Source organism: Tympanuchus pallidicinctus, unplaced genomic scaffold, assembly GCF_026119805.1.
Source record: "Tympanuchus pallidicinctus isolate F22 unplaced genomic scaffold, pur_lepc_1.0 scaffold1, whole genome shotgun sequence".
In the NCBI taxonomy this organism is placed as follows: domain Eukaryota; kingdom Metazoa; phylum Chordata; class Aves; order Galliformes; family Phasianidae; genus Tympanuchus; species Tympanuchus pallidicinctus.
Window position 1 is genome coordinate 108,292,810 of NW_026294618.1, and position 576,716 is coordinate 108,869,525.

The window sequence follows — 576,716 nt, forward strand, 5'->3', positions numbered from 1 at the left end:
CCGTTCAGAGGAGGCCTTTATTCGCCTCCTCGGGGATGCCGGGGTGCCGCTGTGAGCAGGCTGGAGGGGCCGCGGGTAGGCTGGATCGGGAGGACCGTCTCCCTCCGAACCCCGGCACCGACTGCCGGCTCGCTCGGGCGCGTTTCTCTGTCTGCAAACGAGAAGAGGCTCCCGCGATCAATCGGCGCTTCGCGCTTCGTTTTCTTCCCTCTTCTCCGCTCTGCCGCTGCACCTGTATCCCAGCGCCACCTCGCCCCCAGAGCCCAAGCGGAATTGCGCCGTGCCCCGCGGCCCTGCACCGCCCCGCACCGCTCCGCACCGCCCGCCGAGGCGTTCCGACGCGCTCCCTCCCCCGTTCCCTCCCCGGCAGCAGCCGCGCTTGTGTTCGCCCCGCGGACAACCGCCGCGTCCCGTGCTCTCGTCTCATCTCCGTGTGGGTTCCTTAATTGCCAGGACGTTCGTCTACAATCCGCGATTTGCTTTTGCTTCCCAAGAATTGTAGCATGACCGCGTTTTCTCAGCTCGCAACAGTCTTGAGATTACATAACAGATGATGCAAAATTATAATGACGATCTAATCTGTGCACGCTGTAATTATTGTATAGAGTTTCCTGCACACACACGGCTCGTGCAGTATCTGCAGAGCCAACAACAGGCTGCGGATGCAGAGTAGAAAAAGTAGAGATTGATATTTGGCAGTATGAATGTACCAGAGAGGGATATTACTTAATGGGAGAATGTGTCTGGAAATGCATTTCTCTTTCTTCTGAGCAATTTGTTTTGCTTTATCTCCATGGGTTGTAAAAAATAATAGGAAGAAACTGTGAATTAAGCTGAAAAAATACATATACTCAATTTATCAGTTTACTATTACACTTCCTATCTGCAGTGTTACAAAGATTTAGTACATTTCCAAAACTTTTGGATCTGATCTGCATTTTGTGCAGCCTACGGTTTGTTTGCGAGACCTGCCACCACATGCCAGCTAAAAATGAGTGTCAATTAATAACAAAAAAACTCCCTTCCTTCCTTATTTCTGCACTCTCGTACTCTAACGGATAAAACTACTGATGGTGAGAATTTTCCATTACTAACAGTTTTTATTCTAAAGCACCAAAGCTTCCCCAAATAGAGCTGCTGAATATTTCCTTGCTTTTCCCAGTGGCAATTTATGCACACCACTGCTCATTAAAAATATAAAGAATATTCAGCACTTTAAGCAGTGTTTTTTCTTCTACCCAGATCAGCCAGTAGAACCAATCACAAACCCAGTGACTGCACTGCGTTGTTTGTGGTGTTCCAAATTAGAAATCATTTGAAACCAGAAGTAGGTTTGTTTTGTTTTTTTGTTTTTTGTTTTGTTTGTTTGGTTTTTGTTTTGGTCTGTATTTTTGTTTTGTTTTGTTTTTAGTGTTTTCTACATGAGAAGTAACTGAAAAACATTCACCTTTGTGACACAGCAGATTTTCTAAGCTCTTTTCTTTCCAAGCTACCTGAGCAGCCGTGTCATCTCTGCAGAAATGCCTGGGTGTGGGTTGCTGTTTAAGAGCATACTGTACTTATCAATAAAATGTGAAATGGCTTAAAAAACAATTTGAGCTATGAATTGCCATCTGCTCTTTTGGGGGGGGAAGGGAGTGGGGGGTGTGAAACAGAAAGTAACTGCATTTATTTTCTCACTTTCTTTCTCTCTCTCTCTCTTTTTTTTTTTTAATAGTAACATAAACAATACTGCAGAATGCTGTAAAGCTCTGTCTGTATGAAAGGCATCGGCACAGCTCAACATACCTTAGGTCAGGACTTTGCCCACGTTGTTAATCACCACTTCTTTTATCTATCAGCAGAAGTGCCCACAGTACTTTTTTCCCCATTAAGCAGGGTGTCCTTTCTAATTTCAGACATTAAAAGCCTGGTCCATCTTCCCACGTGACACAGAAACGTCCCAGTGGACAGCAAAGCGGCCTGCAGACCCTCTTCTGTTCTACGTGGGAGAGTGGGACCACTTCCTCTGGTTTGCCAGTGAACCTGAGGCTTTGCCAGCACCACAGCCTCAGTGCTGGTGATGCAGTGCTCCTGAGCGAGCTGTGTGCATCACTGTGAGGCCAGCTCCAGGTGCTGGGAGGCCTCTGCCCAGCCCAGGGGAAGGCATGGCAGCCTTGCCTGGCTCCTGCCTCTCAGCAGCCCTTCCTGCCCACACCACTACTCCCTGTGGCAGGGCTCACTGCAACAACATCGAGAGAACAAAATAACAGCTTGCTTCTGCCTACTTAGCTGGAGTTGTTCTTTGTTGTCATTCAGCTGGGAGCCCTGACTTTTGTAACCTGTTTATTGCAGTTCTTGCTCAGCTAACCAACCCAGACACTGCTCCTACCTGCTATGGGGAGGGGAGGGGAAGGGAGGGGAGGGGAAGGGAGAGGAGAGGAGAGGAGAGGAGAGGAGAGGAGAGGAGAGGAGAGGAGAGGAGAGGAGAGGAGAGGAGAGGAGAGGAGAGGAGAGGAGAGGAGAGGAGAGGAGAGGAGAGGAGAGGAGAGGAGAGGAGAGGAGAGGAGAGGAGAGGAGAGGAGAGGAGAGGAGAGGAGAGGAGAGGAGAGGAGAGGAGAGGAGAGGAGAGGAGAGGAGAGGAGAGGAGAGGAGAGGAGAGGAGAGGAGAGGAGAGGAGAGGAGAGGAGAGGAGAGGAGAGGAGAGGAGAGGAGAGGAGAGGAGAGGAGAGGAGAGGAGAGGAGAGGAGAGGAGAGGAGAGGAGAGGAGAGGAGAGGAGAGGAGAGGAGAGGAGAGGAGAGGAGAGGAGAGGAGAGGAGAGGAGAGGAGAGGAGAGGAGAGGAGAGGAGAGGAGAGGAGAGGAGAGGAGAGGAGAGGAGAGGAGAGGAGAGGAGAGGAGAGGAGAGGAGAGGAGAGGAGAGGAGAGGAGAGGAGAGGAGAGGAGAGGAGAGGAGAGGAGAGGAGAGGAGAGGAGAGGAGAGGAGAGGAGAGGAGAGGAGAGGAGAGGAGAGGAGAGGAGAGCCCTTTGGGAGCACACAGAGCCCTTCAAACCAGGCAGTCAGGGTGGAGCAAGTGGAGGACATGAACAGAAGGTATTGGCTGTAACTGGGTTTCACAGGAGCACGAGGGAGGGAGCTGTGAGCTGTTACAAGCCACTCAAGGAGCACAAGTTTCACATGGCCATTGTGCAAAGCATAAACTGCCCTCCTCTGCCCAACATCTTGACACTTCTACTCTCTGAAAGACTGATCTGTTAAAAGCACTACTTCAAAAAGGAGAACGAGGGGCAGATTTTGCGCTCCCTCGGAACATGGCTGGAGTGTAAATAAGATGTAAGGGAAGAAGGAAAGGCAAATAAGGTGGCATTAGATAGGCCTGTACCCATTTCCATCGTGCTCTTGTTAGGGCTGGGGCAAACAAGCTGCCTAGAGAGTTATGTGCACAACATACAAGCTCCTTGCGATAGCTGCAGCACAGCACATGCTGGGCACTTTGCACCTCACATCCACGGCCACTGCAGCATTAGGATTCAAATCCTCCATCACTAACACAGATGAAATGCCGGAGCGGAAGATTGAACGCAGTGGCCTGACGGAGTGTGTCATGGCTCACATAAGAAGAAATGCAATGAGTGCATGATCAAAAATAGCTGCCTTGTTTTGTGGCAAAAGGTTTCAAAGGTGAAATGCATGTTCTGGGAAGGACCTGAGCCCTTAAACCAGCTTCATATGAGAGTAGCATGAGGCCAAGCCATACAGCAGGACGAATTGCTGTGCTGAGAAAAACTTACAGGTCTGTGAGAGTCACAGATTATCTTTCTTTTTTATTTTTTTCTTTCCCCTGTTACATTGTGCAGAAGTAAACAAAGCACCCAAGCCAAGAAGCTGCTGCAGCAGGGCGCTGCCGTGCAGAAAACTGCTGCTCCTGTCCTTTGCAGGGTTTATCCATTCTAAAACTTAGAGATGCTTATTCTTGGGTATTAAAACACCTCCAGGCATAGTTAGACTGGGAAAGGTAGCTTAATTTGCTAGTACAATGGGAAACCACATGTTTTTAATCTAGTTAACTATTTTTAACCAGGTAAAGATGGGAACAAAGTGAGCTTTATTGGTTCTAGAGGCTTGCACGTGTGTTCTTGTGTCACAGGAATGATAGAACCTCTTCCAGGTCAAGAATCTGCAGCATGAAAACAGAGACTTCAGAGATTTTGCAAAGAAGTAATTTAGATACCTCACTGCTTTCCCAAAGCCGCGTGGTTTTGTCTCAAATACACAACAGCTTTGCCTGACAGCACTTATCAGAGCCAGGTGCAGTCTGACATGCATGGTCCTGCAGCCCAAGATGCCTGCCAGACACAGACAGGGTTTCTTTCCTCCAGCAGCTGAGTGTTTCAGCACTGCTGGCTATTGGCAGAGGCCAAGGACCAAGCCCTGCTCTGGGCATCTGACCAGTAGCCTGTTCACACAGTGGGTGGCCACAGCTCTTGGTGGCTGCTGTTACCGGTGGCTTTTTCAGTCTGTCCTGGCCTCACTTCTTCAGGAGAGGGAAGAGCCAGAGAGGGTGGAAAGCTTGTATGGAAGTGCTTCTGTTTTACAAAGCAGTCTGCAATATAGATGCATCTGATAAGCACAGTATGGCACTCAGAGAGAGATGCAAACAAAGTGGAGGGACTGTCATTAGGGAATCACACGCAACAGGTATTTTCTTCTGCGTGAGTGGCCACACTATTTACACAAGGGCGGATATTGCCAGCTCCTCGCTGCTGGTCCATCTCCTCATGCTCATATAACTAAAGGGAGAGTTAGAACTAATTCTAGAGGGTTTATTATGGCCGCAGATGCTGGAGTGAGAAACGTATGCAATGCTTGCTTTGTGCTTGCTTTGCGCAGCAACTGCTCAAAAACATTGCCACCACCTGTGGGAAATCATAAGCTGCCAAAAGATTTATCCCAAGCAGCCCCTGGGAAAAGGTCTGTGGAGGCGTCAGCGCCCTCAGCATCTCCAAAGCCACTTCTCCAATAGGTGGCCCTGACGCTGTTCTGTTTGAGGAGGCACAGGTTCTGGAGTATCCTCTGCCTCCTGAGATCCTCTGATGGGAGAGGGAGACAGAGGAGGAAAATGTACCATGCCACTGCCCGTGCCATGGCTGTTCTGCAGATAGCACGAGGACTTTGCTCCGCAGGACTGTCCATCTGGCACCATTCCTGAGCAATAAAAGCTCACCCACAAAGCATTTTACAGCAAACAGCCTGTGTAATGAATACCTTAATACTCCTGTAGCTAGACAACAATACTACAGATGGTAATTACTCTAACCATACTCGCTCCATGAAAAGAACCCAAGTTCACATACCTTCTCCTTCAGCCAGCAGGACCCAGGGCCCCACAGAGGAAGGGTGACTCCTCATGTTACTTGCAGAGATTCCCTGGCATGCTCCAAGCACACTGCCCAGGTTTTCCAAAAGCCAAGGTATCCTAAAGCCCTGTGGTGAGCGCAAAGGCAGTAAGCTGGCCGCCAGCAGGCTCTGTCAGAAAGAAAAGAAATGCTCATGCATGGGTGCGCGCATGCATGGATGTGTGGGGTCAGGCATCAAATGTTCTAAACCCAGGGTTCTGCACTTACCACTTTCCTAAACCTTTCTCTAATCTCTGCACAGATGCTTTCCTTGTCTTCACCTACTTTAAAACAAAGCAAAACAGGGTTACTGAAACAGCCTTGAGAATCAGACGCTGTCTGTGATTCCTCAGCACACATCACGCACAAGAGCAATATCTGAGTTTGTAAGATACTTGGGAAAAGAAGCCTGTATTCTGTGAGATTAGAATTTAGTGACCAGAGTGATGCTTAAACTAAAGGACACAGGCAGAAATGTGAAAACATGACTTAAAACTACCTCCCGACCTGCACTCGTCTGCCTGTAGTGTCCTCTGCTCTGTCTACAGCAGGCAGGCTGTGGTTCTATTCTAACTTTGGAATTCTGGATTTGGATTTTGTTTGCTGAGAAACAGATTCCTCCTTTTTGAAAGAGACGTTTTCAAAAATGGCCGTTCATCACAGGATTGTAAAATAATTACTGAAACCTGGTGTATGTGGGCGCTGTGCCTAAAGAAGGCTTACATTACCTCGGGGAGAAAGAGCACTGTGAGGGGCTTCTCCTGTTTGGTTTCTTAGCACAGCTCATTCAATCATTCCACAGCATTTTATATAATTTATCAATTAATAATAATATCTGTCACCTAAAATGAAAGCAGTATCAATTCATAACCTCGTTCTACTCCCAATCACCAGTACTCTTTTTCAAATGCAATGTATCTTCCACTAAATTTACAAGCCTTTTTCATGAAAGCAAGTGCTGTTTACTTTATGTGGCTGTATCAGTGAGCTAAATATTTATTGCGAGCTCAAAGCATTCACTGGCCTCATTTCCACCAGTTGTTGCATTCAGATTAATAAACCAGTTTCCTAGTTAAAGTGGAAAGAGAATTCAGAAATGTTAACACGAAGTGAAAAAAGAAGCAAGAAAATGACTAACAGACACCAGAATGCTTCATATTTATTTTATCCTGTCAATTATTTTTAAAGAATACCCTGTTTATGGAGACAAAATGTTAAAAGACTCGGGCCATTAAATAAAGATGTCCACAAACACCAGTTCCTTCATTTTTCCTCATTTTGGAGAAAGTGGATACTGCACAGGTGTTTTCTTCCCCCTTTTACTTAACTCTATTATACTTTCACCAGTGCTGGAAAAAAGCTGTATTTCAAGGGCCATAGAATAAACCTGCATCATGAGTTTATGACTCTACATGGTGTGCTTATGAAGCCAAGCACTCATCAGCACTTGCAGCAGTAGGAAATCACGAATATCCAGCAGTCTTAGCAGCCACATGTAAGGTCATGTAGCTAAAAGTTACTCCCAGGCAGGGGTGGCTCCAAGTAAACACTTTAGGGGGCTCAGACCTGGAGATAATTTCAATTTGTTTGTAAGCAGTCATGAGCACACAGTCACCTACTGAAAGTGCCTGGCTTGGAGCGCAGACAGATGGAGAGCACAGAGGTTAGTACAGCCAAGCCTCGGACTGACCTTTGTAAAGAGAATTAAATCACTCTGACCTTGTTGCGAAGCCTAAATTATATCCATAGACCTCAAATAATACATCGCTGCCTTCTTTTTATCAGCCTTCTTACCTCGAGGGTATCTTGTTTGCTAACTACTAATGTTAAATTGCAGCATTTATGCTCGCATTTGTGACCTTAGTGGACATCTTGTCACGTTTTTCATGAACGCTTAGAAAAACAGAGAGAATGTATAAAACCAAAGTCTCCTTTCACTTAGGCGCAAAATAAATTTGAATAGGAAAAGAAATCTGTTTCAATCAGAGGGCACTGAGCACAGCAGTCACTGTATAATTCTAAGCTTCGGTATCATCTATAACCTATCATCTGGACAGACCAGAAAACAGAGCAGTGCCATCTAACAGCATTTCCAGTACCTCAGAGGCACCTTTTCTTCTCAGATAGTTTTAATATTTCAGGATTTATTTTACTTGGACTAATACTAAGAGCAGCATAACCCACGTGGCACCTGCCAGTGTCGGTAAGGCAGGCATGAGCAGCACCAGCAGCAACATGCAGGAGGCCGGGCTCTTGTGCTTGCAGCAGCAGAGGAGCCCGGTGGAGGTGCAGCAGAACTGCAGCCCTTCCCCCGGCTGCGGGCCTGGCTCTGCCTTCTGTGGTTTTTCTGCTTCACCACAGCCTGACCAGGAGGTGCTTGGGAAAAAAAAAAAAAGTCTAATTTCAGGATGCATCTTATTAGGGATCTTCTTTCTAAGGTGTGCTGGAGTTCCTTCCCTTTAAAAAACCACCACCAACAACAACAACAAAAACACGTTTTATTTTTCCTCTGCAATTGTTTTGATATTTTGGCTCTGCCACTGTCTTTCTTTGTAATGACAAGCAAGTCTTACCAAGGCCCCCAATGGGGAATACTCCTTGAATCTCCCCGCGGAAGGCTGTGAGCCTGTGGGACAGCAGCCCTACAGGGCTGGCAGTGTGCAGCAGAGGGGAATGCTGCCTCAGGCAGTTTGAGCTGCCCAGCAGATCTTCCATCCCATGGGATCACACCTGCCCCTACAAGATGCCTCCACGCCATGTTTGGCACTGTCCTCTTGCTGACCATTCTTGGCTCTCTAAGCCAACAGAAAAACAGCCATTTCTTGCTGAGATGGTGTTCAGCAAGCTGGACTGAGAATTAAATGGAGGGGTGAGCAACAGAAGTGGCAAGCAACAAGAGCCCACAGCTGCTGGGTGGAGAAGAGAGCAAACCAGCGCAGCACTGATGTGATCAGCTACAGAACCACAGTATTAGATTTAACTGCTGATGGGGAGTTAACTTTGGCATGGGAGCAGCTGAAATGCTTGAACATAATGCTTTCTCCCAGCTTTGCTGTACAGTACAAGAAAAAAAACTCACCAGAACTCTGCAACAAATGTCACTTGGAGCCTGCTCTCCTAGGTGGACTGCAATGGTAAAAATCCTTCATGTACTTTGTTCTTACAGTAGCATTTGCGTGTTAAACTAAAACAAAACAAAACAAAAAACAGAGAAACAAAACAAAACAAAACAAAACAAAAAATACCAAAAACCAACCACACTTAAAATATTGCCCCTTCCCTGATAAACTGTTGATTTTCGAAGTAGACACAGCACAGTGAACACCGTCCCAAATTGCCAGCTATTAACTCTTCAGTAGGTTCATTCTTTAGCCCTGAGATGAGCTCAGCCTCCCACATATCACAGATACAGATCCTCCCTACTCATGTCACTTGCACCAAGGAAACCTGTCCTCAGAAACCAACAGCTGCTTGGTCAGAAGCCTTGGACACAGAAGTCGCAACTGTGTGTGATGGAAACTGTATGGTGTTATTCTACTGAGGCTTCATTAGATTACAAGCCTGCAGATTCTATTGAGAACTTCATAGAGTTAACCTACTTGAAAAGGCAGATGTGTGAACAGCCCATGGGGGTGTGCTTTTCACATTTTTTGCCTGCAAAGGTACTAGAAATTCCCCTAAAGGAAAGTTCCACTCTTCCAAATGCACACTGCAGATTGAGAACACCAAGGAATGTATTTCCAGCAGATTCCTCTCAATATTTTAAAGAACTTTCAAATAAATAGATTCCTGCATTTCTAGGGACAGGGCCAGTGGCAGGCTACAAAAGCAGCCAGCCAGGGTCTGTCAAATCCCCCATGCTCCAGCTTGCTGCTGCTGTTGCTGCCACAGAGCAAGTGCTTGGGGGTGGCTGCTGCATCCTGGATTGGAAAAGCTGTTCCCTTCTGACAGCAGCAGTCTTTCTCCACCTTCCAACCAGACAACTGCAGGGTCACCAAGCCTGGCCCCAAGATCTCAGGGCTGAGGCAACAAAATTCAGTCCTGCCAAGTGCCTCTGAGAAGTCTTGCTCCAGCTCTGACCCCACTACTCTTAGTTGTTCCTCTTCTGCTGTGTAGTTCCCATGTGGTTCTCTGTAAGGTGTGTGGAGTGAGGAACAGAGCCCCAAGGAGTGACATATCTGTGCATATCTGTGCAAGTCCGACCGTGGAAGAGATGGTCACAGGAAGGAAAAGATACAGAAGAAAAGCAGGCTAGGAGAAAAGGTCCGTGTCTTGGAAGTCATTTAATATTCCAGGGCTGCGAGCTCAAAAAAATCAAGTCTGATCTAAACACTCATACAGGAAATAATGAGTGCGAACCACTGCTTACTTCCTTTGGCTACACAAAGCAAAAACCAAAGCAGTAATGACACTGTTTTATTCCGCGATCTGATGCCTGCGTTACCTTATTTCCCTGAGACTGTTCCTCTGCATACCACAACACGCCTGTCAAGATGTGGATTTACAGGTTACGCTGTAGCTGAACCTGCTAGTTTTCAGCTCCTTTTACTTGCTGTTACATGCCTAACAGTGTTGCAGTCCAGATTAGGAAACATTTGTTTATGCCCCAAAATCCCCAGCATATTTTTCCAGCTCTGCTCCCAGTGCTGGGTTTCATCCCACCCCAGCTCTCTGTTACTCAGCTCCCACACTGTTTCCTGGTGTAAAATTGATTAGAAGCAGCATGAAATGTCATTGGGGTGACCCTCAGGAGGCTGGGCCCACAAATAACAGGCGGGAAAAGTGGCCTTTTGATTAAACTTTCAACTGCCAAAAAACTGTGCATCTCCTCTCACCGTGCATGTGCACACACATTGAAAGCCCAGAGAATTCCACAAGAGATGCAGACAACACAGTGACTTTAGCACAGACCTGTTCTTAACAGTGTCAGCCTTGCTGAAGACAGCAAAACTCTTGCTACCAGCTTCAGGGGCAGCAGAAGGGTCCTTTGTTCCCCTTCCTACTTCACATCTCTTTCTTCCTGGTCTTTCTCAGCTGTTAGCAGAGAGAGAATGCAAAAGTACTGTGCACCGGGACTGAAGAGCTGATGGGGGGCAGCGCCTTGGGAAAGCAGCACAAGTTTTCAGGCATTCTGTAGAGCCCATACCAACGTGTTTTCTGGGTAGTGTTAGGTTCGTGTTGTTTGTACTTTTCCAGTATCAACAACAACCAAGAGGCTCTTCTCGTAGGGGCCTGGGAAATCCAGGTGCTGCTTCAAGGAGACAAACAAGGTACATGGAGTTTTGGTGGGAAAGAAAATGTGACAAAGGAAGAAGCATGCCCTCATGCACGCCTGTGCTGATACAAACATCTGATACTATGCGCATATTTTACATATTCATATATTTATATGTCAGACTGCTCCCATTTCACAGCCTCATTACCTAACTTGCTGCAGAATAGCCAGATGAAAAGGAATGAGGGAAGGAAAGAATAGCAGATGTTGGAATCCCAAATTTTCCGGGCCTCAGCAGACTTGCCATGGTCTTGTTTGCGTGTATTTTTTATCCTCATTTAGAACCACCAGGTTACAGTGAGCCCCTGCTGTACACCACATCTCTGCTTGAGGTCAGTAGCAAAGCAGCTTGGCTAGGTGTCAAAGCACATGTGTTAGTAATGCTTTCAGGTTCAACATTTAGAGCTCATCTCTAATCCAGGTGAGATCAGTGGTACATAGAGGCAGGCCATGTGCATACAGCAAACCTCTCACTGCCTCCTGGGGCTGTCTGAGGCCAAAACCTGCCTCTGCAGGGCTGCACCTGGGCCACAACATCCTATGGTTGCTTTGCAACACGAGCAAAGCCAGTCTTCTTAGGTCTAGCGATGAGCTGTAAGAGGCTGGTGTTACAAAAAATGATGACTGCTATTATTCTGAAAATAGGGCTTGAAATGAGCCAGTGTGAGCTGCGTGATATGTGGTGATACAGATTCATCTTGCCTTCTCTCACTCACGCTTCTCTTTCTCTCCTTTTCAGAGGATATAGGAACTTTCTTGCCTCAACCTCAATAGCAGCTCCTCTAAACTTAAAAAGGACAGCTCTACTGCTACATTATTGCTTTTTTTTTTTTTTTTTTTTTTTTTTTTAACATTTCTCGTCTCCCCTCCACTATACTCAGCCTCTGAGTTTGCAGTGTGCATAATAAATTGAAAAAAAAAGTTTCTGAAATATTTCTCAAATAATTCTCAAGGATTATCAAATCCATTATTGAAATGATATTTGAGAAGTGACAGGAAGAAAGAAGAAAATTCACAAGGGCCTGGGAAGGCATATCTATCTTGAGCAGGGAGCCAGTGTTTGGTCCGTGATGTGCAGTGTACCTGCCATGGAACCTGGACACTCGCAGCAATTTGAGGTAATATCTTGGTTAGCAAGTGGAGACCCCAAGCACACAGCTGGTTTAAGATGGGAGAAACAGACATCCACAGAAACCCGAATCACACGCTAAGGCTGTTGTTTAACATTCTAGGTATGTAAGATAGAGGATAGAAAGAATAAGAATTATCATAAAATCCCTGCTAAATCATGCCCTGCTTTCTCAAGGCAACCTCGAGCTTTAGTAGTTCAGGCAGATTCTCTAGCTGACAATTAATATTAATGGGTAGATTTCACAATGTGGCATTATCACACTGTGAGATGGGTGGGCATACCATCTGGGTTTTGGCAGGTATTAGATGTAATCAAAGGGATTACTTGGCTCAGGGAGAAATGGAAAACCTTGCGCTTGTTTAGTCTTTCTTCTTTTGTTTGGATGCAGCTCTAGGTGTACTTAACTATTTTCCCCTTGTCCTTTGTTTCTCGTGATGAGCGTTTCTGAGTTTACATGGGAAACGAGAGGCGGATACCAAAGCAATTGTATTAGTTGAAGACTGAACCGATTTGCCTTATAGCCTTTCTCTTTCTCATGCAATGTTGTTTTGGGATCGATTGTCAGCTCGTTTAGGGGCCTCGCTTTCGCACCTTAGAAGGTTAAGCGGCGTATTTAAACGATGAGCGATTTAAAGAGAAAACACATTTAGATAATCAACCAACCAGACCTTTTTCAAGACAAGCTGAGGAAATTAGGTGTGTGAACAGATATGCGGGCTGAAAAACAGACTTTGTACTTTTCTTTCCACAAAGCAAATACGAAGTGCCAACTTTCCGGGGCGGGTGGGAAATTCCTGTCCCTCCCTCTCCCTTCTCCCAGCCCAGCCCAGCCAGCCCCGAGCGCCGGCGCTACTGACGAGGGCAGGTTTCGTTTTAAACTTTAGGAAAGCTATCGATTTGGCAGCCTTTCTTCCCTCCTGTCTGTTCCCCAGCTGACTGTAGCTAAGTAATCCTCATCAATCTGTGGTAATGCAGGACCGTGTTTATTGCTGTAGTAGTTAAGTTGTTGTTAATTTTACACTAAATGGTTGTTATGATGATGAATGAGTAGCTCAGGCTGCCACCCAGGGGACTTCAGCCCATGCAGCCAACGAGAGCGAGATCGCAAGGGGAAGAAGGGGAGAGGAGCAGGGAAGAGCCAGGGAACACACTCGGAAACTTTTTTCAGGACCTCCAAAAAAGGCAGGGGGAGTTGGGAAGAAAAGGAGAAAAAAAAGAAAGAAAAAAAGAAAAGAAAAAGAAAAAGAACGAGCTGATCGACTGCTTTGTGTCTGAATTAGTACGCGGTGGGGTAACGAGCTGTCCGAGCGTTAGCGCGGCTCTTTTACACGTCAGCTGGAATGAAAGGGGGGATGAAAGCAGCCGCGGCCCAGCAGCGGCAGGGATCCCGCCCGAGGGCAGCAGAACCTCCCGCAGACCCCGGTCCCTCCAGGGCTGTCCTGCGGGCGGCCGCAGCCGCGCTCCCATCCCGCGGCCCGGCCCCGCCGCTGCCCGCCTTTGTCCCATCGCACCGTCCGCTGGCGGGCGGCGCCCCCGTGCGGCCGCGGCGAGGCACTGCGGGCGGGGAGACGAAGGGAAGGGAGCGGAGCGGCTGTCGCCGTGGCGGAGCTTCCTCGGAGGTGGGCCGCGGTGAGAGCAGCGCGGAGCGATGCAGCGAGCTCTCCGAAGCCGGACTGGCCGCAGGCCCTGAGGTTTTATTTCTTTGTGTCGCGTAGGTCTGGTTACAGACCAAAACGTACAGTTTGCTCAGGTCTTATTGCTCATATTGCTTATTGGTCAAGTGGCTTTGCATTTCCATTATGTGTCACCGCGCAGAACAATTAAGAAGAAGGAAGTGTGGAAATTTATTCTGGGAGACCCTGAAGGGAAAATAACAAGAGAACCCAGGAGCTGCAAACATGCCCAGGGAGCATTCAAGGGCTGGATCCCAGAGAAAGTGTGGGCCAGAGTCAGTACGGAGTATTGCAAGCTGGGCGTGCTTCTTCCAGCCTTTATTCTGTGTCCAATTTTACCTCGTCCCTCTTCCTGGTGATCACTCCAAGTGATCACTCACATCAGGCCACCATGCAGGTACAGAAGCATACAGCCACATTTCTGTAGACTGGATGCAGCACCCACAGAAGCCCCTCACTTATGAGGGCTGTCTCACGGTGTTTTGCAGCCACTGGAGTTCCTGTGGGTAGTTTCTCAACTCCAGTGCTGGGACCCCCAGAAAGCAGGTTCTGCCAGCCCTGTGCCCAGACAATCTCTGTAGCCAGGATTCTTTCATGCAAGGCAATACAAAGCAGTCACGGGTGGCTCTGAAAGCTGGTCAGCCCACCTCCAGTCCTTTGCACAGTCCAGATAGTATTTGTGCTGAGGAGGTGAAATCCACCTGTCACAGATTTGAGACATCTGTTACAGGTGAAAAGCACCACCACAAGAGCCAGTAAAGCACTCCATTACTTTGCTTCCCACCTTCAACACCTGGTCTTGGCTCTGCTCTTATTTGTTGCACAACTACAATATTTGGAGTTTGACAAAGCTTGTCTGTAGTCACAAACTTTGAAACTACAGGCATGGTCCGTGAAGACAGCCTGTTTCTAGCACAGTCTATCAGTTCCAAGTGCTGCCTCTCTAATACTTGCTGCTTAGAAATTTGAAATTTGAAGGAGATATTGAAGAAGACCAATTATATATTAAAGAAACAAACAACAATGCAATTCCATAACTCTGCCTTACAAACAGATTATCTTGCATTCTCTTAAAATTTTGATAAAGCAATCCAAGATGCCATTCCCTATAGGAGCAGCAATAAATAAATAAAATAAATAAATAAAAAGTAACTGTGGTTATGTGGCTTTAGATGTTTAATTCTCCCTGGACCTCTCCCATTGCATTCAGGCAACACTTGGCAGCTGGCGGTAGCTCTCCACAAGGCCCTGCCATGAAGTCACCTGCTTGGCTCCACCTGCCAGCTCTGTCTTGGAACAGCACAGGATGGTACAGGCACCCTTTGATCTCTTGCTGCCAGATGGGAATAGGGCCTCCCCACATGTGTGCTGAGCAAAAAGGCAATTTCTGCCACAAATTGCTCGTGATCCACTGTGTTCCTAAAGCAGCGGACAATATTTACTTTCTGTTACGATTAGCTGGAATATAGGCAAGTAGACCAACGTTCCCTAAAATTAATAGATGAATTCTAGTTCTTCTTTGTTTACATTGCTGTACCTGTTCTGAGCATGCTGTTATTAACTCTCAGTCTGAGGACCACAGCTCTATACCACAGATGGCCACACGGTGCCCTAAACTGTGAGAGGACACGTACACACAGTCCTGCAGTGATCATCTCTGCATATATTTAATTGTACAGCACTAGTGCTATTGCAAGAAACAGTATGAGCCAGAGTATATGATATTATTTTCTCAAATCTGCCACAGCCTTTCTGGACGGCTTTGAGCAATTCTCTCAGCCTATTGCAATTTGATCATTATTATTTTAAGATTGCTATGAACTGTTCATGAAGTCAAAGGATGCAATTCACAGCTGCCCTTGCACAAGACAAAGCTCCCTTTTGGATTATCCTCTCTGCGTACATATCTGTGCTCCTGTGCAAGAGACTCTGGCAAAAGGCACAGACATGTCAGTGAAGTGCTGGGAGAAGCAGATGCTGGGTGGTCCTATGCTTAAATTATTTGCTGGCTGCTTCTCTAGGGACCATAGCAACTGTGGCACAGATAAGAGAATCCCCAAGGACTACACTCAACTGGGTCACAGCCAGGAGAAGAAAAAGGAAGAAGTTCTGGTATTGGCATAGGGATGAGATGCCCTGCCTCTTCTCTTGGGGCCAGAACCATCTCTGGCCCCAGCAACTTGTGCTCTAAATTAAGGGCTACTATCCGTCTGAAGAAAGGAAGAAAAGGAAGCTGCAGCAATACAAAGAGACTAAGCATTTATTTTTGGCTCACTTGTTCTTAATGGAGATAACAATACCTCAATCTTTGACAGCAAAGCAGTGAGACTCAGATGGAAGTTTGCCAAGTAAATTGAGATCTTTGTACAAAAGGCACTTTCGACATGCACAACTTCTGGCTTATTAAAGCAAAACAAAAACCATTCACCTTAAGGAGCATTCAGGAATTAGGAGGCGCAGCTCCCCACGGCTCAGTGCCTTATATGATTATTTAAGCTTGTACACATGCAAGAGCAATGTTCAACTAGTTTAAATACCTAATGCATGAGGCGTGGAACAGTGAGGATGCAGGACTGCTGTCTTTTCCACGTAATTTGCCAGTCATTCGCCAAGGCTCTGCTCTGTTCTTTTTTGAGCAGCATCTAAGCCACCAAACAAGGCGTTGTATTGTAACCTTATATACTTACAGCTGTTATAAATACATGCATAAGAGAGGGAGGCTTGTGGCTAAGTGGCCTGTTTAGAAAAGCCCCAGAACACCTTTTCTGTAATTTTCTTCTCACTTACCCTCCCTTCTCCCTCTCTTCTTCTGAAACGGCTAGTAACCAGAGCAAGAGCAGTGTATGAATTGATTTGGAGACGATCAACATATTGGTGTTCAGCTCTGGCCAGCTGCCATGTCATTGACTGCCTCAGGATTGATTTGCACACCATTTCTTCTCAGCACATCTGACAAGGCAAATGGAGAGAGAGCAATGAAGTGAGAAGAAAATTATGTATTTGTAGTAGACACTTTCACCTCTCTTCACATCCTCCCTCGGGAGAAGTCGAGGGACCTGGACTGACTTCAGTGCTACTTTTAGAAAGTGCCAGGAGAAGAGTTAGTAGAAAAGGAACAGCAGGGATCCACCTCCCTCTCCCCCCTCAAATCCTCTGTCAATAACCACCTACAAAAGTTAAAGAAATTAAGTTTCTGTCTATAGCAGAGACAGATGTTCAGCAGGCCAGTTTTGGATAACATATAATGATCATTTTTGCTGCTGTTTAGTAGCCACAAGTTTCAGTTTGCTTAAAACACATCTAAATAATTACTAGAGTACTCCATCAGGTAAGCATTTTACAGGCATCTGCTACCAGTGACAATAACAGAAATAACAGAAGAAAGCATGCTCACAATTTGCTGGAGAAACCATGTGGTACCAGTTATATTCACAGGGCTTCCAGGCAGGGCAGGTAAGTCAGAGACTGATCAATTATCAGGACATTGGCCATGCCAGAAGCTAGAGATAACTCAGCCCATATGGGATGTGTGCACTGCTAACATATTTCTATTACCTGTATATTTTCCCTTTGGAATCAGGAGGTGCTGATATCCCAAAGATATCCCAAGTTGTGCCACTTATTTCTAACTGTGAATTTCATGTCATTGGTGCTCTCCTGGAGACAGAAGGACTCAGGTGAAAGATTTGTTGCAGATTGATACCAAAACTTTGCAAGGTTGTTTTTATCAACATCTCTATCAAGAAAAGTGAGAAGTTACTTCCCTCTATTTTCTCTCTACTGTCACATGTCAAATTCTCCACTCAGAGCTACATAGGGTTGTAACAATTCTCTAATTTTTGCTGCCTTTGCAAGCACAACAGTTTTCTGATTGATTCCTCTCATTCATTTCTAACACTCCGCACTGAATTTGGCAATATTTTTCAAAGATCAATTCAGACCTCAGCTCCCATTGTCAACAGCCAGTGACTCTCAGAAAGTCCTGGTTTCTTATAACACTTCTGAAAATGTGCATTAGGCTCCTAAGTCAACTGGAGTGCACTGTGTGTAGCATGTAACTGTAAAACAATACCTGGATGCTAGAATTCAGAAGCAATCTTCAGAATCAAATAAACACTTTCATAAAGAACCATGCTGGTTTATTAACCAAGGTGTTTTGAACAACCTCATACTCAGAAAATTCATAGTCTGCAGACTGCTACAAGTAATCTAGAGAGCATCACTCCATCCGCTATATTTTAATCTCTTCTACCTTTGGCATCTTCTATTGGTCACTCAGAGACAAAAAATTTAGATGAGAATTTGGGTTGATATTGTAGAGACATATCTATGTTCTTGTCATTTGGGAAATTTAGGTTTCACTGCATCCATGATACAGATGTCATTTTTCCTTCCTAAAGAGTTTGGAAGAAAGTGGCAGAGTAACTAGATGTTCATTTTGCAGGTACCATCATGACTATAGTTACTGCACAATACAGTCATACTGTTACACACCACTGTTCTGTTTTCTTCTGATTTCACTTCTATAAATCAGAGACACTTGCTTTCTAATTTTCAGACACACCCAACGCTTTCCAGAGAAGTTTGGGTCTGAAAGGTCACCTGTATATAAGTGCTAAGAAACCTTAATTCTGTTATCCTATTTTCAGAAAAACTTAGCTTCCATTTAAGTAGTATTATGCAAAAGAGCAGCCTGATAATATAAATTGAATCACAGAATCATAGAATCACTAAGGTTGAAAAAGACCTCCAAGATAATCCAGTCCAACCTTCCACCTATCCTCCAATATTGCCCACTAGATCACGCCCCTCAGTACAACATCTAGATGTTTCCTGAACACCTCCAGGGTCAGCAATTCCACCACCTCCTTTGGCAGCCCATTCCAGCACTTCACCTCTCAGAGACCTCTACTGGTGCAACTGGAGGCCATTTCCTCTATTCCTATCACTAGTTACATGGGAGAAGAGGCCAAACCCTACCTCACCACAACCTCCCTTGAGGCACTTGTAGAGAAGGATAAGATCACCTCTGAGCCTCCTCTTCTCCAGACTGAACAATCCCAGCTCCCTCAGCCACTCCTCATAAGACTTGTGCTCCAGACACCTCACGAGCTTCATTGCCCTTCTCTGCACACGCTCCAGGGCCTCAATGTCTTTCTTGCAGTGAGGGGCCCAAAACTGAACACAGCACTCAAAGTGCAGCCTCACCAGGGCTGAGTACGGAGGGATGATCACCTCCCTGCTCCTGCTGGCAACACTATTTCTGATACAAACCAGGATGCCATTGGCCTTCTTGGCCACCTGGGTACACTGCTGGCTCATGTTCATTCGAACATCGACCAGTACACCCAGGTCCATTGACTGGCATCTCAGGAGATCTTTTGAGTGTAATGTGACCTGGTGACGAACAGAAATTTTGAAAGTTGCATTGATAACAATCAGAGTTTTGAAGAAACCTGGACAGCAGCTGGCAGACCCCAGAAGACATTACTTTGTTCTCTTGCAGGGTGATTTATGCAACTGTGAGCTCAACAGACAAGACAGGTACTCACTGCCCTGGTGAGTAACAGTCAATTTTACTCAAAGATGCTAGAAAACATTGGTTGTCATGGAACTCACATTGCTCTCTTTTAGCAGGCAAGATAGAGGGCTTGGTCTCTTCATCTCACCTCACTTCAGATATATATATATATAAACATTTATTTATATACAAATATATAGAATATATATATCCTAGAAGCTATGTTAAAGCACATACATGACAAAGAGACAGCCAGCATGGCTTCACCAAGGGCAGATCGTGCCTGACCAATCTGATGGCCGTCTGTGATGGAGTGACGGCATCGGTGGACAGGGGGAGGGCGACAGATGTCATCTACCTGGACTTCTGCAAGGCCTTGGACATGGTCCCTCACCGCATCCTTACCTCTGAATTGGAGAGGTGTGGATTCGAAGGATGAATTGTTCAATGGATGAGGAATTGGCTGGCTGCTGAAGCCAAAGGATTGCGATCAATGGCTCTGTGTCAGGGTGCAGGCCAGCCACAAGCGGTGTCCCTCAGGAGTCGGTCTTGGGACCGGTGCTCTGCAACATCTTCATCAATGACGCAGATGATGGCATCGAGTGCAGCCTCAGCAAGTTTGCAGATGCAGCAAATTTGCAAATTTGCAAGCTGAGCGGTGCAATTGATACATTGGAAGGAAGGGAAGCCATCCAGAGGGACCTGGACAGGCTGGAGAAGTGGACCCATGAAAACCTAATGAGATCATTAGGTTTTGCACTAATAAGACCTAATAAGTACAGGTGTTGCACTTGAGCCGGGGCGATCCCAGGTGTTTATACAGAGTGGGGGAAGAAGTCCTTGAGAGCAGCCCTGCACAGAAGGACCTGGGGGTCCTGGTGGACGAGAAGCTGGCCATGAGGCAGCAGTGTGCGCCTGCAGCCCGGAAGGCCAGCTGTGTTCTGGGCTGCATGAAAAAGGGGCGGCCAGCAGGAGAGGGAGGTGATCGTCCCCCTCTGCTCAGCTCCTGTGAGGCCCCATCTGCAGTGCTGTGTCCAGGCCTGGGGCCCCCAGCACAGGAAGGACGTGGAGCTCTGGGAGCGGGGCCAGAGGAGGCACTGAGATGAGCAGAGGGCTGGAGCAGCTCTCCTATGGAGAAAGGTTGAGGGAGCTGTTTAGCTCGGGGAAGAGAAGGCTCCAGGGAGACCTCATTGTGACTTTCCAGTATTTGAAGGGAGCGTATAAACAGGAGGTGGAATGTCTGTTTACGAGGGTGGACAGTGATAAGACAAAGGGGAATGGTTTTAAACTGAGACAGGGGAGGTTCAGGTTGGATATTAGGAGGAAGTTTTTCACCCAGACGGTGGTGAGGCACTGGAACAGGTTGCCCAAGGAGGCTGTGGATGCCCCATCCCTGCAGGCATTCAAGGCCAGGTTGGATGTGGCTCTGGGCAGCCTGGGCTGCTGGTTGGCAACCTGCACATAGCAGGGGGGTTGAAACCAGATGATCATGGTGATCTTTTTCAACCCAGGCCATTCTATGATTCTCTTTCTATATAGTAGCTCTGAGCTACTGTCTGGATTCCTTTTAGAAACAACGGAGAAAAAACACCTTTTGGAATGCAAGTCAACCAAACTATTGCAGGTTCCTGACAGAAGAGAACATGAATCAGGCCCTAGAAGTCATTTTTATTTCTACTGACTACATAGATAGTTAAAATATTAAGCCGAAGTAGCGATATCTGCAAGACAGGTGCCCACAAGTCAATCTAATGACTCTCACTCTTTGATTTCCTTCTAAGGTAAATAGCTTTCAGAGAACAAAACACTCATCAGCTACCATGTAGCATGTCACTATAACCCTCCTTTTGGCCCACTCTTCCCCTTTTGCCTCTTCTTGATCCTTTCCACCCCACACAGATTACAAAGGTAATGTTTCTCGCCTTCTACTCCAAGCCTCTGCACTTCAGATTCCTCTAATATTCTCCATTGTTTCATCACAATGACAAGTGCTTTGTTCTTAGTTTCTAGCTTCTAACCACTTACTCATTCTCATCTCTTGCCACATAGCCTCAGAACTCTCTGTTCTCCTACATGAGCCATCACCATTCCACACATGTCCAGAAGGGTCCTCTCTCGCCTCCAACCCCTCCACAAACCAACACATAAGACGCTGTTCTTCTATAGCACGGAACCTGTTGCTATTGTGCCATCCACAAGAGACTGATCAGCTAATAACGAAGATATTAATGACTACTTTGGTACAATCAGACCACGTTACATAAAGTTTGGAAAATGCAGGTAAAAAAAAAAATTCATTAGTGATAAGAGAGTTGCTTTTTTCTGAGGTAAGAAACAGATCTGTGCTGACCATCTCCCTTCTAAAAAAAATAAGCTTTAAGAAAATTACGTCTGGACACACACATACATGAGGAAAAAAAAAAAAAAAAAAGAAAGAAAAAAACCCCAAAAACTGATATGACCCCCCCAGTGGTATAAGTACTTTCAAAAAACTCAGCTAAAAAATCTGTTTTTAAAAGAGTAAAGTGGAACAAAAACGTGCATCGTCAGAGCATTTTTCTCCACTGCTTGTATGGCATGTATTCTTACTGGATTCAGTTTCAGATACAAATAGTAGAAGTGAATAAATCCTTAAAATGGAGTTGCTCAAAACTAGATTGCAAAGTCATGATTGCAGCTTTCCTCAACTCCAGATTGTCCAGAATTCCAAGGGTAGTCAGCTACCCCCCAGGCTTTTTTGAAATGCACATAAAAAGTTCACAGAGATTAGTTAATGTGCAGACCAAGGAGATTTCAGAAAAGGCTGAAAACCAAGAAGCATTTTTGAAGATGGGTTATGACAGAAAATACCTGAAGCTAGCCCAGAAGGCTGAGAAAAGCATAGTCACTTCTCTCTGCCCCAGGATGCTGCTGCACACATCAGCTGGAACACAGCTCCCTTTATCCTGGTGGTTGCTATACACTGGTATTTAGAGTTCACAGCATTTTGTTCCATATTTTGCCATAACTTCAGCAGAGGCACATATCTAGATAGTTAAAATTCCTTTCTGAACCCAGGTACAGAAATACAACCTGAGTCCTGCTGTAAAGACAGCAAATATAAGGATGCACAATCATGCCACGCTTAAAAACATGCATTTTCTCTACTGATATATTGTGGAATGGAGAAGAACACTGAGCACTGATGTAAATGTGCTCTGCAAAAGCTTCCTCTATGGCCCAAATTAGACTTAGAAATTCAGTTCATTTTATGTGCTCTACAGAAGAGTTATTTATAGAGTTGAGGTTCCAAGAAACAGGTTCTGTACTGTAAGCTTTTGTTTCCTGCCCAAGAGGTAGTCTTTCCAAAATGCACGAGGAGTAACTTTGTGACATTTCTTTCTGACATACTGAGCTTTAGCTGTGGAATAGAAAATAGTTAATATTACAAACAAGCAATTGCATCAAATACAGTTGCTTTGAACTCAGTTCAGAGTGAAATACAACAATTTTTTGAATGCAAGACTGTCTGGATTGTGATAGGTTGTGAAACTCTTTTTTGAGTTAAGTACACATCCACCAGTTCTGGTCATCTCTACAGATAAGTAATTCATGGTGAGCTGGTAATTTCCAAAACTAGAGACTTCTTACATGATATCCGTAGGAGAGATGCTCCAGCTGTGATCTTGCTCATGGCCTCCTCTGGATCTGTTCCAGTAGTTCCACTTCTTTCTTGTGCTGGGAGCCCCAGGCCTGGATGCAGTACTCCAGATGAGGCCCTGTGAGGGCAGAGTAGGAGACAACCACCTTTTTCACCCTGCAGGCTATCCCTCTTTTGATGCAGACCAGGGTGAAGTCGGCCTTCTGAAGTTCAAGCACACTCTGCTGGCTCAAGTGAAGCATTTCATCCACCACAAGCCCCATGTCCTTCTCAACAGGGCTGCTCTCAAGGACTTCTCCTGATCTGTACATATATCTGGGATTTCCCTAGCCCAGGTGCAACACCTTGCACTTGACCCCGTTAAACACATTAAATTGTGGTTCCACCTTTTGAACTTGTTCATGTCCCTGGGGATGGCAACCCTTCACTCTGTTCTATCAGCAGCACCTCTCATCTTGGTGTCATCAGCATACTGCTGAGGATGCACTCGATCCCACAGACCATGTCATTGATAAAGGTGTTAAAGAATACAAGTCCCAAGACAGACTATGGGGGGAAACCACTCATCACTGACTTCTGTTTGGACATAGAGCCATTGGCCACAACCCTCTGGCTGCTATGCAGGTCTTTACCCACTGAATAGTCCAGCCTTCAAATCCATAGCTTTCCATTTTAGAGATAAGGATGTGGTGTGGGACCATGTCAAAGGCCTTACAGAAGTCCAGGTAGATGATATCAGTTGCCATCACTCTATCATAGAGGTTCATCAGATTGGTCAGGCACAATTTACCCTTGGTGAAGCCATACTGGCTGTCGCAGACTGTCTCTGCATCTTGCATGTGCCTCAACACGTCATCCAGGAGGATCTGCCCAAGGCAGAGAGGTGAGACTCATCAGCTTGCAGCTGCTCAGGTCCTCCTTTCTCCCTTTCTTATAAATGGGAGTGATGTTTCTCTTTTTCCAATCACTGAGGACTGTGTCTGACAGCCACAACTTCTTGGATCTGATGGAGAACAGCTGGGCAACCATATCAGCCAGTTTCTTCAAGATCCTGGAATGCATGCTGTCGGGCCCCATGGACTTGAACACATTCAGTCTCACTAGGCAGTTTCAGGCTTGCTCCTTTCTCGCACTGAGAGGGGTTTTACTCCCCAAGCTCTCAATGTAGATGTTTAGAGATTTAAGGTTCAGAAGTATGAGAGGCACGAGAAGCCTGGCCACCAGTGAAGATTGAGACAAGGAACTTGTTTCATGCTTCATCCTTCTCCATGTTGTAGCTACTTTTCTCACTTACTCAGGGGGTATGCTCTCTTTGTCCTGTCCCTTCAGATGCTCATTCTCTAATTCATGACAGAAAAATCAGCTAAGAGAGTTCAAGCCAACTGTTTGTACTGATAAACTGGCTGTGCAGGGGATGAGAGCTGAATCCCATGTGGCTCCCAGTTCTTTCCTCTGTCACTGCAGGATCAGCAGCTGTGGCAAGTGCTTCCTTGGCCAACAGACACAGACACCTCTGTCACTGTGTTACAAGAAGGCATGACCCTCTTTTAGCTGCTCCTAAGAAAGAACAGAGTGAGCAACACAGAAGCAGGGCACTTTTGCGACAATTTTTATACTTCCACAAAGGTTTATATCTGTTTAATTATTTGAGAAAACAAAAATACACTACTAAGTTCTAGTTGAAATGGTCCTTCACATACTTAGAACAACACCAGCTTAAATAAATGTTTTAGAGATGAGTTAGCTAACAAAACAACAACTTACTTGGCAAGCCTGCCTGTTTTATGCTGTGGTCAACTAGGAATCACAGTTTCCTTAAATCTTCAATTTCACTCAAACTTCTGTGGGATATGTGAGTGGGATTCTATGTATTCGGTATCACCTGCATAGAGACCAAAAGGGTATCAGTGTACTGTTCTACTTAAAGTCCTGCATTATTTTAATAACGAATTATTCTGTTTATGAAATCTGCCATGAGTTACATGCTGCTGCTTCTACTTCTTAAACGGACTAGTGTAATTCTGATAAGGACTCAGTTGAAATCAGGCCATTGCTTAAGGTTGCCTAGATGTTTCACATACCATGTTAAGTCATAGCTTATGTGAGCTGAAGTTATCATATGATACACACCGACCCTATTAATACACATCCCTGCATCACAGTATCCAGTACCTACAATCCAAAGCCATACTTCACATCTGCAAATGCAAGCAACAATAGCCAGAGACCATTACTCAAGCAGGTCATCCTTATCTGTTTTTATAAATACCCTTCATGAAAAATCAGGTTTTGGAAAGTTGGACTACAGAAATCAATACTCAGATATATCAGAATGTTGCTGACATAAAAAATGCCTTTCTCCAACCTTTCTCCAATATAAGCAAAAGGTTTAAGCCAGAGATTCAGGAAGATATTTCAGAAGCCTGACATAGGGAAGCAACTGACAAACATATTCAATTAACCACAGATCTTACACTTCTTTTATTTTCCCATCACCTTCCACTGTCTTAGTGGCTGAAAAGAAAAGGCTTGAACATTTTGGAATAGGCAAGGAGGCATATCCCAGAATGTTCTAGGTAATCATTGGCTGAAAGGGAGCAAATGCTTAGATCACAAGGAATCAACCACAGATTTATCTGTTGCTGAATGCAGTAGTTTTGAAATCAAATTGAAGGCAGCAGTCAGTAGACTCAACTATGTGGAGGCAGGAGAAGAAACACGGGATAATAAAAAACTGACAAACCTAATCTCTAGTCTAATCTGGAAGAGACACCAGCAGAAGTCAAAGTCACATCTGACTAAATCTGAAGCTCTTCTATCAATAACATCAAAAGAGTACTAACATGACAATTACTGAAAAGTGCAGGAGAATAATAAGACTGAGACATCGTAAATTTAAGCCCACACACCACTGCTGTGCTAAATTCAAAGTTAGTATCTCCATTCTTCCTACTTGGTGTATTTTTTGAGCCTGAACAGTACATCCAAATCCTGCAGAGTCTGAACTTCTTTTTGTGTTTGACTGTAAGAGAGAATCTTCAGTCCATGCCCAGAGTTTTCACCAAGGCAATGAAACATACCCAAGTTAGAATCTCAAATAATGGTCAAGAAATGAAAACTCTCTCACCTACCTTTGGATGCCAGTGCCAAAGCAGAACAATGGCAGATAAAAAGTCAGCATCAGCTGTTCTGCTGAAAGCATTGCCACAGATAAAATGGGAAAATAGTGAATAGCAAAGAGTAGGATTTGGAGCTGCTGAAAAAAAAATAAAATTGATTATTTTCTTTAAAAATAAAGAAAAAGAAACAGAAGAAAGGGAGGAAACTATATATGTATTAGCCCTAAAACAGGGCACATGCCCCTACGGAACAATAATGTAAATGAGACTGTAAATGTACAGGAAATGGGGTTATCACTAAAACAGTGAGGTCATTAAGACAACTGGAGTCTCCATGAACACCTTCCACTGACACCCACTGCGGTGCCACCACGGACTGAAGGAAGGGCAGTTTGGCACTCGCACATTAGCCTACAGGTCAAAACAAAACGTACAGCTGTGCATTCTGCACTGACTTAATGTGCCAATTTAGACAGATCTCTGTGCTACCAAATACATGACAACTTGAGGAACAAAGTAAAACAGATGCCATTCTAGGTAAAAAAAAGAAAAAAGAAAAAGAAAAAGAAAGAAAGAAAACAAACAAACAAAAAACCAAAACCCCAAGTGTTTTGAAGTTTTAACTATCTGAGATTTGTCAGCTGGAGAAATTTTTAACATCCTTTTCTGTTAATGAAACTTGCAACAGTACTGAGTTACTGTCCGTCACACAAATCCCATCGTGCTCCACCTCTGAGAGGTCTGTACATGTTCAGACTGAAGAAGGAATGTTTCATATCTGCATAGCTTAACAGAAAAACTCAGGAAACTCTGGAACAACTTGAATCAGGAAATAGGCTGATACTGACATTTGAAAGTTGCCTTTCTTTGGAAGTTTAATTGTATTTCTTGGAAAACACATCAAGACAGATAGAATTCACTTTAATGTAGCTTCTTTCTATTTTTGTTGCTGAAGTGTAAACCTAAGAAGTGTTGGCAAAAATAGAAGGCTAATCTCAGCAGCCAGAAAACTCAGAGAGGTGGGAGAAAAAGACAGGAAGGGTTGAAACTCAGGGGTGGAGGGCAGTATTTGAAAAGCACACAGGAAAAGCAGAAGTTTGAAACTGTTCACAACTTAGCAGGAGAGAGAGACATCAAACAAGTAGTTCAAAAGGTAGAGAGTGACTCTGACAATTTCTCTAGTGCCCCAGCAGCAGCTGAGACTGCAGGTAACAATTCAACCACTAAATCACGATTTACAACTGCAGGTCTTCAAATACGTGCAAGGCCATCCTTCTCTGGGGAATGTTCTACCTGAGGGTGGCACTGATGGATTCTCCAGTGCTCACCATGCTCCCTCTTCACACAGACCTCGTCCAGAGAAGCTGCCATGTAAGGCCCCTGGCTGCCAGTTGGTCAGCAACCTTGATGGTTGCACTGGATGATCTTGGATACCTTTACCAACCTTGGTAATACTATGATTCTGTGATTCCCCTGTGCTTATTGTCAGGAATTGGAGGAAAACAGTAAAATGCAAGCTTTTTGGACATTCTTCTCTGTGTACAGGTATCCATTAACAAGTCCATCTGCCTTCATGCAAGAGTGCAGTAATTTCCATTCTCATCCTCACCGTTCTGATGTATTCTTACCAAGGCAACTCAGCACATTGCTCTAACATGTCCACATGTCCCCATCCTTCTGTTCACTGTTTCTTTTTCCTTGCTCTGCATTGTCTTTTCTGTTCACCTTCTGCCTGTTATCGACAGTTTCCACTCGATGCACGCCATGGCACCAGCAGAGATAAACTGTATCTGGATGGATACCTATCATAACATAGTTTTATGGCCGGAGAGTTCTATAAACAGAACATGTCATAACTATTGCAGAGCTGGACTCCATATACGAGGTGAAGTTGAAACTACTGCCAGATTACATCCCTCATCAAGGGTAGCTTCTGTCTAACAGTCCAGTATCTTTTTACAGATGAATTTGATCGCTGAAAGGTGGTAACCAGCAACAGAGCATGAAGCTAAACATTGTTTGGATTTTACACCTGCCTTTATAAGCAGAGAGCACGACTGTTGCACTTTGGAAAAACTTGCCTAATTTTATTCCCATTTCCAAACAGGTATAGTTCTCACTTAAAGAATGTTAATTAAGATGGATTAATTGTGATTTCAGAGTACTTCTTGTCTAAGCTTGATAAATTTGTCACAGACACCCCTAATAATACATAGTGAGTTATATCTGTACTTTCTGCAAATCTCCACAATTAGTTTTCTATTTGTGAAAGGAAATGAAAAAAGAAATATTGTGCCCCTTCTAATGCAGAGGCAGATGTAACAAATGGCTTTGGCAAACACTTGTCAAATATGTTAACTCACATCTCCATATCTTTTCCTTCCCTAAACATAGTTTTGGGGCCCATGGTAATTCACTTCCCTTTTGTGTTGTACTGATACAGCATAGTGAATCCAGTGTATCTAGATAAAAGAAACAATTTAATTCAAGTTGCAATTCAATTATCTTCATTTTTTACACTGCTGGCTTGGGAGATCCCCACTGCAGATTAAAATCCTCAAAGAGTTCTTCTTCGTGTTCTCGTTGGAGAACGATATTCACACTCTCACAAGAAATCTGGTGGTCAGGCACTTGAACAGAGGTCTTTCCAGTTCTAGAACAGGCTGCCAACACATACTGTTCACCTTTCTTACAAGGGAGCAATCATTGTATCCTGCAGATCTTCTTGTCATCCTTCCTTTGGGTGGACACTGAAGCACTTGCACACTTCAGACTTTGGAATGGACTTCAGTATCTTTAAGCTTCACCTGTACTGTCAGGAAATATCTATAAAACCCTTGCAAAACCGAGCAAATCTGCTTACTACCAGGCTGTACAGAGAGTGACAATGTGCTGCAGCTTTCAATTGCTCTATTAATGTGAATATCCCCAGGGCAGACCCAAAGAGACAGCCTTCTATTATCTTCAAAACATGGGAAGATATTTACCAAACTCTACATGAGTTTGATCTTTTAACTGGTTAACTTCAAGTTTTAAAAGGTTAAGAAATAGCAAGATAAAGATTGCCAGTGATTGCTCGAGTTTGACTCTTGGGGCAAATCTTTAATTACATGACCATACACTACTATCATCCCACCTTCAGATTCCTTTTTTCTCCATGAACTGTGGAAATGAAGTATGACTTCGCACTGAGAAATCTTTTAAGCTTTATCTTCTTTTTCACATAACTAAGGCCCTGAAAACAGGATAATGTCTTGAATTTGCCAAAGAATGATTGTAAAGTTTTAACAGCTGGCAATAGCAGGACAATAAAATTGATGTTTATAGATTTTTATTATTATTATTGTTACTACTTTTTCAAATTGGTCATTGCATGTGTTTTACATGTGTGCAGGAAGGAATCAAGTGGGAACAATGATAAGGAGATCTAACAGAAAATCATTTGATTAAAGCTTGTGACATGTTCTTTACTAACAAGAAGCCTGAAGTAAACTTCTCCAGGTAGTTTGGACTTTGACTTTTTCTACCTTCTGAACCTTAAAACTTCTTTTTTTTAATTAATAATAATAATAAAAATATATAATTGCTTCCAACTTTTGGGCACACATGATATTAACATTATACAGAGCAGCAAGGTTAACTGATTTGTGAAATATACAATGGAATGAGAGTCAAAGACTGAGCAAGAGTACACAAAAAGAAAAGATGGCACATTGCTGGTAGGTCACCAGTGAAACTACAAATCATTCCTCAACATTAGGCAAAAGTATGTAGCAGTATTGCATCCACAAAAGTAAAATTGAAGTGACAAAGTACCCTATGAATTAAACTGCAAGGAGGCTAAGGAGGAAGAACACATGGCTAAAATAAACAGCAGCACAGAAGCCACTGTTCTGCCTCAGGAAAGCTGAGAACAGTTGGGAAAAAAAAAATGTCCTCAGATTGATTCTCTGATTTTTCTGTGTTCAGCACTGAGCTACCCAAAGGCAATTGCCTGCTGCAGGGTCCCATTTCAGGATATGAGCTGTTCCATGAGGTCTGAGAGGCCTGGACCCAAACAGAGAAGGCTCTAGAACAAGGCTCTTAAGGCATGAAACACGTAGGGACTGGCAGCATGTCAGTGTCTTGTCTGCCTCTGACCTCAAGGATGGTCCCCTGCACTCAATAGCATCAAGCAAGAGTTTCATTCCACCGCCAGGAACTTCCAAACACTTGGAAACCAAGAAAGGGGAAGTTCCTGCAGTAATCATCTACCTACCTGCTAGAGTCCTCGCTTCAGAAATCCACGTTCCTGTTCTGCCTAATTTAAGTGGGTGCACCTGAACTTCAATCCTTTGCATCTCAGATTAACACCTCAGCCACCAGAGGATTTAGTGTCTTGGGCATGTCTCTCTACTTCCTCTCTTAAGCCCTATTTTCACATTATATAAATAATCTAAATTCTGAATTAGAGAAGAGCATGGCTATGCCAGCGGAGTGGCCTGTGCTGGTTAAAATTTGAGTCCCTGAAGGCTGTAAAGAGCAGATCAGCCATGTTTTTTTAAAGTGTATCTGGAGACATCACTAATCACATATATTGGGAAACAAAAAAAAAAAGACAAAAAAAACCAACAACCAAAGGAAAACAACAAAAAAGAACTGTGACACATCTCTGATATTGCCAACATCTTTTCATAACACCCGGATGTCTTCCAGGTGTGCTATACCTGAAAACAGATGAAACAATCTTGGCAATACAGTACCTGTCTTACCAAATACCCTTCACATAGAGAGAAAAGTGAGAGCAAAAAAATGAATGCTAAAGGAAGTTCAATAAACAGCACACAGGCTACTGAAAAACAAGGTACACTGCATCTTTGCAGACGCAAGTTTTGCAAAGCTACTGAAAAGCTTTTATAAGAAATACTATCTACCTTGGCAGAAAAAAACTGAGAAAGATCAATACAGGTTATTGTAGAACAGGTTACCTCACCACATGATGAACATCAGCAGATGGATACAGGTGGCTAGCAACGATGTGCAGGATCTGATCTACCATGAAGGAACGCTAATGTCATCAGCAAAAATAACCAACAGGACTTCCAGGATTTAGGATCACATTTGATGATACTCTGGAATGTAGGCACAGGAAATACATAGGCATAGCAGAAGCAGTGGCAGAGCACTGCTGTATCTTCAGCTGATGGCAAGAAAGCACTGAAGGTAAGTTAAAGTGAAGCTGGAAACAGCTGCAAAACTACACACAGGGCAGCCTCATTCTCACTACAGGATGTACAAGCTGAGTCTGAGAAGCCACTCAGAAGAGCTGCTAAAAATCCAGCTAGGCTCAGGTGTTATTAGTGCTTAACATTTCAGCTGAGCTCCCAGATGCAAACAAACTAGTGATAAGAACAGTAGACAGAGTTGTGATGCAGACATGGTAAGTTCAGCACAGCCTTCCTAAGAAGCTGGGAACACAGCCTACAGTACAGCCACAGGAATGGGGATGTTCAATGCCATGAGAAAAGGAGGTATTTGGTGGAATAAGACATAAGATTTCTTTCTTTAGAGTTTGAAAGTCAGTGCTGCATCAGAAAAGAAAGAAAGAAAGAAAAAAAAACAACAGAAAACATACCTTTGAACTGAACAGGTAACTCTTGCAGCACAGCGTGAATGACTACTTACAGTCCAGGAGTGGAAGAAGGATCCAGAAATCACCAAACTGCACTGTTAGAACCCTGCCACCTGTGCTCAGCCAGGGTTTGCATGCACAGTCATGGCTGGTCAGTACAATTCCACTCCAATTCAATGTGCAAGTGCTCATTTTCCATCACCATTAGTTTAATTAAGTAGAAAGAGGTGATTTCCACCACTAGGAGATTCAGTCCAAAATATTTCATTACGCATTACAAAAATTACTATGTTATAGCTTTAAAATACAGGTGATTTAAAAAAAAAAGAGGGGCAGGATCATGCTGCTCATGACAGCAGCAGCACTGTGGCATGAAGATGCAGTGTCTAAGCAATATCTAGAAAATAACTGAGAAGTAGAAAATGAAAGTGAGATGGTAGTAGGCTCAGGTATTGCATGCTGCTCTCAGGGCTGGGATGGAAAGAGTGTGGGAACATTCTCCACAAGTCAGAATGTTTTCACAGGTGTTTGTAACCATCTTCTGTCAGGATGGCTACTCAAAGAGATGGTAACTCAGCAGGTGCTCTGCCTGTAAATACTGGGCGAACTGAGCAGGCACGAAGTTATGAGTAAGAGCATTCAAGTTATGAAGCAGAGGTCATTAAAAATTAAAACAAGGAATGCTTCTTGCTACTGCTCGTTCTACAGGCCTAAGTGTGGAAAATCACAGATGCCATATACTGGACAAGTGTGTTAATTAATATCAACCTCATGATGAGTAAAGATGAGACACACATGGAAATGCAAGCAAAGTGACAAAAAAAAATCTGTGAAACCAGAATTCTTAAGAGACCATGAACTAAAACCAAAGTAGAACTATTTCCCCATCTTATTTAAATTATGTAATTGCTGCAAACAGCTACTCTGACTTCTGCTAACTGGTTATGATGACTTGTACTACCACAAGAATCATCATAATCAAAGTGGTGAAATATGTTGATTCAAACTGTGTTGATTCAGAAAGTAAATTTGCAGTTATTTGTAAAAGAAGGTTCAGCTATATCAGAGTGTCACCATAGCCCTTGCTCATCAGAAGGTAACAGTGAATTGGTAAGCTCAGCAGTTACAAATAGCAATGATTGGCAAGACTTTCCAAGCAAGGAAAGCATCCCTTGGGAATGGCAGTGAGAGCAACCTGGAGTCCCAGTGTTCTCACAAAGCCCTCACAGACAAAGGGCAAAAGATGAGAGGGGGGAACACAAAACCTCACAATAGTCTGTACCCACCCATACTGAAAAGATAGGACCAGATCTAGAACCAGCAAATACTGTGTAGTAAATGATTTCCTTGGGCAAATCATGCACTCCTAATGGTATCTTGAATATGAATTCTCATTCACATTACATAGCAATGCTGGATCTCTCTCACTAGTGTAAAAGCCTCTCTCTCACTAACATAAAATATATTCACACGTTCCAGCTCAATTAGTGGAAGAGTAAAAATGCAGCCCAGGAGCAGATAAGCTCATAAATATCTGAGCATTTTCAAACACCCCAGAGAAAAAAAGTCAAGACAATAGTAAAACAGGGAAATACCTTATTTACCAATCAAATAAAGTCAATTTATTTATAAATTTTTACCAATCAAATAAAATCAAATAAATCAGACGCTTTAGAGTTGAGCTCACTATAATCACAATAGAAAAGAAGTTAATTATACCTTGCCCAGTAGGCAGGCATTCTACTGAAATTATATGTATCTATGGTCAGGTCTAGGAGCTTTGGCATATACATGTGGCTCTAATTAAAGTGTAGTGTTCTATCCAGTCCCTCTGGTTGGAGCCTGGGAGTCAAGTAGAAAGAGAGGAATGGATCAGTTGAATGAATAGCTGCATGAACAATGTGATGCTCAGGATTTTTTGGATTCTATGAATTCAGACACGACTTAGAGAAACCAGGCAAGCTGACATCAGGTGAGACACAATTGACTGGGAGGGGCAACAGTGTTCTGGGCAGAAAGCTGGCTGACCTGATTAACAGAACTTTAAACTAGATTTGATGAGGGAAAGGGATGTACTTTTGAGTGACAGAGAGGAGTCAAAGAAAAATTTGTATCATATTTGTCCCAGAGAAATTTGAGAGGGCTCCTACATGAAAGTAACACAGCTGATCGCCCAGCTGAACTGCCTCTGCACCAGTGCACACAAGATGGGAAATAAGCAGGAGGAACTGGAAACCGTGGTGCAACTGGAAAACTATGATTGTATGGTATCATGGAAATATATGGAAACAGTGTGATGACTCACATAGCTGGAGTACCATAATTGAGGTCGATAAGCTTTTTAGAAGGGAAAAACAAGGTAAGAGGGGTGTGGGTGTTGCCCTGTGGAAGGACTGCAGAGAGCTGTCTCTGAGAAACAGTCACAAACAGGTTGAGAGATGGAAGGGTAAAATTAGGGACTGGACCAATAAAGGATATCTGGTGGCTGAAGTCCACTACAGGCCAAGGGGATCAAGGGGAGCCTGTTCATGAGGCCTTCTAGCTTCAGCTGCAAAAAGCATTGCACTCACAGACTCTCATCCTGATAGGAGATTTCAACTGCTCAGATATCTGCCTTGAAAGCAATACAACAGGCTATAAGGAATCCCAAAGACTCCTGCAGTGCATTGAGGATAACTTCCTGGTCCAGGTGTGGACAAACAAAACAGAGAAGTGTTTCTGGACATGGTGCTCACCAACACAGAGGAACACATTAAAGAGGTTAAGACTAGAAGAATTGTGAGTGGTAATGACCACAGCTGAGCTTGCGATTGTGAGGAGATGGGCCTGGCAAAAAGCAAAGTTAGCACCCTGATCTCCAGGAGAATAAACTTTCAGCTATTTGAGGATTTTTGGATTTTTGAGGAATTACTGTATGAGATCCCTTGGGAAATTGTCCTTGGAAATGAAAGGAACTGAAAATTGCTAGCAACTCTTCAAGGACAGCTGTCTGAGAGCACAAGAGTTCTCAGTCCTTCAGCATAAGAAATCAGAGGAGGCAGATTACCAACATGGCGGAACAAGAGCCTACTAGTTGAACTGTGACATAAGAAGAACATGTGCAGGCAGTGGAAGCAGGGATGTGTGGCCTGAGAAGAATACATGGATACTGTCCAGATGTGCAGAGATTGGATCAGGAAAGCCAAGACGCAGATGAAACCCTGCTTGCAAGGGATTTAAAACTAACAAGAAGGGATTCTACAGGTATGTTGGTTAGAAAAGACGGGCCAAAGAGACTGTACTTCTCTGAAAAACGAGAAGGGATACATAACAACAAGGGACATAGAGAAGGCTGAGGTGTTCAATAAGTTTTCTGCCACAGCCATCAGAAAGTGGCAGAAATCCTTTCCACATCTTTCATGTATCTAAACCTCTAAGTAGGAGCAAAATCCCTCCCACTTTTAGAAAAGAGCACGTTTAAAACCACCCAACGAGGCTGACTGTGCCCAAATCTACGGGGTCAGATGACACACATCCAAGGTCCCGAAGGAACTGGTTCATATGGTTGCCAAGACACTTTCTATCACACTTGAAATGTGTGGTGAAGTTCCTGGTGAAGTTCCAGGTGAAGTTCCTGATGACTGTAAAAGGTCGGCATCACTCCTATTTTTAAGAAAGAGAGAAAGGAAGATATGGGGAACTACAGGCCATTGAGCCTCATGTATGTGCCTGGAGAGATCTTCGAGCAGATCATCCTGGGGGAGATATTCAGGCACAGTGAGATGCAAAGGTGATCCAAGACAGTCAGCAGGGCTTCACCAAGGCCAGATCATGCCTCACCAATCTGGTGGCCTTCTGTGATGGAGCAATGGCATGGGTGGACCAAGGAAAGGCAACCAATGTAATCTACGTTAACACTGCAAAGTCCTGGATATGGTCCAACATCATATTCTTATTTCTAAATTGGAATCTATGGATTTGAAGGCTGGACTGTTCCACAGATAAGGAATTGGTTGCAGCCAGAGGACTGTAGCTAAAGGCTCAGGTGGAGTCTGGTGATAAGTGGTGTCCCCAAGGAGTCCATCCTGGCTCCAGTGCTCTTAAACATTTTTATCACTGGCATAGGCAGTTGTCTTGAGTGCACCCCGAGCTTAACATCATCAGCAAACTTGCTAAGAGGTGTAGTTGATAGAACAGAATGAAGGGATGCCATCCACAGGGACGTGAACAAGTTCAAAAGGTGGAACCACAGGAACATAATGAAGTTCAACAAGATTAAGTGCAAGGTGTTGCACCTGGGCTAGGGAAATCCCAGATAAATGTACAGATCAGGAGAAGTCCTTGAGAGCAGCCCTGCTGAGAAGGACATGGGGCTTGTGGTGCCTGAAATGCTTCACTTGAGCCAGCAGAGTGTGCTTGAACTTCAGAAGGCCAACTTCACCCTGGTCTGCATCAAAAGAGGGGTAGCCTGCAGGGCGAGAGAGGTGATCGTCTCCATCCTCATGAGGCCTCATCTGGAGTACTGCATCCAGGCTGGGGACCCCCAGCACAAGAAAAACATGAAATTGCTCCACAGGAGGGCCATGAAAATGATCAGAGAGCTGGAGCAGTTCTCCTAAGAAGACAAGGCTGAGGGACCTGGGCTTGTTCAGTTTGGAGAAAACAAGGTTCTGGGGTAACCTTAGCACATCTTTGCTGTACTTAAAGAGAACTTATAAACAGGAGGGAAAAGAACTTCTCACACATTCTAATAGCTATAGGGCAAGGGGGAACCGTTTTAAACTAAAAGAGAGGTGAATTAGTTTTAATATTAGGAGGAAAATTTTTACTCAGAGGGTGGTGAGGCACAGGCATGGGCTGCCCTAAGATGATGTGGATGCCCCATCCCTGAAAGTGCTCAAGGCCAGGTTGGATGGGGCCCCGGGCAGCCTGACTCAGTGGGAGGCAACCATATGATGGCAAGGGCTTGGAACTGGGTGGGCTTTTATGTCCCTTCCAATCCAAGCCATTTTGTGGTTCTCTGGAAGATAGACTGAAGAAAGCTTTGAATACTGAATTCAAGCACAGGTAGCAGACTAACTGTGGGAGCATGGAGCTCAGCAGGGGCTAATTTGTCCTGCTGGAAAGTAATCATCATGTAATTAATGGAAATAATACTCCTTCGTCTACTCCCACCTTTCAGAATCAATCTGCTATACAAATTGTCAAGTAAAAAATGTAGGTTTCAAATATTTATCTTCCTGCAAAATAACAAAGAAGTGTTTTAATCTAATTGCAGGTTTTGTAGGGGGAGGGAGGGAAATTTGCGTAGCAGATCATTCTTATGCAATAGGTCACAAGAAGCATGTTTCATGCGCTGAGGTGAGAGGGGAACTCTGCCCTGCACTACACCCTATATGGTCTCAGGACTTGGCTTCATGGCAAACATTCTCAGAGTCTCTCCTGAGATCACTACTTCCTCTTCTCTGGTAAAACAAAGCTGCTTGTCTCTTTTGTTGTATCCTTCCTTTGCAACTCATTAAGTAAAAAACACTGCAATATTTAGTATGCTTTTCTTCCGCATGTGGTAAAATTAAGCCTTCAAATACAGTGTAGCAGCAGTGTCTCAAATGGAAACAAAGAGCACTGTTTCTACCAACACTGCTTTTGTAGTGGATTAGCTGTGTGGAAATGGCGTATCTGTCGTGGATGTTCATTAGCTCTATCAAGCTTCTCTTCTACCAGCATCTCTTCTAAGTCACAGCTTACATTGGAGTGATTTAGCTCAATTTCGTCTTAATGAAACAACTTGTTTTAACCAGGCTCACCATCTTAAAGTTAGTGACATTTGTCTCAAATGGGAACTGGACAACTTGAGTCCGCTGCACAGCAAGATGCCATAATCTGAAGTGAAAATACAGCTATGCTGTCACAGCTTACTCCCTGCCTATCAGCTGAGGAACTAACACTGATTATCTTCTGATGATTACATTCATTATTCAAAGATAGGTCCATTCTCTCCAAGGCACTGGACCATAAAACACAGCCCCACTAAGGTTGCTCACCAGCGTTCTGGACCCTTTTTAAACAGACTTGCTCTCAACAGAAATGCATTCCTGCCTGTCTTGGTGTGCACAGAAATGGTTAAGCAGTTGGATGTTGCTGGTGCTGCAAATAGATTTTCATGTTAACCCCTAGCTGAGCTGAATGAGGAAAACCTCTGCTAGCTCAACAAAGCCTTTCTCAGGGCATCTCTACTGAACATGCACCATCAGTTCCCATTTTTGAAGATGACTTCACTACCACATAAAGAAATGTAAGAACAACTTTAAAACAATGCTGAAGAAAGCCAGTTATCAGCATCCATAAATCAACTACATACTTGCTAGAAAACAGGACAACAGGTATTAAAACAGCACTTACTGGGCTGCCAGTTCAACAAGACACCAATCATTTTATTGTTCTCTATTCATTAATTGCTTAACATGGTGGAGTAATGGCTAGGTTTTGGTACCAAGGAGTAAATATTTTGTTAGCTGGTAGCAGTAACAATAGATGAACCTATTCTTTAGCTTTCTGCTGGTTACCTGTGGATGTGGGGCTCCACTTCCTTTCCCTTCCCCCATTTACTTAGCCCCACAAATGCATTCCCATCATTGTGTTGCCTATCTCAGCTAACAATCCAACAAATTGCTGTTTCGGTGAATGGTAAATGAGGGAAACAGAGTGAAAGAAAATTAAAAAAATATAAAAACATAACAGCAAATTAATAAAGACTGTTTTAGTATTTACACAAACCATATGGAGAATTTGGGTGGGGAAATAAAAGACATGCAGCTCAATGCAGTGAGAGAAAGGCGAAAGGACGCTGCAACGAGAGACTATGAAGTACACTTCATTTTCCTGGAGAGTAGAAGGCAAAGTAGAAAAGAACATTTAAAATTCATTCAAAATTCTTCCAAGCCAACATGCATGCCAAGCTGCACCATTTCCAAAGTAGATTTGTCTTCATTTGTTCTTCGGTATATACATACATATTTCAGACTGAATTTCAACAAATTGGAGATTGCAAAGAGAACACTCAAACTTTCACTACAGCAATGCAAAACTTACTGGATTTCTCTGTCTGGTCAGATGGATGCCACAGACAGCAGAGGAAAATTCTTCATTGGCAAGCATTATGATAATTCTGGGGCTATTCATCGTTGAAAAGTACAAGTTACACAAAGGCACAAGGGTTTCTGCATGAAATTATTCATTTTGGAACTCACATACCTCAATATTACAAGCACAATTATAAATGTTCAACAGGTGATACAAGATCTTTGTGCACAAATGGAGAAGAGCAATAGCCAAAGCGTTTACATAAATTGAATGATACTGCTGTTTTTCCCACTCCAAATAAATCTGGGGCTCTCTCATTACACCATGAAACTTACAGGCACTAATCATGAAAATAAATGTTCCTTGCCCTCAGGTGCAACACAGTTCATACACAAGAGAAATGACCAATACAACTCTCTCTGATCAAATTACTGAGGATGAAATGAATTTTAAAGCAATGTCCCAGGTGGACTGTGCATTTAGATACTTAAGAAGAGACTTCATAAGTTCTCCCGTTTATTACTTTCTTTTCAAAGCAAGCTATTGCAAATAATTAAGGTGCATCTCTCTTCACTTGTTTTAAGGCTTTGGAGCTGAACAGTCTATGGATAACAGCCAGCTGCCCTATTGTACCTCTCCCTTTATTTTAGAAAAAAAATTGATATCAAATAGTAAATCCAGGTAAATTAGATGCTATCTGTCATCAACACTTCACTGATTTTTACAGGAAACCACAGAACACAAAAGAATATTTTGACTGTCAACTTCCTCTTCCCCCTCCCCACCCCAGATTGGTAGAACCAATCCTACAGATGTGCACTTTCTGATACACTACATATAATCTCATTACAATTAAAACAACAATACAACACTGGAAGGCAGGTGTTTAATTATCTGTAGACTCACATTTTAATAGGATTTCATTCAGGTTGGGCTTCTCACAAGTATGAAATTAAGTATGATGAAGCATTTTCCAAATGAGGAAAGGCTAAGAGTCCAGGATCTGTTCAGGCTGAAGAAGAGAAGGCTGGTAGGAGTTCTCGTAACTGTTTATAAATATAAAGAGCTGTGGAAGGCAAGTCAATAGGGACAGACTCTTTGGTGGCTCACAGCAATAGAGCAGTGGCAACAAGCAGAAACTGGAACTCAGGATGCTCCATACAAACACTAGAAATAATTGATTTACTGTGGGAGTGATGGAGCACTATAACATGCTGCACAGAGAGGATGTGGAGACTGCTTCTTTGGAGACACTCCAGACTTGTCTAGACAGTTTCTGTAGGTAACCTTCTTTAGCAGGTGGGTTGGACTTGGTGATCTCCAGTGGTCCCCTCCAACCCCTACAGTTTTGTGATTCTCTGATGTACGTTTGCAGAATTAAGGCTTGTGAGCTGACTGGCAGGTTGACACTGAGACTCCACTGGGGCTGCATGCAGCCCATGCATGATGCACCCTATGGAAGCAGCACCTACAGTGATACAAATCTTTTGTGCCATCCAGTTGGTTGCTTCCTTAAGTCCATGCTTGCTTCCTTAAGTCTAATTTTGCCAACTCAAGGCGTTCCAAAAGTAAATAAAGCACACTTTCCAGAAGTGATGTGATTAATTTAAAAAGCATGCCATTATTAGTCAGTCAAGAAAAGAGTGTGTTTTTTTCTAATTGAACAGTACCTTTTGAACTCCACCAAGAAATCTGTCAACGGAGTCAGTTTGTGTGTTCAAGCTTTCCTTCACACTACCAGCAGAGACAGAAGTTTAGAAACAAAAACTTCAGACTTTCTAACCTCCTGATTACAAGTATTTTCTCCAAGCATAGGACAAAAAAAATAGAACATAAAAGGTATACATGGTCAAAATTAGGATTGTGACCAAAACAACTACTGTTCCTCAACTTCAGACACCAGCTCAGTGCCCTTTTCAGCCATTCTGGTCTAGTTTTTTCTCACTGCGCTGTAAATCACTGCCCATTTTCTTGCACCCAGAGTCAGCATTCATTAAATTCCACAGTAAGAGCTCAGCTGCCAATACAGCTTTATATAGATTTAGTTTCTTCAACAGACATATGTATGAGAAACTCATATGCCAGTGCAAGGGAGACAGGGTAGAACTCCAACACCACCAATGGCTTGAACACAGTTACATTTAACTATAGCCCAATGAAACCGAAGACATCAGTATTCAAATATTCAAGAGAGTAATTATTTGTCTTGTAGAATGTTCTCACTTTCTAAAATACGTAGATGTAAGCTCTTCTTTCAGATGTGCCAGTGTAAATCAACAGCGGAGCAATTTGCTCAAATTTACCTTGGTGTGACTGAGAATAGCTTTTGGCACATCTGACAAAATCAAGTAGAACAGTATTTTACAAACACAACAGAAGTATCTAATGCAAGAATTACTACGTGAACATCTCAGTAATTACAAGAAAACTGTTAAGAAGTGGCAATTGGGTGGTAACAGAACTAATACTTAGTATTTTTTACTGATTTGTGTCCACCTAGCTCACATCCCATAAGCTAAGAAGCATCAGGTAACCTCAGTGTTTTGACAGAAGACTTTCAGAAGACTGTGAGCCCGACCCGCAGCCCCAGATAACCCTTCAGGGTTCTGGCTGTTTGTATAAGCACTGCAGGCAGCCACAATTGTATGGCTGGTAGATGGCTTTTTAATTATTATTATTTTTTATTTTGCAAAGAAGTGACACAAAGTGATATGAAGAATTCCTCAAAATAACAGAAGGATCACTCAGGATATTTATTCAAGGTTCCAAGTGCTATCAGACATTCTAAGTAATAACAACCCTACCCAGAAGTGTTAGATTTACAAGGCTCTTTACAAGAGCCAGGATAATTCGGGCAAATTCCAGTTTGAGTAATTAGATTGTACTGCTTCCAAACTTTCACTGTCATCATCAATGTGTTTATTCCTTGCCTGAAGTGTAGCGGAGCCTCACTGCACTATTAATCAGCTGCATGCCTGAGTGCTAGGTGACACGATCCATCCACCTTATTCTTAGAGTGTTTCAGAACTTTACAGAAACAAAGAACTTACTACTGAAAAAAGAATAGCACAGAAATGATGTTTGGTCCTCTCACTGATGTTTCCTGCCAAATGAAATGTTAAGAAAATATTTAATAGTAAAACAAACAAGTAAAAAAAAAAAAAGCGATAGGGGAAGGGCACAGAAATGGCAACACTAAAATGTTCTAAATAAAAAGAAAAAAAGAGGTAGAAAAACTGTGCCAAAAGGAGTGCATGAAATGAAACTGTGAACTTTCTTAGACAAACTATAAGAGCAAGCAGTATGAAGAACTATAAAATAATTAATTCTAAAGCTAATTCATATGCCTCTACAGTAGTAAAATATAAAGTGTCTGTTCCTGAGGGTTTTCCATTTTTTGCTAGCATTTTAACTAAGGACAAAATATTTAAAGGCAAATTAAAAATATTATCTATTGCTAAATTACATAGTATATAAATGTAAATGTGATCACACCACACTTAAATTCTTATAACAATAAACTATTCTGTTTTCTTCCCCCTGACATTTACAAAATTCATTTAGAGGAGTAGGATATACCTTACAGAGATTAGTGATAAATCATGTATTTTTAATGAATATCAATAGGAGAAACCCCAGGACATAGCCCAACATCTAATTTGATTAAACTGTGCTTAAGGCAACACCACCTCTCTGTCTGGGGAATAGCACTATAATGACTTTGTGAGCATTATTGCAGGCTATTTTAATGATTTAATGAACTGCCTCTATATTTAGTTCAATAGCCTTAAAATGATTAGTGTTTAAGAAAAATTAGCTCACTTTGATCTGATTCTATTTGATAGTAAGTTTAAATAACCGAACCCTTCAAAACACAGTGGAAAAAAATTCCTAGAATCACAGTCAGCTAACTGCTAGAAAACATTACGACAGTCATTAATAACAGTTCATTTATGTTTAGCTACAGCATATGGAATGACATATATGTCCCCCTAAGATAGAATGGAGCACATACATTCAATTGTATTGAATCATTTTCCTGTGCATTTTTAGTGTGAATTACGTACTAAGAAAAAAAAAAACCTCACGTGTGCCAACACAATGCAAAAATTTAAATTAAAAAATAATTTTAAAAATCTGTCAACTTAAGAATTGTAACTGTTGGGTCCAAAGTATGGACCTGCTTCTCAGTGAGATGCATGAAGAACTTACAGTTACCAAGGCAAAACAGGAAAGGTGGGCCAATGCTTTGCCAGTCTCCTGGACTCGGCAGTAAAGGTGAGGTTTCTAACTTGGAACTAATCAGGAAAGAGAGGGAGAGTAACCTGAGATTTAGATTTGCAAATGGAAATAGCTGGCCTTGCAACTTGTCACTGCTGACATAATTATGTGCATGACTGATGCATCCTAGTTATCAAGGGTAAGCACTAAGACTGGATTTCGTTGACATTTTTAGCACACTTCAGAAGAGGACACATCACTTGAACGTACTGGTCTGCAAAAAAAACAACCAAAACCAACAACTTGTGAAAATGGCAAGCAAGCAAGCTAAACGTATTTAATTTCAGTTATATTACTTCTATGGCCACTACACATAGTGTGATCTAGATTTGGGAGATGATCTTGCAAGGCCTTGCATCTTAGTCACGCCAAACCCCCCACTATCAGCTGGGGGACAAGAGGACGGAGCACAGTTTTATCAAAAAGGATGAGGCAGTACTGGTGGACGGCAAACAGGGCATGAGCCAGCAGTGTGCTCTTGCAGCCCAGAAAGCCACCCATATCCTGGTCTGCAGGTCAGGGGAAGTGATCCCTCCTCTTTGCTCTATGCTGATGAGACCTCACCAGGAGTACTGCGTCCAGATGGCAAGTCCTTAGCACAGGAGAGATGTGGACCCATTGGAGTGTGTTCAGAAAAGGGCCACAGAAATGACCCAAGGAATGGAACACCTGCCCTACGAGGATGAGCTGGGGCTGTTCAGCCTGGAGAAGAGAAGGCTTCAGTGAGACCGAAGAGTGACCTTTCAGTATCTAAAGAGAGGCTGTAAGAAGGAAGGGGGAGACTGTTTAGCAGGATCTGTTGTGATAGAACAAGAGGAAATGGTTTCAAATTAAAAGAGAGGAGATTTAGATTTGATATAAAGAATAAGCTTTTTACAATCAGGGTAGTGAGGAACTGGAACAGTCCAAAGATGCAGTGGACGCCCTGACCTTGAAGACAATCAAGGTCAAGCTGGACCAGGCACTGAGCAACCTGAACTAGAAGTGTATGTCCCTGTTCATTGCAGGAGAGTTGGACTAGATGATCTTTAAGGGTCTCTTCCAACTCAAACAATTATTTGATTCTATGAATTTGGTATTCTGGAGCTTTGAACCATGCTTGATGACATTTATCAGCATTGGCAAGCTACTTGGAAATACTCAAGCTGTGAATGCAACACAATCATGCTGCCAGAGGAAAATCTCCAAATAAACCATAATGCTAAAATATCTCTTCTGCGAGGTTGTTTATAAAGAGTTCAATTCTAGATTTCCAATTGTAATGAAGCTGATTTTTTTGGGGAGAAGATGAAGACCTACCCACTATGCAGGTTTTCTTTGCATGTAAACTCTAAGCACACACATTATGATCCACATCCAAGGAAGCTCGGTTGTATTGCATTAGCACTCTCTCTTACTATGATCAGCTGAAAGCAAGACCACAAAACAAGTGTACAAAACTATACTGTGCTATGAAAGTTCAGAAGTAGCCAGCCACTCCCTAACCCATCGAGGAACCACAAACATAGATGTGGAATTCTTATGGAGAAACAGCACTAGCAGGCAGATTCTCAGCTCTTTGCAATAACACCTCAGAGGAAATCACAAGTACGAGCTGAAATAAGAAATTAACAGAAGATACTCCCTTGTGTATTTTTACACTTTTTTACACTTTCCTTCTCAGTGTTTCCAGCATTATAGCTATGAACTATTTGCTCAGTTCTTTGTCCTAAGCTGTTCATCTACAGTTTAAACTGAAGTCAGAGCCGGGAGGCAGCAAGTATATGTTTCCTTTCAGAGAGACCAGCCACACATAATTGATGACCACTGAACCCATCTGGGTAGCTGGCAAGTTGCAACAGTAAATCCGCAAGCAGATACCTCAAGAAACATTCCTCCAAGCTTCCTTGGGAAGGGCACAATAGGCAAGTTGTAAGTACAGGAATTTAATTTCCAAAACAAGTTAATAACTTAGGTCAGGAGTTTTGCAGCACCACAGAAGTTATGTGTCACGGAACAGAAGGCCTTGCACAGCTGGTATTCTGAAGAAGGCAATGCAGATCCAAAACACCAGTATGCAAATACTCAGGCATGCAGCAATAGGAGAGCTTTTGCTCCACTTCTGATAACAATTGCTATTATCTAGATGCAGAAGACTGCAATCCTGTTTTTGGAAATCGGTGCGTTTGCATCATCTCAGGCAACCACCAAATTCACCCGAAGTCTGGAAACAAGGCAAGTTTTGCCAGTAAGATTCAGTAATTGCTTCTGTTGAAACTAGTCACAGTAGTATCAAACCAGTACCTAGGAACAAACCAATGCATTTTTCTCTATGGAGATGCAGCTGTCCTGTAATGCTGGGGCTAAAGGTGCTTTTCTCTTTTCCTTCATTTGCTGCCACCACTCTCTCCTCTGCAATCCCTCAAGCTCACTTGAATTTTGTTCCAACTTGAAATATAAAAAAAAATAACTTTCTGCAAAAGTGGCATGATGGTGAAAATGTTTTTGGCAATCAAAGAGTTCAATTTTAATACCTTTCATTTCTTTAATACATAAAATATTTAGTATTCCATGCTTAAACTCTTACCTCGGTAGATCAGGATGATCACTTTCATTCTGCTTAGAATTTCAATGTGAAACATGTCAAATAGTTTAATAAAGAATATATAGTCCAAATGACACTCATATTACTAAAACACTGAAAAACTGAGTTCATTTTCTCATTCCCTTATCAAAAGCTGCAGTCAGATAGCCACAGTCCCATGAAACATTCTGATTTCCACTAAACACATTTTCTAGCAGAAAACTGTTTCATAAAAAAAAAAAAAAATCAGCCAGCTCTAATGTGCCTGAAGTCTATGCAATTAAAAAAGTTTCTAAATATAGCTTTAATCATGGCCGACCCCAATCTTCTCAGAAGTCCTTGCTCTCTAGGCCATCCCAAAGGGATGAGAACATCCAGTAATAAGCCAAAAGTCTCATGACAGTGTGTTGACCCCATTTGATATTTATCTCTAGCCATTTCTGAGTGCTTCCCATGAGCTTAATTAAGCTCATTCATTTCCACAAATTGTGGCATCCTAGAAAATATCAGACTTCCCTTTGATAGATGAGATTCAAATGTATGAAATCTTATGGGAGGCTAGGTGTCTCTCAGGCTATTTGACAGAGTAGTTCATGAAACAACTTATCCAGTCCCTCCTTTCAATAGCATGGAAATGAAATACACATAGGATTTTAAGCTGTCCGATACAGACTACAGCAAAAAGCCATCTGCTATGAAATTTGAGGGGAAAAAATGCTGAGGAAGCTGTATCCTTTATCAATGGGAGCAGTGATGCAAAACTGAAAAATTATTCCTGCCCTATAAGGGAATATTTCAAAAGGAAAACTCTTGCTTCAGAAAGGGAAGATAGGAGAAGTAAACACACAGAAAAAGTGTGTTTCTACACTAGCATTTGAGTTCAAATATCATCTTCGACTTCCCCACATTCTATTTGGCATTGGTGCTATACCCAGTTGCCTCTAACAAAGATGAATCATGAGAGAAAGCCCATCGGGGGGCACATTGTAATAGTCTTCTGCTATGTGAAGGGCTGCTGTAAAGGCTAGTCAACCTAGAGAAGACAAGAAATAACAGCCTTAGACTCTTAAATATCAGGAAGAATCCAAGCATGTGAATAGCTGAATATAGGAAGACATCTTTATTACTTCAAACTGTTTATTATTGTGTACCTTTTTTGTTTTGTTTTCCCTCCACAAAACCATGATGACCAAAGACTAGGGAAAAAGCACACCTACTGTGCTTTAAAAATGTTTCCTAATATCAAATACATAGAAAAAGTACATTTTCCTAACACAATAGGTATTTTTGCTTTCAAAAATCTTTCATTTTATTCCATGTCAAGATATTAAGGTACAAGTTATAAACCTAAGATTTCTCCACCGTGGATTTTTCTTCCACAGATGTTCTCTTTCACAAAGCTGTTTCATTCCATTTTTTTTTTTTTCTGAAGACCACTGCTAATATAACTATATACACACATACATACATATATGTACATATAGCATATATTTAAGCACTTCATTTCCTTCGGAACCTTGATTCAAAATTTATCCAATAATAAATTGCTTCATTTTCCCTTAGTGTATTTTCACTATATCTGTACCAAGGAGTGCAGGCACTTCACATGAAGGAAAAGCATTTGGCTTGCAGACTAGTTCTACAATTGCTAATTTTTCCAGAGCTTATTTAAGTCCTTTTCTACTGTTTTTACTGTTTCATTCACCCAACACTTCAAATCAAAGCTTTTTTTCCTTCTGTATTTTATCATGAAATATCTTACTGCTATAGCACAAATACTCTGATCTCTGCTTTCTCTGTACATGGAAGCAGACGATCCTCAGTGCCTATGCTGGCAGATTTAACCAAATAGCTCACCTGAAATAGACAGGTACCACATAGGTATCAAAGCACAGACTGTCCTGCATCATCCTTGCTGATACATTTTGACTAATGCAAGGTTTTGTTTTGTGCTCAGCAAGAAACAAAGCCATCTAAAATGTTATTTAAATATCTGTTTCTAGTAAAAACAAGCAAATTAAAGCATACAAGGTGTCTCACAGAAATCCATGAGTAGAAAACAAATTGCAAGGAAAAAATGAGAAATCTAATCTTTTTACAGAAGTCAGAACAATTAGTTTTCCTTTGGCCACCAGCGTGACATCACAGGCTGTTTCCTAAAGGTGGCTTCCTGTAAAAAGTGAAAAAGGGATAAAGAATGCCTTTGAAAGAGAATCGGCATTTCTGTCCAGCTCCACTGGAGAATATGGAAGGAAGAACACCAAAGCAGCTTCCGGAAGAGTATACCTCTCAGATCTATGAAAATATCCTATAGTACAGAGAAGCTGCAGTTCACTAAGTGAGAAGTCTCACCTATCGCTGCTTGCCTGCAATTCTGAGACAAGCCATAAATTCTAAGACGAGTATAATTCAAAAAGAAGCATCTTGCACACCATGCTAGTTAGTACAGTACCACATACAAAGCTTTTTATCTCATGTATTTGCTGCCACTGAATACTCTTTTATCCTACAGGGGTTTTAGTCTTCTGTAGTTAAAGCAGCTTCTTCTCTTCATAGTTTCCCTTTCTTACAGGTAGCTTGCCTGGAAAAGAATGAGTGTAAATCATCTCGTCCTGGAGCCTATACATTTCTACACCTTTATTATTATTAGATTCATACAGATTCAAAGTGGCAAGATAAGGCACTTCATGAGGATGAAGTGTTTTGAGGACAGAACTGTCTAAAACACCAAGATAGAGTCAGTAGGTACTGAGCAGCTTCAGGGAAACGCAGCTGTAGGGATTTACACGCATAGACACTGCTGCCCTAAAGCCTAGGAATATTCTTTCAAAGAGGAATTCAGGTTGGGTTAGGTCTTTTTGAGGGGTGGTTTGTTGTTCATTTGCTTGTTTCCTCTCCAGTTCATCCTGTATTTCAGGAGATGGCTTGGATGTAACAGATGAAGCCAATGCGAAGTGAAGCAGTGAGAACTGGAAAAAGAGGCAAATCTATTTCTCCATATCTTTGTCCCATACCTACAAAAATAAAAGACTTGCTGACCTTAGATCAGCAGAGCTTCCATTAATATATCTTTCCAGCTAGTAAGGATTTCTTAATTCCCCACTTACAGGAGCCTATCAAATTAAATTAATACAGATCAGGGACTTGAGACACAGATTTCTCAGAACCACAAAAATATTATACTACAAGACTAAAGAACCTAACCTGGGCTGTGTAAGTGAAACTATGGGGTTCTTATAGGCTGCTTTTAGATCTAAGACATGTACATACAGAAGTGGTCTGTGTGGGAACTGCTGAGTCATGGTCTCACCTGATTGATCACCTGGGGAAAGGACAGGGTCAGCCCTGGGAGCACAGGTGAAGGCAATTCAGCTGTGTCACCAGAAGGGGTGGTGCCTGGCTGCACCTCTCTGAGGCTCCATTTAAGGCTGACTGCTGCTGGGGAACAGTCTCTGGTTAGAGATCTCTCCGTTGTGGGGTCTTTCCTGTGAGCCTAGACCCTTCAGAGACAGGTGAACACTTCCACTTTTCCTCTGAAATGCTATCCTCTCCTCACTATTCTTTTTGTTGTTATGCTCCTGTATCACCCTTCCTCTGCATTAATCTTTCTGATTGTAACAGTGGTCAAAAACTTAAGGAAGATTAGAGCTGGCCTTATTCTGTCAGTGTTGTCCTACTCTGTTCGGGTCTGACTGCTCAGAAAGCTAAAATGTGCTGAAACATGGATTGTAGAACTACAAAACTCCTCAATTATTTCTTGTTGGCTGGCTAGGCAAGCCTGTTAATTAACGATGTATAATGATCCAGAATTGTAAACTTTATCACTCAGAGGTCATGAGAAAAGGGGCACAGGTACAGTTTGCTAACCTTCCCTAGATAGGTCTTCACAGTTATCATCCAGAAAGTGTAAGAGATACGTTATCTTTGAGCTTGGTTTGTCATAACATAGGTGAGATTCCACATGAAGCCAACTTAGTATGTGACTGTTGCATGTTCTTCAAAACAAAGTCAAATCAGTAAAATATCTTTTTTGATAGTTGAAATGTTGAGAATAACATGACACCTCTCCTTTCAGAGACTAACACATTATCATTCTGCTCTAGTTTACCTTTTCTTGACACCTACTGCTCTACAACTTTAAAAACACCTCCTAGCATCATTTATTATGTAATACAATATTTGCATTAATACCTGAATCCAAAGTCGAGCATTCCAAACTGACTTGCATTTTTTCCAAGTGTCAACAATTGTTTAGAGTTTTCCTCTCACTGGTAAGGTATGTTGATGTTTGACCAGTAAATTTTGGCTTATGTTAACTATCCGTGCAGTATCAGATGAGTAGTTCTTGTCAGAGAGTTTGAAGAACAGATCAGCCTCATTTCTTTCAATTTTCCTACGCAACATTCATTTCAGGTATGGACTTGAATACTGGTTTCATAGGTCTCTGGCCTTCCCCCCCCAGAAAGGCCCCTGCAGTTACCAGAAGTACTGAAAAAGACTTGGAACAGACAATTGCTGGTCAAAGCTGAAAACCAGGAATATGTTAGAGTGTGTATTCAGTTCTCTAAAATGGGACAAACAGACTTTATTAATGTTATTGGTGGAATCATAACTTTGTCCTTCATCTAGATTAGCCAGAGCTTTGTGTTGACATAAACAATTGTCATCCTGATAGATTTATACAGAAGTTAACTTAAGTACCAGTAATATTAAAACCAAAGTTCTCATAAATCTATTTAGTTAAATGTGAGCTGGGTAAGCTTGGTTTGCAGCATTTTACTGAATCAGGCTGATACAATAGCATGTCCCTAGGTTACATCTTATGCTTTACTCAGTCTAAATCTGTTCCTCTCAGGAGCCTGAGCCCTGTTTGTCCAATGCCTTGTTGCTGCTGTATTCCTCCTCATGCTATCAACTAGCAGAGGTTTCTGTCAGCTTCTTTATCACCACTGGGCAATGCAAGAACAAGAACAATCTATGTCAGCAATGTGTGCAAGTCTACTCTTTCCACATCTGATGTTAGAATGACTAAATTGCTCTCTGGGCCGCAGCACATCCACATTTAAGCTGTGTAACCCAGAATTTGCCAATAGTAAATTAAGCTGTCAAAATTATTCCAGAGATGTCAGCTATGGCTCAATAAAACAATTACAGACACAGCTGCACTGTTTCAGACTTGCATCATTTTCAGACCAGAATCCTCAGTAATAAGAGAAAACTTCAAAGACCAGCAAAAACCTTCATTGGTTTCTAGTGACACGTAAAATATAGCTAAACCAGAGTATAAAGGAATGTGGAACACCTTTGGGAAAGGCATACTAAAGCTTGTGAATCTGCAGTGATGTATGATGTGGTAAATGAAGCATTCTTGGTTTACTTCAGGAACAAGCTCAGTACTTCAGCAAGGTTCACCTCTAGTCGCTCTAGTGTTCCTCAGTACAAAGTAATTTGGAACCTCTCATCCAAGGATCAAATCACATGCTTTGTGTATCAAGTACATACTATCATAGAATGGCTTGGGCTGGAAGGGACCTCAAATATCATCAAGTTTCAGCATTCTTACAGTGGAAATGCTAAGTGATGCTTGAGACAGTGATTGAGTGCCTGGTGAGAAGGCAAGGCCAACTCAGGGGAGCTCAGGTGCATGAGTTCAGACCTCATTTAAGAATTGTCTGTGGAGGTGAGGGCATTTAGGGTGCATTATCTTGAAAGGTTAATGCTTTGGCTGATGACCAGAACCCCTAATATCTCAAAGGAGACACTCCCAGGGGAAACCCTGGGATTCCTGTGTTCCCCATGGCTGAGTGCTGCACGGATTATTGAAGAATGGGGACTTATAAAGGATAATGGTCCTATTATTAAATCCTCTTCCAAGATGGCTGAGTTTTTGAATAAATTACAATAAACTTTCCTAACAACTGAGGAAAAAGTAGTAGCAGCATCTGCTGTAGCATGGTCACTGCTACCAGCTACTAACGTGTATCATTTCTCCAAGGAAGAACTGAAAGACAAAAATGAGCTTTTATTTTCCAGTTGTCTGATAAGGATTTTTAAAATTTCACTTCTGATGGGATAAATTGCCTCATATTTGAATAGCATTTCCCCTCTAAATTTAATAACTATATCAATGGAAGTGGAAAATGACTTAGATCAACAGGATCCAAGGATCCCAGTTGAATCTAAAAATAAAAGGAGAATCAGGAAGACTAAAATCCAAGTAAAGGATCTGGGATCCTCAGAATCCTAAAAACAAGACTAATAATTACTCAAAACAAAGTCCAAGACAGACCAGTGGGGTTGTCACTCAAGGTGTGGCGCCCTGACCACACTACGTTACCTGTGATGGTGCACCTATACATGGCTGACAAACCCATGGATTCATTACGATTCAAACAAAAACCATGAGAGAGCATTACCAGTTTGGCTCTTAAATTGGGGTACAAGATGAAAGAGGACATGAAGGCCAAAAGTGTAAATATTAATGGACTGGTGGTTTCTAAACTTGCATCCAACCCTCAGACAAGGACTACCTGCAAATGTAATGCATAATGACAAAAATCATGCTCTAATTCAGTGGATAATGGCTGCGTGTAGAATCATGTTACCAAATAAAAGCCAATAAACACTGGTCTATGGACTTTGATGGAGGAACTTCAAAATTTTATCAGAACTGGGAATGAGGAGACTATTTATGATGATGCTTTTGAGAGTACAGACCTCAGCCTGTAGGAGAGGTGTTCCAGCCCTCTGACAATCTTTGTGGCCTTCCTCTGGACCCACTGCATCTTTTTGTGGTCTGGTTGAAGTATTTAAGATGAATCTCATGAAGACTGAGCAGAGGGAGACAACTATCTCTCTCTCCTCTAGCTATCCTGCTGCTTATGCAGCCCACGATACCACTCGCATTCTGGGCTGCAAGTGCACGTTGCTGTTTCACGTTAAGCGTTCCATCTACCAGAACACTGCAGTCCTTCTTGGCAGGGCTACTCTCAAGGAATTCTTCTCTAAATCTGTACATATATCTGGTATTTCCCTACCTCAAGTGCAACACTTTGGACTTGACCTTGCTGAACCTCATCAGGTTCTCATGGGCCCACCTTTTAAGCTTGTTCAGATTCTTGCGGATGGCATCCCTTCCTTCTGTTCTGTCACTTGCACCACTCAGCTTGTTGGATCATAGAAGGCCACCAGATTAGTAGACAGGATCTGCCCTTGATGAAGCTGTACTGACTGTCTCAGATAATCTCCGTGTTTAACATAAGCATTAATATATCTTCAGGATAATCTGCTCCATGACCAGAGGTGAGGTTCACTGTTTCTGGGTCTTCCTTTCTTAAAAGTAATAGTGATGTGGCTTGGCAATCCCATCAACCAGTTTCTTCAGGATCCATGTCATCCAGTCCCATAGATTCATATGCATTGAAGGCTCAAAAGGCAGTCAAGGGCATACCTGTATCAACAACACAAACATAATGAGCATGAGTATTTAATGTAAATATCTAACTCCAAATTAACATCTCACACTGGCTAAGCAGACATGAGGAGCTTAGAAGCAAATGCTGCAGGCCAAAGCTTTTCTTCTATGACACTGAATTTTCTCTTGGTAATCGCTTTCCATTCCTCTGCAGCTTAATGATTGCCTAATAGATTTGCTGACTAAGTATTACCTGGAAGCATCCTAAATTGACTTTCTTCAAGTATAAATGACAGAGGAGAAAAGTCATTGAGATTTTTATGTCTGCTTCTTTTTAAATCTAAATATTTTAGCTGTTCAAGGGACACATACTTCTAGAAATCTGCATTTTAGATCTGTTTGTTGTGTTAGCTGTATTCAGAGTCTACCTTATATCTTATGGAACATCTTTGCTCCAAACCAAAATGCAACTACATTTAAATGAGAAACTGTTGAATAAAACAATGTATTTCTAGAACGTTAACCAAAACACTCTCTAATCTTAGGGCAGATAACTTCCACGCTAAATAAACTGAAATGGAGAGAGAATGAAATGAGTCGTTAGATGACAATATAATTTCAGATTTTATTTTTTTAAATTCAGTTCATATTTGCTTTTTTTTTCCCCTTGGCTGATCTATAATTAGTGGTAAAATATAAGGCTCCTTAAAAATATTGCAACTAGTCTTCTGTATCCTAACAAAAATTTTCTTCACTGGAGCATAATTATTACAAACATCAGTGAAAAACAGAATAAAGATTGGGTTATAAACAGGATTTATTAGCATCTATCTGAACCAACTTCTTAACAAGTTTAATCCATAAGTGCTCTGGCAAACTTGGTACTGAGCATTGTTGTTCACATCTCTTAACACAGGGGCTTAAACAAACATCATCTTCTATTTGTTTCATGAACCCTAGATTTGCTAGTTTCAGTGAAAAAAGACTGCCCAGAACATCAGTTATTTCTTGGTTTTCTATAGGCACATATAGATTGGTGATACATAATGATTTGTCCTTCCAAGATGTGGTCTTCTTCTAATAACCATGCAGTGTTTGTGAATATAACTAGGCAACTCCATATATGCCTGATCAAGCTGAAAAATGTTTTTTAGTAAATCCTTATACCAGGCTGGCAGAACTCTAATTATTTTCATGGATATACTGACAATTATTCTGACAATAATCAGAATTAACTGGCAACAGAGTGCTTTTATATTATTTTAATATATTTATACAGAGTGTACAACTGTGCAGAGGACATTTTCATTAATTAATAGAAGCCCTGGGTAAACCTTTGATCAGGTAGATAAATCCTCTGTCCACAAAAGGAAAGATTAAATTAACCTGCAAATCACTTCTGATACGTAATATTCCATCTCTTGTGTTTGCTTTCGCTAGAGACTTCGTCAACTGAAGCTATTTCTGTTCTACCTAATTGACAGGTCTAACTATAATACTTTCTGACTTATTTTTCATGTTCCTGAAAAAACAAGAATAACCCCTTTAGACTATTCCATATAGTTCCCCTACGAGGCCAGGAGAGGGAGTAGTAGGTTATATTTTCCCCAAGAAAAATCACTCTGGATGGCAAGTATTCAGGTATATTCAGTTCCCCAAGGGGTAAAGATTTCATCCTGTTTATTATTATTATTTTTTTAAAGACCAACGGTAGATATTTTTCCTCCCCCATCAAGAAGAGCTGCACACTCTGAGAGAAGAGCATCTGCTATAGGAGAAATTCAGATTAGCTTTGTAAAAAATCAATTTCACACACTGAGGAAAGATATGCATGTGTTTACAGAAGTTAATCAGTGCAAGCTCTGTCATTATTTACACAGCTGAAGGAACAACAAATCCAGATCACCTGCAATTGTGTAACTGTACAGATGCTAGCCAAAACACATGTAGAAGGAATGGTAAGTCACATCTTGAGACAGTAATTGAGCACCTGGTGAGAAGGCAGGGCCAACCCAGGGGAGCTCAGGTGCTTGCAATGTCCCATAGTGACTGGAAGTGGTGGAGCCAGGATGGAGGCCTTCCCAGACCTCATGTAAGGGCTGGCAGTGGAGGCAAGGGTACCTCACCTGAAGATCCCTGCACACCCGAGGCCTTCTGAAGGTAAGCAGATTCTCTGCCTTACCTCTGTGCCCACAGCTGTTGCATTTGATCAAGTCCTCACTTGCTTCAGCCTAGGACCTTACCGGTCTGTTGTCATTGCTGTGCTTTCTATAGTGTTACAATTTGATATTACGTTCAAATCCTTCCCACTCCTCTTACTCCAGTTACAGAAGTTTTAATAAAAATAGCCAAAAACAAACGAGTGTTTTTCTAAATTTTGTTGCTTCTGATGGAGAACAGAATGTATGCATGCACTTCTGCTTCAAGTTTCCCTGCAGCAAAACCTGAAAAAGGACTTAAGATTTCAAGAATTCTGGAAAAATTCAACATTTCATAGAATGGCTTGGTTTGGAAGGGACCTTAAAGATAATTGAGCTCCAGCCCCCTGCCATGTGAAGGATGGCCACCCACCAAATCAGGCTGCCCAGAGCCCCATACAACCTGGCCTTGAGCACCTCCAGTGATGGGACACTTACAGCTCCTCTGGGACCAGCACTTTACTGCCCCCTGAGAAAAGAATTTCTTCCTAAGACTTGATACAAATCTCCTCTTTTAGTTTAAAGCCATTCCCCCTTGTTCTTTCACTACCAGACTGTACAAAAAGTTAGTTTCCCTTCTGCCTGTAAGCTCCCTTCAAGTACTGGAAAGCCATGATAAGGTCTCTCTCTCTAGAACTTTCTCTTCTCCAAGCCAGACAAGTCCAACTCTCTCAACCTTTCATCATAGAAAAGGTGCTCTGATCATCTCAAACCCCTCTGATCATCTTCATGGCCCTACTTGTTCTTAAGCAATTTAAAATTCTTTTTTGAAAGCTGGTCTTTGTGAACTCTCCACTGTCAAGATGCTGCTAAGTGACATCATCTTGCAGAAGGTGACTCAGAAGAGGAAGAAAAAACCCCAGACTAAAAACTTCTGTATTTTCCAGATGGTGATTATCTCAACCTGGAAAACAAAAACGAAAAGAATTGAAATCACAGAACGTATCAAGTCAAGTATTTTTCAAAGAGATGAAGAGAGGTATAAACAACGCAGTAGGAGGCACTGGTCAGGTATGAGCTACAGTTAACCCTGCCCACATCTCTGCTGCAAAGGCTTGTACCAGAGGGATTAATTTCTCTCCTGACTACAGAGACCGCCTGAGCAACTAACAAGTTCAGAGAGGTCTGCTAGGTGAGAGAGCAGTGCCAGAGAGAGCGATGCCAAGCTCAATCTCTTACATTCCAGCTGAGAATTAGTGTGATTGAATGCCAGATTTTAAATCTTAGTCTGCACTCATGGGTTCTGTTTCTCTAGCTCAACCAAGAGGCAAGTCCCTGCACATGTGTCACTGTGGAAACTGGAGATGAGTACACTTGACACTCACGAAGAAGTTACCTTACACAATAACATTTAAGTGTAATTGTGTGAAATGGTATCCTCCTTCTCTGAGAGTCAGTGATGCTAATGGTACTTAAATGCATTGGTACTGATTAACAACATACAGCTACAACAACTCTAATACATTCTACAGGGCCAAAAAAGCACAAAAGTTAAGCAAGCAGTATGAAACAAATGAAATCACAAGCTGAAAAGTATAAGTCTAATATGGGAGACTTTTTTTTATAGTTTTACTTTTAAACCTTGCCACCTAAGAAAGTTTAAAAAACATGCACACCACCCTATACTGCATTGCAAGTACCTACAGCTAATGAAGGAAAAGAGCTGGCAGGCGTGAGAAATCAGGCAGGATCACAGTAGGATTACCTGATACAATCAAGCCTTGTCACCACATATATGCTGTATTCAGGATTAGGAAGAGGATCAAGGCGTATAGTTTGTTGTCTGGGCTGTTTGCCAGTCCAAAATGTGCATAAAAGGTGACTTTACAGTAAATTGCTGGAAATAGAGCATCATAAAATCTTATTCTATACTCCTGAAAAAAGTCTTCACTCATAGGGTGAGGATGGGGGTAAAAAATTCTTTCCATATGAGTGAAAAAAACCCAAATACAAATATATAACTTGATTGATTTCCAGTTTCAGTTTTGAATGGGAGAAGTTTCCTCTAACAGCACTGAGTTACTGGGCTAAGGTGTTCATCAGCGATACTACGGCCTGTAGGAATCCAGCCACTGTATTTTCAGATATCTGCTTGAGTATTTAGCCACTCACCCCTTCACAATTAAACTGTGCTGGATAAAGAAGTCGTTGTGTGCCTAACCGCCTGTGCAGCTTGTGGAGAAATTCTAGGAGACTATGTTTACATTATATCGTCCCCTCTTCCATGAGAAGAAGGGGGAAAAATTATTCTGAGTGATATTGCTTGCAAACTAAGTTTTTGTGCACTGCATTAAGGGGCCCTTACTAGTGGCAGAGGCCTTGCCAATTTAAAAGTTATGCTCTTCAGTGTTGAGGTGCTTGACATGGCTCCAATTAAACTAAGTAACTTTGATTACACTGCAGATCTTCACCGGATGAAAATCTAGCTCATCCATTATAAATGTTTTTCCTTCTGTTTTTCCTTCTGTTTGACCAAAGATATAGAAGCAACGATCTTCTAGCAGAATTTGAAGAACCAGTTCAGACTCAAATTGTGCCAGTCCAGTCTGAACTTAGCTCCATATCAAGCCCCATTCAAAATTAAGTAGAGCAATCATTTTCTCACTGACTTTCACATGACATTTCACATTTTTTACATTAAAGATAATTTTAAGTAACCTTTAATATTCCTTATTCAGATCTTCAGTTATCCAGATTTTTAGTTGCCTACACAACAGGAAGTCCATACTGTTTCCAATCCTTGTTAGTGTGAACAAAGTATTATTTCCTTATTTTGCAAGTGCTGTTATTCTTATTTCCTAAAGGAGGGCTATGATTAGAGATTCACTTTCACTTGATGAACAATTCATAAAATTAATTTACCCCACATCAGCTTTTTCCCCCCCTGCTACCTCTAAGGACATTCACTGCTACACTCCTCTGACCACCAGCTTCATTATTAATCCTCACTGAGCTGCTAATACGCTGATTTAGAGAATGTTTTATGGGAGGCAAGTTCCAAAGAGCCTCTTTCTTTTGTACATGCAATGTGTTTAGCATTCACTATCAGCTCTGGGATTTACCAAGAACTCAAAAAATCCGTTCTCATTCTCCATGAAAGATTAGCAAATTTAGGTATTTCTACAATTACAATGGACAAGTTTCTAGAAATACCATTATCAAGAATGAACTCTGTCTCACTGAAATTAGATTCTCCTTATCATTAGCTTTAAAATTGTCAAGATCATCTAGCCAGCATTAAGGGGATTCCACTAGCGACTACACAACCAATATTTTCTACAGCCTAAATTCTCTCAGGAAAGTGATGGCCTATCTTTTGCAAGCCAAGAAATATTCACTAGACTGAAAATCTAACATATACTATTTGGAAAACTGCAGTGCTGGTGGAAAAGATTGGAAAAGAAGCCTCTATGCTGTTCAATCGTTTTCAAGCTCCATACTTCACAATGGCGGGCACTCTTGAAAGCTTCTAATTACAGTGCAATATGAAACTAGCAGTATGAAAGCCTATTTATTCTTATTTAAGTAGTTAAACATAATTTGTACTTTTATCTTCCTACATGCTTCATTGATGGAGTACAAGGAAAGGAGAAATTGAAGAAGTCTACATGTAGTTAATACCAGTCTGTAGAGTTGCAATCTAAGGACAGAGGCATTAATCTACTTATTAGTCTTGTTTGTGAAAAATAGAGATTTATACAAGTAAAAATAAACATCTAGTTGCTGAGCTGTGTCTATTTTTTCGATTTTGACCCAGACACAAGAAGAGATCTTCACTTAGAATTTACATTCCACCCCATCCTGTTGCATAACAACAAAATTTTCACAGCATAGCTATGAATCAGATATTTGGCAAGTAGGTTCTTTCCACAGCCATGACTAAAGTAGGGGTGGAGAACACACACTGCACAAATCCAAACTCAGAAAAATAAGAAAAATACTTCCTGTTATTTTCTTGAAGAAACTGTGGACATCAAAATGAAACCCAAAGCAAAACTCAGCATTTCATAAATTCTGTTACACCCATGTGGGTACCATGTTGAGGCCAGTCCTCACAGTAGCAAGACCACTGTAGCTTTGTTGCTAGAGGATCTCAGCCTCGAGATTTGGAGCAAGAGTTCTGCTCTTGCTCTGCTCCTCAGACAGGTGACCTGGAAATCACATGGCATAGCCTGTAGAACCACATGAAAGCGTTCAGATTAGAGAAGGTGCAGTCACAGCAGAGTTCACTTTGCACAGCATATGTGAAAAGCTCTTATGCCTACCAAACAAAAAAACAAGCATAAAACAAGTAGTTAAAGTTTAGACAAATCCTTTGTTTCAGCAGTACCACACTGAAGTAACAAGGAGAGAATTTAGTCACTTGTACAACCTAGCTCAACTGTTAGAAAGATGATCAGCGAACTAAAAGTTCATCTCAACAATATCAATTGCTTTCTAGGATCATCACAAGTTTTATTTATACAGACTGTAGAGGTTAATTCCCTGCTACTATTCATGTTTATTAATCAAGAAACATTAACAAACATACTGGTCACCCACCATGGAAAGGAACCAATGGTTTAAAAAAGCAGGACACATACGTATGTGAAGCACCTGGCAGATCTACAAGCACATAAAGACGACATTTGTTCTCTTCTCTGCCTGTAAGAGCAGTTTGTTTTTGCAGATGATACAGAAAAGCGTGTCAAAGACAAGTGTTCAAGTACAACCTTGAGCGCATACTTGCTTACAGCCTCATGTTGCAGTATAACTGTGCCAAAGGTGAGCAGATGAGAGAGCAATTAAAAACAGTCTTGCACAAGTTGATATTATTTCCTATAAATCTGAAAGAAGTATTCCTGTATAAAATAGCAAAGAATAGGTGGAGACTTATTGAAGAGTAAACTGAGCTGTCTCAAAATGGGTCACCATCTCCAGTTACCAATTAAACAAGAGCTCCTCAGGGAGAACAGAGTGCTTCAAATATGGAAGTTATCTAGCAAACTTCTACTAAATCAATTTTGAATGATCTCAAAAATCTTCATAGGAATATTCCCTATGAAGACCTCTTTTTTATTACATTATTGCAAATAGCAACTAAGTGAAATCTTTCAGACTGAAATGGGATTATTAAGAGAAAGACCAAGACCAAGAGAAAGAAAGAAGCATTATTTAGGCAGAATCAACAAAATGAAAGTACAATAAAGACAAAAGTAACTACTAGACACATTAAAAATTTGTAAATTCCAAAAGTCTGTGGGAAATCTTTCATTATTGATATTTTCTTTCATTACAGCATTTAAAAAAAAAAAAAAAAAAGCAACTTGCAGTCAGGAATAAAGCGTGTTTATACCACCTGATTCTCCTTTGTATTTTAGGGGACACAATGTACAAGCAAATGAAGCCTTTCTTCAGGAGCTCAAAGCATTTCAGTGCTACTCACACACTGGAACACCCACCCTAGCACTATTCCTGAAGGCAGCCTTCATGGAATCACAGAATCACAGAATGGTCCAGTTTGGAAAAGACCTCAAGGATCATCAAGAATCTCCAACCTCCCTGCCCTCCCCCCTCCCCCTACATGCAGGGCCACAACCTCCTCATTTAATACCAGCCCAGGATGCCCAGGGCCCCATCCAACCTGGCCTTAGACACCTCCAGGGATGGACGGGGCATCCACAGCCTCTCTGGGCAGCTGTTCCAGCACCTCACCACTCTCATAGTAAAGAACTTCCCCCTGACATCCAACCTAAATCTTCCCTCCTTCAACTTAAAACCATTTCCCCTTGTCCTGCTGTTATCTCTCCTTTCAAAGAGTTGACTCCCCTCCTGTTTGTAGGCTCCCTTTAGGTACTGAAGGCTGCCATGAGGTCACCCTGCAGCCTTCTTTTCTTCAGGCTGAACAAACCCAGCTCCCTCAGCCTGTCTTTGTAGGGGCGGTGCTCCAGTCCTCTGATCATCTTTGTGGCTCCTCTGGACCCTCTCCAACAGCTCTCTGTCCTTCTTGTATTGGGGGCCCCAGACCTGGACACAGTACTCCAGATGGGGCCTCATGAGGGCAGAGTAGAGAGGGACAATCACCTCCCTGTCCCCACTGGTCACCCTTCTTCTGATGGAACCCAGGATACCATTTGCTTTCCAAACACAACTGTAATAATTTTGTTTCCTAATCTTCCTCTTGCCCTTTCCCAGATTCTTACTTCATTACTGCTCACTCATTTGCTTCTTCCTTTCTGGTTCAGGTGAGAATTCAGATGAAGAGTTCAGCCAAAACCACAAAAGCCTCAAGAAGACTGCTCTAGGCTATTTCTGCATTCACCTCTTATTCAACTCTTTGCCAACTATGTCCTCTATTACGGAGATTGGTGACAAGTGGCATTTCTCAGGGATCAGCGTTGGGAATGGTATTGTTTAACATCTTTGTAGGCAATGTGGAGAGTGGGATAATGCACCCTCAGCAAGTTTGCAGACAATACCAAGCTGAGTAATGCTGTCAACACGCTAGAGGGATGATATCCAGAGGGATCTAGACAGGGCCCATGACAAACTCAGGAAGTTCAACAAGGCCAAGTGCAATGTCCCGCATCTAGACTGGGGCAATCCCAAGCACAGATACAGGCTAGGCAGAGAACGTCTTGAGAGCAGCCCCGAGGAGAAGGATTTGGGAGTGCTGATTGATGAGAGATTCAGCATGAGCCAGTAATGTGTGCTTGCAGCCCAGAAGGCCAACTGCATCCTGGGCTGCATCAAGAGAAATGAGACCAGCAGGTCAAGGGAGGTGATTCTGCTCCTGTACTCTGCTTTTGTGAGACCCCATCTGAAGTACTGTGCCCTGTTATGGAGCCCCCAACTCAAGAAGGACATGGAGTTGTTGGAGTGAGTCCAGAGAAGGGCCACAGAGATAAATAAGAGGGCTGGAGCACCTCCTCTGTGAGGACAGACTGAGAGAGCTGGGGCTCTTCAGGCTGGAGAAGAGGAGGCTCTGATGAGACCTTATAGCAGCCTTCCAGTACCTGAAGGGGCCCTACAGGAAAGCTGGGGAGGGACTTTTTATTAGGGCAGGTACCAAAAGGACAAGGGGAAATAGTTTTAAACTTGAAGAGGGTAGATAGGGTAGATTTAGACTAGAGATTAGGAAGAAATTCTTTATTGTGAGGGTGTTGAGATACTGAAGCGCATTGCCCAGTGTGCACGTTGTGAATGCCCCCTCCCTGGAACCATTCAAGACCAGGCTGGATGGGGCTTTGAGCAACCTAGTCTAGAAGGATGTGTCCCTGCATATAGCAGGGGGGTTGGAACTAGATGATCTTGAAGTTCCCTTCTAACCCAAACTTGTGATTCTATTATACTTTTTACTTCAGAACAATATGGCAGTAGACGTTAGAGAAGTTTAGTTAGTTTTTGCTCTTTGTTTGGAGATGTAATACAGTGAAAAATCCAGAAAAGTGCTTAAGTCATACCGATTTTTTCAGAGAGATTATCCTCTTCATCCTTCTGGCATATAGTGATCCACTGTGAGTTGCCCCTTCATAATTGCTCGGGAAACACCACAACAGAAATATAAGATGGTGTCATGGTTTTATGATGTTTGATTATCAGTATTCTACATCATAACATCATGTAGTGCACTGGGAATTAAAGAGTTAAGGCTCCAGGTCCGGGTACCTGTCCTGGAAGAGAAGAACTACTACACCCCAGAGGACGGTTTGTTGTTCTGTTATCATTTCTGCTCAGAGGGAAAAGATAAAAGGACCTTCGTAGATCACCTGATGACCCCTTTTGATCATCTGGCTCATCTCTGTCGTAGGTGCCATCTCAACAGAGCATTAGAGTAAGGCCTTTGACTTTCAGACACTCTCATTTAATTTGATTTATTAATTTCAATTCTAATTATATTGTATTACAGTGCATTATCTTGAATTCCAATATCTTATTTAGTAAATCAGTTTGTTTCTCTTCAGATTGCTGCTACTGTACTGTTTTTAGGACCATCTCTCTACCCCCCATTTCCCCCCCCGCCTCCCTTTTCCTTTTCGGGGCATGGATCTGTAGGTTCCCCAGCCATGCTAGTCACAAAGCCAGGCTGAACCAGCCCATAAAATATTGAGTTGACAAATGTGATGCTCAGAATGAAAGAAAGTATATAGAGAACTTTAGTTTTCTTGACCTTTCATTTTGCTTCTCCTTGTTTCAGCATAAGGAAAGTGGGAACAAGCATACTGTGGGGAAATACGATGCTATGAACAAACAGTATTTCCTTGGTAATGTCTTCCATGAGACAACAGGTCTCCACAGGAGCACAATTCCACCCAGAAGTTATACACATTTTTAAGCACTGTGTATCCAATTGACTGTTGAGGAAGTAATTAAGAGGATCAATACTATTTACTTGTGTTTCTTATTAAAGCAGAAATGACATTATTGAATAGTTTATTTTCCTTAAAACAGTAGACTAGATCAAAAATGCTTAAAAACAAGTACAGCTATACAACCTCCCTAGAGCTTTATCAGTTTTGTGAAACTGAGGAAGGGAATCTTATCTCAGATATAGGAAGTCAAATAGATGAAGTTCGGCCAGCTCAGAGGCCTCTTTAGTGGGCTCAATTCCACAATCAAGTTGACTTCTTTTTGGAAACAAAACAGATGCTTAGCTTCTGCACAAGGCTGGTAATAATGCCATTGGGTAAAAGGGTGTAAGGGAACCGGCTTCAGCAATGACTTACTCTAGTGTTAATGGAGATGAAAATTTCTCCCAATTCTCACACAGAATTGAGCGGTTACAGTAATTATCGATATCCATTCCTTTCTTTAAGTTTTTTTTCTGCAAGCAGTAATCAGAAATATATACTATCTCTGCATGAAACTAACGGATTCATGACTAAGACGACTCATCAACATGATAAGAGATGGTACATCAGGGATATTTCCATCAGGCTTTAATGCCCAAAAACACTCTCTCAGCCACATTTCAGCTATAAATGAACTAGAGCAAATTCCAGTGCTGTACAACATCACCTGTCCAAAGACTTGAGTTCCCACTCCCATTCCAAAATAAAAGAAAGTAAAGAAAAATGCAAAGACTAAACAGGTTTGTTCTCTTCCTCTACCAAAGGAAAGAATATATTTCTGCTCTCTGTGTAAAGCTATTCATAAGCAAAAACACAGCACTCTCATTTATTGAGGCTTCCATTCAGGTTAGAGCAACCATTTTTTAAACATTAAAGATTCACATCTCCTCCTGTAAGAGAAGCATTAGCATACTACCTTAATGTTACAGGTAAAGATGAAAAAATAACAGTGGAATAGTCTGCATATTACGGCAATATCTTCCTGTCAACTAAAGAATGCCTTTGGTCAGAATTCACAGTATCTACTACAAAATTTTTCCTTCTTTAGGTGTTATCTAGCAAGCTCATTTTTGTTGTAATTTTCTTTTTTCCCCCTGCAAAATAAGTGCATTTCTCACTTACCTTTCCCCCCTCCCCTCCCCCACCAAGGACACACGTTAAAAAATAAACTGCAATGGCAAAGAATTATGTATATATCACCTTTGAAGGGCACTAGAGTTCAAATCGAATCTTCACAAAACAGAACCCAAGTTCTCTATGGGAAATGCAAACACTTCAAAATTACCAACAGTCAAACTTGTGACCACAGTTTTCCTTTCACAAAAAAACCCAAAGAAATTGAAGATGCTTACATGATTTAATATGTCAGCTGCTTAGGTGCTGGCATACACAGACTTTGTTAAGTATACCCCTCACTTGAGATTACATGTCAAGTACCAAGAGTGCTGTCTGCACTTCCGTGGGAAGAAATATCCCCAAAATGCTGTCACTACACCTGAAGCATGTTGTGGAGTCAAAGGAAGCTCCTCTAATACGAGACGAGCAGATCGTAGTACAGATAAAAATGCATGAAGTGGAAAGGTAGAACTGTGACTTTAGATGTGGGAATGACTACAGAAAACAGACCTCAGAAGAAATAGTTGGACAAGAATAACGGTACCTTTAACTCTCTCTGCCATTTTCTTGCTGGTTCCTAGGCATGTTAAGCCATACCCCACAATCACACAGCAGAGTAGCAGTCCTTTACGTAATTGGATCAGGTAATCAAAGTAGGAAATAGCTAGGAATACTGCCAAGTGATTAGAAGAGAACAAGTTGTAAATTTAAACACCATTTTGATTCATTAATCTCCAACAGCTAAAGACAAACCAAAAGCAAAATTAACATGATCATAAACTAAGCACTCATATCCTGCAGAGAAGAGAGAGCTGAGAGAGAACAAGCTGATCAAAGACACATACTTCATTGTGAGCTGCAAGATTAGTGCTGCTTTGGTGAGCTCACACTTTAGATCCCATTAACTAATTTGTTTTAGAAGCAGGTAGCATCACAATTAATCTTAGCTTCAATTCGAAGTGAAACAAGGGAATGACCTATCCATCTCCAGATGACATTGAACCTTATAATCTGCTGCAAGTTTATGTATAATCTTTTATTGTTGTTGACCAGGTAAAGAACAGTAACTAATTTCACAAACAGATGAGTCACAAGCTTCCAAGATCTCCCTGGGAACACAAGAAGGAGGTTTTGTTTTGCTAGCTAGCCTTGATGTACAGTGGCAAGCTGAAGTGATTCCAAATAACCTAGAAAAATCTACTGTGGTTTTTACAACCAGAAATGAAAAGCTAGAAGCCATTAGCAGCAAACCAGGCTGAAAAGGCATATAGTATCCCAATAACTCAGTCCCCTTAAATCACACTCTCCAAGAAGAGTGCTTCAGCAGAAACAGGATTTACTTAAAATATGAGTGTTTACTGCATTTCTATTTCTGTATAGATTGTTAGGCTAACAAATACCAGAGTTTCGTACAGTTACATCCCTTAATTTGTTGAAATTCATGAAAGAAAAATAAAAAACACTTCAACCACCAATTGTTTAAATCCATCCATCTGAAAAGTCTTCAGCAACTCTACCTTTTGTTGTTCACTGCTATCTCTTACCATAACCATATTTATCATCCCACACAGCATGATAGATGGGTAAACCCTGAGAGAATTTGTTACAAGACGTAGCTTTCCAAAATTGAATTAATGTTACAGTAATGCTGATATTTGTCAGGAAGTAAATGCATATTTACATATTACTGCTGACAAAGATCTTTCCCTGATGAAACGTGGTACATTACAGAGAAGAAATTTTCCATATATATATATAAGAAAAAAATAATCCAAAGTCTGAATAAAATATTTGTCTGATGAATTATGCAATACTAAAACACTGTCCACTGAATTGAGATTATTTCTACCATAGCAGTCAGTTTCCATATGTTGAAGCAGAAAGGTTAAGGTGCACTTGCTGGTGCACGAGTGTCCATGCAAAAACCCCTCCAAATAACTTTAAATTCTCACAGAAAGACTAGGATGGGATCACAGCAATCATCACAACCCAACCCCATCTGCCACAAGCAGGGATACCAACTACTAGATCAAGTTGCCGGGGCCCCATCCAACCCAGCTGTGAGTACCACGAGGGACAGGGCATTCACAACCTCTGAGCAGCCTGTTCCAGCACCTCATCACAGTGAAAAATTCCCTTGATATTTAAACTGTCTCCTCTCTTTTGGTTTACAGTCATTCCCTCAGGAAACAGACAAAACATTTAGCAGGAGATAGAAACATGCCAGCAATGGGTTAACTAGAAAGTGCAATAGGACATCCCCTGTTCCAAGACACACATCTCCCCCTCCCACTGCAGTCTCCTCCCGCTTTTATTCTCTCCTAGGGTCTGCAAGATCTTTTTCCCCCCACTTACACACCGCACTTGGTTAGCATGTGACACAGAGCTCAAGTGTAACACCTGCTTGCAAGCTCAATCACTTACAAAACAAGATAAACTGGCAAGGTCAGTTCTCTACAAAACAAGATAAACAGCTGTAGCCACATATACAGCTTCACTTAAAACTGTCACACAGCCCATGGTTCTAGTCACATAGGCATCCAGTTGTGTTCTCTCCCAGAATCCTTTGTTTCACCTCGGGATCACTCTTCGATCAGAACCTCTAGGTCCCTGACACACCTCAGCAAAGTCACTCTCAAGGAGTTCTTTTTCCAGTCTGCATACATATCTAGGATTACCCTGATCCAAGTGCTAAACAATGTACTTTGCTTTGTCAAACCTTGTTAGGTTCCTGTGGGTTTACCTTTCAAGTTTATCAAGGTCTATCTAAATGACATCCCTTCTTTCTGCCACATCAACTATACCACTCACCTTTGCGTCATCAGCAAAGTTGCTGAGGGTGCACTCAATCACATCATCTACATCACCAATAAGGACATTGGACCTTATTATCCGTCCCGAGATAGACCCTTAGGACACTGCTTGCCACCAGCCTCCACCTGGACATAGAGCCATTGACCATAACCCTCTGGCTGCAACTTTCCAACCAGTTCCTTATCCACCAAGTAGTCCAACCTTGAAATTTATATCCATCCATTTTAGAGATAAGAATGTGGTGTGGGACCATATCAAAGGCCTTGTAGGAGTCCAGGTACAACAATATCAGTCGCCTTCCCTTTGCCCATCACTTCATCATAGAAGTTCACACAGATTGGTCAGGCATTACATTCCCCAGTGAAAAGTGAAATAATGCTGGCTGTCACAGACTATCTGCTCATCCCTCATGCACCCTAACATATCTTATGGGAGGACTTGTTCCAAGACCTTCCCCAGCACAGAGGTGGCCTGTAGTTTCATGGGTCTTACTTTCTCCTTATAAAGGAAGTGATGTTTCCTTTTTTCCAGTCACCATTTTTCACCTCATTTTTCTTCAGTGATCAACACACTAGAAAAAAACATCAAGCAATTCACCAACTAAAATTTAAATTAAGGGCACATAGATGAAAATCTTTCTGAAGAAAGATATCTTTTTATGGGTTGCAGCACATAAACTACTTACAGGAAGCTGATAAAAAGCTGCAAGACTAAGGAAATAGAGTAAATCATAACTTTTCACTCACAGATATGTACTGCTTGATACCATCATCACACAACTCTAGCTTTGCTCTTCCTCACAGATATCAACTCTTCATAGACATCTCATTTAGTAAAAGAATTATCTCCAAACAAATATGTACAATCATCAATACATCACCTGATAGATGGTATGTGTTGAAAGAGGGATCTAAGCATATAAACGTTCACATATCCAGAAATGAGAGTTCACCTTCTAAAACTAGCATTGCAATATTTGACTGCAGTAATACTTACACGTAATCCTGTTTTGCTGTCCTCCAAATGATAAACTGTCAAGCCATCTTCCTAACATGGGAACATTGAGTACTTGACAAGAAGTTGTCTTCAACTACACATTTGCAAGTATGCTGTGTAGAACAGATATGCACACCTGGATGCATACAATTCACTAGATACAAAATAGAAGAAGGAGAATCAAAGCAGAGTAATTTGTAGGGAGAGCTAATAGTTTTTCAACTTACGTACTGGAAAAGGATGCAAGCTTCTGTGTATGCTGTCTCCCGAGGATGCACTAACCTAACTAATAGAATCCTTAGACTTGGAAAGGACTTCTGAAGTCCATCTAGTTCAATTCCCCTGCAATGCACAGAGACACCACAGCCAGACCAGGTTGCCCAGGGCCTGATCCAGACTTGCCTTGAAAGTCTCCAGGGACAGGCATCAACCACATCACTAGAACAGATCGCCTCACCACCTTCACTGTAAAAGATTTTTTTCTTTATATCTAACCTAAATCTACCCTCTCTATGCTTGAAACCATTTCCCCTTGCTCTATCACCACAGACCCTGATAAAGGTCTGTCCCCTTCTTTCCTGTTGCTCCCTGTTAGACACCAACAGGCCGCTCTCAGGTCACCTCACAGCTTCTCTTCTCCATGCTGAACCCAGCTCTCTCAGCCTGTCCTCATAGGAGAGATGTTCCATTCTGTGGAGCATCTTCGTAGCCATTCTCTGGATGCTCTCCAAGAGGCCCACATCTCTCCTGTACTGAGCACTCCACACCTGGACACAGTGCTCCAGGTGAGGTCTCACAGCACAGAGCAGAGAGGCAGGATCCCCTCCCTCAGCCTGCTGGCCGAGCTGCTTTTGATGCAGCCCAGGATACAGTTGGCGCTGGGCTGGGAGGGCACACTGCTGGCTCGTCTCCAGCTTCCCATCCACCAGTACCACCAGATCCTTTTCATCAGGGCTGTGCTTCATCTTTTTATCTCCCAGTTTGTACTGGTAATGGGATTTGCCTCACCCCATGTGCAAGATCTTGCATTTGACTTCATTGAACCTCATGATGTTCACCTGGGTCCACTATTCAAGCCTGTCTAGGTCCCTCTGGATAGCATCCTGTCCCACTGGTGTGTCGACTGCATCCCTACAGCTTGGACTTAATCCCGCAGTCCATTCTTTGTCTATCAAGCAGTCCACCCATCAAATCCCTATCTTTCCAATCTGGAGAGAAGGATGTTGTGGGGTACCATATCAAAGACCTTACTGAACTTGAGATAAGAGCCACTGATGTCATTGCCCTTGTCCATTGAGGCAGTGACAGTAATCCAGAGCGAGTAATCCAGGCTGTTATTGTTGCAAGTCAAGTAGAAATTTATCTTTGTTCAAATCTTGTATGGCTACCCTCAATTATAGCAATATGTACTTCTGTCTAGGAGAATAATCACAACAACCTAGATCAGAGAAAATTATTATGGAGCTGCTATATGAGTTTAAGTGGGAAGAGTCTTATCTGTGGAAGATACAGAATTTCACTGGGAGATACTGAAAGCATCACCTCATCTTCTTCTCTCCCTACAGTCTATTGTCACTCCTCCATTTTTATCAGTAGTTCTGACTACATGACCATAGAGTTGATCTGATCTAGTGAAAAAGAAGAACTTCAAAGATTATCTTAATTTGCATGAATTGTATGCCAAGTGAAAAGCTGGTTAAGTGTACTTCAAATGAACAAATATTCTTTATAAGGGAAAAATGGCAAGAAAAATGGCAACCTTCTACTGAAAAAGCACACTTCTAAACAAGCATCCCCAGTGGAACATGGAGGCTGTAGAGAAAAAGGAATATGAAATAATAACAGCAAAACCTATACTTAGCACCTAGCTACTTTTCATTAGCCATTTACATCATAAAACTCTAAGAGTAACTAGCATGTAGCTTCCCATAATTAGGTTCTAAAACATAGAACACTATCATTGATTTAACACAAATGATACAAGAGCTACAGACCAGAATGCATGAAAACACAGTTTACGTATAACTACTTATTATGATGCACTTCACCAAGAAGTTGGTAACAATCTCTAATAAAACAGGAATACCAAAACACATCTTTATTTGCCTGATAGAGTGTACTTTCGCTTTCAGAACAGACCAGCAATTAAAAGTAAAGAAACTAACATAAAACAAACAAAAAAGCCATCTGTAACACAATGGAAAGTGCAACAAGGCAGCAGAACAGCAAGATCCCAGATTACAGCAAGCAAGGATCTGCTCAAAAACATAACAGAAAAAAAAAGAGAAAAAAAAACCCACTTATCTTTAAATGACCTAGAATGTCCTCAGGTGTAGGGGAGATGATGAGATACCCTCACCAATTGCCAACTGTTAACTGAGGTCTGGGAAGGGATGCATCCTGGCTCTGCCCCTTCTCTCACTCAGGCACACTGCATGCCCCTGAGCTCCCCTGGGACAGCCCTGCCTTCCCAATCACTCAATCGCAAGTTCAGGCCATGACTTAGCATTTCCACTACGCCATCCTATATTACTGTAAGAAAACAGATTCTGTTTTTCTAACACCATCTGGATAACTTGTACACATAGCAGAAGAAAACATTTGACAGAGTTCAGTGCAAATAGCTAGTAAAGAACAGGCACATCTTGTTTTCCACGAAAGAATATCACTTTAGAGATGGCCACTATACTCAATCTCCTCAGTTCTGCCCCTCAAGAAAGACTCCCAAGTGTTTTTAAAGATAACGAGAAGTTGGAATGCCATTAGGATCACAGGATCATTATGAAAATGCTGCTCTTCCAGCAGCCCACAGCTGCAGCTCTCCACAAGCAGCACACTGCTGCTTCCTTCTGCCTGGCCACACCAAACCGCAGCACAGCCTGTGTTTCTCAGACACCGATCGCTTTTCTCTTGTTCAGTCTACTTGCTTTCAGCAGTCAAATTCAGCTTGATTAACCACCATTTGCATTTAACACGAGAGTTTTTCTTCCCTGTTACACCTGAAGAAAAACCCGACGCCCCGTTAAGCATTACAGGTGAGTTAGCGAAAGGTGCCGCGTCTCACTCAGCGGCCGTACCGCAGCCGCTAAGCGGAGCTCCAGAGCAGAAGCAGCGCAGGTTCAGCTCGCAGACGAGGTGCGGCCTTGCCGTGGGGGCGTGCCCCGCGCCAAGCCCCGCCCGCTGGTGAGCGGGAAGGAGGCGCGGGCGGCGCGCGGCATAGGAGGGAGCGGGGCGCGGGCTGCGGTGGGTTCGGCAGCGCGGTGTGCGGCGTGCGCCATGAGGGAGACGGGCGGGTGAGGTGGCGGCGGGACTTTTGGGCCGTTCCTCCTTTTCCCCGCGCCTTTCTTTGAGGCTTGTTTTTGACCGCGGTCTTTGATGCCTCGTGTGAGGGGCTGATGGGTGGGAAAGCTGCCTGGTTCGGGGAGGCCCCCTAAAAGCGTAGGAGGACCCCCTGTGAGGGGCGCGAAGGGCGGTAGAGTGGGTTAAGGGCTCCGTGAGGTTAAAAAAAAAAGGAAAAAGAAGTGAGTTGGTGTTGTTAGTCCCGGATCCGTGTGGCTCGGGGAATGGATTGATTTAAGTTACGTTCCTAGGTAAAACTAGAGCCTACCAGAAGGGATCATTGGAGCAAGGATGTGTGGTGTGTCTGAGTGGTGTCGCTCTTCGCGTTGTTCTCCGAAGGAAGCGCTGGGGCAGGCTGTGCCCTCCTGTTCCCTGATGAGCTGCCGGTGTGTTTTTGCTTAGGTGTGATGTGCAGCAAACAGTAGAAGCAACACAGGCTCTTCTTCTGTCTCCTGTGAGAATGGTGTCGTGAGGAGAACGATATTCATTATGGTTGCCCTCACTTATGAGCTGGAAGTTGGCAAAGTCTCTGAGCTTTCTAAAAGCATAGTAGCAGACACTTCATTTGAGAAACAAGGCCACGAGAAAGAGTGAGGGAAAGAGTTTAAAAAAAAAAAAAGCCACCAGAAAGGGTCCACAACTAAAAGCTGCAGCTACAGTTAGATAAAGCTACACGGAGGTAAATCCTTCTTCCCTCAGTGGAGGAGTGAAGACAACGATTGGAAATTTAAAAGCAAGCAATCAGTTTCTATGGCTCCTCTAGGTCAGCCATTGAAATTGTCTTGTGGGTCTTCCCATGTCAGCTGAACGTATTGGGTACCTTAATGTTTTCACAACTTGTTGACTAACCCAGCTGATGTTTTATATATATAATATAAATGTCTGTGCACGTACAGCTGAGACTTCTGAACTATAGAAGTTGGACATTGTTAAGAGCACAAGGCTCTGCATAAGCTGCAGATTGGTTGATAGTTTTCATTCATGTTCTTCCCTGAACAAAATAAGAGAGCACTGAATCTTCAGCATCGACTCTGTTGAGTAGACCATGCTGTTTTCTGTCCTCCTTTACACTGAAGTGTAATACCCTTTCAACATCAGTAGAAGCATGGCAAATCTGTTTTTTTCTATCTTGCAGTTTGCTATTGTGGTATCGTGCTTCAATGTGACTACAAGGAGCTTGTCGTAAATTGTTTTGATTAATGTTAGCAGGAATCTGGTGGGAGTAGCTTAAGTTAAACAGTGTGAAACAGAAATGTATCTAGAACTTCTGCTGTAGACAGGGTTGCCCTTAATGGATATCAGATCTTATTTCCTAGTGATTTGTTCTGTTTACGACGATCCATATAAAATGCATTAAGGTCGAAGTAACTTAGGATGTATTTAATATTCATAACTGTGGTTTCTTTAATGGTTTTGACTCTCAGTATTAATAACTTAACACTTGCAATCAGAGCACCTTAAAAACTCATCTAAATGGTTTTCTTATCGATATTAATGGCGAGCAGAAATTGATTTGGAAACCTGCAAGGTGGAAGATATTAGTGAGGTTTTGGTTTGTTTCTTTTTGTATGTTTTGCTTCTGTGACGTCTTCAGTATTTTTTTGTCTCCCATAGTACTTCTATGCTGCAGAACCAGCCACACAGGCACTATGGAATTACCTCTCCAATTAGCTTGGCTCCTCCAAAGGATGTAGATTATATTCATACTCAGAAGCTAGTTGAAGCAATGGAGTCATTTGGAGTATTTGAAGATGAGGAGGAATTGAATCACAGGTATAAAAACACAAATATTAGTTAATCTCTTGATTTTTATTTATTTATTTATTTATTTTAGAACAGATTTAATGTGAGTTTTATTTGCAGGCTGGTGGTTCTTTGTAAACTGAATAACTTGGTCAAAGAATGGATTTTTGAACTTGGTGAGAGCAAGGTAGGAATTCTTATTATGCTCTTATTGAAAAAACTGAAGCCTCATTGTTTCTATTGATGTCACACTACTGACTTACGCTAAACTTACGTCTTTACTCTTAAGTGTCAAGCAGAGCTCTGGTAACTGGCACTGAAATATGGTGGAAAAAATTATTCATATCAAGATCTTGAAGTCTTTGAGGCAGTGAATAAACTTGCGAAGCAGCTGTATCAATTGGTTGTAGCAGTTAACAAAGATGAGCATTTCTGGGGAGTCAAATGGAAGTTAAATGGGCACCAATTTTTGCCCCAAACAGCTTGAGGAACTCAATCTAATATGAAATTATGCTAGACTTGCCTATTGTATAAGATAATGTTAATTAAAGTGCTTCTTCTGCAGGAAAGGCTAATAGTAGGGTCTTAATTTGTATAAAAATAATTAAAGGATTGCTGCATTGCTCACGCTTTTTTGAGTTGCAAGTGCTTACTTTAGAAAAAAAAGTATTAGTCTGTTGGAGATTTGACTGACAACGCAGTACAGGAGTGGAAAGCCACGTTTAAGGATGTATTCAAAGTAACTCATTCTAATTAAACTTGCACATAGTTCAGTCAGTATTATATTCTAAAGAGAACTTTCTTCTACCTGCAGAACCTTCCCCCTTCGGTGGTAGAAAATGTTGGTGGCAGAATATTTACGTTTGGTTCTTACAGGCTTGGAGTACACACCAAAGGTAAAGTTCTAATTATCTGATAGTAGTTTAAATGATTGATAGTGGCTACCAACAGTAATAGGAGAAATTGAATCTCTCTGCAGGTGCTGACATAGATGCTCTTTGTGTTGCTCCTAGACATGTGGAAAGATCAGATTTCTTTCAGTCATTCTTTGAAAAACTAAAGCGTCAGGAAGAGATAAAAAATCTAAGAGTAAGTAAGCTCTTCCTCATAGACTGTGTTACTTCTACAAATAGGAACAATTGTGTTTGATATTCACATTAGTAGTGAATATATTTCAAGTTCTTGACCATTTTAAACAATATGTTTTGTGGTATGAAAATGTTGAAGCCAAGCTTTTGGTTCCTTTCCCCAGTGGCTGTACATAATGGGGATCTTTGTGGTACACTTGTCCATATACCCAGCTTTAGCAAACACTGAATTTGCCACTAAGGGTTTTGCTTTAATTTTAGATGCTGTGAGGGGCTTGGAAATGAGGTTATTACTTGCATGTAGAAAGCAGAAGGGTCAGCTTAAATTTAAGGTAGATGAATATGGTGTAGAAAGGCTTTTGTCAGTACTTCATAGGGCTGGATTTGCTTCAGTATTTTCAAATCATTTGTCTCCTTTTCTTTTCTGGGTACTTAGCTTGAGATTTTGCAGCATTGATGCATATGAACAGCTGTATATAACGCTCATGGGGGCACATGTAAACGTATGTAAACATTGCTGCTTTGTAAAATCACTTCCAGAATGTTGCATGTCTTACGTATAAAACTGAACTCCTGACCTGCCAACTTCTGAGCAGGAGTAATACCATCTTCCTTGGGGGAGGGAAGTGAAAATACTATAAATGTTATTCTAATCAAGACCTTAAGGTATGTATTATTCAAGTATCTAGTGAAGGTGTTGTGCCATGATGGGGTGTATCTTCTATAGGAGGTGAAAGATCTTCAGACTTCTGTCTGTATGGCTAATCAACACAGATATGATCTTTACTCAAAATATCATGATACTATTTCACAGCTAAGCTGTAAAAACTTATTTTTAAAAACAGCTGTTTGCTTTGGCAGATCTAGTGGATAATACCAAAGGTGCTTCTAGAACAGCCATTTAGCATTGATTGTCACCAGTTAAATCTTTGACATCAGCTTGTGCTTCACTTGTTGAGTTAGTGATTCCTGGTACTAAGTCTCCAAGAAGTCCATGTTTTTGAGTGCTGTAATACGATTTGAAGGATATTTCGGGTCATTAGTTTGAGAAGAGAAGTGAATGTGTGAACGTTTTTGAGAAGGCGGGGGATTTTGCCCTTATGAGTTCTACTCTGGTGCTAGCCTTTGGTCTCCACTGTAGGCCAGCAGTCACGTGGCCTTTTGCTGAGCAGAGGCTAGTTTGCTTTGCACTGGTCACTTTCCCTGCAGGCTGCTGGATGTTTTCTTACCTATTTTTTTATATGTTAGAATTTAATCAAATATTTCGTGCATCCTTTTATTTTCATGTCACTTGTTTTGTTTGCAGGATGCCTGAATTGCTTATCCCTAGATGTAGCAGTCTTACCTGAATGCTGCTTGCAGTCTGACTCTAGCTAAACATAGAAGGAAAGAGAGGCTTTGTTCTTGTGGGGGGTAGGCACTAAGCACCTGGAACGGCTGTCCTTCAGTTGTTTCTCCTAGAAACATGAGCTAATAAGCATAGCTCTTATGCTTACACTAAGATTGGAGGCTATGCTTGTTGATTCTTGTCTGCTCTGTTCTTAAAAACAAACAAATTCAAGTTTTCTAAGCTTTCTAATCTTTATTATAAGTTGACATTTTTCTTGGAAAAAGTCAGTTGAGTCAGTTTGATCAAAGTCAGTTTGAGTCAGTTGAGGCCAAGCTTCTTATTTAGCAAAAGTGCTAGCATATGTGGCTTCCTGCTTTAAGTTATGGGGACAGTCTATGCGATAGTTTTTTTGCTGTCCAAACCTTAGGAATGGAGAAGTGCTTCCCTACCTTAGTTTTCCTCTGGCAGTCACATTGGAAAAGCTTCATATGTATAAGCAATGAGCTTAAATAACTTTAGTATCAGTACAATACTGCCTGCAGCTTATCCAATTTTGTTGGTTCAGAGGCAACTCAGTACTTATATGAGTACTATAAATTCTTTATTTCTTTGTAGTCTGAGGAAAATGACAAAGTAGCAAAAGGGGGTTTTTAATTATCCTCTCCTTCCTAGGCAGTAGAAGATGCATATGTACCTGTTGTTAAGTTTGAGTTTGATGGCATTGAGGTAAGAATTCTTTTTTTGTCCTTTGCAATAGGATAACTTAGCATCATCACAGGTCTCTGAAAATTTTACCAGGGTTTTGGTACCTTAGGGTTTTTAGAAAGATGTAGGAGAACAGTTGTACCACAATCCAGGGGAAGACATTACAGCTGAAATGGAGTTTGGAGAAAAGTAAGTCCTTAGGAAGCCTGGCACACATGAGAAAATCAAGGATGTTTTGTTCTAGATGTGTGCTGTCGGCCAGGTTTGCTTGCTTGAATTATTTCCATCTCACAAGGAGTGTGCAGACTGGAAATAAAGGCTAAGGCTTTGCTAATTCTTCTTGGCTGTGACAAGCTAGCTTTCTTCAAAAGGCTGCGTGTTGTGCATTTCACTGTATGAGTTGTGGGCACAGTAATAAACATGCTATTGCAAATGGGGGAAAAAAGTAACAAATAAATGCAACAGGACAAAATGAGGAAGTATTTGCTTGATTTCTGCCTACATTTGTTGGTTGTAGGAATCCTTGTATCTTGAATAAATGTTTTCCATTAAATGAAGGCAGGTGTGTGTTGAAGTACCCAAGCATGTTACTGCTTGATATCACTATCATTAAATAATAGTTTATCATCTTCTCGTGGCTTTTGTCATGTAAAGACATTTTCTTAACTTAGGTTGTACTAAATAACATAGGCTCAGAGGAGGTTACCACACATAATGCTGTCTGCTGTGGTTGAGGTCATGGAGTTAAGGTGCAACTTTGTTTTTTAAAGGGAAATCTAAGTTCAGAGTCTGAAAACACCCCCCCCTCCCCCCCCCCCCAAAAAAAAATCAAAAAACCACCAAAATCTTTTCCCAAACTTTTTTATGTAAGCTAGAAAGAAGTGATGCATTGTAGAATTTGTAAATAAGCTTCAAGCAACTTTTTTTGTTTGATACTTCTTTAAGATTGATCTCGTGTTTGCAAGACTGCCTGTGCAAACTGTTTCTGATAATCTTGATCTCAGAGATGACTCGCGTCTCAGAAGCCTGGATATAAGATGTATACGGAGCCTAAATGGTGAGTGTGTTCGTGCATCTTCAGAAAGATGCTACTAAAACTGGTATGGAATGCATGCTACTTCATCCAAGCGTCTGTGTGAGATGCAGAAACTGATCTCAGTATACTTAAAATCTGAGGGGGTGACGGTGGGCTTTAAATTTAAATGCTTTCCTTAGTAGTGAGTAGGTAAGCCTGTATCTCCTGTTCCATTGGTTGTGATGTGCATTCTTACAGTGTACCATGGAGTTTCTCCAAGTGAATAAGTGAAGCACTTGATAGAGAAAGAGGCATTGTGATTACTAAAAAGAAAGATATTGAGGATACCTGAATCCTCACCAATACCAACAGATACAGCTGTTGAAAGAAAGCTAACTTTCAGAATAAGTGTAGAAAGGCCATATTTAAAATTTACTGGCTGGAGTCTTTAAAAAAAAAAAAAAAAAAAAAAAGTTGTATCAGTTATCCAAAGTGATCCTGAATGTTAGGTGTAATCCAGGTAATGCGAAACAAGTGATCCAGAGTTGTATTAAGTTGTAAGCAATTGATCCAAAATAACAAAATCATGTGATACATATGAATTGTGTCAAACATGAAATGGACCTGTAGCTGTTACTGCAAACTTTGATACTTAACTTTTTTTTTTTTTTTTTCTTTTTTACAGGGTGCAGAGTTACTGATGAAATATTGCATCTAGTACCAAATAAAGAGAACTTCCAGCTCACACTCCGTGCAATTAAACTGTGGGCAAAACGTGAGCAATGTGATTTTATGGTCTTTGAAATTTTTGGGGGAGCTTCATGCTGGAAAGGAAGTTAAAAATCATTAGAAATACTTCAGACAATTCTTTTAAATGTTAGTTTTTTTTTTTTTTTTCTGGGCAGTAGACATAACAAGATAAGATTCTTATTGGGAACCTGACTACGAATGGTAAAAAGGAAGCCAAGTTTATCCAGAATCCTTGATAAATAATGAATTGGGAAATATCTTAATATCTTATGGGAGTGTAGTTATAGCAAGTGCTGGAACAATGGCAGATTTTTTTTTTTTTTTTTTTTTTTTGTACCTCTTCACCCTCCTGGAAAAGAAGTCAGGGCAAAACAATATCTGTAACAGTATAAGCAGATTTCAGCGCAGTAATATTTTGGGAAATGGTGTAGTAATGATTATTTATCAATGTAAGAACCAACCCTTCTTAGCTGCTTTTTTTTTTTTTTCTGTGCTATATGGTCTTGTGAAGTCTGTGCTGTAAATTTGAAGGGATGTAAGAATAGGCTAACTGCAAAGTATCCTTTCTAGGACGTGGTATTTATTCCAACATGCTGGGATTTCTTGGTGGGGTTTCTTGGGCAATGCTAGTAGCAAGAACGTGTCAACTCCATCCAAATGCATTGGCTTCTACTCTTGTGAACAAGTTCTTCTTGATTTTTTCAAAATGGTAAGAGCTATTGCTTATGCCAGTTACGGTCTATAAAGTAGTAACCTTTTTAAAGCTGGTTCCTTAAAAATGGTATTAACAACATTCAGTCCTAGCCTGAATTACATGTCTGAGTTTTAAAATGGACAGTTGTTTATCAGTTAATGGGTTATCTTTTATAGGGAATGGCCAAATCCTGTACTGCTGAAACAACCTGAAGAGAATAATCTTAATTTACCAGTATGGGATCCTAGGGTATGCAGAAATTAAATACAAAAGCCTTAAAACTTTCTTGTGGATTAAACTGATGCTGAACAGAACTGTTTTAACACCTTAGGTCAACCCATCAGACAGGTACCATGTAATGCCAATCATCACCCCAGCCTACCCACAGCAGAACTCTACATACAATGTATCTACATCAACACGAGCTGTAGTGGTAGAGGAGCTCAAACATGGTAAAAAATACAGTTCTTTCTGTGCTTATTAACTGATTAAAAAGTATAATGTTTACTGTGTGGAAGCATTATTTGAGTTGGTTATGTTTCATGAAATGTCCTGCTCCTTCAGGTAGGATGGACCACAGGGAAAAGATCTCGAATTGTTGACCAACCCAGTTTTACAACAAAACGTTGTAGTACGCTTGCTTTGCGTCAAGGGAATTCTTGCTTTTCATCTATTAATGTTCAAAACTTTTATCTTGCAGAGTTTATATCGTGTTTTTATCATATTTTTGCAATGTCAACTGTAGGTCTCACAGTTACAAATGAGATTCTCCAAGGAAAGTCAGATTGGCCAAAGCTCTTTGAACAACCAAACTTCTTTCAGAAATACAAGTATGTATGAAATCTGTTTTCTGAACTTGGAATGATTTAGGTACTGGTGAAAGACTGGAATGTTATCTAAATAGATGGCGTTAATGTTTACTTTTTACCTACTGGAACTGGTATTAGATTTGTAATAAGGATGAACGCAGGGGAGATGCAGAAACTGTTGTGTTACCAGCTGATTTTCTAATCAGAACATCAATTGCAGTGTTTTGAATGTAATAACAGAATGCGACTCTAAAGAATGTGGTAACTTTTTCATTTCACAGTTAATACTGTGCTGAATACAGGATACAACCTTACATACTTACATTACTGTCTTATCTAGATGTCATGTTATCTATATATAAGTTTTGACTTTGTTTCAAGGAATAAAGTCCTCAGCCAGTTTATTTCTGTTCTTATTGTAGGCATTATATTGTACTGACTGCTAGCACCTGTACTGAAGAGCATCACTTAGAATGGTAAGGCTTGAAAACTTGGGCTTGGTACACAATTGAAATACAAGTAATTGTTGCACTTTACTGTTAACTGTATTAACAAATTAAATATTAAACTGTGAAATGTGGCATCATCTACTAAATTAAAAACTATCTATCTTGTAAAAGAAAACTAGTGTAAATCTTACTGTTTTGTGGAGTTATCATGAAGATCTGAGTCACAATGAGGGAGAGCAGCACTAGTGTGCAATATACGTGAAGGTCAGGTGTTCTGCATCATCTGGAACAGCAGATGTGTCTCCTTACAAACATCAACACATCTTCAGTTAGGAGGTTCCTTGTTGCAAAGGCTCTATCAAACAGGGATTACTTGATGTGACCAGGTCTGTAACAGCCGCTGGAGAGCCAGGTATTTTACAGACTTGAAGAGCAGTGGTCAGTGCACCCCCAACATATATATTATTTTCAAGTTACACTTTACTGAAATTCTAATTTTCTTTCTGTGTATTAACGGATTGTCTTGTGCACAATTCCAGCTTTCAATACAACCACTCTGTAACCTTGAAAGAATTAATTTATAGCTTGTTTATTAGCTGTAATATGTGATTTACAATGAAATTGTTCTTGAATGCTAATTTGCTCCAGCTTGGTAGTCACCTAACTTCAGAGCCTGCTTTTTCCTCCAGTGAAGTCAAACAATACTGTTTCATCTGAGTGAGGCATCTGCCTGACAGTGCAGAGCATCTGTTGTAAAACATATTTACTGAGGTTTTAAGCTATTATGCGTTTAGACCCGTTACATTTTGTGCTGAAAATCAGCACTTCAGTATGACTGGTAGTGTATAAGTAAGCTGTAGAAGTGCTGATCTGCTTCGCAAAACTTTGTGAGAACAGCCTCAGTTACAGTTGGAGGAAGCCACAGCTTATGATGTGATGTTTGGCACTGCCTTAAGGGAGATACAACAAAAATTCTGGCCATCATGTGCTGAAAAACTTTATGTATGTTGAAGCAAGGAGTAGTAGGTGAGGAATTAAGGTACTGTGACTTCATTCTTAGCTTTGCATTGTGTTATATGTTAAGTATTTTATATTCCCTGTTAACTATTTTGAAATGTTCTCTGAACTTTGGAATCTGTCCACTTCAGTTGTATCAGCTACTGCTTTGTGTCAGTCACAATTAAGTGCAACAAGGATTTATGGGTGGAGGGCTTAAGGAACTATGATGTTTTTTTTTTTTTTTTTTTTAATACAACAAAGTTTGCATCCAAATATCTTGCTTGCAAGATGAAGAAAATTCTGACTTCAGTAAGAGCTGAAGTTTTTTAGTGGTAGAAATTGAGTCAAATGAGGCTTGACTGTGTATCTGTGGAAACATAAAAGCAATAGATAGACTTGTTTCAGTTTGCTTTAAGTTCATAGTTCTTGGTTGGATTTGGGAGTAGACAACACATCTGTTCATTAGTTTATTTCCTGTAGATTTTTAACTGCTTTCAACGTTAGTGGTGTTCTTGGGTAAAAGGGTGAAGTGGCATTACTCTGTGGGCATGGTTTGTGTTCTTGAAGTTAAAGTGACTTGTATCTTAATTATAGGAACTACATTTTCTGTTTGGTTTGAGGAGGATTAAACACTTCTGTGTTTAATCTGTAGGAATTCCGTCTTCACACAAATGTGATTGTCCTTGATTTTCTTTCTGAACTGCTCATCCTGATGATCTTTAGGGTTTTGCCTACTTTGAGATGCAGGTAGAGATGCTGGGATGTGCTGACTATACTCCCACAATTCTGATGAAATGTAGTCTGTGATGAAAATAAAAACAAGTAGGTAAACTTTGGTCTTCGGAAACTCTAAAGCTCGGCTATCACTGGGTTAGTCTCAAACTGCAGTGTGTGATCTCCTGTCTTTTCAGCTGGAAGGAGCTTATTCCTTTTTGGTTGATTAGCATTACGTTATAAAAGGACATAATTACTCTTTTGGGCACGGTAAAGCTGAGCCAATGTTTCTTGTTCTTAGGGTTGGCCTCGTTGAATCTAAAATTCGCGTGCTTGTTGGGAACTTGGAAAGGAATGAATTTATAAATATTGCACACGTAAATCCGCAGTCTTTCCCTGGCAACCAAGAACACTGTAAACAGTGAGTGTCGTTACTCTTAAATACAGTTTAGCCATTGTATTAACTTGTTTACATTCATTTATCTCAACTTGTCCAGCATGTTCTGCTGTGTACCTACTGCTCTGTAGGTGCAAGATTCTGAACACTTTGGATTTTTTCAAGAATGGCAAACTTCCAAGAAAAGTACTTGGAGCTTAAGTAAGGGCTGACTTCAGTATTTAATTGCTGTGTACAGCCAAACCGTTGTCTCAATCCTTTGTTGAGGCTACTCATCAGCATACTTGGCATGTCTGCATAAATGATAGATTTCTGAATCTGTCTCTCTAGGAGTCGCTATGTGTCAATGTGGTTTCTGGGAATCATATTTAAGAAATTGGAAAGCGCAGAAAGTACTAAGATTGATTTAACATATGATATACAGTCATTCACAGATGCAGGTAAGCCTATGTTTTATTTTGCTCTAGTCTCGTTTCTTTTTTGGTTCTACTGGAAGTTGCATCCTGGAGTGAAATGTACTTCCCCCTGTTAATTATTATCTAGGGACCAACATAAAGGGTATCTTTAAAATCTTCCAGTTCTGGCACTTTAATGAGGTCCATCTTAAAATGGATGTGTATTGGTCATATACAAAATGATGAGATGTTTCCAGATGCTATACCAGAAGCAAGGGACATAGGACAGATAGGTCTGGACTATAGTATTCAACAAGAAAATGGTAGTGCTACTGTAAGCCTAAAAATCCCGCTGTTCTAGTGGGTGAGTGAAGATCATGCTGAGTTTGTTGGTGGAAGAACTGCATTTCATGAAGCAGGCGGTCAGATGTGAATCTTGTAGGTGTTGACTGGATATATCTACAGTTGTTAAAAAGGAGTCAGTTGTGAGTTGCTCTGAAACAGGAGGTCAGCTGCATCAGATTCTAAAGACTTACAGTATTTTTCTGATATGTTTGTGTATGATAACCTTAAAAGTTCATAAGCTGGTGATCTGTCATGTTGTTAATTGCATGCAGTCTTGCATGTTTAACTTCATATTCATCTCCTATCATTACTTTTGGTAGATGTAACAGTAATATTGTATGTATTGTCAGGTAAGGCTAAAATAAAGAGAAAGCAGGGGAAGGAGTCATTTGAAACTACTTTTTTCTGTAGCCTTCTACCTCCTGACCTGACTACTCGTGAGTTTCTCAGAAACACGTATGCTGTTAAGCTCGTGGCCTTATAATTTGCTAAAGAAATCAGGTTGATCTTCTGAAGTGGTGTTAGGACAAATAATTTTGAACTGTGAACTTCCTTAAATGTTTATTATGCTGATGGAGAGTTTATCAACAGAATAAGCTTAGATTTCCACTTAAAAATGTGGTAAAAGCTGAGCGCCTTACCTCATGCTTTGGGATGTAAGACCTAGAAGATCGCATCTGAACTCATCTGAATTTTTAAGCTAATGAGACTTCCTTCCTCAGACTCATGCTGTTGTCTAATATGTACTAATTCTGCTGAGCTAGTGTAACAGTTAACTTGCATTAAAAAAAAAATAAAATAAAATGCAGGCAGTTAAGGAAAACTGTCTTAAATTGCAATTCTGGTAAGTCAGATGTACCTCGGATCTAGTTTTTGACTTTTCTGGAAGACTGAATTCTTGAATCTGAACTGCTGGGAAGTTGGATGATATTACAGAACTGTTATAGGGAGGAGGAAAACACAACACAGTTGCACCTTCAATATGAAACTAGTCTGAATCTTGAATAAGGCATCTGATGTCTTTTCAGCTGTGCACTAATAGGGGTTCTGGAAAATCAACTGGATACCTTCTCTGTTCTGAATCAGAAAACTAATGGCAATGGAATACTATTTCCTTTAACTTAAAATCAGTCAGATACAACCTGCAGAGTCAGCTATAACCAAGTACATAAACACATTTGAACTTAAATATCTGTTGCGTGTCTGGTCTGTACTGGATGTGAAACGGTCTTGAGAAGACAAGTGAGCTGATGTGCTGTGTGGAGGACTGGAGTTGCATTTGGTGGTTAGTTGGGTGAGAAACTTCTTATTCTTCACTTAGGCAGAACAGATTCAAAAGTTGCTTCTTTCCGAATAAACCGTGTAGCTTTGATAAATATGTAATGCAAATGTTATCATTAAGCTACGATACCAAATTCCGTGTTAGTTTACAGGCAAGCAAACAACATTAACATGCTAAAGGAAGGTATGAAGATTGAGACAGCTTATGTGAAGAGAAAGCATCTCCATTATTTTTTGCCTGCAGGAACCTTACAAAAAAGAAAGAAGGTATGATTACAAATAATGTGACTCTTTTGCAAACTTTATCTTGCTTACTACTTGTTTGGAAAATGAAAACTTCCAATTTGTTTCAGCAAAGCATGCTAAATATTAGTCAAAATGCTACTGGGCTTCGGTGCAAAAGGGCCTCTTCAAATGAAAGCTTGAACAGTTCCAGAGACGACAACTCCAGAACACCATATAATTCCTCTTCATTAAGTATGATATCTAAATTGGACACTTCTACAGCAGAGATGGAAAGGTTAGTATGATAACCTTAGAACTGAGAAAGCTGCTGTTAACTGACTCATTATAAGAACAAGGTCTAGGACTTCATGTTTAAATCCATGAAGATCATGAGAATGTGGGATACCCCAATGGCTTTGGGAACAAAGGTGGAACCTTCTTTGGGAGTGAATCAAAGGGAAATTGTTACAATAACTTCATACACATCAGTATGTAAGAATAGAGTAGAATTTGGTAGTAGAGCAATTATTTGGTTTGGAGTATAAATAATTTTAGGTTAGAATACAACTTTTTGAAGCTGGAGTATTTTATATGTAGGTAACTGATCTTTCTAACAAAGCATGGTTAATGCCAAGCAGAGTTGAGTTCTATTACCAGCACTGATCTTGATCATAAAAACTCCAGAGCTGCTACTGAATTAGTGGGACTCTGTAAGAACTTGGACGTAAGATTCTTCAGTGTATTGCCAGCTGTAATTGGGCTTAGTTTGGTATTGTAGAAGTAGCATTTAAAAAAAAAAAAAAAAAAAAAAAAAAAAAAGAGGGGGTGGCACCTGTTAGAAGAACAGATGCTTTCAATGAAGAAAGTAGCATGGAGCACTATGTATGCAAAGCTGAGAAAAAAGTGCTAGTATATGGAGGCTCACCTAAAGAAAATATTCATCTTTAGTCTGAAATTCAGTGGAACAATCTGCCAGATTGCCAGTGAGTGTGCCTGAGCTGCTTAATAGAGCTAGGGAGTAGACTGTTTTTGTTGTGCATGAACATTTTACAACTGATATACAATATTTTGAACTAGTATTTTATTACACCAGCGTTGTGGAAAAACATTTTTACAGAAATGCCACAGTTTGGAGAACGAATGGTGCTAACAATAGAGAGAAGATGACTCATGTAGCTGTGTCACCAGTGTCCAAGGGAATCTCCATTCCAGTTATTGGTTCAAGTACGTATTAAGGTGGTAGGTGGAGTGCAATCTTTAACTTTATGACCGAGGTCTAACAGTTTGATGTTTCCTGCAGAAATGGAGGCTGCAGTTGCCATAAGAACATCAGGACCTCCATCTGACTGCACCATTCCTACAGCAATAGGACATAACGCTGTTTCTCAACTTAAAACGCGTTTTGTCCAAGGACATCATGAACTAAGTGGGACTCAAATTACAGCTTCAAAGAGTGCTGCACCTAAACGGCCTCATTCACCTGCCTCAAAAGAATGCTCCAAGAGATCAAAAGACAGAGAAAAGGTAGAGAAGAGGGGTTAGCCTGAGGAGGATTTGAAGTAGTAGCTATTGATACAGAATGAATCGGATAACTGATAAGAAATATGTATGTACATCCCTAACAGATTCAGGAGTCTAAACTTAAGTATAAGGATGGTTTTACTAATGCAAGTATTAAAAATTGTCTTGGATATAGTATGTGTCTGGTGAGCAGTTCTTTTCATGATCTGACACTGACTGTTTCTAGTCTGACATCATATCTAAATGCTGCTATTTTTGTTCATGCTCCAGCCAACTACCAAAGGAAATAGCTCATTTGGAAGCAGTTCTTAAAACAATTTAGAAAACATCATAACTGTCTCTAACCGAAGCAGATAGCATCTTACAAACACAGATCTTCTTGTGCTATGGAAGAGAGTGTGAAGTTGCTTGTTAAATCTTGTTTTCATGAAAGCTTTAGATTCATGCTTAATTAGTTCTATTATAGAAAAAAATCTCCTTTTAGGGCTGCTTTTTGAGATTTAACCTTTGCTTTGAGGCAGAAATCAAGAACAATTCAACTCAATTTTGCATCTTGAAAAGCACCACCAACCTTTGGAATTATTAACTAGTATTGAATATTTCAAGTGTAAAAATGTAAAGGAAGAATAGTAAGAGTTCTAAGTGATCTGAGATTTTTGTTAATGTTCTCAGTGTCTAAATGTTATTATAAGAATGGCTAATATGACTGAATGCTGTTATCTGGGTATGAAGGTAACTTTAGTCTAGGAATTGAGTCCTGTATATTTTGTTTTTAGTTAATTGGCCAGGATTCAGCCTTCAAAGATGATGGTAATCCGGAAGATGTAAAGAGAAGATCTACAGAAAATGTAATTTCAGGTGGCTTTATTCAAAGTAGAGTAAATGGAGTGTTCTAATGCTGAGAATTCATGACATACTCTACACTTACTGATGTAAACAAAAGTATACTGCGTAGTCTATGCTTGTCATGCATTAAATAGATTTTTCTGTATCAGCAAATCAAGTTGTTAAAGACTAGAACTGCTATAAAGACTGAAGCATTTAACCCTTCAAAAGAAGATACAGAGCCCTGTATTTATTCCTGCTTTCTATGAACTCTTGAGGGCACGTTCTCAAATCAGGATATGGTCTTGTTGAAATACCTGAAACATCGCATGTATCCTTATGGGAACTTAATGAATGTGTAGTATTTATCTAAAAGGTGGAGGATGTCAATGCACATGTGTATTTAGCTTTGCTCTCTGTAAGTAAGTAAGTCTGTAAGTCTCAAAGTAACAAATTTGAGAATAGTACCTAATAGATCCTTTTTTGCTGTTTAGGTTGGCCTTGGAGGAAAAAACAGGCTGATTGCAAGTATTGACACATCGAGGTCACAGGTATTGGGAAGCAAAATTAGATTTTTCCTTGTATGTGCAAAGGCTTACGTACTAACCTCTGAAACTGATTCTTCTAGTAAGTGGTAACCCTTTACCTTTCATGCTTCTGAATTGAGTTGCAAACAGAAATCCACATTTGCAAAGAGAAATCAAAGATTCCAAGAACTTATGCTTCGAGATCCCTGTCGCCATTTGACATCTCCCATCCTCAAAATGACAGATTATTTCCAGTTTGCTTTCTTATTTTTTTTATTAAAGTGATGTGTATGTTCCTTGCAGACCTTTTATAAGGTGCTCTGAGCTCCAGCTACTTTTAAATATTTGTATACTGACTTCAGTGACAGGGCTGGAAGCTTCAAAGTGTACAAATAAATCAAATTCTTGAGTCAAGTGGAATGTTGAAGAACTGGGGGGTTATAAGAGTGGAAGTACACTAGACAGTAGAGACATTGTATTCCGGATCAGTGGATCCAAGAGGAACAGTAGCTGCTTCTATTACACCTTTGGGCAACTTCTTTTCTGGCAGGAGATGTTTCTTTTCTCTCAGGAATTAAGTGTGTGGAGAGGAAAATGCTACAAAATGGTAACTAAATAAGTGTGAAAAGTGAAAAATATCCTTTTCTCTGAATGTTTATTTTGAGCTATACTGGTTTGAGATATAAGGGATAATCTATTCAGCTAGGAAACTTTTATCTGCTACTTCTTAATGCACTTATTTTTTTTCCCTGTGGCATCTTTCTGTGTGTTATAGAGGCTCTGCAGCGAAGAACTACCAGATTCTTCATCTCCTGTTCCAACAAATGGTATTCGTATTATTAAAAGATCCATCAGACTCACCCTTAACCAGTGACCAGAATCTTCAGGTAAAGATGATATTCCTTTGTTTCATATTATTTTGTGGCTCCCAACAATAAATGGAGGGTTACTGTTGTCGTGCTGCAATGTTACCTAGTTAAACACTTGTGTTTTTTGACTTGCAGGTATTGTAAGAAACTCCTCTGTGTAGTTTTTACAAGATCATTTGCTGCTGAGTCACTGGCTATGGAAATCATACTGCTATTTTTAAGTAATACTAGTTTAGGCACTCGCTTCCTTTGGAACTGCTTCATGTGTACCCTTGCAGTAGCCGTACTTAAGCCTTTTTAAAAGTCTTAATCACTAGCTGAAACAGCTTTTTGAAAAAACCACAATCAACTTGTCTTGTGACTTGGATTCAGGATGTATGTAAACAGGGTTGACTAGTCACTGCAACCACATTGTGGCTTCGAGTATGTAGGTATGTGCTTATTCATGTGTGCTTTCCTAGTTGATGTGGATTATTGTTCTTATCTTAAAGTATCTTCCAGTTTGGCACACACACCCTGTGCATTCGTCACAATGATGCTCAGTTTTGTACAGGCAGTAGTTTTCAACTGTCTAGCACAGCTGTGTACTACGCACCTATTGTCTCTCATAGAGGCCCATAAATAATCTTCACTATTGAAGAAAGTGCAATAGGACTCTAAATAGTTACATGTAGCAGTCTTATATCTGGCTCTATAAACATTTATAACACTTCTTACCCAGTTAAGTGCATTAGAGTTTTTTGGGGGGGTGGAAAGAAATAACTATTGATTAAAAAAGAACAACAATCTTATGCTATGTTTCTACTGCAATTTCTTTATAATCTGGTATTTTTTGTAAATGAAGTTGAATGTCTTTTCCAGAGTATTTTTGTATGTATTGTAAATACTATCTTCCAAAGAAATCTAAAACTTCAGTCTCTTGTTTCCATTTTTATGAAAATGAAAAGTTCTTTTTAAAAATGTCAAGCCAGAGGTGTGGGCAGGGGCAAACGACGTTCTGCAAAATGACAGCCGTGCTACAGGCAACCTGAGCCAACAGTGCTGCTGCACTGCTGCTGATGCTTCCTTGTCTTGAGTTAACATACCCTGAGTGAATAGTGCAGTTGGTAAAGTGAGTTGACAACTGATGTTCCAGTTTGCTATTTGGGCAGTAGATGCTCCTCTTAAAATGAGTGCTTGTCTTACAGCAGTTCTGAGCTTTGATCATCTTTAGCATCCGCATGAAGTCCCAGTAACAAAACTGAAGGATCCTACAAATCTTGTGAAATCTTCCTTCTCTAATATTATCCCTACTGCTAGTTTTCCAAACTTGTGAAGAGAGCATGACCATACTTAAAGTAGATACTTAGTTCACCCATATTACACTTGGCTTCACCCTTTCTTCAAGCACCTTTTTCTTTTAAAAAGCTTGGCTGGGTTTGAGAGGTCACTTTTTATACACCCTCTGCTCTCAAAAACAGAAAAGCCCACCCAGCCTTCACTGCAAGGTTTGCATTTAATCACAAGTTGAAAGGAAGGAGCTAAGCACAAAGTGGGATTGTAAAAATGATACTTTGTGACCATTTTTTTCACATAGGCAATATTTAAATATCCTCTTATTAGCTACTGTACTTACATATAACTTCAACACTTGTGTAGATAAAAGTTTGCAAAGAGTTTGAAGGAATTAAAGCTGAAGTAGATAGGCTTGCCTTTTTTTTTTTTTTTTTTTTTCCTAATAGGAAAACTTCTTACAATAGTGTACATATAGTGCTTCTTAAACAATTTCCCTTTCAGTATTACAGGAGCATTAGGGGCTGCCTTGCCCTTAAGCCCCTTCATCAGCGCACAGATTTATGCAAACAGTCTTTAACTTTGCTAATGGTTATTGATGAATGCCTTCAGTTGTTTGGGTTTTTTTTTTTTTTTTTTTCATACTCTCCTGTGCAGTTAGCTTCTAGTCACTAATATACCATTTTTCTTTATGGCTAGAGTGAAGAAAAATGTTTAGGAAGGATCTAGGTTACTAGTTTTTGAGACTTGATCCAAAATAGATGAGATCACAGATTCTCTTCGTATACCCTGGTTTAACACTTAGTGCAGTGCGCAGTGTCCCCGTTGTTCTGTGCTTTCAGTGGCTATTGCAGATGTGCAATACTGCAGAGTTATCTGGTGTTCTCAGTTGCTCTCTTGGTCTTTTGGGTGAGTTAATGATTGGAATTCAGTGATTTTGACTAACGTTCAAATTGCAGAAATGTAAATGGTTTTCCTTTGTTTATTGAGCAAGTCCTTTGTTAGAGTGACTGAAAGTTACTCATGCATAAAGACTTGTTAAACCTCTCTTCCTGCAAGTATTGTTTATCTGCTATCTTAGCTGACTGTTGAGTGTGTGGCTTGGAGATTGAGGTGAAAGGGGATGAAGGATGCAGTTTTTTAAGGAGATGAATTATGCTTGTATTGGAAACTATTCCCAGTTACTAACAGTGTGTAAGGAATTAACGTATACTGTAGTTTTGTTTGCTTAGTATTAGCAAGGAGACAGTTGCTGTAAGTTAACTACACTTCCTTTGTAATGCAGGATCCTGCAGCAGCTAGGAACAGCTAGTAGAATATTTCTTGCGCTAGTGCATGGGTGTCCAACCTTTTGGCTTTCCTTGGCCGCACTGAGTGAAGAGGTACTGTGCTGCGTGTACATGTGTTACTTTTGGTGCAACATCTCCTAGTTATTTCCCTGGAAACTACACCAGATATGAGGAGCACAATAACACTATTTAATAGAGCAAATAGTGTTTCAGCGTATTCATTGTCATGCATTTTTACCAACAATTAACAAGAGCCTGCATGCTGTACTGGCCTAACTCTGTACCAGTAGAGGTGACCTACCGCTGCTGCTGTGCACCACCCACCGCCTCTCTGTGCTTATATCCACTGTTTGGTCTCCAAAAATGTACGTCAAGCATTGATGAATGTCAGTGGGTGCCATTTTTTCTCCATGGTGCAGTTCAGTGACACTTTTGCTTCATACGTACTTCCCTGTCAGATGCCATTTTGTCAGTATGTCCCTCTTCTGTCATTTGTTAGACAGTAACAAAACAATATTAGTGGAAAGGTTCAACCTCTGCTGCTATACCACCATTGTTTTCTTCTGCTAAAGCAGGAGGTGTTGCTTTTGGGGTAGCACCCAAAATATATAATCACAGAATCGCTAAGGTTGAAAAAGACCTCCGAGATAATCCAGTTTCTAATATTTCCCACTAGCTCATGCCCCTTAGTACAACAACCCCTGGGAAAGACCACTCATGACCAGCTGGATGTGTGCACTGTGGCACAGTACCAAAGGCTTTGTTGAAGTCTAGGTAGACTATGTCAACAGCCTTTCCCTCAGTCACCAGGAGGGTCACCTCATCATAGGAGATCAGATTGGCCAAGCAGGACCTGCCTTTTGTGAACACCTGCAGGCTAGGCCTGATCCCCTGGTTATCCTGCATATGCTGTGTGATCCCCCTCAAGATGATCTGCTCCATAACCTTTCCTGGCACCAAGGTCAATTAACAGGGCTGTAGTTCTCCAGATTCTCTTTATCATGCTTCTGTTAGATAGGAGTCACATTGGCAAGCCTTCAATCTTCTGGGACCTCTCCAGAGGACCAGGAATGGATCCTCAGGTGGATCCTATCTGTCCCCATGGACTTGTGGCAGTCAGGTGGAGTAATAGATCTCTAACAGTTTCCACCTGAATCATGGGTGGTTTATTCTGCTCCCCCTCTGAGACATCCAGATCAGGGGTCGGGTACCACAAGAATAACTGGTTTGACTTTTAAAGACGGGCATAAAGAAGGCATTGAGAACGTCAACCTTTTCCTTATCCTCATCGATCACATTCCCTGCCACATCCAGTAAAGGATGGCAATTCTTCTTAGACCTGCTCTTACTGTCGCTATGTACTGTATATAAAAAAAGAATTTTTTTGTTCTTTTTTACCCCAATAGCCTAGTTGAGTTGAAGCTGGGCTTTTGCCTTTCTGATTTTTCTCCCTGCACATCCTAATAACTTCCTTGTACTCTCCTTGAGTTGCCCGTCCCTTCTTCCAGAGGAGGAAGATTCTCTTTTTCTTCTGGAGCCTCAGCAAAAGCTCCCTCTTCTTCCCCGCTGGCATACCTTGCAGCACAGGAGGATAGCCTGCTCCTGTGACTTCGAAGACTTCCTTCTTGAGGAGTGACCAGCATTCCTGGACTCCTCTACCCCTCAGGACAAAATCCCAAGGGACTTTCCCTACCAGCATCCTGACCACTTTGAAGTCTACCCTCCAGAAGTCCAAGGGAGCAGTTTTGCTGCCCCTCCTCTTGACTTCATCAGGAATCGAGAACTCTGTCATTTTGTGTCACTCTGTCCAAGACAGCTCCCAACCTTCACATCTGCCACCTGTCCTTCTCTGTGAACAGCAAGTCTAGCAGGGCGCCTCTCCTGGTAGGCTCTCTTACCAGCTTCATCAGGAAGTTGTCTTCCGTACACTTGAGAAACCTAGACTGCTGCTTCTGTGCTGTATTGCCAGCATATATCAGAGAAGTTCAAGTCCCCCATGAGAACAAGGGCAGGTAATCACACAGCTTCCACTAGCTGTTTATAGAACACCTTCTCCATCTCTTCATTGTGGTTAGGCAGCCTTTATCCTTCGTGCCTTGTTTTAAAGCCGACCCAACGAGCGCTGCCAACTCCTGGGCTAAGGTCTGTTTCACCCTTTGAAACAGGTGAGACACATCCACAGCCATCGGGCCAGATGCTGAGTAAACTGCCACATGGTAAAAAAAAAAACAAAACCCAAAACTCTAGCATTATAGTTAATTCATATCAGTAACAAAACTTATTTAAATCTTTCATTTTTTAATTAAAACAAATAACAAAATAAAGAGGACAACAAAATAATACAGCTACTGGGATATTTGACCTTGTTTTTGTGAAATTGATGCATCAGTGTGGTTCATGGAAGTGATTGCTGCTCTTAGTGAGCTTTTCCAAGGTGCTCATCAGATTTTGAATGAAGTTTTACTCTTCCTGTGCTTCATCTTTGAAAACAGTTGTTCACAACTAGTACCTACTACCAAAAAGTGGTGACGTGAATGAGGCATGATTGTGAAGTGAGGAATAATTTGTCTGGTAAGAGAGGGCTGAGAGACATGATCAGATTTTTGAGCTGAATATCTGATTGCAGCTCCGTACATTACATTTGATAATTTTCAGGTCAACTGAAAGTAGAGTCACAAATATACAAAAAATTGCTCATTTTTTTGTTTTAGAATTTGAGAGTACGTATCAAGATCACTTTATCAAAATGGAAAGCATGGCTGAATATTTTTCGGTTTGCAGGACTGTGGTTGGCCAAAATATCAAAATATATGGAATTATTTCCCACGGCATGAGATAGCGTTGCTCTGCAGCCTCCCTGTGCCCTGCTTTTAGCTGAAGCAGAGTTAACACCACAGCAGTGTTTGGTTATTGTAAGCAGTGGATGCGTGCCTGGGGCAGGGCTGCTCAGTGGCAAAGAGCTTCTGCCCTGATGGTGTGGGGCAAGGGGTGGGTGCTTGACAGAGCTGTGTCAGACTGCGTGTGGGCTGTGGGTTGGACGTGGCTGCCTTAGCAAATACAGAAATCAAAGGAAATAATCCATCATCTTGAAATGGTACGTTTGGTTGAGGGAAGGAGGAGGCTCACTGCTTTTGTGATACTCAGTGGAACAGGCTGCTTAGCTTTAACACAAGCAAAAACCCCTAGTTGTGTTTTTGCTATTACCTCATTGCACTTTATAAAAAGAGCCTGATCCTGTGAATTATTCCAGTAAACAAAAGGCCATGGTTGTCACGTTATGCATCTGCCTGCAGTCGAGGGGTGTTACACAGTGGAAAGTGCAACAGTGACAGCAAAGCATCAGGCTGCAGCAAGTGAGGATTCACTCAAACACAACAGCAGGGGGCACAGAAATAAAGGAAAGAAACTAGTAACCTTTGGAAAGCCTCAAGTATGCAGGAAGCTCCAGAGGGATGCCCTCACCTGCACAGCCAGTTCTTAAATGAGGTCTGAACTCATGCACCTGAGCTCCCCTGGGTTAGCCTTGCCTTCCCACCATGTGCTCAAGCACTGTTTCAAGCCGTGACAGCCATTTCCACTACAAGGGACTAATGCCCATCTTGGGCAACAGGTACCAGGGCCCTCGAGCCAAAGGAAATCAAACTGCTGCAGGGGGCATGCTGGCAATGTTCTGTGAAAACAGGCTCCTTCCCCTCCCCCAAGAGGGCTCTAGGCTGCTATCTCAGGAACAAAAGGAAAGTTTATGTCTTCGGAAGAGTGGGCAAGCTACTTGTGACAATCACAGTGACGTAGTGAAGCTGTGCAGGAAGAAAATCAGAAAAGCTGAAGCCCAGCTGGAACTGAACTTGGCAACTAAGTTGAAGGACAACAATAAATATTTCATAAATACATCAGTGGTAAGAGGAGGGCTAGAGAGAATCTCTGTCTCTTTTTGGACACCAAGGGCAACATGGTCACCAAGGATCAGGATAAGGCTGAGGTACTTTATGCCTTCTTTGCCTCAATCTTTAGTAGTAAGACTAGTTACTCCCTGGGCACACAGGCCCCTACGCTGGAGAACAGAATAGGCCCTGCATAACCCATGATGAGATGGTTTTGGACCTGCTCTGAAAGTTGGACACCCACAAATCCATGGGACCAAATGGATTGCACCCTAGAGTGCAACATGGCAGATGTGGTTGCCAAGCCACTCTCCATCATCCTTTGTCAGTCCTGGCTATGGGGATGTGCGACAGATTGGAGACTGGCAAGTGTGACACCCGTCTTCAAAAAGGGCTGGAAAGATGATCCTGGTAGCTACAGACCTATCAATCTCACCTTGGTGCCTGGGAAGGTTAGGGAACGGATAACCTCAGGAGCCATCATGGACCAATTGAAGGTCAACCAGGGGATCAGGCATGTGAATGGGTTCATGAATGGTGCATCCTACCTGACAAACCTGATTTTGTTTATGAGAAGGTGACCTGCATAGTGGATGAAGTAGTGGCTGTCGATGTGGTGGACTTCAGGATGTCCTGGATGTTGATGTCCTGGACTTCAGGAAAGCCTTTGACACTGTCCCCCACAACATTCTCATGGAGAAGCTGGCTGCCCATGGTTTGGATGGTTGTACACTCTGCTGGGTGAAGCACTGGCTGGATGGCTGGGCACAAAGAGCTGTGGTCAGTGGAGTTACATCCAGTTGATGCTGGTAACGAGTAGTGTCCCCTAGGGCTCAGTACTGTTTAACATCTTTATTAACAATCTCGATGAGGGGATTGAATGCACCCTCAGTAAGTTTGCAGACAACACCAAGTTGGGAGGGAGTGTTGGTCTGCCAGAGGGGAAAAGGGTACTACAGAAGGACCTGGATAGACTGTATCAATGGGCCAAGGTTAACTGTGTGAGTTTCAATAGGGCCAAGTGTCGGGTCCTGCATTTTGGTCACAACAATCCCAGGTGATCCTACAGGCCTTGGGAGGAGTGGCTGGGAAGCTGCGTGATGGAACAGGACCTTGGTGTGCTGATGGGCAGTGGGCTGAATGTGAACCAGCAGTGTGCACAAGTGGCCAGGAAGGCCAGTGGCATCCTGGCTTGTATCAGGAATGGTGTGGTGAGCAAGAGCAGGGAAGTCATCCTGCCCTGTACTCAGCACTGGTGAGGCCTCACCTCGAGTGCTGTGTTCAGTTTTGGGCACCTCAGTACAGAAAGGACATGAAGGTGCTGGAGCAGGTCCAAAGAAAGGCAACAAGGATGGGGAAGGGCTTGGAGAATATGGCCTATGAGGAGAGACTGAAGGAACTGGGGCTGTCCAGTCTGGAGAAAAGGAGGCTGAGGGGAGACCTGATTGCTCTCTCAAATACCTGAATGGTGATTGCAGCAGAGCAGGGCTGGTCTTGTCTCATTGGTGACAGGATGAGGGGAAATGGCCTCAAGTTGCACCAGGGGAGGTTTAGGTTGAATATCACGAAAAACAACTTTGCAGAAAGGGTTGTTAAGCACTGCAATGGGCTGCCCAGGGAGGTGGTTGAGTCACCATCCCTGGATGTGTTTAAAAACCATCTGGATGTGGTGCTCAGGGACATGATTTAGCAGAGGGTTTTTAGGGTAGTATGGTTAGATTGCAGTTGGACTTGATGATCTTTAATGTCTTTTCCAACCTGAGCAATTCTATGATTCTGTGATCTCTGCCTGCCCACTGCAAGGTTGCTGTAGAAGTGTGCACTTCCTGTGATTGAAAGAGTTAGCAAGGAGGGTCCAACTTCCTATGCTGCAGGTTTCCTGCTATAAGGCCTGTGTGGGGGTGAGGACATCATGCAGCATATGGGGGATGTGTGGCTGGAAAGCATTGCTGTCCAATTCCCTGACCAGCCTGCAGGGGTTGTAGGGACCATCTACTGCTGACTGGCCAGCTCTTTTGTTACTCTGCCTTGCTTTCTGCTTTGGGCTCAGCAGAGTGTAGTAGGGATGTTTTCCAGCTTCTGGAGCTGATAAGAAAGGGGAATCATGGGCTGTGAGCTCACTGGTTGGCATGGCTCCATCTGTGGCTGTCTCTTCAGCTGCTGTCTGCACCTTTGACTGGCCTGGCACTGTAGGTGCAGCTCAAGGGCTGGAGCTGCTGGACCTGGTGTATTTTTTGTAGAGGATGAGGAATACTAACAAAACAGTAGCTAGTAGAGTGTTTCTTCTATTATTGCAGGAGATGCAACTTGTTGAGCTCTCAGCAGTCTGACATTCAAGAAACTGATAGAAATCAAACTGAGTCAGCTTGTCTTCTGTGCAGTTCCTCTTTGCAGGGAAGACCCTGTCTGACTCATCCTGCTGCATTCACCCGTCCTTGTTTCTTATCCATACCTTTTCACTTTGTCTCATCTGAGACTTTTGTCTACTTTGCTGTCTTATTTTTCCACCCAAATAAATCTTGCTTTTATTACATGTGAAATGGGCGGTACTTCTTTCTGTGCTGATGGGCAGAAAATCCTGATAGCCTTGAAATCAGAGGAGAAATAACGTACCTTCTTTCAGTTTCAGTTTGTGGCAGCTGGGCAGCCTACTGCAGGAAACATCCAGCAGGCTCTGCAGAGTGTGCAATAGAGAGAAATCTGAATATTTTCTGTTCCTAAGCAAATCTGGCAAGCGTGCGTAGGTTCAGACTTCTCAAAGGCTCAACGTGTGCTCAGATTTGTGTGGTTTTACAAAGGAACAGTAAAAAGTTCAATAGTGACACCAGCACGACTTCCATACTGAATTTCATGTCCTTGTTTCTGAAATGTGAAGAAGAGTTTCTTGAAAATTTTTAGAATTCTTTGAATATAATTAAGGATCATGTTTTCCCCATGTGTTCTTCTTGGAAACAACTGAGTCATCTTTTTCCAAAAAATCAGGTGGGAGCAGTGTGTGCAGTCATACTCCAAAGAATTTGTGTTTTTTTTGGTTTTTTTTTTTTGCAAACTTGGAAGTAACTGAAAATGTGGTCTTAAAACAGGAAGTGTTGACTTGCAATAACTAACGAAGTGCACTGATGGCAGTATGAGTGGGAAAACAGCCAGTAGGTACGAGAGCCAGAAATTGCTAGAATTAATTTTGTTCTTCAACTTTTAGTATTTTCCTGTGTGCTCAGTGGACACGAACAGAAAGAGATCCTATAAACACTGTAACCAAGTGCATACGCACATCGCTCTGTGTACAAGCACCTGGCTTTGTGTCTCTAGCACTACTCTTGCCTTTTTGAATTTTTTTTCAGATTTCTTTTTCTCTTATGCATGAATTTACATTTTGTTGAGTGATGTTGAATTTACATTTTACGTACAGCCTTTTCCACTACTTAAGCAGAAGGGAATAAAGTTGTCATTGTGAGCAATACCACAGATTCCTAATAACTAAGCTAAAAAAATAACTATTGAGTTTTGCTTTTTTTTTTTTCCTCCTCTAAGCAAGGCAAGCATTAGAACTTCAAGAAACTGAATGTTTATCCTGCCTCTGATTCTTATACATGAAACCAGAAGTTTGTAAGTACTTATTGCAAGACTTGTACTTGGTCATTATGTTCACTTCTGTTTTTGTCTGGGTGGCATAGCATGCATTAGTTTTTCCAACTTACTGTAGGTGTTTTTACAGGTCTTTACTAATACTGTGCCTGTTACTGCATAGAATAACAGCTATGTTAGAGTTTGGACGCAAACCAGCATAGGCTTTGTATTTACAAAGCAAATCCAATCTGTTAAATCATGAGCAAGAGGAATACGATAGATACTGTGGACAGCCACTTTATAGAAAATGCTACAGTTTAGTTAAGAAAATCAGTTGAGACAAAAATATATCTCTGGGAGTTGCATTTTGAGGAAAATGAGTCTGTTGCCATCAATTGTTAGCAATGAAAAAGCAGGGAATCCCCTGTGCTCCTGCTCTCCCAATAAATAAATCATTGTGTTACACTAAATGATAAACTGTGTAAGTACAGAGATATTTACTTTTCTGTAATCCAAGGTAAATATTTGGCCCAAGACTGTAAAACTGTAAATCTATTTACTAAACTATTCCTCTAACAGAAATAAGTAATGAAGTTGATTGTATCTCCCATGTTATTACTTCACCGGGGGAAAATTCAGTCAGGGTAGTATCTCAGTGCTTTCCAGGCTCTGCTTATTTAAATACGTTTTCAGTTCACTTTTTAGTAACATAGGCTAGAAGGCTGGCTGTGGAGCTCAGATGGGGCTGTTCAGACTTAATCTTGCATTTTCTCAGCCTTAAAGGTCATCCCTTATTTCAGTGGTTGTGATGTCAGTGGGGAAACCCAGCTGCACTTTTCTGTTCTTGTGCAAAGGTCTCAAACGTCAAATAAAAGCAAAACACTTAGAAAACTTAGAAAAGGCTTCTTAGCCTTAGAAAACTTAGAAATTACCCACAGGTTCTTAGTGACTCCTAACCAAAACTGTGTTATTTCATCAGCTCTTGCTTGTATGTGAACTTGTTTTTTTTTTCTCAGTTGCTGTTTCTTTCACTTAGTTTGTTTTCTTTTTCATCTGCTTGTTAGGGGAAGCTGTTGTTGTTCTTCTGTTTGATAAGTAATGGATGCCACTAACTAGTTTGAGAGAGGATGAACCAGAGTGTCCACCAAATTTTCCATAGCATTTTGTATTAAGGTTTAGTACCGTTGTGTGCTTTCTTCAAGGCTGATCCTGACAGTATGTCAGATTATTTTTCAACACTTGATTCTTTACAATATTTATGAGAATTTTTCTTGAATCTCTGCTTTAACATAGGAGGAATCTGCTACAGAAATTAATAACTTGAGATGTCAAAAGTTTGTGGCAATACTAGAAACTGAAGCCAAATTTTCTGAATGTGTGAGATCATGGTGTTTGATCCTTACCCTTTAAAGACATGTCGTCTGTGCCTGCAATGGGGGTTCCCAGTCCACATCATTACTGTATCCCACTAAGAAAGACTGTTGTGACTACCTCTAGGGGTTGTAACTAACCACCTGTTGATTTTTAGGCTGCTAGTTATATGATTGATGAGATTGTTTAGGAGGAATCCCAGTAGTTCCTGATAGCAGAGTTGTGAAAAAATTCCAGAGTACTGATTGTCCAAATTGTAAATGGCTTTTTACCTGGTCTCTGAGATTCTGATCCAGATACTGCTAGAGATGTCTTTCACTGATGCTGTTTGTTGTACCATACAGCCCTGGCTTCTGTATGAAGAATGAATGTAGCCTTTCAATGAGTAAATCATTACAGTACTTTCATCTTTTGTGGAAAATTGTCTATCACAGAGTAGCACTTAATATGAGAGATTACTTGCTTAAGGTCATGCATTAAAGTCACAGAGACATTAAACATCACATAATGATGTTGTGGAACTGAATGAATTGGAGAGATTGCTGCTTGGTGATATTAATTCCCAAGCTGTGTGTTAAGTACTGCAATACTAAGTAGCATAGCAGCTAGGTTTTGCCATGGGTTTGCCTCCAACACACAGCCCTGATATGAGACTTGATTTTGTTGTCATGCATTTTAGACCCAGAGCTATCTCTCTTGAGATTCAATATTTAAAATGACTGCTGGCTTCAGCAAAACTACATATCTTCATGGGGAAAGGATTGTAACTATTGAGTAGGGTAGGTATAGTTATGAATGTTATACATATCAACTGGTGTGTTATGTCTTTCTGAATGAATGAGAGCTTACAACAAGTTGTTGGGTAAATCTCTCTTGCAATACTTAAATGAATAGTAAGTCTGTATGGCTGCATGTTTTTTATCGCTCAGACAAAGTTCCAGACAACCCAAGTGGAAGTTTTGCCCGTAAAAATAAATAATTGATAAAAGTATGTTTGGGTTCATGACACTTCAAATATATTGCTAATCTATTTTTGCATGTCCCAAAAACTTACTAAGCTTACTGTTGTAATCGAAGTTCGTTCTGTGAATAAGCCTAAGAATGCATTATTGATTACAACTGTTTGAATCCAGTCAAGGGAAGCTGACATACCCCTTCTCTATGTCTTTAGGAGTGTGATTTTTCCTACTTTTTCCTGGATAAAGTTGTTCATTGGTCTACGCTGCTTTAGTATTTTATATGTAAAGAAGATCAGAATTCTGGCTCCCCTCCACCTCACTCAGCCAGAACAGAATTTATACAAACTACCAAACTTCTGTTTGTGAAACATTGCTACACACTGCATTAGATAGCTCTGGGCTGGAAAACAGCCAGTATCTTTTGCAAAGTTGAAAAGTTTGTGAGTGAGAGGCTTATGAGGGGCAGAGGATATTCAAAAGAGAACTTAGCTGGAGCACCTCTCCTGTGAAAACAGGCTGAGAGAGCTGGGCTTGTTCAGTCTGGAGAAGGCTCTGGGAAAACCTCATTGCAGCTTTTCAGTACTTGAGAGGAGCTTATAAACAGGAGGGAAGCCATCTTCTTACGCAGTTTAATAGTGATAAAACAAGGGGGAATGGTTTTAAACAAAAAGAGGGGAGACTTGGCTTAGATATTAGGGGAGAGATTTTTCAGTTAGCGGGTGGTGAGGCACTGGCACCGACTGCCCAAAGAAGCTGTGGATGTCCCATGTCTGGAGGGTGCCCAAGGCCAGGCTGAATGAGGCCCTGGGCAGCTTGATCTAGTGGGGGGCAAGCAGCCCGTCTTACATCTAAGTGCTGGGGCAGCTTTAACGTTCTTTCCAACCCAAGCAACTCCGTGATGAGCACAGTTATCATTTAATGGGGTTGTCATGCAGATGAAGAGCTCCTGTCTTAGATCACTCTGTGCTGCAGAGTCAAGGTAATAAATCACCCCAAAAGCTTGAAAGCTCTAGAAGCCTAAAAATAGAATACGAGAACATGTGAAGACAGTGAAATGAGGTAGCACTAACAATGTACAAGCTAGTAACAGTTTTTAATTGCTGCTTTGTTTGATCAAGTTGACATTTTGAGTAATTTTGTGTTTATTCCAGCTATTTGTCAGATCAGATAGCAAGCCCACTTAACAAATAAAAATGTCTCCAGAATTCTGTCCAATCTTGAGGCTATGGCTAAGTCTGAGCTCCCAAATTGAACCTTTTCTGCCTTATTCTTCTAATTGTTTTGAAAAAGGGTGCCAAATAGAAAAGCTTACCTAAGTTTAAATCTTATTTTGTATAGACATAGCTGACCATGTGAAGCAAGAGTCTCTAGTCTCTCAACAGCTTTGAAGTTGTATTGGTTCTGAATCGGTTCTCATTCATTTCTTCTCTCAGAGGTTAAGAAAAGGTAACAAAACTAGCTGTTTTTTAATCATCTTTAAAAGTTACACCTTTCAAAGCAGATTTAGAATTAGCTTTGCTGACTGATTTTGCTTTTTAAACAAAAGATTATGGAGATTCACTGAAATGCTTTATAAACTCCAGTGGTAACTTTGGTCTTGCTTTATTTTGTTAGGCAGATTGTTGTTTATGCAGGCTTCTCTGATGGTAGCTCTTGGAAAAGGCGCTGTTAGCCATCTTTCACTGCTTTCTCTGTCTATGAGAACTGGAGATACTGCAAAGATTGAAGTTCTCTGCATTATTCACCAAGATCTTTTTACTCTCTTGTGCTGGAAGGAGCATGAAACCACACAAGCACAACAAGCTATTAGAAGCAGATTTAGTGAAATTTAGGGAGGAAGTGATCGTTTGCACATCCTTCTAGGAAATCTTCCCACTGAACACTAGGGGGCATTTTACCAACATACGACGAACGCAGCGCAGTTGCCAACGATCGGTGGGAGAGTGGCGTCAAGGCCCTTACAGAGCAAGATGTTGTGATGGCAGGGATAAGACAGCGGCACTTTATTCAAATCTACTCCCTTCTTTCCCTCCCCCCCCCGACCCTCCCCCAGTTCTTACTTACATCGACACGCAAACTTGTAATGCTGAAGCTAGTGCAAAGGAAAATCGTCAAAGCATTACGGTTGGAAAAGACCACAGCACAACTGTCTTCAATTTTTATTAAAAAATAAACCCAACAAAAACAAACAAACAAACAAAACCAACCCAAAACCATATGACCAAGTAATAACAAACTTGTCCCAAAGCCTGTATGCTTTAAAGAAATATAACAACTTTGTAAAAACTAAATAACTGATCGGAGTTAAAAACTTAAAAAAATCTGAAATCTGTCCAACTTCAGATTTCTTATATAAAAGAAATATATTTTCATGTTTAATAGTGTCCTTTCTTTACAGAAACAACTGCATTTGAATACATATGCATAAAGAAGTAACTGCATATATTGCTGCATGTAAAGTGGCCTGTTGGTTCACCAGAAGTTGATGAAGGGAGAGTCCTTGTGTAGGTGCAACTCATAAAGTGAGTAGACCAGCAAAGCCTGGAGTTCACTTGTGAGCTCTACCAAATCCAACAGCTCTTTGCTTTCTGGGTTAAATGCTTCAAGATCTGTCGCACAAGAGAACAATTGGCTGAGAGAAGTACGTTTAAAAACTCCGCCTCAGCAATACTGTGATTTCCAGATTGCAGTGGAAGCCTGAGATGGACGCACTTGAATGTTGTAACTCGTCAAGAAAGGCCCATCTGCATTGGTGCATAAAAGGCTCTTCATGTGCAGAGACACTGGGAATATGGTCAAGCATTTGTAGCTCTTCTTTTTTGCCTTTCACATAAAGTTATCTTTCAGTTTGTCCACAAAATTCTCACTTTGGCTGCCACTGTTTTGCACTCTCAACAGACTGTTTATACTTCTTGTACAGATATGGGCAATGGACGGATGGATGGATGTTGGCCAATGTCTTGTGTTGGCTGTCCTTCTACTTTTTCATATGTAGAATGTCTTTCTAAATAAAATTTCTCACTTGGGAGATATTTTTATCCAGAGTTCCAATAAAGCACCTTGGTTGTTTTCTGTACTAGCAAAACTACATCTGTAATTGTCATTCTGGTCAGCAGTGGTATCTTCCAGAGTGACAGGCTTTGGCTTCTTTCCTCTGCTTCCTTTCAAGTTTTCACTGTGCGTCTGGCTGCATCTGCAGACCTCTGAGTCTTTGGCAGCTGTTTGCCCTTCCTCCCTTTTTCATCTCTAACTTTGAGAAGCACAACATTGCTCTCTGTGGCACTTGCTGGCTGACTGGAATCCACATGCAATTTGATTGTCACACTTGAATCAGTCACCTATGTAGCCAGTGGTTTGCAATTCTTTTCGCCAGTTCAGATGCCCTGGCTCTCAGTAATTTGCTATTGGCAGACTCTATGTTGTTGAGTCCGTCTTTGTATGTCTGACTGGTTTCAAGGTTTGGCTGCCTTGTGCCAAAGCAGAACTGCTTCATGTTGTCCTGCACTTTGCTGGAAGTCAGAGCGGAGCAGTCAGTCTCGTGAGCAGCCTTCCGGAAGGCTGGTGCGTTCTGGAGGGCTGCTTTCTCTTTATCTGGCAGATAAGTCATCTTTCCTCAAGCTGAGCATTGCCAAACTCAGGGCTTGCTGAAAAATTACAGTTTTCATGCAGATTGCCATTTCTTCCAAACTCAGTAAGATTTTGTGCTGAGATGCCTGTTCTACCTTGTGCTTTGTAGGGTCGGTTAGCCTAGCTGCTGCTCTGAGCAGCAAAGCCAGCTCTCACTAAACTGGCCTTGCTTTTTTTTAGAGTCTTGCTAGTCCCACAGAAGCTCTGGGAAGAGGTGCTTGTTGCTTTTGGCCGTTGTTGCTGTGGCCGGAGCCCTGTCGCAACTTCAGAATATTATTGCTGGCTGCAACCTCATAGTGCATCTTTCAGCCCATCTCCAGGAGCTCTGGAGCCTACCGTGCTCCTCATACCGTGCACCTATGGGGTGATGACTCTACTCAGCCATCCTTCTCTTTACTATGTTGCTGAGGTGCTCTTGCTTTACTAGTCAGTGTGTTCGGGGCTCTTCTGGAACCTAGTTCTAATGCCCCAGATTCCTTATTTGTTTCTTTTTTATCTGTCTTGTGCTGCCAACTGTTCTTTATGTTTTTTTAAAGGAAGCTAAGGTAAGGAGAAATGAAAAATAACTGATACTTGACTTCATTCCTTTTTGCAGATTGTCTCTTGGTCATCTGAATGGTGCTTTGCAAACAGCAGTTTCTCTCTAGATACTTCAAACTTCAAACCGCTCTTGTCTTTTCCAGCTGGAGTAAGGTTTTTGGATCAGGGTTTAGAATTTAAAAAGAAATGGTAACAATAGGTTGTTACTTCTCCCAGAGTAAATTATGAGATCATTCCCCTCTGGTTTGCACATGTTTATCTTTGATTTTTGTAATTTACACATGGTCCAGTGTGATAACTCTTAGCCTACCTCTGCCAAACAGGATAAAATCCCTTCACTTTTAATTTTAGTTATTTTCTTGTCATCTAAACTTTAACTGCAACATTGTCAGTTCTAGTCCATCCTTTTATTATGACTGTCATTCTATGCTTTCATGTCATGTTTTCCAAAAGGAGCTTGTGGAAGATAAATACTAATGGTCTACTGGCAGTGGTAGGTGCTGGCTAGCAGTTACATGTTTCAGTCTCTGTGAAACAGATCATTCAGGGGGGGATGACCTTCAGCACTGCTGGCTTGGCTTGTAGTCCAGAGTCTTACTGGAGTTGATCAGAGCTGGAGCCGGGACATCAGTGGCTCTAGTATCATACTCATTTTTTTCTACACCTGTGTGTTAAGCAGTTATCTCTTTTTTACATCCACCTTTCTGTATAACACTGCCACTTATTTCATCTCTTTCTTGGTCTCCTTTCTTTAGCTCCTGTGCTTAGATGACAGAAGAAACTTGTCCTAATTTTCCCTTCATATGTCTGGTTTGTTTCCATTCAGCAGACTGTCTAGATGTGCTTTTTATACTGCACAAAGAATCTGTTCAGTTCCTTTTTATCAAGATGTATTGTGCAACAGATATCTTGAGGAATTATTGTTTGTCCTTTCTTATTGTTTCTTTTAATCAAAAATAAGTTACAAGGTTGGTATGTATATTCTTTATTCATGTAGAGGAAAGCAGTTTTTCCAGGCATCTGAAATATCTGAAAATGCTTTGAGTCTTACAGTGACCTATACATACACTATACCTAAGGCACAATAATATTTTGAGCTGAGGATTTCGTTTGGATATTTATGCACAATTTTTTTCCTAAAATATGTTTATGTTCAGCCTGAAGAATGGTGTTCTTTCTGTGATTCCTAGGTGTAATCCTTGAACTATACAGTGCGTAAGTCAATGGACCAGGGATTTAAAAATAAGTCATGGAAGACTTCAAATCGAAAGATGCATCTAGCTGTTCTATATATTGAAACAATTCATTTTTCTTTTATAATTCTGGCTGTATATTTTGTATTCCAAAGCTGATGTTAAGTGGCTTACACTTCCTGCAAGCCCTGGAGAGAAAGAAAAAGGCTTGTAGTAAAGTTTTGAATGAGTGATTGTTATCCTCTGCAGGTGAACCCAGTGCTTTTCTGACACCACCACAGTCTAGAAATGTTCGTGGAAGTGTAATGCAGTCGTGCTCAGTGCGCACATATAAAAAAGATGAGAGTTTTGGTGGGTGGACTGTTCAATGGGTGAAGAAACAGCTGCAGGACCAAGCTCAGAGAGTGGTGATCACTGGCTCAATGTCTTGGGTGAAGATCCCCCCCAAGGGGGCAGTGGTGGGCCTGATACTCTTAATATCTTCGTCAGTGACATTGACAGTGGGGTTGAGTGCACCCTCAGCAAGTTTGGTGATGACACACCAGAGGGATGGGATGCCATTCAGAGAGACAGGCTGAGCAGTGGGCCCGAGTGAGATTCATCAAATGCAAATGAAAGATCATGCACTTGGGTCGATGCAACCCTCATTACCAATACAAACTGGGGGGTGAAAAGATGAAGCACAGCCCTGGACCTGGTGGTACTGGTGGAATGGAAGCTGGAGACGAGCCAGCAGTGTGCCCTCCCAGCCCAGAGCCAACTGTATCCTGGGCTGCATCAAAAGCAGCTCGGCCAGCAGGCTGAGGGAGGGGATCCTGCCTCTCTGCTCTGTGCTGTGAGACCTCACCTGGAGCACTGTGTCCAGATGTGGAGTGCTCAGTACAGGAGAGACGTGGGCCTCTTGGAGAGCGTCCAGAGAATGGCTACGAAGATGCTCCACAGAATGGAACATCTCTCCTATGAGGACAGGCTGAGAGAGCTGGGTTCAGCATGGAGAAGAGAAGCTGTGAGGTGACCTGAGAGCGGCCTGTTGGTGTCTGTCTAACAGTGAGCAACAGGAAAGAAGGGGACAGACCTTTATCAGGGTCTGTGGTGATAGAGCAAGGGGAAATGGTTTCAAGCTCAAAAAGGGCAGATATAAGGAAAAAATCTTCTACAGTGAGGGTGGTGAGGCACTGGAACAGGTTGCCCAGTGATGTGGTTGATGCCTGTCCCTGGAGACTTTCAAGGCAAGGCTGGATCAGGCCCTGAGCATCCTGATGGAGCTGTGGTGTCCCTGTGCATTGCAGGGGAATTGAACTAGCAACTCTAAGGATCCTATGATTCTATAATAAACAGTTCACTCCTTGTGAGATTGCATCATAAATGAATAAGATGGTGTGAGAGCAAGGAAGTATTTTCTGTTTTCTGCTGGGGAAGCTGAGGCTCAGAATTAAACAACTTGCCTAAGAGCAGGAGGGCTGACTTGCCAAGAGCCAGATTCCAGTCTCCTGAGTCAGGGCCTTGTGCCTTATCCACAAGACCAACCTTTCCCTTGTAGCATTTCCTTTCTCTCCACCCTGTTTTGAGGGAAGGAACAGTAGCATTGTTCTATGTCAAACAAATTTAAAGCATAATACAGGAGAACGGCTGGGACAACTTTTGAGTTTATCATTAATTTGGAAGCCATGACTTTTCTTGGAATGGCTTCTGCATTGGAACCCTCCTCAGCAGGAGCAATAACCACAAAAGCTTCAACCACCAAAAGACCTGTCTTTAAATAAGAGGCTTTTGAGATTAAAAAAAAAAAAAAAGAAAAAAAAATTAAAAACAAGTAAAAAAAAATAACAAAACTACTCAACACGTACTTAAAACAATAAAAACTTTTTGAAAGGCATGGGAGATTGGAAATTACTATTCAGGGGAGTGCGTGAGACATGAAATGGTGTGGTCAAGAAAGCAGGACTTCAACTTTGTTCCATAAGTGGTCAAGGTACATATATTTTTTAATTTGTGATTTTTATTCATAGTACATAGTGGTACCAGGAGAGCCTAGTTCTGTAAGTACCTTAATGCCTGCTTGCCTACTTAATCAGGCTGGTGACAAGGGGCTTATCTTTGACATGTCAGATAGCTGGGAAGAGAAAATAAAGACTGAAGTTTGCCTTTGCTGCTGCGTTGCAAAGCAGGCTTCAGCAGACTTGATTGGGCAATGCTTGTGCTAAGCACCACTAAAGGCTGTCATGTTGACAAGTATCCTGTCAGTCACTCTGTTTTCTTTTGCTGTAGGAATTGAGTGGTTTTTTGTTTTGGGGATGTTTTTTTTTTTTTCTTTTTTTTTTTCCCCCCCACTCTGTCCTTTTCTGTTGCTGCCCCATGACATTGAGGGGTTGTTCAGCCTGGAAGAAAAAGGCTGCAAGGAGACGTCATTGCAGCCTTCCAATATTTAAAAGGAGTTTGTAGACACAAGGGTAATCAACTGCTTACACAGGTAGATAGTGATAAGATGAGGGGAAATGGTTTTGAACTAAAGGAAGGGAGATCTAGATGATTAGATGTCAGGGGGAGGGTTTTAACTGAGTGGTGAGGCACTTCAACAGCCTGCCCACAGAGGATGTCAATGCCCTGTCCCTGTTCAAGGCCAGGCTGGATGGGGCTCTGGGCAATCTGATCAAGTACTTGATCTAGTGGCTAAATCAAGTTTGCCTGTGGCAAGGGGGTTGGAATCTGATAAACCTTGAGACGTTCTATGATTCTCTGCCAGATTAGGAAGCTGAATTCCTTCCAGAATTTCTTACAGCAGTCTAGGTGTTAACAGGGCCAGCGTGGCAGCTGATGTCAAGCAAAAAAGGAGGAGCAAGGACTTGTCTTTGGATAAGTGGAGAAAAATGGGATCTTAAACAACTTTAACTGGAAGACAGGAAGTGAAGCACTGGATCAAACTGGTTTAAGAATTCTGGTATCTTGCCTCCGGCTACACAATAGCCAGCTGACAAAAATAAGTGATGCACCTGGCTTCTGTTATGCAATGTTACAAGAGGGGAATTCCGCCCTATTTGCAAAGATCTGCACATGCCCGAAGTTATGACATGTTCTTAAACTCTGTGTCAGTTGCTGACTGGGTTTCTGTGATTGCTAGCACTATCCTGCACTTCTCAAGTTTGCATCACTCACATGGGGATGATCCCAAGCCATAAATTCAGCTTGAGGCAGAGTAAAGCTGCATACAGGGCAGTCACTGGAATAGAGCACCGTATACTTTCATGGTTTTGAATAGGGCTTTTCATTTATTTGGTTTGGTATTGGTCTTTGGCCTTAGAAGGCTTCTCTCTTACTGTACAACTTTTCCCTAGTTTAGGAAAATGAGTATATGACAAAAGAGTTACGTTGGGTTTGTTTTGTCCCAGAAATATGTTCTTTGCTATGCCTCTGCTTGTGTCTACTGCTGCACAGAGGGAAATGGGCAAGAAATTTCCACTCACATTGTTCTTTCTCCAATCACTTTGTTCAGAGATCTCCTGAGCCAAATATATCCTGTATTCCATCGGTGCAAATAAATCTGCCACATGAAGCACTTCTATCATTGGCTTTACTGTTGCTTTATTAAAGCTTCTTTTCACTTTAGAGGAAGAGTATAGATAGAAGTCTTTTGGATGCTACAGAAGTACACCTCACTTAACTTTTTCTCAAAAAAAAACCCAAAACCAACAAACCATAAAGCAACAGCATCACAGACATCGATGTGCGTCGCTAATTCCTCAGTTTCTGAAACGGTCCTAAGGAATACCACTGGGTAGCCGGTTTCTTCAGGCCTGAAGACTTACACATCAGAAGGACTGGGTGCTGATGTTTTAGTCAAACAGATGGTGGTTGTATGCTTGGAATATTGCCTTCCGCACCAGCATACACCGTGCACCTTACAACATTTTCCTTATGAAGAGGGCTTCCGCTGCGAGGCACAGAGCTCCCCAGGAGCCTCTGTCTGGCCCTATCCAGCAGCGCCGCAGCACAGCTGTCAGCCGCGCTTGGGGAAGCAACAAGGTTTGGCCTTCCGGAAAGCCTGCAGCTTACAGTCTGAAATCGAGCGAACCAGGCCGGACGGAAAGAAGGAAAGGAAAGGAAAGCGCGGCCGTGCGGAACCGCCGCCCCAGCCCTCGGATTGCAGCGCTCCTCCGCCGCGCCCGGGCAGAGCCGCCGTCCCGCGCAGGCCCAGGCGCTGCGGGGGCGGGCGGGGGGCGGGCCGCGCGAGGTCGGGAAATTCCCCCCGAGTAGAGCGGCGAGCGGGCGGAGAGGCAGGGCCGCGCCCGTTCGTGTGAGGTGCGGGCCCGGAGGCAGTCCGCGGCGGCAGGGCCCGAGCGGCGGCCGGAGCTGTCGGCATGGCGGGTGAGCGGCGGGGCGGCGACGAGTGGGGCGGGCGGCGGGAGAAGCGCGGCGGTGGGCAGCGCCTCTTGCCGTGCCGCGCGGCGGCCGGCGCCCTTCCTTCCTCCCGCCTGTCGCGGCGTCCTCGTTCGGGGCGCGGGGAAGCGCTAAGCCGGCTGCCGTCCCGTTTGCCGCGAGCTGCTGTTGGCCGCTCTTCTTCCGCCGCGTCCGAGCGAATCCCGCCGGCGGGCGCGGCGCGGGTGGCGGGCGGGCTGAGCGGCAGCTCCGTGCTTTCACCGCGCCGCCCTGCCTTGCTTGGAGCTCCGTGCGGTGCGCCTTGTTCAGGAGGCTTCCGGCCGAGGCCAGCGAAGGAACAGCGCGAGGGTGTTCAGACCGGTGGCAGCTGTGCCTCCCGAAGCCTCGTGTCTCAGGTTCAGTCTGTGCTGTGGGCGTTCAGTAAGTGCTCGGGTGGGTGTGCGGGGCAGAGCCGTCAGGGTGCCGGTCCCAAGGGCTCTGGCTGCCGGGAGGATGTAGGTGCGTAAGGAACAGATGTCATAAATGCAAAGTAACGCGGGGATAAGGGCTCTTATATTGAGTGATTGCATTTAAAACCAAAATCTCTTTTGGGGATTTAAAAGAAGCCATTTTTAGCATTAATTGGTGTTTAGAAGGAGGCTCTCTACCCTCAGCACCAGACTCTGCTCTGCTGCCTTTAGCGCAGTACAAACTTTCACTCCTGTCAAGTGTATGCTTGCTCTACATTTTCTATTTGAGAAGGCTGAACTGAAGTGAGAGCTAGTGCTTTTTTCTCACCTTGAATGTGTTTTCAGTGTAATTAGGAACCAGATAAGGATTTTTTTCAGCAGGGGAAGTTTACAACTTCCTGGTACAGCTAGCTTTTGTCATTGTTTTTTTTTTTTTTTTCTTTTGGCTGTTGTTCTGTAAGGTCATACGATAGTAAAGAGGAAGTTTGTGAGCAGTTTTGTTGCCCTGTTAAAATCTGTGTGTTTCATGGGTTCCAAAGTAGATTACTGCTCTAAAATAAAATAATGAGTGCACTTTGGGTCATATTAGTTTTGAAGGAGATTGTAACAAATGTTCTGCCAGTGTCTCTTTTTCCTGAGCTCCTCCAAGAGGCTGAGCGCAAGTAGGGTGGGAACATGTAGACAGTCGGCTGTTACTGCTCAGAACTGGCTGTTGCTGTGGAGGACGGAAGGTCACCAGTAATACGTAAGGAGATGTGACATCAAAGCTGAAGGGCATCACTTCTTGCTTCTGTGTTTCACTGCTGTCACCTGAGAGAATCAGAGTTTCGGGTGATACTTTCACATCTTCCACAAAGACCCACAGCTGCTTTGCTTTCAAGCTTGGTGATTATTGGAGAGTATGTTCACAGGGTACTTACTACTCCTGGTTGTGCAGGAGAATTGCAAATCACGTAGCCTTCCAGAAACACTGTTTTCTATTTATCTTTGAGCCAAGGAGTAACGCAGGGCGCACTGGACCTGTTGTCCTTCTGGTGGCAGTGTGTTACAGCCATGCTTCTTCCTGGTGGCACAGTCATGCTTAGCCTCAGGTGTCTCATCGTGAAGAGGTCTGAAGTTTAGAGTCTTTTCGTATTACTCTAACAGATTTAACAACCTTCTATGCTTAAATGCAAGCATGAGGTGGCTGTGTTCTTGGTGCTGGCCTTACTTAGTCTCTTTATGTAGTCGAGAGAGTTGGTCTCTTGTATTTCCTTTAAAATTGTTTATCATAGTATTCAGAGCGTGGGGGGAACAAGCAAGTAGGTAATATAGGTAGCTGTGCATTTCTTTGAAAATTAGTGAAGGAGCCTTAGACATGGCTCATACTAGTTTGACAAATGTCTGGAAAGGAGCTGGTTCCCTGTAGCAACTGACAGCTCTCTGTGTGAGTGTAGATTGTGAAACAGTTAAACCACATCACTTCACAAGCACATTGCTCATTTACAGAAATAGGGAACGCCGAACAGACCTCCACTTCTCTTCAGAGTGCTGATAATAGCTTTGGCTCACACTGATACTCGCATGTGTTTCCTCTATGCACAAAATATAATGACAGTGACAACTGTGGTAGAGATGATAGTGTGATGCTTAGAGAGAGTGAGAATCAAGATTGAAATGAATTTTAATGTTTAATCTCTGGAGGCTACCATGTTACTGAGATTTGCTTTCCCACAAACACACCTGCTGTTAAGCAGTGGGTTTGCTCTCTATGGCACTTGTTTCAACCACAGTCCATCACAGTCGTTGAGCATGGAGTTTTAAAATAAAGTGCTCTTAATAGCGAAGAAAAAAAGTCCTCATAAGCAAGCATTAGTAGAGCACGATGGGAAATTGATGGTTAAAGCAGAGAGGATTAAAGACTTGGAGTGATTCTGTTCTCTAGTAATTTCTAACAGAAAGGCTCTACCTGGTTTTGGCAAACACATCATACACGTGGGTGTATGGTGCGTCTGGTTAGCAGCTATGTAAGCATGTGTACCTCCAAAGAAAGATGATTAGTAGGTACTTTGCTACAATTTTGTCATTATAATGTCTAAAATAGATTTTTAATTTAGTAGATGGATATGTGTCGATGCTTGTGGTTCAGTGTTACGTAGGAATGGAGAAGTGAGGTTCTTTTCCCTCCTCAATTACGTGATGGAAATGGGAGGCTGACTGGTACACCGCCATCACTCCTCACTGCTGGCAGAAGTTTCTGTTGCCTTGTCCACTGGATTGTCCTGAAAAGGATAACATAAGTAAATGTGAGTGTGGCAGTTAGAAGGCTGTATGCTGGGGCGCGAGCTTGGCTCTGGGAACTCAGACTTCTGATCTCTTTCTAAAACCAGCTTTACATCAGGTTTTGGCTTTTTTGTTACTATTGTCCACCATCCCACCTTTTGCTGGCATTGCTAATTTTCCAGAAAGAGAAAAGGAACAAAGCTTACCTACAGGGAAGATTAGAAAAGATCTGGAAAATGCCTAGGGAAGAGAACGTACCTGTAAGGAACTGGCCCTTGAGCAGTGTCTGTGCTTGCTCAGTGTGACAGCTCCTTGTTTGTTTTCAGACGCTGATTTGAAATCAGTGGTAGATGATCAGCTGAGATACTGCATTTTGCTAAATTGTTGGAAAAGAACATACAGAGTCTTAAACTGTTGTTCTTTAATGTTTGGCACGAAATGCGGCCTGGAGTTGAAATGCTTTATGCCCTTTTTAAAAAGTGTGCCTTTTGAAGAGGCACATATTGGGGACAGTTTTAACGTCAGAGCAGCATTCATGCTCTGCTATTGCACAGCTGTCTGTGCATTACAGCTGAAACGTGTTCAAATAAGACCAAGCTAACATCTCAGAAATGTGGTTCTCCTTCCATGCTCTACTTTTCTTGATTACTTTGTAATATTTCTCTAATTTGGGTATGAACTGCTGAAGCACCATAAGTCTTCTACAAATCAGCAAATTCCAGTTGTAAAGTTCAAATTTTGTGTTGGCAAATATACTTAAGTTATTGTAGGTGCAACAAACAAGAAGGTTTTTATTACGGAGCTAAGACTGTAATGCTCCTCTTGGGCAAATTCATGTACTATGTACCTTAGGCTGACTAGACCTTGGGCGAAAGGAAGTACAGAATCTTTTACCCTTTTAATGCTTTCAATATATTTAATAACTATTTTGTTTTTTATGTTGAAGTCTGATTGCTGTTTTCACACAGCCTGTTGTGTTTCTGATGTTCACAAGCCTTGCCTGAGTAGGATGCTATTATACAAAGATGACAGAGAGCTCGGTAGATGTTTCCATAAGCTGTGTTCTTCTGATCATGCCAGAGCCGTGATGATTCAACCCCTACAATATTTACTTATCCTCTGCTGTTTGTTTTTCACATGCCATCTCGCTGTTGTCACTATTTGATTGACTCTCCTGTTTGATGTTCTCACTGAGATACATTAAATAGTTACTGTCCGGCAGTCACACTGCTATAAAAGTAGTGATACTCTTGCTAAGGTAATGTCTTTCTAAACCTTTCATTGAAGAGGTTTGTTGTCTACCATTCTTGTCCGTAAGTCAAGTTTCCTTGAAAACATCATGAGACCCAATAGTTTTCAGTAGGTGATCTGGAGAAATACTGCAATTAATAACAGGCCCTGTGGGACGTGGGCAGCTCGAGCTGTAGAGTTCAATACTAGCCATCAGGTATTTTCTGAGCCCACAGTGATGCTATTCAAACCAATAGAACTGTTTTTTTCTTTCTTGACTTGTGTACTTTCTGCTTCAATATAATAGGAACTAAATCAATCAATTCTGAGAAAAGCTCTTTGCTTCCAGAGGGCATTCAAGCAAACATAATGGTACCTGAACCTTGAGGAGACAACTGTATTGTAATTAAGAATATTAACCATTCCCTTGAAATAGTGTTTTCTGTTGTATAAGAGATTATTTCATCAGATATATACCCTAAAAGAATCTAACATTCTAGGTGAGATGGAGGGGAGGGAGTCCTCTGCTAATTACTTAATTAATAATTAATTAATATGGCAATGATAAAAGGAGATTTCATTTTATGTCTGTTAACATCACTTACCCCCATCGTGTGCATGCATGTTTTAAAGAAAGTTCATCATATGAGAAGGCAAATCAAGTGAATGATATCAGTCAAAGAGTCTGGACCTCACAGTTCTCATGGAGCACCTAACCATGTAGCCTGCCTTCTGCTTCTTTTTAAGCTCTAAATTAAAAAGGTTTTGTTTTGTTTTAAGGTATCTCAGAGCCCTACATTGAAATATTTGAACAACCCAGGCAAAGGGGCATGCGGTTCAGATACAAATGTGAAGGAAGATCAGCAGGTAGCATTCCAGGAGAGCACAGTACTGACAACAACAAGACATTCCCATCTATACAGGTAATACTAATTTATCCGTAAGTTACCAGTGCCTGTATTTTCATTGTGCTGTAGCTTTGTGTTATCCTTAGTGTAGTAAATAAAATGGTTTTCATTACATATTCTGTTGTTCTTTCCTTGGCACGCAAATGTAGTTGCAACACAGTGCGGAAGAGTTCTTTGCTCCTAGTTGTTTTGTTCCCATTTACCAGAGAAGAAGGCATAGTGATATGTAGCAAAGTGCCAGTAGAAAAGGAACTCGGTGAATTTGTCTAGGAATCACTCAGTTATTAACTAATTAACTTTCTGCATTTACATTTGTTCTGGTTTCTTAGTTATGTGATTTGGGCTTGTTTTTACTATTTTGATCATAATGTGAATTTTGGGAGAGTTTTGAAGGAAGTTGTCTGCTTACAAATTTCGAAAAGGCCAGTCTAGGTGCTGGATATAACATGGGAAGAGGCACTTTGTACAAGTGAACAAAGTAAGAGACTGACTTGCTGCAGGTGATTTAGTGATAAGGCTCTGCAAAAGAAACTACTGTGAAGTTCAGAAGGGGATACAGAATTTTAAAAGGATCTGAGAAAGGGGAAATGAGCAGCCAGAGCACCTGCAATGAAGACTAGTCGGATGACTGCATTATGGTTAGGTTGGGAAATCCAGAATGAAGGGATTCATACTAATCTTTGATCAAAGTAGGGACAAAGACATGGACAGTACATATCTTGTCTGTCGTTTTCTTTCATATGCAGAACTGAGGAATGTAAGAGATGCTAGACAGGTTGGGTGAAGTAGAAGAGTTTCTGGTTTCCTATTTGATGTTTAGGTTGGCAGTATTTCCTTAATAATGGTCTCCTTCAGTCTGGAGAAGTCTGGATATCTTCAGAGATGAGATTATAATAGAAACTCGCATGTGAATGGAAGGAAATGAGTACCTGCCATCTTGATATATGCTATTACAGTGCAATATTTAAAAGATAAAATGGAGCCAATGTTGGAGTATCTGGAATCACAGAGATAAAAGAATAGGTACAGAAAATGTGAAATCTGAAAAGTGAGAAGTTTTAGACTGAGACATAAAAATTCCTTGAGAAGAGGGAGAGTGGAGAAAGGTAGTATTGGCAGTTGTATGTTGAGCAGCATAGAGAGCCTCTGCTAGATAAAGCAATTGTGCTGCTGAGAAAGCTGCTCTTCCCCTGGAGCCAGAATTCCTAAGGAGGAAGCAAACAAGAAGGACCCCTTTTCAGGGTTATAGCACCTGAGTTGAATCAGGAATGCAGAAAGTAATTCCTTGTTGAATTGGTAAAGTGCTGAAAAAAAACAATCTGGCAAGGTCTGTATGTATGCAAACAGAAATAAATACTTTGACAGAAGTTACTGAGTGGTATGAGCCCTTGATTCCTCTCATCCTTGACTGTGCTGTGTATGTGAAGGTCATCCAGAACCTAAAGGGAAGGTTGAACTCAGATGACTATGCAATCCTGGCTTAGTTTCTTCTTTTCTAAAGATGACTATTGATAACAGAGCTGATGGATACTGATAGTAGGTGATTTCAGGGTGAATTCCTGCCTCCCTGAAGCCTGTATGAGGCTTTGGTGTTGATTTAGCTGCTAGGGGAGTCCCCTCCAGAGATAGCAGTGTCAGTGAGGATGAGAAAAGAGAGGCGAGGATGATACTAAATTTCATGTTTTGGGTGAGGTGGAAAACATTATGGAGGAACTAGAGAACTGAAGTGGCTAAATCAGTCCTCGTGTTCAGGGGACTAGGTATGCAATGAGGGAGAAGTTATGTAATGTTTGAAGAAGCTGAAAGAGCGATGGAAGCTTCATTGAAGGATAAATAGTGTGTATGAATACTGATGGAAGTTAGAAGAGCATAGGTCAAGTCAGAGGTTGAGGTGCTGAGTGGAAAAACGTGATGGATCCATGGAGTATCTTGGAAGAGGTAAGAAAGGGCTGAAGGAAGAAAAACAGTTACAGGATGGAGGAAGTGGAGGTGGAGACCACGCCTCTGCACAACCTGTGCTGGTGCAAATCTTGCGTGTGCTTTCAGGTTGCTATACTTCAAACAATTTAGGCCAAACTGTTTTTTGAGCCTCTCCCACGCAAAGCTTGCTGACTTCACTGGTAGCTGTCAGTATGAAGGAAGACTTGCTCACCTGAGATGTGAGCTGAGTCTGACTTCTTTGAAGGCAACAGTAGGGCTTGAGAATGCAGTGCCCCTCTTCTTAAATGTAAGACCAAATACTCACCTGCAAATTAAGGAGGAAGACTTTGCAGGGGCTTATGCCATGCTCTATTTTACAAGATCCTCACTGACTGCTTCGTGTTCCATTCACAGGAAATATCCCTGAGGCTCTAGAAGCTTCTTCCCAAAAATCTTTGGAGCTAGAACTGCCCTTAAGTAAACATTTGTGTACAGTTGCTGGGTGGAATTTTGCATCTTACACTGTAACACCAGATGTGAAATATGTCTTCTTTTGGTCTTACACCAAAGCTGTTTTACTTTCCAGTAAAGAACTGGAATAGAATGAATGGTCTGAATGGTCTTGGCTTTTCTTTCACAGCTTTTTCTTTTAGTTGTGGTGTTTCTTCCATACGGTATTTTAGGATTAGATATATTTTTTGTTACGTGCTCACACTTCACTAATCCTGATATCTGAATCTAGAAAATCTCTCTTATTCTTCTAGATTCTAAACTATTTTGGAAAAGTCAAAATAAGAACTACATTGGTAACAAAGAATGAACCCTACAAGCCACACCCTCATGATCTAGTTGGAAAAGACTGCAGAGACGGCTACTATGAAGCAGAGTTTGGGCCCGAACGGCGAGTCTTGTCGTGAGTAGTGGTGGTGTTCGGGAATTTGGTGAATTATGCAAGTGATATGCTCGTCTTATCTCTTAAAGCATCTAATTATGATTAAGAGGGCAGTTAGTAAGCTTCAGCAAAGACAACATGCTGATGCATCTTGGAGATGAGTCCAAAGGTTCTTGGAGCTATTTCCTTTAACAGTGTTTCACGTGCTCCTTTTTTTTGTTCTGTTTTTCTCCCACCTCCCTTTTTCTCTTTGTTCATTCTCTGTGTGCCAGTCTCTGTTTTCTTTCTCCCACTTGTTTGCTTCTTTAGTCCTGGGCAGTAGCACTTGAGCTTGACAATCTCTCCTGCACTCAGTGTACAAAAATAATAACTAATAGAATTGTTAATGACAAGACTTGAATTAATGCCTATAAATTACCTAGATTTAGGTAATTCATGTTTCCACAGGAATTGTGTGTGGACTTTCTGGAAACTGGAGGAGAAAGCTTGGAAAGCTTGCACTGAATATCATGTTTAGATGGTGATGATTGTCAGCTGTTTAGAAATGTGTTAGCAAATAGAAACAGCAGCAACAATTGCTAAATATTGCGGGTTTGTTTTTTGTGGTAGTGGTGTCTTTCTTTTTGGTGAAAATACAGATTCTATTCAGCCTTGCTCGGAAAGAAGAATTAAGGCTTTGTATGGAATATATTTCTCAGTGCTGTTCAGAGGGATATTAGGAATATCTAGACTACAGTTGTATGTAGTATATTTCCCTCAAGTCTACTAAGTCTTATGTAATAAAGTGAAAGCAGAGTAAATTGCAACAAATATAGACTGATTATAGCTGTAGAGAGAAGTTTAGAATTGACGAGCTGTTTGTAGTTCATGGCTTGTGTTGTTGATGATTTGGAAGTAGGCTAATTCTTTCTAGTAAACAGCTGAGCTGGGAAGAAAGGAAGGTAAATATTTTAGTGTGTAAGTAGCTTTTACTTAGGACTTTAAGTCTGGTGTGACGCTGTTAATATCAGCAAAATTACTTTGTATTTATGTGGGTTTAGTCACTAGAATACTATTAAAGGAGGGAACTGAAGACACACAGTCTGTCTAATGATAATAATTGCCTGGTGGTGCAATAAACAGTTTTAATAGTGGAGATACTTCTACAACATACAGCTCAGGCTCAAGTGATCATGAATGTATAGTGAACATATTCAGCTGTTATCTGACGTTTGCTGTTACAGATAAAAAAGATTTTACTATTGTTTTGTTGTTGTTGTTGTTCTTAGCATTGTTCTCAACTTTGTCCTAATTGATAAATGGTAGAAAAAACTTAATGCCATTTCCCTATTTATTTTTTTCCACCATAATAGAAAGATAGAACTGTCTCTTCAGATTATTCTAACATTATCTTCATTGGCCTCCCTGCAAAGAGTTCATCTTGTCTATGTGGCCATCATAGATATCTTAAATTGCTAAGAGACCTTTCACCTTCCAGGACCATCCGTTCACTACCATGCCTCGTGTCTTCTCAAATCATGTTTTCTTACACAAGTTCAAACAGTGCTTGCTGTTCTTCCCCATCCTGCTTGCTGTTCTCATCTCCAGGGCTTCTGATCTGAAGCAGTAAAGCCCAATTGCTTAGCACCTTTTCTGGTTATGTATTACATCTACTGGAAGACCCTGATGATTGTTTTTTCTCTTGGCACTTCATTGCACAAGTTTAAGCCCTGAGAGATCCTGAATTTATTAGCCATAAGCTGTAATGCCAAAAGCACTGAGAAGCTTTGCAAAATTTGTATTTATTTCATGTCTATTATATGCATGTATCAAATAATTTTATTTGATGTAATGCTATTTCTATTTCATTTAAGGCATTCATGATTGTTTGAAATAATGGAGTTCATTATTTTTATCAATAGTTTTAGAAATTAGCAAGTTAACAATCTAACAAACCAGTATCCAGGCTACTTCCCCTTTACTACGTAGCTGATATGTAGCTGATACGTAACTTTCCCTTTACTATGTACTAATACTTTCCCTATGTACTGAAATGAAACTGAGCTTCAGTTCGACATGAAATTCAAGATCCTGATGGGAAGATGCTCTTTTTGATTAGTTTCCAGCGTTTGGTACGCTTCTTAATAAATAAATAAAGAAAGAAATAGAAAATCATTGGTTGCCTTAAGATGAAGGAGCAATTCAAGTCATTTTCATTTTTGTGGCTGGTGACTCAGCCTTCACATTCTCTTTGCATCCATGTTAGAGAAAAGCCTCCTACAATACAAGTGAGCAGGAGATGTCCTCTCTTGGTGGTTCTAACTCTTTACTCTTGCTGGGCATCTCAGAAGAACTCCAGATATTTTGTGTAACTGGAATTATCATACCCAGATTTTGGACTGTATTCTACTTACTTAAGTTCCCTGTGTAGTTGTAGTTGAACAAAACCTTCTGTATTGCTTATTGACTGATCTTTGTGCTGCTGCCTGAACTTGATCACGTCCCTCTGTCCCATATATCAAAGTAAAAGTATCAGTGTTGAAGCTCAAATGATTGCCTGCATACTAAGACTTTCACTTCCTAGCTCACATCTCCCTACATGGATGATATCATGGATGATAGATTTAATGTTTGGTCATTTTTTTTAATGTTTTTTTTTTTTGTTTGTCTTTTTTTTCTCTTCCTATTTCTCCCTCTCTTCTTGTTATCTTGCTTGCATCTTGTCAGCAAGTGTTTATGTGAAACCCTGCAGGCTTCCTGAGGTTTTTGATTGTTTCTTCTCTGACCCTGTCCTTGTTTGTCAGTAGTTAAATAGGCACTTGCACTGTTGTGGTTCATGTTTTAGAAAACATTTATAATCCGGAAATTACGGGGCACTTAGAAGTCTGGTTTCTTTGCCCAAGAGGTTTCCTTCACAGTGGTTGGAGGAGGCAGTATGAAGGTTCTTGGTCCTTGCAAAGCTGCGTACAGCTTTTGTGCGGCCAGTTCTGTATCTGTGCTCAGCTGATGTCTGTGACTTAAGGTGAATTGCTGGAGAGTCTGGGCCTTTTATATGGCAGTTTGGGGCTGTAGGATGGAACCAGGTCTTTCTGTGGACTTGAAGTATGCTTCAAACTGAATTAGCAGAGTAAAGTGCATAATCAGGAAAGAACTAAGTTGTGTGTTGTCATCAAGCACTAGAAGAGTAGTATCTACAAAAAGGATTGTGAAGTACAAATCTCCAGTGTCAGTAGTCACATATGAAACCCAAGCAATCTACTGAGCTATGACATGCTGATGTGGTTTGTTTTCATTTTTGGGTCACTGTGTCAAGTTCAGAGGGAAGCTTAAGCATTTTTCCAGGCAGCGAAAGCTCTGGAAGTGGAGCCTTATTGCAGTGAATTTGGGAATCAGTGAACAGAGTGTATAGGGCACAGGCAAAGTGCTTTAGGGGAATTAAACTTGGATAGTCTTTTCAGAGCAGGAAAACGTAGCACTATTCTTGAGAGATGTGGCAGGAAGGTGGATCAAGTTGATTTTTATGTATAACTAAAGTAAAGAACTTCTGTTGTGTTTCGAAGGAAGGAATGCTGCTGGTTCTGGTGAGAGATGGTTAGAGCCTATTGCCATGGTTTGTCTTCTGAGCTTATTGTAACATTGTGAAACATGAATTTTTTTAAAATATTTTTATTTTCTAACTTCCTGTTTTACATCCACTCAGCTTTGATGATGTCATGGTTTTTCCATGTGGGAAACAGTCATCTTGCCTGGGACTCCCCCCACCTTCTGCATTGGGGTGACCTATACTCTTATGCAAATAAAGGAGAGCTGCAGCTCTTCAGAACTTTTCCGTAGCTACATGAGATTTCAGAAAGTGCTTTTATTTGAATCAAAAATCTTAAAAACTGTGTGTAAGATTTACATTCCCTGATAAAAGCAAGAGCACAAGTTCTTAACTAATGCAAACAAGAAGGTTTGCTTTAAATACTTCTCACTTTCGGTTACCTGAGGCTGACTGTATTTTAATTTTTAATCACTGTGGGTTTACTGCAGATTTACCTGTTTTAATACAGAAATATATATTCCTCTTTAGAACTGCATTTTAGTAGTTTTTTTTCAATTCTGGTTTTGCTCTTATTTTAGAAAAATTATATCCTTACTTTGAGACCTGTTAACACCTTTGTCAAAGGAAGCATTTTTTTCATTTCTTAAACCATATGTTATCACAGTATTGCTCAGCAAATGATTTTTCTAGTATTCTACACAATTCTATTACTTGCTGAAATCCTATCATGTGTACTTCAGTTTTCAGAATTTGGGAATTCAATGTGTGAAGAAGAAAGACCTGAAAGAATCAATTTCTTTGCGAATCTCAAAGAAAATCAATCCCTTTAATGGTGAGTAGAACTTATCTGATTGCCTGAAACAAAAGTTCCCTTTGCAAGATTGTTGCTGGTTGGCTGGTTTTGTTTTCTGTCTTGCCTTTGCTTTTGTGGTGGAGCTGTATTTTTCAGTTTTTCATTTCAGTTTTTTTGGAGAAACACTCTTTCCCCCTCTGTGCCTCTTGTAGTCTTTCCTCACTGGCATCACATGATGAATCTGTTTGGAAGGTTGCCGTTTTTCTCCTCCCCCACAGTAGCAATGTAAGTTGGCTGTGTCTTTTTGGCCACGTAGCCTGGACAGTGCCATCATGCAAATTTAAGAGGCTGTAGGATAGCAACAGAAGCTTTCCCTGGAAATGTCTACAAGTATCTCAGAAATCAGATTTCCCTAATTTTGGCATCTATGGAGGAAAACTAAATTAGTGCAGTTCCACAACAGATGTAAATCTGGCTTGCCACAGCCCCACTCCTTCTCTTGTCAAAAGACCAACGCACATGTGACCTCTCAGCCAGCTTCTTCAAGGAGCTGAACCCATAGGAAAACTGCTCCTTCCTTAATTTTGAAGCATGGGACTGATACAGGCAATTGGGGTGTCAGTCAAGTTGTTGCTGCAGAGTTGCTCCACCTACCCCTGGGCTGTAGTTTGACATGATAGCTGATCTGACTTAGCTGTGGGCTGCTCTCGAGAAGAGTCATCCTGCCCTTCCCTCCATCCTTGGTCACGCACTCTTACCACTTCCTTTGCATCAGATAGGGAGGCCTTGTGTTGCCATGGTGAACAAACTCAGCAAGTTGCTCCAGTGGAAAACCAGCCTGCAGGGGGAAAAAAAAAAAAAAAAAAAGCTTTCCTCAGATCAACTTGCTGAACATGGCCTCACAGCCACGTAAATGCTATGTTCAGTGCACAGATTTGTTGCTGAACACTCTACAAGTTGTAGGGTCAACCAAAGTGTGACCAAATTTTCAGCACACAAACACTGCTTAGATGAAAAACTTAAGTTTCCAGGAACTACTAGCTCTTAACTGCTAAACCATCTTACTGATAAGCTGGTTGTTCTAAGTTGATATGGTAAGGTGGAGTCACTGTCCTCAAAAAGCAGTACTGCGTGTAAACACCATGTCAATATTCCAGTTTTTTTCTTTTTTTCTTTTTCTACCAGAAGCTGTCTGGGAAGGAATTATGTTTAAGCATTTCTTACTTGTTGCTCTTTTTTGCTACTGGTCATTCTGTAGAGAAAGGGTTCTTTGACATCTGAATCCACTGCACGGAAGGATTGTGCTATAACAAATAAGAAGAGAATGAAATAATTTTATCTACACCTTTCAATTTCTCCAAGTTCTTGTCAAAATTCATCAACTGGTGGTATATGTATTTTGTACTTCTTGTAGCTACAAGAAAAACTATGTTTTTTGTCAGTAACTGTATCAAAGAGTTTCAAAACTGAAACGTGTTGTGAAAAAAATACATCCCAGACTTTTTGACTTCCTCGTATTGAAGCCAAAGCACACAGCAATGCGATTGCTAAGTAAATGACCTATTGCAAACAGCACCATTATCGCTTACTGACATACTGAGCTTCTACAGATCAAGAAAGGTGATGTTTTTAACACCTAAAAGCCCACAGTTTTTGGCTATTTATTTAAAATAAGTCATTCAGACTAACTCTAAATTCATACAGTTACTTCAAAGTTGTATTGTTTCAGCAGTGACTTTCTTATGAATAATCTGCTGTAATTACATAACTAAAAAAAAATGTGTAGACTCTTCTGTGCTTTTCTGATTTCAAGCACAAATAGTAACTCTGCAAAAAAGGATTTGTAAACATTTATGTGTGGCAAAAGCCTGGAGACGTTTCAGATGCTTTTTTAATGCCTACAGGAGTCATGCTAAATTCATGTAAGACCCTCATTAGAGGCTGAGAACTGGATTTCTAGCAAGCTTCAAAATACATGCCATGCTTTAATCCTGAATTTAAGGAAAAAAAAAACAAAACATGCCGAACTTACTATAGAACCAGAAATGTTTTAAATTATTGTCTTTATTTCAGGACAGCTGTTTGTAGTCAGCCAAGTCCATCAAAACAATTGCCCTAGCTCTAGTAACTCATGCACACAGCAGCATGTTTTTAGATTACTGCAGTCATTCAACACACAGTGTAAACTAAAGTTCAGTGGTTTACTTTGGGTCAGCCTACTCTACCTTGATTTCAGACAAGACAATAAAGAGCTCATTGTTCAGCCTTCTTACCTTGCTTTCTTTTAATCAATAAGTAAAAAATGAATTCATGTTTTTATCTTGATGTTGTGAATTAAAAGAATATGATAAAAATCCTCTTACGTAGGTCTATTTCACCAAAGAAACTTTAGTGATCACATCCTAGCAGCACTGAGTGCAACTCAAATCATTAGGGAATAGACCGTTGCTGTGTTTGACACATAGCTGCAAATCCACTATACATTTTTGAGGCGATTACAACCTGGCAGCACTGGGTCATATCCTGGGCTCCCTTCTGCCAGTAGCCCAGCAGCAGAAGAGACTGCAGCCCTGACGTGGCAGTGGGAGCTCCTGGCGTGGGTGATGCTCAGGGCTGCCTCCTGCTCTTGCAGGCTGTGCACTGCCAAGGGGGTGCTGGCATCCTCAGGCCGTGTAGCTGCCTTACTGCACTTGGTAATGTGTCAGCATGGGCAGAGCTGCCATGGGGTTTGTCTCTAGCAACTGCAGGGCAGTCCCATGCTGAGCTGAGCCCTGAGAGATGTAGGGCAAACGTAAAACAGGATTAGTGACAAGTACTTTTGTGCGTGCTTCGTTGATCAAAACAGGTTTTGGTAGCAGCAGTCACCATAATGTTTGCAGCTTGGTGAGATTGAAACTTATATATATGGGCTTTTCTTTCTTTTCTTAAGGTCAGATAGTATCACTGTATTCTCCAAGATAATATGGGTGGTACTGTATCCATCCTATTTTGTGCATTTATTTATTTGCCTCCAGAATAGTATCCAACTTTCCTATTTAGGGAAGTGTCACAGAGTTAGTTGCGTCCTGGAAGCAGGTTGCAAGTTTGCACTACTCATTTCTTCTATGAACATCAAGTTCTGCAGGATTACTTAGTGTTTTTCAGCTGTGTGGAAAATATGTTAGGCAGGAGTTGAAAACTTCATGGAGTTGAAAACTTCAGGGTGTCTGTGGGTCAGTTGTTTTTGTTTTCTTTTCCATCTTCTGAAACAATCCCAGACCTCCGTACCCATTGAGGATGAAGGCTGGCCCTCCTAACAGACAAAATGTGCCTGCAGCTTACCAGCATATGTATGACTTGCTGTATAGGCTGAAAACTTTACTTGCTGTAAAGGCAGAAGTAATAGCAAAGGGTTAGCTTGTGAGGTTGCTGTCCAAACTTCCTTGTGTAAAGAGACCTTAAAGAGATTCTTCCAGGGAAGGCAAATTGCCACAGGTGCCTGGGGTGGCAAAGGGAGAGTGAATCGAATGCAAATTCTCTAGAGGTGTCGTTCCTCTTCCGCACCGTACAGCGCATGGTTGTAACAGGCAGCAGGAGGAACTTGCTCAGTAAAGATGCATGTTTAAGATAACTTTCTCTGGCATGCTCATCTGTACTGTTAGGGGAACTGATGTATCCTCCAAACTCCTGGATGGGATGGTAGGAGATCTACGTTTGCAGGTGGTGCCTTGTATCTAGCTGGATCTGATGACACTGGAGTCGTTCTGAAATGTATCTGGAAGGCTGTTTGAATCTGAAATCCCCGGTATTAGCTGGCAGCATTTGTCCATTGTTAATGCTTTCAGCATCTTCTGTGCAAATTGCGTGCGTTCACTATGATGCCAGTCAGATGATGTCCCCCTCAAGTTTCTGCTCTCAACTTGGCCTTGTTTGAGAGAGAATTGTTTCTGTACCATTACTGGATCTGTTTGCAATCTGTCTTGGTCACAAAGCAATATCACACGTATTTTTGCCCTCTAAAGAGCTAAACTATTACAGGAATCTCTCATCTGTTATCCCTGAACACACCAGGAAAATTGTCTCCTTCTCTGGAGATGTTCAAGACCTGCCTGGATGCCTACCTGTGCGACCTGCTATAGGTAACCTGCTTTGGCAGGGGGGTTGGACTCGATGATCTCTGGAGGTCCCTTCCAACCCCTACAATTCTGTGATTCTGTGATTCTGTGATTCTGTATGCAGTGGCAGCCTAATGGGAGCTTCTAGGCATGATGATGCTGCAGAGGGCACAGCTTCGAAAGAGCGGAGTTACTCCTCCAGTGGAGCTGGTCCATGTCTGCTTTCTAGGGTGTGTGTTTTCTTTTAGTAGTGGTTGAGTTGTGCTGTATCCTTGTCTTCCGATGCACTGTCTGATGTTCAGCCAGCACAAATTAAAAGCAGAGCTAGTCTTGAGTTAAGAGCTTTTGTGGGTGGATGTGACATGAAGCAGAGACAACAATTGACTTAATTATTACCTTAGTTAATTATCAGTGAGGAAAATACCTAATTATGTTTTTTCAAATTTAAGGGAAAACTACTTGAGCTCTTGCAGAGCAGTAGCCTTTTTCTAGCATGAAAATCCTAGACTTGGCTCAGCTTGAGAAACACAGAGAATTGCCAAGTTCCAGGCAGTCGATTAAGAGAACTTGATGTTTCTGCAAGATTTCTGCTTCTTTGTAATTGCTCTTGCTAATACCCATTTAGCTAGCTTTTAGGCCCTGCCGTGTACCCCAAAACTATTTCAGCCCCGCTTGCCTCCGCAATCTTTCCTTTTGCTGTTTCCCCTTTCTGCCTGCGAGCAGCTGACCCTGCATTCACTTGTGCTCGTCACAGTCTCCATGACACCCCTGCACGCCTCCGTGCCGTGCTGGGCTCCCCACGCTGTCGCACTCACTTCCTGCCCACGCACAGCTCTCCGCAGCTTCCTTGCTGGCCTTGTGAGCGCTGTTCGTAAGACTCCCTGCTCTGACACCACCTGCCTGTGCCAGCCGGGTTCCCCGGGGTCCGCTGTGTGCTGTGGCTTGTGGCACCACCCATCTCATCTGCCAAAGGCGACTCCTAGCAAGGGTTTAAGAGTTTGGAGTGGTTTGAGAAAGTGAAAAGCATCAGACTCTTTTGTAAGGGATGTCTGAGGTGTAGAAATTTACATGTATTGTTCTTAAATTAAAACAAGTGCGTAACTGTCCCCACTGCCAACCAGATTCTCAAGCTGAAAGCACTGGTGAGTGAGAGCAGCCAGCTTTTTAAGAGATGCATAGAAGAGCCACTTAGGCTAAATGTCCTGATCATCCCATCACTGTAGCTTTCCCTTTGGAACGTTTTTCTGTACCTCATACATGCATTTATTGCTTTTTATGCTGAAGTTTGTACATTAGCTTGAAGGACTGCCTCTTCAAATTGTCTAAAAATGATAAGGAAAATCACTAAATAGAGGCACAAAAAATGCTGACTTCTTTTTTCTATACTGTAAACAAAAGTTGCTAAATGTATGTCTTACATTTACATCCAGCAGTCCCCATTTCAATATAAATCTGTTCAAATTTTATTCTCTCTTACGGTGGGCTTTAAAAAAAAAAAAAGAAGAAAAAACCAAAACCAACAGATTCGGGGAAGTAGTGCTTGGATGAAACTTTTGAAACTCAGATGTTTTCATTTCTGTTTTTCTCCTTGGCTTTTTTTATCAAGCCAGGACATTTGTTTTCTCTGTGCTTCTTTCCTCTGTGAAACAAAAAATGCCCCTTACACTAAATCAGCCTGAAAGATGCATGCGGAAAATTTAACCACAGTAGAAGTATGAGATTTTGACTGTTGGTGATCATCTGAATTTTAGTCGTTTGTGTCCTGTTTGCTTATTTTTCTAAATTATTGATTGCTGCAGGTGTGTATTCTCTTCATAATTACGTACTTTTCCTGCGGAGCTGGTTGAAACTTGGTCATCACAGAGGTACAGACCAGGCATGCACTGACCAGAAGGAACGGTTCTGTCACAGCCCTTTTCTCTCACTGTTCCCAGCTTCTCCTGCTTAACAAGTTGCAGATGCTGCTGTGCCCCCAAAGGTGTATCTAAACAGCTAAACGCCTGTATTTACCTAATGCTGTGTATCCAGTTGGTGAAGTCCAGGTGCAAAGAAGAGAGGGTAATATTCAGCTTTTGCCAGCAAGAGTTAAATAGTACATCAGGACTCTCTACTCTTCCTTTTATACCAGCGTGGCTGTGGTTCATTTGGAAATAGCAAATGTAGCGTAAAACGAGCTGGCAAGGTTCTTTTTAGTTGTATATAATTCATCTTTGGGAGATACGTGTCAAATGCCAAGGCTATTCCACGTGTGCCATTCCCTGCCTGCTGTGGCCATTCTGAAGGTGGCTGCCACACAGGTGAGCCTCAGCCGGAGCTGTAGCTGCTGCGTGAGCATGGGCTGGGGAGAGCAAGTACAATCTGAAGCATGCCTCCCAGTGCTGCTCATATCCAGTTCCTCTGGCCATCTGAGTCTGGCACAGATCTGCTCTGGCAGTGAAAGAGGCAGTCCTTCCTCTGCTGTGTCTGCTTCTACCTTCTGCCAGGTCTAGTATTCACGTGAACTGGCTGACTGAATGCAAACATTTTTCTCTTCTGGCAGTCTAGTTTTGAGCCATGCCAGTTCTTTGATCTGATTCACCACCTAAAAGCTAGTCCCAGCATAAAGTTAGTGCTGGAAATGGAGGTCAGGCAGAGCCACCCTGCTGCAGCAAAATCCTTGATGTTGGCTGGCTCAAACTGACGGGCACGTATCGGGGCAATGGAGTGTCTGTGTGCCCCCAGCTCGTTTGAGGAACAGAACACATGAGTAGGCCACCTGTGTGTCATCACTGAAATGAAACTGAACTCCCTGCATATCTCTAAATTAAAAAGCACTGCGTGTGTAAGAAAAGAGGTAGAATACAGCTCATCGTGATCATGAATGATGTTGGTTCCTGAGCAGTCTCTGTGGTGAGGTACTTTCGTTTGCAGGAGGTCATTCACCTTGGCTGAGCTCTAACGTTGCTCATACTCCCCCGCAGCCCCCCACTTGAAAGTGAAGGTCACACGATGTCCTCTGCAGTTTGAACTGGTGTTCTCAGCGCAGCCCTCTCTAAATGTGTCACACCATGTCATTTGCCCTGGAAGTTTCCGTGTAAGTTACACTTAGATGCTGCAGTGCTTCCATCTCCACCCACTGCAGAAGCTTCTGGCATCATTAGTCTAGAAGCTGGATGAAGGGCTGTAGAAGAAGAATCTCCTGTCCAAGCAGTTATCGCATTTTAGGTCAAAACCAAACACAGCGTCATTTCTCAAAATAAACTTTCACTTTCTCTGTATCATCACCTCATGAGTAAACATCAGAACCTTTAATTCTCTAGTAATTTCATCAGATAAATGGTACTTTACTGGTCTTTTTGGATGTTGAAGTAACAAGAAGCACTGGGGATCCATAAATAGGAGGCCTGAAGCTGTTGTCATCTTTAATTTTGTGCCAGAATTTGGAATTGCCTATTGGTGAATTGGACTCTGAAGTCTTCAGTGTTGTGCTACAGAAGCAAACACAAGTTCTTCTCTTATTCAGCAGAAACCCAATGAGGTGCCTTGATTTCAGCAACAAAGATCTGTGAGTCCAGGACAGCCCTAGCTCTGGTGTAGCATGAGCTGCTTGGGTTGGCCAGCTGGGTTGGAAGGAGTTCATGATTTGTGCCCGCAGTGGGACTGTACTGGGTTTCTCTTTTTGCTATTAGGTAAGAGAGTAAAGAATCATTTTAAAGGCAATGATTTGTTAGGTTGGGGAATCATGATCTCTCCTAGAGAAGCTGTGCACAAATTTGTAAAGAAAGGATCTGCTAGTTATTGTACCCCATTGCTGGTTGGACAGCCAGTTCTGCCCAGGTCTGCCTGTGCCTTTAGGTACTATTTTATAAATCCTGTTGCCAGAATCTTGGTGAGTGATGTTAGTTTTCTTTCATCATTGTGCTGGTTGTGGTTTTGTGGATTTTGTGGTATCAAGCCCCCTAATTGCCTTAGACAGTTTCATTTCTTTTCAAATCTTCTTAATATTATTATTTTCGTTTCAATGTGTTTGAGTTGTGAAGCAATAATTTCGAAAGTTTTAATTCCCCCTGTAAAATAGGTGTATTTACAAACATTATTTCATTCACTTCTGTTTGCATGGATAACTACAGAAGATGAATTCTAGCCAGATAAAGGATATATTTTTTTGTTAGGGCCATTACTGAAACAAGCCTAGATTGCAGGTTGGACCGCAGCTCTTTTGTGGATTCATACCAAGATAATAAGGTGTGGTACTACACAGCTAGAAGTCAGAAGAGGAACTGCTGAACTCCTGCCAAAAGCAGAGTACTTCTTCCTTTTATCCATGTGCTGTGTTTGAGCCTTTTCTGCTGCATGTTATAAATGTGCTGCGTTTTGCAGTCATTCTGCTTGACGTGTGTAGTGCCACAGATCTCAGTAAAGCTACATATGTGAAGCTTGCATGGTTGGTTTCCTCCACAAACCTTTAGCAGCATTTCTTAACTGAATAAATTTAGGTTTGTCTGGTTTAATGCTGTCCATTCTCCTTTGGTGTGGAAGTTAATGAAATAACCCGAATGGCACGACCATCCTCTGTATGGCCATACTCCAGGCATTAGTCATTGTGTTTGTCTGCCTCATTTTTGTTTGTTTTTAATATTCTCAAGATGTAAGCCAGCATACGGTCAAGTCTGTGGTTACTCTCAAATAGACTTCAGAGGGAGCAGAATTAGACGTTCATTAAAAATAACAACATTTTATTTTCTTTGGATGATTATCTTTTAGGCGTGAACAAAATATGTTTTGAAATTGATGAAAGCTGTGTGCATCTTTATACAAGCATGGAATTTAGCCTCTGTATTTTTAAGTGTGTCATCACAAGATGGAGTCACAGCTGTCTTGTTCTCCTTTTTTTTTTTTTCTGTTATGTTCTTCTCATCTGAGCAAAAATAGCCCAAGAGGAATCAGTCTTGACTGAGCACTTCCTCTCTGAAATTGCAGGTTTTTGTAATTTATGAAGTCATTTATAAGGACATGCAAATTAAGAGCCATGTGTTTTGCTTCAATACAAGGAACTGTTTACAGTAAATCTGTTTACAGTCCTGTTTAATGTCTTTATTGACAACCTGGATGAGAGAACTGATTGCACCCTCAGTAAGTTTTCAGTTTACATACCTGGTTGTCCTCTCAACCAGGAAGGCCCTATAAAGGGATGTGGACAGGATGAATCAATGGGCTGAGGCCAGTCGTATGAACTTCAACAAGATTAAGTGCCAGGTCTTGCAGTTTGGTCACAGCAACTCTGTGTACCTGGCTTGTGTCAACAGTAGTGCAGTCAGCAAGACCAGCACCTCTGTACTGGCACTGGTGAGGACACACCTCAAGTGCTGTGTTAGGGTTCGGCCCCTCATGACAAGAAAGACATTGAGGCCATGGAGCACAACTAGAGAAAGGGCAGCAAAGCTGGTGAGGGTTCTGGAGCTCAAGTGTGTTGGGGAGCGGCTGAGAGAGCTGGGGTTGTTTGATGTGGAGAAGAAGGGGCTTAGGGAAGACCTCACTGCTCTCTACACCCTGACAGGAGATTGTAGTGAGGTAGGAGTCAGCCTTTTCTCCCAACTAGTGAGAAGATGAGAGGGAACAGCCACAAGAGATTCAGGTTGGATATTAGGAAACATTTATTCTCAGAAATGAGTGATGAGGCATTGGAACAGGCTGCCCAGGGAAGTGGTGGAGTCACCATCTCTGATGGCATAAGGAACTTATAGGTGACGTGTAGGGACATGGCTTAGTGGTGATGGGTTGATGGTCAGGCTTGATGGTCTTAGAGGTCTTTCCCAATCTTAATGATTCTGTAGTTCTATATCTTGAAATTTTTGGGATGTTTCACCTTTCCTGAATCAAGCAGTCAAACAAGAGGTTTGAAATTTGACTACAGCTTGGGCTCTGTGGCTCAATAATGGCTGGTAAAATTCACTAACACAAGCCGTTAAGCCTGTGTGTCCCTGCAAGCTAATTGCTTACTGGCACAGTGTTTAAGCATGGATCAGTCATCTGAGCTGCTGGGAACAAATTAACATTAAACATCTGATAATGCCCTGTGCAAGCTCTGATGTAGAGAACACGGTTTTTTTCCCCCCCTAAATCAGAGTGTGTCAAGAGGCAGTTGGGGTACAACGTGCTGAACTGTTTCAGCAGTGTTGATGTTCAGAGACCTCCTGACTACCTATTAACTCATCTAAATGTGAAGATATTATCAAGTGTATTTTTAACATAAGTTTGCTGATAGTCACCATCAGGTGTGTTTTGGCTACCTTCTCCAACAGCCAGCTGTGAGCACCTGAAGGGAGAAATCACCAGAACCTACACCAGGAACTGGCTTGTCTGTAGCATCCTTGAGAGCAAATGCTGTGGAGTAAAATTATTAGAGCTTGAATATTCGTTTGAAGGGGAAAGGTCAACAGAATGACAGGGGGTGAACATCACAGCTGCTGTGTCATTACTGACTCACTGGCTTTCTGGAGTAAGTGCATGTGTTGGGTGTTCTGCCCCCAGTGAGGCAGCACTGGTTGCCGTGTTCCCAGTGATACTTCTGTGGTGGGATCCATGGCACAGTGCAGGGCAGGGGGTTGAGATGGGCTTCTGTCACAGTTTGTCACCCTTTATGTCTAAAAGCACAGAACTTAAAAAACTGTAGCAGCGGAGAAAACTTGCTTTCTACAAATGCTGTTATATTAAGTTAGTAGCTCAGCTAATGAAGTACGTGAGATTACAAAACTTCACTCTGCATATCTGGTAACAGAGCCAAACAGAAACCTGCAGAGCTCATGCAGACAGAACTTCCCTGGGTGCCAGCATTTTTGGGACTACAATACAATAAGTTGCTGCTTAATTTTGAACTGACCAGTATTTGTCTTAAGACTGCTGATTGCAGGCTTGTAAAACAGAAAGGTGATTTGATTTCTTTTTACTGAGAAACGGAGATAATTCAGAACACAAGAAAGACTAAAAATGCCAGTGGAAAGTATTCTGAGCTCAGCATTGGTTGTTTCACACTATCAAAAGGTGAAAGGAAGAAATCGCTTGAGTGGGCACTGTGGAATCCCACTCATGGCAGGGTGGAGACCAGCCCAGTGATAAATGCTAAAGGTCAGAACATTGCAGTCTAATCACTATAATGTGATCCACGGGGTTCTTATCACAAACACATTTAATTTTTTTTTCTTCAAGAGGCCTTTGAAAGGGCTGGAGAGGGAGTGAACTTCAGAAGCTGTGATCTGCTGACTCGATGCACATTCACTTTAGGCAATTATAAAGAGTATGAGTATGTTGGACTGCAGCATTGAGCAATTTTGGAAAAGAAAACTGCTTCAAGTGATTTTAATTACTAGTGCTTCTACTTAAATGAAATTAAATCAGATTCTCATTTTGCTACCATTGAGTGTTAACACAATAATTTAATGTCAGGCCTTAAAGAAAAACATTGATTTCAGATAGTGTTTATTCTGCCAATTACCCATGAAACTGGGAGTACATTGAATGTTTGATGGTTATATCTTAGGTCCTGTATTTCAAAATAAAAATAAGTAAACTCATGAACAAAACTGATATGCTGAGCTGGGGTTATTTATTACTGTGTTTTACACTGAAAGGAATTTATGAGGAAACATTATTTCCAGCTAGGGTTTGCTCATTGGATTAGAGAAGTATATTATAAAGACACCAGTAATCACTGTACCCAGGTTCAAGAGTGATACTGGTTTTGCTGGGAAAGTGTAGATAGCCTGTATTGTTCAACCTTCATCCTTGTCCCAAGAACTGGATTATTTTTCATCTCAGTCTCTAGAGGAAAATAACCATTGTCACACAGCAGAAATCTCTCACTTGCTGCAAATTTTTAGCTAGATCCTAGGACTTCTTTGTGCTGAAGTACTTCTTTTTCCAAGGGCATTCCTTTTTTAAATATCATTATGCACAAGTCAGAGATGCATCCAGAGAATGACTTCAAAACTATAAATACATGAAACCAGTCTGGAAGGCGAGGTAAAGAAACTGGACACAAGGACACAAGGAACAAGTTTACGACCAGGAAAAGAGGACGGTGAAGGTAGAGGATCTTGGTTGATGCCTGCTGCTCAGGGGCAGCTGTGCTGAGGCTCAATTTGTCTCATCTGAACTCACCCATGGGATAATGCAGTCAAAGAACAAACCTTTGTAGAAACATGATGACTGACTTCTTTGAAGGGAAGTTTTCATTGCTTACTTCAGATTTAGTCTTGCTCGATCAAAGAAAAGTATTAAGACTTTTTTTTGTAGTGTTTTTTTTGTATACAAGGAATTTATTCATGCATAGTACTGTAGAATGCTATGGACACACTTCCTTTGCTTTGGCAACAACTAGAAATTGGATAATTTCTTTTACTGGTGGAGACATGACTAGATTCTTAAAGATTCTTAAAGAATTACTTTGTTTAATTGTTGTTTTTGAAGACTATTTCTCAGTCTTGTGTTTCTTTTTGCTATTCAGTGCCTGAGGAGCAGCTGCACAACATTGATGAGTACGATCTCAACGTTGTCCGCCTCTGTTTCCAAGCTTTCCTCCCTGATGAACATGGCAACTACACATTAGCTCTTCCTCCTTTGATTTCCAACCCTATCTATGACAACAGTAAGTAACAACTCAGTCAAAAGCGCTCCCCTCTCATGTTTCCCTCCCCCTCACTTTGAGATGAAAAACACCAGGACAGAGTCTGAGCTTTTGAGCTCTTCTAGCCCTCGGAGGCACTTTTGTATCCTATTGCTATTTTCAGTGTAGACAGACTAAGTAGAGAATGTTTGGCTGTGATCTAGAAGGATGCAGAAGTACAACACACCTCTTCCTAATACCACTTTCCACATTCTGTAAGACTTGACTTCCATGTGATTTCAGTTGAGAATTTTGGCTTCCAGTGTTCGTTGGATTTCTTTTGGAGAAGAATAGCAGAGGAGTTAATGATCAACAAATTTTTTTTTTTTTGCATTGATTTTTATTTCTGCAGTGAAAGTACTCCTGTATGTAAGGTGAAGATTTGTTATTTAGTGGAAGATACAGCTTAATCTGAGATCTGCATTTTATACTATTGACGTGCAGAATTTCAGTGATGTGCACATAAGCATTATCATATAATAGCTTGGGGTGGAAGGAACCCCAAAGACCATCAAGCTCCAGCCCCCCTGCCATAGGCAGGGCCACCAACCTCCATACCTAATACCAGACCAGGCTACCCAGGGCCCCATCCAACCTGGCCTTGAACGTCTCCAGGACGGGGCACCTACAGCCTCCCTTGACAAGTCTGTTCCAGCACCTTACCACTCTATCAGAGAAGAACTTTTTCTTCATATCCAACCTAAATTTTCCCTCCCTCAGCTTAAAACCATTTCCCCTCCTCTTTGTAGGCTCCCTTCAGGTACTGGAAGGTTGCAATGAGGTCACCCCGCAGCCTTCTCTTCTCCAGGCTGAAGAAGCTCAGCTCCCTCAGCCTGCCTTCATAGGGGAGGTGCTCCAGCCCTCTAAACATCTCTGTGGTTCTCCTTTGGACCTTCTCCAATGGCTCCCTGTCTTTCTTTTATTGTGGTCCCCAGACCTGGACACAGGGGCTTCAAAAGAGCAGAGTAGAGAGAAACAATCACCTCCCTGTCCCTGCTGGCCACCCCTCTTCTGATGGAACCCAGGACACCATTTGCTTTCCAAGCTGCAAGAGCACACTGGTGGCTCATGTTGAATGTATAATCAATGACTATTAAGACATTATAATTACAAAATCAACAAGAGGGTTAGGCAAAGCAGATTATGATAACAAAAAGAGAATAGACAGAAAGCTTACCTGTATCCTGGGCCCACAAAACTCCAGCAGAGCAGATCTCCAGTAGAGCTCCTTCCCCACTGGTATCCAGCTCTTAAATAGGTCTAGGAGGGGGTGGAGCCAGGCAGCACAGGTGAATTGCCTTCACCTGTGCTCCTCTGGCTGACTCATTGCTCGCCTCAGGTGATTAATCAGAGGTTCAGGCCGTGACTCAGCAGTTCCCATACGTTAAGCTTTTCATCTATCAGAACCCCCAGGTCCTCCTCTGCAGGGCTGCTCTCAAGGACCGCTCCTCCCAGTCTGTATGGATGCCTGGGATTCCTCCAGACCAAGTGCCAAACCCTGCACTCTGCTGTGTTGAACCTCATCAGGTTCACCCAGGCCCACCTCTCTAGCTTGTTGAGGTCCCTCTGAATGGCATCCCTTCCTTCCATTGTGTCGACTGCACCACTCAGCTTGGTGTCATCAGCAAATTGCTGAGGGTGCACTTGATTCCATCACTGATGTCATTGATAAAGATGTTGAAGAGCACCGGTCTCAAACAGACCCTTGGGGGACACCACTCACTACTGGCCTTCACCTGGACACAGAGCCGTTGATCACCACCCTTTGTCTTTTATTTTATGAAAATGTTTAATATGAACTCAAGCATTTTTTGTGTATCTAGAATTACCTAGAAGTTGAAATTGGCTGAGAACACTTGTAGTAATAATTTGGGTTGAGAAAGAGTCGATACACAGGATTTGCAGCTACATCTCAGATGCCATTTAAAAAAATGCCAAATCACAATTAGTCATCTGTGTTGATTGACGTCATTCTTTGCTAAGCTGCTGAAATGGCAGCTGCACAGAGGGGAAGCTTGGGTTTTAATGTGGGTATATGTGGGCAGATTCTGATTCACTGCAGGTATCTAAAATCCTCCATGTAACATAGCAGCAGTGTAAATAGTGCATAACTGCAACCACAAAATCACAAAAGTTATGCTGCTCTTGTCTGAAATGAGCAGAATTTCTTGAAAAAAAAAAAACAAATAAAGAAAGCCTTTGTAAATCAGCTCTGTCATAGAATACTGAGTAAACTCAGGTTACCACTTTGGATAAGTGATAAAAATTACATCCAAAGCCCATTACATTGGGCTTGGGAATCCTGTGTTATTATTTCAAGCTTTTGCAGCCCTATTGAGATCAGAAGCAAAAACATACTTAGAGCTTTTCTGAAAATCACGTTCAGATTTTAAATCCAGTCTTTTCTTTATTCTCTATCACCAGTCTGGGTAGCAGACATGAATAAGAATAATCGGAATATAATGTAGAAGCAGCGATGTCAGCAGAGACTGAAAGTTTACAAAGTCCATTATGATAGGCAGTTTCTGTTTTCAGTTATTTTATAATGTTAGCTGCTTTTGAACAAAAATCTCCCAAGTTGTCTGTCTTACCACCCCCAAAACTCTTGGGAAGAGTCATAGAAAGCAGCTTATTGTTTCTGAGAAGTTGGGAAGAGCATGTTCTCATGCTGTTGTTGAAAATGGTAGTTTGTCTGTGACAAGTTGCATGTACTTGCTGAGGACATGCTGTCAGGGGTTAAGGAACAGGAACTGAGCAGAGCTGAAGAGGTGGGGAGGCGGGCGTGGGAGCCGGGTGGCACAAGTGGCCCCGCAGGCAGCTTCCCTCTGGGCTCCCACCTCCCTCACTGTCCTTCCCAGCGCTCAGGCTGACGGCAGCGGGGCGTCTGCCAGTGTTGGGGTTTCTTTCCTTTTCCCTTCTAGATTCCACTACAGTGGTTAACAGAAACAAACAAACAAACAAAAACCAGCAACCACAGGTTAGAACCCCTTCCCTAAAGCCTGTTAGAAAGCACAGAGTGCTGTTCAAGCTTACCGAAGTGAAACCAAGTTAAAATTAAGCTTCTCCTCGCAATTCTTAATTTACTCTTCCTTTGAAAAACGAACAACTACACTGCCAGTCATATGATCCTGTACTGCTTCTGGTATGGTTTTCTTTCCCCTCCCTTCGAAGTTTCTGATTCATACAGAAATGAAGTGTCGTGTGGTCATTGAGGCTGTAGCACCCACTTCTGTTGATGAGGATGATAATAGTGCAGGCAGCAACTGTGTCCCTGGGCTCTGGCCCAAGGTTACCAGGAGGTCTGTTCTGAACATAGCCTGTATGGTGCTGCAGGTTCCCTACACAGGGCCAAATAATGTCAGGCAAGGATTGACTTAAACTGATCTTCCAAAGTAGATTTTCCATTTTTTGAGTGTGACACCTTGAGTTCTGTGTTTCATCTCTGTGCGTGGAGCAGGGAGCCAGACAGGGCCTACCTTGCAGCATCAGATGAAGGGCATTAAAGTACATCTGGAGTTGGGAGTTTTGATGTAATGAAACTGGAGAACATTGCAGGACAGTGTAGTTTCGTTCTGTTGGGATTAGAGAGCAGGAAATGATTCAGGAAATAAGGAATATGGTCACTTGTGATAGCAGTTACTTTGTATGTTAAATGGATAGGGGGTCTTAAAATGGGTATGTGCTCATATACTTGAAAGCACCAACAGAACATATATGCACAGGAGGTTTACTTGAAGGTCTAGGGAGTTCTTTCACTCTGGCTTTTTAAAATTTTTTTTAACACTTATGAATCATTATACTGGGACATTAGTGCCCTTTTAAATAAATTGTGACACCACCCACAAAATGGTGAGGGACCTGTTGTTCCTTCATTCAGTTTTTTGTCTGCATTTACCCTGCAGACTGCTGTTGTTGACCTGAGCCAGACGCAGGAGTAGTACTGGTCAGGGCTTTGGTGTAGCAACCAGGCTGTTCAAGACACAGTGTGCAAACTTTGGTTGTGTTTCGTTTGTTGCAATCTGCAGTGCTGTTTGTTGCAATCTGCAGAACTATGCTGTGAGTCTGGGGTTCAACTTCCAGCAGTTTTGAATGTTAGGCTCCTAGATCTGTTTTCAACTGCCTAGATGGGGTAAGGGAGGAGAGTTTTGATTGCCAGATAAAGCTGTGAATAGAACTACAACTGCACACTTGAGGGGATTTTCTTGACTTGCTAGCCCAGCATTTTCCAGAGAAGTGTGACTGCAACTTGTAACCAGTCACTCAGAAAACTGCTCTGATTCTACAGCTTGAAGAAGGGCAGAAGTGCTGAGCACAACTTTGTCATGTGGGAAAATACTTTGAGACTATTCTAGAACAGTTAGGGAGTGTCACATCCCCACTTAAGGGGAAGGAAGGTGGCCCTTTACAGAGTGAGCGGCACAGCTGTGCTGGAATCTCTGTTTGAGGTAAGTGATCAAGAGCAGTAAGAGCCACGTTTCCTTGCTGCCACTGTATTTGCGTGGAACATCAAGCCCTGCTGGACTGACATTTTTGGTGTGGATTTACGCTCCTCCAGCTGCTGTGTTCCCTTTATGTACACTTAATTACCAGCACCTCCCCTTCAATAGTGACAAAGTTATAGTGATTATTTATGATCAAATTTGTCTGTTTGTTTCCAGGAGCTCCCAACACAGCAGAACTGAGAATTTGTCGTGTGAATAAGAACTGTGGAAGTGTAAAGGGAGGAGATGAAATTTTTCTTCTGTGTGACAAAGTTCAAAAAGGTAACCTTGGCTAGGACTTCCCTTACTCCAAATGGCTAACACTCCACTTTCTAGCTGAGAAACTGAAACTCTCCACTGTACTCCTATCTAAGTGGACTGCTTTTAGCTGAGCAGAATCAATTCCAGGATCAGGAGCTCTAAATACCTCTGAAAAATATTCTGTGCCTTAAAGTCAAACCATTTAATTTGGCTCTGAGTTTGGAGTCTGATTCCTTTCTTTGTTCCCCTTCCCACCTTTGCTGCTGCTGCAAGTTTTCAGTTTTCTTCAGCTTAACAAGGATCTTATTTCTAATGAACTAGATGACATAGAAGTCAGATTTGTCTTGGACAACTGGGAGGCAAAAGGCTCCTTCTCCCAAGCTGATGTTCATCGCCAGGTCGCAATTGTGTTCAGAACACCGCCTTTCCTCAGAGACATCACAGAACCCATCACAGTGAAGATGCAGTTGCGAAGACCTTCAGACCAGGAAGTCAGTGAACCAATGGATTTCAGATATTTACCAGATGAAAAGGGTATGGGTCCCATTAGCTGGCTTCCTTAAAGGTTGTTTTCAGTGCAGAATTCTTGTTGACAATGAACAGTAACCTACTGAGTTTAAAAAAAAAAATCTATACAATTATTACAACATAGATTTTGGAGTTTTTTCTAAAACTAACAGTAGCCAATTTGCTCTCTTTTTCAGTGAAAATATCAAGAGTTATGGTTAATAACACTTCTTCGGTTTTTTAGAGTATAGCCATATCTCAAATATTTCTCTTTAAATACATTTTACTACAACAGGGAGCCACTAGTCAAGTTTTAGAAACTTCTTTTCACAAATTATTTCCAAAGGTATTTTAATTAACAGTTTTTCATCCCGCTCCTTTCATTGTAGATCCGTATGGTAACAAAGCAAAAAGGCAGAGATCAACGCTGGCTTGGCAAAAGCTCATACAGGACTGTGGTAAGGAAAATACTCAGCCTCTTTTTTTTTTTTTTTTTGGTCTGAGTGAACTTAACAGTTACGAAGAATCATTTTGTTCAGAAGCAAACCTTCAAAGTGAATTCATGCTTTCTTCTGTCACAGGATCAGCTGTGACAGAGAGGCCAAAAGCAGCTCCTGTCCCCACTGTCAACCCTGAAGGAAAGCTGATTAAGAAAGGTAAATTTCTGCTCGCGTGTCCCAATCCAGCAGCAGATGGAAGCAAGCAGTGTCTGACTGCTGAGGGGAGAGGCTGGCGCTTTCAGGAGGGAGCACTGAAGTTCCCAAGGCAGCTGCAGTACAGTCTCTCACTACTCCTCAGCTGGAACTTTCTCTTTCCCCAGGAGAGCACTATAGTGCTTTCAACATAAAGATTAAATTTAAATGAAATCAAAATTACATTAGAAGCCTATTTAAGGATTACTTGCTTTAGTTGCTACTTAAATGTAGCTTTAGTTAAGTGCTGATTTTTGCTAGGTTCACACACTTTCTTTCAGATATAAGGCTCAGACATGAGGCCTCCCCATCTCTTTGCTTGGAACCTGTAATATTTTCTCAAGGTTTTTCTTCCTGTAAAGTAAGCCTACCATTCTTTATTTAAATGTAAGCTGTTCTCTTAGAAGGGGAACAAGGCAGCTGTCTAGAAGTACAGTGCGCCTGGACAGCATTAAAGCAAGTGCTGGTCCACATGTAATCACATTGAGCTAGCACTGGTTTTGCTTTTTTTTTTTTTTTTTAACCATCTGTAGCTTAACATAAAAAATGGTATAAGAATTCAGTAATATCTTTCCTTTTCACAGAGCCAAATATGTTCTCACCTACGCTGATGCTGCCTGGGCTAGGAACGCTGGGGAGCTCCAGTCAGATGTTCCCTGCGTGCAGCCAGATGCCCACCCAGCCTGCGCAGCTTGGCCCTGGGAAGCAGGACACACTCCCTTCCTGCTGGCAGCAGCTGTACAGCCCGTCCCCTTCAGCCAGCAGCCTGCTCAGCATGCACCCGCACAACAGCTTCACAGCAGAAGTGCCTCAGCCTGGTGCTCAGGGCAGTAGCTCTGTCCCGGCTTTCCACGATAACCCACTGAACTGGCCCGATGAGAAGGATTCCAGTTTTTACAGGAATTTTGGCAGCACAAATGGGATGGGAGCAGCGATGGTGTCAGCTGCAGACATGCAGAGTGCTTCCAGTAGCAGCATCGTCCACGCCGGTCACCAGGCTGGTGCCACTGCTGCAAGCATCATCAACATGGAGACCAGTGACATGAACTGCACCAGTCTCAACTTTGAAAAGTATACTCAGGTGTTAAACGTAAGCAACCACAGGCAGCAGCTCCATCAGGTGCCTGCAACATGCCCACCTGTGGCAGCCCCTGGCAGCACTGCCTTCAGTTCACAACCAAATTTAGCTGATACAGCAGTTTACAGCAGCTTTCTAGACCAAGAAGTTTTAAGTGATTCAAGACTATCGACCAACCCTCTCCAGAACCATCAGAACAGCCTCACCCTTACAGATGACCAGTTCTACGACACCGATGGTGTCCACACCGATGAGCTCTATCAGTCTTTCCAGTTAGACACCAACATGCTACAAAGCTATAACCATTGAGCCAGCAGCAGGCTGAGGCAGGCACATAGAGCTTTTCCAAGGAGTAACTCACCCTTCTTTCTCTTTCAGAATGCTACTGTGCAAACCTCATGATACAACTTAAAGTTATACGTATATCGATCAGCCCAAAGACTGGTGCCCATGAAGAAGCATTTGGGGTGCTGTACCTTCAAAGCTCTTCTTAAACATTTGTATGGTGTTGGAAAAAGGAATTACTAATACTTAAAGCATTGGGAAGAAAAGCTGATATCTTCAGAAGGGTCAGATTTCCAATAATTCACAGGGTTAATACTGTCTAAAAATAAAACATTTTGCTACAGAAATTAAATTAACATTTCAGAAGGACAAAGTAGGAAAAAACTGCACGTGGGCACTCTAGTTCAGACTCACCTAACATATTTTATTCATCTTGCTTGAAAGATTTAGGTTTCTTACCCTCTTTCATATAAAATATTTTTCTCCTAAAACAAAATCATGCATTGATTTTTTATTTTTTTTTCCATGTTTCACCACATTCCATTTGCTTTCAAGGCAAATTTACTCTAAAGAAATTTAATGACTATGTCATTGTTAGATATGTTTTAAAGACCGGAAGGTTTGAGTTTTTAAATAGTCCAGCTCTGTTGTAAATGCAACACTGCACAGAAGAATGAGCAGAAAGTAAGGACTTCTCTGCACTTCATCCCGAGTGCACTATTTTAAATGACAAATCCCTGTTGCTTTAGGAATGGAGCACGCTGTTATTTCTCCGGAATTTGTTTGGTGTGTGTGTGTGTGTAGCCACGATGCGCATTTTATTTTGAACTACAGAAATGCAGTCAAAGCACCTGCCCGTTCCTTCCTCAGACGGCCCAGCAGTTTCCTGCTATGCAAGTGACTGCTGAAAGGCTCAGGTCTGACTCCCTACCAGCCCTCACGGGAAGAGGTGAAATGCAGCCCACCCCAACGCGCTGTGTCAGCAATGCGAGGCCGTTCCAATCGGTGTCAATTAAAACAGCCTTCAGTCCGCGGTATCGAGAACCAGAGCTTCCTCTCTTCTGCTAGCTTCCCAGTCTCCACACCAAGGCCTGAGGCACAGGATGTCCCGTGGCACCTCGTGTAGCTATCTGGCTAGGTAAGGCACTCAGGTCTGTGTTAGGGCTTTGCTATTTTACTGCTGATGTACGAAGCATCACAGCAAGAAATATATCAGTGTATTTATTTATACGGCTGGTTATTGTGTAGGCTTAAGAACCTAATTTTTACTGTTTGACTATCTAAAAGTGCACCATGGAAAAAAGCAATAAATAGCATGCTTGGATATGTAGGGAACAGAAACCACAACCACAAGACAAAAAGCCACTTGAGATGTACAGTCACACACCAGATAGAAAGGAACTCCAAAAACCTCCATGGTTTAAGGGAAAGCAGCAATTACTCAGTGCAGTAATTCACTGCGTGCAGAGCCATGAGGTGCTGCAGCTGTAAGGCATTACATCAGTTTCACAGGTCTGACAGAAGGGGCTCTTCCACGGTGTACAAATGAAGTCTGGAAAACTGCTTCCCATCACCCCATGTACCCAACTCCACACTTACAGCAGTTTTTCTCACTCCTGCAACACACCTTTCCGGGAGCATGAAAGAGATACAAAGAACGCTTGCAATGTGTCATTTATTCAGTTCTTCCTTTTTAAGTTCTCAATGTTTAAGTTTATTGAATGTAAACATTTTCTTTATAGAATGCTCTTTATAGCACAATTTGTTTTTACAGTATAATTAAATATTTTCAAAATTCTGTTTTCCTTTGTAAACAAGTTGGTTTGGTAATTAAAGAACTGGTTATACTGAGTCCTGAGCTTCTTCAGCCTTCTCAGCCTTGCAACATTACAAGACATGTTAGAGAAGCCACGCAGAGCTGCTGGGATTTGGGTTGCTCGTCCTGGGTCTTCCTAGAATATTTTACGTTACATTCACAACTGCTGCTGGCCATGGTGCAGTAAGGAGTCCTCAGCACTTGGCAGTTCTTTGTGGCACAGTAGCATGACTGACGGACAGGGAGGACAGAGGCACTCATGTTCAGCCAAGGCTGTGCTACTGGCACAGCTTCGTGCAGCAGGGGGTTTGCTTTGGGTGAGCAGCTACTTGGAGAAGTACAACAGCTTCATCCAAGTCCTTCTGGTATGAAGAAATATGATAAGAAACACTGGCTCTTAGATTTTAGCATTTACACGTAATCTGCTAGAAAACATCTACTGTTTCACGTTTACCACAAGAACAAAATTAAATCTTGCTCTTATTACTCTTAGGAAATGTCCTACTGGAGTATTCACAAGTAGGTATTTTACATTTGAAAACAAGATGAAGTGTCTCTGAACTGTAACAGGAGCAGAAGTCCCAGTTAGCACCATTTCCCCTTTGGGACACCTCTTCTAATGTCTGTTTTGTCCAGCCTACGTGTGTTCCCAGTGTATAGAACTTATACACCATTTGTGTCAAGAAATAACACAGTAGCCTGAAGTTTTCTTTTCCTTCTTTCCTGAATAGTTTCTGAAGATATCCATCGTTCACAACAGTTCCATTCTGGGCAAAGATTTATGTATGAGACAACTACTCCTAGGATCAGTTCTCATAACAGCCCTATGACTGAAATTGAGAGAATCTTGCTGTCTGAATCATGACTCATTTTTGCATTTAAAACATGGGACCTTCTGAACAACTCCTATGCTTTGTTATGTCACTGTGGACTAGGAAAACAAACGAGGAAAGTTTTGATAGCCCATGACAGAGTATGTAAAATTCAGGCTAATTGATGAGTTTTTACATGGGCCTTTTGAGCCTTCACCTGCAGTTACCACCTAGCTGTTCTGTGAGGTCCTGGCACCACTGACTTCATGGTAACATCTCCGTAATCTTTCACTGCCCCCACTGTTTTCCCTGAAAAATAATCACCCTTTATTTCTGAAATGTTCATTAATGAAGAGCTCTTAAAGTCCAAACCTTAATTTCCTGAGTTTATTGGTATCCCTATTTTTCACTAGGATTCCACCACGCACTTTTGCCAGGAATCCCCAGCCTGACGGTAACTCAGGGAAATCCTATGCTTGAAGAGGCCTGTAATTCAGCTAAAGAGCTGCTGAGGAGGCAAACACCTCAAATGGAGTTTCTACAAAACATCACTGGTGTTTTTAAATGAGAGACACTTGATTTTAAGTGCAAAGTTCTTATTTGGAAACTCTTCTTGCTTTGAAAAGTGCTGTGGGAAGCACATCTGCCCATCTCTGAAACCAACGCTGATCAAAAAGCAGCTGGCACAGGGCAGAACACCTCCTTCAGGCACTGTCCTGTGGGCTTGGTTAACAGCCCTGCACGAGTAGTGCTCAGAAAGTGTTAGAGCTGCATTTCAGGTGATTCAGTGCTGTTCGCACCCAGATCAGAAAGCTGCAGCATTAAATATAAAAGCAATAATAATAATTAAAAAATCTAGCTGTATCGGTTAACTTTTTTTAATTAAACATTTCAAACAGTACTGCATTAAGCACATTTGTTGTACCTACTCAGCACACCATTTGTTTTTCTTTGCAGATTTTTAAAAGATTTGTTATCAATACATTAGCTTGCCAAAATCGCTGTACGCAGAGAAGAACATTTTAAAAAAGCTAGATATTGAATGACCACCACCTGAGTGAGTTGATCAAAGGAGCAGTGTCCTTTGGCAGATCAACATGATCCAAATGTTCAACAAAAATACTTTGTAACCAAGTTGTAGTACTGTACAGCCTTCAGTAAACTGCTGCTGACCAGGGAGCTGCTGTGTGACATCCCAACTCGTGAAGCTAATTCTCCAGGGCTGGAGGCCAGTCAATGTCCACAGACTAGAAGAGCAGGAAAAGAAGGTAAAGATGAGCAGATTCTGGAAGTCTCTTCCTATTGATAGAATACCATCTTTGTGCTTGTCAGCTACAGGTTAATGCTGGAAAGCAACGGTAAATAGACATGATGTGACGAGGAGAAAGTGGCAGGAAACAGCCACCTTCTTCCAATGGCCTCACGAGTGTCTGCAGAGCATTTTCTGGGAGCAAGGGTTTTTTTACAAAGCAGAATTGCAACTACTTGTACTACAGCTGCCCAGCGTGTCGGGCGGCATTGCTGAGTGTGCAAAGCTGCTAGTTCAAAGTGTGAGCCGTGCAAGAGCAATGCTTATCAGCCTTGGCCAAGTTAGGCACTCCTGCTTTCAGGAGGACACTAACTGAAGTGTCCTCTGCAAGCTCTCTTTCTGTATTATCCTACCAAAGATACACAAAAATCTGCAAGTCTGTTCTGCAAGAAGTAACATTTAGACAGTATTCTGGAAATATATTAAAACAAGCGTGTTGATAACTGGCTACCAGAAGTGAAAACTTATGTTTTAAATTGACCTTGCCAAACCACCAGGTTCAATATTAAATTCAAATCACAACATACATTCTTTTAATCAAAATAAATGTTGTAGTTACAGGTTATTATCTACCCAATCTGACTCTGCTAAGTGAATGCTTATATTTAGTTTGAACCAGTGGTAAAAGAGGAAGTCAACTCTTTCCTATTTTTCATCCAACTCCTTTTTCAAAAGAAATGATGTAAACATAATATGAAAAGAAAAGGTTCTGTTCCAATGGATACTAATAATAAGTGTCATGAATTCAAGGTACATCCTCTCATCCTTCCCCTTTCTCAGCAGAGGAAATCCCACATGACAAAAGCACGTGGCAGCACAGTACAAACCACAGTCTTTGCATAAATGTCAAATTTTCTATTAACTGTGGTAAAAAATGTTGATTTAGTTAGACTAAATTCACTGAAAGAGCCTCACAAATGCAATTACATCACTGATTTCCAGGAAAGTGAAAAAGAATGAACAACTCACTTCTACGTCCAACTCCAGAATGTCCGTGGTTCTGTTCAGCAGGGAGCCAATATTTGGCTTTGTTCTTCCAAAGTCTCCGTGCACAAATTCTTTAACATAGCTAACAACAGTGGTTAAGGAAAGGTCTGTTTCACCACAAAGAACTCAAAAAAAAAAAAAAAAAGAAAAAGAAAGAAAAAAAGAGTGGGAAGAAGAGAAGAGGGGAGAGGAGAATGGACATCCGCTAAGCCCACGCCCACCTTAAAAGACTGCTCATTCTTGGCTTTTGACTCCACTCCCAAAAATTGTATTATCAGTCTCTATTTTATGTTCTGTTCCAAAGTGTGTGGCAACTACGGCTAAGCTTCTGAGTATAATCAATCCACAATATGCATTACAGGGCATTAAGTACTGTGGAAAAGTTATTTTCTAAGGTAAAAATTTTCCACTTGAATTAAAAGGGGCTTAAGTGTACCTTTAACCAATACATTTATGTAGATATCACACACTTTAGAGCTATCAGAGTAGTCATAAAAAAAACAAAAAAAAAAACCAACAAAAAAACCCACCCCACAACTGAATGTGAAATTCTGACATAAAAACAAACATCAGCAACATGAGACTGCTGAAGAGCAGATTTAGAAACATTGCAAAGGTAAAAGCAAGAAACTTCCCACTGCTTACAGTACCCTAATCAACAACCAACATTGATGTGTTGAGTAACAGCACTGAAGATACGTTCCTGCTTGTGTTTTCAGATGCAGGCGAAAGTGATGCTCATCTATGTACTCAGACTTCATGGTGTGAATGATTCGACATCTTAAAGCCAGAGGCCTTCTATGGAGAACCCGGAGTGGTGTCTTCTGGTCAAGTTTTAATTCCTATTACAAGAGGCAAATAACTGAGGAAGGAAGCATGCAACATCCTGCACAGACTGAGGTAAAGGCACATGGAGCATTAGGCAATCACATCTCTTCTTACTCTGTGTTAAGTTGAGAAATCTCCTCATGGAAGGACTATTTATTTATTTATTTATTTATTTATTCATTTATGTTTACCAAAGGAAAAAAGAACAGCCATCTCAAAAGCTATATGAGAAGGTCTCATATAAAGACAGTGTAATGGAATCACAAATACAGAATAATCTTGCAATCTCAATGGTCATTTGTTGGAATAACTCCAGGATTTAAAGTCACACTGAGAGCCTCAGGCGATCTAAAATAAAATAAAAATCCCCCACACAAAATGCATTATCTAAAGCACAGCTTTAGAAACAACAGAGAGAGCTAGAAGAAACAAACTGAAATACGATCTCACAATAGACTTTTTAAAAGCTCATTCCCTATTCTCATCCGCTTCCCCAGATGAGATGCAGTTTGAAAAGTAACCTTTCAGGAAGTGGGTAGGCGTGCTTAAAAAAAAAAACAACGAACCACCACCAGAAACAGCTCACAACAGTTGTTATCCTGAACTGTAGTGTTTTTAGCCCACAGCTGAGAATCATTTCATGGCCAAAGCCTGTAGGCAACAGTGCAATGCTACAAAAACTGATGACATTCCTTCACCAGCATCGCCTCTCTGACCTACATTTGGAGGGAGTTCTTATTGGCAAAGCCCACCTGTCACACTGAGCACTTGGTTAGGTCTTTTTGCACTAGTTTCCATAGGCCTTACAAACTCCTAACTGCTGCAGCTGTGAAAGAACAGCTTTAGAACATGCAGAACAAGACCATCACCATTCCTTTTACTTAACACACAATTTGAGAGAAAGATAGGAGTGCCAGAATTCCCCCTCTTCCATTATTTTTTACTAACTGGTCTACTGAAAGGCCAACATTATACGGTAATTTGTCCTGGCTAACAAACAACTGTAGCGCTGACATGGCAATGACGAAATGAGTGAGAAGGGGGAAGTGAAAAGAGGTACAAAAGTCCTAGAATCTTGATCAAAAACAAGCAACAGAGAAAGAAATACATCCATGAGTGCATTCATATAAACTCTCCTCTAAGATACCAGGAAAGGCACTACATAAATTACCAAAAAGAGCTACACATACCTTGATATTATCTAGAAATGCAATATGTTCTTTCTGTATTGTTTTGTCTGTCCATATTAAGGCGCTATAGGTCTTTGTTTTTTCCTCTTCACCTTCCTTCATACGACCAATTGCCTCTCTAAACAAAAGAAATGAATTGCTCACACACCATACAAATAATCTTATAATGATGTGAGCAAGAATGCTTGCAAAACTCCCAAAGCATCACACTAAAATCCCTTGCCAGTGATAATAAATACTGACCTGGTGACAAGTTGTAAATCTCGGACCTGTATTTTGTCTGAAGAGTTATTAATTGTCTGTGAGATTTAAAAAAAAAAAAAAAGAATCAGTTAGGAAAACTGCTCAGCTAGAGAAGAAATACATACTCTATGAATTCCACAAGGTGCAAATTATTTACCTGCTGAAGTCCCTTCATTTCCTCAGCAGTAAAATGTATTCTATGAGGATTCACAAGCTCAATTGCAAAAGGCCTTCCTGGAAACATGCACAATCATAAAATATAAAAACATATTGTTCTAAATTAAAGTTTGAATTTATGCAGTAAGGTCAGAAGGTGTGAAAATTGTCTGCTGTTATGCAAAGAGGGATAAGAACTTGTGGGTTTAGGGATGTAGCATCAGATGGAAGGAAAGAAACTAAGGGATTTTTTTGGCTATTAAACCATAGTATCAGCAATAAGTGCAAATTACTACTTCCCAGAAGGCATCTTGTAGAAGTCTGTGCTAATTAAAAAATAAAATAAGAAAAAAAGTTAATTAGCTTATTTTCTGTCACCTATAGCAATGCCCAGGCACAAGATGATGTTAAATCCCACTCCCTCAGCTAAACATCTGTTGCAAGAGCTGCACTTTCTATGCTCAGGGCCAGGGATGATCCCCACTATAAGCAGTGCCAAGAACTGCACTACAAATCAGTCAGCAACTAGAACACATCATTGTTAGTCTTCACTTTTTCTTCTCTCCTCTGGATTGTAGATTCAGCATATTTTCCAATACCAACCTTTAGAAAAGCAGCCAAGTTCAAAAAAACAGAGTCTTCCCCAGTGACAGTGAAGCAAAGTACAGGGGCTCAACAGAAAACAAGACAGGAATCTGTCTGACACAAAAGATATAAAAACAGGAAGCAAATAAAATACTTCTAACCAGTTGTGCTTTTCCATGCATCTGTGTAGCCAGGACAGTGGAAAAAGGTCTACTTTTTCAGTTCTTTTTGTGAAACGGTTCAGTCATTAGGAACAAATACATAAACATCACTAAAATGTATCCAAGATAAAATTTCAAAGTATGTGTAGTCAACTTAAGCACTCAGCCTTCAGCAAGGTCTATTAAGTTAATTCAGTTAACCATCTTGTTTGCTTGCGTGCTCTACTGAGGATGTTTCTAGCCTTACCATTGCCTAGTGTTCTCACATCCACGTCTTCTCTTCCAGAGGAAGAAAAATTAAAGCCTATAACAGATTTGAACAAGGAAGTTTATTTTACATTTTAATACCCACCACAGCTTTGAAAAGGTGAGATATTCTAAACTACTTTAAAATATACTAGAAATAGTTATGTTAATAAAATGAAGCCTGCACTGTATTAGAACAAATCAGGGAACAGTTACTGTTTATTTCTTCAGGTTCACAAATTTCTTGAAGAACTCCTAATTCTTTGGCCTGAATGTGACAAACCTGAATCCGCCCAACAAAGCAGGACCATCCTAAAGGAGTTCCACTTACTAACTAATTTTGTTCGTGTCTAACCCAGATACTTCAACTCTATGAATAAAATCAAACTAAGCTGTCTTCATCCAAAACACAACTTTTTATCCTAAATACACCCATGGGTTTCAGAGAAATTTCTGCTAGTCATATGCACCTGGACAGAAGAAAACACAGACAGAAAGATAACCTCTGTGTATTTCTTTCCCGTATTCAATCTATGAATTGCTGCATATTTAGTTTCCTTTGTCAAATCCCTTCCACCTTTAAGCTTTGCCTGAAGGAGTGAAGGGGAACACCAAACTCTGAACTAGAAAGTAGCTTCGCAGCTCTGCTCCAAAGGGTCTTTGAAAACCTGTTTCACTTTTTTGCCCCACACGGAACATACAAGAGCACATGAAGATCTCCTATTTTTTGTTATCCCTCACTTCTCCAATCACACTGTGGCAATAAAACAACAATGAGAAAATTCTCCCTTGCTCTTGGTTACGTCTGTAACACTAGCAGAATTTTCTGAGCTGGGACTTTCTTGTACAAAACATGTTCCAGACCCTTAATTATGGATGGGATGCCATCCAGAGAGCTAGACAGGCGTGAGCAGTAGGCCCAAGTGAACCTCATGAGGTTCAGCAAAGCCAAGGGGAAGGTCCATAGCACCTGGGTCAAGGCAAACCTCACTATTAATAGAAGCTGGGAGATGAAAGGATTAAGCACAGCCCTGTCAAAAAGGACTTGGGAGTACTTGCGGATGAGAAGCTTGACATGAGCCAGCAGGGTGCTCTCGAAGCCCAGAAAGCCAACTGTATCCTGGGCTGCAACCAAAGCAGCGTGGCCAACAGGGCAAGAGAACAGATCCTGCCCTTCAGCTCTGTGTTGTGAAACCTCACCTGGAGTACTGTGACCAGATGTGGAATCCTCAGTAAAGGAGAGATGTGGACCTACTGGAGCACATCCAGAGGAGAGCCATCCAAAGGATGGAGTACCTCCACTATAAGGACAGGCTAAGAGCTAGGGCTGTTCAGCCTGGAGAAGAGAAGGCTCCAACAAGACCTCAGAGCAGCCTTTCAGTATCTAAATGGAGGCTTTAAGAAGGAAGGGGACAGATTCTTTATGGGTCTGTTGTGATGGGACAAGGGGAAATGCTTTCAAATTTAAAGATGGGAGATTTAGGTTAGATATAAGGAATAAGTCTTTTACAGTGAGGGTGGTGAGACACTGGCTCAGGTTGCCCAGAGATGTGGCGGAAGCCCCCTCCCTGGAGACATTCAAGTCAGGCTGGATGGGACTCTGAGCAACCTGATCTAGCTGTGGATGTCCTTGTTCACTGCAAGGGAGTTGGACAAGACGACCTTTAAAGATCCCTTCCCACTCTCTCTAAGGATTCTATTATTTTATTTTCCAACTCCATCAAAACAGAAAGCACGGCTGTGTGTTCTCCACTGTTCAGAGCCCTGCGTTTAGCCAATGCATCACAAGGCATACAGCTGTTTGCCATCACTTCAGTCAGCGCTGCACAGCACTGCTCTCCTGAGCCTTGCTTTCAGTCAACACATGGTTAACACTGTGCTGAGGTTTGGCTGCTGCTGAGCCATGCGTGGGCCACTCTGGGGGGAAGAGCCATTGCCTTCACAGTGTGGTGGTGATGGTGGGGGGCTGCACTGTGAGCCACGTTGGGCTGCATGCGGCCTGCAGGCTGTGGGTTGGATATGCCTGTCCTGTATGGTTATAATGCTTCTCAACATTATTTACATATATTTCTCGTATTCACCTGTCATAATTCTGCACGCTGAAATCAGTTCTTATATTGAAGAAAAAGTTTGAGGATTTTTCCAGTATTCAAGCTAACGTACCAACCGAAGCAAGGAAGAAAAGGAGGGGAAAGTAGTTCTAAACCAATATGTAATGTAGTTTGTCCTTCGGATTTCTATGTCTGTAATTTCAAGCGTAGTATACAACAAATGATTATTTTATGTGGATAATCCCTGGATAAGCATTTAGAACTCTACACACTGCAGAAAATAAAATTAATCAAGGTAAGAAACATGAAATGGCTGAAAACTAAGCAAGTATTATGGAATGCCGACGGCAAAAACTATCAGCATTAGGAGGCATTTAATGAATTACCAACTGTTGTGGAGTATGGCCAGGCAAAAATACTACTGCATAAAACCATGTTTACATCAGCTCAGCTGAGGAGATACTTTACAATGATAAAAAATACTGTATAAACCAAAGTTACATGACTTCTCACAGAACACAACTGTGTAGACACTTTGACTTAGATGGGTAAAAGAGGAAAAAAGAAACAAAACATTTTCTGTTACACTGCTGTATTAACTGAGTAGCAATTAAAAATAAATACAGCAAAAGATCTCCTGGATACTTACTATCTGCTTTAAATTCTGCCATTAGATGCTCTGAAATCAGTTCTTCCACTGAAGATTCCAACTTCCGCTCTCCATCAATAATCCAGGGAGTTTGAGGTAAATTCCTTGAATATTTATTGTACCTTCCTGTAAACAGCAAGTGTGGTACCTATAATTGTTCTGAAGCAATGGATGAAAGCTTCAGCCTTTCGTATCATAACTCATTTAACTTTCATAGAAGCCTCATGAAAATAAACATACTTATACTTGCTCGTACTTGTTCTACACCAAATTCATGCTCCTGGACCTACAAGAGTTTCAGTATCCAAGATAGCCAGCTTGAAAGGAGACTTGGAGACCCTACTGTTGTAGTCAAACCTTCAGGTAAAACCACGCAAACAAAACTGTATGAAGCCTGACACAACTTGGAATGAAAAAGAAGAGGCCCATGTACCCAGGCTGAGTAAACTAAGTTGAGGAATTATTCGTGGAACCAGAACATGGCATCAAGCCAGTCTCCCCTACACCAAACTTCTGCTATATTTATGCCTGCCCACCAACGTACATCTCCTAAGTAAAGAAGTTCTCATACACCCTTGTATCAAGTAGTTCAGGCTTCAATCCCAAGTTCTGCCACTGCACGAATGTTTAACAAAAGAAACCCGAATCAGAATGCTTTGGCTTATCACAAGGAAAATCATGCTCGCACAATCTCTCAAGAATAAACTATTGCAAATTTTAGAAACTCTGAGAAGTTGCTATGTAACGAGATTGCCATCCTCTGATCAATTTGTCAAACCTCATATTGTGTCACACTATTATGCAATCTCCCATGACCCAAGGACTACCTCAACCAAGAACCAGTCTGACACAGGTGAACAAGAGCTCTCCTACTGATAGGTTTTATAACAAGTGAAAATGTTTGCAAAATAGGGAGCTTACTCATAACGAACAATGAGTAACCTATGCTACCAAGTAACTGAAACCTTGCATTTATTAAATTTAAAAAGGCTTTCAAAGTAGCTGTGCATATTGTATCTGTATCTCTGTCACCTTTTTTTTTTTTTTTTTTTTTTAAACTTTCAGTATCATATTTTCCTATATCTAGCCACGTTTTCTTCCTGCATGTTGATCTGCCAAAAAAAAACACATAAAAAGATGGGGAAATTGACTAATATTGTTTCACTGGGGCAGATCATGAAAGTACTATGAATAACCATTGAGAAGTCAGCTTCATACTGCTTAATTCTCTTTTCATAAAACAGAAATAGGAAAATAATACTTTTTTCTTTTTCTTTCAACTACCTGTTCTGTAATTTTAGCTTTTGATTTGAACAAGAGGGAGCTAAAAGCAAAACTAGTGTTTCTCAGTTTGATAGCTTCTCTTGAATACCTAAATATATATCTCTTCATTATTAAACAATAAAAAATGAGTCCCATGGAGAAGGGATCAGTAAGCACCAGCAATAAGGTCAAGGGGGCAGTAAAAACTAAAACTGTGATAAAAAATTAAGATCCTGATTAAACTTCTGTAAAGGCAAACAAACTGCACTGCATTGAAGAAATTCTTCTGGATTTAATTCTTCATAAACTAAAGACAACATACAGTCATACGAGAACATTCATCTCAATCTATAAACTGTGAATCACAGAAACAAAATTAAATCACCGTGCAACAAAGTAAGCTGAAATAAAGCAGCGTGTTCGGAAAATGCTAAAAAGCACTGCGTATCTCCATTCTGTGAAAATGTACGTTTATGGTTAAGAGAACACAGCAGCAGAAATAAACAGATCACTTTACCAGCCACAAAAACTGCACCATTATTGCACTGAATTTCCAGAGCAACACAGAGGTTCTTCGGTGAACTTGGGGGACATGGAAAATGCCTGTATAAGAAAAGATGAGAAAAAACTAGGAATATCAAGATATAACAGAGTATCACCATAGCAACAATGACATGAAAGACAACGGTTTCAGTTAGAAAAGCACACACCCACAATATAAAATATTCACTTTAGAAACTAGAACACAAAGAAATGAATAAACACTAAGAAAATCAAGAAAAGTGTACTGCAAAATATACTTCTGTTAGTCTGTCATCCATCGCTATGAATGTGTAACACTCCAAAGTGTGCTAATAAGAGATACCATGTTACAGATACAGAAATAATGAAACCAAACACTGAGTGAAAACCAGCTTAACTATCCTGATGGATAAATCTTTGCTGGGAACCCAGAAAAAGATCTGCAAAGATTTAGTGCAATTAAACATAGTGCACTAGTGACAAAAAGTCTGCTTATATCTTCCCCCTGACAGTGATCTTTTTTTCTACCACTTTACAGTGCTTGGTGTTTTCTTAAAACTCAACTCCTAATATTTGGAAATACAGGGGAAAAAATTCATGTAAAGAGGAGTTTGCCTTACAAATTCTAAGGTTCAAAATTCGTATGAAGGTTGCATGATTTCTAAATCTCTCCTGTGGTTTTGAGGATGTACATGAAGACTTTTTAATGTACATGATTGGCAATGCTACAATAAATTGTTTTCACTTCTGACCATTGTAAACCCTGTGCCAGCCCTGAGACCTGCAGTGACATGCTGCTGGGACTGCAGAGCAGGACTGCAGCTCTCTTACCTGCAGTTTCTCCTCTGCAGTGCTCCTGGCATAATAAACCAATGAAGCACTTTTCCTAATAGGAAAAAGACCATTATTTGCATCATGTCTAATTTTCCATTCTAACATTACTCTTTAAATTAAAAAAATAGAATTGTACGTTAGCATCAGAAGCCTAAAATGCAACACGTTTTAACTAACAAACTAGCAGAATTAAAACTACTTTTTTTTTTTTTTTTAGATTCCGTTCTACTACTGACCTGCCCATCCTAATTCTTTACAAAAAAACAATATTAATAAATAGTTTCAGTGTATACTTACTTGAGAAAATCTTCTTCTTTTATCTTCTCTAGGGCTTTTATAACTGCCATTCTAGTGAAAACAGACTGCACAGCGAAATAAAAAAAGTCAGGAAGATAAGCTAAAAAAGAAAGAAAATCTTCAAACATATACACCATGCACTTCTCACAATACAGTTTTTTCACTTACATTCTGTGTTTTCTTATACCTACTACCAGTTCAGCAGGATATGATTTTAACTCCTCCTTTGTTCTTATATCTTCTCTGAAGCTTATCATTTCAACTCGTGCCCATTGTCTCTCATCTTTCTAAAAGCAGTGCAGTGAAAAGCCTAGTTCCCTCAACATCTGTGTAGTACTAGGGGTGCTTCTGTCGAGCTCTCTCAAATGCCTTCTTCAGGCTGAACAAGACCAAGTTCCTCAGCCTCTCCTCACAGGGCATGTATTCCAACTCTATCTTTCTAGGTCCTCTGCTGGATTCCCAATTAAATGATGTCTTTTTTCCACTGAGGGCCTAAACCTGGATGTGATCTCCATACAGCTGAGGAATATAATATTGTCTCTCAGTCTACGTGATACATTTCCATTATTAAAGGCCAGGATGCTGCTGGCCTCCACTGCTGCCAGAGATCAGTGCTCTTTCTCAGCTTGCTGTCCACCTGCCACAACTCCCAGGGCGTCTTTAAAAAAACTGCTTCCCAGCCTGGCAGTCCTCAGACCACGTTACTGCCAGACATTATTCCTTCTCAGGTGTCCAACTATTGTGTATTCATTGCAGCCAAATTTCATATGGTTCCCATCCACCCATTCCTTCAGCCTTCCTAGATCACTCTGCATGGCAGCTCTGCCCCCAAGCGTACCTACTGGCCCTTACAATTTGTTGTCATCAGCACGCTTGTTGAGAATGGTCTCCACACACTTCTCCAGGCTTCTGACAAAGATGCAACATAGCAGGGATCCCAGGACAGACTCATAGGAATACGAGATGGAAAACCCTTAAACTAGCAATAGGCTTCAGACATTTTTACTCAGAATCCAGCTTTTACTCCACTTCTGATTAACACAGCCTTTGATACTAACTTCAAGCACAGTTTCTCTTTAAGGAAGAGCCTCTGATTCAGAAACTGTATTTCTTCCTTTACATTTTGTTACATCTTGTTGCCTGTGTGGTTTCAACAGGCCTTGCTGGTTTAGCTTTTTACGGGGGATTTCCCCACTTTTACATGAAAGCAGTGCAGCAACCAGCAGGTTATCACAGTACAAAGCTTCCAAAAAAAAAAAAAAAAAAAAAAAAAAAAAAAAAAAAATTTGTATTTATTTGTCCAGTGGAGTACAGTAGACAAAATTCAAGGGTCATACCAAATGTTGCTAAGACCGTTCATGAGAAAGAACAACAGGTCTCCTACAGACAGAAATCACTTTTCTCCCTCTGAGCACACCTACTGTCCTGGTCACATCAGTTTATCTCCAATTGTTTTTTATTCTTAAACACCCTCTTTTCTCATAATGATTACGTGTGTGTTCAGGGTCTGCAGCAAGTGGCAAGGTCTCTTTTCTTTTTTCCCCACTCCAGAAGTGGACAGGATAAAATCATCCTGGAGGTATTGTGCCTTTCATTTGGATCACAGGACATGAAATCTGTAACATCCGTATGAATGATGTTACATGAATCTGTCACATCATTCTCCTTCAGCTGCAGAGTCTCCTTTTCAGAGTGCAACTTATCTGAATTGTTTCATTCACAGAGAAATTGGAGATCATGTTTTATGTGTTACTTTTAATGCAAGACACTCAAATTCTTCCTCTTAAAGGCTGTATATATAGAGAACATTACTTAAAGTATTCGTTTGGACAATCTGGAAAACAAATGAGCTAAAGAAAAGCATCGAGTTCATCATTTTCCTAAGCAGAGAAATGTTTAGTGAGTAAAATGAGATGACTATTTTCAGATCAGTAAAAATTCTGAGAGATTTCTGATGCAGGAAAAACAGACATTAAACAGTGATGAAAAATAGCCATGGAAGTTTTTTGTTGTAGCTTTTAGTGTGAGAATCTGAATGTCAAAAAGGAAATAGAGCAGTGATGAGATCCTACCTGTTTGTTCTTTGCTGGCTTGAAACAATCTGGACAGACTGTGGCTCTAAATACAGAAATGAAAATTAGCTGATAATCTTACAGAAAATTCAAAAAACAAACGAAACAAAACACAGAGACAGTCATACTTAGAAGCATAACACTTAATGGCCTTTTTACCAATATATCCAACACCTCACTTCCACAGCTTAGCAAAGAGCAGATTTCTAAATCAATTTTATACTAAACCACAAATGGGGGAAACTGCGCATTGCTTGATCTAGAGATAAATCATAAAGCATTGTAAGCCTTTTCTGCTCTGACTGAACCAAATGCATTTCACTTTTGAAATAGAATGGAAAAGCACCTAAGTTTATCTTCAGTCCTTTGCAGTCCTTCTCAGTAAAGGTTACGATTAATGTTCCGCACAAAGTATGCTGACATCTTGAAACGCACACTGTAAATTAGGCATTTCAAAATTAGAGACTCAAGTTGGTGCTTCTGGATAGGAAAATTCAACTTACTATGGAAAAAAAAAATCCCTCGCTGTTTGGTACCATTTGTGCTTTGCTGCTTCAAAAGGAATTTCTTGGCTGTTTCACAAAGGTGAAAGCCAACTCAGTTAAACTTTTTTTCCTGTACTGTAGAGGAAGTTGCTGCTCCTATTAGCAGATTTCTATGTATACAGTTAAGAGATGATTTCTAGCCTGCAACACAGTTTATCAATTCTATAGACTATAGCAGACCGCAAAGAGGTAGGTTTGTCCTCTTGCAGTTTCTATACAAACAACTTCCTGGGCAGTTTGGGACACAAATCCCTTCTTCCAGAATTTAAATACAAATTTCCAAATATAAACATATATAACAAAACATAAACAAATATAAACAATATATCAAAAGCCAATCGATCTTCCATATCACACCAAGGGTTATTTTAGCACATCCACCTGTGCACAACTATGCAAAAAGGGCTTGAGAGAAGAGAAACTGCAGATGCCATACCTGGAAATCCCATTCAAAACCATACCTGGAGTATGGGAGACTTTTCCAAGTTTGGACAACCCCTTACTTTGCTTCCATATGACTGTCATTACTAACATCCTGATAACTGCCAAATTTCCTTATTTACATTAAACCTTAAATAAAACCTCAGAAATACTTCCACATACGGAGAATGCCTGAGAAATTATCAGGTAAGTAAGCTAGGCAATATGCTGTTACTTCAGAAAAATGTCTGATCATTAACTAATTATCCCAGAAAGAGAAAGCAAATACAGGGATATTGTCAAGTCACACAGAACAGATCTGAGTACTTCTTTACAGTTTTCTACTCTACAGGTGCACCAACTTTGGCACTATAACAGGCTTGGCATCAACATTTTTGAACTGCCACAAAATGGTAGTGAAAGGATGAGTTGAAAATAAGAACTGTCAGGTTTCAGAGGAAGGAAGACCGCTGAAGGAAACCAGAATTAATCAAATAAATTGAAATAAATAAGAACAGAAGTATGATCAATTCAGAAAACGTGGAGTTTTTACAGGACTGCAGGTAAAGTGGTAGTTCAGCCACACCACTTTATCTCATTTTTGCCTTGTCTTGAAGATGCTGGAAGGGAAAGAAGTTCAGCAAATGCTGATACTCATTTCTTCCTAGTACCAGGTCATCAAGCATGCATTATCTCATCACCGTGCCCCTACACAACAGATAAGAAGGATGCAGTTGCTGAAAACCAAGAAGGTGGCAGATCAGGCATTCACAAGTTGCCGGATGAGATAATACCAGGCAAATCTATTAAATACTGCAAAGGAAATTCCTGGTTTCCAGAGATGAAGTCACTATGCAACGCAGAAATCTGAAGGAGAGCCTCCTTCTATGCTAGGTTTAACTTGCTCTAGGAGCACAAGAGTGGAAACACAAATTTTCCAGGAAGCATTAGCAAACAGGAAGATTGAATCTAATTATCCAGAATATAACAACTGCTAGATTTTGAGAAATCAGACTAAATGTTAAACTAAATTCACAGAAATATTTTGCTTCTTTGTGTTAAAAAAAGATTTATATAGCAGATACTCCACAGAGTAAGCCAACAGACTGTGAAGTGGCCAGGAAACTTCTGTTTCTTCCTATCCATCCATGAGAAGGATGAGAGCAGGAAAAACTAGGCATGACCTCAAAAGATGCCCTTGCCCTAAATGATCTGATTTGAATTTATTTTCAAATGATACAAGCTAAACTGAAAAGGGTAATGAGTTTGAAAAGGGCTGAAATTCAACAGTTGGTTTGAACGTTCTCCTTCCAGCTCAAATCAAAATTCAGAATTATTTTCTTTAGCAGATTTAAAGCACAGAATTAACCAGAAGAAATGGAGTAACTTTAAGCTCTGCAGCTTTATCTAAATACAAGGAAGTTTAAACACCATGCTAGCTTACAAACACTGCATATTCTCATCTGTAGCAAATCCAAACCAATGAAGTTGTACAATATTTAGATAAAAGATCTTATGTTATTTACATCAAAACTTACAGGAAACGGCACTCCTCATCTGTTTCTGGGTGAGCAAAGACCACGCTAACTTCAAACAAACTCTAGATGAAAAATAGAAAAAAAAAAGGATGGGGTATAATACTCTGTTAAACAAGCCAGGAAGATATTCCCATATACTGTAATGATAGGAAAACAGTAAAGAGGCAGACAAAAGAGAAAGTAATACACTTATTCTACAATATAATATATTCTGAATATATATTCTACAATATAATACAAAGAAATACATTAAAACTTGAGCTGTGACACTATTTGCATTTCTGAAGTACTCAAAGATGATCTCAGAACACTTCAAAGGCATGAGTGACCTATACATCATAGATATTGGCCCCATTCTGTACAGGGAGAACTGAGTCAGAGACAGTATATACTCAAAGCCTATTATGGTCACTAAACTTAACACACCTTCTGGGAAAGCAGTGCTTAGTGTGAAATAAAGATAAAAACCCTATAGCGCTCATCACTGTAGAATTTTGTCAGGGGCTTCGTTTGCAGTGACTGGATGGCCTTGGGGCAAAGAAAGGCAACATGTCCTAGTGGACTAACAGCTAGACTAGAAACCACTGTAATCTCAATTCTATCCCCAATTCCCTCTTTGGCCTTGGGCAAACAACACTCATTACTTCTGTTCTTCAGATACCAGTATATCTCAAGAGGGCTATTGGAAAGATTGGCTAATATTCAAGTGGCTTGTAGATAAAGAGCACTAGAAAAGTAACTTTTATGGTACAATGGAGTCTGAAGTGCTTAGTGTCTAAGTCCTGCAGGGTGTTTGCTAACTTGGTACATAAGAAGTTTGTTTCTTTTTGGATCACCTTCAGAGTGACTGCATGATTCTTGCTTCACTAAGACAAAACGGATGCTTTCAATTAGTACTCCTGGGAAAAGACAATCTGTAACTACTCTGGAAGTTGACAAATCAACTTAAAGACTGAATGAGTATAGTCATGGCATCAGTTCTATAGCTGATGAAAATAATTAGACTGCTTTGCCCGCAGCAGGACTTTTAGCCATGTTTGCAGAGATGGATTACAGTCAAGATGATAGCATTTCTGGGTTTGTCTGACAACTTCTCAACCTTCCATCCAGTCAATGCATTTCAGAAACGTTTGGCAGAATTCGAAAGTTAAACTAGGGTTTGAAAAAAATTATGTCCTACTGCTTGTTCACTAGCACTACAAGTTCCCTCGTGCCTATCTCTAGCAGTCATTACAATGAACAAACATTAGTCTTTCCTCCTTTAGAATGTTTCAGAAATATATTCTATCCAGTGAACTTAACATACTAATAACCCATATGATTTATCTCACATCTATATACGCATATGTGAAAACAAAAAAAAAAACCACACAGGAAAGAAGTATTTTCTTATTTATACAACACAATACCTTTCCATCAGTGGGAACACCCAACTCCTCTGACAACTGGGGATGAATAATCCACTTATAAGCTTCTTTCAGCTGAACAATGTCATCCTTTGCCAAGGAAAGGCCCAGTTTTCTGAATAATATAAGTAAAGAAATAATAACTTGCACAGGAGTCAAAGATAGATACCATATGATATTTCAAGACAAACTTAAGTAACTAGTTGCAGGTGAACAAGCACTGCACAAATAAAAAGGACAAATGTGCTAAGCATACAGAGCACAGCATGAAAGAAAGGCTGTTGCAAGGGTTCTTATAATTGCAATGAATCTTTATTTTGAATCAACAAAAAAGGTGTTGAGGAAGCATTAAGGCCGGACCAGGATTTCAGGTAAGATGCTTTCCAGTAAACAAATACTCGTGTGCATGCTGACACCACTCAGCACGGTAAATCATACCAGTACACTGATCCCATTCAGGGTAAATCTAAATCCATTAAAAGGAATAGTTACTGTTTTTTCCTCCAGACAGACCAGTGAGATGATCAGCTCTATGGGTGGGTGGTCACATAAGTATTTATGTTAATACAAGAAAGACAGAAGGTACATGCAGATGGAGCTGGGATCCTTATTATATCAACATCCTTCTTAAATCAACTTCAAGATTCAAGTTCAACTTCAGTTAAAATTTTCTATCTAGATCTTGTTGTTCTCAGCACCCTGGCCACTTGCAGTATCCTCTCATAGAGGTTCCAGATAAGATAATACCACGTTTTGTCCTGTTTCTATTTGCTAATGTTTCTTTAATTAACAGCTTAAGAACAGGTTCTTTTCTTTCCTGTGTAAGAGAACGCACTATAGTTTCATGGTAGATCAAAAGTTACCAAAACCTTTTCAGAGTCTACATGGAGAAGAGGTTAGAAAGAGACTGTCAGAAAAAATCCTTTGTTTTAAAGCAAAACAAAGCCACAACACTAATGTAAGACATTTTCCTGTTGTTAAAGGAACGATTCACTCCTTCATTAAAGGAAGGACATGAACTTCAACAGACAAATTCCAGAGGGGAAAAGTCTAGATAACAATCTCAGTTGACCTTGCTGGGAGAGCTCAACTGACTCTGTAGGTACAAGACCAAGCTTTGATTCCTATGTCTTGCCTATGCAGAGAAGAGGAGCAGTTGCCAGTAAGAATGCCAGCACATGATTTCAAACCCCTCATTAGGGAACCTGCAGAGCAAAGCATACGTCCTTCTGCATGAACAGACCCAATGACAATATCTGCTCTATACAGGTTAATCTTCTCTAAAGCAAATTAATGAAACAATGGCTTTAAAATTAGTCTCAAAATAAGAAGTGATTTATCTTTTACTCCGACTCTTTCATAGGAAAGCAATTCTACATATTCCACAACTGTTAGTTGAAGCACCTTTAAATGAAAGTAACTGTTTTGATCTTGAAAATAAGGTATTAATTCCTTTCTCAAAATTTTTTCTTGAATAAATATCTCAGCGGGTCCATTGCATTGAGCGATGTCTCATTTCAGCTATGCTGAAAAAAAAACAAACCTGTAGTAAGAGTATCTCTCCTTCCTCTAATTCTTCGGGACACTTAGTAGACATGACGTGAGAACTGCCAAAATAAACTACTCACCCCATTTCCTGTTTTACCAGCAGCCAAGCAGCATGCTATATGTCATCAGCCAAGCCCAGGAAGAAGAGAGAAAAAAAACGCAAGTGAAGTTAAAGCTCAAAACTTCAACTGTTTGAAAAAGTGCAAGAAAAATAATAATAACAACAATAACAATAATAATTAAAGTTTAAAGAAACCTCACGTCAGTAAGGAAGCATTAGGATTTTAAGTCAGCTTTTGCTTTAGGAGTAAAAAGACAGAATTAGTGTTTGTTCTTTTCCTCAGAGACTCACTCTGCATGCGTGAGCTCTTCCTTACTTTATTGCTCATTCTCCCATCACTGCACTCACAGAAACATAGGTAAGCTTTTGGGAAGCAGAAAAATTAATCAATTTTCCGTCACATCAATTGGAAGCTTAACATGTTTGCAGAACAAATAATTGATTACATGGCAGAGAGAGTGTGCTACCCCCACACGGGACACCCTAAGTAATTTAAATCAGTTCCTAGGACAATCTGACATACGTGGAACTGGGGGCAACAAAAAGCAAAGGAAAAGACTTGAAGATAAATGATTTCTTTTTCCCCATTATGCTAAGCTACGTTTTCGTATTTCACTAATATTTGAATGTTCTGCTGCTTTTCTCTTCCATTTGCTGATTTTTAAAGTGTCAGTCAACACAGTCCTTTCAAAGCTGTTCTGTCATAACATTCTCCCTGTTCTCTAACTCTTTGAAAAAGCTTTCACTTTTATGCGCTCCTTCCTATACGTCTCCATTTATCACTCCTGATACAGTTTGAAAGAACAAGTGCATGTGTCTTACAAGGTCAAATACGAAAGAACCGCCCACAGTAAATAATTTATTTACTTATTGCAGAACAGCTCTTCCATTTCAGAAATATCTGAAGATAAGCAGACAAAGTTGAAGTAGTGATTGCAGTATCTAAAAGTTTAAATCCCGAATACAGGAAAAGCTAAGGACCATTTTTGTTCCACACTGACAAAAAAAAATCAGGCTTCCCCTGCTGATAACATTAGTTCAGTTTTTACTTTCCTAGTGGTACTGAATATACTCACATATCTGGCTAAACGAAAACCAAATTAGTATTACTGAGTACTAACGAGCATTCAGTCTGCTACCGGAGAGACCATGGAAATGACACAAAAGGCAATGGGAAGTCCCAGATCTCTGCAATAAACTGCATAAATTTCTAAGTTTACAAATTAAATTTTCAGTTTACAAATGGACAACCAAGACACCTCGAATCTCATCTATCTTTAAAAACAGATCAGGCTGCAATAAAAGCACTTCCAAACTTGCTATTAACACTGTAACTAGGAGAACTGATAACCTAATTCAAGTGCAGCCAGCACGTACAGAGAAATTAAAACAAATGTCTAAAGAAATGGTATTTGAAAATTGATCTGGCATACTTTAAAAAAATAAACACACAAACAATAACAACAAAACAGAGTTGGCATCCATAATAAATAAAAACACTAACTAGAAGACATACTTAGGGTAATCACGAACCACTCATTTACACCACTTAGTTAAGGAGACACACACTGAATATGGAAAAGCAAAGAACAGAACAATATACTATCAGAAAGCTGAAAGAGCTGTTGGTACAAACACTGGAATTCACTAACAATTGCTTATTCGAGCAGACTTCACTTCATATTCTCCTCTTCATTTCCCAGCTGACCCTCCGTTGTTTTTTACAAATCCTTTGTGAATACCAGCTTCTGCAGCTCCAGATGCACTACTTTGAATGGAGGTCCCATGAATATTTGATTTACATGAGAGACCATAACAAAGTTCAGGGATGTCACAAGGTCTTTATCCAACCTTGTGCTTAAAGCACGAACAGTTATGAAACAGGTTGCTCGGGGCCTTATCCAATTAGGTCTTGAAAGCTTCCAGTAACGAAGACTTCTCCACTTCTTTGAGCAACCTCCTCTAATGATTGATTGTCTTCAGTCCATCCTTTATACTTCATCATCCTTCATCATACACTGCTGCCCACCTGCAGCAGCCTTACATAGCTAACGAAATATAATATGGCAGGCTTCTTTAACATGATAGTGCCCAAGATAGAAGATCCTGAACGTAGGTGTCACGATCAACTCAACAAGTGGAACTCAGCAGTACAACATTTAATATTAGTTGTAACAAAAGTCAAAAGCAGAATTAAAATGACCGCTGATAAAAAATGATAGCAGAAAAACACAAAATTAAGCACAAGAAGCCACAGCCTTCATATCAGTGCAATGCTATCAGATTTAAACAAAATTTAAAGGGACCAAGAAATCAAAGACTTCTAGTGTACACTGTTTATGTCAAAAGCTTCCAAAAGCATACCTTTCCAAAACTTTGCTCTGGGAAGCTTGACATTTTAAAGGTGCATCCCTTTGCAGACCCAATCACTTCTCTTTGTACTGACATATTAATCCCATATGATGATCTCTTGCTTCTTTCTAGTCTTTCTAGTAATTTTACAGTGATTTAAGCTTTATGTTTTTTACTCTGCAATGCGTTAAGAGTTACTGCCATTCACAGAATGGCTTGGATTGAAAGGGACCTCAAAGACCATCCAACCCCTCTGTCACAGCCAGGGTTGCCAAACCACTAGATCAAACACTGTATCACATTGCCCAGGGCCCCATCTAACCTGGCCTTGAACATCTCCAAGGACTGAATATCCACCACCTCTCTGGGCAGCTTGTTCCAGCATCTCACCGCCCTCTCAGAGAAAAACTTTCCCAACATCTAAACTAAACCCCTCTTTTAGTTTAAAACCGTTCCCCTTGTCCTATTACTATCTAGTCATGTAAAAAGTTTATTTCCTTCCTATTTATAATCTTCCTTTAAATACTGTTAAGCTGTAATGAGGTCTCCCTGGAACCTTCTCTCCTCCACAGTGAATAAGCCCAGCTCCCTCAGCCTTTCTTCACAGAGGAGGCGCTCCAGTCCTGTAATGATCTTCACGGTTCTCCTCTATAATTTTCCTCTGCTGAGGGACCCAGACCTAGATGCAGTACTGAGAGGGACCTCACGAGGGACAATCCCTCACCCTGCTGCCCCCCTGCCTCTTCTGATGGAACCCAGCATACCATTGGTCTTCAAGGCTGCAAGTGCACGCTGCTGGCTCACGTTAAGCTCTTTCCTCTAGCTTGTCCTTCTCAGCAGAGCTACTCTCGAGGAGTTCTCTGCATCACACTGAAAACACACTTTACTAAACTGAAGTTAACCAAAATTCTAACTCTGACATCAAATGATCTTCCTCTAGTCTAAATCACGTCATAATAATATCTTTTGTCAAGGAAATAATGAAGAGGTTGGAAAACATGTATCAAACTTTTCAGAGCACAGGCACGGTTGCATCATCTTTTGGTTAAAATCAGAACAAAACATACCATATATCACTTATATGCTGACAGAGGAACTCAGTCAAAAATTCGTCTTCCTTTGGTACATCTAAAAGAATGAGGCAATCTTAAAAGCAGTGCTAGAAGTAGTAGGGGGAAAGACATATGGTGAAGAAACCATGCAGACTTTGTTAGATACATAATACACAAATCAGCTCGTTACTGACCAAAATAAATATAATTGTACTGACGGAATACTGTTTACTCAAATTCAGTGATTCATTACACTGCATATGTAGACAGTCTGAGTAAGACTCCTTCACAAAATACTTGAGGTATACTATAATCCTGTTTGCATAATAACCCAAATAAAATCATAAATAAAATTAGCTTCAAATTGAATCTCCTTGAACACACACACACATCTAAACTAGAGTGTATGACCGTGTCTAGAAAGAAGTCTGCATCCAAAAGTGCCAATTTAAACAATCATATGTCTTGATTTAAGGCACACTGTATGTTTGGTAATCAGTTGGGTGGCCGATCTCACCCCCTTTCCCTCTTTTATGGGAGTAGAATCAGAAACTCGAGAAAACTTACGTGTGTTACTAACTGCTAAAATAGGTCCACAGGACAAATTTCACCTTCTCTCTACTGACTGCAAAGTTAAAGATAATTAAAGGGGTTTTAAATTACTTTTCCCCTTCAGTTAAGAGGAAACAGTAGATTAGGCTGTAGTGAGCACATAAGTCAGAAGACCCCAAATTATAAATCAGATTCAAACAATCCCTCTACTCTTGCCTTAATTCCCCAGCTCTGCCCTTTCCCAGTTGTATGCAAAGCAGGGGATCAGATCCTTCTATTTCATAATTACGTTATGTTTGAGAAGTGGTTTGAAAATGAAAGATGCTCATTACAGAGCTCAAGCCTGCAGGGCAATACTTAAAACCTAACATATTTCTGAAATACACTAGCACAGGCACTGTATTGATTACAAGCTGCAGGATATTATTCTAATGCTATCTGAGGAATCACAGTGGCAACTGTTGAAATACCACACGCAATTCCAGCCATCGCACTTTTTCTCTGTATTAGAGCTCAGAAATGGGGAATTCCATGATGAGGTATACACAGCCTTACAGGGAGTAATGACTATACATGCTATTTGCATCAACGTCCTTGTAGCAAGTATCAGGATGATGGATCACAACAGAGACTACAGACACTGCTAATAGCCACATTTTTGAAGGGCATGACTCGCTTCATATTATAATATCGTTGCCTAATGTAAACTTGGAACTGCTGTATTTATGATTTATTTCAATCAAATATCCTACTTCTAGAAAGAGGTGACAGCTTCTGTGCATTACAGATACAAATACTACGCAAACGTTAATTTTATGTCTTCCTCTTCTTCAGTTCATTCCTACATTTTAGGATTAGCAGGATAACAACTGTTACAATAAAATCAGTTGAAGGTAATATTAAAAGACAGTTTCTGATTTTTTTTTTAAAGTAAGTCTGAGAAAATCTGCATGTCATACAAAAGGTCACTGGGACAAGGAAGGCTGTCTTTGGGTTGTCCTTTTATTATAACATTATGTATGTTCTTGCGGAGTGCAACTTAAAAAATTAAAAGCAAGATTCAACAGAAGATCATAACCTCAACACAGAACATCTCAAAATACACCCACTACTATCACTTGTTGCTTTTCTGTAACTATAAAGTGGAACAGTTTTCAACAATTTTTGAAGTGGTAAATGAATAGGTGGTAAACAAAATCCCATGGTTTAAAGCAAGTTCTTTCTCACCACCACTATCAACCATTTTCATCTCCTCAGTTAGAGCACAGTTCTACAAACAGCTGAGTTAGCATTTGGTACTGAAGGTGCAGAATAGAAATGACAGCAGAAACCTTCTAATGCAGGACCCAGATGAATCAAAACTGTTTCCAAAGAGAACATATATATTTTTGGAGCTTCCCATTCATTCATCTCATTCCTCTTGCTCACCTCTGGACCCAAATCATATCTTTTATTGCCTCGGTTGTACCAAGCACGTAATGTTTGTTTGCTTGAACATAACAACCAGAAATCTCAGATGGAGCAGATGGACAGGTTAAGAATTGCATCATCTCACTCTTTTTATCAAGTTAATAATTTACTGCACTTAGAAGACAGTTATTATAAAATAATAAATCTACTAACTACATTTGCCAAGATAGTTTTCCCATTCCATAATCTCAGGGCATCATCAAGATTTCAATCACCAAGAGGAATTCTTTGAAGGAAATTATTCTTTTTTGCTTCCACTGCCTCAAAGCAGACAGAATCGCCCTACTTGTTCAGACCAGCAGGAGAACACCAGTGAGCTAGAACTGCAATGCAAGAACACCCCCTACCGAGGTATTATGGTAAAGACCCATAAACAGGTTGCTTCACAGCAGCAGCAAATTTTTCTTGCCTCACCTCTTAGTTATACACATAAGCCATGAGGAAAAATACATATCTTCAAGATAGATAAACTATAACTGTCAAGCCAAATATGCATAATGAAAATGAATTAAAAACTTGATAACATGAGAAGTGCAGTTCAGACTCAAGGCAAAAGACTGAGTACATTATTTTCTTTTTCACTCACAGACACTACAAAGATTGAAATTCCCTTCTGGAACTGGCAATTGAAAAGCCTCTATCACTGGCACCCTAGATATAATAGGGCTCCTCTTTTATTTTAAAGGTAACATTTCTTTGGTTAACTCTAAGTACAAACTTGGGGTAATTTTGACCAACATTTGGAATTCTATGTCCATATACTTAACTAGCCTAAAAGTGTTGGGTTTTTGGGTGGATTTTTTGGGGTTTTGTTTTTAATAAATCACATTTCTTGGATGACCATAAAATGAAAGGAGAGTAGTAAGAGTTTATCCGGACACAAAGCAAAAAGTAATTTGCTCTGGCATTATTTACTAGAGACAGTGGCAGCTGAAGTGACCAGCACAACTAGGCTTAGATTTGGATAGGAAGCAGGTAGTCTGATGTGGAATCAGACTTAGAGCATATATCAGCACAAGTTCCTACACTGGCATTTGCTTAAGATATAAGAACTAATAATACTATTGAACACTAAAAACTGCAGAATGAGAGCAAACCTCGTCACAGATTCATACACAAATCCAAGAGGATCAATATTACTTTCTGCCACATGCACTCAAGTTTATACTAGATCCAGAGGCACCTATCTTAAAGAGTTACAAGTCGCTTTTTACAACAAAATTTTTGAATCAATTCATCACTTCATTAGAAAACAAGGCAACACTGTAAAACATCACATAATAGTCACTTTACTGGTAAAGTTATAATATGCCTAATATTCTCCCTCGATCTTCAAAAGAATTATCAGATATATATTGTGTCCATGCTATCATTATCTTATGTAATTAAATGACTAAAATGTAAATAATTTAAGTTTTAAATTTAAGTCAACAATTCTTAACAATTCAAGATAAGAACTGCTATCAAAAAAGTAGTTTTGTGACTACAACTGCAAAAATCCAGACTTTCAGCAACGCCCAAGACAGGTGACTACCAAAAGATGTCTTTTTACAGCTTTTAAAATGCTGCCAAGTTAAAGAGCTTAAATTCAAACTTCTTCACTTCTACTCTGAACTACCAATTATCATTTATTTCAGGAAAGGCACCAGCTGTGCTGTTCCTTCTCTGAGAAGATCCTCTTTACTTTTTCAGATGTAAAGTAGCTCCCAGGCTAAATGAAAACTGAAGTGACTCAGACACCTTACTAATTATGACAGTACTTAGCAAAAAGGAAAGGGAAAGCAGACTACACTTGCAGCAAGGTTTGGGGTTGTTTTTTTTTTTTTGAACGATAGCAATTAAAAATCAAACTACCTCCAGTCTGTACCTTCCACAGTTACCTTCTTTAATACGTGTTTAATTTATAAAGGAGTATCTGAAAAACTCACCTCCCTGACAGACAGCTGTGGTGGTAGTGACACAGAAAACACAAAACTGGTGAACTGGTAGTCAGAAGAATCAACCTTTTCACACATCTGGAAAAAAAGAACATTAATATTGAACTACAGCAATGGAACTAAGTTGATAATTTTTTTAGGTTTTCTTTATCCAGCATAATCATTGTAAATCCATATTAGTACACACTCAGATGGATGCAAACATACAAACTAGATTAGCCCCTGACAACTTACTGAAATACAAGCCTGAAAAAAGACCTTATTAATGACTCCTATTCTTACTGGTGTGCGACATTATGAAATAAGAAAACACATTCTTTTAAGGCCAAAACCATATACACAAATGTTGATGCAGGAAATTATACCACAGAGACCACATGCTAGAAGAGTTGACTCGCGATATTTTTCTTCATGGCACAGATACAATTCTTTAAGTTCCTGTCATAAGAAAGTAATAAAAAAGTATTCACAGTAATAATTCAGTCAATCTTCAAAATAACAGAAGACAATGGAACATTTCATCTTTCAGTTTATGACAGAATTTTCTCAGGATTAGTATACAGTTATTACAAATAAGCAGAAATATCATCTACTGTTCTTTGATATAAAAACCATGTTAGTCACTGGAACTACAGCAAGAACCCGAACATGCATCAAATGTTTTAAAGTAAGTTAGTGAAAGCTGATGGCTAGCTGCTTCTACCAGAAGGGACAAAGACTAATTATGAGGTTCCAGGATGAAATCAGCAACTCTGATAAGGAAATTTCCTTGTGAGAGAATCAGATTTTGCGGTGCCTTAATAAATGTGCCTGTGCGCAAGAGCATGTTATGTGATTTTCTACTGATACTAAAGAGCATAACTCTGAAACAAGTCTTAAAAGTAGGTTCAATTAAAATATATATACTCTTTCAATGGAGACAAAAGGAAAAAAGCATCCAACAATTCAACAGAATCTATGTAGTATGATCCCATGGCCCTATTTTTAGATATATTAACATCATTAAACCAAATCTGTTTCTATAAAAACTCAGTCAAACTTCTCAAGTGCAAGTGGCATTTTTAGCTAATATTTTAGTTTGTCACATAAGCAATTGTACTGCTCAGAGATGATATCTGCAACATGCGTTATGTCCATGCTCTCTCTTAACTCCTTTTTTCTTTATTATCTGCAATCTGTTGTACCACCAAACACATTTTTTCCTTTGTGGCTTTCTAAAAAGTCCCATATGGTAAAGAAACACTCCTATATTAGAAACACACAGTTAAACTGAATAGCACAGCATTCGATGCCTCCTCATTTTGCCCTTACATAGCAAAAAGGGGAGAATCATTTACAGTGAGGTTTCACTTGTACTCTAAGCTCCTAAACTGATTACAAGAATATGCTCCTGTCTGTCATTCCATTGCACTTATACTTCTCTTTCTGAAGTTATATTATAACAAACCTTGGATAAAACACAGTCACACAAACAATTTTATTTTCCAGCTCCAACATAGGTATGCAAGCACTATGTCAGTGAGCAGTTTGTAGCTGAATGGCGCCATCTACAACTCAAATATTCAACACAAGTAAATGTTTCAGTTTGGTTTGCTCCCTCTCTCAATTGTGTAACTGTACAGTGTTTCTGATCACCAGATCTATACTGCAGTCCCTGAAGTACAAAAGCTCCTAAAAAGTACCTAGATTAAGAACTGACAATTTACCTTTTTAACAAAGTCGATCTCGCAGAACTCTTGAAGAATTCCCAAACACACATTGCAAACCTCTTCAGCTGAGTTCTCCACAGCAGCATTATCATCATTAAGCAAAGGAATCTGACTGAGCATTCCATTCTGGTTCAGATCATCAGGCCCTTCTTCTGCATGTCCAAGTCTGAATCGCTTACAAGGCGGATCAGCTACATCAAAGCAAGCTGTATCTTCTTTTTCTTGATTACCTTTCAGGAATTGTTTCAAATCCTTCATCAACTCCTAACACAAACGGAGGGATTTTACTGTTGTTGACTATTCGTCTTTAATTCAGTGCTGTAAAAAGCACTAACAAACATGGGTTTAAAGAAGCAGAAGAAACCACCTGTAGCTTTAGTCTTTGTGTCTGTAACTAACAAATTGTAAAATATACCAAAAGACACTATCACAATAAAAAATAAACTTCTGTCAAAATGTTACAAAAAAAAAAAAAAAAAAAAAAAAGATTTTTGCTGAACAGACTACTTTACTGTCCAAGAACACTGGAAACATTTTACAGACTGAGTTGCAGAACTGCATTTATCTTCAGCCTCTTCCCTGCTGGAAGGAAAATAGATGTTTATTCCCTTTTTGCCATTCAGATAACCTAAGAATTTAACTCCTCCAACACGATTAGCCCACACAACGAAGACAGTTGGCTACCAGAGTATGAGAAGAAAATTAGAGCAGATAAATGTGATGGTGAAATTAAACACACATGACAAAGTACATGTCTCAATCATTCATGTAATGAGAAATTTAGGAATATTCCCAAGTGTGGTGGTGAGGAGAGAGAACTAACCATATATCTGAAATTTAGGAAGGATGAAAGGTAGAGGTAACACACAGGTCAGAAAAAAAAGATTTATTAAAACATCTTCAATAACAGCAGTTACTGTGTTGTTGCAACTCAGATGAAAATTGGGTACAGCTGCAAAAGAATGATAAGCCACACACAACAACACAACTTCTCAACAGAGAGAGCTGATTAAAAATGAAAAAAGGATAAGGAAGAAAGACGTGGAAGAAGAATTCTGGAGAGTCTAAACTTGAGTGAAAGTGAAATAATCAAGGCAAACACTGTCACACACAAACATAAAGACAACACGTTAGAGCAAATACACAGAAATAATGGGCCTACACAATGAGAACTCTAAGAATCAACATGGTGGAGGAACAAATAGCCAAAAATAATTTGACAAGTGCATAATACAAGAAAACAGGAAGACTGTGCACAACCGGGAAAAAAAAAATTAAGAACACTGAATTTCAGCGGGAAGGTCAGCTAAACAGAGTGCTTAATAGCACTGTTTGAATGAAAGTGGAGGACCTATCCTTCACCTGTGCCATTCTTAGCTACATCCCTCAACCAGTTCTCCTGGAAGATGGAAGAAGTATGAAGCAAAAAGGGAAGGCCCTGAATCAGCTTCAGTAACCCATAGCCCCTTTGCTACTTACTGCATTAAAGGAAAAACAAAGGAGGGAACTGTCATAGCTACACTGCAAGAATGATAGAACCATGCTGTGCAGAAGTTGCTCTGTCCTGTTTACAGGGGTTTTCGAGGAATGCACAGCAACTTAATAAACCTAACACAGAAATCACAGAAATTCTTATTCTACAGCATTACTGTAATTTCTCAAATTTGCACAGTTCTGCAGCCACTTCTCTTGACCAAGAATACAAACAACATCCTTCTCCTCCAAGGAGTGTGCAAATAATACTGCATTCATGCGGTTGTACGTTCTAATTAAGAAAACAAAAAACAAACCTTGTATGGATGTCTATAAAGCGTCTGCGATCCCACACGGCAGAACCTGAAAATACATCGTGGGCACGTGCCAGCGCCCAGTAACAGCTGAACAATCGGTCTGTCCTTTTCTGTTAGAGGAGGCATGCTAGACAACACTAATATATACTTCAAAAAAAAACAATAAATAAATAAAAAGGAAGAGGCTAACGATAAACGCAACTCAGAAAACAATGAAAGAATTCATGCACCTCCCAAGGAGGCAGCCGTGGTGCCAGAGGAGCCAGGGAACCCGGTATCACGGCACGGCACGGCCCTCAATCATACACAGCACTGCGCGCAGGGCCGCGCCAAGCAGCCATTGCGGCGCGGGGCGGAGCGCGTCGATAGGGGCGGAATGTGGAACGAGGAACGCGGTGCAGGAAGGCCGCCGGTTCGATCGCTCGGCGCTGCGGCGTCCCGCCTGCCGGGGGCGGGCGGAGGAGCGCAGCGGGCCGGAGCGGGTCGGTGCTAGAGCGGGGCTGCGGCGAGGCGGAGATGGCTTCGCAGCCGCCGCCTCCCAAGCCCTGGGAGAACCGGCGATTAGCGGGTGGCGTGGCGCCCGCCTTCCAGTGAGTGTGAGCCCCGAGCCCGGGTCTCTCCGCGCACCGACGGGGTCGGCCTTCGCTCCCTGCGGGCGGCCGAGCTCAAAGGTCGGGCCTACCCGTCCGCGCGGCGCCGGCCCAGCAAGGCCCGAAGGCTTTAGTCGGGCCGGGAGGGGCCGGGCGGGTTGTGCGCGGGGCGGCCGTTCAGCCCGCTTCGTGGGGAGGTGTGTAGGGGTGTGGGGGGAACCCTTCGTCGGCACGAAGGGTGCTATGGGCTCCTAGCCAGGCTGTGGAAAGCCGAGGATTTAACGAGGTGGAGGCGGACGTGTTAGCAAAGCTGGGTGTGTTGCCACGAGTGGAAAAGTGCTGCCGTTCGTAGCTGAGGGTTGCGGAGCCGTGCTCGCCGTGGGAGTGGGGCTGTGCGCGGGCGTTCATGGCGGTGGAGAAGATGAACGTGTGTTTGTTGCCGCTGTGCTGGCCTGGGGCTGGGCTCCTCCAGAAAGCAGCGTACGCACTGGGAAGGATGCCGCGCAGGAAGGGTTGGCGAGCTCATTTAAATCAGAAATCAAGGAAAGCTTGATGGCTGGAGATCAGCCTAGTTTTCCGCTTGGTGCTGTTGATTGCAATTATGGTGAGCTGAAACTGGGTAAAAGGTCACCTGCAAACTGAACTTTCAGGAAAAACCGTTTTCACTATAGGCTGAAGCTTGCTGAGCAAGATGTGTGATGTTTTTTTCATGAAGTTATCTACTTCATTTTAATTTACTCTAAGTATCTTAAAAGTGAGCTGTCCTAAAGTGGCTTTTGGGCAGGTGTCCTCATCTTCTGTAGTAGTAACTTATTTTTACATCTGCTTTTAACTTGAAGTCGAGATTGGAAGAAACAAACAGTATCAAGATACAAATATTATACTTTGCTTTAAGTAAACTACAGGTTTTGCTGTGGGAAAAGTTGTTGCCTATCATATATGTAAGTAGTATAGCAGATTGCTTCAATATGGAAAACAGCAGATGTTGGACAGCTACTTAATAGAATTCAGGTGCCAACCTAGAACTTGCAGAGACCTATTAGAAAGGGCATAGGTAAACTGGCTGAAACACAGGCATGCAAAGGGCTAGAAGTTCATTAAATTAAAAAAAAAAAAAAAAAAAAAAGTAAATGAGCTCATAATACCTCTTTCTGCCAAGTGTTAACAGTTTTAGATTCAATCCCAGTTCACTAAAGGAAAGCAGGGAGCCCTACTCTCTTGTGTGTGCTGTATAGTCATTTGAATTTTCAGTTAGGTTCCACCAGCGGTTTCTCCCAGGGTGACTTCAGAGCAGCTGTCAACCTTCCTTCTTGCTGTACAATTGGCTATACCATTATCTAGAAGAAATGAGAACAAATGCAGGAATTAAAGCTTTCAAATTGCAAAATATTCTTGGTAGTCTGTATGAGATGCTCTTTTGCACATGCAGATGACTTAGGAGTTGAATGAACATCAGGTTGGATGGGTCTAGCCATAGCATTTTGTGCTTTTAGTCTGTACGATAAAAACAGTTTATATATGTTTCAGTTATGCTGCAATTCAACACTTACACTGATTTTTTTAATTTTTTTTTATTTTTTTTAGTGAAAGGCTTGTATTTCTTGACAGAAATTTTTACTTCCTACTAACACCATGCAACAATACAAGTATTTGGCAACCAGGTTCCTCAACCTGACACTGCCAGAACACAAGATCATATTGATAGCTATTTAAGAATGCTGGAGAAAATAAAAACATAACTCATTCTGAGTACTGATCTTGGTTGTCTGAATTTGTTTAGGTCTCCTGACTTGAGTGACAACTTGCTGACCAGACCTGGACAACCCACAGTTGCACGAATACCTCCACCTATTTTGCCAAGACCATCACAGCAAACAGGAAGCAGTAGTCTCAGTACTTTAAGGCCAGCATATAGCAGTTCTTTTACTACAGGCTATGGTTCATATGGAAATTCTTTTTATGGAAGCTACAGTCCTTACAGTTATGGATATGGTGGCTTGGGCTATAACCGCTTTCGTACAGATGATATTCCTCCCAGCAGGTTTGTTCAACAAGCTGAAGAGAGCAGCAGAGGTGCATTTCAGTCCATTGAAAGTATCGTGCATGCATTTGCCTCAGTCAGCATGATGATGGATGCTACCTTTTCAGCTGTGTACAACAGCTTCAGAGCTGTGTTGGATGTAGCCAACCACTTCTCCCGCCTCAAAGTACACTTCACAAAGGTGTTTTCAGCTTTTGCTTTAGTGAGAACTATAAGATATCTCTACCAACGTCTACAGCGATTACTGGGTCTGCGGAAGAGCTCTGAGAATGAGGATTTGTGGGCTGAAAGTCAGGGGACAGTAGCTCGTGTTGGTTTTGAAGACAAGGCAGCTAACTCAGCAAAATCCTGGCCTATTTTCTTGTTCTTTGCTGTTATTATGGGAGGTCCATATCTGATTTGGAAACTGCTTTCTACATACAGTGATGAAGAATCAGGTAAAGATGATCTGCAGCATGGGAGAATCATGAGAAGTACAGATGATATTGTTCATTTAGTTATCGTGTATAGAGATTAACCTTACACTTCAGCAATGGAAATCTATAGATTCTGGGGTACAACACTGAATTTTAAGCATGTATCGTACAAGTAATAGCTTGTATAAATAGCCTGCTGTTGAACTGAGATTCAGTTTCATGGTACACTTTATGTGATTGCAAAATCATGATTCCTTTCTATTTAAATGTGGCAGGTGGAGAAGAAGGAGAAGCTGTTGGTTAGGTTTACTCACCAAATCACAGAATCACAGAATGGCCAGGGTTGGAAGGAGCTCAAGGGTCATGAATCTCCAACCCCCTGCCACATGCATGGCCGCCAACCTCCACATTTCATAGCAGCCCAGGCGGCCCAGGGCCCCATCCAACCTGGCCTTGAACACCTCCAGGGACAGGGCATCCACAGCCTCTCTGGGCAGCTGTTCCAGCACCTCACCACTCTCTGTAAAGAATTTCCCCCTGACATCCAACCTAAATCTCCCCTCCCTCAACTTAAAAGGTTAAAAATGTTGTCTTTGTTAGTCCTGTTGGTCCTCTGCTAGAGAAGCAAGAAAGTTAAGGTGTCTTCTCCATTTTTCTTTTATTAAAAAATCAAAACCAACCAACCAAAAACTTCTCATCCTTGAAATTCAAAGCAAGTAACTTCTTAATTTCTTTTTGGAAACAGTATCTAGTAACTGGGCAAGTGGAGAAGATGATCATGTAGTTGGAAGAGCAGAATATGACTTCAGTGCTCTCTCAGAAGAGGAAATATCCTTCCGTGCTGGTGACATTCTAAAATTAGCACCCAAAGGTAAGCTTTTAACTTTCAACTTGTTTTCTAATTGTATGTGAAGTAAGTTGTGTAGTTTGAGTCTGAATTGTGTGTAGGGGGGAAAAGAAGGGAGCAAGGAGCATGGGGGAAAAAGTGAGAATGTAAAAACGAAACACCTTTTTTGACGCAATTCCTCAGATCTACTGATTATTTTTTTTTAATTATTTTTCATTATATGCACTGTAATAAAACTTACTAACAGTTTTGTTCAATTTCCCTGAAGTATAACACAGCCTAAAAGTATTACTCAGAGTATACTTTGTGGTTATCTTTGTGGCTATCCTTTTTTCATATTTGTTGTTCAGCTGTGAAGATCCTTAGGCGTTTGCAGTATGGTGGTGTCAACAATTTCAGCTTCACAGTGCACTTCAGAGCACCTCATCAATGCAGATCCTTGTCATTTCTCTTGTGTAGTAATTTGTATTTCCCTTTTATTACAGAGTTATTTTCTATGTGATCAGTTGTGCTCTGCCTTCTTGTGTATTTGTGCCTCAACTGCAAAATACTTTGAATTGCTTCGTAACCTAATGCTCTTGCGTTTTCTTTTTCAGACCAACAACCCAAAATCCGTGGCTGGCTTCTGGCTAGTTATGATGGTCAAACAACAGGACTTGTACCAGCTAATTATATCAGAATACTGGGCAAAAGAAAAGGCAGGAAAACAGTGGACCTGGAAAGGATTACAGAGCAACGTCCATCTTTCACTGGGATGCCTGCTAGAGGATCCACTGCTGCTGTGACTTTGGAGGAACAGGAAGCTGCTTTTGATTCTGTTTTTGCAGGAAGTAATAAAGTTCCTGTTGCATCTGACTCCACTGCAGTTAGTGGAGAGAAACAGGAACTCTAATGCACTTTCCTCAACAAAGCAACTGAATGGTGTTTTATTGATAAAACTTAGGGTATGTTTAAAATCTATGTTGTAGTAGAACACTGATGGGCCTGTACCAGACTGGTAAAAAGATGGAGAAATTCTTGCTCAAATTTGTATTATTTCTTTTTAATTTACCTAAGGCTGCATATTACCTAACCATCTTGCAGCAGCTATAAGATCTGGAGCCAGGAAGAATTGAGGTGTTTATAACAAAGCAAACAAACAAAGTAATAAGCGCTGGTTTGTTCTGATTAAGTAGAGAAACTGTTGATAAAGTCTAGAATTAATGTCCAGTCTTCATTGGAATGTCAGCTTGACAGGATGCCACTTCAGCTGATGTGCAAAGGGAAAGTAAATTTCTGTGAAAGGTTGTCCGGAACTGGAGGCTGAGGACAATACTCTAGTAGTAGTACTTTGTTTCCCTCTAAGAATTGCGAGAGATTTAGGTGACACAGTCAAATCATTACAAGTTCTCAATTGCTTGCTTTTGGTAAGAAGTACGGCTTCTGTCATAAAGACTTAGATTGCTCTTTCTCATAAAAATAGTGACTTATGAGAAAGAGAAGGGGGTACAGTAAGGGAAGGAGATAGAAATTAAAAAAAAAAAAAAAAAAAAAAGCAATGCATCTTTGCTTATTAAAATAACATTAGAGTAAAGGGCATCATCTAGTCACGCACTTCCCACGTTGTTTATTTTTACTTCCTTCTATGGTATGCTAATTTAGCATCACCTCTAGCCATTTTGTGTTGCAGCCTATTAACTGTCTGTCAGTCACCTATCAACTACCACATCTCATTTCCATTTTTTTTGTTTATATTTGTTTTAAAAGAATGTCAAAATATCCTGCATAATAGTAATGCAGTGGAGAGGCAGGAGTTTACAGAATTCCATTGAGTGGCAAAGAAAACGTAAAGTTTTGTACTTAGTTGTCCCAGTTAGCTAAGTTCTTGGAGGAACACTGCCATTCAGGTGGTAAATGTTACATCAGCCCATAAATTTGAGAGCTCTGATTTATCAAGAGCCATAAGTACATTAAGACTGTTCAGAGTGTGTAGTATTTTATTCATATTGATGTTTGAGAATTCTGTATTGAAATACAATTTTTCTTAATGAAGGAGAGAGAAAACTTTTTTCTTGTAGAATATATATATATATGTATATATACACCCATTCTAAAAGTTAGAGGAGTAGATAAACTTATTAAAACTTATTTTTACGATTAAAAAACAGCTTTTATTTCGAAGATAGAAAAGGTAGGATACAGGCATTTGCTTAGCTGATCCAGAAGTTTCAGTTTATTTCTGTAAAGATCTTCAACAGCCATTATGTATTTAAGCAAAGCTTTCAGTATTTACACTTTAATTGCATTTGCTGGCCTTCTTAGAATTATCAACAAAATGGACAAGAGAGGAGAGCATAGTTTTATTGAGGTAGAGTGACTGAGAAGATGCATCTTATGCTGAATTCTCGGATTTTAAAGTAACCTCTGGGTGCCTGTTTGATATAGCAAGAATAAATGGCTGTGGTTAGGTGTTGGGAGATACCATTTTTATTAGATTGTTAGATCTTCAAGTGGAGAGAAAGAAATAGTTTAAAAAACAAATGTGAAACTGTATTTAAAACAGAACATCTGAAATACATAGACAAGAAAAGTTGGGGGGTGGAGGGGGAAGGGTTAGTGTGCACGGTTTTGCTTACAGTGTGTATTCATGGGAGGAATTATTTACTGTTGTAAGAATTGCTTAATGGGCTATCAGTCTTCCGTGGCAGGTTAAGATTTCAGTCAGAGGAAGGGTTTACATAAATGAACAACCCAAACTTTTTGTAGTCGCGTTGACTATTTCAACTATTTCAAGTTGACTTCTATTTACTTGCTCACAGGAAGTTTGGTAGATAGTGCTTTGGTGTTTGTTAGAATCTTTCAAACTACTAATTCTAAGATAAATTCAATTTTTCACATTGTAAGACATACTATTTTAAAACAGTTAGTAGAAAAATAGGTTATTAATAATTTGTCTGTACAACAGTTCAACTTTTGTCTACCGATCACTTGTTCTCATAACTACCAGCTAAATGTTGGCAGAGGTTTTGATTCTTTCAATCTTATGATTAATGGGAAAAGAAAGATAAAGCAATGAACTAAGTTATTTAGGTGCAGAAGGGTGTTAAAATTAAGTAAAGTGCATGTTTGTTTCAAGATTTAAATTTTGTTTTTTACATGTACAAACTAATGTCAGGAAAAGGCCTGAATCGTACAATCCCACACAGTCCCCAGACATTGCATATCTGGCTGTATGTCAACCTCCAGAGAAAAAAATCATCTAAATGAATGCTGATTGAAAAAGAGCAGCCTGTCAACCATGCTCCCAAGACTTGCCCAACTTTAGCAAAGTGAGCAGACTGGAAGGAGCGGGTGTGGCTCCAACAGGAGTGGGTGGAAGATTGGGAAAGCGGTTGATTCTTAGATCCTAAGACTTCTACATTCTATGTTATGTTATTCTTTGAAATTGTTTATATACCTGTACCATATAGGCATAGAAGGCTGTAACAGACCTATGACATTTGCATATATAACATTTTAGTTTATTCTTTCTTTAGTGTCATTGATACCCAGTTTAGTATGCCAGCCATTTTATGCTTGAATACTATGAGCTAATGACAGTTTCCAGTTTTGGCTGGTTCTCTGGGTGCTGGCAGGATGCGAATGTGCACATGTTCAATGCTTTGCTCAGGTTTCTGAAGAATAAATTAAAAATATTCCTTGTCTAGTGTAAGTTTCTAAAATTTTCTGCTCCTTTTGCACAGGTTCAAATACTGTGTCTTCTGTGGAACATCTGAGCTAGTAAGATTGTGTTGGCATATTTGGTCATTTTGTTGAAACGTCCTAGTTGGGTAAATACGGAGCAAATTGTTTCTTATAAATCTGTTTAGTGAAAATTTCCAGAGGAGGTATCAACACACCAACAAGAAACAACCACACCAATTTCCAGAATGCACTATCAACATTGCAAAGAAATGCACAACATTGCTTAGAAATTCTTGTTGGTGACAGTAGAGGAACGCTTCATTTTCCACAACAGAGGTGACATTAAGCCATTTCCGTAGGCGCAGGTGTGGCCGCGCGCTGGGCTTTGCCAACACTTGTGGCAGTGGGGTTGTCGCTGTGTCCACAAGCGATAACGTGCGCTCCTTCCGCTTGCCTCCTGACGCTGCTTCTGCTGTTTTCCGCGCCGTGTACTCGCTACAAAGCTTCCTCCCCTGGAAGCTCTCGCCTTCCGCTTCGTTGCTCCGTTGCTCCGTTCCGCCCCTGCTGAGCCCGTGGCGGCGCGGCGGGGCGGAAGCGGGACAGCGTTGATGACGAGAAGGCCTGGGGAGCGCGTAGCCAGGCGACTGGACACGGGGTTGGAGAGGGCGCTGCCGCTGCACTGCGACAAGGTGGGGCCGCTGGGAAGGGCGTTCCTCCGCCGCGACACATCGCGGGAAGAGCTCCGGCCGCGCTCCTCCCGGGCGCGCTATTGGTCGTCACCGGCGGAGGGGAGCGGAGTTTCATCACCCGCCAGGCACCGGTTGGCTGTGAGCTGCCCCCTCATGACGCACCCCGCCTCCTCGCTCTGAGAAGGTGGCGCTGGGCGGTGCCGGCGTCTGAAGTGGCCGTCGTACGGCTCGGCTCTGCGGCTGATCGCGCCTCGGGCTGCTGGTGCTGCTGCCCCTCTCGGCTCCTCAGGAAGCGGATCCGTCCGCCCGCTCTCCGCCTTTGCGCCCACTGCCCTGCTGCTTGGCGCCGGCCTGGGAGCCCCCCAGGTAACCGTGGCCCGCCGCGGCCGGAGAGGGCCGGGTCCGTCAGCGGGCGGGCTGCCCCCAACGGAACCCTTGTTGTTATCCATGGAAAGATGCCTTGGTTTTATCGCAGAGCTCCTCGCTGCTGCTGTTATTCTGTATGGAATGAGTGGGTAAAACGTTATTTGGGGTGCGATTAGGTTTGAGAGTTTCATGATGTTTCTGAGTGATTCTTATCGCTGCATAGTGATGTGTACGTGATTTTGTTACCAGCAAAGTGCTTAAAGTTACTGTGTTTGTTCGTTTAAATGATAAACTCTCACTATGGTAAAATAACTGCTTTTCTTTTTTTGGTTATCCCATATGATCCTGTTGAAAGAAGAGGTGGTATATGCAATATTGGTATTATTAGTACCTTTACTCAAGTTTATTCTGTATCTCGAGACCAGAGGGTTCTTGGTTCTCCATCACTGATTCATTTCCATGGATTTGCAAACCAGGTGCAATATGCACAGAAATCAGTGTAAGAAATGGGCTTTGTGTCCTGTGTCCTATAATCACAGAAGTTTACCTCTGGTGCAGACCTGTCCATGCCTTGAATTCCGTACACCAGATATTGCAGATATTCAGTGGCTTAACTCTGATTGATTTTTGTGTGTCTGTACACTGCTGGAGAGAAGTTTCCAAATTACCGTAGTGGCATCATCTAATACTGCCATCGTGATAAGGGCTTAAGGACTCAAATGTGGGGACTGATCTACCTGTACTTCATAGCAGCATCTATATTAGTTGGAATTTGGAGCTTGTATGCCTTTATTCTTCAGCTGTTTGAAATGCTTTGCAGTAGATTTCATTTAGATGGAATTGCCAAGCTGCTGTGACTTTCATCTGTTTGACTTATCTTTCTAAAAGGAAGGCCTTCAACCTGGTGCTGTAGTTTGTGGTGTTTTTGCTTTGTTTAGATATCATGAACATGGGGAACTTAAGCATTATTTTAGCATGCTCTCATTTCTTCAAATTTCTGATTGTTTCATTTCGCTGCCCTTTTGAGAGAATGAAGGCTTATAATTATCTGCAAATTTTGTTTCTAGTAATAGCAATAACAAAAAACACCTTCTGGAATGGATTCTACAGTCAGAAAAAAATTAGTGCTTTTTAATGTATTTGTCTTGTCTTTTAGCTATATGGATAGAAAGCTATGCAAAAGAAATGCCTATATTATTCCTTTGGTAACAGGGAGTTAGTTAAGACTGCTGTGGTCCAGATGTATTTTCCCTGAAATACTCTATGATCCTTGCTTCATACATTAAAATTCAACTGACTTTTAGATTCTGATATTTATGTGATCTGCATAAGGTACTTCAGAAAAAGTCTAAAGCAATCTCCAAATACGGGTGCTTACTAAGCTCTCTGGCTGGGTGCTAGTTAATTATGGAAGTGTTGGTTAATGCCAGCAGTTTTCTCAGAGTATACTAAAGCAAGTGCTTTGAACTTCTACTGTGTTCCCTTTTCTTAAATGTAAAATGCATTTAAATAATTTTTGTTGTTGTTGTTTTTTGTTTGTTTTGTTTTCCAATTACTAGGTCTGCATTTTAGAAGTATTCAGTGCTTATGCTTGTTCTGATGTTTGATGTATTGTTTAACTTGAAACTGGAGGAATAAGGTTCCTCAACACTAATAATCCCAATAACTGGGTGTTGTGAATGCTTTAGGACAATTCAAAACTCAAGTGTTCAGGATGAGGGACGCTTAGTTGTGTTCTGAAATTTTAGCAATTGCCCCTTAGCTGGATGCCTGAGTTGACCTCTATTAGATGGGAATCAGATTTATAAAACAAAAAGCAGAGCAAGAGGAGGCTGACATAGAAAGTTTGGAGAAAAGCAGAGAAAGTGCATGTAAGTGCAAGTAAACTTAAAAGAGCCCCTCTGTAGTTTAGGCTGTTTCTTCTGAGACTAAAGGAGGCCCTGCAGGAGGCACTGAAGAGCTCAGTGTCATGAATTCCTCTGAAAATAGACTCTGGGTAGTTCCCTTCCAAGCTGCTGAAAGGGGAGGTAGTTCGGGAGTATATCCTGAACAGTTAAATACCAATTCCTTGCACAGCCTTCGGTTTACTTTTCTGTAGTACTCTGAAAATTATTCTCACCTTTGGATTCGAGAACCTATCTGGGCCCTGGATCCTTTATTTTCTGTTCCTTCTTCAGGGGAGGGAATTAAAAATTCGTATTTTAGAGTTCTGATAGAGTCCTTTTGTTCCAAGTATTTAGCAACTGAGGGAAGCAAAGCATTTCACACGCGTTTCTTTTCATTCTGGCTCATACAACACCTGCTGTATAGCTCCAAGGTTTTGACGAAGTTAGAGATGCAATCTTGAGAGCAGATGCAACACAATACAAGTCCGTATAATTCATACCATTCTTTAGCTAGAGCAGATGTTGTTTTTTAACCACCATTCGTAATGATTTCATGCTAATACATAGGACTGTGATGTCCAGTGGTTGGTGGATGGGCATCTTCTGTGTAGTCGACTGTAGGAGTAGAAGCATCTAGCCAAAGTGTATGACTAGCACTTGGGATAAAATAGTGTGCTTGCTAGAGCACAATGGCAGAGCAACAGCAGCAAGTCAGTAGGACTAATGCTCTAGTTAGTGTGCATACAAGGAAGGGAAGAGACCAAAGAAGGAACCTAATAATATTTTTGATTGACTAGGTTGTTATTGTGTGATCTTTTACACAGTGGTTTTAGGTTGTTTTTTTTTTTTCTTTTTTTTTTTTTTTCTTTCCAGTTACGGATACTTTTGTGGAATCTTTAGTTTTATCTTGGCTCAGCAAAGAGGTGATCAGGTTCTGCTATGTGTTAGTAACTTGGACCTGGAAACAGCAGCTCTTGACACTGCACTGTATTTTCCTTACTGTCTTGTTCTGACTTGCACTTCCATTCATAAGTTAGGGAAAGAGAAACTCTACAGCATCTCATTCAAGAGTAGACTTTCTTCTAGACTGTATTTACAGTGCACTTCTAAAAACTGTTGCTTCTAGAAACATCTGTCTCTTGGAGCAACTGTTTGTGGCTTCCTTTTCCATCCTCTCCCCCTCCCCCCCCTTTTTTTTTTCCTTTAAATAAAGCTTCGTAAATTTACATACAAGTGGATTTTTCTGTTCGTGTTGAAGCAATTCAAAGGAGTGACATGCTGTAACTGAGTCTGATTTGATGTGTTGTACGCTTTCTCTCCTTTCCCTCATAGAATTTGAGTATGCGGATATGAAATTGTCATGGTTTTATGATTTCTGTTAGCAGTATTCCCCATCATCACATCGTGTAGTGCACTGGGAATCTCAGATGTACTACAGCTCTGGTGACTTGATGTCACCAGACTAGCTCTCTTTGCTCCCTGGCAGATCAAACTAAGAACCTTGCTTTTCAGCAACTCTCTCATTTATTTGATTTATTAGCTTAAATCCTGATTAACTTGGTTGTTGTTTTTGTTTGTTTGTTTTTGGGTTTTTTTTTTTGCTGTTATAATTAGTAAGCCAAGTTTGTTTTCCTCCTCAGATCATTACTGCTGTTATTGTTTCCCTTTCATTCCCTTTTCCTCCCTTTTTTCAACTTTTTTCAAGCCCTGTGGGGCCTGCTGTTTCCCTATGGTGGATGCAGATCTAGAGATAAGACTGTGACAGAAACGCTGGCAAGTGTTACTGCTATGAGGATTGTAATACTGTGATGTTTCCCACAGTAACATGCATTACCTTCTGCATTTCCCATTACCTTCTGAAAGTTAATCTTTAGCAATCGTTGCAATGAGATGTGATAATAGCATTTTCTCTTCTAGGTATAAGCAGCGAAAGATGAGTCGTGGTTTTTCAGAAAACAATAACTTTCCGTATGACAACAATCAAATGGTTTTGGATATGATCCTGTGTTCCCTACTTGGTGTTTCTCAGCCTATCAACTGGGACAGCGTGGCAAGGCTAGTTCCTGGATATACATCCAAAGAGGTGAATTTACTAATAAAGGAGTCTGTATACTTCAAGCAGTATATGATGAAGAAGATAGCTTCTTTGGGAGGGAGGAAAATTGAATTTAAGGGAGAGTGGGTTTTTGGTTTTTTGTTTTTTTTTAATTAATTTATAATCAGGAGAACTGAAAACTTTGAGCAGTAGATTGAAGAAAAAATCTGTTTGTACAGAACACTGAGTTTAAGAAGTACATTCTGCATTTTCTTTCACTAAGGCTGGTACAGAATAAAACTAAAAATTTTTGGAAAGTAGGAATTGAAATTGGAATAGCAAGTGAAAACTTATGATGTGTTTAAATGTACCTGGCTAAGATTATTTTCATCGAAAGGGTGGCAGTACCTACCAACTTGTAGCTTGTTGGTTACGAATTTCTCATTGACATTGTAATTCTAAGTAAGAGTTCTTATTGTGAAGGAGTGCAGATGTCTTTCTTGCTTGGTCTTAGAAGATATGGACTGTTCATTCTTTGGTTGGATGGAAATCATAAAGTAAAATAATAGGAATTATGAAGAAATTATGGCTACTTTTAATTAATGCTTTGATGCACAATGCTTTAGATGGAAAAAAAAAAAAAAAAACCCACAAAAAAAACCCAACCCAACTAGCTTCAAAAAGAGAATTTAAGCACTCCCTTAATCTCCCTTTTGAAGATTAGGCTTAAAATTGTATGCCTCATGAAAATAAAGATTGGAACAGGTTTCATCATATATATATTTTTTCTGTTAGAGTATGACCAAACTGTTCATGTGCACAAGGTAATACAAAATACAGTATCTGCCTCAATTTAGAATTATTAAAAATGTACCAAAAGCTACTGCTTCGTTGTCCTATCATTTTATCTTGTGACAGTGTGCAAAAAGGTTTGATGAACTAAAAAGCACTGGAAGTTCACCCGTTGACAACCAGTATAATCCCTTGATGGCTGCTGGTGAGAATCCTGTGGAAACTTTAGCTGTGTACATCAAATCCTCCTTGCTCGACACACAGACAGAGTTTCAGGACACTGCTATTGGGCAGGATTCCATTACTATAACTGGTATGTTTTAGTTGTTCTGAAATATATTGGCTTGGGGTTATAGTCAGTGTGCGCATGCTTTTCTGTCTTGAGTGGTAGGTCCACCCAGGAGTAGTCTTTGTCTTAGAAAGAGAAAAGTTAAGCATAATTAATAGTGTGTACTCAAAGTCTCTTTCAGTTAGTTTACGTTGAGGCAGTGGATATTTTCAATAGCTTGCCTTTCTGAAAGGTATTTTTTGTGGGAGCACATAAAAGATGGAATCATGGAATCCTTAGAGTTGGAAGGGACCTTTAAAGGTTATGTAGCCCAACTGCCCCGCAGTGAACAGAGACGTGCACAGCTAGATCAGGTTACCCAGTCCCTGATCCATCCTTGCCTTGAAAGTCTCTAGGGACAGGACATCAACCCCATCTCTATTATTCTATTATATATATATATGTGTGTGTGTGTGTATGTGTGTATATATATATAATACTATATATATAATACTACTATAATATACTAATCTATCAATATATACATATTATATATATTATATTATTATGTTATCTCACAGTATTTTTAATAATGTTCCAGTGCCTTACCACCTTCACTGTAAAAGACTTTTTCCTTATATCTAACCTAAATCTTCCCTCTTTAATCTTGAAGCCATTTCTGTCACCACAGACTCTGCTGAAGAATCTGTCCCCTTCTTTCCTGTAGGGTCCACTTTAGATATTGAGAGGTCACCTTGCTGCCTTTCTTCTCCAGGCTGAACAGCCCCAGCTCTGTCAGCCTGTCCTTGTAGGAGAGTTGTTCTGTCCCTTGGATCATTTTTGTGGCCCTCCTGGACATGGTCCAACAGGTCTGTGTCTCTCTCGTACTGAGGACTCCACATCTAGACTCAGTACTGCAGGTGAGGCCTCACCAGCACAGAGCAGAGGGGCAGGATCACCCTGCTCACCACGCTGCTTTTGATGCAGCCCAGGATATTTTTGGCTCTCTGGACTGAGGGTGCATTCGACCCCATTGTCAGTGTCATTGATGGAAAAATTAAAGATTATGGGTCATCACTGACCCCTGTGGGACCCACTGCTCATCACTGATCTCCATCCAGATATTGAGCCATTGACCACTACTCTCTGGACTCAATACTGCTGCCAGTTCTTCATCCATTGAACAGTCCATCCATCAAACCCTTTAGCTAAACCTTTCTATTTAGGATTTTTGGTAGAAGGAAGATTTATTTTGTTTTGAATCCCCAGTGGTGCATTGTTAACTCTGCGAACATTTGTGATCACAGTAAGCTGTGTTATTAAAATAACTTGAAAGCTTTGTGTAGAAAAGCTGCAAAGACCCTTGAGGTCAAACTCTCCCAGCAAAAGGCCCTTTTTAGTGCCTGCTATGGTACTTAACGGCAAGAAGGACACGAAGGAGTTAAGAACATAGTCTGATTACTTTTTGATGCTGGATAGTTTTGCAGTGCCATACAATGTATCTTAGTCAATTATGTATCTCAGTAATATTTTGACAGAAGAGGATATCATTCATAATAGTTGTGCACTTATTGAAATATCTCATTAAGTATTTCTACTGTAATTAACTATATGATAGTTATTCTCTGGATTTCGGTGTGTTCTGAGATGTTTTAGATGTTTTCAGCATGTTGTAGAACTAGGCAAATGTGTTGCAGGAGAAACTTGCTTTGCTGGAGTAATGAGTGAACTATTTTTGTGTTGCAAGCTGAAAAACTGGTGAAGTATCAAATAAAACGCTCTCTCTTATAATGTCTTTTAGCATTGGTTTCTGGTTACTTTTTTTTTTTTGCTGAAGAAATGCAGCTGTTTGACCTTCGCTGGAGAACAAATTTTTTATTATAGCTAATAGAGATGACATATGAAAACTATAAATAAAATACATAGACTAGGATTGCTTTTATCAGCTTTCAACTTTTTGCTTGCTAAACACAATACCTGGAACAAATTCTTGCACCTACAGGTGGCTGCTTAGAAGATTATTAGCTTCCCAATAGGTAGTTAACTCTGCTCATAGAGCTCTTTAGACATCTAGTGCATATTTTCTTTTTAACTGTTTAAGTTATTATTAAGTATTAATGTAGTTAAGTACCCTAAAGTTTCCTAATCGAAAGATAATAGTAGCATGAGAGAGATTCTGTATTGCTTTGTCTACCACATTTTTTGTGACTGGAATAAATTATTTTTTGTTTATATATAACTTCTTAATATTAAGGTATTTTTTTCTCACAGGTTTGTAGTGAATTCACTTTTTTAATATTTGTGGGATACTCGTATATTTCAGAATTAAGGATTGAGAAAAGTCCATTTGCAAATTGTTTTTTCATTTAATTACTTCCTTGTGTATTCACATATACATATTTATATGGACAAAAATCTTGGACCTGTTTCGATTTGCTTGTAGATGTGGGTAATAGCAAGTAAATTAATCAAACCAAATTCATTTTGAATTGTTTTTTGTTCTTGTTTGAGTGATAAAACATTGTTTACTACTTGCTAATTACAAGGCAGATTGCTGCCAAGTCCTTCTGAATGGCAGTAAACATATGGGACAGACTTGCCTAAGTTAGTAGCTTTCAAACTTTGAGCCATCTATAAGCTCTGAGAGAAGATTGGGAAGAAAAAACAAAGTAGAAACACATAGTGAAATTTAGTTAATCTGACTATTGCATATTCTTGACAGCATTATTTCCTTTTCTTCATTAGATAACTTCACTGTGTCCAAAATAATTTCTTAATATTTATGGACAAAACTCTTCCATGTAATTTTTTCCACAGACCTTTCCTTTTAAAATATTCATCTTACCTTGTGTTCAAAATACTGACTTCTACCTTGGCAGTATTTCTGCTAGCATGGGTCACATGCCTGCAGTTGAATGGCTACACCGAAGGCTGTGGCTGACTTTTCCAAGGTTCTCCTAGGGTCTGTCCTATAAATTTGCCACTTTATTGACTACCTTTCTTTGATTATGGCCTTACTGAGGCTTGGCTGTCCAAGATGGTGGGCTATATCTTTGGAGAAAGCTTTGTTCTCCATTTGGTGTGATACTTAATTTTCCAGAAGGTATAACTGTTGCATTCTGAACTGCATAGAGCTTCGAAATCATTTGTTATCATTCTGCTGTTGTAATGTAGTCATGAGATAAGAAGAGCTATCTTAGTCCTCAGAATAGTTCGGCCTCCTCTATTACTTGAGAGGGAGAAGGTGCTTCTGGAACCATATGATCTTTAAGGTCCTGTCCAAACTAAGCTATCACAGTAGGAAAAGTTATCCAAAGTGTGAAGCTGGGGTATCTTAGCTCTTGATTTATTATTTATTTATTTATTATTATTGACCAGACCTGCTAGCCTTCAGTTTTTTGTACCTGTTATGTTGCCTGAGTGTGTTTGTGAGGAAAACATTTGAAATAGAACTCAGCTATAAGCTGCATAATGGAGTTCTAGGAAGAGAGAGATTTAATGCTCAGCTGTTTATGAGCATTGTTTTATCCTGTTGGTTGCTTTAATCTATGTATTTGTGAAACTTACCAAAAACACATTTACAGAGACTTCTATGCTTTTGTTTGGAAGCAGCTTTTCTTCAGAGCTTTAAAAAAAAAATAAGCATGCATAAGAAGCGTTGAGACGGGATTGATCTGAGTTCACAGCCAAGTGTCTGGGCATCCCAGCAATGCTGCTGATCTAGATTTCTGTTTCACAGTACTCAGAGGAGGGATTTGGATTATCTAGTAACCCCTGTGGTAGCACAGATCTATTGCTCTGTACTTAACATTGCTCTGCAACAGAAGCTGTACTTACATTGGATTTCCAAGATATTGAAAAGCAGGTCAGGCATTTTTTATCTAATGCAGCCTTTTTCTCCTTACTCTTAAGGAAGGCCCAGCACAGCCTCCACAAGGAATTGTTCTTCAGAATCTGACAAAGGTCCTGTGCATAAGAGTGAAGAAAGCACTGATGAGAGCCAGGGGTAAGAAGGTCCTTGTGTATTTGTTATTTGGAAGATTATAATGCTGACAGAAAGTTATCTAAAGTTCTGTTCTACTATCACAGTGAAAATAACTAGGAGCATCCTCGAAAGATCTATAAGAAATGTTGAAGCTTTCTCTAGCAGCAGAAACGTTAGGGATTGTCTTGAGAACTTATATGCTGGGGGGTAACTTGTTTATGAATTTGTCCCCAGTGTTTGCCTGAAAATGATTGATCATTGCAGTGGTAAGAATAGGAAACAACCTGATTTTTAAAAAGCAGTAAATAAAGATTGATGCTGAATGACATTTATTCAAAAAATAGTTACGTTCTGTGAACATGGGTTTGTCCTATTCATGGGACAGATGGAGAAGAAAACTGTAACTGAAAAATGCAAATGAACAATTTTACTATCCATTCAAATAGCCATTTTCCTTACTGTATGAGATGTTTAAGAGTAACATGTTTGAGTCATGCATAAGCATGGCCATCTTTTTCTGGAGGCAGCGTAGACTGATTCTAGCTTTTTTTTACCTTAATAGTCACTTTAATATAAAATAAAGCAGCTTTAGTTTTATCTATGTATTTTTTCACTAAAATAAAGAAGTGAGAACAAATGAACTCTTCATATAATTCAAGTAGCATCCTATAACAAACTAGAGACAAATTAGGGGAACTGAGCTCAAATTTTTTTCTGCTGATCCTGAACTTTTAAATGGCTCTGCTAAATGGATCACATGTCAGGGGACACGTTTCTGTTTTTCACCTAGTGTCTGACGGTACTTTCTATTAATAATTAATAACTGCAATTTGTATTCCATCTGTTAATAAAAGCAGTGACATCAGTATTGCAATGCGTGATCCAGATTTGGAAGTGAGGTCTTTTGAGTTTTAGCTTTCTAATTGGTCCTTACGTGTCTTACTGTCCTAATTTGTTTTGTGGCTTACTTTCCTTTTGAGGCCAAATATGGTGATACACGTGTGTGATGAAGCAAAAAACCTCAAAGAAGATTTTGTTTGTCCTCGAGATCTTTTGATTTCCGAAATGAAATACTTTGCTGAATACCTATCAGTGGATGCCCAGCGCTGGGAAGAAGTGGACATTTCAGTGCACTGTGACGTTCACATCTTTGACTGGTTGATAAGATATGTTAAAAGAAACACCAAAGATGGTGAACCTTATGAAATCCCTGCTTTAGGTAAAATAAAATATGTAGAGCATTTGTTACAGAATCATTTATCTTCCATTAGTGCAGACCATAATGTTTTTGCTGCAGTTCAGACACAGTCTCTTGTTTCTAACAAGTAGAACTTTTCAGTTATTAGAAAAATGTTGCAAAAGCAGCCCTTAATGCTGACACTTTTGAGGAAACATCCTGATGGCTGAAATGGTGAAAAAGATCTGACGTGTGGGATCTGATGGTTTTAATCAAGTCTCTTCAGACCTCTTCTGAAAAAAAAACAGAGTGGGAGTCTTACAACAGAGATGATTGTTTGCTTAGGTTTTGTTTTCTTTCCCTTCTGCTTCCCAGTTGTACAGCTGCAGTATTTTTTTAAAATTTCAATGCAGTCTGGTAAAACAGTAGAAGAACTTTTCCTGCATTAATTTTGGGCATGTTTTTATTTCATTTTTCATTAACATTTCTTAAGAACTATGCACAAAACTGGAATATTGTCGCAATAAATGCAGTTACAGAGAGCAAAATCTCAACTGGATATGGTGGCTAGTGATGAAAGTTAATCTTTCTATCTAATTGCTTAGTCACTGTATCCTTGTGATGCACTTTTTGCAGTCTTAGTAAATTGCAGTTATAGTTGTGTTCTGGCCACCTGAATGTTAAACAAAAATTTATTTCATAAGATGAGAAACATTCTACAAATTGGAAGAGGTAATAATGGGTTGATTGGTAGAAAACTCTTCACAGATAAATTCTAGCTATGCCAAGGGAGGGATGTGATATCACCAAAAGAATTCATGTAAAAAAAGGAAACTTTTTTGTTTGTTGCCTTTTAGAACCAGCAAATGTCATATCAATTCTCATTTCTTCTGAGTTTTTGAAGATGGATTCATTAGTAAGTATTAAGAAAGAAGGATTCTGTGCCTTAAGGATGCAAGTAAAATCCAAGTACCTGTGCTCTTGCTGTTGTATAAACAGATGATGAGAGATGCAGTAAGAGCATTTTGAGATTTTTGTCACCTTTCTCATTTAAAACATCTAATATTTGCAGAATCTCAGTGAGAACATAGAAATAACTTCTGCAAACTTTCCAAATGTGGGAGTGGAGTCCTGGATTTCCCTTTTGATGGCTGATTGAAACAACATCAGAATCCGATTTACAATAAGACACTTCTGCAACTTACAATCTGCTTCAGTTCTGTGTAATTTGTCTATTGGCTTGTTTGTTAATACTTCTGTCAGGATCTGTCGTTAAGGTGACCTACAATTAAATACATAGCAAGTCTAGCTATTTAAATTGAGATCCAGGCAATACTATATGTAATGCATACTATGGTTCTCCTTTGCAAGCAAGTGAAAGTTGTTACTGAAAATGAAACATCTGTAGAGATTTCTGTAGAAATCTTTAGGAGGAGAATGCAAAAACTGACTCACTCAAGTTAATTCATAGTCTCTTTAAGGTGAATCTGAGACTTGCTTTCAGTTTTTTAGGTGTAACTGAAATAGTTGTTTAAAATACTAGATGCTATAAAAAAAAAAAAAAAGAAAGAAAGAAGAACCTGAAGTAATTAGTGCACTTCTGTTGAGATATCTTTGTTTAGAATTCCATATCTTATTTTTAACATTTCTGTTTTTCCTAGGTAGAAAAATGTATTCATTACTGTCACAAAAATATGAATGCCATTGTAGCCACGCCTTGTAACATGAATTGTATCAATGCTAATCTTGTTGCACATATCGCTGATCTCTTTACTCACAATGAACTGGAAGAGCTGAAGGACAAGAGAGATAAATTTAAAAGGTAACTTTTTGCTCTGAAATACACTACTGAAGTGCCATAGTACTTTTGAATCATTTTTCCAGAATATCTATGACAGTGTGAAGTTGGAGTGATATATGAGAGTATATATCTCTGTGTGTGTGTGTGTGTATCTTTAACACAGAATATGAAGAAGTGACTTCAGAGTTTAATATTAAAAATTCTGAGCAAAAGAAAAGAGTTTTTGTAGGAGACAAGCAAAAGAAAAGGCTGCACTAGGAGTATGAAATGGATAAATTATTCATGAATTCTCACATGGAAGCCAGGATTAGGGTAAGGAGCCCTTTATCATATGGCATGGTCCTCAATTCTGTAATTTGGTTTCAGCATCCTGCAATCTCTATTGTGGAAAATATAACTTAGGATGGCTGGAATCTTGAAGAGCTGTGATGGAGTATCTTTTCAGAAAGCATATGCTAAGGACTCTGGCCTAGTCACTGTCAAGAAAAGGGCCAATTATTGGAGAGCAGAGTGACAGACAAGCAAAATGGAAGTAAAAACTTATTTTAATCAGTAACAACTTTCAACTTTACATCTATCAGAACTGAAGTTAACAGTAGTTTTACAGTAAAGATCTTCTGTTCAGGGTAGATGCTGGTAGCTTAGATTGGCAAAAAAAAAAAAAAAAGACAAGAAAACTTAATAAAGGAAAAAAAATAAGGGATCTGTTTCCTCATATCTTCATAAAAATAAGAGATGACCAGGGCAGTTATTTAAACAGATTATTTTAAAGGAAAACCACATTAAAAGCTGGATTCTGAAAGAAACATGAAGACTTTTGCAAATCATCAGAATGTAAGTCTCCCTGCATAAAAGAATTTTCAGGTTTTTTTTCTAATGAGTAATCTGTGTTGCTGTCACTAATAGTAAACTTTTCTGCAAGAAGATTGAGAGACTGTTTGATCCAGACTACATAAATCCAGATTCTCGAGGAAATGCAGCTACCTTATACAGGTGTGGTCTTACTTTTGTTGTTTCAATTGCAAGAACAGTACCTGCTATTTGAAGTCCTGCTCTTAAGCCAATATTTTATTTTATTTTTAAATATAGATGTTGTTTATGTAAGAAGCTGTTAACTAAAGAAACTGAAAGAAGAATTCCGTGTGTACCAGGAAAAATCAACATAGATCAACATGGGAATATTGTCTATGTTCATATAAGGTAGTGGGAAAAAAAAAAAGACTATCAATATATGTATGTGTTATTTTGAGTGATTATACAAAATCCTGTATGTTTAGGATCAGATATTTGTGTTACAAAAGAAAGTCAAAGTTGCATGTAGAACAGACTAATTGTGGAATGCTGGATAGAATATTTAAGGTTGGAAAAAACCTCTAAGATCATCTAGTCCAGCCTGTGAAAGCAAAGAAATGCTGAAGATTATATTCTAGACTGGCTTTCTACTGTCCAATCAAATATTCAGCTTGCAAAAAGACTACCATAAATAAATGTTGCCAATTGTTTTCCTGTTGAAACAGCATTTATCAAAGGAGCTTCCAGGACCTGTTCTTTAAGTGTGCCTTGATTGTTTGGCACAATTATTTAACTCCATCTGTTTGAGCCTTCAGCTGGAGTCTCTTAATGAAGATCAGTGCATAATGAGCTAGAGTTTTCCTTCCCTCCATCTCAACATATGCTGTTTAAGTAAAATAGTAGGAAATTAGTAACAGGAGATCTTTCTCAACCTATCTATTTGTTTCTGAACAACCAAAATGTTTCACTGTCAGCTCTCTACATAACATATTCATTTAGTTTTATCTCCCATAAGCAATTTCAAGTTCCACCTAACAGTCTAAATAGTACCAAATTTGTGACCTTTATGCCCTGGCACATATTAGGATCTTTGGTAATTAGACTGTTAAAATTGTAGTACTTTGCTTAAGTTGATCCTATGTAGTCACTCTGCAATTCCTAGCACACAGGTACAGTACAGATTTTAAAAGTTACTCAGAGGATTATTTAGATTCTAATTATTTGCCTTGTGGTACATGCAACTTATTTTCTATTAGAAATTAATCTACTGACCCTTAGATGAGTAAAGCTCACTACTGATAAACTCAAGCCTAACATATAATAGAATCCCATCTTTAAGGTTTTAAAAATGGGTCCTCTAGTGGTACCTAGAGATAACATCCAGCTGGAAGTACTGCTTGCTTAGTCTTGGTTAGATGAGTGTATATATAACAAAAAAAGTTTCTGGCCAGGACTTAAAACTGTGCGAAAACAATATCTGATCTTTCTGAAAATAACATACCAGTGCTGGTTGTTTTTTCTTTTTAAATTATAAATTATATTTGTCATTGTATTACTGGGAAGGAGCAATGTCTATAATACATACTATTTTTTAATTCTGGAAGTCTCAGCTGCATTTTTTTTTTTTTAAATCTCCTATTTTCAAACTTTAATTCTTAACTGATTCCTCTCACATTGTGTATGCAAGTGTATTCTATGTCTTAAAATAGAATGGAAGTACTACATTTCTAGTGCACAACATTATTTAAAGGCAGAGAACTGCAATATCCTTGGGCTTGTTTGCACGTGCATGTTTTGACTTATTCTCCTCTCTATATTTAGTTTCTTCTGTTTTATGGTTTTCTTGATTTCTAAAAGGCTCAATATTTCTCTTAGCATACAGATTTGCTGTATGTAGCACTTGAGATGAAACAAGCTGTAATTCCTTGTTATTAGTAACCTTAGGAGGTTGTGAAAGAACACAGGCATTTTTGTAATAATCTGAATGTAACAATTGTCCCACAGTGTGTCCTTCCTGTTCCAAACTCTTATGTAGAATTTTCACTAGTAGGCGTTTTGTTCTGCACCTTTTTTACCTCACCTTGCTGGTGGCTGAATCAAAACAGTTTTATTATCTGCGTGCAACCTGACACTGTACTTTTTCAGAGATAAAGCCTGGGAAGTCCATGAATACCTAATTGGCCTTCACGAAGAACTGAAATCTTGGCAGGATGTTTATTGGCGTCTCTGGGGGACTGTCAATTGGTTGACCTGCTCAAGATGTAACCAGGTGAGTACCTTTCCATTTTCACTTGTTTGTTGGTAACTTGTTTGTTGTGGGTGAGCTTTGAGGCTGCGTCAGAGATTAAAACTGTTATTGCTTCCTTCTCTTTTACTAATTTTGTCACCAGATAGCAATCAGTGATATTTGTTTTATTGCTGGGAGATGTGGTTACTTTATGGGAATTATAGGTCCTGATTCATTACTTCAGAATACTACTTTTTCCCATCATTAGCTCTTTCCTTTTTGGTCTAGCCACTAAAGGCAAAATGACACTAAATTAGAATGTATATCCTCTGATTTCTCAGGTTCTACTGAGACATTCTATGGTAATAGAGTTTTTGCATTTCTGGGTGCATGACAATAAAGTTTGCACTACAAAGAATTTAGGTCCAAACTGACTTCTGAGGTCATCTCACCTCTCGTTATGTCTCTTCTTACTCTTGTGCAGTCTTTCCTGTGTACTGAATTCTCCCACTGCCAGTACCATCCACAGCCAGTTCTTTATCCAGGTGTAGCAAGTGCTCTGGGGTCAACTGGGACAGGAGTATATCCATGTTGCAACCAAAAAGTACTTCGATTTGATCCTACTACCCTCCCAAAGGTACGTCAGTACTGGCTCACTTCTTAAAGAACATAAGAGAGTAATGTCTGAAAGACATTTTTATTTTCCAGTGCAATAACAGCGTGCGTAGTACAAGTCATCAGTGCAAGCAAGGGGTACCATCTCTTCTGTCTCCGTACAGTTTGACAATGTTTAATGCTAAAATTGGTAGTGAAACTGTTCTCTAAATATTGTTAGCCCTATCTAAAGAGTACAGTGCTTCTCAGAATCTCTTCTATAATTTTCTCTTAACTTCAGCAAGAACACAACTGGTATCATCTATAGAATCAAAAGATCATCTGTGTGGTTTACACCATGAGAAAACTTCTGAGTTTGAAGATAAGATGTTTCTAGAAAGCTTAATTTTTGTTACTGTAATTCCCAAATATTCCCATTTATTCATTTTTATGTTGTATGTATATGGCAGGGCTGTAAGGTGAGAGATCACGTGACTAGTTTACCTTCTGGAAATGAAGATGGGGATTCTTTGCCATCTCAGACCACTAAAATATTGAATGATCTGCTCCATCACAGAGATGTTATTGTTGTTCCTTTTACTAAGGATGAGAATAGGTAAGGGTGTTGTACTGTTACTGAAATAACTTCGTCTTGAAAGCTTAACGTGTTCATGGTACACTTGAGTAAGTTTATGTCTTTTTAAATGAGTGACACGGTGCTTGGTAAAGGTGACTTTATTTGGAAAAGGAAGAATAAATACTGTTGCTTTTTACATTCACTCTCCTTCACCATTCATTCCTCTACTTATTTGCATTTTAATGGATTGTTATCAAAATGTTACGTGGCTTACTTGGAGGTTTTTTTCTTTTGGTACATAATGAGTAAAAACAGATTGATTCCAAATTGTGAAATGGAAAAAAAAAATGTTATTTTTGTCCCACATCTTTCCCTAAGTGACTCTGGTATTGGGCTCTGTGATGAAAAAGGCATTGAATGTGATGTGCTCGTAGAACCAAATACACCGTGGGGCCCCAAAACTGGAGAAATCAATGCTGTGAGTGACTGCTGATATTATTTCCCCTTTTTACTGATAATGAAGAATCCTACAAGAGTACTTTGAAGGATTCATTGGACAACTTTAAGTACGTTGCAGGAGGAAGAGATGCAGTACTGAGCATTGCAGAGTGGCATTGGCTTGTGGACATATAAAATGCCTATTTGGCAAAAAGGCAAAACCTTTACCTGCGTTACCAGAAATATTTCTGTACAGCAGAAGTAATTATCCTATGTAACAGCCCTTTTATAATCTGATTGTATTTGAGGAACCAGTCATATACCTCACATGGTAGACGTTATTTAAATATTTGACACCTTCGTTTATTACAGAGGTATCTGAGTATGTCCACGTGGCTTTTATAAACTCATAAACTAGCAGTAATCTGAGATTTTTGTTTGTTTGTTTCAAAAATGTGAATCTTACCTTCCAGAAATATAATTCCATTTGTTGTCATGCTGATGTCAGATCAATAGAGATGTTTTCTAAGCCAAGTTTAAGTAGATTGTATATCTCTTGAGTTGAAGAGGCCTTTCATGCCAAGATAAGGTTTTGAAGATCTGCACTCATTGTAGAACTTCTGGTAACTCAGCAGTCTTTATTGTAGCATGATGCTGAGTGTGAAACCTTTATATGGTGTCACTAACTTTCCAGCAACAAATGCAGGAAGCTATTAAATCTTAACTCCACACCATTGTGACGCAGGACTGTCCTTTCAGCTCTAGACTATTTCTTTTTGTTACAATGACCTGTAAATATTTTTAATGCAAAGTTTAGCAAATGGAAATGTGACTCTAAATTGACTGCATTTAATTAATTAGTTGTTCACAGCCTGTTTGCCTAATTTATCATTTCATGAAAATCAAAAGTAAAAGTAAGTAAAAAATGCGAGTAGGTCTTCTAGGAGTTACAGTGTAGATTGTTGTATGTTAGCATTCCACTCCTGTTTTTAGGATTCCACTTACTTTTTTCTCTTCTAATAATTGCTGTTAATTTTTATGTCTCTCCGTTTCTTCCTCTTATTCACTAGTTTCTTTCTCTGAAGAACTGGACTTTACAACTGGTCAGTAAAACATTTTGTTCATGTTTGCTCTAGTTAACCTTGATCTTTTTTTTGTCTTGTTTTCTGAGTAATTTAGACAGAAGTTCATCTGCTTTTACATTGTGGAGGTTGCATTGTAGCAAAATTTTCTTACGAGGAGCTATGAAGTGTGTGTGAAGTGCTAATTTGGTCTGAATAGAAATAAAAATGTCCTTTAAAATACTTTTACAAATGACAACAAACAGCAGACCAGCAAAGCACACGTGTTCCTCGTAGTTCACTAGGCTGACAGTAATGCAGATCTTAAAAACGAATTTTTGATTGCCTGTCTCTCTCATGGCTTGTCAGAGATGCTTCAGCTTGATGCTGCTTTGTTACAAAAAATCTTCTATCAGAGTTGAATGACTAGCCAAATACAGAAGGTGTGTAGTTGCTCTTCCAGCCGTATAGCACTGGTCGTAGTGAGTCGTGTCTATTTTGATACGCAAATGCTTGAGAAATAGCAGTTTACTTCTGTCACTCTTGATGATCTGTTCTGCAGTCTCATGTTCCCATTGTCCTGCAATAATCTTTTTGAATTTGCAGGTCATGTCAGCCCTTGTTGTTTCTCATGCATTTACTAGGCAATCGTGATCACTTAAAAATGTGTGTTTATTTCCAAACAATGTGAACATCACATTCCTTAATATATTTCTTATACTGTACTGATACTAGTATCTCTTGCCATTGTGGTGCCATCTCTTGCAGTATTGGAGTCAGTGATTTGTTATGATGTGCGGAGATGTTTTAAGAAATAGTAAATAAATAGATGTGTGCTCTGTGTTACTTGATTACTGCTGAGACAGCAGTATCACACAGTTAGCAATATAGAGCAAATCTTGGGAGAGCCCTCCTTCAGTAAACCCTGTAGTTTCTTCTATGATTTACATGGCTAGCTCAAAGTTCTGCTATTGAAACTTGAACTTTCTTATTTTTCTTAATATGTTAATTAATGCTAAAATTGCAATATGATGAATGATAAATGTGGATTCATACAATAATACGGGCTGGAAGGGATCTCTGGTAGTCATCTCAGATATTTCCTCCCACTCTTAAAGTTAAATTCAACTTCAAAGTTTAACACTTATATCCAGACAAATCTTTGGTTTCTCTGAAGATGGAGCCTCTCTGGGCAACCTGCTATGATGTTTTATTGTCTGGAAGAAATCTAAATACAGGCTTTGCCAAAACACAAAGATTTGAAATTACTTTCTTAACATTTGAGAACAGTTAAGAAAGTTAGGTTTTCAGACTTAGCTTCTCACACACATTAGTGAGTTACCTCACTAAGATGTGAAGCAAGATTTGAAGGCAACTCATTTGGGACAGATTTAGTGAACTACTAAATAGGAATCAAGCCTCACATAACATGTGGCGTTCTGCTTCTGTCAATTAGAAACAGCAGTCATTGTTATCTGAAGAAGAGGAGTATACCACTGGTTCTGAAGTCACTGAGGATGAAGTGGGGGATGAAGAAGAAGTATGCAGGAAACCAGGTACAACAATACAAAGATATTGTAGTTGTCCTCCACGGAATTTAAAGATAAAGACTCAAGGTAGTAGATTTCTTCTGTAAGAAAGCTTTAGATGTTAGGAAATACTTCTTTAATTTCCGTTTTATTTCCAAAGTTTTCTTTGTGTAGCTACAAATTAATACCCAGTTGCTTAGGGTCATGCAAAAACATTGGCAAAAGCAAAGTGGCAACTGTTCTCATCCAGGACGTCCTCAAAGTTGATTCAGGGCTTATTTTGTAGGACAGATTGTCAAAGGACTTGACGTTTTTTTCCTAGGTAAATTTTGGAAGAAAAAAATGTAGTGACTACATGATTGATAGACGTGGCTGGAATTTTGTCTGCACTGAAAATTAGCTGTATATTCTAAAATTATTTTTGTGTTTCTTTTCTTGTTATACTGGAAAGTTTAGGAATGTGCAAAGCAAAAGGCCACCTCTCCTGTACATACTAGTAACATTTGAACTCGAGCACTTTGGTTTTTGATACTTTGAAGGGATTCTTTTTTTATCTTAATGCAAATTTAGTTTTTTTTTAAGTGCCAACTTTTTTGCAGCCTGACTTTAAACTTACTTGATCTGATATCCTTCAGATTGTTGATGCAAGCAATGTGGTCAGAGATGTAGGTTGTATGTGCTCTTGATTTTAAATTTACAATCTAAAATTGAAAGTGTGGTTGTGTCATCATCTTATATTTTAAATGTGTATTAGAGTTAATGTATGCTTCTACTGGAAAAGAGTAACGCATGTGTTTTAACCTGCCTGCAATACTAACAAATTAAAAACAAATTGTTCATTTAATTTTTACTGTAAAGGAATAGGGGAGGAAAATCCTTTTGTAGCTATGTAGTTGTAAAATTCAGAGTATCTGTGATTGTGTCAGTCAGTAGATATTTCTTCAATTTGCAGGGAGAAAGGAGAAACTAAAGAAGTTCTATAAACACCCAAAGAAAGGGGCTTCTTCACCTAGTATTCAGAAAAAGGAGAAGCCATCTGACAAGGTAAAACCAGAGCTGTGAACACAGCCTGTGCTGTGAGAATGTTTTTTTTTATGTTTTAAGATCATGTCTTACTTAATATATTTTTATTTGTTTTATAGCCAGGTTCCCGGGATGCATCTCCGTTCACGTAAGTAATTTTCAAAGTCCTTGATAACAGGTGGTAGTATATCCTTTCTCGCAAATGGTTACTGACAACACTGCATGTATCTTTCTTTTTTAATCAGTGTAAGTGTGCAGCAGAACAAATGGGATGCCTCCAGGTCACTGAGATTCAACCAAGATGCTCAAAGAGAAGACGGTCTGTTCTTGCATGATCTAGCTGTTATGTTAATGCTATACAAAGAAAATCATTATTTCACATTTAAAATGGCTATTTTTTTTAAAAACACAACAATTCACAACATTGTAAACAATGAAAACAACAATAAAGAAAAAACTTCATTTTATCTAAGATACTCAAGCTAAATTGTAGTGCTCATATGTAGGAAAACAGATTTCAGCTACTTGTTAGAAATCAGCTTTATCCAAGCCATACAGCAATTTCAGATTCTTCAAAAAAATAACAATAAATAAATAAAATATCTGTGTAGATAGATATATACATAGCTGGGAGCTCCTGAAAATATTAGTTCAGAATTTGATTGGCATTTATTAGCAATCTCATCTATTCTACAGGACTCAAAAACCTGTGTCAGGAAGATGGAAAGAAAACCTATTGTAAACTACATTATAGTCTTGCGTACAGGCTGAAATAGAAATGGGCATCTTTGGACCCTCAGACTAAGAAAATATTTGGAAGGAATTCCAAGTTTACAGAAAAAAATATTCCATTCAAATTGTGTTAGCATCATTTACATTCTGTATTTGGAAAGTCTGCACATAACCTGCAGAGATTCTAATTCTGTCCTCTGATGATTATACAAGTAAGCAAAGATTTTTTTCTTGCATCCTTGTGTTATTTATCGCCTGGATGTATAAAAAGTGATACGTGCATTTACTTTTATCTTCTTCCCTGTCTTCAGAATTGTAATATTCAGAATTATATTAATTCATACAGCTTTTTATATCTTTAAGATTTCTATCTGTTTTTACTATTTTGAAAGTCTTTTCCTCAAAACTGTTTCCGTATATTTTTTTTATCTCAGTGTAATTCCTCAGGCTGATTCTGCTCTCTGTTCAGAATGCTGTGAAGCCAGATTATTCATCAGAATACATTGTTGTTCAAGACTTCTATATGAGCTGAGAAACAAAAAATTACTTCTTGCAAATAGGATGCAACTAAAGTGTGTTTTGTGCATCAATCTCTTTGTACTCGGTAGTATGAAAAACCTCTGTTCTAAAATGCTATTTTTTTCTGGCAGACCAGAGGAGAATGTCTGAGATTACAGGACACTTGATAAAACTCAGACTGGGAGACTTTGGTCGAATCAAGTCAAGAGACAGCAAAGAAGTAAGACTGTCATAACGTAGTGATTATCGAATTGAAGCAGGCCTTTGTAACAAATGTGTAACACAAGTGAAAACAGGATGCTTTCAATTACTTACAAAGAATTGAGTTTAATCTTCATTTCCTTCTGAGCATGCTTTTTATTTTTTTATTTTTTTTGTAAAGGAGTTAAATAACAATTATTGAAGTTCACTGCCTTTAAAAATTAAACATGGAAAATAGGATGGTTTAAAAATGTTTCAGTACTGGGTTGTGCTAATGAAAAGAAAGTATGCTATAGGTTCTCCTGAATATTAATTATTTTCATGAAAGGACACCAATTAGATTGGAATAATGTCACAACTTGTGTTTTTTGGGGTTTTATTTTGTTTTTTTTTTTTTTGCATTTCAGTATGCAGGAGGTATTTATTCGAGACTTGAAGCTCAAATAAAGGCCTCAGCACAGGTCAATGCACGACAAATCAGCACTGAGAAGAATGCCAGGTAAGGCAAAATGAAAAAGCAGGATATGAATTTCTGGGAGGGCTGGGAGTGGACACTGTTTTAATTTAAGTATGCTTCATTTCGTACACTTTCTTGCATCAATATCTCTTCTAGCAGGCTAAATATATATGATGTGAAAGCTTCCTTTGTAAAATTATGTGGCCAGCAGGTGAGTCTCTAGATACTGACAAACTTTTAAGAATACACTGGGTGCTTCAAATACCTTGTGGATGTTCAAAGCATGCATGTGACTACTACTGCAGAATTAATGATTTCATAAGAAGTTATTTGACATAACAATTCTTTGAATTGTTGTATTCATTGCATACCTTTGTATGAATGTACAGTTTATGGCTGCAGGTACATTGACAGAAATGCAGCTTTCTCAATACAGTTGTGAGATTTCCTTTCTTTTTTTCTCAGATTACACTTTAGCCTGAAAGTAGTTTCTAACAGGTACTAAACCAGAGAGCTGACTCTGTAATAAGTAAAGCATTCTAGATATGATAACCTGCATATGTTTTTTCTGTGCTCTTAATCCAGGTCAAAATCCCGTTTTGGTCAAGGTCGTCCAACATAAAGACTCATGAAAAAATTGTAGCCAGAATACATTACTACTTCCTGAAATTGTATGGCACTCTTGATATATGGAGAATATGCATCTCCAAAAGCCTTGACTTGATAAGCAATCACTTATGTCTTTAAGCCTTGTACATTATTGTGTATGATAAATGAACATAAGTCCAATAAGGTCTGTACTTATTTTAATTGTAAATACACTATTTCTTAAATTTAAGTTTAGTTGCTTTTTGGGCTGTTGTTTTGAGATGCATAGAAAATATTTTATAAACCTGCACAGTTAACTTATTCAACTAACTTTCTATAGGGGAAGACATAAATATGCCTTCCAGTATGAGAGATACTGGAAATGAAAAAGCAAGACTACTGAATTCTGAATGCATTCAGCAATGTTAACATAAGTCATGTGGAATGTATGTATATGTTATGTTGTATTTGATAGGACATTTTAGGCCTGTCCTCTAGGGATTTGCATTTGAAGTCAGTGACAGTACAATAGCTGTGAATTAGACTAGTTAATGCGGAGTTTTAATGCAGTTCTGAGGCTTCCTTCCATACGTCTACAAAACTCACATTCATGTGAAGGTGGCTAACAGATGGAAACTGGACCTTAAGAGATTATTTAAGTGCCTCACTAATTCAGATCTTGCATGTGAAACACTGGATTTACCTGTAAGTGAAGTTCACACTTACTCCCATACCATATCTGTTTCCTCTTGCATGGTACCGCGTTTGGTTCCCTTCTGATGCCCAGGCACAGCTGTTCCAACTCTCAATGCCATACCACTAAATTACTGAGAGGATATGGTATTAATTAGGCATCTTTCAGTTGAAAGGCATCATTATGAGGAGTTGTCCACATAGATGTTTCAGGTCTAATTTTTTTTTCTGAAACCTGCCTTAATAGTACTGTTTAGAAGGCACTTTCAAATTCTGTAATTGGAACAACAGAATACAAGTCTGTGTGTATGTAAAATCCAGGGCTACCAAAATGAACTAATTTGCCTAGAAAATAGTTCACGTATTAGCAAAGAGGATGGCAGTAACAGTGGCTGAATTCCAGTAAACATCACAGAATCACAGAATTGTAGGGGTTGGAAGGGACCTCCAGAGATCATCGAGTCCAACCCCTGCCAAAGCAGGTTCCCTATAGCAGGTCGCACAGGTCGGCATCCAGGCAGGTCTTGAACATCTCCAGAGAAGGAGACTCCACCACCTCCCTGGGCAGCCTGTTCCAGTGCTCCGTCACCCTCACTGTAAAGAAGTTCTTGCGCATGTTTGTGCGGAACTTCCTATGCTGCAGTTTCCAGCCGTTTCCCCTTGTCCTGTCTCCACTCACCACTGAAAACAGTCCGGCCTCGCCATTCTGCCCCCCACACCTCAGATATTTATAGACCTGGATCAGGTCCCCTCTCAGTCTCCTTTTCTCAAGGCTGAACAGACCCAGATCACTCAGCCTTTCCTCATAGGGGAGATGCTCCAGGCCCTTCACCATCTTCGTGGCCCTCCGCTGGACTCTTTCCAAGAGATCCTTGTCTTTTTTGTACTGGGGAGCCCAGAACTGGACACAGTACTCCAGATGAGGTCTTACCAGGGCAGAGTAGAGGGGGAGGATCACCTCCTTCGACCTGCTGGCCACGCTCTTTTTAATGCACCCCAGTAAGCCATTGGCCTTTTTGGCCACAAGGGCACACTGCTGGCTCATGGCCAACCTGTCATCCACCAGGACACCCAGGTCCCTTTCCGCAGGGCTCCCCTCCAGCAGGTCATCCCCCAACCTGTACTGGTGCATGGAATTATTCCTCCCCAGATGCAAGACTCTACACTTGCTTTTGTTAAACCTCATCTGGTTTTTTTCTGCCCAGCTCTCCAGCCTGTCCAGCTCTTGCTGAATGGCAGCACAGCCTTCAGGCGTGTCAGCCAATCCTCCCAACTTCGTATCATCAGCAAACTTGCTGAGGGTGGCCATTATCCCCTCATCAAGGTCACTGATGAAGATGTTGAACAAGACCGGACCCAGCACAGACCCCTGAGGAACACCGCTGCTTACAGACCTGCAACCGGACTCTGCACCACCAACAACAACCCTCTGTGCTCTGTCAGTCAGCCAGTTCTCAACCCACCTCACTGTCCACTCATCTATCCCACACTTCCTCAGCTTTGTTATAAGGATGTCGTGGGGGACAGTATCAAGTGCCTTGCTGAAATCAAGGTAGACTACATCAACTGCTCTCCCCCTATCCACCCAGCCAGAGACAACATCATAGAAGGCTACCAGGTGCGTCAAGCACGACCTCCCCCTTGTGAACCCGTGCTGACTACTCCTAATAACCTCCTCTTCTTCCAGTTGTCTGGAGATGACATCCAATACAAGCTGTTCCATCACCTTTCCAGGGACAGAGGTGAGGCTGACTGGCCTATAATTGCCTAGTCTTCCTTCTTGCCTTTTTTGAAGACCGGGGTGATGTTGGCTATCTTCCAGTCTTCAGGCACCTCCCCCGTCCTCCAAGACTTCTCAAAGATGACAGAAAGCGGTTCAGCAATCACCTCTGCCAGCTCCCTCAGCACCCGTGGATGAATCCCATCAGGTCCCATGGATTTGTGAACATTGGTGTTGCCTAGGTGCTCCTGAACCACCTCTTCCCTGACAGAAGGGAGGTCTTCCATTCCCCAGATCCTCTCACTGACCTCCAGGGTCTCAGATTCCCGAGGGGGAGCTTTTTCACTGAAAACAGAAGCAAAGAAGGCATTCAGTATCTCCGCCTTCTCAGCATCCCCGTCACTTAGCAGGGGAGCCACATTCTCCCTAGTCTTCCTTTTACTGTTAATGTACTTGAAAAAACCTTTTTTATTATCCTTTATCCCCTTTGCCAGATTTAATTCCAGGCAGGCTTTAGCCTTCCTTGTTGCATCCCTGCAGACCCTGACAACATTCCTGTATTCTTCCCAAGTAGTCAGACCTTTTTTCCACATTTCATGGGCCTTCTTCTTTCCTTTGAGTTTGTGCACGAGCTCCTTGCTCATCCACACAGGTCTCCTGCCACCCTTTCCCAATTTCTTCCTCACAGGGACGCACCGATCCTGAGCTTGGAAGAAGAGCTGCTTAAATGCCGACCAGCTCTCACAGGCCCCCTTGCCTTCCAACACCCTAGCCCATGAGACAGCTCCAAGTAGGCCCCGGAAGAGATCGAAGTTGGCTCGCCTAAAGTCCAGGATAGCAATCCTACTTTTTGCTTTACTTCTTCCACTCAGGATCTTGAACTCCACCGTCTCGTGGTCACTACAACCCAAGCTGCCCCCGACCTTTACTTCCCTGACAAGCCCTTCTCTGTTAGTGAGAATAAGGTCCAGCAGTACCCCTCTCCTCGTCGATTCCTCAACCACCTGCATCAGAAAGTTGTCTTCAACACATTGCAGGAACCGTCTGGACCGCGCATGCCTGGCCATATTGCTTTTCCAGCAAATACCTGGATAATTGAAGTCCCCCATAAGCACCAGCGCCTGGGATCGTGACGCTGCTTCCAACTGTTTGTGGAAGGCCTCATCAACCTCCTCCTCCTGATCAGGGGGCCTGTAGCACACACCCACAACGGTGTCAGCCATACCAGCCCGCCCCTTGATTCTTACCCACAAGCTCTCCACTGCTACACCACTCTCCCCCAGGTGGAGTTCAATACATTCAAGCTGCTCTCTTACATAAAGAGCAACTCCACCACCCCGCCTCACCAGCCGATCTTTCCTAAAAAGCACACAGCCCTCCATGACAACATTCCAGTCATGCAAGCTGTCCCACCACGTCTCTGTGATCTCAATGAGATCATAGCCATGTGACCGCACGCAGATCTCCAACTCTTCCTGTTTATTTCCCATACTGCGCGCATTAGTATATAGACACTTCAGGGAGGCAGCATTCCCCTGCCACACTCCATCCCTTTGAACTCCACCCTCATCACCCATCAAGTTCACTTTTGAACCTTGAACTACCTTAACCTCAGCAGTCCTCATTTTGTCCCCTTCCCCCTTCTTACCTAGTTTAAAGACCTTTCAATGAGGCCTGCCAGCTCCTGGGCTAGGATCCTTTTACCCCTTGTAGACAGTTGAACTCCATCTGCAGTCGTCATGCCAGGAGCTGAGTAAGTTGCCCCATGGTCAAAAAAACCAAAGTTTTTCAGTTATTCTGACCTTTTTGAGACAAGTAGTAAAAGCACTCAGGGAAAGTTTGTTCTGGACCAGAGCTGCAAAATGTGAATTTGGAGTTAGGTCTGCAAGATAGTGGGAAGTGGGGCACAGAGTTCAGGCTGGAACAAGGAGAGGGAGAACGTGACTGTAATCATTCTTCTCTCCATTCGGGCTTTTTTGTGTGTTTTGTGGGTTTTCAGCGGGCATTAGAAGACTGGGATACCAGTGCTTGAAAATACTGCTTTCCAGATGGAAGATTTTTTATTAAAATTTAAAATGACTAAATTCTGTTTATTTCTGTATTTTGTCCAATGCAAATTCAGAGCCCAATAAAACTAACAGACAAAGCTGTGGATTTCACTGGCTTTGATTTTTGGGCAGGAACCTTTGCAGGTGTGCTCCAATCTGTATTAAATAAACAAGGCCTTGTTAATGTGCTGTGTCTGTTTGCGAGTAGTAAAGCAGCTTTAAACACTTGTAGTGAACACTGGAAGAGTGTGTATATGTATGCTTATTTTTCTTAGAACAGCTAACCAAAAATGGAGGGAAAATGCTGCTGGTTTTGTTGTATAGGGAAAATGCTGGTTTTATGTGCCAATGTTGTTACATTTTTTTCAAAAGTATTTTGAGCATATAACAACAACATGCATTGTATGCAGCCCTTTTTCCCTGCTTGCCAACCACATTGGTTTTGTTTTGTTTTTAATTTTGTATTAATTTTGAAATTGTCTTGGTTTAATGGAAATAAAAGTAATTAATTTAAGAGATGTGTGGGTATTCTATGGATACTTGTAAGAAGTGCATAAATATTGCAACTTTGGTCATGCTTGTGTGTTTTTGATTAGTTGCAGCATCATGATACGGATGGTTTATCTGTAAAGAAAAGGATATAATTGAAGGCTGAGCTATCCCAAATATACAGGAACCTGAAAATACTTATCTGCATTTAGTTTTGGTTCCAGAGCAACCTGCCCTGTAGATTGCTTAAGTGAGCAAAATGTTGGATTGAGCTATGCTTAAAAACATCCTTAATTTTGCATCCCACTGCTGCAGTCCTGATCATACTATTTAAATAGTCTGATAGATCCATGAATTAGGATTATTTTCCATTATTTGTTTGTAGAAATTGCGAGATGTAGATCCATTTTATGTGCAGTTGGTATATAGGAAAGAATACAGCATGTCACATACACGTGTTTAAACTTGCTTGCTGTTCTGTGGAGCTGTGCCTGTTTGCTTAATGTCTCAAAATGTTGGGGAAAGGGACAGAATATTAATTTTAGCCACAGAGATGGCTTCAGAACAAAAAAGAAGTAGAAGAAGAGAAACATGAATGTTCAGTTATCCCAGTAAGCAATCATAAAACCTGAATAGTATGAGCATGTTTTACATGATAAAGTTGAAACATGAATATTTGAGTAATTGCTTGGATCTTTATTAGTATTACCTATGAGTATAAAATTACAAGAGATTCTTGCACGGACACATCATTTTCCAGTGTAGATAAGCACAGTTTCAGGGGTCTCATCAAGATACACTTAAAAATGGCAGGTATTATGTTCAGTGTTATAGAATCACAGAATGGCCTGGGTTACAAAAGACCACAATGCTCATCCAGTTCCAACCCCCTGCTGTGTGCAGGTCGCCAACCAGCAGCCCAGGCTGCCCAGAGCCACATCTAGCCTGGCCTTGACTGCCTGCAGGGATGGGGCATCCACAGCCTCCTTGGGCAACCTGCTCCAGTGCCTCACCACCGTCTGGGTGAAAAACTTCCTCCTAATATCCAACCTAAGCCTCCCCTGTCTTAGTTTAAAACCATTCCCCTTGTCCTATCACTATCTTCCTCCATACACAGATGTACACCTTTTTGTTTATAAGCTTTGTTGAGACAAATGCCTTGAGCTTTGACAGTATAACTCACAAATAAACCCTTGTTTTTCCCTTACAGTACATGCACCAACGTCAACAGTTTGCCATTCATTTCCATTTTGTTGAGCCCATACTCTATGTTCTAATGGACAGAGTGTAGCCCCACTGTGAATAAATCTCAACACAACGATTGGGTATATGGTATATACTGAATCATTGCATATGGTATATACTGAATCATTGCATATCATTCGGACAAAGGCTGCAGCATGGTTTTTAACAGGATCATGAGTAAAACACCATAGATGCCACCAGGATTGAAATTCTCTTTCAAATTTATTTGTGTTATGCAAATCACCTTTTGAATTTCAGTGTGCGAAGTACCTCCTTCACCTTCTCTTACAAATGCTGCTACTGTAGATTGCATCCATATTTGAGCTTGGATATAACTAAGAGCTAGATAAACGTTTCCTTGGATTATGGCAAGTGAATCTACAATTAATTGTTGGTCTTTCATATGAGTCCTCTCCCTTTGAGGTAATAGATAAGAGCCTCTGGTTGGTTCCCAGTGCTGATAGGGAAGACTGCAAGCGGTGCTGTAATGCATGCAGGTCACTTGTTGGTGAGCATTTCAGTATCTGTACTACTTACTACTCCTAGTCCTGCTCCTGTTATGCCAGTCACACACTCATTTAGTCAGGGGAAGTGCTCACTTGTGTAGCCACATTAGCCATGCTGCACAGGATGCATTTAGAAATGGTGAGCAGGTTGGTTTGATTGCTGCGATACTAGTTTTCATCAACAACTTGACCTTTTAAGAGACCAGGATGGATTAAACAGTATCCATTGTTAACCTGTATTTCTGCTTGCATGTTTCAATCTCATAACGCTGTGAGGACAAAGCCTTTTCCCCATCCTCTACTACTCAGTAGTGGGGTGACTGGGAGGAGTCAGTGTAGGCAGGGCGCTTGTTCTGTGTTTGATAACGATTAAATTTAAGTGATCGTCCCAGACCACTGCTAGCCAGAGACAAGCTACATTAACAGGTTGCATTAAAGTAAAGTGGTACTAACAGTCCCACCTTTTTGTGGGACTGTTACTTTTCTACCTCTTGCTCCTGTTTTGACATCAATCACAGAGATTTGAGATAGTTTATCATGGTTGCACCCATTGTTCACCAATATTATATCTTTAGTTCTTGCATTTCCCAGGAGCTGGGGAGTCACGTGTTCAGAGCATGTGCCAGCTACATTCATTTTTAAAGTATATTTCATTTCAAGCCTGTATTATAATTAGAATTTGGTTCCATCCTTCTGGAACACCTGACACAGGAATGGGAGTACAGCTACCCAATGTGCACAAAAGGATCAGCATAAGTGATTACAAATATCAATCCAAAGATGTCTGCCCAGAATAGTGGCATTGACGATGCCACAGACATCCTAGAAAAAGGAACAAGGTGAGAAGGGAACTTGTGGGGTACAGTGGTAGAATCAGCATTTGTTAGCATATGAAAAACAAAAGAGAGAGAACTTCCTGGTCCCAGAGGAACCAAGGGTAGAGTATAGGTGAAATCCAGCAGCTTAATTTTGTACATTTTCCTCAATGATCTCAAGCCTTCCAGTTTATTTGTGCAGAGGTTCAGTGAGGGTCAAAGGGACAGGCCTGATGTTGGGCTGATTAATGAATACTGGTTGGCCCGAGGAGTAGCTGTGTTCTGTTACATGAACTCTCAAACGTAGTTACAGGCAAAAGTAAAGGGACATTGGGATAGAAGGCATTAAAACTGGGACACTCACGTCATTGACTATTGCAGCAACCTCAGACAGTCAGGAAGCCCAGCTGTGCTTCCCCAGTTTTAGGAACTTCTTGGGGAGACCATTGAATTGTTCCACAGTCCCTGTGGGTAAAAGGATGTGAAAAACCCGTTAAATACCTTCCTCCTGTGCCCATTCCTATACTGTCCCTGAGGTGAAGTGAGAACCATTGTCTTATTGTATTGAATTGGGTTTTGAGAGGATTCTTAAGGGCCTTAACAGTGTTTTCCCATGTTGCTCAAGCGAAATGTTTGGCCTGTAGTAGTCCAGAGACTATTTCTGCTTAGACTTGTTAATGTTGTTTGCCTTCAGATTTATGAAAAGGACCAATATAATCAGCCTGCCACATCTCCCATAGGTGCTTTCCTTCCCTTAAGTGGAGAAGGGCTTCCTGTAAGGGATGTTTGTCTGAGCAGGTGCAGCACAGTTCACAAGCAGAAATGCAAGTGTGACATTTCTCCCTGCTAACAGACCAGCCTTGAGCTTGGCCCTCCCAATGCAGATTGTGAGCACTGCTATGCCCCCTTTCCACCAGTCTCTCCTAGTTGTCACCATCTGGTTCTCTCTGTCTTGAGGGGAAAATCCTGGCTAGTTTGTCTGCCATATTGTTTCAGTGACTCGCTGGAATCCTGTCATCTGGGTGGGATGTGACTCACACACAGAAAATAGACCATGTTTGGCAATAGCAAGAATCTCTTGCCATTTATCCTTCTGCCCTATGAGGGTACAGTTAACTTTCCAATCGTTTTGCTCCCAGAAAGGGAACTACACTGTGCAAACTTGAGGACAGCATACCGACCAGTATAAATTTGCACGTGTTCAGTGGACTCTGATTCATGCTGGAATGCACTCCCTGACCTGAGCACTCCCCTATTCCTTAGTGACGTTAATGAAATTGATCCTTATCTCTAGGACCATAGCATGATATTTTCATACTTTTCCTTTGTGTTGGGCAGATGTGTCTGTGAACCAGACATTAGTAGTAATCATCTTTGTCATCTCCATACTTATACTCAGTTTTTATCAGAAGGTGTGGAGGGGTCACTGAGTTTTCTAACTTCTTTATTTGGACTCTCACATTATCCAGGCTTTCTTTTGGATCCCTGAGGAATGCCATCTCATTTATCAACTGTTTTCTAAGGGCTCATTAGAAGAGGACTGCTGAATGTTTTCCTTCCTCTAACTGCCCCCTAAGATCTTCTGCCTTCAAACTTCTGTCAATCTTGAAGGTTTTCAACCAACTTTTCCAGCTATTGAATAATTTGAGTTTGTTGTTCACAGAATTGTACGGCAGCAGTAAGGGCAGCTCCTGGAATGATTTATTTTTCCATTCCCCTCCATCATATGGGCATCGTTGTGGAGGGAATTCATATGATCTGAGACTCCTTCTATGTTGGACCAAATATTCTGTGCCCACTCCATCCCCACAGCTCTGACACCATGTTTTTCTGAGAGGCCAAGGAGAATATTCTCGCTCTCATTCTTCTTTTCATCAGGGACTGTCACGATGCCTCTCTTTGACCTTAGAGCCCTGATCACAGAGAAGAGTAACTGAGCTGGAAGAAAGCATCTTACATGGTGCTTTGGACTAGGAACATCTCAGCTAAGAAGCTGCTGAAAAGGCTTGAGCTGTACTTAAAGAGTTCTACGCCCACGTGTAGGTGACCTTCAATTATCTTTTTTCTTTTTTTTTCTTTGCACTGGGTTTATGTACAAGAATGGCCTGCCTCCTTTAGCTTATAGGCTGTCTCTGAAGATACTGAGGGAGATCTTTCTGGAATTTAACCCTTTATGGTCTAGTATGATTTGTCATTGACCTTTCTATCAGAAGTTACTAGAAAATACTGAGGCTGCTCTGCCTTTGCTGTGACTTGGAATATCTAACAGTAGATCTTCATTAATGGGTTAAGATTCCAGCACTGAAATATTTCTGGTGGTCAGGAGGATTTGTTGCTAGAACAATTTTTTTTACATAAACATGAGGTTATATAGCCTCTGATGTGGTATTGTGGCATTGAGATATATGTTATGCTGTTCACTGAAAGCTAAAGGAAATTTATCTCACTGAAAAGTCTCTAGCCTTCTTTCTCCATCTGTCTTTTTGCCTCCCTACCCTTTCAAGGAATTATGCTGTGCACAGATCTGCATTGTGAAGTTCACCAAACCGTCTTGCTAAGACCTGGTCATCGTGGATGCAGGTAGCAATCATGCAAGAAAAAAAATGACTCTGATATGCTCTAGTAATGACATCACTGAATGAATGGACAATCATGGTTGGATGTGGCATTTATTCAAAAGAGTAACAGAGATCAAACTTCTTTTCATACTTTTAAACCCTCCTGATTGAATTGTTCCCACATTTCCATTTCAGTTACTTAAGGCTAGGAAAGTGTAATAATGATTTGCTATTCAGTTAAGTGCAGTTTTATTGTTTTGTGTTTTCACTGAAGCTATAGGGATTACTTTTGTATCCGTGGTGACAAAAAAGTGTTGATGCAAACAGATATGAACCTTTCTTTGGCAGTTGTTTCATTTCAGAGTAAGTGGTTGTTGCTTTCAATTAAAGAAACAACCTCTAGATTTCAGTTACCTCTGGATGTTTGAAACGAACTTCATGCTCAGAGAAATCGTTTGTCATCCCTGAAAATCTTCTGCTAACTTTCTGTCCTTTTTTTGGAGGTACCTTCACTGAAGTAAAATGTTTTAACTGCCTGCTAAACTGAAATCTGAACATACACCAGCTGTAAAATCTTAGGTACATTTCAGGGGTGTCTGTTCTCATCACAAAAAATAGGAACTATTGTTCTTGCAACATTAGTATTTCTTTCTTGTGGAACAGAGTTGTAAGAAGATACTCTTTCAGTATAATAGAATCAAAAGGAATAACGTGGTTCCTTTGCTCTTTCACACTCCATTTAGTTTTCCTTTCCAGAGAATATGTAGATCTCTCTGCTGTTGGTCAGAACATCATACAGATTCTAAGTTACTAATTTATTTATTTTCATCTGTATGTTAAATAATAAATTTTTAAATAGCTTTTTTTTTTTTTTTTTTTTTTTTTCTGCTGTAACACAACAGTATTTCCTTGTTGGTTTATTTTTACTGCCCAAAATGGACTTTGATCACATGTGGTGAAAATGATAAGCAGGATAAGCAGGTTATATAGTCTGTGGACTTTTATCAAAGGTTTGGCACGTTTCTTTCCTCATCACTGGAGTATTCGTTGATAGCTGCAAACTATGAAGTAGATCTTTGAAAATACTGCATATGAGAAACAACCTCTTTTTTGCCTGTGGTAGTATATTTTTTCTGCAACGCTCATGGCGTATTCAAGATCTGTGGGTTTTGCATTGATTAGTTGGCTTATGTTCATCTGTCTTGATGCACAAAGTAAGTAATATCATTTTTATTAATGTCTTTGGTTCTAGTCTTGCTTTTAATGAAGTAGAACAGCTTATTACATTCACATCAATTACAATCCTTGGGGTTTAAAACTCATTTATTTTTTGGACTGATAAAATAATACCTGAACAACCAATCTTCTTGGTATCAATGGAGGTGATCTGTGGACACAAAGAAGCTCTGTAATCATGTGTTGAAAACCACTGCTCTTGAATTCTAACAAGTTCTCATTGAACTCTTAAGTTTTTAGTTTGTATCTGCAGCAGACACTGAGTAACATTTCTAGACTGAAGATAGATATGGCAACATTTAGATCTGAAGTTGGGATTGCTTGTATTTCTTTATGCTATTCTGTTAATTTAGTTGAAGTAGTTACCATTTTCATGTCTGATCTTCTTTGTACTGGTAATGACTTTAGAAATTCTCTTCCAGAAACTGAGAACGGTCATTCACTAGATAAATCTGGGCATAGAAGGAGCATTCGGGTACCTAAACATGATTTTAGTCCTTCAGACTTTCTCTGGAAATTTCACAACAGTGAAAGTGCTGAAACATCCTCCCCTGTGGAGGGGAAATTCAGGCTGCATATTTGGAAAAGCTCCTTCACCAAGAAGGTGGTTGTGCACTACTACAAGCACTCCAGGGCAGTGGCCATAGAGTTGAAGAAGCATTTGGACAATGTTCTCAGACATAGGGTTTTGGATTTGGGGTTGTTCTATGCTGGTTAAGAGCTGGAGTTGATGATTCTTATGGGTCCTTTTCCGTTCAGGATATTGTATGATTCTTTGTTTCTGCTGGCTCCAGAGAATAGCCAGGAAAATCTGAGCAAATTTTTTTCTTCTTGGAGAAGAAAAACAAGAGGTTTTGTTTAATCATTTAATTTCCTCTATTGAACTCTATTGTAATGTTTAAGCCAATTTCAAGCTTCCGCCTTTCTAATCTTCTTCAATAATACAGAACCTTCTTTTTCCAAGTAGACTTTTGAATACTTGGAGGTGGAGGCATAACCAGCAGCAGTTCACTGCAGTATTTTTTAAGAGTTACTTGTGTAAAAAATTCTCTGCTGCTTCTTTATAAATGAGATTCTGTAGGGTGGGACAAAGACAAAGACATCAGCCTCACATATAAAATTAGTTCACTATTACTTTTACCAATTTGAATATGCAGTGAGAATGAGAAGGAAAAGACTGGGACATTCTTGGCATCGATACAAACCCATGTGAGATCAAAAATGTCCGTAAGAATATGGACGTGTGTTGCATTGCGTCTGCAACAGATGTGTTCTGGTGGCTTTGCTGAGTAATTCTATTCAGGGAAGGAAGAGAAAAATCTGTGTGACTTCTCTGTGCATATTTGTAGATACAGGAAAAAAAAAAAACAACAATCTCAAAAAACCATCCCTTTTTATCATAGAGAGAAAATGTAGAGGGATGTCGCTGAGTTGTAGTGTAGAACATGAAAGCTACTACTCTGTATGAAATCACACTTTAAAATGCCAGCTCAAGTGAATATATTCAGGCAAATCAATGTGCCTGAATTGCTTAACAATTTGGTGATGAATAGATTTGTGTTTATAGCTTTCTTGAGAGTAGAAAATATTTTGCGAGGCCATGGACCTTTTGTCACGGTCTTTGCAAATGTTCAGCAGGAAATGAAAGTACAGTGATTCATGGCTATTAAGCGAGAAAGCCAAAGTTTCATTCTGATCAGGGTAGGGAGGAAGAACAATTCTGCAATTAGTCATTTTCTCAAACTTTTATCAATAGCTGCTTATAAGTTCTTCAGTGAAATAAAAGGGGGAGAAAGGACAGATTGGAACTAAGCCAGCAATCTAATCTATTTCAGGTGAAATATTGTTCTAAATCCTGAAAATTGTTTTGAGGTACCACCATAATAAATCTAATTAATTTGAATTGATGTACACGAGTTTTATATAGCGTAAGATTTTTTACTTTGTGCATTTTCTGGAAATTGCCCCTCTGATTTTCGTACATGATTTTTCATTTTCTTTTTAGAAATCACAAGCATAGACTGTGACACAACACCTACCACACTCCAGCTGTCAACCTTTTTAGATGAATATACAGGTAAATTATGATTTGATCCTAGAATTACCTGACTTACTCTTTAGTGCACATACTGCTTCAACTCTTTGCATAATCTATCTGTAATTTATAGTGGATCTGTATTATAAGTTTTTTTGTGTTTGTTTGTTTGTTTGTTTTTTTACAGTAGTTTTCATGACTGGATAAAGCAGCAACCTAAATGACAAACTGCTCCTTCTGGTGTATTTGTGCTTTTTAGCGTGTGAAATTTGAGGCAAAATTTGGTCTCTAATTTGCTCAGTAGGGTAAACAAATATGAGAAAAATATATTCACTGATCCAAAGACCTCATTAGCAGAATAGACACAGCCATAAATGGGGCTGAGTGCACCCTCAGCAAGTATGCTGATGGCCAGAGGGATGGGATGTCATCCAGAGAGACCTAGACAGGCTGAGCAGTGGGCCCATGTGAACCTCAACAAATCCAAGGGCAAGGTCTTGCAACTGGGTTGAGGCAACCCCCATTACCAATGCAAACTGGGGGGTGAAAAGATGAAGCACAGCCCTGATGAAAAGGATCTGGTGGTACTGGTGGATGGGAAGCTGGAGACGAGCCAGCAGTGTGCCCTCCCAGCCCAGAGCCAACTGTATCCTGGGCTGCATCAAAAGCAGCTCGGCCAGCAGGCTGAGGGAGGGGATCCTGCCTCTCTGCTCTGTGCTGTGAGACCTCACCTGGAGCACTGTGTCCAGATGTGGAGTGCTCAGTACAGGAGAGACGTGGGCCTCTTGGAGAGCATCCAGAGAATGGTAACGAAGATGCTCCACAGAATGGAACATCTCTCCTATGAGGACAGGCTGAGAGAGCTGGGTTCAGCATGGAGAAGAGAAGCTGTGAGGTGACCTGAGAGCGGCCTGTTGGTGTCTAACAGGGAGCAACAGGAAAGAAGGGGACAGACCTTTATCAGGGTCTGTGGTGATAGAGCAAGGGGAAATGGTTTCAAGCTCAAAAAAGGCAGATATAAGGAAAAAATCTTCTACAGTGAGGGTGGTGAGGCACTGGAACAGGTTGCCCACTGATGTGGTTGATGCCTGTCCCTGGAGACTTTCAAGGCAAGGCTGGATCAGGCCCTGAGCATCCTGATGGAGCTGTGGTGTCCCTGTGCATTGCAAAGGAGCTGGGCATGATGGCCTTCAGAAGTCCCTTCTGACTCTTAAGGATTTTATGATACTATGAAAAGGAAGCAAGTGCAGAAAAGATACAGATGGTTACAGTTCACCTTGTTCAGTTAGCCCACAAGATCTGATCTCATTCTTCCCTTCTCCATCAGGGAGAACTACTGCCACCACAGCCCTGCTGTGAGTCTGGAGCGTACTCTGCTTTAGCCTGGAGCTTTTCTGAAAGCCAATTTCTTGTGTTGTTATGGGCAGTAGAAGGAAGAAATGAGGTGCAGAACAAGCAGGCTTACACTGCAGGGAATTACAGGATTGATGCTGGCCACTCCATGTATTTGCATTTTCTATTCTGGTTTCTTTTGTTAGTATAGCACATAGTATTCCCATGATTAGTTAATTTGTGCTGCCTGACATTGATCTACCACCCACATGTGTACTTCCTTACGCTGGCTGGCAAGGTGTTATTGCTCCTGGGAGAGAAAATCACACCTGAGTGTGGACAGTGGCAGCAAGAGCGCACAGTGCAGAAGTAGACAGTACATTGGTGGTTGTTTGTGTGTTGGAGTGTGTATTTACATTGCAAATGTAGGACAGAATAACTCCTTCCTTTCTTCCTTTCCCCACTAACCAGAGAGGTTGCTGTTGTTAATTCAAAGGTAGTGCTGTTGTCTGTATGTTAGAGGCAGTCAGGATAGGCCTGACAGGAATGGAATAATTTTGCAAGGCAAGAACTAAGTTGTGGCTAGAGCATTCCCTTCAGAACAGAAAATAACCCATAGGATTTCTTGGGAGCATGCCCTAGGCACATGCTGAATGTCTAGAAGCAGGCTTAATTGCTTCTCGCTTTCAGAGAGATTCAGAAAACACCACAAAGAGTGGTACTTTTTTTTCCAGTAACTGTTTTCTGTGAGGGCATGGCAGCTGTGTACGACTAGTATTGGGACAGAAAAATAAATGCTTTTTACCTTGAATCCTCTTCATTTAATTTGTAAGCAACTAGCAAAATGTCCAGCACTTTGTGCATATCACATGTATAAGTGCATGTACACATCTGTAGCAAAGGAAGAAAAGTAAAAAACAAGGTTTTCTAAGCAGTTCCTTGGTTTTCTGTTAGACTCCGTCAGTCTCTCCTCTGGACAGAACACTGTGAGGCAGCTACATGTTGTTGCTTGTCCAGATGTGCCCATGTCTGGAAGGAAGGTTAGATGGTATATCAGCAACATGGTAGATTTTGATTTCAAAGTGCAGTTTCTTCAGCAGCTTCGACAAGATTGTACATGATGATGTGATACATCTTAGCACTTTACTCCTGAGATACAGCACAATTATTCTGTGCTCACTGCCATCTGACTGAACCTTATTCCTGCACGCAATCATAGTCTGTTATCACTGGACTCGTACCTGGGAGTATTCCAGACACTCCTTGCAGCTGGAGGAAAAGGTGTTCCCTTCATTTAGGAGCTTATGGACCAAGGCAGTGAGCCTGCACGTTGAGATAAGAGATGGGGTTGCAACACTAAGGTTTGCTAACTTAAGTTGGTAATGTTGAAATACAAAAACAATGGAGTAAGAAAGAGACTAAGTTAGTGTGCTTCCTGAGGATCATAGAAAACGTTCAAGATCTCGGGGAAGGTTTGGGAGAGCAGAGATTTTCTTGCAACCCTGATGATGTCTTCCATGAGAAGATGTATACTATTTCATGAATACAGATATCTTGATAAGTGTAAGATAACTATGTTTAATAATTATTCCAGTAACACTGCACTGGATTGTTTACAAGAACACATTTCAAACATGTTTTCAAGCATGGATTTGATGTTTAACAAAGCAAGCAACACACTTGCTACTGAAAGAGCAGCGCATTTAATCTGTTGTGATAATAACAAAGTGCAAAACTAGTATAAAATTTAACTAAACCATAACCAGTGATAATTTATCAGTACCTTTGAGATGAACCTGTGTCTTTTCCATCAAGCAATCTAATTTTACACTTTCTTTCGCAGGTGATATAGAACAGATTATAAATATCCCACCCAATGTAAATTTGAAATTAAGAGAATTTTTGTTCCCTGAACACTTAGACTATGTGGAGCTGGAGTATGATTCTAGTACTAATAATGCAACAGTGAAGACACGTAAGCCACTGGATGTTGACTCTATTGAGGTATTACTTTCACTGCATATAAAATCCAGACATAAAGGTTTTCTTGGCTAGTGAAAAAAAAGCACACTGATATACACTAAATATTTATTCTTTCATGATACAGGTTAGTACACAAAAGAGCGGCATATCAGAAGCATCAGTGTAGACTTCAGTATCCACATGTCTATAAAATCTGTGCCAAATATCTCCTATTGCCTGTAACTGAAAATTTAGCTGGGACCTTGGCAGTCAAGATGGTTCCTTAATCATGTATTATTACTCAGTAATAAAACTTGTAAATACTCTATTAATATAGGTTCCTAAAATTTATCCGCTAGTGGCATGAATTGCTTCATCGAAGTGAAATTGACTGGTTATAATTTGCTAGAAGGCAATCTTTAATCCTATGAATTATTATGTTATTGCTTAACTGCAGACATGAATTAGCCTCTGTTGGCTGAAAAGAATCAGGAGCCTTACTTCTAGGCCGTGGTTGCTCTGTAGGACTACCAGGGATCTCTAAAGCAATACTGTTTTGCCTTTGAATAGAAAAATGGTATAACTGCACAGTAATTGGAAGCCATTTTTTGTCCTTTTTCAGGGTAGCATTGTACTTGGCAGAACTGAACCACACCGATTTTAAAAAAACTCTTACAGTCAAGATTTTTGATTGATGAAAATGCAGTTCGTTTGCGCTTCACTTCCTATTTGAATATTTTTTAAAATGAATTAAAACACTTTCCTGAATATGTTATGATACTTTTTAGGCTTGTCTAATTCTCTGTCAATTGTCTATTGCAAAGAATAGCCAATATGTGGTTGGTAAAATCTGACACGTAGCAGCAGCAGAAGAGACGCAGCCAGTTAAACATTATCGTTAATAATCCGCAATAAACTTGCTATATACAGTGAACAGTGTTTTTTGGCATGAGGTGTTGAAATGACAAAGCTGAACTATGCTCCCTTTACCATGAATGTTTAACTGCCAATTCAGCATGGCACAACTGAAGTTTCGAGTACTAGAAGTTTTGCATAATTTTGCTATGTATACATTGAGATGGTGATTGTTTGACAAACATATGAAGATTATATTGATAATATTATTTACTTGCTATTCATTTTTAGAGTGACCATCTCTTTTACTCTATTGTTTGCCAAAGGTCTGGAATGGTAAGTAGATGTGTTATCAATGGTAAGCAGAGGTGTTATCAATTTTTTTGTCTAAGTTTAATTCAAATGATCATTTTCTGAAATACCAAAGATGTGATGCAGGGAGTTATGAAGATCTTATGAAAGATGTATCTGTTTAAAGAAGCCAACTGGAATGGGTGTTTTTGTTCTCAGTGAATGTAAGGTAAATTTTTAAAAAAATGTTTTTAAAATGTTTTCACAAACTCCATTGTTAAAACTGGTAGTCTGACATTAAAAATCTTTAAGAACTGAAGGGTATCTCTTTGAAGATGTCTTTTTATATGATGAAATTAAATGTTAGCATTGTGCTGCTACCTTGCTGATGTCATTTCTAATGTCTTTTGCTCCCATTGTGAAGAATGAAATAGAGAATGCACGGGATTTACAGTTAGAAGATGTAAATGACAATTCTCCAGAATTTCTACAAGCTCTCTACAACACTTCAGTATCCGAGGTGGGTTATGGCCAATGTTAATAATTTCTCATGTAGTATTTGAAATTGCTTTCTGAGGCCCAGTCATACCAGATAATCACATGCACTCTTACATGACTCTTCTACGCTTTCGAGATTGGGCTGCATGCATCCCAGCTGGAGGCACAAGGTAAAGAAGGAACATTCTGCTACCTGAACAGAAATAGAAATTAGAATTAGTTTGCTTCTTCAAAGGGACTGGTTACCTTTTCCTGCTTAGGAAGAAAGAAGCAAGACGTCAGAAGCAAGAACAAAATGGGATTGTGGCTGAGCATTTGATATTCTTTATTTCTAGGTATCTGCAATAAATTCCATAGTTATAAAAGTGGAAGCTCAAGATAAAGACCTGTCACCTTTGTTCAGCCACATTAGTTACAGCCTTTGGGTGAGTATTCTTTGTTTGCCCAAAAGTGAACACCAGTGTATATTTCATACATATCACAGCCTGTGACTGGATCCAAATGTATACTGCTGTACTGCAGTGTTGTTATTACAAACCAGCAAAGTGACCATCAGAACCATCAGAAAGATCGCTTAACGTTAGAACAGTATGATGACCATAAAAATTGTTACTACAAGACCTGTCAAGTATGCAAGAGGTGTAAATCTATTTCTTTAAGTTTGTGAAATGTTTTGCAGCATTACTAATGTGCAGCTAAGGAACCCTTTGTCTTTACTAGAAACAGGATTGAAGCAGTTTCCCCCCTTTCTAAAGATAGTACTACAAAGATTTGTTGTTGATGTTTATTTCTGTTGAGGAGTATGCATAAGCCACTGGAAGTAAGGTTATTTCAACTAACTTTAGGTATCAGCCATGGAGATCTCCGTCTTTGAGCTTGATACCTCTGTTTCTTTTACAGTCGGGAAAGGGGAAATGATGCAATTTGTGAAATCTTTAGTTTCTGACCATGTGATGAGATAAATCAGATGAAAACTCTTATGGCACTGAGAGGAGTGGCAGTCAAATGAGTAGAAAAGGACTTGCATTTTCCAGAGTTGTCATTAGGGAGATTCTCTGTCATTTTTGAATAGTCCAATAATAGAAGTGGCAAGAGAAAAGAAAATGTATTTCATTACTGACTGTGTAAAACATGTGGTTGATTCATTTTTCAGGGCCCAAACTCTGATTACTTTTATATAAGGGAAGGAGATGGAAACATCATGGTGAATAAAACTTTGGATTACAACAAGGTCAAACATTTCAATTTAACAGTCCAAGCAAAGGTATGCTATAAAATTTTTAAAAAGAGTAGGAATCAAAGCAGTTCTACAGTGATGTCTCCTTTGTTATATCTTGTCTTCTGTAAGTCTATAATCTAGGGATTCAAAACTCTAAGTTATAGAGTTTATGGACAAAAGTTCTGTCTGCATTTTGGGTCATACTGCAGGCAAAGTAGTTCATTCTTAATACTTGAGTTACTGCATTAATCTCCTCATAAAAAATCAGCCCAAGTTCCTTACTGTGTGCTTTTAAATATTTATACCGCATATTTATTCTCTGGCAGATCTAATGTCCTATTATTACTGCAGCTTACCACCCAGTCTTTTTTCTGTTTTTTTTTTGTTTTTTTTTTTTAAGATTAAGTTATGCGTTTGCCTTCTTAGGTCTAAAAAGAATAATTTAGCAACATATATTTCTAGTATTGAGCAAATAGCATGGCTACTTCAAATGCACCATTACTACATCCTGCACGCTTCTCTCTAAATACATGTCTGGTACAAAATGAGTAACTAAGAACGAGCACCTTTTGATAGTATTGTTAATAGAATTGAATGTCTTAGTGGAAGAACTGGATAAGGTAAGAGTTCTCACAGCAAGAATGTAGACATTACAAAACACAAATAATAATATTCTGCTGTATTCTGCTTGTACTCTATCTGTATTCTGTGTTTTCTGTATTCTTATATTCTATTGAAAAATGGCCCTTTCATCACAGTGTTTCTTATTTTCTTCTTGGAATGCAGGAAAGATTTGGAAACAACAGCAATATTGTATCACTAATAATTGATGTACAAGACTATGACACATTGAACCCCTATTTCAGTCAATCAGTGTACAATGGAGCAATCAGTGAAAACAAGGTAAAAGCTTTTCACTGAATGCTGTAGATGTAAGTGAACTATTCCTGTCCACAGAGCTTTTCTCTCAAGGAATGTTTCTCATTCAGCTGCTTACAATTGAGGGTTAAGGAGGGCTGCCTTGATTTGTGCCAACTGGTGGATTTTATGGTTATTGACTGCAGACCTCCAAGTACCAGGTAGGCAGGACAACCATACGAATTATGAAGCTTTCTGCCACAGAAACAGATTCTTCTCAGAAGGGAAAAGCAAACAAGCACACACAAAAGAACAACAAACACCAAAACAAAAACAGACTTAACAGGAGTTGCAGTAGGGCTTATATTGTAAACTTGGAAATGTGGTTGACTACCCATCAGTCCTTGGGTTAGCTGCATGCTGTCAGCTTTAAATACTGTAATTCCTCTTTAAGTAAGCAAAACAAGAATCTAAATTGTAAACTATGGTGTATGTTATAAGTTTTTTCTCTATGTAATTTCTGGTTTGAATGTATTTGTGTAATTCAGGCCTCTGCATCCACTGCCAAAGAAAATAACAGTGTAGCAACAATAATAATCCACTGAAGTTAAATTGGATAGTTCTCTTCCTTAACCCTATTTATCATCATCTTCATGTTAACGTGTTAAATCACCAATACTTGTGGTGTTATGCCTTTTGTATCACTTTTGTTAGAAGCTCACCTTTAATTGTCTGAAAGGAGTCCTTTAGGTCTTCTGAAATTGTTTTATCTTTAAAAAAAGTTGCTGTTTTTGTTAGGGATACAGTCTAGACTCACATGTTTTTAATAAGAAAGGAATGGAAAGAACTGAGATGTTCAGCGCTGTTACTATTAATTCCATCATGACTACTGCTTCAGAGTCTGGTGTTTCTTAAAAAAGCAGGGTATATACATAAAGTATTTTGCTCATCATTTCACTCTGTAAAGCCAGTATAGCAGACAAATATTTTTTTTCTGGATCCCAATGATTAGATTATGGATCTATAGGATGGCTTGGATTGGAAGGGGCCCTCAAAGTTCAAGTCTAACCTTCCTACTATGGGCAGGGTCAACTTTCACAAGACAAGGTTACTCAAACTCCTTTCCAAGCTGACTTTTTACAATCAGAATGGTGACTTACTTAATGAATACATTTAAGTTTGTGTATTTTCTTTCTTTTTTTTTTTTTTTTCTAGTTGGGTCCTTTGTCTATTCTTCCAGAGAAGATATTTGCTAAAGATGGAGACACTGGTATAAATGAAAAAGTATATTACAGCATCAAGCTAGGTAAGAGCTTTTATCTTCTTCTAGATGTTCAAGCAGTGACTTACGATGTCTGCCTTAGTAAGGAGAATGATGAAGTACAGTATACAGGCAGAAAATGTCTTAACTGTGTACATCTTCACTGCAGTGCTGCTCTGCAAGCTGAGTTTCAGTCATTATGGCAACTATTTAAAACTATTTTAGAAACATCTACATGTTCATAACCTCTTCAGAGTAAATTTCTGATTTAAAATGTAAGACAACTTGGAATCTTCTATTCAGGATTTTCAATCAGGGCCAGCGAGAAGTATCAGTTCCATAGGGAGACTTTCTTTCTGACAGAACTGCTAAAAGCTCCTGAGATGCTAAATTTGAGACCATTGAAATGTGACTGAATTTTCTAAAAATTGTTTTTAGAATGTGGTGTCTGAGGGACAGAAAAAAAAAAAAAAAAAAAAAAAGCCATATATTTGGAATGTCTGTGTAGTGGAAATGCACAACCTGAAACAGTGACTGAACACCTGGTGGGAACTCAGGAGCCAGGATCCACCCCTTCCCAGACCTCATTTAAGGGTTGGCAGTGGAGGTGAGGGTATCTCTTGCTAGAGATCCCTTCCTACCTGAGGCAAGCAGCTCTTCAGCTTCGTTTCTGCATCTGTGGCTGCTGGATTTGGACTCATTCACTGTGGCTTAAGACTTTGCCACCCTGCTATTGCCATCCCGTTGTAGCATTACAGTCTGTTAAATTTGCTGTGACTGAATCATAAAAAAGGACAGATTGGCCTTAATGTTATGCTTTGTTTTCATTAACCTGCAGTATTTTGTTGTTTTTTAGTGAAACCTCCAGCCTATAGCAACACCTTTTCAATCAATGCTGATGGTGGAATATTGGAAGTAAAGACTGCAATTGATAGAGAAGAATGTCCTTATCTTATTGTGGGCATTGAGGTAGTCATTGTTATCCTGTTCAAGTCTCAATTTCATAAACTAGCATAAGAGCCTATGTTGCTGTTAATAGTGCTTCTCATGCCAACGTTAAGGCACAGTTGGCATCCATTGTTTACATAATCTACAACACAGAATAAAGAGATTAAGGTGGAATGGCTTGATGTTATTGTATGTCGTATATGGAATTTACAGCTACAAACTCTGTTTTTTAGGCAGCACAGCAAGACAACATTCTGAAAACAGCTGATGCTGTAGTACTGGTTACTATTGAAGATGTAAACGACAATCTTCCAGTTTTTTCACAGTCAAGCTACAATGTCTCAATTCTAGAAAATTTCCCAAATGGAAAGGAAGTTCTTCGAGTAGAAGCTGTTGATAAAGATGAGGTAAAATGAATGCAGTTTTGGTTGTTACAAACACTGTACTTCTGAAATAAACCTTAAAGTGCATTTGCACTAAATGGGTGTGGTGAATGTTGGTATAGATATGTATTTTTTCTGAGTACCTGCATATATTTAATGATAACGAGCATAATTTCACTTCTTTGAAGAGGAATGTATTGCAGCCCAAGAGTAAATCTTTTTTCTGCCTCTGAAGCTCCTCCTGGTTTGCTGAAGGTTACTGACATGAAAGTACAGAAGTAAGAAGTAGACATAAAGCTGCAAGTAGCCGTCAGCCTCAGTGATGTATTTCTTTCAAGTTTCTCAGTCCAGTTTTTGTGGAACTAAAACATAATTACACCTGAAGCTTAAATGCTCTCCACCTGCAATAAAATATTAAGAATAAAATATCCTAATGGAATAGCTTGGTGAGTGTCCTGTTTAATAGCAAATGTAATTGATGTCATTACTGCTTGCAGGGAGGCTTCCAGGGAATGTTCAGTCTTACTCCAGCTGATAGTCCCTTCCAGATAAGTCAAGATGGGATTCTAACTGTGAGGAACTCCACACTGTTGGATAGGGAGCAAATACCATCTATTCATCTACAGGTAATAAGCCCACTTCTTTGCAAAGCAAGCTGAGACAAACAGATATCTAAGCATGGAAAGAAGTTGACTCTCTCTGAAGTGAATCAGTGAATCAGCAGCTTACTTGAAGAATCAAATCCAGACTTCAACTCTAGAACTGTCCGGAGGGAAATAACACTGCAGTGATAAGAGTTTATTCTGCTTGCAATTGCTGCTCATTCTTCCTCCTACTTATAGAACATGCATTCTAAACAAAAAGTATCTTTACTGCTTCATTTTCAGGTCACTGCCAGAGATCATTTGTCACCTTATGATGAGGCACAATCTGCAATCAACATATTGTTGCTAGATGAAAATGACAACAGCCCAACTTTTACAGAAACACGATATGAACAAGTTATTTTCATCAATATGACTGCAGGAATGCCCATTCTTCAGGTACTAGAAGTATTAAGTACAAATGACACTTTCAATTGAGTGAGTTCTTGCTTTGGTTTGTGTAATGGTCTTTCTGAATATGGAAATCTTTTCTGAACTTCCCTGATTTCAAAAACTGTCCACTGTTTTCTTTAAAACCTTGTATCTCTAGATATTCCATAAAAACAGCATCATAGATGTTCCTGTTGTATCCCAGGTCATGCATGACAAAGGATTTTTTTTTTTTCTTGATCTATCATCCTGAATTCTACGAACATGAGAGAGAAAATAGATTTCTTGGACTTGGCTGTTTGCGAGGTATTTATTGAGAACAGAATGTTGCTGGAATCCAGAAAATGATGTAATCGTAAAATTTGTTGAAAGGTTGTTTATGCTGAAGCATTGTATTTAGTTTGTATGTACAGACTTTTGTAAGAGAGATAAGAGAATGATATTAATTCATAAGTATCTGCTCCATTAATGATTTTCTCTGCAGACTACACAGGAATAAGAAATTCTGTTTTTCTTAATAATACCACAAAAATCTAGAGTAAAACTACTTATTCTGTAGGTTGCTGCTGATGATCCAGATGATGGCATGAATGGAGCAATAAGCTTTGTCTTAGCTGGTGGCAATGAAGATGGATACTTTGAATTGGATAAAGCCACGGGACAAATCAGTTTAAAAGCAGTAATCCCATTAAGAGTCAACGAGAGTAAGAACTTTGTCCTATGGGTAACAGCTACTGATGGTAAGGCAAGACTTCAGTACAGCTCAACACGACAATCTCAAATGAAAGTTTTGGGGTTTTTGTTTGTTTGTTTGTTTTGTTTTTTATTTTTTCATTTTGTTGGTGTTTTTTCTTTCCCTTCCTCTTACGGAATGTTTTCAAGATGGATGATATTTTAAAAAACAAAGTCTAGGAGCCTATTTTCACCTGTTCTTATTTGTTAAAGATGAGAAAATTTGTCATACTCATCCAAAATATTACCTCTGTAACTCTACTTTCTGATCATGCTCTTAAATCTGTTTGCTTCATATTATTTTGCAGGTTTCCATAGACATAAGTCTCATATCTACCTTTAACTTAATTATTGACTGCTTTTGCACAGGACAGTAGGCTGATACTCAGGCATATACGTTATAAATTAGAGGAATTTTAATTCCTGTAAATTCTAGAAATGTATAATTCAGTCTATTTACAGGTAGTAAAATAAAAGATCAGTGTAATGAGTAACTTGGTCTATGTTCTCACATCCATGTGGGCATGGAGAAACTAAAACGGAGATGCCGAAACCATTTTCAGGATGACTAGAACAAATGTAGTTTCCTTAAACATATTTATTGAGAGTTTCTTTGGTTTAAGAGAGTAACAAGAACTTGATGAATAGTCAATCTGAATAATGACAGAGGTAAATGTAGCCTAGGAAGGATATTCCTCTCCTGCATGAGCATCTGAAGTATTTTCATCTTTCCAGTGCTTCTCTCTCTGATTTTCTCAATATATGCTTTGTGTCTTCAAATCATGATTCTGTGGATAAAATGAATACTGGCAGAAGAATAGTTGCACAGGAGGTGCACTGGTCTATGTCTGTCTGTGCTAAATATTAAGTGTTCAAGAGTGCATTCACTTTCATGTATTGAAAGCGTAACATTCGATAAACGATCTGATCTTCATTAGGACCTCTCAGCAGTGCCGTAATACTAACAGTAAGGATGGGGGGAGGGGAGGAGAGGGGAAGCAAAACAAATCAGTACCAGTGGAAATATATATATATATATATGTGTGTGTGTATGTATGTATACTTTTAGGCAGAAGACGTTTTGTGTGTGTGTTCTTTTTTTGCTAGACAGTTTTCTTTTAATTGCAGGTGGCACAAATCCAAGAAGTTCATCGGTGCCAGTGCACATCTTTGCGGTTGGAGATTCCAGACCTCAGTTTATTCAGAAAACATATAATGTGTCTGTGAAGGAAGAGCTAGCCAGTCCTGTTGAAGTGGCAAGAGTAAGAACAACTTTATTTTATCACCTGTGTAGGATGTGGTAGTTATAAGGAAATTCTCTTTCTTACCTGCTCAAAATTTTTATATCCCCTTGAATTATGCTTTGAATCGAATTTATTTTTGAAAAAGGAATTTATTTTAAATTGAATTTATGAATTTGCTTAAGCTTCATTTCTATTACACACTGATCTTGTCTATCATTTGAAGCCTATAACCCAATGAAAATTAAAACAGTTATCTGCTACTGTCCAGCATTGGAAACAACCCCCACCACCACCATCACCACCTGTCCTCACCAGCAAGTAAAGCAAAACAAAAGAAACAAAAATTAACGATGGAACTTGTCAAAAATAAAACAGTTCAACAAATAAACCACCAAAACTCACAGCTAGAACTACTTGACACATTTAAATCTCATTCTAGCTCTTCATTGCCTTTAGACATTCTACAAAGACTCTAGTGGCCCAAAGGTAAGCTACAAGCAATTTACACTCATCCGTTTGTGATACATATGAGACCCAGAGACATGAGGTACCAGGACTCCATTTTGTAGCTATTAGAAAGCTGTCAGAAGGACATTTTCTGAGAAGGCTCTAGAGAACTTGTCTCCCATTTTGATCCAAAAATGCTATGCACTTTGATAACTCCTAGTTAGATGCAATTATGAAGACAGGTGGAAAGTTTAATACCAAATCAGAGAGAATACGGTGTGTTTCAGTGTTATATTTTTATAATATTGAGTTAGTTCATTTTTTTCACTTTTCTTTTTGAAAAGGAAGGCAGAGCTGAAAGTTAAACTGAACTCTATTGTTTTCGTTATGCATTTTATTATTTACATTTCTGTCCCAGTGATGTTCCAATAAGAGACAATGCTCTCCAGCTGTATTTTTCTGTGTATAGTGCGGCTTGATTCTTATTTTCAGTAAGTAAAACTGATAAAATGAATTTGAACATAGTTAAAGCTACAATTCTTTTTTAAGTGGTGGTTTATTGGTTTGAATTCTTTTATGGATAATATTTTATCTTACACAGGTAAAATATGAGTCTCTAAACCCCCATATACCAGTTATACTGAGCGTATTGACAGAATCAGCTACATTTGATGTTGACGTCAATGGAACCATCTGGACAAAAATCAAACTGGACTATGAATCCCAGAATAATTACACACTAAATATTTCCTTGTCAGATGGAATTACTACTGACTATGCTACTGTGTTTATCCAAGTTACCGATGTCAATGATAACAGTCCTGTGTTTGGTGTAACCAACACTACCATTAAGATTCTGGAGAACGCACCAGCTGGAACTTCTGTTACCAGTGTGCCAGCTACTGATGTGGATACTGGTTTTAATGGATTAGTGGTTTATACTCTGAAAGGTGCAGAGGAAAAAATGGATATTGATGGCTCAGGATTAATTTTGCTGAAGAAGGAATTGGACAGAGAAACGCAAGATATCTACAACTTAGAAGTGATTGCTAGTGACCAAGGCCAACCCAGACTTTCTACAGTTCTCAGTGTAACAGTTGTCATTGATGATGTGAACGACAACCCTCCAGTCTTCTCATCAAGTATATATGAAGTGAATGTCCCTGAAGACAAAGCACTTGGAAGTGAACTACTGACAGTATCTGCTACAGATTTGGATGCAGGCACCAATGCCCTCGTGAAGTACAGGATTATCAGCCAAAAACCTCTAACTTCCTCACCAGTGTTTCTTGTCAACTTGACCTCTGGACAGTTCTTCCTGAGCCAGCAACTGGATTATGAAACTGCAAAGCAATTTGAAGTAGAAGTGGAGGCATCAGATGGAGGGCAGCCAAGTCTTAACACTAGCACGCATGTTGTTATCCGTGTACTGGATGTCAATGATAATCCACCAAAATTTAATCAAGCAACTTATGATATAGCTGTGGTTGAAAACATAGAAAAGGGTAGCCCTATCTGTACATTCAGTGTTACTGATGATGATGAGGTAGGTACCAAATTAATCTCATCTTGATGAATCAGGATAGCATTTTCTTCTTTAAGAGTATTAGATGGGCTAAAGGAGATTTTCTTAAATGGTTGACAATAAATACATTCTGTGATATGAAAACATCATTCTGCTTTCTATGGAACTAGCAATAAAACGGCCCTTATCAATGGAGTTAAGACCTACAAAATAGTTTCCTGGCTATCTCAGAGAATCTAGGAAAGAATAAATGCATGTAGACTGGGACAGAAGTTGTTTTTCTGTGCATAAGTGATGAATGCATGTATGTCATACCATATAATAAGCAACAACAGAAACCTTAAATGTTATGGAAAATAATCAACTCTGTTTTAATATTGCTTGGTAACTTGTTTCTGTCTTAGAATATGTTAGCAATTTTCTGTAACGAAGTCAACTTTCTCCCTGATGAAACTCTTACTAAGAGGAAGGCAGTTCTAAAGCTGATACAGTTTACTTTTCTTTAATAGAAAATGACACTATTTCATCCTGCTTTTAAAAAAGTTGTGGTTTTTATCTCCTTTATTTATATAGAAATTTCACATGTAGTCATGGCACTGGTAACTTCGCTTGGAGGCAGAGATTTCTGATTTGCTTATGTTTTGCTATTTTGTTTTTATTTTTATTTGTTTTTATTTTTTGTTTTGCTTTTATGTTTTTGCTTATGCCATTTTTAAAGAAGTGTAAATATATCTCCCAGTTCAGACTCCACTAACTGTGTTGTTGAGGACCCTCTGTGGGGATTGGTCCTAGAAAGTTTTAGGAAAGGAATGGGTAGGTCTTAAATAGAGAATCCTACAAAAGCTTCTTACTTTCCTCCATTTCTCTTTGCCTGAGAAGTTCCATTATTCCTGTAGCTCAGGTTAGAAGGTTTCATTCATTATCCTTGCAAAACTCTTGAGCTTTTTTATAATGAGAAGTCCTATAGACAAGTCAGGTATTAATATCAATAATATATATTAAAATGAATATTAATTATTGTAATCTTACAGAAACTAATTTTCCTTTTTAGGCTGGCTTTTCTCAGGGACACTTCATTCATAACAGTACTTTTTTTACTGTGGATATTCCTGGAGTACTTTCATTAAGGAATGACACAGAATTGGACAGGGAGACTACACCTGGATTCACTTTACAAGTAAATTTGAGGGCAGATTTTGAGTTTTGGCTTATTTCTACTGTGTTCCTTTCTACCCCTTCTCACTCCTCCCCTCCCCCCCTCCCCCCCCTCCCTCCCCCTTTTTTTTTTTAATATATATCTTCATTAACTCATTAAAATGTCAGTGCAGGCAATTCTATTTTTGTTTCCCTTGGCAGGTATGGGCAGTTGATGCTGAAAAGGATGGTCTTAATTCAAGTTCCTTTTTTCACATCACAGTTTTAGATGTCAACGATAATAACCCTGAATTTCAGATGCAGTCTTACGGTTTTGCAGTTCTAGAGGGAGATTACAGGTTAGGTTCTCCCCCTGTAGTTGGACATGTAACTGCTACTGATTTGGATGAGGGAGAGAATGCACGAATTTCTTACCGCTTATCATCTGAGGATGGAGATAACCCATATGTCATCCAGCAGGTAAGGGTTTGGATATTCTGAGAAGGAAACTGCTTTTCGGCTAGTTATTTGACATAGTTACCCTCATCAGGTAAAAAGAATAGGCAGAAACTGTTCTAGTATACGTGAAACCAAAATCAAGTCACAGACAAGTTTGGAATTATAAGCCCAGGTCCAGAAGCTAAGACTTACTGGTCATACATTGCTTTTGTCCAAAGGAGAACAGAGGATTTAAGTTCTTATCTCCTTTGAGAATGTGGTTTGCAAGAGTTATCAAAATGCTCAGCGTGTTGAACTATATTACTTTCTTTAGGATGGAACCATCTTGGTTAATGGCTATGTAGATCGTGAAACCAAAGAGAAATATGAACTGCTGTTGGTGGCATCTGATAATGGAATGCCTCAAAGGCAGGTAAAGTAGAGGATCACGTTACGCTTTGTTGCAACACCCTTTTATTAACAAAAATTCAGTATTTGTGCATTTTCTGAGTCACGGTTTTCTCCTTTCATCACACCAGAATTTCACATACATCAGCATTCAAGTATTAGATGTGAATGATAATGTTCCTCTGTTTACAAAAATGCACTACTCGGCCAGCATACGTGTAGCAACAGCAAAAGAAGGAATGTTTGTACTGTCAGTGTCTGCTACTGACCTTGACATCGGGAACAATTCTGTTATTTCATACAGGTAAATTTCTATGAGGCTAATAAGTATCTTTTATTAAAGAAACAAAAGGGTGTTTTTATTTATTTTATTTTACAAAGTACTTTTACTGGTGACCTGAAAGATAAGACCTTTTACAAGTGCTGTAATCGATAATGGTTTTTAAACTTAGCAAAGAGGAGATCCATTAATTTGTGTTTTATTAATTTTTCAAATCTTGAGTACACCATAAAAAAAAAACAACAAACATTTAGAGGATAACATCAAGAACTGAAAGTCAAGGTTTATTTCCACTTCTAAAATTTTATATAAACATGTTGGAATTTGAGTGGAAAGCAAATGAATCTCCAAGAATGACTATATTTTTATACACATTCTGTTTCCTGAGAGGAGGAGATCAGGAAATATGAACATTCATAATGGGCTGTGCATAAAAATTACATAATTGAGGAAGATTCCTGGATGATCCCTGTACTATCAAAAATACCTGGATACATTCACAGGAAAATATAGATTAGGAAGTCCTTAAGATGAATGAGTCAGAAAACTGTGGTTGTTTAAAAATAGGGTCTTGAAAGGGAGGAGTTTTATCTGTGAGATGGCATTCTACCTTAAACGTATACTTGTTCTTGTGAGCAATCCACTTACCCACAAGAGTGTGCAGAAACTAGGATCTGCAGCCTTCAAGTGAAAGTCACCTCTTCTTCTTACATTGCAGAATATGCAGCTGAGTGAACAGTGTCTGCTTCTTATTTGTGGGAAGATCAAAGGCTTGAGATCTAATGGGATGTGAAGGCATGAATTCTCACTTTCTTCAATGTGGAAGACGTGCTAGGGAATAAAAAGGCAGATAGACCTAGGTTAATGTTGCTAGAGTATGTTTCTTAGACATTCTTTTAATATTTATAAATAAATGCTATTTATTGGTTCTATTTATATTTAAAAATAAATACTATTTGTTTGCTGCTTGTTACAAAAGTAATGGGAATCAGAGGATACTTCCTGTGTCACTAACATGAATATTATACTAATTTTTTTTTAAATCAGCCTAGAGAACCATTCTGATATTTTCCATATAAATAACCATACTGGAGAGATCATCCTCATCAGCAGCTTGGCCCACATCACAGCTGACACAGTTGTCACACTGACGGTTATTGCTGCTGACCATGGAGTTCCTCAGCTTGCATCAAATGGTAAATTATGTTTTCTCCTTCTGCTTTTTTTTCTTCCCACATAAATGCAATCTTTACAAACAATGAAATCAAAGCTAGTTAGGGTTAGAATCCATATTATATTTCAGGAATGATGGAAAAGTTGCTTTTTACTCTTTAATTTCCTTCCAGATGATGAACAGAGAGCTTAGTTTAATAATCCTGACCAGGATAGCACAATAGTGCTTCTAACATTAAAAAAAAAAAAAAAAAAAAAAAAAAGACTGTGTCAAATATTTCCTCTATTTTCTTAGAGCTAGAAATGTTTACACTGGCAAATATATTTTAGCACTTTCCAAAAATATTTAATAATATTTTTCATGTATTTTTAGGAAATGTTTTTGATTTTTTTGTGACCAAAAAGAACAACTGATTTTCTTAAAATAAGATGAGAAATCTAAATAGAATTTGAACTCATTGGGTTTTATGGATATCACTTTTCTTTTGTTACAATGCAATTTAAAGGGAAAAAAAATCAAATCCTGTGAACTCCTTGCTTTTCTACTTATTGAGGCAGCACTGCTGTAATCAGTGAAGTGTTGTTGCCCTGGAACTCCACTCAAGCATGAAAGGTCAGGTATAGAAGTCATTCTATCTTGTGTATCGTATATTATTCCTTTTTGCTACTGACTTTTATTTTCTTTTTGCTACTGTTTCCTACATGCCAGTTTCTGTCAATTTCTATAATTACCCCAAAAAATTAGGGAAATAGGGCTCAGGACATGATTATTTCACCAGCAGCTTTGTTATTTTAGTGCTTCTAACACTTGAATAATTTTCCCTCATTAGTCTCTGTTACTGTCTACCTGCTGGTAAATGACACTGGCTTCGGACTGGCTTTTGAAAGCTCCAGCTATGAGTTCAGCGTTCCAGAAGAGGAACCTGTTTGGACTGTTGTTGGCTCTGTGAAGGCACTGACTGGAAGCATAGCCATACAAGTAGCATACTTTCTGAGATCGCATGCTGACAAGTTCGCTATTAGTGACCAAGGAGACATTGTGACTCTTGCCACGCTAGATCGAGAAGATGATGACCTGTACAGCATTGTGGTAGAAGCTGTTGATTCTGTGGTGCCACCCAATACAGCTATCGCTTTGGTACAGTGTGTTGCATTTTTAATCATCAGTTTTTAAAACCACTAGAACATTAAATGAAAAAAAAAGTCTAGATAAGTGTCACTGATTATGTAAGAATGAGTATTTCAAGAGACTTGTTGAATTTAATTTACGTTTCTCCTGAGGAAGTACTACAATCTTGACAGCTTCTCAAACTGCATCACTTCCAGGGTGCTCCTCTATGAAGAGCTCATAACCGAAGAAACTGATGAACACTGAAACTGATTCTGTGCAGTTTTGCTAAAAAGCCCCAGATTATTAATTCTTATCATCTCTTCTGGTTAAAGTAGTTTATCTTGTAACAATTGAGAATTAAAAAAATAGAATTGCTGAGATGCTGAGGTTGTGGAAATATCCAAATGCTGAAGTTAGGAATCCTCTATGGTATTGGGTTTTTTTGTTTTGTTTTGTTTATTTTTTTCTGTAAACTTTTGTAGACTGAAATGAAAATGTTCTCCTTTGGATGCTGTTTCTACAATCAAGTTTGTTTTTAAATGCAGGTAACCGTGAGAGTAAGTGACATCAACGACAATCCTCCAGTTTTCTCAAAATCGATTCAAACAAAACTGTCTCTTCCTGAGAATGCGGCTCCTCTAGATTTGGGAACATTCTCTGCTACTGATCTGGATATAGGAGATAATGCATTTATAAGCTATTATTTGCAAGATGATTTTGCTGGAACGTTCCATATTAATACTTCCACAGGCGAGTTAACAACAGGAACATCCTTAGACAGAGAAACAATGGACAATTATGAGCTGATAATAATAGTAAGTTGAAAAATTTGTTGCAAGTTTGCAAAATTCTCAAGATAAAACTGAAAAATACTGAATAAATAAATAAGGAAAAAAACACCCAAAAAACCCCTTAGTATTCATGAATTCCATTAGAATTCATTCATCGTTTTTTGGTTGTTATATTTTTCACTGAGAACTTTGCTTCCTGCTGTTAAATTTTTATTATTGAATAAATGGCCCATGAACTTCAGATCCTAAAGATTACATTAGATGCATGGTAGCTTACTGTCAAATCTGTAAGGCATTCCTGAGCTTGTTTTAGACTGGACAGCTGCCACAACTGTATTACTTGTACTGTTTTGCCAGTCCAGTTTTGTCCGTTCCTCTCAATTTTTTCCACTCTTCAAAATGTATGTATTTAGGCATGCAATTTCTGAGATTTATATTAAAAAATGCACTTGGGCTAAATTTTACATTTTTACACTTACTTTGTAAACATCTCTGCTATTAATCAAATTAAGGTTTGCACATAAAAGTAGTTTTTCCAGCACCTGCCATTGTGTCAGAGTGTGTTTTAAAGAGTCCTTTACAGCTGGTTAAAGTACTGAGCAAAGTGAGAAGCTCTTAGAAGGTATTCAGATCAGCAAGCACAGAGTTAGACCAATATAATTGAGTGATTACTGACCCAGCAGGAAGTCTTCAGAGACAAAGATTCCTTTCTGAATTTTTATTTTGAAATAAGTTTATGTAGTGCTGTATTTAATGACTTGCTTCTTCACAGGCCATTGACTCTGGCAAACCACCACTATCAACAAGCTTAGCTCTAAGCATTGCTGTAGAAGATGTAAACGACAACCCACCTGTGTTCTCCCAGAAGTTGTACTCCGTGACTGTAAAGGAGAATGATCCTCCACACGTGGTGCGTGGCATTAGGAGTGTTCTGCTGCAGTGGTGTTCTTTATGTAAACTTGGAATTGATGCGATGATGATTGTGCATTGGTGAATGCCTGTTCAGTCTATGGAGTCTGTAAAATCAGTGTGCATTCATTTTATATGACAGTGGACTCCACTTGATCTCCCTCAAGTTCTCTTTGTGCCCCTCTCCCCACCCCTTCTACCCCAGCAGTGGTTCTGCACTGTATAGGTCTGGTTTTCAAAGGGCCTAAAGGCATCCTGTTGTAAGCCTGCTAGGTAATGTACCTAGTATCCCCTTGTTCTTAAGGTGTTCTGTCTTACCTTAATATATTGATTTCTGGCTCCACGTCTGCCTTGTGGATGTGAAGTAATGATTGGCTGGAATCAAGGAAAGGGGTAACACCCTAGATTATGACATCTGTTACTTGTCCTGCTATATGCCGTGTCAGTATTCTAGAAATGCAGTTAATGGTTTTGAGTAAATCAGACAGTGAGCATGATACAGTTTAATACTTGTGCATATGCTTTGCCGTTCTCCTCATTTCGATGTAAATGATGTAAATGTTTTTTGGTTTTTTTTTTTTTTAATTTAGATTTTAAGCGTAACAGCCACAGACAAAGACATGGGGTACAATGCCATTATTCATTACACTATTATTGAAGAGACTTCATTTCATGTTGGAGAATTTTCTGGAACTATTTCAACAGTGCAACCTCTGGACTATGAAAGTTGTGCCTATTATACATTTACACTAAAAGCTTTCAATCCTGGCGAGCCCTATCTCCAAGACATAGCAAACATTACAGGTAGCTCTAATTTATTACAAAAATTTTTCCTTGATTTCTCTTTCAGCATGTGTAATTATAATGCACAAAGGTAGTCCTCAAACACATTCAGCTAAAGTAAATTATTAGAAATAACTGTGATCTTTTAATTATGGCCAGATGAAATTTTTCTCAAAAAATGTTTAACTGCTTTGTCAGATAGGAAGGTTTTTTTTACACACTGACATTCCTTATTTCAGTTTAAGATGAGACAGACACAGGATGGAGCACAAGGAAACAACGAGGTTGTATTATTCAAGACAGATAGTAGTGACAACGTGTGAGCCAAAAGTGAAGTCATTTTGAGGAAAATATTTTCTGAACAGTAAAGAATTTAATCCACAAAGGGCAGCTGTTTTGAAGTTCAGAAAACAAAGTTGCTGTTTTCTTTATAGAATTTAAACTCAGTACAAAGGAACTGTGGAGGCTTCCATGAGCTGAAGCAATAGCCTGTAACTTCTTAAGTGAAATTCAAACACTCAGATGTGGACCTTCTTTTCTTAGTTATCGTGGAAGATGTTAATGAAGAAGGACCCATGTTTGATAAGCCCTCATATTTCCAGATCCTTCCAGACAATTCTACAGCTGGCACATTGGTGGTAGATATTGATGCAAGAGATGAAAGTAAAGGTTATGATGAAGGAATTTTCTACAATATTACAGGTATGTTAGGAAAAGCCTCGTGGGTGTTTATTACTAGAATACTGTGTATTCTAATGTGTACTACCAAACTATTAATGTTTTTGTGAAATTAAGACCCTGAAAAGTACAAAAAACTGCATCTTGAACAATTATATTCAAAATTGATAGAAATGTATGTGAGAGACAAATGTTTTAAACTATTTATGCATAAAGCTGACTTTTTTTTGGAGAGATTATACTGTTGTATTATCTAAAAACTGATCAAAATAATGGCTTCTAGTGAGTGTTTACTACAGAAACAAAGAAGGATATTCTTGTCCTGGAGAGGTAATTGGGAATTTTAGGCTTTGCTTACAACACTGCCTTGAATACAAATCCTAATGAAAAGCTGGATACAGCAGGCACATTTGTGTGGTATTGACACATGGTAGTATATCTCAGCTCCAGCAGATACCATACCTATATGGTGTCTATAGTTGTCATGCAACAAGTATGCATTGTAATCTTTAACCTGGAAGACTCAATGCCTAACATGCTCAGCTCACAGCACCATGACACTGACAAGGTATTCCAGGCCTTTGTGACTGGAGACAAGGTTCTATCTCTCTTCCTATACCTGAGAAGAGATTACTGAGAAAATGAAGCTGAACTCCTCACTGAGGTGAAGAGTTCACAACAGAAGAATTGGATATCATTGCCACAAGTTGAAGCAAAAGTTTCTGACTGCCATCGTAACATAAGGGAAAAAAACTCGTCTGTGAATGTAAGAGAGGAAAAAGTTCTCTATGAATATAACTGAGCACTGGAACAAACCGTCCCGAGAAGCCACCCTTGGAGATTTCCATCACTAGGCTGGTCAAAGTCCTATGCAATATACCATGATTTCATCCAAGATCTTGCTTTGAGTGAGAGATTGGACTACAGGCTTCACAAGGGCCCTTCCAACTGAAAGGACTCTGCGACACAAATGCAGCATCAGGGGAGAGTTCATACTGCATCTGTATGTGTTTCACATAACATGCAGAGCAGTTTTCAACTCAAGTCTTCCTAATCTTGGGTATATAGTTCAGTCACTGGTCTCTGCTGGTTCTGTTGAACATTTCCAGCATTTGTTTTTCCCTTTTCAGGTGGAAACTCCGAACGCCTCTTTAATCTTTCCAGTACCTCAGGAGTACTCACATTAACAAGAGACTTAAACAAACAGGCTCTCCCCCTGTATTACTCCTTGGCAGTCACCGCTACGGATTCAGGTCTGCCACCACTTTCAACTTCTGTAAAGGTACTAAAATTCTTACTTTAGTGTCTACTTACAAAGTTTATTCACCAAACTGCTTTATTCCAAACAGAGTTTAACTACAGGTAACAGGAATTAGTAAGACAAAAGTGTGCAAGGAGGAGTTGGAATGTCATCACTGCATGTCTGCTTTGGGAACAGGATATGCTATGATAGCTTTTAAAAAGTTATGCTGCTATAGCGGTTGCTTGGTACTTTATCTGTTTTCTATTGTTTTGATCATTCCACTTCAGAAAAGATGCAAAAATGACAGAGGCTTTGGACGGTGGGGAAAGAAGTATAGAGGAATGGAAACCTCTGTGCAAGGTCAAGAGTAAGACAGTTAGAAGGTACACAGTGGAAGTGTGTGATATAATAAACAGGAGACAGCAAATAAGGCGTCCCTGTCTATTTTCTCATGGTATGAGAAATAAGTGCATTTTAAAATGAAGGGTGAGAAATTGAAATATGACAAAGGAAACTTTTTTTTTTACACAGTGATTTTTTTTTTATTTTACTTTTTCTGCTTTTGCAACTACATATCCCAGATCAGCAAAACTCAAGAACAAGTAGAAAAGGATGAGGATAAAGATGGAAAATGATATTCAACAGAACCTAAAACAGTTAGAAGTCAGTGTTGTTCAGAGCACTGTACAGCACTGGCATTTAGAATTAAACTGTCCATATTTTTGTGAACTAGAGGCATTATTTACAGCCTTGCACAATTTTTCATAAAACCAATTATAACCATTCCTGTTCTGACTGTGCATATTACAGTGGAATAATTTGTTACAAATCCTCTTTCTGAAAGCTGTTAAGCCAAAAAAAGTCACTTGAAATTGTGAGCAACTATCCCACTCTGTATTTAGGAAAAAAATCAGCTGAAACTAAACTGGTGAGATCACTGGCTATTCTTTTTTTTAACAATTTTCACTAATGTACAGGTACTGTGTTAAACTCAGCATGCAGTAATCCTAGGATTTTTCTTACTGAAAAAGTTCCAGACTTCTGTTGTGTAATGTCTGTGCTCATGTCATCTTCCATGCAGGTGTCAGTAATTATAGCTCCCACCAACATTTCATTCCCAGTGTTCTCTGAAGCAGTCTATCAGCCTGCACCTCTGAGTGAGAAAACACTGCCAGATACATTTGTTGTACAGATCACTGCGTTGTATAAGGTCCCTGTGATATACAGCATCGTGTCTGGAGATGAAAAGGGTAAGCTTTTCACAGGAAATAACAAGGAAAAAGATGTGTTCCTGAACCCTGCATCCCTAAACCTCTAGGTGGGGATCAGGGCAGTAAATCCCACCCTCCCCCCCACTGTAAGGGCAGAGCAAGTCCAAGACTGCCTCATGAGACTGAAAGTGTACAAGTCTATGGGGCTGGATGGCGTGCATCCCAGTGCTCTGAAGGAGCTGGCTGAGGTGGTTGCTGAGCCACTCTCCATCATATCTGAAATGTCGTGGCTGTCAGGTGAGGTCCTGGATGACTGGAGGAAGGGTCACTCACTCCCATTTATAAGAAAGGGAGCAAGGAGGACTGAAGTAACTACAGACCGGTGAGTCTCACTTCTGTGCCTGGGAAGATCATGGAACAGATCCTCCTGGATGACATGCTTGATCACATGAGGAATGGGCGTGTGATCCGAGACAGCCAGCACGGCTTCACCAGGGGAAGGTCATGCCTAACCAGTCTGGTGGCCTTCTGTGATGGAGTGATGGCATTGGTGGACAAGGGAAAGGTGGCTAATGTCATTTACCTGGACTTGAGCAAGGCTTTTGATGCGGTCCCCTACAACAACCTTATCTCCAAATTGGAGGGATGTGGATTTGATGGGTGGACCACCTGATGGATAAGAAACTGGTTGAAAGGCTGCAGACAGAGGGTGGTAATTAATAGTTCTATGTCCAGGTGGTAATGAACAGTGTCCCCCAGGGCTCTGTCTTGGGACCGGTGGTCTTTAAAATCTCTATCAATGACACTGATGATGGAATTGAGCGCACCCTCAGCAAGTTTGCTGATGACACCAAGCTGAGTGGTGCAATTGACACGGTAGAAGGAAGGGAAGCCGTTCAGAGGGACCTTGACAGGCTTGAAAGGTGGAGCTGGGTGAACCTGATGAGGTTCACTCGGGCTGGAGGAGTCCAAGTATACATACAGACCAGAAGGAGAGCAGCCCTTGAGAGCAGCCCTGCAGAAGAAGGACCTGGGGGTCCTAGTGAATGAAAAACTGAACATGAACCAGCAGTGTGCTCTTGCAGCTCAGAAAGCAAATGGTATCCTGGGCTCCATCAGAAGAGGGGTGGCCAACAGGGACAGGGAGGCAATTGTCACTCTCTACTCTGCCCTCATGAGGCGCCATCTGCAGCACTGTGTCCAGGTCTGGGGCTCCCAATACAAGAAAGACAGGGAGCTGTTGGAGAAGGTCCGGAGGAGGACCACAAAGTGTTTAGAGTGCTGGAGCACCTCCTCTACAAAGACAGGCTGAGGGAGCTGGGCTTGTTCAGCCTGGAGAAAAGAAGGCTGCCTCATTGCAGCCTGTCAGTACCTAAAGGGAGCCTATAATCAGGAGGGGAATCAACTGTTTGAAAGGGTAGATAACAGCAGGACAAGGGGAAATGGTTTTAAGTTGAAGGAGAGAAGACAGGTTGGCTACTGGGGGGAAGTTCTTTACGGAGAGAGTGGTGAGGTTCTGGAACAGACTTGCCAAGGGAGGCTATAGATGCCCCATCCTGGAGGTGTTCAAGGCCAGATTGGATGAGGCTCTGGGCAAATGTGGAGGTCGATGGCCCTGCCTGTGGTGGGGAGGTTGGAGCTTGGTGATCCTTGAGGTCCTTTCCAACCCAAGCCATTCTGTGATTCTGCCTTAAACAGAAATACTGTTGCAAAAAACTTCACATTTTAGATTTTTTTTTGTAGTGGTTGTTTTTTTGCTTTTATCTCAGTTCTACAGCCATGAACATTTAGTGTATATGAACCAGATCTATAAATTCAGTATGGATCAAGTGTCCAGTATGGCAAGTGAATTTTTGCTGGATTAGTTACAGTCACATGGTAAAGACCTGACTGAACTGGCCATACGGGGCTTTTTTTTTCTGCTACGTGAGGATCAGATGGTATCTGATCAGGCATACAGGTACAGTGACTGGAGAGAGAATACTTAAATCAGCATAAAGCTTTCTGGCTGGAGCACAAACCTACCAACCAACTAACCAACCAAAAAACCTCACAGCAGCATTTTCTTAAGCATGAATGTGTAAAACAGGCTTCCATGTCATAAAGTGGATTGGTACTTAGTGTTATGTTTTGTTTTGCTTTTTAACGAATCTTAAACTTAAAGAGCTAATTTTGCTAAATCAAATGTAGCCACTTTGCATTTATCTTACTGTAAAGTTTTTGAGGCTGTCGTTCCCTTGAAGCTGTCAAGGAACTCTAATAAATGCAGAATCCCTCATCTTCACTCACAACAGAATTCATAGTGAATAAAATAACTGCTTGCTGAAGCAAGAACAAAAAATCTCTGACTCTTTCAGAGAAAGGTGAAGATCACTTGAACAGAAAGTGGTGCAGTGAACCACTGCGAAACCCCATTGGTTTGCATACTGACTTACTTTGTTAGTAGTTTTTGTTAACTGTAGGCCTGGATTTAGCTGATATTCTTATAAATCCATGCTTATTTTTTTTGTTGTTGTTGTTTTTCTTGGAAAAATACTGTAGCCTATGATAAGATATATGAATTACATATAGCTTACATTGAAGGCTATATCTTCAGTTTTAACTAAAAAAAATCAGAACAACTTCTTTTTGTTTGCTTGTTTTTAATAGGGTATTTCATTATCAATCCATCCACTGGTATCATAAGAACAGGAAAGAAATTGACAGTGGAAGATTTTCCATTCTTTTTCAATGTGAGAGCAACAGATTCATCTACTGCTAGCATATATAATGAAGTTTCTGTGTATGTGGAAGTCATTGATGAAAATGATTTCCCTCCAGTTTTCACATCCTCTCTACTGGAACAACAGCTGGAAGAGGTAAGAAAACATTATCCAGACTGAATCATAAAAATGAATCCTCAAAGTAGTAGTGAAAACAAATAATGAACTCTTATGTTGACTACATTAATAAACATCATGGAACTGAACAGGCTTTGTGTTCTACTATACAATGTTTTCAGGTTAATTTCAACCTGAAAGTCTTAATACATAGAGAATGGTCTAGAAGTGAGGACAAACTGAAGAAAAAGTGAATGTTTTACTAATAAAGGACTACATGGCAGAAAAAAAATGCCAGCCATTCCTATCTTGCATTTCTATTCATGTGCATTTACAATTTGATTCTCACTTAGCTTTTTGTAAGGGAGCTTTGAGAAAAGTAGACTGAGTGGGGGTCTTACTAATGTTAATAAGTATCTTAAGTGTGAGAGACAAGGGGGTATGTCCAACCTCTTTTCAGTGGTCTGTGGGGACAGGGGGAAATGGCTGTAAACTGCATCAATATGCAAAAGAACCTCTTCCTGGTGAGGGTGATGGAGCACTGCAGCAGGCTCCCCGGGGAGGTTGTGGAGTTGTCTTCTTTGGAGAGATTCAAGACCCATCTGGTGGCTTACCTGTGAACCCTGCTTTAGGGAGCTGCTTTGTAGGGGTTTGGACTTGATGATCTCTGGAGATCCCTTCCAATCCCTACAATGCTGTGATTTTGTGTGATTCTGTGGAGCTTCTTGCATGGAAGTGACAGAAACAAGTCTTCTCTATGTTTGCACACATCTCTCATGGAAGCAGATCTGCTATGACCCACCACTAAGTGGTGGCAGAAAGCAAGTCAGTCTGTTATGTTGCAGTGGTCTGCAATGGAAGTCACAGCATTTAGCTATGCATAAGGATCTAAGTTACATCTCACTCTTCAACACTTTCTGCACCTTAATCTGCTTCTGACTTAAAACAGCAACAACAAATAAACAAAAAATCCAGCACACTGGTGCACATACATTGGTAGCACATACATTGCCTTTGAGATTACCAGCTGATTCAGAATGTTGTCTTTAACAACCACAAATCATTTGAAATCTAGTCAATTTCTAACGTTTAACTAAATCTACATTTAATTATTATGCCTACTTTTAATATTCTCAGTTACTTCAATGTAGAAGAGTTGGAATCACATTGCCAAACCTTAAAAATGGATTTCCATATGAAACATTTACAGAGAAAAATGGTTGGATGCAGAATTGGATCGAATTACTTTAGATCAGGTTTCAAATGGCCCTAAAACTAAAATACTGATATTTAGTGCCAATCTTAATGCAAATAGCATTTTTAAAGGGATGAATTAGATCATTTATTAAAAAAAAAATAAAATTATTATTCAATTAATGTTCAAGCAGAAGAATGACTTCAAAGTTCAGAACATCTCTGTAGTTTCAAAGGAGTAGAAATTATTAATTATTAATAATTCCTTAACAGCAAGTCAGAAGCTTGAGATCAACATCTGATGGGTTTAAAAGATGGTGATTTTTTTTTCTGAAAAAAAGACATGGGCCGATGAAATTGTTCTATTCTTCAATATATGCAGTGTCTGTTTCCCCCTTTCACATATTTCAAGAAATTGCAGCTAACCAAAGACTATGAGAGCCTCAATTTGTTTTCCATTGACAGAATTTGCCTGCTACCCAGATTGTCCACCTGATAGCTCGGGATAACGACACAGGAAGAAATGGTGTCCTAACATATGGCATTCTCAGTGGAGATGGAACAAAATTCCAGATAGATGAAGCAACTGGAATTCTTTATTCCACTGTCTCCTTTGATTATGAAGAGGAACCTACAGAGTACCAGGTTTGCTTTTGTTTTCTTAAAGCTTAATTCAGAACATTTTTATTTTTTCCCTGGATATTTGATGACTTTTTTTTTTATTTGATACTGAAAAGGTGCTGGAGACAAGGCGATGGTTAATCTTCTTCCCTACTGTTTCTGCTACTGCTAGATAATTTTTATCATTTTATTTTGTTTTAAGCAAAAAAACTGGTGAATTTTTCGGTTGTTCCTATGTCAATCAGCTATTCCTGAAGTTTTCGGTAACCATTCTGAAGTGATTTCAGAATTCAAGCTTACATTTCTAAGAATACTCTGAGGTTTAAAACTTATCTAGACTTTTTAATTGTAAACTTGTATCCATTTATATGGTTTCATTTCCAATAATCATGTTACTTATAGGTTGTAATATATGCTGAAGATGATGGAATTCCTGAGAAGAAAAGGGGTTACTGCACAGTTGTCGTAAAGATCACTGATGTTAACGATTGGCCACCTGTGTTTAATCCAGTGACTCCATTCAGTGTAAACGAAAATGTGGATGTGGAATTCGTAGTTGGAAAAGTCACAGCAACAGACAGAGACACAGGAGACAATGCTTTTGTTCTTTACAGCCTTACAGGTAACTAGGGGTTCTCTTGCTGCACTGGAATAACTGTCACGTTGTTGTGTGCATTGCTAAAAGTGTAAATAGCCTTATATGTATTAGCCCCTAACTCTTTTCCACATAAGCCAAGAAGGGTCGCTTTCACTATTTTAATAATTTATGCCCTAGCTTTCAAGATTATTGAATAGCAGCTTTCATTGCAGAAACTACAATTGTTCTAAGTGCTATTAAATTAAGCCTCTCTTTAGCTTGTTGACTGTGGTCATTTTGCAGCCACTAGAAGTATCACAAGTGTGTCGGGAATGGATACACTACCATGGACTGATGGAGAGCTGTCTTCTTCACCCTTGTGCTGGACTCCTTTACCTCTGCAGTAGAAGTAGCACAACAGGCAGCATCTCCTCCGATACATCAGATTTCTGCACAAGCTGTTAACATATACTGCCTCTAATTTCATTTTAAATTAGTGCGCCAGATTGTGAACTGCAGCAGCAGAGAGCTCTGGTTTGTGCTATCACATTTTTAACTGTGGTAGCTGCTGGGATCAAGGCTGAGAAGAGCACCTCTTTTGCCATTACATTTAACGTGGCAAAACGGTGACGTAGTGCCTGCGGGCACATATAAGTTTCTGTTGTTGTTTGTACCATCAAGAGCAATGTGGATATAGTTTTTAGGATCTTTTATTTCCAGTATGCATACAAACTCTGAGGTAGTTTTGGACAAGAGCAGCCAGTAAAAATCACTCCACATCTTTTGGCAGTGACAGTTTGATTTCTCTTTACATCTATGTGCTACTTAGTCTGCCTTCCTTAGAGCCTGAATAAATTCAGTGACATCTCTTCTTACAGAACTTAGCAGGTAGGTGCACTGTCTTGTTACAGTATTGATGGCTGTTGCAACAGGCAAATGAGACTGAACACACAGGTCAGAGGACTGAAAAAGAGCCTGGGAACACCTCTGACCTCCACTAGTCTCAAAGGGATGTGCAGGCTTGGAAGAGTGTCTTTCTAGAGAAGTACTCCATGACTCCACTGTGCTGCCCATCATCATTTGCATGCCTCAAAAACTATTACTTTATGATTGAGATGGATGAATCTGCAGAACTCATTAGCCCATTCTGTTGGCTCACATTTCAAATTCCAGTCAATCTTTTATGTTTTTCTTGTACATCATCTACAGAATGGTTTTCATGAGCTCAAGACACAAATAAATGTATAATTAACTACCATTTTAAATGCTACATTTCTAAGATGTATTCATTAATAATACTGCTTTGATTGTCTCAGGTGATGGAGGAGACATATTTGAAATAGATGCAATACTTGGGAACATTAAGATAAAGAACTCTCCAGACTATGAAAATGTGAATAAGTATACCCTTACAGTGAATGCTGTCAACAATAAATCTGCCCCTTTCTATCAGGTAAAAGTGTATTGCTGTAAAAAAATGTGACACTTCCAGTCAGAGTGGATTTGAAATAGTGGGAGGAACACTTATCAGAGACATTTATTATGCAAAATATTGCAGTCTCCTAATTGTGTTTAAGGTCAGATTTTTGCCACCGATATTCATTCTGAAGAACACTGTCTACCATAATTCATTGAAATAATTTACAATCATGCAGGCTAGAATTTGACCTAAATTGTTTGCTGAGTAACCTGTGCTGGGAAGAGGAATTCTTGCCTGTTGCTTTTAGTTAGAACTACATGTACTGTGTTAATTTTTCACAGCAGGAAAAGCAATTTTCAGTAGATTGTTCCAATTCTGCTCTCTTTCTCTTATTTGAAAAGTTATTACACAATCAACAGAACTACGAAATCTGTATTTCCATTATCAGCTGCAACAGTAGGACACAGAACCTCCTATACATATCCTATTCTTACTCATTCTGAAAGCTTCCAAAAAGTAGACCCCCAATGCAAGTATGAATTCCTACATCTTTTGTATTAAAATCTTGTTATGATCTCCGATTTCAAGCTGACAAAATTAAACATTACCTGTTCTACTACAGCATTCTTAAAATCTTATTTATAATTTTTGTTACATAAGCGAATAATAACAAAATATTGCTAAATAAGACATTCCAAATATTCTAAGATTCTCTGAACTATTTTGTTTTCTAGACAACTACTAATGTCACTGTTCTAGTGGTTGATGTGAATGATAATGCTCCAGTATTTGCTCAGACTTCCTATTCCGCTTCTATAAACATGATTAATCCAGTAGGTGCTCATGTCATAACTGTGCATGCTACTGACAAAGATCAGGTAACTACTTATGTTTCATTTTGACACTGCTTTAAGTTGCAGCCCAAATATGTTTTTCTTTGTTCTTTAGGCATGAAATATCAACTCTGGCAGACAGAGAATCGTAATTTACTAGCAGTGTTGGGAATTGGAAGTTAGGATTTTGCTACTTCTGCTCTGACAACCATGTGCTCCCTATTTTTGGGCATATTTCTGCAGCTGTATTTGCTCCAGCTTTCCCCCTTATTATGTGGAGTTGTATTAGTTTTTCAAAAGTACACAGGAGCATATGCAATTTAATGAGCGTGAAATGATCTGAACTTCTGTAATGGAGGATTCTCTGAAAACTAAACAACATGTGTTTGACTTGAAGATGTAAATGTATGCTCATCAAATGCCTCTGATGAGTGGTACCCTAGCTCATTCTCTTTGTCTCCATTGTTTAAAGTAATTTTGTTTGACTGACTGACTTTGCCAGTATTGCATCTACTGCATCCACCAGGACTGTATCCAGGTAACAGGAGGTAGATCAGTCAGTTAGATCACCATGACAACATCAATATTAATTATGTCACTTAAAAGACAAACATAACATCTAGAGGTGACAGCAGAACACAAATACCAGCTACATTCCTAATATTTCATGCACTGCTTTGGTTAAAAATATCTGTAGTCATGATATATTTGCTGCAATAATCAAAAGGCCCTTTTTGCTATTTGCAATTATTTTATATAAAAAATGAAAATGCTTATGAAAATTACCATACTGAGAACCTGCACTGAGATCTAATTAAATTCTCATCTTCAGATGTGTCTGGTGATCAGCTCTGCATCCTTTCAGAATTCTGGGGCATGGCCCAGCAATGAAGTCTTTGGCTCTAGTACTTCTACAGCTTATATAGTGACAGTAGATGCATGGTTTGATCCTGGTTCTGGGGAGCTATGGAAGAAATATAGAATAAAGCTTAAGGTTTGACTGAGGAAAATGAAGTGCACACAGCTACATTAAGTCCAGCTCTCATGTGGATGTAGGCAGGCAGGAATAGGACTTACACGCACAGCAGCAAGGAGGATGCAATTCTCCTAAAGGTGCCACGAGGATCTGTGGGACTTTAGATCATTCTTGTTGATATTGCTCCTTTAGGGGACTGTTGGGTGTCCCCTTTAATATTTTTGTTCTTTTAGAGACCTTTTCCCACACTTTTGTTGTATAACTGGCAAACTGCTTCTGAATTTTCTTCCAATCTGTGTTTCCATTAACACTCATCCTAACATCACTAACTGCAAGTTTCTGAATAAATTGACTACAGACGTTAAGACCTTGTAACATCTCTTGTTTAAATGTGTGTTCTACCCTTTGAAATGTACTCGCAATGCATGTAGTTTTCTTTAGTATTGATACAGAAATTCTTCTCCTGCAAATTCATTATTACTATTTTCTTTTTTTAGTAATATATAAATACAGCTCTCAATACATCTGACAGTGTGAACAAAGCTTTATGGCACCAAAGGAAAATGAACACACTTTGACAGACAGGGAATCTGAAGTGCCTTGTCCCAAGTCACACGGGGAATCTAGAAGAAAAAAAATCTTCATTCATTAATATCCTCCTCTACTTAAAATCTAACTTAGATGTTCTAAGTTATGAATTTTGATTACAAAACTTTATTTATATATAGCATTTTTATTTATATGTAGCTCTTGAAGCATCAGAGTTAATAGAGGGGAGGCATTGACGTGATGCTGATGACTGTCCATTGGCTGCAGCTGCTCTTGTGTTACAACTTAAGTTTGAATTATCTGTGAGTCCTGATTGTTCCTATATGGTTAAAATGCCTCTGACATTCTATCAACTTAGGCAAGGAAATACTGAGATTTCAGTGAGTTTGTGCTAGGAGCTTTGCAATAACATGGTTCTGCAAGCATTAGTGACAAAATTGTGTTCCTTTCATGGCAGGGGCAAAATGGCCTTATTGAATACTACATTATCCCAGATCTAAACTTCAGTGTATTCTTCTTGATAGAAGATGAGAGTGAGGGGAAAATAATAACAACTGGAAACCTGTCTAGAGTTGAAGAGATTCGTTTAACAGTGATGGCAAAGGACAAAGGTTCTCCATCCTTAAATGGTACTGCTGTGATTACTCTTAATGTGACTGATAACCGTCCATTTGTTCCTCAGTTTATTGAGAACAAAATCAGGTGAGTTTTATAACTGGTACATATTCACCAGGTAATTGAACACACAGTAAAAAAAAGTTGAAAGTTGAAGACAACTATCCTAGCGTTTCCCTCTCACATACTAGACAGGCCTTTATTTCTCCTTCTTCTCCTTCTTCTTCTTCTTTTTTTTTTTTTTTTTAATAAGATTAAAAGTCCAGGAAGTCTTCCTATGTATGTTGGTAGTTCTGGGATGGTGATCACCTTTCATTTCTTTACCATGCAGCTTATACAAGCCAAAGTCCTTTTCCTCTTGCATGCTAGTAAAATCATTTTCGTTAGGCTTTACTCAAGGGTAAACAAATTTCTGGCTACAAAAGTAGGGCTTATGCTGCTCTCAGAAGGTCACTGAGCTCTAGCAAACAGCCAGAAGGGCCCGAGGTGGGATTACCCGTGGTAATCCCTTAGACCTTGCTATTAAGGATTTAAGTTTCAAAGCCTGTCCATGCAACTGCTGCTGGAAAGTTTGACATTAATTTATCATTTAATTATTTTTTATGCTAGCATTTCAGTTGTGGAAAACACAGGAGTGGATCATTCAATTTACACTTTTGCTGTGGCTGAAACTTCAGGAAAATCAATTGTTTACACAATTGTATCTGGCAATGAAGAAGGTGAGTGCTATTTCTTTTCTGACTTAAAAGAGCTAAGTTAACAGACTAAACTGTCTTTTGTATGGCAGATGCTTCTGTATTTAAAAGATGAAGATCGGAGATAAAAAATTGTCATTTCTTTTAATATATAAATAAATATGCACTGAACTTCTTTCAGATCTCTTAAGCTAACAGTTTGGTAACCTTTGACTAAAAAGGTGTGTATTACCTACCAAAAGATGGGTCCCTGTGGTATTAAGATACAAAAAACTGCAGGCTAAGGAAACCAAACTGAAGTCCTCATTAGCAGGTAGCTCCCTCCCTGCCAGTCACTTTCAGTGTATCATTTCCTTGCACTTGCACCTTCGTTACCAATTATCCTTCAGATTTAGCAGCCGTGAGGTAACTCCATTTGTGCACACAAAGAATAGGAACTTGGAAATCACATGCACCAAGAGACTGCAATTTTGTTTTCCAAAATTAGTTAGTTGCTCCTTTACAAGTTTCTAAAGGTGTGTGTCTGGGATAAGACCTCAGCTATAGTGCCTCTGCTGTTCAGACAGAGTAGAGATAAATTTCACATTTTTAAGAACAGAGGGCCCATAGATGCAGGAGAACTATAGGTGATATAACAACAAAAGTGCGTGCTTTTACTTTCAGGTCATTTTAGATTGGATCCAAGGAGTGGTCAGCTGAAAACAGCAATTAATTTGAACTATGAGGAAGTTTCTCAGTATGTGATTTTAGTAGAAGCAAATGAAGATGTCTCATCTGCTGCACAAGTCCAGTCTTCAGGTAACTTTCCTTCAAAGGACTTTTCAACTTGAATAAGAGCAATGAACACAGGACTTTTTTTTTGTCTTCTATATTTGCAACCAATGATGGGAATCGAGATTCTCCTTAATCTGAAAAGTCTGGCAAGGAAGACAAAAAGTGGAATGTCAAGGCTGTGCAGGCCTTCTGCACAGTAGCAGCAGCAGCCTCAGAAAAGAACTTAATACCTGAGCATTGGATTGTTAATCAGGTACAGCCAAGTGGAGAAGGCTGATCGAGAAACAGGCTTCTCACTGCCTGTTCTTACCACAGCCTCAGGAGAAGCAAAATAGCTCCTCTTCACATTTCCCTTCTACATTCCCTTACTTTTCCCTCTTCCCCGTGTGCAGCATCAATACCACTGCAAAGCTACAGCCTTGCCCAGCCTCTTTAAAAGTTGTGCTTTGTTGATGTTGCTGTTGTTGCAGACACAAGCCTGAGCAGTACCAGAAGCTGCCAGCTTCTGTGCTATTGCTGGCTTCAAAAAAGCCCTACAAAGAGCTTTTTGGTCGGCCTTTTTGCTTTAGGTCTCTTACCCAGTGCAGTCTTTTAGTGAGAACTACTGGTGATAGGTGGATGGTTGGACTGGATGATCTTGTAGGTCTTTTCCAACCTTCGTGTTTCTGTGATTCTGTGATACCAGAGATAACCTGTGTTTGCTTAACAGGACTGTTTGCTCAAAATGTGGTGATGCTGACAATCGCAGTGCAGGATGTAAATGAAAAGCCAGAATTTTTGAATAGCATGTACTCTGCTCTGATACCAAGCTCTGTACCATACAAGTACCCGGTTATTACAGTTCAGGTAGAGTATCTTTCTGTGCTCTTCAGGAGGACACAAAACTTTTCAAATATTTGATTTTTTTTTTCAACTTGTTCAAATAGATTTAAAGGAGCTGTTAATTCTGCTTTCGAAAGTCAAATTCTGCTCATCATCCAGTTTGACCATAATGCGGGTGAAGAATGGGGTGTTTAGGGGACTACTCCATACCTGTCCTGCCAGTGTTTCTTTCAGAAGAGAGATGCAGTCTGTTCTGACTCATGCTGCTGCCTAGAGCTATAGGGCTTAAAGGATTACACTCTGCACACGCTACCATTCTCTCACTGATGCTATTAACTGCTTTGTTATCTATCAAACTCAAATGGGAAATGAGCTACAAAAAGGAAAAATTATTTTCTCTTTCTGTCTAAGTTTCATGCTTCTCAGTTCCTGTAGTCTGCTTTCTTTATTCTTGCAGTTGTAGCACCTTCTTAGGCTCTCTGGGAAATGTATTTTCTCTTCTTATACACTGGGTTTGATTCTGATAACTTGCGCCCCACTTTGCTAGTGCAAAGGGAAAAAATGTGACTATCCTTGAACTTCCAAAGAGAAACTGCAGTTTTATGATCGAAGGGTAAGCACAGCCCAAAGGTCACAAACTGCTTCAAAACTGCCTTTGCTTTTTTTTCAATTTTATAAAACCAGGCCACAGATCCAGATGCAGGAGGCAATGGACTTTTGACATACAGCTTATTGAATTATCAAGAAGAATTTGATGTCAATGAAAACACAGGGCAGATTTATACAGTTTTTTTAGCAAGAAGAGCTGGATCAGTTTTTCTGGAACTCCAAGCTGCAGACCAAGGTGGACTCACAGCCCGCACAACAGTCAATGTAAGGGAGAATGCTATCTACAGTCCTAACCACTTTCTATGTCAAAACTCCATAAAATAAAGGCTAGGTTTGGTAATGACAAAACAAACAAACAAACAAACAAAAACAACAACAAAAAACACCTGCCCCAAAAAACAGTTAGTACTAGACAGTAAGACTATTGGGTATATACCAATACTCATTACGTATGTTCAGGCAAGAATTATGAGGTTGTTCTTTCTTTTAATTTATTGAAATATCTTGACATGAAAGTTGACTTTTAGAGGACATTGTTCTGCTTATGGACCAAATTAATCTCTTAACTAGCTCAGGCTATGGCTAAATCAAGATTTACCTCTACTTTGGAGCTGCTACCAGGCATTGCAAATTGGTACCACTTCCCCTCTCCTTCCTCCTTGGAGTAGTTTTTCCTAGACTATCCCCTTTATTAATGCAAGAACCTCCATGTGGCTACACAGCAGCTACACTGCATCTTTTATACATGTCCAAAACACAGACACTCCAGCAATGACTTGAAATATGAAACTAGTTAGATAATTGTCCTTTAAATGGTTCTTTTATAATAAATGCAGATCACTGACAGGTATAACTGGAGATAGTGCAGAGAAATCTGGATGAATGAGAAATTCCACAGTTTATCCATACTTTAGTTTTGGAATTTTTTTTTTTTTTTTAATCACATATATGGAAATAGAATGTAAGATAAGAAAATCTGGCAAGCTGTTTTCCCCAACACCTTGCTGACAAGCTCAGTAGATCTCTGTACTGGTTCAGTTACGATTTAATATATTCTTCAACTTTTGAATTGCTTAGAATGCTGTGTTAAAGACTGATTTCTCTTGAAATTAATGACGTAAGAAATTGATTTCTCATTCTTAGCATCACCATCAGTGTGTGTTTGTTTGTTTGTTTGTTTGTTTTTAAGTCAGTCTTGGAGAGAGATACACATGCTTCAGAAAGCCTTACATGCAATTCTTTTATTTCTTAGGCAACTATTTATGTCACCTCCAGTAGCAACATTGTGGTGTTTGTTCTTAATCAGAAGATCAACGCTGTTGAAAGAAACATTGATGAAGTAAAAAGGTATATTTTCAAACTGTGAAACCTGGTGTAATGCAGAATAATTTGGGGGAGTTCTCAGGAATCTATCAGCAGGATGCACCATTTTTACCTGTAAGAATTGGGCCTGAGTTGACAAATGTCAGTGTCGTTGGATTAGATGATTTCAAGAGATCCCTTTCTACCATAATGTTTCTGTAATTTTCAGCTACCTAGGGAAATATTTTTCCTGGTTGGTTGGCCCAATGTGCACATGTGGAGACAAATAGGATAGAAGATATAGAGATCTTTCATTCTTTGACAAGAGTCACAAGTCCACAAACCCTTTGCTACAAATGAGAAATCCCCCTTCTGGGACAACAGCAGTACTTTTCAAGGTTCAGCATCTACATCACTAGGAGATTAGTAGTATGTGGATGGCCACAGTACAGTTAAAAACTTACTTTGGCCTTTTTCCATTATTAATGAAGACACAGAATGCTTTGGTTTTACAGAATTTTAGGGGCTTTGAAGAGTGAAGAAAATAAGCTTTACCTTTATGCTATCATGCCACTGATTTATTGTTGCTAAAAATTAAATAAGAGATCCTGGAGCTGCTCTTGCTTCATTCCTGGAAGCAGCTGGTACTGATGCATATTAAGATGGTGGATTAACCAGGCCAATGTTCTGATCCAGTGTCTGGATCCAGTGTGATCCTCTCTTTAATAATGAGTTGGGAGAAAATAAAGTTTAGGAGATGAAATTTCCCTTCTTCCCTTACTGTTCATGGTACTCTGTAAGAAGTGCTGCCTGAATTTATAAGAAAAACAACAACAACAACAAAAAGAATGAAATAAACCATATGTTGATTTGATAAAGCAGGACTAGATAAATATATGATGTATCATGCAATATTGGTTATGAAGTCTAGGTATAAGGGTTTGCTAACTCTAATTGATCGATTATGGTTTTATGGCACCTATCTAAGATTTTTTGGGCTATGTACAAAGGTTATATAGCTCTTAGTAACGAAATGCATCATGTCAGAGAAAAGGACTGGACATTATTTCCCTGCTCCTCACTGATATTGGGCAAATAGCTTAATTCCTTTGCTGATGATAATCCTGCATTTTGATGCACTTAGGTTAAAATGCTAACTAGCTGCTACATATTGCACTGAATACCAGTTTTCTGTCATCCAGTTTGGAGCGTAAAAGAATTTCTCATCTCCCTGTTAATAAAAAAATGTTTTCTTAACATGATGGCAGGGTCCTGGAGGAGAAACTTGAATGGAATGTATACATTGTTGAAGTTTATTCCAATGATGTCGAAAGGACAGCAAGAAACACCATTAATGAAACCTGCATAAAAATTATTGCAATTGATAATGCAAATGGTGAAATACCTGCAGAAGATGTAAAAAGGTCTGTACAGTAAATCTTCCGCGTGTCAGAGCTAGGCAGCTAGGCTTTTTCTTTCCCTAAAATTATTTCTGTCATGATGGGACAGTTTTAGATCAAATAACAGTTTATCTGACATTTACATGCAAGCTCAAACTGAAATTTTAGAATGCAGAAAGCTTTCATTATTTATCCAAAATTAGTTTCCAGAGTTTGTAGAAAACATGAATAAGTCTTTTTAATTGTTCAAAATATGTTTAAAAGTCATCTTAGAAGAAAATGGGAGAAGAAAGAATATCACTAAAATAGATGTTGCTATGAATTACAGAATTTTGATTAAAAACTTGAATTTCAGGTATATTTTATAATACATTGCAGAGGTATAAATATATACTCATGTAAACATATTACTAAGGCTATTTAAAAGCAAGTAATTTCTAGACTCAGTACCTTTCATGAGAACTGGTTTGTGGCAAATAGGAACAATGGGGCCCATGGTCATAGGAAGCACTCTGCATGGATGATCGCTTTTCTGTAAGGAAAGCACTGTTGGTATCTACGAACTGTTTATATAGAGGACTCTGCCCTTCCAAGTTCAAATTTCCAAACTCTGCAGCATTTCAGATCATCAACACCAGGGATGGTTTCTAGAAAAAGGCATTTTTTCCCAAAAGAAAGACATGACAAGTCTGAACCTTTGGAAAAGGTAGAGCAGCGTGTGGCATTGTTATTTTCTTCACCAGTCTGCAAGCCAAAACAAAGGCCTGATAAATCATAAACACTTTGATTTTTATTTTTTTTTTGTCTTCAGAAAACTCAGAGAGCAGCAGGAGAACATTGAGATAGAGCTGGAGAAAATATTTTCAGCACCTGTCACTACTGCTGTGGAAGAGGGTCCTGCATTCTCAGTAACTCCTGAACTCATTGCAACCATTGTTCTCAGTGTTCTGCTAGCCTGCATCCTCATAGCCTTCCTGATCTACATTGTTTTTTCTATTAAAAGGAAAAGGTACAAATGTTTTTACTTCAACAATATAATTTAGACAGACAACTGGTAAGTTTACCTCAAAGGCTGGCTTTAAAAATGCCAATCTGATAAATTACTTGTATTTGGATCAAGTGTTACCTAAGTTTTGCTGTAGATCAAAGCAGTTAGGCTTTTTACTGCAGGCACTAGACACTTTAAGTGTAACTTAAATTTGATTTCTTTTGTGTTTGTTATGGAGAAACATCTGAAACAAATACTTTTAAAAATGGAGAGATGTGGATAGCTGTGAAGGGGGTGAAAAGTAGCTGTAGTGCACATGTTGAGTTGAATTTCCTCAATCTGCATTACCTTGTATTCTGAAATCCAGGGAAAGTTTGCTGCAGGGCCATATAGGTGAGGAGAAGGAATACATCTTCAAGAAGACAGTGAATGTTTACATTGCTGCAATTAATTTAGATTCAAACAGCTGTACAGAACAGTAGGCCGTTCTCAACACTAATCCCCAGAACGATATGGTAATTTTTCATTGTATTAAAATTATGACACCAGTATTTCACATTCTGTTTTTAAAACAATTGTAAAGCCAATCTTCAAAAAGAATTATATTTTAATGTAGTTATCATTTTCAGAAGGCATGGAAAGAAGCAAATGGAGATGGAGGGTGTTGATAATCCATCTAAGACTGACAAAAATGAAAGTTTGAAAAACATAGTGAAACTGGAGGGCATGAATGATGTGTAAGTAGAATGCTGATGTCACAAATTTATAAATATTAGCTAATCAAAAAATGTCCATTTTGATAATTCCAGTAACTCAGCATTTTCCTTGTGTCCTTTGATAGTGTATTCCATTAACAGGTTATGAAATCTATCCTTTGAGGAGACTAAAGCCCTTTAATCTTGAATCAAAAATCATTGCTTTTTAGCAAATCACTTAGCCTTATGCTCCTCTTTCAGGAGGCAAGGTTGTTCTTGCCTCCATGTTGTTAAAATCCCAATACTTTTGAAATCAGCACACCTATTGTTCCCTGCTTCAGCCAAGATAAGATTTTGTCACGTAGCTCTTTGAAAGATCAAGGTGTTATGAGTTCTTTTTGCTCCCTTTTAGAGGAATGGAAGCAGTTAACAACATGGAAGGCACCAGGGAAGGTGGTGTTGAAGACATACCTGAAGCCAAAGGAAAACAGAGTTTCCTTGGGATGCTACAGTTAGATTTTGACAGTGATGGTGAAGAAAATGCAGTGCTTGAAGGGGTCACTGAACCTAGAAATGTAGGTGCTGAGACCACCACTAACATCACAGCAAAACAGGTAACTGGCTTTACAATCAAAGGTATAGAATGAAAGATATTTGGTATTACTCCTCTTCCTGAAATAGTTATCCAAAAACCTGTGAACCTGTGGCTGAATCCAGCAGTGGGGAAAAAAGAAACTACGTGAAGTAATGAACATCTTTGGGCTGTTTGTCAATTCCTGGGAGTGACCTTGTCATCCAGAAAAGAAGGGTGATTCTCTTCCATCTTTGCATACAGCAAAGGCTTCTCATGTATTGTTGCTCCTGAAAATTGCAGCCTTGGAGACAATAATTTCTCTGCAAGCTTCAAAGGCAGAATATACAAGGTTATACAGCTTAATGCTTAGCATTTGTCATGGATGCGAATTCCTTTCTTACAGGACCACTCAGATCTTGGGTCAGCTCTCTCATTAGCATCCAATCCAATAAAGCATGCCCCTCAGAAGGAACTAAAAGGAGTAACATTTTCAGAAGTGGCAATTATTTTGGATGCCAAGCTTGAAAAAGATGAGGAGGAGGAGGAGGATGTTTTTCCACAATAACTATGCTTGATGAAGAGAACTATTGAAAACCACGATGACACTGTGACAAAACGGAATTAAACGTGCACTGTGATTACAGAGGGCCAGTGCCTGGAGTACGCTATCTGGGGAGCGGCGCGGGCGAACTGTGCGAGGATGGCTGTGCAGACGCCGCCCCAGGAGCGGTGCGCTGAATGTCCCGTAGCACGTATACAACGGCACGAACGCCGACTCCGCCCGCGCCGCCCCTTCCCCACTGTACCTGGGGACGCCGCGACCCTCCTCGCGGCGCCGGGAAGGGCGGGCCTCCAGCCGGGCTGCGGGCGGGGCGCTGCGGGGCGGGCGGCTGCCTCGGCCCTCCTGCGGAAGGGCGCGGGAGAACGGCGGGCGGGGCGGGGCGGCGCGGTGCGGCTTTCTCGCACCTTCCGCCGGGGCCGCCATGGCCAAGTGGGGGCAGGGGGACCCGCGCTGGATCGTAGAGGAGCGCGCGGACGGCACCAACGTCAACAACTGGCACTGGTGAGGAGAGCGGAGGGTGGCGGCAGCGCGGGGGCTGGGCTGGGGCTGCGGCTGCGGCTGCGGCTGCGCTGGGCTGGGCTGGGCTGGGCTGGGAGGCGGCCGCGCTCAGCAGTCCCGCTGGCCCGCACAGGACGGAGCGGGATGCGACCAGCTGGTCCCGGAGCAAGCTGCGGGAGGTGCTGGTGGGACTGGTGGTGGAGGGCGAGGCCGGGCGCTGCGAGATCTGCGAGCTGAAGCAGGTGGAGGGCGAGGCGTCCTGCAGCAGCCGGAAGGGGCGGCTCATCTTCTTCTACGAGTGGAACTTGCGGCTCTCCTGGAAAGGTACGGCCGGCTCGGGCTGCGGGGTCTCGCTGTGCCCTGTCCGTCTGTCTCGCCGTGCCCTGTCTGTCTCGCTGCGCGGTCTTTGCGGCCTCAGCTCTACAGGAACGAAGTTCTCAGAGCTGCGGCCGATTTTCTTTCTATTTTAATAGCCATCGTGCTGCCCCTTTAGGTGGAGCTCCTGGTTAGCGCTGAGAGGAGAGATTCAATTGCTAAACGGTAGTTTTTGTCATCGGTTCCTTTTTCAAGTCTTCTAGGTAACGGGATTCCAGCTTTCATTTAAACGTGGGTATCTCAGAGCAAAATAACATAAATCCCGAAACTTTCAGTCAGTTTGTGAAGGTCAGTTTGGGAAGAGTGTTTCTGTCAGCGATTCAGATCACTGAGCAGCAGGAGCGGGGAAAATAGCCCTGGAAATTGCCCTGCCTGGTGGCGCTGGGCTGGGCAGGAAGGCTGCTGTTTCCTTCCTTCGTTTCAGTGAGGATTTCAATGGATTATTCTACGTGGTGGTGGAAGCTTTTAAAACATAGTTTTTAAAGTAGTCTTAATGAGAAACATGCCTTCGCAGTCAGTTTTTTAAAATAGTGGCTTGATGGGAAACAAATCATTGACTCCTGACTCTGCTATCAGAGTGTTGCTGTTTTGCTTTGATAAGGGTAATCGTTCTGCTAATGTCACAGCGATAATAAAAATGCAGAGCTGTGTCATGGCTGATTAGCCCAGCTCTTTAGCTGCTGGGGCTTCCCTGCAGCACAGGAACCAGCTGTTGGACAGGCAGCTTTTTAAAGGTGTTTGTTTTCCTAAATCTAGATTTGTTGTTCTGCTCTGTGTTAGTTGAGAATCCGTATTTTAGAATTTCTTGAAGTTGGTGATAAAATCAGCGGAGTGGATAGAAGTCAGGTTTATGTTGCGCACATAAAAACATTCTTCCTACCTGCTTGCCCTTGTCTGACAATAAGACAGTAGCTGGAAACAAAATTTGCTTTACCACATTCTGCTTGTGCTAATCCTGGAAGTGGAAGAAAGCAATGAAGTGGACTCTGAGATGACTGCACATGTCTGCATTGGGTTCAGGAGCATAGCAGTGACACTGTTAAGCTAATGAGTGTATTACTTGATACTTGATTACTTGATACTTAATTACTTGAAGTTGAACTGTGTTCTCCTGGAAGACGTTGAGAAGGAGAGGACTCCCTGCTTATGTTGTGCTGTGTAGACTTGGTTGTCTTGGCAGAGGAGGGTTTGTATACTGTGCTGTGCTTCACTGAATTAAATCCTGATGGAGATCAAGCCTTTGCGCTGTGCCCTGCTGTGCACTACCGACCATTGTTAGCTCTTCTCACTCTGAAATGGTTGGGTATCCTTGCTTTGTGCTTCTCCAATGCTGGCCCGTAGCACATCAGGTTGCAGCTGTGCACGGTGGCTCCTGAAGGCTGGCACTTGTTGCAGGGTGCAGTGGAGGGAGCGTTGTGTTCAGCTGGATTTAGCTAGCTCCCACATAGCTGAGAGAGTCCAAATAAATAGGATGTTGGCCTTTATGATAATTCTCCTTGTTCAGTCATGCTAAATGCAGGGTTCTTCACGTAGACTGAACAATATGAAAATAACAGGATTTGGAGCATAACTGCATGTTTTCACCCGCTTTCCACTGAGATTTTAACATGACCTTAATGGTGAATAAATGTAAATATTAAATGATTTTGCAAGGCACAGGGAAAGAGTCTTCATTGGAATGAAAACAAAATGTTAAGTCCTTTCACAGTAAGGTCTGAGGTCAAGCAGCATGGCGCAGGACTCGTGCCACAGGACACGGTCATGGAGCCGTGCAGGTAAGTGATGTGCCTGGGCTCAGAGAGATGCAGAGCTCGTTGTGTTCTGACAAGGTTTTCTGTAATGGAGTTGGTAGCTCCCAGTAAATCAACTGAGAGTGAGAATGTGCTCAAATATCTGCAAGTGTTCTTTGTTTCACTAGTGTAACTTTCCATGATGTACACATATGTGCCTATTTGGTAGGAGCTTTCCAGGCCTTCCAGAAGAACTAGCTAGCATTCTGGGGAGCTTCCAAATAAAGGGCAGAGACATTGAAGGGAGGAAGAGGGTCATTTTCCTGCTGTTCCCTTTTTAGCTTCACATTCTGTGATAGCCGACGCATCTTTGCAGAACGAAGAGCGTTAGAACAGCAGATGATGGAAGATGGGAGTGGTGGCAGAACAGTAGTGTAAAATGAGCGTTCTATGATGGCTTATCTGTGTGCATGTACCTCATGCATCTGTACAGGAAAATAAGGTTCTGAGAATAGTTTAGTGAAAAAGGATTGTGACGCGTTTGAGACCTTTTGTTGCTCTTTAGTTCTTTTGAATTAGATTCTAGGTATCTTGCTTCAAGGAACCTGTTCCAAGTATAAAACTCTTCTGAAGGGGGAAATAGTTTTTAATAATGCATTTAAGAATTTGTTGTGTTAATACAGGTACTGTGAAAGAGTCTGGTGAGAAACATAAGGGATCTATTGAAATTCCTAACCTGTCAGAAGAAAATGAGGTAGATGATACAGAGGTAGGTGTGAAATCCTGATATGGCTATGCAGGCTCAGCGTTCTTAAAGAAAACGTTAACGCATAGGCATCGCGTTTTGATTTATGCTGTGATTAAGTGCAGTAATTACACTTTGATGGTTGACTTTGCTCTTTGTGTTTTTATTTTTTGTACTTGGGATAATACGTTATCTTTGTTCTCAGATTTTGTCTGCTAGGAATGTGCTTTGTTTTCTTTGCTAGTTTGCCAGTTTTTGACATGCATCTGAGACAAGCTCCGGTTGTTGTAGTCTTAACAAAAAAAAAAGCAACCTAAGAACTCAAGGAACATCCTCGCTGGTTGTGCAGTAATTGACACTGTGACTTCTGCAGATTCCTGCTGCTGTGCAGCATGTGCCTCTGGTTATACTTTCAGAAAGCTACTCTGGGAGGAGGGAGAGATACTTATATTTAAGTGAAAACCCCGAAACAGTTATTTTTAGCAAAGATAGGATAAACTGAGAATATAATGAACTTGAAACTGCAGCTGTCCTTTGAATAAACAAAGCCAACATTTGTTGCCAGAACCTAAAAGGCTAATGTTTAGGTGCCTCTTCGGTCTTGTCAATTTTCTACTTCTAGATTAATGTTAGCAAAAAGAAAGGAGAAGGTGATATTCTGAAGGAGCTTATGAGAACTGAAGGAACCACAAAAGTCAGAGAGGCCCTGAGAGATTACCTTAAAGCTCTTAAAACAGGTAATTTGAAGCAGTATGTCAGGTAATGTTTTTTTTTTTTATATCTTCTTTCTTGAATAGATCGGCAATGTACTGAGAATCCTTGGGTTTATTTGTTTTGATTGTTACCAGCTGGTATAAAGATTCTAGTCCTAGTAGTCTTTAACTGCTCTCAAACATGGCAATGTCCAGAAGCTCTGGTAGCGATCCAGCCTGTATTTTGTTATACAAACTCATAGAGATCAGTGCATTACCTGCAGTGCAGAGCAAAGCTCTGTTGTCAGCTTTTCATTTCTGCAGTAAGCTGTTGAGAAGTGCATGGGGATGGTATACACCTGAATAGGCAAAACTGGGTAATTTTGGGTCAGGTGACTATGAAAATCCTGTATTTTCAGTTGAAATTCCAGTTTGGCTACGTGTGTGATAAAAACATACTAGTAAGGTAAGGAAACTGGACTGGAGTTATATGTCCTATTCTGTGTGATTCCTACAAAGTTTTGGCAGCAAATCTTTATCACATATTGAAAAGTCAGGCTGGTTATTGTTGTGCAGCTCGATTTTTGAACACTGCTTTTGTTTACCGCAGAGTTCACCTTGGGAATGATTCTGCCTACAAAAGCTGCTGGTCAGGAACTGGCTGCTGAGAGAAAACTGAATGGGAACACTGCGCAGGTATGCTGTCTGTAAGTGTTGTACGAATTTGCTTCTCCCATAAATGTAGTTCCCTCAAATTTTGCTGTGCTAGCAGATCTGTATTCCTGTGGACACCTGCCAAAGTGGCAGTCTTTGGGGTGGCACTGGCCTGCCCACTTCTGTGATCAAGACTTAGCGTACAGAAATGGTCCATCACAGAACCTGGGCATGGAGCTGCCAGGTGTGGAAGAGGGCACCAGCACATACCTCGTGGTGTTTTGTTCTGCAGCGCGTGGTTTCTGTAAGGTGAAGGTAGCTGCTTCCCACAATCTGGAGTTACAAATGTCTTTGGTATGAATGACTTGGAGATATTTCATTTATTTCATTAATGTAGTGACTACGGAGGTAGATTATATAATTGTTGTATATCCATTGTATATTCACAACTCAGTATACCTAATGTTGCATAGGTAACAGCAACCCCTGTTATTTGACAGCTCATGAGTGTTTGAATTTGCTGTCGTTCACGTGAATGTGCTTGCTTTACAGGAGTCTGCTTCACCACATTTGCTGGATTTAGTGGGTGTAAAAATTCCAACAGTGAGGATACTTATGAGAGAAATATTCAGTTCTCCAGCAGATGAGCTTTACAGCATCTTCACAACTAAGGAAGTAAGTAGGCAATACTTTAGAGGTAATATAAGTGGATAATGTACTTGTAGTATATATAAGTGGATAATGACTTGTAGTATAATAATTCTGGGGACAGAGTGGCTGGCAAATTATGGAGGAAAAGGCTCTCTGGTCAGCGGAGCACGAGCCAGCACTGCCCAGGTGGCCAAGAAGGCCAGTGGCATTCTGGCTTGTTGTATCAGTGGTCGTGCTGACAGCAGGAGCAGGAGGTGACTGTCCCTCTGTTCTGGCACTGGTGAAGCTGTACCTCAAACACCGTGTTCAGTTTGGGCCCCCTGACTTCAAGAAATTTCACGGAGGCTCTAGAATGTGTCCGGAGAAGGGGAGTGGAGCCATGAGCCACCAGAATTCTTCTGGTGAAGAACTCTGGGGAGAAGTAGCTGAGGGGAAGGGTTGCTCAGCCTGGAGGAGGGTTGGGTAAGACCCTGTCAGTCTCTACAACGACCTGAAAGGAGTCCGTAGTGAGTTGGGGCTTGGCCTCTTTTCTCAACTAATAGCAATATGATAAGAGGTGAGAGAAGTTGCCCTAGAGGACATTCAGGTTGGATGCTAGGGAAAATTTCTTCTCTAAAAGAATGGTAACTTACTGGTACAGACTGCCCAGGGAAGTGGTGGTGTTATGGACCCTGAAGGTTTTCAAGAAGAGAGAACAAAATGTTGTTTTATCTGAGCAGCTGTACAAGTAGTCAGATGTGTAATGTTCATAATACCAGGTACAGATAATTTTCTTTAAGTACGTTAAATGGAGTGAGAAGATGTGACTACCCAGAAAGTAATGAACCTTATACTTTCCTTGTAACTTCGAATAGGATTTGTAGTTCTGGTGGTCATAATTCCTTCTTAAAGTTTTGCTGGGAAGCCTCACCTTTTAAGTCTCTGAGGAATTTCAGTGGAGAAACTGCAAAAAGAGTTGATAATTACTGATACTGCATGCTAGTGTGATGGCATCCTATCAGTGAACAAAGGTACAGGACCTGGTTGTCACGTATTTGAGATAGGGAACAGAAAGTGTGCTGGGGGGCAGCAGAACCATTTCTGCTTTAACAGTTTGATGCGAATGTATTAAATATAAAAATTAATTAAATAGTAACTTAGATCTTTTTGTCATTACATTTTAATAGGAAGAAAAACCAAACGAGAAATTTTATCTTTCTGTAGGTTTGTAGCAAAGCTCCCTTGTCTCATAGTATGGTCTGTTATTTATCCCTATAGTAGGTAATTGACTTGTGCTGTGTTCTCTTCTTGTTAGTTGGTGCAGAAGTTTTCTAAGTGTCCTGCTGTGATTGAAGCTGAGAAGGGAGGGAAACTCCTAATGTTTGATGGTTGCATCAGTGGTGAATACACAGAACTGGTAAGAAAGCTTCTATTTTTCACTTGAAAAATGGGGTGTTGGTGTCAGACTTAAAAGTAGCAGACATTTGTGCTTCTCCAATGCATATTCAATTCCTCTACAACAAAGCAAAAATGACAGCTGTTATGTGATGTTCTTTGGTGATTGGGACTAGATTATCTTAGTGACCTTCTCCAACCTTAATAATTCTATGATTCCTCATCAAAAGAGCAGGCATCAATTACTAATGACCTTCACTGGCAGAGAAAACTTTGAGCACCATCATTTTTATTGAGGAGCTGTAAAGCAGTTTAAACTCCTATTCCAGACAAATGTGTCACTGCTCCCAGCTGAGTGCTGGGTACAAGAGGTACTCAAGAAAAAAATGATGTTCAGAGCTCAGCTTTTTTTCTTGAAACTTCTGGAAGCCATTTACACAGTTGCTGAGGTTAGACTTGGTATCTTACTCCCTGCAGTCTGGGTGGATTAAGCTACCATACAGTACCGGTGTGAAAACATTACTTGCTCTCATTATAAGGTCTGCAATAAGGTCAGTATTTCTTATCAATAACTGATCAGCATAACCTTTTTTTCCATGGAAATAACAAAACAGTGTTATAGTAGCAAGCTAAACGTTTAATGAAAAGTTTATTTAAAAACATTCAGCCTAAAAGCAATCCTCTGTTGTTTGTGTTGCTCTATCTACTTGTATGTTAAGATAATCCTCTTCTCCTTACTCTTGGGGGAGAGTTAGCATTCAGTAGTCGGAATGTGAATTATCCAGAAAGCAAAGGAATGTGTTAATGGGAGGAATCTTCTTATCTTTGTACAGGTCCCAGGTCAAAGACTTGTCTTGAAGTGGAGGTGTAGAAACTGGCCTGATGGTGAGTCTTTCTGAGGGCCTCTAATAGAGGCTGCACTTTGCCTGGAAGAAGAAAAACAGTGTGACTGTTACTGGTATTGCTGACTGGAAGCTATTTTGGATAATAGCAGGATGTTCTTTGAAGTTGACATCCATGAAAACGGGCCGCACCCGCAAGCAAGAGTAGATACCAAGTTAGCTGCTGTATATTTAACCTTTTGAAAAACACTTTATTGAAATGTCACCTTTTCTTCCTTCAGAGCATTATGCAACAGTTGCCCTGAATTTCAAGGATATGGCTGCTGAAACAGAACTGCAGGTAGAGTGCAAAGGAGTTCCTGTTTCTAATGAAGATAGTACAAGACAATGGTGGAAGAAGCAGTATTTTGAAGAGATACATAATTTACTACAGCAATCCAGAGACAACATGGACTGATAACAGCACTGTAGTTTAGTTAGGGCATTACTTTTTTATACGTTGTTAACATTAAAAAAAATAAATTATTTGTGGCAAGAATAAAGACCCACTTCTATGATACTGTATATTTTAAGCTTTATTTATGTTTTTTTAATGAGTGAGGTGGCCTGTAAGTTAGACTATGTATGGAAACAGCTTTACTTGGGAAAATCATTTGTTCACTTAGTACAGCTTCACTTGAGAGAGAAACTATGATTTAGACACAGTATAGTAGTGCCACCAGAGGTAGGAAAGCTACATTAATCAGTAGAAAGCTTTTGCCATTCTTTAATATTCAGTGTATCAAGTGGCAAAACTGTCATGTTAGAAAAGGGGATGTTCATGAGAGTTCAACTGGAAGATTATAAAAGGGATGATAAAGAAATGTGGGGAACGTTACAGCCTCCTTGTGTATGTTTTTGAAACTTGCTTAACTGCAGGCCCATTTCTAATGCTGTAGAAAGGAAAGATAATTAAAAATGTTACATTATTCTGGATGGTACAATGCTTACCACTTGTTAAGTCTTCTGCATGCACCCTACTGCCTTACTTAACCTTATTGTGAAATTTATTACTGTTCATTTCTTCCAAAATAATGCTTTCTTGCAGTTCTGTAAATCTTTCTCTTGATTTCTGGCCCTTCACAATTCTGTAGCTCAAAATAAAGCAAAAAAGTGTTAGATAAAATTTGATAAGATGAACAATTGTTTCAGTATCCTACTTATAACCACATTGAGGTTTGCAAGGATAACTTAACTCTCAAATGAGTCAAGTATGCAGTTTGAAACAAATTTACCAAGAATAGCTGAGTTGCCTGGGGAAAACACTGCTGATTAATAAAATACTTTTGCATGAAATTTGTTTTCTCAACTAATTTCTATACAAACTGGTTAGTTTGTCAGATAAGTCCTATATACTTTATCTTATAGTATGACAACATACAGCAATTTCATCAACAAACTTAAATAATGCAGAAGACTAAGCAGAAGGGATGTTGCTTTTCTCCTCCAGGAGCAGCTTTCCATTACGAGTTTGCAGTTGGTTATATCCCCTTTGCACTTCTGTGAGGTCTGTTTTAACAAGCACAGACACCTAACACCAACAGGATAAAAGTACAAATTCTGTTAACCGAGCTGTCACACTCCTTCTGTTTCCTTCTGTCCATAGAGAGAGAACAACCTCTCAAGAAATGCTGTTTTAGCAGACTGGGTTTATCTTTTTCTAAATGCTTAAAGTCTAGGTACTCTTTTATTCCTAGATATTCAAGCAAAAGCACATTTTTAATACAGAAATGGTTGCCAGAGATTTTGTTATATTTTGGATGTGCCAACTACTCTTAGATACAGAAGTCTTAGTTATTAGAGGGAAAAAATAATAATTATAGGTCTTTCCAAGCAGCGTATCTTACAGACCCAGTGCTTTCCTGGAAAGCGTGACTTTTCCCTGCTGACTAAAGAAAGAATTTCAGTTTTACAATCACAAGTGCTCACCACTACTTGCACGTTTTGCTAGCCTGAATTTTCTTGGCTACTACTGCTAGTGGAACAAGGCATCATCTGAACAAATAGCAGCGTTTAAAGAAAAAGACTGACGTGTGCTCCAGCGTTGCACCGCTCATTTCTAGGTATGGGACAAACACCCCAGAAAAGGTTTGCTGTTCCAACAATGTAGAAGGAGGGCTCCAGCCAGCCCTCATTTCCTCTAGTAAAATGTGCAGTGAACTCAACACTTTTCAGAATCCTTGTTCTCTCAGCTGACAACTGTAGCTGTCAGTTTGATGATATGTTTAAGCTTCCTTAGAAATGGGCAATGATTGCCTCTCTCCTCCCCAGAGTACCTGGTTGACTGTCCTTACATTAAAAAAATAAATAAATAAAAGGTTTTCATGGAATCACAGAATCATTTGAATTGGAAGGTCATCCAGCCCATTTGCCCTGCAATGAACTGGGACATCTACAGCTCCCAGCAGGTGCTCAGAGCCCCATTCCAGCCTGACCTTGAATATCTCCACAGAGAGCATCCACCACATCTAGGCAATCTGTGCCTCACTTCCTTTATTGTAAAAAAAAAAAACTTCTCCTGCCCAACCTACATCTTCCCTGTTTTAGGTTGAAACCATTTCCCCTTGTCCTGTCACAACAGACCCTGCCTAAGAGTCTGTCCCTACTTTCTTTCAGCCCCATTCAGATACTGAAAGGCTGCTATCAGGTCTGGGCAAAGCATTCTCCGAGTTCTTTTTGGCAGGGCCATGCTGTTGTCTTTCCGTCCCCCAGCTTGTATGGGTAGTGAGGGATTGTTGTGACCCAGGTGCAAGACCTTGCACTTGGCTTTGCTGAACCTCATAACCATTGTCACAGGACAGAACTGTAACTCTTCAGTGACAATTACAGTATGATTTAGTCATGTACAAGAAGCCAAAGGCCCCTGACCTGCTAGCCAGAAGCTTAAGTCTAACAAAAATCAGACGTGTATTTTTAGTAAGAGTAATTAATAAGACTACTTACTGAGGAGCTAATGCCTTCTTTATCTACTGCAGATTTTAAACTGAGAGGTGTCTTCCCAAACGTCTTAACCCATCCACAAATTCCTATATGTGGTAGAAAACTCGACAGATCAGTTCTGATATTCATTAATGTACAAGTTTTAAGTAGAAGCTGTTGATTTCTCTAAATTTATACAATCTACACAGAAGCTGATCAGAAGGGGTAATAAAGTTTTTTTCCAAAGAGAACAAAAAATGTAATTACACAACTGAAAAATGACATGGCAAAGCCCTCAGCAGGGTTTCTAATGCAGGAATAAAAGTGCTAATGGAAGGGGTTATGGAGCATAAACCTTGAGACAGAAATGCTTGACCAAAGAACATTTTTTTTAAAAGTGACGAAGAGATGAAGAGACAAACAAAAGCACCATACAATAAAATTGCAGACGTGAAAATGATGCTGAACTACATTAAATGGTAGACAGAATTAAGGAGCACAGAAGAAAAAATACAGATGTGTTATGAAGACAAAAACCCAAATGAACTAAGCTACTGGAAGATCAATGTGAAAACGGATTTTAATTAGATGTCAAAATCAGAATCACTGACAATCCAGAAGGTAACTAGGAAATGCATATTACTTAGAAATAACATGAGGAAATGGAACAAAATAGATGGTGAAGTCAGTCCTGCATTTGAGCAAGCAGAGAAGGTTCTGAGAAAGCGAGAGAGCATGCCTCAAGGCAGCATGCATAGAAGGTCAAAGGAAGACAGCAAGTGGAATAGGAGAAAAAGGAAGGAGTAGCCTCAGACAGGTTAAGTTAGAAATGGACAAAATGAAAAAAGTTCGACTAGTTTCTTCCACCACATCATGTTCTTAGCTGCTGAAAAAAAGTAAACAACAAATCTTTCTCAATTGTGATTCATGCATAGTAAACAAAAGAACCCTAAAATTTATAGAAATTGCTTAGCATACTCTGCACTTGTTTAAGTTTTTATGTTATCTTTGATGATAAATCCAAAGAGTGAAGCAATAACATATATAAACAAATGAAAAGTCATCACAATCAGTTTAATGAAGTGCACAGAATAGCAATTGATCATGTCAATAAAAATAAAACAATTATTTTTACATCAAGTGTGCTTTATTTCCTCCACAGGTATTCTGTTAAATAAAGCACCATATATATACTGCCAGGCCACAGCTAAAGAGGATTCTTTACAGAATCAAATTTCTTGTGGTTGTTTAGTATACAAGTAAACTTAATTTTGATAATAAGAACCACAGCGATCTGAGGCAATCTGCCTCTATTATAAGGTACAAAACTGGCACAGAGGACACCATATTATACACAGTAAAAATGCCATAAGTTTAAATTACATCATACAGGGCAAGGAGGCCCTGTTCTCCCAGACAGCCATATTAAATGAAAGCCACTACAGTGAATTTTTAATTACATAAAACATATCCATTATCTGATTGCCCTTTAAGAAAGTGTATGGTAGATGCAAAAAAGAAATCCAAAAACAAACAAAAAATAAAACTGGAGATCTGCCTGACCAAGAATTAAGCATATAAGTCTATCTTGCCATTCAAGCAGAGAGCACTGGACAAACTGAAGCACAGAACAGAAATAAGCAAAACTTAGGCAACAGCATTTTTGGGGGAGGGAAGGAAAAAAAAGACTTAGAAGCAGACATGCTTCATCTAATGTCAAGAAGCAGCTTGATTTCCTTTTCCAGATATCCTTGTAACCACATGAATTGTAGACTCAATGGTCCTACACAGGATGTCTAAAATGTCATGCTGCTGCATAAGACTAAAAAGTCCTCTGGAATGGCCACAAGTGATTGATAAACTAGTTTCAGGGTCCTGGGATGATAAGGCTTGACTATCACAGCCTCTCAAATCTGCGAGGTCAGATAAAACTGCTGAAATCGATGTGGAAGGAAACTCTGAGTCCTCCTCTGCTACAGCGGAATCCTTGGAAGTCTGCAGGTCTTTAAATTCTTTGCATTCTTGAAATTTACCGTTTCCTGACTGCTCTTCTGTATGCTGTGACCTCATTGTCAGCATTATGTCTTCTGAAAATGAAGATGGAACTTCCATTCTGTACTCTTTGACAGAATTATTTTCAGGGGAAGGAAGATCTTGTTCAGTGCCTGGATCAATGATCGAAGAGTCCCGTGTCTCATTATCTGAAGTGCTTGTTGGGGTCAATGCTTCCTGGGGTTCAGTTTTTATGTCACTGATACAACTGTCTACAGTGTGCTCCTCATCACTGCTGACCCGTCTTCTTTTTACAGGAGTAGCTTCTTCGTCATCTGTAAGGAAAAAAAGAAAACTCTATAAAGGAAACATTGCTTTCACACCATACACCCAAGCAGCAGGACATTCCTTTCACTTTTTTTTTTTTTTTTTTTTTTTTACTTTTCTGTATTAAACACAGTATATTTCAAGAAATACCTATTTCCTTAACAACAATTCATGTAACTGTCTTAGCCCCATAATAATACAGAATGTCTTGTGTAGTGTTAAGGACGGGAACCAAGAAATGGCTTGATTTCTGTGGTAAGAAAGCCACATGTTATGTTAATTTTGTAAAACTTTGCAAAATCAGAGCATTGTTTGACTGACACCATTACAGAAGGCAAACCTTTAATTTTTCTTTCTTTGGCTTCTTGTTCTTGTAGTGAATTCCTCTGTTGTTGACATGCTCTACACTTGTTTAAAAGTTCTTGTAAAGTTGGAATCAGGGCTGAATTGAGCTGTTTAGGAGTATGCACTGAAAGCAGCAAGGCAAGTGCTCGGAGGTCCTAAAAAAATAAACAAACAACCTTAATCGGCCTTATTTCAAACTCTTTTGATTAAAGCTACACAGAGACTGTAAGTAGAGGCTTCAAGATGTTCTGAACATCTGAAAGATCAAATTGTAAATATACTCACGCCACTAAAATTTCTTAGCCACTGCTAACACGCTGACCTGAACCCATATCTGTCCTGCACTGCCCACGGTAAGCACTGCTGGGTTAAAACATAGCAGTGATTCCTGCACTTCGTGTTGCTCTTTTTCCTGCTACTAGCCCACCTTTCAAGTCTTATGATACCCACCATCTGCTTGGAGACTCAAGCATGCACTCTGTGCATACTGAAACAATGCATGCACGCTGATCTTGCATGCGTTAATTAACTCGTCCAGCCAGACAACTCAGCTAACCATACCTATCTCTTTAGAAGCTGACAAATGGTGCTGAAGAGCTTCCATAAAAGTAAGCTGCCTCTTAATGATGCTGATTATTGAATGGCTTAGAAAAGACTCACCCCATTTAAAGCAGAGCTTGCTTTGGAGATTTCAACTCTCTGGCTGCTGAAATCAGATTCTAGGCTTTGATACTGATTTATTAGATTTGTAATTAGAGTATTGATTAAATTGGCACAGTTTGCTTCAGAAAACACCTGCCCTTGGACCTGTAAAATAACAGATTCTTTTAAACCACAAAAAATGGAACTGTGAAAACAGTATCTTAAGCTGAAAGAACATACACCAGACTACAATTCTTGGAACTTCCAATAAAAGATCACTCACCTTCAGAAGAAAATGCGTCAAAAAGGTGTACACAATGTTGTTGTTAAGAAAGGTCCTTTCATCCATTAAAATACATTTTATATATTCTGCAAAAACTGGATCTTCACAGAGGAGCTTTACGCTGTTCTTTGACATTGCAGACTGGTAAAGAAAGAAAGCACACTTCAAGCCACTACTGAAAGTAAATCACTGCAGCAGCGCAATTTTCAGTAGTTTAGGTGAAGAAATATCTGTGGGCTTGGTTATGTTTTTAATTCATACAGGAGGAATCTCACTGATAAAAGCATTTTGATCAGCTATGAGTAAACTGTACAAATTAAGTGCTGTCAATTATTTCACATTTTCCCTTTATGAAGTTTATTCTGAAGGAATGCAGGTTTATCACGACCGGGATGTAATTGAAGGGCCAGAGTCTCCTAACCTGAGTCAACTACAGCACCCTCTTGCAAAGGTGCAAAAGTGGGCATGTTATCACAGAATCACATTATGTTCTATTCCAGAAGGAAGACCTCAGAGTTAGAGATCTCTCCATTTTCATTCAATCATACTTGTGATTATAAGACATAAAAAGCTGGAAAGCAGGCTACTGTGGAGACTACTACCATCATGTACTGCATAACTGCATCAGTTACTGCATAACTGTACTATCATATACACTGCATAAGTTTCTGCAGTACCTAGGGCATACTTCAGTTTGCTACATTTTTAAACTTCATTCACTTAGTTTTATCAGATGTCAGATAACACAAGTAGGGGTATTTTTTATTCAAAACAGAATTAATATTTAATATTTTGAAAGACTGAGCAAGACCCACTGGTTAAGATGTACAGGTTAAAATTTGTTTTACGGCTGTTGTGTTTTGCTTTTATTTTCATCCTGTTAGTTCTCCAGTACACTGACTCTTACCTGAGTCTGACAAAGCTCAGTCCAAAGCTTGGGGAACAATGCAAGATGAAGTGGTAAACCTTCATATGCAACAAGAACACCTGAAATTTTGAGAAAATAAAAGTTACTTTGTGAATAATGGCAAGTTCACCTTCCTTGGAGATGCTCACTTATACGAACAGGAACAAAGTGCCATAACATTTGCTATGAGCACGTCCTAAGTTTTTTGTTTAATCTATAATTAGAAAGACCTCCGGTCTGTGAAGTTTTTACAGTATCTTTAATAAATGCATGTATCCCTTTAGTACTTCTGGGAAATGTAAAAATAAAGAGCAGAGCTGGCTTTAGTTTCACATTTGTAACCAGATTTTTTCATTATTTTTAAGTTACTCATTATATTCATTACTTTCAAGTCTTTTTATGTTTTCAGCTGGTCAGCTACAACATTCAGAAAGTTTAAATTTTCTCAAAAATAGCACATAAATTTTTAAGTGTCATTCTCATTATTTCCCAAGCACCAACAGCAAAGAGACATATTTCCAGTGAACTGTTTTAACTAACACAATCTATAGTAAACAATAATGCAAGAGTTACAATCACAGCAGTACGATAAAAAATGTGCAGTTGGGTGATTTGAGGATCAAAAGAACATTCTATTACCATTCTTGTTTGAAGGTAACTTAATTTTGTATCCTTTTATCTACAAGTTTGGCATTTAATCTTAGCTAGCTATTTGGCTTCAACAGAAAAAACAAGCTGGCGTCTTTGGAAGGTGGTTCATGCTGCTCAAGGTGTCTAAGAATCAATAGAATACTTTTTCTTGGATGTAATCTACTTCTCTTGAGCGACTACACAAGGAAATCTGGCAAGATGCCTAATTTTAATAACTGAATTGAAGAGACAGCTCCTGAAATGTTTATCTACGCAATAACTGTATTTGTGTGACTGCAATGTTTCTGTATCTTCACTACAACGCTTGAAAGTGGAGCTCATCTTGGGGTCATTGGTGGGAAAAAGATAACAAAACACGCACCATAATGTGCCTTCAAAGTAACACATGCACTTAATGGGCAGTTCATGGCAGGATGCTCTTCTGCAGTGACGCAGGCAGAATGCTTGGAGCAATTCAGACAGATAAAGCCAGCAACACCTTTGCTAACACATGTTAAAGAGTAGGTTTATACTGTGATAAGAAAAAATGCCACACAGTGGTAATACTTAGTTGTGGAGCTTAAACAACATCTCTGTTTTCAGGTACAAATGACATGACTGGATGGTTGTTAATCTGGGTTAACTGTTGTGATGGGCTCCCAAAAGGAGTAAGATAAACAAACCCACGTTCTACTACAAAGCCAACGCTGTCAGTGACAGGATAAATGGTCTCACATGCTCCTGAGAAGACAAAATAAGTGCCAGAAATTACACTGTCTGGCAGAGGTGATGAGGATTTTGGAGCTGACACAAAGCTCTGTGTGAAACCTATTTACAAGTAGAATGAATTCTCACTGACTGTCACATGTCCATTCTGCAGAAGCCTGAAGCATAAAAGTCATGTGGGTAAGAATGTACTGCATTATACTGTTTGGTAGATTATGGGAAACTGATTTCCACAGTAATTAGTACAGCAAGTTCCGCAAGTGTAGCTACTTCTTAAGAATACTGAACACAAAGCTTGCTGGAGAAGTGCTCACAATTATCACAATTAAAAAAACCAACATCCTTAAGCTGTTTAACTTTCATACTTACTCATTTTAACTAATGTTTCAGTAAACTTTTCACAGCTGATTGCAACTCGGCACAGTAGATGGATGAACTGATGATAAGAAAAGAAGTAGTCTAGCAGCATACGATCATAAACATCATCTTTTCCCTGGAGATTTAAGAGAACTTCATTTAAACTACGTAAGCAGCTCAACCACTACCAGATTTTCCAAGCACCTAGCCTGATTTCCCTGCACTTCTTGCCCTAAAACATGTCATCAAATACTACAGGAATACAGCAGGGGGATTTCCAAGTCTCACTCAGTCCAGATGTGTCTCACCACTGTGTCCTTGTTAAGCACAACGTCGAGAATGGCACAGGGATGGCACATAATGTTCCCTGGCAGTAAAAATGTAGGATTCTGAATAAACTGACTGAGAAGATGTGAAGCTGCATGAATACCTTACCTTGAAGAGAATGAGAATACAGTAATTTCCTACCATAACAGATACCTAAATATATACACTACTACTTTGCAAATCATAATTTGTCAGTTACTATGTGCAGAAGTCAGAATTTTCTCAAGATAAAGCTTCACAAGCTCTCAAAGCAGTATTTTCAGGAATATCCCAAACCAAATGGTAAACGTGCCAAGGGCTTTGTATGCCAGTATTTAATATATTTTGGATATATGTACTCAAAATGGGCTTCTGTAGGCCAGATAGCCGAAAGGAAATCTCAAACATTCAAGCAAAGAAAATGCCATCTTTTACAAAACGAACAAATTAAAAATAGCATACAACAAAAAACCAACAGGTAAAACATAATTGCGATGGGGTTCTAGAGGCTCACAAACCTTCCAGTTCTTACGGTATATGGATTAAGTATAACTTGTGAAATACTGTGTCATATGACTTTTCAGTTCAAATATTTACATTATTTTCTGTTGTATCCACTGCTGCTGGATATGAGATGGAAAAACATGAGTAATTTCCTGTTCTATGCCTTTTTTTTAAAAAAACATACAGTAAATTTGATGGTGCACAAATACACAAAGCATCATTTTGAAAGCTTTAAAAAAGAAGGGTTACTTACCCTACAGTAACCGTGCTTCTTCGAAATGTGTTGCCCACACAGATTCCCATCTACGTGCACACACACCCCATGTGCAGGAGACTGGATTCTTTCTGAATAGCAGTGTCCACTGGGGCAGTGCCTGCACTCAGTGTGTCCTTGCGACCACTGTACCTGAGGGCATAAGGGGTATGGCGGCTTCAACCACCACTCAATCCTTCACGGGTAAGAATTCCCCTAGGGCTCTGCATTAGCACAGGAGGAAGATCACAATCTGTGTGGACAAAGCATCTTGAAGAACTACGGTTACCTTACAGCGAGTAACCAGCTTTCCTTCTTCAAATGGTTGTCCATACATATTCATTTAAGGGTGGGATTCATCTTACCTGACTTTAGCTATCTAAAATCTACTCATTTGAATATGCTCTGCTGCCCAGGCTCAGGTGCCTAATACATGAAGGATCAACCTCCTGATGGTGCAATTCTCCATTAGCCACAGGAAGGGCAGAACAACAATCTTCAGATAGTCAAAGTTTGGTAAGCTGAATCCCACCATTGTTCAACTGTAATATCGGGACATGGCAAGTGACTGTGATGTCACCCCACCAGAGCTGGCATCCCATAAGGGAAGCCCACAGAAGGAAAAGTAGAAAGGAAAAGATCCAGAGCACTATAAAACTGCCCTATGTATGTCAAGTACTGGTATTTTACCCAAACAATAAGTAGATTGTGCTTCAGTTCTCTTGGAATGGACCCTTAATGAAATGTGGAGGACCTACTTAACTGTTAATAAACCTTAACATGGTTTCAAACCCATCTGGACCAATGCCTGGGCTGTTCCTGAATTTTCTTTATAAATACTCCAAACAGACTGGAAAACTATCAAATATGGGCTTTTTTTGGCTTTTTTTTTTTTTTTTTTTGGTAGCTTTTCATTTGGTAGTTTTTACCTTGAATACAAGGTTTCAACTCTTATCGTATCTGGAATAATGAAGCTATGTATCACCAAAGGCAGGAAAATGGTGTTTCTGGAGTGCACATCTAGAATGGAGTATATGAGGACAACACATCTTGAAGAAGAATTATGCTTCGTTTACAAAGAAAATGAAAATAATACACTAATGGATTCTTACCATACTTTTTATAGAAAGGAAAAATCACTGAAAATAGAATAAAGACTATGCTTACGTACCTTGCTGGCTTCTACCATAGTAGGCAGGAGGCACATATTGAGCTCGGGACGTGGAGGACGAATATTGCTTTTTCCCCCTATTAATTTCAAGTTTTCACGACATGGAAAGTAAGGTCCAAGAGACACTGTAGTACAAGGTAGGATAAAATAGATATGAAAAGGTCAGTATCTAACATCAATGAGAAACATGACAGAGTAATAACAGATTAACAGAACTTCAAAATACAATCACTGAAATACGTACTTGGGATATTACTGTGGTGGTATGTACAATGATTGTGCTGTAGAAATGGAACCAGAGTATGTAGGAAATCATGAGGACTTAAAAGTACAAGCTCCTTGAGGACATCTACAAACAAAAAGGTTTTTTCTATTATATATTGTTATTTCTTAGCAAAAAACAGTTCAACTTATGGCTCATGCATTTTCACTCTTTCATCTCTCTTTTGCTAGTGTGCACTGTGGAGGTAGCTTTACTGTGAACAACACGCGAAGTGAATAGACCTGAATAATTAGTCAGGACTCCCTTCACCTCTGCCAACTGTAGAAAAACCTGCTCAACAGTGAATGTACAACCAATGAGAGGGGTGCCAGCTTGCAGAAAGTAGAAGCTCAATAAAATTACCCTCTTTCCTTCTTCTTTAACATATCAGGTTTGATACCTGGAAAATGTAACCAGCAGCAGTCAGAAGGACAATTAGAAAGGCACTCAAAATAATGGGAAAATGCATGCAGATCACACAAATAAAGTTTAATGTGGACAAGGTTCTGGGCCATCATTAGCATGCCAAAAAATGCAGACTGCATCCATTAAAATTTATTTTGAAAATCTGTTTCCAAAAAAGCTTCTGGAATAGGCCTTGTAGCACAAACTAGACACATTACATACAACATCTATGCATACAATTTTAGAAAACTAATCATTCACTGCTACAAGTTCTTAAACTTTATTTATATTATACTTTGCATAAAATGGATCATAAAGGTAGATGCTAAAGTTGTAATGCAGATGAACTTGGTCAGCACGTTCCCCTTTGAGATTTTAAGTTAGTATCAGAATTTTAATGAAAGATCTGGGATCTGATTCTGAACTGTCTTAATACTTGAGTTATTGAGTTATTCCTTAATCCTGCATCTGACTTTTACTAAGTCAGGTTTGCAAATTTGCCTCTCAAGATGGATGATGACTTTCTGTGCACAGTCTGCACACCTAGCAATGAATATTAACTGCAGCCTAATGAAAACAGAATTATTTATTATTGGAATGATGGCAACAATGATACATTGTCAACAATAATATCAAGAATTCAAATCCATAGATTATCTAGTAAGCATGTGCTCTTGCAAAAATAGAATTTAAATTTCAAATCAGGTAACTACATAAAGCAGGTTCTTCTTAACTGCATTCATAATATTATGACTTACCAATACAAGCATTTCTAAGTTCCGGAGGACTGTAGGAATTTAGCAAAGTTAAAAGTTTATGGGCAAATTCAATTCGCTCCTGCCATTGAATGAGAGCTTGCTTCACATCTGTGAATGCAAAAAAACACAGAAATCTGCTAATTTAATTTCACGAGAGATCTATAAATCAAGTATGGAATTTTACTGCTGAAGAATTTGCCTTTTTTCTTCTAACGTTACTTTTTCTCATTCTAGAAATCTAATAAATCTCAAACTAAATCTAGTTTCAGTTTATGTACACAGTAATTTAATAAGAAACAATCTAGTAATCACATCTATGGAAAGTTTAAATTTAAATACAAATATTGAGCAAGACAGAATACGAGGTTTTGGGTCACAAAAACTAATTAGTAGACAAAAAACATAAACCTTTGAGGAGTTGTAACCAAACCTTTTCTTTGAAGATATGGACGTGTCGATTTAAGAACTGAAAGGAATATAGACAGAAGTTCTACCAGGTCTCCAGTCACGTGGCAAGCCGTAGCCTCATGGTACATCATGTGTAATGTGTTAAATGACTAAAAGAAAAAATGCACAACTTCATGTTGCCAAACAACACATCATTATCATTTCTATTTCTATCCTGCAAATACCACTTTTACATTTATTTCATGTATGAGAAATCAAAGTAAGTATCAATGTCAGCTGTAATCAAAAGTTACTAGAAACATAACGTTTAAAACAAGAGCAATGTTTTTTACACAATTAGAATGCGACAGAGAAAGAAGGAGGGAGGGATGGGGAGAAATGACTGGGTATCTTTTATGACAACTAAATATGATTCTTAGGGCATACAGTATTTGTAAGAATGAACTGTAAGTAATCCACGGAGGTTAAACTGAAACTTGCTCTTGGTCATAAGGCTGAACTGTGTTTTTCTCACCTAACCCAAAAAACAGAGTCATATACAGTGTTTCACATATGCATGCCAGAGGGACACTGACCTTGTAAAATTTACCATAACAACAACCTCCATACCCTTCATCTCTGCTCAAGAAGAAAGCAGTTTTGTGACACACAAAGCAACTCCTACAGATACCCATTTATAAACATTCCAAATCTGACTTCAACCTAGCTTTATATTAGTGAGAGTTACGCAGACTACAATCACTTTGACACAAAATAATGACAAAGTTTTCAAAAACAAAATCTATCTAAAACACAATAAACAAAACATAACTTGAGGTACAATATTTTTACATATCTATAAGCTTTATCTTTTTGCCAACATTCCAAGTGATATTAGAAATGTATAAAGAAAGGCATGGGTATACTAATTTTTGGTAAAAAACAGAAAACAATCTACAAGACTGATACAGATACTTTTTTCCAAGTGCTGCTTAAGGACTTAATGCTCATACGACTGTACATACGTTAGATGAATTACTTAGCTTTTTTCTAACAAAAATATCTTCTAAAATAACTTTTATAGAAACGTTGATAAGGAAAACTAATTTCCAGCAGCACAACAATTGTAGCACAAGATGTAACAAATGTTATTTAATTTGTTGAGGGTATTTTGAAGAAAGAAACAATCTCATTCCACATAGTGCAAAAAACTTGGCATTTTTGTATCATAATGATAAGATACATGGCAAACCCTTTGAGCCTGAACCCTCTGATTGATCACCTGAGGCGAGCACTGAGCCAGCCACAGGAGCACAGGCGAAGGCAATTCACTGGTGCTACTGGAAGGGGTGGAGCCTGGCTGCACCTCTCCCAGCTCCCATTTAAGGGCTGACTGCCACTGAGGAAGGATCTCTTTCTGGAGATTGCTCCTCGTGGAGTTTATGGTGAGCCTACAACATCAATGAGCATTTTCCATTTATTATCTTTCCACCGTGATAATCCTACTTAGCCTAACTTCTGTACACCTATTGACTATACACCTTGCTAGAATGGAAAACTGTTCTGCACATGATAAATGTTTGCAGTAACTTTCATGATGCAAAACATTTTCAGTGAACAAGGGAAGAGATAAGGCCTGGGACTTTCAAGTCATAAAGCAACTCAATTGAAAGTTTTATCCCAATTCTAGCGATATCTTACAAGGGACAAACTGTACTTTGTATTACACATTCTTTATAAATTAATATCAATTGTTTGTAGGAATCAAAGTTAATCAAGGTTAGTTCTTTTTGTACATGAGTACCTTAGTTTACTTACCAGTTTCAGAAACAAACAAATCAAGTTATAACTCAGTTCCTGTATTTTTATCCCAAGTTTATGGAATGCAAATGTTTACAAGACAGAAAGGAACATATTCCAGGGAAACTAATTATAGCTAGTTAAAACACTTCTATTTGTAAGAAGCTTGGGAAAAATGAATTTTCAAACAGTACTGCAGTGTCTTTATTTGTGCCACTTCTGATTTGGTAATTCCAGCTTTTTCTATTATGTGATTGAGAAAACACAAAGTAGTGACATCAAAAGGTTAAGAAGAACCAATCTCAAAGCACCACCTAATCCACCTACATGCCTTAAGGCAGGCTGAATGTCTTCATATCCTTCACTACAAATGTTTGCTTGAAGAACATCTGGAGACTTCCACTTGTGCTGCTGACCCCCTTCTGTAGCAACCTATTCCAATACCTCATTTACTGTACAGCTTAAACTACCTCCTACCCAGTTGTTTTCTACCATGCATTTATATCAGTTTATTATCACAGAATCGTTCCAGGACCCTAAAAGGTCACCCAGTCCAACTCTCCTGGAATGAAAAGGGACATCTACAGGTCAATCAGGTGCTCAGAGCCCCATCCAGCCTGACCTTGAATGTCTGCAGGGACACAGCTTCCACGACCTCTCTGGGCAACCAGTTCTAGTATCTCACCACCCTTACTGTAGAAAACTTCTTTCTTTTATCCAATCTAAACTGCCCCTCTTTCACTTTGAAACCATTTCCCCTTGTCCTACCATAAAAGACCCTGCCTATACAGTCTGTTCCCTTCTTTCTTACAGCCCTCTTTTAGATACTGAAAGGCTGTTATAAGGTCTCCCCAGAGCCTTCTCTTTTCCAGGCTAAACAGCCCCAGCTCTCTCAGCTTGTTCTCACTGGGGAGCTGTTTTATCCCTAATGATAACAGTCTGCCAAGAATAAATTTCATCTTATTTTTACTATGCATCTCCAACACATCTAGATTATCCAGAATTTTATTCCTGTACTCCAAACTACCTAACATCCCTGCCCATTTTGTGTTGCCAGTGTATCTCATAAACAATTACTAGTCTATGATCAAATTCAATAATGGAAGCATTGAATAGAATCCAAGCTCTTTCACTCACCTCGAGGGAAAAAAACACACCAAAACCACATGAGTAATCAACTTTTTTCTTCTTCTCATTTTTATCATATCTCACTCACTTCGAAAAGTAGCCACTAACAGTCCAGAAATCTCTTTCAGGCTTCTTCTGCATTAATGCAGGACAGTACAAATAGCTTTGTAGAATGAAACTCTTGATGGTGGGAGGCTTGACATCCAACTGCACTCATTTCAGGATGTCATTATATTATCAATCCTGTATTTTGAACCAACTCTGATATGATCATGGACCAAATATCCATTTACACCGTAATACACTGTGTGCTCCAGAAACGGATGTTTTAAGATTAGTTTCATCTTAAAGAAATCTAGATTATGCATTTTTTAACCACTCCTTCCTGCAAACAGAAGCAGAATGGGCATAGGGAACCTGAAGAGAATTGCCTCAAAAGTGCCTCAAGGCTTGTTCAAAATTATTAATCGCAATTGCCATCTGAGAATGGTATAAGCTCTTATTTCTGTATTCTAACATCTCTTTTTACTCCAAATTTACAGAAGACCTAAGTCACTTCCTTTACTGGTTTGTGATCTATAGTAGACTAAACTACAATAGCTCCTGATTTACTCTCCACTGTGAACTTCAGAGCAAGTGCTCCACACATCTGAGATATCAGCCTTACTATTTCTTGCCCATCTTTCCTATTTAAGCTACATTTTTCATAATTACCCTACCAAATCACTAATCTAGTAAGCTCTTATTTTTATCTAATATGAAGATCTTTATTGCCTCAAATTTACTCATTTAAATTTGTACATGATAGCTCAGGCATGTCTGGTAAATCTTTTGTCTTTCCTATGAGCCTAAAAAGTAAGGTTTTACACATCAGTAATTCATCCACATAGTTCATCTGCATTTTAAATGATACCACACTAAAACAATTTAAAGTGAATGCTGAGATGGGAATGATGTACTGGATTGGTAAAAAAAGCAAGCTGTTCATCAAAATTAATAACAAAAATACCTCAGTCATCAGAATCAATCCTCTGTTAAACACAACAAGAAGCCTGTCTTCATCAGACTCCAATAATATTCTGAAGGCACTAGGAGAAAAAAGCAAACATTGAGATATTCTTGCAATATTCTTGCAATATTCTTGCAAATTCTTATACGTATTCGTATATATGCTTAGAATTATCATGCTCATCTCTGACAGGATTATGCACAGTCATTCATCTCAGCACTGCATTTGGGAAAATCTGATGGCATCCCGTGACAGATGACCTACGTAAACCTTTCAAGTAACAGAGGCCATTTTCCTTTTTACACAGCTGTTTAAATATATCAGCTGTTGTATTTAAAACCCCAGTACCTGACCTACATATCCGGACAATGTGCAGTTACATTGAAGGAAAACAACCCCAAGCAGCTGTTTCAGACGTGCTAGATATACTAGATAGTAAGATATACTAGAAAAAAAAAAAAACAACCATTGGAGATTTGAACAATAAAATTCCATCCCACAAATACAATTTCTAAATAACTTTTCTGCCCCAAGATAACAAATGTTACCGATGGCAAATGAAATTACTGTTTTGTCAATCTAGACAAATAATGGTAGGCTGAGAATGGAATTTCAGCTTATATGCTCACTTACAGCATTTAAATGATTCTTCCCCCTATGGGCTCTAGTAGTTTTGTCATGGTGATTCTTTTTGAACCATAGCAATATATATCTTGTTTACTGTACATATCTTCTATATATCTTGTTTATATCTGCTTATTGTACAGTGTTTGTTTAGTTTCTGAATTTTTAGATGCTGAAATCTTCTAAAATACATTACATCCACAACTTTGGATTTTGGAAAAAAATGTAATTTGATCTGGTTGTTTACTTCTGCATAAAAGCAACCTTAAAATTAAAAAAAAGTATAGAATGACCTACACTAAGTTTTATTGTACTTCACATTCTACAAAATACCATTCTTGTTCAAGCTATGCCACAACTTCAATGCTAATGTACCTTATTAAAGTAGTCCAACAAGATCGTCCATCCAAGCAGCGCAGATAACAGCTTATGGTGGTTTTCTTAAACTGCTTTATGTCTTCTATCTCTTCCTCTCTCATGTCTGGTCTCTGAGCTACAAAAAGTTGCATGAGGTTAAACAGTTCTTCTACTGCCTGAAACACAAAAATATTAAGTTAGTGAAATCTCCCTCAGTATACTATGGTTTACATCTAATTTTTAAATTCCTTTGTTCCTCCTATTAATTCATAAATTCCTCCTAAATTCCTCCTATTAATTCATAAATAAAATCTAAAATAGCATTTAAATAATGTATTTAAAACTGCAGATGTGATAAAATTTTAACCTGTCAGAAAAGCAGCAGACATTTTAAACTTAAAAAATTAAAGCTAAATAGTAACTAAAAACTAAAATTCTGACATAGAAGCTGTAGACCTCATATCTATGTTCAATGCCGTTTGGTTTTAGTCTTTACTATTTACTATGTGCATTATGACATAGACATTTGAGATAAATCTTTCTGAACCTTGAATGCATGCTTTGATGCTTTTTAACAGCTCATTGCTACATCTGCATAGACAAAAGTATCTGAGAAACCTTGATCCAAGTGCTCAATCTTCCTGTCTTCTATTGTGCAGTTTAAGGTCATTCTTTTGCAGCACAATTACACATAAACTGCAGCACAATTACACATAAACTCTGATGATGTCTATATTCCAAATAACAGGGTTCAGGAAACTGCTAAATTCGCTGAACTTTTTTTATTCGCTAAACATGCCAAAGTAACTAATGTCCCTTCTGATGGAGATGCAAACAGTAAGACCATTTACATGACTGCTACAGTACACCTGTAGTCAGAGAGCTGAACTAGACTGAAGTTCAGTGTAGAAGATTCCACATATCCTCCTCCCCTATGCAGGGATGAAAATCTCCAGATTATTTTTTTCTAACCTTGCATACCACTAAAAGATCCTAAAGCAATACTAAATAAGCAGTCATAGAAAACTGCATGCTTCCCCTCTTTAAAAATTTCTAAGCTTGGCTTCCCACAATGACACCAGTATCTGTTTTTACTGTGATATAACGTTGCAGAGGCAGCAGAATTCACAGAGTACCAACACTTTAAAAAAGGCACCACCAGGCCATCCAATCTTGGCCATGTACCAGAAACTGAAAGCCATCAAGAAGCTCACTGGGAATTCCTCCAACACAGGGTGTTACAATGTAAGACCACTTAAAAGGTCTTTCCCTGTTTCCTACAACTACACAGAATTTTCTGAAAACATCAGTGGCTGCTTCCAGAAAAAACATCTGCTCTTCAACCGCTACACAGCAAGGAAAAAATCCAAAACAATCCCTCCCTGACAGTAATCAGATCTGAACACACACCAGTAAATAAAAATAGAATAATTTTTCCATTGAATATATTCATCTTTTTAACTCCTTCAATAAAGGAGACGTTCTGTAAAGGAGGAAACATCGACAGCAAAATTCCACTTTTTGGCACTGATCTACTTACTCCTGGGTACTGACTGGCATGTGGCGTGAGATTCTTGAAGGCCCACTGGATGTTCTGGTGAGAAGCCAACTGCCTCGTGAACACAGGGGACTGCTCACAGCAGAGACGCAGGATGCCATAATAGGCAGGCAGCATCCCACGGTTGAAGAGCACTACATCCTGATCATCGTGGTCAGCAAGGATGTAATTGAAGGCAATGTTCTTTGTCACCACAGGGTTCTGTACAATAAGGCGCACGTTCTCTGGACAGTCAACACAGACGTTATACCAAAAAGACAACAAAGCCTGTTTATTGTGGTTGGTGGCTATAGCTGGCTCAGAAAGTTTAGGCTGGAAAAGGTTCCATAAGTCCATGAAGTAAGTAGAAAACATGAGTTTCTCAGTTTTTGAGATCAAGCAGTATGTCATAAAACTGAAGTAGGGCACAAGTTTTGTTGTGCCATGAACAGCAGCATCAACATATAACTTAGCTCTTGAAAGAAGGCCAAGAAGCACGTTGTAGACTTGATGAAGAACTACTGTAGTATCTGGACTAAGAGGCAGATCACGTGTAGGGATGTGCAAAGAGCGGGTTGATCGGAACATCTGACGGAAGGAATTGCTTGGAATAAGCGACACCAAGAGATAGGCTGCAGCTTCAAATAAAAACAGATGTGTTACACTTTCAAAAATGATGTAAATGTTCAACAGCCAATAAACAGAAGTTAAATTATGTTGTATGCCTCATTCACAGATTTTAGAGTATTTTAGAGAATCTGGTGTGACGATATTTCCTCTAGAGATGAACAAAACAGTAGAAAAGACTAGCACATAGCAAGTTAAAAGAGGTGTTGAGTTAGCTTTCAGTCCTACTCAGCCTCTATTTCTGTCTGCTGCTTGATTCTCACTATTGTAATAATATGCGTTCCATCACAGAAATGCACAGAAATGCTTTCTATGACTATTTCCTACTGCTTGATTGAAGCTGCTGCAAAGCTGTACCTCCAAGATTCCACATCTCCTTCCACCACAGAAACAGTATTGAACTTCAGCGTGGCTTATTACTATCAAATCTTCTATACAACAAAAGTTAGACATGGGAAAGGCTCAACATTTGAATGTGACAAATGTTGGCAGTGTGATCCTGACAGAACAACTTACAGAGGCAGTACATGTTAGAGCTGGGCAGAAGCAAAAACTTATTTTCAATCCAAAAGTTCAAAGGATTCAATTCAACTAAAGATTACTTTGTGATAACTGAAAGAAGAGCAAGAACCTACAATGCAACTATGTGATGCAAACTACAGAGAACAACTTTGCTTAGTTGCTTTTCTTCACCGGGTTTTCCTGGACACGTGGATTAATTAAGGAAGGTAAAGAACCTACTAATGTACTCTTTCATTAATGAAATAAAAATACGGCTTTCACCTATAACAGCTGCCTCTTGACGAGGCACATTTACAGCAATACTTTAAAAAACAGAGCAACTGTAAAACAGTTGGAAAGATGAAGAAAATACATGCACAAGATCATATATTTGTCACAGGAATACCATATGCATAATAACTTGCAACAACAGCACAATTATTTTCTTTAATTTAAATTAACTTACAAGTTCTCACTCTAGGATAGTTATGCGCCAGAAGAAAACGTTCAACCCAGTTTTCCATGTTTTGTAGCACCCAGCTGTGCGCTAGTTTATTTCGAGGTGTTTGCACAGCCAGCCAATCCAGGCACTGAGATGGGTTGTATTCAATGACCTGAAAGAATAACGGAAAAATCAAGAGGAACACATTAACCCTAGTAATATTTATTAATTAAGAAAAAACTAAAAATAGCTATAATGACTCTCAAGGTACTTTTAAAACTAAGTGGAGCTACTGAAGTACATACCACATGCGAGGACTATGGCAGACAGAGAAAACGCTTGTTAAATTTCAGTGTGCTCTGCACTTCTGAATTGTATTCAGAGCTTTTGAAAATCAAGTCCAGGTAGTTCCTCTACATTCTGTACATTTTAAGAACTTTCAATGTTGAAATGTTAAGCACTTTTAAAACTGAAAAATCTTGTTTTTACAAAACAGATAAAAAACATTTAAAATAACACTAAGATAACACAAAGCTTTAATACCAAATCAGTTTTTACTGCAGTTATATGTGAAGAATATATATGGGAATTATATTTGGGAAGTTATATGGGAAGAATATAAACGGCATGCAAATTAGTCGATCTGGCTTTATGCTGTTACTCATCATCCAACTACACAACTTGAAGGAATACATTCACTTGCTGTTTTTGACAGGTAATGAAAAGCCCATGGAGTGCTGTTGTTCAATTACAAGAGCCTTACAAATACAACATAATTTCCTGTGCCTTTCTAGTTCTACAAGGTTGGAAATTTACCAATGCGTTATCAAGCTAATAAACCAAGTTCTTTTATTTTAAAGGTGTTTTTAAAACTGTTTTCTGTTAACTTTAAGGTATAGCTACCTGGATAAGAAAAAAAGGATCTCCTAGGAAAACACAAGCAGTAACTGCATTGCCAAAGGTGCTCCCAACTACTACAATCCACCTGAAGAATATAAGCAGCTAACAAGATCGATGCTCTGCTTATAAAATTTTAATCAACATTAAAAAAATAAACTTATCAGGAGCAATCTCCTCTTTTTTTTTTCCTTAAGTTTTAAAAGAGAAAGAATGTTCAATAGCTTTCCCTTGTAGTCTTCAGACTGTAATAAGTAAACTCAAACAGCAGTTTAACTGAACCTAGGCTTTAATTCCTGATCTATTTCGTTATTTCTCAATTAACTGGTGCCACTTAGTTAAAAAATGTCTTTCTCTTTAGAAATGTGAGTGAGAATGCTCCAACACCACAGTAATTATTCATTAGATTCCAATTAGCACTTATTTTATGGGTTAGACAATTCACCACTATTTTACAAAGAACAAAAAATGTCAACCCGATATTCACTTAACCAGCACATATCAGGCAAAAAAGAAAACAACTAAGAATAGTCCTCAAACCAGCTTACAGTCTTTCTAAAACAATAATTCAGAAAAATTAGTGGAATTTGCTCAGAAGCTATCCAGACCCCTATTATGCATTCATTTCTCATTAAACTAAAAGTTAACCTGAAATACCAGCTAACCAGAATGCTATTGAAACAACAGTAAAGGTTAGAATAGAACTTAACATTTATAAACCATCGCTTTTTCTCTGAAAGAAAAAGGCTCTTGAAAAGTTCATGAATTGATGCAAAGGAGGATGACAGTAAAATGTAACACCCTTTCACGTACATAAAAAAAAAAGTAAGCATGACAATTCAGCTCCTGATTTTATTTTTTTTTAAAACAGGTTGTACCTCCCAAATCCTCTGCAGAATGTAAGAAGCAAAAGGTGGCATTCCTGGGGGTCCACCAGCAAATTCCATTAGCATAGTCAACAATTTGAAAAAAGGATTGGCTGCCTGTAATGCATAAAAATAAAAATTGCCATTTTTACCTACTTCATTCAATCCATTAATATTTTTAGAGACTTTAAACCATTCCAAATAATTGCTTAATTTCTGCTAACTTCAGAACTTAACATTTTAATTACTTCTAATCCCTTATTATTTAATCTCTAAATCAACCGATTATCTGAATTTATATCTTAATTCTGCTATATCCACATACAGATTTAAACCAGTGGTTACAATGAAGATAGCACTATCTAGACAGAACTAGACAGGATCAATCTACTAGAAATATATAGTTACAAGGAAATAACATTAATATTTAAAATCAGACATTACTCTGAACAAAGGGAATAAAATCAAGCTGGACAGCATTTAAAAATTCAAAAGTTTCCCATTAGTATAGATAACACTATCTCAGAAATGTCGTTTTTAAGTGTATTTGCATAACAGGTAACACGTAGCCCCAAGAGTTTATCCAAAACATCACTTTATTTTTTAGGTTTTACACTGATCGTTATTTCTGGCCCATGGTTTCCCTCTGAAACCACCAACGTCTACTCTCATGAAATGCATCATTATTTTAAGTTTGCCAAGACTCATCTAGCTTTTAACAGCACTTCAGTAATGTGTTTACTATTATTTAATATTTCGCACCTCAGCAAAAGCATCTTTTGTGCATGTGCATTTGTGCAAAGCAAAAAAAGGAAAAGCAGTAAAATGCAGTAATAGCATGATGGGAGGGAAGTAGACTGTCATCTGATAGTGCCCATTCTATCACGCAAAGCAAAGCTGTCATGAGAATGGTTTCATACGTGTTTCTTTCCAACTATGATCATGTCTCCTCTCTTTGACATACCTTCAATTTTTCCTGATTGTTTTTAGTTTTCTGACAGCAATATACAAGAATGTCCTTGCATGAGCTCCACTCTATATTTTATCATGTGGAATCCATTTAGAACTCTCAGTATTTTTGTTACCAGGGCAGGAATTTATTCCGTCTGAGAAAAGTGTTTGCATGCACAGAACTGCAAAATAGTCTGCCAAAACTTGAACAACAAAAAGATAACTCCTTATCTCCACTTATTCTAGTGTTCATGTTTTATTTTTTTATCAATCTTACGAAAATGACATAGGTGGCGAGTCTAGAAACAAGTTATTTGGTTTTCATCTGAAATCGCATACCAGATTTCTGCTTCAGAAAACTTAATACACAGTGAAGATAGGCTTTATTTTATGTCACAAAAACTTTCATGGACCATCTTCCATGCAATATTTTTAATGAGCGAAGTATTATTTAAGTAATTTAAAACAGAAAAGAGTTCAAACAAATTATTTAATATGCAGGTTTACATACCTCAGGAGTCAACTTTGCTATTGATGTGAAAAGCATGGACACAATCTTGAAAGAAACAAACAAAACTCACTTAGACTTTTGCTTATTCAGCTAAAATAACAAATCATTCCATTACACTTATTAGACAACATTTTCAACAACCAGCTGCAGTTGCTGATACTTACATGTTCTGCAAGTCTATTATTGTACCGACACAAACTGAAGATCAGATTGCAAGTTTGCCTGATGTTGATACCATCACGGATATGTTGAAACAAAAAAGGAAATCCCTAAAACAAATAATTAGACATTAGTACATTGTTTACAATTATACATGCTGATACCTGTTGTTTTTTTTTAAAGGTTTACATTTGTATTTAAATCAGTTACCTTTCCTCCTGTTAATGCTGCCATGTCATTCTGTGATAAAGTCAAATGCCTAAAATACAAGAAAACTTTGATCATTTTACTTCTGTGATTTTTAAGTTAGGTTAAAGAGACATTTATGACTGTGAGTGCTAGTTTATAATCTTCGCTATCATAGCATACTTGAAAATAAGGGTACTGACATAAAACAAAAAGAAATATTTTTTATTAGATAGACTGAGAGAAAAAAAATGCAAATCAGAGCAATTGAATGGATTCGAGACTTTAGTCTCTATCTTTATTTGGTCACTTATTTTAAAATGGTTAAAAATATCATGGACCAACAGCAAGCTCATTTATGCTTTTAAGAGATCAGCTTAAACAAAAATGAAACAAAAACCTCTAACCCCATTTCCAAGTAGCATACTAAAATTTGATTTTGGGTTTTCAGAATCTCTTGCCTTTCAGAGCGAGACTGTTCAACTAGGAGAGCAATCAGAGCAACCATCTTCTCAAGAGCAGCAGGCCTATATTTTTCTTCTGCTAAAGAAAGTATATCTTCCTCCTCCTCCTCCTCCTCCCCTTCTTCCTCAGAAAGTACTTCAACCTGTGGCTGAAGGAAAAAAAAGAAATTTCAATGTGGACATTTAGTGCTTTAACTACAGAAAGCCTGTATGTTCACAGAATCACAGAATCACCTGGGTTGGAAGGGACCTCAAGGATCATGTAGTTCCAACCCCCCTGCCTAGCAGGGCCACCAAACGTACACATTCAGATCAGGTTGCCCAGGACCCCGTCCAACCTGGCCTTGAACACGTCCAAGGACGGGGCATCCACAACCTCCCTGGGCAGCCCGTTCCAGGGCCTAACCACTCTCCTTGTAAAGAACTTCCCCCTAACATCCAACCTAAATCTTCCCTCCTTCAACTTGGATCCATTTCCCCTAGTCCTGCTGTTGTCAGCCCTTTTGAAGAGTTTACTCCCCTCCTGGCTGTAGGTTCCCTTCAGGTATTGATAGGCTGCAATGAGGTCACCCCGCAGCCTTCTCTTCTCCAGGCTGAACAAGCCCAACTCCCTCAGCCTGTCCTCATAGGGGAGGTGCTCCAGCCCTCTGATCATCTTAGTCGCCCTCCTCTGGACCCTTTCCAAAATCTCAATGTCTTTCTTGTACTGAGGGCTCCACACCTGGACACAGTACTCCAGGTGGGGCCTCACAAGAGCCGAGTAGGGAGGGACAATCACCTCCCTCTCCCTGCTGACCACCCCTCTCCTGATGGAGCCCAGGATCCCATTTGTCTTTCGAGCTGCCAGAGCGCACTGCTGGCTCATGTTCAGTCTCTCGTCCATCAGGACCCCCAGGTCCTTCTCTGCCGAGCTGCTCTCAAGGCCCACTCCTCCCAGCCTGTACGGGTGCCTGGGGTTCTTCTGGCCCAAATGCAAAACCTTGCACTTTGCCATGTTGAACCTCATTAGGTTCACCTGAGCCCAGCCCTCCAGCCTGTCGAGGTCCCTCTGAATGGCATCCCTTCCTTCCACCGTATCAACCGCACCACTCAGCTTGGTGTCGTCAGCAAACTTGCTGAGGGTGCACTCAATTCCCTCATCGATGTCATTAATAAAGATGTTAAAGAGCACCGGTCCCAAGACAGACCCTTGGGGGACACCACTTGTTACCAGCCTCCACCTGGACACAGAGCCATTAACCACCACCCTCTGTCTGCGGCCTTTCAACCAATTGCTTATCCATCGGGTCGTTGTTTTTACATACACTGTCATCTTTCATTCATAAAATGGCTTAGGTTGGAAGGGATCTCAAAGATCATTTAGTTCCAACCCCATTGCTGCAGGCGGGGTTGCCAACCACTAAATATCAGGCAGTAGATCAAGATGTGTGAGGCCCCATCCAACCTGGCCTTAAACACCTCCAAAGACAGAGATCCACAGCTTCTATGGGCCAGCATCTCACCACCTTCTGAGTAGAAAATTTTTCCCCTGGCATCTAATCCAAATCTCTATTCTCTTCCTCTCTTGTCCTGTCCATCACTCTCTACTCATGTAGAAAATCGATTTCCCTTCTGTTCAGAAGCTCCATTTAAGTTCTGGAAGGCCACCATGAGGTCTCTCCTTCTAAAACACCTTAATAAATCTGCATGAGTCAAATCAGGTAAATATCTAATGTTTCACGTTTAAATACTCACAAGCTAAATAGTATTTACAAATGCAAAAGCAAGGCTGAATCACTACAGAGAGTGGTATGGTGCTGTATTTAAGAAAAAATGCAAGTTTGTAAGTCAGAGTTGTACCAAAAATATGGAACCATCTGTTATTAATAGAGTCATGAGTGCAATTTTAATAGATTCTTCTTAATTTTTATTTCTATATTAAATATAGAACCATAGACAACTACGGTTTATAGTATAGTTAATTCGGTATATATTTAAAACATAAAACTGAACATCGAAAAGAGACTGTAATATGGAAGTAAAATTTTAACATCTGAAAGATAGTTCAAGAGACATAGCACCAATGATCTCACATACGAAAAAGGAAAGACTAGTTCTTGTTATCAAAGACATTCCAACTTACATTTTCAGGTCCTTTAGTTCCCATGTAGAAGTGAACCATTGTTGATATGGCTTGCAGTGAAAGCAAGAACTGGCTCTGAAATACACAGATGTTGAATTACTTGAAGATACACACACAGATATACATACACAATTCCTAAAGCTACAAAGCTATACTCACTTCCTCTTCACCCATTTTGGCAAATTCATAAAGAAAGGCAAAGTATTCTGTGAGATGTTTACTGTGTGGCTTAACGCCATGCTCCATAATAGACAAGAGAGTCTTCACAAAACGTGTCACACAGGAGCGACTGCCGATGTCTTCCACAGGACCATCCATGTCATCCGAACTGAAAACAGAAACCCAGTCAGACGTTTCACGCAATGCCTGGAGCACACATTCACCTCAGTCTAGTCATTTTCAGAAAACCCTACACTATTTCACTTTCTCCTAGTATGATATTCAGATCTCCAGAAAAAAACTGAGTTCTGTATTTTGACATAAAAACTCTCTTTCCACATCCTGAATTTTATAGCAGCAATATAGTTATTACTTGGGAAAAAGTTAACAGGATCACAAGCTTAAACCAAAACATCAAAGAAAAAGCACTGTCTTCTCACTATGCATCAAAAAGAATAAATGCTTCATAATTGCAGACAGAGCAATGATTTTGCCAGTAATTAGCAGAACAAAAAATAGAACCTGTTTTGTTCTTTTTTTCCTACTTTGTGATGACAGCTGATTTAGCTATACAATACAGAATTGGACTTTTAATTTCCTGTTTTGGATAATACAATGTATTATCAGATTCTCATGTGTAAGTAGTAAGATGTATAGTCGCAGGTTATTATTGTCAATGAAAGAAAGATCACACTGAAAAAATCTATTCTAGCAGAACAAATACTTAAAAAAATTCTATCTACAGTATTGGCTTCCACAAACACAATAGAATTTTAAGTGAATCAGAGCATTTAGGGTAGAATAATAAACAACTGAAATCAAACAATTTTATGCTTACAAGACCATTTAGAATAATTCATTAAACAAAAAATGGTTGCTGTAATGTAAGTAATAAATAGAAGTTTTCAGGTGTTAGTATTTTACCAGTCTTCCACCCCTGGCTGAAGATAAAGATGTGCATGCACTGGTCTCAGTCGCTGTATCACATGAATGCACAAACGCTGGAACATCTGCAAATGATAAAATATATGAACTCTGCATGTTCATTCTTTTCCGTACATGTCAATACATATCTACAACAATGAATATTCAGTCTAATACTTCTTTCAGCTCTAATTCATTCAAAGGTTATAGCTGAGATTGATGCACCCACATTCCAATCATTTAAGAGAATAGTCAAACCTGACTTCTTATAAACAGATCTCATTAAGAAGCCCTAAAACCAGTTTTTAATATTAGCATGCTACTTGAACAGGACTTAGGACCTCTGCTCATAAACATTTTCTCTTCAATCTCTATTTTCTGAAACGTCTATGGACATTTTTAGCAATTTTTTTTTTCATACAGCCTCTATCTATAGTGAGAAATTTTGTGTACGTTTTAAGGAAATTCCTTCCAGTCATTTCATTTATAAAAATTCACAAAGGATTAGAGCTTCACCTAAGATTCTGCATAGTGATTATCCACGAAAATACAATGCTTTAATGATGGGTCGCATAAAGAAACTCTGTATGGTTCTATATGGAAAAATTAATAATAATTCGAAGTTAAAACAGTTCAGGTGAGAAAGTAATTGCAGAAGCTCTTACCTGAACAACTGGCAATGTAAATACACGTGTAAGTTAAACTATTAATATTAACTGTGAATATCCAAATGCTGCTAACACACGTTTTGTGTTTTTGCATTCTTCAATTTTAAACGTTCCAGAAAGGTAAACAACAAAAACCTGTGACATAACGTACATAGTTTTCTGAATGTATATCTTTAAACTTTGGTTTTGAATCAATTCAGAAAGAAAACATTTTAATGTAAAATATTTTAAACGTTCAGTTTTGTAGAGATCATGTGGGAGCTGTAGAAATGTTAGTATCTGCTGTGACATTTTGTGACACTAACTACATACATGGCACGATATTAAAATATATTTTGCTTCAAACCATAGCTAAGTATATCCTGTAAACCATAAACAGGAACGAAAAAGAAAACAATTATAGATATTAATGTAGCCTTTCCAAATCACTGTACTTGTCATAAAATTTGTCCATTTCTGCTTACTGATCAAGTAATCACCTGATTAATAAAGGAGCATTTTTTCTGTCTCACCTGTCTCACAATCTGATTGGGACACTTTATTAGAATCTGCATTGGCCACCAATCATCATCTGCCATACGATCCAAAAACCACTGCAGAAAACACATATTTTGTTAGTTTTGTTTCAAACTGGTCCTAGCCTGATCTTCTTTTTGCAAAATACTAAGTTTGAAGAGAAACTGGCGTTACGATTATTAAGGAATAAGGAATTATTAATACAAGGGAAATGTAAAGATCTTCTGTGCATGAAAAACAAGGAGTAAGAATCAACAGAAACAAACAAAATTAAATCCAGTATCTTCTTATCCCTGTGTTCGTCACACCATTATGCAATTATCTGGAAGGAAATGCTTCTCCTAAAAACTCAGTTGAAGAATCTTGCTGAGTAGGGACAGGCTTAAACAAGAACAAGTTCCTGGTTAAATCCCTTTTGCATTTTAAAATGTAGAAAAGTCTTACTATTTCTAGAGATAACAATAGAGTACGATACATTCAAAGTTAGACTTTGCAAATAGTACTTTGATTTCCATAAATTTATTTACAGGAAAATAATCTTGAAACAAAGAATTCAAGTTGCTGATATTTTATTTCAAATTCACTCAAATATTCATTACTATATTAAATTTACTCACCCATTTTAATCATCACAAGCCTACATCATACTATGATTTTACTTTGTCTATACTGAATAAAGTATGCAACTAGGATACAGTATGCAACTAGTATCTTTCTATATTCAAACTATCACAATAAATCTATCACAAACTTTCCTCCAGTATCTCAAAAACAGTTTTCACCACCACAGTGAATTAGTGAATTCTTTGTCTGTGGTTTCTCATTTTTCCTCCGCACTTTTGCCCAAACTCTCTTCAGTCAGCTTCTGCATTTTTTTCCCTAAAGATTATATATATATAACACATATATATTAACACATTGAGTTGAAGGGCCTCAGTTTTTTAAGAAAGGCATTGCATAAATTTCCACCTACATCTGACAAATACCTGCTTTTAACTGCCTTTTAAGCCGCAGCCTTTCTTCACATCCCCCTGGATTCAGTTCCACTTCCTTCCACTCTACTCACTAAGATTTACTCTGTCTTTCCAAATTCATTTTAATGCCTCTTCATTATACAATATACATCATACAATAATCAAACACAAAAGCTGCAATACCACATGGTCTGTCTTCCCAGTGACAAAAGGATTTTGACCTGTTGTCTCATTGCAGGTTTCCAAAAACAAAAGTAATTCCCCAGAATCTGCATTACCAAAGAGGTGGATTTCAGTTCATAGTGCGCAAATACGCCAACTGTGATACTTCATAGTCCAAAACATTCCAGAGATATGAATCTCCAAGAAAGTTAAACAATGTATAGAAAGTTGGTTTGTACTTTGCTGAGTTCTAAGTCACTTACTTCACAAGCTGCCTGACTGTTATTAAACTGCTTTGTTAAAAGCTCAATCCACTGAAGCATTGTAGGCTGTAAAAAGAAATACAGAAAAAATCTTTAACTTAAAAATCTCTAGACACTCAGTTAGAACACTGAATTTTAAGCATATAGCATACATGCATGCAGCTACAAACCACTATACATATTGAAACCAATGTAAGTCACACAATGCTTAACTATCCACATATTTCCATTTTGTCATCATATTGGAATCTCATTCTTACAATGTGAGGCACTCTAGAATTAGTAATATGTCATAAAACACAGGCGAGAAAATTAAAAGCCTACTGAGAATAAAAGTAGTTCAGAATAAAGCTTCCTTGCTGCTAACTACTAGTTGTAACTAGCGTTTACAACTGCTGTTCAATGGCAAACAATGTCCTCTACATCAGACTTTAACAAGTACTTGCTAAATCATGAATCATCTATGAATTTACAAATGAAAAGAACACAAGGTCTGTTGTTCCCAATGCTTTGCTGAGGCAAAGTAACCTAAATCCAGATCACACATTCTTCCACCGTGCAATGTTAATTATGTTACACATTTTGTTTATAATAAAATGTGTTGAATGACAGTCTTTAAACATTTTTTGTCCACTGTACTCAGTACATCTCAGTATCACACTTTTACAGTGAAAAAGTACACTTTTCAGTATGTTCATGCATCTACTTCAAAAGAATTTGCAAGTAAACAGAATACCTTTTCCTTTGAATGAATAAATGTCTCTAGTACAAAAGAAGTGCTTAACTGTGGGAGGAAAAAAGAACCATTAATCACAGAACACCCAAATTAAAATATAAACGGTATTCATTTTAAATAAGCAAAATAAACTTTTGAAGTATTTACCTTTGCTGTCATCAGGGAAACTGCTTTTGGATCTGGTAGCGTGCTTGGGATGCTACTACACAAATGCCACATAAACCTAGAGTCAGTAATTTTATTTGTTAATTTTAAAAAATAATGAAAATCTGCAAGAAGAAAAGAAGCATTAATATTACATTTTTAAAGAAAACTTACCCAAAATATGTATGTTCAAAAATGTTCTTGTCTTGAAGAAACTGCATGTTATCATGCCATATCCACTGAAGAAAAAATGCTAACATCAGATACAAGAAAGCAGTTTATTTCACTACATTAAGACTGATTCTAAGAATATTTAAATGTTTCCTGTGGATAAGAAATCAGTATTTTTTAAATGAAAAACTATTTTTAGAATAATTTATTCTATTTCAAAGGACTTGTTCAAAGTTGTTCTGTTTACACTACACCAAACAGTAGTTCTGCCTGCTCACTGACTGCAGAACAGAGCTCAGGATCTTTCCCTTGCTGTGATCTCATTTTCCCAACTAAGTTACATTTTTAGGATGCATTTTTCAGAAGTGATCCAGCATCTTCATGAAGAACCACATCTCAAAACCGTATCTTGATATCTATGTTCATATAACAACTTAACAATAAAATTCCCTTAGATATGTAGTTTCACTAACTGAAATAAACTTGACATTCTAGTAGCTTAATCAGAACTCTGAGTAAAAATCTGACTCATCATTAACAGCAGAGATTTTTACAGTATGCCTGTTTCACACTCAGAAATGATGTTTTTGACCAAATCTGTTTGTAGCATTTTTCACGTTCAAATGGTTTTAAAGTTTAAACCTGTTAAAATCTGTTACTGCTTTGAAGACTGAGAAACACGTCATGATTTTTTGGCTAACAATGAAGAATCTTTCGAAGTTTTGAATTAAACAGAATAAATGATATATCAATACTTCTGGCAAGAGCATGCAGGGAATCTGATTTGCCTTTCAAGTGATAAAAAAGTAGAAGAATCCCTTTCAATTCCACACTGATGATAAACCTAGCACAGTGAGGTACCCAGTATAGTACCTTGCCCTTCTGCGCTGTCTTTTCCAGTTCCCCAGGCTATACATGAATAAATAGTGTCCTCATATTTATAACCAGGTATCCTAAGTTTGAGCAGTACTCAACACTAAGGAGAACAGGTAGATGTACCTCAGGAAGACGTTTCTCCTACTCATTTTATTCATACCTGGGCTACCTTCTCCATGACTATGTGTAAGAAAGGAACCTTTTCTAGCTGATGCTCCTTTACCTTAAACACAGTCTACCAATATTTTACAACCCACTATGAAAAAGTGTGAGGAAACAGCTGGAACTACTCTTGGAACTAATTACTGTTATGTCCTTCCTGAAAGCAGTTATTTGCTGAAAAACTGTAAGATAAAAAGGATGGTGGTTAATGAGAATACTTTCTGTACTGCTGTAAGTATTGAGGGAACACTGATATAAGCTCACAAAAACCAAACAGTAACAAAAAGCGTTTCACTTTTTTTTTTTTTTTTTAGAAATATGAAGAACAATATACATGCTTGAATTGAAATTTACATGGCAGAATGAGAAAGCACCTGAAATTTATATACAGCGTGAACTTTCATTTACTTCCAATTCAACAGCATTCTACTGAGGACTACATCTAAATAAAAGGATCACCATTTTTCTGATTCCAATTATATTTGTTTTCATGTTTTTACTCAGATTCCTGATTTGTTTAGGATTTCTTGTAGCATTTTAAAATTGGTGTCAAAAAAAATCAACTTGTACCTCCAGCAATTCCGAAGAAACATCAAATTTGTAGTCTTTGCCATTTTCCTCTTCCAGCTCCATCCGTTTGTAAAACAGCATGTAAGCACTGTGTGTCTTTAAGAAAAAAACATCTGTATAATTTTTGTTTTCAGAGAAATTATGGAAGTATAAATGTGATCATATAATGCGTATGGAAGAGAAATACCTTTTCAAAGGAGAAGTCCATAAATTTATCAGTAACAGAATCATATGTTTTTGTCTGCAAAGGAGAAAGTAACATTATTAAATACAAGCTTCTTTGATGATCTGGTCAATGACAGTCCATGTAAATATGCACATGAACTACTTCAAGACAGCTGTAGAGGTGATGATGACAGTTTATTTCTTGCACCAAGTAGTCATTTCTCTTTTTCTTCCATTGTGATCTACTATTTACTATGACTTTCAAAATTGCTATGCAATATTTTGGCTTTTTCAATGCAACTGTCTTATCCATCTCACTGACTCCTCTTCCTTCCTGATTCCTAAAAGGTATTTAATCCCTTTGCCAAATCAAAACAATTTTTTTCTTAAATTTATTTATTTCAGCATACTGTTTTTATACAGAAAGAGGATTCTGAACTGTTTTAATAAGACACTGCATTATTAACGCTTTTATATAATTATATATAGAAATTTAATTTTAAAAGTTATCAATTCAAGCTGACTCTGAGAATCAGTGTTGTTTTACAGTTCTCTGCATTACTATGTAAAAATACTTAGGCTTATGTCAAAAGGTGGTGAACTGATGCAAAATACAAAGCTGTTACTGTATTAAGAAACCTTGAACTACTGAAAGCAAATACCAACTTAAGACATTTTATCTTCTTGCAATGAAAGGAACAAATAAAATCACTTAAACTTGCGGATCCACCAGTTTGAAGATCACTTAATATTAAAACACTTAATAGAGTTCAAACTTTCCAATCAAACAACAGTATGGCTATACAGAATTCCAAAAGATTTTTCAGCTCTATCATTAATTAAGAAGGATCTGATTGCGAGAGGTTTACAGATAAGAATTTGGAAATTAATGAAACAAGGCACACACAAAGACAAAAAGCCTTGCTTTTCCAGTAACTATTCCTTCAGTTAATAGGCTGAGTAACAAAACCACACTGGAGAAGAATTCCTGAATTAGCTGCATACTCACCTTTTTTAACAAGCAAATAAATAATATGATAAAAGTGGATACAGTAGAAGAAATAGCTAAATTCTCTTCTTTGGAGAGAGATTTCACTAATTCATTTTGATTAATGAGTAATACATTCACAAATTCAGTAAGATATTTATGGGAGGAATTAAGACCCTTCTCCTTTATTGGTTTAACTTCAGTCATACAGAAAGGGAAGAAAAAGGAGAGAACTTGCATGACTAGCCTGCAAGTATTCTGAAAAGCTTTTCATTTCTGAAAGAAGGACACCCTTTGAAGAGATCAGCAGTGAAAGAACAACTGATATAAACAAGCATAACTTAGTATCACTTGCACAACAAAGATGTCAAAAGTTTTAACACAACTCAGCTTAAACCTCTAAATTTTTCTCATACATTCAGAACAGATGGCAAACCAGAGATGAACACTACAGATTATTTCATGAAAGTCCTCAGAACAGACATTCTAATGGTTGAACATGACAAAGACAGAAGTCATAACTTACAGTCATTTCTCCACCAAAACATTCTGAGGCAAGCTGTGTTGAATCAAATGGTTTTACTTCAGCATCGTTGAAAAGATACCTATAAGAACAGCAAGCTTTTGAAACAACTGTTGTCTGTTTCTCAGGGCAAATGAGAGTACAACAAAGAAAGTGATTCTTCAGATTAAGCATTTTTCTTAATTTCTACTACTTTGCTCAAATCACAGCAAACTAATAAGTGATTCCCAAAGTGACCTTTTTTCAGTAAGGGCAGGAAGTCAGTATTTCAACAGATGTATTTATTTAACTCCAGAAACACATTATTTTCCACTTTTTCCGAGTATGACTGGTAGAAATAAAGATCTCACGCAGTCAAAATTTGCCCTTACTTTTTCAGTTTGAGCAAAATGGAAATAAAAAGAAGAGAATCATAGAATTTATCAGTATAACTCTAACTAGAAGGTGGCAAAGAAAGACTGTACAGAATTATGGATAGCCTTTTGAGCAGACATTAGCCACCGTCTGGAAATTTTTCAAGAAATGTTCCAGTCAGTTATTAAAGAGAACAGGAAAAGAAGAAGTCTCGTCTTTTGTTGCAGGGCCGCAGCTGAGAGTCTGAGATATGAACATAAGCATCTTCCATACAAGATGCAGCAAGTTTAAAGGGAAGAAAAATTAAAATTGTTGTTTTAAACTACAGAAAATGGACAAATTAAAAGGAACAAAGACTGCAATCATTAATACTGCTATACATTCAGAGATAACCCCTTTTATGATGAAGGGTTATCTATTAAATCTTACTGTTCACACACACTGAAATAGATAAAATAGTCATCGATACTCATGTGAAAAACCAAGCACTGGCTATACTGCAAGCCCTAGCCTGGTATTCTCTTGCTGCCTGTGGCCAAGGATCACCACAGTTGCTTCCACTACAGCACACAAACATGTATATGTAAATCAATATACAAATAACCTAGCAAATTCTAAAAACTTGTGCTCTTGAAAAGATCCACAGCACACAGAACACCGTTGACAAAGTTAATAATTTTTAATCACTTCAACATACAAAACAATGAAATTTTGCTTTGCATAACTCACCATTTGTTGTTTTTGTAAGCATGGGGATTTACTATATCTCTGATGAAACTGTAATAATGTCCACCATCTGCTGTTCCTGTATGAACTGTTACACCGATGAGATCATACTCATAACTCTCTGTTTCTTTCAAATATTCACCATCTTCCTTAAAACCTTAAGTAATACAACACCAAGTATTATTTCCTAAGCATATGAGTTTCCATGTTAGTATCTTCCATAAACATGTCCCGCAGTTAACTTAAAACTCGTCCTAACCTTTCAGCAGGGTACAATGACAGCCAGAAAATCCATATCCAGAACAAAGAGTATAGATCTCAACTCCTTTAAAACAAGTTTTTTTTTTGCAAAGCATCACTATACTAAAGAGATTGGAACTAACAAGTTCGCACACCATGATTACAATGGTATCAGTCAGCCCTTTCCTGAAGTTCAACCATTACTCTTAAAAATCAAAATAGGCCAGCAATAAACTGAGCACATATATTTGTAACCATCCCATATTTTAAAACTGAACTTAATAGTTCAAACTGAACTGCACACAAAAGCAAAAATAATTAACCAGTCCTTTTGTACCAAAGAAAATGTGTGCCTTTCAGAATATAGGTCAATAAAAAAACTTCTGATTTTCTTTTAAAACATCTCAATTGTCCACAAACATTACAATTGTAGGAGGCATACCTTCTTTCCTGTCATTTTTTCCCATGAGGAAATCTTCAGTATAAGGTGTCATATCCAAACGCAGAGGGAATGAAAAATGAGTGTTCACTTTCTCCTTCATCATAGTTACCATATTAAATGTATATCTCATAGTGTTGAAGCTTAAGATACGAGGTAGTTTCTTAAAACATGCCCTAAATGATTTAAAGCAGTTGTGATTTAGTTGGTTGAACTGTATTTCCACAAAGATTTTCAACACATTTATTTCAAACATGAAATTGGAAATCTGTTAAGAAAATCACGTAAAGTTCAGCAATTTTAACGCCTTACAGTAGGGCAGTAACTGGCAGCAGAAAAGTCAAATTGAGCTTACTGAACAATTTCATTTAGCACTGTGCTTTGGAAAAGGGATTGAATTTGCTCATTGTGTGTTTTCTAAAACAATATAGTAAAAGGAGCCATGAAAGAATTTAGCAGTGCAAATCTCCCTACCAGATGGAATTACTATCCTGCCACTGACAAGTTTCAACAAAGAACATAGCTTCTATTATACCTCATAAACTTTTCATTACTGATTTCTAAGCAGGTCACTTTCACTTATAACAGCTACAAAATCAACTATGAGTTTTTTCATCTCGAAGAATTAAATTTTGTTAGTTGCAGTGAAAGGACAAGGCTACATTTTTATCTCCCTGTTCATTAGTAGACTGTAAAAATTTTTTATACATTTTAGAATACCTGTTTTAAACTAAGAAATACAGGGCTACTATGAAACTGCATAATGAATAACACAAACACTTTTCAACAAGAAATGCTGAAATAATTCATCTTCTAAAAACTGGAAAAGATTTAAAAGTTACTGATGTGACATATTTAGAATCATAGAACAGTTTGAGTTGGAAGAGACCCTTTAAAGATCATCTAGTCCAACTCCCTTGCAATGAACAGAGACACATGCAGTTCCATCACGTTGTTCAGAGCTCCATTCAGTCTGACCCTGAGTATCTCCAAGAATGGGCATCCACCTCTCTGGTCAACCTGTTCCAAAGCCCTTACTGTACAAAACTTGTTTCTTATCTCATGTCTAAATCTCCCCTAGAGAGTTTTTCTTTTGATAAGCCCATACCCTTGGATTTTGTACCATTCTAACAGTCTCGTATTGCTGCTTTTAAAAAACAATTCTTTGGATATGCTTCATACTTTTCTGGTGTATTTTAGAGTATAACCTGCAAACACTTTGTCTGAGCTCCTTTTCTTCCCCCTCAGCCAATTAGACACAATGCTGGGAGTTCTGGCCTAGAGCTTTTGCAATTCACAAAGCAGTCAGTTAATATTTCCTGAGCACACACTTCCAGTAATCTCATTCTATTCCACAAAGGTCTTGAACATTTTGCTGTCTAGCAGATCATCTTATAAGATGCTTCGGTTTTGAAAATTTGATTTCTTAGGTTCGTTCTCATTTTGCACAAGGAGCACATCCTTACAGGCCTTCACATTAGTAAAATGAGTGAAACCACTGTCCTGTTTCATCTGAAGAATTAATCTAACAGGAATGGTAATCTCTGCAATTTACTAAAAAGAAACATTAGGACTATTTTTCTTAATCTTACCTTTTTTCAGCCCGCACTTTTTTCCCACAATGAGAACAGGTATACATGTTATCACCTTCCAAGGTATCTTTAATAGTTACTTCATCAAGAGATTCCTACATATAACAACAAATTCAGAAGGAGTTTATGTTTATTTCAGATATTATCTCTTGCGCTTACGTGACCTGCTTTTCAAAACCTCTCTCCTAGTCTTAAAGCAAGTTTAATCAACATATCGACAAGTCATGAAATAAACTCATCATATGCAACAAAAAAGGAAGAAGAAAAAGCATGCGACTGAACTTTTCTGAAGAGTATGACATTATTATAGGAAGATCAGTTCCTCAAAACCCAAATACAAATTTCAGGAGAAAATTCAAATAAATGGTACTCAATATTCTGAGCTTTCCCAAAGAATTCAGGCGCTCTAACTCCAAATTCCAAGTGTAAGGATTAAAATAGTTATTTAAAAACCCCAATAACCTAAGATTATATTGGTATAAATTCTCAATTAGCTTAATAAACAGCAGAACATACTAATACAATCTTTTGACATTTACAATTCTCATACATTTTTCAAACACAGAAGAAAGCATTGCCAGTAACACAGTCTTTATTCCATTCCATGAGCACACTGCACTGAACACATGAAACAATTTGACTGACTCACCTCCACATATCAACCTAGAAACACCTAAACTACAGCACAGAAAAAGAAATCATCCACATGTCCAATATGAAGTTTTCTATTACGCTTTTACACTTGCCATCTATTTCAATCCATCTGAACCTGACATTACTTACGTAAATATTCTTCATATCTGCTACCTGGCATCTTACTGTATAGAACTCTTCAGCAGTCTGGCTTACATGTTCACAGTCCTAAATCACAGCAATGCAAGAGCAACACATGAAATAACTGTATTGAGAGGCTAAAAGTATCTTGAAAACATATGGACAGGGAAGGATTACTTACCAAGGAAACAACATTGTTTGTGATAACACCTCCAAACAAACTTTTCACTGTGTTTTTCTGTGAATGAATTAATAAAATCTGTTAAGGATATTTGAACAAATCCGTAACTTTTTAAGTGCTCTTTTGCTACCTCTCAATAACTCACCAGTTCTGGAGACATCTCTTCTATTTTTGTGATCAGGTCAGTGAAGAATTCAGTCATATCTTTTTGCTCTCCAGTGTTCAGTGGCTGCTTATCCATGGTATAAGTTTTACAAAAAGGCCGTGGATTATATGCTTTACATTCACTTTCCTTTAGGTAAAAAAAATATTAAACAAATCAATCACAAATCCTCGTACTTTCACATTACACAGATATACCAAACACATGCATACAAATGTCAGTGTACATCTCATAGACAACAAAGTTATCTAAACGTTTAAATGCATCCGACAAATGGTAAAACAATTTTAAACTATCATCATTATGATATTCATTATGAATAAAAATAGTATCAGTAAAATATAATCTAAAATACTTAATAAAGGAAGTCACCATTAAAAAATCCAGACTGAAGACACGGCATGTTCAGGTCTTTATCTATGTGCTCAGATACAATAAATGGTACTATAAGCATCAGACAGTACCTATGGATTTCAGAACACTGGACTTAGATCTTGACAGATATTTAATTCTCATTCAGCTGTTTCCATAATACAAACTACATCTAGTTATCCAGTGCAAGAGATCAGTTAGAGAAAAAAACTTGAATTCCAAAAAGTTGTTCTATAATGCATTACCCATTCCAATGTCTTGCATGCTGCAGATACAGAACCAAATTACAGCAGATTATTATCCTTGCAAACCTGACAGACCTATTATTTTTGTTAAATCACATGTGGCCATATGGTGTTTCCTGTTAATATTACCAGGTTCAAACTAAGTCCTTTGTAAAGATATAAATAATAAATCCTCAGCAATCTAGGCATGTACGATGGAGTAATGGCATCAGTAGACAAAGCAGAATGAGGAAGAGCAACTGACGTCATCATCCTGGACTTGTGCAAGGCCTCTGACATGCATCACATCCTTATCCCTAAACTGGAGGACTTGGCAGGACTATTTGGTGCATAAAGAGTTGGCTGGATGGGGGCAGCCAGAGGACTGTGGACAACGCATCTATAACCAGGAGGAGGCTGCTCACAAGCCGCCTCTGCCACGGGTCAGTCTCAGGACCAGCACTCTTTCACTCTATGTCAGTGACTTCAGACAGCCAGAAGAACTGCACCCTTGGCAAGTTTGCTGATGGCACTAAGCTGAATTGATGCAACAGAAGGTAGAAACGCTATCCAAGGGGACTTGAACAGGCTTGAGGAGTGGACCCACGAGAACCTAATGAGACTCAACAAGGCCAAGTGAAAGGTGGTGCTGCACCCGAGCTAGGACAATCCCAGATACGTGTCCAGACTGAGTGAGGAAATCCTAAAGAGCAGTCCTGGAGAAAAGGACTTAAGAAGTCCTGGTGGACGACAACTCGGACGTGAGCCAGCAGCGTGCGCTTACGGCCTCCCCTTTTGTGCAGCATCAAAACACAGCTGGCTAGCAAGGCAAAGGAAGTGACTGTCCCCTTCTACTCAGAGCACTGCGTCCAGGCTGGAGCTCCCATCACAAGAAGGACGTGGAAGTGTTGGAGCAGGTCCAGACGAAGGCCACAAAGATGATCCGAGAACTGGAACACCTTGCCTATGAAGAAAGGTTGAGGGAACTGGGCCTGTTTAGCTTGGAGAAAAGAAGGCTCCTGTGGGTCCTGGGCAGCCTGATCTAGTGGGTGGCAACCAGTCCATGGACCTGAGCGTGACAATCCCATCTGTTCGCTTTTCAACCATTTTTTAAACAATACAGAAGACAGTCTAGCATTCTAGAGCTTGTGCTTGCTCATTATAGATGGGGTTTACAATTGGAGACTAACTGTGATTAGTATTCGCACTGCCTCTTAACAGAAAAGTATTATGCCATTTTCTGCTAAACTGATTTGCTGAATTACAGCTTTCAAGTGGGTAAAAACTATTTCAGTTAAGACAATCAACTTAGGATTTAATACTACCAAGAATTCCTACACAGTGGTAACTACTTTTTTTTTTTTTTAAAAAAAAAAGAAAGTAGGATACTTCATAAAATATCCTCTTTCACACCTACCATTAAGTATGTAAACATTTTCTGGAGTTCTAGTAGAGTGGTCTTGTGTTTCATATCTTCTGAATACTGAAAGAAAGTGACAAAAGAAGCCTTTATCTTTTTGCTTATAACTTCCCAAAGTAGCCCTTAAGATGATGAATAAATAATATTTTAAATTAATAAAAAGCAAACAAACAACAAAACAAACTAGCCCACCTCTACTGTGATCAAAAAAATAATAGTGCGTATGAACACTGTACATTATTTTACACCTATATATAGCAGTTCCTGCATATTTTTTGGCATGACAACATTAGCAGTGTGTCAAAAGGTAACTCAATTTTCTAAAAATTTACTTCAATTGCCAGCTTTTTGAATTTATTAGAAAAGACTACGGTGATTTTTGATTTTTTTTTTCACAATTCATTGATGCGGATGGGAGTTCTGATCAATTCTCTATGGAGTACCTTTCACTTGCAGACCACTAGCTTCCTTTTTTAGTTTACTTCATATTTTTATATATAAACGGCTAGTAATAGATGAAGTTAAGTTACAACGAACAATAAGTTAATGATAATGAAAAATGATGAGTTCACCACCAATTTGGGTCTTTCACAAATTATACATACCCTGTTTTTGTTAGGGACCAAATGAAACTTTCTCTGTCAAAAAAACTAACTACAACTAATACCACATTTCCAGAGCGCATAATAATTTATGAAACTTGCATTACTTTTGGTAGCACAGCAAGCATGCTAAGGGGTTTTAAAAATATTTTAAAATGACATTTATTTTGGGAAACTAAGATAAGAAGCAACACACAACTCACATAAAAACAAGCACAGTTGTTGACAGCAACAGAAACGTGAGTTTGAGTGTATGCTTTCTTATAATGCCACCTTAAGAATACAGTGCATTACAAACACATATTTTTTAGAATCTCTTCACCTTAGACATCAGCAAAAGAATCCAACCAAAAGATAAACAAAAGTGTTGAAGAGATATTTGTTTGCAAGCAATAAGTCATAAATCTATACTTCATCAGCCTTTGCATTGATATTACATTTCAACTTCTAACACAATCCAAATATGGAATGTAAGATCCCAACCATACCTTTGCAGTAAAGATTGCTTGTCTGGCTTCTGGTATCATATATAGTTGCTGAATAGTTGATGCCAAGTAACAGGTTGCTCCCAGATTAGTCAGACCCACAAATCGACATTCAGCTCGAACATCATCATGAGGCCAATAATCCCACTTGTAAGGTGCATGGGAAGCTGAAAAGTATGAATTACAGATGCACAAAAAAAACATTCAAAGCTAACTTCCAAAGATAGTAATTAAAAACTTTATGCTTACGTTAATAAAATACATTCAGTTTCTACATTCTGCATTATCAAATATGAGTCAGACTGCATCTTAAGAAAATGCATTATGGATATACATCAGGAATGTAATTTTACTATTTCAGTACATGAGCCAGCATGAAGCATCTAGAAAGGTGAAAGACCACCAAGAAGTTAGATGTAAGACTCTGAAATGCAGCTCTATATGTTTAATTGCTAATCACTGGGTAAGAAGAAGTGTAGCAGCACACAGAGTATATTTTACTTGCAAGTGATTTGGTACTTTTACATGAGTCTGCTGTTTTCTCCAAAGAGAGAATGCAGCAAGTGTGAGCTCTTACAGTTGTTCTAGGGTAGTATTACATGAAGTAATGGTCTTCTAGTCTCTGACTTTAAAATAACAGTCATTAAAAATCATGATGCTTTCATCATCAAGAGCATCCATACATTCTAAATAGTAGTTACTATACATTTTTATAAGAAAGCTGTTGTCATACTTGATTCTGGATATTTTTTTTAAAGTTATCATTATTTATACCTCTTGCTGTGTAACAACTTCAAGGCAACGCTGTTACCCACACAATAATCTAGAATTCTTTCTCCTGACCACTGACAACGAACAGGAGATATGAAAAATGATGCCCAGGCTCTTTCCTTAGCTTTTCATTAAATGCACTGCATTGATAATAAGTGCTGCTGTTAAGAGAATCATGCAAAAACTTTAACTAAAATGGAAGCAAACCAGCTCCTCAGCCAACCATAGCACATGCTATGTTTTAAGGAACAGCAGGATTTTGAGTTGAGGGACATAGTTTAGTGAGTACTATTGGTAATACGTAGATGATCTCAAAGGTCCCTTCCAGCCTAAGCCATTCTATGGTTCTATGAGAATGCTGTTCTGAAACCTGCTTCTCTTCTGAAAATAAAGATCTTGCTTCATGTGGGGTTAGTAAAATGCAGATATATATTTTGCTCGCTATATTTGGGTGTGGAAACAATGTTTTGTTTTCTTTCAGTGTGACTACACAGTACATGTGAAGGGGTAGTAGAAATAAATTTGTGTCTATGGGAATGACTGATGAATGACTTTGGGTGTCTGCGTTGTACATTACCAATTCCCATCACGTTGTCAGTGCTGCTGGTTTAGGCAGTGTATGCGTTGTGAGAAAAAGAGCATATCACAGAATCACAGAATCACCAAGGTTGGAAAAGAACTTCAAGACCATCCAGTCCCAGCCCCCCCTGCTACGTGCAGGGACACCTCCCTCTACAACAGGTTGCTCGCAACCCCATCCAGCCTGGCCTTGAATGCTTCCAGGAAGGGAGTATTCAAAACCTCAGTGGGCAACCTGTGCCAGTGTTTCACCACCCTCACAAGACGGTAAAGACGGTAAAATTTCTTCCTAATATCTAGTTTAAATCTACCCTTTTCCAGTTTAAAACCACTTCCCCTTGTCCTGTTGCTACCTGCCATAATAAAAAGTCCCTCCCCAGCTTTCAGGTAGGGCCCCTTCAGGTATTGGAAGGCTGCTATAAGGTCTCATCAGAGCCTCCTTTTCTCCAGGCTGAAGCGCCCCAGCTGGGAGGTGCTCCAGCCTCTGATTATCTTTGTGGCCCTTCTCTGAACCCACTCCAACAACTCCATGTTCTTCTTGTGTTGGGGGCTCCATAACAGGGCACAGTACTTCAGATGGGGTCTCACGAGAGAAGAGTAGAGAGGCAGAACCACCTCCCTTGACCTGCTGGTCTCATTTCTCTTGACGCAGCCCAGGATGCAGCTGGCCTTCTGGGCTGCAGGTACACGTTGCTGGCTCATGCTGAATCTCTCATCAACTGACACTCCCAAATGCATATGTATGTGACAAAGGGCTTTCAGGAATTTTAGAAGAAGTTTCTCACAAGAAATTATTTTGTCCCAGGGAACATAAACTAGATAACGTTTAACAAGGTGCATTTTCAAAACTGTACTATATTGCAGCATTAAATTTTAAGAGCATCCTAGCTTCAGTTGGTTAGAGTATGACAAAAAAAGCTGCAGAATAGAAAGGACAACAACTGATCAGACCACATGATGACAAGCTGTAGGACTGAAAATTTCTCCACTGAACAGCAAAATGAAAATGTTATAACCAACAACAGGATGGAAATTAGGAGAAGCATTAAGGAAGATCTTACTAAGCAGTTAAGTGAAAATAAGTAGGTGAAAATAACAACTGCAATAATCGTTACAGAAAACTTTAGTTGCTAGAAATTACTGGAATCTGGGTTGTAAAAAATATATCTCCAAAAAAATGAATGACTGCAAGAACTTGACAAGTTCAACAGCAGCAGATATACTTCCAGCAACCAGAAATAATGGGTAATTTGACAAATCATACTCTCCATAGTTTTTCCCCTAAATACAGACATATTGGAGGTTTCTGAGAAGGCTTTAGGCATACGAGTACAGGACACAGCACATTCTCAACATCAGATTTCCCTTTAGCTTTCTGAACTGTAAGGCACTGAAATCAATTCCACAGATAATAATACATAAAAAATCCTCAGTTTACTGAAATTTAAGCTGGGCATATGAAAGGAACTCTATCAAGCTAGAAATGCACAATAAAAATTTGCAAGTAAAAACCAAAACATTATCTAACTTTAGATTTTTGTTATCTGCTTGTTATGCACAGAAACTGAGTTTTTAAAACATAGGAAGCAGGAAAGCTAAGAGGAGTAACAAAACTGTATTAACACTGTACGCAGACATCTGAGTGCAGATGAAATTCAACTATAAAGATATGAGGGACTCCAAAAATGACAGTGCTGTTAATAGTCAATCCATTTGCTGTATCTTGGTCAGTGTGTTTATGTATTTTGGTTCAGGTATAGATTTTATTTCTTCACGATAAAAAGGCAAGACAAATGAATGTCCAGCAGAAGACAGTGAAGCATGTGAAACCCACTCCAGCAATGCTACCTATCTATTCGTACCATTTAAGAGGACTGCATCCTTTAATTAACCAGAATTTAGGAACGGATAATAAAAAAATTATACATGTGATTAAAGCCACTCTTTTGTTAAGCAAACAAAAGATGCCTACGTCTGTTAAGTGACACTACTGCAAGTAATGATGGATAACTAGTAGCACTACAAAGGGAAATTTTAAAAGAAGTGTTAGTGGCAGCAATGTCTTACTTTATTACTACTTTTGGAAAGTACAAATATCTAGATTAACCTAAAAAAAAACCACAAAAAACAAACAACCATGCAGTGTTGCCTTTAAATTTCCTTGTTTCCACCTAAGCATTCTCAACAAGCAGTTATTCTTAGTCATTACACAAAGACACTTATGTACTTCAGGAGAAAACAAACTCCATGATCACAGCACTTTTCACAGTGTTGGCTCACCATCACGAACGTGCAGAGTCTCCAGAATAGGAGTTCATATACCAAGTACAGTCCCATTTTCTTCAAAGTACTTGATAAATTCAGAAATTGAAAACAAAACCAAACAGAAAATGCAAAAGAGCAGCCTTCCCACAAAATACTTGAAAACTATGTATGAATGAAGGTTCTTACACTGCATATGTTGTGCCATAACCCAGTTGTGGAGTAGCCTGTAGTTTTCAACGGACCCCTTTACCATTTCTACCAACAAGTCATATGCAGCAGCCCTTGAAGAATGTGACTTGCATTTTGGCTGTTGTCTATCTTTTAAACTTGGCAGCAAGAACAAAAGATTGAAGATGTCTCTCAGAAACTCCTGTAAAACAATTCAGTCAGCAGACTTAATAGTGTGGATACAATCTTAAAAGAAGATAGCCATTACCAACATTCTAGAAATTTCTGTAGACTTTCTGGACTCTATCACATACAGAAATTCTGACAAGTTCTGAACTGCAAATTAGAACAATTTTCTTTGCATCACATAAATTTCTTTATATTACATAACATACTTACAATATAGCCTAAAGAGAAACATTTCCACTGGAAAAGATTGATAGAATATGCTTATTTCATGACTGATAAGTCAGTTTGACAAACAGCATACACGCATTTTCAGTACCTTTTAAGATTAGTTTGTTGTAGACAGCATGTAAACTTACTTGCTCTGCTAGTTTGAGTTTTATGAACCACTAATTAACCATAAAACAAGCACTGAATTCTACAAAATATGTACAGCAAGCTTATTTTTGCATTCTTACTTACCTGGAATTTTAACTAAATAAATGAATAAATTTGATCACAACTTAGTCTACTGGAAACGCCGAATTGTTTTAGACAAGCTTGTTCTGTGCATATTATGCACAGAACATGCTGTTGACACTCATCCATTCTTAAAAGCAAATTTTTGGCCTTCCTATGATATATTACACACAAGCAATGTTTTTTAAGATTCTATACAGCATACTCCTCTCTACTAGGCTTCCATTTTGTATTCTTCTCATACTCTTCACATATAAATCTCATCTTTGCCCACCTCTTCTATTTAGTTTCTACATAATCCTCCCCTTCAAATTTCAAGTTCTATGAACTAAATTTAATGCTCTAATTTAATTTGTAACCTCTCCATTTTTGGAACACACTAATTCTAAGAGCAACACATAGTAGTCTTTTAAAGCTTTAACAACTTCCAGACAGTAATAGCACTTTTGGAATCATTTTATGATAAGAGAAGTAAATAGACAAGGCACGCCATGTAATGTAGTGTAACAAGGGACTGTTCTGCTGGTGACAGCTCACTAAAGGTCTTATCACAAACACAGTATAGTCTACAGAAAAACATGTCAGTTGAAGTCAGCTTTTACAGCTGGCCTTACGTGCAAGTATCTGTTTATCCAAGGGACTTGGCAAAGTCACTTCAATATTCAGACAACAATTTCTCTTCAACAATAGCGTGGCCCCACAATACAAAGCAGGAAGTTTAACAGCTTCTACTGCCTGACCACTCTCCTACCTTACAGTGACAGGTAGAATGTAGCATTCCTATAACAGACATTTGCCACTAAATATAGAGCTTCAAAACTATTTTTAGATCAGAACTACCTCAGGATACAGTTAAAAAGCAGCTGTTAAAGATTTTTAAGATAGTTAATATCTAAAATCACTAAGATAAAAACTCTATCCTGAAATGAAATATATTTAGAAAGGGAAGAGAGTAAATGTTCTACATATAAATATAAGAACGAGAGATATGTCCTAATCAATTATCCCCCAGACTAGAAATATGACACCTTCAAATAAAAAGCCCTGCAACCAAGATAGAGAGAAAAAAAGGTGACGTTAAGAAAGTGCAGTAAGATAATGCTATCTTTAAGTCTTCACAATTTGTCACTGTTTTTTTCTTACCTGCCCTTCACGAGAAAACTTAAAGGGTGGCTTGTGCTTAATAACACTTGTAGCAAGACGAAGCAGTCCTGTAAGTCCATCATCTTCTATACTGCCATCTTGATGGTCAAGAATTTCTCTGCTATACATATACAAATATAAAAGAAATGTTAAAACTCTGTTTCTTTCACTAACAATACGTATAATACAATTTATAAAAGAAACTACTGCAGCCAAACCATACCTCCGAATGCAGTCAGCAAGATGTCTTGCTAGTGCATCTAGATCAAGCAGCGTGGTCTGATTAAAAAATAAACAAAATGGAATTTAACGGGAAGAGAATTATGTACTTTAAGAGTTATAACTTGCAAGCTTGGTCTGAAACTATGATTATGCTTTTGGATAAAAATGTGTTAATGCACATAGAATATCAGGAACAGTGAAAACTCATCTTTTAAATGTTTTTTGTAACAACATTTTAATACACTTTTAGAAACATGATACAATTGTTTTTTTTACATCAGTGATGTGCAGTTGAAATTATTCTGTCAAGATCTTGAAAATATACTCTCTATCACAATGAAAAAAAAATAAAACAACCACTGAGTAGTACTACTTTGAAGAAAAATGTTTGTTATTTCTCACAGGGATATACATTTTGTCATTTGAAGTTTCAAAAGACCAATTACCATTTTGTGGTTAAGAAAAATACGGAGAGGTATGCAGAACCACAGCTTAGCTAAGAGATTAAATTTCTGAAATGGAAGGCAACTGAGTGGATGAAAGCCAGAGGACAGAAAATTTTTGCCTCCAGTTGGATGAAGTATTAGAGGAAGGTAAGATTTTTTTCAACCCTACAGAAAAGGGGATTGAGGCATTATCTTGCCTTTCTTCCCAGAATGCAGTCAGAGCACTGAGAATAAATTAGAGATTTATGCAGTACCAGCAGCTAGCAAAAACAACTGCAGAAGGTGCCTAAAAAGATAACTTCAACCCTTATTGAAATTTCAAAAGATATGAATAGCTTTCCTGACCTTAACAGCTAAATGGCTGTTAACTAAAATTTTTTCTCTTGTATTTCTGCCTCTCTAGACTGTACTGAAATTATCAACAACCAATCTCTCCTAAGTAATTACCATATTCACTATGTCTCTGATTCACACAGTTCACATTCCTTATGTATTCTACCCAATCCCCTCTTCTCAACTCTGCAACGCATGTACCTTGCAGCTTCCTTTGGTCAAGAGCTGCTAAATATACATCAGAAAGTAGAGAAAGGAATGACCCAAGAGCTGTTCCTCAAAATTCACCATATCTTCAGTAAAAACATCTAACACTCATGTAAAAGTAATCTAAATACCCAAATTAAAAAAAGCAAACATTTTTATGACTGCAAAGCAAAACCTACCTGACTTGCATCTTTGACATGTATGTTATCGATCAGTTTGCACAGCAGCCAAAAATATTCCTTACAACCTGGTCGTAGCACTGGTTCTTCTTCATAGTCTTCAATCTGTGAAAAAAAAAATAAAATAGCTTTTCAAGAATCTATTACCAACTGCTAGTATTAACTCTGTCCTCATATTTCACTACCATACAAGGCCAAGGAGAGACTACCCTTCTAATGAAGTAGAAAAGAGGCCACAATGGACCTCTCATTGTGGATACTGAACAAGATCTTTGCCTCAGTCTTCACTGGCATTCAGTCTTCCCCTGCCTCTCAAGTCCTTAAACCTCTACATGGGAGCTGGAAAACCAAAAGATCTCCCACTTAAAGAAGGAAGCACGATCAAGACTGAATGTGACCAAGCCCGAGGCCCAATGACATGCATCACAGACTCCTGAAAGAACTGATTGATGTAGTAACCAAGTCACTCTCTAACATACTCAAAAAAAATTCCCAGCTTTCAGAAGAAGTCTCTGCTGACAGGAATAAAAACTTCTTTTCAAGTTTTAATAGAGAGAGAAAGGAAGAACTGGAGAACTGTAAGATGGTGAGCCTTATGTGTGCATATGGCAAGATTGTGGAACACATCCTCCTGGAAGCCTTATTAAGATACATGTGAGACAAGAAGTTGATGCAAAACAGCCAGAATGGCTTCATCAAGGGCAAGTTTATGCGTGACCTGATCTGGTGGCCTTCTATGATGGAGTAATGGCATCAGTAGACAAAGCAGAATGAGGAAGAGCAACTGACGTCATCATCCTGGACTTGTGCAAGGCCTCTGACATGCATCACATCCTTATCCCTAAACTGGAGGACTTGGCAGGACTATTTGGTGCATAAAGAGTTGGCTGGATGGGGGCAGCCAGAGGACTGTGGACAACGCATCTATAACCAGGAGGAGGCTGCTCACAAGCCGCCTCTGCCACGGGTCAGTCTCAGGACCAGCACTCTTTCACTCTATGTCAGTGACTTCAGACAGCCAGAAGAACTGCACCCTTGGCAAGTTTGCTGATGGCACTAAGCTGAATTGATGCAACAGAAGGTAGAAACGCTATCCAAGGGGACTTGAACAGGCTTGAGGAGTGGACCCACGAGAACCTAATGAGACTCAACAAGGCCAAGTGAAAGGTGGTGCTGCACCCGAGCTAGGACAATCCCAGATACGTGTCCAGACTGAGTGAGGAAATCCTAAAGAGCAGTCCTGGAGAAAAGGACTTAAGAAGTCCTGGTGGACGACAACTCGGACGTGAGCCAGCAGCGTGCGCTTACGGCCTCCCCTTTTGTGCAGCATCAAAACACAGCTGGCTAGCAAGGCAAAGGAAGTGACTGTCCCCTTCTACTCAGAGCACTGCGTCCAGGCTGGAGCTCCCAGCACAAGAAGGACGTGGAAGTGTTGGAGCAGGTCCAGACGAAGGCCACAAAGATGATCCGAGAACTGGAACACCTTGCCTATGAAGAAAGGTTGAGGGAACTGGGCCTGTTTAGCTTGGAGAAAAGAAGGCTCCTGTGGGTCCTGGGCAGCCTGATCTAGTGGGCGGCAACCAGTCCACAGTGGAAGATCTAGATGATTTTTAAGGTCCCTTACAATCCAAGCTACTCCATGACATGCTCTCCTTTGGATTTACATCAGATGAAGTGAGCCGAGCCCTCCCTGATACACGTGTCTGTAAGGATAGGCGGCAGCAGAAAGGCAGACCTCTGCCTTCATCCAAGAAAGGCAGAGGTCACCATCCGGTAAATAAAGAAGGAATTGCTTACTCCTTTCCAAGGATCAGGGCTCACCAAATACTCCAAAGGAGGCAATCTCCAAGTAGAGATGCTTCCCTTGCAGCTGCCAGCCCTCAGATGAGGTTAGGGAGGAGTGGAGCCTGGCTCCACCCATCCAGTCCCATGGGTGAACTGCTTGCACCTATGCTCCCAGGGCGGCTGCACCCCTTCACCAGGTGCTCAATCACTGGTTTAAGTCCTGACCTAACAGTTTCCATGCAATGCCTGACTGACTTAAGGAAGAATCATGAAGATTATTTCAACTATGAATCTGCATACATTAGCAGTCAGAGTTCTTCCTAAAATGAAGAAACCATCCAGAATATCTCTTCTATGTAGCGCAGCTGTGAGAACAATACAATAGTAAAAAAAAAGCAGCAATTAATGGAAGAAGATTTAACTGCAACAACAAAGTGCACCTATATAAATATATAACTATGCACTGTTTTATTTCTGGATTTATCTATGTTTTAAAGTAAAATGGAACACATATTGAAAACACAACTATTATTATTGAGATATATACCATCTCATGTGGATGACAGATTCCTAGAAGAAAAGCATCTTCCAAGTGCTGTTCTACATTTCTCCAAGAACAAGCAAGGTCTACATTATTGCAGTGTCACAGTTTTAACTACACAACCTGTTAAGTTTCTGAAAGTGTATAAAGCAAAGGTCTTAATATCTTAGTGTATCTAAAATAGTATGTCAGAGATAACAATGGTGTGTTCTACCATTTTTCTCTTTCTATATAAACAAATGCAAGTTTAGATACATCTTTGATAAAAATCTCGTAATTCCTTAAAATTCTTACCTGGATAGGTTTCAGAGATTGAGCATCAGGAAGAAATTTTAATAACGTTGATGCAGCCAGCAGCAGAAAGGACCGATTAATTGAGTCTCCTCCATCGAGACCAGAGAGAGACAACTTGTATAAACCATTGCATGACTCATGACGAACAGCAGTCTTTGTCAAAAGTAAATAAATGAACTCATTACATACATTTAGAACATTGTCTCTTTTTTAGATTTCCAAAAATTTATAATTAAGTTTCTCTTATAATACCTATCGGGTTATGAAGACAGTATTCTTTCTAAAAACAACTGAACAAAAGACATCCTTGCAATTAAAAAGCCAATCTATCTGTGCCCTCTGTCTCCTGACAATGTTGTTTTTTCTTATTGTTTTTTTTTTATAGTGAAGATTATAACCAGCTCCTGAAATAGGTAATGTCACACCTCCATAAAGTATGAACATTGGTGTGCTACTGTAACCTATACTTACTCATACCAAATTACACTGTTAAGTTGTGAAGTGTCACTAAAAAGTTTTTTTTATTTCTTTCATTTTTACTTATGAAAAATAAAAAAAAATCCGTAGACTATCTTTAATCCAGTTTTGGAAGCTTGCACTCACTTTTTACCAAGGTTTTTGAATGAGAGTATAGAAGATTTTTTCAGAGGTTGAGTAATAAAGTAGAAGACAATAAATCACCCCATCATGTCTACATTGAAACTTTAAGCAATCATGAGTGTATACAGACGTCTTATATCAGAGAAAATTACTTAAGGTTAAACAAAGATTTGTTGATGACAAACATTTTTATATCAACTCTCATTCACTTTATTTTGTGATAGCTGAAAAAAAAAGGCAGAATTTCATTTAGATTAATCCATGTTAGAGGGCAATACCCAGAAATCTTTGATGAATTGCAACAAATGAATTAACTTCAAACAGAAGCGAAGAACAAAGATAGGAGTTTACACTATATTTTAATTACAAATTATTACCTCTTCAACAGGACTAAAAGTAATTGAGTCAGTTTCTGCTCTCCCAACTTTCAGTGGGAAACAACATTTTGAATTTAATGGAAGCTTGATCCATATCATGCACTAATTAGTAATATAATAATCTCTTCTTTAACTTACCTCTGGAATAAGAAGAGTAAGTTTCTTTAGCCAGTCTTGCAAATAATCACTGTCTGCCAGACTTGATTTCACTGAGGAACAGCAGTGAGCCCAACTCACCAAGAGCCACATTGAATAATGTGTGACTAGAAGAAAATCAGATGAAAGTAAATCATACAGAATAAGCTTTTTATATTGAAGAATTACATAGAACCAGCACATATGACATTTACCTCAATCATATTAACATATGAGGCTAAACCCTTATTGGCATGTAAGATACTATCTCAGATCAGAATTTTACCAGTATGCCTACTGAAGACTGCTCATACTTATCACAGTCAAATTTGATTAGGTATTACCAGTCTGGGGCACAACCCCTCCCTGCATCTCTACTTCTTAAGTAGTGATGAGCTGGTACTTCACTGAGGGTCTGCATCCGGTCTTAACATGAACACTGCCCTGAACTAAAAGATCTTAGTACATCACATAGCATTTACTGAGAATTCAGGTTACAAGATAAAGATCTATCTATAGGACAGAACAAAATGAAAACATCAAAGGCAATGTATAAGCCTAGGAGGATCTACCTGTATTTATGCAGTGACTTGGTATTTGGTGTGATTACTCTAAAACAGACTTAATCTAGCACAGGCCATTTAGACCGTTTCTGGGAATCCTCCACAAGAAGGCTAGATAGGGCAGCTTTAAGGAATTCTGGGCTCAAATGTTTTCTGTAAACCAGATGATGACCTTTGGTGACTATATTATGGCACTACGTATATTCTGCTCTGTGGAAGAATACAGAGGATTTTCCCATCAAAACCCACTTTTCTTGAGATGAAGTTATAGCTATCATACAAAATTTCAACTGTGTAAACAACTTCTAGAGAAGGAAAGACATGCAGGCTTTCTTGGACCTCTGTTTTCTCACTCAGATTGTAACTACCCTCATGCTTTCGAGGAACACAATTTTACAGCACACTAATGGTGGAACAAAGAAGACAATCTGTTGATCTTGATTATATTTTCATTATTGGTTCATGGCATATATCTAATTTGCAACACTGACCTTCATGTCTTGATCTGTGATCTGACTGAGCTTTCAACACCCTGGACAGGAAGAAGAAAGCCATTTGAACTTCATCAAAGATCATAACATACTTAGAAATGTAAGCACGTAGGAAAAACACTGTTATTACTTGTACATGAAGAAAACCAATACTTTAATCCTAAAAAGATTAATTTCTTGCAGTATTCAATATCAGCAGTAATAATAAAGCTATCAGGATCTACAAATACAAATCACTCCCTTAAAGCTTTACTGACTACAAGAAAAAGAAACAACAAACTACAACCCCTTTAACCAAGAAAGAAAGGATATAAAACAGAACACACCCACACACAAGAAAGCTAGTGTTTATCATGGGGATCCACATATTGAACAAATCTTTTTGAACTTCAGACAAATTTAAATGCTTATATTTACTTATATTTTTAAAAATTGCAGCAAAAGGTTGCAAATTAGAAAACATAATGTATGTACTTAAAACTACTATTTTAGCTCATCTAGGTTAAACTTAGGCTGAAATGCTCCAAATATCCTTATTAATCCTTTAAAAACATGGTAAAGCACACGTCATGTTATGTGGACTCAAGTAAGTAATTTTATACTGAATTTGTCAAAAATGTGATATCCTCAGCATCAGTCCAACTCTGTCACTGCACGGTCTTACAGAGACTTGCTTTGCCTATTCTGAGGGTAAAATTTTACATTCCACGCATATACACTCATTAAAATAACAACAGGAATTTGAACGGTAATAAGCTAATGTCATCAGAACGGGAAAAATAAATCAAAGCCAGCAAATGAAGGAGCAGCTTAAAAGTGAATTCACTCCTTTATAATCTCTTGGAATTGAGAATGCTAACTGCTACAGAGAGAACAAATACACGTGTTTGGCTTTAGAATTTATGACAGTGTCCTGTACATATTTTGTAGCATCATGTCATATACCCTGGAGAACAACTGGTTAAACAAGGAATTCTGTAGTTGCTTAGTTACTTTTTCCTCCATTATTTTTGAAAATTTGCTTGGTTCAGTGATTGTTCCATTGCTGATGGCCATTGAGAGTTCTCTCCACTTGAGAGTACTTGACATTAACTGTACAAAGAAGTGACTAAGAAAAGCAAATTAATAACTGCAAATTTAAATTTCTGATACATGCTTTAACTGGAACTACCACTAGAAATGCTAATTGTTTCATTTAACACAATCAAGGAAAATGTGCACACTTTCACTTTATAACAAAAATAAATAGATATTGTACCTGGGTGCCAAGTTGTCATACGTATAAGCAACTGACATAAGTCGTTGAATCAGACTGGTTCCCTGGACAAGTACAAGAAACACCTTTAAAAATTGAAGTCAAAAGAAAAAAAAACAGTTAATATAACAACAAGTTTTTTTATCTGTTTTTAAATTATACAGTGTGAATTTAAAAAACAACAACGTAAACACCTGCAGAGAAGGAGGAACAGCAAGAGAAACTGCAACACTTCCACAGTTAGTAGTCATATTCTATTCTTTATTAAAGCAGATCTAAAACCTTGCATTTCACTGTGTACATCTAGATGCTAAACTTTCATTCTGTAACTCAAAGGGGCAACGTAACTGAGTAGAAAAATTGCTTATTCAGTCCTTTTGGTAAAAAAACAGTGTAGTTCTTTAAATCACAGTAACTTCATTTTAAAGATCCTAGGCTTAAGGAAACAGCATCAAGAGTAAAGTTGGATATGTAAATTTCTCTTGTAGCAACACACTGACCACATGTCCTTTTAAATTATTAATCTTTAAAGCGCTTCCAATAGGCTGCAGAGAATTTTAAAATCAAACTCTGAAAAGAAGTCTTTTAATGTATTTAGATAGCACAACTTCTGCAATCAAAAATATTCATCAATGACAATTACAAATTTAAACCTAATTTTAGATACTGGTAACAGCATTAATACCCATGTCCAATTCTAAAAAAGTTAATACATTCAATAATTTCCATGTACAATAGCAGCTTTGGCAACTTAGGTATCTATTTTATTAAAATTATTTCAGCTCTATAGAATAATTAAGGTCTTTTCATGTTTAACAATGACAAATGGGAAGTTAGGCTACAGGTCAAAATTCCATCTACTCATCTTGCAACCACAGTTGACTAAGAGCAACCCATTAACAGCAGCTGCATCTCTAGCCATCTGACACCAAAATACTGTTGATTAAGTATCAGGCTTGGCCTAAATTTCGAAATTAGCTGGCAAAAATCTACGAGGAAGATTTACAGGTTTAGGTAAATTTATCATACATTTGCTCAGATATCCTTAGTAGAAGTTACTCTACACTTAGCTTGCACTAAAGGAAGCTGAAATGCATTTGCTGAGGATAAGGATGGCATGTTTGAAAGGCTACCAGGAAAACAGGAGCAATTAATTTTGAAAATAAAATCCAAGAAATAGGTGTATAGCACTGAAATTCTGAAATTCTCATTTCACATATTCACCAATCATCAAAAAACCTTTTGATTCCAGCTTTTAGAACTGGCAGGTTTAAAACAAATAAAATCAAATGACTACAGTTTAAAGGGGAACAGTATGTAGGATATAGCTAAGCTTTAGTAACTTTTTCACTACATTATTTTATTACAAAAAAAACAAACCCCAAGGCTTCTCACAACAAGGAAGTCATCCAAAGTTCACAAAACAGCTGCAATATTTATCCTTTACCTCTGTTAAGCGAGGTATGTGAAGACCCTTCACATGGTCACTTGCAGCCTTCCTTGATTTGCCAGGCCATGTTCTTTTTCTGTGACTCTCTGCTACACCAGACCAGGCAAAGACATCATGGTAAGCTAAATCCAGATCTGAAGGATCAACTGCAAACTGGCATATCAGCTTCAGCAAGCAAGCAAGGCAGTCCAGTTGCCACTGTGAATAAGAAAGTGAATTTTTCTTTTTTCAGTATTTTACCAACAATTTTATTCCTACCACAGAATTAGAAATGAAAAACTTAAGCAAGCTATAAAGGTCAAAGAGCTAGAACTTTAACTGGCAAAACCTCATAAGAATAGACAATAAAGAAGGGTATTAAAAAGAAATTAAATTTAAAACTTTTTACAATGAGAACTTTTTCACGATCCAGTCTTATTAACAATTGCACTGAAGACATTCGATTACTTTATCCATGAAATAACATGGAGGAAATAATACACTGCGTTCAATTAAAGCAAGGGGTGTGGCACACTGAAGTGCTTTCCAATAGAATACATTTCATCACAAATACACAGTTCATAGTATTTCAATATGCCATTTTGTATTGTAACATCACTTGATAGAGATGAAAACCACCAATCTATCTAGTAACTTGAGATCAGTACATGGCTTTGTGCTGTGCAGCTGTGGGCAAACGGCACGCTGTCAGCTCCACCAGGGAAAAGTGCATTGTGAAAGGAAAATTAACAAAAAAAGAGCAGTTTCACAGTAATACATCGAGTACACCTCAGCTGTCTAGCATGTACACATAGCAGTGAACAACACCTGTGTAAGTTCAAGAATCTGTATTTGGCACTTTGCTGAAGAATGTGTTATTTTCACAGAGAATGTGCATTTTTCCTGGACAGACCAACAAAAGCCATCATACAATCTTTTAAAGAAGAGATAATGACTGTTTGTTTTTGTTTCTAACACTGAAACAACTCTAGAACAATACATCAAAGTCTTTTTATAATTTCTTAACTGCTGTTACCAAACTGTGAATCTTATATACATATGTCTATTGCACTAGTGTCTGTGCTCATTTCCTATTTTATAGGAAATTTCATATAAGTTTTAGCTTAGTACAGAAAAGTAAATGTAACACAGGCTGATATTAATTGAAGCCTTATAAATGACAGATATCCTATTCTGGAGAACAAGGGTGAATAATCACCTACCACAGTCCACGACTCCCGTTCTTTAGGTTCTAAGATTCCAGAATTAAAAATTTCTAGTAATTGTTGGAGTCCTCCAGCAGCAACAAACTGTAAGAATAATATGGTACCAATGTGAGAAAAATCAAATACAGAAATACCACCAACTCCACTTAGACACCAATCTAGGCTTTAAAAATAAAGGAAAAAATCTGATCAAATACTCAGAGAAACAAAAGAAACCCTTACACTCAATTATGACAAATTTACAGGCCTGATCATACAGAAAAACTTTAAAATGTTATACATAAATTTCAACTAAGGAACTCCAAAATAATGTTTCAAGTGACTTTTCGTTTTACATCTTTTCAAAAAACAACATTATTTATCACAGAATACTGTAGAAAAATCAAACCTTGCAGCTCCATGTGTTTTTACTATTTTCTATTTGATCTTCACTTGAATCATCTGAGTCTGGATAAAGATCACTATAACTTCCCTAAAGACAAACAAGTAACAAGTCACTACAAAAATAGTTAAAGATCCAAAATATTATAAAATGACTCATGAATATACACTTGGATTCAGAGGGAAAAATGTATTTTGTGCAAGAAAATATATTACCGTAGATTCACGTCTTATTCTTCTGTTGGGCTTTCCCAGAGCTTCAATAATTTCCAAGGCATACAAAAGTTTATGGGCACTTTTTATTCGCAAAAGATCCTTCCAGCTAAAGCCATCATTACCCTTAGAAAATAAAGACAAGAAATAACACAGTTACACTTAATATGGATGTACGAAATGCAACGAAAGGATTTTTCAAGTGAAAGATATGTCCTCAATTTTTATTTTAATCTACTATTTGAAATTATACAATTTAAAGCATATTTCTATGCATGATTAAGAATTTGAATAACAAAAATATAGAAGTGAAATTTGAATAAACATGCAAGATTATTAAAAGTGTGCACAATTTTGAAGTACAAGAACCAAATGCTTCTTGACTGAGTTACAACTTCCGCCAAGTTTTCCATGAGAGCGCCTATAAAGAACTGTAATACCTAAGAAAAACAATATATGACTTCAAGATCTTTAATACAGGAAAACTGTTCATCTAGTGGACTAGAAAGATACTCTGTAAGTAGCCATGTTTTAAACTTGTACAACAGGCCACAGAAAAAGGATTACTACCACAACAATCATGATGTTAAAATTAACAGTAGATTTGAAACATTTTAAACACACTAGGCAGCAGATGAAAAACTACTATTTCAGTTCAAACAAAAAAACTGTGACAACTCGTACTCACTATTCACTTCTTTTAAGAAATCATAAAAACAAATTTTGTTTACTAAAACAATGTGTCTAATTTCAGAATAACAATTAGGGTGTACTTGTGTCTGAATGTATCTTGCATACATATTTTGGAGAAAATTCAACTAAAACACTAAACACTAAAATATCCCTGTACAATAAAGACAAACATACAGAAGCAGCACTTGTTGTATACCTGTTCATCTGAAATATTCTGGAATGCCTGCAACATATTAGGGCATGTTGGTAGAAGCATTAACAGTTCCCAAACACGTCTGGATAAGTTTTCTGCGTGGAGATGAAGCTCTTCACATTTTGCACTCTGAAAAAAACATAGAACAATGACTCTTACTGTGAAATTACTTGTGAAAATGGCCTTAACTAAAATTTCAAAGTCCAAAAAGTATTTTTTTCTTAATTAAAAAGTTATCTCTTTTCTATGTAATGTAAATTCACTATTCAATCAGAGAAGCTGAAATCTCACTAACACGAGTGAAAATTTAAGTTGCGTTATCTTGACACCATGCCGTATATTGTGAGATACTTGAGTACAAATAAAATTGAAAAACAGACTACCAGTTTGAATATACTAATGGTTATTTCATTTCACACAAGCTGGTGATGGCATGTAAAACACAAAACTTTAGGTTTTGTAATAGGACTGTACTAACCTTCCTTCAAGCCAATTTCCATGTTTAGACACAAAAACTAATTAATCAATATTTGTTCTTATAGTTCTTATTATTTTTAATTGTGCTTAATTTTGCCTATTGTTATTATTTTCAGAGTGTCTCCAGTGCACAGGACACTTTAAAAAATATTAGGAAAAATATGAAAACCAATAATAGCGAGCTTAACATGTGAAATAGCAAAAACATCAAAATACAATAACTATGTATGACAAGCATATAGGAGACAAGAAATATGCTTGATAGGAAAACTGGATCCACTAAATAAGACTTAAATGCAAATATTATAAAAAAAATTGCTCTAAATTACCTCACTGTCTTCCATAGATGTTTCTCCAGAAGGAGGTTTAAAGGAGGCTAGCATCTCCAACAGATCAAAAAGTGTGGTAAGATGAGGCTCTTGCAAGAGTAAAAGCATTGGAATGTTGTCCTTTTGAGGAGGAGGTAGGCAAGATGCTGGAAGCTGAACGCCATCACCTTTACGTTCTCTCCTTGGTGCTCCCAGGGATACAAATACCATCTAGAAACAGCGAGAAACAACTTCAAAACGCATACACAGCATCAGAATTAGGAACTTAACATTAAGATACATCAATATCCTTAGCATCAAAGACTTATCAGCACCTGCCGTAAGTACTCTTTAACATCTTTATCAATGACACAGATGATGGAATCGAGTGCACCCTCAGCAAGCTTACTGATGACACCAAGCTGAGTGGTGCGGTTGATGCAGTGGAAGGAAGGGATGCCATTCAGAGGGACCTGAGCAGGTTTGAAAGGTGGGCGTGGATGAACCTAATGAAGTTCAACAAGGCAAAGTGCAAGGTTTGGCACCTGGGCCAGAGAAATCCCAGGCATATATAGACTTGAAGGAGAAACCCCTGAGAGCAGCCTTGCAGAGAAGGACCTGGGGTTCTGATGGATGAAAAACTGAACATGAAACAGCAGTGTGCTCTTGCAGCTCAGAAAGCAAATAGGATCCTGGGTTCCTTCAGAAAATGGGTGGCCAGCAGGGACAGGGAGGTGATTGTCCCCCTCTAGTCTGCTCTTGCGAGGCCCCATCTGGAGTACTGCATCCAGATCTGTGGCCCCCAATACAAGAAAGACAAAGAGCTGTTGGAGAGGGTCCAGAGGAGAGCCACAAATACGATCAGAATGCTGGAGCACCTCCCCTACAAAGACAGACTGAGAGAGCTCGGTTTGTTCAGCCTGGAGAAAAGAAGGCTGCAGGGTGACCTCATGGCAGCCTTCAGTACCTAAAGGGAGCCTACAAACAGGAGGGGAGTCAACTCTTTGAAAGGGGAGATAACAGCAGGACAAGGGGAAATGGTTTTAAGTTGAAAGAGGGAAGATTTAGGTTGGATGTCAGGGGGAAGTTCTTTACTATGAGAGTGGTGAGGTGCTGGAACAACTGCCCAGAGAGGCTACAGATGCCCCATCCCTGGACGTGCTGAAGGCCAGGTTGGATGGGGCCCTGGGCAGCCTGGTCTAGCATTAAATGTGGAGGTTGGTGGTCCTGCCTATGGCAGATGGACTGGAGAATCACGATCCTTGAGGTCCCTTTCAACCCAGTCCATTCTGTGATTCTGTGATAAGTAAAGCTTGGTTCTGCTTTCACTTAAGGCACTTACGGTACAGTAGCGTACTCTGCTTCCTGTTGCAAGAACAGGTGGTTCTTATCCCTTACTTTTGTAGTCAGGATGACAAGATCGGTACCAATCCTACTTGACAAGTACGCTAATAAAAACTAAATCAGAAGAAAAAGAAAATAAATTGTCTCAAATGAGCAGACAAACGTTAGCCAGAGTTTAGCTGCACAAACAGAACTGTTTCTAGAAAAACTGAGATTAGTTCTAAACGCATAATCACACTCAAGAAAGCCTCCTCCAGATGAAATGTTCCTGCTGACCAGCTACCACCTCCATATATTGATCACGCACAGACACTCAAACTATATTACAAAATTATAGACTATTCTGAGTTGGAAAGGACACACAAGGATCGTCAGGTTCAGATCCTGGTAATACAAAGGACCACCCAAACCCTATGTCTGAAAGCTGAATCAAGAGAACAGCTTTCCCATATTCTGAGAAACAGACTTTTCCCAAAACTTGACAGATACAAACTGAAGGACTAGATGCCTGAGTACACATAAGCTCCAGCATAGAAGGCAGAGAGTCTGTGGAAACTCTCTGCCAAACAACGCTAAGAAGAACAGATGCCATTTTGTTGAAGATAGGACAATGAAACAGATGCCTCAGCTCAACACAACACAGTACGAGCTGGTTTGGGCTACCCCCCACTTAAAAGGCTGGAAGTTCAGAGCGAGGTAAACTACTAGCCTTCATTCAATGACCACCAGAGACCCCCACTACATTTTTAGGACACATGCACAAGAGGGTGAGACAATATGTTAATGATTTCTTGGAATTCTGGCCCATTTTCTTGGAATGTAATGAATATGTATACGTTATGTCTTTAAATATGTAACCATTGCTTTTCCCAGTGTGCAAGTTAGGAGATACTCCCCTCACACCTGGTGACGTAATAAATATACCTGCTTTATAACCTTACGTGGGTTATAGTTTGATTCTGCATATCAGAGCACTGTACAAACACTCCTTGAACTCCATCAGCTTGTGACCAGGCCCACCGCTCTCTGGTGAAGAACCTTTCCCTTAACACCCAACCTGATTCTCCCCAGTGCAGCTCCATGCCATTCTTTTAGGCCCTGTTGCTGCCCCCAGAGAGCAGAGATCTGCTCCTGTCCTTCACTGTCCCTGTACTCTCCGTAAGGCCTCTCTGCCCTTGAGAGATTCAACAGCTCCTTTCAATTTAGTGTCATCCACAAGTCCTCTATCCACGACACTGATGAGAAGTTAAAGGGAACTGGCCTAAAATGAAGCCTCACAGAAATCTGAGCGCCTGGCTGCCAGTCTGATTTAACCCAATTTATATAACCTTTTGGGCCAGACTCATCAGCCATGTTCTATTTTTGTCTTGTGGTAGAAGGATGCCATGAGAAACAGCATCGAAAGCGTTGCTGAAATTCAGAAATTACATCAACTGGCTTCCCTTGGGAATCTTGTCATAAAAGGAGCTGAACTTGGCAAGGGACATTAAAAACAATATGAAGGCATTCCACAGGTATATAGGCCAGAAAACAAAGGCCAAAGCGAGTATATCTCCTCATAACATAACATAAAACATAAAAGGAGAGCTGGCTTCAACAGATGAGAAGGCTGAGGTACTGAATGAGTTCTTTGCCTCTGTCTTCACTAGCAGCCAGGATTCTAATATTTCTCACGTCCTGAACACCGCATCTCTAAACCTCTAGGTGGGGATCAGGGCAGTAAATCCCCTTTCCCCCCCACAGTAAGGGCAGAGCAAGTCTGAAACTCCCTCATGAGACTGAATGTGTACAAGTCTATGGACCGGATGGGTGCATCCCAGGGTTCTGAAGGAGCTGGCTGAGGTGGCTGCTGAGTTGCTCTCCATTGCATTTGAGTCTAAATTACCGAAAAAGGATGATGATTGCAATCCAGTTAAAGAAACATTACCCATCCAAAGATCAGGGCTCACCAAATACTCCAAAGGAAGCAATCTCCAAGTAGAGATGCTTCCCTTGTGGCAGCCAGCCTTTAAATGAGGTTTAGGAACCTGGTTTTAGTCACACAGATGAATTGCTTTCACTTGTGCACCCAGAGCTGGCTGTGTCCCTTCACCAGGGGCTCAATCGTTGGTTCAGACTGTGACTTAGCAATTACCATACATGCTCCCAAAGAAAAAAATACCTTCCATCATCACCACAATATATATCAGCTGTGTAACAAAGAGTGAACAACGTATCAAGCAATCTCTTTAAGTGATTGATTTCTATACACTTGTAATACCTGCATATCCTTAAAACCCAATTCATGAAGAGTTTTTTCATCATAATCAGTTGTCAGCTCATGCCCAGATGAGATCATTCTCACAGGTCCCATGAGGCCACCTAAGATATTTTAAAAAAAAAAACAAAACAAAAAGCAAACAAACAAAAAAACAAAAAGCAAACAAAAACAAAAACAAAAACCACAGCAAATTTTTGGAGTCAGTTTTGTTTTCTAATGATAGTGCTAAGACTCATTTTTAATAGTATACCCTTCAGCAGCAATTAACATTAAAAAGTCATGGCAATTTCCTTACAAAAACAGATTCTTAAAGTACATTTTTCTACCTGTGTTTGGAAATAGCATTTTCAGTAAGAGCTCAACCCAATCTTGCAGTAAAGTGTCCACACTACAGATGAAAAACATGACTCCCATAATTTGCAGTAAGTTACACCATTTCCCTGAAAAGAATTCTGGGAAATAATTGTGCTCATCTCTTCATATTATGTGTCTGTGATCAAGTCAGCAAAAACAAATAAGCAATAACTAATCTTACTTAAGTTGTAAATGAAGATATTCTGTACTTCTTAAGTACAGAAAAAACAAAAGCATCCTCCAGAGAATTGTAAGCACTGAAGAAATGTGAACAATTAAAAGATTAAGATTTCAATTTGGGTGCAAGCAATCTATGATTCCATAAACAATAAATCAAGAAACCTTGTTATCATTTATATAAATTAATTTTGCATTTTAAAATGAATTTATCATCTCTGATTACTTATGTAGTTCTAACCACCAACTCCACTACACAAATATATTTTTCATGGATTAAAATCTGGTTTTCCAGTGTTAGGCTCTGGTCCCCCAGAGAAGTGAAGAGCAGCCCTACACTGTACTTCTTCAGGAATTTGGTTAATAAGAGATGTAGCTAATTCCAGCATTCTATCAATTTATCAGTCAATCCAGATCACAAGACTACTTAGAGACATTACTACGGATTTTAAAACTAGCAAAGGACACTGGTTCTATGGTTCTCCAATTTCCCACAGTTATGGTATGTTAATTAGTAGCAAATGAAACAAATTCCATAAAATGTTAAGTGTACATAATTATGGATATCAGCACATTATTAAATTAAAAAGTACATATATTAAAATGACTAAATTGCATCTGGTGTAGGACTGCTACTCTGAATCTTCAGTTTCTGAACTCCTAGATAGAACAAAAATAAAAAAAGATCTGCTACCTGCCAATACTTGGTGGAAAACAATACAGTCTCTTTGCTAGAAGAGCTTCTAAGAAGTGACTGAAAAGACAGACTTCACGAAAAAATTAAATTAAAATATCTAATGTTTGAAGTCTGGTACACTGACAGTGCATCTCATTAAAATATACATTTATAAATATGTATACTTTTTTTAAAAGACATAAAACTACACAGTCAGACTAACGTTCATACATTTACCAGTGGCCATCAGTGTAAGAAAAGGATGACTGTGGACAGAACTTGTTCAGATAATACGCCCTACGTTTTAACTTCCTCACAACGAATACACAAAACATGAAAACATTCAGGAGAAAAAGAAGGGCCACTCTGAAAGTAAAGCCTCCTATTTTTTGATGTTGCTGCGTGAAATCAGAGGTGGATGTTGATGGTATGGTGGTAGAGGCTGAACCTCCTCTATAATCTTTCGTTTTATTGCCATGTGACAGATGGCAGCAGAAGAGTAGTCTGCCAAAACGGCATCTGACGTAGAAGTGTGTATGAAGCAAAGATGTGTCACCGAATTCCTCCAAGCAGAAGAAATGGCACCCACTGACATTCTTAATCGCTTGCTGAAGGTTTAATGGAGAGCAAACAATATATGTGAGCACCATGAGGTACAGGGTGGTACATGTTAGCAGTGGCGACATGGTGCATGTTTTTCTAAGTATGGCATGCAAATTCTAGTTGACCAGGGGCAAAAATTCATAGTTAATGGTGACAACTATACAGAAAAATAGTGTTTTGTAGCTGAGAATTTTTCTATCAAGTAGTGTTATTGTACTTTTAGTATCTGTTGTAGTTTCCATGGAATTAAACAGGAAGCATTACTTTCACAGCAACCTACGTAATTCAAAGAACAAGAATATTCCGAGCAGCGACAGCAGCTAAGAATGCTGTAATATACAGAAACAAGAGGATTCAGAAAATGTCCTTCTCCATCTAAAGGATGCAGAAAAAAATTCATTCACTCAGAAACACATAAAGAAAGGTAACAAGTGGAAATTTCTTCATCAGGCTTGCAAGCAGACAACCTCAGAAACAAGGTAACATTTCAAATTCGTTACAGAATGATCACAAATTAAAAACCATTACAGAATTAAGAAAAATACAACTGACTGGAATATATATAGGAAGGGTATAATACGATTATGAGTCTGAATTAATTCAAATTATGAACCAAATGCAGAGTCATAAAAGGTATACATATCACAAAGTAAAGTATTATATAAGAAATCTGTAAGTGACATAATGACATGATTAATTATAACTACAATGAAAATGAAAAAACTCAGGGGAACTCTATTCGATTTATTAGACATATTGGATTTTGCCAGTTCAGCAATTTATTTGCAATTTCAAGTAACAGATAGTACTTATATGTGCCATTACTGAATGTTATTAATGAAAAGTGAGAGAGATGCTAACTGTAACTACAGACAGTATCAGTATCATAATCTTTCCTTACTTGAGATGCCTGGGAAAGAAGGAAAAGAAAAAAAAAGTAATCTTTTAAGCTATGAACGGATGAACCTTCAAAATGGCAAAAAACACAGGTATGAGTACTAAACCTTACCAGGAAAATCCCCTTTTCGACTGCTTTGGCCAAACTCCTGAAGCTGTGCTTGTTGATTTATCTGCTCTTTCTGCAAATTTTCGTACCAGTGGGTGACTTCAGCTCGTAGATCTGCCACTTGATCGCTAGGATACATTTCTATAGTCATCTGAAATTAAATACATTTTTTTTTCTTTTTGAAGTGAAAAATGGAGTTACTAAAATTTAACAAAGTAGGGTGTACTTGGGAAAGGGCTTTTTAACTACCTTGTCAGGAAGTCCAGCTGGCTGACATACAATTCTTAATGGTAGGGACTGTTTGTCACTCAGTGCTTTCAAATGACTGCTGATGCCAGTACCTTCAATCTGCCACTGTCTCAGATGATACGCAAACCTTAAGAAGCAAGTAAAAACTTGACAAGGTGTTTTTATTAAAACCTGTTTAACTTAGACATTCAATAAACAAGCAACACTTGACCCTTTGTTCTGTTTGTTCAAAATAAGAAGAAATGATCAATATATTCTCAGTATTATTCAATTTTGGGCGAGGAATGGGTAAACGTAAACTACATCCATCCACACTTCTTTACAAAGACAAGGGTCAACTTTTTAAACTGTTTAAATCTTCTACCTTTAAACATCATCCACTGTTGTCTTTACTTTACACAAAGAAAAAGAAAGAAGCTATTACTTATAATAATGAATTCATCACTCATAACTCATTCATCATTACTGTAAGAGAAATAGAAACAAATTCTGCATCCGAATATACCGTGGTGCTATTTACCTTCTCCTAAAAGCTTCCAGATGTGTCTTTAGCATCAAGAGTCCTCTTTCAATAATTGTCAGACTTGAATGAGAGTCTTGTTCAAGATTACTAGAAGCTATCATCAGACTTTCCATACATTTACTAATAAATTCCTGCTCTTTTTCAAGCCCATTTTTACCTGTAATATCAACATCCAAGTAAATTATTTAAGCACATATTTAAGATCATGTATTTTAATATTAAAAATAAAGAGGGTAACATTAATATTCTTTAGAACATATTAACAGAAAACAAACTTTGAAATGAAAATTCATACCATTGATATAATAGGAGTTGATGTACTGGATAGCTGCTCGACTGACATCACCAGACTGTGCTCTTAGAGCAATACCCCAGAACTGGTCCATGCCACACAACTGTTAGGACAAAAGGAAAACAAAGAAAGAAACAAAACATTGCCTCATTATTTTACTGGAAGTTTAACCCTTCTGATATGAGAAGTTTTATTTGTTCTTGATGCAAATACTAAAAATACCTCCTTTGCTCAGCCTCTCATCACTTTAAATACCAACTGTTGTAAAATCCTAACACTGACAGGAATATTTTTGTACTTTGAAGGATAATTGGTTAAAATTCAAAAAAGTGTTTTTTATTTTTGACAAGCAGAAGTAAATTTAAATGAAGACTTAAAACCACAACCATTATTTGCATTCATTGTAAGAACACATATTTTAATCTCCACTGCATCAAATCAACGCACAGAAAAATACCCTACATATCATCTTACTTCTAAGACAGTGAAAAAAAAGCACGTAAGAAAAACCTGTAAAGTACATCACAAATAAATTGAGCCAAATTTTAACAAATATTAGTAGACAGAATGAAATACGCTTAATTCATGTAAAAGTTTTCATATAGTTTAAACGTTACTACTTACAAGTGAAATTTTCAAACCTATTCTTTAAACACAACAGCTAACAGTTCAAGTATGCAAAGAGTATGATAAACTGCACTTTCTTTATAGCTTCCTACATATTTTTCTCTATAAATAAGATGACCAAAGTCATGAGGACAGGTAAGGATTGCAGGCCTCTCAATTCCACGCCTACATTTTACACACTCAAATATGAAACTTCTGAGAAAGATGGTTCCAGGATTCTCTCAATGCAGAAATTCATACTGCCTTGATGATAACGGACTGTAACATAATGCTTCAAACCAATAACCAGTTTTCAAACCAGTATGTTCTCAAGATAAGTACAGCTGCGGATAAGCAAAGTAAGTTTTCCCTTTCCTCAGAAAGAAGAAAAACAGAATCTAGGCTTACCTCTGAGTTTGAGCCACCATCATATGTACTAGTAGCCAATCGAGCCAAATTGCACAAATGCTGGAAGAGATTCAGTCCAGTCATACTAATAGTTTCAGGTTTTAGCTGTGGCATCTAAATAAAATAAATACACTTTAGTATGGAAAATAATGAAATGTATTATCATTAAAGATGACACTGAATTTTATATACAGTACAAGTAATTGACTATAATCACTGTTAAGAATCCCGTTTCCTCTATCACTGAATTGGACTGTAACAGTACTGAAGGAACAAGAATCACTACTGCAACATTAGTTGCTTAACGTATCAACAGCAGATCAACTTGATAGCACACATGAAACTTCAGTGAAAAAAATCATACAGTTACAAAAAGTAGAACTTAAACTGTGTAATATTGAAAAAGAGCTGGAATACATTATTTACTGTACAACCTGCCTCAACAGACTATAGATCTGTTAAAATGAATGGGATCCACTGCAATTAGCTCTACTACAGCATGTTTGTATTTTCAGTGAGTATGTGGATGAGATTTAAGTGCCCCTCCCAAAGAGAAGAAAATCTTGACTGCTTGTTTTTGGTCAGATGCCTGTACATCACATGGGAAATTATAATTTTTGGTGGCTTTAAATTAAAAAAAAAAAAAAGAAAAAAAGAAATGCTACCTAGCTTCAGATAAAACACACAATCTATTTACGAAGAAGCACAGCAGTAAGTATTAGCACAAAAACAATTCATGCCAATCCCCCCCACCTTCTGTTCAATTAGGAAAAAAAAAAAAGCATTTGCATAGCAAGTAGGATCCTCTGATAGTACTGAAGATATATATGTCATAGTAACCATTAACAATATTTTAAACAGCGCTGATATGGAAAGAAACATTAGAATTATCAAGGTTGCAATTAACTCTCTGCGTACCTTTTCCAAGAAAAGATGTTTGTAAGTTTCCATACCCATAGCATGCTGATCTTTACTTCGTACTTGATTCAAGAACCAGTGTAGTGCATCATCGTAACATTCAGAATCTTCAACTAAGCAGTGCCACAATATGTCCACTTGTTCTAAACTCAACCCTAAAATCAAGGGAGCATTATCAACTATTCCAGTACAAAAATCAAACACCCAAATATTCTACAAAACCCAAAAAAGCCAGAAAAATCAGAACAGGTTTTGTCAAGACAAGTTGTTTCCAGAAACCGCAGAAGAAAAATGCACCACATACCAATGAGAAACCATACGTTTTCCCTTTTCAGATCTGGTGATCAGACAAACCTTTTAGTCATTAATTCCATCAGTTTCTACCAATCCACTGAATAGTATGAGCTGACCTGGTATCTTCTACTAATTAGCAGGTTGTTTCTCAGTTCATAAATGATTACTGAACACAAGCTTTGAGTCGGGTATTGAGCCAGTGGCTGGAAAGAGTACCTCTGTAACTATTTCATGTAAAGTCAGGAAAAAAGTAGGTTTATTTTCCTACATCATATATAGATGCTTGTGATACTAAAAGAGCTCAAAATACTTTCAATATACAATAACAAATGTATTACTACAACTGGTATTTTATTTTATTTTCTCTTGGCTACAGATACTCTCACTCCTTCCTGCACTCTGTATTCTAATGACCAGAGGGACAAGCCAAGCAATGGATGCTGACTTTGCTACCCATTATGAGACTACTTAAATGATCCTCATTTATTCAAATGAATCACCTAAATATACAATCAACTCAACCTATACAGAGCTGATGCTGAGACAATACTAAATGCTACTACTTTACAAGAGCTTAAGAAGAGAACGGCTGAACAAGTTTAGGAGTAAGGGTAAGACTCCGAGGCTTAATAGAACAAAAAATTATGTTCAGATTCTAATTCCATCAGGCACACAAAGAAAAAATAAATGTCAAAAAAATAAAATCAGTCACAACAACAACAACAACAACTTAGTTTTATCCTTATTGAATGAAAAGATTTCAGTGTATGTTCACTATCACATGGATTACCACTTTTGCAAAGGATCCTACAAGGAGCATGATGTTTTGGACAGTACTAAAACATTAATTAAAAAATCTCTTTTTGGTATTACAACTTACATAAAGTGTTCTTCAGTACAAAACCTCTGAAAACACTATGGACATGAATATAAACTCACAAATGCAGCATATGTTCTCTTCATTTCAGTAACTATTATAATCCTTTTATTCAGAAAACTAAGATGTAAGAGAATGAAACACCTTGCTCTCGCGGACCAGCAAGACAATCTAAATCCTAATGTTGGTTCTGTATATCAGCAAAAGAAACAAAATCTTCTTTTGAAGCAATATTGTACATTACTTAGAAGTGTACCGTTAACAATGTCATTTTTATTTAAAATATCAATGACTATTAAGAAGTGTGCAAGCCTTATTGCAAGGTGCTTCTCTGACAAGGTAAGCTAAAATACTTACTGAAATGATCTGGTGATCCTAGAGTTGAAAACACACAAGTCAGGAACTGAAGACGAACTTGAACTTCTGCACTGTGGCTGTATCTAAAATTTATATTGGTATACGAAAGATAGGTTATTTAACTTAGTTACCAACATATAATTGCTTGTCGTAACCTTTTCCCCACTAATGCATATTCCTCTGAAGTATAGTTTTTTCCTTACAAACCTCTTCTGAACTTCCAACTTAGACTTCCATTAAAGAAATTACCAAACAAGAAACACTAGGGGTTTTAAGACTTTTATTATGTCTTTATGTTATTCTCTTTTTTTTGTCTGATTTACTATTGTTTTTCATACAGTCCAACTAAAATGCATCATTTTATCATTACCACCTTGAAGGAGCTTACCTTAATTTTTTTTGCAGCTTTAAAAAGCTGATATTTACACAATGAAGCCCTGATTACATCCAGTACATATGCTTTATAAAAATATTTTTATAACCTACATAAAAATACTGACTTTATTTCAATTTACAAGCTATAAACTAATAGTTAAAGGAGTAGAACAACGTACTATCTAGCCTGAATTTAAAGCAGTTCACCTCACTTTCAAACAGCTTTGGAATTAATTTCTCATTAGTGAAATATCCAATATAACGGTACATAAAGGACTAAAAAGTTGTCAAAACTGAAACAGTCTAGTCCTCTGGAAGCTAGAAATTATTATCACTCGTGTTTATACACCTAATTTTAAGCATATACACTAGAAAGTGTGGATGAGTGTGTTAAAACACAAGAACTATTGTAAAGGTTAACAATAACAAAATAGAAATATTTGAATAGATTTATAATATGACACCCATTTAAATTCCTTTGCATTTCTAAAATCCTGATTTCACTTGTAAGTAAACAATCAAAATCAAAATCATGTCTAACAAAATGACAGAAGTTGCTGGTTTTTTTGGTTTTTTTTGTTTTTTTAAAGACATATTTTAAATCTAATTATTTTTTATAGATCTTTCCCTGTCTAAGCATTTTAAAGTCACTACTGAACCATAGAAGTTTGGGCTTCATACAGTTTTAGTCAGTTCTATATGTCCTGCAAATTTTACATGCCAGGTTATGTACATAATAACATTGCATCATATACAAATGATACAATATAGAATCACAAAATCATAGAATGGTTTTGGCTGGAAGGCACCTAGTCATCATCAAGTTCCAGCCCCCTGCTACAAGCAGGGACACCTCCCTCTAGATGTCAAGGCTCCATCCAGCCCGGCCCTGAATACTTCCAGGGAGGGGGCATTCAAAACCTCACTGGAGAACCTGTGCCAGTGTCTCTACATCCTCACTGTAAAGAATTTCCTCCTATCTAATACCTAGATATTAGATACTTATTCTTATTTACTTAAGAAAAAAAAAAAAAAAGTTCTCAAAAACATCAGAAGAAAAGCAGTAAAAAATGTTTAAAATCATAAAATACCAAACACAGTCATTTGTGTACTTACAATGCATATTTATGTCGTCCCTCCCTGACTGCCTGGATGTAGTGTACCAAATTATCAAAGAAAAGTTTCATCATGTTAAGTTCCTTTTCTGCCCACCTGTGTAAATTTAGAGGGCAGAAAGTGTTACGGCCTGCTAAAAATTACCAGAATAGCTACAGAAAATAGACAGCTTTTCAAAAACATGCACATACACAAGAACAAATTTAATTTTGCATTCTCCATCTACCGTCAATTAAAAAGTTTTTTTCACTAAAGCACTGTATTTTTCCTTCTCATCCATAAAGCTCCATAACAAAGTTATTGAGGTCAGGCACAGGTTTGACAGAAAACAGTCCTTCTTCCTTGTCCTCTTTTCAGCCCTTGTTCCTAAACTGTTCCTGAAGGCCTGTATTCAGCAGAAGTCTAAGCCAGAAACCAGAACTGGACAGATATTTCAATGCCATGTCAAAAATACCAAGAAATAATGCTGACAGAAGGAGTAGTATTACCCAGTCATTCTCAATAGTTGGACTAGCTGTTTGTCCTAATAAGGAATGCTACATGACATACTTTCACACTTCAAAGACCTTCTTACAAACCACTTTAATATTCAGAAGCATTTGATATACAATCACAACAGAACCATACATTCATAGAATATCCTTAATTTGGAAAGGACCTACAAGGATGAATCACTGAGTTCAACTCCTGGCTCCACACAGCACCAGTTAAAACCCAAACTCTACACATGAGAACCTTCTCCCGATGCTCCTGAGCTCCAGCAGCTCAGGGCTGTGCCCATTGCCCTGGGGCCTGTTCCATGCCCCTGCCCCCTGAAGCAGAGCCTTTCCTTCACTTTCCCTTCTGCTCCCTGTAGGAGCTACAGCTGCCCTGAGACCTCCCCTTAGCCTGCTCTGCTCTGTGTGCCCAAACCTGCACGCAGTGCTGCAGGTAAGGCCATCCAGCACAGAGCAGAGGTGACAGCTCCTCCACTCATCTGGCTGGCAGTGCTGGGCCTGGTGCCCCCCAGGGTATGGGAAGTCATTGTGACTCACATTCAACTTGCCATCAACTGTAACCCCCCAGATCCCTTTCTGCAGGACTGCTCTCCAGCCTCTCATCCCCCAGTGTGCATGCACATTCAGAACGATCCTGTCCCAGATGCAGAATAAGACTTCATGTGGCTGGTGACTGCCCAGTCCTTTATTCTGTCAAGACCTCTCTGCCCCTGAGGGATTCAAGGGCTCATCATGCTCATCAAGTTACTACAACATTTTACATACACTGTTACTGTATGTCCAGATAAGATTTTGACTGAGCTTGGGGGAAAATAGTAAAATGAATAAATAAATTAGTCTTCATCTTAGTTGAAACAGCGGAACTTAATGAGGAATAAAACTAGACCTGATTAGACAAATTTATACAGCTATGCTAGATATCTGACACATTTTCATCTTAGGTCATTACCAATTTGGACCAACTAGAAGAGCAAGCCTCAAAGCAGCCACCTAAATGTTATTGCTACTGTTGTTTTATTGTGTTTGTAAGGAATCTACTCACATTGTTATCCAGTGTGTATCGTAACTGCTCCCAAACTGCTGAAACGTACCAAATAACTTTGGAAGAAGACGAAGTGAAACTACTACTGATCTAAAGGAGAGAGAAAGAATGACTCTAATATGGCTGTTATGGAATTAAAGTAGCATTAGAATTACTTTGTGAAACTCCTGTTTCCTAACTGAAAGTATTTGAAAATACCAGCATGAAGTTTTCCCAGTTTTCTGTATCTGAACTTCAAATTGTTTATGTATCATACCTTACACAGAGCTGTCAGAGAAGTATTGACATAAAACATTCAAAAGTGTCTGAATTTCAGAAGGTAAATTCTTATTTTTGAGTTTCATAATATATATCTTTGAAAATTTCAGCAAAATGAATACTTTTCTACAAACAGATGAAGGAGCAGAAATCAATCTCCCTTAAAAGGTCGAAGCAGATTAACAATGGTGTGTACTTTAGGACAAATGTCTGCAAAAACTCAAGAAGTGCATAAACAGTATGTAGATGTCAACTTTCATGCCTGTAATTCATATCTTCACAAGGCTATTAGTGTCTCCGTATATTTATATATTATCTCACAAACACAGTTCTTAGAGAAAAGGTAAGAAGAAACGCTGCAGGTGCTTATCCAGCAGCTAACTAACAGAATCAACAGAATTACCCTTTTGCCAGTCTATCCGTACAATCTTACAATTCTGGCTGGTATTAAAAGAATTAAGGCCAAGGTACATCTTCATCCTCTAGCTGCTTCTTCACAGAAATTAAATCCCATAACAGACTTGGTGTATAAAATCTTGTCTGCTCACCAGTCACTTAAATGCAAAAATTTAAATATTCAGTTCCAAATGCTTACACTAAGGCATCTGACTTTGTACTCAACTGCTTAAGATGTGGACTTGATTTTACCAATTGGTAGAAAGGCAGTGACCTCTGCTAGAAGGGAGAATAGACAAATGCAAGAATTGAGAAATTCAGGATGCTGACACAATAGAAAAATGGGACATTAGACTTATTTGTAGCACTTCAGAAAAAATACATTTATATTTCCACTTCTGTTTCAACTTGCCTTCCTGCAAAATTAAGTAACTGATATATTCAACTTGGATTTCCCACATATGTTGAAAAAAAAAATATAAATGTAAAAAAAAATAATTTCAGTTACCTGTTGTTTGCTAAATTTTCTAAGCAGCCTTCAATAAATCTCATTCGAATCTGTCTGTCAGTGAACCAGCATACTAAAGAACAGAGCAGCTTCTCTGCTTCATTTATTAACCCTTCCGAAAGATGAATCTACAGCAAGTAGAAAGAAAGGTCACTGAATAACATATATCTATTTTCTTTAAAAAAGTACTCTTTTCTGGTATTCAACTTACTGCATCTTCATCCTGGACCAGATCCCACAAAAGGGTATTTCCTTTCTTACAAACATTATCCAAATTAATGTCCGTCACTGCACTGCTATTATATTGATGTTTATGAACTGCTGGTCCTGAACAAAATATAAAGACCATTACTGAACAACTAGAAGGAACTATCTAAACATTATTCCCTCGGTGCATGAACAACATGCTTTATTTGTACATTTGGCTATTTTAAAGTCCATACAGCAACATAACAATCACAGCCTTTTTTGTCATATGATTTCTTAGAAGACAAAACATCATGACAGCGCAAGAAGTCAGTAGGGCAGTTAAGATAATATTTACATGCAACAAAATAGTGCATGTACAACAAAAACACTACTTAGCAGATACAGGTGCATTTCCTTTTTCATTTAATTAGATTTAATTAATTTAATTAGATTTAATTCATATCAACATTTCTTAAGCTTTTCTGTAGCCTGTGCGCTAACAGAAGGCATCTTTTTAACTACTACTGTTGGAAAGCAAAAAAAAAAAAGCAGCACATTTCAACAAATTGCTTTCACACTGATATATCCTATATCTAACTAAAAACAGGAAAACAAACAAATTTTATACTACAGAGTATTACAGCTTATTATTTTAGAAACTGGTCATATTTTCATAAGCAGTGATAGATGCTTCTTTCTTGCATGTGGTCACAGCTGGCATCATTCACTTATCTGCTACTTAATATTATTTCTGTTCAACAGCAAATCAAGTTGGAATTTTAGATTGTGCATAGAACGTTAATTATATGTGAAAAACTGTGTGTCAGAAATAACCTGCACTGAAGACTTCATGCTCAAATAATAATTTGAATCTTCAGTAAAATGCACAATATGTATGGAAAAAAATTGCCAGTTTAGAACATGTTTTAACTAGGAAGTTTTGGCAGCATATCTCATTATGTCACTCCAAAACAGGCATCTTTCTTAATTTTCAGGGTCTAAAATTTTAGTTCAGTTTCAGATAACAAGAAATACTATGCCTACAAAAGAAACACTCAACCATGTTTCAGGAAAATACACAAACAGTACAGCTCTTCCTGACTGCTGGAAGAAAGCAGACTTGGTTCTGTCGAATCAGTGAAAAACAGCAGAAGATTTCAAACCCTTCACTAACCATATCCTTCTCCATTATGTTTAAGAGGTGGATAAAACAATAAAAAAAGCTGCCACAAAAGCATATGTAAAGATAACACAATTCTTGCAAAGCTGCTTAAATGGTATCTGAAACTACACCATGAAGAACAGTAAAAGGTTTGCCAGTGAAAGCTAAAATAGCATAAAATGCCCTTTCATGAAAGCTCCTCTAGATAGCAAGTTGTATTTTAACTCATTTTGCAGAAATTATCCTTTCAGAGTCCATCATGGTTAATTCACTTAAGATGATAAATGTATAAAATCATGGAAAGATTCACCCACCACAAGAAAAGTCAGGTTTCAGGGGAAAAAATGTCTTTTCAGTAGCACTTTCCTGTAATAAAACCTGTCATGCCTCTTAGTGCCCTTGTTTAAACTTGTATGAAAAGCTCCAGTAGATATTTAAAAAAGGAAGAAAAGAAAAAAAAGAAAAGCTAAACACAGTTGTATCTAACACGATACAAAAACGAATTTAAGAAGAAACTGTTTTCTTTGGAAAACTATTTTTTTATACACAATAACACACATGTATGATTAAAACAATTTAAATATTAAATTTATCGGAGACTAATTTGAAATTATACAAAACTGAGCTGGAAGTTTTGTTTGTTTTTTTTATTACTCTTACCTTGACTAAGATGTTCATGATAGATAGAGGCCAGGTTGGGAAGATGCTGCTGAAGATGAGATGTTAGCTCTGCATGTGAATTAATCTGTACAAGCTCTTCTTCACAGCCAGATTCTTCCCCATCAAAGTCAGCCATATTTTTCTCTGATTTTGCACTGACTTGAGAACTACTGCAACTGACATCATCTGCACTGAGCATATCATCAACCATATGCCTGTAAAAGAGGAACATTAGAACTGACAATATCAAGTAAGTTCTTCACAGCAGACTAACCAGATGAGAGTTAAAGCATCTTCTGGAAGAAAACTGAAGCATTACTATGTGATCAACTTATACAACACATAGCTTATACATGTACTGCAATACACAACTGAAGTAATTTAAGTGAACTGTTATCTCTCTACAGCCAACATCAGCCTGAATCATCTGAATAACAGACTTTCATACAAATTTGAGAAACAACTAAATTTGAGAAACAAATTAAAAGTCTCTCCATCATCATGACTCTGTTGGCTTCTTTAATTTTAGTTAAATAACAGCATTCTACAGAACAACTTCAACATGATATTCAATATTACTCTACTTATTTAATACAAAGACTTGATAAAAAACTAGTCACATTAACAAAACAGACTACTATATAACTATCTGTGATAAGTACCACTCCTGGCAAACAAAATTATCCTGGAGTATAGCAAAACAACCACTCAAATTTCAAATTTGAATATTTTGCCAACATCTTTATTTCTTTTAGTGGAGAAATCAGGAGAAATGTCAAGCTACCTACCCGTCATGATGATGATGGTGATGGTGATGATGGTGGTGATGCTGGGGACCAATGAACTGTCGACAGTTAAATAATTCATTTCCAATAGTTTCTCCAAGGAAGTCTCCTGTATGTGTTATACAAGAATCTTGAGACCCTTGCGAAATGCGAGCAGTGCTCATTTCCCCTGTCATGTCGTGGTCTGCATCCTCAGCATGGGAACAGGCATCCAGTATTCTAATTCGATTATCCACAGGAGTTACAGGGTCAGCATTAAAAACATGGTCCTTTCCTGTCCCATTATTTGTACTGCTCCTCTCCGATGCCCCCTGTGAATCTCCCAGACAAATGTCTGTTTGTGATTCCAGTTTCCTGCTTCGTATATCTGTGCTCCTACTGTTTTTCTGGGGATTATGATTCCTATCCTCTTCTTCTTCATCCTCCTCCTCTTTGAGAGCTTCAATATCTGCAATGTCTTCAGACTGCACTTCGCTGCCAGGGCTTTCAGCAGACTGACTTGCATGACTGGAGTTGGCCTCATTACTGGATCCATCACTGTGGCCACTGCTACTACCAGGGCCACTACTGCCATCCTCACCGCTGTTTGCTGTCTCATCAGAGCTTCCTTGCATGGATTCCTGATTTTATTTTATTTTTCCAGATTGGTGGGAAAACAAAACACGATTGAAAATACAAAATTGACAATCATCATCCAAGTATTATTCTTCCTTTACATGCGTCAGACCTAAAGTTTTCTTTCATTTTTTTCAGTTTTTTGTTGTTGTTGTTGTTTGGTTTTTTGTCAGTTCCATTGCCAATAACAAAATGCTTTGTGAAAAATCCAGATTTAAGAACTTAATTTCTGTATGATAGAATTCATAATAGGCTGTGGCCATTGCACAGAATCACAGAATCACCAAGTTTGGAAAAGACCTTCAAGATCATCCAGTCCAACTGTCCACCTACCACCCATATTTCCCACTAAACAATGTCCTCAATAAGACATCTAAATGTTTCTGGAACACCTCCAGGGACAGCGACCCCACCACCTCCCTGGTCAGCACATTACAGCATCTGACCAAGAAGATTTGGATTACAACTAAAAGTTCCCCACTTATGCACACAAAGCCACATCAGAACATTTTTTCACTCAAAGAACTCAAAACTGTTCAATTTCTGGAAAAAAGTACAGAAAAAAAAAAGATATTTCCATAGCTTGTAACAGGCAATTCAAAAACAAAATTCACAGACTAAACTTTAACATGCTTACCTCTGTATCTGAAAGTCGCTGCTGTACATGTTTTGTTCTGTTAATAAGCTGCTCCTCCATTTCAATATCACTACCTCCACTCTGATGGGTGTCACTGTTGTCGCTACTTTGAGGGCTAGCTGCTGGTGACCCTAGTTCAAAATCATGTTTCCTAGTTAATCTGCAGTATGTATTAATTGGAATGTATATATTCATAAATCTGCTTCATATGTTGAAATGAAAAACATTCTAGCCACAAACATTTGAACAAGGAAGACAACCCAAACATCCTGAATGCCTCAGCACTAAAAATTCTTTTCAGAACACTATGCATTTTATAACAAAATTTGTATTCAGATAATTTCTTGTGCCAGTATGTAAAGCAGCTACATCACTTGATTAGATTCTACACTAAATATAATTTGCATTTAATTTTCATAGAATACATTTTCAAACTTGTACCAGCTTTTCTTCTACCCAAATAGCTCTATAAGAAACATAGCATGAAATATACAAAACATGGTGTTCTGCTAAATCTATACTTACAAGGCGAAGGGGCTGCTCTTCTGAGATCCTCCTCTGAAGAGAAAAACAGAACGGAAAATCAATAACTAAAATTCTTTTTGCCAGTCTATAGCTGTCCATCATTCATAAAAATCAGAAGTAAGAAAAGTTAGTTGAACTACAGTATAATGCTTTGGAAGCACCCTTAGTAATGACTGCAGGAAAATACACACTCAAATAGAGAAAAAAACACAGAAATAGCAAGTAATATCAGCAACAAGGTAAAAAACAGATAAACTTTTGTAACATTTGATGTAGCTATAAAATTACAGCTGTTCACCAGAACAGAAGTAGTTAACCGGTAAGCTGAACTATCCTTTGAATTAAAATACAAACAAAAGAAAAATAAATACTACGTGACGTGATATATAGAGCAGAGTTTGTTCATAGTGTCTGGTATGATAATATGTTTTGGTCTGGGAGATAAATACTGTTAATAACAAACAAATGTTTCAGTTGTTGCTGAACAGTACTGTACTTAGAGAGCCAAGGACATTTCAGCTTCTTGAATTATCTTGCCAGAAAGGATACTGGGGAGGACCAAGCTGACCAAACCGGGTCAGCTGATCTAAAGGGTCAAAGGGATATCGCACACAATACTGACATTGATTGGAAAAAACAATCAAACTGAGGGAAACTGAGTGGGGAAGGCAGCCTCTGCTCAGAAACTGGCTGGGCATCAGCCAGTGGTGAGCAATTATGGATTGCTTGCTTCATAAATATAAATAAATAAATACACACATACGTACATATGTATGTATGTACTATTATTTCTCTCTTCCTTTTAGATTAGGAAAAGTTTTTATCTCAACTAATTAATTCTACTAATTCTACTTCTTCCTCTCTCTTTCCCCTGTCCCAGGCTGGAGGAGTGAGCAACAGCTCCATAGTACTTAGCTGCCTGCTGGGTTAAACCACAACTTGATGACGAATGCCTTCATCATTATTCTTTATTTTATTTTATTTTCTGTTTGAAAAATATGCCAGCAGGACCTTTCATTTATTTATTTATTTTAATACTTCAAGTAAAAAATGGGGGATACATAAATTAAAACTTTAACTACCAGATTGAATGGGATAAATACATACCTTTTTTGTTTCCTATTGGTAGATTAGTACTGAGTAAAGATGCAAAAGAGCTTTGTTTTGACAGCTGAGCTTTAGCTGCTAGTGCATTGTTCCACAGTGCTTTTATAAGCATTGATGCCAAATACAATGTCTACAAAGAAAATCAGGTAACAGTGCCATGAAGAAGCAGCAGGTTTTGTATGCAAAGATATATTGTTAATCTTTCAGTATGCCAATGCTACAAAATAAATGCATCAAAATAAACAAATGGAGAAAAAGAAGAAATATAGTATGGAACATGTTTTAACTTCATGTATAGTATAGACTATTATATCTACTTAATATATTTAATATTTTTATAATATATAAAACTATGATTATGCAGACTTTAAAAGCCTCTGAAAAAAACTGCAGTTGTGAAGCAAGAAAAGCATACAGAAACATGACAGTTTTACTCATGTACATTCTTCTTTTATGCATTAGTGAATATTACTTTCATGCTTTCTTTTTGAATGATAAACACATAACTGCTAATTAAAATACTAACATAATTTCTTGTTGCAGTAATTTTGTTCATCTTTACCTGTTCAGTGTGAGCGCTTGGATGAAGAGTCGAGACTAGGTTAAGGAGATGCCTAAGTGGGACAGGGTCCAAGTTTTTGATCAAAGAAGGGAACAAATCGTGTATGTAACGACTGCAATGCTTTAGCTACAATGTACAAACAGAGAATATAACAAGTTTTACTGCAAGAAAAAAATATGGATAAAACTGAAACCTTTGCACAAATTCTTAATAAATGTTAGGCCAACAGCTCTAAACATCAGACTTGCAATTTTGACTGAATTTTTACATTCCATGGCAGGCTAAGTTAAGTGATATCAGATGTAATATTACCACATATCTTCTTCAGTTTTAGATCCAGTAGGAGCTTTGGGCAAAAGAACAAGTTATGCTTGCAGGTTAATTTAAAGAAAACACCTGAAATATTAGTTAATATGTTAAATCTTGAGGAGAATAGTATTTACTGTTAGTATTATTTACTATTCAGTAAAAAGGATTAACTGACAAGCAAGTGTTAAGTAATATAAGTCAGAGAGAACTGTCGTGTTTAGGACTTCATGGTAATGCCAAAAAATACAACAGCTAACTACATATTTAAGGATATATGGTGACAGTACACATAAATACTTCTTAGGTTAAACGCTGCTCAAAGTAAAAGAGTTTCATTATGTTCAGAAGGATGTTGGTAACTCTAAAATAATGTCCAAAGATATTCTTGGAAAAAAATCAAACAAACACTGCTAATGTTGGTTATCACAAACACTACAAAAAGGGTGTTTTTCTCCTCATTTATTCATTTTACTTTTCCTTCCTGTAGTATACAATATCTATGTAAGGAGTTCATGGGGTACATGTATTTACTGAAACTAGAATGAAATCACGTGGGACCTACACAAGGTTGCATTTAAACATAATGAATATCAGGAACGTTCTTAGATAATCTGCTTTAATTCAGAGAATTTTTTTGCCAAAACATTAGTTAAAAGAACAAAAAGCAAACAGTTCAAGGTTTTGGACTATATGACCTTTAAAGGTCCCTTCCAACTCTAAGAGCTTCTTCCATGATTCTTTTAGTCCATAGCTGTCACCCTTTCAGATGTTAGAGGTTTAAACTTTTTACATAAAGCAATCCAGGCGTAACTTAATTCAGATATGAAACACATTTTGAAAATATCAACGTATTAAAATGGGCATCCGATCTTTAAAATAAATATCATAATATGGACAATTATATTTTAAAAACAACGTAAGAGAAAAACGTAGAGTGCCAACAGTAGTATGAACTAGCGTATGTGTGAGAATAGCAAAGTTGATTAAGTACCCGCAAGTGCTCTGAAAGTAATGCCTCCTATTTATTTCCACAGAAACAACAACAGATAAAAAGAGAACAGCACTATTTGATAGAGAAAATTCCCAGCTGCAAAACACTATTCTTCAACATAATCACAATTAGCTGTGCACTTTCACCACAAATGAACAAAAGCCTGCATGTCACACTTGTAATAATCTGCACAGCTATCTAGAACATGGATTGTCTTTCATGTTGTCACTGCTGCAGACACTCACCACCCCATGCCTCATGGTGTCTACATGCACTGTTTGGTCTCTATTAAACCTTCAGTGAGTGTCAATGAATGTCAATGGGGGCCATTTTTTATGCCTGGAGGAATTCAGTGACACAATCTTGCATCATACACACTTCCACATCAGATGTGATATTGTCAGATTACCCCTCTGCTGCCATCTGCCACATGACAATAAAAGGTAACAGAAAACAGTCAAGAAGGTTAAGCCTCTACTGCCATATCATCAACATCCTCCTCTGACATTGTGAGCCAACATCATAAAACTGAAATAATTAACCTGACACAGAAAAATGTTGAAGCCTGTTACAGTGAATATTATAACAAGCACAATGACATTTTGGCTGAATTTCATAATGACAATGGACTACAAAGTTTACAGAATGTTTACAGCAGTATTTGAATCTAAATAGACACTAATATACTGCTGAACAGAGGAAAAAGAAAAAAACTGTAACTCATGTAAAAGTAAGTTCCAAAGTTCCATGTATCTGTTCTGTCCTTCGTTTTGTGTGTATTTTTTTTCTGGAAAACCAACAGTGAAAACTTAAAGTTTCTTTTTTTTGTGTGGACCTCTTTTTTTTTTTTTTTTTTTTACCTTAACACATTATAAAGGTAGAATGAAACCATGGAAAAAGTTCGTACAACAGGTTATCAGAATGTCTGATAACTGTATTCAGATGTCCTAAGGAAAAAGAAGCCATCCGTAATTTAAAAGAAACAGCATAATAATAAATGCAAATTAGTAAAATAATGTATTTTTCTGAAGGAAAAAAAAGCTTATCAGAGTTTCCAGTCTACCAAGCAAAAAGTAAAATCTTACTGCGTTCTGTAGACTTCAGCACCAGCACTGAAGTACACTTGTGAACTTCACTGTTGCAATTTTCATCATTGATATCTCACCAAGTAGTGAAGTGCAAGTTATATGAAGAAGGAGCAAGGCAACTTACCACAACAGTAATAATATAATCTTATATTATATAATCTTATAATCTTTGTCCCTATTCTTGGTTAAAACACTATGACTTCAATAAACATAGAAACAGCTTAGTAAAATCTGAGCAACTAATGAAAAAAATTAATTGTGGAAGTTTTCTAAATCAAAATGTGGTAAGCCAAACATTCCAATAAACAAAGAAAAATCCAAGGAACTCAACTTTATGCATGTAAAATAAAATTACCTTCCCATTTTCCGATTTTTGTATTGCTTCTGCAATTATTAAACAAAATCATAATTAAATAAATAAAAACATATACCTGTGCTGCAGCCCAAATACAGTCTATATGTTGAGTACTAAGTCTCCCTTCGGCTGCAAGGAAATTCAGAATCACTTGGCACTGTTTGATGATCTGCAAAGTGAAAACATATTGAGGAAAGATATACTAGAACAAGTTAGGCCTTGATATCCACACCAAAAATGACAGACATAATTTTATACAAACCTCAATGTGTATGTTTGGTCCAAAAATGTGTTCAACTACATTGTTGTTGATAAGCCAGTCTGCAAGCTCTTTTGCAATTGACCTAGAGATGGGAGGGGAGGAAAAAAAAAGAAAGAAAGAAAAAAAAAAAAAAAAAAAAGGAGGGGAGGAAATATATGTAAAAACTAACTTTCTATAATAAATATCCAGTATTCTTCCCTAGCACACAATTTCATTTAAATTAACATCTATAATTACGGTAAGCATAAAAAAATGTTTCTGAACACAGTACATTCATTCACTGTTCTCTGTAGTTTTACTTCAGTAGGAAGACCAATGCCAAACATCAACATTTCCCATTTATCCCTCTAGATTGACAGCAAACATGTAAACAACAATTATACCAATTTTTTTTACTGCTTAAGAGTTCAAAGATCACTGGAAGACTACTTTCAGAGACTTTACAGGAAGTTTTTGATTTAAAAAAGCTGCTACTTCATCTGAGTTTATAATAAAATTCCAAAACAACTACTGAGTTTGCAAATGTAACTAAAGCTAGGAGTGATGTAAATGATTTTTATAAGAAAAGCCCTTAAACATTTTTTAGATTTTCCAGAGTAAACAGCAATTCATACAGTTTCAAAAACCTATGTATTTACATTGCCAAACTTACAGATACAGACAGCACACAGATATTTTAAAATCTTCATCTTGTTCCATCCACAGCAATGGACAGTCATTGACAATCCATAATGAAATATTCAAACAGAACAAGACAAGGAATCTGAATTTTCCAAAATAAAAGTTATAAATAAAAATTCCAAAACTAACTGCCCAGCCTGGAAACTAGTGTATAAGCTCCTTTTTATGCATTGTACATTGAAGCGTTTGTTATTCCAGATTTTGGCAATTAAAGTACTTAAAGTACATTCCCTTAAGTACATTTCAGTACTTAAAGTACAGTCTCTAGTTTAAATGATGCTGAAATAAAAGTGCTCTGTCACACAAACAAGAGAGAAGGGGAGAGAATGGGTTTCTCAGAGGAGTACAGGAATAATTATCTTTTACCACTATTACCTGTGCTGCAAATACAGCCACTATTATTGTGGATTGCAAAGATTGTCAGTCTTAGAACTACAATAAAACTGGTTTTTTAGGTAAAAAAGGATTTCCTTGCAGGCAATTGAAAATCAAATTCACCTTTTTGCAGCATACTGCCAATTCCACGGTTGTTCTGAACTGCCTGATTGCTGCAGATGAATTCCTACACTGCCTCATTCCATTCTAAAGTTCTTTGAAATATGATTTGAAAAAAGTAAGGTCCCCCAGACAGTTATGAACTAACTGGTTTGCAAGATCTGACAATTTAACAACGCTATCATTTGTGACTTGCTAATAAACCAAGGTAGAGGTAGAGTATCTGCTCAGAAAAGAGCTTAAAAAAGGTACATTGGGTCTATTTTGTTTTTTAACTTCCAACAGCCTCATTAAATAAATAAAAAAATAAAATTAACCACTACTCATAAAACTTCAGACACCAATCCCAAGCCAAACTTCAGAGTATGCATTTTACATATGCATTCAGAAATCGGTTTGTAACAAAATATGAAGAAACGTTCTCATGTGGGATCTTACAGATTTTACAGCTGAAGCGGTTGTTCGATTGAATATATCTACCAGTATCCCTTGAAGACCAAAATGGCTCTGAACAACACTCTTATCCATCTGCCTCCATGCTGACAAGCAGAAGTGAGTACAGTGGCACTGTCCACATAGCTCAAGAGCTTGTAGCCCTGTGACTTTTCATGCCGTTAGATCACTAGTCTTGGCATTAGCCTCAAGATCAGAATAATAGAAAACAGAGTTCTCACAGATTTACTTGTGAAATGTGAGCAATCAGTTTAATTTCTTATGTGAGAAAAATGGTCTTTACTCTTGTTTCATATGCAAACTGCATGGTAGCAAAATAAATGAATTTGTTACTGATGAAGAGCCAACCAACATAAGGACTACAATGTAAGTGTTCTGGGAAGTAATAAACCTACAGTGTATACACACTCATAAGGAGAAGTGATGGAATTCAAAATCAAAAATCACCATCTGTCTTACATTACAGTTTCCCAGCCCCACATTCTTGAACACTGAATGTCACTCCCTCCTTTACAGTCAGTTTGCTTCCTACTTAACTCTTACTGCTTTGTACTGCTTTTGTCCTACTGTGGTTGAAAGGATCCTGCTACATGACACAGCCAAAAAGCTTTAGTTTTCATTCTCATATAAAAGGTAGACAGACCTGGTGACACGACTGAACATACACCCACTGGGTGCAGGAGATCTGAACGGAGACATTTCTGACTATGAAATTTGAAGAAACATAACATGTCTGAAAAACACTTCAGAGTTAACACCAGAGTTATAAGTCAACTGAAGTAATTTTCTTCCAGCACCACTTAGTTTCTTCTGGGATCTGGATTGTTGGATCTGTATCAGTGACAACAAACCCCAGGTAAACACTGCCAGATTCACTGTTATTGCTAATCCGTAAGGACACAAGACACAGTGCTCAGTATGACACAATAGCCATTAGATGCTGTACTCAGAGTTATATGTTGTATTCTGGCTACCTCAAAGAAAAGAAAGAGAACTCTTTCCTGAGTTGGCTCCTACGCCATCTTATTAAAGAAGTATAACAACTCTTCATCTCTAGTCTTCAAGTTTTCTTCTGAGAAATAATGGATTACTCTTCTGAAGGAATGCCCTTTTTTAATACATGTACTCTCAAAGATAAGATTTTTTTGCCTAGCGGTTTTCCTTGAATGTTTCTTCACACTTGAAAACAGACTGAACACCTTAACTCACAAGCAATTTCAGAACCTCACACAAACAAAAAAGCAGAGCAATCTTGAACAACTTTTTACAACAAACCTAGTAAGTATAATCTTCAGTATTTTCACAGATTTCATTCTGATTTATAGCTATATTAACATTCCTGTATATATAGTCTGTATTCTTCAAAAGAAAGAAGTACTCTTTCACAGAATGATTTGCAAATTATTATATGATTACTAGTATGTGATACCACTATATGTCAGATAATCCATAGAGGTATGCTCTTCCCTCTAATATGAAAGCAGCTGTACAAAGATCTGTTCTACAAACAACATATTTAAGCCCTCAACACTTAAGATTTGAGAACATTCACCTTTGAAATAACACGTATCAGCTCTCTGTGGTAGATTTAGTAAAGGCAAAAGGAGAAAATGAAGTGAGGGGAGCAGACATGCTAGTTTAATTGTCTCTAAATCTCTCTCTGGCTGGAAATCTACACAAAATATTGGGCTAGACAACCTCTAGGCTTCATTAATTTCTCCCTAAACTTTTAATAGAATTCACAATCAATTAATATCTTTTGAAAACAGATGTTCTAGTTCCAAGAAATTAAACTCAACCACTTTTAACATTGATTTGTCTATATTCCACAAGACTGGAAAAAAGAGCAGAAGTGTCTGTTTCTGATAAAACCTGATGTTTCTGAACTGCATTTACAAAAGGTATTTCATTCATTGCTGTGAATAAATCCAGAAAGTAACTATTGTGTATACGTTTCCTGGTAGCTCTTAAAGAATGCCTCCCTAAAGGAAGACTGTGTTAAAATCCTAGAAAGATTTTAAGCTAAGGCTGAGGTGGGATACGTAATAACCACAGGAACATCCAGATTCAGGAACCAATCCCACACCGAAGTAACCCCCCAAAACAAAATCTTATTTACCCAACCAGTCTATTCCCATTACAATCCACCATGCAGCTACAGAAACACATTAGCTCAGTACCAGATAAAATCCAGCAATGTTTCTGAAAAAAACGTAATTCAAAAACTCAAAAAAACAAACAAACAAAAAAAAACCCATAGCAAAAACAAGTAGCTTGCAAAGAACGAACACTAACATTTCTTGACTAGATCACTGAAATATAGCCTATGAAAATAATCACAAACAGGAAGAGTTGATCTTAACTTTTTAGGGTCAAAAATGTGAACAGCACATAGTAGCCACTTTCCCAACAAACATTCAAGTTCTTTTGTTGTTTTTTTTTTTTTATTATTATTTTAATCAGCATACATCTCCCTATTTGACAGGCACCAGAAGTATAACACAGTTGAACTACAATGTATGCCACTAGAAAGAAATACTAGAGAGCTGAGTGAGTAACTACAGTATTCTGTTTTTGGAGAAAACCTGGGAAGATCCATATGAATGTGGAAATAGAGAGAGGGGGAAGAGGCTTTTAAAATCAAGTTGCTATAAACTCATTTGGTGAGTCAAGGCAAAATACAAGAATGTACTCAACAAACTAACAAAACAGTAGTGAAGGAAAAAACCAACACAAAACTTGCAGCTTAATATCTGCTTAAGAGAGAAGAGAAAGAAGAAACAATTTAGATCCCTATGTTGACAGGTGATGTGAATTTTTAGTGAGGTCAGTCAGGTTCTAAAAATGAGGAGAGAAGTCATCTCAGCTTCAGCCTGAACTCCAAACCTCAAATTCCTGGCCTGCCAAGTGCTGATATTGCTGTTTTCACAAACCAACAGTTCCTCATTAAGGAAATGAAGAATACTTTCTCCTCTTACAGTCCATATAGGAAAAAAATCATTCTCTCCATTAAGAAAATGACCAGTTTTCAGAAAGTGACCTCAGTCAAATAGTTTTAGATATCACTATTCAAAACCAAGAAGACTCTTCTTTTCAATCTCATTGCTTTACCTCTGGTAAATTTCACATTCCTCAAAACCCATATTCCTCAATACCTTAGATAGTGCCTTAGATATTGGTATTATTTTATTATTTTGATATCAAAAATTAGATTCTATCTTAAAAACCAGGAACACCAAAATTACAGGTATCATTCTGATGGATAAAGTTGAGTCAGCAAGACACAGCACGCGGCTGGACAGTATCAATCAGCACGAACCCTCAACCCTGCAGAAGACAAGTCAAGTATACTGAATGTAAAAAGACGTGCAAATATCTACAGCTAGAGAACAGATTTCCCTTAGCTTTCTGCTGCTTCCCAGTGAAAGCTGTGAAATCCAACATTCTCCCTAGGCAAAAAATACTTCAGCTTGTCTTACAGAAAAATCTGCAATCCATGCAGATAAAGGTGGGAAGCTACTGTTGCAAAATATTTGCGAAAAAAAATCTGATACTTCCATACAGGAGGAAGAGCTAGAACTACCTTGTAGCTCTTAAAAGGAAAAAAAAAAAAAAAAAAAAAAAAAAAAAAAAAGATACCTCCCACAAACCCACCTTATAAAGATATAGAAGCAGAAACTGCAAAGGTTGACAGTTCCAAATGCATCTGAAAAAGTCAAAAGACATAAGTGGGAAGACCACAAATAATGGAAAACATCTTTCTTTGATAAATCTGCAGAGGCTACAAAGGTACAAAATAAATAAGACTTCTCCTATGACCAAGGAAAAAAAATAGGATTGAAGTGCTTTCCTTTTGCTGTCAATTCCACAAGCACTTTCTGATCCAAAAATTTCTCATGAATTAAGTCTAGTGAGATCTCTAGCTTTGTACTGAAAGAACTGCAGAAGAAAGACATTTTTCCCCATCCTTCTGTGTCAAACTTTCGTGATTATTTGGCCTGCAAAATAATAGGATACGTGATTCCAAAATGTGAATACAAGTAGCAACACTTGGTATTGATTTGTACCCAATTTGTCAGGTAAAATATCAGAATGACTGGAATTCAGATTAGAAAAAAAATCACATACTACAAACATGGGAAAAAAAGGTATTCTGTTAACAATGCATTCCTTTCAAATGACATGCTTACAGATGCCCTTGCCAAGAAAGTAATATCCCAGAGGAGAACTTGACAATTTCCTTTAGCTTTAAGATAACTGATCTTTTTCCACAGTACATTTGCTCTTCTTCAGGGAAATTTAACACCCTCTTTTTTGTGCTCCTCAATTTGTTACTACTTGTTAAACAATTCACTCACAATGTATTTCACAAAATAAACCAAGAAACACCTCAGTTTCAGATTCATAGCATGAAGCAAGGAGGAGAAAGAACGGATAAAACATGTTTGCCCGTCCCAGAGTAACAATACACCATGAACTGCCAGTACAAGACTGAAAACACCCCAGTCAACCAAGCCACCTCACTTAAAATCTTTCTACTGCATAACCTAAAAGCTAGTTTTATTCCTGCAGTATTTGCTTCTACTGATATCGAACAAAAGACTTTGGAAAAAAACCACACCTGCTAGGGCACAAATAATTTATTAGAATACTGCAAATATTGAGAAATGTACATTTGCTTAGTGAAATTGCGTTCAGGTTTCACTAGATTATAGTGAGATATTTACATCACACTCGAAGGTAATTCTATTTATTTTTTTTCCTGATACTATGTATCAAAATTCACTTCTAAATAAATGGATGTCATGTTCCAATAAACAGACTCATGCCCACCTATTCATTTAATGATGAATGACTTGAACAAAAAGACTGCAAGCAGTCTTCGGTTTGTATTCTCAAGGTATTTCCACATTTTTCTGGAAGCAAAAATATCATAGATTCTCATTCTTTTTAGAGTACCAACTTATTAACACAAATTCCACAAAGCATTTAAGTTGCTATTCCCATGAACTTTACAACATTGCAATCAAAAACTGAAATAGGACTGCTGCTAGAGCTAAATAAGCAAGTGTTAAAGAAAACCAACTAACTACATAAAAAAAGGAAGCCAACTGCTGCTGTCATACACACTGCTAACCCGGAAAAGATACTGGAGGTTGTGTGTATCTAGTGAAACAAGATAAACATGTGGATACAATTCCTAAGATATGAGGAAAGTACATATTTTAAGTAAAATCCTACATTTTAGAGAATTTGTCTAGGAATTCAAAAGAATGCTTATTTCACCCACCTAAATACAAAATTTTGTCTAAATCATAAACAGTTCTAATGTTAAGTTTAAAGCTGTCCAAACATCATACATTTCCTTAATGGAATACAATCCCACGCATTAAACTTCACAAAGATTTATAGGAGTCGTGTTTAAAATTGTTACACTCACCTGAAAGGGATTTTGGAAAAAAAAAAAAAAGAAAAAGAAAAAACAAGCAACAAAAACCTGTTCTAAAAGCACTTTCTCACAAAATTTGGAAAACTAGTAACAAGAATGGGTGCCAGTGACAGAAAAACAAGTCTTAGTTAACTACAGTATTAGAAGCAATGAAATGACAGCAAAAATATTACTTGGATGTGAGTTAGCTAGTTCATATTTATACTTCATAGCTGTTACAGGAATTTATTATTTCATAATCTACATTTTCCTAAAGGTTACCATATCTCCTTCAAAAAAACAGTAAAAAAATCCACAAATATTTAGTAATACTTCAGAAATAACCATTTAAAAACATTTATTACACCCCAATAAAAATATTTCTCACAAACAGCTCAGATGATCAGATTCCCAATGTTTTAAATCTACAACAATACAGAACTGCAATTATACAGAGCAGTTGAAGTATGTAATATTCCTACTTACGTTTCTGTGTCTGAAACTAATGACTCATTATTACAGACATCATTGAAGGTATGAAGTTGATTCTATAGTTAGAAAAAGGAAGAAGAAAATAAAATGTTATCTAAATATGTTGTAAAGTAGTTCTGCTATATTTATAAATAATATTAGTAACAGAAAAGACGTCTTTATAGTCCTTGCAGTGATTTTAAGTAAACTCAAAAATTTAAACATGCACTCTAGCAGGCAAGCAGGATTGATCTTACTTATTTGTTCATTCTTTTAAATCAACAATTCTTTTACTAAACCAGTTAAACAGTGTTAGAAAACTGTCCTCAACAGAAATCAAATGAAGGCATCTGGTAGTATCGTTGCACATAGCTCTTCATGAGTAATGAAACACACACTCTTAACAGAGGCTTCAGGATGAGTTTCTGTATCATTACAGAACTTACTACAACAATAAAGACCTCATTATTGGTAATGTGGCAAAAAAAAAAAGTCTACAAAGTGAGTTAAAATTTCAATATTCATAAAAATAGTGGAGGTTTTTTTAAAATTTTTAACAAGATGTCTTAAAGAAATCAACCTGTTAAAAGATCACGTCTCTCATGTTCTTTCTCACATTTATAAAACACCTCAGTAAATATGTCCATGAACCAAAACCTTTTCTGATTGTATACTAATCTTAATTTTGTTCAGGTTGCTAAAATTTATTGTTAATACCCTCAAAAGCCAAGAATTCTGAAAAGCTATATTTGATAGTGGGTTTAGTTAGTTTGTTGTCAAATTGTAATGCCTTTCTCTATTTACAGGAAAGCAATTTTATTTGTTACAAAAGTGTATTAACTCCATGCTCTGAAACTACAAATAAACTTATTCACAGAACTGCCTCATTTCACTATCAAGTTATTTCAACCTTCTCCTATTGTTAATTTAAGGAGATTGGAATAACTTGGTGCAGAATAGCTTGCATTATTGCCATCTATAAGAAGATAAAGCTGTCTTCAGAAGCATAAGCCCACTACCATGATCTAAAACTTAGTTCAATGCTGCATGAGAAAAGTGAATCGTTTCAATACCTGAATGTTATGATAGAGGAGGATGACAAGAGTACACTAGCAGAACTGGAATTTTAACATAAAAAATACACACAGATTTGACAAGTATGTTTTGCAGAAACTACAGATTGCAAATCCCAAGGCTGTCAATTATACAGACTAAACAATTTTTTTATGCACCTTTAAACATTTGGAATTTCTCTAGTATTTAGAAAGGCTTTCCATAAGAAATTCCCCTGGAGAAGTGCTCTCAAAGAAAATAATGAGATAGCTTTAATTATCTATTGTACAACTTGACATTATTGGATGAAACCATACTGGTTTTCCTCTGTGTTTGCAAGTTAAGGACTTTTAATAAAAAATACTCATTTCAAATGAAAAGAATAAAATTCCCATGAGCTTTCTCTTTCCCTCAGCTTCAACCTTCCAGAAACACAGGTGGCTCTGCGACCAATTATTTACATGAACATATTTTCAACATTTAAAGTTACGTAATAAAGCTTATTTTTTGTTTTGTCATTTTTAAAAAAAGGCATTGCAATGAAATTTTTGAAATTCCGATCAAATTTGTCACTTCTCTTCATCAAAAGAGTTATTCTTTTCTTCCTTGCAACAACTCAAGTTCATGCACTCCATAATTCTGTTGACAGTTCATCTCCTTCAAACTGTACACAAATATTTATACCTAATCTCAAAAATTTTAAGAGGGGAAAAAATGTGTTTTTTAAGAAACAAAATTGAATATGAGTAAAAATTAGTGAGACATGCAAGCTAGATTATGCAACGATTAACAAATAAGTTATTAATAGTAATTTTCAACGAAACACAGGATATGTTGGTTTTTTTTTTCCAGTGAAACACGGAACAGAACTTAACAAACAAGTTGACTGATTAGAACAGGGTCAAATAAAGTGAAAGGTAACTGGAGTTTCTGAATACGTTTTCAAATTGATCAGAAAGTGAGCGTATCGAAGTATGACTATTACCAATTTTAAATCTATGGTCACATGTTGACTCAAATTTCCCATACAGAATCCTTATCCAAAGGAATTTTGTCAAAAGGTGGCATTTATTATATTTGCAGGTTCATATGATTTCAACAACTAAAGACTTAGATTTTTGACATAACAGTGCAATACAAAGTACATATGGGAAAGTGATGCACCACCTTGTTCTCACTCACCTGGTAAAAATTTTCACTTCATGATATGTTATCAATAAATATCAAAGACAATAACATTTTTCAATTTTTTGTGATACATATGAAAGACTTCAAGAAACTGAAGACACCTCTGCCCAGACACTCAATCCATCTAATAAAGATGTTCTGGTTACTGAGTACAACAGAAGGAAAACAAAGAAAGCTAAGAATGGAAAGCAATCTCCCTAGCTACTCGTGTGTCATGGTCCAGTCATCGAGGGAAATTAAACTTTCTACACAGGAAACCAATGCAGGAAGAAATAAATGTGCACTGTCTAATTTCTGTACTGATTTTTATTTTTTCCTGGGAAAATCCTATAACGCTACATTTCTATCTTCACTAAAAACCTGGAAAAAAAAAAAGAATGCCCAGATAAGTTATGAATATTTATTCCTACATATTTAAGTTAATTTCTAACTAACTAGAAGAATTTGGAAATGAAAAAAGAAAAGAATCCTATCTGTGATACAATAGCAGACACAGAAAAGGGAACTTAGGAACTGAATGACAGGGAAATGAAACTGAAGTGGGACAAGGTAAAAACTTCTGGTGTATCTTAGTTTTCTATAGCTATTTCCAATTTGATATTCAATCACTCAAGCTTCATCTTTGCTAAAATTAACCTGCAAGTGTCTATCTCCAACCTTGTTTTGTAAATAAGAACTTAAGTCAGATGATATGACACATTATGTATACACTACTCCTCAAGAGAGGTAAGTCTGTATTTGGTGGTAAGCAGACACAATCCTCGTACGCCATACAGCACATATTCTGCGAGTCTCAAGAGTTTCCATGGAACTGAAAGGTTTAATTTTAGAACTGGTCATGTCAGACCAAATAGACCAAGACCAAATCCTCAGTTTTAGACAAATAAAAGTTGAAGAATGGAAAATATTTTGCGGTTTTCTTTATTCTAAAGTCTTGAATACAAAATGGAAGGCTGAAATTGCATTGGTTGGGTAGAATAATTCAATGAAATTACTTTGACAAATTCTAGCCACCAAAGTCATGAGTAGAAAAGAAAACTTCATAAAAGTAATCAAGAGAGCATATCAATAAAAGACAAGATTGTGTGAAAACACTAAGTGGTTTCATGATATTTTTGCAAACAGATCCTTGTTTGCAGTAAAACTTCCTGTAAATTTTGGCTCAAATTTCACAGATCTGGCAATTAAAACTGCTCCTGGCAAAACAAATAAACTAAATGAACCAAAGCTCAAAAGTCAAGAAAAAGTGTTAGATGCCTCCAAAGATTCTTCCATGAGATCTTTAAAAATAGAACCAAAAAAGAAAATTCCCCATGATTTGAATGAAAAAGAATAATGACTTGTCTCTGAGTTCCAAGTAGTTTTATAGACTATTTATATAAAAAAAGACTCAATAATTTATTAAAAAACAACATAACAGGGTTGTTTTTTTTCACATGCTGAAACCTATTTGCTTTAGTCGAAAAATACTGCAAAATGTTGCTTTTGATAATATCTGTTGCTAAAAATCTCACTTCGTCACTCAACAACCATTGATTGCAACATGTCAAAGCGTAACTATTTAAAGAGACACAATTTAACATTCCCCTAAAAGAACAAAATGCATAAAGATTAAATTCATGCATTCGTTTTGCATATGGATATGCACAAAGTAGCTGACAAAATCAACCGCTCAAAACTGAAGTGCTGCGGTAATAAAAACACAATGTAACTCAAACACTGGAAATTTACTCTTAAACCAGTGATACTAGAAATTACATTTTCCAAATCAATACTGAATAAAATAAAATTTCAAAAAGTGTGGCAGAGGGAAATTCCTTCTACATCCAAGCAATGACCATATTTTTAAATATATCTACGAGGTATGTTAAGAGATCTGTAACTCTACAAACATGAATGTAAATGGCAATGAAAAATCCAAACAAAAACAGACGCTGTATTTTCAGCCTAGGACTTCACAATCCTCCCAAGTTTTTGCACTATACAAAACAAACCTGAAAATTCACTTTATACTAATGAAGACAGAAAATCAGAATTCAAGCATCATGCATACTATGAATAGCATTTATGCAAAGTCAAAAATTATCTATGCATATAAACAGTAACAAATACACACTATCATTATTTCTTCTAACGGTTAAATTTCTCTGTAGTTTGCTTTACTATCTCTATTGAGTTAACTGTCTTAATGTTTTCCATTATATAAGTGCAAAACTAAATGACAATGGATTTGGGTACAAAAAGTACAGAATCTCTTAAAATAGCATTTAATACTTCATGGATATAATTTACATATTTTTTTTAAATGTAGGAGGTCATGTGTCAATGCAAATTAATTATTGGTATTTTTAAACAAAAATACATATATTCTAATGGAAAACACAGGTTTTTTTAAATTTTAAATTAACATTGTTATTTTAAATATTTAAATTGGTCAAAAATGCAACTGCAAATAATTCTACATATAACTACAGCAAAAAGTAAAATGAAATCTACGTAAACCTGTCTTGTATTTACTGACACTCAGTGACGAACAGAATAATTGAGTGATACTTTGTAATCTACTAGAGGAGAAGTTAAATGTGTCCAGAAAAGACTGCAAATCGTTCAACCATTCTATAATATTTTGTCTCTATTCATCGTTTTTTGTATTAAGGCGAACACGACAATAAGTCCTATAAATCTTATATTTAAGATTGTCAAACAAACCCAAAAACTGAAAAGACTCAGATTAGTAACGTTCACTTCTGTCCCAGTATGACTTGAATGCATATGTTGGAAACAATGACTGACAAAGGATTCACAATGTACACTGACTAGTGATGTGCACAACATTTCCATGGGAAAGACAAAACTGAGGATTTTTGTTTTAAATGTACTTATATTTTTTGCTGTATATATAGATCTTCTCAATTCAATTTCTGTTAATTGATGCAGAAATGCACTCTCTTGAGAAAGAGACTATACAAAACAAACAGGAAAACGGTACATATGATACAGAGAAGCAGCCAATCACAGTAATCAAAACAGTGTGAAGATGAAAATCAAAACATTGCTTTGTGGTAAGCAACAAATATAGCCATGTCAAGGGATTTAATTTCACACAGCTGACACAAAACATATTTAAAACACAGTTGTGTTTAGGATGGTAAATTGTTCAGGGAATATGTTACACTCATATCTCTCAGTGAACCATTCACAACCACGACTGTAATTTCCTAATATTGCATAGATTAGGGTTCTGCTGTTTTCACACATTAAAAAAAAAAAACAACCTGAAAAACAAGTCAGAAATTTGTAAGGCACAAAAAGACATTTTCTTCTAAAAATTATTATATTTTTAAAAGAGTTCTTACTGTTATTTGACTCAGCCCAGCCAATCTCATTGTTAGAGTTGGAGACATAAAGTATTTAAACGCAAGATCAAGACTTTCTTTATCAAAGCACAAAGCAGTATCCAGTGGCTCTTTAACTGTGCTCCACATTAAATCTGCCATGTTCCGGGCTGCAGTCTGTCGTAACTCCTGGTCTGATAGTTTGCATAAATACCTAGAATAAATTACAAAAGGAAGAATAGAAAAAAGAGTGTGATTCAAACTAGAACACTCCTGAAATACATCTGGATTACAGCAAGTATGTATTTCCAACAGCCCTAAGAGTACTAAGCCTTAAAATACCATTATCAATAGTCTATCAAAAGTTGACAACAATGAAAAAAACACTATGGAATTAGATAAAATATTATAAAAAATAAATACATTTCTTATTTTAAACCTCTTCAAATTTATTTTCAGAAGAAACAGATTTATGTAGAATGGCACAAATCTCATGCAGTTCTTTGGAGAGGCAGATTAGAAGCCTTCAGTATTTCAACTCCATCCAAACTAGATTTAAATACACAAAAATATAGTATAAATACGTTTGACAGTCTTGAATCTGGACCCATCCTGGGAAGACTTGACAAATATAAGAGAATATTATAAAATGCAAAAGAGATATTAAACTGCACTTAATTACACTTGCACACTATTCTTTCGCACTGCTGTATAAACATCAGTAAATTTAAAAAACAACAACAAAAAACCTACAGGCCTTCTTTCTTAGACTGAGGTCCTTTCTCGTAGCTCTTGTGTAGAGGCCTTAAAATAAACACGCTCCAGTGATACTTAACATTGTTAAACACAAAAAAGATGCTCTAGTGCAAATGATCAGAGACTACATCCATAACAGAAATCGTGGCTAAGTTAAAGAAAGACAAGATAAGGACCACTGAGGGTCCTTATTAATTATGAAATTTACTTCTTACACAGAGCAGTGTAAGTCAGATAATGGTATGCTTCTGTGCTATGATTTCTAAACAAAACTGACAATGAAAAGGCACAACTCACTTGAAAGAGTTCAGCAGCAAACCAGAGCCAGTAAACTACATCAAATCTACAGACAGGTGACAGGAGCTGCACTCTGACAAAATAAATTAACTGGTCCATGGTACAAAATGTAATCATTTCAACTCTCAGCAACTTTTGATCAATTTTACCTCCACATTTTTATATGCAAACTATAATCAGCCCTTGTTCCCAAAGTTCTTCAATCATAATATGCATTGTCATATTTTAGACAAGAAATCCGAAAGACCAAAGATCTTAAAAGAAATTATATGTAGAATGAAAAAAATTGTGTAAGTTTCCTGGTTTCAGCTAGGACAGTTGTTTTTTTTCCCCTCATCCTGTCTGGTTTGATACTACGTCTACATAGTACACTGATACATAGTACACTGATGCTTTAGATGTTGCTGAGCAGTGCTGTACAGAGAGCAAAGGACATTTCATTTCCTTGTACTGTCCTGCCAGAGGGGGCTGAGGATGTCCAAGGAGCTGGGAGATCTGGACAGCTGGCCTAAACAGGCCAAAAGAATATTTTATGTCATATGATATCATGTGAAAAAAAGATAACATTGACATGACCTGGCTAGGGCGGCAGCTGCTGCTCAGGGACTGACTGGGCACTGGTCAGCAAGTGGCGAGTAATTGTGTTGTGCTTCACATGTTTTGTAAATACACATAATTATCATTCCTGTTATTTCTCTCTTCCTTTCCTACCATATTAAATAGCTTTTCTCTCAACCCACAAATCAACCTTTTTCGTCCCCCCCTCCTCCCCCCCCAGTTCTCTCCCATCACACTGGAAAGAACAGAGAGTGAATGACTGTGTGGTGCTGCCGGTTTAAACTACAACAGACAGATAACGAGCGACTGTTGAAATAGGCAGGAAAAAACACAGTCTTTTTATACAGAAAGAAGGGTGTACTTGTGGCCTCACTAGATGTCACTAGCAGGGCTTTCACTGAAAATTCTGCTTACACTCAAAAGCTTGAAGCAATTATGCTGATCTAGTTAACAAAACAGATCTTTTTTTATCAAAATGCAACAGTATCGGTATATATTTATACACAAAGCTCACAGAACAACAATATCCTCAGGACTCTCTTAGCTCATTTACTGTATCTAGCCCTAGCTTGCATCAACTGCACCACATTTTTTAATTCATAGTACTGAGATAACATTTTTAAAATTCCCGCTTTCATAACGGAACTACCGCATATGTTTCATGCGGCCAGATATCCATGCTAGGGTTCCGAAAGAGATGGCTGATGTGGTCACCGAGCCGCTCTCCATCAATTTGAAAAATCATGCCCAGCCACTGGAAAAAGGGAATATTACTCCCATTTTTAAGAAAGGAAGACCCAGGTAACTACAGGCCAGTGAGCCCCACCTCTGTGCCTGGGAAGATCATGGAGCAGAACCTCCTGATTACCATGCTTAGGCACATACAAGACGAAGGGTGATCCAAGACAGTGTGGCTGCACCAAGCCACCACTGTGCCTGACCAATCTGGTGGCCTTCTGCGATGGAGTGATGGCTTCAGCGGATGGGTGAAGGGTGATGGATGTCATCTTCCTGGACTTTTGCAAAGCCTCTGACATGGCCCCTCACCACATCCTTCTCTCTAAATTGGAGAGGTGTGGATTTAAAGGGTGAAGTGCTTGATGGGTTAGGAATTGGCTGGCTGGTCGCAGCGGAAGGACTGTGATCAGTGATTCTATGTCTGGGCAGAGGTTGATCACAAATGGGAACTCCCCCAGGAGCTGATCTTGGAACCAGTGCTCTTCAACATCTTCATCAGTGACACAGATGATGAAATCAAGTGCATCCTCAGCAAGTTGAATGGTGCAGTTGATACGTTAGAGGGAGGGAAGCCATCCAGATAAACCTGGACAGGCTGGAGAAGTGGACCCATGAAATCCTAATGAGGTCCAATGAGGCCAAGTGCAGGGTGCTGCACCTGGGGCCGGAGCAATCCCAGGTGTTTATACAGAGTGGGGGGAGAAGTCCTTGAGAGCAGCCCTGCGCAGAAGGACCTGGGGGTCCTGGTGGACGAGAAGCTGGCCATGAGGCAGCAGTGTGCGCCTGCAGCCCGGAAGGCCAGCTGTGTTCTGGGCTGCATGAAAAAGGGGCGGCCAGCAGGAGAGGGAGGTGATCGTCCCCCTCTGCTCGGCTCCTGTGAGGCCCCATCTGCAGCGCTGTGTCCAGGCCTGGGGCCCCCAGCACAGCAAGGACATGGAGCTCTTGGAATGGGTCCCTAAGATGATCAGAGGGCTGGAGCACCTCTCCTATGGAGAAAGGTTGGGGGGACTGGGCTCGTTTAGCTTGGAGAAGAGACGGCTCCGGGGAGACCTCATTGTGGTCTTCCAGTACTTGAAGGAAGCGTGTAAAGAGGAGGGGGAACGGCTGTTTCCATGGGTTGATAGTGACAGGACAAGGAGGAATGTCTTCAACTGAGGTTCAGGTTGGATATGAGGAGGAAGTTTTTCACCCAGACGGTGGTGAGGCACTGGAACAGGTTGCCCAAGGAGGCTGTGGATGCCCCATCCCTGCAGGCATTCAAGGCCAGGCTGGATGTGGCTCTGGGCAGCCTGGGCTGCTGGTTGGTGACCCTGCACATAGCAGGGGGGTTGAAACCAGATGCTCCTTTTCAACCCAGGCCATCCTATGATTCCATAATTCATTTTCAGAGCTACAGAAATACTAAGCTACAAAGAACACTTTAAGTCAGTGTTAATTAAGAGTTTTCAATGTAGCAGGGTTATTGTAATACCTAAGCACAGTATAAACATTAAAAAATCACAGAATAACAGACTGTTAGAGGTTGGACCATCTGGTCCAACACCTGTTCAAGAAGGGCCACCCAGAGCATGCTGCCAGGACTACATCCAGGTGGCTTCTGAAGGCACCACATACGCCTTTATGAGTAAAATTGCATCTACATTAGAAAACTTATCAGCCCTACAGTGCTGATCATAGATCAAACATGATCATATTTCCACCACCAAGACTAAAGCTACTCAAATTTAGAATCACAGAATTGCTTGGTCAGGAAGGGACCTTAAAGATTACCTAGTTACAACCCCTGTCCATGGGCAGGATTGCCAACCACTTGGTCAGAAACTTGGAGAATAGGTTAAATCTCTTTCTGAAAGTGGAAAGATAGAGTGGCCTAAGCCATTTAATGTTTTTTGCCATTTTAACAAATTATGAAATATTTAGTTAGCACTGGCAATTAACACAAACTTTTCTTTATTCCTTACACTGACTAACTGTAAATTTGCTGCACTGCCTTGCATAACAAGAGTGTCATTGGAGCAAGGTCTAGTCAGCCCAAAATAGACTTTCTAAAAGCAGATGAAAGATTTATCCCATACATAAATAAAAGATGAACCTATGTGCTACTGTGAAATCATTTCTCTCCTATCTGTACTCTTAACTTTCTCATTAACATGTGGCAGTTAGTTTCACAACTGTGACTGCAGGAAAGCCAGTCCCCTTTCATTTAAGCCTGCAACCTAATGACTATTGGATTTTCTGTTGTTTTGAAAAACTGGAAATCATTCCCTACTTATTGCCTTCATGTCACTCGTAACAGCCATTTTCGTGGAAAAAACACAAAAACAACCAACCACCATCCCCAGCATGTGCCTTTTAATGTTTTAAAAAAAAAAAAAATCTCCTACCTTCTTTATCACCCTTACTATCATCTCAGTAGTACTTGTTACCATGTCACGGATTTATGATTTTTATTATCAGTATTCCACACCTTAACATTTTGTGGTGCACTGGGAGTTAAAGACTTAATTCTTCAGTTCCATGGATTGCTGATATTTCCAGCTACCTGGTTCTCAGGAGAAAAGAACTACATATCCCAGAAGACTTTTACTGCTCCGTTTCTGTTTTCTGTTTAGAGGGAAAGATAAAATTGCTCACAAGTCACAAGACTGCCTCTTCTTTTACCACTTGACTCTTCGGTGTGTGCTCCATCACCACCTTGCATTAGAGGAGGGCCCTCAGGTTTCAGATAGTCACTCTCTCTTTCCCAATCATTTATTTGATTTATTAGCTTCAATTCCAATTGTATTATATTGTATTATCTCCTATTTCACTATCATATTTGGTAAATTAGTTTTCTCCCTTAGCTTGTTGCTGTTGTTTTTGTTTTTAAGCCCATGTTGGTGGTCTTGGTAGGCACTCTAATAAAACTCAAATTCTTAAGAAAAATACTTTTGAGCAGAAGAGTAATTTAAATTTTTTCAGCTCTGTTCTTTCTTGTTGTATTGCACAGGAAACACTGCGGATCAAGAATTCTGATCAGAGCTTCCACTTCCTCTGCACATACCAGGACTGCGTTTGTGACTTGTACCAAGACTGACAGGCTAGTACTCTTCTGTCCGCTGGTATCATTTTGATAGAAAGCATGTTACAATGGGGTAGGTCTGTATCCAAACAAATAATTTTCATGCTGCTAAAATTAATTACAATTAAAGCCAGAACATTTTAATACACGAAACCTATTTCTCAGCCTCATTAAGTGTAATTTTCTGTTGCCCATCTTTTTAAATTGTTTTTATACTATTATAGTTAAGACAATACAATCTGCAAGAGCATATTTATTGATATTAAGAAAATCAGCTTTGACCATAATAAGCACATTTCTGAAAGTACAGTTACAGGAAATTCAAAGTCTGGAGAAGTTTTTGGGCCAATGCAAGAAAAGTTACTTTTAAGGTCAGAACACTGAAGAACTAGCAGTGACCAGTATATAGCAGTACTGAAATCTCAGTGCTTACATATTACTCTCCCACTTCCATCACCTCATTGCAAATTTTCTTTAAAGTTCTAAGAAAATTGTTTTATGATTGATCCTGATGTGCCAGCATAGGGCTGAATGTCATATGAAAAATATTATTCTCAAGATTGATCCAATCCACATTGAAATCAGGTAGGTGGAACAAGCTGCCTTAACTACCTCTAAATGTTACCATCACTCACCTTATTAAAGTAATGCAGAAAAAGCAACAACTTGAATGATTAGAAAGTACATGTAAGTAGGTATTCAAAATGCCCTCAAGAACAAATTCTTAAATTAAACATTTACCTGATAACGTAAGTCCTAAAGGGTATAATGTGCTGCATGACAGCAGGGATGTGTAGCCATATTCTGATCTATAACGTAAAAATATACATAGATAAAAATTTGATTAATGACATTTAATAAGAGTGTTAAAGAATGAAATATTGCTGGTACATTTGCGCATGCAACCCCCACTCTGAAAATGGCTTTGTTGTTTTTTCCATATCAATCATTTCAACTTGCTAATTTTCTGATTTTCAAGGCTAGGTGAAGAACATTCCTGTGACTTTTAACATTTTTCTCATCTAGTCAAATAGGAAATAAAAGATCTCTGTGTAAGATCTCAGGGTAGTATGATTTGTGAATTTTCTGCAGCTTGTCCTGTAGGAATAACTACTGCTCAGCCATGTGTTGGTCTTGTTTTGTGGGATTTTTTTGTTTGTTTTTTTAAAAGTCCACATTAGAAATTCTGTTCCTTACAAAAGACTTCAAAATCATGAAAAATGACTTTACTTGTGTTGACTTTTTGCTTCTTAGAGTTTATACACCCTATGAAATAAAACTATGTTTTATAACCAGCAAGAAAAAGCAGACCTTTTCAAATACTGTCTTTGCATCCCTGTGTTCACCACACTGCCTTTACCACTTTTACACAGCTGTACACAGTAAGAAAATACATGCAGAAAAGAAACCTGAAACAGCTTTTTAGCACTGCTGTGAGGAAAAGAGGACCAACCAAACTACTTAACTGGATAACGTACAAGTTCCATCTGCATTTCAAAAAGGAATGCTGAGCCTGTTAAACCTGTTACAGAAAGACAACTAGGTACCAGGTAAGGGATCTAGCACAGATGCAGTGTTAGCAGCTGTTACTACTACTGATATAATTTAAATAACACGTGCACAGTACACAGCTCTTCCCAATAGATAACAGTGACAGTCACTCAAAGTGACATGTCAGTTTACATCTCCATGCTTGTTCTCAGAAGAAAGTTTAATTGTTGCAAGTGACACAATAAATTCTGGCTAAGAACTAAATTTTCACAAGTATTTTGGTAAATTATACATGCAGAAAATGCTACATTCCTCTTCTGGCTAGGAGAAAAAAAAGACTAAGCAAAAAAAAACTGTATGATAGTTATTTTAAATGTTTGTGGAATCAGCCAAATCACACGCGAGTCAGCTCCAAAAAATATTTTTAGACTTACTTTTTATAATGTAACTAATACAACAGCAATACCAAACTATTTCACAAGTCAAACATGCCAGATCTTTACACTGCAAAAAAGATCACATTTGGAATAAAACACTGAATCTACCTGCTGCCTCAATAAGAAGGAAAAAAAAAAGAAAAAAAGAAAGAAAAAAAAAAAAAAGACCAGCACACTAAATACATAAAGTTTGACTAGAAGATGCTTGGACTAGAAACAAAAATTAAATATTTTGTCAGAAAATTGCAAGACTGACAAACATATTGTTGCATTCAAACTATCAGATTTATAACATGATCTGTACTGATTTCCACACTCAAGCATGAAGGGTCACAAGGAAATACATTTCCTTATGGAATAAAGGTAGCAAAGGATTTTTATCATTTTGTTTCATTGTTTGTAGCAATTTCCACTCTGTATTAATTCAAACTTCTACAGCCATTTCAGTCATCTGGATGTCTGCATTACATTACAAACTTCATTCATAGAATTAAGTTAATTATCCTGTTATAAATGAAAGCAGTTTTCATTGTGAAACCAAACAAAGTTTTATATTATAATAGATAACAATAATGCAAAAACAAATACACTCTTTTATGTTACATGTTCTTTATCACAGGCAATTCATTTCTAAAAGATAGTGCCTCGCTCAATTAGAATGATTTTCGGTGGCGTTTAAACTCCCCACAGAAGCTCCAGGTCATGGATTTCTCTGCATCTCTTAGTTCTTTCAGGAGACCAACATTACATTGGGTGCAAATACCACAAAATATGAAATAAGGGAAGGAAGGTGGAACAAAATATGCCTAAAATATGACTAAAAATGCCACAAAATATTTTAAGACAGAATAGTGCTGCTGCAATGTATGTTGCTATGAAAACATTTTGCAGAGCTGCAAGTTGGAGAAAAATAAGACTGCCAACTAGTCAGATCCCTTATGGATGCCTTGTCCCTAGAGGTCTTCAAGGCCAGGTTGGATGGGGCCCTGGGCAGCCTGGTCTGGTATTAAATTCAGAGGTTGGTGGCCCTGCCTGTGGCAGGGGAGTTGAGGTCCCTTCCAACCCTGGCCATTCTGTGATTCTGTAATACTGCATTATATTGTATTTGCTGGCTTCATTACAGAAGTAAGGTAGTCTGATTAAGACTTCGAGTGAAAGAAAATTTACCGTACAAAACATTTCAAGAAAACATCTTTTCAGTATTTTTTTCTGTCCTCTGTGTATAGGAAACACAAGTAACCATCACCAAGCAGTTGTTCAGTTGTCCTGAACAACTTACTAACTCGTTCTGGTGGCCTTCTCTTGAATGCATCTTTACAGCACACCTGATGAGATTCGCACCTTCCTTTTAGAAAAAACAGTGCAAATCCTTCCCACAGCACGATGTAGCTTTATCTACTAGGAGCTTAATGCTACAGGTTATTAGGAGAGTCATTTGTTTTCAGTTTATTATTTCCAAATTTAATTCCTGAAGATCACTAGATCTATCTTTTTAATGAAAAACAATTGGTCCATCTACATTAAAATCTTACTTAAAAATATTTTTTGAAACATTCAAGATAGTAGCTAAACAACTCATTCTTCTCACAGATTTTAATTCCAGCATTACTATTTCTAGGAATCTTCTAAACGATGGCTACTGAAATGCAATTCTTGAGAGCTTATATTACTGTGAAAATGTATTTAACAATAACCATACACTATTGTTCCTGCTTTATATATTGGTACCACGTAACACTTGGTCTGCTCTCAAGTTTGTACCAGAACCTATTTCACTATAAACATGAAAATCAGGTACAACAATTCAACTTGCTGTTTTCTCTCTCTGCTTATTTTAATATAATGGGGTTAGGAGCAACTCAGCTGCTATACTGGAGCAAGACACATCAGCAGGTTGCTCTGACAGCTGCTAGAGGTGAAGAGCTTATCAGATCCTACAGAAAGGGGCAGAAGAGAATGCAGCAGTGTAACACATGGAGGTCCTCTAGCAGTCCTCCTGCATAACATTACATGAACTGATTGCATCATGCTTTACCAATCTGTTTTCTGACCTACAAGTCAAGAATCATTACATTGGAAGGGTAAGGAGTAGGAAATACAGATCACAAACACTGGCTTTATTTCAGTAATTGGTTCTCTCAATGAAAACATATTTCAGTACTCATTTATAACATCATCCTGGATGTTCAGTAACAGCAAGGAAAAGGTGCGTGGAAACAAGGATCTGATTTTAAACATTTAACATTGTTGCAATCAACATAAAAATTATGGTAAACTCACTTCTCAGAAGGCACAGCAAACTACTGTTTTCCCTTATACCCTTATGCAATATCCACAAGACAGGTCACAACTTAAAATTCACGTTATACTAACTTCACTAATCCTTTTTCAGAAATAAGTTTTCATTTCTCTTACCAATCTCCTTCAGATTTCCACCAAAGTTAATTCATAACTTTGGAGGAAAACACTGCTATTATTCCAAAATGAACAAACAATGAAGGGTGCTTACTTTAAAACTAAGTAATAATAAAACACGGCTCCCTCTACATTTCAAATGTGCATAAACGATAAAACCACAGAAAACCGAAAGGAAAATAAACCCACAGGCTTCCCCTTTGTGCCAAACAGGGAATATATAAAAAGTTAATATATCCTAAAAAGCAGCTTAAAATATTTTCACAACACAACTTCAGGGACAGAAACAACATCCAAAAATGTTCCTACAGGTAACTTCTGAGGCTCTTACAAGACTGATGTCTAGGGCTGATGAAATGATTTAAATCTGCCACGTTAGTTATGTGCCTCAAGGGGATATATAAAGGACTCCAATAGTGAAAAGCTGCCTCAGTGAACCAGGAATGTATTCCCCACAAGGAAAATTTTAGTGTTTTTCTTCCTTCCCTGCTCCTATGGAATTTTTCCAGACTTCAGAACTGTTTACTTTGTACTCCACCTAAAATCAACATCAAGACACTTGTACTTACGTTAGACACCACTGTGATAAATGCATGCGCTATAAGAAATGGCAGTGTCTCAGGAGTTCCATATTCAAAGCAATCCTTCATGAGGGAAAGGCCATTTTTTCCACAAAATAGACAAACATAACGAAGCAAGTGCAGTGGTACTTCTACATCCTAGAGAAATTGAAATATTTATTTAAAAAAGCAGAAGAATTTGAACAATCAATACTAGAGTGATTCAGTCACACAGGTAATTTGAAATAAAATACATTATCGTAACAGCAATCTACACAGAGGAGAGAACACAGCTACCGCAAGGTTCTGAGAAATGTGCACCTATCAAAAAAATGGACAACTTACATTCATGTCACAGAACGCTCCTAGTATATTGCTTTCTTGAGCAGAAATATCCTGTTTAAAAAGAGAAAAAAAATACATCTCACTAACATAAGCAACAGCAACATACTTTTAGAATAAAACACAAGTGACCATTAACAGATGTTACAGTCAATCAGAAAAACAAAACACCTAATTTAGAGGAAGCCAGCCTAGTCTTTCCTCTTTCACACTGGAAAACACTCATGAATTTATTTTTGTTAAAACCTAAGTACACAAACATACATTAAGGGTAACATACCAGCTGTGGCTCTCAGTGGCTGAGATCAAAAGATAATTCTTCAACCCTCCCCTCCTTTTCACCTGCCTCGAGATCACCAATTTTTCAACAGAAATGCTACACAGGAGAGTCTAGCACACTGGTTGCAGACTTGTATGAGAATTACAGGACAGAATTAATCTCAGTGCTTCTGAACACATTTTTACGTAAAAATGAGACATATAACCAAACACATTAAGTTAGATGAAATATAGAATAGTCTACAGTCCTACATTTAGTAATCTAAGTGATAAACTATCAAATTATTTGCACCCATCAGAATGTTATAAATCCCTAACTTCAACTACTATATTATTTTATGTTTAACAAAATATCCCTTATAAAATAAGGACCTAAATACTCTTCACAGGTTAAAGAGAATACACCTATAGCCCTATCAATCTGTAAGCTATCTGTTGTGAAGACAAAAATATTTCCCAGAAATTCTAAACTAAAGAGAATTTAGAAAGATATCTTTTCTTTACTTGTTAATAACACCCACTTGCTGGACAGCTAGAATTTCCCTTATTAGGATTGCTACGTACATTGCCTAGATCTTGCATACAGCTAAAGGCAGTCAAACTATAGTAAAACATGACTGTAATACCACAATATTGCCAGGGAATTGCAGTACACATTCTTCCCCTTCCTATCCTTATGTACCAAACATCCAGTTGTAATATTTGCAACCAAAATGCAAGTTTAAGATAAAGCTGTTTTGAAATTAAGTTTCCTGAGTATATTTCAAATACCTCTGCAGAAGTAAGCTCCTTTAACTATACCATAGGATGCTGGAGGCAAGTGATTTCAGATGGATGAAGTGTGATACAAACATTTTGAATTAGAAGCATATTGGACATATTTAAGCACTGATTTTCCTTCTGATTATGATACACTTATAGATATTTTTAAAACAGCTCTGAAGGCACTAAGTGGTATACAAGAAGTATTCAGTACTCCTATTGTGAAAAACTCAGAAATAATATGAGAAATTTCATTAGTTTTCTGGAACAAAGAACTGTCAAGTGACCTACATTACTTAGAAACTAGAAGTCAGAAATTTATGTCTGTTGCGTGAGTCCTGCTAAGATTACTGAAAGCATCATCACTAGGAGACTGAGTCTGGAAACCTGATTTCTGTATTTGCAGGCACGAAACAGAACAGAGAAATCCCTAAGATCAACTTCATAAGGAAACAGTAGAAACATCCTTATGGGAAACTAACATAACATTAAAAAACACCACAACTTCAGAAGAAATACATTAACTGAAGTCTGTCCACCTTGGGTGGAGAACACTTGATTAGGGTTAGCTTTCCAGAAAAGATTTACCTGAAAACAAAAAGCAGAAATAGCCATATCCCAAAGCATTAGGGAACTAAGGACACCCAAATAACTGTTCTTTTTCCCCTTTTTCATCTTCTGTCAGGAACTGCTTAGCACACTCCCTTAAGATTTATTATTCATTCATGTCTGGAAGAATTTTTAGACACTGAAAGTTCAGGAGTGCATTTCATGCATTTCATGCTACAGGATTTTAAGTGTCTCCCTTTTAAAAACTTTCTTCCCCCTCTGAATTCCTCATATATAAATCTGCTGCATCAAATATAAACTAAAGAACAGAGCACATTGTTTTGAACTACCCTGTATGCGTGGTATCTATAAGGATACTGAATTGCCCAAACCCCAAAAAAGTGTAATTTATACAAGCAGAGTGAATTTAATGATGAAAAATACACACAAAGATCTTCCTGCACACCAAAAACACTGGTAGATTTCAACAGACGTAAACAGTCTGCTTCCAGATTTTATCTTCACAGAAGTTCTGTTCTTCAGTGTTGATGACCTGAGATTAAGTGTCCTCTAACAAATCACAATCAGTTGCACTCTTCTGGAAAATCAAACTTAGCAGAAATGCAATGAAAAGCGCCTTTCTACCAAGTGTAAGAAAAGTTGAGGCACACATTCTGTCTGTACTGACCTACATTCTTTTTATATGGGTTAAGAGTATGTATTCATCAATTCTCATGTAGCGTAAGCCACATTTATACCACGTAACGTAGTGCCACTATCCTATGTCCAGCACATTTCTAAGTTTCTTCCCCCTGCAAGGCCATGTTAACTTTGCTGTCAGAAATGAACTGTTCATGGAGTTTCTGCTGTTAATATGCAGCCCTTCTGGCTACCAACTTATCTTCGTTTTATGATACTTTTGAACTGAGAAATGTGTAAAAGACAAAAATTAATTTTTTATCCATATTATTCAAGAGCAGTCTATAGGATTAACTATGGGCCGATACCCTAAATTTTATTGTTCTAAATTTTATTGTTCTTTTTTTATCCAACTCAGACTATCTAAAATAGGGAAAACCTGCTACTTTCATATCAAAGTTTTTCTCTTCTGCTAGATGGTCAAGTTTAAAAACTGCTTTGGAATCTAATCTAATCCTCTTACTTACTAAGAGGATTAGACTTCAGGAACTCTTCTGTCATTAAACAGAAAGATTCTGGATGTGTACGCAGAGCGAAGACTAACAGTAAATATTTTTGTCCAAAAATATTTTGTCCAGAAGATGATACCATGTAAAAGCATTACATAGGAAATTTTTAAATGACAGCCCTGTTAATTATTTCCAGGCAAAGTGAAACCTTACTGGACTCGATGACTCAAACTGTGCAAGTTAAACTCAAAAATCTGGAACAAAAAATTTCTAAAGTGGAGACTGGAGTTTATTTTCCATCAGAAATTTTCCCTCTTGCCAGAACAAAGGACAACAAAGAACTTAGACAAGAGAGCTACGCTGGCTCTTCCCACCAACACCTGGCAGAACTAGTCTGTCCAGGAATCTGTTTAGCTTACAAGAACAAACAGCGCACTCAAAACACATACTTTTTTTGTTATGAGTTCTTGAAGCCTGCTTTAAAACAAAGCATACCAAAAAAAAAAAAAAAAAAAAAAAAACTTCCATTATCCAGGATTAATAATTTGCTTCTCAATTCAATTAAGAAGTGTTCTATACTGAAATCTGACGTTAAATTCTAAACATCAAGAAGTACCAGAAAGTTTTGGTATTAAAACAGCTATCACTACTATGAGTTTCTTAAATATAGAAATATCTCAGTTTGTGAGAAAAACAATTAATGCTGGAACCTTTAAAAGAAAACACTCCAATAAAGAGGAAGAATGTATCTAAGTATGGCAGGCTAACAAACCTTTATAATGCTTTTGTGGGTACACAAAAGTTGAGCAGAAAAGGAAGAAGCACTTTTTCCTCACTCGCCTGCATCCCCATTAGAGTGTTTCTTAGTCTCTGCTTCCTTTCAAACCATATGTTTTTAACATAGCTAATCAATAAATACATTCAATAACTCAAGTGATCCACACAACATATATACTGCCTAGTGTGACAGCTGCTCACAATCCCACAATCTACCATGTATCTATGGCCAACCATTTAAAGTGAAGAAGAAATCCCTCCAAGCATTTCACTATTTTCTTTTTGTCATTTGGAAGTGAAATTAAGGAAGAAAAAATATACATAAAAGAGTCATTTAAAAGAAACAAGTGCATTCATACATAGAGAACTTGTTTTAAAATTCTTCATTGTATATTCCCACAAAAGTTTTTGTAAGAAGTCATTGACTTTTTAATTTTAATTTTCAACTGAGAAAATAGATCAGTTGTCTTCAGTTTCTACTTGCTAAGGCTGACCTACAGATATACTTTTGTAAGGTTAAGGTTTAAAAGGCAAACCAAGGCAAATGATGGGAAATCTGAAAATCCTAGATTATGCCTCCTTTTCCTATTCACGTATATCTGTGAAATAACCTATGTTAACTTATACCCATGCTTTCATAAGAGCTCACTGAAAAGAACGGCTGTGTTGCCCATCTAACTACATCACATATTAGCTAGATTTATCGTCAGATGTGGAAGGATCTGTTCAAGAACTGGTTTTATTTTGTGATCACACTAGCTTACACAAACAAAAATGATGCATGATTTCTTCTCAATTTGAACTCAAGTTTAAAATGCAAGCTTAACTACTCAGAGCTCTAGAGCTCCAAAAGTATGAATAAAAAAAAAATTAAGACTAGCTTAACTGTACTTTAATTCCACACTTTGACTCTTTCAGAAGTTTATTGGATAGAAGCTTTGTTTATATAGCTAAATATACATAACTAAACCTTTCCATTTTCCAAGGAGATGCTAACAGGTAAATACCTATTCCGGAACACTTCCAAGAGTCTGAAAGTGTTTTATGTTTGCTGTTGTCGTTTTGCATTCAGAATAAAATACAGAAAAAGTTAGCAGTAGAGACTCCTAAAATACCTTAGAGAAAAATCACACCTACAGAACAAACTACTTGTACAAAACTTTGTTATTCCAGTCAACTAAACAGCTATTCTAACAAGTAAGTCTGGGCTTGCACAGAGTTTAGTTTACAACAGTCTGCTTTTAGAAGCATAGATTATAACGAAAACTATTAATAGGTTACCTGCTGGAAGAAAGGCTTCACTACAGTTCCCTTTTTGCCTTTCTGTTATTTAAACAGCACAATAACTCAGTGTACAATTCCATACAACACTTACCAATATGTTACCTATAACAATCAGGCACATTTTAAAGAAAGTGCAAGGGTATGTCATTTAAAAATTTTTTCTTGTAAGTCCTACTGAAGTAAACAGGAGACCTGAATTTGCTCATTCTCTGCAAAAGTAGCTATCGGCACACAGACTGGTAAGAACACACACTCTATCACAAGATAATTAAATACACATATCAAGATAAAACATACCTCTATTGTAGGATGAGTATTATGCTTATAAGCAGTGTACAAAGGAAACTGAATCTGAAAGATTTTTGCCACACACAGCAACAACTTCTCCTTCTCATCAGTGCTCCAGCTAAAACCATCAATGCTCTTCGTAGATGACTCCTCAGTCAGGATACAAGTTCTTGCAGAATCTATTTTTTTCTCTATAGATCTTTGCCGTTCTCTATCTTCTTCGTCATGAGAGTCTCTTTCTACATTCAGGGGTTCATCAGCACAATTACTATGATCTTGCCATGCTGAATCTATATTAATAGTGCAATGTTTACAGAGCTGGTCCCGCAGAGCTTGAACTTCAGCAATCACCAAGTTAATAAGCGCACATACTACTTGGTTAAAGATCTCCAAATGTTTATATTCCTTGAAACAGCACAGACATTGCCTGTAATAAGAGAGAAAAAATAAAATAAAATCTCCTGAAATAGCTGAAAAAATCTCATTCGGACTGAACTCTATCAAAATTGAGTTAAAAGTAAGAAAAAAAAAAAAAAAAAAAAAAGAAGGACAAATTGGAACATTCAGATGACTGACAAAAAGGAGTCTATACATTAAGACTGTTTTAACAACAAAATATTTGACTGACCCATAAAGGCAATATTACAGTCAGAAAGATTACTGTGGTGGAAAAGCAATACAGGAATGGAACTCAACTCTTGGAAAGGGTAGATAACAGCAGGACAAGGGGGGGGTTTCAAGTTGAGAGAGGGAAGATTTAGGTTGGTTGTCAGGGGGAAGTTCTTTACTAGGAGAGTGGTGAGGTGCTGGAACAGCTGCCCAGAGAGGCTGTGGATGCCCCGTCCATCCCTGGAGGTGTTCAAGGCCAGGTTGGATGGGACCCTGGGCTGGTATTAAACAGGGAGGCTGGTGGCCCTGCGCATGGCGGGGGGGGTGGAGATTCACGATCCATGAGGTCCCTTCCAACACTGGCCATTCTGTGATTCTGTGAACATCAAAAGGGACAAAGAGGAAAGGAACGCTCACCCATTCCCAAGGATCTAAGCTTGTGGGGAAAAACTCTGCAAGGAAGGGATCACCAACCAGAGATCCTTCCCCACTGGCAATCAGCCCTTAAATAGGGCCTTCTCGTCACACAGCTAAATTGCCTTCACCTGTGCTCCCAGGGCTGACCCAGTCCTTTCCCCATATTATTAATCAGTGGTTCAGGCTGTGACTCAACAGTTCCCATACAGGCAATAAAGTCCAAATGAAGCTAGTGCTACCCAGAAGCAAGTTGGAATCACAAAGCTCTCCTTAAATCCTGTAAACACACCGCTATTCTCAAATTACATATATATATGTATATAAAAAAGATATCTTACAGGTAAGCTCACTGAACTACTAAAGAAGCAACATTCTTGACAATGTTCCCAAATCCATTCCTCACCTAGTTTTCCCTATCAGTACTGCTGCATTAAACCACAAGACATGCATGTTAGCTGAGCAAGAATTGTTTTTTAATTAGTAGAGTCACAAAACGATTTTTGAGTATTTAAGTTCACTTCCTTTATCTGCATTTGGGTAGATAAAAACCCTATCCACGTTAGTACCCTTTAACCATATGGGAAAAAGCAGTATCTGCTATCTTCATTTCTTCCTTTACTTGGTAGACAGAGAGATTACTCTGAATATCTACTGACATACTGTAAGCTGAAAAGAACAATGGGGAAACTACACATCATTGTTCTAACAATACAACAGGAAAGACAATCCACTTATCAATCTGTATTACAATTGTAGGTGTGGGCTAAGATAGCTAGATATACGGAAGACATTCAAAGTGCATAAACACCCGAGATATAAACTCAGAACTTAGTCTGGGAACATTTGTTTCTTCCATAGAAAAGAAAAGGTGTTCAATAAAAGGATTGTAATCCTGGAGAAAGTAGAAAAAACTGTAATCAATAAGCAAAGGAGCTTCAATGAAGATAAAAATTCAAGGTTATTTGCTTGTAACACAGTCTTTGAGATGGATTCATTTCTCTCTCATTCAAACTCTAAGAAATGATGCAGCTCTTATAAAATGTGATTATCTTCCAGTAGACCTCTCTCCTACTGTATACAGTGCAACAGACTTCAGTTCATAACCAGAGCTCTCAGCTACTAAAATAATACAAAAATTACATGTTCTGTTTCTGAAAAATAAGCAGGTAGAAGACGGGGGAAGAAAACATCAAGAAGAGATTACTCAGAATTATGATGGGTAGAGAGTGGTGCCTCTCTGAGGAAATACAAAGATAGCCTTGAGCTACAGCACCTGAAAATACCTCTGTACACAGTTGTGTGTTTTTTGTTTCAGTGAGTTAAACATATTTCAGTACAGAATATTCAGTACAGATATTCAGTACAGAATATTCAGTATTCCCTACTGCCAGCACAGGAATAGTGATGGATGCACCTAAAATTTCTGATGCAAAGCAGAAAGAAAAAACTTTTTAGTATCATGCAAGCAGAGTGTCTTCACCTATTTAAACACATTCTCATGATTCACAATTAAATGAGCACTTTAATTTACTGTATAGTATGTACTTTATGAGATGCATTATCATCAACACAATCTCATTAAAAAGAAAAAAAATACCTTTGTGTCCAGGAATTGATATAAGCAAATATCTTGAGCACATGTTCCTTTCTGAGCTGCAATCCATCAGCACCTTCAACATCAGATACTGAAGGAAAAAAAGAACATATTAGTGCCAAAAAACCTCATGTAATTGCTATACTTTTATTACAAATTATCTTTACGGTTTTAATAGAATCCAAAGCACAGCTTGAAAAATTATAAAAAATACTCTGTAATAATAAACACCAATCAAGTTACAGTAACTTTATATCAAAGGTCTTTCAAGATGAAAATGCATAACATCCAAATAAATTAACTTTTCGTATTAGAAAATAGTCAAACCAAATCCATCCACTTTTTCAGACATAAGGTTTAAAATGCAACTAACTTTACACCAGAAATTGCATAGTAATAGTGGAAACTGCTGTTCAAGTTAGTCACTCAGAACAGCCTTTTCTTCTACTCCAATACCCCACATGCAAACTGATTAATGGCAATCTCTCAAGCAGAGAAAATGAATCTTAAAAATCACAGAAGATGTCCCTAGTTATTAGCATTCCTAACTCCACACACTTGTACTGTAGAAACAAAGATTTCCTGCTCCATAAACATACACTTCTGATTAAAAATCCCACTCCTTAGCTGCAAGGGGTAGGCAAGTGTTTCAGAACAGGATGCTTGTAAAAATATTTTAAAGGAATCAAAAATAGCTAAAATTAAAAAGACAGCTCAACATGAAGTACACTTCATACACTCCACTGGGAACTACTGACAGACCTGTATTTTCAAATACACATCTTCAATAATTTCACTCTTTAGCCAGTTTTCTGCTTTCTTTTTTCCCCTCCAGATTTTAAAAACATGCATTTTGAGATGAATTTGAGACCTTAACTCCCTTCTCCTAGTCAGACAAAGCTTGGAAAAAAGAGACTATCAAACTAAGAATAGACGTGCGAACTACAAGAAAGTTATTTCAGACTAGTAGATGATTACTAGCAAATATAAACATGTCTATATTATTTAATGATAATGAATCCCCAAGTGGCAAAATGAAAAATATTTGCACTTATTAGAGCCAGATATCAGAACGGTTATGAGTCAAATTCAAAAGCAACAACTACGAATGAGGTATTATCACGTGCCCCGTTCTCATCTAATAAAATGCTGAGGCACTTGAATAAGCCAAACATCAGCAGTAGTTGAAGACGCATCCATATCAACAATGGATTTTGTTTACTGTTTGTATACCATTCTCCAAATATTCTCCAAATATCAGTGCACAACTGTCATGGCCTCCTTAGCCTAAACTTCCATTTTTCTCTGCCTATTATCTTACATACGTATTCTTACATTAACAATGTTTGCCTCCTTGCCACCTATCCCCACTTAAAAATGAATCCTACAAAGTAGGTCAGTAACACCTAACTTCCAGAGCAGCCATTTGACTTTGAAACACACTCAAGATTTCCATTCTTTTAAGAATAAGGTACTGAAATTTAAGTAAATGGATCGCTCTTTTGAGCCAAAGCTACAACACAGTCTAGTGTACAGTCTAGAGTACACAGTCTAGAAATGATTGAATACTGAAGCTTGTGTTATTGGGTCAAAAACAAGCAAACAGGTATATGCATTATATGCACCAGTTGGAGAAACATAGAATGGCCTGGGTTGAAAAGGAGCTCAAAAGATCATCTGGTTTCAACCCCCCTGCTATGTGCAGGGTCACCAACCAGCAGCCCAGGCTGCCCAGAGCCACATCCAGCCTGGCCTTGAATGCCTGCAGGGATGGGGCATCCACAGCCTCCTTGGGCAACCTGTTCCAGTGCCTCACCACCGTCTGGGTGAAAAACTTCCTCCTCATATCCAACCTGAACCTCAGTTGAAGACATTCCTCCTTGTCCTGTCACTATCAACCCATGGAAACAGCCGTTCCCCCTCCTCTTTACACGCTTCCTTCAAGTACTGGAAGACCACAATGAGGTCTCCCCGGAGCCGTCTCTTCTCCAAGCTAAACGAGCCCAGTCCCCCCAACCTTTCTCCATAGGAGAGGTGCTCCAGCCCTCTGATCATCTTAGGGACCCATTCCAAGAGCTCCATGTCCTTGCTGTGCTGGGGGCCCCAGGCCTGGACACAGCGCTGCAGATGGGGCCTCACAGGAGCCGAGCAGAGGGGGACGATCACCTCCCTCTCCTGCTGGCCGCCCCTTTTTCATGCAGCCCAGAACACAGCTGGCCTTCCGGGCTGCAGGCGCACACTGCTGCCTCATGGCCAGCTTCTCGTCCACCAGGACCCCCAGGTCCTTCTGCGCAGGGCTGCTCTCAAGGACTTCTCCCCCCACTCTGTATAAACACCTGGGATTGCTCCGGCCCCAGGTGCAGCACCCTGCACTTGGCCTCATTGGACCTCATTAGGATTTCATGGGTCCACTTCTCCAGCCTGTCCAGGTTTATCTGGATGGCTTCCCTCCCTCTAACGTATCAACTGCACCATTCAACTTGCTGAGGATGCACTTGATTTCATCATCTGTGTCACTGATGAAGATGCTGAAGAGCACTGGTTCCAAGATCAGCTCCTGGGGGAGTTCCCATTTGTGATCAACCTCTGCCCAGACATAGAATCACTGATCACAGTCTTTCCGCTGCGACCAGCCAGCCAATTCCTAACCCATCAAGCACTTCACCCTTTAAATCCACACCTCTCCAATTTAGAGAGAAGGATGTGGTGAGGGGCCATGTCAGAGGCTTTGCAAAAGTCCAGGAAGATGACATCCATCACCCTTCACCCATCCGCTGAAGCCATCACTCCATCGCAGAAGGCCACCAGATTGGTCAGGCACAGTGGTGGCTTGGTGCAGCCACACTGTCTTGGATCACCCTTCGTCTTGTATGTGCCTAAGCATGGTAATCAGGAGGTTCTGCTCCATGATCTTCCCAGGCACAGAGGTGGGGCTCACTGGCCTGTAGTTACCTGGGTCTTCCTTTCTTAAAAATGGGAGTAATATTCCCTTTTTCCAGTGGCTGGGCATGATTTTTCAAATTGATGGAGAGCGGCTCGGTGACCACATCAGCCATCTCTTTCGGAACCCTAGCATGGATATCTGGCCCCATGGATTTATATACCTTCAGTTTAATGATGGGGTCTTCGACTTGTTCTGCTATTACAGTGGGATGGAATCTGCTCCTATCACCCTCACCTAGAGGCTCATGGTCCTGACAGACATGGGGAACCTGACCAGTGAACACTGCGGCAAAGCGCTCACTGAGTACCTCAGCTTTTTCCATGTCTGAGGAAGCCAGTTCTCCATTCTCATTTATCAGAGGACAAACACTCTCCTTGGCCTGTCTCCTCCTGCCTTGTGCCTGTAGAAACCCTACTTGTTATTTTTCACATCCCTTGCCAAGTTCATCTCCATCTGTGTCTTGGCTTTCCTGACTGTATCTCTACATATGCAGACAGCATCCCTGTATTCTTCCCAGGCTACACAAACCTGCTTCCATTTCCTGTACATTTTTCTCTTCTCCCTCAGTTTAAGCTGCAGGTCCTTGCTCAGTCACACCAGCTGCCCATCTCCTATGCCTGATTTCTTCTGCTGGGGTATGGAGAGCCCTTGCACAGAAAGGTGTCCTTAAAGAGCTGCCAGTTCTGTTCTGTTCCTTTACCCTTATGGACGATTTCCCAGGGATCCCATCCAGCAGTTAAACTTGCTATTTCCCTGTTCACATACTCTACACCCCACATGTAGACCAAACCCAATTTGTCTAATTTACTAATCATTGTGAAATAATATGGTGGCAACATTTTTTTTCTTTTAGAAAAAAGCACCTAGAAATAACATTACTCTTGTTCTTGAAAGTACTCAAGCTTAAAACAGAAGCAACCATACAGAGGCTTCAGTTTCCCAGTGGATTTAAGATGATCTATTCAGTAAAAAAGTAAGGCCCCCTATTTGTTTCCATGGAAACTACAACAGATACAAAGACTACAATAACACTATTTGATAAATTCTCAGCTGCAAAACACTACACCATAATCACCACTGTTGTCTATGCATCCTCTGCCAGCAATGAACAAATGCCCACATGCTGTGCTCAAAAGAATCTGCAATAGTGGAGGTGACCCACTGTCACCACTGCTGAAACACCCATCACCTCATCATGCCTCCATCAACATTCAGTAAGTGTTGATGAGTGTCACTGCATGATTTTTCCCACATGGAGGAATTTAAAGACACACCTTTGCATCATACACACTGCCATGTCAGATACTGTTTTGACAGACTGTCCCCCTGCTAATATCTGCCACATGACAACAAAATTTAACAGAATATTGGTGGGAAGGTTCAACCTCAACGGCCATACCACCAACATCCACCCCTGACATTGTGGGCCAATGCCATAAAACAGGAGGTATTACTTTCAGAGCAGGCCATTTACGAGGTGGCAGGCACATCCATACATCTGTGCCACTGACTGCCAAAAGGGGCAGCTGCACATCCTGCAGGGCTTCTCCTGATGAATCTTAACTGAAACCCACCTATCCCTTAGTAGAAATTCAATTTTTCAACACAGCTGATTTAAATTCTCACAGTCAGGACTTTAGTCTTAAGCATTTACAGTTCTTATTGTGAGTATCAACTCTGTGGATACTCTTAATTTACAGCCCCCCTCTTTAAGGCCACACAGAGCTTTAAGTACAGCAATAATTGCTTATGAAGCCTTTCCAAAAATTCCTAGTTGAAAAAAAAAAAAAAAAACCAACATGACTACAAAGCAGAAAAGCAACAGCAGCAATTTCACTCATCATTCCTGTGCATTTTTTGATTTTCAACAGTTGTGTAAGGACTCCCTTACTGCATACAACTTCACTTTCAGATCTCTCTCTCATCTTTCATTCTGTTCTTCTTCCACCTTGAATGGATCAGTAGTTAAAACAGACATTTAAATGAAATACATCTTTTTATTCACTGCCATATTCAAGCATCTTGTATGCCTCGGGTCTTCCTTAAGCTGCTGTCTCCCAGTGTCTCGCACTTTCAGAGGTTCAAATCCAGCACTGACAGCCACGTAGAACTTTTTGAAAAGCTTTTCTTAAGAAAACCCCCCTTGCAAATTTATTTGGTCGTTAAGATTTTTCCTTGTCTTTCATATCTAAAGAAGCAATTCCAGCAGAATGCGCTAACGCATACTTGCTTGCTGTTAGAGCAAGAAGAAGCATGCACCCATCATGTGCCTTTAGCAGCCAACTTTTGCGGACTAGAAGAAATAAGCAGAGATGCACCGTGTAACAGAGCTACAGGCAGAGAAACTGATGATACTACTAGAAAAGGAACACAGAAAGAAAAGAACTCCAGATGTCAAAAGAAGATCCATCCAAGACCAGTGGAAAAATAAAAAAAAAGACTGGCCTGAGGGAAATTCCAGCCAGACGTTCTACAGATACAATTAAGGAAATGAACTCTTTTTACATACTAGCCACATCTCATTTCACTGATTCCTTGTAATAAGATAGTTTAGAGAACTTTTTGCTGCAGCAACACCACTCAAGAAAGGGCTGAGCTACTTACTCAAAATAACTATTAATTACTTGGGTGCTGGTTTTATTATTAGTTTTGCGTTGCTTTCTTAAATCATTTTCTAAGCTGTAAGTTTTCAGGTGTTTCATTTTCAAATGTAATGAAGTAGCTCACAAGAGGCCAAAGCAAGTGACAAGTGAAAACAGAACAAGAAAACAGAAAAAAAAACAACAAAAAAAAAAAAAAAAAAAAAAAAAAAACCATTCCTTGCTGTTATTTCCTTTTTTACTTAAAAATTTGAGGGATAATCTCACCTTCAACAAAAGGCTGATTTGTTCAGGGTATTTTACAGTACTAAAAACAACGCAATCACCTAAACTAAGAAAAAGTCTATTAATGAAGTTACTAAAGCCTAACAGTAACAAAAGATGAGAAAAACACTGATCAACTGCACAAGGCACCACATAATTTTAACTCTGAATAAATGAAACTCACATCACAAGTGTATTTTTAGCAAGAACTTCAGAGCTGGATGAATAGACTTCAATTAGACCTCAAGGACAACTATTCATACTAAGACTTGTGCGGAATATGTCATACACAAACTTCACTTATCTCACTAAATATAAAATTCAAACGGCAAGTAAAAACGATCTTGTTAGAGAGTATATTTCCTCGACTTTCAAACAACATAAAACACCAGGCAATAAACAGAAAACAATAAATAAAACTAATTTCTGTATATTCAAAACTAGGACAAGTTCACAAGTTCTGGTAGCATGCAGATTCTCCTTCCTTTCCCTTTTCTCTCCCAAACCTCAAGTTCTCACGGGAAAGAATAGATCACTTTCAAAATGCAGCTTAATCTCAGAAGAAATAAAAAAAGAACAGTGCAAAACAAAATACTAGTCACAGCAACACTAATCTTAAGCAACACTTAATCTTACATAACCTTGTGTGTAATTACCGTTGCCCAAAGTGAAACATACGCACTGAGATGTTTTCTGTTATTTGTACAGGTTTTTCTTTACAACAAATACTAAATAATACAACAACCATACAGCTTAACCTTCACATTCGCTTTTTCCTTCATCTTTTTTTTTAAAAAAAGTAAGTAATAATAATCAAAATAGATTCATGGTTGCCTCAGGTTTATTCACTGGAGTTCTTCCAGATCCTTACAATATCAACGAGGACAGCATCAACTTAAAGTTCAATGACAACAGTTTAAACTGTTAAAGCTTCCCTATTAATTTTCAATGAGGAAAAAATTATTTCTCCTCCCCAGTCTCCACTGAACAAAAATGCTACAGCATACTGACTAGATATACACCACCGGAAAGTGCTGGGGCACTACGCAGAACACGCTGTCATTCTGCAAAGACTCTTCAGTTCTTCCCTACTACAAATACTGTTCAAGAGCCAGTTTAATGTACGAAAACAATCAGGTCCATCACTCAAAATACTGCAGTGATAGAACTATATGATCATACAGTTAAGGTGCTTCCGAGTACCTTTATGATGGTACTCAGTTGTCCATGCCCACTCTCATCACAGCAGAATGATGTCTACAAACGCTTCCATTACGTCCTTTTAAGACTAAATCTGGAGTTAGATTTCTCACATTTACAAATGCTCCAACTTGGTAAATCTATTTATTTCCTAAAAACTTGTAATCACAAAGTATACAGTGGTTACAAAGCAAATGTTACAGATACAGCACAACAGCTTAAAGATGGGAATTATCAAATCTTTTAAGTCTCATTTCCTTAGTAAAACCAGTCACAACCAAGTTAACGATCTCTGTCAGAAACAAACTTCTGGATATAGAAGCAATTTCAATAAATCTGACAAATTTTTGCAGTTCTAAACAATACTGTGTTGGGCTTTTTTTTGTTGTTTTGTTTTTTTTTTAATGGAAACAGAGAAGCTAAACAAAAGCGTAAGGTAGAACCAGTCCCCCAGTGAACCCCTAAAGCAGCCATGTGCTGGTCACTTCGCATCTGCACAGCTCCTCATAGCCAGCACGACATCAAAAGGGCCTGAGGACTTTTATTTTCATTCAGGGTTTCGACAAACAGCACAGGGACACACACTAGCCACGGCATATTCAGACAGTGCTTGTAACATACAGCTCCACCAGAACTGGGCAGGACAGCTGATCTTAGGTGATTTTCATCTTTGCGCATCTCCATTTCCCAGAAAACACCACAAAATGTTTTCTTTTTGAACCTCACTCTCATTACTGAGCATGCACTTTTCTTTCAATTCTAACACCCTCATCTTCTCCACGAAACACCTATTATCCTCTTCTACCATAAGATGCTACAGCAGTATGGAGCAAAACAGCAGAAGCTGACACTGAGAAGATATACAAAATTTAAGTCTCATCTTTCAAAAGCATTGCCAACCTGAAGCTTTCACTGTGCTAGCATCAGTTACTCTGGATTAAAAAGTGCCTTTGAAATAGCCATAGATGTTACTTAAACAATCATGATTGTTAAGAGTATGATCGCATGACCCTTACCATCCAGAAGAGAGCGTGCCACAGCAACTGCTCCCAATGAGGACCCTTCCATGACATTGCTTTAAACGCAGCTATATGTTGATTAACAATGGATAATTTACACAGAACATTGAAGCTGGTTCTACCCAGAATTGCTCAAATGAATTATCACCTAGATAAGGTCTTCGATATCTACCTGAAATACGAAACACAACTACGCTGCTTAAATCAGATCAGGTCACGAGCAGCACTGCAACTTTCAGACAGAGCAAGTTTTAAGACATCGTGCTGCAGTGAACCCAAACAGTTCATAGAGCAGGCCACAGTTCAGATTCTGAATCCACGCAATATCACCATACAACAGACATATGGCCTGGATTAGGTAGAAGCAGGAAATTCACAATCCATGTTTAGTTATGTCGATGGTGGGAGAACCACAGCACCACTAAAGGTCTGCTCGAATTCAGTGCGATGCCTGAGCTGTGCCATTTCCATGGAAGCCTAAGATAGAATCCCGATGGTGCAGGAGGGCAGGCCCGGGTGCAGAAGGGTTTGTCAGCTCAGGTTTAACATGAGCTGTCTCAGACGCAAGGTGGCTACAGATACAGGGTATTTTTGCACTGCACTTCTGCTACCCAGGGATTTCCATTTGCTGAGATACTGCGTATCTGCTTCTCTAGAGAAGTCACTTTGCTAAGGTAAAAATCTATTATTGTTGAATTGATTTATAAAGTTCTATTTCAGATTCCTGCTTTAACTCAGTTTCATAAATTGATTTTGATTCCAAGATAAGATGTTATGAATCTGGGAAGCATGCATCTTCACATTAAATTTGTTGTATCTCTTCTTTTAATAGAAAAAAAAAAAATCCAACTCAGTTTAAGTAATGTTCCCACACAATCAACTCTGCTTTACATCACTTCAGTGTACACTACATGCTCATCCTAAGCATTTCACAACGGCTACTGCCAGGATGCCTAAGGAATTAATTTGGGATTGGACAATTATTATATAAAAATCAGTCTTTCTTACCATATCCCTAGTTACCCAACAAACTTCAAGCCTAGGGTTCACACTGTCAGTGCTGAAATGACTACTCCGTTACAGATTGCTTACCTTCAGTTTAAAATAAAGTACTTATTTTCACTCTTACTTTTTAATAGCATAAACTTAGAAAATAATAAATCACAACCTGAATGACTCTGGTTTTGAATGACTTCTCCATGTATTCCGGCTCTGAAACTTCTTAAAATACTGATTTAAGGTGAAGACATAGAATTCTAATTTTATCGAACTGTTTTATAAGTAGAGTCTAATGAACAAGGTTTGAAAAACCAAAGAGGCTTTCTATTAGTCTTAATTGAAAGTATCAAGGAATGCAAAAATTAAAGTTAAAACTCAGGGAAACATTCTGTTTTGAAGAGGTGATCTTGCAAAGTAGTTGAGCTGTACTACTTCACTGAATCAGTAACAGGAAACAACAATAGCTTCTTTCCCACAAGAACAGAGTAAGGCCAGAGCCTGTGACTGCATTCATCTAAGGCACTAGAAAGCAACAGATTACCAGCAAATTTATAACAAAATCATCTAATGACTGTTCTTAATTTTTTAGGGACAAAATCTGAGAAAAACAGCTATTAATTTCTTACAAAGTATATTTGAGTCTGCTTAAACAAGGAGAAAAGAAAGATAAATTGGCAGCAGGTCAACAAATGGAGCATCAGGCAGTTCTCCTGAAAGTACAAGAGCAGCTTGCTGAATAGTTGAACCTCAAGGCATTACTTGTTTCTTCAAAACAGACACGATCAACCCTCCAAATGGGAGAATAAAATTCAGAGAAGGGGCATAAAAGAAAGTTGATCTCTCAACTTTCGAACATATGGACTTAAGTTTTGCATTTGTTTCACTAAATAATCAGTATTTAATAATTCACTGAAACACATGGTGTATTCAGTAATTTATTCACTAGTGCATAAAAACACTTTTTTTTTCCCCCTTGAAACAGACTAATAGAAATAAAAGGCTGTTAAGGCAATGTCTGCTGTTGACACAAGCATCTCCAGTACTGCAGTCTCATTACAAGAATAGTCAACATCACACTTACAGATACACACGTGCTATCCATAAATATTTTCTAAGTCAAGTACCAGAACTGCACGCACATCAAAATCCATACCTATGGCTAAGCACAACTTCAAAGCCAGCTCACTTCGAAAAGCATCAAACCCACACTGTTCTTAAGAGAGCTTTCAGTTGGCGATAAAAACTGATGTCAAAAATTGATCCAACTAGATCAGACCGCACCTGATTTAAATACTACACCAACAGAACAACGAGACTTACAATGTGTGGTGTAAATTTAATTTAATTAGTTGTTATTCAAGTAAAAAAGGCAGCTCAAAGGAAAACAACAACACTGTTTAATACGCTAAGAAATACTGTATTCCAACCCACGACAGATTGGTCAATGCAGCAAAAAAAAAATGCAGGCCATCCTAAAACCAAGAAAACAAACTTACTGTATTGAGTTTCTGAGCTTACATTCCCCAGTACTATTCTACAACAGTTTCAAGAAAAACAAACAAACAAAAAATCCAAAATCTTTGCTCAGATTTGTGTCAGCTGATGACACGATGACAGCTAGGCTAGAGTACAATTCCATCATACACCTCCTGACTGAAACATCAGGTGACTAAAAAGATTGGCTAAATATATTAGGTAACCGTTTTGCAGACAAATGATTTCACAATGCAGATTTTGATATTCTGGTTCTTATATTGCTTTTCTGGACTTGTTCTTCTCTGCAAATGTGCCACTGTTCACTTCTAGCAATGTTCACAGCTTTTCTGAGCAGAAAACAGGGTGGACAGGAAAGAACTGTCAGTTTTGTTGATAACCAGAAAATTTAGAATTAAAAAACTGATTACTGGATTTGCAAAAAGCAGGGACTGTCAACAGAGAGATCTCTGGAAAAGTTTAGTTTTTCAGCCCAGTTCCCCAGACTCACAACTTTAAAAAAAAAAATTCATTATTATTATAATGGTGGTAAAAAACTCGAAACAACTTTATAGTTACGTGTCATAGATTAACACACAGGCAACGGGCTGTTTCCTGAAATTGAAATTAAGCTCTCATGAAAGATTATCAAGTTCCCCAAATGGTTTGGGAAGCACAGATATCAAAATACCAGAGATACCAAGACAGTCAATGCCGCAAAACACAGCATAAAGCACACAGATCACTATGCGACTTTTTGAGCCCACTATTTCTGTGCAGGGGTACTCTCACATGGTTAACTGACTGCCTTATCAAAGAAAATCCTCTTGCAGCTTAAGAGGTGGAACTAAGCATAAAGAAATACTTCATGTTTTGAGAGCTGGCTTTAAAAAATGAGAAAGTGGAAGTGATATGCTCCCACTGTTGGACAAAAACACTTTTCCAAGGCTTGCAGAAGCCTCTAGTGCTTCAGTTGTTCTTCACAAACCTGCCAAAAAGCATCTGCAAGCGTGGATGCAGATCTAGAAATCGCACCTCAATGGTCTTGTCCTTTCAGTCATTCACACACCTTCCACAAATTAGCTAAAATAAGGTGAACACTCAAAGGCACTTCTTCCACAAGGACTTCTGACAAGCTTCATCTTCAAACAGTTGCTCCAGAACCAAATCTCCCAGAGGACTTCTTTAGGCATGCAAACAACTCCAAACAGATAAACAGCCTACATCTTTACTCTTATATTATCCCAAAATAATAGTAATGCCTTTACTTTCTTCCTCAAGAAGTCGACCTTTCATCAAACATTTCAGATCTGGAAAATTCCAGAAGTATATCCATCTAAAACTACAAATAAGGTGGATATTTCAATAAAGCATTAAGAAAACCAGAGATCCTGACAGTTGTATGTTCATGTTGAGCATTCAGATTGCAAATCAATTTCCATGCAAGAAACAAAACAAAAAGAACAGCCACTGGTGTCACTAGTACAGGCAACATTCAATAACCAGTGGAACCGCTTGCTTCTGAAGACTGCAGTGTTTTTGTTCTGGTTGTCCCAGCATCTTCCTGACTGTAACTGCATGTCTTAGCCTGCAAAAATCCTTATTTACTTTCTACTTGTGCTGGTAAAACTAAAATTAAATAACAAAGAAAATGAACTTTTCTGCCTTAATGGTCTTTTGTTGCCTTGTTTTTAAACACAAGTACATCACTCAGGTAGAGAATCTCTGTCTCCCTCACTAACAAGCTCCCCTCTGTACAGTGGCAGACTTAATGGGATTTGCTGAAAGCAGAAACACACATCTGTACCATCAAGCACAGGCAAGTTCTGGACTGATCTCTAATCTTTTCTGAATCAGTATCCAAGAAAACACGGGAAAGAAAAAGAATAACAGGGTTCCATAACAGCTATATAAAGGATACATGTGTATGTAGTAATATGAAGGTACATAACTATGGATACAGCAATACTGAATAATAAAGTAAAGTGAAGGACAGAAAAGACCAGAAAGTGCATACAAACAAGTAGAACGCAAACTGAGAAATAGAAGAAATTATGAGCACAAAAATTTAACTTTGAAAGAACAGCTAATAGAAGAGTTGTAAGAAAGAAGAGGTACAGGATAGAGTATGAATGTTATCAAGTATTTAAATGAAGCTAAATAGCCAAAGCAGAAAATACAAGAACAGGAACTGAGTAAACACAGCTCTTCCCTTCCAATTTCTAAAATGCCAAATCGTAGACTGTTCATCACTTGTCTACAGAACATGATCCTAGGAAGAAAGGCTGGCTTTTCTCACTCAATGCTACTTGAATGCTGGCAGACAGAAGTAAACTGCAGTTGACATGAAAAATCGAAGTCACAAGAAATCAAAATCCCGAAGTTAAAAAACTGTATTAACAAATGAAGAAAAGTATCTTACAGTTCAACACAGGAGAAAAATAAGCAAAAAGTAATTCTACAAAGTTAAAGAAAGGGTGAGTCTCCTAATTCCCCAAGGCTGCACAAGTTCCTCTGCAAACAAGGAAACCCCTGGTCTCCCAGAAGCCAGGGCAACTAACTCAGCTCCAGGCAGGGAAGCAGGGCCAGCCTCTGCTCTCCAAGGTCCTGTCCTTCAGCCACAGCATTGCACCAGCCCCACGTTTTCCTCACCACCAGAGTGCTGGGGCTCCTGCCAGCAAGAGTGGCCACATCATGCCTCTGAGGCAGCGGCACTGACCACACAACTGTTAAAACACAACAACTTGGGCATGTCTCAGGAATAATTTGCGATTTCTGCATCTTGAAAGCTATCCTTGCAGAGGAAAAGTTGTACAGCAACAAAAGATACTTAGAAAAAAAACATGAAAAGGAAGTTTTCCTACACAGGGATTAAAAAGACTTCAAAGTCTACAACATTCAAATACTAAAGAAAGATGAAATGCAGCAAAGCATGTTTTTCTTTCTTGAATTTCATTAAAGTCACTTACATAAATAAGCAGGAATAACTATAAAATTTATGTGTGCCCTTCAATAGGAAAGTAGAGAGTATTCACAGCAAAATAATTGAGAATCTTAACTGCAATCAAAATTTCCTTAATATCTCGTGGTAGAAAAAGTGAGGAAGTTAGTTTCTACGGCTGACCTAAGCTTTAAGCACACTGTAAGCAAATGTGCTACCAACATGAGATTTCACTATTTACAAAGAGAAAAATCTCAACAAACACATTCCAATGGTCCGTAACTCACAACAAAACTCAGCAGAATGGGATTTATGTAACTAATCTTCAGCATCAGTGATCAAGTTGCTCAAGCAGTGAGAGAACCAATCTTCTGGAGCCGTAACAGGAAAAGTATCTGGACAAAATCATTTTTAATCACATCAGGTAACACAAACCAAAGTCAAAAAAGCTGAAATACCTTTCTAAAAAAAGAAGCCTTTCAGCTATGAAAAATCACACTTTCAATTGTTTCGCAATTACGAACAAGTTAAAAGTACTCTATCTTAACATCACCTTCCCGTTTTCTTTAGAAAGTTCACAGTTTTAAAGGATGTAAGTTCCCCCTCCCATTTTCTTCTTTTCTGATTATTCTGATTCATCTGGAGTAACACTTTAACACAGCCCACAATAACTACAATTTGGGAAATACCACTACAAAGCAAGAGTTATTTCAATTTTCCTTTAAATCTGGCTGTTCATCCCCTTAAATGTGTCTAAAACAAAATCAAACATGAAAGTCACTGAATTTGAATTTTACTAAAAGAAAAAAAAAAAAAAAAGCTTATTTTATTGAATGGGACAAAGCAAAGATCTAGGTTAGTGTAATAAAATTACACTCCTCCACAGAGTCACTATCTATATCTCGTTACCCAGGGCCCTACAGGCATGCCAGCCTGACCTCCATACCAGAGAAAGAGGGAAAGTTACAGAGCAAATCATTTTGGGTGAGATCACACAGCACGTGTGTGGCATCCTGGGGATCAGGCCCAGCCAGCACGGGCTCATGAAAGGCAGATCGTTCTTGACCAACCTCATCTCCTTCTACGACTGGGTGACCAGACTGACAGACGAGGCTGCCAATGTAGTCTGTCTAGACTTCAGCAAAGCCTTTGACACAGTCTCTCTCAATAGTCTCCTGGGGAAACTGGCTGCCCATGGCCTGGACAGGTGCACCCTTCTTTGGGAAAGGAACTGGCTGGAGGGCCATGCCCAAGGGGTAGTGGTTAACGGAGCTAAGTCCAGCTGGAGACACATTTCAAGTGATGCCTCCTGGGGTCAGTACTGGGGCCCATCTTGTGCTTGTGTTTGATCTAAATGAGGGCATTGAGTGCACCCTCAGTAAGTTTGCAGATGACACCAAGTTGGGAAGTGCTGTCCATCTGCCTGAGGATAGGGAGGCCCTTCAGATGGATCTGGATAAGCTGGATCGCTGGGCTGAGGTGAATGGGATGATGTTCAACAAGGCTGAGTGCCAAATCCTGAACTTTGGCCACAACAACCCCATGCAGCGCTATGGGCTTGGGGATGAGTGGCTGGATGATTGTGAGGAGAAAAGGGACGTGGGGGTGTTGGCTGGTGCTTGGCTGAACATGAGCCCACAGTGTGCCCAGGTGGCCAAGACGGCCGACGGCATCCTGGCCTGCATTAGAAATAGTGTGGCCAGCAGGAGCAGGGAGGTGATCATCCCCTGTACTCAGCACTGGTGAGGCTGCACCTCAAATGCTGTGTTCAGTCTTGGGCCCCTCACTACAGGAAAGACATTGAGGCCCTGGAGCGTGTGCAGAGAAGGGCAAGGAAACTGGTGAGGGGTCTGGAGCACAAGTCTTAAGAGGAGCAGCTGAGGGAGCTGGGATTGTTTGGTCTGGAGAAGAGAAGGCTCAGGGGAGACCTCACTGCACTCTACAGCTTCCTGAAGGAGGCTGTGATGAGGAGGGGTTTGGCCTCTTCTCCCAGGCAACAAACAGGACTCGAGGAAATGGCCACAAGTTGTACCAGAGGAGGTTTAGGTTGGACATAAGGAAGAACTTTTTCTCTCAGAGAGTGGTCAGGCATGGAATGGCTGCACAGGAGGTAGTGGAGCCACCATCCCTGGCAGTGTTCAAGAGGCATCTACAAGATACGACTTAGTAGTTTGTGGTAGCAATGGTAGTGGGAGAATGGTTGAACTAGATCTTGTAGGTTCTTTCCAACCTTGTGATTCTATGATTCTCAATGCAAAAGATGCGAACAGGAAAATACCACGAATATCATGGAAGTGGAAATTTAAAAAACAAAAAACAAAAAAGCACCATACAGCAGAGACAACTATAAAGTCTCACACAAGAGGAACAGTCAAATGAAATGAAATTCTAGATCTACACAAAAACCTACAGGTAGTCAAACAATCAATACTACTGTTCAAAGGCAACCACCATAACAGCAGCTCCTACAGACAGAGTGAAGCTAATTACGCAACATTTATAGTATTCTTATCATAAAACATACTCAATATCCCAAATAATATCTGAATATTTACCATACTAAATATTCATCCTCCCCAGACAGCAAAGATCAAACTGAACAACGCACTGCTATGAATACCTTTATTTCTTTTCTACCTTAATGTAGATAGCTTTGCTCAACCTTTGTACTTTCTACACACCAGAATTGTAGGACAAGCCAAACATCTTCAGCACCCAAATTAAGGGCTCTCCTAAATCTACAAACATAGCAACAAAACACTCCGTATCTGAAATGTTTTATGGACCTGATCATACTAGAGTAAGTTCTGCAAGCCAGCAGACAGTGATAACAGACAGAAAACTATTAGTCTACACCCATCTCTTGTGCCTGAATAAGCCTTGTTGTGATTTTCAAAGTACTAAAAAAAAAAGAGAGAGAAATACAGCCTGAAACCTTGTGTAAAAGAATGATAACTAGACAACTAATTACTGTGAACTGATTTTGTAAGTCCTCAGAGCTGCTAGACAAAAAAAATTGTGCTAAAGAGCCAAACACTGAAAAAAGCAAAGCGGAATGTTGGGAAGAAAACAAACCCAGTTTCAGAAATGCAAACAACACAGACCTACCACCACTACCTGAAATCATGACTGCTGCTGTATACTGAAACCTACTTTTCTAAATTTGGTTGTTGGCTTCATTTTTTTTTTTCCCTTAACTTTTATAAAAGCTACAGCAAAGAAAAAAAAAAAACAAGTGTAGACCAAAACACTTGTTTTGTATCAGCATACACGAACATCATCTGCAGAGTTTTGTATCAACATACACGAACACCAACTGCAAAGGAAGCCTTTTATGCATCCAAGCTGGCCAGGCTCTCTGGGACAGATCACAACCAGGATTGCAAGTGCAGCTGACTCAGGACCAGTAGGAGAACTGATTTCCACTTTGGGCTACAAGAAGCCCAGGGACACAACAGCAATCTTTGTCACACCAGGAGCATCATGCACTCTGCATTCTTAAGACAGGACACAGCATCAGCAGCCAGTGATCGTGTGGTTCTGCAGATAACTGGAAACCATTACTGCAGTCTCATTTGACATAGTCACCTGCAAAACTGAGGTGTAAGAGACTGGAAACAGGACAGTACTTGATTACAATACTTTAATTTTTTTTTTTATTATTTAAATTATGGGTTAGACTATCTGAATATCTGCTCAATAATTAGCAAAAAAGTACTACCCTGATTAGGCCTCTGGACAGCACAGCAATGTAAGTATTACCAATGAACAAATGAAACTATATATAACCCCTCATAGATTGACAAGAACTGGCATCCAAAGAAACCAAGGACTGTTGATATTAGGGTTCACATTAGGATACAGAATGTATTAACATGAAATCATATAATGTCCTCTAAGTTTTTCCTGCAGAAAGCATGTATATTTAATTAAGTCCCTACAATTACACAAGAATCTGCTTTTACATCTTTTGTAAGTACACCAACCTTATAGAGTAAAGGTCAGATTTTTCAGTTTAAATGTAAGGCTACTTAAAATGTTCATGCTGAGATTAATTCCGAACTTGGACTAACATTTAAAGAGACTTCATTAAAACTTTGCCTGGGAAAAGATAAGTGATGCTAAAATACCTAGAACACTCAGCAAGAAATTAAACTGTTTACTCAAAATGAGCAGCAGACTGTTCTGCTACACAGGAACTACTTCAAAGCCCGGGCACGTTCATGGAGGATTTTGTCTTTTATTGAGTTTCTAGATCAGATAACAACTGAAACTTTTACTGCTACTTATGAAATTCCCTCAAGATCAGCGAGCTTACAGTGTTTCACACTTCAATCAGATGCTGACAATAAAGAACTGTTGCTCACTGTGCATATAGTTAGCAATGAAACTACCTGAAGTATATATGTACCCATACACTCAGTCAAAAAAAAAGTTGTTTTTTTAATTAGTCTTCCAATTCCACAAGAATTGTGGAATTCATCTCACACTTAAAAATGCCAGAGAAGCAGCCTCAGCAACAGGCCTAAGGCCCTAGAATCTCGTAATGAGTTTCCACCAGATATAAGCCTAGGCCTACACCAAGGCCACTGCTAGACAAAACTCCAGCTCTGCACACTGTTTGGGGGTTTAAAATTAATATTTTCACAGTTTAGAGAGACTAATACCCTTATATTAAAAATATGCCCAGTTGTTTGTAGAACCACAAAGTTCCATCCTTCTTTAAGTTGGTAACTTTTCTTTTTATACAGAATACATTGAGATGATAGTCAGTTCAACTTTTAAGTGACTGGTCATGTAACAGACACCAAATAATTATTTGGTAAACGCTGGGATAAACAAAGATAAGGGCAGTACATGTTCTCAGTAAAAATGTTTAGTTTACCAATAAATTTCTAAAACAAACAAGATGTTTCCTGGACCTCCTTCAAAACACTGTTTCAGTGAAAAGGCAATCCCAAATGCTCAGCAGGAAGAAAAAGAAACTGCTTGCAGTCTCTGGCTCACACATTTTGGGCATGATCTCATTCTTTACTACCACTTTTCATTTCTGCTGCAGCATTTTATAAACCAAGGCTTGACGTTATTCTTGCACATTATGATTAAATACTACATACCAAATGCATATGAATGCAGCTTAAAGTTATAAAAGAAATGAAAAAGCATCAAAGTGTATCCCTTATAACTCCTCACACAGTAAGAACTTATTTGGCGTGCACAAGGCACCATCATATATATTAGCCTCCAAACATAAAAATAGGTATGTCAAGATTTATTTAACCAGAATTTCTGCAAGTTTGCTATACAACAGTGACATACAACTATCTCCTCAAATTTAACTAGAAAAGCCAAATTTCCTTTTCAAAAATTGCAGGTTTGGATCATAACTTACAGGGAGCTGTTAAGTTATCCATACTCTACTTATCGAAGCCCCACTATTAAAGCAATCTAATATCCCACTTTACTTACAAGGAAGCACCTACATGCTTATATCCCAAATGCCTTGAAATGGTTCTAACAATAAGCTCACACTGGAAATTCAGCAATTTCTTGAAATATCAAATATCCGGCTTAACGTTGCCTTTTTTCTCTTTCCTATTTGATCATATCAATCAAGCTTAAACAATGATTATGTATCAGTCCATTGAAACTAAACAGTTACCACTTACAATACAACTGTCATCAGTGCACCACTGGTAACACAGTTCTGTTTAGTGCCAGGTACTTAAATAAGCACTCAGCCTTCTGTACCAACCTGTTTCCAACCTCTGCAGTTAAGAAAGCTAAGGTACACAGGCTAAATTAAGCAAACATCCCAACAATTGCTCAAAACAAGATATGAAAATTATACGCTTGGCAAATAACTTTAAAAACTCTCTGACATTAACCTTTTAACCCGATCTATTCATACCATCAAGCTTTCCTGAAAGATAGTTTTACACACCCGTTTTTGCTTTTTTAATTAATTTTTTGCTGACCACCACGGAATAGCGTATTTTAAGAAAGTGGCCAACATTCACCCACCGTAGCAGTAACTGTTTTATCAATGAAGAACAAATACCACAGGTAACGAGGCCTCGTCAGTTAGAATAAAAAGGAAAAAAGAGGAAAAATAAAAGAAAGCTCTACCCAAGCACCGTTCTAGGAAGCGTTCAGCATTTCGGTTTATCGGAGGCCGAACCGCTCCTAAACTGATTGTGGCATACGAGGAGGAAAACGTTTAGCCGAAAGATTCCAGCTCCCCCAGGCTCGGCCTCCAGCGGCTCGGCAGCTCGAGGCACGGCGCGGAGCAGCTAGGCCCCGCCGCGCCGGGCAGGATGCGCGGCCGGCAGCGGCAGTTCGTCACGTCCCGCCCGGCCCCGCGCGCCCGGCGGCTCCTCGGAAGGCCCCGAGGGGCCGAGCCTCCCCAGGCCGCGGGCGGAGAGGAGGGAAAGGAGCCGCGGAGCGGGGCGGGCTCCGCCGTTATGGCCGCCCCGGCACCCGGGAGGCCCGAGCCGGGCGGAGGCGGAAGGCGGCGCGGGGTTACGGCCCGGTCCGCGGGGAGCGGGAGCGCGGCGCGGGGCGAGGACTGCCGGAGAAGGGCAGCGGAGAGGGCAGCCGCACTTACTCTCGTTTAACACCTCCAGCAGCTCGGCGCAGCTCTCACACATTGTTCATTAACAGCAGCAGCCGCCGCCACCGCCTCCTCCCAACCATTGATTGATCCGCGCGGGGCCGCCGATCGGTGATTGATGGGGGCCGGGGCGGGGGTCAGCGGATGGGGGGGGGGGGGGGGGGATGGGGGGAGGGGAGAGAAGGAGGGGCGGGAGGGCGGGGGCCGGTCCGGGGCGGGGGGGATGGGGCGGCCGAGCGATGCCAATAAGCCCGCGGCGGCGGCGGTGGCGGGAGGGGAAGCCGAGTCACTCACTGGCTGCCGGCGGCTCCGCGCGCCGCCATTTTGGCGAGGGGGAAGGAGGAGGAGGAGGGAACGGCAGCGAGGGAGACGGAGCGCTCGGGCTCCGCTCGGCGGTTTCCGACGAGACGAGAGACGAAGGCGGCCGAGTCCCTCCTCCCTTTCGCCCCGCCTTTCCCAGCCCAGGCCGGGCGGCAGGCCGGCGAGCGGGGAGGGAGAAGGGGGCGGGCCGGCAGCGGGGCCTGGAGGGCAAGATGGCGGCTAAGGCGGCTAAGGCGGCGCGCTGACGGGTGAGGCGCGAAGCGGCAGTCGCGGCCCCAGTCCCGCCCCCTGCCGGGAAGGACCTCCCCGGTGCCGCGCGGGGCGGGAGGGCCACTCCCGCTATAAGCGAGCGCGGCGCGTGGCGCGCCGCTTTGCGCTCTCCGGCGCTCCTCTGAGAGTTAGGAACGAGTTCGGCGTGCCGCCGGTTCCCTTCTCGCCGTCCCCAGGACGCGTCCCCGCCTGTCGGCAGCCGGCGCCTACTCGTGCAGCGGCGCTGCGGGGACGGCCGGCCGCAGTGAGCGCCCGTCAGGCCACGCGCGAACCCTGCCCGCTTCCGGGGCTCGCGTCTCGCGTTTGATTGGCGCTTTCCTCCTGCGTAAGTCCGGGATCGGTCTTCGTTTACTTGTTTTTCCTAGCGCTATCGGTATTGAAGTTCTTGAAATTCAAAGCCGAAAAGCGTGGTAGGCGTCTTCGGCGTGGTTGTCGTACTTAACTAACGCGAACACCGTTACTGCAATAAATTGGTTTGCTTCCTTCCTCGACCTTTACCATCATTTTGCACAGGTATTCCTTCTAGTGAGGAGCGATCGGTGGCCGAACAACCTGAGTGTGTCAGCTGCGTTTGCAAAAAGAGAGCGTTGTTAACAGAAAATACAGTTCCATTCTGTGTATAATCAGAGTTGAGCTTGTGTTTGTTTCTCTTTGCCCTCTTCCTTACTTAGACCCGGCAATCCCTTTGATCGTAAATCCAAAATTAACTGCCAGGGCATCAGAAGTTTACTTTTCTGACAAATCGGCTCTTACAAGAGGGGGTCTTTTGAATCACAACATCATGTGCTAAGGTCAATATATACGAGAGGAATATGAGTGACCTTGTTCCTAACTGTGCAGACTAGAATATTTTGAAGTGCATTTTATGACATGCAATCTTATTTTTGTTAAAGAAAAATGACATTACAGTTTTAAAATGGAATGCAAGCTTCCAAACAGAAGGCAGCAGGACCTACAGCAGTGGCCTACAGTTTTCATGATAGTGATCATCAGCTAGTCTTTCTTCTATCCACTGCTTGTCTTCTCTTGTCTTCTCTCCTCATGTGGCATCACTGCAATGTGGTTTGATCCCCAGGAGGCCCTTTTCCTTCCCCTGACTGTGATACTGCTTTTAATCAGGAGATGCTTCCTTTGGTAAGCTGACAGTACAGTTGTGAAGTAGTAATTGAAGAGAAACGTGAGACTTGAGCAAAAGTAAAACGCTGTATCCAAATGTTGTACAAGGTGAATAGTCTGAGATCCATACGTACGCTTACAGTGTCAGCGTCCCAAGACCAAACGAGTAACTCAGTCCTAGCAATTTTTTTTATTTTTTAATTTATTTTTTAGGTTTTAAAGTAAATGAACCATTCACCAGAAGAAAAAAAACCCTGGTGTGGATTAGGGGTCAGGTCATTTTTCTAAACCTTTATTTAAATAGCCTGAGGATTGTACCCAGCCTAATTCTGGGATCATCTCTCTTACAGTATTTTTCAATTTTCATTTTGATTATTTCAGACTATAAAGCACTTTTTACATAATTTATATCCCTTTGATTCAAAAGCAAGCAGAACTTTTGGACTCTTCATGGGTAGAGCATGTATTTATGACTGTTTTTGTAGAAGTTTGCTGTAATGATTGCAGTTCGATGCAGTTAATCCAAAATGCAAAATGCTCACAGGCTCTCTCTGGGGAGAGAAGTTAATAGAATAAGACTGATGCAAAACAAACAACAACAACAAAAAACAGAAAAACCCAAATACCTCCACTAGATCTCATGCTAGATTCCAAACAAGAAAATTGATCATTACTATCTTGTTATCAACAGTCATGTCAAAATAACAGCTGTGGTAAGCAGGCTGCAGACAGTTCTTTCCATCACACACAGATGTAGTCACACTGAGATAAAACAATTTTAACTCCTCTCCCTCATCTCCAGTTGTTCCCAATAATCTTTACATGAAGGAACCCCCAAAGGCTGCAGATTTGCCGAGAAGAAAAACTGAGACAGTTCATGATAGAAATATAAGCCCTTTTACAAACTTTGATTGGGTATCTGGAAAAGTGCTTTTTAGCCCACTATAAGTGTAAATATGAGTGCTTTGCTTAGATCTTTTTAAGTTATGGCATATTCTGATCCATTCTGATATAACTCATCTATATTCTGATCTTTGAAAACATCCCTTCTTAGTCCTATCTTTGTTTTTTAAACTGTTTTCTTGTTCCCACTGAACAGCATGAACGAACACAGGTAGACATGCGTATGAAAATGAAAAGCACACAGGGCAAGTACATACCTGCAGTAGCATTTGTTTCATTTCATAGTTCTAATTTAGACAAGGTAAGTGTCTTGAGGAGACTGCTGGCAGACTGAGTAACTACACTCAGCTTCAAAAACAAACAAAAAGATAAAAACCAAAACCATAGTTCTGCAAAGCTGTTGTAGTTGATAAGTGCAGCCAGTCTCTTTCAGTATGCTAACATGCTCCATCAGGCAGTTCAAATGTATAAATACTCCAAGTAGGGAAGCCGGAGTCCCAACACCAAGCTGAGTTCCCAACTGTTCACCACTGTTCTAACAGGAATAGTAGTAGAAAAGGTCTTCTCCCATTCAGCCCTTGGTGTCAAAATTTAAGTTGAAGCAGTATCAGTTATTTTCCCTAGGGACATGTCATGTTTGTTTTTGAATTTACCTGTGAATGTGCAAATTATCACAGAAAATGTGCAATAAAGCGTAGTTGTAGAAGCTAGAAAAGTTATCTGGTATTTCCTTACATAGTATTTGTACTACTAGAAACACAAGCACTCACTGTATTTTCAGTTTTTTAGTACTAAGTGGATCTTTTCTCCCCATACTCAAGAAATGATTCTTGATTTCAGTGCATTTAGTAATTAAGGTGCATTTTATGTAAAATTTGGGAAGTGATTGGCTAAGCTTTTTTCCGAGAGAACATTGCTGATCAGTCAACTTCAGCAATGACATCCTTTATGTGAAAGGCTAAATAGAAATACAGTCCCATTAAATCACGTACAGAGGTGTATTCATGAAGGGCAGGAAGGAGGTATGTTCTTATACTCAATTTTGTAACCAAAATGGTTTTTAAAAACAATCTCTCAACACTGGGGTTTTGCCCTGTTACGTTTGGAAACACACCTAACATGGAAAGAAGAGAACAAAAATTACCTAGGCACCAATATGAGCAAGAAAATAGTGCCCTGCAAGTTTTGGGTGAGTAATAATTTATCTGGACGCACAATCTCAGAGGCACAGTTCAACACTAAAGCAACTTCCTTGCTTCAGTCAACCTCTCTACATTTTAGTGCTGTGATAGTTGCAGTATCTTTTCCTAATGCTGCTCCCCTTCATCCAAAGAAATCCACAGCCAAAGTTTTATTCCTTTCCAGTGCTGAAGTCTACTGGAAATAACTTCAAGCTCCCTTGAGAGATGAACATTATTCTAAAGCTTTTTGCATAAATATTAACTTTATTGGAAAATAGTTCACTTAACCAATCAGATTAACACACAGCAAATTATTCAAGTTAGAAAAAGAAAACTAACCTAAAATGCTTTGGAAAATAATTGCTCCAGTTACAGTAGCAAACACATGGTAGCCTGAAACAAGCACTTGGGGGTGTCTTCATCAGCTAACAGGCAATCAAATCATGTAAACACAGAAAACACCCTGTAATATTTCTGTTAACGAATGTACCTAGAGTATATAGAATTTTTTCTTTTAAAATCTGTATAGAAATATGCACAAAGTAAACATTGGTTTACATATAATTACAAGTTGTAGTTGTTTTTATGATGGGTTCATGCTTTTTATCCATTTATTTTCATTTCCAGAGTGTGCATTCAACACAGTATCTACAACCTTCTCAGGTGTACATTGTAATAATTTTTCGACAGAGGATAACTGCACTAGGAATACACACACCCTTCCCCCCAAATTTTATCAAGAACTCTGCATAAGCTGCATTTTCATAGCATCTGCAGAGATCAGCAAAAGGCACCAATTTTGAAGATAACACAGCTTTTAGTCAGATTTAAAAGGGAAGTGAAAACTAACATCACCATTTTGTTACTAGATAATCTAAAAGGTTTCAAAATAATGAAAAACTCTTATCCAAATTGCATTTTTAAACACACTTCAGGTGTTCTTTGAAAGTCAGATGTAATTCTTAAGTATGCATCAGACCACAAGCCTTGCACATTTACTTCAACCTTGAAAATGAAAGGTGCACATAAAAGCACACGTGCGTTTTTCATTGAAACAATTTTCACTGCATGTCTGAACTAGTCTAGTTCTGTGATTCGTGGAATATGGTCATTCTCATGTCGCACTATTGGGGGTATTTCCATTTTAATAGTTTTCTTCCTGGTCTCCACAGCTTTTGATAATCTGCAGCTCTATAATGCTGCGACTAAGCCTGGTCACAAGCCATTTTAGTATCCTTCAACAGTACTTCAAACACTTTAAACTGCTTCTTATGTTACATATTGCTTTACAAGAACAAAAAATCTATAACTCAACTGGACAGAAAGACATGAAAAAGCTTAAAGCGTGAGTTTGAGAAACAAATGAAATCTTTCATCTAACAAACTAATTAACAATGTTGGTAGGCTACATTGTAAGTCCCAGACATAAAGGGTTTGAGGAACGTCATCTCCACAGCTTAGCGCTTTCAGATTGCAGTATTTGTGATGATAAAACATGTTCCAGAAGTAGCGGCTTTGGTTTTTTAAGGCCAGCTAAGTCAAGCAAGAGAGATTTTCAGACACAGAATGGACCAGTCCTTAAGACTGGAAACATTCTGGTTACGGTAAAATTATACATTGAGCACTGCTATCTCATGCACTTCTACTTCAAAATTAATGTACAGCACAAAATTACCTACAGTATCCAAGCTTACATAAAGCACCTCCACAACTGTCTAACTTTGTTTTACAGCTCTGAATTAATTGCTACGCTTTGCATCACATTAACAATCCTAAGACTAGAGACCAAATAAAATGGAAAGAAAAGAAAAGCGTGTGGGAGATTTTAATGTCAACTGTTAGAAAACAGAAGAGAGACACTGCAAACATGGGGAAGCCAAGACTGTACACCGTCTCTGTGTTCACACTAAAGTTTTCTCATCTGTACTTCATACATCTGTGAAAATTATTTAACTACAAAACTTTAGGTAGAAAAATAACTGCACATCTGGTCTATACGTGTTATTAATATGTACTAGTATCAATTTTTAGTCAAGATACAGTTCAATAACTCTTTGGAATAAAATACAAAGAGTACATATAGAGAGCAAGAATACCTTATTACTGGCATTCTACAGCAATGTAGTACGGAGTATTTTTAGTCATAGTGTTAAGTCAAAACAGCTACCATACTTTCGAATAGATAGAACCCAACTTATTTCTTGTTAGCTTTCAAGCATAGCCGAAGTCCTTGAGATCAGTGGAAATCAGAAGCAATGGTAACCCAGACCTCAAGGACCATCTCCTATGCCTTCAGGGTATAGGAACAAACCTTTAATACGATCACAGCATTTTCATCCAATGAAAGAATAAGCCGAAGAAAGAAAAATAAATGTAAACCAAGTTTATTTTGCTCTTAAGTAGTGTTCTTTAAGCACTACAGCATGGTAAACAATGTAAATTAGTATAAGTCATCTCAAAAGCCAGAGGGTTTTTTTTTTTATTTTATGAGTTGTTAAAAAGATGCAGCCTATTCTAACAGGATAAATATTTTAACCATTTCACTTCGAGTTAATGAAGGCTCACAAATGAGCAACACTCCTCATTGAGGAAAACAAAAAGCTGTTGTCGACAAAGCGACAGCACACACACAAAAACAAAAGAACTGTGTAAAAATAACTAACTGTACTGTGTTCCCATACGCTTTAGAAGTTGCTTTACAATGGGATGATATGCACATGATCTTGCTGCAAACTTGCCATACAACTTGCAAATACATGTAAGCCTAGCCTTTACCCACTCAAATCCAAAAAGCTGCTAACTGATCAAAAAAATTGCAGCACTATAATCCTCTGCTTAACAATTAATTAAAACTGTTTTACTCATTACTTTTTCTACTAGACTGCAAGACAGGCTAGAAAGAAAAAGATCCCAAATTAAAAATTGATACTCTTACAGGAAGTTGTATAGTTTTGCAATATAGTCCTTTACAATTTATGTTTTGCCTATTTTCCCCTTAGCCACAAAAATGGGCATGAAATAATTACTTTCAAAATGCATTAATTTTCAATTCATGCAAATCTAAATAAAGATGACCAAACAAAAGCTTAAACAATGGAAGGATATTTCACAGAAAATTTCTTATACAAAAAACACATAAGAAAAGAGGGCCACTAGGTGACGTTTTAATTTACAAATTGGCATCATTTTGGTCAACAAATATCCAAGTGCTGTTTTCTTCTGTCACAACAAAGTGGCTGCACAGAAAGAAAACCGCAAAACTTGTTTTTTAATCACACATCTCCTCAGGAATTTCATGTGGATTAAGAATGCCAGGTACAGACATCTGAAGTTTATGTTTCTCCTCTTGAGCTTGTCGAAGGGCTGTTTCTCTTTCCTCCAAGAATAAATCCGATGTGTCTTCACCTGCGAATTCCTGTGTAATTCACACAAAAACAACACTTTGCTTTAACTGCGTCAGGAAGGGTAATAAGCTTCTGACAATCAAGAACAATGCTGGATCTTCCCTTCACATCCTCGTCACGCTATTTCTTGTTTTGCCTTCCATAAGTAAGATTAGGATTAGTATCAGAGACAAAAATTTTCAGCATGCATTATACTGTAGGACGGTGCAGCTTTTTATCATTAAAGCAGTATCTTTACAATTTTTGAAATATCTACCTAACGTAGCCTGAAAACAACTTTAACATATACTTTCAGAATCATCTCAAATTTTAGCATCTTTGGAAAAATAAAAGCAGAGCACTAGTCTGTCTACTTTCAAAGCATGCCGCAGTCCCAAGGAGAAATGAAACAAAATTTGTTTTATGGCCTCTTTTGACCTATATGTATGTACAAAGGATAAGCAACAGCATGCATTTAAACCCAATCTCTACAATTAAATTATGCTCAAGTGGATTACATGATCCAGTATCTAGACTCTCGAGCCAAGACAATTTTAAGTAGTAGTAAAATATACACCCTATTATAAACACTGTCTAATGACTTTTAAAAAACACCATCCTGCTAAATATTTTTACACTTCTTGTAAGAAACCATGCTAAACATACCTTTATTTGGACCAGGAAATCCCTTAGGTGCTCCTTAAAGGCAGGAATATCCTGGTTTAAACTGAAGAGTCCTGTTACAAACAGCTTAACCTGGGCACTAATAGTAAATACATCTGTTAGTATTTCAAGACATAAGTATCCACTAAGAAGTATAAAACAACTACAGCACACTTACTCTTGTAGATGAGGAAATGCAGATTTGAGGAGATTAGCAACATACTCCTGAATAAACATTTGGTTGTTCACTGGATTTCCAGGGTTTAACGGAGTACTTATTTTTCCTTCTTCTACCAAGTTGAACATGTATGCAAGGATTGATGCATGCATGGTCAAACCTGAACAGATCAAAATTATACATATGTTGTTATTACTCAGAACAGGAAATGCAACATTAGTATGATGCTTGAAAGGCTTGTTTTCATCTGGCTCACAATCTTACCAGCAGTGTGTGAAGTATCTGTTACAACAGAGAAGATGTGCTGAAGGATGTCACAAAAATATGTCTGATAGAAACTCTGAGCAGCAGCCTCTTCTTGTGCAACATTTTGTAGTAGAGTGTAAAGTATTTGAAGTCCTGCAAAATTTGCATAAAAGACAAGATGAACAATAAAACTATACAAAAGCTACATGCATCCTTCCATCTTTTTAAAGTGAGACAAACATCCCAAGAAATTCTGAGAAGCATTGAGAAGTATTACACTGATCATTTTCACAGGCATTTCCTCAAGCAGCCAGTAGAGGGCAGCAGCCACATTTATAGTGAGCACCAACTCGGTTTTTACTAAGAGACTTGGAACCCTAAGAGCCAACCAGCCAACCACACAATTTTTCCGGTACAATCTACAGAAAAACTACACAAGCACAGTTACCTTACTATCTGAAATGCAACACAAAGTTATCTTTTATCCCTTCCAAACATCAACAATTGGCTAATGAGGTAGGTTCAAAACAGTAATTTTCATTGTGTGATTGGATGCTTTTAGAATTTATGACATTCACGTAGCTTTTCCTAGCCTTCCTTGGCAACTCCGTCCCAGAGGACATTTAATTAATCAAGTGTACTAAAAACAGCCTCTCGGTGAAACCAGAGATGAAGTTTAACCTGCTGTTGTTCAAAAGAAGCAGTTTACCTTTAGACTAAGGTTTTACCCTCTACTGATGTAATAGCTGGCTCTCAGACTGAATTCACTCACTATTCATTTTCCTGCTGTCTTTTTCAGTAGTAACTCAGAGACTGTCTTAGTGAGGCAAGAAGTTGAACACTCCAGACAGCACAATGAAAGCCAAAGCAGAATACCAGCAATATAGTGTTGCATCAGTTCAGCATTTCAGAAAAATCCTCACATTTTAAAGAGAAAGCATGCAGAAACTAACAGTGCTCTCTTCTGTGAGTACAAACAGCATCCAACTATTTCAATACATTAATGAGTATCTGGTTGTCAATGTGAAATTGAGATAGGAAAATACTGTTCTTCTACAGCAAATACAGTATTTAATAGTGCAACTGGAATGCTATGTTTGACTAAAAATACAAGAAAGCAACAATCTACAGACTTAAAACTTCAGTTTTACCTGTATCTGCAACATTTCTCATTGTATGTTTGAAAGCCCAAATAATAGAATCCAAAACAAGTTTGAACTGTGCAGGTGGAATGGCCAGGAATGCTGGGAAGCAATGAGAATTTACAGCCTGGAGTAGCAAGAAAAAGTTTGTTCTATGTTCAGGATATTCTTCAAAGTCCTGAGAGCCAGGGGCAGGGAAAAAGAGGAGAGAAAAAAAAATAGCACAGTCAGCAAAGCTTACTGAATAGCTTAGAGATCCACCATAATATCTTCTGCAAAGAAGAGTGAGTCAATAGCCAATATGGAATGGCATTCACATCTCAAGTTTGAAGAAATGTGAACGCAAAACAGAATTTGCAGTTCCCAGTTTCCTAGTAAATTTTTTCCCCATACTTTTACTACCAAAGCTTAGTAAGACCATTTTCTACAGTTCACAGTATCTACAGGCTGGCCCACATTTTGTCAGTATGGCAACTTCAGTTACTACTTGCTCTACAGACACAAGACACATGGCCTCAGCATTAAGCACCTAGCACTACTGCAAAATGACCCTAACCTAGCCAGTATTATGCAACTACTTACTGTAACTTCTAGCACAGAAACTCTATCAGCTATGGAATTCAGCAAAGTAAAGAAATATTCACAGAACACAATTTATGAATACGAGTATTGATAACTATATATGAATTCTAGTCATTCACCCTACGCTGAAGTCTACTTAAAAGTATTCTTCAGCTTCCAGAACCGTGACATTCCAAGGTCTTGGAACAGAAAATCAACTAATCATTTAATTTCAGAACTGTATTAAGAAATCAAATCAATGAGATTAAGACATTCACCTGAACAGCCAGAATTCATGAACCTCAATTAAATTTCCATAAAACAGAAGCCATGTAATGACACTATGTTAACTACATACTGCCCCCTTTCTTGCAATACCCAAAGACGAGTACTGTTAATATAAACTCCCCTTTTTTCCCCCGCTTTATCCAAAATTTACATATAATACCTTATTGATCATATTTAATGTGCACTCAAAAACAGCATCAAATATCTGAGGTATTTCAGCAGTAATGTGTCCACCCAGCTTGTTTACAATGATAGCCATAGTACTAAGTACTTCAGGTTCTCTAGCAGCTGGAACATTTCTCTGGTAGTCAATGAGAACTGCATCCAACAAAGGAGGAACAAAGTTTTCAGCAACCTAAATAAAACAGCAAGACTCTGTTATAGCAGCGCAGTTACTGAACAAAGTCTCAAGCAATTACAAGGTAGTTCTGAAAGAAGCTAAAAATACGTAGCAGAAACAGACCTGGGGGTACTGGCTATATCTGGGCTGAACATGAGCCAGCAGTGTGGCCAAGAAGGCCAATGGCATCCTGGCTAGTTTCACTAATAGTGTTGCCAGCAGGACCAAGGAAGAGATCATTCCTCTACATTCTGCTCTGGTGAGACTGCACCTCGACTAGCATGTTCAAGTTTTGGGCCCCTCACTACAAGAAAGATATCGAGGCCCTGGAGAATGTCCAGAAAAGGGCAGTGGAGCTGGTGAGGGGTCTGGAGCACAAGCCTTATGAGGAGCGGCTGAGGGAGCTGCGATTGTTAAGACCACAGGACATTCAAAGGAGACCTTATTGCTCTCTGTAACTACTCTGAAGGGAGGTTGTAGTGAGCAGGATTTGGTCTCCTGCATAATTAGCGACATGACTACAGGGAATGGCCTCAAGTTGTGCCTGGGGAGATGCAGGCTGGATGTCAGGAAATACTACTTCTCCAAAGAAGTGATAAGGAACTGGAATGGGGTGCCTAGGGAGGTGGTGCAACCACCAACCCTGGAAGCATTCAAGGAACTTTTAGATGTTGTGTTGAGTGACGTGGTTTAGTGAGAACTACTGGTGATAGGTGGATGGTTGGACTGGATGATCGTGTAGCTCCTTTCCAACTTTGGTGATTCTATGATGATATATTACACATCCATATACTTCCCACCCACTGTACTCATCCAGCAGTGATTGCCTGAGGACTCTCATACAACTTCTTACTTCCCCTTTGGATTCCTCTCAGCTGAAACTAACTGAAGCAATCAAAATACAGCTCAGGCCTACCCTCCGTACGATCACACCTTATCCTTCCTTCAGATATTGCAGTTCTGAAAACAGTTCCTGTGAACAGAACAGTATTGACTGCTCTTCAGAAAAAGAGCAGAGCTGTTCCTGATTTTGTTGTATGAACTATTTCTGCAAAATAAATTTACTTACCATCTGAGGATCATTGGACCTGCTCACCCAGCCAGAAATCAGTTTTAAAGTTTCCCTTTTTACAGTCCTCATACTTCTAATCAAGGGCTGCTTTGTTACCATTTCACCTGAAAAGTTGTAAAGCTTCACTTAATCTAGGTAAGATGTGCCAACAAGCAGACTCACTTAAATCGGTTCCACAAAGTTCAGAATGTTTCATTTTTATATCCAAGTGACAAAGAAAGAAGACTTTTCATTCATATTATGCAGATAAAAACTAGCTCCCCATTATTTCAGCTCCATAGGTCCAAGTTGCAATTTGGTATTACAATACTACCAGTGACAGTACACTGCCTGCACAGCTCAAAACAGCTCAAAAACAAAGCTGCAACTTACTTTTCAAGTAAGGGAATCATGCATGTTCATTTAACTATTTGGATGAAGCTTACCTCTAGCTCTCACTAAGTGATGAGAGGACATCAACTTACACAGTGTTTTAAAGCAAGCTCCTGATTTTGTCACAGACAAACCTAATCATTCAACTGTTCTTTATTACAAGGAGCCTAATTTTTACTTCATTTTCTTACATCCATATCAATGTAAACCTCATCAGTAAAACCTGCTCTAATTGAGTGCATAGCCACACAATCATAACAGTATATCCAAGGAAAGCCCTGGAAGACTGCAGCCAGGGAAACAAGGGTAGAATTGCTTCTGCAGGCATGAGATAACCAGTTGTGAGAACATACTCTGAGGCAAGTGCAATATAAATAGCTCTTGTCTAGTGAAATATCAGGACCAGAAGTCCTAGCAACTGCTTCCTATTTTGGCTGTTGTTGTATTGGTTTTTTTTGTTTTGTTTTAAATAAGAATGAGTTCTGGCAATTAGAGCTGCAGAATTAAGAAATGTATCAATTTTACAGCTAGTTATATTCTGAACTCTCAGAAGCTACTTCAAGGTCAACCAGTTGTTCAGTGGTTAAGTCTTAACATTCACACATATGATTATTTTCATAGAAAATCTGTCTTAAGACAGATCCAATAATCAATTCATTTCATCTTGTCAAGAACTACTACAGCAGCACTTTCTACTTAGATATCAGATTCTAATTTATCCAGTAAAAATTGGTTAGATAACTTAGGTAACTCTTAATTCCTTCTCAGCGATTATCAGTCTAGCTTATGACATATTTGAGGCACCTTCACTGAAGTTACACTTCTGCAATAAAGCTTTTTCAGTAACACGATATCATCAAACCAAAACTCTGCCAAAATACTAGGGTCTTTTCTTATTCAAAAAGAGAGTAAGTCAAAAGAATGCAGGCCACAACTTCATCTCTGCAAGACCGCTACTGGTCAACAGTCTCTTGCATCATTCCTAAACTCATGCTTATAGCTTCCCTCCTTCCAGAATCAAGAGTTTCTTTGAATAAAACATTTAACTGGTTAACATAATAATCTAAGCAAGCACATTTTCAGTCATTCTCTTGCCCGAACACATGCACAGAGAAACAACAAAAAACACCACCAATGTACACACAATAAGATAAGCCCAGTTGTAACAAATGTGAAACCTGATGACATGCACTGCCAATCTCATTATGAAAAATATAGAATATCTTACCATTAGCCTGAATAGCTGCAGAAATATTTTCACTTAGGCACTTGTATACATTCAGCATATCTAAATAAATTCTTCCAAGCTGAATCACAAAGGGGTGGCCAACTGCTTTACACGCTCTTACATTGGTTTTCAGAATGCTACCAAGCTGCTTAACTGTTTCAGGATCCTTCAGAATATCAACATTCTGTTGAAAAAAAATGAGTTAATTCCTTTCAGTTAATAAAAATGCCATTTATCTTCTAGTACAAAAATGGTCACTTTCAAGAATTTATCTTATACACTGTTAAGGAATGTTCTGTAAAATTCTTTAAACTGGATTTAAACCACTCAAGTCATTTCAGTCTTCTCTCTCCAAACAATGCTTTTACTGTCACATCAATCATTGCTTTAGCTAGGTTCACCCCAGATAGTTCACCTAATTTCAGGGGTAAAAACAAGCAAACAACAAGAACAAACATTCAACAGCTTTATTTTAAAAACACTTCTAATTTATGGTCTTACTTTTGTTGCCTGTTGAATTATGCTATCCCATACTTGATTGGGGAGCAACATATATTTTTCTATCAGATGCTCCTGTACAGTCTGGTCTGTTTGTGCCCCAATCATGTATCCTACTGCTTCATAGAAAGTATGCACCTGATTGAAAAAACAAGAAGTCAAACAGAAAGGTTAAGGAAGAGCAACCAGAAGTTTACAATGTTCAAAACTAGCAGATAGTAAAAGCTGAAAATGGGTTTCCAGTGACTAAATACATACTTTCCATTTCAGTTTACAAGATCTTTCTTCACTCTTCCCTTACTTACACCACATTTAAAACAACCCTCCATTCCCTTCCAATACTACTATGTACATCTCAGAGACTTCCTTTGTTTTACCACCACATCCTGAAGCAAGCAATTTCAGGCATACACTTTCTCTTACAATACAGCTCCATTTATACCTTTTACAGAACTTTGGGCTAAATCAAGTGCAAGAAAATCACAAGTTGGAACTTAATACCTCCTCTGCCCAAGGTTTCCATGTCATTGCAATGCATCAGCCTATGCTGTGCACGCACTACACTGTCAGAGCACATCCTCCCTGCAAGTATTCTCTTGCCCCGCACATGCAAGACCTGTAAGTATCCTACCACAGTAGAATATCCTTCTTTGCTTATCAAAACCTCAAAATCAGATCTACTATGTCATTTATTCATAAAAGCATTCTAGTAAAGAATTTCAACTTAGCACACTTTAATTCTCCTTCCAAGAATTCCAATTAGGACCTTAATAACTCTGACCATACTATTCGTAATGTGACACTCCCACTTACACTTACACACTACGACTAAGAGACACAATTCAAGCCTTAAAGACTACTACCAGGAAGAAGTTGCGACATAACAAACATTGGTCTTCACAAATTTACTCACACTTATCAATTAAACGTACCTGTTGTGGCTGGAGGTCACAGATGATTGTATTTATATTGTTCAAGATTTCATCAATGAAAGGCATTACTTCTCCCACTTGAACCTGAACAAAATGTCGGCGGCACTTTTGTGCTATTTTTATGAAGGTATCACAAGCCATATCCTGAACACCATCATGGGTTTCTAAATTAAATCAGATCAGTTACTATTTTGTATTTTTCCCCAGACATGCACATGTACAGAGCATCAATTTTTTTTCTTTAAGATTAAAGTTAGAACAGTAAGTGAAAGAGATAATTACCATGCATAAACTCAAATAGCTTGTTGACTACTGTCTTCAAAAACTTCCAGTGAGCTCTCAAAAAACGTGGGTATTGGCCTACTATGTACATTATATTTGATGCAATAATGGCTTTGTTGTCTTTTCCTCTCTTTTGTTCACAGAGCCCTAGGAGATCCTACAATATAACAAATTATTAGTTTCCTCCCCAAGTTCGTAGACTAGAAGAGCAGTATAAAGGCTAAAATAAGCAATAATAATGATACAGTAAAGTAGTTGCTATTATTAAACTCAAAACCAAAATAAACAAACAAAAAATAAACAAACAAAAAAAACCTACAAACCAACAACCCTAGTTAAGGATCAGGATAATTTCTTAAGTTTCAGCCAACCCTAGAACACCACATTTTCAGTCATACGTTTTAGATATAATTAATAATTTATACAGGGCAGACTACAGCAACCCTTAGTGCTGAGTACTGACCAGCCAGATGATACTGATAAAGATACAGCAAGTATGGGAAACTAAATCCTTTCTGCAGGATTTTTGTGATGTAATATTGATGCATAATTACTCCGGTACATAATATTTTCTTCCTGTACTCTTTCCACACACACATTTACTTAAAATGAAGTGGCAGAAGAGAAGGATGCTAGTTGGTTGAAAACAATGCACATTACTTTGCTTCATTAGTGCTCTTACTTCATTACTGCTTCCTTTCCATATCTTCTGCATTCCTAAAGCAAAATATTTTATCGTAAGCCAAATGTTCTCTCCAGAATTTTTACAGTGAAGAGGCTATTTGGATTCATGTATTTTTCATGACTGAGGAATTCATCAGCCTAACATTCAGGATATGACATTTCCCAAATTATTCCCATCAACTTGTTTGCTGTACAAGGTAGCTTTCTGAAGAATGTAGAGAAGTGTCTTTTTAAGCTCAATTTCTTGAGTGTAAACTATGAAGTGTGACAAAGCTGTTAGTCTTATACCATGATACCTTAATTACTGTAACAAGGAATCTTTTTTCATCTTCTTCATGCATTGCTCCACTGATTGAGCCAATAGCCCAACAGAGAGTATTCAAATTTTTCCATGACCATTCTGTCCCATTCACTTGATTATGAAGTTTTTCAGTCATTATTCGTTCTGTGTCTGCATAATCCAGATGTGTAAGATACACTGAAAGACAATTAACAGTAACAGGCACATCTTTAAGCAACAAACTGGATCACATCTCTTTGAAGTTAATTTCTTCTAAGAAAAAGACAAAATCAAAATGCTAAGTGCAATAGTTCTTTCGTGAATTTGTGACAGAACAAGCTAACGATTTAAACCCAGAACTGCTAGAGTTGTATTTAATGACATGGGAGAGAAATATTTTGTCTGTCAGTCCCATCAGTAAAGCTACTAAGTTAAATTATTAATAAAATGCATACATACTCCTAAGCCATAGGAAATATGAGACAGGCTAGCTCTGAGGGACGTTTATACAGCATTTATCAAATCAGTCCATAATTTTCCTCTGTTTGTTATTTCAGTGTCATTATATCTGTTGGTTTTAATAACCTACCATTAAAATGGAGATGGTACTCCTGAACTAGTCTAGGTGAAAAGATTCAGCTTTTTCAACTCAGACCATTCTATCAGCCCCTAAAATGATTAGGCTCTCTAACATAAGTAAAATTCAAAATCCTGCCAAGTTGGGGGAAAAAAAAAAAAAAAAAAAAAAAAAAAAAAAAAGCATAAAGGTCAGATTTAGCAATGGATTTTTACAGCGCCACTTTCTCTGCACTCTTGCTTTTTTAAGAGGTGAATCTTCTATTACAATAACACACTAAGCAATAACAAACACCAGAATTCAAACGAAGACTGTACACCTGTATCTGGAAACATTACTGAAGATGAGAATATACTGTAGTAATTTCAATACAATAAATAGAAGTTTTGATATTAAAAAAACATACTAGAACAATAAAACTACCGTTAAGTATACTTACTTCACAAGAACAGCAGTGAGAATAAAAAAAACAAATTCATAAAGTTGCTAATGAACACTCAGTGCACCCCTCTGGTGTTTCCATTTAACAGAAAAATGTTATTATTGAAGTCTAATGACCTGACCTTAAATATGTGATGACTCTGTTTCAAACTTAACTTCTCCCCTGCCCTCATATAACTGTGCTGCATACATGCTATTGGTGAAGTTGCACAGATCTACAGGACAACTACAGGACAATAGCCACTGCACTTACCCAATGTTTCTCTCATATTTTTATATAAGTTTATGGAATCTGTATCCTTCATGAATTCACGTACTACTTCCCCTTGATCATTTTCCACCACTAGCACTTCTTCAGGTTTAGCCATACGGCTAACCATTAGCAATCGAACCTGTACATTACAAAGGAAAGTTTCAGTTGAATTGCACTGTAACACGAAAATAAAGAGCACGTCCAGCATTTCCTCACGTCAGGTCACATACAAGCAAATGAGAAGGAATATTCTGAAGAGACACGCTAACTAAAAAGCCATTAAGAGTAGAGCTGATTTCCATCTCTAAGAGTTCCTTAAACAAGTACTATACATTCTAGAGTTTCAAAAGATGTATGTATTAAAGACCTTTCAAATACATTTTTTAAACACTTTTTTTTTTTTTCCTCCAGCACATGCAGCTTTTGTTTTCATCACAGCCCTCGTACAAACAATTCATTAACAATACATTGCTTTTAAAACTATAATAAATTGTCTTGGTTTTGAGATCTCATTCTTAAGTAAAAAACACAGCTCCGCCACACTAAGAAACTGAACAAAAACATCAAGTTGTCCTCCTTCTCTAGGCAGAAGTTAGCTATGTTTTCATGAACCCCACACCAAGATCCATGCTGGAAACCACTAATTACAGAAATTGTTAGCATGATTTAGCAAATCCTACATAGCAATTGTATTACGAAGTTAAAACAAAGCTGCTGAGGTGATAACATGGAAGAAAACAGGGTTGGTGTATTTAAATAAACTGTACATACATATATTCTCTCTTACTTTATTATACACAGTATCAAAGGAGCACACTATTAATAGTTCTATCATCTACTGGTGCTATCTTGTAAGTTCAGCAATTTCAGCACATTAAATAACTACAGATGAATCAGCTATTACTCAAAGCAAGGAAAGTTTTCTGAAGTCATCCCTTACATACAGTGAAGTCTCTGCATTTAGGAAAAGCGTCTAAACTTGCATATTATTTTCACTTAAGCATTGATTACCTTGGATAATACAGGCAAATAAAGCTGTCTCCTTGGAGGAACATCAAAGTGTTGACTTCCAGAAAGCAATGGAGAAGCAGATGTTGAGAATGGACTTTCCCTGTAGAGCTCAGCAGCTAAATGATTCCAATATTCAAGACAAATCTTGAAAATTTCAGTTTCTTCTACTTCTGATACCAACAACATATAATGAAGAGCCTGGAAAAGTGTTTTTTAAGCATCTATTTACCAATTATTTTTGAACACAGAAGTAAATTGAAACTGTATTCCTTCAAATTTTGTTATCCTGATACTGATAAAAATACTGAATTAGTGTAAAATTTACTAACAAGTAATACTGCAGTGGCATTTACTAGTCAAAGTTATCACCAGTGGAGCAGCTGAAAAGAACACAGCACCATGTCAGTTCATGTTATTTTGAAAGCGTGGATCAGTTCTTACACACAGAATAGCCTAAAGATATCTTAAAAAAAAAAAAAAAAAAAAAAAAAAAAAGCAATAGCCAAATTACTCCCTCACTGTATTATCAAAATCGCATCCTCTAAGCTTCTGCAAGACCTCTTTCTTTAGACCCTCAAAAAAAACCCCTTAGCTGCTCACTTTAAGGACTGCTATTCTCCATACTGACTGCTACTCTCTTCTGCAAATTCTCTGGGAATGTGGAAGAAAAACTTCAAAACCACACCGCTTATCTGCATTTAGTGCAAGACATCTACTAAGACATCTTCCTTTATTAACTGAACAGCCACTATGAAGACTGAGTGCAGCTCTGAGACTGATACCAAATACAGAGGCCATTTCTACATAGTCAAAAATTATTTAGCTATCTTATTTTAAAATCCCTAGTGAAAAGTGTTGAACAACAGCCTATCAGTGAATTAAACAGAAGGGAGCAATGAAAACAAACTTCATTTTTGCAGCTCAGACACTAAGCCATCCGAAGTATTTTAGGCGGAGAAGTCTGATTTGACATCTTTCTCTATAACACTGAAAGCGGGATTCAAAAACAACTCACATTATTCCTATGCACATCCATTTTGATCGGCAATTTCACTTTTAAATAACTAGCTTCTTTCACTACTCTAGATGACTCCAATGAATCCATGAAGCAATTTCAGAAGATCAGCTAAGTCCAATGTGGGAACATCCAGATTAAAATTACATAGCTACCTTAAGGCTTTCTTCTCCCCACTACGTTCTGTTATACTGTAAGTTACAACAGTGAAACTTGCAGCAATTTTAAGCCACTCTAAAAATTTTGTGGAACATTTCAATATCCTGTAGAAGACCCAAAGTCATTCAGAATTGAGTTTTGCAGAAGTCCATTTAAATGTCAATTTTAACTATTCAACAATTTAATATAGTCGTGCTGGACAAGACAGGAGGCAAGACTTAATGACTGCACTCCAACTTACATGACATTCAACTTCATACTCTTAATAATGTCTCAACATGGTTTGAAACTTGATCTCTTCCTTGATTGACAGTTATTTTGCAAAAGTTCACTAATTTTGAGGTAAAGAATTACTTGTGGATTGCTGAAAGGTTTTTGTTTGCTTTCTGCTTGGTTGTCTTTAAATAGAGCAAGAAACAATCAATTAATCTATTTTCTAAGTGAGCTACAGTTTGCTATTTGCAGACAACTTATATATATAGGTTTGTTTGTTTTTTCCTGGCAGAGAGCTGCCCAGAGAAGAAAAGTACTGCAAATATCAGATGGAAAAGACTAGAGTTCAGATATCTTACAAGCATTGCACTGACAAGATGGACCCACAAAATAAAACTGGTCTCCAGGTTTATACTGTGGTTTTGAGTTTTTTTGAGTCTGTCTCAGGATAGTTCCTCAACCTACAGACTCCATACCTGCAGAGGGCTCAACTCTGGGACATCACAAAGGCTGCTGCAAGGGCCTACAGAGACAGTTTAATCCCATGGGAGCTCAGGGGTGGGAGAGAGCTAATAGAAATGTCAGCAAAGAACAGCTCACTCTCAGCAAGTCAATACAGGTCTCCCAGCAAGATCCCTTAATACTATATAAAGCATGTTTGTTAACTAGCACTCTGTAGAGCTCCAGCATTAAAGGCTATGCTTGTGACACAGAAACTAAGCACAGACCACAAGGACAATATTCTAGACATTTGGGAAATGACATCTTAGGCAAGAAGTTACACCAGGACAGAAAAGCTGGAGAATGGCATTTGCTATCCTAGTATCCTAGACGCCAAGCCTGGATGTTGAATAAAAACAAAGTACACCATTTCACACACAAACTGACAGAACTCACAGCAGCAACCACCCGCATGAATGAGTTAAACAAAAATAATGAGTTTTGATACCCTTGGAAAAAGGTTACGATATTTCTTTGAATGCATTTTAGAGCAGTATTTACACTTCAGAGAAGAGACAAGTAAGAAGAAAGAGAGAAAAGCACATTCTGCACATTTTGTTTTTTGTTTTGTTTTGTTTTAAGGGTAACACCACTGAAAATAAATTGCTACTGAAGCACACTTGGAAAGTCTGAAAGGTTTCTTGTGTTCACATCATTTACTGATTACATTTACTGATTATGGGGAAAAAAAATCTTCTAACCAATATAAGCACAACAGTCTAGAGGTCATATTAGTATGTTATTCGAGAACAAGAAACCTCTACTTTTGAACTGGATAAACGATGCAACTTACCTCCATTAATGTTTCTCTCAGATTTAATCTTTTTTCTATAAGTTGACCATGTTCCTTCAGAAACGTGCAGAGAAACAAACTGAGATTCTGAATGAAGTTCTGTTCATCATCTTTTCCATTTGAGTACGCAAGTCGGATATTAGTATTTAAAGGAAGCATCTAACAAAAGGAAGGCAAACACAACCAATGTCCTACCATGCAAGTAGAACTACTGCATACTAGCATATTATCAATCACATTGCTTTTTTATTGTTGTTATTGTCTCCGAGCTGGACAGTACAAAAGAGTACACAGACACTGAAGTTCTGATCAACAAAAGCTTTCCCTAGCACTTTTAAACAGGAAAGACAAAAGAAGCAGCTACCCTATCTCAAGACATTTTTGACTGGTATCAAGCAAAACTGTTCCGAAAGTGTCTTTATTACCTGTACCTTGTAACATGGCAGTCATAGTATTAAAACAGTATGAAAGATCTCCCTCACAATGTTTATAAGTTAGTAAAAACGACCTACAAAAATACAAATATTTTTCAGTAATCTACCAAAGATCTCAGTGGTACTGTCTGAAGTAGTACACCAACTTTCAAATTCTACTGTTATAAAACAGAAGAATTTTCAGTGGTTGTCCAGCTTCTTTAATGCCAATACTGTTACACCCAATTCAGCACTCAACTGTTACTTTAAGTAAAAGCTCTGGCTGAAAGTATTTGCATTCACAATCAAGAGCATCATCTGTAGAATCACAGCATTGTAGGGATTGGAAGGGACCTCCAGAGATCATCAAGTCCAAACCCCTACAAAGCAGCTCCCTAAAGCAGGGTTCACAGGTAAGCCACCAGATGGGTCTTGAATCTCTCCAAAGAAGACAACTCCACAACCTCCCCGGGGAGCCTGCTGCAGTGCTCCATCACCCTCACCAGGAAGAGGTTCTTTTGCATATTGATGCAGAACTTCCTGTGCTGCAGTTTACAGCCATTTCCCCCTGTCCCCACAGACCACTGAAAAGAGGTTGGACATACCCCCTTGTCTCTCACACTTAAGATACTTACTAACATTAGTAAGACCCCCACTCAGTCTACTTTTCTCAGGCTGAACAGACTGAACAGGTCACTCAACCTTTCCTCATAGCAGAGATGCTTCAGGCCCTTTATCATCTTTGTGGCCCTCCACTGGATTCCTTCCAGGATATCCCTGTCTTCTTTGTACTAGGGAGCCCAGAACTGAATACACTGCATCAGGTGAGGCCTGAGCAGTGCAAAGTGGGGGGGGGGGGGCAAGATCACCTCCCTTGTCCTGCTGGCCATGGTCTTTTAAACACACCATAGGAACCCACTGGCCTTCTTGGACACCAGGGCACATTGCTGGCTCATGGCCAACCAGTCATCCACAAAGAAAAAAAAATGAAAACAAAGAAATGAAAAAGAAAATAGGAAACATTCAAACGTCTTAAATAGAATGATTTAGCTGCAAGAAAAAGTCAACTTTTAAAACAAATTCTAACTAAAAAGTTCTACAGCTCCTCTTGAAGCCGACAGTGAGGGAGAGGAATGAGGGCAGAGATACTTCTTTTAGAAGCACATATTTCTGAAAAGACCTCAAAGACTGATGAAAGCTGTGTTATACACAGCGGGGAACAAAAACTGATACAAAAACAGAATCTAATTGTCCAGAAGGTCTATAAAAAAATAAAACCCACAGCTTTAGCATGAGTGAATCCTCATTGAAATGGACAAATGTGAAGCACCATCTACGTTTATCCTTTCTTCCCTCAAAATAAAAAGTACGCAAAATTCATTACAAACTTCTGGCATTTCACTATGATTGTGCGCTGAGGACAACACAGCACCTCACCTACCTGCCTTTCTCAGACAACCTGAGAGCACAAAACATACGCTGAATTAAACAAAATACATCAATCCTGCAGAAATACAGCTGTCCTCCACAGTCACAATGTTTGTCTTTTGATAAAGCTATAAATACACAATCAAATGGCACAATGAAATCTAACATTTCCGAACAGCTCTAGAGAGTATCAACTTGTAAACTGAACTAGGTTGTTAAAAGTAAAAAAAAAAAAACCAAACATTTACTAAAACATTACCTGTTTTAACTGCATCATGGTCAAGGTAAAAAGCGTTACAAATTGTTCTTCATACTGGCTTACACTGACACCTGCAATCTCTGTGAGGCACTTTAAAGAGACATTCCGAAACATGGGAACATTTAAGAACTATTGAGGAAAGAAAAGGAAGAGTTTTACAAAGGTGTTATATGGTACACATTTTGCAACTTTTAAACTGAAAAGCTGTCAGTAATTACATGCATACCTTGTATATTAGTGTGCTGATTAACTTAGTCTCAAATATATATCCCAGGGGAATCCAGTTCAGAAACCGTAGCAAAGTTTCCAAAGTCGCATGAACTAAAGGAGCATTTTGGGAGTTTTCCTGTGGGAACACATCAGTGAATATTACTAAGGCATAACTGGGAGGAGGTAGCGTGGAAGAGGTTAAAAAAAAACTAATACTTACCATCACGAACTGACACAGTTGAAATATCTGAGAGAACTCATTGCACATACTATAAAAAAAAATAAAATAAAATAAATGAAGCACTCCCAAGTTCCCAAAACAATCCAAACTGTATTAATCAAAGCGCCTGTGACCAGAACACAACTTCTGAATACCTACAAATCCTTGCTTCTTTACAAAAGACAATGCCAACAGCATTTTTTTTTTTGAAGAAGTCCAGTGGGATCAAGTGCATCCTCAACAACAAGTCTGCATGCAACACCAAGCTGAGTGGTACAGCTGACAAGCTGGAAGGAAGGGATGATATCCAGAAGGACATGCACAGGCTTGAGAGCTGGGCTCGTGCCAACCTCATGAAGTTCAGCAAGGCCAAGTGCAAGGTCCTGCACCTGGGTCAGGGCAATCCCAAGCACAGATACAGGTTGGGCAGAGAATGGCTTGGGAGCAGCCCTGAGGAGAAGGATTTGGGAGTGTCAGTTGATCAGAGATTCAGCATGAGCCAGCAACGTGTACCTGCAGCCCAGAAGGCCAGCTGCATCCTGGGCTGCGTCAAGAGAAATGAGACCAGCAGGTCAAGGGAGGTGGTTCTGCCTCTCTACTCTGCTCTCGTGAGACCCCATCTGAAGTACTGTGCCCTGTTACGGAGCCCCCAACACAAGAAGAACATGGAGTTGTTGGAGTGGGTCCAGAGAAGGGCCACAAAGATAATCAGAGGCTGGAGCACCTCCCAGCTGGGGCGCTTCAGCCTGGAGAAAAGAAGGCTTTAGGGGATCTTAGAGCGTACCTCAAGGGGGCCTACAATGAAAACTGGGGTAAGATTTTTTGTAAGGGCAAGTAGCAACAGCATAAGAAGCTAACGGCTTTCAACTGGAAAAGGATACATTTAGACTGGATACTAGAAAGAAATTCTTGACTGTGAGGGTGGCCAGACACTGAAACAGGATGCCCAGTCTGGTCACGGATGCCCCTTCCAAGGCTGGAGGCGTCCAAGGCCAGGCTGGATGGGGCTGCGAGCAATCTGGTCTAGAGGGAGCTGTCCAGGCCAACAGCAGGAGGGTTGCAACTAGATGACCTTAAGGGTCATTTCCAACACAAACTATTCTATGTTTCCATGACCACCATGGGATGAGGCAGTCGCAATAATGCAGAAATATACGTTGCATGGGAACTGCTGAGTCACAGCCTGAACCACTGATTGATCACCTGGGGAAAGGACAGGGTCAGCCCTGGGAGCACAGGTGAAGGCAATTCAGCCGTGCAACCGGAAGGGGTGGAACCTGGCTCCACCTCTCTTAGTCCCCACTTAAGGGCTGACTGCCACTGTAGAATAACCTCTGGTTGAAGACCCTTTCCTGCGAGTCTTGATCTTCAGAGATGGGTGAGCACATTTACTTTCCTGTAAAATATCTTCTTATCTCTGCTGGTCCCTTTGTAGTTACATTTTGTATTACCTCTCCACCTCGGTAGTCTTTCCAGTTGTAACATATGTATAAACTAAGTTTTGTCCCACCTAATTGTACTGCTTTAAAGGAGGAGAAAAGAAGAATCACATTTAAAAAAAAAAAAAAAAAATCAGTAAACCACTTAAATCTCAGCTATAAAATTAGATATATCGTTTTACTGAAAACCTCCTAGCATGACAAACTATTTGCCAGCAAGCCCAGTAAGCGCTATTTATTAGTTATATTAAATACTATACTTGCCTGTCTTTCAAATGCTTTGCTTTCACTTGAGTTATCTGGCCACTGGAGAAATCAAACACTTCTTCACTCAATAGCTTGAGGATCACCATGTTGTTCTGACAAAGGCTTTCACTAGTCCTGCTTGCTCCTACAATATCACTTATAAAAGTTGGCCAGTGCTTTGGCCATTCCTGTTTCAGAATCTGAAAAGTGAAACACCTGTATGTTAGGTACTAACGCAAAACCAAATGCTTCATGACAAGATTTAATGCTTCCTGAACTCCAACTTACCTGAACAAGAATCATGTTCAGTTTCCCAATATACACCTTCTCTTTCTGGAAAATGGAAAAGACAAGTCAAGTTACGCATAGTATTTACCTCCCCTTTTTTCCCCTGAGATAATTCACTTACTTCTACACATGTTGGATCAGATGACGTCTTGATAATTAGGCCAACAACATACTTTTTTATACCTGCAGAAGAATTGGAGAAATATTTTAACTGAGCCAGATATCACGAATAATGTTTCTGACTCAGGATTCTTGCCATATCGTTAAAACAAGGCATAAGGCTGCAAGGCAATGCTAACTGAGTTGACTTAAAACCCATGTCACCTGTCATATGTGCTCCTGTCAACTGGCAAGTAAAACGCTATTACTGCTGATAATCCTTCAGCCTATTTACATGTGTGTGTGCGTATCTGCAAAGGCATGTGTTTTGTTATAATGTAGGCAGGTAATTTTTCTTATTAAATTATTTAGCAAAATAACACAAGTTCAAGTTACCATATTCACTGCAGAAGAAATATCCCTCCTGCTTGTGTGGTGCTGACAAATTTTCTACATTCAGAAATCTCACAGATTAAGGAAACAGAAGTAGTTTTGTTAATTGTATACATTAACTCTATATTTTCTATGTGGCTCAAGACAATTCTTTACTGAATGCAGTGCAGGCAAGCAGAAGGATTGGAAACTTATGTTTTAGAGTATATATGTATCTTGCTATTTGACTTAATGAAGCCAAAATCTAGTTGATGTATATTTCTTCAATGAGATAGTCAACAATACAGAAATAACACAGATTTTTTTTTTTTTTAAAGTTATCAGCAAACTAAAATGAGTTTAAGCCTTATTTTAAGAAATTTCATTTTTTTCCCCTAGCCACCACTCCTACATTATAAAACGTTCCTAGTACTTAAGCAAAATTAGCTGTTTTCTGCATTCTGGGCATGAACAAAACGAACATTTCATTCAGTTTTTAATTGCATTTTCAAGAAATCTGGGAACAACACATCTGGAAATTACACTATAGGTAGCATACCAGACAGCAGCTGATGCTGACATCAGTGCTTCTGATGACAAATTAAGCTCTTCATCATTGTCAGCAAGGATCAATGCACACTAATTCAGAAGAATACTCAAAATATATCACTGACAAGCACTGGTCTAAGCCTGGCATCATGGCCCTCATCCCCTCAAGAAAAAACACACACAAAAAAATCACACTTTGATGAAGTGTTAAAGCACCCAAACAGTACATAAGAAGTGTTCAGGGCCAGAAGCTAAACTATTCATCTGCTAAGCTACTGAGATAATTCAACTTGTTGCAACTCTTTTCATTCCAGAAAGAATTTGAAAGTGAATGTTGTTCATAAAAACACTGTTCTGACATCAAAGCTGCCTTCTTGCTGCCCTAATAGAATTCAACTGTTCATTTACAATCTCAATGCCATGCTACCATCAATCCAGCCTTGAAAACATCTGCAGATGGAAATAGTTGCTCAGTTCTAAAGCTTATCCACTGGAAAAAAAAAAAAGGCAACCACAGCAGAACAGAAAATCTAAAAGACTTGACAGTTCCTGAATGTCATGCTGCAGGCTTTTGAGCTCTTCCATTCATTCAGGTAATGGTCACATTTTTAATCCCTCAAACGTAGCAGCTACTGAAATCAAATGTTTTCTTTTTCCCCTTTTTGGCTTAAGCTACATTTTTCATGTAATTACTTATTTTTTTTCTTTTAAGAAAGAATATAGTTTCTGCTTTATATTTAACAGCCCTGTTTTTTTAATAATCATTCCACAGATGAGATGAAAACGCCATTGTTGAGACAGAACCCATAGTCCTAGCTCCTGTTCATGGAGTTGTTCATAGGCTCAACTAGGAAAAAACTGGTTAACAAGAAGTCCAGTTCATTTTAGAATTGTTTGGAACCTACCTTCTGCCAACCTCACTCCAGTACTGCCTCAGAGGCAGCGCTCCTCCTCCTTGTGTCCCACAGCAGTTAACCAGTATGTTAGCCAAGCTCCACCAGTAAGAAAGGTTCTACTTATTGCTAAGACTGGACACCAGGCCACTGTCAGAAGGCCTGGAATAGTGCTGCTGTTTGAATTTTCTGGTAAGCAAAATGCAAAAGGAGAGAGCAAGGACACTGACAGAACACAGCAACTAGAGCTCTTCTTCAAGGCCTTTCCTGGACAAGTACTGCATATCACAGTCATCACATGAAAGCAGCTCCCCTATAGAGGGAGACCTACAGGTAACAAACCACTTTCTGAAGGGAAAGCATTTTCACAGGCGAACCAAGCTAAATGCCAGAGCAAGGAGAGAGAGGAACATCACAATCACCACATTACTAAATTCTGTAGTCTGTCTAAACTGACAAATATCAGATATCCTAGTTTCAGCATAGGATATGCTTGCAGAACCAATTATGTCTCATCTGGGCCACAATCTCAGAGCAATTCCTATCATAACAGAGGTCTGGCACGTCATCAGTATGTACACTTCAGGTACCTCTTCCATTTGACAATGAGCAAAGTTGTACAGTCAACTCAAGTTTCATAATGAGGAAGTGCTTATCCATTCTGACTCAAAGTATTCCAGACAAGCTTTCTCTGTTCACAGGAACAGAATTTTATTTCACACTGCACGATTAATGAAGTGTATCACTGAATTGCAAGACCAAGAAGCTTTTTATTTCTGGGCAGGTTTTCACACAGTAAGAGAAAATCTACTGAGACCACAGCACATATATCAAATGACATCCTTCGTAAGTACTACTAAAACACAAACTCTGCGTTAGAGGAGTACAGGTCTGGCAACAGGACAAGAAGAGCTTAAAATTAAAAGCCATTTAAAAATAAAAGTAAATTTAATAATGGGATTCACATCTAAATAACATTTTCTGAATAAAGCTCATTTCACTGCTTATATTTGAGATCCTAGGCCAGAGTTAAAACCTCCCGATGCTAAACAAGAAGTGAACAAAACCCTGGCTAACTTCAAGGCCCAAAAAGAGATTCCAATGTGTAACTCCAGGTACAGCTAAGGTAAGATCTCAAAGGAAAGATTATAGGGTTCAGGTTCTGTAATTACTGACATTTGTTTACTTCTCCAGGATTTTCAGACAGGTTGTCTTTTTACATCACTGATGCTCAATTCAGATCAACACATCAACTGATAAACACTGCTACTGCTACAAGAGAAGAATACTACTTTGTAATAAACAGATTTAGTTCCTTCATAATAAAAAGAAGATTTTTCAGCTGTGTTCACTATACAAATTGAATCACACATACTAAGTTCTACAAACTAAGATACAAGCAGAATTAACTGATTTGTGAAGGGCTTTGTTACAAAGCATTACTTTGTGACATTGAATTTTCATTTCCTGCAACCCCTATTTCACTAGTCACACTTCAAACCAGAAAACATTGCCAACTTAAGGAGCCAGAAACCTTTATTCAACCAGTCTTCTCATCTCCCAGGTAATTAAACTGTCCAATTAAGTTAAGAGCAGTTATCTTGTACCAGCTGGCATAATAAAAACAAAATCCCAGCAACTATGACCAAAGACTAGATCAAACCAGACGAGAACATCTACACCAACATGGATCAAATATCATGGTACACCAAGCATTTAGCTGCTCTTCTACTGATGTACTGGAAAAAACAGAATTAAATGCCACCTGACTCATTTCTCCTAAAACAAGTGAATTTTACAATTTCTCTTTGGCTTGTAAAAATATTCCAGAAGATTTTACTACAAGATAGATATCTGTTGGGCCGAAGGATACTTTTTTCTTCTGCAATCTTCAGAAGCACAAAAGGCAGGGAAAATAAAAATAGAATAGTGTAAGTTATCATCAGGTGATTACACAACTTCAGACAGTAGTTTTATCTTGTCATGTATTCAGCCACTTACTGCATCTGCTCAGATGATCATAACTAGTGAAACAATATTACCATGCTTACTAAAAGTGAAATAAAATACAAAATACCATCTCAAATTCTGGAAGCGACGTCCAAGTCACATATGCATAATTCGACATCTGAAATCCAGACGTGATAACATGATCCAATGCACAGCCAAGCATCACCTCAGCACAACCACTTATCCGTTCTATGCATTACGAATTTTTAAAACTTGAAATCACTTTTGTAGTCTATTTTTGGCCCTTATTCTGTCCCAAACTATCAAATAAGTCTCCCAGTTCAACTTCTCCTATCTGACTGTAGCTTCCTCCAACAGGCATCAGTAAGGTGCCCGTTAACTAATTCAACCTGCTGACTCCTCCCTGCTTTGCTCCAACAGCCAAAAACTTTGAGACAAGTTCCAAATGCTGAACATAAGTGTTCACACTCAGGAAAATGGAAACACATGAAATTTTTAAGTGCAAACAAAAGATAACTTCAAGGTTCTCCCTCAGTTTCTCAAAAAGGCACGATTCTGTTTGAGCCTTCAGTTTTTTTCTTAGAAGTCTGTAAGGTTGCTTCTAACAGCACGTAAGTGAAACCTTTTCCAAAAGCTAGGCTACATCTGTTTTAAAGTGGAGGTGAGGAAAATAATCACAAACATTGAAATTTCCCTCTCCAAAAATGTGTTTTACTGACATTTACTATTACATTCCCATCAATAAACTGGCAGTGAAACTTCTGATCACATATTCACAATGTTAAAAACAGCTCATGGCAGAACATGGAAATTCAATTAATGATTTCTGAGAACAGTATTTCATAAAGACCAAGTATAAAATGGTGACAAGTTTTGAAAGTAGTTCTACTTAGCGTTCCGAAATCTGTTTCATGACTTGACAGAAAGCTTTGAACATGCATTAATCCTACACCAGAGGATTACTCTAACAAACCTCTTGCTATTTAACACATACTGCAACACATAAAGGAGGAAACAAAAACAATCACAGAATATCCTGAATTGGAAGGGACCCACAAGAATTTGAGTCCAGCTCCACAGAAGACCACCCAAAAAACTAATTAATCTGTCTGAGAAACACTGCCCTAACTCTTACTATTCTAAAATAATTATGACTGGTTAGAAGTTTAAATAAGTTTAATCAGCATATGCTACCATAGTCTATAAAAAAAATTAAGAGTACATTGGTGGAGCTGTGCACATAGTCCAGACAGGCTGAAGACTGCCCAGTACAGAGAATCCGAACTTCTACTTCAAAGGCAGAAGCCAGCCCTCTTCAGATTAAGTCTCACCTACAGATCAATGCATCACTGCAGAAGTGGTGTTTCAAAAAGCATCAGCTGATGTTTTACCTTCTTACAATGCTTACAGAATTCTAGTTGCCCACCATCCTAGTGAAATCACTACTGTGGAAGCGCAAGACATGGTGTGATACAGAAATGCACAGATAGCCTTACTTCGTGACAAAAAGCCTAATGAGAACTTGAGAATTACTTACATGTTACATGTTCTAAATCTCAACAAAAAACGTAAGAGGAAAAGACAAAATACAAGTGTAAGAGGTAAGCACAAAAATCTCTTCCTACCTTCACACTGGTTCCTCGGAAGAATCTTCCATCTTGTTTTTATCACATTTTCCAATATTTGCAGTCCATAATACTGAAATTGGAGAAGAGCAAAATGTGAGCGTGTTACTGTAGGACTAACTCCCTGTCAGGATTTTCATTCAATCAGATATTCAAATGTCACATCTAAAGCTTCAAGAATATTAAACTAAAGAACTTATTAAATATGTCTATTCACCCGTTTATTCAAATTTCATGCATTTTTTTCCATTTTATTTTTGCTATACTAAATCCTGCTGTTTGATCATGCTCACACCAGGAGGAAAAAAAAAAAAAAAAAAAAAAAAAAAAAAAAAATCTCTCTGGTAGACAATTTTGGCCATCTGGAAAGGAGGAAGTAGCAGCCAGATAAGAATTTGCATCATAATTGACTGTCCATATGTACTATCACAACCAGGCTCCTAAAATATTTAGTAGCTTGGACGGTTTCAAGTGTCATTCATCTAAGAGCTGAAAAAAAATAAATAAATAAAAAAATCATGTCTTATCACATGTTCTGATGCTGGCACTTTCTAAGGAAAGTATTTCCCAAATTTCACTGGTGTGTTACTTTAGGAACAGCAAGACAACCCACAGGTTTATTCAATTTCAATACCCACCCCAATATGGCAGCTATTTCTACTATTTAAAGATGAACTTTTGTGCTCAGTCAAAACAAGTTTTTATTTTATTTTATTTTTTATTTATTACCTTTCAGGAATTCCTTCCTAGACTCTTTGCCGAAAATGTTATACGTGCAAAGGAACTGGTAAGGCCACTCCCTCTGCCCATTTGTCCCTACTGTCAACTCACAGTAACAGGGAGAAAAGTTTTGATGTGATCACAGAACATAAAACCCCATTAGCATGAATAGACAGCAGAGAAAAGGAGATGAGGAATTTTGCAATAGTTTTATCAGCATAAGATCAGAAGGAATACAATAAATCACATCAATACCTGAAAGGTAAACTCATGTTTATAAAGTTAAAAGTTTGGCTGAGAATAAGAGTTCTTCTTTAAAATGGTTAGTTGTTATATAAAGTAGGATCATTAACATTTCAACCAAAGGGATCACATAAACTTCAGTTTAATAAAAGAAAAAAAACAAAAGAAACAATAGAGAACAAACCACAATGTAGGTTGTCCCAAACTACATTGTTTTATTAAAATCTTTGCTGTTTTCATCTTAACATAACCTACGTTCCCCACATGCTTCCCTCTGCGACCCAAAAACTCCCAGTAGAATCACATGCAGACCCTGGATTTGCAAACCAGTGTCGTCTTTCAAGATGTTGGGGTACAGAGAAAAAATTGAAATTATAGGAAATTGTGAAGTTTTTGGTTTTTTTTTTCTTCAGTATTAGCAATAGAAGTTTATAAACTGCATATTAATCTTTAAGTTTACAAGTAATTAAACATAAAAGCTAAATTAAATCAAAGGAATGTTCATACAGAAAAATGTATGAAACTGTTTAAGAAAAATGTTTCTCAGGGAGTGACTTCAGTCACTGACCTAGGTATATGCCATTTTGTACCTGATCTACACAAAAAAATACAAAACATTCAAAAATGCTTCTAACAACCTTGCGAGTATGACTACTTATAAGACAGGGTTAATCTTCCTGAAGCAGAAGCTACTTGTTTTATTTCTAGCTTGTACAGGCACACCTATTAAGAGGCTTTCCAAGTAACAGTTAAGCAGAAACAGTATGTTTGCTTCCAAACATTTTCCACAAGTCAACTTAATTGGCTTTAAAATCAGAATGGCAAGTTAAGTTTCATTTTACAAGAGTTAAGAAATTTTCTAGAAATCAAGGACAGAACTCATCTTCAGTCTATTTTCTTCCCTTAGAATTTCATTCAAGTACTAGAAATGTCTTTTTTTTTTTTAAATGAAAGCTGCCACACTTTTTCCCCATTATGCACTTAAGTACCCAATTTAAAATCACATACTTAAAAGCCATAAAGGTTCCTTGTCTACATTTCTACAGATTTCTGCACATGTGATTTGAGTTCTGCCTTCTTCCAGCCTCTTGTTCATCTCCTCTCACTTTTGATATTAGTATTATTCATTTCTAATATTTGTGAGGGAAATGAAATGGGATCAGTAATAAAATCACCATAAATGACCTCTACGCATGCATCCTTCTTGCCACATTGTGTTAGAAGCATGGTGTGTTGTTTTTTTTTGTTGTTGCTGTTTTAAATTGAAGTTACTTTTGATATAGTGATTGCAAAAATTTGTGTTATCTTCATACCAAGGAAGTACCAAAATGTCCAAAAAAAAAAAAAGTCACTGATGTCAGTTTTAAATTCTGCCATCTGAAGTAACAGAAGTATTTTTATTAACTCAAACAATACACGTAAACACATTTAAACTCAGCATAAAACAGAAGCCTTTCCAATATGCATTTTCTTAGTTTATTCCTAATTGTTTAGCAGCAATTCACTGCCAAGTTATGAAGATGAGGGACAGGTAACAGCAAAGACTGAAAGAAACCCTATAAAATGATCCCTATGGTAGAAATTTCTATGATACCCTTATTACTTACTCTATGCACCAAATCCCCTCCCACCCACCTCCCAAGAAACAAAAACAATTGATGAACAGAATTCAGTTAAAGGGAATCAAAAGGGTAGACCTTGTGGAGGCCTGCCGTCAAAGCCTAGCTGTGTCAGTTGCACAGGAAGACACCCCTTTTCTTCCTATTACAAGCAATCAACATAATGGAACATTATGATTAATATCAGGTAGTGTTAACAGCTTTAATTAAAGAAAAAATATGATTGCATAAAAGCCAAATGTCATAGTGCATAAATTTAGCACCAAATAATTTGCAATTTATGTAAATGGAAGAATTCTTTACCTGTTGCTTTCTTTCTGTTCCTCAAATCATCTCATTTTTCACAAGACAAATTTGAGTTTTTAAAAATACTGTTGGTAAATCAACTTAAAAATTAGTAATGTCTGTCAGTATAATAAGCAAAGTTTACCAGGCAAGCAAACAGGCAAACACTGTTACTTAAAGGTCAGCACTTTGAGGAAGTTCTTTAAATTCTTTTTTCCTAAACTTTAAAGCAATGAAAAGAATTGAACTTTTTCATGAGTACCTCCTGAATTCAGAGACCATCCAATCACTGTCATTTTCTGTTCAAATACTGTGTATCAAGCAGAAAACCATGCCTATCAATTACTTAAAATAATAATCATCAACCTTAATACTGTGGAAACATTTCAATCAATTTTTCAGTTCAAACTGCATAAGTCTTATTTTAAGGTAAAACCTGTAAAGGCAGAGTCAACAACTGAATGCTATCCCTTTTTGACACTATCACGATGGATGGATTTACAGTAGTAGTACAAAGCAAGTTTGTTTTCTGTATTAGTAAGGACTAATCTCATACTACAAAGAGTTTGAGGTACTTAACTTTCATCAACTGCTCAAAATAGTGGTCTAATACAGTTTCTATTTTGTCTTCAATATACTTAGGGACAAATTATCTCCTCACTTACACGGACATGGCTCTCATTCACATCAAAGACAGCCAAGCACTTAACCAAGAACAGAATGTGGCTCTAAGACTTTGCATTACATGTATACACCAGTCTTTGAACTGGCATTATACTTATATATGTGCCTTGAAGAAAAAAACAAAAAAAACCTATTTCCAATTCAACTCTTCCTTATTTTCTTTCCCTTCCTTCTTTAAAAAAAAGGAGAAATACTCTTGTGAACATAAAAGGAGATTTAAATATTTTATCCACTTATAGTTTCTGTTTAAAGCCACCTTTGTGAAGAAGACAATGAAGACGTGGTTTGAATAAAGAGTCTGTGGCTAAAAATGAGATACCTTCCTCAAAGTTCATGAGTGAAAGAAAGATGAAAACCAAATAAGTAAAAGTTTATTTGCTTACTTTGGTATTCATATTCTGAGAGAACTCCAAAATAGTATCAACTCTTGTCCATGCATCAGGATGTTCTTTTAAGTGAGTCAAGACCTCTTGAGCCATTCTTTGCTAAAAGCAAGTTTGGGAAAAAAAAAAAAAAAAAAAAAGTATTAGCATACGATTATTTTAGGAAACATGTAGTATAATCAAATATATTAACATCACGTCACCTTTAAATCATGAATTCAAGACTTAGTCAGAACAAAATGAGAAGTAGTAAGTTCACAGATTTCCTTCTGCCAATTACGATTTATTAACAATCAAATTCAAGACGTGCACTAAAGCAAGATGGTCACTGACTTACTCCCACTCTTCCATACTGAATGGTTAATCTAGATCAACACCAAACATGTGAGAAATGCACACACACAAAGTGTACTAGGGATGGAACCTGGCTTCCATTCAAGAAATCTTCTTGATAAAATTTTATTCAAGGGCACCCCAGCTTTCTGTTCCATTTTATTTTGAAAAACCAAAGAGCTGAACCAGAAGTCACCATTTCCTCTACTTGAGAGGAATCTCCTGATATATCCACTACCTTACAAAAGCAGAAACTATTTACTGGGGGACAACAGGCCAGCCGGTCACACTAATCCTTTGTTTTTTCCTTGAGACTGACATTGCCAACTATTAAACTAGTTTCCCCAGCTCCAGTAACTTGCAAAACCTTCTCATCTGAGTCAGTTATGCATATAAACAGCTGAACTCATTTAAGATATCTTTCTCAGACCTGCACTTTCATGAACATCTTTTTAGGAAGCCTAATGTTAGCCATTTTCCAAGATGCAGTGTACTGACAAACCCTGCTGCAAACTGCACCACCTACAAGCATCAGACACTGCCTCCCAGCAATACAAACATCTTCCAAGTTACAAGAAACACATAATGTGAAAATTAACAGAACTTAACTCATTCTTTCAGAGCAGTGCAGATCCAATTCAATGGAATTAAAACAGGTACTGCTTTAACTTCCCCATTTACAACTTTACTACAGATACACAGATTTTTAGTTAGCTACAAGAATATACTTGAGCCGGCGGGAAAAAAAAAAAAGGAAATCCCTACATTCCTTTCCCAACACAGAAACCCCATCAAGACTCAGAATCAACGAGATAAAATAAAAATTCTGAGCTGAAACACTATACAGCAAGGATGTATGAAGTACCTATGCAATACCAGCATCTCTACTTAAGACAACTCACTACAGTAGAGCATTTCCTGGTCCAGTACTGACTTGGAATTGCATGTCCTTGTAAGTGCCATATGCAGTAATACCACACATACATTCTTTACTTAAAAAGGCAGTACAACTATACTCATACAGTTCCACAGAGGTAAAACGTTCAGCAGTTTTGATGTAGATCAGTTGTACTAAGAGAGAAAGAATCACTTACTTCCAGGCTCAACTTGAGTGCACTTTTATACTGAACCTTCTTAGTGCTTCTAATATTGGTGACATACCACAGAATCAAGCGTCAATACCAGCAAGAAACATGATCAGTATCCTTCTCCCAGGTCCTATGAAGTACACTCCCTTACCCACTATTATCTGACATGACTGGACAGCAGCTCCTGTACAAGCAGTAATGCTTAACCAGATTGAAGCCTCACCGTTTTGTTGCCACAGAAGGAAAAATCAGCAAGCAAATAACCTGGCACATGACAGTCTAACAAACCAACAGAATTTAACCATCTGTGATGAGTATGACAGTTTTGAGCTGTCTCAAAACTTCTTACTCATGTGTTAGGGCCTTTTCTTCTCAGAAAATACACACAAAAAGCTGAGGAAAAAAAATCTCCAAGTCAAAGACAGAATAGAGCTTTTATTTGCCTATGACACATCTGCAGATAATTTTGCAAGCAGTAATAAGAATTAAGCAGAAGACAGGAGATATTCAAAGATGATAATTAAGGAGAAGAAGACCAATACATTTGAAAGCAAGTTCAGCATGGGCTATCCAGACCACATCATAAGCTTTTTCACATTCCAGAAATACCGTTTATAATACCTTAACACTTAGTATCCCTCAAATTTTATTATTCTTGTCTCCTTTCATGTCATGTTCAGAGCTGTCAGACTCTACAATGAAGTGCTTTTCCCTGCAGGAACTTTCAAACTTGTCTTGGAAAAAAAGTAAAAACTCACAGATATTCACTGAAAAATGCCTGGGTCTCTGGTAAAGTACTGAAATAGCAAACCAATTAAACATGAAAGTATAACATATTAGTACACCTATTTGTAAGTTTATATCATAATTCACTTTTGCCAATTAACAGCTTCTTTGTGAAGTAGGGCAGTGATCTGGCCTACAACTAGATAAGACTAAGTGTTCAGCATTAAGAGTGAAGTCTAATTGAATGCTTATACAGTAATGCAATACTTACACAGAACTTGCTTAGTATCCATACCTAAGTTTTCTGAAATTCATAGCTTGCAACCTAAGGCTTTCAGCAAGTTAGACAAAGAAAGACATCCAATTCCACTCAGAGGATAAGAAAGTTTCATCCTTCAGCAGAAGGAGATACTACCAAGTTAACAAGAAGTGCATCCCTGCCAGCATATAGAGGAAGGTTCCAATGAGGAAGAAGGCCCCAGTTCTAAACATTACTGTTGGTCTGAACCTACGTGTGATGTTTGATCCTATGATACATCACCAGTATTAGAACCAATAAGAAGGTCCGGTACAAAACTTAAAAGAATTTGACCCAAACTCAGACGCAGGAATGCTACAGTTGAAATGAGTGGAAAGAACTGTGTGCTGGAATCAAGAAAGGGCATCATCTCCCTCCATGATGGGACTGCTAACTGCAAGTGGATAGTCTCTGGTAGTATGAGTGGGACCCTTATGAAAGATGAAGCAAGGGGCTCATTTAAGTGACACAACTTCTCCCAATGTAAGAACAATGGAAATTAGACCACCATATTTAGAGTTAATCCTTTAGTCTTAAAATACAAGCACCACCTGTATAGCAAACAAACATGCCACTTACAGAACAAGTACTCGAAAGTCTCTACTACTGAAGGCAAAAGCTAGAAGTAGCTTTCTGCAACATGGTAATTTAAAAAGCTACAGCTTTTTTATTTTTACTTGGGATTTAGGAACCTGAAATTGCAAGTGTCTCAAAAAAAATAATCACGGGATTTTAGAGCCCATTGGAATTTACATTAATAAGCCATACACAAGCTTTTAATTAGAAATACACAAACTAAATACAAGCAAGTATATTTTTGTTTATTCTAATAGTTGGAAGGAGAGAAGGAAAAACATCAGCTACTCATCTCAATTTATTTTCATTGTAGCACAATAATACATTAGTAATAGTTGCTTGACACTGAAACTCTCAGTTTCTTAAGCATGGACAATTAAAACTTGCCATAAAAGAAACTATGCTAACACCCTTGTAATACTTGCTTTCAACATTGAGTCTTTTTTCCCCCACAGTTCAAGAAATCAATAAAAGCAACAAAATATGAGATTCAGTTTCAACACAGTATGTTTGCATACACTCTCCTTCTCAGACTTCACACTTCCTACTAAGGCCAGAGAATAGTGTGAGAAGAATCTATGGAGGGGAAAAAAAAAAAACCACCAAAAAACACAGTAACGGGAAAAAAATAGATAAGGGCAAAATCTTCTCTTAATACCTCTAATACGCTTTTTAGTAAGTATAAATATCCAAACAGTAAAAATATTTCTCTTCAATACAGTCCTTCAGTGAGGCCAATACTGAGGCTCTGACTTTATAGTCCCATCCAGAATAATAACAGGCAATTCAGACTTTCCTGAAACATTAAGGTACAGAGGGTGAGCTGCGAGCAAAGACACTCATGCTAAGCTGCACTTGCTCATCTCTTATAACAGCAAAAGGCATGCTAGGAACAGAAACACAATGAACTAATATTTCAACATTAATTGCACCAGGGCTACTTTAAACACAGGCATATTATATTCTTGCCACCAGCACAGAAAATCCATAAAGAGTAATATTTTTATTCCAGTAAATTAATTTTGCTCAACTGATTTGCTGCTAGTATTGAACATATCCATAAACATAGGTTCCAAGTTCACATTACCTGTGCACCTTCTCCATGGTACAAGCAGTTCACCACATTGTCCAGAAGATTGATATCCAGCTTCTGATTAAAATCCAGCAGCTGACGAGCTGCATGGTCCGCTAACATTGTCATAATTGCTGGCATAGATTACTGGGAAAAAAAAAAAAAAAAGATTTTTTTAATCAATAAAATTATTGTCAGATGTAATCACATAAAATGCTGCCACCAAAGCATCATTTAAGTGAGACAAACCTAGCAGTACTGAATGGCACAACATTCCTACCATTGCTAAGCAAGCACCAGCACAAACCTGTACTTAAAATTCATATAATACTACCTTAACCTAATTCTCAGGGTGCTCAGCAGGTACAACGCATAATGGCAGTTTAACTAACCAGTGAGCTATATAACCAAGCAAGCTAAGCAACTTTTTATTAAGTAAGCAGCAGCCCCTACTACAAGTATTCAGCCTCTGAATATGTGTAAATGAGTAAGTCTGATAGTATGTACTTCTAGCATCATTACAATCAAAACGCACCCTAGTGATCTCAGGAGAATTTTAAGCTCTCAAGAAAAATGTGCACATTTGCAAATCCAGTTCTGAAAGCTTTTCAACGAACAGTTACAGAAGTGGAGCATCACCTACATACTTGGTAAAAGTTAAAGAGATCATTTTTCATATACTTGGGAAAACAGCTCACAAATTACCTAAATAGAAGCAAGAAATTATGACTGAAATTAAGAAAGCTGTCTGCTTGAAGGCATTTAACATAAAGTGACAGCAAATTAAGCATACCACTTTAGAGCACCTAGTGGAATTCTACTGAAAATCCTGCTGCAGTTTTCAGGCCCTTAACACCCCCAACACAAGTACCAACTTCTCATCCCAGGCCTAGCAGCCCTGCATTATGAAAAGACAGTCAGGGCTATACACAATTGTGCATGCACACCAGCTTACTAGCTGGTGACTGGTAGAAAATGAAGGCACTCACAAACAGTAAGCAAGCAAGCCAAAGCCACAAAGCTGTGCATCAAAGTTATACACCACTCTGGCCTTTTCACATCACCATGCAGCAGCTGACCAACTGCACTGCTCTCCTCCCACAGTCACCAACAAATATAGCACTTTTTTCTACCCTCTTCCCTATATCAGCTCTCTCTCATTCACTCTCATTTTCAGTCTTCCATAGAACTACAAATTTCCTACTGAACTTGAGAAATATCCTCAAGTCTGGAGAACTGCAAGGTTACTCAGGAAGTTACATTTGATCCTGCAGCACATACAAATAGATACCATCTGAAACTCTTCTAGAAACAACCCCCACATGCACAAAACTCAACAGAAATCAAGACTCAGAACAACCCATGCTTTAGAGTAAAGTGGAAGTCAGTTCTACTCTTACTAAACAGCTTTACGTGTGAATAAGAATGAATGTTATCCCTTACTTAAATCTCATGCTTAAAAATAAAGAGCAAGAAAAACCTGTGACTCAACTCAGGTAACTCCTAAGTGAAAGTCTCACAGTAACACGCACATTGGGAAAATCTTCTGCTTACTATATACATTTTCAGGTATTATCAAACGGTTTTGTTCTGATAGACATGCAATAAAGTAAAAAAAAAAAAAAAAAAAAAAAGTTTTTGCTGTATTTTGCATTAAAAGAAGTCATGTAAATAGTACTACTGCACTACCATAGTAATTTTTAAGGGCTAGCATCATCATCCTATCGACCTTTTTACACCAAAAAACCCCCAAGAACATAAGGAAATAAAAATCAAGCAGGAACCAAAATTAATTGAACACTACATCTTCACTCAGCTCCAAAAGTTTCCAGAACTGTTAAGTATAGAAGCAAGCAGAGCAGCAGCAAAAGCTGATTTCCTTTTTCTAACTCATAAGGGTACTTAAAAATTTCACTTGGCAGAGTGGCAACAAGCAGCACTGGGAAGAAATCTAGCCCATTCACAGGCAATGCAGCTCAGGACATTAATACTGCTGCTAGACACACATGCTTCCTCATCCTCCGCAACTGCCCTCATGGCTGTGGCATGAGCAGGTGAAGCAGCTTTTGAACTACAAGACCATTTTACATTGGTGGTTCCTTGGACAGAGTCACACATTGTAGGTCAGGGCCTTTTTCAGCAGTTTTTACACAATTCCAAATGCTGTGAAGTACTGTGACAGTTTTCAGGTAACAGGAGATAGATTTGCAGAAGGTTTCTGCCTACATAGCAGGACCACTCCACAAGGCCAATACTAAGATAAGAACCAGTTACAACTAGTCCTTGGTACAGCTACCAGCAAAGTATCCCACAAAGGAACTTTCCTTCCCAAATAAGGTTAAAAAAAGACTACAGAGTTCAACTAAAGGACATATTAAGATTACTACCAGGGTTCCAGAAAGACCCCCCAGGACTTCTATCATCACAAAGGTCTGGTGTATGAGCAAGGAGGTGGAATCATATGTTGATGATTTTGGAAAAAGTACTGCATACGGATGAGTTCTCTGGGAAAAATCGTTACATATGTAATGCAAGTCATGTGTATAAGCTGAAGATCTTCTGAACCAGGTATGGGTACAGATGGAACAATCACCTGTGCACCTGCAGCACAATATAGAATACTGCTTCTTAACATCACATTGCTCTTAAGAAGTTTCACTCAGACAGCAGTTAGGCTGGTAACACTCAGAACCGAAAGGAACAGCCACGTGACAAGCAGACACTATTAAGCACATGAAGACAAAAAAGAAATATTTTGAACAGGGTCCTTTGCCACTCCCAGCGTTATTTTCACACTGACCTGCCTACTAGCAAACTGACTCAGAAATGGCGGCTTTGTGGTCACTATCAAAGGCGATTGACTCCAATTCCCGCTACCAACACTGGGCACACACCACGCACATTACAGCTTCCATTCACTGCTCTCCTGCACACTAATACTACCATACCTGAATATGATCAGCTTTAAATCTCTATTCTCACATCAACACTAATCAGTTCTTTAACATTAACAATAAATGAGGTAACAGAAACTAGAGAAAAAAATCTAAGCTACAACATGGCAAGAACATGACATCTACCGAAGGTCAAATGAACTGCATTTGTCAAAAACTTTAAACAGCTATCCCCATTCTCAACAACACGGGGGTCTTCAGCTCTACACAGCTGTACTCAATTCATTTAAATATTTCTCGGGAAGAACAAAGCACAATCATTCTACATCAAGAAGAGATGCCGAGGATTTACAGCGAGCTCTAAAGCACGGCTTCTACGTGACTACGCGAGGCTCACAGGGGCGGCTGTAGGAAACTCAAGGCGGGCACTCCACCCTGCCGCCCGTTCCAGAGAGCGCAAACCACTCCACCGCACAGCGCGGCAGGAGCTCACGGCCTCATACACGCGTGAGAACACGGAGCAGCCGTGCAGCACGGCGCCCGCCGGCAGCCCAACACCTTCCCGGGACGCGGCGCCCAGGCAGGGCAGAGGCCCGGCCTTGCGGAGCGCCGCGGCCCCTCCCTCCCTGCCCGCGTTCTATACGGGGCCCCCACGTGACGCGGGCGGACGTTTCAATACTGCTGCACAGACACACCAAAATATTTCTGGAAACTTCCACTCCTAATAATTCGCAGACTAAGGGCCCCACCGCTCCCCGCGCCCGCTCCCCGCCTGCCGGGCCCCTCAGGAGGCCCCCCAGCCCCGGCCCCGCCGCCTTTCCCGCGCCGCCCGCTCACCTTAGTGCTTCTGCGGCCTTTTGCTTCAGAAACTAAGGGGTGGGCGAATCAGGTTCCTAACCTCAAGGCAAAAATACAACAACGCAGAAAAAAATGAAAAGCCGCCCTCCCCTAAAAAAAAATAAATTAAAACCGAGGTAAGAGGAAGCTCCGCGCACCCAGCCCCCGCCAGCCGCCCCTCGCCGGCACCGTTCTGTCCCCACTCGGCCCGGCGCGGCCGCGACAGGGCTCGTCTCGGCCCCGACACGGCGGCACCCTGCCGGCCGCAATGCGCTCCTCGGGCCCGGCGCGCGCTCGCGGGGCGCCTCGCCGCCTCGGGGGAGGAGAGAGACGTGGGCTCGATGCGGCGCCGCAGCCTCCTGGCACCCCTCGGGGAACCTCTACCTTCTTTACGGCCGCGGCTGCGTGACGACTCGGCTGCGTTCCGCTTCGCTGGCTCTGGGCCCGGGCCCTCGCGGCCGCTCCTCCTGTGCCTGCCGCCCTTCCTTCGGCCTGGCGGGCCCTCAGTTCGGCCCCGTGCCCATCCCCCCCCCCCCCCACTCAGCGCTAAACTTCGGCCCCTCAGCTGCGCCGGCGGCTTCTCCCGCGAGCTCCCCCGTCAGCAAGAACCGCGACAGCGGCAGCGAGAGCAGCGGCGACTGAGCACGGCGCCTCTCCCCCTCCTAATGCCACAAGCTCGGAACCGGCTCAAACCGGTTCAGACTGGGAGATTCCATCTCGGTTTAGTTTTCAGCCCATGGCGCCGCGGAGCGTTTGGAAACCTCAGGCCCCCGCCCAGCGAGCGCTCTCATTGGTCCCGAGCGATGGCGCCTCGCTAGCGCCCTGCGCGATCATTGGGCGTACGGCACGTCACTTCGTCGAGCGCCGCGGAGGGTAGCGGGGAGCAATAGGCGGAGGAGGGAGGATTGGAGAGAGGGGATCCGCCTCCTCCCCGGCAGCGAGCGAGGAGCGCGAAGGGGAAGGCTGTTGCCCGCTGAGTGGCGGAGTCGAGCTATCACTCAGAGGCTGGCCCGCCTTCGAGTTCTCAAATGGCGGGCGTAGGTCCTGCTCCGTTTCTATTGGCTAGCACGTTGGTGCGGAGCGCGCGGCTTTAAGGCTCGTCTGTCGTCGCGCGCTGTGCTTTGGGTGCGTTGTGCTGCCGATGGCTGTTAGCGAAAACGGTGCTGATAGAACGGGGCGCCGGTGGCGATGCCGTGCTGTGCTGTGTTTGGCGAAGTGACTCAAGCTCGCGGGTGAGGCTGTGTCTCCGGCCGGCGGGAAGGGAAGGCTGTGGAGCCCGGGCTGCGTGGTGGAGGACTGAGCGCTGCTTTGTTTCCAGTAGGCCCATGTCTTGCGCCTTGAGCTGGGCTCAGCGGTGTGCCCAGCGCGGCATCCGCGTCGTTCCCACCCCTGTGATGCCGACCTGAAACGGAGACTGGAGAGTTGTGGTTTTTGGGAAGTTTTATATTGTCCTTAGCGGTCCTTAATGGTTATCCAGAGCATAAATGAGATATGGGTGATAAATTCTGGGATGGGTATAAATTGCTGAACTGTGTTCTTACACTGAAGTACTGCGACGTTTAAAATGAAGTGGTACTTAGAACATAATAGTCTAGATTAATGAAAAGAAACCCTGCAATTCCTGTGTTACAAGTTACAAAGCTGAAATGGAAGTTGAGAGACATAGTGAGATACGTATGCCTTTATTTACATGAAACCGTAATCAGAATGGAAACTGTGCAAGTCTTTTACCCTGTGAGTCCCTGACACATTGATTGTATAAGCCTCTCAGTTACTGTTTATTTTCTTATCTGGAGGCTTCGAGAAGTTTGTGGGCTTAACCCACTAGGAGAAGTTCTCTAAGCTTTACTTAAATAAAAAAAAAAACTGTAGAACTGAGTTGAGTATGGAAAGCAATGCATGGCCGTAGACATGCTGGGGATAATAATAATAGATGAGGTGACTACCTGTGAGACCCCATTGGTGGTGTGGAATGGCTTCAGAGTAATTCACACCAACATAAAATGAAGCATTCAGTAGCATTAGAATGATTAGTTGTTCAAGTTCCCCAAATCTTTTTTTTGCTGCTTAATTATCCTTTAACTGTTCCTGTTGGCAAAAGCATTTCAATATGTGTTGAAGCTAATGGATAATTCTAGCTTAATAAAATGTGCTTTTTTTTTTTTTGTAGACATATGTTGAAGTTTTATCAGAGAACGTTTTTGACTTTATAGCAACAATTTATTCTTTTCTGCACTGTAGGTCTGTATAACCAAGATGTTATAGTCACAATATAATTGTGTATAATCAATAGATATCAAGATGTTATAATTGCAATATAATCAAGAGAGTAAGACAAAGCAGACAACGATCACAAAAAGAGAATAAGTGGAAGAGCTTACCCTTTGGCTGAGCTCACCAGAAGATACCAAAGAGGGGATCTTAAGAAGAGATCCTTCCCCTCTGGTAGCCAGCTCTTAAATAGGTCCTCTTAAATATTGCCTTCACCTGTGCTCCTCTGGCTGACTCAAGGCTCACCTCAGGTGATCAATCAGAGGTTCAGGCCGTGACTCAACAGTTCCCATACAAGGTCATGGATATGCATATAATGTTATGAGTTCTTACTGCCATTGTCTTAAATCCTACCTTTAAATAAAGCTTCATGCATCTTTAAAAATCAACTAGCTTCTGTAAAAGTGTTTAAGAAGTTAGTAGGTGTAAGTGGAAGCTAATTCTTTCAATAGAGGGTCCTTTAATAGGTTTATACGTATTCGTGCTGGGAGCTTATTCTGTTACATTAAAGGAACTAAGTTACTATTTAAAGTAATATGTGAGATTATGAAATTGCAAGGTGTCTGCAATAGATCAGAATTGAATTTAAGAAACAGATATTCTCAGTAGGTTGTCTCATGGTGCACTTGTTTCTTGAACTAAGGCTGCTTTTGATACCACAGTACAGAAGAGGAGGACATTCACTGTGATTAATATTTGATATTCAGCAGTGACACGTTGTGTTTGCAGTCTGAAGAAGCATTTCCTCATCAGTGTCATTGCTGCAGAGAAGGCTTAGTTCTCAAAACTAAATCAATACATCCAAGTTTAGTCTACCTATGCCATACTCATCTTACCATTAGTATGAAGGAGCACTTTAGAAAAAAGAACTCAACAGATGTGAACTGTGCTGATGTTAATAAGTCACAAAAAGAAAACTCAGGTTTTTTTCCTGAAGCTTTCCACCATTAAAAGTAGTATGCATTCATCCATGAGGCTATTGATCTGTGTTCAAGAACTGTGTTTTTTCCTGTGACTTTAATTCATTCCTTCTCTGAAATTTGACACTTCAACATTGTTTATGTAGTAATTCCCAGTGGAGAAAATCAGTTGCATCTACTTATACTCTACTCATAACTTGTGATTTTCCGTTGCCTTACAAGTTGTAAAAGTGTCTTGAAGTAGTCCCAGCAGAAAGCTTCCTTGCCAGTCCTCCCTCCCCTACCCCAGTCTGAAATCTTTTTTTTTCTTTTTTTTTTTGGAGCTGAGTGGTTTGAAGTATTTAAGGATTTTGAAAAGTACACTATCAGCACTCAGTTTTTTAACCATGCATAAAAATTACTGCATCCAGTAACATTTGTCGTGATGATAGCAAAGTACATTGTTTATCTTGCCTTGTTTACTTTCCTCTGGTGGGTTGGCTTGTGTAGTAATTAACAAATCTGTAGTTCTTCCAGTGTGGCTTATGACAGGAAATGGCATTGTTATTGATGGTATTGAATTGGAAAAGTTTCATGTAAACAGGATGAATAGATCTAGGAAGTCCTTAATGGGTTAAAAACAGAGTTGTAATTCTGTAACTCAGAATTCTAGCTAGCCCTGGTGTTCAAAACAAACTGATGTAGGACACCAAAACGTTAGATATGTTGTTAACTCCTTTGGCTTGAGTTCACTTTTCTGTGTTTTCTTTTTGTTTGGATTTTTGTGCAGGAGAAGAGTTCAAAACCTTAAATTTTTTGTTAAATTGAATTTTCACTATTTCAATTTAAATTAGTTATTTTTGATGGAAGGTTAGATGGAGCTTTTCACACTTCCACCAACTATCTATAGAGCCCCCGAAAAAAATCAAAACAGTAAAAGTACGCTTTAAAAATATATATATGCTTATAAAAAATCATAACAGTAAAAAACACAGTGGGCCCCAGTTTGATGTGCTTGATTACGGGGCTAGTTTCTGCCTCTCCTCTTGTAGGAAGTTATCACTAACTTTGCTTATCTCAAATAACACTTCAGATGTTTTGGTAGAACTGGCCCTTATATCTTTATGCAAGCTGTGGCTTAACATGCTGTAGACAGAATACTTCTTATCTCTCTTCTGTTCTGCACAAAGTTTGCTGAAGGCTGGTTCATAAATGGAGTGCAATCTTAAAAAGCAGCCATTTTAGCAGGGCAAGTATACCTGGATCTCAATTTCTTTCTAACAAACAGTTAATGCAAGGTTACACCTTCTGTTTTTGTTGCCACTGATGTCTCCTTTATTACATGTTCAATCTAGAATTTAGGCCTTACTGAAGGCAGTAGGAAAATTTACCTTTGGTTTCAAGTCAGCAGTGTGCTCTGGTAGTGACAAAAGCTAGCTATGTGCTGGGCTTCATCAAGAACAGTACAAGAACGGTACATGAATTGATTATTCCCTTCTGTTTGCTACTCATTAGGCTGCATCTAGAACACAGTGTCTGGTTTTTTGGTTCTTCAGTACAAGAAAGATGTTGAAAATTCCATGCAAGTCCAGGGTGAAGGGAGGCTGAGAGGAGCAGGGCTTTTTCTGTTTGGAAAAGAGAATGGAGGTGCCACCTACTAGCAGCTCTCCAGTACCCACGATGATTTTTACAAAAAAGAGGCAAGTTCTTTATTTAGATGTAAAGTAGGAGAACAAGAGGTGAGAGGTGTAATTTTTGTTGGGAGGTTCCTGCTGGAAGAGAAGGCCTACTTTGCATTATAAAAATAAGCATAACAAAACAGTCATGTGATTTGAGAAAACTTTGTTCTATGTTAGTGTTTATAACTTTCTTTAATATTTTTGTATGGAAAAAAATGCTTCTTAATTATAGTCTGACAGTAGTTTAGCTCCTTGTGCAGTCAGCTGATTGCCTTCACTTTTTGGAAGGAGTAATGTAATTCACTCATAAGAAAAGCAGCAATATATTTATTAATATGAGCGATTTATCAAATTTTTGAAACTAAGCTACAGTTGATTATGTGACAATAGACTTGATTATAAAATATATGAAAGACTTTATGTACTACACAAAAACGGAGTCAGTGAAGTTACTAGGGAGGCCTTGTGGTTGAGTGATGGGGTTCAGAATGGAGTCCCCATACTACTTAGGTGGTAAGATGATTGACTCGTAGGCATATTACATAACTTCAGTTCTGAGCTAGATGTTAATTCCTCCAGAATCTGGCTTGACCAGACAGTGAATAGCACTGGATTTAGGCTGCAGTTAGATTAGTACTTGATCAGTTAGCCCTTTAGATGTTGAGCAAGATGCCATTTTCTCCAGCATCTAGCCTTGACTGGAAAGCAACCACTGTTATGGTTCCCACCCACTCAAGCAAGTCTGATGGTAAAATGGTTGGGCTGCAGAGAGGAGGATAAGGGGGAAAAGCAAGTTGACATCACTAATTTTTATTTTAATGCATCGTGTCTGGAATGTTTCATGGCCTTTGAAAGTAGTTTATGCTGTGATGATTAGCTGTCTTATACCCTGCTAGCATATGTTATATGATGTAAATGCTCCTCCAGAATTATTGCATTGATCTTTCATGAAGAATCAAATTGTTATTTTACAACCTTACAATTGAGTGCTGAGTTGATTATTCATGGGTTTGTGAATGTATGCCAGTTATCACTGCAAATCTCTGAGTAGGGGAAGAAATGCACAACACAGTAAGAATGGGGTTGCAAATCAAGAAGAGTAGTTTGTTTTCCTTTGCCAAAGGAAAACTGAAGTGTATTTTTAGCAGGGAAGTTGGACACAATGATCTCTTCCCAGAGGTCCTTTCCAACCCCTGCATTTCTGTGATTTTGTGATCTTTAGGGCCTTCACAGAGCTGCTTTCCTACCTTTTATGAGGATATCTTAACCTTCCACGAAAGCCAGCAGCCCACGCAGCGGGATGGGAGGGAATGGGAAGTGTACAGGCAGAAGTAAATTGGTTGTTTAGTCTATTTGTTTTTCACAAAGGTCCCATAGTCTGTGGCAGCTTGTGTATTTTGAATGTTTTATTAATCCCTATATGTGTTGTTCATGAGTAAAGGGATGATCTGTAGTCACAAAACAACGATGACGCTTTGATTGACAAGTAGTGGTCATTAGCTTATACCTTGAAGCTGGAGTGCTGTGTAGCACTCCTTGCTTTTATCTCTTTATGCAAGTCTTTTTTTTTTTAACTGTTGACAGTTTATTTGGGTTTTTGAGCTTTCTTCACATAAACATTCTCATCAGTTCAGTAAGTTAGCAGTTCAGCAGCGTTTTCGTCTTCTGAGGTCATCAGAAGCGCATCTTTTCTTATGTAATGCACTCACATTAGGTGATCTGTGCCTAAGAAAGATGATTTCTAAAAGGAATGAAAGTTATGTGAGTAGGAGAAAAACATCAAGTTAGTGTCATAATTCCTTTTCTTGGTGAAATATGATTAGTATAAACAGAAGGGAGAAAAAGGCAGTAAGTCAAAGTGAAAGCAGGTGCTGACTGAGGATGAAGCGTTCAGAGGAAATTGTCAGTTACAGATTTTCAAGAATGTCTGGGCAGTGCACAACAAACAATCCATTAACATAATACCAGTGTCACAGTAAACAGCTTCAGCCTCTGCCTCACTCTTCAGTAGAGGTCCTTTCTCTTTCATGGCCGGGAGATTAGTGCAGAGTTCTTGCATTACTATGCAGTGTCCCTTGTGAAGACTTCCAGCAGAAAGCAGGGAAGGATGTTGTAGTTTCCACTTTCTCATGCAGCTATCAACTTAGTTCTATAGTTTTCTGATGTAACAGAAGCAGAAAATGTGATTTAGTGATTACTGAATGTAGAGAACTTGTGCTGTCCTTACATGCTTCCTTTGTCAGAAATGGCAGAACTAATCCTGCCTAGCACATCCCTCTTCTCACTGAGCATCTGCTATTGTTTTTAATTGTTTTGGTCTTCTTTTCAAATAGATTCCATGTACCTATTTCAGTTACTTTTGGCATTTCACTGTCTAAATTAGGTCAAACTGAAGAATGAGAGAAGGGCCCCACCGCAAAAGATGAGAAAAAGGCTTCACAGGAACTGGGGATAGTTAAAGGTAGTTTACAGAAGTGAATATGTAGAGGTTGCTAGAAGAATGGGAATTGCAGACACTGGGACTGAGACAATGTGGGGGTTAGAGAACATAAAGATAAGAGTTTGAGAACAGCCTGAGGACCTCTGGCTGGGAGGTGATAAGATGTCCTCAGGGCAGGCTAGAACTGGATGGGGGCTGCCCCTCCCTCAGGGTCAGAAGTTTACAACAAGGAAGACTACAAGCCTTACCTAGAAAGGCTGCTGCTTCATCCCATGACCACCAGGAGGAGGCCCCCACAACTCACTGCACATGTGCGAGGGGGAGGGCCTGCATGCTAATGGATTCCCAGAAATGTAATGAATATGTATCCAATTTCCTGGAAACAATTGATTATGTATTTAGTTTGGCCTATATCTATAGCTCACTTTTTCCTCACAGCATGCAGGTTAGGCAGATCTATTCCCCTTGCACCCAGCATATGTGCACTGTTGAAATAAACATACCTGCTCTCATTCCTTAATCTGGCTATAGAGTTTGATTTCTGCACATCAGTTTGGCGACTCGGATGAGACAACCTCTGTTTGGCTGTGGGACCAGCTGAGAGGGGAGACATCATTGGTGTGCCCTGAGATTTCACAGGACTCTCCTTCCTCATCCAATCACTGCAGGAACAGACAAGGACCATTTGTTGGCGGGCCAGGTATGTGTACGGAAGAGGGGAATTTGTAAGTCATGAGGAGACTTCCTACGCAGGGTATGAAGGAGCGTGCATCGTGCGTGTACCCCCCCAAGGTATGTGAGCTCATGGGTTAGGTTGCCAGCTGGGGTAGGAAGACTCCTTGGGGAAGTTCCTACTAAGGGGACCTGTAAGTCGTATGCAAGGAAAGAGCAATAGCTCTCCCTTAGATGATCAGTGACAGTGGCTATCTTGTCAACTGATAATGTGGAAGTTATAGGTTGTATTATTGTGATCACCATCTGTACAGTGTGTTTGAGTAATTGCTATCAAAACACACAAAAGTAGTTCAGAGCTCTGATTTGGTAAAGTGTAAAGTCGGCATTGTGTGTGATTGCAAGTGAATGTCTTGAATACGAGACATTGTGGCACAGCTGCAGGGCGAGTGCAGAGTATAAGGGTGATCGTTGTCTGTCTGTATGTTTTTGTATGAATTTATGAATGGGAAAGACGAACCCATAGAGAGATTCCCACTCCATTTGGGAAATGAATGTCAACTTGTTTATGTAACACTGTGTTCTGCTTGCAAGGAGGTGTGTGAGGGAGGTGGGTCAATCAGTGCTGGTTCTATGGCGAGGTGTTTATAACCAAGCAATATAGATTTATTAGGGGGAAGTTATATGGTATTAAGGGTGTTTGTGGAAACTGAAGAACTGTGTGGTTTGATTTGTGGGTTTTGAAGGGAGTGGGACAAACTGTTTTGATGGTATAAGAAAGTATAATTGTTAATGGTATACAGAAGTAGAATTGAGGGTATGTGGATGTCTAACTGAGGGTACAAATAGTGGAATAGTGTACAAAGGAAAAAGGGTTAAAGAGAAAGTGAGTTTATCTGTGCTGGCATGAGAGCAATCCCCCCACCCCCTTCCCTCACTAGCAGAACTCTAGGAGTGACATACTGAGCCAGGATGGAGACTGCTGCTCCCATTGCTTGCAAGGAGGGGAGGTGGAGAGGATAGGGCACTGGACGTGAGAATGGCCTTCATCTGCAAAGATCTAAGAAACCCAAAATCCTAGTGTTAGCACTGGAAGCTTCTGGAGAGGAGGAGGTAAAATTGAAATATGATGTTAGTAGTTTAATGATGAGAGTTTGGAAACTGAAAAGTTCGGGAAGAACACAGACTGAGGAAGGCAAAGATGAGCAGGGTGTAACAGGGATGTCAGTACTGAAGAGAGGTGAGCGGTATGAAAGAAAAGAGAGAAAAAAACTGATTGAGAAACAGAGATAGTAAGGAAACTGGGAATAACAGCAGCTGTTACTTTTGCAGCACTAGAGCAGGGCCGTAGGACACAGAGATCCCCTCAGAGGAAGGTGGGAGGGCTGGAAGAGCCAAGAGAAGAGGGGGCTCCGCCCTACTGGAACAAACTGCAGTGTAATGGGACACTGGTGGAGAAATCCTACCAAGATGAGTGAGGGGGAACTGTTTCTGGTTGCAAAGCTGAAGGATGGGAACCTGGGAAGTTTACCATAGCAGATCCACTGATTAACTTGCAGCTAGGGGAGCAGGATAAAGAGGTTTATTTTCTGGTGGACACGGGTGCCTCTTACCACCCATAGATGATTTTGCAACAGTAGTAGGAGATGCTTACTTTTGGGGATCAATTAAATACAGGCTGAGAAAACATCTAGGAATATGTAAATTCTTGTACATGCCAGGTTACTCTGGCAAGAAATTGAATGAAACTGGAGTAAGGGTCAAATTGAGAATTGTAAGTCTGGTTTTAACGCAAACTGGTAGAAACAAGGTTGTACCCCAGAGGTTACAGAAATCTTAAATAAGGTGCGCTTAGGAGTGTGGGTATCAGGGATACCTGGCAGAGCCAAAAATGCAGCCCTAAACAGAAGTTCAGTTAAAAGCAAGAGTTAGCCTAGTCAGGGTAAAGCAGTGCCCTTTGAGGATATGTGATTGTAAAAGGATAAAAGAAATAGTAGATAATTTTTGGAGTTTGGATTACTAATTGAATATGAATCCCAATACAATACTCCAAACTTGCTGATGAAAAATTGGAAAGCAAGTGCTATAGTTTGGTACAAGATTTGAGGGCAAGTAATTGCATGCATGCACTCGGTGGAAAATTCATACACTATTAACTAGGTTAAGGAATGAGTAGGTGGAGTTTACCTTCTGGATTTGAAGGATGCCTTTTCTGACTGGTTTGGCCAAAGGAAGCCTAAAGTTGTTTACCTTTGAATAGGAAAACCCTGATATGGGGATTAAAAAAAAACCTGGACAGTGTTACCCAGGGTTGTGAGAACAGCTCAGTGATTTTTGAGAGCTGGTCAACTCGTGAACCTGAGACTTGGGTTCCTCCATCCCAGGATGGAACTTTACTGCAAGGATGTGGATGCCACGGAAACATAAGAGGACTGTGTACAATGGACTGTGAGTTTACTGAATTTCTTGGTTTAAATGATTATCAAGTTTCTGAACAGAAAGCACTAATAACTCAGCAGCAAGTGACGTATGTGGGTAAGAGATTACAGCTGGACTTCAAACCTTAACGACTGTCAGGAAAGAAGCCATCTGCCAACCCCCTGAGCCACAGACTGCCAAGGAACTCCATACATTCCCAGGAATGACACGTGGTGCTGACTGTGGATACACAGCTATGGACTGTTGGTAAAAACAAAATATTCTATGAAATGGGGAAGCAAGGAGGCCATTCCCTCAGTTGAAACAACAACTCATGAAGGCCCTCTGCTTTGGGACTAACAGACATGACTAAACCGTTCTGCCCTCGCATGGAAAACAAGGAATAGCGCTGGGAGTTCTTGCCCAGAGCCTTGGACCCTATCAAAGGGGCAGTGGCATACTTCTGCAAACAGCTTGATAAAGTAAGGGATGGCCAGGGTGCATGAGGGCAGTAGCTGCACTATTGCTCAATATTCAAGAAGCCAGTAAAGTTATGCTAGGCCCAAGAATAACAGTTTTAATATCTTATTCCATGTCTACTGTATTGGAGGTAAAAGAGGGGCATTGGCTTTCACCTCATTGGTTCCTGAAATACCAGGCCATCCTGGTAGAGCAGGATGATGTAGAAATAATTGTAACTAATGCTGTCAACCCAGTATCTTTTCTTAGTGGAACTCCTAGAGAACCAGTATTTCATGACTGCTTTGAAACAACTGAAGCTGCATATTCCGGCTGGTCAGATATGAAGGATGAGCCCTTAGAAGATGCAGAAGCCACCTGGTTTACTGACAGTAGCAGTTTTGTGAAATAAGGAAACGGTAAGGCAGGACATGCAGTAACTGCTACTGACAAGGTAATCGAAGCACAGCCATTATCTGTGGGGACTTCCCTCAGAAGGCTGAAATAACTGCCTTGACAAGAGCCTTAATTATATAGACAGATGCTAATTATGTATTTGGGATGCTACACACTCTTAGTGCAATCTGAAAAGAGCAAGGATTGCTCACATAAGGAAAACATCATGATGTAAATCTACCAAAGTGTGTGGCTATTATATATTGTGAAGGACATCAGGAAGGTAACACTGTACAGGAAACTGGAAATAAGAAGATGGATCAGGTGGCAAAGCAGGTAGTTGAAGAAGGCTTTAATTCCAGATAGTAAGCTTAAGATCTCTGAATCTGAGTCAAACCTGTAAAAATATTCTAATGAGGTTAGGAATGTATGATATAGAAGGGAAGAAAGCAAGCTGATAGATGGGTGCATGCCCAGATGGACACATTGTTATGCCCTTCAGTATTTTACAAAAATTAGTTCTAGGGAAAGATAAGAAAATCTATCAGTAAACAGACACTACAAAGTACAATCCTAGTACCAGGAATAGGGTACAAGTGGGCCTATTGGGAAAGGGGGCCTTCCAGGGCAACAATGCAAATTGATTTCTTGGAGCTCCCAAGAAAAGGGGTGTTGCTGTATGTTGGTACTAACTGATATCTTTTTACAGTGGCCAGAAGCATTCCCTTGTAGAACTAATAAGGCATGTGGGGTAACTAAAGTATTTTTACAAGAGGTTATTCCAAGATGCTGAGAAACTACTTGGTCTGTCAAGTGCACTGTCAGAAGTTAAACTCATACAGAAAAGATAAGTCGGTTACTAATTTGCTTTATCTCAGTATACACAGGGTGGTGTTTGTGGCAAAGTAATATTGTGTGCTGTTACATTTTGTATTTTGCTTGCAATAGTACTATCTTTTGTGTTGTTGTGGGTAGTAATGTTGTACCTCTGTTTTATTTATTTGTTATTGTTAAATGTATGATTGTCACTCTTCTCCCTTCTATTTGGATCAGTGTTACATTGTCATGCTTAATAGTGGCCACTATTAAAGAAAGTAATAAAACTCTCATTAGTGGGAACAAATATCATAATGGAAATAATATAGTAAGCAAGTGTCATTTGAGTAAAGGTTTCTGGTGGCTGTGTGGAAATGGGAGAGCTTGAAAATCAGTGTCAATAAATTGGAAAGGGTATTGCATAGGAGGATATTTAGCACCTCCTACAAGCGTCCATCCAAAAGAACTCCCACCAGGCATAGTGAGAACTGTGTGGAGCTACTATCAAAATCCCAGGAGGGTTAAAAGGGTAAATAAACTACTGGTAAGGTACAATACAGGATACCATATCTTTGTGAGAGCCCTTATCCCAGTCTTAGGAGTAACTCAGCTGGAAAAGGCTGTGAATATTGTGAATATCTCTGCAACTCTAGAAATAGTAGAAAGTGCCACAACAGATGCATTACCAGCAATCCAAGAGGAGGTAACCTTTTTATCCAAAGTGGTATTTCAGAATAGGATGACATTAGACCTGTTCACAACTAAACAAGTAGGGGGCTCCACCCCTACTGGTTGCACGGCTGAATTGCCTTCACCTGTGCTCCCAGGGCTGACCCTGTCCTTTCCCCAGGTGATCAATCAGTGGTTCAGGCTGTGACTCAGCAGTTCCCATGCAACGTATATTTCTGCATTATTGCGACTGCCTCATCCCATGGTGGTCATGGAAACATAGAATAGTTTGTGTTGGAAATGACCCTTAAGGTCATCTAGTTGCAACCCTCCTGCTGTTGGCCTGGACAGCTCCCTCTAGACCAGATTGCTCGCAGCCCCATCCAGCCTGGCCTTGGACGCCTCCAGCCTTGGAAGGGGCATCCGTGACCAGACTGGGCATCCTGTTTCAGTGTCTGGCCACCCTCACAGTCAAGAATTTCTTTCTAGTATCCAGTCTAAATGTATCCTTTTCCAGTTGAAAGCCGTTAGCTTCTTATGCTGTTGCTACTTGCCCTTACAAAAAATCTTACCCCAGTTTTCATTGTAGGCCCCCTTGAGGTACGCTCTAAGATCCCCTAAAGCCTTCTTTTCTCCAGGCTGAAGCGCCCCAGCTGGGAGGTGCTCCAGCCTCTGATTATCTTTGTGGCCCTTCTCTGGACCCACTCCAACAACTCCATGTTCTTCTTGTGTTGGGGGCTCCGTAACAGGGCACAGTACTTCAGATGGGGTCTCACGAGAGCAGAGTAGAGAGGCAGAACCACCTCCCTTGACCTGCTGGTCTCATTTCTCTTGACGCAGCCCAGGATGCAGCTGGCCTTCTGGGCTGCAGGTACACGTTGCTGGCTCATGCTGAATCTCTGATCAACTGACACTCCCAAATCCTTCTCCTCAGGGCTGCTCCCAAGCCATTCTCTGCCCAACCTGTATCTGTGCTTGGGATTGCCCTGACCCAGGTGCAGGACCTTGCACTTGGCCTTGCTGAACTTCATGAGGTTGGCACGAGCCCAGCTCTCAAGCCTGTGCATGTCCTTCTGGATATCATCCCTTCCTTCCAGCTTGTCAGCTGTACCACTCAGCTTGGTGTTGCATGCAGACTTGTTGTTGAGGATGCACTTGATCCCACTGGACTTCTTCAAAAAAAAAAATGCTGTTGGCATTGTCTTTTGTAAAGAAGCAAGGATTTGTAGGTATTCAGAAGTTGTGTTCTGGTCACAGGCGCTTTGATTAATACAGTTTGGATTGTTTTGGGAACTTGGGAGTGCTTCATTTATTTTATTTTATTTTTTTTTATAGTATGTGCAATGAGTTCTCTCAGATATTTCAACTGTGTCAGTTCGTGATGGTAAGTATTAGTTTTTTTTTAACCTCTTCCACGCTACCTCCTCCCAGTTATGCCTTAGTAATATTCACTGATGTGTTCCCACAGGAAAACTCCCAAAATGCTCCTTTAGTTCATGCGACTTTGGAAACTTTGCTACGGTTTCTGAACTGGATTCCCCTGGGATATATATTTGAGACTAAGTTAATCAGCACACTAATATACAAGGTATGCATGTAATTACTGACAGCTTTTCAGTTTAAAAGTTGCAAAATGTGTATCATATAACACCTTTGTAAAACGCTTTCTTTTCTTTTCTCAATGGTTCTCAAGTGTTCCCATATCCCATAAGCTTTCTGTCAGCTCCTTATCTGTGCCCAAGTGGAGCTCCATGGATTCCAGGTGGTCAGTGATGTAGAGCACAACACCTCTTCCCCTCCCAGTTTTTCCTGAGGAGTTTATATCCATCTATTCCTACATTCCAGTCATGAGAGACATCCCATCACGTCTCAGTGATGCTGATGTCATCGTAGCCCTTTAGGCACCAAATGCCTGCTTGTTCCCTGTGTTCCATGCATTGGTGTAGACACTTGAGTTGGGCTCCCATTGAGGCTGATATTCCAATTACAGTTCCTTTACCCTGTAAGTTAGGTCCTGTTTTACTGGCCTTTGATCCTACTCTTTGCACTCTACCACTTCCTGAAGGGAGGTTGTGGTGAAGAGGGATTTGGCCTCTTTTCCCAGGCAACAAGCAGGACATGGGGTAATGGCCACAAGTTGTATCAGAGGAGGTTTAGGTTGGACATAAGGAAGAAATATTTCTCTCAGAGAGTGGTCAGGCACTGGAATGGCCTGCCCAGAGAGGTGGTGGAGTCGCTGTCCCTGCCAGTGTTCAAGAGGCGTCTGGACGACATGCTGTGTGATATGGTTTAGTGCTTGTGGTGGCAATGGTGATGAGGTGAGTTAGACTCAATGATCTTATAGGTCGCTTCTAACTTTGTGATTCTACTCCAGGCCCAGGGCATCCATTACCATTGTCAGCCTCAAAGTGCAATGACTTAGAATCTCTACTCCCAGCAATTCTAGTTTAAAACCCCTCTGATTAAATTGGAATGTTTGCTGCCAAAAATGGTCTTCCCTTGTCTGACAGATGAACCCTATCCTACTCCAGAAAACCAGATTTCCTCCAAGTGAGTTCCTTGACATGAGTAGCCAAAGCCATGTTCTCAACACCACTCCCTTATCCGTTTATTGATTTTGTTAATTGCCTGTCCTTTCCCATTTCCCTAACCTGGCAGATTGATGAGAAGACTACCTGTGCTCCCAAATTCTTCAGTGTTGCTCCCAGCTGCTTCTAGTCCTTGATATCTTCAGGTTGCTGGTAGCTGTGTTGCTGGTGCCTCCATGAAACAGTAGCAGGGGATAGCAATCTGTGTGACATGCAAACTCTGGCAGCAGACCTCTCTAGATTGCAGGTCAGAGTGACAAACTGCTGCTTCTGTACCCCTCAGAAGAAAATCATCCACTACTTTCACCCATTGCTTTTTCTTAGTTGCAGTAGTTGTTATGCAACAGGGTGCAGGTCTGGCTGCCTTGCATAGTTCAGATGACTTACCTGCTACCTGTTTCTTTTTCCTTCTCAGGCTGGAGAACTGCAGAGGCACCTTTTAGAGTGCCTAACTCCTGCAGAGGCTTAGAGGCGGGCTTTTTCCTCTAACAAGAGGAAATTTTTTCTCATGGCAGCTTGCCATTTCTCATCCCTGTTTGTCTCCGCTCCAACTGGATACACTAGTGGGGAAGTTTAGGGCTATTCGGGCCCATACTGTGTATTTAATGCAGATTGCACATAAATCTGGCTGACCGTCTGTATCCCTACCTCCCAGATAGCACACAGCCTGTCTCCTTGATGTCAGTCAGCTGTTGCAGAAAGTCTTCCACCTGGGCACATCTTACACAGGCAAGTTTGCCACTCACTTCTGCTGCAGGTGAAAGGTGCAGGCACTTCCCACATACCATGGCCTGCACAGATGCTTCTTCCTTTAGAAGCTAAGTCTGAGTGGAGGTACTGATGATGACTGGGGTAGGTGGTGCACACTCCCCTGCCAGAGCTGCAGCCTTAGCTTGGCATTGTAAATGCACCATTCTGCTTTGAAGGTCACTTGGAATGAGTGCCCCCTCACTTCTGAAGCTGGTAAAACTGTGGTGCCCTGCCATGCAAGGTGCTGCTCCACACACACACGGGTGACAGCCATGCTCTGTTTGCCAACCCTGTACTTTGTGGGCAGCAACTTGTCACTGCTTTTCCCAAGGAAAAGAACATGGCCTCTGTTGCCTTGCCAACACCCACTTCTGTTATGAGAGCTGCACACTGCTGGAGGGTCCTTCTACTGTCTTGGTGTTTCCCTGACAAAGGAAACCTGCAGGCCTCCTCCTACCTTGAGATCAGTTGCTCTGGTTCTGGCTGGGCCAGCTTTGAAGCAGCTGCTCTTGATGACTGGTGGTTCTGGGCTTCAGCCATATAATTTTCCTGCCTTTGCCCTGGCAACACCAGTGCCATGTCAGCCTCTCTTGTGAGAACTGCCCATTGCTGGAGGGTCCCTCCATTGCCTTGGCATCGCTGTTGTTTCATGTACGCATTAAGCTGTCACTGAAACCTAATGTGACAAAATGATTTGTTTTAACCTGGATAGTGATTGCTGTGGCTGTAATAATACTTTCTGATAGGAATGGCTATGTAGCTAGAATAGGTGGGAAAGGGGAATGCCAGTATCTTTTAGCAGCAGTATTTGTATTCGTAATTCTTATTATAATTGAAGGCACTACCAGAACCTGGAACCTCAAGGCACAATGCGTCCCCACACAGCCCAAGTCAAGTGCTATTCCTAAAAAGCTTACCAAGTAGGTGAAAAAATAATGTTTGAAACAAGTCTCACAAAATTTATACAGAGTGAGAGTCTGAGGACTTTGAGGAGTATGCGGACTTTGCTCTTGTTTGCAGAAGAAATACTTTTCACCTGAAACTGAAGTCAAACAGTCACTACAAACCACTGTCACAGCATGATGTAAAATGCTTTCTGAGGCAGACAAATTAGCATATATTAGAGGAGACTGTAAGGTTCTAAAGAATCAGGTTTTATGGATTTATTCTGTTTTGGTTTTTTTGTGTGTGTGGGAAGCAGGGACAGGAAGAGAGGCAGGTTTGAGGTGCAGATGGGGACACAGCTGGAGATTGTAGCCAGTATTTGTTAACTGAGTTACTAAATTTTGTTTGTCTCTGTTGGCAAGAGTTATTAAAGTACTTGATTATGGCATTTGTTTCCCTTCTTTGTCAAGAGAAAAAACCCCTAGTTAAATCACTCTTCGAAGAGTAGTCACTGAACCAGGGAAGCTAACTTCAACAGCAGTTAATGTTGTGTGTTTTGTCCCTTCAAGGTAAATTTAGGGACCTTGATAAGTCCTGGGAACTTGCTGCTGATCAATTTGCAAAGCCAATTTGCAATATTTCTGTCACAATCCTGGGACAAGGAACCTCTAAAGTATTTTCAAAGACCCGTACCTGTAGTCAAATGGAATAACTATTGCTTTAAGTAGTGATTCAGTTCTGTCAGCAGTTTACAGCCTAGTTCTGCCTGGCTCCATGACTAGCAGGGCAAGGGGACCCACAGAGCTATGGCTGGGGAAAAGATAGGGAGATGGGCCTGAAAACAAAACCAGCAGAATGATCTGAGGAAAAACAAAACTGATTTAGTAAGATATTGGAATGCAAGATAATACGCTATAGTACAATATAATTAGAATTGAAGCTAACAAATAAAATGAGAGTGTCCAAAAACCAAAGACCTTACTCTAATGCTGAGTCAAGACATCTGGCCAGGCCAAGCAGGAGGGGAAAGGGGGATGTCTCGTGATATGAGAATAGTTTTGTCTTTCTCTCTGAACAGAAAAAAAAAAACAACCAGATACCCGGAATTATCCACAGTCCACAGAATTGGAGTATTAACTCTTTAACTCCCAGAGTACAACATCATGCTATGATGTGGAATACCAATAACAAAAACCATAAAACTATGACAAGTTCGTATTTCCTTTGTTAATATAGATAATTTTACATGGAGAGTGATATTTATGTTCCACTAATAGAAAACTTTCCACCAAATGTTAATGTAGAGCATTTTTGTAGTTTGGAGGGACACTCCCATATACAAGAAGGGGAGCAGGGAGGACCTGGGGAACTACAGGCCGGTGAGTCTCACCTCTGTGCCTGGGAAGATCATGGAACAGATCCTCCTGGACAACATGCTCGATCACATAAAGAATGAGCATGTGATCTGAGACAGCCAGCACGGCTTCACCAAAGGAAGGTCATGCCTAACTAATCTTGTGGCCTTCTATGATGGAGTGATGGCATTGGTGGACAAAGAGAAGGCGACCGATGTCATTTACCTGGACCTGAGCAAGGCCTTTGACATGGTCCCCCACCACATCCTCATCTCCAAATTGGAGGGAAGTGGATTTGATGGGTGGACGACCCGATGGATAAGCAATTGGTTGAAAGGCCGCAGACAGAGGGTGGTGGTCAATGGCTCTGTGTCCAGGTGGAGGCCAGTAACAAGTGGTGTCCCCCAAGGGTCTGTCTTGGGAGCGGTGCTCTTTAACATTTTTATTAATGACATCAATGAGGGAATTGAGTGCACCCTCAGCAAGTTTGCTGACGACACCAAGCTGAGTGGTGCGGTTGATACGGTGGAAGGAAGGGATGCCATTCAGAGGGACCTCGACAGGCTGGAGGGCTGGGCCCAGGTGAACCTAATGAGGTTCAACATGGCAAAGTGCAAGGTTTTGCATTTGGGCTGGAAGAACCCCAGGCACCCGTACAGGCTGGGAGGAGTGGGCCTTGAGAGCAGCTCGGCAGAGAAGGACCTGGGGGTCCTGATGGACGAGAGACTGAACATGAGCCAGCAGTGCGCTCTGGCAGCTCGAAAGGCAAATGGGATCCTGGGCTCCATCAGGAGAGGGGTGGTCAGCAGGGAGAGGGAGGTGATTGTCCCTCCCTACTCGGCTCTTGTGAGGCCCCACCTGGAGTACTGTGTCCAGGTGTGGAGCCCTCAGTACAAGAAAGACATTGAGATTTTGGAAAGGGTCCAGAGGAGGGCGACTAAGATGATCAGAGGGCTGGAGCACCTCCCCTATGAGGACAGGCTGAGGGAGTTGGGCTTGTTCAGCCTGGAGAAGAGAAGGCTGCGGGGTGACCTCATTGCAGCCTATCAATACCTGAAGGGAACCTACAGCCAGGAGGGGAGTAAACTCTTCAAAAGGGCTGACAACAGCAGGACTAGGGGAAATGGATCCAAGTTGAAGGAGGGAAGATTTAGGTTGGATGTTAGGGGGAAGTTCTTTACAAGGAGAGTGGTTAGGCCCTGGAACAGGCTGCCCAGGGAGGTTGTGGATGCCCCGTCCTTGGACGTGTTCAAGGCCAGGTTGGACGGGGTCCTGGGCAACCTGATCTGAATGTGTACGTTTGGTGGCCCTGCTAGGCAGGGGGGTTGGAACTACATGATCCTTGAGGTCCCTTCCAACCCAGGTGATTCTGTGATTCTGTGATTCATCTCAGGGGTCGGGACCTGAGCACAGAAATGTAAGAAATTCAATAGATATATAAAATGCTCACCCACCATAACAAGGCTTCCCTCTTCCATTGAGCCAGAAGAAAGAGGGAGGGGAAAAAAAAAAAAAAGAAAGAAAAAAGGAAAAACATCACTTCTGCCATTTAAAAAAGTCTGTAGAGCTGTAACAGGAGAACTGAACAGATTTCCCTCTCAAAGGTTTTCCAGTGGGATTTGTTTCATCTCTTGCATTCTGCATTCTGCTCCAGCCTTAAGCAGAAAACACACAGCTGCAGAGCACAGTGTGTCAGCAGAGCACTAGCAGAGCTGCAGCTGATTGCCTGCTCAAAGTGCTGCCCAGCCACAGCTCCAGCCCTGCATCCAGATGGTCTGCAGGGCTGAGAGGGGCTGTGAACAGCCACAGTGCTGGGAGGAGGGGCTGTGCCCAGCTCCCACCCTCATCTTTGGCCCTAGCTGTTCTGAGAGCTACAATGTTGGCACTTTGTCTACCTTTTTTTTTTTGCGTCATGCCAGAGCACTCCATTGTTAGATCAGCAAATGGATTCTGTAGGACCTGTCGCAAAGCAGATGGACAACCTTAACTTTTCTGGAACACTTTACCTTTGGGAAGGGGGAGGTGCACACAGGGCACTGTGCACTACAGCTGCTCAGCACATTGCTTCAGAAAGAGAGGAAAGAGAGGATTGTCTAAAATAAAATTCCACTCCAGATCTCTGCCTCCGAGATTCGTGTATTTTCCATATGCTTGTCTTTTTTTTCTTTACAGCTATATTTCGCAGAAAACAAAACAAAAAGATCCTGTCCTATGACACAGAATGATCTGTCTCCCACAGACCAAGAATTTTACAAGATTTACATGGAAAGCATCGGTGAGCGAAGGTCCCTGTTCTACAAGTCACCCAGACATCCAACTATGAATTGTTTCAATGGCAATCAGGCGCACTGCTATAGAAACGGGCTTACAAAATAGGGCTTCATAGTCCTGGATATTGCAAGCATTAGATCCATATGGGTTGAACTCCCTAAGAAAGTCACATAAGCAGAAGTACACACAAAAATAGAACTTATTTTAGTTCAAACTCTGGTACATAAATACAGGAAGGTTTTATGGTTGTTAGGATCTTATGCTTTCATGACACTACAAAACGTCATAGGAAAACAGCAAAATCCTAGCAGTTTTCATTAACAAATTCTTACTAAAAAAAAAAAAAAAAAGGGAGGGGGGTGGGGACTTTAAAGTAGGATAGAACAGAACACCACAAAAGGAAACTTGTGAAGGTATATCAGCTTTGTGAGAACCTGTAATAAACAATGTGGATTGCTCATATCTGAGTCCATACAAGGACCCAGTCGGACCGAGAGTGCTGGAAGGAAGCTCGTGCTGCATAGAAGCTGCAAGGAAGTTCAGGCTGCAAGAAGTGCTGCGCTGAAAGAAGCAACCCCGTGTGGAGTCCTGCTTTTCTCTGGATAAGGAACAGCTCCAAGCTGGATGGAATGTATTCAGGGGTCTCTTGAGGGGTTTTTGCAGGGTAGATACAGAATTTGTTAAAATTAGGACTAGTTTGTCTCATTGCCTTTTTGTGTGTTTCGATTTGTGTTTCACACTTGTTGCAGTGTATACAAAAATGATACAGGATGCTTATGAACCGTGCCTTCTTTGTTAATAAGGAAGGGGGAGATGTGGGGAAAGATGTAACTGTGAGCAAGTCAGCCAAGAGTCTATCAGACTCCTTGATGGAGCCTATCACCGTGAAACCTTGGGAGTCTGGAGTGTAAGACTGAGAGCAAATGGGCTCTGTTTGCGTCTAAGGGCAAACAGGAGGTTGTGTCTGTATGCACTGTTAACCTTATCACACTTAAGAAACCTTTCATCCTTTATCACTATTGTTTGGGAGAAGCTGGGCCAATTAACTGAGGAGGGGGACAGCATTTTCCTGCTTGTAAGTGAATGGTACATCAGATGTGTGTTGAACACCATAAAGCAGAACTATTCGGAGAACAATTCTGATGCTACAAGAAACCGTGCGAGCATTGGCGCCCGAACAGGGACCCGAAGCCGGGCCCGACTTGAAGACTGACCGCTCCGGAGCACGCTGAGAAAAGCGTGGCGCTGAGAGAAGCGTGGCACACGCTGAGAAAGGGCGCAGAACACGCTGAGAAGCACGGCAGACGCGGAGAGAAGCGCCACAACCTGAGGATTCATCGCCCCGACAGCTCGGAGTGCCTTTCTCCGGACCGTTGCCGTGGGGATACATGTGAGCTCCGAACAAAAGAACGTCCGAGTTACTTTGCAGATTGTTCTGAAAAAAATGGGAAAAGACGGTGCCCGCTGCCGTTTTACAGCAGGTGCTGCTCTGGGCTGCCAAGAGTGACCCCTCGATCGCAAATCAGACCATTTACGACCCCGAAGTAGGGGACCGGGTCGGGGTGAAGCTATGGGACGCTGCTGCTGCGGGTGGTAAGACAGCGTTCGGGGAGCTGCAGACTCGGAGAAAGCTCTTTGAAGCGCTAAAGAGCCACTGAAGATCGCAGTCTGACAGCCCCAGTCTGCCTGAGGGCGAGGGAGCGGCTGGTTGCTCTGCAGATCAGCCCACGATACCATCGGCTGCCCGGCCGCCGCCGTCGGGTGGGATTTTCACTGCCGGAATCAGGTGAACGGGAATGCTCATTTCCCACTGATAACCTGGGGGAGAGGAAGAATCTTGGGGATATCCTGTACTGGTTATTGTCACTGTCTTTGTGATTGGTAAATGCTTATGGCAATGAAAATGTAAATGTAAATGGCAGATGGAAATGTAATGGTTAATGGTATACGGAAGTGGAATTGTTAACAGTGCGCAGAAGTGTGAATGTTAGTGCTGTATGGAAGTGCAAACATCAGTGCTGCATGGAAGTGGAATTAGGAATGGTACATGGAAGCGTAACTGAGGGTACAAATAGTGGAACTGTGAAAAACAAAACAACGAAGACAAAAATCAGCACAAAGTTTAAAGAAGAGCAGCGGGTTAAAATATTCAAGTCTGTGATCTGCTCCAGCCAAAGCAGATCACTGCCGGCAAGAGAACGCATACCCGCACTGCTCCTCCCCCCGCTGGTAACCAGAACGCAAACGAGGCGTTAATGGCGAGTGGGGACGAAAACAAAAGACTGGAAGCGAGAAGAGACTTGATCTGCAGAGATGTAGGAAACTCGGTATCCCAGTGTCAGCACGGGAAGCCTGAGGAGGGAGGAGCTGAGAGAAGGGCTCTAGGACCCAGAGATCTCCGCAGGAAGAGCTGGGACGGGGGGCTGGCAGGGCCCAGGAGGGTTCTGCCCTCACTGAACAGAAGAGCAGCTTGTGCCAAAAGCGGCGCTGCGTCTGGTAACAGATGCGATAGCAGTGAAGGGTGGAGAAAATGAAGCTGAGGAAGGAATGACAGCAAGGTGTGGAATTCGTAGCAAACGCTGAAGCAAAATGTGGTGTTCTTACTGCAGTAAGTGATGAGTTTGTAACCAGACGGGAAACCACTGGCAAAAGTGAGGAGGTTTGCTTTGTTAAACGTTTGCAATCTAGTATAGTTAAACAGGTAGCCATACACAGATTGTTGTACATGCCAAATTAATCCAAACCTTGACTAGGCATGATTTACTAAAACAATGCCACAGCCGATATACGAAGGTCTGGGCTCTCAGCTGCAGAGGGCAGCAGTAACCTTCCCACTGAAATGTGGCAGGTCTCCCAGTAAAGAAATACTCACGGGTGGACTGTGCATGCCCTTCAAGGCTCAAACAGGCTCAGAAGATCTTGAGAGGATCTTAAGTAAAATTGCACCCAAGTGAACTAGGAGAACATGAGGGTTTCTGCCTCCAAGGAAACAGACACAACTTACATGCCCAATGCTTACACATTTTCTTACTCCTCTTGTCTGGCCACCTTGTGACAATACGCCCTGTTTAGTGTTTATTTCTTACATTTGTATTATTCGTTGAGTAATAGCTTCCAGCATGTGCGCCCAAGCAGAGAGCAGTTATTGAGTGAGGTGGTCAGAAGGGCAGCAGCTCCTGGCTGGCCACATGCAGGGGTTTCTCAGCCATGTTTGCCAGCGAGGTGTGAGCACAGCTCCTGGGGGTAATTTTTGGTCACAGAGCCCTGCAGTGCCCGGAACAAAGCCAGCAGCCCGGCCCTACAGAGACCCATGCCAGGTGGGGCTGGGGCTGCAGCAGCCCTGCCTCTTCCCAGTCCTAGCAAACAGCAAGTCAGTCCAACAGCTCTGCTTACAGGAGAACCCGAATTTACTTCAGGCACGTGGTCCTGGAATCTGGAAAACCCTGATGTCTCCAGGTGCAGGCAGTACTGGCAAGCATCGACATCAGATGGTTTATACACCTGAGCTGCCTAACAGGAAAGGAACGGTGCCATTGTGTGCCTAAACTGAGCCCATCAGGCAGTTGTAAGGTAGTTGAGTCCTCAGAGTCCAAAGTGAGTGGAAATTTGCTACGACACTCCATGAGTGGTTAAGGTAACTTAGTTTCAGCAAGTTTTGCATTAGTAATAATGGAAAAAAAAAAAAAAACACCCAAACAATTATGATAGGTGCTGCAAAAGAAACTCCTCTTCATCTTCTGGATGGAAAGTCAATGACTGTGTGCAATTTCCCCTGTAAAGGTGTGGGGCCCTCTTCCACTCCACTGTCTCTGCTGTCTGGCATAACGGGAGAGCTGCTGTGGCCTCGTGTCCGTGCCTGTGCCTCCTCCAGGGTGAGCAGCTTTGTGGGAGGAAAAGAAACTCACAGGGACTCGGGCCACAATTAAGAACTGTGTCCTGTAAAGCAAAAGCACAGATCAGAGGAGGATCAGCAAGCAGCAGCACAGCCATCACAGCTCTGGGGGAGGTGCTGTGTTTTTCTAAGGCTTGGTTATCCCAGCTACAGCAGGATGATGTCAAAACAACCATTTTGTCACAGGTATGTTTATGGCAAAGGACAGACATACTCATAAGTGAGAGCAGCTTACTGTATTTAAGCAAGCAAACAAAACTCCTAAAAAGTGAGGACAAGTCAGTCAGAAACCTTCACTGCCATACTTGAATCAATCTTCATCTGCATGCAAAATAATGTCATGATAACAACAGTTTTCTTCTTATGAGGTCTGGATTTGCTCTCAGCATCCAGCAACAGGAAACGCTGCACACGACTGCAGCAGCTGCAACCCAGCGTGCAGGTGGACACAGAGAACTGAATCTGGCCGTGCCTTGCTCTCAGCCTGCTTACAGCCTATGCTTGTTTTTGCAGACAAACATTTAGATTTCTACCACTGTAGCCCACAGTGCCAGCTGCCAGGATCTCTGAAGCCTCTCAGTGCAGGGCAGTGCAGGTGAGCGTGAGGAGTCTGCTCTAAGAGCTGTCCCTGTTTGTCCTTTGTGTGCTCACAGGGGCTGCCTTGCCAGAGCAGTATTGCCAAGCTTAGCTGATCCTCTGTGACATCCCCTGACCCTTCTGCTTGTGGGAAAGCAGACAATGTGAACGTCTGAATCATTAAACAACTGGCCAAGGTGATATGCTCCGTTCTACAGCCTGGATCATCACATGGCTCAGGTGCTTTGCATGTCCATCTTTCCCTGGCAGAGCTCAGACTGCTGTGGGCTGTTCCTGTTCAATCAAGCTTACCCCTGCATCCTGCTGACATAAAAACTGCCTTCGAGTAGGAACAAAAGCTGCACTTACAGCAACTGTGCTATAAAAAGAAGAGCAACACTTGTATCAAATGGCAAGCAGCAAGTATTCTGGAAAAGCAGTTATCTATACTTCACCAGTGGCAATAACTGCAGTGACTGCAAATCTCATTGGAAGGTCGGGGTACCAAAGCAGATGGAACAAACTTAGCACTCCTTTGGAATAATAATTGTTTGTGCTCTTCACACTTACTTAACAAGCAGAGGAAACTTTCTTCCTGGTGCAACTCTCTTTCTTTCCACTGGACCAGGTGCACTTATGGTCTTAGCAGTCACTCAAGGACAGCTGTAGGTTCCAGGGCTGAGCACAAACACCTTGCAGTTATTTCCTCACTCTTAGCACCTAAGCTGTGGCTCATCCTAAAGCCTCTGCTGTGCAGGCAGAGAACTGGGCAACAGCAGCAGGGCCCGAGCAATCTTTGCTGTGCAGCTGGACAGCCCTGCTGATTAACTTACAGAGACTGTGCAGAAGAAACAACCATGAAAGCAGCTGTCAGAATATCTCCCATTAAGAGCAAGACTTCTGTTTCTCAGCATCAATGCTGATGAATACCAAGAGCCTTCTTTAAATCTGCTGTTTGCCATTTGTCTTCTAAGATGCTTGTAAGGATCACGCACTGTGTTGTACTGCAAGACAGCTCAAGTGGGAAAGCACACCGAAGCATTGAAGAAAGTGATTTTAGAAGGAAAAGAGAGAGTAGGGAGAAAGATTTAAGTTACTCTGTGCAGCTTGTCAGTGTGTGGACCTAACAGCAGCAGCCAAACTTTCAGCTGTATGTTCTTATAGAGCATCCCTGACTTCCCAGAAAGATACTGGTAGCCACATTTGCCATATTCTTACATCAGTCCAGAAGTCTGTTGTCTCCTCAACAGTAAAAGCATATGTGAAGTATCTTGGTGGAGATCTGGATTTGATCAAGGTGTCTGATCAAGGTAAAGCTAATGGAGGAAGATGCTCCATCTCCAAAGAACGGGCTGGATTTGGAGTGGAAGAGAACATCTGAGTGGTTCAAGATGAATTCCACAATGGTCGGCTGCATCTGCACCTCCACGAAGGCAGCTCTTCTGCTGATGCAGGCAGACTCACTCTGCTGTGACGTGAAGAAAAAACAGATGAAGTAAAACTGCCAACAGACAAAAGACTGGGAAGGCAACTCTGGCTGTGCAAAATATGTTGATTTTGGAGGGGAGGATCTACAAAGGCTGCGTGTGTTTATTTTGAGGTTTCTTTTCAACACTGTTTGCAAGATGTCAAGCATGAGTCCACTCTGATGTTCTTTTCTTATCTGGCCTCACATCCTGCTTTCCTGCATTGCTATACAATGGGTAACCCTTATCTTGTCCTCTCTTAACTCACGCAAGCAGGAGAGCACGCAGAAAGCAGCTTATATCTTTTACGCCCTATAACTAGACACTTATCTCTTTCTCCCCTGGTTCCTCATTGGCTGAGTACTTCAGGTTCATAAATCTTCCCGACGCTCAACTAAACCTATGGATACTGGATGAACATCAATTATTGCTGGCTAAGCATATATCGCTAATTAGTTAACTTCTCACACTTGCTCACTCAACACTCAGTCCTTGTTTCTGGACTTCTGCTCGTCCCTGCATAGAGATAAGCTTGGAAGGAGGACAAGGGGGAGTATCTTGATGCCTGCCTGTTGCATCCCAACCTACCCACAGAGCCAGGCAAGCCAGCCTTGCGTAGAGGCCCTGGCTTCTTTGATGTTTGTTAAGTCTGTTTTTCTTTTGCTGAGGGTCTCTTATCCAAACAAAATAGCCCTACAATATGATTTCTAGTCCATAATACTATACCTACACTATTTGGAACATTTAAGAGCTATTGCAGTTTTGCAAGCAAGAATTAATCACACAATTCAGCAACTGTATTTCTAAAGTAGGTTACTAACATATATGGTATTTCTACTTTTTCACATCAGCTATTTCTAAGGACAAGTTACTAAACACAAGTACATTGTGCTCTGCTTCTTCAGATCAATTCCCTCCTCTTAATATCTAATGCAGGAACAACATTCCATTCCTACAGCCTTGAGCAGGGATGTCTCTTGATGTCACACCTGCACAGGGATCCTTTCCATCTTGATGTCAAGACACCTTGCTGGTACGGATCCTTGGTAAGCAACTAATAATTTGGTTTGGAATTTGTCAGCTTCACTAAGGGTACATCTATCTATCTGTCTAGGATCCCTTAGACACAAACTGTCTGGGACTAGGAGTGGATCCAGCCGTGCTGAGGAACCTTACCTCTGTGCACTGAAGAGTTCACACAGCAATGGGGTTGGCTCTGATCCTCATGACACAGCAGGAGAGCATCCTGTAGATGTGTGTGTTACCCTGTCCTCTCTGTGGATAATCACCCAAAGAGAAAAACCCAGTGAGGCCACGGGCTACTCATCTCCAGCATCACATCCCGTTCAGACGTAAATAATTCTCACCTCATGGATTTGGAGCTTCCCCTTTAAACTGAAATCGGTCGGGTCTGCCGTACAGAACTCCAAAAGGACTCAAGCATTTTTCACATCTTGATTTTACCCTCATCTTCGTTGCCTGCTACCCGTGTAAGTTCTCCTCCTGCTGAATTTCAGCCACGTGCTTTCATCTGGCGATTTCCACGTGCCCCTCGTGCTCAACAGGCTGTGTGCAATTCCCAGCTGATGCCGACGGTGTGACCGAGCTGCCGCAGTACTCACAGCACCGAGCGCCCTTTGTCCAACGGCATCGCAGCAGGCGCCCGAATCGAGGTACGATGTCATTTCACAGAGCTTGTATACTCGCCCTGTTTGTGCTACAGGGAAAAGCCACCGACCGAGCTGAAGCAGCGTCTGCCAGCACCACGGCGTTCCCCGAGTTCTGAGAAATACATTTGCCATCGCCCTGCCTCCACTGTATTTTTTTACACGAATATTGGATCCCTTAATTTCAAGGACTCACGACTTCCCTGCACGTGCGCAATATACGTAAATGAAGCATTTGCCAATTACCGAATGAGAAGAGTTTAGAACGTTAGAAGCTCCGTCCAGCAGCGTTCTCACATCCAACATGGCTCCTCGACGGCTTCACCCGCTCCTCAGCGCCACACCGCCGCCCTGAACTTGCCGTGCCCTTTCTCAAAATGGCTGCCGCCAGCTTCACCCCGTGGCCGCCTTGCCCGGATGACGGCCGGGTCGCGCGGTCACGTGACGGACGCGGAGGGCGGAGCGGTTCCAGGCGTCCGATTTGTCTGCTCCTCCTGGCCGTGCCGTGCGGTCGGCTCTTGTGGGGTCCGGGCTTCCCGGGGACGGCGCCGCTTACGTACGGGATCGGCGGCAGCAGGGTGAGCGGGGTCGGTGGGTGCGGGCGGGGAGGGAGAGCCGGGGGAGGGGAGAGCGAGCGTCCTCCGAGCGGCGTTCTGTGCCGCAGTTCTTGTCCTCAGCCTGATTTCTCTCTCCTTTCTCTGGCCGAATTTCGGCGCCCCGTTACGCGTCCTCCGGGGGGGGGGTGTTGGAGCTGATGGGCAGCCGGCGTCTGGGGGCTGTGCGGGTTCTTGTGGCGGTGATGCTGCAGCAACGCGTCCTCCGCGCTCCCTTCGCTGAGCTGTGCCGTGTGTGCTCTGTTTCTATGCTGAGGCTGCACGAAAGGCATCGGTTGGTGCCTTCAGACTCGTGAAGGAAATTTACACTCGCGTTCCGAAGACGGTGCTCTCTTCCCCCTCCCCTCCCCCCCCTGCCCCCCCACGTAGAAATGCGTCTATGATCGCTGTGAGCAATGTCTGAGAAGGAACTGAGGAGCTGAGAAGGATTTCAATTCGTGCTGCTTTTTTCCCCCGTACTCTCTCCCCCCCTGCGCCACCATGTGGCCGTTATCTGCTAATTGTACTTTCAACGGTGATTATTTTTCTCATGAACCTGAAGCTGTGAATGCTGAGGTGTCAGGACAGCTGTCCTTAACTGCTGTGAGAAAAATGTTGTGCAAGTTGTAGGGCATTTTTGAGTTACGTTCTCACCTTGGCCTACGCAGCTGAATTCAGGTATGGTTTAGATTCTGAACATCTATTCAAAAAGGGGATGTTCTTAAGAGCTAGCACAAAAAACACAGGAGGAAAAGAACATAATGAAGTTAATCTAGCTGTATGTTTCTTAGGGTCTCTCTCAGGTAGTGCGTCTGCAGTTACAAAGAATAGGTGTGAGGGTTTTGTTATCTGGGGTATCTCTACAACTTTCTGAGGCTCCAGTCTGAAAAACAGACTAGCAAACAGACTTTTACTTTTTCTCCCAGTTGCTTTGGTTAGGAGGTGCAGCTGGAGGCTGTAACCCTCAGTTGCTCGTTTCATTCAATGTGCAGCTTTTGTGGTGATGCTTGCAGAGAATGTATTGGTTTTTCTTTATTAAGTTCTCAACACTGGGAATTGGCTCAGGAAGTGGATTTGCTGTCTTTTCCTTTCCTGTGGGTTTGTTTTGTCTGTTCTGTGGGGGGGAAGGATGGTGGGCTGAGGGGAAGGAGGGAGGTTGCTTGTTGGATTGTTTTCCCTTGTTTTATCTGGGAACATTCTCTTTGCGTTGCAGGGTATTTTTATTTTTAGCCAGAAAGCTGTTTGTTTCGCCACTGTGTGGTGGAGAAAACCAGGTGTAGATGGTTGTGCTAACTTGGTGTAGTGCTATGCATGTGAACAACAAAGGCAGCAAACCGGTTCTCCCAGAATGGCTGTGTGTAACTCAGCAGCTGATTGCTGTGAAGGATTCCCCTGTGCTCAGTGTGTGCAGTGCCAGCACAAGAGCCTCAGGGTGGGCGCTGCGCCTGTTTGGGTGACAGGCAGGAAGTTTGCATCCCTGTGTTGTCAGAGAGCTTTACTGAGTCTTTTTTCTCTAGCTGTTATTTTTTTGTAAAGCATGAAAGCAGTCCTGTGGAAAGTGTGATAAATACCTTAAAGAAAAAGAAGCTTTAATTCAATAGGAAGCAGAAAGATCTAAGAGCAAGCAAAGTTGACTGCTAGGCACGTGCAGAAATAAGCTACTGCCTGCTGCAGTTATTGCTGTTGGATCTGAAGTGCCTACTGAGGTTAGTGTGCTTTCCATGTTCTTTTTTGCTGGTTTTATTTTGTCCTTAAGTAGACACTTGATTCCTTTCAGTTTGAGAAAACAGCATGAAGTACCTCCGTATTCTTATCCCACTGGAGATTGGTGTCTAAGCCAGCATTTCTTTGTGGATGGGAAAAGGGAAGTACTTTGTCACGCTGGCTTCTGAAAATGTGGCTTGGCAATTACTGTGCAGTTCTTAGTAGTCTTGCACTGTCTGTGCCGTAGTCCTGCAGAGAGGTGGCTTATACAGTGCCATTAAGATGAAGGCAAATGCCTTGATTTTCATTCTTCTGCTTGTCTCTGCATATGTAACAGCATTCAAGAAAATGGCTGTCACGTCATCTGAACAGCTCAGAGCACCTGGGCAGCTCTTCCCGTTTCCATGTTACTTCAGACTGTCCTGAGGTCACGTTCCTACTTTCCTCTTTTCTGCTCACTCACCCTAAAAAACCTCAGCAAACAGCTCTACCTCCTGTAGTCAATTATTCCTTAGGGAGAAGCCCTTCTGTGCTTTCTCTTGCTGGTCTCTTTACTCTGTCTGCCACAGAACTGATGTTTTAAGATGTGCTTTAGTATAGTTCTGTAATCTTCTATGGGTAGAATTTGTTTTGGAAATGTGGTTACTTTACGTTGGAAATAATTTTTGTATGTGACATTAATTTGCTCGGACTAGAAATCACAGCTATTTTTACTGAGATGCAATTATTTTCTTCTGATCTCTGTTCCATTTCATCTCAGCACACGCAGCATAGTTTACTCAGCCAGGCTGGTTGTACTTGTGAGTGGACGGATGCTTAAAGGAGGTGGAAGCTCTGCAGCTCTGACAGATGGCCCAGGAAACCTTATTGTCATCAAAGCTGTGGTAATGTACATCAACAGAAGGGGAATAGACAAAGAAAATGTGCTGTTACAAAGAGCCAGCTTTGGTTTATGCCGTATCTGTGAGTATCCTGTACAGTGCTTTTGTAGCTGTGTTACCGAGACCAGAAGTCTTTTTTTCTACCTAAACTCATAAAGGAACTTGAATTTGATTACACGCTGGAGGAGGAATTTGTGGTTTTTTTCTAACAGCAGTATTAAAAATACACAGAATTTGTATAATAGCAATCATCACTGAGATAGTGGGATAAATAGTTGCGGGTTGATCCTGTGTTGCTTCTACATGTACAGGATGTTTTTCAAATGAAGATTGGCATCTGATAGATTCCAGCAATGTCTGTTCTTTCTGTTCCTTTCTTTATTCAGACACTTAATTGCTCTCAATCTGTCAGGCTTCCCCTGCCTCATTTCTGATCTTCGCCTCAGCGAGCAGCTTTCTACCTCAGAGTCTTTTGTAAGTATGCCTTGAATGCATTTGGTTGCTCTTGTAAATTGAGTTGCACTGCTGCTTGTGCATGCACACAAATTACGACCAGATACCGAGAATTCAGAACTGCTCGCCTCCAGTGCTGGAGGTTCTATGCCTGACAAAGTCTCAAACATCCTGCTTTTCTTCTTACCATACGACACAGTGGTACAATGAATTTGTAAGGTTGGTACCTCCCAGTCTATTTGGTTTATCCTTGTGGTTTATTCCAAGGCTGCGTGCTCTGACATGCTGCTATGGTTTGAGTGTCGGAAGTGGTTGTGACCTTTCTGCTGGCATCAGTTCCTTCCCAGGGAGTAAGTGCAGCTGACTGCAGTGTTGGTTTTGTTGTTCCATCTCCACAACAGATATTCTGAGAGTCTGTTTTTTTCTGTTCCTATTATTAGTATTACTGCATTATTAGGATGGTGGCTCATTGAGGTACGTAGATTGCTCTGAAAGGAATGCCTCCTATTTATTTCCACAGAAATGACAAGAGATACGTAAAGTGAATTCTCAGCTCTCTCAACAAAACTCTGTTTTTCAACATGGTCACCACCATTAACTATCCTTTTTTTTTTTTTTTTTTTTTTTCCTTTCCCTCCAGTGTTGAGCCTGCGTGCTGTGCTTGTTTAAAAATAAATAATAATTAAAATAAATCTGTTTGGCTGTCTGGGTGGCTCGCCTTGCATTGCTGTTGCCACTGCTGAAGCCTCACTGTGCTCACATCCACGTATTGGGCTTCATAAATATTCTGCAGGCATTGATGGATGTCAGTGAGTGCGATTTTTTTCAGTGTGGAGGAGTTCAGGGACACCCTGTGCTTCATGAGCACTTCCATGTCAGGTGCTGTGCTGTCATTCTGGCCCTCTGCTGCCGTCTGCCGTATGGCTGCAAAATGTAACTGAATGCTTGCAGGAAGGTTCAACCTCTGCTGTCATCCCACCAGCGTCCACCTGTGATGTTGTGGGCCAGCTTTATAAAACAGGAGGCATTACTTTTGGATCAGCCTGTGTGCAATTATGAAAAATTAAGGTTTATAACGGCTGGCTGAGTAAATTGGTGGCTGCTAATGAGATCCACAACTCTAAAATAACAGTAGTTAGACACTGATAGTGTTTTTAGATTATGTGGCTGTGTTGAGTTATTTTTTATTTAATGTTGTGTTTCATTGTAGTATTTCCTGAAAACTCCTCAGGTGTGGCACTCTGAATCTGCAAGCTCTGGTATTCTTGAGCAACTCCATCCTGTAGAGGTAAGTGGATTAGTTCTCATACTCAATTGTAAAACTGCTGTTAAGAATCGGTATTGCAAGAAAGAAGTCTTCTTTTGTTTTATAATATGGAATTATACTGAATTATATTCAGAATGAATATATATATATATATATAAATATATTATATATATTTATATTGTATTTTATTTATTTATTATTATTTATATTTATATTTATATTTTATATATATATGAATTATATTCAGAAGTAGAATCCTGTATGTTGAAGTAATGTAAGATAAGTTGTACTCATCTCTTCTGAGAGGAACTTTGGGGTCTTTGGTGTGCGTTCATAAAGTGCTGATTAGTCTGGTGATGCAGATTGTTTTGGAGGTCTCAAACACTGCAGCCTTTTAGCGTGACAAAGCAGCTCCATCTTCGGGCCCACCTTTACTGCCTTTTCATCCTGTGCACTGAATTGCAATGGCATGTCAGTATCAGATCCCTCAGCACTGTGCTGAGCCTCACCTTACTCATACTCACCCATTGGATGTTACTCAGCTTTAGCAATCGTGTTTCTGCTACAGAAGGGCTTGCCGGATATCTGTAGTATTGATCTGGCCCGAAGGTGGCAACCTTCCAACCTGCTGGTCTCTGCCCATGTTCTCTGTCACAACATCGGATGTGTGTGCTCGCTGAATGCACTGATAAGAAATGTTTTTGAGAAGAGAACCTTGTGCTTCCCAGAGCAGTAAGACTGTGAGGATTTGGGAGGCTCTTCACAAACCTGGTTAGAGTGTGCTTTCCCAGACGGCGTGCTGTTAAAGCAGCCCTTCTCAAAAGCAGAGCGTTGTGCCTGGTGTGACTTAAATCCCACCCACAAAGGAGCATTCCCTGCAGTCTCTGATCTCAGGTGCGTGTTTCCCCCACTGCTGGAACTGCTGGACTTTCATGCCTTCACTGTATGTGTTTGGCTCTCTTTATTAGCTCTGTTTGTTCTACTAGCTGTATGCAAACGTATCGAGAGGTAATGAAAGATCTTTGAAAATAGCTTGGAGATATTAACCGGAGACAAGAAGGTGAATTTTACTGCCTTAAATTAGGCTTCAGAGGATGTCCTTGAACTCAGAAGCTTGGGCTTTGTTGTAGCCTGATATTTACTGCTTGAACTTTCTTTAACTCTAGGACTGGAGGGGGAGCTTTTCTTCACACCTTGCTGTGTATGAAACTTGAACTACACTCGAGAAGGGCAGAAATGTAGCTGACCAGAGCCTCCAACAGCTCAGCCTTTTCCTTCAAACTATGAAGAAGGCTTTAATATTCGTAAGTCAGAAATCTCGTATCAAAACTTAATTCTCGTATAGACACAGCCTTGCTCTGGGGGACCGTGGCAGGTGTGGTCTTTGAGTCATCATAGGTTAGGACACGTGAAGTAATCTGAACGTGTTTCAATTTCTGTGTATTTTTCCCCGTTTCTCTGATCATTTCTCTGTATTGCTGCATCTGGCAAGGATTGCTGTCCTGGCCCAGAGCTCTGTTCCCTCATGGGCTGCACTTGTTTTGCTATCCCACCATTTGGGTTGCACAGGCCATCCACGTCCAGTGTTCCCATCCTCCTGGGCCTCCACACACATGGCAGTTAGCAAGAAAGAGCAAAGTTGTTCAACCTTGTCCTAAAGTTATCAATCTGTTCATCTAACCTGTGCCTTGGTCACAGTGGCAACGTGCCGTTAGCAATGCCATCACTGCACTCAGGTCACAGGCTCTGACAGCAGGCACTGGGGATAATTTCAGGTGAGGCCGTTCTTCATATCCAAGCACACAGATGCTATCTTTTTCCAAATGGACTGTGGTGGTAGGCGGGTAAATCCAGTCGTGCAGGATCTGCAAAATAAAATTATGTACTATGTACATAGTTCTCCAGAGCGGTGGTGATCTGAGGTGGGGCTCCATTTCTCATAACTGTTTTTAAAACTGGCAATATCAGTAATTGTTCTGTTGTGGGTTGAATAATTAAATCTTGTTCACCGTTGCTGAACAGAATTCGATTTATCCTTGATAATCTGCATACATTACTCCTCTCGTGACATGAGTTTTCTTCCGCCAAAACCCAAGGGAACCTTTTTCTTTCCCTGTTTTTGCCAGAAGCTCCAATTGGCACATGCCCCATTTACAGACATGTTTAACTCTGTTTCTGCTTTTTGCATGGGCCGGAAGTCTGAGGCCCTTTGAAGAGCCTTTGTTGCTAATTCAAAGGCAACCTGGGTTTCGTTTCCCCTCTCCAACTCTTCCTTGTCACTTTGTATATAAACGGGGTTAAAATTTGTCCTCAATATGGAACATGCTGTCTCCAAAAACCAAACAACCCAATACACTGCTGTGCCTCATTCTTATTACAGGGTACTGCAAAGTCTGAAATGTTGTGTCGAGTTTTGGGTAGTATTCCCCAATGCCCAAAATGCCTCTGAATTCCTAAAAATGTCACTATTTGAGACTGCCCTTGAATTTTAGTAGGATGAATGCTGGCAGGAAGGTTCTACCTCTGCTGTCATCCCACCAGCGTCCACCTGTGATGTTGTGGGCCAGCTTTATAAAACAGGAGGCATTACTTTTGGATCAGCCTGTGTGCAAAATTAAGGTTTATAATGGCTGGCTGGGTAAATTGGTGGCTGCTAATGAGATCCACAACTCTAAAATAACAGTAGTTAGACACTGATAGCTTTCAAGGCCAATTTAAATAATGTGGCTGTGTTGGGTTACTTATTTATTTGATGTTATCTTTCACTGTTGTGTTTCCTGAAAACTCTCCAGGTGTGTCATTCCAGGCTTGATTTTGAGCGGATTTGTTTTCATGCTCCATTGTAAAATTGCTGTTAAGAATTGGTATTGCAAGAAATGATTCTTGAGGTCCCTTCCAACCTGGGCCATTCTGTGATTCTGTGACTAGGAAAGGCGTTACAACAGAGGTGTGATGATGGAAGGACTGGCACCATAGAGAGGTACTATAAAGGAAGGGAAGAAGATTGCTCACCCATATCAGAAGATTCCAGGTTCACAGGAAGAAGCATCACCAAGGAGGGATCTCCAGAAAGAGATCCTTCCCCAGCTGCAGTCAGCCCTTACATGAGGTCTGAGAGAGGTGCAGCCAGGCTCCAACCCTTCCTGTCACACAGCTGGATTGCCTTCACCTGTTGCTTCCAGGGCTGAGCAGCTCCTTTCCACACGTGCTGAACCAGTGGTTCAGCCTGGGACTCAACAGATTCCATGCATATGTGAAAGATTTCAGTTGTGTTTTTTTTTTTTCTTGGAAGATTGAAAAAGCAAAAAAGTTCTCTGCCCTTGCTCCTGCCCTTTGTTCCCACCTCCACCTGCTCTCAGCGTGCAGCCAGGAGAGGAGGGGCACTCAGGAGCACAATGGGAGCCCTTCGTATCTCCTCAGCTCCTGACTTCCAGCTCTGCAGAGACATTTCTTATCTCAGTGACAGCTGTGGCCCCCACAGCTCCCCTAACCTGGTCCTTGCGGGGCCCACCGCCCCTCTCCCCCCCCACGCACACAGATGGGCCCGCTGGGCACAGGCATTGCCGTCCCAGCAGTGGATTCATCGCCTGGCCCGCAATAAGTCTGTCAGCACCGCGTGTTTATTTGGAGAGTGCCAGCCCGAGTGCTCGGTGGGTTCCGCAGCAGGAAGAAATGTTTCCCAAGGAGGGCCCTGGCACGTGCTGTCCCGAGGAGCGGCGCACACTGATATGTGGAATCAGACTCTATGACCACAGAGTATTACAAAAGCAGGTACATTTAATCAGGGCTGCAATGCTGGGTGCAGAGGGGAGAGCTGCTCCTAAGTCGCACAGCAGCAGGAGAAAGCGTGCTCCAGGTAGAGGCCGAAGTAATGCGTGATCAGGAGTTCCCAGAAATTCAGATCACATTCATTCCATTCTGAGCCCATCAGCACGCGGCCCCTGCTCGCGCGTGCGCAGTGAGTGGTGAGGGTCTTCCTGGCGGTCGTGGGCTGAAGAATCCTCATCTTCCTCACGAAGGCTCGCAGTCTTTCTCCCTGTTAACTTCTGACCCTGCGGGAGGGGCAGCCCCCCCAGCCCCGTTTCAGCTCGCCCTGCGGCCATCGAATCGCCTCACTGCCCGGCGTCCTCAGGCCGTTCTCAAACCCTTCCCTTTACGGCCTTCATCCCCTCATTATCCCAGACCCAATGTCTGCCATCCCTTATTTTTTTTAACGTTTTTGATTCTACAAACTTTCTCTAACTCCCCCCTCTCCCCAATCCTTAATCCCCGTGAAGCCTTTTCCTCACGTTTTCACTATGGGGCCTTTCTCATACTTCAGCACCGGCCCGCACAGCCGTACCGGACAACCGCGCGGCCCCGCACGGCCTCCTGCGCACCCCGCCTCCCGCCTCTCCTATTGGCAAGCCCTGCCCGTTCGGTCATCTCGTTGGCTGCCGCTGCCGCCTGTTATGTGCACGCCGCGCCCCTTCTGGGAGAGCCTCGTCCGCCCCATCGTCTCTGCGGAGGCAATTGGCTGCCTTGGCCGTCACTTAAAGCTTGGGTGGAGGGGCGATTGGACGAACGGGGTCAGGTGGGGTGCCCGCCCTCCGCGAGGGCGAGTCTGGGTAACGTGCACGCAGAGGCGTGACGTCACCCGGCGCGACGCACAGCGGCCGGGGTGAGCGTCACGTGACCCGGGGAGCCGGCGGTACGGGGCCGAGGAAGCGCGGGTCCTTGTGGGGCTGGGCGGTGGGTCTTGTGCTGAAGATTGCAGAGCTGCTGCGCAGTAATGACATCACTGATGGAAGAGCTGAGTACTGGGTTGAGAAAGCTGCCAGGCTCTTCCCTGGGAATCCTGCTGCTTACAGATTGAAGGTAAATTCCAGCTTCTGATCTCTGTTCTGTGCCTAGAAGAAACTTTAGTTGCATCAAGTGATGGGAAAACAGTAGTAGTAATAGTATCCAAGAGGTCAAGATTAGATAGGTGATATTGCCTCTGTGTATAATCAATAGATATCAAGATGTTATAATCACAATACAATCAAGAGAGTTAGGCAAAATAGACAACGATCACAAAAAGAGAATAGGTGGAAGAGCTTACCCTTTGGCTGAGCTTACCACAAAACACCAAGAGAGGTGATCTCCAGAAGAGATCCTTCCCCTCTGGTAGCCAGCTCTTAAATAGGTCTAGGAGGGGTGGAGCCAGGCAGCACAGGTGAATTGCCTTCACCTGTGCTCCTCTGGCTGACTCATGGCTCGCCTCAGGTGATTAATCAGAGGTTCAGGCCGTGATTCAGCAGTTCCCATACACTCTGTTACGTGACTACTCTGCTTTCTAGGTTTTTTTATTTGAGTTAAAAACTATCAAGTGTAGGAGATGCTCTTATTCCCTAATGCTGTGAAAGTGCTTTCAGTCATATGATCTCGCTTTTGTACAGGCGTTAGTTTTCTGGAGCACAACAGCAATGAAATTGAAGTCTTGAGAGGCTTGTGCTTCGGGGTTTTTTTGTGTGGCTTTTTTTTTTTTTTTTTTTCAGTCAAGTTGCTCTGTATTGAAGTGTGTCAAATCATCTGGTTCAAATTTGACGACTTAGCATTTAACTTAGCATCTACAAGATGCAAACTCTAAAGTTATGGTTTTTTTTTTTTTTCTTTTCTCACTTCTAAAATGCTTTCCAAACTCTCTGTAGCACCTTCGAGCTTTGCAGAGCAGTTTGAGTAATGTAGTCAGTAGTGGCGGTGAGAAAGCAGTCAGGTAATGTAGTTGCTGAAGAGGCTTTCATGGAGAATGCAATTTTAACATGTTGGCTTTGTATTTGATAGGAGCAGTTTACTGGAGTGTCAAGGTGAAGATGGCTGGAATCAGCTCTGTGATATGATTCAGACCGAGCTCTGTGCGAGACCAGACGATCCCTACCTTAGCATCAGACTGGTTGCTCTCTACCATTCAACAGATTAAGAGATACTGTGCTTCACTGTCAGGAGGCGGAGAAGAAAATACCTGTAGGCTCCAGCTTGGAATGGTGTTAGTGTGTCATAAAGACGTTCGAGGTATTTAATCATGTTTTGGTCCTGTCGTAATCTGCCATGTCCTTGAAACTAGTGTTATTCTCTTAGTATCGTTACAATGATACAGCTAATTCTCAAGTGGCTTAACTCCTTCAAATGCAGCGTCTGCTGAAACCCATGATTTGCTTAGGATTTTCTTAAGCCTTCCAGAGTTGAAAAATATGTTAATGTCTCACCTGGGGAACTGGATTATGTAGCAAGGTGTTCTGGAGAACCTCTTGCCTTCATGTAAGGATGGTGGTTTCTCATTCTCTAATGAACTTTGTTGTTTAGGAATACCTTGAATCAGTACGAGACTTGGAGTCTGATAAAAATAATTGGAGAGCTGTCAAGAAGGATCATCTGCTGGCCTATTCTAGCTTGGTTAAAAATACACTTGCTTCTAGAGATGTTCGAGAAAGCAGAGGGGCCCTTGAAAGGTATTGTTTTAACTGTTCTGTTTAAAAAAAAAAAAAAAAAGAAATTGAATATTTTTTCTGGGTCACAGAACTTCTAGCAGGCATCATTTTCAGTGATTAGCCATTTTGTGGATGGGAGAGGAGTTCCTCTGTACTAATTGCAAAGAAAAAATGTTGCTAGGCGTGATCCCCAAGCTATGTGTCTGAGCTACAGGCCTCAGAGAAGACTCGGTGATAGGGGCCTAGTATAAGTGGGAGGCCAGGACTTGGTTGAAAAGGAATCTTTCCTATGTTCCAGTTTTGATCGTGTGCTTCCCTCTGTGAGACTGTGTGCGAATGGACCTGATGAGCTGTCTCGTACCTTCCTTGAAATGAAAGGACACTTCTACATGCATGCTGGAACTTTCCTGCTGAAAAAGGCACAGAACAGCGAGGCATGATGGAGAGATGCGTGTGAACTTGCAGCCTTGTGTTACCTGAAAAGTTTCCATGTAAGTCCCTGTTCAATTTGTGCATTCAGTGATTGCAATTGAATGCTCTCACTGTACACACACTGAACACCCATATTCCAAAAAGTAGCTGCTGTTTAAGGCTGTCTCCTCGCCAAATCTTACTCTTCCATACTTGTTTAAAAGATTTCAAACGGTGTGAAGAAAATCCCATCCGTTTCACTTGTCAGAAGTAAATGACTCTTAAGGGCTAACGAGTATATTTTCTGTAGGCCGTTCCCTTCTCTGTAATGCAGCTAAATTAACTAATATTAAGGTTATTGATACGGAAGGGAGGGGAATGACCTGAGTAGCTCTCACATACTTATTGCACAGATAGCAGAGCTTGATCAAGCTTAATTCTTTGCTTTATGGAATACAATCAGTTTTCCTTTTGCACAAGTGCTTGCGTTCAAAACATCGCTTTCTCTTGTGCACTCTTACAGCTGTTTGCAATTGTTCAGTTACTCACCTCGTGTCCTTTCCTGAAAAGAAACAAGCTTGTTTCCTAACTTTTAAGACTAAATGAAGTGATTTGCTTTTTATTGTCAAGAAGCTGTAGCAATTCTTTCTTCCCCAGATTCCTAAACCAAAGTCAAAACTAATGAGAGGAGATCATGCTGGGCAAGATAAGCTGGAAACGTTGGCCTGCAACCGAAAAAGCCAGTCTGGTAATAAAAAATAATAATTACAAATGTTCCATAGTTCCATTTTAATCTTATGAGCTGCTAATGTCAGAGTTAAAGGCTTGTTAAAGAGCACGTTTGGTGTCTGGGAACACACCATAAAATGTTCTGCATTTTGGCTGCGTATAAAATGCAGAACACTGGTTTGATCCTGACACGTACTGGGCTTTTCTTTTTGTCTCCAGGACGTTAAAATAGAATTTAACTTTCAGTGTCTCCTAGTCTGCTGGTTTCTGCCTACTAATACACTATTTGTAAGCTTTGCTAGTCCCAAGTGTAAAAGAAAATATTGCTCTTTCCTGTCACTTTTGTTCCCTTCTTTGTTCTAACAGGTTTTCTGCTTTTTTTTTTTTTTTTTTTTTTTTGGTAAAGCTGAGGTAGTCATTTTCAGTCTTCACTATCCTATGGGCTGGAGATGAAAACAAAGAAAACACTGGGCATCGGGCTGAATTGTTCCTGAATAGATGAGACTGACAGCTACTTAGTTAGAAGACAATTGCAGCGCCCTTATAATGAAAATACACAGTAACTGTGGAGAACTGGATTTAAAAATGCCTTGGGACTGCTGTCAGGTCATATGCTAAAAGAGTGACTTAATTATAGGGAGAATGTAAGTTAGAAATTTGTAAATATCATAAAGGGAAATCTTGATTCCCAGCCTGAAGCAGCAGGAGCAACCCACTGCATCAAATATTGTTGTCCTTGTTTAAGTTGAGTGTTCTTATGTGGCATTATGTTTTTCTAGGTCATATGTTGCTGAACTTAAGCCACGGCAAGGAGGACTTCTTGAAATAAATTGTGGAATCTTTTGCAAACAAAAGTGGTTTATTTACATTGTTTGAAAGCCTCTTTGGGAGTGGAGCTTCTAAAGAGAGATCTTTTCTCGGCACAGATGATGTGGGAGATGTCAGTCCCCAGGCACCAGAGCAAGGAGAACTGAGTAAATACGATATTGGTAAGAGATGCTACTTAAACTCTGCATACACGTGACTCTGTATTGGAGGTTCTTCTCCAAGTGCTTCATTTGCAACAAAAGACAAGTGTCTGTCATAGCTCTTCATCATTCCCCAAATGAGAGGGTGCTTTGCAAGAAGTTTCACTTGCAGCTGCAGCTGCGAGGCAGTGTCATTATGCCAGGTTCTGAAGAATTTCTCACATACTTTCTGCTTCCACACTGTTGTCTTCTGGTCTGTTCTGATTCATTTCCAGTTGAAGCTGCCTATTGAGCTTTTTGTGCTTGTATGCTGGTAAGTGCTGATAGGAAGCCTGTACTTATTTATGTGTAATCTATGAACATAGGTTAGAGGCATAAAAATGAAATAATTCCAGGATGAGTTGTGAACTAATGAGATCTTCCAATTTTTTTAAGCTTAACTTGATGATGAAGTCTGGCTTTGAATTTGAGCATAACAAGAGTAGAATGCTAGTAGCCTCCTCCTTAGCTGTTAGTGGTCAGAAACATGTAGACTATTTAGTCTAAAACTGCCGACCAGGGTGCAAAGCAATAAAGCTTATGGCCCTTTCTCTGCATATGTGTTTTTTATATCTATATGTCTGTTTTATATATTAAATAGAAGTTTATGCTACTACGGCCTCTCTGAAGAAGTTTGTTCAGCATGTTTTTAAATACATAACGCGTAATTTAAGAAATGGTTTGTGCTTCTTGTTTGTAGGCCAAAGATTTTCCTTGTTAGAGAGGTGTGATGTTATCTCTATTTTTTGCTTTGTCAAAACTATTGATGAGTGTTAATGTGCTTTGGTTGTGCACTACTATGAAGTAGCTATTGCTTCTGCAGAAGTTATTAGTATAGTGTGAACAGGTGCAGAAATCACTTGAAGAAAGCGACATCTTACTTGAAAATTCTTAGTTCCAGCTTGTTAGACAGAGGCGAGCAGGTGGGAGGAGGTTGGTGGGGAAGTGCTTTGATGGGAGAAATATTCGGAGCTCGCTCCTCTTGCAGTGAAACCCAGCTCTGATCAGATGCAGGTCTTCCTAACTTGGTCGCAGACTCTAGCTTCTTACAACCCTTGTTATTGCACAGGTGCTGTTTGGATGCACAGCTGTAGTCTCCAGCACCTTGCATGGCTTGGCTTGCAGTGGAATTCTGTGTCAGTGTTATTCCCACTGCGCAGATCGTTAAAACAACTTTTTCACTTGCCCCACGAGACGTCGAGAATGAAACAGATGCTCCTGAATCCATTTGCCTGTTGGACCTTGAAGTAAGCAAGCTTCCCAAGTTCTTAAAAGCATGTAAATGCCAGTTTTTTGGTACCTAATACCTTCACAGAGTCACAGAATCACAAGTTTGGAAGCGACCTGCAAAATCGTCTAGTCCAAAAACCTTCTGTTTGTTTATTTTTACCAAAACAGGTTTTTTTACTTGGGATGGTGTTCACTTGCAACTTAGAACTGCGAGAGAAGTTTAATACTCAGCGTGGCACACATCAACCTCCTTTCTTACCGTTGCTGCTGTGCAAACAGTACTGTACTGAGAAGCAAAGGTCCTGGTGGGATGCTGTGTGTACTCTCATGCAGAAAAAAACAATGTAAGAATTCTTCAGTTTGGAAAGTTTGGTTCCAATATTTCCAGAGGGCTTCCGAATTGATTGCCATGGGTTGTGTAAAACCAGTTCCTTTTGTTTGACGTCCTTTGAACATTAAAGGTTTTTTGCTGTAGGGGTGTGAGATGGTGAAGAACTTTCTAAAAACGGGCTTTACATTTCTGATATTGCATTTGTAAAGAAGAGCTAGCTGAGGACTAAAGCTGCTTGTTGTGTTCATCAAACAAACGATGTGTGAACAGATGAAAAAGAGGGAATGCTAATTGAGGAATATTTCTTTTGATATTCAGACCAGACTGGCAGCCAAACTGAAGCTTCTTGTACATCATGGATTGAGTACTGTGTGAGCCATGGAGAAACGCAGCCTTCAGCCTGCCTTAATTATACACTGGGCTAGAAGCCTGCAAAAAAACAGTAAGTTAAGATTATCTGTAAATAAGTACCATCTGTTTTTCTCTAATTTGCAAACTTAACAGACTAAATAAAATCAGATGAGAATGTAGAATTGAGAAGTGCTGCTAATTTTGATGGCATGACTGGAGCAACTACCTTGCCTAACAAGTACTCTCTACCTCACTACTCTCTTAACAGCACAGGTAAAAGCAACATTATTTTCTCCCCGTGTTACTTTCTGTGTCTGTAGAGAGACCTTCTGAAATACGTCCCAAGTGTCAGAGAAAAATTCTTGAAACTTCTCAAGAAAACAACTGTATCACAGAAGAAAAAGTATGAATAACATTTTATTTGAATTTTCTGTGACGGTTTGGATTTCTCTTCTTCAACAGGGCATTAGCCTCCTACGACCAGAAAGAATATGTTGGAAGAAGTGTCTACTACTGGAAGAAAACTTTGTTTAGCTTGAAAACTATCAAAAAGCGCAGAAGTATTCCTGAACCTGCTGATCCTCTCTTCAAGCATTTCCATACTGTGGACATCCAGATACTGATGGAGTATTCAAAGAGGAGAGTAAGAGGGGTTAGAGGAAAAGTAAGTAAGGGGGTAAGAGGAAAAAGATGGCATGGCTAAAGACTGAATCCTTTATTCATGTGAACAATACCACTTTAATACATGGAAACACTTATGTGAGTAAAACTCTCAGCAAATGTTTTAGGAGAACTTTGTGTCTTCTAACTTCACATTTTCTCTTACATCTCTTCATTTACCTCCATCAGCATTAGCAGCAGTACTAATATTGGTTGGTGTGCTGTAGTATCATTCACTCACAATTTTCATGTACTTCTATGGATAGCGGAAGAGTTACTGAACTCATGTAGTCCCTACAGTGAATGCTCAGATCTTTCAGGAAGGCCTGGTTGTGGATGCCCCATCCCTGGAGGTGTCCAAGGCCAGGCTGGATGGGGCCCTGGGCAGCCTGGGCTGCTATGAAATGTGGAGGTTGGTGGCCCTGCCTGTGGTGGGGGGTTGGAGCTTCGTGATCCTTGAGGTCCCTTCCAACCCGGGCCATTCTATGATTCCATGATTCTGTGACTCCGGGCCATGGTAGCATAAGCTGCTTTTAGGGACAACTGGAAGGCCATATTCTCTAAAGGCCAGCTGTCTCCTCAGTCCCATCCTTCTTCCCACAGAAATTGCATACCCAAGCTGACTGCCAGCAGACATCATATATTCGCCATTGAAATAGAGGTTCAATGTGATGCCTGTTGAGCAGACAGCCAAGTGAGCTTTCTGACTGCCTCTCACCACTCGTACCATGAAGCAGAGCTACACAAAGAAAACACTGCTGCCAACATCCAACACAAAATACACCTGCAGTTTGGGGCATCACCACATCCACTCTCATAGACAACACTGCCCAATTCCTTTTCACCTTTTCCCAGCAGATTCTCTGAGTACTTTCGCCCCAGTTTTTCCCTTGTTGAGGATTCTTACCCCACTAGCCTTGACACAGAGTGGAAAAAAAGTGATGAAGCAAGCATACCTACAGTGTTTGGTGGAAATTCATGGTGCTTCCTCTCACTTCTCCCATTAGACTCTAGGGGTAAAAATCAATGATACTTTTTCACTTGGCAGAAGCACCTCACACGTGATATATGGAAATTTTTGGCTCAGTGTATGTGTTCTGAACACTCAACTCTTCATTTCTTTCCCCTTTTCTCCACTGCATTACATTTAATTTTTTCTTAACTGAGCAACACTGTGCAGCTGCAGTCATTCACAGAATCACAGAATTGTAGAGGTTGGATGGGACCTCTAGAGATCATCGAGTCCAACCCCCTGCCAAAGCAGTTCCCTACACCAGGTCGCACAAGTAGACGTCCAGGCGACTCTTGAATATCTCCAGAGAAAGAGACTCCACAACCCCCCTGGGCAGCCTGTTCCAGTGCTCCGTCACCTCACCTAAAGAAGTTCTTGTGTACATTCATGTGGAACTTCCTATGCTGCAGCTTATGTCTGTTTCCCCTTGTCTTGTTTCCACGTACCACTGAAAAGAGACTGGCCTCACCACTATGGCCCCCACACCTCAGGTATTTATAAACCTTACAATAAACCAGCTATTTATAAACATTACAAGTGTTCTCAGTCTGTATTTACCTTCGAAGGTCAATATTAATTATTCTGCCATACATCCCCTATTTCAGAACTGCAAGCAGCTTTCGTGTCTTCTCTATGCGAGAAGTTAGTCCAGAAAAAGGTATTAACTCACCCTACGAATCCTGCCATGGGGCTGTTCTGCCATTCATACAAACAAAATTGCCTTTCTTCTCTGCAGAGCACAATGAATTTTTCATCTTCTCACTTAACAGTTGTATCTTTTAAAGAATAAAAGTAAATCTAAAATTAGCAAGGATTTGGTAACAGTAGGTCAGCTATAAATACTTGTAAATGGGAAACATACAGTGAGCATCTTTGGAATTATGACATTACAGCATTCTGATTTTAGGAAAGTTACAATTAAACTCCGTTTCAATACAACCAACTCTATATTACAAACTCAACAAAAACGTACGGAGGAGCAGAAGTCCTACTCAGTGCACTTAGTGCCTTTTACACGGTTATTCAGGTACAGCATGGTCACAGCTCTGGCCTGGTTCGACCTGGACCCATGGACCCACGCCCTATGATGGGTCTAAAAGCAAAACAGTGGCAACGAGCTAAGGGAGAAAATTAATTTATTAATTTTGTTTTTGTTTTTATTTTTGTTTGTCTGTCTATCTGTATGGCTGTTGCTTTAGTTTTTGTTTGTTTGTTTGTTGTTTTTGTGTGTGTGGGGGGGGGGTTGGGACAGGGGGTTTTGGGAGGGTTGAGTTGGTTGTTTAAGCTTGGTTGTTCTGTTTGTGTGTCTGCTTCCAAGTGACTTCAGTATATGTCCATCTCAGAAATCTGCTTGTATTATGATTTTTAATGCAAACATGAAAAATATTTACTACAGACACCTTTTTCACTGATATTCTGATACTTCACTCAACTAAGGAAACCTCATTATTCTTCAACAGGTCATCTACAAACTGATTAGTAGAGAAGAAGCCACTAGTAGTAACAAACAATTAAGAGGCCACGGCCACCTGAGGGAAACCTCATGGTGTTTTGTTTTGGCCAAGGAAAACCAGTTGATTATTTTCAGAACTTGCATCAATTAAAAAAATAAATAAATAAAAATGATAACTAGTAATAATAATTAAATAAAAGTACGAAAAGACCATTCAAGCTGCATGAAAATAAAATCATGGATTCTCACTACCACCGTTGCTGTATTTGTTTATAAAGCCAAGATCATGACCTCAATCGACTGTGTAAAACTGCATCACTTGACATGCTGTCTTCCTCTAAAGAGGGATTAAAAACACAAATGAAATCTTAGAATCCATTTGAAAATCAATTTTACTTTATTTCCCTTAACTTCAATAATATAATGAAACCCAACCTTCAGTTACAAGGATGAGTAACGTGAGCAAACGTGGATTCATAACTGGTATAACTAAGTGATATTATTCTATAGACTTCAAAGGTGTCTGCCTTCTGAATATCACCAGATTTTACAAAAGATCATTCAGATCAACGCTTTAAACGTATGCTATCAAAATAAGCTCAACTAGCTTACAAAAATGACCAGGCATTTTCACTTTCAATACATATGATTTAAAATGATGCCTTTAAAATAGTGACCAAGCGCTGTGCGGCTTCCATCATTTGTAGCCTCGCTATATTAACTACATCTCAAGAAGAAGGATTGCACTCTTATGGAAAAATTAGGTAGCGAATGTCAGTCTTACTGAGTAGACTAACGGTCATCACTTTATCTAAAAATAAGAAAACACGGATCACACAAATATACGTTTTCTTGTCGGGAAAAAAGCGAGGATTTTCAGAAGGAGCATGAAATCACAAGCAGCATGGATGTTCAGATTTTGTATATTCAAAGGCACAAAAAGAATTCTCATAGAAAATATCCATAGAAAATATGTAATCCTTTATCGCCTTTGGAGAAACTGCATGTATGCAAGAGCAGTTGGTGAATCAGATGCTAGGGGAGTACTGCTTTGTCTTATCCACAAGTCACAGAATCACAGAATCACAGAATCACAGAATCGTAGGGGTTGGAAGGGACCTCCAGAGATCATCGAGTCCAACCCCTGCCAAAGCAGGTTCCCTACAGCAGGTCGCACAGGTAGGCATCCAGGCAGGTCTTGAACATCTCCAGAGAAGGAGACTCCACCACCTCCCTGGGCAGCCTGTTCCAGTGCTCCGTCACCCTCACTGTAAAGAAGTTCTTGCGCATATTTGTGCGGAACTTCCTATGCTGCAGTTCTTTCCACTTAAACACAACAACTTATAAACAGAATTAGGTAATGTTGGAGGAAGATCAAAGAACTGGATTGAGTACCAAAAAACATTCAATGTTGCCAAACTCTTTTAAAACAGCTCAAAGGAAAATATTTGATTTGACTGTACATTAGAAATACTTGAAGGAAAGATGTCTTTATACTATAGGTCATCAAAAGCCCAAAAGATAATGCTGAAATACAGTAATTTTTCAGTAATTACTGAAAAATATATTTTAGATTTTTCTAAGGAAGTGCAGAATAGGTAGAACATTATTTAAGCATATTGAAATACAACCATTTGAAATCTCCTTTGAATTTCAGAATCGCATGCCTTGTGTGCATTTTATCCTTCACAAAGATCTGCTATCTGTTTGAGCTGTGTTCACCTGTCACTGACCTGGTAGGAAGTTCCTGTATGTGAAGTTTGAGAAACGCTGAAAAATAGATCTTGGCGAATAGCACTATGACTCACTTTTCAAATAGAAATATGTTATTGCTACAACTGGATCATTATCATCTTCAATGAATAAAAAACGTAACATTTTAAAAACTCTTTCCTCTCTGCCAGATTTGACTGAAAGGGGCCTAGAATTTCAAAGAGATATGATGCAAAGTGTCAATGACGCCCCCTGTCATTGTAGAAGTTAAGTTCTGCAACCAACTGAGAGCAACAGGCTAATGTTAATCAAATCCAGACTACATGGTGTCTTTTTTCTGTCTGCCTTCCTTTTCCAAGACTCACAAACTGCATTTCAAGTATTGCTGTCAAGAGTGTCAAAAGTTGCGCTTTTAAGAAAAGAGTTATCCGCTCATGGCTAAGGAAGGTATTCTGCCATGTATTCATGTAGATTTGTACAGGCAGGTTCTGTCCTTCCATCTGCAATATAAAGGAGTTCATTCTTCTCTCAAACAAATGCCATTGTATGTACTTCGATGAAGCAGGTAAAATAAAATTTGTCTATTTTTTCTTCCAGCTCTCTGAGGTGGTGTATTAAAAGGTGTTGCTTCTCCTCACAGACACTGAATCGATTACATGGGTTTCTCCATTTTGCTGCTGAGAAGTTACAGATCAGTAGCACTATGCTGTTTACTGATGTCGGAGTATCAAACCCTCATTTCAGAAGTTTTCTGATGACACGGCATTAGTATACAGCTCCCAGAAAGCTGAAATAACTCAGTACTCAGTAAAGTATCACACATGCTTGTCTTTGCAAGTCAGAGAAATAATGTGTGTGCATCTTAAAGCCAAGCAGAAGCTTAGTTACATATGTTTTCTTGGGACAAATCTACTTTCAGTTATTTTAACATGCTTAATAGAATTGTTTCACGTATATATATATATATGTTTCATGCATATTTTCGTGTTTCCATAGAATAATCAGGTTATAATTGCTATGCCTGGAATGTTTGCTGATTTTATCATGAAATATCTTGCACTCTACTCATGTTTTTACCTTTTACTCCTGTTAATATGCGACATCATCTAGTAACAACATTCATGTAGATAAGTGATTTCACTATGGGTTAAACAACCGTTGGATAAAAAGCTATCAGACATTCCCATTACTATGTGCTCCAAATACTTTGAGAATAACTGAAAATTCATGAAGAAAAAAAATGGCTGGTGGCTGAGAAAGGTTAAAGATACATGGTGCTGTATGTCCCCTAATGACACTGCAAAATGAATACAAAGAAAGATACTGAGCAGGCTCCCACCTAGTATCTTCACAGTAAGCTACACAGTAAAAAGCCAATCAACATCTTCATGCCAGTGTCTGGTAAGAAGAATAACCTCCAAAACAACTTCATTGAAAATCTTTTAACTTGCACTAAGATAAACCTTTTATTAAACTGTCTTGAGAGAAAGTTTATGTGCTCATCCCCTAGAAAAAGTGGCTTTTTGCATAAGGGGCTTCTCAAATAAAGCTTATGTACAGTTCAGTGAGTGCTTTGAAAATTTAGGCTGTTTAAAATGATTCTGATTTTGCTCTTTCTGATCACAAGAGTATTGCACTGAGTGCAGGTGTCCAGTTGTGGAAAGGACTGCCATAATGCTGATGTGTGGTATGAAACTGGGGTGCTAGACACAACTAGTTCCAGCCTACTGCTACTCCCGCCTACTGCCCCACAGGACCCATTATCCAATGAGCAGGCAGCTCAGAGGGAGTGGAGCTCAGAAGAAAGATGGCAGAAAAGAGTGGGAACACCTTGTAAGAAGGTCATGGAGAAGGTGCTATGTGCCCCCAGCAACGCTCACCCTGCAGCTCCTGAAGAGCGTATGCTGGATCAGGGAGAGGTGTGAGGAGGAAGGGAAAGCGGAGAGGAGCTACTCTTCGACAGATGAAGGAGTCAGAAACGGAGGGGTGAGGAAGACCTGCTGAGCAGGGGAATGGGATGAATAAATGAAATTTATTTTCCCTAAGTCAAATTTGTTTTACTTCTGAGGTAATATTCCCATGGGCTTTCCCCTCTCTCTCTGGCTTTCTGTGGAGGGGGAGTGAGAGAGAGGCTGAGTGAGTGTCTGGTGGCCATAAAATCAACACACCAAATACACTGTGGCAAAAGCATTATAAAATCAATATACATTGATTAAGTTGACAAGTTACAGTCTCAGCACCTCGATTACTAGGAAGTCAGGTAGATCTTGGTGCATTATACAATAGATGTTCTTACTGATGGTGTTGATTGCCTAAGCAAATTAGGCCTCTGAAGAGAAAATTGTACAGCTGATTCAATGTGTATGTATGAGGTCTGCTTCAACAGTAACGTCTCCTAATTGATTATATTCATCCACAATATCAGAGGCCGATGCTGGTGGTGTGACAATAGAGGATTCAACAGTATTCCATTACAGGTATATTACATACCTGTATATATACATACATCTATACAGGTGTATTAGTGTTCAGTGTATTCAGCTAACATTTTGACAGTTACCTGCTCTTTTTTTTTTTTTTTTTTTATGCACTGACACTGAGCACATTACTACTGTTCTTTGCTCAGTTCATACACACAAACAGAAATAGCTTACAGTACATTTTAGACATAATGGCAGCGTAACACCAGCAGGGATTGAACTTGTGATACCTAACAAAATCATTCACTTAAATTAAAATATGTAGCTCTTTTATCCAAGACTGGAGTAGACCATACCATATGAATTATACAGTTACTATTAGTGCTGTAAAAATACTACACGGGGAATGATCTTTGCATAGATATATTTCTATAGGACTTTGGTTTACAACCTCATTCACGTAGGAGACTAAGACACTATGCTGCTGTTAGAGAAAATAGATTTATTGTTCACAAAGAGCTACTGCTGAGGAATGTTAAAGTCACCTTTAAATCAGTAGTATTAGAGAAATGTAAATTAAAATCTTGTGGCAAAAGTTATTCCAGGTAATCATAATAAAATAAATTAGCTATCAATTCCAAATAATGTGCTCTATCTTTTCACTAGTAAAACATTTCTGATTGCTTACACACTGAATAGAAATAAAATATCATCCTTAAAAAAAAAAACAACAAAAAACCAACAATCTTTCCAATAATGACCTAGTTCAAGGAAAAGGAAAAGGAAAAGGAAAAGGAAAAGGAAAAGGAAAAGGAAAAGGAAAAGGAAAAGGAAAAGGAAAAGGAAAAGGAAAAGGAAAAAGCTGGACACTGCTCTGAAACGTGGACACTCACAACTCCTTGGTGCCAGATGGATTGCATCCTGGAGTGCTAAGGGATGTGGTGGATGTGGTTGCCAAACCACACTCCATCATCCTTCAACAGTCCTGGCTAACTGGGAATGTCCAGGTGGACTGGAGACTGGAAGATATGAAGACCATCTTCAGAAAGGGCCAGGAAGATGATTCTGGTAGCTACAGACCTATCAGTCTCACCTTGGTGCCATGGAAGGTTGTGAAACGGACAATCTTGGGAGCCACCATGGATCAATTAAAGGTCAGCCATGGGATCAGGCCCAGACAGTATGGGTCTATGAATGGAAGATCCTGTCTGACAAATCTGATTTCATTCTATGACAGGGTGACCTGCTTAGTGGATGAAGGTAAGGCTGTTGATGTGGTCTTCAGTAAAGTCTTTGACACTGCCTGCCACAGCATCCTCGTGGAGAAGCTGGCTGCCGTGGTTTGGATGGGCATTCGCTCTGCTGGATGAAACATTGGCTGGATGGCAGAACTCAAAGAGTTGTGGTCAGTGGAGTTAAATCCAGTTGGAGGCCAGTCACGAGCATTGTCCCCCAGGGCTCTGTTCTAGGGCCGCTTCTGTTTAACATCCTGATTAATGATCTTGATGAGGGGATGAGTGCACCCTCAGTAAGTTTGCCGATAACACCAAGTTGGTAGGGAGTGTTGTTCTGCCAGAGGGAGGAAAGGCATTACAGAGGGACCTGAATCGATGAGCCAAAGTAAACTGTATGAGTTTCAATAGAATCAAGTGTCAGGTCTGGCATTTTGACCACAACAACCCCAGGCAACCCCAGGCTTAGGGAGGAGTGGCTGGAAAACCGCCTGACAGAAAGGGACCTTGGTGTGCTGATGGACAGTTGGCTGAATATGAGCCAGCAGTGTGCCCAGGTAGCCAAGAAAGCCAATGGCTTGTATCAGGAATGGTGAGCATTTGAAATCTGTAAGTAAGCCAGGAGATGATTAGACAAGCCGCCTGGAATTTGAGGACAGTCAGTTACTGATAGTCCATGATGACAGATAGCCAACAATGCTTTCAAAATATCAGTGTGCTTTCAGAATTGTTTTCAGGCACAATATTTCTAAAGACCTATTCTTATGTTTCTTATCTGTCACATTGGTACTTGTAAAATGCTATTGAGATTGTGGTTTGCAGCCTTTAACACATCAGCTAACATAATTTCATACTATACAACTAATACGCATTTAATTTCTGGTTAATGCCTTTGAATTACAGTAATAGCACTGAGGACCATTACTGCTGATGGGCACAGAGGCTGGACACATGGGCAGCATGAAAGAAATACAATAGATGTATGGGCTTACTTAGCTACTGTCAAGTGCAGAGACACTACGATGAACATTAAACTTTACATGAGTACCAATCTAATGTTTTAGTCCATGTTATTGTAAATACTGCAAAGTAGGTTATGTAGAAGACCTGTGCTGCAGCTTTTTCACATTTCTCTAGCTGCATGGATAATTAGACTTCATGCAGGTTGAACATTGGATGGTAGAATGATCTTGGTAGAACTTAAGTGGCCATTTGTCCCCTGAATAATGGAAGTAGGTTTTTAAAACAGTTCAATGAAAGGTATGAACTCGTATTTCTACATCCACTAATACAGCATAATAGACAATTTCTATTTATTTTTTTAAATTGCTGTGATACAAAATGTACCTCAAAGTACAGTTAGTAAATCTTTAGGCAAGCTTGGAGAAATTTAATACATATATAATACATGATGCATACATGATGCAACACAACGTCTTGCGAAGCGTTAAAACTGGACTTTGACTTCCATTCATTTTAATACTGTTCAAAGAAACATTAAAAAACAATTAAAGAGTGACAGTAAACATGAAAATGAAGGGATGACTTCAGGAATGTAAGCAAGTATCTTTTCTAATCACAGCTAGATAATTCTGGTGACTTCATGCTCTCTTTTTTCCTGTTATCTCAGTTCTGTTTAAGCTAGTTAAATATCAAGTAATCATTGAATCTGAGCAAGCTCTACTAATTCAAGTGAAGAGTTACACAACGACTACTGTACTTGTTACATTGAGTAATGCATTCTTATATGTCAGTATAGGGAAATTTTCTGTGAAGAAGAAACCAAATTCAGCACTTGTATTAAGTAGCTCAAATGTTCAGCAAAGACTCAGTATAAGAACATTTGCATATACATTTACCATTCCTTTAAACAGAGAAAAGTAATATTAGGAAAATGATGTTCTCAACCTCCCTTTATTTTTGTATTTGATCTTAAGAAAACTAACACTAACTCTTTCTGTTATCGTAACTCCAACTCACATATTTCACAGAGTCACAGAACTGTAGGGTCTGGAAGGAACCTCTAGAGATGATCTAGTCCAACTTCCCTACCAAAGCATGCTCCCTTGACCAGGTTGCACAGCTAGGCATCAAGGTGTGTCTTGACATTTCCAGAGAAGGAGACTCCACAGACTCTCTGGGCAGCCTGTTCCAGTGCTCCACTACCCTTACTGTCAAGAAGTTCTTATGCTCATGTGTGTGGAACATCCTGTGCTTCAGTTTGTGGCCATCTCCCCTTGTTTTATCACCAAGCACTGTTGAAAAGAGCCTAGCCTTGTCTGTTTGCTTTCCTCACCTTAGATATTTATAGGCACTGACCAGATCCCCCCTGAGTCTTTTTTTCTCAAGGCTGAACAGCCCTAGGTCGCTCAACCTTTCCTCATAAGGAAGGTGCTTCAAGTTTTTTATCACCTTTATGGCCCTCCACTGGACTCCTTCCAGGAGATCCCTGTCTTACTTACCTGTTTCACTTTATGTCTTCACTAAAACAAGCAACCTAATAACAGTAACAATGACAACAACAACAACAACAACAACAACAGTAATTATAACAACAATAATAATTCAACATAGCAAATGTTGCACTTACCATATATAAGGCTGGGATGCAGTTCTGCATATACTGGAAATCTCACTTGCATCTTGCCTTCACAAGATTTCCAGAATTTGAGAATAAATATGGCAGCATAAACTCAGTTGAAGAATTCAGGAGGAATTTCTGATGCTACAGTAATATTCCCACAAGACAGTCAGGATATCATCATTATTTTTAATGAATATTCATATTGAACTTCCAGCTCACAAAAGATGCTATAATTATTTCTTGAAAGGTGGTGGGTTTTTAAATATATTATGACACTTTTTTCCTTTCAGAAGATGTACCTATAAAAATACCTGCATTATTCAGTTCTGATCAGATCCATATGAATACTGTATGCATAATTCCACTCTAAAATAGAAGTTTTCCAGTAGTATAAACATATCATTCTGAAGAGTAATTAGATACAGAAAATAAAATACAATCAATGTTGAGAACTTACAGAAGTGCAGATAAACAAGTGCTCATGACGTTTTTCAACAGATGGTTAGAAGAAATCAGAATATCCTTCTAGATTTTCTCTTCTAGGTTCAGAATATACAATTACAGTTTTTATAATTGAAACCGAGAAAAATGTAGAATCAAGAAGGCTTCAGCAGATCAACAATCATCCTTTAAAATAATTTTGTAAAAACATAAAAGCATTTTATTCAAACTTAGACACAGTTCCAAAAATCCTTTTTTTTTCCTCTCTGTAATCATATATACTTGTGTATTTGCTAAAAATCTAACAGTGGATTTTTTTTTTTTTTTTTTTTTTCTCCAGTGAATGACATTATATTATTGTTTCTTCTTTGGCTTTGAACTACTATTCAGAATTGTAGCCAGTGTCAACAGCTCCTCTAATTTCAGGTCGGAGGTTTCTTATTCTCTGGTCATCACTCACAGCTATAATTTGAAAATACTTCCCTGTCCTTCATTGAGTTCTTTCAGAGCACTTCAGGTAAGTGCAGTAAAGGAAGACAGAGTTAGTACAGTTCAACCATAAATAGTTTTTCATTCTTATAATACACTTGGGATGAGAGAGCAGAAGATGATAGTGACCCAAGTAGCAATCACTAACTAACATTAATTTACAGAAGAAAAAAATAAAAAAGAATAATAATAATAAAAAAAGAGAGAGATCAGTACAGAGCTTAACCAGTAAGGTATCTTACGCAGACCTTGGAAGTTGGAAATCAATAAATAACAAGAAATCCAGTAAACTTGAGAGTAGGAAGAGAGTTGCAGGGATGGTGGTGATACAACTGGATATCTTACACTGTGATGAAGGCTGAGCCTTGGGAAAATCTAAAATAATTCCTTCTTTTATCCATAGGACTTCAGGTTGATTCAGTGATATCAGAATGGATATAAAAGGCAGCAGGACTAAGATTCCATTGGGAACAATAAATCTTGTATGTACTGCTTTTCCAGTTCAACTTCAAGTATCTTCAATTAATGGAGTGTAAAAAAAAAAACTTTTCTGGGCAGGCTGTTCCAGCAGCTCACCACTCTCTCAATGAAATAGTTGCCTGACATCTAATATGAACCTCCCTTCTTTTAGTTTAAAACTGTTCCCCATTGCTCTATCACTGTTCATCCATGTGAAATTTGACTTCCACTCCTGCTAATAAGCTCCATGTAAGTATTGGAAGGCCACAACAAAGTCTGCCCTCAGCCTATTCTTCTCCGGGTTGAACAAGCCAAGCTCCCTCAGCCTTTCTTTGTAGGAGTGGTGCTCCACCCCTCTGATTGCCTTCATGGCCCTCCTCTGGACCCATTTCAAAAGCTCTACATATAATTGCAGTATATATATTGCACTCGTATATTGGGTTATTGGCGTTCCTTTATACCTCACCTAGCGCAGCTGCTAAGGCCACTATACAGACTCACAAAAAACGGGCAGCTATGGGACTGGGGGAAAACCGAATAGGATGCTTTCCAACAAGCAAAACTGGCAGTTAAACAAGCTCAGGCATTGGGTATATTCGATCCTACCCTCCCAGCCGAGTTGGACGTTCATGTTACTCAAGACGGCTTTGATTGGGGCCTGTGGCAACGCCAGAGCTCTGTTCGGACCCCCATTCGTTTCTGGTCTCAGATTTGGCACAGAGCAGAAGAAAGATACAGTATGATTGAAAAATAGTTATTGGCTGCCTATTCGGCATTACAGGCAGTAGAGCCAATAACTCAAACAGCTGCAGTTATAGTCAAGACCACTCTGCCAATGCAGGGGTGGGTGAAAGATCTGACCCACCTTCCTAAGGCAGGGGTGGCCCAAGCACAAACAGTGGCACGATGGGTTGCCTATCTCAGCCAAAGGAGCAGTCTGTCTTCATCACCCTTGAAAGAAGAACTCCAGAAGATCCTAGGCCTAGTTACATATCACAGTGATGCACCAAAAGAAATACTGGTCGCTCTACCAGAGAAGAGTCCCGTTCAGGTGGGAAAATATCCTATCCCTGAAGATGCCTGCTACACAGATGGGTCCAGCAAGGGCAACCCGAGCAAGTGGAGAGCAATAAGCATACCATCCTTCCACCGAGACAATCTGGTTCGATGAGGGGGATGGTCAGAGCAGCCAATGGGCAGAACTGCGAGCCGTGTGGATGGTTATAACCAAGGAACCCGGTGATGGTATCCTGAACATCTGCACAGATAGTTGGGCTGTGTACCGGGGGTTCACTCTTTGGATTGCACAGTGGGCCACCCAGGAATGGACTATCCACGCCCGACCGATTTGGGGCAAAGACATGTAGTTAGATATATGGAATACGGTCAAACACAGGACTGTATGTGTCTACCACGTTTCTGGTCATCAGCCCCTACAGTCACCGGGAAACGATGAAGCTGACACGCTGGCCCGAGTTCGATGGATTGAGAATTCACCATCTGAGAACATCACCCGCTGGTTACATCAGAAGCTATGGCATGCTGGATAAAAGACAATGTGGGCAGCTGCCTAAAGCATGGGGACTGCCCATACAACTATCTGATATCATCCAGGCATGCCAGGATTGCGACGCTTGCTCCAAGATGAGACCGAGATCGTTGCCCGAAACAACAGCCCATCTTGCTAGGGGACACAATCCTCTCCAGCGATGGCAGGTCGATTACATTGGGCCCCTTCCTCATTCTGAAGGGGCAAGATACACCCTGACCTGTGTCGACACTGCAAGTGGGCTACTGCAGGCCTATCCAGTACTGAAAGCAAACCAGGCATATACCATCAAGGCACTCACTAAACTGATGTCTGCCTACGGGACACCTCAAGTCATCAAGAGTGACCAAGGGACTCATTTTACTGGTGCAACGATACAGCGCTGGCCAGAAGAAAATAACATCGAATGGCAATTCCATCTGCCATATAATCCAACTGGGGCAGGCCTCATCGAACATTATAACGGTATTCTTAAGGCTGCCCTGAAGACAGACTTCCAGTCCTTGCAGGGGTGGACAAAAAGACTGTATGAAACCCTGCGGGACCTGAATGAAAGACCTCGAGACGGCAGACCCAATGCCCTGAGAATGTTGCAGACAACATGGGTCACCCCGCTTAGGATCCAAATTACGGGCACTGATCATCAGGTAAGACCCCAGATTGGTAACGAAAATAATCTTCTGCTCCCTGCCCCTGAGAATTTAGAGCCGGGTACCCATAAAATGAAATGGTCCTGGAAGGTGCAGGTAGGACCCAAGTGATGTGGCCTACTTGCACCTTGGGGGAGACTATTGGAGGTGGGAGGCTCAGTAGTCCCTCCAGTAATAGGTACATGGCCTACTGATATTGTGGTCAACACTCCGATCTTTATTGCTAAAGGGACCCCCATTGTGTCCCTGTGGCAGATCAGGACACCTCCTTTGGTGCCTGATATCGTTATGCAGCACAGATATCCGGCCAAAAGGTGTGGTACAGGCAGCCAGGACGTGCCCCAGTACAAGCGGAAGTGTTGACCCAGGATAGAAATATGGCCTGTATCTTGCCCTGGAGAGCAGACCTTCCCCTAGTGGTACCTCTGAAACATCTGTATTCCTCCCCATGAGTCCGTGAGCCTTCAGGACCACCGGAAGGAACAAAATGCCATCAAGTGTTCCAGTGTTGCTGTCAGATCATGTACAACACCCGGTGATGGTCTGCATGGGACTGATGGAACATAGAACGGACCTGCACCTCAGGGCCTCATGCCTCCAGTCACATCATCGAGCACTGGCCCATAGAAGAATATAGACATCCACTAATCATCACTTGTCTTGAATTGTACCAACACACGTCGCAATAAAGTTGTATAAGCGTTGCGATATACTGGATCTCTGTATTAGGGAAAGCTTACCCTTTTGTTAACCTGATCATTGGTTCATGCCGTGAAGGGGTGGAATGTATGGGAACTGCTGAGTCACGGCCTGAACCTCTGATTAATCACCTGAGGCGAGCCATGAGTCAGCCAGAGGAGCACAGGTGAAGGCAATTCACCTGTGCTGCCTGGCTCCACCCCTCCTAGACCTATTTAAGAGCTGGCTACCAGAGGGGAAGGATCTCTTCTGGAGATCACCTCTCTTGGTGTTTTGTGGTGAGCTCAGCCAAAGGGTAAGCTCTTCCACCTATTCTCTTTTTGTGATCGTTGTCTATTTTGCCTAACTCTCTTGATTATATTGTGATTATAACATCTTGATATCTATTGATTATACAAAGGAGGGACAGCTATATTAAAAGGAGAGCATAATTCTGTTGATTGATTTGTTGAGTCCTCATCTGTTTCTCAAGGTTCTGACATTACAGTTAGCAGTGAAATACTGAACTCTACTTGCAGTTGGTCCTGAGGTGAGAACAGAAAACACTAGATACAACAATTCAGTTATACTTAGCTTTGTACATGTGGAATTTTAATATATTCTTCGTATCCTTAAAAGATTTCTGTGCTCATGTGTATCTCCCACTCACACATCTACTCAAAGAAACCTTGAAGAGCATCTGTTTAATCACTGATGTTCTGGTTAAACTAGCCAGCTTAATATACATTCTTTTCTTACAGGCAGCATACAACCCACCTCTGACAGAAGAGTAGCTTCCAGCTGATGAACTGAATCACCTGGTTGCCTCATTAGTACTAGTACCGATCTGTAATTATTATCGTTGGCATTCTAGTAACATTAGTCTAGAGACTAATTACGCAAATGTTAAACTTGGAGAATTGGATGTCATGGGGCTCTCTGACTTCACATCCATGATATACACATCTTAAACATTTCTGAAGTGCTTTCTTTTATGAGCATTTGTCTGCTTCATCTTACAGGTGAGAAATCCAGATTTACTGTCAAATAGGTTCCACTACAGTGCACAGCTGTTCCTTGCACTGCATTTTGGCCAGGATCTTGCATTCTCTGGGGACTCGGAGCAAAGTAATTTGTGTAAAACTAAGCAGATTAACATTTAACTCTCTTTCGGGCAAAGCCCCTGACCATGAGGCTTTCAGCTTTGCTCCTATTGATGTTTCCTCACTATGAGCGTGAGACAACTCTGCGCTGAGTAGTTCATCAGCTGGATCTGCCTGGGATGGAAGACCCTTTCCCAGTTCTGGGCCTATTTGAAGCTGACTTTTATTTCTTCTCTCCAAAGTCTCAAGACAAGACTGAATCCTGTGTTCCTGTATTGTCCTATACTGGTCAAGTGCTCTCATCACCTTATCCAACAGCACGGCCTTAAAAGTGCACAGAACTGTTCAGCAGTTCAGGACATACAGGACTGCTGAATGTGATAGGCAGCTCCAGACCCAGACTTGTCTGTACCAGCAGCAGGAAGCAAGGAGCACCCTGCAGCACCTCAACTTTCATCAGGGACCTGAGCTCCCATGTGGACACCAACATAAGGACACCTATGTTCGGCAAAGTAGTTGGCTGGAAATTGAATCTCACTCTTCCTCTTCAATATTGCAGTCTTCTGTACAATGTTTTTATGAGAACAGAAAAAAATCTGTAGAGATATGATTTAATTGAAATTTGTCCCCTTCGCTTGATATTGAAGAGCACTTTCCAATTTGATACATGAAGAAGGAAAGACAATTCAATCACTACAATCTCCACTAGGTCTTTTTTTATCTCAATCCATCAAATATTTCAAATCCCTTTTTACATCCTTGGTATTCACCCAATAGCTAATATTAAAATCCACCCCATCTTCATTCCCATTTTCATCTTTACAGATCAAAAGTATCTAAGATAATCTGTGTTCCTGAGCAGATCCCAAGCAGCAGCCCAAATACAAAGTGACGTGGAATAGAAAAAAGTATATGCAATAACTGTTTCTCCTGCTGTCAGAGAATCACCGAGGTTGGAAAAGACCTGCAAGATCATCACCAACAGTTCTCACTAAACCACGTCCCTCAGTACAGAATCCAAACATTCCTTGATTGCCTCCAGGGTCGGTGACTCCACCACCTCCTGGGAAGCCCATTCCAGTGCCTGACCACTCTTTCAGAGCAGTAGTATTTCCTAACGTCCAACGTGAATCTCCCCTGGTGCAGCTTGAGGCCATTTCCTCTGGTCGTGTCACTGGTTACATGGGAGAAGAGGCTGAGTCCAGCTCACTGCAACTTCCCTTCAGGTAGTTAGAGAGAGCTGTAAGATCTCCCCTGAGCCTCCTCTTCAGCAGATCGAACAATCCCAGCTCCCTCAGCCAAGCTGATAACAGCCTACACCACTCTGTCAAAGGGAGGAGCTGCACAATATCATAGCAGGTTAAAATTACTCAAGTTCCCCAATAGGCAGGAAGGTAAATATTAAAACTAAAGTCCAGCTGGATCAAAATAACCAAACATATGATTTTCAATAATACAAATTTTAATTTCATTATTAGGGAGTCACAAACTTCATGGAGATCAGAAACTAGGAGGATTCACCTCTTAAATAGATTTTACTAAAGGTGTTTTATCGTAAAGTTCTGCACTGATATCTCAGGTCTCCTATAACACTGCAAGTAAATCTGCCCCTCCAGCAAGTCTGTTACCTTGAACACATCCCATATCACAGTGCATTTGGGAAGAGTGACAACTGCTAACTCTTCTTGTACACCTGTTTGTGCATTTACCCTGGAGGTCTCCTTTTAAGCAGTAAGCAAAAGCTGTCATTGCTTCAGCTGTGTGATGAGATCAGTGTCTGAAGCAGCCTGTCTGACAGTGAATCTCTTCTCTGAGGAAGAAGGTCAGATATTACACAGACTTCTTCATCATTCACATCTGTCACTTTTATCTCAATCTGTGTATAACTGCCTTATTTTGTAGGCTTTCTTCCCAGCTGCAAAGTTCAGGTCTATTGCTTCTGCCTTGCCACACATTCCACTGGAGCCACAGATAGGTACAAGATGGGCACCTTATCAGATGTTCCCCCAGACAACAGAGGAGAAGCAGCCAGCATAGCTGCTTCTTCCACGTGGCATTTCTTATCCCCCTTACAGTTCAATAAAACAGGAACAACTTCAGCTGTCAGTGAAGTGCTTTCTGAAAAGGCATGCTGCTTTGGAAAGAGTACAGCCATACTGCCACATTACGGAGTACAGGATGAACCACAGATAGATAGCATACACTACAATTCACACTGAGATGTACACACATACTAAATAGGGAATTTTTTGGATGGCTTTCTTAAAATGACTTCCAGCTTGAAGCAAGGCAAAAATAAGAGATACATGAAATGAATACATAATAAGCATTTCAAGTTAAAACAGAAAAAAGAGCATGGCTCAGATAAGGTCATTTGCAATAGCTTAATAGCTTTTGGAATAATATTCCATGGTGATGATGAAAGACAGATGGAATCTGTGACTGTGATAAATCTTCAGTACATAGAGATGAGCAAGGACTACATGAAAATCTTTCAAAATGGAAAGACTCACTGGTATTCCCTTACCTTTGTCAGCTGCTCCCTTTTAACTATATGCTGATGATCATGAAGACAATTGCCACAGTCTAGTTCAGGCAATGAGTAAATCCATGGAGAATACTCAGTTCTGCAGCGCTGCCTGTCTTGTTACATTTTTGGCAAAAAAGGCCCATGGCTGAATGGTGCCTTCAGAAAGACCTGACATTTCCCAAGCGAGCCTTGAAAGGAACACGTTCTATCATCTTCTTCTCCCTACATGGAACATTCCTTCTTAGCCCAGGTTTTTGATTCAACAGAAGGGGAACGCAAGCTCATCAAATATGTAAGCCTGTAGTGTTTGCGGGTACAGCTCTCCTGAGTTCTGAAAAACCACATCTTTCTTCTGCTAAAGGTGGATTTGGCACGCAAATTTGCCCAGAGAATACCAGCTTCCGTATTTCCCTTCATCATTCTATTCCATTTAGTCAGAGTTGCAGCCAAACAGAGAACGCCATGACCATTGCTACAAACACCTCAAACGAACTCTAACAAGGCAGAAAGAAGATCTGAACTTTAGACTAAGGATGACAGCCCTACCATTCCTGCCTGAGTTGGTAGCCCCATTATCTGGAAGCAGTTGTGAAGTGAGAACACACATGCACACACGGCTCCAGAAATCAGATTTCCTGCACCATGAACGGACCTCTTTCAACGGTCATTGTTTTCTCAGAACTTGCAACTTTCCACCCTGCAACAAAACATCATCCTTCAACCCAGCAGAGATCTGGGTTGCTTCCTTTATTTTTTGAAAGTTACAGTTTTTATGAGATAAGCAGAGGCCAAGGGGAGAAATTGGACATAGTGCTCTTTTTCTGCTGAGCCATACCTGTAACACACTCTGGGATCCTGTTACTTTCTGCAGCAAGTCATTTTTAATTGCCTTATCATAAAACACTTTTTAAAGCACTGAACATTAAGGGATTTAAACCTCTTTAATGCTCCTGGATGGCAATCTCTCAAGGCTCATACTGAGGCCAGCTCCATATAATAAATAGAATGTGGGCAACATAGGAATACCATAAATTAATGACAAGTATTGTAGAGAATATTTGAAACACTTGAAATAAGACCTCTAGGAGATCTGCATTTCAATAATAAGCCAAAGCAGTAAGTGAGGGAGGAAGGAAGGAAGGAAGGAGGGAAGGAAGGAAGGAATATTTCTGTTCTTTCCGGGGTAAAGTCATTTATTACTCTCCAAGCAAAAGGTTTTGTACAATGTAATACAGGTAGATACAGGTGTGTGAAATCAAACCTGTACAGGGAAAGGCCCACAACAGCAGTCAGATGTGCATAGACTGGGGTAAAGCAATATGAAAACCATGGTATCACTGCACTCAAAAGAAGGTTCATCTTGAATATAGCAAAGTGCTGTCAGCAGCGGTACACACAATGTTGCAAAAACACTGAGGTCTACAATGCAATAGGAGCCAGACTGGGGAGTGTAATAGCTGTCTTATCCTGAATAACTGCAATTCACAGAAATCTGTCCTTATCTAAGAAATGTGGAAAGCAACACCTAGGCTCACAGGGGTGAATGGGATCCTTTTAGCTGACTCCAAGATTTTCCTATCAAATTATCTCTAAAGAATGAAGAGAAATCAAGTTCATGTAATTGAGTTTGTTCGGTATGCAGGTACTTGAAAGCAATGCAAGTTAGTTAGACCCTTGGTATCATTAATGAGTGGTTTCAGATAAGGAAAAGCTGTCCCAAAGCACCATTAAGGAGCTCAGCAACACTTCTGAAATGAGCTGCAGCTTGGACATCAGTGCAGCGGGTCACACTGGAGGAAATCCCTTCTCATAGCACATCTCACACACACATCTCACAAATCAGTCAGATAGCCTCCCATCTGTCTTTTCCAAAGGTATTTTCTGCATCCAAGACAAAGACTTGTTATAAAAGCCTGTTAGAATCCTAAAAGTTGATCATTGTGAAGTTAGTCTCTTTTATTAAGGTTGATTTAATAGCTTTTTGCTAGGTTTCAGTGCCTGAACTAAGTGATCTTCATTAGTTTGCAGATACTATGCCTTGTACCTAAGTGCACGTATCTGTAAGTACCCCAGTAGATATCTAAGGTACACGAGCACCAAGAATTTTCCACAATGAATGACAGTGCTTGGAATACCAAATTCATTCTTGCTTAGATGAAGCATTTATACTAATTCTATTTCATCTATGTCATCTCTGAAGCTTTGGAAACTTCAGATTCAAAAAAAAAAAAAAAAATCATCTGATTTCAAATTACTTACATACCAACTGTAATTGCTAAGTTGTTCTGAGTGGCCCACAGCCAAAGAAAATTTTACGTATTTTTCCTTTTCATACATCTTCCTCAGTTTTGAAAGGCCTTTTCCATAGAATAACGAAGACTTCTGTGTTTCAGCACATCCATCTGTTAAAAATTAGACAATTCAGCCGATCTATCTTCTCAGGCTAAGTTTATACTCAGCAGCTTTCCAGGAGTAGTGCCTAAGTGATCGTGACGGCCAAGCTCAGGGCTGGGCAAGCTGTAGTCAAGGTCTCTATCTACTGCAGTTGAACAGTCACATTAAGGTTGAATCAGTCTTCACACAATGAAGCAATGTATTAAAGCTAGACTCAAACTGCAGTAAATCTCAAACGTGCAAATGCAGACTTGTGCTCTGACCTGTACAGCATCTGAATGAATGACACAGGGTGAGAGGGTTAGACGCAAGTCCTACAAAACTCAGAAAATACAAGACAGAAGTCACAAATCACAGCAAATGAAGGGGATTTTACAGGCTTAGCCTTCTTGCCATTTGCTGTAGTATGTTTACTTAGCAATCTGAGCATGTATGAAATTTACAGATGAAAATACTATTTTTATTCATAATGAAGAGGCATAAAAGAATTCTGAGAACCTTGATCTTGCAGAAGTAACCTCACGAGACTGAAACACTTCAAAAGCATAGTTGGGGAAGTTTTAAAAATTACGTAAGCAACAAGGAAGTTCTTGACTACCTGATCAGATTGAATTGGGGTGGCAATAGATCTCATCAGCTCAGTGTGAAGACGAGGTAGTAGTAGTGTCTGGACACCAGAGGAAGGAAAGGACTGCGTGGAAAAGTTTGCACTTGAATAAATGCATGGGAAAAGAAACAAAAAAAAGGAGGAGGAAATGACCAAATGTGAGAATAAGGCAGAGAGAGGAGTGAATACAGCTGAGATTCATCCCAGCAAGAAACTTATGAATGCATAGATGACTCTGGGGAGATGAAGTTAGCTACGCCACCAAACGTGCAGATAGAGATGGCAAACGATACAGAAAACAGAATGAAATGAAAGTCAAACTTGGAGTTCTAAAATGTCCCCACGTAATCACGGCCAAGCTTTCTTTGAGCAAACCTAAAATCATGCTTTCTTTCTTGTTAACCTAGTCAGAGGTCAATGTTCATAGTCCAGAATAATGTCTGAAGCCAAAATGGATTACCAAGGTAAAATCAAGAATCTGTAAACAAGGGTAGGAATATCAGATGAAAAGCCAGAAATGTAGTTGAAAGGCAGGCAGTGCCCAGGGATTTGAGATACAGGGCACAGACTTCACCCAACTGCACATGCTACTGCAACTGAAGGGCATGGGAAGCCTCTTCAGCCCTCTGATTACTATTAAACCTTGGGAGAGGAGATCCTAATGGAAAAGAAATTAGCTTCAAGCCAATTACAAATGAAAATCCTTTCATTCAGCTGCGTTTGCCATGCTGCCCAGATATTCTCTCCCAGATAACAATAATTTTTCTAAAAGTATGATTTTAAGCCTTATTTTCTTTTCCACTACAAGCTTCTACTGGGAGAAGGGAAATGCTGATCTTTCTGTTGACATTACATTTGTCTGCAGGGCCCATAATATGACTTCACTGCATATCAGGGCACAGATTCCCATTGCTCTGGCCCCATACCATCCCTTTGAGCAGTGCGTTCAATGCAGCACATTTCAGATCAAAAGCCAAATGCCTTCACCATGCAACCCCTCCTGTGAGTGTCTCACAGAACATAAATTCCTGTATGAATGCAATGCACCCTGAGCCTTCTAAGTCCATAGGATGGCACTGTTTAGGCCTCTCATGCTGCTGCTGAGACCTTCAGCTCCAATTCTATCTGATCCAGACTGAATCTTCCTCGTTAATTTGTCAGTCCATCACCAAGAAAAAGCCCAGTCCCTCTGCAAACAGATGCAACAAGGGAACCCCAGGTTATGAAGGCAAGATTTACATCGAGATGAAGTTTCTCACTTTTACTTAGGGCCAGCCTGACTTCCTTGCTGGCATCCCAGTTGTCCCACTGCCAAGGCCCGTCACCTCTTCTGGAAAACGCAAGTGCAGCAGTGCTTCTTCCTTGAGAGGGGACAGGTAACAGGAGGAGGCCCCTGGCCTCACCCCATTATTAAACTGTTTTGAGAGAAAGTGTGTGTGCTCATCCACTAGAAAAAGTGGCTTTTTGCATAAGGGGCTTCTCAAATAAAGCTTATGCACAGTTCAATGAGTGCTTTGAAAATTTAAGCTGTTTAAAATGATTCTGATTTGGTAAGAATCAATTCTTATAGAGTCTACACTTCCTGAACAATTGAACTAACACTGTATTCCTAATAAACATCAATGTAATTTGAATCAATACACGTGTTGTATGTTTACACAATCCCAACTCACCTTTCTGAAACATTCTTTTGACCTTTCTGATCACAAGAGTATTGCACTGAATGCAGGTGTCCAGTTGTGGAAAGGCCTGCCATAATGCTGATGTGTGGTATGAAACTGGGGTGCTAGACACAACTAGTTCCAGCCTACTGCTACTCCCGCCTACTGCCCCACAGGACCCATGATCCAATGAGCAGGCAGCTCAGAGGGAGTGGAGCTCAGAAGAAAGATGGCAGAAAAGAGTGGGAACACCTTGTAAGAAGGTCATGGAGAAGGTGCTATGTGCCCCCAGCAACGCTCACCCTGCAGCTCCTGAAGAGCGTATGCTGGATCAGGGAGAGGTGTGAGGAGGAAGGGAAAGCGGAGAGGAGCTACTCTTCGACAGATGAAGGAGTCAGAAACGGAGGGGTGAGGAAGACCTGCTGAGCAGGGGAATGGGATGAATAAATGAAATTTATTTTCCCTAAGTCAAATTTGTTTTACTTCTGAGGTAATATTCCCATGGGCTTTCCCCTCTCTCTCTGGCTTTCTGTGGAGGGGGAGTGAGAGAGAGGCTGAGTGAGTGTCTGGTGGCCATAAAATCAACACACCAAATACACTGTGGCAAAAGCATTATAAAATCAATATACATTGATTAAGTTGACAAGTTACAGTCTCAGCACCTCGATTACTAGGAAGTCAGGTAGATCTTGGTGCATTATACAATAGATGGTCTTACTGATGGTGTTGATTGCCTAAGCAAATTAGGACTCTGAAGAGAAAATTGTACAGCTGATTCAATGTGTATGTATGAGGTCTGCTTCAACAGTAACGTCTCCTAATTGATTATATTCATCCACAATATCAGAGGCCGATGCTGGTGGAGTGACAACAGAGGATGTACCTTCTCAACATTATTCCATTACAGGTATATTACATACCTGTATATATACATACATCTATACAGGTGTATTACAGTTTAGTGTATTTAGCTAACATTTTGACAGTTACCTGCTTTTTTTTCCTACCCCCCGCCCCCAAGACTATTTTAATGACTTTCCAGGATCAAAGAACATCTGTAACAATTAATTTTCCATAGATCATTTCTTCTTTTTTTCATAATTTTGCGTTCCCTTACTTTCTGGCTCTGAACTTTGCTTCTACAATGCCAAGGGATTCCAGCCACCACATGCATACAGCCAAGACATTTTAGTGTGAGTTAGATACTAAGGCATACACAACCTGTAACCCACATGCTACGTGTATCCCAACTCAACTTGCACCCCCTACAGCTGTATCTATCACGGCAGCAGCTCTACCCTGATGAGTGGCCAGGCCTAGCCCGGAGTCACAGCAAGGTTTGCAGAGCAGCACTGACAAATAAAGCAACAGGACTGAGAAAAGGCTGTCACCTTAAGGAAATATTTTAAACTAAGTCACATGGCAAAAGAATGTCACGACAGTGCTTTCTAATGGGATATAAGCGCCATAGCAGGTAACCATACAAGACCATATGACCATACCTAACAGGTAACCATACATAACCTACAAGAACCATAGCAGCAGGTAATGAAGAAAAATTAGCTCACCCCTTCCAGAAACTAGTAACAACTCAAAAGAAGAGCAAACTCAGAGAGATACTGCTCCCTCTGCTGCTAACACTTAAATAAAAGCACCTTTTCCAATCATTGCTTGCACCTGAGCTCCCTGGGATAGCCGTGACCTCTCAACTAATGTTCAATCATTGGTTCAGGCTGTGAAGGGATGGAGTGCAGCAGAGTTGCTAGGTCACAGCCTGAACCAAAGATTGAGTAGGTCAGGGGTAAACTCTTGCTGTTTTGGAAACATGAAGTACAACATGCTTCGTGATGCAGGTACAGTACCTATCAGTGATGTGATTGACAAGTAATTGTTGCAAGGTGATTGTTGGCGGTCTTCTTATGGTTGTGTTGGAACAGTACTTGATGTTGCTTCTGGAGGCTTATCTTCTTCAGTTCAGGTTTGGGTTCACTGGTTCCCAGAACTTCAGCACTCCACCACCTGGTGTCATGACATACCCTCACAGACACTGAAGCACGCTGAAGTGTTGATGCTCCTACCAGTGGTCCTGTGGACTTCACAGCCTCAAGGGGAGTAGTAGAGATGTTTACAAGGTATGAGGAGTGGTGGGTCTGCCTTCAGTGGTAGGATACAGGCTGTGTTTTTGTCTTGAGTCAAACACCTCCACTTGTGCTGGGGCATGTCCTGGCCTTTGGTACAACATCCTTTGTCCTGATATCTGGGGCAGGATCACTATATCCGGTACTACAGGGGGGTGGGGGTTCTCATTTGCCGTGTGGACATGTTTAATGTTCCCTTTGTGATGAAAATTGGAATGTCAGCTACTATGTTTACTGGCCGTGATTAACATTTTTATGTTTACTGTTTTATGTTTTATGTAACATTATTATGTTTACTGGATTTGATTAACTTTACTCTGTTGCTCTCAGTTGGCTGCAGAACTTAACTTCTACAATGACAGGGGGCGTCATTGAGACTTGACGTCATATCTCTTTGAATTCTAGGCCCCTTTCAGTCAAATTTGGCAGAGAGGAAAGAGTTTTGAAAATGTTTTGGTTTTTGTTTTTAAATTTATTGAAGAGGATAATGATCCAGTTGTAGCAATAACATATTTCTATTTGGAAAGTGAGTCATTGTGGTATTCCCCAAGACCTATTTTTGAGCGTTTTTCAGACTTCACATATAGGAACTTCCTACCAGGTCAATGACAGGTGAATGACAGCTATCCAACAGATAGCTGATCTCTGTAAAGGATAAAATGCACACAAGGCATGCGATTCTGAAGTTCAAAGGAGATTTCAAATGGTTGTATTTCAATATGCTTAAATAATGTTCTACTATTCTGCACTTCCTTAGAAAAATCTGAAATCTATTTTTCAGTAATTATCTTTTTTTTCATTTAAGAAGACCTTCCAATAATTCATAAGCTTTACCTTCCTTATCTCGTGTTCATTTTTATAGTTCCTCATTGCAGAAAACTGACGTGGCTCAATTTCACTAGCCATGACAACACTGAGCAGACCCATCCGTGCTAATAGACACGGCCACAAAGGGGTGCAGAGTTCAGTTGACAGCTACATCCTAGCACAATAATGGTAATCAGGATACTGTAGGAACAAAGTAGTTATCTCCAAATTGTACAAGGTATCAGCACTTTTTCCTAACTTCTAAAGCCTCCTCCTACTTCTGTTTACATTGCCTGACCCCTGTGAATTTGACAACTACTGCCAGTACACACACACGCGCACACAAAAGGGTAATCAGATGACTGTACTAGGCTTGTGAGATTTCTAATAATGTCTCTTACCCATTCTGCAGGGAAACCAAAGACTTCCCGATGTGTTGGATCTGGTTTACATATCAGGCCCTCTTTTTGCCTCGGAAGGTTGTCACCTAGAGCAACAGCCCTTCTTTTTTGTCTTGATGGAGGAGCTCACAATATCGGAGACAGGTTGACTATCTAAGGTGACCCTCCAGCCTCTTTCTCTTCCTTTGATATCTCAGAAAAAATATGTAATTTATATTTGCATTAAAAGACAATTTTTCATTTTTTGTATCATCAGTAGCACTGGGACTCAGCATTACCTTTTGGGCTTTTGATGACCTAGAGTATAAAGATATCTTTCCTTCAAGTATTTCTGATGTACAGTCAAATCAAATATTTTCCTTTGAGCTGTTTTAAAAGAGTTTGGCAGCATTGAATGTTTTTTGGTACTCAATCCAGTTCTTTGATCTTCCTCCAACATTACCTAATTCTGTTTATAAGTTGTTGTGTTTAAGTGGAAAGAACTGACTTGTGGATAAGACAAAGCAGTACTCCCCTAGCATCTGATTCACCAACTGCTCTTGCATACATGCAGTTTCTCCAAAGGCGATAAAGGATTACATATTTTCTATGGATATTTTCTATGAGAATTCTTTTTGTGCCTTTGAATATACAAAATCTGAACATCCATGCTGCTTGTGATTTCACGCTCCTTCTGAAAATCCTTGCTTTTTTCCCGACAAGAAAACGTATATTTGTGTGATCCGTGTTTTCTTATTTTTAGATAAAGTGATGACCGTTAGTCTACTCAGTAAGACTGACATTCGCTACCTAATTTTTCCATAAGAGCGCAATCCTTCTTCTTGAGATGTAGTTAATATAGCGAGGCTACAAATGATGGAAGCCACACCGAGCTTGGTCTCTACTTTAAAGGTATCATTTTAAATCATACGTATTGAAAGTGAAAATGCCTAGTCATTTCTGTAAGCTAGTTGAGCTTATTTTGATAGCATATGTTTAAAGCGTTGATCTGAATGATCTTTTGTAAAATCTGGTGATATTCAGAAGGCAGACACCTTTGAAGACTATAGAATAATATCACTTAGTTATACCAGCTATGAATCCACGTTTGCTCACGTTACTCATCCTTTTAACTGAAGGTTGGGTTTCATTATATTATTGAAGTTAAGGGAAATAAAGTAAAATTGATTTTCAAATGGATTCTAAGATTTCATATGTGTTTTTAATCCCTCTTTAGAGGAAGACAGCATGTCAAGTGATGCAGTTTTACACAGTCGATTGAGGCCATGATCTTGGCTTTATAAACAAATACAGCAACGGTGGTAGTGAGACTCCATGATTTTATTTTCATGCAGCTTGAATGGTCTTTTCGTACTTTTATTTAATTATTATTACTAGTTATCATTTTTATTTATTTATTTGTTTAATTGATGCAAGTTCTGAAAATGATCAACTGGTTTTCCTTGGCCAAAACAAAACACCATGAGGTTTCCCTCAGGTGGCCGTGGCCTCTTAATTGTTTGTTACTACTAGTGGCTTCTTCTCTACTAATCAGTTTGTGGATGACCTGTTGAAGAATAATGAGGTTTCCTTAGTTGAGTGAAGTATCAGAATATCAGTGAAAAAGGTGTCTGTAGTAAATATTTTTCATGTTTGCATTAAAAATCATAATACAAGCAGATTTCTGAGATGGACGTATACTGAAGTCACTTGGAAGCAGACACACAAACAGAACAACCAAGCTTAAACAACCAACTCAGCCCTCCCAAAACCCCCTGTCCCAACCCCCCCCCCACACACAAAAAAAACAACAACAAACAAACAAAAACTAAAGCAACTGCCATATAGATAGACAGACAAACAAAAACAAAAAAAAAGAAAGAAAAAAGAAAAAAGAAATGAAGAACAAGAAAAAAAACATTCAGTAGAAACTACGAAAAAGACAATGAGAGATACAGAATGATGGGGAAGAAAACTGTCAGCAATACCTGTAGACAGACAATACCTTCTAGAACTAACAATGCAAAGGCAGATATACATATGCAATAATAACACCAAAAACAAGATCACTACTGTATTATAATTAATAAGCCATTCCCTTCTCTGAGGCAGTTCTTTTGTTTCTTACATAATCCTGGAATGCAATGAAATAGCAAGTATCAACTAGTAACAGTGTTACACTATCTCCAGCTCTAAAATTAGACTCCTTATCTGGTTTGGACTAACGGGCTTACAGCAGGTCAGAAAAAGACTTGTGTAAATACTAAGGACAGAGAACTGTCTAAAAAGTAAGCAGCTAATCAGCAGTATTTAACCTGTAGGAAAAAATATGTATATGCTTTACTGTGCTTTGACTAATCATAGAAATATTTATAAGGCCCCATCCATACAGAATTCAGAGATTTACAGTACAAGGTAGTAAGAATCCCAAATGAATTTTTGTCCTTTTCTCAGAGCTGAAGTTAGAAAAGCACTGGACTGGGCTCCCCAGGGAGGTGGTTGAGTCACCATCCCTGGATGGTGTGAAATGAATAGATACGTAAACCTTGGTTAAGACTCCTAGAGCATTTGGCGGTGGAACATCCATCATAATTGTGTTTCTGTTTCAACGTGGTTTTCTTGTAGTTATGAGTATTCACTCTTGCACCTGAAGTGCATAGGAAAAAAAACACGTATTGGTAAGCAAGAGTAGGGAACTTGTTTTCCTTTATATCCTCCTGATCACACTCATTTCTCAGGTCTATTGTCTCTGTAATCTTGAGATCGCTACTCTTCATGGCTTTGGGGAGTTTTCAAAAAATAGTTTTCCATCATCATTTCATAATGAAAATGGAGATTTAAAGAGCACCTTTTTATAGCGTTACTGAAACTTCAGCCAGAAGGGGTATCCTCAAGGCTAAATTGAAGATTCTGAAGTGGAAGATGAGTACCTGATGAGTATGTTTCACTTCACCGTATCGTGCCAAGCTCCGCCATGCCAAGCAGCAGCAGATGAAATATGAAGCCTTTTTTCTGGCTTTGTCCTCTGAAACCAGACTTACTGTCCACTTACTGCTCAGTAGACTCTGAACTATTGTTGTTAGGAAGAAAGGAGTATGTTGAAAGAATTGTTCTGAAATGGTTTCAAATTAAGCCTAAGAATTGTCTTCAAATTTCTGGATGTTGTTGCCAAGGAGAGGAAAATGTTCTCTTTCCTAGCTCTCTCCCCTTTTCCATTTTGCTTTCTAAAGCTGAAATACTTCTGTTTACCTTCCATTCCAATTTCACTAAAATTCAGTCTACTAAATACAACTTGTGCAATATCCTGAGTGTGAAAAGAAATCAAGCGATGTAAAATATATGCCTTCAGAACCTTCTTTTTCTCTGACAGACTACACCTTTCTTTCCCAAGTGAATTTGAAAGCTATTGTATATCAGGTACACGAAACTGCTCACTGCGTGGATTTCTTTAATAGAAAAAGGAATCTTTAAAAGACACCCATTCATCCGTGGTAAGGACAGTAGAGGTTAGAAAAGAATGAGAAGCAAGTTAGAGAAAAATAAATCTAAAACAATGAAACAAATGGAAAAGATAATAGCCATGGAAGTGAACAGGGCACGCGAAGAAATAATCAATCCATTCTCCCTGAGCAAAGATGGCGGTGGGATGTTATCTTCCAGAATGAAAAGATGTGCTCAATCTATTCATTTCACATAATAACCAGCTCAACTGTAGTGTTTTTAAAGCAGGAAATTGAAGCAAAACTGTCTGATCTCAGGTTTCAGCATACTGTGTATTCTATTTAGAAAAGTCTGATGAGCAGATTAACATCTGTTTAATACAAGTAAAATACACGTAAAACGCAGTTTTCATCAACACATAGTAAAAGAAAAGCTCAACATTCCTACCTAAGATGAAGATAGGATAGAATTGCTGTGTATGAACAGTATTCTTACGGTGAAATTTCTCTAGTATAGACTTAGGTTTTATTTCTGCGTCCCATTACTCTGCTTACTGTTCAGATAAGCAGCAGCCATAATTTTCTGACTACTTTAGAATATTCAGAATTTTTTAATCACCAGACAGTAACTCACTTCATCACTTCTCAGCCACGGAGAAGCACACTGCGACGAACTGTCGCTTAAAGGAGAGGCGCGGACACCGCTTTCCGAGTCAGGCGAAGGGCGTCCTGCATATACGGCCTCCGGGAGAAGTCAAAAGCGCTCCTTTGCGATGCGCGGAGAAGAGCCCGCGACTCGGAGAAAAGCATGCGCCGGCAGTCGCTGTTCCGCCGCGAGCGAACAACATCGAGACCGCGGCTAAGCGCTAGAAGCGGCACCCGGGGAGAAGCGCGATTTCTCGGGCAGCGAGTGCAAACGCTCCGGAGCGATTCAGCGCGAATGCCGGTTCCGAGGCGTGAGAGCGAAGCCGTGCCGCTCCGATGCCGAGAAGGGGCGAATTCAGCGTGCCGCCGTCCCTCCGAAGGGGGGTTTTTTCTGCGCAGTGCTGGAAGAATCCCACACGCCTTGTTCGAATGTGCTCCCTGAGAGCACTACATTTGCCGCTCCACGAACGTCCAGCTGCCTCTTTAGGGAAAGTGCTCCCTGCCACTCTTCGTCACGGAACGCAGAAGTGGAGCCACGGAGAAGCACACTGCGACGAACTGTCGCTTAAAGGAGAGGCGCGGACACCGCATTCCGAGCCAGGCGCAGTGAGTCCTGCATATACGTACTCCGGGCGAAGTCAAAAGCGCTCCTTTGCGATGCGCGGAGAAGAGCCCGCGACTCGGAGAAAAGCATGCGCCGGCAGTCGCTGTTCCGCGGCGAGAGAACAAAACGAGACCGAGGCTAAGCGCTGGAAGCGGCACCCGGGGAGAAGCGGGATTTCTCGGGCAGCTTGTGCAAACGCTCCGGAGCGATTCTGCGCGAATGCCGGTTCCGTGGCGTGAGAGCGAAGCCGTGCCGTTTCAATGCCGAGAAGGGGCGAATTCAGCGTGCCGCCGTCCCTCCGAAGGGGGGTTTTTTCTGCGCAGTGCTGGAAGAATCCCACACGCCTTGTTCGAATGTGCTCCCTGAGAGCACTACATTTGCCGCTCCACGAACGTCCAGTTGCCTCTTTAGGGAAAGTGATCCCTGCCACTCTTCGTCACGGAACGCAGAAGTGGAGCCACGGAGAAGCACACTGCGACGAACTGTCGCTTAAAGGAGAGGCGCGGACACCGCATTCCGAGCCAGGCGCAGTGAGTCCTGCATATACGTACTCCGGGCGAAGTCAAAAGCGCTCCTTTGCGATGCGCGGAGAAGAGCCCGGGACTCGGGGAAAAGCATGCGCCGGCAGTCGCTGTTCCGCGGCGAGCGAACAACATCGAGACCGCGGCTAAGCGCTGGAAGCGGCACCCGGGGAGAAAAGCGCGATTTCTCGGGCAGCTTGTGCAAACGCTCCGGAGCGATTCAGCGCGAATGCCGGTTTCGAGCCGTGAGAGCGAAGTCGTGCCATTCTTTAACCCGAGGCATCACCTACCGAGTATTTCTGCCAGAAGTCAATCTGGTAAAAGCGCTTAAGGCTAAAAGAGTGATCTGAGGCTAGAAATAAAACTTGAAGTGAAATGATGTAATTATAGCTAATCTGAGGATATGAAATAAATATATGCGTATGCTTGTGATTAGATACTATGTCCATCATTATCTGCTAGTCAAATGAGCCTACGAAAGTTCTATTGGAAATGTTGTCTTGCTGCATAAGGGAGAGAATTAAATCGTTCTGGCCAGATTTACTGGAGATGCAGTGAAATCCATCTCTTTCGGAAATATTTTAAGGACATAAACAAGCGTTGTATATACCCAGAGCAAATTCGACAGAGAAACGCACTGAGGCAGAGCAAACTAGTTTCTTGCAGTGAACAATATTGCAGTGTCGCAGCATGGGTTTTGAATTCTATTTCGGTGAAGGAACACCAAGAAACAAAAACACATTCATGATCAGCTTCCACCTGCAATAATGGAAGTCCTGAAATTCTTGATTTCAGTGTGATAAGCAAGTGAACTGATCTTCTTTTGTTCTGTAAACGAGAGGGTTTTCTTTTTGTTTTGTTCTGTTTTAATTAAGGCTGCAAATTATGTAGAGGAGAAAGTCACTAAGAACACTAATGAATGAGAGAAAAAAACAACACTGGCATTTTCTGTCAATGCAGTTGCTACTTCGATATTGATGGTAAAAGAAAGTGTATGATTTCCTAAGTCCTCTAATAAACTTACCCGATCCTCATTTCTTTGTAGAAAGCATTTGATCCTTACTTTGCACTGTCTCAGCAAAAGCCAATGTGGTTTTCAGAATAAACAAATGTCTTCAAATCCATATGCTCACCGAGTCTCATACTTCTGTGAGCCTACTGCCAGTGTATCCTGTCAAAGATGAAGTGAGTTACTGTCTGGTGATTAAAAAATTCTGAATATTCTAAAGTAGTCAGAAGATTATGGCTGCTACTTATCTGAACAGTAAGCAGAGTAATGGGACCCAGAAGTAAAACCTAAGTCTATACCAGAGAAATTTCACCATACGAATACTGTTCATACACAGCAATTCTATAATATCTTATCTTCATCTTAGGTAGGAATGTTGAGCTTTTTTTTTACTATGTGTTGAGTAAAACTGCGTTTTACGTGTATTTTACATGTATTCAACAGATGTTAATCTGCTCATCAGACTTTTCTAAATAGAATACACAGTATGCTAAAACCTGAGATCAGACAGTTTTGCTTCAATTTCCTGCTTTAAAACCACTCCAGTTGTGCTGTGCTGTTATTATGTGAAATGAATAGACACGTAAAAAGAGAAACTCAGCAACCACTAAGAAACACTGAGTGCTCTGTTTCAGCCTTTAGCATTGTCAGTCACTACGGCTGTTCTAAGTTTAGCTCATGGTAAGATATTTTTTCTTGCTTTTGACATCCTACTACTTATTTGACGACTGCTCCCTTTAGCATTCCCATGCCTGTAGCTGAACTTCACCACACCTCAAACATGTTTCAGGGAGTTGCAGAGAGTGATAAGGTCTCCCTTGGAGCCTTATCTTCTCCAGACTCAACAATCTTAGCTCCCTCAGCCACTCCCCAAAAGACTTGGATTCCACACCATTCTCCACCTTCGTTGCCCCTCTCTGGACACATTCCATGGCCTCAAGGTCTTCCTTGGAGTGAGTGGCCCAAAACTGGACGCAGAGCTCATGTTGTGGCCTCACCAGGCAGACAATCACCTCCTTAGTCCTCTTGCATGATCTTTGAACTCTCTGGTATGTACTATCTTTGTGTCTTTGTATACTTGACTGTGAATTATTCAGGCCCCTCTATGAATTCTGTGAAAAGCATCATCATGAACTGCTAGCAAAGAAATCAATACGGCATAAAACTGCACTGTGATTAAACTAGAAACCTGGAATCAGATACATGGATCATCTAAAAGTAATGGTTCCTATTTATTTATTTATTTCCACGGAAACGAAAACTGATACAAAGGGCACAATAACAGAGTTTGATAGAGAAAGTTCTCAGCTACAAAGCCTTTTTTTTTTTTTCAACATAATCACTGTCATCAGCCAATTTATGCAGACGAGCTGCTTGAGACACTCTATTTCACGGTGTGACAGCTGTGCATGGCCATCCGGAATGTGGCTTGCTTTTCACATTGCTATTGCCACTGTTGAAATGCACTCCGTGTGCTCACATCCACTGTTTGGTCTCCATAAACGTTCAGTAAGTGTTGAGGAATAGTAATGGATGCCATTTTTTCCCTGCTGTGGAATTCAAATCCAAACCTTTGCTTCATAGATACTTCCACGTCACGCACCACTTTGTCACACACACTTGCACCTCTGCTGCCGTCAAGATGGCCACAAAGTGTAATGAAATAGGAACAGAAAGGTTCCACTTCTACCGCCGAACCAGAAACACCCACTTCTGAAACCATGAGCAAACATAATAGAACAGGAGGCATTAATTTCAGTGCAGCTCTTGTACAACGTATGAATAAATACAAAATTTTGGTATTCCAGAATTATTTTGATAAAACATAATGCTCACCAGTTATGAATTTTTGTCCAAATTAAAAAAGACTACAAGTTGCCATTATGCCTCTCATTAGTGCCACATAGCTTACAGGTGAGTCCTTAGTGCCACATAGCTTACAAGATGCCTGCCTTCTGCATGTGGTCTCCAACAGGGGTGATGGCAGTGACCACACCATTTCATCTTGTCTCTACTGCGATGAAAGAACAACCTGTGCTATCCTATTGGTTGGTTTCACCCCAGGAAATTCAGCAAAATCTCATCTTTGTCTTTTGTAGTGAATTCCACCAGAGTGGGACTCATGGTGGCTATACAAGCCAGTAAAAAAGGCGTTGCAGTTTCTTGTCACAGGCTACAGCTTTCTAATATGCCAGTAACACATGGCTCTGAGCTTGCTTAGGCCTGCCTGGAGACTTATTTGAGCTTCTTTAGCTGTTGACAGCAATTGTCTAATCACCAAGCCAATAGTACTTGCTTTTTCTTTACCTGGCTTGAAACAAGCTCATGCTCTGACACCTAATGTATAATTGCAGCTATTGGATATTGTCCTGCTATGTGTACCTGCCGAGGTGCATTTAAGAAAGACTACAGCACAAACACAGCGGAATCTGCCCAGGCAGAATATCAAAGACAGGAGGGGCTTGTGCAAATACATATGCAGTAAAAGGAAGGCTAGGGTGAATGTGCAGCCCCAGTAGAATGGGGCAGGGCAGGCATTAAGGGCATGGAGGGCATGGAGGGCATGGAGCCTCCTGTGCTGCATGTGATCATCCAAAACAAGATTTGAGAAAATCGTGAAGAGCTCAGAACCACGGTGTGACTCCATCAGTGCAAAGACAGAGAGGTCATAGACAGCTCTGGGCAAGAAACTGTGGGGGGGATCAGGCACTGTGCAAGACACCAATGAAAGAAAGTGCCACGCATTTGTGAGAAAATTGGTGTTTCATGAGGGAAAATGCCATATATTGAGGGTACAAATGGTATTTCTGTGATCAAATGCCAAAAGTCTGGGAGTGAGTGTCATGATGAGGAGTGTCATGCAGTCTGTTTGGGAGGAAATGGGAGGTATTTCTAAGAGCACTCTATTTTTCTGGGAGAGAATGTCCTATTCAGGGCAGAAAAGTGGTATTTCTTACCAAAAACGCCATCCAGTTGGGAGACAATCTCCTATATGTGGGAGAAGAGTAGTATTTCTGTGAGAAAATGTCCTATTCTTGGTTGCAAGTGCAAAATGTGGTCTTGTCTTCTGATATTTTGGGGAGAAAACCTGTGGTAGTTGTAAGAAAATGGGAGAATATTTTCTGGGAGAAAATATCCTATTTTTGGAAGAAAAGGTCAGCTTTGCAACTGAAATGTGGTATTTCTGTGAGAAAATGACCTACTTGTTGGAGCAAAGGGGGAAATTCTGGGAAGGAATGTCTTCTATTTGAGAGCAACTGTCTTCTTTTTGGAGTGCAAACCGGTCCTTTGGGGAGAAAATAGGGTCTATATGGGAGAAAATGTCCTCTTCAGGAGTGTAAAGTAGTCCTTTTGAGAGAAAATGGAAGGTATTTCTCAGAAAACTGCAATTTCTGGGAGAAGACAGCATGCTTTGTTGGAAAATGACATCTATTTGTGCGAAAGCTGGGATTTTGGGGAGAAAATGCCGCATTTTAAAAAATAAGCTGGTATTTCCGGGGGAATATGTCCCATCTTTGTTAGAAAACTGGAACATCTGTGATCAAATGTCATTTTGATGGGAGTGAACATGATATTGAGGAGTGTAAAGTAGTGCTCTTGGGATGAAATGTGAGGAATTTCTAAGGGTACTGGTATTCCTGGGAGAAAATGTCTTGTTTCTGAGAGAAAATGTCGTCGTACTTTGGGGGGAGAAACTGGTATTTCTGTGATAAAATGCCCTATTTCTGGGAATAAGTGTCCTATTGAGGAGTGTGAAGTCGTATTTTTGGTAGAAAATGGGAGGCGTTCCTAAGAGAACTGGTATTTCTGGGAGAAAATGTCTTATCTTGGGGGGGAAAGTTCCTATGTCTGTGAGAGAACTGTGTTTCCGGGAGAAACTGTCTTCTTTAGGCAGAAAAGATCACATATTTGCAAGAAAGCTGGTATTTCTGGGAGGAAATATCATGTTTTTGTTGGAAAATGTCACATTTGCTACTGTCATGTAGTATTTTGTGGAAGAAACATGAAGTATACCTAAGAAAACCTGTATTTCTGGTAGAAAACGTCATCCCTTTGGGGAGAAGACTGGTATTTCAGGGAGAAAAGATCCTGGTTTGGGGAGAAAGTGTCCTATTTTTGATGGAAAAGTAGTACTTGTGGGAGAAAATGCCATGTATTTGGGTGAAGGGTGGGATTTCTGGGAGGAAATACCGTATGTTTGGAAGAAAGTGTCCTCTTTCAGGTTGGAATGTGATACTTGTGGTCGAAACTGTCCTATGTTTGGGCGAAAACTGGTATTTCTGGGAGGTGATGTCATTTTATTGGAGCAAGCCATTATTTCGGGGAGAGAAGGTCTTATTTTTGGAAGAAAATGCGGCACCTGGGGTGGGGGAAGACTGGCATTTCTGGGAGAAAATGTCATGTTTTGGGGAGAAGATGTCACCTTGAGGATTGTCGTATTGTCATATTGTTTGGAGAAGGCCTGAGGTATTTCTAAGAAAAGTGGTATTCCCAGGAGACAGTATCATATTTTGGGGGAGTGGGGGAGGGGTCATCATCTATGTGGGAGAAAGCTGGTATTTCTGGGAGAAAACATCCTCTATTGAAGAGCCAAGGGGTATTTCTGGCAGGAAATGTCCCACATTTGGGAGTCAAGTGGCATTTCTGTGATAAATGCCGTATTGTTGGGAGTAAGTGTCATATGAAGGTGTGCAAAGTAGTCTACTAGGGAGGAAATTGGAGCTATTCCTTTGAAAGCTGGTATTTCAGGGAGAAAACGTCTTCTTTCTGGGCGGCAATGTCATCTGTTTGAGAGAATGCCGATAAGTCTGGAAGAAGATCTCTTTTTGGAGGAAACTGTAATATTAGGGAGAGAAAAGTGGTATTGCTGGTCCAAGATGTCATCAAGTTGGGATGACGCTGGTGCTTCTGGGAGAAAATATCCAAAATATTTTGGATGAAAATGTGGTCTTTAGGGTTGAAATGCGGTATTTTTGGGAGGAAATGGAATATGCATGAGAGAAAACTGTTCCTTTGGGGAGAATGTATCCTATTTTTGGCGGAAAATGTCCTATTGAACAGTTTAAGTCTGCATTTTTTGGAGAAAATGCAAGTTATTATCAAGGAAACTGGTATTTCTTGGAGATTATCACATCTTTGGTTGGAAAAGTAGAGTAATAAGGACAGAGAGTTTTGGCAAATGCAGAAGCAATCAAAGCACAGAAAGCAAAGCTTTGTAAGTGCTCCACAGTTTGTATCATATCTGATCATAAATTGATAATCATAAATTCAATAAAATATCTCCATGGCTTTACCTTCTCCAATCAAAATGGAAAGGACTCAGCCCCTTACAGTGAGGATTATCTAGTTAGGTTTGATACACGATGTGCTCTGGAAAACTGTAGCAATTACAAACAGTACAAAAAGAAATTTGAGATAATTATAGCTGGCTAATACATTGTAGCTATGTAAAGAATGGAGGAGAGGCAGAATTCAGAAAGTTTTCAGAAATAGTTCAAAGACGTTCAAAAAGGTTTCTTGCTAGGCTTCAACCCTTGACAGAGCTACAGACCATTTCTATGTATGTTTTGTGATTTCTGGCAGGTCGTTTTCTCACTTCCACTCATAGAATCACTCAGGTTGGAAAAGACCTTAAAAATCGTCAAATCCAACCATAACCTAACCACACTACTTTTACTCTAACAACCCTCTGCTAAATCATGTTCCTGAGCACCGCATCCAAACGGATTTTAAAACATCCAGGGATGGTGACTCAACCACCTCCCTGGGGAGCCCAGTCCAGTGCTTTTCTAACTTCAGCTCTGAGAAAAGGACAAAAATTCATTTGGGATTCTTACTACCTTGTACTGTAAATCTCTGAATTCTGTATGGATGGGGCCTTATAAATATTTCTATGATTAGTCAAAGCACAGTAAAGCATATACATATTTTTTCCTACAGGTTAAATACTGCTGATTAGCTGCTTACTTTTTAGACAGTTCTCTGTCCTTAGTATTTACACAAGTCTTTTTCTGACCTGCTGTAAGCCCGTTAGTCCAAACCAGATAAGGAGTCTAATTTTAGAGCTGGAGATAGTGTAACACTGTTACTAGTTGATACTTGCTATTTCATTGCATTCCAGGATTATGTAAGAAACAAAAGAACTGCCTCAGAGAAGGGAATGGCTTATTAATTATAATACAGTAGTGATCTTGTTTTTGGTGTTATTATTGCATATGTATATCTGCCTTTGCATTGTCTGTCTACAGGTATTGCTGACAGTTTTCTTCCCAATCATTCTGTATCTCTCATTGTCTTTTTCGTAGTTTCCACTGTGTGTTTTTTTTCTTGTTCATTTCTTTTTTTTTCTTTTTTTTGTTTTTGTTTTTATTTTTGTTTGTCTATCTGTATGGCTGTTGCTTTAGTTTTTGTTTGTTTGTTGTTTTTTTTTTTTGTGTGTGTGGGGGGGTGGGACAGGGGGTTTTGGGAGGGCTGAGTTGGTTGTTTAAGCTTGGTTGTTCTGTTTGTGTGTCTGCTTCCAAGTGACTTCAGTATACGTCCATCTCAGAAATCTGCTTGTATTATGATTTTTAATGCAAACATGAAAAATATTTACTACAGACACCTTTTTCACTGATATTCTGATACTTCACTCAACTAAGGAAACCTCATTATTCTTCAACAGGTCATCTACAAACTGATTAGTAGAGAAGAAGCCACTAGTAGTAACAAACAATTAAGAGGCCACGGCCACCTGAGGGAAACCTCATGGTGTTTTGTTTTGGCCAAGGAAAACCAGTTGATCATTTTCAGAACTTGCATCAATTAAACAAATAAATAAATAAAAATGATAACTAGTAATAATAATTAAATAAAAGTACGAAAAGACCATTCAAGCTGCATGAAAATAAAATCATGGATTCTCACTACCACCGTTGCTGTATTTGTTTATAAAGCCAAGATCATGGCCTCAATCGACTGTGTAAAACTGCATCACTTGACATGCTGTCTTCCTCTAAAGAGGGATTAAAAACACATATGAAATCTTAGAATCCATTTGAAAATCAATTTTACTTTATTTCCCTTAACTTCAATAATATAATGAAACCCAACCTTCAGTTAAAAGGATGAGTAACGTGAGCAAACGTGGATTCATAGCTGGTATAACTAAGTGATATTATTCTATAGACTTCAAAGGTGTCTGCCTTCTGAATATCACCAGATTTTACAAAAGATCATTCAGATCAACGCTTTAAACGTATGCTATCAAAATAAGCTCAACTAGCTTACAGAAATGACTAGGCATTTTCACTTTCAATACATATGATTTAAAATGATACCTTTAAAGTAGAGACCAAGCTCGGTGTGGCTTCCATCATTTCTAGCCTCGCTGTATTAACTACATCTCAAGAAGAAGGATTGCGCTCTTATGGAAAAATTAGGTAGCGAATGTCAGTCTTACTGAGTAGACTAACGGTCATCACTTTATCTAAAAATAAGAAAACACGGATCACACAAATATACGTTTTCTTGTCGGGAAAAAAGCAAGGATTTTCAGAAGGAGCGTGAAATCACAAGCAGCATGGATGTTCAGATTTTGTATATTCAAAGGCACAAAAAGAATTTTCGCAGAAAATATCCATAGAAAATATGTAATCCTTTATCGCCTTTGGAGAAACTGCATGTATGCAAGAGCAGTTGGTGAATCAGATGCTAGGGGAGTACTGCTTTGTCTTATCCACAAGTCAGTTCTTTCCACTTAAACACAACAACTTATAAACAGAATTAGGTAATGTTGGAGGAAGATCAAAGAACTGGATTGAGTACCAAAAAACATTCAATGCTGCCAAACTCTTTTAAAACAGCTCAAAGGAAAATATTTGATTTGACTGTACATCAGAAATACTTGAAGGAAAGATATCTTTATACTCTAGGTCATCAAAAGCCCAAAAGGTAATGCTAAGTCCCAGTGCTACTGATGATACAAAAAATGAAAAATTGTCTTTTAATGCAAATATAAATTACATATTTTTTCTGAGATATCAAAGGAAGAGAAAGAGGCTGGAGGGTCACCTTAGATAGTCAACCTGTCTCCGATATTGTGAGCTCCTCCATCAAGACAAAAAAGAAGGGCTGTTGCTCTAGGTGACAACCTTCTGAGGCAAAAAGAGGGCCTGATATGTAAACCAGATCCAACACATCGGGAAGTCTTTGGTTTCCCTGCAGAATGGGTAAGAGACATTATTAGAAATCTCACAAGCCTAGTACAGTCATCTGATTACCCTTTTGTGTGCGTGTGTGTGTGTACTGGCAGTAGTTGTCAAATTCACAGGGGTCAGGCAATGTAAACAGAAGTAGGAGGAGGCTTTAGAAGTTAGGAAAAAGTGCTGATACCTTGTACAATTTGGAGATGACTACTTTGTTCCTACAGTATCCTGATTACCATTATTGTGCTAGGATGTAGCTGTCAACTGAACTCTGCACCCCTTTGTGGCCGTGTCTATTAGCACGGATGAGTCTGCTCAGTGTTGTCATGGCTAGTGAAATTGGGCCACATCAGTTTTCTGCAATGAGGAACTATAAAAATGAACACGGGATAAGGAAGGTAAAGCTTATGAATTATTGGAAGGTCTTCTTAAATGAAAAGAAGATAATTACTGAAAAATAGATTTCAGATTTTTCTAAGGAAGTGCAGAATAGGTAGAACATTATTTAAGCATATTGAAATACAACCATTTGAAATCTCCTTTGAACTTCAGAATCGCATGCCTTGTGTGCATTTTATCCTTTACAGAGATCAGCTATCTGTTGGATAGCTGTCATTCACCTGTCATTGACCTGGTAGGAAGTTCCTATACGTGAAGTCTGAAAAACGCTCAAAAATAGGTCTTGGGGAATACCACTATGACTCACTTTCCAAATAGAAATATGTTATTGCTACAACTGGATCATTATCCTCTTCAATAAATTTTAAAAAAAAAAAAACAAACTATTTTCAAAACTCTTTCCTCTCTGCCAAATTTGACTGAAAGGGGCCTAGAATTCAAAGAGATATGACGTCAAGTGTCAATGACGCCCCCTGTCATTGTGGAAGTTAAGTTCTGCAACAAACTGAGAGCAACAGACTAATGTTAATCAAATCCAGACTAAATGGTGTCTTTTTTCTGTCTGCCTTCCTTTTCCAAGACACACAAACTGCATTTCAGGTATTGCTGTCAAGAGTGTCAAAAGTTGCGCTTTTAAAAAAAGAGTTATCTGCTCATGGCTAAGGAAGGTATTCTGCCATGTATTCATGTAGATTTGTACAGGCAGGTTCTGTCCTTCCATCTGCAATATAAAGGAGTTCATTCTTCTCTCAAACAAATGCCATTGTATGTACTTTGATGAAGCAGGTAAAATAAAATTTGTCTATTTTTTCTTCCAGCTCTCTGAGGTGGTGAATTAAAAGGTGTTGCTTCTCCTCACAGACACTGAATTGATTACATGGATTTCTCCATTTTGCTGCTGAGAGGTTACAGATCAGTAGCACTATGCTGTTTACTGATGTCGGAGTATCAAACCCTCATTTCAGAAGACTTCTGACAACACAGCATTAGTATACAGCTCCCAGAAAGCTGAAATAACTCAGTACTCAGTAAAGTATCACACATGCTTGTCTTTGCAAGTCAGAGAAATAATGTGTGTGCATCTTAAAGCCAAGCAGAAGCTTAGTTACATATGTTTTCTTGGGACAAATCTACTTTCAGTTATTTTAACATGCTTAATAGAATTGTTTCATGTATATATATGTTTCATGCATATGTCCATGTTTCCATAGAATAATCAGGCTATAATTGCTATGCCTGGAGTGTTTGCTGATTTTATCACGAAATATCTTGCATTTTACTCATGTTTTTACCTCTTACTCCTGTTAATATGCGACATCATCTGGTAACAACATTCATGTAGACAAGTGATTTCACTATGGGTTAAACAACCGTTGGATAAAAAGCTATCAGACATTCCCATTACTATGTGCTCCAAATACTTTGAGAATAACTGAAAATTCATGAAGAAAAAAAATGGCTGGTGGCTGAGAAAGGTTAAAGATACATGGTGCTGTATGTCCCCTAATGACACTGCAAAATGAATACAAAGAAAGATACTGAGCAGGCTCCCACCTAGCATCTGCACAGTAAGCTACACAGTAAAAAGCCAATCAACATCTTCATATGGTCATAAGGTCTTGTATGGTTACCTGCAGGACTGACAGGATTGAGATCTTACTTCTTCAGAAGTGATCTTACTTCTTTACAAGTTTAAAGCAACTATTTCTTCTTACTGGTGATTATAGTGATAGTGAATTTTTCAACTGAAATGTAAAACTCGGGGTTTTATAGAATAAATAGAGTAGCTATGCTAAGCCAGTTTAAGTGACAACACTTTTTGGGAAGAGAGGATAAAGTTAAGGAATGAAGCAAGTCATTAATCTGAGCAAAAGTGGAAAAAAAAAAAAAAATCAGGGAGGCAGAAAAATGAATAGATAGGGCACGCACAAATCAATAGCAGGACTGTCATTAAACTCAAAAGGAGGCAAGTTTTGTTCCCTAAAGAAGGACAGTTTTTGCAATGACCCTCATTGTCCACTTTGCATCATATCTCTTTGAAATTCTAGGCCCCTTTCTTCCATCTTGAATGCAGGCTTGCATATATGCAATACTGTGAAACAAGAACATTCTGCCTCTAAAACAATTTTGCTCACACTTCCACCTGCTCACCCTGCCACATCATCTGCCTCCTGGAGCAGCCCAGCCTGGCCAAGGGGTGGATGGGGCCAGGCTGAATGAATGCATGAATGAATGCATGAATGAATGAATGAATGAATGGGGCCTTATAAATATTTCTATAATTAGGCAAAGCACAGTAATATTTTTCCCTACAGGTTAAATACTGCTGATTAGCTGCTTACTTTTTAGAAAGTTATCTGTCCTTAGTATTTACACGAGTCTTTTTCTGACCTGCTTTAAGCCCGTTAGTCCAAACCAGCTTTTTTCTTTTTTTCTTTTTTCCCCAAGACTATTTTTATGATTTTCAAGGATCAAAGAACATCTGTAACAATTAGTTTTCCATAGATCATTTCTTCTTTTTTTTCATAATTTTGCGTTCCCTTACTTTCTGGCTCTGAACTTTGCTTCTACAATGCCAAGGGATTCCAGCCACCACATGCATACAGCCAAGACATTTTAGTGTGAGTTAGATACTCAGGCATACACAACCTGTAACCCACATGCTACGTGTATCCCAACTCAACTTGCACCCCCTACAGCTGTATCTATCACGGCAGCAGCTCTACCCTGATGAGTGGCCAGGCCTAGCCCGGAGTCACAGCAAGGTTTGCAGAGCAGCACTGACAAATAAAGCAACAGGACTGAGAAAAGGCTGTCACCTTAAGGAAATATTTTAAACTAAGTCACATGGCAAAAGAATGTCACGACAGTGCTTTCTAATGGGATAGAAGCGCCATAGCAGGTAACCATACAAGACCATATGACCATACCTAACAGGTAACCATACATAACCTACAAGAACCATAGCAGCAGGTAATGAAGAAAAATTAGCTCACCCCTTCCAGAAACTAGTAACAACTCAAAAGAAGAGCAAACTCAGAGAGATACTGCTCCCTCTGCTGCTAACACTTAAATAAAAGCACCTTTTCCAATCATTGCTTGCACCTGAGCTCCCTGGGATAGCCTTGACCTCTCAACTAATGTTCAATCGTTGGCTGGGAAGGGATGGAGTGCAGCAGAGTTGCTAGGTCACAGCCTGAGCCAAAGATTGAATAGGTCAGGGGTAAACTCCTGCTGTTTTGGAAACATGAAGTACAAGGTGTATCGTGATGCCGGTACAGTACTTATCAATGATTTGATTGACAGGTGATTGTTGCAAGGTGATTGTTGACAGTCTTCTTATGGTTGTGTTGGAACAGTACTTGATGTTGCTTCTGGAGGCTTATCTTCTTCAGTTCAGGTTTGGGTTCACTGGTTCCCAGAACTTCAGCACTCCACCACCTGGTGTCATGACATACCCTCACAGATACTGAAGCACACTGAAGTGTTGATGCTCCTACCAGTGGTCCTGTGGACTTCACAGCCTCAAGGGGAGTAGTACAGATGTTTACAAGGTATGAGGAGTGGTGGGCCTGCCTTCAGTGGTAGGATACAGGCTGTGTTTTTGTCTTGAGTCAAACACCTCCACTTGTGCTGGGGCGTGTCCTGGCCTTTGGTACAACATCCTTTGTCCTGATATCTGGGGCAGGATCACTATATCCGGTACTACAGGGGGGTGGGGGTTCTAATTTGCCGTGTGGACATGTTTAATGTTCCCTTTGTGATGAAAATTGGAGTGCCAGCTACTATGTTTACTGGCTGTGTAGTGATAACCATAGGGTTTACCTCTAACAAATGCCTCCAAGGTGCAAGTAGATTATTAAGAGAAAGGAAAATTGGCTGTGACAAAACAAAAATTGTTGTTGGAATATGGATCAAAGAAATAAATAAATCCCATTCTTGCAAAACCTGTTGCTGGTTGCATTGCACTCTTCTGGAAATCTGCACATAGAGCAGAAAAATGAAAATTTGTATAGAATTAAAATTGAGATTTTGAAGTAGTGAGTGAATGGTAATCAAAGAAATAAAGTGCAACTTTAGATTTTGTTGAATCCCAGGGAGCATACTCATGCAGGCAGTCCAGTTCACTAATGTAGCTGTCTTTTCATATGGTCCTAAACTTCTACATTAGATTCAGTTCTTGCTTGCCTGCTTGTAGTCATAACTCCAGAGAGATTTCCCTTTGGAATGTTAAAAATTGAGTTCTCCTGAATCAGCTTCCACAAAACAAATGTTCCTCACACAAACTTCCTCACACAAGGGTACTTTGTAAGAAGAAGAAGATGAAATACAAGGCCAAATATCTCCTGGCTCACTTAAATACTGTCCTTGCCCTGTAAGTTTTAGCAAGTCACTTAAATTAGTGGTTGTAACACAATGAAAAGCACGACAGTGATAGCAGAGTAGCAAGACCCCAGGCTGCAGTGAGTGAAAACTTGCTAAACAGAGCAGTCATGGAGACAGAAATAAGGAAAAAAAACCTGCTTATCCTTGGAAGGCCTCAGCTATGCAGGGATCTCCAGATGAGATACCCTCACCCCCACTGCCAACACTTAAATGAGGTCTGGGAAGAGGAAGATCCTGTCAATACCCATACTGGTCATTCATGTGCACTGCATACGCTTGAGCTCCCCTGGCTTGGCCCTGCCTTACTACTAGGTGCTCAATCACGGTTTCAAGCCCTGACTTAGCAAGCAAAATAAACAAAACTGAAGAAAACCTATGCATTTAAAATGGTTAGGATTTGACAAAGAAAAAATAGAAAATGTTCAAAAGTAGCATATCCAATTTTTGTTTCTTCAGAAACACGCTCATTTCAGGTAAAAGCTATTAGCTACTGCTACGTAAAGAAAATACAATTTATACTGTTCAGTGTTACAAAAAAGAACTAATTTTGAAAAGAGAACTAGTGCATTTCATGATGGCATAACTACATGAGCGGATGAGGAAAATGCTTGATGTCATCTATCTTAATGTCAGTAGAGACTTGGACGTAGTCCCCATCATATCCTTCTTTTCAAATTCAAAATGTGTGGATTTGAAAGGTGGACTGATGAACAAAGTTTAGTCTAGTCATACCTTGAGAGTGGTGGTCATGGGCTCAATGTCTGGCTAGAGAAAGTAACAAGTGGTGCTCCTCAGGGGTCAGTAGTGGGACCAATGCTCTTTAATATCTTCAGCAGTAACATTGACAGTGGGATCAAGTACATTCTCATCAAGTTTGTGGATGACAACAAGCTATGTGATAAGGTCAGGATGACTGAGGGATGGGATGCCACTCAGAGAGACTTAGACACTTTGTCAGTGGGACAAGGAGAAAGCTCATGAGGTTCAAAAAATCCAAGTGCAAGCTACTGCACATGGGTAATGGCAACCAACCCCTTGTATCAGTACAAGTTGAAGGATGTAAGGACAGAGAACAGCCCTGCCACAATGGGCATAGGGATACTAGTAAATAGCAAGTGGACACGAACTAGCAGTGTGTACCCTCACAGCCCAGAAAGCCACTCCTGTCCTGGACTGCACCAAAAGAATGGTGGTCAGCAGGTCAAGGTAGATGATCCTGCCCCTCTGCTCTGCATTGGTGAGACCACATCTGGAGTACTGCATCCTGAATGCAACCCTAGCATACTGCTGACTGTCCCTGTTTTGTATGATCAGAAAAGTGTTACTATTGCCATGAAGTGACATATTACCTTTCATTAACCCTTACATTTCCTAGATGATTGTGTTTTTTCACCTTTTGTGACATCCATTTGTCACACTCTCAGTTGGAGGACTGACAGGATTGAGATCTTACTTCTTTACAAGTTTAAAGCAACCATTTCTTCTTCCTGGTGATTATAGTGATAGTGAATTTTTCAACTGAAATGTAAAACTCGGGGTTTTATAGAATAAATAGAGTAGGTATGCTAAGCCAGTTTAAGTGACAACACTTTTTGGGAAGAGAGGATAAAGTTAAGGAATGAAGCAAGTCATTACTCTGAGCAAAAGTGGAAAAAAAAAAATAAAAATCAGGGAGGCAGAAAAATGAATAGATAGGGCACGCACAAATCAATAGCAGGACTGTCATTAAACTCAAAAGGAGGCAAGTTTTGTTCCCTAAAGAAGGACAGTTTTTGCAATGACCCTCATTGTCCACTTTGCATCATATCTCTTTGAAATTCTAGGCCCCTTTCTTCCATCTTGAATGCAGGCTTGCATATATGCAATACTGTGAAACAAGAACATTCTGCCTCTAAAACAATTTTGCTCACACTTCCACCTGCTCACCCTGCCACATCATCTTGTCCAGTCCTGACTTATCCAGCTCCTCCTGAAGGCAGGAGCAACGGCACTGGCTCACCCAGGGACCACCAAGAATTGGCCAAACACAAAGCCATCATTTCCAGACCCAGCTATGCCATTCCACTCTCACCCCAGTGCCTCAGCCCCAAACATTTACAAGGGAGAGATGCCGCATTTCCTGATGAACTTCAGCAACCCTCCAGAGCACCTAAAAAATCAGGCAGCCCCACCAAAGCCATCTCTCTCCATTATCCCCCTTTGTTATCCCTGTTTTCCCCAGCCCTGCGACAGCCAGCTTGAGCAGCCCTCAAACCCCAGGCACCACCAACATCCCACAAGGGCTCACTGCAGCATCAGCTCTACCCCATGGCGATGTGGCACAGCCAGCACACCTACAGCACTCCACACACCTCCACTTTCCACTGCAGAACCAAGCTGCTGCTTTGCTCTGGATTGGCCCTGGCCCCTCGGAGAGGCAGGCAGCGGGATGCGGCAACACTGGGATGCTGTCAGAGCTGCTGTGTCCCATGGCCAAAATGAGCTGGACCGTGTCATTTTTTAAAAAGGTAAGGGAGCAGAATGAGTTGCAGAGGTTTTCTTGCTAGAGATGCTGTGCCCCCGTGCAGTTTTGTGGAGCCAACACAAACACATAGTGGACGTTCCCATCTTGCCATGCTGTGCGCAGGATGTCCTGCAGCTCCCTGGTACAAACCCCCTGCTCCCTCCTACAAAACCACGCCATTCTAGTTCTGAAATATGCTGCCTTATAGCAGGGGCTACTGAGGTTATAAAGGGCTCAGGACAGCAGCAAGCATCCATGGGAAGCACAGTGGCTGCTTCGAAATGGGTGCTGGAGAGTAGCATCCAAAACAAACCTCACTGGATGGTCCCAGCTGGTGGTGTGTGGGGTGTGCTTGATTCCTGGAATTAGGGCTAGGTTGCAGGGTGTATGGGAACTACTGAGTCATGGCCTGAACCTCTGATTGATCACCTGAGGCGAGCCATGAGTCAGCCAGAGGAGCACAGGTGAAGGCAATTCACCTCTGCTGCCGGAAAAGGTGGAGCCAGGCTCCACTCCTCCTAGACCTATTTAAGAGCTGGCTACCAGAGGGGAAAGATCTCTTCTGGAGATGGCCTCTATTGGTGTTTTGTGGTGAGCCCAGCCAAAGGGTAAGCCTCCCATTTTGTTCTCTTTTGTTATCATTGCCCACTTTGCCTAACTCTCTTGATTATATTGTAACATCTTGATATCCACTGATTATACAATTGTAACATCTTGATATCCATTGATTATACACAGGGGAAAAACAGTTTCACCTTAGCAGGTGTGTTTCCTGCACAAACTGAGACTTACCTCTGTTGGTTTTTTTTTCTACGCTGTTTTTGGCATTTTTATTCCAGCCCCAGGGTTCACAGCTGTTTCCTGGAGCATCCATGCGTCCCAGTGTTGGTGCCACAGGCTGAAATCAATGTGCAGCGATGGCACGGAGAGGCCTCCTTGCTCTGGAACCTACCACAGACAGACAGCACCTGGGATGCCACCTGTGGAGAGAAGAGGAGCACTCTTGGTGGAAGCCAGATGACCCAGGACCACTCCTGAGGAATCTGCAAACCAGCACAGAACTGTAGAGCACATCTCCAGCTGCTTTTTGCCTCTGCAAGGTCCCACTGAGCCACTGCAAATGACCCAGAATCTTTGCTGCAGCCTCAGGACTTACTTCTCTTGCGCCAGCTGCTCCCCACAACTGTGGGGTGTTCTGGGCACCCCACTATGAGCTGTAAAATGGAAGGAACAAAGAGATGCTCATCCCTAAAGGGGTACTTGCTCATCCACAAAAAGTGAAAAGAAACACAGCAGGTGCAGGGGTAAATCAGCTCTGAAGGACCACTTCTGCTGTGTCTGTGGAAAGGGAAGGTCTTGGGATAGAAAGTAGAAAAAAAGACTTATCCCCAGGTAGCACTGGTCACCCTATGCTGCTCTAAGGGTTAAACTAGGTGAGAAGAGTTCTCACTGCTGCTGAAATAGGTCAGACCAGCTTCATAAAGCATCACAGACCCAGCCAGTTCTGCATCCTCCAGTGTGCACCGCAGAAAGGCATTAAATGTGTGGCAGTGTCCAGGCACGTTTTGCCCCAAGAGCCCTGACATCAAAACGCATAAAAGTGACTCCAGCACATGAGCGAGGACGTGGTCACAGGGCTCAAGTTGTTCCTCAGAGACTGTGAGCAAGGGCATGAGAGCAAAACGAGAGACGCTGTGATCCTCAGGGTATCTCAGCCTCGCAGAGAAATTGTGACTACAGCCTGTGAGATACAGCTGGGCTGCTTAAGAACACTGAATATCGACAGCTGACCCACACCTTTATGAGTCGTGTCCACAGCTCCCTCAGATGCTAGAGTAAAGCTCAGGCTCACCCAGGCTGTGTCTTTCCCTGAACTGCTCCCTTCTGCAGCGAAAGCTGGCAGAGCTGGGCCCATGGCCACCTCTTACCTCCTGAGCTGGTCGCAGGGTCCCTCAGTCAAGCACAGGGCAGGAAGGAAGCTGAGACCCTTATAGGACCTCTATAGCTGAGACTCTTACAGGTCTTTTCCAACCTTGCGATTCTATGATTCAGTTGGTTCCTTGCTGCTCACTCCCATCAGAAAGATCTGTGCACTCCTTGGGAAGCACAATGCCACCTGGGGAAAAGTGAAAGCAGGAACAGGCCACGCAGGTGGCTATCACCCAGGAGAAGGCCAGATCCTTCCGCCTGATATCTACTCCTCTTTCCAGTCCTGATGTGGCCTAGAGGATGCAGAAGTATCGGTGGTTAGAAGCAGGACTCAGGGAAGGATCTGTAGAATTGGAGCTGATTCAGCTCTCCAGCCTGGCAAAGGAACAGAGCCGTAGGGCTGCCATGAGCTGCAGGACTGCCCTGCTGTCATTTGGGTGGTGAAGCTGAAACCACCTGGCTGGCAAAGTCCCATCTTGCTGACTTATCCATAGAACCCCAGGGAAAGAGAGACAGGCTCTGGGCTGAGAAGGGCTTGTGATACTGGTCCAGGAAAAGGGTGCAGCTCACAATTGTTGCTCAGCATCTCCAGAGGACCACTACTCTACCATCAAGATGCTGTGAAGTCCAGTGCACAAGGCAGCAGTGAGACAGGGAGGTCACAGCGAGTTGCCCAACAGCTGGGCAACATCTGCAGGTGGCACATGGACAGTGCAGGACGGGTGGTGCAGTGGAATTGCCAGGTCACAGCCTGAACCACTGCGTGAGCACACGAGTACCTCAAGTGGAGGGAGTCTTCCTCTCTCTCCATCTCAGCAGTGCTCCCAGCAGCACACATACAGTCAGCCTGCACAGGTCTCCTCCCCTCACCCCTCAGCCCCCTTTCACCTTTCAGCACACCATAGTTCAAACGCAGAAGGGCTGCATTCCTCAGCTCACCACTTTCTGCCAAACTGTTGCTGGGAGGGATGAGTCGATTCCTCTTTCTTTGATATCCTGTTCTACAGCACCTATATCTCAAATAAAGGCTCTGTCATCACCTTGTTTGCTTTACAGGTGGGAAGGGGCAGAGGACGTCTGTAACAATCCGAATGATCAATGCAGTGGAAGGAGGTGTAACCACAAAGGGACTAGCGCAACAGAAGGGTGTTACAAAGACAAAGTGCTCACCAGTCTCTGAAGATCCAGGCTCACAGGGAAAACTCCACAAGGGAGGGATCTCCAACCAGAGATCCTTGCCCACTGCAGGGTCAGCCCTTCAATGAGGTCTAAGAGAGGTGCAGCCAGGCTCCCCTCATTCCATCATACAACTGAACTGCCCTCACCTGTGCTCCCAGGGCTGACTGGGTCCTTTCCCCAGATGCTCCATCAGTGGATCAGGCCCTGACTAAACACTCACCAGACAGCATTTCTCAAGAAATAACAGCCAAAGGGGGAAATGGTTATTCCCCTGCTGTTTTCCAGCTGCCTGTAACAATCCCACCTCTGCTGTGCTGGTCGGCAGAGCTGACAACAGGATCTTCTCATGAGCCAGCAGGATGAGGAAGTGAGCAGAGGTTTTGGAAACGTGCCTGCTGTCAGGGTGGGAGTTTGGGCCCACCCCAGCACCATGCATTTCCACCACACGACATGGGAGGTGGCAAAGGTGTTGGAGCCAGCGGAGAGCTGGTGGAGGAGGAGAAGCTTGGATGCCTGGCAATTTGAGGGGACATGAGGTAGCAGCACCCATCACAGCCATGGGCAGCACAGACAGATGGCGTTGGACATGACATACAGGGCCTTCATGACTGGAGCTTCAGGGGCTGGCCGTGGTCACTGTGGAGAAGGGAAGAGTGTGGTCAGCAATTGTGGAGACAGGGCACCTACCCTGGGCTGCAGCCCCTACAGCAGAGTTGCAGGGTTTCAGGCTGCACAAAAAACCCTCTAATTTTGTCTTTAGCGTGACTCAAAAACAAACCCCAGCACTGTCACAGCCTGGGCAGAGCACAGCAAAGGAACCCTAAACCTGTCAGCTCCCTTCCTACACCCCTCAGATCACTCAAAGATCTCTCTCTCTTCAGCAAGGGGGCAAGAACCAAAGGGCTCTTCCTTAGGTCAAGAACTCTCCATCTCAAAGCTCTCAAACACCTCAGGCATTTTCAGCTTTGTCATACCAGCAGTGAAGTGCATGCACCCACCTGCCGCAGCTTGGCAAGAAGACACCACTCCCTGCTGAATTACCTGATGGGCCAGATATGTCACACTAACAGGGAGAAAAGAAGAATGAAAAAACAACTGAGGGATGGAGAAAAAAGGCCCTAACTAAACTAAGGACCTTGGGGCTCTCTCTCATCATCCACTGGGATGGGCAGACCCTTGGGAAGGAAGAGCACTCAATTTGTGCCGGGAGAGATTCAGGCTGGATGTTCGGAAATACTGCTGTTCCAGAAGAGTGGTCGGTGCTGCAAAGGGCTGCCCAGGGAAGTGGTGCAGTCACTGACCCTGGAGGTGCTCGAGGTTACGTTCAGACACTGTGTCGAGGGGCATGGATTAGTGAGAACTATTGCTGATCGGTGCATGGGTGGACTGATGATCTCGGAGGTCTTTTCCAACCTTGCGGATTCTAGGATTCTAACATCTTGCTAACTGGCCTACCGTGCCTGTTACCATCTTCCAGACCTGCTTCTTCACGCTGGCAGATTAATTTCTTTGCTACTTTCCTCCCTGCCCCAATGGCAGGAAAGTCATCACCCCCACTTGACAGGCCGGAGCAGTAGCAAGTTGTACTTGTGAGTTTTTCAAGTCCCTTTTATCCGCAGAGGGAATAAAAATGCCCAAACAAAAAGGCTGCAGCGGGGCTCTCTCTAGGACACCGGTTGTCTCAGTACAGTTCAGTTACTTACAATGCACACAGCACCTACAAAAGCTTTGCGCTCTGTTGTCAGCAACTGCGAAATTGAGAGACCCCCCCGCGGGGTCTGATGTGCTAAGCTCCCTCCCTGCTCTAATGATTGATGTGTGATGTAGGCCCCTAGGGGCGTAGACGAAGTAATTAAGCTATATAAGGTAGTTAATACGGGTAATAAACGCCATTTTACTGCTCATCATATTGGTGTCACCTCAGTAATTGGCCAAGCTGCGGTCTCCTGGGGAAGCGGAACGGGTGCGGACTGTAACAGCGCTCCAACAAGGAAGGAAAACAAATCCAGCATGCTCTGCAGAGCTCCCAGCTCGCAGCAGGTGACGCCTGCTCTGTGCACAGAGCATGCACACAAATGGCACCTCATCTCTTCCCCATTTATCCTCCCACCATTGCTACAGGCATTTAGAGGCACTAAATGTCCCTAAATGGAAGGCTCGTGGAGAACACTGAATGCACAGGAGATTTCTCGCTTTTTTGGTGCGAGAGCACTGCTTGTCTAGACGACAAATATTTTTCAAACAAGCACCAACCAACCCTCACAACTAACAACTGAAATGGCATTTCCCTGCAAAAAAAACCAAACCAACCGAAGAGCAGCCTGTCCAAAGACCCCTCCTCACACACTTGCCATCTTGGCCACAACCATTATTCCATTTGCCAGGTTTACTCACAGAACTGCAGGCTTCTCTTCACCGTGCATCACGTGGACACAAACTGGCTGCTGGTGCAGGGAATTTCACTTGAGCATCTCACCACAGACGCTCCCTTTCCTGCAAAGATACAAGGAGAAAGGCCTCAGCTCCTCCAAGCAACAACTGGAAACAGCTCCAGAAAATTCCCCACTCAAAAGCGGTTCCTGGAGAGGTACAAAGCAGTCCTTCAAGGTTCACATGTGCTCATGCTGCGGCCTTTGCAGAAACACACTGCCTTTGTGCTCCTGGCTCCTCAGGGCTCTTTTCTATCACCTCCTGGGCACAGCACAATAGCTTTTCGTGCACAAATCTAGGCCCTACCTACCTTCCTCCACCCCCAAATCAAGTCCAACACAGAGTTGTGGTGCAGTGACCAGATGCTGACAAGAGTTCTAAAAGAGCAGAAGAGGGGAAGAGCACATACAGTCAAGGCAGAAATAAAGAAGAGCAGAAGAGAAGGAAAAGAAAGGATACAGGTAAGAAACAAGTGCAGGAGATGAAAAGTGCAACAGAGAAAACGGTTGGATACAGGCAAGACAGCAAAGCAATGAGGAGACGAGCAGAAGAGGAGAAGAGCAGAAGCATAAAAGAGAGGATGAAGGTAAGAACAATGTGCAGACAAGGAGAAGAGTGGAAAGGGAGGTGAGCCAAGACAGGTAAGACAGAAAAGCAGAAGTGGAGAGCAGCTGAAGAGAAGAAGAGAGAACACGGGTATGGCAGAAGTACAGAAGATGGGCAGAGAGGACACAGGCCAGGGAGAAGTGCAGAAACGAAAAAGAACAGAAGGGAGGAAGAGAGCACAGAAGAGCAGAGAAGGAAAAAAGCAGCAAAGTAGAAGAGCACATAGCGGTCAGAACAGAAGAACAGGAGAGCATAAGATGTGCAAGGAGGACACAGCTAAGTCAGAAAAGCGGATGAGGAGAACAACAGGAGAAGAGAGGATACGGGTAAGAAAGATAAGCTGAAGAGGAGTACAGATGCAGGAGAGGAGTCGGGATACAAGGAAGAAAGAACTGCAGATGAGCAGAAAGAAAGAGGATAACACGAAGGGAGAAGAGCTGAAGAGCAAGTGAGGAAGAGAGCAGAAAAGGGAAACACAGAAGAGAGAAGAGCAGAAAAGACAACGCTGTCTGCTCTGTCCTCGCTAGCAATGCCCCAAGACACGGCCAAAGCGAGGAGAAAAAGCCCACATGTAAACTTAGCGATGTTCTGGAGGCACACAGGAGCAGTTCACAGTAACAAGCTTGGCAAACGCTGCATGGGCCTTGACTCATTCCTGCGCTGTTCTCAGCTGAATCAGGGCTGTCCCACTCAAATCACTCCTTTTCATTGTCACCTGTCTAACAGGCCCACCACAGCTGCTGCCACTTTCAAGAACCAGTAATTAATGCTGGCAGTTTCAGTCCTTAACTATGGGCTGGAGAAACACGGTTTCGGGTGGTGACGACTGGCAATCACTTGGACGGGTATCCTGACTGGGAGGGGAAAGCTGGCATTGCCCCGCTGGGGATGCTCTTGCTTTGCCAGCAGTGACAATGAGCGCAGACACCCCAGAGGACGTCGCCGAGGAATCGCTGAGCTCCTGATGTGGATCAACGAGGGCGAGTCTGGGGGCAGCAGAGCTGGCGGGGGGGTGCTCGCACTGAGTGGGCGCGGGACAGCTGGCAGTGCCCCTCTGGGGATTTTCTTCCTTCTCCAGAAGTGACATCCAACCCTGGAATCCTGGACGACACCGCAGACATGGATGAGCTGCTCACGTGGATCAACAGCGGTGTGTTTGGGAGCAGCACAGCTGATGGGGGGCTGTCTGCGCTGAGTGCCTGGGGGAATGCTGGCATTGCCCCACTGGGCATTTCTTCCATTGACCAGAAGAGAGACCCAGCACCAACAGCATTGCCGACAATGTGGAAATTGACCTTTTCCTCACCTGGACTGATGGTGAGTTTGCAGTCTGCACAGATGACCAGTGGGTGTCTGCACCAAGCGGGGGTGGGACGGCTACCATCATCATTCCGGGGGATGTTCTGCCATTCCAGAAGCTGCGAGTGCTCTGGACAGCAGCAAAAGGGAAGAGCTGACGCAGCGCACCACTGCCACAGAACCACCGAGCCCACGTGTCTCCAGCAGCCTCGACTCCTCCTCTTCCATCAGAGCTGCCTCACTCCCCCAGGGCCAGCAGAGAGCTCAGCAACAACACAGATGCTGAACCTGGGCTCCTCAACAACTCACTTGGGCACCAGGCAGCATCCCCTCAGCTGCCTGTGCCGAGCCAACTGGCTGCCCCTGCACTTCCATCGCCAAACACAGCACACCTGATGGAAGAGGTGCTGCAAAGCTCCAGAAACACTAAAGTAAAGCCAATGAGCTGAAGGGACTCTCATGGCAAAGCAAAGAATCCCACCAGAGTAAACTGAGAAAAACGCCCACCAATGTTTAGCCATGGAAGGAAAGAATGGAAATTGAAAAGCAGTGCAGGGCTAGGACGCTAACAAAAACCAAAGAGCAAAGCCAAGCCAAGCAAAACCAGAACAAATCAAAGACAGACGAAGGACTGAAAAGCCAAGGAAAGCAAAGCTGAATCACCTGAAATCCTCACAAACACAAGGCAATACGCTTAGCAAAGCAAAAGGAGTTCAAAGAACACAAACGGAAGGGAAAAGAAGAGCAAGAAAGCTGGAAAAAAAACACGCATTGCAATGCAGAAGGAGCAGTAAACCAAGAGAGGAACAACAGTAAAACAACCAGGACAACATACAGAGCAAACCAACAACAACCCTTCCAGCAGCAGTAGCAACACAAACAAACAATGGAAAAGAATGCAGCATCAGGGCAAAGCACAGACGCCCACCGAGTCTGGAGCAGGCCAGAATCTTAGCATCCGTGCCTGGGAGGAGGGAAGGGAGCTACTGGGCATGCTGCTTCCTCCAGCACAGATGCAATTGCAGGGGCGCCAGCCCAGAAGGAACCTGCGGCTGCCAGTCAGAGCAAAGCATCTCTCTGCAGGAAGCCAAAGCACTTGCAGTCATGCCAAGGAGGAGGGAAGGGCAGCTACCGGGCATGGATCTCACCTGCCAGCAGAGGGGGAGGGCATTTTGTGGGGTGGCAATTCTGGGTGAGAAATTGTATTCTGATAATATTGTACTCCAAAATTGCTGGAATTGGGAGGAAGGAATTACTGGCGTGGGATTTTTGGGGGGCTGGGAAGTTTTTTGGAGGGGGAAGAAACTATTGGTGGGAGGGAGAAATTGATCGCAGGGGGAAACTGATCAGAGGGTGGGAATTTCAGGGGGTGGGATCAGAAACTGTTGTTAGGGGTGGGAAAGGGTTGGGAATATTGTCATTTATGCACTGTTTTGTACGCTTCACCATTAAATGCTCTGCATTCCCTTTGCTACACCTCTGCCTGCAGTTGTTCATGCAGCATCAAAGCCCCCCCAGGCTCCCTTGCCCACCTCTGGGGATGTTGGGGTGGCTGCAGGCAGCCAAGAGCTGCCGCTCCTCCAGCTCCTCCAGGATGAACATCTCCATCAGGGGCACCAAGTTTGCACAAGGAGAGTCGAGGCAACGCTGAGAGGCAACGGGAGCTTACTGGGGAACTGCACAGAGCACCAGGGGCGCTGGGGAGCTTTGCTCAGCACTTGTGGAGTTGGGGGGCTCAAACGGTACCCAGGTGGCACATTTTCACCTCACTAACTTCCTGTACCCCAACATCCCACCCAAGGCGTTCTACAGGCCCTTTTTTCCAATGAGGGCAGACTTTCTCCTTCCCCCCCCTCCCCAGGCTGCCCATCTCCCCCCTGGGTGCTGTGTTCCACACATTCCCACCCTGATGCTGTCGCTCAGTGACACGTTTGTCACCCACACACTCACCATGGGACCTGAGGAGGGCTGGGAGGTGTCCTGTGAAAGCAACCCCAGTGACAGCTCTGGTCCCGAGCCCTGGAAGACACAGCTCCTGGAAAACCACCTTCAGAGCTGCTTCATCTCATCACCTTGGCACTCCACCTGGGGGCTGTGTTGAAGCCAGCTGCTTCCCCTGGTGTCTCGAGACTGGGCTCCTCTCTCACTCTGCTCCTCACCCAACATCCAGGACTGCTTTTTACCATGCCCTTGCTGAAGAGCACACAAGGTACACAAGCACACCGCTCTCCCTAGGAAAAACATGGCTCCTAAGCACCTACACTGTAAACCTATAAACACACGTTCAAGTCTCACAGGAATCAGAAATTTTAAAACACACCCAAGGCCCCTGTTTAGCGGTAAGGGTTTGCTGAATTTGGGCTCACAGTATGATTCCAACTCGTCACCTTCCTGCCTTCCAACTGCCTTCACTGTGCTTGAAGCTAAGATCCAATGCTTAATGCCCTTACGTAACAGCAGCTACTTCATCAAAACAGAGGAAGGAACGTCTCTGTAATTACATCACACACCAGCCAGGCTGCTAAGGATCGGTAACTCTTCTGGGACAGCTTCATCCAAACCTTTCTGGATTAGTCTTGCTATCACCCGGAACTCGTTCCGTTACTGCTTTGAGGGGTCAGAGCCTGAACTCCACTAAAAGGCCACCTGTCATCATGCAATCAGGCACACCTGATACAACCACACCACTAAGGCTCCTCTGCTCAACTCCACTGGTTCCCAGTGCTCACTTAAAAAATAAAATCCACCGCGTGTATCAAACACCAACCCTTCTCTCAGCATCCCAACATCCCTGCCTCGTCCATCTCTGGCCAGCAGGACTAAATTCAAAGCAGTGCATGCCACAATTCCACACAAGTAGCTTGAAGCTGTGTTTAATCTTGCAGATCACAGCTCAATAAACACTGGCTCAGCACAAGTCACTCACAGAGAACAGGGCTCTGCTCTCACCAGCACCTGCTATACATCAAGAAGGAACGTGCCGAGGAAAACAAACACAGCAGCATACAAACTAAGAGTGACTCCTGATTGTCAGCACTGAAAGGAAAGCAAGCTGAAGAAAAGCCTCAGGGAAATCAGTACAGGACAGCAAAGCAGGGAGGACAAAGGATAGGGACTGATCCTGAACTGCACAAATTAGAGAACAAGAGCCTTGAGAGGAGTAATTGGTTATACAGTGATAAGAGTTTTACACAAACAATGGGAATCTATTCAGAAGCTGTCTAAAGGCTTGTTTCAAATACTGCCAAAATGAGGAATTCTTACACTGCTTTATTCTGCATGAGAATACGAACAGCATCCCACCGGGATGTTTGCTTCTCAGTACAGCACTGTTTGCACAGCAGCAGCAGTACGAAAGGAGGCTGATGTGTTTCATTACGAGCACTAAATTTCTGTTGCAATTCTAAATTGCTAGTGAATGCCATCCCGAGCAGAAATACCTGTTGTTGTGAAAATAAATAAGCAAAAAAAAAAAAAAAAAATTAGGTACTAAAAGAAAGAAAAGAAAGGAAAATACAGAAGAAAAGAATCAAGAGAAAATAGCACTCAAATGCATTTAAGATGTACAAAAGTGTGCTTACTTCAAGGTCCAACAGGCAAATGGATTCGGGAGTCTCAAGTCCCAAGTCTTGATGTTCCTTGCAGCAAGTGACAAAGTAGTTTTAACAATGGCTGCACTGGGGTAACACCGACATAGAGTTCCACTGCAAACCCAGCCACACAGGGTGCTGGGGACTACCAGCACACTGCACTGTGCATTCCAACAGCACCTGGGCGAAAGCAGAGCACTGAGAAGTCAGCATCTACACCCCAGTGAGGAAGACTAACATCTGATCTAAGCTGGGCTTCATTACAAGAGAAGGAAGGAGCTCTGAAGATTTCTCCCATCTCAGGAGCCTCCTAGCAACTTCTTCCCACCTGTTTGCCTCTGGTTAACAATCTGGAACCAAGCATTTTGAAAAGGCAATGTAACACTCTTCCAGTGATTCCCCCAGCTGTTCTGATTTCCTCCACATCATTTGAAATATTTTAAAGACATGTGGAAGAGTAAGACGTAGTGAGGAGGGAGCCTTACACACACCAATTCATCTCTGGAATATGGGCGTTCCACACATGTACAGCAAGAGTGGTCAAGCACTGCATCAACTGGAGGCAGAAAGTGAAGAGTAACTTACGCTAGAACTGCTCAGATCACGCAGTGCTGCCAGCTGGCGTGCATCGCTGCACTGTGCCTCGCTGTGCTGGGCAGCTTGAGCAGAAACGTCCCAGCACGCACGTACAGCTTCCTTCCATTTCCAGGAAGGTGTCAGACAGCTCCTCAGCTCACTGTTCCACACAGTGAAGGAGACGATCAAAACTACAAGGCAGAAAAGACTCCTTTTCAAAAAAGTCCTGCTAAAAGCCATCGCATGCTTTGAATCAATGTTATTTAGCTGTAGACGAAGTAAGTGGACGATTCAACTGCTACGACCCCCTCAGTTGTTTACGTCTGAGTTGCACAAGGAAGCAGGAGAACAGCCTTAAGTGCCCAAAGCTCTGACCTTCATTTATGGAAGTGAAATCAGCTGAAGTCAGTATGAAAGGAAACATAATGGGAAGAATGGAACATAGAACTTCACCAAGGAATTGGCTACAAACATTGTTTTGCACTATGCCAGCTGTGCCTCAGACGATCTGCCCTGAAGGCAGTTGGCATAGCTGGCCCTATCGGCTTTTTCTGAAGGAGAATGTTCTTCTGGAAGTGGCCTTTTGCTTCTCTTTCATACTGCAGACCTACAATTCTTCATTATTTCCACTGTGGGTTGTGTTCAGTTGATCAGGACAAAGCTGATCCATGAATGTTTGAGAAATCTGAATTAGCTACTGAAATACAGAACAACGTTCTCTTACTGAAGAGGCAGAAGATAACTGACCCTAGATATCACCCAGTCTTCTCCAAGGCTTCTAGCTTGGACAAATACATAGCTTGGGCTCCAAGCCTGCTAAGAACCTCAGTACAGAGAAACTCCTCTCCTGTCCACAAACTGGTCACACAGGGAAACCGATACCTGCTAGATGTTCTCTGACTGAGAAAAAAATATTCCATTCCGGATTGCTTCTGTTTGTTTTTTAAATACAAGAAGGATAAAACAATGGGTTTCAAGTGCCTCTCTGCACTGACGGACATCTCCCAAAGCAAATTCCATTTTAATAAAGCCAGAATGAGCCAGCAGATGACCGCTCTTGACAGCTCTCCAATTCTTTGCATTAGATTCCAAGTCCGGGGTTGATTCAAGGTATTTCTAAAGAACAAAGTTCATCAGAGGAAGAGGAATAACCATCCTTCTGTGAAGGCAAGGACATCACTTCTCCAGAACACACTGCTACCTAACCCACTCTCACAGGTGAGGCATTCACATATCCTGCAGCAGTAAAGTTCCAGGAGCTCATTCAGCAGTTCTCTCCTTGATGAAGCTGCTGTATCTAGCTTAGTCTTGAAGTTAGAAAATACACAAGGTTTAACTTTAGGAAGAAAATCCCCATTCAACAATTGGCTTCAGCAGACTTTCATTTGGAGGAGTTAAATCACTTGAGCAGCAGCTGTCAGTGGAACGAAACTGAGAGACTGTGACCAGTTTTGAGGATATGAAAGATTACGACAGGATCAAAAGATGACGAAATACCTCACGTGTCTTTACGACACAGGAACAGCATTCCAAGCTCGTCTCCAGAGGTATTTCCTTCTCTGCCTCCTGAACGTGGAGCACAGCACCTCGGAATGTATGGCGTGAGTGCTACAGTGCAACCAGTCTGATGTTATGGGAGACGTTGTCAGGTCTTGCACGGAGTTCAGCTTGAGCCACATAAAGGTGAAGATGGCTGGAATGAGCTCTTTTATCTTCTAGTAACTTCCCCTATTAAACATGAAGGCAACATATTCATACTTTTTTCCACATCTGTCTTTTCAACAACTGCATTACCTGACCGTTTTTTCACCTCCACTACAGACTGCAGACTTGATGAAATTACTCCAACATCTCAGAAACCAGATAACGGGGAAAAAAAAAAAAAAAACTTCAGAATGTGCCTCTTGTAGATGTTAAGGCTGTCAGACAGTTTGATTCAGAGACAGCACACCTTGATACAGAACAGCTAGTCCATATGGGAACTGCTGAACCACAGTCTGAACCTCTGGCTGATCATCTCAGGTGAGCGCTGAGTCAGCCCTGGGAGCACAGGTGAAGGCAATGCAGCTGTGTGACCAGAAGGGATGGAGCCCGGCTGCACCCCTCCTAGACCCAACTCAGGGCTGACTGCCACTGAGGAAGGATCTCTCTCTGCACATCACTCCTCATGCAGCTTCTTGGGAGCCCACACACCAGTGAACACTTCTTCATTCATCTCTGATCATCCTTCTCAACATGATCATCTTACCAGCCGAACTTTTCTATAGACTACATAACATCTGTATACTTACTGATCAGATACAAGCCCAAGTAAAACAACAGAAAGCCAACAGAAGCCCCTGAGAACCTCAATGTCACGGCTGCTGTGCTACATAAAACTAAGTGCCAAAGTGATGTGGTCTGAAAGCATTTACACAGTACTTGAGAATGACAGCACCTCTGACACGCTTCATTTCTAAACTCAAACAACTAAAAAGTAGCTCAGTCACAACAGACACATCAAGTATTGCCTCTCTAAACCCAACTTCTTAGACATTATGACTAACAGTTTCCCCACGTTCTTGAAGAGATCAGCCTTAAAATGCACGTGGAAGCCCAGAGCTGCAATTTTCATGCAAGCTAGACAAAAACAGCAAGCAGCGAAGAAACTAATACGGAATTGATTTAAGATTCCTGATTCTAAAGTAATTTAGCCAAGGAAATATTGAGACGACCAGATGACATGATACAAGCACCCAGTCAGATACAAAAAGGTTCTTCAAGGCACAAAGCAGAGATGAGAAGCTGGAACTTGCCTTCAATCTGAGAGCAACAGGATTCCCAGGGAGCAGCCTGGCAGCTTTCTCAACCCAGCAGTTTGCTCTTCCATCACTGGCATCTTCATTACATAACAGCTCCGCAATCTTCAGCACCAGACCTTTCTCTACTGGGTTCAGCTCCACAGAACGCTGGTTTGGAACAGCAGATACAGAGCCTTAGAACTAAGGGCAATGGGAAGGCCATCACAGCAGCTCCAGACGGATCAAGTCAGGACGCAAAAGAAAGGATCAACTGGAAAAAATAAATTAAAAACTGAAGCCAATTCTATCAAACAAATCATCATTTTTTAAAGTACATCATAGGCAGATTTGGCAATTAAAAAATGTACGTCATATAATTTTCCCACAAATAACTCATCTTCTTCTCTGGGTTTAAGGAATGCACTGCACAGGGGCTTTGGTGCTGCATGAATGACTGCAGGCAGAGCAGTATCAAAGTGAACACAAAACATTTCACTGGTTAACGTAGAAAGCAGTGAAAAAGACAGGGCACCTACCCTGGGCTGCAGCCCCTACAGCGGAGTTGCAGGGTTTCGGGCTGCACAAAAAACCCTTTGTCTGATTTTGCCTTCAGAGTGACACAAAATCGAACCCCAGCACTGTCACAGCCTGGGCAGAGCACGGCAAAGGAACCCAAAATCTGTCAGATCCCTTCCTACACCCCTCAGATCAAAGAACGCTCTCTCCCTTCAGCAATCCCACCCTCTCTCCAGGGGCCAGGACCACAGGGCTCTTCCTCGCTCAAGAACTCTCCATCCAATTCCCAAAGCTCTCACACAACTCAGGCATCTTCAGCTTTGTCATACCAGCAATGAACTGGATGCACCCACCTGTCACAGCTTCATAAGAAGGCACAACTCTCTGCTGAATTACCTGACGGGCCAGGGGTGTCACACTAACAGGGAGAAAAGAAGAAAAAACAACTGAGAGATGCAGAAAAAGGCCCTCGCTAAACTAAGGACCTTGGGGCTCTCTGTAGGACACCGGTTGTCTCAGCACAGTTCAATTACTTACAGTGCACACAGCACCTACAAAAGCAACACAGAATCACAGAATAGCCAGGGTTGGAAGGAACCTCAAGGATCATGAATCTCCAACCCCCCCGCCACATGCAGGGCCACCAACCTCCACGTTTAATGCTAAAGCAGGCTGCCCAGAGCCCCACCCAACCTGGCCTTGAACACCTCCAAGGACTGGGCATCCACAGCCTCTCTGGGCAGCCTGTTCCAGCACCTCACCACTCTCTGGGTAAAGAATTTCCCCCTGAGGTCCGACCTCAATCTCCCCTCCCTCAACTTAAAACCATTTCCCCTCATCCTGCACATATCAACCCTTCCAAAGAGTTGATTCCCCTCCCTTCTGTAGGCTCCCTTTAGGTACTGAAGGCTGCAATGAGGTCACCCCGCAGCCTTCTTTTCTCCAGGCTGAACAAGCCCATCTCCCTCAGCCTGTCCTCATAGGGGAGCTGCTCCAGTCCTCTGATCATCCTAGCGGCCCTCCTCTGGACCCTCTCCAACAGCTCCCTGTCTTTTTTGTACTGCGGGCTCCACACTTGGACGCAGCAGTCCAGATGGGGCCTCACATGGGGCATCGCGCTCCAACAAGGAAGGAAAACAAATCCAGCACGCTCTGCAGGGCTCCCAGCTCGCAGGAGGTGACGCCTGCTCCGTGTGATCATACAATCACAGAATGTTCCAAGTTGTAAGGGATCCACAAGGATCACCAAGTCCAACCTGATGCTCCAGGAAGGACAACCCAAGCGCAGATGGTCTTTCAGCTGCAGCAGCTCAGGACCAGGCCCACAGCCCTGGGGAGCCTGGCCACAACCACTGGTACCAGATGCAGCAAGCACAGGGAGCAGGAAGGCAGGCACAGCACAGCAAGCAAAGACCAAACCTGAGAGGGGGCCTGCTTACAGAAATAAACCCGCGGCCTGCCTACACAAAGCCCACACCTTTCACTCCAGTAAAGCTCCACCATTTTGACAGCCAAAACACAAACTGCCATTTCACTTCTCATGGCTCTTCCCTGAACTCCCAAACAATTACTTCAGGTCCCCCATCGCACTGCAACTGCTCATAACCAATATTATATCTTTCATGACATAAGCAGCTCACTTCTGCTTGGTAGCAGTGACAGTCCATTCCCATTGCATCCCTTCATGTGAGGAAAATCACAGCTAGCTTTCTGACAGCTTCCTGCATAATTCCCCCAAAAGCACCCAGCATTTCTGAAAAGTGAAAGAAAGGAAGGTTCATGGAAACAGGCACACAAGGCTTGCAAGAGATGCAGTGCTCCAGATCAGAGACAGGACCACCACAGTGCCGAAACACAGTTTATCACTAAAGGAAACATTGAAGAGCATATTCGCAACTTCTGCATAAGCTGTAACGATTCAGCATGTTTAATTTTCTTATCATTCAGTTGGAAAAAGCAAATGCTCTCACACATCAACTAGCAAGCACTAGGACGAGCCATCCATCTGGTTTTCACAATGACAGAGGGACACGGCCGCGACGCACGGCCGCCGGCCCCACGCAACACAAAAAGCAAATCAGAAAGAAAGCCATCACGCATGTTGCAGCAGAAACACCAGCATAATATCAGTATATTACAGAGGCAGGAAAAGAACTGCTCACCATCTCCAAGGATTTACACCGACAGTTCAAACTCCATGGCAGAGAACCTTCCAGAACCAAGCCCTTCCCCTGTGCCAGTCAGCCCTTAAATGAGCTCCAAGAGAGGCAGCCAGTCTCCGCCCCTTCCAGCCACGGAGCTCCATTGCCTTCAGCTGCACTCCCAGGGCTCACCGGCTGCTTTCCTCAGCTGCTCCGTCTGGGGTTCAGGCTGTGATTCAACACTTCTCATACAGCAGAGCAAAGGAAACAATTGCAAAGCAAAGCTATCAATGAAATAAAAACAACAAAGAGAACTAGCGGGATTCTAGGAAATAACAGAAATCCGCAGGAAGCGATGCAGAAGGCAGGGTTTTTGTCTGCGTGTCTGTCTGAAGGAAACAGCTGCAGATGTTGAGTGCTGCTCGATGCACCCATCGCAGACAGCTGCACAGAACAGGGCTCCTGCAGCACTGACAGCTCCTGTCAGCTTCACTATTAAAGTCATCTGATCAACTTCCAATTCCGTATTGCGAGTGCTTCAAAGGGAGAAGCACTAAAGCTGGCAAACACACAATGGCTCCAGATAACAAACACCAAGTCAAATGGCACTTCAGGCAATCAGCATCCTTAAATTACTGCACCTCTTTTGCTTTACCCAGAGTGGCTTCTAGCTTGCTCCTTTACAGCTTCTTCTCATTCCTGGAGCTGGAAAAACCAAGGGAAAAATGTTGAAATGGCTCCAAAACTCGTTCAATTTTCACTTAATATCAATCTTGCCCTGCAGGTGGGTTTTTGCTCTACACAACATCTGACTAGTTGGAAGAGCCCTAATGGCCATCTACATTCAGCATCCACTCACGCTATTCTTCCCTTAAAGCAGGACTCTGAATCCTGATGTCCCCTGTACACTTTGGAAACTGGAGAAAAAAGAGGCAAAGTAGAGAATAAAAACTAAAAAGCAACACACGTCACTGTAGAGAAAGCCAATAGGAAAGCTCACCATAGGAGGACTGTGAGCACCCCGTGTCACACCGCAACGTTTGGGGCAGCCCTCTGGGGACCCCGTCTGTGCCCTCCCCCACAGAAAACTTGGTTCCCATGGGGTGGGGTTGACACCCCTCTCTTTTGTAATTAAGGTTTACTTCTTGATCATGGGGATTTGGGGATGTCCTCCACATGTAAACAATAAGGGGCGGAGGAGCGGCTGTGGGGCTCCATATGTCACACTGGGGGTAAACTTTGGGGACAGAGGTCAGTGCAGCATCCTGGCCCCCTAGCCCCTATGGCCCCGCAACCACTGCAGCCCCATCTCATAGCCATTCCTTATCCGTGTCCCACAACTTTATCCCATCCCCATACCCATTATATCCACCCCACAACCATCTCAAACCCATCCCATATCCACACCCCACATCCTATCCCCATCCCTTATCCTATATCCATATCCATTCCAAATCCGTATCTCCACATCCATCCCACGTCCATTCCGTACACTTATCCCATGCCATTATCATCCCAATCCCATCCCATATCCTTATTTCATCCCCAATCCATCCCGCGTTCTTCCCACGTTGATCCCACGTCCACCTCTAGCCCAGCCCATATATATTCCATTTTCTGATCTCCCATTCCGCATCCACCCCGTATCCATATCCCCACACCCCGATCTTAAATTTCACATCCCACTGCCAAATCCAACCTCCTAACCACAGCTCCCAACCCCAATTCCAAACCTCCTTCCCAGTCCCATGTCCCAGCCCCACCTCCTACCTGTCAATCCCAGCCCCATCTCCCACCCCCTTGTCATGGTTTTATGATTTTTGGTCATCAGTATTCCACACCATAACATCATGTAATGCACTGGGGGGGTTTGACTTCTGCCGACTGTTCATCCGACAGAGAAGAACTACATTTCTTCAGGAGGCTTTGTGGTCAGCAAGGAGATAGAACTCTGGGCAAGGTCACCTGATCCTTCTTCTTCACCATCTGCGCTTCGCCGTCTGCTTTTCTTCAGTCACTCAACTGGACTGCACGTCTCACCTCAACATTGTGGTGAGGTCTGGATTTGCTCTCATCTTCTCTCTCTGTTGCCTGCATGCAACTTCCCACTTCTTCCATCTTTAGTTCTTCTGTTGAACTCCTATCTTGTTTCTCTTCCTCTCTTGCTTTGTAATCCCTTCTCTGCTACACTCTCCCTTCTTTTTTCTGTCTTTTCTAACTTCTCCTCTCTGCTGCCTTCCTGTCCTCTATTTCTTTCCTGTACTTTTCTCTCTCTTCTCTGCACCATTATTTCCCTTCTTTCTCCTGCATTTTTGTGCTCTTCTGTTCCCTCCTCTCAGTTCTCCCTTGCCCATTCCTTCTCTTTTCTTTTTCTCCTCACTCTTCTGCCCTGTTTATGCTTTACCTCATCCTGCTGCTGCGGTGGCTCATCTACTCTGAAGTCCTTCTCCCTTAGTGCTGTCCTCTCCTTTTCTGCTGGCTGATTCTATCCTATGTTCTCGCTCCTCTTCAGCTGGTGATTAGTTCTCCCAGTAATGGCTCCTATTGTGCCATTCTTTCTTGCCCATATTCTCACTCTTCCTTCGCCTGCACTCCTTTCTTTATCCTCTCTCCTCTTCTGCATTTCAACTCTACTTGTGCTGCTCTTCTTCCTGTTTCTTCAATGTGCTCCTCTTCTGCTGTTTCTTTTTTTCCCCGTTTCCTCTCTCCTCTTTCATCAACATCAGCTCTACTCTTGTGCTCTTCTTTCTTCCCTTTATCCTCGCTCTTTCTTTTGCATCTGCACTTCTCTTAGGCTCTTCTTTCTTTCTTGTACCCTTCATACTCTTTGCTCTGCATTCACACACTTCCTCTCTTGTTCTTTTTCTTCTGCATCTATACAGTTGTGCTGTATTCTTGCCTGTGAATTCACCTCTTTCCTCTGCATCTGCACTCCCTTCTGTAGTTTTCTTCCCTATGTCCTCGCTCCTTTGTTCATCGTATGTGCTCCTGCTCTGCAGCTCTTTTTCGTGCTGCTTCACTCCTCTATCGTCTGCTCTAGTTTTGTGCTGTTCTTTCTTCCCTCTGTCCTCAGTCTTTCATTTGCATCTGCACTCCTCTTAGGCTCTTCTTTCTTCCTTCGTCACTGCTCTTTCCTCTGCATTTTCACTCTCCTGTTGCTTCTTCCCTGCTTCCTCACTCCTCTTTCCTTTGCATCTATGCTCCGATTGTACTTTCTTCCCTGTTTCCACACTTCTCTTTATTCTGCATTTGTGCAGCTCTTCTGCTGTTTTATATTTTGTTTACATTCATCTTCTTCCTTCTGGGACTGCACTCCTCTTGGGCTCTCTTTTCTTCCCTGTATTCTCCCTGTTCTTTCCTCTGCATTCTCACTCCTCTTCTGTTCTTTTTTCCCTGCTTCCTCATTCCTCTTCTTTCTCCTTCTGCTCTCCTCTTCTGCTTTTCTTTCTCCTGTCTCCTCGCTCCATAAGAGCTGCTCGCTCTTATGCATCTGCTCTTCTTTTCTGCTCTTCTTTCTTCCTTCTACCATCCATACTTTTTCCTCATCTGCACTCTCTCTTTCCTCCCTGTCTCCTTATTTGTCTTCTCCACCTGCTCTACTCTTCCGCATCTGCATTCCTGTTGTTCTTTCTTCATCCTATCCCCACTCCTCCTCATATATATATATTTATATATATATATATTTATTTAATATATATATATATATATATTTATTTATTTAATATATATATATATATATATTTAATTGCGTTTTACCAATGCTTTCACCTGTATTTGCATTTCTGGTTGGTCTTCCTCCCTGCATCTGCATTGCTCTTCTATAACTGATCCCTGCTTCTGCTGTTCGTTCTTCCTGGTTTCCTCACTCCTCTTCTGGATATGCACTCCACGTGTACTGTTCTTTCTTCTCCGTATCCCGACTGCTTTTTCTTGTGCATCTGCTCTCCTCTTTCTTCCCTGTTTCCTCACTCCTTTTCCTACTGCATATGTACTCCAGTTCTATTCTTCCCTGTATCCTCTCTGCTTTTTCACTTGTATATGAACACTTACTCAGCTATTCTTTCTTTTCTGTTTTGTCATTCCTTTTTCTTCTGCATCTGTGCTGCTTTTTTGCTGATCGTTTTTCTGTGGGAATACAAGGAAAGTTGTTCAGAGCAGCAGCTGTGGAGCAAGATAAACAGCATGAGAACCAAGGACACCTCTAGAAGAAGAAAGAACGTCTCACTGCTCTGATTGAAGAAGCACCTGCATGAAAGGTTGAAGAGTGTAGAATGCTCTGTTGTCATGTAAAGGTGGATGGGAAAGTTGTTGGGGAGGGTTGGAGAATTAGAAATAGAAAACTTGTGAAAGTATATAAGTCATGTGAGAACTTCTAATAAATGATTTGGATAGTTCCCATCTGAGTATGTGCATCAGACACTGTAGGTTTAGGGGGTGAGAATGTTTGATTTGTGACTGGAGATGAAAAGCAAGAGGTAAAAGGGAAGGGTGGATTTAGGGGTTGGAAATGTCAGCTTTGGAGTAGGAAGTGGAAAGTAAGGAAAGGTGAGATGGATTTAGTAGTTGAAAATTCCTGATTTGAGGTCAGAGGTGAAAAACGAGGGAACAGTGCACAGATTTTGGGGTTGGAGAAGATTAGATTTTGATTTGGAGGGGTAAAGGAGGTGTTGCTGTGAAAGGCGGATGGATTTGGAGCCTGGAAATGCGAATTTTTGGGGTTGCAGATTAAGTCTGGGAGGAGGGAGAGAGTGGGGAAGGAGGATCCTTTGGGAATACATTTTGAAAGGAATGGACTTGGATTTCAATGCCAAAGCGGTAATTTTGGCTCAATGGGACACAGCATGTCATAGAATGAACTGTCCCTGGCCATAAAGCACCATCTTCACAACTGAGCAGAGGGGAGTCTAGGATGGTTTGGACAGTTACCCTGAGAACTGCTGTTACCCCACTGACATCACAGCAATGAAGGGGGGGCTCCGCCTGCTCTGCTTTGCCTCATTGTTTTCCTTTCTGCCTTAAGCAGGACATCCATTTGAGGGCCCTACTGCACCCCATAAACACTCATAGGTGGGCAATGGACCCCACTGATCCATTCTACTCCATAGAACCAATTCCCTCCTATAAGAGGAGGACCCATGTAGCAAGGACCCATTTCACCCCACATCCCGTTAAAAGGGGACAATGCTCCACCATACCCAAGATCCATCCTGTACCATAGACCCCATCAATGCTCCCCTGCTACAACTTGCAGCCATTTCCTTGGGTCCTGTTTGTTGCCTGGGAGAAGAGGTCAAACCCCTCCTCATCACAACCTCCCTTCAGGTAGTTATAGAGAGCAATAGTGTCTCCTCTGAGCCTCCTCTTCTCCAGACTGAACAATCCCAGCTCCTCCAGCCACTCCTCGTAAGGCCTGTACTCCAGACCCTTCACAAGTTTCGTTGCCCTTCTCTGAACACATTTCAGGGCCGCAATGTATTTCTTGCAGTGAGGGACCCAAAACCAAATACAGTACTGGAGGTACAGCCTCACCAAAGCTGAGTACAGGGGATGATCACCTCCCTGCTCCTGCTGGCCACACTATTTCTAATGCAGGCCCAGATGCCATTGGCCCTCATGGCCACCTGGGCTCACTGTGCGCTCCTGTTCAGCCAAGCATCAACCACCACCCCCAGGTCCCATTTTTCTTAGCAGTTATCCAGCCAGTCAGCCCAAGCCTGCAGCACTGCATGGGGTTGTTGTGCCCAAAGTGCAGGACCCAGCACTTGGCCTTGTTGAACCTCATCCCATTCACCTCATCCCAGCGATCCAGCCTGTCTAAATCCCTCTGAAGGGCCTCCCTACCCTCAGGCAACACCACCTCCCAACTTGGTATCATCAGCAAACTTACTGAGGGTACACTCAATGCCCTCATCTGGGTCATCAGTAAAGATATTAAACAAGATGGGCCCCAGTACCAACCCCTGAGGGACACCACTTGTAATGGGTCACCAGCTGGACTTAGCTCCATTAACCACTACCTGCTCCAGCCAGTTCCTTACCCAAAGAAGGGTATAGCTGTCCAGGCCACAGGCAGCCAGTTTCCACAGGATAATACTGTGAAAGATCGTGACAAAGGCTTTGCTGAAGTCTAGGTAGAATACATCAACAGCCTTTCCCTCATCTACCAGTCTGGTCACCCAGTTGCAGAAGGAGATGAGGTTGGTCAAGCATGATCTGCCTTTCATGAACCCATGCTGGCTGGACCTGATCCCCTGGATGCCACGCATGTATCGTGTGATGTCACCCAAGACAATTTCATCTGTAACTTTCCTGGTACTGAGTCATACTGACAGGTCTGTAGTTCCCCAGATGACCCCAGAATGGGTCACTGAGGGTGCTGGTGTCAGCCTGTGTCTCTTTACTGAGCTCCCTGCTGCTCCTGGGGAAGTCAGGGAGCTCAGCAATGAAAGGAGAGGAGTCAAGACTGCTGGGGACATCCAGGCTCGGTGGCTCCATGGCTGCAATCCACCTCCTCAGCTCTTCACTTTTGCAGCTGTCCAGTTCCAGCAGCAGCTGGTCCCCAGGATTTTCCTCTTCCACCTTGTCAGCATCTCTGGCCTCCTCCCTTTTGAGAACAGGCAGGTCCTGGTTCTCCTGTGGGACCTCCAGAGTGCTCAGCTCTTCTGAAAAAGCAAGAACATGCCCCAGAATTATGATGGCAGCCTTCCTGCACCCTCTCGCTGCAGACACCCACCCACCAGCTCTATAGCCCCCAAGCTCACTGCTGTTGATCCACATGAGTAAATTGCCAATTTCCGTGTAGTCTTCCAGAATGTCAGTGCTTGCTGTCACTTCTGGGAAAGGAAGAAAATCCCCAGCGGAGCAATGCTGGCTTTTGCTCACCCACTCAGTGCAGACACCCTCTTGCTAGTTCTTTGTTGCCCAGACTCACCATCATCAATCCAGGTGAGCAGATTACTGATGTCTGAGAAGTCATCCAGAGTATCTGTGCCAGTCATTGCATCCAGAAAAAGGAAGAACATCCCCAGTGGGGTAATGCCAGCTTTCCCATAGCCTCACAAAATAGACAACCTGCTGCCCGCCCTGCAGCCCCTGAACTCACCGCCTGATTCCAGTGTGGCAGCGCTGCAGGTGAGCAGAGCCGTGGCAGGGTGGGGGCACACATCGGTGGGCGCTGGGTGCCCCTGGTCCTCCAAGAGCAGCACAGCGTCTTGGAAGGGCTGCATCAGCAGCTCCCAGATGGCAGGCAGGGTGCAGGGCACGGGGAGCATCAGCTCCTGCAGGGAGGGTACCTGCAAAAGAACTAGGGGGGCGGGGGCAGCCAGGGGTCTGCAGCAGGCAGGTGCCTGCAGGCTGTGGGGGCTCCTCGGGGAGCCCTAGGCCACAGCCACATTGGCTGTTGGGGTGGCAGCATCCTTACCAGCAGGGGATGTCCCTAGTGGTGGACAAAGGCAGCGGGGGGCAGCATACCTGGGTACAGTCCCCCAGGTAGGAGCAGCAGCACCGGTAAGCGCAGCCCCACAGTTGGCAGCTGAGCCAGAATTGGGGGCAGCCCCCCAGGTGGGAGCTGCGCTGCCTGTGCCCAGACATCTGGTACCCCAGGCCAGACAGAGGGCTGAGGTGCCAGATGGGTGGCAATGGGGACAGAAAAGGGTTGGGGTGGTACCGGCATTGGTCTACAGATGCTAATTGGCACTTGAGCTACAACCTATGGCATGCATCTCTTGTGTCCCTGTGCTGAGTAGGGGAAAGTGTACTTTGCCCAAGAACCACCCACACCTCCAAAAAAATTTGTTATTTTCCTCCCCACACATGCTGTTTTTTTCCCCAAACATACAGCCTTTCCTCCCCTAAAACATGCCATTTTCCATCCTAAAATTACTGCATTTCCCCTGCTAAAATAAGCTATTTCCACACCTAAAAGTATAGTCTTTCCTCCCCTAATGTACACCATTTTGCACTCCAAAAATACCACCTTTTCTTGCTCAAAACAAGCCACTTTCTACCCCCAAAAATACTGCCTTTCCTACCCAAAAATTCACCTTTTTTCCCTACCGGAAATACCACCTTTCCTCCCCAGTAATACGACATTTCCTGCACATGCAAGGGAAGCAGATGCTTTTCTCTACAGCAAACCAAGAGAGTAAGTCAGTGAGAGGAAGAGCAGCTGGTATCCTACCTGGAGCTCCATCTTTCTTCCTTTGTGTGCCCTGTTCTCTGGAAATGCTGCTCCTCTTCTCCTCTCTGGAAACCCAAAACAGTTGTCTACAGAACCAGAACAGGAACTCTTGATTTCCTGTTATTTTACATGATGTTCTGATGCACATATACATATAACAATATACACATATAACAAAAACCACATCACCACAGCAGAAATCCTTCCCCAGTGGCAGCCAGCCCTTAAATGGGGTCCAGGAGAGGTGCAGCCAGGCTCCACCCCTTCGTTACACAACTGAATCGCCTTCACCCGCGCTCCCACAGCTGGCTTGGTCCTTGCCTCAGGTGTTCAATCAGTGCTCCAGGCCCTGACCCAACAGCTCCTATTCGCAGGACTGTGAAATGACAAATGTGGGTCACTGGGAGCACTTGGTGTGCAAATACTGGCATCCAGGACAGACTGGGACTGAAATTTGTGGGTTACAGCAGGTCATCCGTCCATAAACCTCCCTTAGCAGGCGTTCATTTTCCTCGTTATCACTGTTCTGTGGCTGTACTGGCACTTTAAGGGCACGGCCCCAAGCTGTGATGGAGCACCTGGGGGGGGTGCGACCCTGCAGCACAGCTGGGGGCAGTTTGGCTGTGGGCGGGGCTGAGCCGGGCTCCACCCCTCCCTGGCCCCATTTAAGGGCTGGGAAGCTCAGGGGCTGCATCCAAACCTGGGGAGTGCTGCCTTGGGAGTGTGGGTGAGCCCTGCTCCTTGGGAGGGGGTGGGAGATCTGTTCTCTGTTGCAGGGCTGTGATCTCTTCTTTTCTGGGGGATCCTGACTGTGTTGAAGGGCTGGCAGCTATCTGCACCTGGAAGCTGCTTCCTTTGAGCATGGTGAATATTGGCCCTTGGAATGGGGTAAGTGGTTCCATTTTTATTTCAGGGTTGTGATCTCCCCTTCTGGGGGTTCCTTACCTCATTTAAGGGCTGGTACCTGTAAAGGCAGCACCTGAATCTGGAGACTGCTTTCTCTGGGGGGTGGGGTGAGCCCTCAGGATGGAGTGATTCCTGCTTTATTTCAGAGCTGTGAGCTATGCCTTTCTGGGGGATCTCAAGCTGGGTCAGAGCAGCTGTATCTGCTATGTGTGTTGTTTCTTCTTTAATGGTTCTCATCTCATAACTTCCAGTCTGGGGCCCTAAATGTGGTTCATCTGCTCCTATGTCATCCCATTTCATGGCTGTAATTCATAGTGTTGTTAATTGCATTCATGCAGAATTTTTTAAGGGGATTCTGTGCATTATTATCATGTATTAAATTATGTTCTGCATCTTTTCTGACTTCAGTTTGCTACCTGATGGGGTTCAAGGATTGCCTCGGCTCCTCCAGTCAGTGGTGTGAGATCAGCACAGCAGATAATGAACACCATGAGCCCCATGTTGGTGCATTGCTTGTATGCAGGTCGGTTTGCGATGTGGTCCATCTCCCCCACAATGATCACCCAGCTGGATCAGGCTGCTCAGAGCCTGACCCAGCCTCACCTTGGAAGGGGCAGTGCATCCACCACGTCTCTGGCAATCTGTTCTACTGTCTCTCCACCCTCACTGTGGAAGACATTTTCCTTATATCTAATCTCAATTTTCCCTTGTTCTTTCCTTTAGGTATTGAAAAGCTGTTACCAGGTCACCTTGGAGCCTTCACTTCTCCAGGCTGAACAGCCCAGCTCTCCTCACAAGAGAGGTGTTCTGTCCCTCGGTTCCTATTTGTGGCTGTGCTCTGGATGTGCTCTCACAGCTCCATGCCTCTCCTGCACTGAGGGCTCCACATCTGGATGCAGCACTGCAGGTGAGGCCTCAGCAGCGCAGAGCAGAGGGGTGCGGGTCGCTTCCCTTTGTCTGCTGACCACAAATCCTTGGATGCAGCCCAGGATACGGTTGGCTTTCTGGGCTGGAAGGGCCATTGCTGGCTTGCGTCCAGCTCCCACCCACCAGTACCCCAGGTCTTATGGGTCCTTTCATCCTCCAGCATGTTTTGGTGGTGGGTGTTCCCTCATCACAGCTACTGACCCTGCACTTGGATTTGTGCCCGCTGCTCAGCCTCTTGAGGTCCCTCTGGATGGCGTTCCGTCCCTCTGGTGTGTCACTGTACTCTGCAGCTTGGCATCATTAGGATGCACTTAACCCCACTGTCACTGATGAAGGGGCAATCCCAGATGTTTATACAAACTGGGCATAGAACCCCTTGAGAGCAGCCCTGGGGAGGATATGGAGATCCTGGTGGATGAGAAGCTAGACGTGAGCCAGCAGAGCACGCTTGCAGCCCAGAAGGCCAACTCTATCCTGGGCTGCATTAAAAGAGGAGTGGCCAGCAGGGAGAGGGAGGTGATCATCCCCCTTTACTCAGCTCTTGTGAGGCCTCATCTGGAGCACTGCGTCCAGGCAGTGGAAGGCCGTGGAGGGCCAGCGCACGAAGGCCGTGGAGCTTTCAGAGGGGATTCAGAGGAGGGCATTGAGATGACTGGAGAGGGCTGGAGCATCTCTCCTATGAAGAAAAAAGTTGAGGGAACTGGGGTTGTTTCTCCTGGAGAAGAGAAGGCTCTGGGGAGACCTCATTGCAGCCTTCCAATACTCAAAGGGAGTGCATAAGTAGGAGGGGGAACGGCTGTTTACGAGGGTGGACAGTGGTAGGACAAGTGGGAGTGGTTTTAAACTGAGACAGGGGAGGTTTAGGTTGGTTATTAGGAGGAAGCTTTTCACACGGAGGGTGGTGAGGCACTGGAACGTGCTTTAGAGTCACTTCCAGGAGGATCTGCTTCATGGTTGTTGCCAACACAGAGGTGAGACTGACATGTTGGTAGTTCCTGGGGTTATTCTTTCTATCTGTAATAACAGAAGTGCTGCTGCCTTTTTTCCTACTCACCAGGGACTTCACCTGGCTGCCACGACTTCTGAAATACCATTGAGAGTGGCTCGGTGTCTGCAGGGGTAAACTCCATCAGAGCTCTGGGACCCATCTCGTCAGAACGGAGAGGCTCCTGGAGGTTCGGGTCCTCAGGTGGTCCAGAACCTGATCTTCCATCACAGTGTGGGATGGGGAGGGGAGTTGGTGGGACTGGAATTGCTTCCTCAATCCCCACCTACCAAACCAAAGGTGAGAGCTGTGAAGATGAATGCAAGAATATTGTTGGATACCTGAGCTTTCTCCTTGACTGTTGTTCCCAGCTGCAATGCTGCTGGTGAGCAGAATCGTGCAGAGAGTGCAGCCACATTGCTCTGAGAAAGGAGCACTGCAGCGCACATTTGTGAAAGAGGTGCTACCCTATGTATGTGGGGCAGTGCCTTCATTACTGTGTTGTGTCCCACAGGTAGCAGGGGAGCTGTGGTGCTCCTGAATGCCGTAACGACTGCATGGAGATGTATGGGTCTTCATGGGAACAGCAAGGAACCTGAATCTGCATTTCCTGAAATGCCCCGGAACCTCGCTTTGCTGGCTGGTAATTGTCTGCCCAGCAGGTAAGGGCAATGCACACCCACCAGTGTTTACCCACTCCATAGCATGGCACAACATGGTGCTCCCAGAGCTCTTAATTGCACTTTATGGTGCCCGGAAGGCTGCTTGTCCTTTTCTTTCTGTGTTTTCCTTGTCTCTGGCCTTCCACTGCAGTATTTTCCTTCCCTTTGCCCTTGCTGTTCCCTATTACATCCTCTTGTCCTCCAGTTTTTGTGTTCCATGCTGTGTTCTCTTGGCTGTTGCCCTTGGCTTTTTTACCACATTCACTTCAGCATTCAGTTTTGGCGTTCCCTGCTGCGTTCTCCTGCCCTCCTGTTTTGGCGTTTCTTGCTGTGTTCTCTTGGCCATCATCCTTGGTGTTTCCTTCCACATTCTCTTGGCCCTTGCCCTTGTCTGGGCATTCCCTTGCCCTCCTGTTATTGTGTCCTGTGCCACATTCTCTTGGCCATTGCCCTTGGCTTTCTGTAGTCACATTCTCTTCAGCATTTGGTTTTGGCGTTCCCAGCAGCATTCTGTTGCCCTCCTGTTTTGGCATTTCCTGCCACATTCTCTTGGCCCTTGCCTGGGCATTCCCTGCGGCGTTCTCTTTGATCTCCTGTCTCGATGTTCCAGCCACATTCTGCATTGGCCTTCTTCGCTGCGTTCTCTTTGGCCTCCTATTTTGGCACTTCTTGCCATGTTCTCTTGGCCCTTGCCTGGGCATTCCATGCCGTGTTCCCTCGGCCTTTTGTTTTGGCATTTTGTGCTGTGTTCTCTTGGCCTTTGCCCTTGGCCTTTCCTGCTGTGGTCTCTTTGGCTGTATATTTTGGCCTTTCCTGTTGCGTTCTTTGCCCTCCCCTTGGCTTTCCATTGGTGCTCTCTTTGCTTTTGCCCTTGCCTTAGCTTGGCTGTTTGCTTTGCATTTACCTTGGCTTTCCACGGGAGTTCTGCTTTCCTTTGCCTGCCCTGGGTGTCCTGCTTCCCTTTGCCTTTGGCACTCTAGGATGAGCTGGGAGGCAGCATTAATGTTACCCTTGACCTAAACCCACAGCTGAATGGAAGTCTAACGATAACTGTGTTAACCTGCAGCGTATCTGTAGACCAAACCCTTAACCCAGTGTTGAAAATGTCTCTTACCCTGAATGCTGCTGTAAAAATAATGCCCCATGTTTTGTCAAATAACCATAATTGTAGTGCAGAATACTGATGTTAGACCATCTGTAACTTCAACCCTATCAATACCATTAATTCTATCCCTAACGTTAATTTTAATTAATTACAACCGTTGTGTCATCATTACAGCATTGTGCTCAGGGTGCAGCCCCACACATGCGGGGCAGCGCCTTCATTACTGCATTGTGTCCCACAGGTGGCAGCAGAGTTGCGTTGCTCCTGAGCACTTTAAGGACAGCACGGAGATGCGCGGCTCTTCAGGCAGCAGCAAGGAACCGGAATCTGCATTTCCTGGGATGCCCGGAACCCCGCTTTGCTGGCCGGTAATTGTCTGCCCAGCAGGTAAGGGCGATGCTCACCCACCGGTGTTTACTCATTACTTAGCGAGGCACAAGGTAGGGTTCCCAGAGCTCATTTCTGCACTTCATGGTGCCCTGGATGCTGCCTGTCCTTTTCTTTCTGTGTTCTCCTCACCTCCAGCCTTTCACTGCAGCGTTCTCCTTGCCCTTGGCTTTCCCTGCTGCGTTCTCTCGCCCTCCTGTTTTGGCGTTCCCTGTGGCATTCTCTCGGCCGTTTGCCCTCGGCCACCTTCACTGCGTTTTCTTTGGCCTTCGGCTTTGGCCATCTGTGCCACATTCCCTTGGCCTTTGTCCTTGGCCTTCTTTGCCACGTTCACTTTGCCTCCCGTTCTGGCGTTCCCTACAGCATTATTTTGGCCTTCAGTTCTGGCGTTCGTGGCTGCGTTCTCTTTGGCCGTTGCCCTCGGCCTTCTTTGCCCCATTCCCTTTGGCCTCCTGTTCTGGCGTTCCCTGCGGCGTTCTCTTTGGCTTCTATTTTGGCGTTCCCTTCCACGTTCTTTTTGGCCATTGCTCCTGGCCTTCTTTGCCACATTCCCTTTGGCCTCTTGTTTTGTCTTCTCCTACAGCATTCTCTTTGCCTTTGGTTTTGGCCTTTTGTGCCACATTGTCTTTGGCCATTGCCCTTGACCTTCTGCATCGGCCTTCCCTGCAGCGTTCTCACAGACCTCGCCCTCCATTTTGGCCTTCTGCGTCGATCTCTTTGGTCTCCATTCTGGCGTTCTCTGCGGCCTTCTCCTTGGGCCTGACCTCTGACGCGACCTTTGGCGTTCTCCATGTCTTTCCCATCCCTTTGCCCTCTGTTTTGGCGTTCCCTCAGCTGTTCTCCTTGCCTTTTGCTCTTGCCTTTGCCTTGGCCTTCCCTAACGGTCACTCTAACCCTAATCCTGATGTACCTAACCCTAACACCTTTCCTGTTAAATACTCCTAACCTTACTCTGAAGCCTTTTCTTGGAGCGGTGTTTGGCTTCCACGTTTTGTGGGGGTGGGCTGACGGTGAGCACAGTTTGGGTCTCGGCCTTCCTCCTTCTAAAGCGTGTCTCTGTATTACAGGTGAAGATGCCTTGGACGCTTCCAGTCGATGACTTCCCCCCTGCGACGCCATCAGCTTTCCAGGCCTCCCACACTCACCGCCAGCTCGGTTCGGTCAACCGTTACCCGAATCCCCGCTCCGTTCCCTTTCCATGATCTTCCCGTCACTCTGCCACAAGCCCCTACCAAGGTCATCGCAGGCAGCGTGTGGGATGCGGCGCTCGGTCTCATTGCAGTTCATCCCATCGGCCTCAGCCCAGCGATCCAACCCACCCGCACCCTTCCTGAGGGCCCTTCTGCTCCCAGGCCAATCAACGCTTCCTTCTGATGCCATCTGAGTTCCCTCCAGGCCATTTTCAGACTCGTGCCCCTTTGTGGCCATTTTGAGAGTTGTGCTGATTTCAGCATGTCCATTCAATTGACTTCAACCAAATTGGCTTTAGCTTGACATTCAATTAATGTAAACCAAATTGGCTTTAGCTTTACATTCAATTGACTTCAACCAAATTGGCTTTAGTTTTACATTCAATTAATGTAAGCCATATTGGCTTTAGCTTTGCCTTGGTTACGGGGTTGGGTTAGCCTTGCTTTGTTTGTTCCTAGGCAGGGCTACCCCAACCCCGTAACCAAGGGACGTTGGAGGCGATTTTGTTCCTCCCGGCCAGTCTGAGACTCACGCCCCATTGCGGCCATTTTGAGAGTTGCTCTGATTTCAGCATCTGCGTTCAATTTATCTCAACCAAATTGGCTTTAGCCTTGCAATCATTTTGCATCAACCAAATTGGCTTTAGCTTTGCATTCAATTGGCTTCAACCAAATTGGCTTTAGCTTTACATGCAATTGACTTCAACCAAATTGGCTTTGGCTTTGCATTCAATTGACTTCGACCAAATTGACTTTAGCTTTGCATTCAATTGACTTCAACCAAATTGGCTTTAGCCTTGCATTCAATTGGCTTCAACCAAATTGGCTTTAGCTTTACATTCGATTGACTTCATCCAAATTGGCTTTAGCTTTACATTCAATTAATGTAAGCCAAATTGGCTTTAGCTTTGCCTTGGTTACGGGGTTGGGTTAGCCTTGCTTTGTTTGTTCCTAGGCAGGGCTACCCCAACCCCGTAACCAAGGGCCGTTGGAGGCGATTTTGTTCCTTCCCGGCCAGTCTGAGACTCGCGCCCCATTGCGGCCATTTTGAGAGTTGCTCTGATTTCAGCATCTGCGTTCAATTTATCTCAACCAAATTGGCTTTAGCCTTGCAATCATTTTGCATCAACCAAATTGGCTTTGGCTTTGCTTTCAATTGACTTCAACCAAATTGGCTTTAGCCTTGCATTCAATTGGCTTCAACCAAATGGCTTTAGCTTTACATTCAATTAACGTAAACCAAATTGGCTTTAGCTTTGCCTTGGTTACGGGGTTGGGTTAGCCTTGCTTTGTTTGTTCCTAGGCAGGGCTAACCCAACCCCGTAACCAAGGGCCGTCGGAGGCGATTTTGTTCCTTCCCGGCCAGTCTGAGACTCGCGCCCCATTGCGGCCATTTTGAGAGTTGCTCTGATTTCAGCATCTGCGTTCAATTTATCTCAACCAAATTGGCTTTAGCCTTGCATTCAATTGGCTTCAACCAAATTGGCTTTAGCTTTACATTCAATTGACTTGAACCAAATTGGCTTTGGTTTTGCATTCAATTGGCTTCAACCAAATTGGCTTTAGCCTTGCATTCAATTGACTTCAACCAAATTGGCTTTAGCTTTACATTCAATTAATGTAAGCCATATTGGCTTTAGCTTTACCTTGGTTACGGGGTTGGGCTAGCCTTGCTTTGTTTGCTCCTAGGCAGGGCTAACCCAACCCCGTAACCAAGGGCCGTCGGAGGCGATTTTGTTCCTTCCCGGCCAGTCTGAGACTCGCGCCCCTTTGTGGCCGTTCTGAGAATTGCAATGTCTTTGGGTGGGCTGAGATCTGCACTGCTTTTGAGGTGGGTTGCGGTATGCAACATTCTCACAAGTGTGGTGTCACCAATGGGGTGTGGAGGCTTTGTACCCTTTCTCTGGTTGGTCTGACATCTATGTGAACCATGTCTTCAAGTGTACTGCGTATGCGTGTGCTGCGCCTGTAAATTGCGTCGTGCCATGTATGCAATATGTGTTAAGTTGCGCCTGTAAACTGTGTTGTGCCATGTACAGAATGTGTGGATGCTGCGCCTATAAACTAAGTCTTGGAATCAGAGATCCATGTTCATTACATGTTTTGCTTCTCAATGTGTAGTTGCTGGTATAGCGCGTATGTATATGATTGTATGAGTCATGCCTTGTGGAAACAGTGCTGTAATAAACAAACAGTTAAACAATGCACGTATGTTGTGTGTCTTGCTTTGTCACGGCAACGACTGGAAGGACACTGGAAGGTAGGTGAGAAAGGTAGGTGTGGAGGGTGGTAGACTTAGACGGGGCTTAGACTTTGACTTAGACACTGGGCGTTAGACTTAGACAAAGACTTAGACACTAAGGGTTAGACTTAGACTTAGACACTGGGCGTTAGACTTAGACAAAGACTTAGACACTAAGGGTTAGACTTAGACACTGGGCGTTAGACTTAGACTTAGACACTGGGCGTTAGACATAGACAAAGACTTAGACACCAAGGGTTAGACTTAGACTTAGACACTGGGCGTTAGACATAGACAAAGACTTAGAAACCAAGGGTTAGACTTAGACTTAGACACTGGGCGTTAGACATAGACAAAGACTTAGAAACCAAGGGTTAGACTTAGACTTAGACACTGGGCGTTAGACTTAGACTTAGACTCTGGGCGTTAGACTTAGACAAAGACTTAGACACTAAGGGTTAGACTTAGACACTGGGCGTTAGACTTAGACAAAGACTTAGACACTAAGGGTTAGACTTAGACACTGGGCGTTAGACTTAGACTTAGACACTGGGCGTTAGACTTAGACTTAGACACTGGGCGTTAGACATAGACAAAGACTTAGAAACCAAGGGTTAGACTTAGACTTAGACACTGGGCGTTAGACTTAGTCAAAGACTTAGGCACTAAGGGTTAGACTTAGACTTAGACACTGGGCGTTAGACTTAGACTTAGACTCTGGGCGTTAGACTTAGACAAAGACTTAGACACTAAGGGTTAGACTTAGACACTGGGCGTTAGACTTAGACTTAGACTCTGGGCGTTAGACTTAGACAAAGACTTAGACACTAAGGGTTAGACTTAGACACTGGGCGTTAGACTTAGACTTAGACACTGGGCGTTAGACATAGACAAAGACTTAGACACCAAGGGTTAGACTTAGACTTAGACACTGGGCGTTAGACTTAGACAATGACTTAGACACTAAGGGTTAGACTTAGACACTGGGCGTTAGACTTAGACTTAGACTCTGGGCGTTAGACTTAGACAAAGACTTAGACACTAAGGGTTAGACTTAGACTTAGACACTGGGCGTTAGACTTAGACAATGACTTAGACACTAAGGGTTAGGCTTAGACACTGGGCGTTAGACTTAGACTTAGACTCTGGGCGTTAGACTTAGACAAAGACTTAGACACTAAGGGTTAGACTTAGACTTAGACACTGGGCGTTAGACTTAGACTTAGACACTGGGCGTTAGACATAGACAAAGACTTAGACACCAAGGGTTAGACTTAGACTTAGACACTGGGCGTTAGACATAGACAAAGACTTAGACACCAAGGGTTAGACTTAGACTTAGACACTGGGCGTTAGACTTAGACAAAGACTTAGACACTAAGGGTTAGACTTAGACTTAGACACTGGGCGTTAGACTTAGACAAAGACTTAGACACTAAGGGTTAGACTTAGACTTAGACACTGGGCGTTAGACTTAGACAAAGACTTAGACACCAAGGGTTAGACTTAGACTTAGACACTGGGCGTTAGACTTAGACAAAGACTTAGACACTAAGGGTTAGGCTTAGACACTGGGCGTTAGACTTAGACTTAGACTCTGGGCGTTAGACTTAGACAAAGACTTAGACACCAAGGGTTAGACTTAGACTTAGACACTGGGCGTTAGACTTAGACAAAGACTTAGACACCAAGGGTTAGACTTAGACTTAGACACTGGGCGTTAGACTTAGACACTGGGCGTTAGACTTAGACACTGGGCGTTAGACTTAGACTTAGACACTGGGCGTTAGACTTA

General features: G+C 40.3%; 9 protein-coding genes, 8 long non-coding RNA genes and 1 pseudogene across 39 annotated transcripts; 10 read left to right on the top strand and 8 right to left on the bottom strand.

Moving 5' to 3' along the window:
• Positions 1-71,280: 71,280 nt before the first annotated feature.
• Positions 71,281-89,054, top strand: PAPOLG (poly(A) polymerase gamma). 3 transcript variants are annotated; one of them, XM_052687140.1, is made up of 23 exons: positions 71,281-71,363; positions 73,074-73,232; positions 73,323-73,389; positions 74,017-74,098; positions 74,182-74,291; positions 76,293-76,346; positions 77,271-77,382; positions 78,026-78,115; positions 78,661-78,799; positions 78,961-79,033; positions 79,116-79,236; positions 79,530-79,614; positions 80,016-80,069; positions 82,057-82,176; positions 82,483-82,592; positions 84,319-84,440; positions 84,527-84,693; positions 85,516-85,622; positions 85,699-85,922; positions 86,696-86,767; positions 87,239-87,295; positions 88,047-88,158; positions 88,276-89,054. In XM_052687140.1, exons 2-22 carry the CDS (start codon positions 73,081-73,083, stop codon positions 88,143-88,145), a joined length of 2,217 nt encoding a protein of 738 aa, XP_052543100.1. In that variant the 5' UTR covers positions 71,281-71,363; positions 73,074-73,080; the 3' UTR covers positions 88,146-88,158; positions 88,276-89,054. The 3 variants fall into 3 exon arrangements, with proteins under 3 accessions (XP_052543100.1, XP_052543110.1, XP_052543091.1); XM_052687131.1 differs by having other exon boundaries at positions 71,288-71,413; XM_052687150.1 differs by lacking the exon at positions 86,696-86,767 and having other exon boundaries at positions 71,287-71,413.
• A 21,009-nt stretch (positions 89,055-110,063) lies between these two features.
• On the top strand, positions 110,064-144,046 carry REL (REL proto-oncogene, NF-kB subunit). Of its 3 annotated transcripts, none has more exons than XM_052699456.1 (10): positions 110,064-110,201; positions 114,935-115,077; positions 117,747-117,895; positions 122,138-122,229; positions 134,767-134,907; positions 139,584-139,688; positions 139,989-140,201; positions 140,564-140,632; positions 140,756-140,830; positions 141,451-144,046. In XM_052699456.1, the coding sequence occupies exons 1-10, from the start codon at positions 110,195-110,197 to the stop codon at positions 142,251-142,253; spliced, it is 1,797 nt and encodes a 598-aa protein (XP_052555416.1). In that variant the 5' UTR covers positions 110,064-110,194; the 3' UTR covers positions 142,254-144,046. The 3 variants fall into 3 exon arrangements, with proteins under 3 accessions (XP_052555416.1, XP_052555427.1, XP_052555436.1); XM_052699467.1 differs by lacking the exon at positions 110,064-110,201 and adding an exon at positions 110,442-110,633; XM_052699476.1 differs by lacking the exon at positions 110,064-110,201 and adding an exon at positions 110,442-110,608.
• LOC128088740 (uncharacterized) lies at positions 118,127-136,157 on the bottom strand. The gene is made up of 4 exons (XR_008210385.1): positions 136,103-136,157; positions 135,113-135,202; positions 122,949-123,028; positions 118,127-118,218 (listed from the first exon to the last, which is right to left on the bottom strand). It is a non-coding gene; the product is annotated as an uncharacterized LOC128088740 (long non-coding RNA).
• A 1,673-nt stretch (positions 144,047-145,719) lies between the features above and the next one.
• Positions 145,720-174,952, bottom strand: PUS10 (pseudouridine synthase 10). Of its 2 annotated transcripts, XM_052699490.1 has the most exons (17): positions 174,631-174,952; positions 172,838-173,104; positions 171,123-171,209; positions 163,788-163,822; positions 162,163-162,274; positions 160,754-160,815; positions 158,251-158,296; positions 156,179-156,243; positions 155,043-155,128; positions 153,263-153,388; positions 150,564-150,620; positions 149,572-149,648; positions 149,415-149,470; positions 149,172-149,289; positions 147,853-147,995; positions 147,136-147,235; positions 145,720-146,104 (listed from the first exon to the last, which is right to left on the bottom strand). In XM_052699490.1, exons 1-17 carry the CDS (start codon positions 174,754-174,756, stop codon positions 146,066-146,068), a joined length of 1,602 nt encoding a protein of 533 aa, XP_052555450.1. In that variant the 5' UTR covers positions 174,757-174,952; the 3' UTR covers positions 145,720-146,065. The 2 variants fall into 2 exon arrangements, with proteins under 2 accessions (XP_052555450.1, XP_052555461.1); XM_052699501.1 differs by lacking the exons at positions 171,123-171,209; positions 172,838-173,104.
• Positions 174,953-175,057: 105 nt separating this feature from the next.
• Positions 175,058-180,058, top strand: PEX13 (peroxisomal biogenesis factor 13). The gene is made up of 4 exons (XM_052699514.1): positions 175,058-175,220; positions 177,001-177,698; positions 178,423-178,548; positions 179,121-180,058. Exons 1-4 carry the CDS (start codon positions 175,147-175,149, stop codon positions 179,414-179,416), a joined length of 1,194 nt encoding a protein of 397 aa, XP_052555474.1. The 5' UTR covers positions 175,058-175,146; the 3' UTR covers positions 179,417-180,058.
• A 2,981-nt stretch (positions 180,059-183,039) lies between these two features.
• On the top strand, positions 183,040-206,174 carry SANBR (SANT and BTB domain regulator of CSR). Of its 4 annotated transcripts, XM_052699434.1 has the most exons (22): positions 183,041-183,242; positions 187,046-187,211; positions 188,082-188,268; positions 192,136-192,229; positions 193,189-193,427; positions 194,243-194,301; positions 195,047-195,207; positions 196,093-196,179; positions 196,276-196,386; positions 198,124-198,247; positions 198,690-198,842; positions 199,270-199,415; positions 199,755-199,854; positions 200,885-200,917; positions 202,332-202,431; positions 203,357-203,448; positions 203,547-203,575; positions 203,673-203,746; positions 204,810-204,898; positions 205,287-205,378; positions 205,493-205,547; positions 205,922-206,174. In XM_052699434.1, the coding sequence occupies exons 2-22, from the start codon at positions 187,062-187,064 to the stop codon at positions 206,081-206,083; spliced, it is 2,337 nt and encodes a 778-aa protein (XP_052555394.1). In that variant the 5' UTR covers positions 183,041-183,242; positions 187,046-187,061; the 3' UTR covers positions 206,084-206,174. The 4 variants fall into 4 exon arrangements, with proteins under 4 accessions (XP_052555402.1, XP_052555394.1, XP_052555410.1 ...); XM_052699450.1 differs by lacking the exon at positions 205,493-205,547 and having other exon boundaries at positions 183,042-183,242; XM_052699442.1 differs by lacking the exons at positions 199,755-199,854; positions 200,885-200,917 and having other exon boundaries at positions 183,040-183,242; positions 202,332-202,455; positions 203,365-203,448.
• Positions 206,175-217,006: 10,832 nt separating this feature from the next.
• On the top strand, positions 217,007-262,139 carry LOC128088666 (protocadherin Fat 4-like). Of its 3 annotated transcripts, none has more exons than XM_052699421.1 (44): positions 217,007-217,212; positions 219,240-219,311; positions 222,445-222,605; positions 223,710-223,754; positions 224,134-224,229; positions 224,543-224,632; positions 225,361-225,471; positions 226,213-226,329; positions 227,500-227,590; positions 228,402-228,514; positions 228,727-228,900; positions 229,374-229,502; positions 229,764-229,919; positions 230,470-230,650; positions 231,771-231,904; positions 232,935-233,879; positions 234,910-235,035; positions 235,215-235,472; positions 235,765-235,863; positions 235,970-236,142; positions 237,166-237,314; positions 238,122-238,429; positions 238,948-239,217; positions 239,966-240,103; positions 240,693-240,906; positions 241,429-241,587; positions 242,694-242,845; positions 243,888-244,056; positions 246,667-246,875; positions 248,496-248,675; positions 249,054-249,273; positions 250,545-250,681; positions 251,383-251,526; positions 253,464-253,708; positions 254,231-254,340; positions 254,980-255,114; positions 255,800-255,936; positions 256,597-256,785; positions 257,774-257,868; positions 259,092-259,247; positions 260,035-260,232; positions 260,841-260,948; positions 261,319-261,520; positions 261,884-262,139. In XM_052699421.1, exons 1-44 carry the CDS (start codon positions 217,143-217,145, stop codon positions 262,043-262,045), a joined length of 7,527 nt encoding a protein of 2,508 aa, XP_052555381.1. In that variant the 5' UTR covers positions 217,007-217,142; the 3' UTR covers positions 262,046-262,139. The 3 variants fall into 3 exon arrangements, with proteins under 3 accessions (XP_052555381.1, XP_052555382.1, XP_052555383.1); XM_052699422.1 differs by having other exon boundaries at positions 260,844-260,948; XM_052699423.1 differs by lacking the exon at positions 222,445-222,605.
• A 264-nt stretch (positions 262,140-262,403) lies between these two features.
• LOC128084327 (activator of 90 kDa heat shock protein ATPase homolog 2-like) lies at positions 262,404-270,938 on the top strand. The gene is made up of 9 exons (XM_052690265.1): positions 262,404-262,543; positions 262,674-262,864; positions 265,329-265,414; positions 266,013-266,127; positions 266,693-266,778; positions 267,289-267,411; positions 268,682-268,783; positions 269,595-269,646; positions 269,885-270,938. Exons 1-9 carry the CDS (start codon positions 262,464-262,466, stop codon positions 270,058-270,060), a joined length of 1,011 nt encoding a protein of 336 aa, XP_052546225.1. The 5' UTR covers positions 262,404-262,463; the 3' UTR covers positions 270,061-270,938.
• A 2,676-nt stretch (positions 270,939-273,614) lies between these two features.
• Positions 273,615-406,536, bottom strand: USP34 (ubiquitin specific peptidase 34). 7 transcript variants are annotated; one of them, XM_052690197.1, is made up of 81 exons: positions 406,386-406,536; positions 386,342-386,429; positions 383,728-384,145; positions 378,635-378,685; positions 378,299-378,448; positions 374,128-374,195; positions 367,998-368,190; positions 362,416-362,477; positions 354,873-354,954; positions 354,687-354,779; positions 351,868-351,993; positions 351,306-351,435; positions 350,199-350,231; positions 349,674-349,804; positions 348,425-349,041; positions 347,637-347,851; positions 345,837-345,952; positions 345,626-345,753; positions 344,464-344,553; positions 342,925-343,020; positions 341,434-341,516; positions 339,906-340,060; positions 338,988-339,101; positions 337,977-338,076; positions 337,679-337,838; positions 337,159-337,285; positions 336,913-337,060; positions 334,094-334,194; positions 330,511-330,720; positions 329,708-329,833; positions 328,822-328,944; positions 328,613-328,696; positions 328,222-328,308; positions 327,017-327,217; positions 325,573-325,634; positions 324,315-324,355; positions 323,264-323,388; positions 322,149-322,301; positions 319,529-319,633; positions 318,365-318,420; positions 318,142-318,262; positions 316,372-316,555; positions 312,574-312,737; positions 311,481-311,546; positions 309,450-309,596; positions 309,305-309,361; positions 309,133-309,210; positions 308,350-308,444; positions 306,761-306,933; positions 306,082-306,235; positions 305,002-305,080; positions 303,510-303,563; positions 303,323-303,418; positions 301,718-301,782; positions 301,547-301,622; positions 301,400-301,447; positions 300,664-300,729; positions 299,261-299,341; positions 298,081-298,166; positions 297,157-297,325; positions 296,998-297,072; positions 294,873-295,024; positions 294,436-294,484; positions 294,231-294,335; positions 294,067-294,111; positions 292,617-292,721; positions 290,866-291,013; positions 289,275-289,909; positions 287,753-287,910; positions 286,754-286,832; positions 282,860-282,986; positions 282,430-282,537; positions 281,249-281,353; positions 281,005-281,129; positions 279,834-279,986; positions 278,783-278,906; positions 277,058-277,137; positions 276,151-276,291; positions 275,886-276,032; positions 275,221-275,380; positions 273,615-274,888 (listed from the first exon to the last, which is right to left on the bottom strand). In XM_052690197.1, exons 1-81 carry the CDS (start codon positions 406,426-406,428, stop codon positions 274,278-274,280), a joined length of 10,782 nt encoding a protein of 3,593 aa, XP_052546157.1. In that variant the 5' UTR covers positions 406,429-406,536; the 3' UTR covers positions 273,615-274,277. The 7 variants fall into 7 exon arrangements, with proteins under 7 accessions (XP_052546157.1, XP_052546152.1, XP_052546163.1 ...); XM_052690192.1 differs by having other exon boundaries at positions 325,573-325,655; positions 406,386-406,535; XM_052690203.1 differs by lacking the exon at positions 294,067-294,111 and having other exon boundaries at positions 325,573-325,655.
• LOC128084336 (uncharacterized) lies at positions 406,412-427,069 on the top strand. The gene is made up of 3 exons (XR_008208478.1): positions 406,412-406,502; positions 420,605-420,771; positions 426,293-427,069. It is a non-coding gene; the product is annotated as an uncharacterized LOC128084336 (long non-coding RNA).
• On the bottom strand, positions 412,551-449,591 carry XPO1 (exportin 1). 2 transcript variants are annotated; one of them, XM_052690239.1, is made up of 26 exons: positions 449,449-449,591; positions 449,065-449,175; positions 445,349-445,480; positions 441,241-441,342; positions 437,307-437,379; positions 431,919-431,980; positions 431,798-431,842; positions 431,528-431,709; positions 429,825-429,873; positions 429,621-429,740; positions 429,395-429,523; positions 427,295-427,453; positions 424,614-424,811; positions 423,603-423,741; positions 422,348-422,529; positions 421,368-421,524; positions 421,086-421,249; positions 420,157-420,291; positions 419,656-419,839; positions 418,053-418,159; positions 416,804-416,998; positions 415,804-415,972; positions 414,671-414,805; positions 414,407-414,566; positions 414,232-414,328; positions 412,551-413,597 (listed from the first exon to the last, which is right to left on the bottom strand). In XM_052690239.1, the coding sequence occupies exons 3-26, from the start codon at positions 445,472-445,474 to the stop codon at positions 413,451-413,453; spliced, it is 3,216 nt and encodes a 1,071-aa protein (XP_052546199.1). In that variant the 5' UTR covers positions 445,475-445,480; positions 449,065-449,175; positions 449,449-449,591; the 3' UTR covers positions 412,551-413,450. The 2 variants fall into 2 exon arrangements, with proteins under 2 accessions (XP_052546199.1, XP_052546210.1); XM_052690250.1 differs by lacking the exon at positions 449,065-449,175.
• Positions 449,592-449,822: 231 nt separating this feature from the next.
• Positions 449,823-467,326, top strand: LOC128084332 (uncharacterized). 3 transcript variants are annotated; one of them, XR_008208476.1, is made up of 6 exons: positions 449,823-450,189; positions 450,383-451,305; positions 451,634-457,053; positions 463,119-463,167; positions 463,252-463,371; positions 464,787-467,326. It is a non-coding gene; the product is annotated as an uncharacterized LOC128084332 (long non-coding RNA). The 3 variants fall into 3 exon arrangements; XR_008208475.1 differs by lacking the exon at positions 449,823-450,189 and having other exon boundaries at positions 450,196-451,305; XR_008208477.1 differs by lacking the exons at positions 449,823-450,189; positions 450,383-451,305; positions 451,634-457,053 and adding an exon at positions 457,064-460,321.
• A 3,466-nt stretch (positions 467,327-470,792) lies between these two features.
• Positions 470,793-477,518, bottom strand: LOC128089010 (uncharacterized). Its single transcript, XR_008210435.1, has 4 exons — positions 476,934-477,518; positions 476,743-476,841; positions 472,050-473,568; positions 470,793-470,877 (listed from the first exon to the last, which is right to left on the bottom strand). It is a non-coding gene; the product is annotated as an uncharacterized LOC128089010 (long non-coding RNA).
• A 7,880-nt stretch (positions 477,519-485,398) lies between these two features.
• On the bottom strand, positions 485,399-487,211 carry LOC128089015 (uncharacterized). Its single transcript, XR_008210436.1, has 2 exons — positions 486,932-487,211; positions 485,399-485,628 (listed from the first exon to the last, which is right to left on the bottom strand). It is a non-coding gene; the product is annotated as an uncharacterized LOC128089015 (long non-coding RNA).
• A 717-nt stretch (positions 487,212-487,928) lies between these two features.
• Positions 487,929-493,109, top strand: LOC128078280 (ranBP2-like and GRIP domain-containing protein 3; annotated as a pseudogene).
• A 7,270-nt stretch (positions 493,110-500,379) lies between these two features.
• Positions 500,380-505,174, bottom strand: LOC128089005 (uncharacterized). The gene is made up of 2 exons (XR_008210434.1): positions 502,850-505,174; positions 500,380-501,736 (listed from the first exon to the last, which is right to left on the bottom strand). It is a non-coding gene; the product is annotated as an uncharacterized LOC128089005 (long non-coding RNA).
• Positions 505,175-542,093: 36,919 nt separating this feature from the next.
• Positions 542,094-554,625, bottom strand: LOC128081643 (uncharacterized). Of its 4 annotated transcripts, none has more exons than XR_008207300.1 (8): positions 554,399-554,625; positions 552,911-553,092; positions 552,317-552,505; positions 552,000-552,175; positions 546,795-546,893; positions 543,830-545,036; positions 543,221-543,408; positions 542,094-542,272 (listed from the first exon to the last, which is right to left on the bottom strand). It is a non-coding gene; the product is annotated as an uncharacterized LOC128081643 (long non-coding RNA). The 4 variants fall into 4 exon arrangements; XR_008207306.1 differs by lacking the exon at positions 554,399-554,625 and adding an exon at positions 553,784-554,392; XR_008207301.1 differs by lacking the exon at positions 542,094-542,272 and adding an exon at positions 542,285-542,406.
• A 15,215-nt stretch (positions 554,626-569,840) lies between these two features.
• Positions 569,841-573,403, top strand: LOC128083952 (uncharacterized). Its single transcript, XR_008208278.1, has 3 exons — positions 569,841-569,997; positions 571,344-571,489; positions 572,557-573,403. It is a non-coding gene; the product is annotated as an uncharacterized LOC128083952 (long non-coding RNA).
• The last annotated feature ends 3,313 nt before the right edge of the window (positions 573,404-576,716 follow it).

Coding starts and splice junctions, on each gene's coding strand:
- PAPOLG (XM_052687131.1), top strand. Junction 74,292..76,292: donor AAGAGATAAAAAATCTAAGA/GTAAGTAAGCTC, acceptor TCTCCTTCCTAG/GCAGTAGAAGATGCATATGT. Junction 82,177..82,482: donor AACCAAGAACACTGTAAACA/GTGAGTGTCGTT, acceptor CTGTCTCTCTAG/GAGTCGCTATGTGTCAATGT.
- REL (XM_052699456.1), top strand. Junction 122,230..134,766: donor GAAAATCAATCCCTTTAATG/GTGAGTAGAACT, acceptor TTTGCTATTCAG/TGCCTGAGGAGCAGCTGCAC. Junction 140,202..140,563: donor ATATTTACCAGATGAAAAGG/GTATGGGTCCCA, acceptor CTTTCATTGTAG/ATCCGTATGGTAACAAAGCA.
- PUS10 (XM_052699490.1), bottom strand. CDS start 174,756: ATGCCTCCTCTAACAGAAAAGGACAGACCGATTGTTCAGCTGTTACTG. Junction 162,275..163,787: donor CTGGTAAAACAGGAAATGGG/GTGAGTAGTTTA, acceptor TATATTATTCAG/AAAACTGGGCCTTTCCTTGG. Junction 153,389..155,042: donor TGGTGCAGTTTTTGTGGCTG/GTAAAGTGATCT, acceptor TGCTGTTTACAG/GAAGGTACAATAAATATTCA.
- PEX13 (XM_052699514.1), top strand. CDS start 175,147: ATGGCTTCGCAGCCGCCGCCTCCCAAGCCCTGGGAGAACCGGCGATTA. Junction 175,221..177,000: donor GGCGTGGCGCCCGCCTTCCA/GTGAGTGTGAGC, acceptor GAATTTGTTTAG/GTCTCCTGACTTGAGTGACA. Junction 178,549..179,120: donor TCTAAAATTAGCACCCAAAG/GTAAGCTTTTAA, acceptor TTTCTTTTTCAG/ACCAACAACCCAAAATCCGT.
- SANBR (XM_052699434.1), top strand. CDS start 187,062: ATGAGTCGTGGTTTTTCAGAAAACAATAACTTTCCGTATGACAACAAT. Junction 198,843..199,269: donor ATCCTACTACCCTCCCAAAG/GTACGTCAGTAC, acceptor TGTATATGGCAG/GGCTGTAAGGTGAGAGATCA. Junction 199,416..199,754: donor TTTACTAAGGATGAGAATAG/GTAAGGGTGTTG, acceptor TCTTTCCCTAAG/TGACTCTGGTATTGGGCTCT.
- LOC128088666 (XM_052699421.1), top strand. CDS start 217,143: ATGGCGTATTCAAGATCTGTGGGTTTTGCATTGATTAGTTGGCTTATG. Junction 236,143..237,165: donor AATTCTGTTATTTCATACAG/GTAAATTTCTAT, acceptor TTTTTAAATCAG/CCTAGAGAACCATTCTGATA. Junction 251,527..253,463: donor ATGCTACTGACAAAGATCAG/GTAACTACTTAT, acceptor CTTTCATGGCAG/GGGCAAAATGGCCTTATTGA.
- LOC128084327 (XM_052690265.1), top strand. CDS start 262,464: ATGGCCAAGTGGGGGCAGGGGGACCCGCGCTGGATCGTAGAGGAGCGC. Junction 265,415..266,012: donor ATGAGGTAGATGATACAGAG/GTAGGTGTGAAA, acceptor TTCTACTTCTAG/ATTAATGTTAGCAAAAAGAA. Junction 268,784..269,594: donor GTGGTGAATACACAGAACTG/GTAAGAAAGCTT, acceptor ATCTTTGTACAG/GTCCCAGGTCAAAGACTTGT.
- USP34 (XM_052690192.1), bottom strand. CDS start 406,428: ATGTGTGAGAGCTGCGCCGAGCTGCTGGAGGTGTTAAACGAGA. Junction 312,738..316,371: donor TATGGCACAACATATGCAGT/GTAAGAACCTTC, acceptor CATACTTTTCAG/CTTCCCATGCACCTTACAAG. Junction 301,448..301,546: donor TTTCCCTGATGACAGCAAAG/GTAAATACTTCA, acceptor TTCCTCCCACAG/TTAAGCACTTCTTTTGTACT.
- XPO1 (XM_052690250.1), bottom strand. CDS start 445,474: ATGCCAGCAATTATGACAATGTTAGCGGACCATGCAGCTCGTCAGCTG. Junction 421,525..422,347: donor TCCTTGTTACAGTAATTAAG/GTATCATGGTAT, acceptor GTTATATTGTAG/GATCTCCTAGGGCTCTGTGA. Junction 414,329..414,406: donor GCATTTCCTCATCTACAAGA/GTAAGTGTGCTG, acceptor ATTTACTATTAG/TGCCCAGGTTAAGCTGTTTG.